Below are 576,716 nucleotides of genomic sequence, written 5' to 3' on the forward strand. Positions count from 1 at the left end.
GCCATGCCAGCCTTTTGGTCTCCAAACTTTTCAGTCAGAGGGCCACATCAAATATCTGACATGGTGTTGAGGGCTGTGAAAAAAAATACATTATATATATAAAATTTAAATGAATACAATAGAGATTAAACTTAGATGAATGAATAACTGAATGGAGTCAAATTTCCAGGATTTCTCCAAGCACCTACACACACCATAGAAATAAACCACACACTTAAATGGACTCCCATTTCTCCACAAGCAGCTTACTTAAAGGCACAAGAGTAAATATCTCAGAACCTGCACATCACAGGAAAGTTTTTCAGGATTTCTCCAAGCAACAACACCGAAATAAAGCACACACTCAAATGGACCCTCATTTCCCCTCTTCCCAAGCAGCTTTCTTAAATATACAGGAATAAATACCCCAGAACCGGCCCATCACAGGAAACACCCAGAGCATGTTCTGAGGGCCAGGGGGCCTTCCCCGACCCTCAGACAGCCTTCTAAAGCCTTCAGAGGGCACAAAAAGTTACTTCCGGTTTTTCAGGAAAACTAGTAAGTGATGTTTTAGGCAGCTTCCCTGACCCTCAGAACACCTTCCGGATGCAACCAAAGCACAGCTCTGGTCATGTTCAGTCAAGTGGGCCAGAGGCTCACGGAGGAGCAGAGGCTGATTGCGGGCCAGATAGAGGCTTGCCATGGGCCGCATGTGGCCCCCAGGGAGGGGTCTGGGGACCCCTGTTTTAAAGGGAAGGGCTGGTCTCTAACTGAGAATCAGGCAGTGCTAGCTTTAAGGGAAGGCGCTAGCTATAACACTGCTTATTTGCAATAGAGAAGCTTGATTTCAAAAGTCAGCTATGGCTTTTTGAAAATCTAAATTAGCAACTCCAACCATGTTTCAGAGTACAGTACACATGCCCAAATGTTCCACCCCAGCCCTGACATCACTGGCCCAGCCCATGCATGCCAATCCCTTTCATTTCTAGCTGTAAAACCCCTAGCTTGACTTCCCTCTGCTTTAAACTCTCACAGTTATGATATTTACATTATGGGCTTTTGCTTGCCATGATCGTGTACAATCATTTTGATTTCAAATTGCCTGTTTAAATCCATAGAAAACTAGTAAGCACATTTTATATTAACATCAAGAATCAGTGAGTTATAAAGGAGGATTGAGAGCAAGATGCTCACAAAACCAATTAGCGGGCAACTGTCCCTACTCCCATTACCCTTTCAACTGGGTAAACTGAGACTGAACTGGGAAAAGGTATTTCACTGGGAGTTCACTGGGGATCCAGACAAGAGGCAACTGCGTTGAGAAAACCTGTCTCCCAAGTTAACAGGCACCTTCCTCTCCCTCCAAATCTAGAAAGTGCCCTCAAAATCAAACAGCAGTGGAACATGGACTGTTTGGCAGACATGCCAATCGACCTCTTGCATGAACTGAGACCAGGAGAAAACTACAAAATATAGAAGATGTTTATGAAAAAGTTGCAACGATATCAAAACAATGGCAGGAAGAGAGAATGATTAAAAACAAGGTGCTGATAACCTAGCAAAAGGAGAAAAAAGGTCAGGGATAGCAACAGCTGGCAAATGCGTTAAAAAGCATGCAGCACATGAAATGATGCTTGACACAACTTCTCTGGGCACTTTCCTTCTTCTGCTTCCTTGAGCAGTTCCAGGTTCTTGGTTCTTGGGCCCATACTTTAGCTAGGAGTATGGACGAGCCAGCCCCAGGGGAGTATCAGATGCTTCTGAATGTGGACTTGGGCAGATGATGCACAGAGGGGTGTATGACCTGTCTTTTCATCACTTGTGGGGGTTCACTCTCCTTCACCTGTGGGATTGGATACTTGTGGTCACCTGAGCCACTTCACGGTCCAATGAGTAGAGGTGTTTGTTTCTGGTAAGATCGGATTACAGTCTTACGAAACACAATGGGATTACTTCTGAGAAAAATAAATAACACCTTTTTCAAACACCTCTATCAATGAGTTCATTCAAAGCCAAGTCCATTATTTCCAGTCAGTTGGGGAAGAAAAAGATGCTCAAACAATGATAATGGCGACTGTATCCGGATGACTCAGGGCCCAATCCTGTCTAATTTTCAAGGGCCAGTACAGCTGTGCCAATGGGGTGTGCACTGCATCCTGTGGTGGGGAGACAGTCACAGAAGCCTCCTCAAGATATGGGAACATTTGTTCCCTTACCTTGGGGCTGTATTTTGGCCGCACCGATGCTGGAAAGTTGGATAGGATTGGGCCCTCAGTAGCCTCCTCAGGATGCTGAAGCACATGGGAATTCAGCAAAGGTCCAAAACAGGTGGAAAAAGCAGCCAAAAAATCAGAACATAAGAACAGCCCCACTGGATCAGGCCATAGGCCCATCTAGTCCAGCTTCCTGTATCTCACAGCGGCCCACCAAATCCCCAGGGAGCACACCTGATAGCAAGAGACCTCATCCTGGTGCCCTCCCTTGCATCTGGCATTCTGACACAGCCCATTTCTAAAATCAGGAGGTTGCACATATGCATCATGAGATTTCCTGACAGAAGTACATACCATAACTAGTGTGATGCAGTGAATAGTTTTAATGCACATCATATCACATGTGTTTTTAATTTCCTTATCTTTATTGAATCAAAATGATATACACTTCATTGGCTCTTGTCTATAGTAAATATTTTGCTGCCAATGCCACAGATGATATCATTTGCTTAACAAGAGGCAGCCCATTTGAAATGCCAAGTGTAATTAGCAACTTTCTTTTTGACTGTATTTCACAAACACACTCTCAGTGAAAAATGGTGTTTACCTTTCGTACTTTCTGAGTACTGGACTTGTGTTTTCTCTTAAAGTGGCATTGTCCAAAAGCTTAATGCCCTTTCATTTTTTATTTAAAATTCCTTTCCAGAGTTAGAAGGGCTCATGCTCTCCATAGAAGGGTGATGACAACGTTCAAGAAAATGCCTTGATGGGGTTAAAAAGCCAGCTTGATTGCTTTTGTGGCATCTAATCACAGGTAAAGTGCAAAGATAATGTACAGACCCATCTAGTTGAGATTACTATGCTTGGTGTTAATGATGTCAGTGAAAATAGCAAATTCTGTATGTCCATAATGTGAGGTTACCCACTCACAATATTCAGCTTGTTGTGGGATTAGTACTATCACCCCAAAATGCTTGCAACCCAACTGCAATTAATTACAATGTGTCTAAACAAGGCATCCCTTGTGTAATCTGCAGAGGATCCTGCCACATTGGACGTGCATCTGAGTGAGGTAAATAGGGTGACTCTTACAAAAGCAAATGCAGATTGTTGGGAAATACACAAAGGGGGTTGTGTACACTGCCAGTGCCAGATTGCTGGAGCCTTGGGGCAAACTTCTACTCTGAGCTTCCCCCCTGGCAACAGCCTTCTGATGGCACAACTACAACCCCCACCCCAACTACCACTTTTGAGTGTTTGCAAAAGCTTGATCACAATTTGCAATCTAATTGTGAGACCCAGTATGATGAGCTTGTGCATTCCTACTTGGTTTGGCCTAGAGCTAAGGTTAATATGGTCCTCAATATGCTCTTCTGTGAATTTTGCTACTGAATATTCTTCAGATGTTTTCTGAGTTGTCAAACATTTCTGGATCTGATGAATTCAACCACACCTGAAGAAGTGCCCGTTTCCAGCTCAGCCTGCCATTCTGCTAATGGAGGTTCGCCTCTCAGTGATCCTGTTGCAAGGTGTTGCAGGGTTCAAAAGCAAGACTCAGTAGTCAAGGGTGATTATCTGCAAGCTTTTATTTCATTGCTAGCAACAGGCATCTCATGGGACTCCTGCCCAAAGCATTGAGAGCGACTCTCAATATTAACCAGACCCTTTATAACATTTTGGGTCCTTTGTTTGAAGATTTGAATTTCCCATTGGCTGAAGTGTGACATCATAGATGGGGCTAACTCTTAATAGGTTGTAGATAGCCTTAGAGACACTTGATAGGTGAGCTTCAAGTTACAAGTTTCCAAATAAGGTAAAATTAAACCATTAAACATATTGAATACAAAATTTTCAAGAACCAGTAGAATGCACTATAACCTTATTTTATTCAGAACTGGCCTTCTTGCAAAACTTCAGACCTATTTCTTGGCATGCATCTCCTTTCCTGATAAGGATGGCCTTGCTTGAGCCACCTGTCTTATCTCTCCTTCATTCCTTCTCCTGTTCTCAGCAAAACACTGTGGGGCTCTCTGCCAACCTCTGTTAAGCAAGGTCCTTTGAACTTGATTTTAACAGTTTTCTCTATGCCTTAATTCTATTTGACTATTGTGATCAGTTACCTATTAAGGGGTATAGTGGTGTGTATCTTTGCTAGAAGTGACCTCTTATTTTAGTATAAAACAAGCCAAACTTTCACTGCATATAGGATTTCTCTTAAGAAATCCTTCTCCCATTTACCTTTAAACACATTACATGTTCTCCATTTCAGTTGCAACTCAAACAAAGGCTTTCTCAAGAATGTTCTTGCTTATCTAATTAAATGTATTCTTTTTCTAAACTTGTCTCTGCAGGTGTCTGTGTTCAGCTAGCTAAACTCTATTTCAGCCTGCCAACTGATAATACTAAAATGTTGCATATATGTGTGTTTTCCCAGCTTGGCTGGCCGTATATTTCTGCCAAGAAGGAGTTTATCTATCTTTGGGTTACAAGCTACAGAGATACAGGCTTAGCTAATGCTTTTGCCAAGACATCTGCCTCTGCCAAGTTTGTTTGCCCAAAACTGTGCTTATATGAGTTACATTTCAGACTCTGAGGCTCAAGCATCTTTAATAATAAAATTAAATAGCTCTTTACTATTCTGTGTGTTTCTGTGCTTAAGTCAGACCTTTAATAAAATCAGGCAGTTAAAACTTCTACCATGTCTCTATATATGGTGGTTACACTTTAAGGACAAAGACTATTTTAAAGCTTGGAAGACTAACTGGCAGGCAAACATGGTGCTATCCTTGGCACTTCTGTGAAAACAGCAAACAGCTTCTAAAATAATTCTTCCAGTGTTTTAATGTAAGGCTTCTAGCTACACTGCCCTTTGCTCTCAAAAGCATGAAAGAATAACAATTTAAAAACTGTAGACTGTCTTTGCTAAGATGGGTATTCTTCTGCCAAATAACGCCTGTCGTTGTTATCTGTTTTAGTGTGCCATTCAAACAGAGAGCCTTCAAAGGCAGAAGTTTCCCTAGTATTTTCTATTTCTTCCTCTTATCTCCTCCTCCTCCTCACTTTCAAAGGGAATAGCCTTGTCTACAATATGTGTTGTTCTAAAATTTATCTCTTGCCAGTTGCAACCTTGACATTTAGCAGAGCTGCCAATTCAGTAGAGCAGTTTTTAATTTTTAAGCTTTCCCCTAAATGAAAATAGCGTGGCTTTTAAGCTTTTGCCCTAATGGCATATTACCCTGGTCATTCTGTCACCTTCTATAAATCCTATTGTGAGAATTTAGGTACATGGAGGATAGATGTAGGGCTTCTTGGTTGTGGCACCATTTGTAGAACTACACTGCCATCTTTTCAGCACCAGGGAACAACTTTAAAAAAAATTTCCCCAGGCTTTCTAAGATATTAATTTTTAATTGCCAATTTGAATTGCTGTTTTCACTGTTGCTGTTTTCTTAAGTGATTATTTTATTGTTTTAGTTTTAAAGCTCCTTGGAACATGTCCTTGAAAGACAGGATTGATATTGACAAAATCAGGGTCTCCAAACCCCAGCTGGGGGCCAGATGCAGCCCATGGTGAGCCTCTATCTGTCCCATGGCCAGTCATTGGGCCAGAGGCTCTCGGAGGACCATTCAATTGAACACAACTGGAGCTATGCTCCAGTCACTTATCCAGAGGCTGTGCACAGCCTCCCCGGCCCTCAGAATGCTTTCTAGAGACCTAAAAACAACATTCTGATTTTTTCAAAAAAAATTAAAGGAGCTTTTTGTGTCCTCTGAAGGCCTTAGAAGGCTTTCTGGGGTTGGGGAAGCCTGCCCAGCCCTCAGAACACACTCTGGGTGTTTTCTGTGATGTGCTGGTTCTGAGGTATTAATTATTAATTATTATTATTATTATTAACAGTATTTATATACCGCTTTTCAACTAAAAGTTCACAAAGCGGTTTACAGAGAAAAATCAAATAACTCAATGGCTCCCTGTCCCAAAAGGGCTCACAATCTAAAAAGATGCAAAAGAATACCAGCAGACAGCCACCAGAACAGACACTGCTGGGGTGAGATGGGCCAGTTACTGCTAAAAAAGGAGCACCCACTTGAAAAAGTACCTCTTACCCAATTAGCAGGGGTTTATTTACTCCTATAAACTGCATGGGAAGTGGGGAAATGAAGGTTCACTTGAGTGTGTACTTTATTTCTGTGGTGTGTTGGTGCTTGAAGAAACCTGGAAACTTTCCTGTGAGGTACCGGTTCTGAGATATTTACTCCTGTACATTTAAGTAAGCTGCTTGTGGGATGGGGATTGGGGGTCCTTTTGCGTGCTTTATTTCTGTGCTGTGTGTTGGTGCTTGGAGAAATACTGGAAATTTGAGCCCATTCATTCATTCATTCATTCATTCAAGTTCCATCTCTAATGTATTTATCTAAATTTTATATTTAAATTTTTTCCCCAGCCCTTCTCAATATATGCCAGATATTTGATTTGAAATTTAGGAGCTGGCAACTTAGTTTTATACTGATGTCAGTAAAAATAAAATCAATCAAGAAATGCTAACAAGACTTGTATGCTAGGGTTATAATTTCACACCCAAAATGTAAATTCAGATTTCAATTTCCAGCTTTTACATTCAGAATCAGACCATTTAAATGTCCATGTGGAATCTGCCCACTCACAAAATTGCTTCTTGGAGTAGAACTGTGGCTTGATGGTAGTGCATGTCCTAGCATGAACCAAGGTCTTAGGTTCAATTCCTGCCACTTCCAGCTAAGGCAGAAAACGTTCCGGCATAAAACCCTGGAGACCTGCTGCCAGTGTGCATTGACAAAACTGACCTAGAGGGACCAATGTTTCATCCCGATTCAGGATAAGGCAACTTCCTAGCCTTCCTGTTAAGGAAAAGATATAGGCATTGCTTTTACACCACAGTTTTAATGCTTGCCAATCTGAATTCTTGTGTCTCCTGTTTATTGGAAACAAGAAAAAAAACCTTGTCCCAAGTGTTTTGGAGCTCTGTGGCAGGGCAGAGCATGCATGTTTTGTTGATTAGGGAACTTGATGCCAGGGCACGTCATTAAAGGGAACAAATTGTCAAGTAGAACAGACAAAGTGAGAAGTTAGCTGGAGCTAACTAATGACTGAACATGGGCAACCAGGTTAATAAGCCACACACTTCAAGAGACACAGGCAACTGATTAGAGAAACATAAACAGGTATGGAATTCAAAGTGAGAATTAAAATGTACTTCAGGATAAGTAAGCGGTGCTGGCACAACCCCAGAATGGAGCATGTTCCTTCTGATCATGAAAGCACAGCTCTGCCGCCACACCCTGAACAGGCCTTTTTGAACATAAACCTCAAATGAATTCCTCCCAGGTATTCAAGGATCTGGAAAAGAAAGCAACATGTTTGATTGGCTCCAGGTTTTCTACAAATATATACATTCTTAAGAAACCCTTCAGGTACAAGGATATCTGCAATTGATCTTTGAATTGTTAATACTGTACTTCACACTTGTGCTATTTAGAGACACCCAGCGCCTATTCTGAGCCCTTCAGGATTTTCTGAAACTTTGTCAGTGCTGGTGCCACATTCTTGGGGACAATGGGACAAATTCTGTCTACTCTTCTGATGGCGCACTGGGTACTACTGCTGCCACTGCCCTGGAGAGTTCAGGAGCAGTCCAGTCAGTTGGGCCTTCTGATAGACATGGGTCCTGGGTCAGTGCCAATCCCTGTTCTTGGTTAATGTGAAGGTCCATTGACCAAGTTCAGGGATTGGCCCTGGCACTGTCCAAGGACCCATACCTATCAGAAGGTCAGTGTTGTCAATGCATGCTGGCAACAGGTCTCCACGGTTTTACAGGCCAGAATTTTCTCTGCCTTAGCTGGAGACGGCTGGAATTAAACCAGGGACGCTGGTGCATGCTAGGACATGCACTACCACCAAGTCACAGTTCTACTCCAGTTTTGTGAGTGGGCAGGTTTTACATGGTCTGATTTTGAATGTCAAAACTAGAAATTGAAATCTGCATCTATAGGTGCTTAAAGACCTGGAAGCCATGGGTCTGATATTTGTTTGATCCATTGATTTTAAAATATTAACAGCATTGGTTAAGTGCTCTTCTTATTCCAGTACCTGCAATTACAAACATGGATGCTCAGTAAGTTTGTGAAGTGGCTGGCTTTTGATTGGTCTAGCCCAGCAGTTCTCAAACTGTGGGTCCAGGACCCACCAGTGAACTGTAATTGAATTTTTAGTGGTTAGTGAAACTAACAGAGCAGATCAGACTATGTGCATCAAGGGTTAAACAAGCTGCTACTGGTGGGGGGGGGAGGTAGCACTGCTGCCCAATCACCATTATAGCCACACCCCTTGGCATTTATAAATCAAGCAGCAGCCTCTAGGGCAGCCATTTTCAACCACTGTGCCTTGGCACACTGGTGAGTTGTGAATGGTCTGCAGGTGTGCCATGGGAGTTTGGGGCAGGGTCATTTATTAATAGGGCCATTGGGGGATGTGAGCCTCCCACCAACAGCCTGGTGTGCCTTGTCAACTGTCAAAAGACCGATGGTGTGTCTTGACAATTTTTGTACCTTGTCAGTGTGCTGTGAGACAAAAAAGATTGAAAATCACTGCCCTTGGGTCTCTAAAAAGTTTGGGAACCACTGGTCTAACCTAGTTTGCCACATTCAGAACCAGCTGATGATACTGATACAGGTAAAGGTTTCGGACTGGGTACACTCCAAGGCCATGAATAATGTGCCTGCATGCTGCAATGCATCACACAAAGTGTGCACTTGCATTGTTCTCCATATGCCATGCTTGCCACCACAGTGCCAAACAGTAGTACTGGGCAATGGTAGTCTGCCAGGGGACAGAAAGGCAAAAAGAAGGGGGGAAATGTCATTGGTTTCAAAAACAATGATAGCTCCTTTTGCTAAAATGCGTATGAAACTGATTGAACGTGTATTAAACTGAAAGTGAAACTTAGGGCCCAATTCTATCCAGCGTTTCGGTACCAATGAAGCAGCAATGCAGCCCCAAGGTAATGAAAAAATGTTCCTTCAGCTAGATGAGACTTTTACAACTGCCCCCCATTGTATAATGCAGTGTACATTCTATTGGCACTGCTGCATCAGCACTGGAAAGTTGGATAGGATTGGACCCTTAGTTTCAAAACAAAAAATAGGAAACATCTTTAAAAGAAGTAATTTCTTCATTCAAAAAAAATTATATCCTGCTCTGCTAAGCAAGAAGGCAGCTTACAAGCATTTTGAAAAATAAGTCATTACACTCAAAACCAAAACAACAAAAAGAACAGTTAATACAACAGAAAACAATACAGCAGAGAGAGGGGGGATGACGACTACCTGACCTACTGAGAGGAAACTAAAAGAAATACAGAGAAGAGCCAGGCGTTCAACCAGTGGTGATAAATGTATAAAGAAGGGTGCCCAGTGCACTTCCAGGGGCCACTGCTGATACAGCACTCCCATGGGTTGATGCTCATCCAATCTCTGACAGCAGCAGAACCCATAAGAGAGCCTCCCTAAAAGATCTTATAGGGCAGGCAGGTTCATGTGGGAGGAGGTGGCCCTTCAGCTCCCTTGACCTTAAGCTGTTTAGCCTTAAAAGGCAATAACCAGCACTTTGAATTGTACCCAGAAGCAAACAGGCAACCAGTGTGGCCAAAAGAGTAGCCTGATCAGAAAGCCTCACAGTTACATTCTATATCAGCTGAAGTTTCCAGACAAAGGTAGCCCTGGGTAGAACGTATGAAGGAAGGGGGGAGGGCAACATGAAGGGCAGAGCCTAGCGGTTAGCAAGAACTCTTTCCAGTTTTCTTACTGGTCTGGCTGGGATTTCCTGGAACATTGGTAGACTTCGCACTGCAACCTCTATAGCTAGGAAGCCCCTTGGGAAACCTCCCTTCCAGGTTAACAGAGAGCCCACAAATCTGAATTGGTATCCCCTTCGGAATCAAATCAGAGCAGAACATGGTCAGTCTGTTGTTCTTGGGGAAGCCAAATGCAAAGACAAGCAATCTATAAAATAATCTCGAGGAATTTCCAACATTACATCATACTGGGGAAAAATATTTCCACGAATCGTTTCAGTCACTGTTGGAAAGCCTCGATTTATATCCTAACTCTCGCCCAACACTGACCAAACATATGACAAAAGAACAGTTGGAGGACAATTTGGTGCATCAGGTACTCTCTAGGTGTCAAATCTAGACCCTGTGTGGGTAAAATCTCCTGAAGATTCAGCTCACTCCACACATGCAGAATGACAAAAAAATCCATCCTCACAAGTTTGTCTGCAAGTACAAACAGCCAAGCCCCACCCACATTCCACTCTGGAACTGCTGAAGTTGCAGGCAGAGAAGTGCTACAATAATTATAGTTTATAACTCCTCTGAATATTAATCTGGCATCTAGGATATAATCACATGGTTTCAAAGGCTATATTTTTCTGGGTGTTTGAAACTGGTGCGAAAATTCTGAATGCACATGTTTTTGGCATGCTATGAGTGTTCATAGTTCAGGCCTAAAATGATGCTGTCTTTTACCAAAGTTCTAAGCTAGAATGACATTCATGCTGGAAAAGTGTTTGTTTATTAGTTGGTGGATTAATTAAATTATGTTCTCTCCTCTTTTATACCCATTTCAGAGTGGACAGAGAACTACCATCTCAAGGACAAACTAGGCAAGACAGCAGATGTTCCTGACTAAGGGCCCAATCCTATCCAACTTTCCAGTGCTGATGCAATCTCAATGCAGCCCCGAGGTAAGCAAATAAACATTCCTGCACCCTGAGGAGGTCTCCATGACTGCCCCCCCCCACAGCGGGATGCAGCACCTACATCAGTGCTGGAAAGTTGGATAGGATATGACCCTAAAATTCTGGTCTCTAAAATGTTTGCAAATCAAAGCTGCGGGGCTTCTCACTTTAGATCAGGACTATTGGGCAGGGTGGAGGAGGGATTTAGGGCCTAATCCTTTCCAGCTTTCCAGTGCTGATGCAACCACAATATGTCCCTGAGGTAAGGGAACAAACATTCCCTTACCTTGAAGAGGCCTCAGTGTCTGTCCTTCCTTAGCAGAATGCAGTGCATGCCCTATACAGCTGCATCAGTGCTGGAAAGTTGGATAGAATTGGGCTATTAATCTTTTCCTCTTCATAATTTTCCTCATAATTGCCCTCATAGGAAAAAAAAAATGTGTATATATGCTGGTGCGGGGGGGGGGGAAAGGGCAGTAAAGCTTGCATTCAAGGAAAAAGGGCAGAAAATTTAATATAACTTTGAAATAATCGTATTAAATTTTCTGCTGTTTTTCCTTGTAATAATATGTTTATTTACAAATGATCAGGTTGAGCACACATAACACAGCCACAGAAAGAAGCACACAAGCAGGCAGAACAAGTAGGGAAGCGAAATCAGTCTGGAACACTGAAACCCTCAACCAATCCTCAAGCTTCCCAACTAAATACAAAAATGTCTGCTTTACTATTCTCCTTGCATGTCCAGGGAGAGCTGGCCTTCCTGCAGACATGGTACTTCTAAGTATTCTGCACCCCTATTTGACAAGCACACAGATGCACAACTGTGCAAATCAGATACAGGGGTGATCTACATAATGTTTGTGTGCCCTTTTTTCCTATGGAAATTATATCCATATCAGAGCTGAATTGCAGCCACGCAGTTGCTATCAGTAACAGCCATCTAAGACAAGACTGTTTGCTAAGGCTTAGGGCTGTGGCTTGGTGGTAAGTCACATGCCTTTGAGTATGGAAGGTCCCAGATTCAATCTTTGGCATCTCCTGATACAGCAGAGAAAAATTCCTGTCCAAAACCTGGAGAGCTGCTGCCAGTCAGCGTTGACAAAATACAGAGCACGTATCTGACTGATAAGTCATCCCATGCATAACTTCCCATGCAAGTAGTATGGCCTTTGCAAGTAGCAGCAAAGGCCATGCACCTGCCATAAACAAATGCTACTGAGTGAGCCTGTGATTGGACTGCACTGAAGAAATCATTTCTCTTACCAAGGTAAGGATGATCTCTCTTTTCATAGGTGGGTACTATGAAGAGTACTTCATATGTATTGTATTGGCAACCTTTAGTCTCGAAAGACCATGGTATCGCGCTCTGAAAGGTGGTTCTGGCACAGCGTCTAGTGTGGCTGAAAAGGCCGATTCGGGAGTGACAATCCCTTCCACACCGGGAGCAAGTGCAGTCTGTCCCTGGTCTGTCTCCCTGGCTATGGGCCTTCCTTCTTTGCCTCTTAGCCTCAGACTGTTGGCCAAGTGTCTCTTCAAACTGGGAAAGGCCATGCTGCACAGCCTGCCTCCAAGCGGGCCGCTCAGAGGCCAGGGTTTCCCACTTGTTGAGGTTCACTCCTATGGCCTTCAGATCCCTCTTGCAGATGTCCTTGTATCGCAGCTGTGGTCTACCTGTAGGGCGCTTTCCTTGCACGAGTTCTCCATAGAGGAGATCCTTTGGGATCCGGCCATCATCCATTCTCACGACATGACCAAGCCAACGCAGGCGTCTCTGTTTCAGCAGTGAATACATGCTAGGGATTCCAGCACGTCAGCAACAAGAAGCTGACGGAACATACCAAGATCCAGGTCTACAGAGCTTACGTCCTGAGTACACTTCTGTACTGCAGCAAGTCATGGACTCTTCGCTCACAACAGGAGAGGAAACTGAGCGCTTTCCACATGCGCTGCCTCCGACGCATCCTCGGCATCACCTGGCAGGACAAAGTTCCAAACAACACAGAGTACTTCATATACTGTGAATATTTCTAAAGCATGTCCTGTAGGGCAAATGCACTTTGCCTACCTTTCAACAGTTGCCAAATGCAAAAAGATACACCTGTTTTCATTACATGACAGGGCAGCTTCTCATAGCAGTTCAGGGAAAAGCAACACACACACACATTAAATAGATTTTCAAAACGGACTTTGTATTTACAATGTTGTTGTTGTTTTTTATTTGGTCCTTTTTATTCCCCAAACCCCTATTATTAGCATCATTACTAGATTATGAACCTGTTGGGGACAGGGCTATTGAGATTTAGAAAAAGCAATGTAAGTTGCTTGGAGCCAATTGGATAGAACATCAGTCTATACAATAATTTTTATACGTACTTTGCCTTCAGCATGCACATTGCATTCAAGCTGGTGAAGAATAGTGAGCAAGAGCCCAATACTATCCAACTTTTCAGTGCCAATGCAGCCACAACAAATGTTCCCTTTCCTTGAGGAGGCCTCCGTGACTGCCTGCCCACTGCAGGATTCAGCACACACCCCCTTGGCATGGCTGCATCAGCACTGGAAAGTTGGATAGGATTGGGCCCTAAACAAAGAGTGCAAGCTGTGGACCCAAAAGTCCTTGGTTCAAAGCTCATCATAGCCACGATGGCCACATGATCAGGACTTAGCCAAGACAGTCTCAGTCTTCCTCTCTGTGAAAACTGTAACTCTGGGCTACCTTACAGGGTTGTTGTAAAGGGAGGGCTTGATCCAACAAATTTGATGGACTGGGAATATGACATCTGAATATTTCTACTGTAACTTAACCACATTCCTATTCATGTTTTTTCCAGCTCTCTTCCCTCAAAAAGAATGAAACACCTTTTTCCATATCTGACAGACACATAAGATGAGGTTCTTAGTACATGTTAAGAACCTCAGCTGCAGAACCCCAGAGATCTTACTTCATGTTCTAGATTTACAGTCCATTGATTATGGACCAGATCACTTTCCTGCTATACACTAATGACCTGAATCAGTGGCATAACACTAAGGGCGCAATCCTAACCCCTTATGTCAGTGCTTTCCAGCACTGGCACAGTGGTGCCAATGGGACCTGTGCTGCATCCTGCAGTTGGGTGTCACTCGTGGGAGGCCTCCTGAAAGTAAGGGAATGTTTGTTCCCTGACCTCAGAGCTGCATTGCCCTTATGTCAGTGCTGGAAAGCACTGCCATAAGGGGTTAGGATTGCGCTCTAATAGTCCAATCGTATCTGGGCCTTGGGCTACTGAAACTTGTGCTCCAGCAGCACAAGGCCCTTTGCCCTGGTGTGAAAGTTAGGACACTGTCATGCATTTCTGGCCTACTGCCCCAAATGGCAAGAGGTATGGTGCACACATCAGCAGCCCTGGGAGGCCCCTCTGATGTTGGTATGTTGGCAGTGGAGACAGGGAAGGGACGTTCTAGGGCATTCCAGGATGAGGGAGGTCTGGGGGCAAAGAGTGGACTGGAGGGGGCAGATCAAGATGCCACACATGCACGCCGGATCCTATCCCTCATTTTTCATCCTGCTTCGCCCCCTTTCTCTCTGTGGACATGCCAGCTACATAGCTGGTGTGATCCAAGGAGACCCATAGGCAACAGGGAGGCATACTCAGAGAGGTAAGTCTACTTGTCTTTCTGGTCACCTGCCCACCACTGATTCCAGTGCACACTTCATCAGCATGGTTGCGTCATTGTCAATGGTGGGAAATAGCATTGGGCTTTTTGTGCACTTCGCGATTCAGAGTCAAATATTTGGCTGCCTTAGAAGTAAGTCTATTTAATGGGGTGTATTCCCAGGAAAGTGTGTATAGGATTGTAGCATCAGGCATACTACTACACAGGTCTTAGCCTTCCCCAGCCCTAAACTGTAAGCACGATAGGGAAAATAAAGAATCTAACTTTAAGGTTATTGAACCAAAAAGTCATACCAACACACTTAAAACACTTGAAGCAGAAGCCAAGAACAGTAATTTACATAAGCAATTTTAGAAGGCATCACCTTGGCAAGATGCCACATGCACTTTAACAAAATTCACTCTAATTTTTGCCAGTGTCAGAGCTCAGAAAACAAATGAAGTAGTAATTGCCCTATCTACTGCATTCAACAAGAACATCATGTATAACAGCAAGGCCTAACTGTGTCTAAGACAGTTGACAACCATTTTTTTGGACCTTCTTTTGAAGGAGCTGAAACTTCAAATCGCATGGAAAAGTCTTCCATCAAAATTCTGCTGCAAACAATGGTTATCTCACAAACTTCCTTACAGTAGTGTCAATCTGTTACCATCCCTGACGGGCAAGCACAGTCCTGATGAAGCTGGTGGCTCTGCTGGGTGAAGCTGCACCAAAATGGCTACCACTGCATCCAGAAGCACTTCTGAGGCCACTGGAAGTCTCCTTGGGGGATGGGGACTTTCATCCCCTTCCCCTGAGTAAGGGTGCAGGGGCTGCAATGGGTCTTCTCCCGTTTGCGCAGGCTGTTTTGCCAGTGTAGACTGGAAGAGCTCCATGTTGGGCTTTTCAGCCGAACACGGAGCGTAGGATCCGGTGCACCAGGGCTCCACCAGTCCCACACCCCCTCCTGCCCTGGTTCCTCCCCCTGACCCACCCTCCCAGCAAGAAACCGCAGGCACTCCCCTGGCTTCAGCCTCCCAGTGCTGGGCCCAGCTCTGGTGTCCCTTGCTCTCCTGGTGCAGTAAATGTGCATTGTGGCACGTTGACAGCACCCAGTGCTGGCACTGCAGCTCAGCATTGGTGCTGGGAGGGCTTAGGACTGGGCCCTCCCAGGATTTGGAAACAGGATTGTGGAAGACTTATTTAGTTTAAGATAACGTAGCTAAATAAACTTTCAGACAGTGAGTCTATTTTATAAATCTAAAGCAAGAGGAGCAGTTCTGCCAGTAAATCTCACTGTGCTCCCGTATCTTGGATCCTGCATTTAATTGGTGAATTGGCAGACAAATGCCCCAGCGATATTAAACAGAAAACCCGTAATGCCAATTGGCTTTATAAATCCATTGGCCATATGCTACAGCTAAGAGCAAGCTTCTTTTAGTTTGCTCCCTGATGGAAAACCGCCTATGGGAAAAAATGATGGGAAACCTCCTATCTTCTGAGAAATGTAGTTGCTCCAAAATGGCAAGTTGGTATTTCCTCAGTTGGAGGGGATAGTCAGGATATGCTGCTTTAATTGGCATTCTCAGCTGACATCAGTGACAGTGCTTTGCCTATGTGTGTGGGAAGCAAAAAAGTTGTAATTAGATTAGGAGCAGCCAGTTTCAGAGAGCTGAGACTGTTTAGGTGGAATTGGTGACAACTAGAAACAGCCTTAGGAGCTGTGGGAGCTTATTATTACTACAGGTTGAGCCTGTTTATCTGTGAATTTTTATATCTGCGGATCTGGCTCAACTCCCCTGACTCCCCTGGACCCGCATTGAGTCAGACTTGGCTCAACCTGTACTCTCCAGAGGTGAGCTTTGGTGCCAAAACCATGGATTTGGTTATTTGTGGTTTTCAGTATCTTCAGGGGTTTGAGAACGAATTCCTTGTTAATACCGAGGCACCATCAGTATTATTATTATATACTTCTCCTCAACATAGAAGTTTACAAAGCAGTTGGCATTAAAAAAAATCAATATATGCTATTGTTCTTTGGAAATGTTAGGTTTAGCAGTCATGCTCCCTGCTTTCGGAGTCAGCGTGCTTACTTCCAATATGCTTCACTCCTATATCTGTAAACAGATACTGCAAACATACCAGTTGTTACCAGTACTCTCCTGTCCCTGTAATGGACCCTGGAACTTCCTATCACTGGGGAAGCGAACCAACACAAGATCCAATTTCTAAAGTTATGATAACCCTATATCAGTGATTTTCAACCTTTTTCGTCTCATGGCACACTGACAAGGTACTAAAATTTTCAAAGCACACCATCAGTTTTTGACAATTGACAAGTCACACCATGCTGTTGGTGGGGGGCTCATATCCCCCAATGGTTCTATTAATAAATGACCCTCCACCAAATTCCTGAGGCACACCTGGGAACCATTTGCGGTGCACCAGTGTGCTACAGCACAGTGGTTGAAAATGGCTGCCCTATATTTTAGCTCTGTAAAACAGCCAAAGGAAAATCTTTTCTCTAATTTGAAAGCAGAAAGTACCCAGGTAGAGTTGCTCTAGTTCTGGTAAACAGGAGACTTTAAGTATAGTCAATTTAACACGGGTGTTCTTTGCTACTGCTTGATTAGAAGTGGATGAAAAAGAAATTAGACACATGCTTCTAAAAGACAATGCATTTAAATAGCCATGTTTAGATGCATAACCACTAAGATAGCTGTGGAACAATGGAAGTGGGGGGTAACACCTCTCTGTTATCAGGTGAGACTCCTACCAAATGCATTTGATGGTGGAATGGGGACATATAAATAAGGCCACGATCCAAAAATTTTCAGTGCATTCCCTAGAGCAGTGGTTCTCACACGTTTAGCACTTTTTAGAATGAGAATCTTCTCAAGACCCACCGGAAGTGATGTCATGACCAGAAGTGACATCATCAAGCAGGAAAATTTTTAGCAATCCTAGGCTAAATCCTACCCACACTTACCCAGGAGCAAGTCCCATTTACTATCATTGTTAAAAGAATATACATAGTAGCTTGTTAAACGTACGGGTCTAACATTTCCTCAAATGTAGTCACATACCATGGTAGCATCAAGTCTAATATAGTAAAAATAAAATACTGAAATGAATGGGGACCCACCTGAAATTGGCTCATGACACACCTAGTGGGTCCCAACCCACAGTTTGAGAAACACTGCCTTAGGGGATTGATGGATCATAACACATTGTATAATATGGCAATTTGTGAAAGAGGGATAACCATTGTGCTGTGTCTCAATTTGTTCTAACATAGCAAAACATGAAAGATATGCTGTCCTCTTAAGGCCAGTATTTTCTAACCATTGCAACAGATGGACTTTTGCAGAGATGTGCAAGAAAGTCTTCTTGAGCAACTTGTAGGGGCTTAACCTACAGGGTGTCGTCCCCCCCCCCCAATATCTCAACTACATTTGGTTTATAACATAGCTGAAATCTATATCATTTTTTGTAGAAAAGTGTCTTGATGCAAAGTCAATTATCTTAAGTTAGGTTTTTCTTAATCAGACAACCTCAAAATCTCCCCACACCATGCCTCACCCCAATACATTATATTATAGTGTAGGTTTATGCCACTTTGGGTGCAATCCTAACCAACTTTCCAGTACTGACATAAGGGTAATGCAACTCCAAGGTAAAGGAACAAACATTGCCTTTCCTTGAGGAGGCCTCCATGACTCCCGGCCCCCCCCCCCAACTGCAGGATGCAACACACGCCCCACTGGCACAGTTATGCCAGTGCCGGAAGGTTGGTTAGGATTGCGCCCTTTGTGTGGGAACGTGTCCTAAGATTAATGGCCAAATCCTAATGGGTGCCACTGCCACTGGAACTAGCATTTGTGCAGTGGTACACACTTCATGTCATCACAAAATGCTTCTGGAAGCATGTGTACCCATGCGCTTCTGGTCTGCCCCTGCAAGTAACAGGGAGGACCCTATGTGCAGAAGCAGCAAAGAGGAGCCACAACACTGGTAAACTGATGGAGTTGGGAGAATGGGGTGGAACAGGGTGAGGGACAGTGGTGTGTTTGAGGTGGGAAAGGGTGGCACCCAGTATGGGCAACTGGCACTGGATAGTTTCCATTCTGGAGAGCCGATAGGCCCCCTTTGTGTCCCCTGACTGGCAGCTAAAGAACTGGCTCAGATCTGAGGAGACCCATTGATAGTCAAGGAGCTCACGGAGGGGCAAAGGGAAATTCCCCTTCAAGCCTCCTGATTGCCCCCCCCCACCATAGCATAGTATTGGGCTGCAAGTTTGACAGTATTTAGGAGTGCTTCTTCTTATCTAATGCCCATTTGCTCACTCCATAAGGTGCCTGATTAAAACAGGTCTCATTTCCTGTCTAGGTCTGCCTGACTGTCAACTAGCTTTCAGCTCCACTTGGGCGTTTAATTTGCATTCAATATGCATTTAATCAACCTATATAGCAAGACTGGTTGCTAAAAATGGAAACTTCTTATGCAGGAATCAAAGCTGAATTCCACAAGGATGCTTAAGAAGCCAAAGAATATGCAAGAATGTTGGTGGATCCTTGCTGGCTTGACCCTGGACCAAAATGTCAATGCTGCAAGAAAGCTGAAAAGAACTACAACATTCAGTGATCCAGGGCCCAATCCTATCCAATTTTCCAGTGCTGGTGCAGTTGTGCCAGTCGGGCGTGCACTGCATCCTGTGGTGAAGGGGCAAATTCGGGGACCTTCTTAAGGTATGGGAACATGTGTTCCCTTACCACCGGGCTGCATTGTGGCTACACCAGAGTTGGAAAGCTGGAAAGGATTGGGCCTTCAGCAATTTCAGAAAGAGCAAGGTGAACTTGAAGCAATTACATGGAATCTGCCTACTTTCATATATCTATGGTCAATTTGGGCTTTTCTGGCAGTTATCTTAAGAGCTTTCACCTCACCAAACACAAATGTGAGAGCAGTGACTGAAACCATAAGGAACTCCTCAACCCCTTTGATGACAGTGCCAACAAGCAACACCTCTTCAAAATCACTTGTAGAAAAGCTGCATCAGATATTTGCTTCCTGAATCCAAGGGAACTGACAAACATTGTCAGGAAATATTTACTGCTGACTGTACAATAGATTCTGAAAGATATGAAAAGCTCGCCTAACAGCAAAGACCACCTACTTTTTCATTAAGAAATGTGAAGATTGAGAAAAAAAATGTTGCTAAAAAAGTCATATAAAGAAAACTAACAGCCCAGTCCTATGCTTCCCTGGGTCTCAGTAGTTACGGGCAGATGCAGTGTTTGGTAACTGCTGCAGACTGACAGACTGGTTAGAAAACTAGATTGTAGGTTAACTCACACTTGATATTCTTATAAATGTACATGTCTAGGTGTAATTATCCCATACCACAATCAAAGGGATCTATACCAGTTCATATCCTCTGTACACTTCTGCCACACAACTGAAGATTCAGCAGGCTGCTGTAATCTATGGCTTTTGGAATAAGGCACCCATGAATCATCCAGTGGTTTTTCTTCCATAATGAAGTGTTTGGTAACCAGTTGATACAAAATATGGTCACCACTAGCTTGAGGAAGACCAAAAGCCTCATATTACTTCAGAGCAGTATTTTAGGGCCAAACAAGATGTTATGTTATGTTAATAATTTGTTTTCTCTTTTTTGGTTTTGATATGACAGCTGTGGAGGGTACATGGATGGGGACCAATCCGTATCAAGCCTCTGGGGAGGGCAAAGGATTAAATTAAAGCCTTCCTTCCTGCACACCATGACCCTGATTTGGATTGGGCTCCATGTGTATATGTATCATGCGTTCATACATCAGAGCTACTTTGCTTAATAAGACTTGCATCTTTTGTATACACTTGCCCTATTCAGGTGTTATTGCAACCATGGACTAGTGTCCATGGTTACAGCCTGAGCAGGAGCATGCTGCTAAGCCCTCCCCCAGCACTGATGCACTCAATAGACCACTTTCCCCAGACACATTTTTTGGAAGATTCAAATGCTAACCCTTGTGATGTGGGATACTATGGGAAGAATTCCTCCCAAGAGAGAACATTTGTCTTCCTTAAAGAAATGGTCCCTGGGAATGCTCTCCCTTCCTCCCTCAGAATGGAGCTACAGGATCTATTGGAGGTGGATGCAGGGCTCGCCAGCACTGCATTCAGGCCTAAGCTGTGGACACTGTCTATGGGTACAATGATTCCTGAAAAGGGCTATATACCAAGGTCCATCTATTGCAGTCATCGAGTTATGTATGTGCTTCATTTTCCCATCATGAGCAAACCAATCATAAACTCTTGGACAATAACATTTGTTTGAAGGAGCTCATTGCATTCCTATGAGCTGGGAGATCTCATGGGACTGTTTATTTCAGTATGCTTGCTATTCCAGATCCACACCAGTGTATCCATGTTCATTAACTACATCACTGTCCTGCAGCTGGAAAAAGTACCCTTCTTTTTGACCATTTCTCCTCAGCCAAATATAAATCAGAACAAATGTTTAATTACTGTGCAGGAATTTACTCACTTGGGATTTGTTCCACTGTTGTTCCACTTGAAAATGCAGTCAAGAATTCAGAGAATGGAGTTGTTCACTGAAGGCATGTCTCAAACAGGTCCCACTCCATCTGTGTCAATTAGCTTGTGGAAGGGCACAATCCTGACCTAGGATTGGGCTGGCACAAGTCCCTTACGCCAGCCCAGGAGAGTAGCAAGCAAGGAAGGAAGGAAGGCTCAGGAGGAAGCTGTGTCAGCGCAAGGCAGGTGGCAGGAGGGAGGCGTTCCTGGGGGTGGGGGGTGGGGAGCTGGAGGCGGGGCTGGGATCCAACACATATGATGCTGGATCCCAATCCCCCGGGAGAACAGAGCGGCTTCAAGCTCAAGAAGTGATGCAAGTCTGAGGAGACCCACAGGGCCCAGCAGCCCTTACCTGGAGGTAAGGGGAAATGATTCCCCTTGTCTCTGGTTGAGTTGTTTATGGCCACTATCCTGCACTGGCTTGCCTGTCCCTTCTGGCTTGCCTGGCCCAGTGCAGGATAGGATTGCATAAGCCTAACACATCACCATGTGAATTCCCTAACAAACTATTACTTGAAGGGGGTGGAAAAGATGTAATCGTGGTTGGAAGGGAAAGAACCTTGTCAATGGTGTGAATAAACAAACCATAAATGAAAGTATCCACAAGGAGCTGCAGACAAAGCCCACACAAGTACATGAAAACCGATAAATGCAGTGTTCATGTTGGACCAGACAAGTTGAAGAGTGGATGAGCTACTGAAGAGGGAGGGAGAACTTCAGCCAAGTTGCCCCTTACAGATACTTTTTGAACTAGGCTACACCTACCACACAGGCAGTTATCTCCTGATTTCCTGGTTGTCTTTTATGAATTGTGTATTCATGTCTTTTTCAGTTGGTTGTATATTTTTTTCCCCTGTTACCACCTATGGGTTTTTAGACTTATTATATTACTGCTGTGCTGGTTTTTAACTATCTAGATTTGAATTTTTTTTAAACCATTTTTATGGTATTTTTTATGTACTAAGTTTTGTAAGCTGCCTTGAGCTTTGGAAAGGCTGTATGTATGTATGGATGGATGCATAAACAAACAAACAAATAAATTTATTGCTGGCTCAGGGCCCAATCCTATCCAAATTTCTAGCATCAATGCAGCTGCAATGAAACCTTGAGGTAAGGGAACAAATGTTCCCCTACCTTGAGGAGGCCTTTGTGACTGTCCTTCCACCACAGGATGCAGTACACACCCTGTTGGCACAGCTGCATCAGCACTGGAAAGTTGGATAGAATTAGGCCCTGTTATCAGACGGTGGCAAATGAGTCTTCACACCCCCCAGCCTAGACCTACTGAGGTCTTTCCCTCTTACATCACCCAAATGTCTGGCATCCAAATTGCTGTCCACCTCCACCTCATGCAGTTGAACCAAAAATGGGATAGGGGTGGGGAAGTAGCTGGAGAAGCCAGATAAAACTTAAGAGAAAGAGCTCTCAGAACTTTTGATTTTCAATCAAAACAAGCTACTCTTTTAAAAGAAGGATACATAAGACGAAGCCCCACTGCTGCGCAATCATCTCGTTTTATTTGAGAATGGAAAATCAGGACAAGAGTTGTTTGAATGTTTACTGGATTTAAGGCATTCCAATGAGTTGTACTTTGCCTCAAGCAGTGTATTGTATTTCACAATGTATTGTGATGAGTGATACATTTTGGAAACCACATACACACACTCACTCTTCTCTGTCCCTGGTAATTCAAGGCAGAAGCATATAGCCACTTACAGCCCAATCCTATCCACACTTTACTGAGAGTAAGCCCCATTGACTCTAATAGGACTTACATCTGAGTAGACATGCATAGGATTGGGCTGCTAAGCTGCAATCCTAAACACATCTAGCTGGGAGTAAGTCCCACTGAACTCAATGGGACTTGCTTCCCAGTACACATGGCTAGGGTTGTAGCACTGTTAGAACCCAATCCTATGCATGGCTACTCAGAAGCAAGTCCCATTAGAGGCAGTGGGGCTCACTCCCAGGTAAGTGTGGCCAGGACTGCAGCCTGAGAGCCCAATCCAATGCATGTCTACTCAGAAGTAAGTCCCATTAGAGTCAATGGGGCTTACTCCCAGGCAAGTGTGCATAGGATAGTGGTCCTAAACACACACAACAGGACCGATCAGCCAGAGTTAAGCTGCCCCGCCAGCCTCTTGCAGCAACAGGCCCAGCAGCACCTGGAACGCGCGCGCGTATCAAGACATCCCCGCCCCCCTCTCGAATCTTGAACTGGGCTGCAGTGAAGAATAGAGGTAGGAAAATACTAGAGTACTTCTCATTGTGTAGAGTGAAAGTTTCCGGGTTCACTTCAGAAGATGGAACTGAAGTGAAAAAACTACCCATTAAAATCACTGGAGAAATTATTATTAAAGCTGCAATCCTATCCACCACTTGTTATCTGGTGTGCTTGTTATCTGGTGTGTTCCCTGGGGCATTTGGTGGGCCGCTGTGAGATACAGGAAGCTGGACTAGATGGGCCTATGGCCTGATCCAGTGGGGCTGTTCTTATGCCTAGGAGTCAGCCCCATTGACTCTAATGGGGCTTACTTCTGAGTAGACATGCATAGGATTGGGTTCCCAGCTACTGAGGGCAGGGACTCTCAGTGGAATCTTATCAGGGGGTGCAAAGTTTCTTTTGGGCCCCTTCCCAAAGAGGGAGGGGGTGAACAGAGTTGGGGTGGCAATGGGGGGGGTAGGCAGGAGGGGGGCAAAATAGGCAGGGGGAAAGTGGCAACAGCCAGAATAGTCTTTGGGGCCCAGGTCTACCAGTCTTCCCAATGCAGAGCTCAGGTCTGCTGCCTGCCTGGCATTGGCAGCCAGATACAGTAATACAGAAAACCAAGCACACTCCTAAGTCTCCCTAAAGCTATCAAATATAGAGAATCATTGCAGGATATTAGTAGCATTGTATTCAGCCTCACACTTGAACCGGAAAGTGCCCTCTTTACTCTTTTGGCGACCTCTGTACACCAAAATCAACTTCTACAGCAGCTGCAGTCCCACAGCTGTGTTACTGAACTCCTCTACTCTCCTTCATGGTAAGCAGCACCACAAGCCAAAGAGTTACTGTAGCAGATCAGTTTCCTCCCAAATATAGCTTCCTCCAGGTCCTACTTAACCCATTTCTGCCCAGCCCACAGGTGTAAACGTTTGGTCCCTGTTGCATAAATTCAACATTGGGCAGAAATTGTTAAAGGAATGTATACATTCCTGGGCCTGGTGCGTATGACTTGTGGCAGTAGTTGCTGTCAGGTGCCCACAGTAACAGCCGCAGCATCCCACATGGGCAGTGAGTCTGGGTGAGATTGGAAAATGTAAGATCCCAGGAAATTTCTAGGCCTCCTCCTCCTCCTTTGGCTCCTGGGCCCCCTTACTTCCAGGTAAGTGTGGATACAATTGCAGCCTTAGAGTGCAATCCTATGCATGTCTACTCAGAAGTAAGTTCCATTAGAGTCAATGGGGCTTACTCCCAGGTAAGTGTGGATAGGAGTGCGGCCTTAGAGTGCAATCCTATGCATGTCTACTCAGAAGTAAGTTCCATTAGAGTCAATGGGGCTTACTCCCAGGTAAGTGTGGATAGGATGGCAGCCTTAGAGTGCAATCCTATGCATGTCTACTCAGAAGTAAGTTCCATTAGAGTCAATGGGGCTTACTCCCAGGTAAGTGTGGATAGGAGTGCGGCCTTAGAGTGCAATCCTATGCATGTCTACTCAGAAGTAAGTTCCATTAGAGTCAATGGGGCTTACTCCCAGGTAAGTGTGGATAGGATGGCAGCCTTAGAGTGCAATCCTATGCATGTCTACTCAGAAGTAAGTTCCATTAGAGTCAGTGGGGCTTACTCCCAGGTAAGTGTGGATAGGTTTGTCGCCTCAGCAAGCACAGAATGGCTTTTTGTTTGTGGTGATGTGGAGAGGGAGGGAAGAAGACATGCCTGTTTCCCAAACACACTAAGGCTACAATCCTATCTACACTTACCTGGTAGTAAGCCTAATTTACTATAATGGTACTTACTTTTGAGTAGACTTGCATAGGATTGTACTGTAAAAACCTTAAATTCTCCACTGTTTTCCATAAGAAATTCTCCCAGTCACCCCAAATAAGAAAAGTGTAACGCACCCGGAAGTGGACAAGAGCATGCGATTCTAGCTGCTTATTGAACAAAAGTCTATGCTGAGCAGCGGAGGAGGAGAAAGGCAGGTCTGATTGGAGCCAAAGTCGCGAACTGGCGCATGCGCAGCGCGTCTTGCGGGGGATTTGCCCGTTGCTCGGCCGATACGGGCTGCTGGCATCCGGGGCTTTTTGTGTGTCCCGGCTCGGCCTGGCGAGGAGAGGCAGCCGAGGAGGGCCGTGGCTGGGCGGGGGGGACGCGCAGGGAGCGCCTGGCCCCCTCCCTTGGGCTGCTGGGGGAGGACGCGGCGGTGAGTGGGAGCCGAGTCTGGGGAGGCGGGCGGGGCCGCCGGGGGCGGCTGAGGCGTGGGGCCTGGGCGGACGAGGAACGTGGACGCGGGGAGGGAGGCTGGCGGGGAGTGGAAGGGTGTGAAGGGGCGTTGCGGGCGAGCCAGCCAGCCAGCCAGCCGGCGAGGTGGGGCTCAGGCAGCTGCAGGGGTGGCGCGCTGCCAGCGGGCACCGAGCGGGGTGCCTCTGCACCCTTAGCCCCCCAGGAGTCGTCTCCCTTCCCTCTCTGGGCAGTGCTGTCGCCCCCTCTTCTTTCTGCGCCCAGCAGCGCATGCACAGCAGCTCCGTCAGAGGCCCTGGTGTGAGAACAAAAGCAGCAGTGGAAGTGGAAGGCGAGGCTGGAGCCTCTTCCTGAGGCTGGCGGAAGATCCCAGGGACCTGGCAGGCTCCACCAGGAGACACTTGCTGCTGGCTCTACAGGAGACTCCAAGGACATGAACAGCAAAGACCACCCGTGTCTTCATTGAAGAGGAAGAAACAGTTGCTGGAGAAGTCATATAAATCTGACTCACAGCCCGGTCCTGCGCTTCCCTGGCTCTTGGCAGTCGGGCAGATGTCTGGTGCGAGGAAAGCAAGCCAAGCTATCCTGAAGTCACTGCACAGTACTCTGGCAATGCAGTGCACAAGGAATGTTTCCAAGGACTTCCTCAGTCATAAGTTAATGCGTCCCTAACAAAATTGGGCTATTGGCATTAGGAAAGCCTGCTTAAATGCTTAGTCTAACTCAGACTAAATCTGAGTTACACTTAGACTAAATGCTTAGTCTAACTCAGACTAGACTAAGGTCCCAATCCTTTCCAATTTTCCAGTGCCGGTGCAACTGTGCCAATGGGGTGTATGCTGCATCCTGTGGTGGGGAGGCAGTCAAAGGCTTCCTCAAGGTATAGGAACATTTGTTTCCTTACCTTGGGGCTGCATTGTAGCTGCACCAGTGCTGGAAAGTTAGCTAGGATTGGGCCCTAAATGCTTAGTCTAATTCAGACTAAATGCTTAGTGTAACTCAACTTTTTTTCCTTCATATGCATGCTCCTTGTTTTGTCCACACTCGCTAACATGAACAAATGTTTACTATCTTGGTTTGCTAAGTAACAGGAAGCATGAGGAATGAGCGAAATAAGTAGTGCAGCTGTTCCCAAACTGTGAGCTGGGGCTCCCTGGGAAGCCACCGAAACCAGCCAGGGGAGCCATGGAATCCTCAGAAAAAACTCACCACCCTATGCAATGTATAGGATTGTAGCACTAATGGGGAGCCATGGCCCAGTAGGTCAAGGGAGCAGCCAGTCAAAAAGCCTTGGAACCACTGAACTAGAGGAATGTTCCTATATTCATACAGTAAAATATACGTTCTGTAGTACCTGTTCTTTGGGTGCTCTTAAACCGTTCTTGCCCAACGTTGCATGTATGCAACAGGGATAAAATGTGTACACCTGTGGGCTGGGCAAATTAATGCAACTGTGCCATGGGGAATCTGTAACTTCTGTTTTAATCATTTAATATAGAGTATTAAAACAAAACAACCCACCATTAGATATGAATAGTCAATGTAATTGATCATTGATACATCTAATGAAAGTAGCCAATTTATTTGGCAGATGTCATAGCTCAGTTTCAACATACAGTATTGCAAAATGCTACAATGCATACAATAGTAAGTATAAATGCATACATACCACCCACCCATGTTGCTGGGTCTCTTCCTCTGGCCTAGTGAATAAAGGAAGCAGGTAGGAGTGAATGTGCCAGATATATAGGCTTTCATGCTTCCATTAATGAGTTTTGCAAACCCCTTCTGTCTGTGCCTTTGATGAGGCAAAAGGGATAGTTTGTACATTTAGGGCGCAATCCTAACCCTTTATGTCAGTGCTTTCCAGCACTGACATAAGGGCAATGCAGCTCTGAGGTAAGGGAACAAACATTCCCTTATTTTGAGGAGGTCTTAGTGAGTGATCCCAATTCTATGCTTGGGATCATTAGGAAGGGTATTGAGAACAAAACGGTTAGTATTATAATGCCGTTGTACAAATCGATGGTAAGGCCACACCTGGAGTATTGTGTCCAGTTCTGGTCGCCGCATCTCAAAAAAGACATAGTGGAAATGGAAAAGGTGCAAAAGAGAGCGACTAAGATGATTACGGGGCTGGGGCACCTTCCTTATGAGGAAAGGCTACGGCGTTTGGGCCTCTTCAGCCTAGAAAAGAGACGCTTGAGGGGGGACATGATTGAGACATACAAAATTATGCAGGGGATGGACAGAGTGGATAGGGAGATGCTCTTTACGCTCTCACATAATACCAGAACCAGGGGACATCCACTAAAATTGAGTGTTGGGCGGGTTAGGACAGACAAAAGAAAATATTTCTTTACTCAGCGCGTGGTCGGTCTGTGGAACTCCTTGCCACAGGATGTGGTGCTGGCGTCTAGCCTAGACGCCTTTAAAAGGGGATTGGACGAGTTTCTGGAGGAAAAATCCATTATGGGGTACAAGCCATGATGTGTATGCGCAACCTCCTGATTATAGGAATGGGTTAAGTCAGAATGCCAGATGTAGGGGAGGGCACCAGGATGAGGTCTCTTGTTATCTGGTGTGCTCCCTGGGGCATTTGGTGGGCCGCTGTGAGATACAGGAAGCTGGACTAGATGGGCCTATGGCCTGATCCAGTGGGGCTGTTCTTATGTTCTTATGTTCTTATGAGTGACATCCAACTGCAGGATGCAGTACATGTCCCATTGGCACCACTGTGCAAGTGCTGGAAAGCACTGACATAAGGGGTTAGGATTGTGCCCTTAGTCAACCTATGGAATTCCATGGAGTTTTCTGCCTTGAAGAATCAATCATTTTATATTCATTCAAGATCTTTATAATAGAGCAGGGGTGCCCAAACCCTGGCCCTGGGGCCACATGCGGCCCTCGAGGCCTCTCAATGCGGCCCTCAGGGAGCCCCCATCCTTCAATGAGCCACTGGCCCTCCAGAGATTTGTTGTAGCCCACACTGGCCCAACACAACTGTTCTCAGAGTGAAGGCCTTTTTGACCTTTTTGCGTGAGCTGTGGGATTAGGGCTTCCTCCTCTGCTTGCTGTTTCACGTCTGTGATGCAGTAGTGGCAGCAAAGAAAAGGCCAGCCTTGCTTTGTGCAAAGCCTTTTATAGGCCTTGAGCTGTTGCAAGACCTTCATTCATTCATATAAGTTCATCTTTAATATATTCATTTATCTAAACTTACGGAAATTTATTCAAATTTTAAATGTAAATTAATTCTTTTCCTGGCCCCAGACGCAGTGTCAGAGAGATGATGTTGCCCTCCTGCCAAAAACTTTGGACACCCCTGTAATAGAGCTAAAGGCTTTTGCACTATATGTATATAGCTGTTTTTAGGAACAGCCTGTGCTTTGTCATGAGTCAGTGTGGTGTTGGACTTGGATTAGGGAAGCCTAGATTCAAATCTTTCTGTAGCCACAAAACTCACTAATAGCTTTGTAATAGCTCACAAGCCTGTGAGGGTCAATTCAGAATTAAGCCACACTGAGTTCAATGGAATTTATTCCTAAGTATTATAGGATTGCAAAGTAACCTTCAGCTAAGTCATTCTCTCAATGTAACATACTTCACAAGAGATGTTGCAAGGTTAAAATGTGATAGCCTATGTGTGTCATATTGACCTTCTTGCAGAAACAGCATGTCCAATTTTGATAAATATATGTGTATGGGATCCAGAGCGGCTTGTGCTTGGGACAGTGGTGATTTTACTTTTGGGCAGTGTCTCCTTGTGTTTCTTTGGGTGTTATACTGGAGAGCCCCTGAATTTGGCAGAAGGCTGCTTTGTTGGCTGCAGGGGACTGCTGTTGGAAGGAGACAAAAAGACCTGCATCATGTAAAATAGTTGTGATCCTGGCCTATATATTTTAGGTAGTGGTTTCCTTTGAGGTTTCAAAAAAAATGCTTATTTCCCAAGTATGTATTCATATCTGCTGCAGCAGTGTTTCTCAAACTGTGGGTCAGGACCCACTAGATGGGCCCCATTCATTTCAATAATTTATTTTTAATATTTTGGACTTGGTGCTACCATGGTATGTGACTGCATTTGGCGAAATGTTACAGACCTGTACTTTTAACAAGCTACTATGTACATTCTTTTAACAATGATAGTAAATGGGGCTTACTCCTGGGTAAGTGTAGTAGGATTGCAGCCTAGGATTGCTACAAATTTTCCTGCTTGATGATGTCACTTGCAGTCATGACATCACTTCTGGTGGGTCCTGACAGATTCTTGTTTTAAAAAGTGGGTCCAGTTCTAAATTTGTGAGAACCACTGTGCTACAGAGTAATAAAGTGGACTTGACTTCAAAGTCACTTCTCACTTTTTCAGATACATGCATCAGTCTAGAAATTTCTGCTGGATTTTAGGTTATTTCTAGTTCGGATCCAATAATTTTCTAGCCATGACCCATACTGAATATTTTTATGCCTGGCACTTTTTTTCATTGTTTGAATCTTTGTGATGAGTGACAACTTGAAGCTGCTGCTCAGATCTGTGTGGTAATTCCTGTGTTTCAGGTCTCAATCAAAAAGCATTGTAGAGCAAGCATGACATTGGAGCTAAACTGTAAGGTTAGTCAAATGACCTGAAAACTTTTTTCTGAGTCTTTGATTCTGCAATCTTCAATAAACTTTGCATCTTTCCCCTGCTCCTAATATGAGAAAATGCCTCTAAGATATGTAATTTACAACTTGCAAAGAATTCAGAAGTTATTTGATGGAATATATTAATGTATTAGTGCCCTTGAGAAAATTTGTTTCATTATGATGATACATCCAGGACATTAGTGGCAGAACTCTGACCTTTAATCACATTTTCATGGAAATTATGCTTGCAAAATTTGAGGTAGTTTTTCAGAATGCCTATTACTGTGACAAATTGTTTCCTCCTCTTAAAGAGCAAGCATTTGAGGTAACAATAAAAAGTGCAAAAAATTTTATAGGGCATGACCAGATGAAAACATCTGTTAGGAAAACTTGTGTAAAGTTCTGCGTTCTTGGTTAAAATTAAATCGGATTTACTATCATTAACTTTTTCATGTATAGCCAACTTTAATCTGTTAGCTATACACAGGTTTCATCATTGCAACTTGTGGAAAATGAATGTTGTTGGAACAGATATCAGAGGGAAAACAAACTATGAAAGAATCTGATGGACAGGAAAGGTAAACAATTTTTAATGGTGTGTATTTGGATATGGCATCAAATGTCCTATTTTCTGTTAGGAAAGTTATAGTTTGCAGTTCTGAAAACATACCTTAGCTTGAGCTCCAGTCTTGGATTATTTTTCACTTGGGGTTGTTCATTTTATATACCAGTAATGCAAGAGAACATATATTGCTTTATTGTCCCTTAGAAATACTCACACTGTTATGTTATAAAACCCCTTTAGTGGTGGTCTTGTGACAGAGTAGATGAATTCCATTAGCACTTCCTATGCTTAACCAGTGAATATTGGCAAGGTTTAGGGCTTTGTCTGCCAAATTTGTATTTCTATTGACTGACCAGCTAGCTTGAGCCTGCCAGGAACTATTGCCCTTAACAGACAATTTTTGTCAGACCACTTGACAGTAAACTGTAGATTATGAGGCAGTGTCTGTGTTCTGGGTTAGTGGAATTTTCAGACTGGCAAAAAAGCTTTGGATTTGTCTTTCTTAATTTGGGGCATGCAAATATGCATGTTTTAGTGAGTTGGTTGGTTGTCTAATGTTGGTTGTCTGCAGTGTATTTTAAAAGCCTTCACTTGCATTGGATCACTCTTGGTAGTTTACTTTCCCTTTGAAAATTAGTTTGAATGTGGTTCTCATTAGTAAGGCTTGGGCTACAGCTAGCTATGTCTTATATTCAGAAATCTGTGAAGACATTTGGAAATAATAATTTAGCTTGCTAAATTGTATTGGCCTTAAATTGTTGGCTTGACAGGCCTAGTAAATGTGTCATCTTGTAGAAAAGGTTTTATGTGTTTCCTAATACCATTGAAATTTGCTGTTCTCAACACTTGTATTAGTACTTGTCAATTTTGGAAATAGTGAGTGGTGCAAGAAATTTGCCATCTTTCCAGTTTTAAGCTTTTTGACATTTGGCAGTAGCATCAGTGGTGTTCTTAAATAGACAGAATTCGGGTGTTATGTTGCCAGCCATTTTCTTGCTTTTGATTAACTAAGTTCAGGGGCGTATCTATGATAAAATGGGGGGGGGGTTTGGAGGCTTAGTTCACACCCTGACTTATCCTGAGCATGATGGGTATGAAATAATTGCCCTATAGTCCCTCTTCCTGCAGAGAGCAAAGAAGCAACCTAGTTCCCCTCCTGCTTTAAGAGTAAGCACCATTCCTATTCATCTTTCCCAGCAGATAGGTTTGCCAGCATGCCTGAACTTTACAGGCCTAGGCAGAATTCTCCTTTCTTGGATGGTTTTCAGAATTGGAAGACGTAAATCCAGAAAAACAAATTCGTGCTGAGCTGTCTTTGCAGCTAAGGCTGATAGGAGCACTGTCAAAGTGGTAGCTTTATTTGTTGTGTAATGCAAATGTATGCCGAGGACTATGAATAGGAATCAACCTTTTAATAAGTGCGTAGAGAAGGCAGGCACCATTTTTAAAGGTTCATTTACAGGTTATAAATATGCATTCAGCTCTGCTGCACTGGTAGGCTTAGAGACCAAATCCCTCTCTTCAGCTGAATGACTGGCTGGTTTCTGATCCATTTTGGATGGCCTCTAGTTGTAGCAGTGTCCATGGGGCTGGCACTGGTTCCCAGAAAATCAGGTTGAAAGCACATTACTGATTTCATTGTCTACATAGTTAGTCCCTTGACAGGAAACTGAGAGATCATTTCTTTCATAAAATAAGGATAGTCTAGTCATATTTAAGGATATCTGGCCTGTAAAGTTTTTTAATTTGGGTAAGGAACTCTGAGCATTTTCAGAGGCACTTGATCCAAGGCTATCCGCAGATGACCGGAATAAGAGTTTGCTGCTCTTCCTCCTCATTTTTGCAAAGGCAGTGCTATGGGTTGGAGAGGTGAATGGAGAAGTTGGCACCCAAAGTAACTCTAGTAGCTATTTGCTACTGTCAGAAGTGATAATCTGAAAGGTTGTGCGAATGCCAGGACACTTCCCACTGAGTCTGTTAATTTCTGCTGCCATAATTTGCAAGTTTAACTTGCTCTTCTAGATCCCTTTCCACCTCCAATAAATTGTCCCATCCATCAGGCCTGAATGTCAGGGAAAAGGATTCTAACCTAGCATCTCATGTGGAAGCCTTCTTCAAGCTGAGAAAATATAATGTGCAAGCACTTAAAAAAAATCGTGGTTAGGACTATGCAGCTTGTGCAGCTGCCCATTTGAATTTCTTCCCGTTTCTAGCAGAAATGCAGCAATATTTCATTGTGGTTCTTGAATTTTCCTTTTAAAGTAACTTTTTGCATAGTTGAGCCTGAAATATATTTTATGAAGATTCCATGACCTGTTGTGCAAGCTGAATGAATGAAGTAATAGGCTCTGTAGCGTAGTTTGAAGAAATTAAAGCAGTTGTTTGTAAAATGTCTGCAGTATAGCAAGGAATGTATGAATTCCCAACTATTTGGGAATGCAATTCTGAAAGTCTGGATTTTGTTCCATGCTATGCAATCATTTTCAGTTTCTTATTGTTGCCCCTGACTAAAACGGAAAACAAACTTACCTTTGTTAGCTTTGGAATATTCTTTTGGGATAGTATGGAGGAGTTTAGTTCTTACTTTTATGTATCACTTAACTTTTTTTTCCAACAAAGGCCAAGCACCACCATATTAAGGAATTATTCTTCTTTGATAAGATAGAGTACTACTGTGGGCTTGTAATAGATTCCCCTTATTTAGTGGAAAGTAATTACGCACAGAATTGTGGCCTTTGACTAAATCTATTTTCACCTCACTCTATCGCCTCCAAATCACATATGAGCCTGGGACCTGGAAGCCATACAATTTATGCTGGCCTACTCTGGATGTAACCTTGCAGAACTAGAACTGCACCAATCACAGTTTACTTTGTGGCCAGCTGCTGTATGATTCATAAGTAATTGAGAATTGTGGGAGCCTCATAGCCTATATCTGCGGTTTTCAAACTCTCCGGGAGTTTGAAACCTGCAGTAAGACTTTGCAGGGGCAGAGGGAGGCAGCGGGGGCAGGGGGAAGGCAGTGACATGATCCCCAGGATCGTGTCGCTCAGGGGGCTGCAGGGACTGGGATGCACTCGCCAGTCCCTGCAGCAGCTGTCCCTGTGTGCGGGGAGCCCTGTGCGAGTGCCTGCAGAGCACCCCAGGTCAGGAAAAGGGAGAGTGGAGCGATCTGCTCTGCCTCCAAGCGCGATCGCCCCACTCTCCCTTTCCCTGACCTGGGGAGCCCTGCAGGCGTTCGTGCAGGTCTCCCCACACACAGGGATGGCTGCTGCAGGGACTGGCGAGTGCATCCCAGTCCCTGCAGCCCCGTCAGAAGGGAAAGCGGAATGATTGTGGTCCGCTTCCGGTTTTGTGGAGCAGGGCGCGATCGCTCTGCTTTCACTTTTCCTGACCTGGGGACGAAGGTTGTGCAGGGCTCCCCGCACCCCTGGGAGGCTGCAGGAGGCTTGGGCAAGTGCACCCAAGCCCCTGCAGCCCCCCTGAGTGGCGCAATCCTGTGGATCGCGCAGCTGCCTTCCCCCTGTCTCTTGGGTGCCCCCACCCCTTAAGGGGGCAGAGGGCAGGACCCACAGGCTGGGGCATCGCAATGCCCCAGTTTGAATACCACTGGCCTATGTGGAAGTGAGGGAAGTTGCATCACACTGCAGTAGTGAATCACACTACAATCCTATGCAGTGAAGTCAGTGGGATCCATTTGTGTGTCAGTGTATTTAGGAACAAGATGTGGATATATAGCACAGGTGATTAAGATAGACTAGTGGCCAGTAATAGAATAAGGGCTGACTGTTATAAAGAGTAGCAGTCAAATATGCATGAAGTCATAAAGGCATGGTGGGTTGAGTAGTCTGAATGAAGTAGCATGGCAGATGTCTTTGGGGGTCAGTCTTCTGAGTATATATGGTATCTGTAATTTTTAGAGATAGGCAGTCAGACTTGATATCATTAGGGTGTGATGGGCATCAACAGCACACAGTCTGTGAAATTTGAGAACAGTGGTGTGTGTAGTCCACAAATATGCTTTTAACCTTTTGCATTACTATATCCCCTTTAACATGACAACTGAAGTATAATCTCACACTGCAATGCACCTGTTGCTGTGTCTAGCTAAATGTACTACAAGTGTCAGGGTAGTCCTAAGCAATAGCTTTTCCCACTTATTGAAACTGCTTCTAAATTTTGACACAGAAAATCATATCTATGAATTAAAAATATCAGTATATTTTTCTGTGAATAGTACAATATTGCTTAGGTTTTTTTTGCAAGTTTAATTAATGAGCACTTACATTGGATTAGAGGCTTTTATCATTCAGAGCTATTGGAGGAGTAAATGGAAATGTGGCTTAAAGCATGGGTATGGTGCAGAATAGACAGGGCTGTAAGAGACTGCCTTCCCTCAAGACTCGACAAAGCAGTAGTTATAGATAGGCAAGGGCAACAAAGGAGAAGGAAATATAAGCAAGCTGGTGGGGGGAGGGAAATGTGCAAGTTGGGAATGGAGACATTGAGAAAGTGCCAGTTTCACAGAAAGAAGAGAGCTGGGTACTGTTGAGGGAAGCATTCCCTGATCATGACTTTGTGCAATGATCTATAGAGTAGAACAGATGAAGAGTTTGAAGCCCATGCTATTTGGCTGTCTCCTGTTCAGTGAGCACTGTAACGACTGCTGGGCTGTGGTCAGGTAGATACTGTCTTCTCCAGGCAATAGGAAAATTGCTCCAACCTTAGGTCTCTCTACCCTTATCTTTTCTGCTAGCAGGGCTGTACCTTCTTGTAAGAGGCTTCTATCACCTAGACCAGTGGCTCTCAAACTTCCAAAGTCGTTGCGGGGAGAGCTGGGAAGGCAGCAGGGTTGGCATGCACTTACCACTCTCTGGAGCACCCTCCTGGGGGATCGGGGAGCCTTGCATGACCCTCCACAGGGCTTCCTGAGCTTTAGAAACCAAAAAATGGAGTGACAGTGCCCCACCTCCAGTTTGCAATTGCAAACCAGCATATGCCAGGTTAGCAGAGGCTGATGACTGAATCTGTTTGCATTAACCTAGCACCTCCAGACAGATATTGTGCTTATAATAGCTGCCTTTTCCAAGATGGCAGCTGTTTTTTGCAGCAGTCAGTAGGGAAATCACAGCGCTCTCAAGTACAGCATATGTGTGGAAGTGCCCGTTTGCTGAAATAGTGCCTCCATACAAATGAACCAGTAGTCCTACATTCTTCAGAAGTATGCATGGGCTGGAGGATTGTCATATGCAGGCACAACCAACCTTCCTGCAGAGGGTCCTGTTATGTGTGAATAGGCCATTAGAGTAAGTTGACATACTCCTTTTAATCAAGACGTACTACTTTGAGAAACAATCAGTTGTTGCTATTATTATTGTTGTTGTTAACAGTATTTATATACCGCTTTTCAACAAAAAGTTCACAAAGCAGTTTACAGAGAAAATCAAATAACTAATGGCTCCCTGTCCCGTATGGGCTCACTATCTAAAAAGATGCAAAAGAACACCAGCAGACAGCACTAGAAAAGACACTGCTGGGGTGAGGAGGGCCAGTTACTCTCCCTCTACTAAGGGCGCAATCCTAACCCCTTGTGTCAGTGCTTTCCAGCACCAACATAAGGGCAGCACAGGTCTGAGGTCAGGGAACAAACATTCCCTTACTTTGAGGAGGCCTCCGTGAGTGACACCCAACTGCAGGATGCAGCACAGGTCCCGTTGACACTGCTGTGCTGGTGCTGGAAAGCACTGATATAAGGAGTTAGAATTGCACCCTAAATAAAAGAAGAGCACTTGGAAAAAGTGCCTCTTACCCAGTTAGCAGGGGTTAAATAGATTCCAAAATATATTCCACCTGGCATTTGAGTGCTCTTTTGATTCTTCTCTGATTGCCAAATCTGTATACTGAGGCATATATTCTCGGCGCTAGTACCACAATTACACCTCTTAATTTAAATAAAATAATGGTTGTCCAGACTATCTTCTGATGAGTGAGTGCAGATGCATCAGGTATAGCATGTTGCTAGCTTTCTTCAGGTAGCTGCTGGATCTGTGCGCCCCCCATATATAGCAGTACATCTCTTGGAAGTAGCAGCTTTTTGAGAAGCAAATAGGGAAGTACCTAATTTTCTGTTGATTAGTGCCACAAACCTAATGGATCAAAATTGTACTCCAGAGTAGACTAGGGGTTTTGACTTGCCAGAGTTTATCAGAAGCCAAAGATATTTGGCAGTTTCTGTAGCAGGAGGGGAAGTGACTTTGTTATTGACATCCTTTTTCTTTGTTTAAGGCTTGCTTTTTGCCAGCTGCCTATTGTCTGTCTGTACTTGTTGAGTATTCTTCAGGGATTTTATGAGGTCTTATCAACATGTTGCCACAGCACACTAGTTCCGTTTGTCATCATTACTTTTTGTTTTAAAAAAGATTTGCAGTTGGATCTTGTTAGTAGTATAAAAAGAGCCATTTGTTACTTTGGTTTTAGAAGATGTCGTTTGTCCCTAGCAATGTGCTGATGCTTGGCATTTGTTCTGAAGTACATCTTCATCCTGCTTGTCTGAGTTGGAGTCTGTTGCTCTGGGTCTGACATAAGGAAACTGAATTAAAGCATGTAACATGAATGACAGCAAAACACTGGCTTTTTACTTTTTTTATTATGCACAATTATATATTGTATTCTGTTATTATACAGCAACTCCATTGTGCAGTGACTAATTTTCATCAGGTATTTAATGTAATATCATCATGTATTGCATGTAACCTTTCTAATTGGTGTTGATTTTCTGAATTCCTATCTTGTTTTCCCTCGCCTCCTATGATTAGATTTAGTTATTCTTAATAAGGATCATCACACTTTTCAGCCAACCTGTCTGTATCAAATTTAAAGTAAACTTGGTCTCAAGTCTTTTAAAAATATCCGAAATATATTGCCATTCACTCTGGTGATATTGAATCTCGGGGGAGGAAAGGATTTTGGCTCAAGGGATGTCCATTTTGTGTACTACTGACATGACAAAATTGTTTGAAAAGCTCATTCTTTTTGCTATGTAGTGGCTACAATTTAATAGCCAGTACATGTATGGTATAAATATAGTTTTAAAAGATGTGATTATCCTAGCCTTGTTAAAGTATGATGGTATCTGCTAATAGATTGTACTTATTTTTTTTGCCAGACTAACTTAGAAGAATCTTTTTCTTGGATTTGAAATAACAACCAGAAGGGAAACAGTTAGGAAACTGCTGCTGTGCCGAAGAATCTGCAGTTTTGTTCTTAAAAACTGCTTGAAGACTTGTCAAATGACGTCAATGGCCAGTCTTTTCTCTTTTACTAGCCCAGCTGTAAAGCGACTCTTGGGCTGGAAACAAGGAGATGAAGAAGAAAAATGGGCAGAAAAAGCAGTTGATGCTTTGGTTAAAAAACTGAAAAAGAAAAAAGGTGCTATGGAGGAGTTGGAGAAAGCACTAAGCAGTCCTGGACAACCTAGTAAATGCGTTACTATTCCTCGTTCACTAGATGGGAGACTTCAAGTATCTCATCGCAAAGGCCTTCCCCATGTTATTTATTGCCGTGTGTGGCGTTGGCCTGATCTTCAGAGTCATCATGAGCTAAAGCCATTGGACATTTGTGAATTTCCTTTTGGATCAAAACAGAAGGAAGTCTGTATCAATCCGTATCATTATAAAAGGGTAGAAAGCCCAGGTATGTTTCAGTATGATTATAATATTGCCTTCACTTACCCCAGCATATTCAGCCTAATTTGGTGATTTACAGAGAAGATGATCTAATTAAAATAGGAAGAATCAGACTGAATCTGACTTGGGTACACATTCTTTTTACCCCTAGTAAAATCTTCTATTGTGAGCATTGGGGCCAGTATCTTCCTTGGATTGCTTTCCTCTGTTGTATTCTGTGCTGTTTGAGACAGGAATTTTGATATTGTTGTCTCCCAACAGTATCTGTGCTTTAAACATATAACTTCTTTTTCAGCCTTGTGAAACTGCATTAGGACCCAATCCTATCCAACTTTCCAGCACCGGTGCAGCCGCAATGCAGCACCAAGGTGAGGAGACAAACTTTCCCTTACCTTGAGGAGGCCTCTGTGATTGCCTTCCCACCACAGGATGCAGCACACGCCCCATTGGCGCAGCAACACAGGCACTGGAGAATTGGATAGGATTGGGCCCTTAATTATTGTAGTGCAATTCCCTTGGGCAGCATAATGTGCTTTTTTTTGTTTAACCTTAAGCATTCAGATATGGTTTCCAGTCCCATCATTTTAAATGCACCTTTTTACCATAAACTGTTACGTTGTACACAGCTGTATTTTTCAAACTGAGAAGTGCAGTGGGGTACCAAGACAGGTGTACCTTAACTTTTGGTCCTCCTCTGTATTTAAAAAAAACTTGTAACTATATAGTAATAATCTTCAGGGCATTTTTAGTGATACTGTTTTCTTATTTTTCAGTTCTACCTCCAGTCTTAGTGCCAAGGCATAGTGAATTCAACCCACAGCACAGTCTTTTGGTTCAGTTCAGAAACCTAAGTCACAATGAACCACACATGCCACACAATGCTACATTTCCAGATTCGTTCCAGCAGCCCAACAGCACTCCATTTCCCATTTCTCCAAACAGTCCTTATCCACCTTCTCCAGTCAGCAGTACCTATCCAAATTCTCCAGCTAGTTCCGGACCATCTAGTCCATTTCAGCTACCAGGTAAGGGCTATCCATGTGTGACGATATTGGAAAAGTGCAACTTCTAGCCAGATGGAGTTAAAATTGCATTTACTGTATATTTGTAATAAACATGACTGCATATTGCTTGAAGCTTTGGGAACAGTATTATTACTGTAGTTCTAACAAGTGTTTAAAAATCCAATTTTTATTTATGACAGTCCACTGTACACGCTTTGGATTTGGGAATGTAATATGACAGAAGATACAAATGAAGATTTAAACAAACCATAAGCTATTTTGCTTCATGATTAAATAACATGTTCCATTTAACATGCTTGCCTGATAAACTTAGGACGCAGTCCTAATCAACTTTCCAGCATTGGCATAGTGGGGCATATGCTGCATCCTACAGTTGGGGGGCAGTGACGAAGGCCCCCTCAAGGTAAGGCAATGTTTGTTTCGGAGTTGCATTACCCTTGCTTCGGTGCTGGAAAATTGGTTAGGATTGCGCCCTTAGTGTTTCTTCACTCGATAGCATCAAGGTGGGGCGATCTGGATCAGGACCATAATATGGGGAGGGATTAATCCTTTGCCTGTGTCACAGTCCTGATCCAGATTGAGTTCAGCTGTTGCTCTTAAGTAAAGAATAAACATGTTGGGACCAAGCAGTTTCTCAGTATAACATGGAGTTTGGCCCTAAAGATTTTTAATTTGAACTGTGACAATACAGCAGACACTTGTCTTCAGTAAAAGGCACTTAATTACATGGAACTCGGTGAGTGTAGAAGTGACTAAGCCTTGGAAGATTTGGATAGGGAAAAGAAGATATTTTGAGGTTCTACATCTAGGACGAAAGTGAGTGCATGAAAGCTGAAAAATGAGTGTAAGATTGTCTGAATTGATCAGCTCAGGAAACAAAAATTAGAAAATACACTTTCTTGGAGCAGATTATTGGTAATCATAGCAAGAACTATAAGGTGAGAACTTTTATGTGGAATAATCTAGCTTCTGATGTAGCAGTTCTACTGAAACTAAATAACATGACTGAGGAAAGATGAAGACTGAGGAAAAGTGAAGTAGATATGATTGGTGATTTCCATCAGAAATGAGTGGTGTGACTGCTGAGAATTAAAAGGAATGGTGTTTGAGAGACAGAAGGAAACAGCTGAATGGTACCAAGGAATAAATTTCATTGAGAGACAACAGGCTGAATGTATCATAGAAAGGAAGTTGCCCCAGCCATTTTCAACCACTGTGCCGTGGCACACTGGTGTGCCGCAAGTGGTCCACAGGTGTGCCACAGGTATTTGGGGGAAGGTCATTTATTAGTAGGGCCAATGGGAGATGTGAGCCTCCCCCCCCCACTGGCAGCATGGTGTGCCTTGTCAATTGTCAAAAACCTGGTGGTGTGCCTTGACCATTTTAGTGCCTAGTCAGTGTGCCCTGAGATGGAAAAGGTTGAAAATCACTACTGTATTCAATGAATTTTGTGCAATAGCTGCTTGATACTTTTCTAAATTGCATTGGTCCCCTGCCCAGTGTGATTTAGTGAATTGTGAACCTACTATTGCATCAAACTCACTGAATACTAATAATTTGACTAGCTTGACTCTTGGTTGTTTGAGACCAGCATTGAATTTGAAAGCACTTTCCTCCAGTAGATACAGTGTTCTAGAAGTTAACACTATAGTAAAGTAACTATAATGTGTGAAGATAGCAGAATTCTTGATCAGAGAGGATGTTGGAGGCTACTAGAATTTTTTTGTTTTACTGATTTTTGATATAAAGGTGTTCCCTGGTATCCACAGGGGTTCTGTTCCTGAACACCCTGCAGTTATGTGAAACTGTAGGTATCAGTGAACACCCCCCCCCAAGGTGAGAGGTGCTCAGCTAACTTCCAGAGGGTCTTCTGAACCTAGCAGAGGCTATGTGCATGCACCCATGGCCTCTGCCTGGTTCGGAATGACTGTTAGGGAGAGGAAAAAAATCACTTCTGGTTTTACAGAAAAGTAGGAAGTGACTTTTCCCCCCTAATAGTCATTCTGAGCTTGGCAGATGCCATGAGTGGATGTGCGTGGCCTCTGCTGGGCTCAGAAGACTGTCCAGAGGTGGGGGAGCAGAATGGGGGTATCTGCATGGGGGTGCTCTGTGGACCCAATCCGTGGATAAGTGAAACCATAGATATGGGGGTCACCCAGTACTAAGAACATCAAGTATATGAAAATAAGCAAGAGTCAACTACCTCACATTCAGCAAATATACAGCATTTTAATATGTGCAGGTCATTTATGTTCAGCGATCATTTATTTCTTCAGTAGTGCAGTTGGCTGTTGGCATCACTGACACAAACCTAATATTTTTTTAAAGAGGAGAGATGCATGCGCAAAGGGAAAGGGGAGAGTACAAAAGAGTCCTAGTGGCTAATGGCCAAAAATGTAATGGAAGCATTCTAAAAATGGATTCTAGTTCTTTGAAATGTTTGCAAAACTTGTCATCTTTTGTAAGCACTTTGCTTCTTGGAAACCAAATGTATGATTCATGCCACTTAGGTTTGGATTTCTGGGTAGTCCATAGCTCTCCAAGCTTTTGAGTCCCAGAGATTAGACAAAACATGCAGCATGCTAGATCAAAGCTTGCTAAGAGCAAATTAGTGCCCACTTCTGGAGTGTGATCAGTTAATGTTTGTGAATTCCAAGGAACTAGAAGAGCTCATAGTAAGATTAATTTGCTTAGCCACTTCAGGCTAAAATATTTCTTTAGCATGTGCAAAGGAGTTGCCTCAGCATATCTCCAACCTTTAGAAAAAGTGGAAAAAATTAGCTTAACAGGAGCTATAGGATTAGTGGATATATGTTGATTTTTGTTTCAATTTAAAAATCTACTAATTAGGTATTGCTCTTAATGCTTGGTTCCAGTGTGAATATTTGATTGCGCAACAGGATTATAACTTATAGCACTGGTTCTCCAACTTTTTAGCACCGGAACCCACTTTTTAGAATCTGTTGGGACCCACTGGAAGTGATGTCATTAAACTGGAAGTGATGTCATGGCTGGAAGTGACATCATTAAGCAGGAAAATTTTGGACATTCTGAAGCTGCAATGCCATCCAAATTTACCCAGGAGTAAGCCCCATTCATTATCATTTTAAAAAGCATATACACAGTAGCATGTTAAAAGTACAGATCTGTAACAATTCCCCAAATGCAGTCATATTCCATGGTAGCATCAAGCCTAATATATTAAAAATGAAATATTGAAATGAATGTGACCAACAGTTTGAGAAACACTGCCTTATAGAATCTAAAGTTGGTGCTTTCTAGTAACACACGAGAATTGTTATCCTAGCTAAGGTGCTAAACATCTTCTTACCTCGCCCCTGCTGCCCCCCTTCCAGTAATAGCGGTAAAATTGAGCAGACATCACTCCCCCAAAAAAAGTTGTCAAGATGAACTGGGTATATTTTTTACTGTGATTAGGCCATATTTTGACTATATGGGAGAACATTAATAGGAGAAGTTAATAGGAGTGATGGACAATTAGTAGTTTAGAGAAATGGTTTTGTAATCTGACAACTTCGGAAGCTAGAGTTAAACCTATTGTACACTTGGAAGTTCCTTGAATGTGCTGTCTTCAGGTGCATTTAGTTAGTTCTTAGCAGAAGCTGTGTCCTGTAGGTGCCTAAAACTGCAGAATTTCTGTATCTGCTGAAACTTGAGTGTAGCTTATGCAAATGGTATACAAGGTGGTACATCTCTTCTAAATTGTACCACTATCTGTCTGAAATGGTACAGCACTTAATACAAAAATAAGTGTCTTTTGGGTAGTACAAAACTACTGGAAAGAAAAGAACCCCATGTCAGGCCTCAACCTGTTCTATTGGGCTACTTGGATCTGTGCCAGCTATTTATCTGGCACAAATCTGAACAGCCCATGTAAGGCTGCTGGGGTTAGGATATGGTGTGCTCTGCTGCTGTTGATCCAACCCCCCTCCCAGCCTAATCCTTCCCCCATTCTGCCTTCTCCCACCCATGCACTGCCCAGCGCAAACTTATCTCCTCTGGCCAGTGCAGAGACTGGATGCAGCCTAGGCAAGCCAGTGCAGGCCTCTGTACTGACCCAGGCAACTCATGAGTTGGTGCAAGCATGCCGTATGGCACATCTGTGACACTTGGGAGCTGGCTCAGCGGCCTGTGCTGGCTCAAGTCAACATTAGGTTTAGGCTAGGGGTGTCCACAAAGTTTTTGGCAGGAGGGCCTCATCTCTCTGACACTGTGTTGGGGGCTGGGGAAAAAAAGAATTAATTTACATTTAAAATTTGAATAAATTTACATAACTTTACATAAATGAATATATTGAAGATGAACTTATATGAATGAATGAAGGTCTTGCAATAACTCAAGGCCTATAAAAGGCCTGGCACAAAGCAAGACCAGCCTTTCCTTCACTGCTACTGCTGCATCACAGATGTGAAACAGCAAGTAGTGAAGGGAGCCCTCATCCTACAGCTCATGTGAGAGGTCAAGCAGTCGCCCTCACGCTGAAAGCAGTTGCGTCAGGCCAGTGCAGGCTCCAACAAATCTCCAGAGGGCCAGAGGCTCATTGGTGACTGGGGGCTCCCTGAGGGCCGCATTGGGAGTCCTTGAGGGCCGCAAGTGGCCCCCGGGGCTGGGGTTTGGGCACCCCTGGTTTAGGCTATCAGTTATAATAAGCTGTCTGAGAAGGTGCAAGACTGAGGAGAGTTATAGAAAATCAGGAGAAGTTGTATGCCATTAAGGTTGTCTCCATGTTTGTAGTGCATGGAGTATCAGACCTGCATGGAGATGCAGTTTCAAATCTGCACTAAGCCTTGAAAGTGACTGGGTGACCTCAAATCAGTCACCATCTATTAGCCTCATTTTACCTTACAGAATTGTCATGGCAATAAATGGGGAGGGACCCAACATATATGCCACCCTGAGCTAATTAGAAGAAGAGCAAATATAACTGTAATACATAATGTTCTTCTCCCAATGGTCTTATCAATGGAACAGAGATGGAAGAGATACTCATAAGAGCAGCCCTGCTGGATCAGGCCATAGGCCCATCTAGTCCAGTTTCCTGTATCTCACAGCGGCCACCAAATGCCCAGGGAGCACACCAGATAACAAGAGACCTCATCCTGGTGTCCTTCCCTGCATCTGACATAGCCCATTTCTAAAACTAGGAGGTTGCACATACACATCATGGCTTGTAACCCATAATGGATTTTTCCTCCAGAAACTTGTCCAATCCTCTTTTAAAGGCATCTGTGCCACATACTGTCACCACATCCTGCGGCAAGGAGTTCCACAGACCAACCACATGCTGAGTAAAGAAATATTTTCTTTTATCTATTCTAATCCTCCCAACACTCAATTTTAGTGAATGTCCCCTGGTTATGGTGTTATGTGAGAGTGTAAAGAGCATCTCTCTATCCACTCTATCTTTCCCGTGCATAATTTTGTATTTCTCAATCATGTCCCCCCCCAGGCATCTCTTTTCTAGGCTGAAGAGGCCCAAACGCCATAGCCTTTCCTCATAAGGAAGGTACCTCAACCCAGTAATCAACTTAGTCGCTCTCCTTTGCACCTTTTCCATTTCCACTATGTCCTTTTTGAGATGTGGCGACCACAACTGGACACAATACTCCAGGTGTGGCCTTACCATAGATTTGTACAATGGCATTATAATATTAGCCGTTTTGTTCTAAATATCTTTTCTAATGATCCCAAGCATAGAATTGGCCTTCTTTACTGCCGCCGCACGTTGGGTCGACACTTTCGTTGATTTGTCCACCACCACCCCAAGATCTCTTTCCTGATCTGTCACAGACAGCTCAGAACCCATTAGCCTATATGTGAAGTTTTGATTTTTTGCCCCAATGTGCATGACTTTACACTTACTGACATTGAAACGCATCAGCCATTTTGTTGCCCATTCTGCCAGTTTGGAAAGATCCTTCTGGAGCTCCTCACAATCACTTATGGTCTTCACCACTCGGAAAAGTTTGGTGTCGTCTGCAAACTTTGCAACCTCACTGCTCAGCCCTGTCTCCAGGTCATTTATGAAGAGGTTGAAGAGCGCCGGGGGCAGGACAGATCCTTGGGGCACACTGCTTTTCACCTCTCTCCATTGTGAAAATTGCCCATTGACACCGACTCCTGGTCTTCAACCCATTCCCAATCCATGAGAAGACCTACTCTCTAATTCCCTGACTGTGGAGTTTTCTCAGTAGCCTTTGGTGAGGGACCGTGTCAAACCCCTTCTGAAAGTCCGGATATATAAAGTCCACAGGTTCTCCCCCATCCACATGCCTGTTGACCTTTTCAGAGAGTTCTAAAAGGTTCGTGAAGCAAGACTTACCCTTACAGAAGCCATGCTGATTCTCCCTCAGCAAGGCTCGTTCGTCTATGTGTTTTGAGAGTCTATCTTTGATGAGGCATTCCACCATCTTACCTGGTATAGATGCTAGGCTGACCGGCCTATAGTTTCCCGGGTTCCCCCTCTTTCCCTTTTTAAAGATTGGTGTGACATTTGCTATCCTCCAATCCTCTGGCACCGTGGCCGTTTTGAGGGACAAGTTGCATATTTTAGTCAAGAGATCAGCAACTTCATTCTTCAATTCCTTAATAACTCTTGGGTGGATGCCATCAGGGCCTGGTGACTTACTGATCTTTAATTTATCAACAAGGTCTGAAACATCTTCTCTTTTAACCTCTATCTGACTTAATTCCTTGGTCAGGAGGGACCGTTCGGGCAGTGGTATCTTCCCGAGATCTTCTGCCGTGAAGACAGATGCAAAGAACTCATGTAATTTCTCTGCCATCTCCAAGTTTCCTTTTATCTCCCCTTTCCCTCCCTCACCATCCAGAGGGCCAACCGCTTCTCTGGCAGGTTTCCTGCTTCTAACATATATGAAGTAACTTTTATTATTTCCCTTAAGGTTGCTGGCCATGTGTTCCTCATAGTCTCTCTTGGCCTCCCATATCATCTTCTCACATTTCTTTTGCCACAGTTTATGTTCCTTTTTATTCTCTTCATTAGGGCAAGACTTCCATTTACGGAAAGAAGCTTCCTTGCCCTTTACGGCCTCTCTAACTTGGCTGGTTAGCCATGTGGGCACCCTCCTGGACTTAGTTGAGCCCTTCTTCCTTTGTGGTATACCCCTCTGCTGGGCCTCTATTACTGTTGTTTTAAGCAGCCTCCATGCACTCTGAAGAGACTGAACTCTTTATCTTCCGTTTCAACCTCCTTCTAACAAGCCTCCCCATTTGAAAGAAGTCCGCCCGTTGGAAGTCAAGGGTTTTTGTGAGAGATTTGCCTGGTATTCTTCCCTGACATGCATGTCGAAACAGATCGCAGCATGATCACTGTTCCCCAATGACTCAGTAACATTGACATCTCTAACCAGGTCCTGTGTACCGCACAATATTAAATCCAGAGTCACCTGTCCTCTGGTGGGCTCCATGACTAGCTGCTCTAAGGCACAGTCATTTAACGTGTCAAGAAATCTGGTCTCCTTTTCATGACCAGAACACAAATTGACCCAGTCGATGTGAGGATAATTGAAGTCCCCCATGATTACAACCCTGTCCTTCCTTGTCACCTCCCTAATCTGTTTCCTCATTTCAAGGTCTCCTTCAGGTTTCTGGTCTGGAAGACGATAGTACGCTCCCAGTATTATATTGCTCCTCAGGCCCGGTAATCTAACCCACAGAGATTCTATGGTGGATTTGGACCCACCTTCAATCTCTAATTTACTGGATTCTATCCCTTCCTTAACATAAACGACCACCCCACCTCCAACACGCCCCTCCCTGTCCCTCCTGTAGAGTTTATAACCCGGGATTGCGGTATCCCACTGATTTTCCACATTCCACCAGGTTTCCATTATGCCTACTATGTCATTGTTTTCCCTTGTCACCAGACATTCCAGTTCTCCCATCTTTGCTCGGAGACTTTGGGCATTTGCTTCGGGCAAACTCCGAAAAGAGTTTGTACATGGAATGCCCCAGGATGGGCTGCTCATTAGTTCCTTTATCCCTACATCCTCTCATTGTGCCAAACCGTCTATCACAGCCCATCATGCTACCATTCCCAATTTCTTTTCCTACTCTGTCTTTACCTTGTTGTTCTCTAACCTCCCCATCCTCATCCCATAGGGATGAGGAGTCCTGAACTGGATGCCCTTCTGCTCCTGTTGGCTTTCCCCCAGGGATCAGTTTAAAAGCTGCTTTGCCACCTCACTTTTAGGTGAGGTGCACTCTGCTAAAAGTGCTGCTATTTTTTTCTATACTTTTATTGTATTTTATCCAAGGGAGCTTCCCCTTTATGTGTAAGGAGAAAGGTGGGATAAATGTGTGTTAAAATAAAATAAATAGATGCAACTGGGCTGGAGTAAGATTTTGACATTGGTTTTGAAAGTAATGCTTTCAGAACTGAATGATCCAGTTGCTAAGTATGTCAAGAATATACATATCTGAACATACTTAAGTATGTCAAGAAGGAAGGAGGAAGGGAGATGACTAGGGAGTAGTAAATAACTAATGCAAAGAGAAGAGGGCATAAATAAAAGTTAATTGAATACCTTGAAATGGCAACTTTTTCATTCACTTGGAGTAAAATCTCACTGGAATAAATTCTCGCAAGTGAAACTTGCTTCCAAGTCTTTGTAGTTAAAATTGCAATCCAAGAACCTTGCCAGTATAGCCACTTTGATCACCAGATCAGGGTGAGAGGCAAGTCTTTCATTAGATAAGGCAAATAGGGGGCTAGAGGGCACAAGAATGGTACATGTGGGTGTACGAGCGAAAAGCTTAGAGAGTCTAGCCAAATGTTATTATAGTATTGGGTTTTCTAACAGCAGTACTGGTTCCCAAAGGAAGCAGAGAAATGGAAGTAGAGAAAATGTAGGGGTGACATTTGGAAAGACCATTGAATGATTCTGAGGCAAGAGAGGAGAAGAAACTGGAATTCTATATGAATTGATAAAGCATACTTAAATTTCTGGTTTTTCTTTATAGCGGATACACCACCACCTGCATATATGCCCCCGGAAGATCAAATGGGACAAGATAATTCACAATCTATGGACACAAGCAACAATATGATTCCTCAGATAATGCCAAATGTTTGCAGCAGAGGTAAACTACACAATGTACTTAATAGACTTCGTGTTATGCCACTGAAAGTGAATTGGGCACTCCCTGTTAACTGAGAGTGACTTTTCCATCCAGCTTGCTGACTTTCCAGGCCTGGAAAATGTTCTTGAAGTTTAGCAGTGGTAGCAGTTTGTAATGGGCAGTACAGGTTGATTGTCATTATTCCTGAGTGTGTGGATTCCCTTCCCAGAACTCACATGGATGGGAAAAATCACATTAAAGCAAAACCATTTAAAAAAAACAATGACCCTTTGCAAGACGATTTAAAAACATCTTTTTTGACATTTGTGATGTAAAACAGACATTAGGCAGACAATCCATCAGTCAGTCTCTCTTCACTCCAAGCCAGCTACCCCTCCCTTCACCAATACAAAGTGATTATCTTTCTTTCATTGCTCAGGGGGAAGGGAGGGGTTGTTGCCCTGGAGTGAAGCTGAAGCTACCTGGAGAAAGAGTGACTGATGGATTGTCAGCAGGCTGCCCTCTCTCGCATTGGTATTGTTAAACAACTGTTTTCCTTTAATTTAAAGGGCCCTTCTCATCACATTGAGATAGAACAATCCGTGGATATTTAGGTTATACCTGTAATCGCTTGCATGACTGTCTTTTTACAACAGTAAGCAAAGCAGTTTTATAAATTGTGATTTTAAAGGGTTGCATTTTCCCCTTCTCCAGGGATCAGCACATTCCTTCTCATTTGCTTTGGCCATTCATGTTGAGTCAAATCTGTGTATAAAAAACCCATGTATGACAAGGTTGGACCTGTATTTGAGATCTGTAATTGAGATACCGAATTCATGTGTTTTGTTTTTATTCATAGATGTACATCCTGTTGCTTATGAAGAGCCCAAGCACTGGTGTTCAATTGTATATTATGAATTAAACAACCGAGTTGGGGAGGCTTTTCATGCATCTTCCACTAGTATCTTAGTAGATGGATTTACAGATCCTTCTAACAACAAAAACAGATTCTGCTTGGGTTTGCTCTCCAACGTTAATCGCAACTCAACCATCGAGAACACCAGGAGGCACATTGGAAAAGGTAATACGGTCCTTCACAATAGAAGCAGCTTTCGTCTACCCAGCAGACCTTACTAATGAATTTGAGTGTAGTATACCTGCCTTTAAAGAAAAAAAGTAAACTTGCATGATTCAGTGTACCAATTTTAATAAACACTTGACCTTGGGCAGGTTTTTGATGCATAATAATCCATCATTAAACTTTCTGTGTTCTCATTTCACTTTTACCACCTTCGATTTATTTCTGATGTACAAATAGTGTGTAGTTGCTTTGAAAACCTTGTTACTGATCTATGCATTTGGCAGTTTTGTGTAGCAGCTGTTCCTGAAGTTGCAAACAAGGAGAAACAAAAACAATTGTAAAAAGTACTACAACACACAGAAAAGACCGTGGAAAAGTAGGTTGGTGTTCCTAACGTGTTTCCATGGAAACTTTATCTAGGAAATCATTTTATTAATTGTAAGCTTCCTTAGCAAACTGCATGCTGCAGTTATCTGAATAGATCTATGAGGAAACCAAACAAATAATTTCCCTTGGTAAAGACTTTGTTAAAACACACCGGGAACACCAGTCCTTGGCCCTATTATCTTTTCTATGTTTCCTGATGCTAGTCATTTTAAATATCAACAACACAAGAAACGTTTTCCAAGTATGAGGGGAGAAAAAGTCGGTTATGTTGACAAGAGTGACTTGCCAGACTGCCTTGGGTCTGGAAACAGGCAGGTTAAAGCGAAGGGACCATGGTTCTGTGGGTTTGCAATGGACCTTAACGTCTCTGAGAGAAACATAGTAGGGGACAAATAGGCAGTGTGATCTAACAATGTTTTGTATTTAATACACATTTGACATTTAAGACATCACAGAATACTAAATGATCCTCTGATCTATTTTGTCATACTCTTGGTGATTCTGTAAAAACTTCTTACTAACTAGATACCAGTTGGTTTGATAAGGTGCTTGCATAATCCCAGTTAATGCTAGTGGTTATTTATAGCTTGAAGAATTCTCTAGCTGGTGGAAGAGTGCCATCTAGTGACTGACAAAATAGAAGACGTTCAAAAACATTTGTACACCAAAGCAACTGGAGTTCTTTTCAGATCGAAATTTGGCTATACCTTCTGCCACCTTGGGAGTAAGAGTCTGTACCTGTTTATTCAAATAATTCTGCCAAGTGTTTCATGGAGTTCTTTTTTATTTTTCAGGTGTTCATCTCTACTATGTTGGTGGGGAAGTCTATGCTGAATGCCTGAGTGACAGCAGCATATTTGTTCAGAGTAGGAATTGCAATTATCATCATGGATTTCACCCTACAACTGTGTGCAAGATTCCCAGTGGCTGTAGTCTAAAAATTTTTAACAATCAGGAATTTGCTCAGCTGTTGGCTCAGTCTGTCAATCACGGATTTGAGGCAGTGTATGAGCTCACCAAAATGTGCACAATTCGAATGAGTTTTGTAAAGGTGAGTATGTGTTTTAACTTAGCTGTGCCTTTGAAGATGATTTTAAATACAAGCACCAAGATAGTGGCTTTAATATATAACTTCTCTAACTTTTAATTCAGTATATTCATATTTAATATAGCAAATATGCAGGAGTAATTCAACTTTAAAAATGGAAGTGGAGGACAGGACAGAGGCATTCAGATACATCAGTGGTTTCCAAACTTTTTAGCACTGGGACCCACTTTTTAAAACTTTATCGGGACCCACCTAGGTTTACCAGACTTTTAAGAAGGAAAAGAAATAATTATTTGTTTATAAGTAATAAAGGGACTCTACACATTCGTGCAAAAGCAGGAGCTGAGCTCTTTGCAGGGCAATTAGCAGCTGCAGTATATGATTTTTGAATAGCTTCCGGGTTTGAGGCAGTTGGTTATCTGAGCTTTCCATCACTTTCGATGACCCACAAAAATTGGGTCACAACCCACCCGTGGGTCCTGTCCCATAGTTTGGGAACCACTGAAATACAAAGGATTGGGTCCTGTGTTACAGAGGATAATGTATCTATGCGGCACTGATGCAGCCATGCCAACAGGGCATGCACTGCATCCTGTGGTGGTGGTGGGTCAGTCAGGGACGCCTCTTCATGGTAAGGAAACATTTGTTCCACTGCCTAAGGCAGCGGTTTTCAAACTCGCAGGGAGAGTTTGAACTGCAGTAAGTCTTAGTGGTCGCAGGGAGAGAGGCAGCGACGCGATCCTCAGGATTGTGTCACTAATGGGGCTGCAGGAACTGGGATGCACTCACCAGACCAGTAATTTTCAACTTTTTTTATCTCGTTGCACCCTGACAAGGCACTAAAATGGTCAAGATACACCATCAGGTTTTTGACAATTGACAAGACACACCATGCTGCCAATGGGAGACTCACATCTTTCATTGGCCTTACTAATAAATGACCTTCCCACAAATTCCTATGGCACACCTGTGGACCACTCACAGCACACCAGTGTGCCACGGCACAGTGGTTGAAAATGGCTGCACCAGACCCTGCAGCAGCCATCCTGGGGTGTGGGGAGCCCTGTGCGAGCGTCTGCAGGGCTCCCCAGGTCGTCAACAGTGGAATGATTGCACTCTGGTTCCGGTTTTGCGGAGGTGGAGTGCAATTGCTCCACTTTCACTTTTAGAAGCCTGGGGAACCCTGCAGATGCTCGCGCAGGGCTCCCTGCACCCAAGGACAGCTGTTGCAGGGACTGGTAAGTGCATCCCAGTCCCTGCGCCCTGTTAGTGATGCAATCCTAGGGATTGACATGGTCCTGGGGATTGCATCGCTGCCTCCTCCCTGCCCTCACCCCTTAAGGGGGCAGTGACCAGGGCCTTCAGGCTGGGGCATCTTTTTCACAATGCCCCAGTTTGAAAACCACTGGCCTAAGGAGTGTGTTGCACCTGCTTTAGTGCTAGAAAGTTGGATAGGATTGGGCCACTGCCTTTTTGTTGGTCTAGCTGACTTGGAAGGCGGTGCTAAATGGACAAAGATGCTTCATATGTTCACGTGCAGCCTTTTCTAAATAGGTGAGGGTTGATGGCAAGATTTTAGTTGACCAGATAAGCTATCATTTCTCTTTTCTTTGCCTTCCACAAACATCTATTCATTCTGGTGTTTGGGAATCCTCACTCACAGGCATGAGGATTTCTCTAATGACCAACATGGGGCACGGCTAAGGGCATACATCCTGTGGTTGGAGTGCAGATGCATTGGTTGATGTCAGATTTCCACATGTGCATTCCTTTGCTTCCAATGTGTCGGACTTCTTCAGGAAAGAAATGCAACTTGAAAAAAATTCATTATAATAATGGTAATTGCATAACTTCTTTTTGAGTCTAATTCTAACATTATTAAATGTGTGTCCATTGTTGTAGGGATGGGGCGCAGAATATCATCGGCAAGATGTTACAAGCACTCCATGTTGGATAGAAATTCATCTTCATGGTTCTCTGCAGTGGCTGGATAAAGTACTTACACAAATGGGCTCTCCTCTGAATCCCATCTCTTCTGTTTCATAGTACCGAAGTATCTCTTCGACCATAACTTTAGTGACCATTTTCAAATTCTGCAGAAACTTCCAGTGTGGATACTATGCGAACAGATACCATATATTAGCTTTTTTCTACCTGTGACCAATTCAGTTGTTTTATGATCAATTTTCCTTTGAGAAATTAAAGAAGCATTCAAGTCTGGAGAAAACTTCGGAGGAAAATATCAGAATTTTATTTTTCCTTGTTAGTACATATTTAACAAAGTTTGACTCCCTTGGGAAGACCTTTATACATTATCTAGGAACAAATTTTGGAAATCGACAGCAGGGAATTAATAATGCCCTCTTTGCCGAATATGTGCAGCTGCAACTTGTTACTCATTTTTAATGTTGCTGTATAACTTTGTGGTTAACAGAAGTCATAAAGAAAACAAGCTGTAGTTGCCTTTTGCTTGAATGGTTATGTGACTTTACTACACACATGCAGCAGATAGTGTTGTTAGAATATTTGCATTACTGGAAGTTCTATCATAATCAATAGCGATTTTACTTATATTCCAATTCGATTTAATATTGGTTTTTTTGCCATTGTTTTTGAAGAGCAGTTGATCTTACCTAGACTACTCAGTATTTTTTCTTGATTCACACTCACGCTTGTCTGTTGTAGTTTTTCAAGGTAAAGCTTTTTGTGCAAACCATGTATATTAGAATATAAAACACTACACTTTTGTATGTAACATTGCAAGGACATTCATTGTGTTTAACTTTCCATTTTATTTTGCCTTTCCATAGTTGGTGTCCTAGAAACGTCCTAACTTCATTGTTTTTACTTTGCAGTATTAGCTGTAACCCTTTTGTACTTAACCTCAATAACGGCAATTTTAGGTATCTCACTCTAGTAAAAGGTTTGATAAGTGGTACAGTTTTACCAGGATAGACCAGTCATTTGATAATATTGCCGTTTTCTGTTGAGTGGTTCCTATCTAATGTAGAGGTCATAGATTTTAAGCCCTCATACCAAAGATTCATTGCCAACTCTAGTGGTAGATTATGCTATTTAAGGTACCTGATCCTATGCAAGATTAGATTGTCTTAAGCTTTTGGAAAGGCTTAGCAGAACAAGAGAGGAACGGTGTGATCTCAGTTGGATGTGTAAGTTATCCTATGCTAAAATCCCAGCAGTGTGTATTCTGGAATATTTCTCTTTTTGCAATGAAAACAGATGTACGCCCAAGTCGTAGGCACATATCAGTGCAATTAATCTGATGACAATGCAGTTACCTTAATTGAAAGCAGGTGTCCGCAATCTTATCTTTTTGAAAACCTAGCCTTAAATTACTTAATCTTTCTCAGATGCCTTTCTGGCTACTGTAAGGTAGCGTTTTCTTTTTCGCAGAAGACCTGTATGCCATGGTCATTTTTTTTTTGGGGGGGGGGGGGAGAGAAATAAAGGGCTTTAATATGCAGTATTTAGTAGTATGCAAATATGTTCTAGAAGAAAAATGTGGTAGCAGTTCACATTTTCTAGATGTGGCCATTAAAACTGGAAAAAACCAGTGTCCTCTCTGTAGTCATGTGTGGGTGTCCTCTCTGTGACTTAGTCATGTGTGGATTCCACATGAGCTAAAGAAACCAAAAATTTTAATACTAGATAGTGCCTTCAGCAACCCGAGAGTGAGTCTGTCTTTCTGACTTTCTTAAGGATACTTTCTAGTCCTTTTTGTCTTTGAAATTAGCCTTGTAAGCTAGATCCAGTAAGATGTCTGGTGCTCAGGGTGGAAGGCTTTGGTGCCTTGCCATAACCCCTTGGGGAAACAATTTGTTATGCAAACAAGCAAATATTTGTGATTTTGGTGTCTGGCTGGGGCAGATTTCATATGTAATACCTACCCTATATGGATGCAGAGCCTTGTCTCCCATAATGAATGCAGGAGCTAAGGAGAATAGTAGAAGCTATTGCAGCAGGCATGAACAGAAGATTGTGAGCTGGACCAAGTGTGGAATTCTTGCTGAAAATGAAGTACCCCATAGATACTTGAGTATAAGTTGATTTCACAAATAAGTTGAGGGCACGTTTTGAGCCAAAAATCATGGAATTTTCTTTGACTCCCAGTTAAGTTGGTGTGGGGTTTAAACTTGGGGGGAGGGGAGTGTCTGACTATAATTTTGTCTGATTTTATCCGAGGCTAGGTTCCGAAAAATAACCTACCAGTAATTGTTACCTAAGAACTATACAATCTAACTTATTAAAAATATAATAAAAGATCATAAGATACATTTTTATTCATTAATTTTTTTAATTCTGGTCTTCACAGCTTTTTTGTAAACACTGTCAGGTAAGTGCACTGTAAACAACATAATAGAACCATTAATCAAATTCTTTTTTAAGGTGCCTGGTGTTTTAAGCCAGAGGCTCAACATTCGACTTATAATACATAACTGGGAGTGTGCAATTCAATTCACAATGGAGAGATGAACAACAAGATGTAAGCATGAGCAAGTGCAGCTACACATAGTTGCAAATTGATAGAAGTAGACCCATTGCTTTCCATATGTTCTTAAGTAATGGGGTGCTGAATTGTAGCCTTTTACTTTGTTTCAGATGGAAATGAAGATTACATCCTGGTGTTTTAAAAATCAGACCTTGCAGCCTGGGGGTCTAATTGCCCTGGGGTCTAATTGTCTTTAATTCATTGTCCTTGTGCTCTCCTCTGGGCTTCTAGCTGCTGTGATCTGCCTGAACAGCCCTGACCCAAGTGACCTGCAGATAAGGCGAGGAGATTATTCACACTTGATTTATTGGCAGAAATTTATCGACTTATAGGCGAGTATCTACAGTAGGTAGATGTGCCTCAGACTGGTCTGTGCATGAACACAGATTGGTAAGTAATCTTGAGTATATTTAAAATGCATTTGTAGGCCACATATTCTATTTAAAAAATGCAGGCATGCAATTGAAATCTGTCCAGACCTAGTCATCCACTTCAAAATCTCACAAAATGCTTGCTGTAACCACACAGAGCTTCAGCTATCTGTAGCCTCTGGCTATATGATCTGACGAATGTTCCTGCTATTGATTAGAAGTGGTAGTGAGTTGAGTATTGGTTTCAGTCACTTGCTGTAGTTGTCATGCCACATCTAGTCTGTTGAAATGTTTTTCTAGTTATGCAGTCTGAGGTTGACATGTTTGAAAAATGTTTCAAAGCTCTAGAATAACATGAACAAGTTCCTTTTGTAGCTGGCAGATATAATCATGTCATGTAAAAAGTACACAGGAGCTACTCTTGTGCTTATGCCGCAGTCTTGGCAGCATATAGTAAAAAGCATTCAAGAAATAAAATTGTTTACATGAAATGAGAAATGGCTTAATTGCCTGAAAGAGGAACGAATTAAAGCAAGCTTTGCAAATTATAGTCTTTTGTCTAGAATTACTAGCTTTTTAATAAAAGAATTAGTTGGCATTGTCATCTTATTTTAGGCAATGCTCTCCTTTAGGACTCTAGCCCAATAGCCTTTGAATGCATGGTAGTCCACTGAGAAGTAATCCACAGGGAAGTTTATCTGTGCAAGCCCTATTAAAATTCATAAGACTTGTACAGGAGTATCTCTAGTGGATGATGCCCCTAGCGTTTTACCCTCTTCTCTATTCTCTGTATACCCTCTCTTTTTGTAGGCCTTGATATCCTGTCTTAATAACACTAAGGTGGTATCTTGAACGTTTCCTTGAATAGCAAAAGCTCACTTGGTGTTTCTCTGCTGAACTACTGTTCTGTTACATCAGTGACTTGTCTTTATAACTGACTTATTTAAAACATCTACTGGTTTAGCTATCTAAAAACATAGTTTCAGGTACTAATTCTGTGCATTCTTGCAAAGTTGTTGAGACTGCATGCTATTTTGTATATGCCTACTGTGTATTTCTTGACTGAAATCCTGTTAAGGGCAGAATAGTACTTAACCTTGTGGATGCAAATGTTTCAACTATATTACCAGCAATAACATGGGCAACCAGGTGGAAGGGTACCCTTATGTAGGCTCAAACTGTTAAACCCTGATACGGCAATGTATGCCCTTTATTAAAGCTTATGGTCTACGCCCAGCACATATGTTTGTATGTGCAGATATGTTGCCAATTCTTTAGTTATACATTAATTTTTTAGACATCTGTCCACCAGCAGACTCGTTTAGCAGTGCTTAAAGTTACCTGGTTTACATTTCACAGCAAAAGAGATGACTGCTCCTTTTGCGGTAAAACTGTAAGCACTCATATCATCTTAATGATACGGTATGTGAGAAGACTGATGTTGGTTCATATTTAGTCAAAGTTGTAAAGCTCCCATTTTCATAATTGCAATTTTTCCAGAGTAAAATGAGTAGATAATCTCATTCTTTGTTGCAATCATTGTGCGACTTGTATGCCTACCTGTGAACTCTGTTAGACCTCTTTTGAGCAGAGAATCTATGCAGGATGGTGTGTATATTGAACTTTGTTTTGTCCTTTGTAATGCTTCTGGTGGGCATTAAAGTGTGCTAAACAGATTACATTTCTGTTTAACTTGGAATCTAATTTGCTACAAAGATAAATTATCTGAATCATGCAAGATTGTTGCACCTCACTGGATCAAAAACCTGCTGAAGGACCAAAGTGTCACATTAAATTTCTTTCTAATTTAGTTTCATTTCTAAAATGTAAAAGTTATTACAGTGTTGTACAACAACTCGGTGAGATCCCATTATGCAGATTCAGAACTGCGCCCCAAAAATGGAACCGAGATCGTGGATCAGTTAGGATCTTGAAAAGCACACATGCAAACTTCCTACTCTCACAGCATCTTACTACTTACATGCTCAGATAATTAACCGTGTAAAGTACTGGTTGGTAAAAAAATATGTAACAGTTGTGATTTGAATTTTTTTAAAACCATGAATTTATTTCACAGTATTACTTTTGTTTACTTGTTTGAGAAACCCTCTTGTATATTGCAGGAAAAGTGTTTATAATGTGTTGAAAATTTCCTCCTACAGTTACCTTAAGAAATAATAAAAAATTAATGTCACTGTTGTCTAACCTGTTGCTAGGTGACTGTATTTTTAATTAACTAATCTTCCAAATGTGTTAATGGACACACATGACTGTTCATGTCGTTTTGATATCTCTTCAAGGAAGTCAAGCTGGAATCGAAATCCACAGATTGAAATGTTGGCTTATACACTAAGTAGACTTCATCTTGATCTTTTGTAAATTGTATGCTAGTGTATATTACAGATATAATCTCTGTGCTTCTGTTTACATTGCAAGAGACAGTTCTAGCAACAGGATTTAATTTTGTTCCTCTGAGCTTCTGACTGAGTTAGCTTTTGGCTATCCTAATGTGTTTAAATATTTTTGCATACTTTTGCAATCTAAATAAATAAGATCTTTTCAGAATGTGTTTTCTAGTTTGTTGTAAGTAGAATCCTGGGGCTGTATCAAGTGGTAGATGTCTAGATTTAAGAGGTATTTTTTTACAAGGCATCCTTAATTCAGATACTTTCTATCCACACTCATCTTCCTTTCAGCAATGAAGAACTGGGTTCTCCTTTTGATGAAGAGAATAAAACAATTTTTCAACAAAAGATGGATGAATGCTGAACATGGTGGTTTATTGGAACTGAAATTTAGTTCACCTAAGATATACATTTTCAAAATTGTTTCAGTAGCATCTTCTTTTTTGGTAACTGGGGCATATTGATCATAATATAGGGAACCTATTTCCAAATTGTGGTTTTATAAATGTGATTATCCAAATTTGCTCTCTTACTCTGACCTTCTCTCCCTTACACTCCATCATTATCTGGGTTGTAATGGTGGTGTACTTCAGCTTGGATTCTTTCTCATACTGCCTTCATACCTTAAACAATTACTGTGGTGCTCCCTGTTCTGCAAGCTACCTAGCAAGCGAGGAGGGGATATAAATGTGTTAATATAAAACAGAGATGTATTGGAATCCTTTGGGATGATTGAGGGTATATTGAGAAGATTGTATTCATCATGCTGAATGTCTTTGTGTCTCTTTAAAGAGCCTTAAGCCATATGCCTAACGCCTGCCTCAGTCTAATTTTGCTGGTGGTATTTTTTTTTTCTTTTCAATCTACACTACTGTAGGAAGAGGGAGCAAGCTGAGGAATCTTTGTGTGAGTGGAAGAGAGAGTACACTAAGCCCACATGCCTGTCTCCTTGTGCTCTCCTGCAGCTGGGGAAAAAAGGATATATTGGGATAGGGAACTCTTGGTGTGCTCTCTTGTTTAGTTGTATACTTGAGTACTGGAGAAAAGCAAAGCCATTCTGTCAGCTTGCCTGAATTAGAGAACTCCAGAAGCTGTATTTATTTGCACATCTGATCTACCTCTTGGGATGCAGCTTCGGAAATGTACACTGCTTTGTGTGAATCCAGAACTGCAAGATCTTGGGGTGCATGCCTCCTACTGTATTCTGCAGCCTCTTGGAACAACAACATGTGCCGGTTTGTGACTGCCTGTGACCCTTATCTTGGTCTAGTAAATATATCATAAATTTCCATTTCTTTTCCATACGGTTGAACATCTGTCCCTAGAACATTATGGTATGCAATGCTGGCCCGATACTTTCCCTACTTTTACCAATGAAGCCATTATCTAAAATTTCAAGCACAGTCTTTTTAATTCTGTAGTAAGTAAAATGTTTTTTATGATTATTTCTAAATTTATCGTTTTTCACACTAAATCAGTTTTATTTAATCATATTGCTTTCCATTGTATCAAATGATGAGATCTAGTACGCTGCATACACTTTGAAAAACAAATGGATGCTTTTCTGTGCATGAATCTTGCATGCAACCAGAACACTAATTTTTTATTATAAAAGATTAGCATTGATAGTAAAACTATCGATTTTGATTACCATTTTATTGACATTCTACTTTCTCCCCTGCGATGTGGAGCTGGTGCTTTGGCCTGTGCACAGAGCAGAATGGGATGTTATAATGAACACACTTCAAACTGCTGTGGGGAATGGCACTTTGGATGCCATTTCCCCCCTGTAAAAAACAATAAAAACCTGGAACAACAGAGCCTGCTGGGAAACCAGGGTAGCCAAAGCTGGAGGTAAGAGCAAAGGACGATGTAGAGGTGGTTGTGGCTAGGTTCCCCTCCTTCCTGCAGGAAGAAAAGGGCTGCCAGTTTCCCAGTTTTGCTTGAAGGAATGGGATCACAGTGTGGACTTTAGCATCTCCATTTGCCATGAATCAACTCAGGAAGCAAGTTCTGCTCCCCCCCCCCAATTGCTGCTTGATGCAGCAGCCCTTCAGAATGTACCAGACATCCTGGTCAAATGCATTAAAAAAAAAAACCATGAAATTTCTGAGGTGGGGATTTCTGGTGATGCTGTCTCTTGAAAAATGGGGCTGGTGAGAAATGTCATGGCAAGGCAGAACCTGGCGGTAGGAGCCCAACAGTGGCCTCTAAATGGTCCCTACACTAACTTTTGTGGCCAAAGAAAATGTTGGAGAAATTAAACCATCTCTGGCAAAACCTTACTGTGGACCACAGCATCTCCATGGTGATTCCACAGTCTTGAGGCAGGAGCCTGTTGTGTTGGTTCAAAAGTACTTATAGGATAGCCTTTTCACTTGTAGTGCAGGCATATTCAGGCTTTTCCTATGGAAGCTTGCACCTATATAGGAGTTCGAGTAGCATTTTAGTAGTAGGCTTGCTGTTGACTTCCTGCTCTCTCACTCCACTGCAAATGCTCTTAGACTTCTTAAATATACTCTAGAGCAGTGGTTCTAAAACTGGTGGGTTGTGAACCACCAGTTCGTGTAATGCTTCCCAATCCCTTTAAGGGGCGGGGGAAGGGGAGGAGAGACGTGACTCCCAGGATTGAGTCACTAAGGGCAGTGCTTTGCACTTTTTAAAGGTAGGGCGGCTGCAGGAGGTGTTGGGAGCACCCTCCGCAGTGCTTCCTGGAGCTTGGAATCTGCAATCAAAGCAGGCACAAAGCACTTCTGTTTTGCAGGAGGAGCTTTGCTCCTGCTTCTGTGTTGATTCCAAGCCTTGGGGAGTGCTGTGCAGGGTCCCCCACACCTGCAGCCCTACATTTAAAAAGTACATGCAAAGCATCCCCCTTGCCCCCCCCCCCCAGCAATGTGATCCTGGGGATCATGTCACTGCCCTAGCCCCTCCCCTGCAAGAACTTACTGAGGGAGTAAGGTTTCCTCAAAGTTTGAGAAACCCTGCTCTAGAGAATCGGCCTGTATAAAGAGGGCTGCATAAGTTTCAGGGGGATGAATGACTACCTGAAAAGCACCCTGCTTGTACAATGCAAACTCAAGTGGTGGCTCCCTCCATCAGCAGGTACTCTGCATGTCGAGTCAGTGCTGTAATCTTAAAACAGTTTCTGCAGGAAGAGCGTTTCGTATGTGTCGGAAATATTGAATTTTCCATTTGAATGTGCCAGCTTTCATAAGACTACAGAGCTGAGTTGACAAAATATTTACAGAGCTTATTATTCATCTGGCTTAATCCTCAGTCTGTGTGTAAAGCATTTAAAGAATGCAGCCCACCAATGAGACTTGCCTAACAAGCTAATGAATTTAATTGGCTTCTTAAATCGCTAAACTTCAAACTTATTTGAGACATTTCAGCTTGTCTGACTGCAGTTATTTAATTTTTGCTGAGGGTTCTTTTGCTTGTTTTTAGCAAAGTATTTATTCAAATGTAGTGAATGGGTGGTAAGTGAAACAACCCCATACCCTTCTAAAACTATTAGCAAAGGGGGTGGTGGTCTCCCCCTAGTAACTTGAGTGCTATTGGGCTGTCATGTGAGGAGATACAAAAGTGCCTGTCTATGGTGCTGTCTCTGAGAGTCTATTGACATAGGCAGGCACGAAGCTTCAGTCCCCAAGTGATGAACATGAGTGTGTGAGCCAGTCCTTATTTTTAAGCCATTTCTACCCAATGTTGCATATATGCAACGAGGATCAAATGCATACACCTGTGGGCTGGGCAGAAACGGGTTTAAGAAAATGCATCTAAACCTGCTTCTGCTATAAGCCCTTTTCAGACATTCTGCAATTGTGGAGTTTCCATTCTGTAAATACAGTGAGCTCCTGAGGGGCCCTGCTGACACTGTGCTCCTAGTCACATTCCCTGTCCCCTTCCCCAGTATTTCCACATTCCCTGTCCCCTTCCAGCAGAAACACTATCTCCATGGGAGAGATCTTCCCTGTGATTAGGTATGCTGGATAGCTAATGTTTCCCAGGAAGGTTCCTTAGGCTAGTCAACTTGTTTGCAAAATCCAAAATATTTTTCATTTCAAAAATAGCATGTTTATCTGCTGCAGAAATTTCTTGGCATGTGTTTCTTCAGATACTGTTGGCATGAGTAATGAACAGGCAGCTCTCTACTTATAGCTTTCTGCCATAATTGAAGGAGGACAACAAAATCCAAGTTCACCTCCTGATTTTGTGATGCTAAGTAAGGTGCCTTCTGTGTTCATCAGCAAAAATAGAATTCTAAAAACGCTTCAAACTGTTTTACATTTGCTTTGTTATACGTAAATGAAGTGTTGGAATACTGTGTTAAGTGAGCAATTGTACATGAAAACAAGTGGGGCTTGCTGTCTGCTGGTAATAATAAATCTGCTCGTTTCTCCCAGTGTGTTGGGAACATTTTATGTAGCAGAATGGGTCTTCATTAATGATAAAATGGTTCAAGGCATTTTCTTGTACCTGCCTTCAGATGGAAAGACCGAACTGAAAATCTATTCTGCTAATCTAGCTCACATACCAGTTACAGCAAAATTCATGGGAACACATGAAACTCTTGAACAGAGTCAGAACTTTGGTGCATCTAAATATTGTTTATGCCAACTGGGAACACTTCTCTGAAGTTTCGGAGAGAAGTCTTTCATAGCTGTACTTGGAGGTGCCAGAGTTTGAATCTAGAACTCAGCATGCTTTGATTGATCTTGAAACTGACAATTCTGCAGCGATTGGTGGAATTGAATTACCTTCAACCCACACTTTGGCTTTTCATTTTGATTGCACTTTATCAATAATGGAACAAAAGGGCTTATATAATCTTAAACTAATATAACATGTAGTCTTTGGGGGAGTAATTTGATTTTTTTTTACTGTGGACACCCTTATTACAGCTTGCAAAGTACATGGAGTTGAGAGGGATTGTATTTTCAGTCTCTGAGATCAAGAATTTCTGACACATGATTGACTTTGGAGGAAAAAATGCATCTAATTTTGTCACTTTCTTTTGCTTCAGCCAAAGAAATAGCCTCAGATAGGTATTTATTGGGAATACGTGGGTGGATGAGGAGGTGTTCATTTTTATCTCATCTGTAGGGTTTCTTTAAACAAAAAGTCTTTTCTAAGACGGTAGGCTTCACCAAATCACCAAAACTCAGTGGAGTAAATGGCTCTAATTACAGCCAGTCCTATCCAGCACAGGAGCAGCAGCACTATATGGCTACTGCTGGGTCCTGTGCTGGATTCAAGCAGGCCAGCAGCCTGCTTGGGAGATGGGGACATTTGTCCCTTGCTCTGAATTAAAGCCCCAGCCTGCTCAATGTGGCTTCTCGAGTCTGTGCTAACTTCCCTGTCGCAGACTCGAAACGCTACATTGAGCTTCTGAAAACAAGGTGGATAGAATTTAGCAGAGGGGCCTCCGCCAGTCTCACCCCTCTCTCGGGTTGGTCCCAGCCTCAGTTCTGTCCTCCCCTTGCCCAGAAATCCCTTCCCCAATCCTCCTCCCATCTGCCTTGCATTGCTTAGCTCTTCCCGCTGCTCTGCTGGCAGCTGGGGCTCCAGCAACAGTGGCACTGGCCAACCTGCTGGTGCAGCTTACTCCTTGGGTGGCACAAACATGCCTTATGGCACACTTTCAACATTCAGTGCCAGTGCTATGGGCACAGCACTAGTATAGGGGCTGCCCATAGACTGGTGCCTAACAAAATTAAGGACCACTTGTTAATGACTCTTACACAAGCAATATTGAAACATACTGTACCTTGGCTTTCACTAAACTCCAGTTTTTCAGACAATCTCTGAACTATAAATGCATGAAATGTACCAAAAACGTGAAGATGAAGAACCCTAGACATGAGTTGAAATCCTAACAATTTGGCTTTTGTGGCATCACTTATAATGTGGTGTTTCTGTTCTGTGGAGGACATTTCTGAGGCCGATCTAATTCATACATACGTATGCATCACTTGATTTCTCTTTGATATAGTTGATGATTGGCAGCTGTAGGGTGGACTGACTTTTCAGTGAAACAGTGTGTTTTCAGTGTGTTTGATGTGATGTGAAGCAACTCAAAAGTTCTGTCCATGATATTGTATTTATGATGGCATATTCACAAATGCAAACCCATACAAGTGGTTCATCAAGTGATGAGCATATAAGCATGAACCAGCCCCAGAATATGGAGATCTAATTGATTAACCTACACTACACCTATTGCTTTAAGAACTTAAGCAGGAAAGAAGTGCTAAGTGCCAAGAATCCTGGAGCAAATAGGAGGCTGTAGGTGTAGAAGCTAAAGCTAACTTGACTGGTGGAAGAGAAAGGTAAGCGAACTCATTCTGGAGTAGCGGGATTTGGGGACTTTAGTTTATGCTTAATCTATATTTAACCTCCATTCCTGAGACATGAGTTCATACTTCCTGGGTAACCGTGAACATGAAAGATAGCACTGAGATTATTGCTAAAAAACATGGTCTTGGAATGAAGGAGAGTCTATGTTGGTGCTATTTATTATATTTGGGGGTTCAAATTAATTTATGTAGACTTTGGGACAGGGTGACAAACTACTGGTAAATTATTTAAAGGTCAATTAGTTTTTTGCATTGAATCCCTTACAAGGAAGATTCAGGTTTGAAAAAGCTTATTTGCCCAAGAAGTGCTATACTGTATAAGTAATGATCAGGTTGACCCTAATCCTGAGCATCACTTGGGAATGTCCCACTGATTCCAATAGGACTGACTACTAGGATTAGGATCCCTTGCAGCCAAGGTATCTTTGACTCATTTCAGATTAAGATACAACCGTGTTGATTTGAAGTATACGGTTTTTTCGGTCCTTGGTTGGAATTTGCTTAAAACCACCATGTCAAACTGTAGTGGGGGGGGGGCGGACGGACTCAAAAAGGGCACTTTTTTTAATTTAATGAAAATGATTCTCTTAAAACCAAGTAGTGATCCACAGTCAGAAATAGGATGCCTAAATGGAGTAATTCAAGGATTGGTTATGGTTCTACACCATGATCTAATCGCCTTGTCAGAGAATTACGTTTATACAGAAGTGAGCAGAGAAGTCTTGCTTTAGAAATGAACACAGCAGCCAAGACGGGACAAGTACATAATTTATAAGCTAATTGTGTTACAGGCTTGAGGAGAAAGACAATTGATACTAGACCAGAAAGTGCTTAATTTTGCTTTATTAAGGTACTTTAAACTAGCTCCATGGGCAGTTAACCACAGGAAATTGTAACTGAATATTTTTTGGGAAAAGCCAGATGGAAAGATTCCAGCTTCATCAGCACTTTGGAGGAGGTAACTCATCCCTTATGAAGCCTTTAGAGTTTCTGTGCTGAAGGGATGCTGACAGTGTCACAATCTGTTTTATGTATCAGAAAGTCTCCCTTCTTTCCCCCCCCTTCCCGTGCTAGCTAGATACTAGGGATGGGAATAATGGCGGAAAGGTGCTACATCCCCATATTTAAGCTTTACTAACCAAAGCTTGGTTGGTCCTTGGGGGAAAGAAACGGTGTACACAGGCTTCTGACACTGACAGCTTTCCAACATGTGGAAGCAACATTTGAGCTGGGGGGTGGGTGGGTGGGTCCTGTCTGCAGTGCTACTGCTGAAGTTTGTGGCAGCAGAACTGGAGGAGAAGGGTGTAGAAGATAGCCTGCAGTGCCCACCATGTCCCTCTGTTGCTACATATGAAGCTGCCTTGAGTGCCCTTTGCGGGATATAAATTCTATAAATAAATATTCTAAACTGACTGGGTGGGGAAAATCCTGGGAATGGAATCCCCAGTCGGGTCAGTTTAGAAGAAGTGGCAATTGAGGCAGCAATGGGGGTGGGGTGGGGTGTGAGCACTAACATGTACCTGCTCCCTGAAAAGGGGGAGTAGAGCTTGAGCATCACCTTAGCATCACCCTTAGGCTTGGGGTGGATCTGCTGACTCTGTTGGGATGATTTAGGGTTATGTCTGGTGCTGTAAAAGTTACTAATTTGCACTTGAACATCTGAACCTAAGAAATTCTAGAGATCTACATTGATAGAACCACCAGGCTCTTGTTACAGATTCATTTACATAAGTATGCAAGTGTTGCTTCCTTTTGAACAGGTGGAGCAGTATAAATGTTAAGTGTAAATTTTTCTCTGCTTGTTTTAGTGCATTGTTTTCCTATTGTGGTGCTACTGACTGGCACACATTGAAGCCCTCCTTTCCAAGATCTTTTCATAAATCAGAGCCCCTAGGCATCTGTTCTGAAATGACACAAATATTGTTGCCGTTCCCAGTTTGAGAGATGGCTGTTAGTTGAAAATAATGGGCAAAATGGGTCACAGCATTAGAATTATACTTGGCTGCTCTAATCCAAAATTCTCACGTTTCCATATGCCATGTTTTTGCTGAAACAGACCAATTAGAAAAATGAAATCTGGTTGAATTGCTAATGTGTTATAGCTTTCCAGAGGTCTAGTGACCTGCTCGCCAAAGTCACTGGGTCTACCAGTTGTTAACTGGTGGCATCTCAAGGAAGACTTACTTTCCTGTTCTGATTTGCAGTTCATTCTGTAATTATGCAGGACACACAACATGAGGACATCAGTGGAGTTCTTAATGTTATGAATATTGCTTCCCACGTCACTATCAGTAGAATATCTAACAGGTCTGTCTGAGATTTAACAGTTCTCTCCCACCATTGGCATGGATACTAATATGGTAGAGAAAATCATGAGCTGTTACTCATGCCTGAGGTGAAGCTGATTTTGTTTTTTATTACATTAGTTTAAGAGAAAAGCCATTCTCCAGAGCAGGGGTGCCCAAACCCCTGCCCTGGGGCCACTTGTGGCCCTCGAGGATTCCCAATGTGGCCCTCAGGGAGACCCCAACCTCCAATGAGCCTATGGCTCTCCAGAAACTTGCTGGAGCCCGCACTAGCCCGACGCAACTGCTCTCAGTGTGAGGGCAACTGTTTGACCTCTTGTATGAGCTGTGGGGTGAGGGCTCCCTCCACTGCTTGCTGTTTCATGTCTGTGATGCAGTAGAGGCAGCAAAGAAAAGGCCAGCCTTGCTTTGTGCAAGGCCTTTTACAGGCCATGACCTATTGCAAGATCTTCATTCATTTATGTAAGTTCCACCTCTAGTATATTAATTTATGTAAACTTATGTAAATTTATTCAAATTTTAAATGTAAATTAATTCTTTTTTCCCTGGCCCCCGACACAGTGTCAGAGAAATGATGTGACCCTGCTGCTGAAAACTTTGGACACCCCTGCTCCAGAGTATTGGAACTGAAATTTTGATCTAAAGTTACAATAGCATCTCTGTTCCATTCACCACCTGAAGTCACAGGTTACTCTAAACACAGTTACTGGGGGAATAAATTGACGACTGAAAATAAACTCACTTTACAGCCTTCAAGACTAAAAAAATAATAATTTGTACAGAAAACTGTGTAGTGGGAGGATCCCATTAACTAGGAAACTAGCTAGGAGGAAAGCAATTTTAAAGTGATAGTGAAATAAAGTAAGATGAAACTAGCCACAATCCCTAAGGAGAGAAATCAGAAATGGTTCTTCAAAAGCACATTTTAAATTCATTCTCAATTGATTTGTATTATCACAAACTGCAGGAAAGGAGACAATCTCACTTTCTAGGATACTAGAAATTTCATTCTTGTCCCTGACATGCTAGTTTTGTATGAAGGAGCATTTCATCATGTGAATTCCTACCTGTTGCAGTGGTAGAAGCCAGATATAGGTTTTGAACCTCTGGACACTGGTGGTTTCAAGAGATACTTCCAGAGTCCTTGAAAGTGCTCATTAATTATAAGAACCAGTAGTGCTGCAGCTTAATTTTCAGATTAAGAGAATTTGACTTAGTGTCCATCTGTCGTTTCCAGATTTGAAAGTTAAAAATTCATATTTTAATTTCAAAATCTGATGACATTTGAGTAGACAACCAACCCATGGCACAGGTACCACTAGTGGCACGCAAACACTTTGAGTGGCTTGTGCAAAGTTGCCATATATTTTTGGAAAACATTTAAATAACAAAGAAAGCACCACAGCAGTTTTGCTTAATTTCTTTGCTAGTTCTTACACAGCATGCCCTCAAGTTTCTAATGCTGCAGTGGACACACTCAGGACAGCCACACCTGTTCTGCTTGATTTGCTCTGGTGGGAAAATGGGGAGAAAGGTGGGAAAAGAATGATAGACAGCAGAGAAGGTCAACAGAACAGATACCAGAGAGCTGGATAACTGGCGGGCACTCGCTTACCCAAGAAGGTCTGGGGTGGGCTGTGGAAGGCAGTGGGGATTATGTGGGGCAGCACAAAGATGGCCGATATCAGCAAAGCCCAGGTGGAGATACCTTCTTCAGGAAAATCATCTGCAAAGAGATCCCACTAAGATCAATTTTGAGGATGAGACGGTGGGCAGGCAGAGGGAGGCTGGGCTGTCCAGAAGGATAATGAAGGCACCTTATATGGACTTTGGAACAGATCCCGCAGGGCCAGATTAAAGGTCCGTGCACGTCACCTTTCTGGTTTCATTAGCAGTCAGCCAGGTATCTTTGGAAAGCTCTAAATAAGCAACAGCACTCCCTTGTTTCTTGTTCAGTACCTTATGACACTCTGATATATTGCCCTTGAACTTGGATGCTCTATTTAGGTATCCTGGTAATTGCTGAAAGCGACATTAAGGTGGAATGGCACGTTCAATGATGTGGACATTAAGGTGGAATGGCACATAGAGGATCTATTACACTAATAGTTTCCAAGCCATGTTTCAGGAAACTTAGTTCCTCAGAAGCTTGTCAGGGCTTTCTTAATGAAAAAATAATTGATGCTAGATAGCATGCTCCTGATTTCTATTCCCAACAATGTTCAGGCACCCAAGAATGCTGGGTTTGTTCTAGGGAGCGCCCTCAGTTTATATGGGGCAATGGTGAATGTGTTGCATCCTAGAATGGTCTCCTGACTCCTCTCCGATGAGCTCGGTGCCTGTACCAGATGTGTAGAGGCGCCTCAGTAGACTGAATCCAAAAGGGGTCACTGAACATAGAAAGTTTTTATATAGCATCTAGTTCTAGAGAGCTTGCATCTGAAATTGGACTGGGAGATATCTGATGGATGTAACAGTAATGTAGTAACTGCTGTAATAAGTGGAGTGATACCTGCTTCAAAAAATTCTAAAGACCTTTTCACACAGCCTGTGAATGTTCTCTCTGATTTTCTCTGTTAAAGTGGTAGCTGTGTGACACTGTTGAAGCAAGAACAACAAAGAGTTTTGGGGTATTTGTAAAATTATTGTGTGTTTTTTTTTTCAACATAAGCGTTTCGTAGAAACAAATGTGTTAGTTTTTGAATTTTCTGTCTCTCCTAAATGGCTTAATTTAATACACGTGGAAAAATTAAGGGCATAAATCAAATCCTATATGAGATCTGAAGATTTCCATTTTCAAAATCAAAAGAACCTTGCCTTTGGAATTCAAAAACAGGCCTTCTGAATAACATCACCAATGTTCCTTTGGCATTTCAGTCAGTCATCAATGAGGTTTCAAAGCACAAATAACTAGGTAGCTAAAAAGATCCACTTTAAAAAAGGCTTCTTATTAAAAGGAAGCCCTTCATCAAAACAGCATCCAACAGAGCACTGCTGTGTGTTGTGATAGGGAAGGGCTAAAATCTTCCTACCTTTCAATGGGGCCGCCCACTCCTATATAAATACCCAGGTCTCGCTGCACAATGTTTCTCTGCAGGAAAGCGGAACTTTTCATCTTGCTTGGTCTCTCCAGCTGCTAGTCATTGAAATATACTTTTGTAAACTAAGGAAGTTAGAAAGACGCCCCACCAAATAATACCATTTGACTCCCCCCCCCCTATTTTTAACATTTACTGAAATGTTTACGGAAGTACCTTCTTATAAAGGAGACTAAAGGAAGAGGAAAATTCTTAATTTGGAGGACATATTTGGAAGTAGCATTTTTGGACAATGGTTATCCTTGCTATCCAGGCACTGTGGATGTTCCCCTGTGTCCAGGAATTCCTATGATGACCAACTGGCCATGATTAGGACATACGGTATAAGAAGCTAAAACCAAAGGCTTATGTAATCCAATGCAGTCTTCTTTTGTTGTCTACACTTTTCCTGGTAGAAGCTTTTTCAAATCATTCTACAGATCATTTCAGGGGAAATGCCAAGGATTGAAGCTGGAACTTGTTAGATACAGTGCATGGGTTCTACTGCTGAGTTATGGCCCTAATTGTGGTTCTGTTATTGTATACTGGATGACTTGAGCAGTGACAATGTGTGACATACATATGATTTTGCAATTACAGTCCAGTGCTGCCCCCCATTTAATCAATGCAATCATAGATTTGCACTTAAAGCTATAATAGCTAAAATTGTACCCATGAATTTAGAATAACACCATCACCCTTTTTTAGTTGAAGTGGCTTTAATGCTGTGTCTGCAGCCCAGATACAGTAGAAGGAAGATGCACAAACTTCTGTACGTGTTCTGCTTCGTAGAGAAAAGTGTATTGTGTAATAGGCCAAATGCACTATTACTTACCTTCTGTCCCAATGTCAGTACTATTCTTGACACTTTGCAAGTACCACTTGGACACTGGCCTTGATTTCTCCCACCAGTGCCTGCTACACAGCTCTGTTGTACATTGGTAGTGTACGTTCACCCCAATGACATCAAGCAAAATGTAGAGTGCACAGAGCATACCCTGTCAGGATTTCTGCTGCTTCAGCCCAGTATGTTCCTCTAGTAACTTTCTATGCCTTGAGCCATCATTGATCATTTCAATGGTAGTACTCCTAAGTAAGTAGGTTGAAAAGTGAAGTCTAAGCTATGGACTTCCACAAGAGGTAGTGTTTATGCAACCTGATCAGCCTGATTTGGCACGAGGACTGTTTAATTCTTCTCAGATACTTTAAGTGGTATGGACTTTTTTGGGGGGGAGGGATAGGAGTGATATTTTGTAAAGAAAGTGAGCAATTTACAAAACCAGGCTCAAGTGGAGAGTTAAGTGGAGTATTCTAATAACCAATGACTATTTACTAGGGGAAATGATCCATTTGCTTTCATTTCTCTGTGTCCATGGACACTCCAGAGTTGTAACATGAAAACACTTTCCAGAGCTGTTCCTTTATATAACAGAAGATGACTGGATCGTAAACAATATGGAATCCAGGCAAACAGATGGAGCTGCCTTCTACTGAATCAGATCATTGGTTCCTTTAGCTCAGTGTTTCTCAAAGTGTGCCCTCCACTGAACTATTTCACATGGTCCACCTATTCAAAATGCCACTGGAAGTAATTGGCAATTACTTCTAGGTTGGGAGGCCAGATGTGATGCAGCAAACACCAGTAAGAGGCTCAGGGTGGACGGGAGGGCTTTTTCAAGTGTGAAAAAGCATGCTTTGGAGCTGTGTGCACCAAGCGCGACCTCCTACTGCTGTTTGTTGTGCCATGTTCCTGGTCATGTTGCCAGGCAGCAGGTGTCCAGAGGTCCTGCGAGTACCACCTTAAGTACCACTGGTTGAGAAACACTGCTTTAGCTTAATTGTCTCTACATTGACTTTCCATGGCTTCATTCAAGAGGTCTCTCCCAGTCCTACATGTAGATGTCAGAGATTGAGTCCAGAACCTTCTGCTACATGTTCTCTCATTGAGCTATGTTCTCTTCTTGCATGTTCCTTCTCCACTTCCTTTGCCCATCTTTAAGTGGTTTTTAGATGACAAGGCATATGAAGCATAGTGCAACTTAAGCAAGTGGCTGCTTGATACTAACAAACCTCATACAGCAATGTTTCAGGAGAAGGGAAAGAGTCTAGGAAACCCAGTTTGAAGCCAGTCAATTCACAGTGTAGTGGAAATGACTACTGGTAGTGTCAGCCCAGATACAAACTCAAAGTGAAATATTGCAACGATCAGTGTTGAGTGGGAAACCGAGGTTTTATTATACCCAGACTTGTCAAAAGCCATGGGTGCAATTTATTTTCATGTTCCTTCCCCATAGGCGTAAGAAATGGCTCCAAGCTGTGGCAAGAATTCACACACTTGCTATAGAAAGGATGTGTGTGTGTTTTGGGGGAGGGGATGATGATGTGTTCTCTTTAGCATGTGCATCTTGTTCTCTAAGTTCTGTATTAGAGAGGGTATCCAGGTCAGGGATCAGCATAGGTGGTACATCAACGTGCTGTTTCCTTTGTACAAGGAATCTACTGTCTCCTGGTCAAAAAGAATCTGCCTTTTCCTAGAACACTTTCTATGCTGTTGATAAAGATGTGCAAAGCCCCAGGAAGAATTGTGTCTTCAGTAACTCCATCTGTCTTTTGATTCTTCTTCTGTTGCCATGATTCTGTTGCACTGTCATAATTTCTAACTTCAACGAGAGGCCCTGAATGAGTTCATGTAGTGAGACTCTGAGCAAATAGCAGGACTGGCCAAATGTCCTTAACATAAGAGCCACATATGCTAAACTTCTGGTGTTTGGAAAGCACAATATTTAAGAAACATTTAAATTCTTAAATATTTTTACTCGTCATGAACATTAAACTTACGTTTTAGTTCAGTGGACTCTCAATTTATACCGGATAAATCATTATAAAACTTGAAAAATACTTATTCACCTTTTGTATGCACTTCAAAAAGACCTCAGTCATCTTATTTCTGAGAGCCACACATTATGTGTCAAAGAACCATGGGCTATGCCAGATGCAAGGGAGGGCACCAGGATGCAGGTCTCTTGTTATCAGGTGTGGTCCCTGAGGCATTTGGTGGGCTGCTGTGAGATACAGGAAGCTGGACTAGATGGGCCTATGGCCTGATCCAGTGGGGCTGTTCTTATGTTCTTAAGAACCGCATGTGGCTCCCAAGCCATGGATTGACCACCCCTGTGCTATAGCATGCAATGCAACATGTGAAAACTGCAATCCTAACATGCTCTTACCGATTACCATTGTGTTGTGGCTGGAAGAGGACAGTTTGCCTAACATTGCAAAGTACATCAGAAATATATCTCAAAGCTTGAAGGGTCAGGGCTAATTTTCACATTATAGTTCTGTGAAGATCACATTGTCTTATTTCAGTGAACTGGGCAATTGCAAAAATATAGGTGGTAGCCTACAGTATGCTCCTCTGCCATTGTTGGGATGAAGCAATGAGGCATTTGAACTGGCACTTGAGAAATACAAACATAGGACTGGGTTATAACATCTAACTTGCCTCTTGTGGCATGTTCTTTTGTGTCTAGTGAAATGGCCCAGGCAAAAGAAAAGAGGGTGTACAGAAGGACAGGCCAGCGCAGGGTTTTAAGGATATATTGGACTATTCTGCCTTATATTCTTAAAAGGCCAGCCTAGTCATGAGACTGTGTCAGGAAGTACATGAGTGCAGGCAGCACTCTGCCCATTCTAATGTACTGGTCCCTTTAAGGCAACCATTTTTAACCACTGTGCTGTGGCACACTGGTGTGCCATAAGTGGTCCACAGATATGCCACAGAAATTTGGGGGAAGGTCATTTCTTAGTAGAGCCAATGTGAGCCCCCCCCCCATTGGCATGGTGTGCCTTGTCAGTTGTCAAAAACCTGATGGTATGCCTTGACAATTTTAGTGCCCTGTCAGTGTGCTGTGAGATGGAAAAGGTTGAAATGGATGCTTTAAGGCTTCAGCTTGATTCTGTCTTTGTAAGGTTGTAATTACTTTTGTACCAACTTGGGGGAAATTAACTTGTTTGGTGAGAGGGGAAAGACTGGTCAGCTGATTTGCCTGGAGGTGGATGATATAAAGGAGTTCTGGAGTTGGCAGAGGAGAACTTCATTTTCTCTCTGGTCATTTGGAGGAATGAGAAAATTTGAAGAGTTAGCAATTTTTGTGTTTCTCTCTCCTTTTGGTTTTTAAATTGTAAGTGATTTTATACCCTCTCTGTTAATGGTTTTAGTTGCTTTTCTGTATAACAAATTTGATCTTAAACAACCCTAATAAATTGAACTATATCGATAAACCTGTGTGGGGTTTTTTCTTGTGTGAAGGAACTGAGTACTCCTTACCCTTGTCTAGATCTTGGCTGGAGTTACCTGACAGGGGAGGAAGCCTACAGTAAGTACACCCTGGGTTGGGTACAGGACCGTAACATCCATCACCAGCCTCCACAGTTGCTTTGCCTAGGCTTCATTTGGCCCCCTTGCCTCTTCTGCCTTCTCTTGCCACTCTGTGTTTTGAAATAAAGATATTTGAGTGGGGCAGGGCAAGGAAGCCAGGAGAAGCACTGCTCCGGTTCCACTTCTCCCACTTTCCTCATTCTGGTCCCGCTTTGGCACTCAATTCCAGAGCATAGAACAGCAGAGTGAGGAGGATGACATGGGTAAGCCGGGTGAGGGGAAAAACCTGTCTCCACGCCACTGGGAGGGTGAAGGAGTAGGTAGCTGCAGCAGAAATCCTGCTTCCATTTTCTGATCAGAAAGAGAACTGTATCTGTTGTCACCTCCTCTGCTTCTAAACTGAAGCAGACGAGGAGGACACAGGTGGCAGAAGCAGCAGCACTGTAGGATGCCACAGAATTTCTGAATACATTTCTGAATTTCTGCTTCAGGCACCATTTTCTCTTGTGCTGGGCCTGTACTGTTACTGTGGTATATGCTAAACTTAACTATCCTAATTTACATAAATATCTCTTACTGTCCAGACCTTCAAATAAAATGGCATCATTTTGACATTGCCAGTGTCTACTGGTGGTCATTGGCAACCTTCAGTCTCGAAAGACTATGGTATCGCGCTCTGAAAGGTGGTTCTGGCACAGCATCTAGTGTGGCTGAAAAGGCCAATCTGGGAGTGACAATCCCTTCCACACCGGGAGCAAGTGCAGTCTGTCCCTGGTCTGTCTCCCTGGCTATGGGCCTTCCTTCTTTGCCTCTTAGCCTCAGACTGTTGGCCAAGTGTCTCTTCAAACTGGGAAAGGCCATGCTGCACAGCCTGCCTCCAAGCGGGCTGCTCAGAGGCCAGGGTTTCCCACTTGTTGAGGTCCATTCCTAAGGCCTTCAGATCCCTCTTGCAGATGTCCTTGTATCGCAGCTGTGGTCTACCTGTAGGGCGCTTTCCTTGCACAAGTTCTCCATAGAGGAGATCCTTTGGGATCCTCCCATCATCCATATTTTTTAAATTGAGGAACACAAAGGATAATACCATGCGACACACTTTTTATTTTTTTTACAAAAAATAAAGTGGTTTATCACTATCTCACTAGTGTGAACTGATGTAGACAGTCTCATTTATGGATCAGTGTATTTGATCCAAGGTTCAGCAGTGTGAATGTATTAACTTGGACTGAAATTTGACTTCTTGATTCGACATCTTGAGTAAGCTCTTGATTAATGGTTTAATTGACTTTATAAGCAGTGTAACACCTTGGGAGTTGCGCCAATATTAAGTAGGAAAGTGAGGCAGGGATTTCTTTTAATTATATGAGCTTGAGCTGTGTCTTGGGTTTCCAAGGCTTATAAAAAATGGCAAGCCTGGAGGATTTTAGAAGTTTCTTTTAAATCTGGACATACTGAACCCAAGGGTCTAGGTGCAAATCCATTTTAATGCACACCATTTTGTTCTTGTTGGCATATTAGCAGTTGTATTGTCCTGAAATGGTCAAGAATTTCTTTAGTGCAGTATTATCAACCCTGAATTAGCAGCAGGGTTCAAGATAGTCTTTCCATACCGTTTAAGCAGCGATCCTTTCCAGACTTGTAAGATGAGACCCTTTAATCTGTAAATACCTGAAAAAAATCTTGAAGCTTTATAAGTGCAAACTATTAACGCTTCACAGCCCCACCTTTGTAGAGAGCTCAGTATCCAAACTGAACATGACTTTCTGTATTCAATCCTTGCATAGATGGGGGACTATAACTACAGCTGCATAGTGAGAGAAGTGACATCTGCCAAAATTCTCCCTCATATTCTGAAACAAGAGATCACTATTACAATCTAAGACAATCAGCCATGCTCTGGGGTGTGACTGATTGCCAACTCATTATTTAAATAGTCAGTGCTCACATTCATACTGTAGTTTGGGAGGATATGTAGATTGAGACATTGGCATTTTTATTGCACTGCATTTATGTCAGTGGAGGCACACCTGTCTGCGGCAAAAAAAAATTGTACTTATGTCTATCCTCCTTGAGATGCCTTCATTAGAACTGACATCACACTTTAACAGCTCAATTGAAACCAATGTGAAAGCAAACAGATACGGTTTTGTCCGTCCATACCAGACTTGATACAGGAGATTGAATCTTAGTTAATGCCATCAGACCCTCAAAGTGTAGGTTTTCTTTTAGTGCTTGAAATTGCAGCTCTGAAATCCCAACTACCTATAGTATACTAACATAGTTTAAGTATGTCATACATTTTAATGAATAGATATAAAAACACATTGACTATCATTGAGCTTTAACAATATATATCTGCCCACATAATATCAGTGATCATTGCCAGTGATAAACATGGGGTGGAGTTAACATTGGTCTTTGTTAATAATCCCATATCTTAATCTTGGAATGTGGAGAGAACAGAAGATGAAAAGCTTACATGGAATTTTAATATGTTATATAATGTCATTTTAAAAATGTTGTTCCAGACGTTAAAATAACATATTTCTTTCCACTACTGTACTTTCCATACAAAAAGCATTTTTGTAGCATTTTCTGTTACTCATTTGGTGACAATAATGTTCATTCTTCACACTCACTTAATTCAGTATATTGAATTCAGTCCTACAGAGTGCTGAAATAAGCAGTGATTTAAACCCATAAATCTTTACTGGCTTCTTAACAGTTCTTTAAGCTGACAAACTTGGAAAGACGATACATTTAAATTAAAAAAACAAAAAATTCCATGTAGACTTGGCCTAAACAAAGGGATAGGGGTAACAATGCAATTATATAAACAGCTAGGTCAGTTGTAGAAACTGAAGAAAGTTATGACCCTCTCCTTATTCGGACTTGGAGCCTTGCAGTACAATCCTATGCATATCTACTCCCACTGTATTCAGTGGGGCTTTCTCACAGGAAAGTATTACAGGATTGCATCTTTAGCTACCTATGGGCAGATTCTGATGCACATAAAACTACTATATGTTATCTCCAGGTATAGGATCCAGATCTGGAGGTATCATCTAATAGTTTTATGTGCTGGGAACCAAGCTGCCATACACGGCGCTTTGGAGGATTATGGACAGAATAACAGCAGCAACAGCTGAATTATAATCTCAAAATTTGACACCACAGAACAAGATTCAGTAATGCAAGCCAATGTGACTACACCAGACACCAAGCTGGACCTGAGATTTCAAAATGTGCTCTCTCTCTCTCTCTTTCTGAGAGACAAACATCTCTTCCACTGTATTGCCATATGTAGAGTATGAAAATCAGAGGTTTCTGGGTGGAACAAAAACATCACAATTTGGCATGGAGCTGTTAAAATGATGTTTTTCAAAACCTATAATTTCACAAGCACAGTAGTGCCACCAGAGGTAATTATATACCTTTGTCAACACAAACATTATTTAGCAACCGCAATTTGTGATATTTGCTTCTATACTTTTCAACAGCAGCCTGAATTAAAGTGGTGTGTGCTCCTTGACAAACATTCAGTTAATTTTGATACTGACTCATGTAAATCCATATCAGGTCTCTTTATTTGCATTCACTCATAACCATATGTCACATTTTCTATTAAATCTGTCCTTTTCTTTCAGAAAATATTTTCTTGGTGTTTAAACGAAAGCATACCCTTTATAAGTGGCTGAATGCACCCAGTGCCAATGGGAATAGCATCTTAATACACAAAAATTTGTGTTCATGAAATTCTGATATACCATAGTAAAGCTTATATTAGACATTTTTTTTCCCTTCCCTTCTAGCCCTGAGGATTAGACAGCTTGTGATTTCCATGGGCTCCTAGCTTCTCGTAGTGATCTGTCATAAGGTAGCGTGGCAAAAAAGGAATTTTTCAGTTGGCAGTTAATAAAAAGTACAATAATTGTCACAGCAAGGAGCAGAAAGAAGAAAAGCACAATGTAAGTCACCAGGTCGGGCTTATTGATCTCGCCTTCCTTTAACACTCGGGCTGTTGACATGTAAAAGGCAGAGGAGCTGACAGGTCTCTGGGTGCTCCCAATGTAGGGAGTGTTGGTCTGAATGATTAGGTGAGGGTCAGTCGCACTGGTTGAATTTAGCAATCCCCCATACATTTTCCTGTTTAAATGTCTTCTTTGGCACACATAAAGGAATACAAATCGGCTTTGGGTTCGTAACCAGCAAGAAGCCAGTCACATTCTGTCTCATAAAGCTGTCACTCTGATATAAAGGTTTTGGGTTTTTTCCTTAAAACACCTCAGGGTCATGTATGCAACAGCCACCACAGGTATGAATCAGCAAAGATGGAATAAGTTATTGTCTCAGCCATTCACTTGGTAACCTCAGAGTCTTGCTCCCGTGTTCTCCTGCACTCCTCATGCAGACAGGTTGCATGGAAAATCTGCAGGGTCACAGAGTTGATAAGTTTGGTAGGACAACCCAAAATGCCCAGGAAGAAAACAGAACTCCCTCCCGCCCAGGTCCCTCAGATACAAATCACTGGGTTAGATCCCCAAAGCGAGGTTTGTGGTCTTGCACTCACTTGCTTTGAAGGGGTGTCGCAGTAGAATTCCAGATGGTTTTCCAAAGAGAGATGTCTCCAACTCCAAGATTAAGAAACATCCACGTCCGCCATGAGAAATGGCTTTTCCCTGGACATTTGGTTGAATTTCCAGAGACGGTTCCCTTCCCCAGGTCACTCTTTCTCGCTATTAAATTATTGCTTCTGTGTAGCATGAGTGGTCCTGCTGTAGAAGGAACCTGAAATCCTAGACAAAGATTTTTTTTTTCCAGTTGCCTTTCCTGAGGGCAAGAACAAACTCAGTCCATAGCCATCCTTCTACTGCCAGAAGAGAAAAGGGAACTTCTTGCTTTTTGTGTGAAGAAAGGTTTTGCTTTGCTCCTCCTGTGAGGTTGGGATGGGGAAATCGAGCCCCAAATAGCCAAAACGTGACTTTCCCCCTTTCCACAGAAGCCGAACTGCAGCAGCGCCACTTCACTGCTGTGCTGCTCAGGGAAGAGAATTACACGCCAGAGCTGAGAATGTTTCTGGAGCCTGTGATATCTTGCAGGGACTTGATGTTGAAAAAGAAAGAGATTCGCCTGATAAATCCTCTGGAGCACTGGAGGCTGTGGCTTCGGAGTGAGAGATAAGGAGGAGGAAGGGACAAACTCCAAGCAAATTGCATCAGAGACTTTCTCTCTTCCTTAGACTTTTGTTGTTAATAAATAGGTCTCTTCAGGGTATAGAGAAAATGTCTTTTTTTTTTCTTCCTATAGAATCCCAGCACCCTCTGCAGTCTGACAATTAGTATGTTAATTCTATTTCATCAAATTGCCTTTTACACTGTTATTAGACCCTGGCTCCTTGCCAGCCTCTCTCCCTCACTCCGATCCGTCAGATAAACAATGTTAATACTTTATTTGAACACATCACACCACTCCAAAGAATGAATGTGTGGTGTGTGTGAGGGAGGGAGCTTGCAGAACATTTGTTAGCCTGACAAGGGAAAGCAATGAGGCACACTTTCCATCCTCCTCACAGCGTAAGGCCTGTGTTAGCAATGCCGTCTAGGGCAGGAAATTGCACCCCACATGCAATTGGGGGATGACGAAGCATTTTAATAAATGTAGTAAAACCGTTCCTCTGTAAGAAGGAGAAAATGAGGCAGGGAGGGAGGCTGAAGTGATTAAAAAGCAAAACGGAAACTTCCACATTCTGAATCCTATTGTGCTAATCCTTGAATCACTACTGACAATAGGATTCCTATAGCCAGTGGTGTCACTAGGATTCGTGTCACCCGGTGTGGGAGGCCTGCGCGTCACCCATGCAGTGGGCGGGGCAATGCCCCAGGTGGGTGTGGTGATGTACCATTGCCCTGCCCCCACCAGTTTTTTGGCTGTACCTTTTAGAACACAGATATTTCAATGTGGATTGTTTCATTGCATTCTGCATGAAAGTACGCATTGATTGATATATAACATGATGGTCTTATTCCTCCATATTCTGATTTTAGTGATTTTGAAAACTTGTAGAGTCTCACACACGCCCGTGTCAACTTACTAACACCTTATTGCAGCAGTTCTCAAACTTTTAGCACTGAGACCCACTTTTTAGAATGACAATCTGTCCAGGACCCATTGGAAGTGATGTCAGGGCCAGCAGTGACATCATCAAGCAATTAAAATAAATAATTATAAATACTTAAATTAAAATTAAATAATTAAATAAAGGGGAGCCAGTCCTGTTCCACCAAGTGAATCAACTCTGAAGTAGTCCTATGGGGCTTACTCTCAGGAAAGTGTGGGTAGGATTGCAGCCTGTGAGCTCAAGCTTATGCATGTCTACTCTGAAGTAAGTCCCATAGTGGTCAATGGGGCTTACTCTGTAGCCTGCCTGCAATAACACCCCCCCTCCAAAAGAATCAGTGAGATTTCCAGCCCTCCCAGTGCCCAGTTTAAAGTTCTTCTATTTCAGGCATATCAGAATAAAGACCCACCTGGCTTCACAAGTGCAAAATAGAAAACTTCCCCTTACAATTTAAGCCTCTTTTTTGTTCTTTTTAGGGGGAGAGGCTGCCTTCTGTTGCACTCCAACTCCATTGGATCAGGACTCTTCTGGTGTCCTCACATTCCCCTTTGCCTGGCCTGACCACCAGCCAAGGCACTTCTGCCTACCTGCAAGTAAACATGACTGTGAGGCTGCTTTGCTTTCCATAGGGCTCCATAGACTGGGAGGGAGGCAGCTGGGAGGGAGGAACCTCCTTCTCTGGTGTTTTGGGGGGCTGCACTCATTGGATGAGGACCATTCTGACCTCCGTGGAGCCTCTCAGCCTGCCAGTGGCATCACTAGGCGGTGCAGGCCACACGCGCTAAAATTGCGCCGTTAGTAGCTACCGTGTCATACCATACACCATTGGATGCAGAATGGCCTACGAAACACAATGCAAAAAACCCCGGTGAGATGGCTCACTTTCACTTTCCATAAAGCTCCATGCATTTTTTCCTTCAGGTTTTTTGATCATAACTTTTGCACAAAAGGAGCTATTTCAATTCTGCTTTTTGCGCTGCACTCTGCTGGCCATTCTGCATCCAACGGTGTATGGCAATGGTTTTCAAACTCTCCGGGAGTTCGAAACCTGCAGTAAGTCTTTGTGGGGGCGGGGGGGGGAGGCAGCGACACGATCCCCAGGATCGCGTTGCTCAGGGGGTTGCAGGGACTGGGATGCACTCATCAGTCCCTGAAGCAGCTGTCCGTGTGTGCGGGGAGCCCTGCGTGAGTGCCTGCAGAGCGCCCCAGCTCAGGGAAAGGGAGAGTGGAGCGATCTGCTCTGCTTCTGCAAAAGCGGAAGCGGAGTGCGATCGCCCCATTCTCTCTTTCCCTGACCTGGGGAGCCCTGCAGGTGTTCGTGCAGGGCTCCCTGCACACAGGGACAGCTGCTGCAGGGACTGGAGGGTGCACCCCAGTCCTTGCAGCCCTGTCAGAAGGGAAAGCGGAGCGATTGTGCTCCTCTTCCAGTTTTGGGGAAGGGGGCGCAATCGCTCTGCTTTCACTTTTCCTGACCTGGGGAGCCCTGCCGATGGTTGCGCAGGGCTCCCCACACCACTGGGAGGCTGCAGGAGGCTTGGACAAGTGCACCTGAGCCCCTGCAGCCCTCATGAGCGGCGCGATCCTGTGGGTCGTGCTGCTGCCTTCCCCCGCCCCCTGGCTGCCCCGCCCCTTAAAGGGCCAGAGGCCAGGTCCCACAGGCTGGGGCGTCGCGACACCCCAGTTTGAATACCATTGGTGTATGGCACGATGCGGTAGCTCCTAACCCCGCGATGTTAGCACGTCCTCCCCCCAGGGCGCATCACCACGCCAGCGTATCACCTGGTGCGACCTGCACCCTCTAGCAACACCAGTGCCTAAAGCTCTTTTCTTCTAACTATTTCACAGACATTATTGTGTGGTATTCCTTACAATAACCCTGCAAGGCAGGCCAACATTATCATCAGCATGTTACAGGCTGAGGGAGGTGAGCCTAAGGGCACAATCCTCACCCCTTATGTCAGTGTTTTCCAGCATTGGCATAGCGGTGCCAAAGGAACCTGTGCTGCATCCTGCAGTTAGGTGTCACTCATGGAGGTCTCCTCAACCTAAGGGAGTGTTTGTTCCCTGACCTTGGAGCTGCATTGCGCCCTAAGAGAGAGTGGTTTGTGTAGGGCTACCCAGAGAATTCAGGTAACCTGAGATTTCAGCAAGGTACTTGAAACCCATAGTATATGGAACCATATCCATAAGGAGAGAAACTTAATGTAGATGTGACTGAAATGAAAGTGGTGTGCAGCATCAAGGCAAGATACTGAGCCACAAATCTCGTGTCTGTCTCGGTTTCATTGGTAGTCCTTAGACAAGCCCCCCTTCTCAGCCTGGGCCCCTATCTGGGACGTAATAGGGACGTTGTCCAGGTTGCTGCGAGGAATACCACAAGGTTCTCATTCTGAAGTGCTGTTTCCTTGAAATCTTGTTGCTGTGAAGTGGCTCTCACCAGTGCAGACTAGTGTAATAAATGCAAAAGGGATAACAGAACTCTGTCATTGATGCTATTGGAGGGAGAGCACCTCCAGAAAGTTCCAGTTTGGGGGACTGGATGGAAATTTATGGAATTTATGAATGGAAGTATATTTGTGCTTCCATTCCCCACCTTCTAAATAATGGAGTGCAGATCTCTTGCCAGCTCACACAACTGACAAGCATTGGTATGAGGCTGTAATGTCCCCTGAAAGCAGTATTGCTTCTTCATGCCTTGTATTTTAATATTTCTTGACCGGTGGGCTATTTTTTTTAAAACCACCTTGGAATACGACTCATATTTGTGAACAAAATTGGAACTTTTGAAAGGAAAAGAGCTGTTTGGCCAAGAAGTATGAGGTGAGAAGAGCTAGAAAACAGCAGTTTTGAAGAACTGGGTGGGTGTCGCTGTGAGTATGATGCTCTGCGCTATGTGTTTTCCTTTGGCATCCCTCTGATACCCTCTTGACTCACACTGTGCACTGGTACATGAGCACATGATTATAAAGACACCAAAAGTCTCTAATACTGTCTCTTCCAAAGGAAATTTGCATTGTCAAGACTACCTTGAGCTTTCCACCACACAGGGCAGGATAAACATGAAGCAGTGTAGAGATTTAGGTCTGGGGAAGGGGAAGAGATGAGGGTATCTGATTTTCACTAGGATGCTACATGTACTCTCATTTTTGTACTAGAGGTGAGAGACTATGGGCAGCTGCCATCTGGATGAGGCCTGAGTGAGTACAAGCTTTCAGATCACATGGAACTCTAGATTTAAACCTTCTGGATAGTGGTGTATTTAGGGTATGGCGACATCCGCCCTGGGCATCTTTTGAAGGGGGTTCTACCAATGGTACACCTTTCTATCGATAGTGTGTTTCTGCATCACTGAGAATGGTGCATTTTTGCATCAGTTTTAGGGGACCTCCAAAAGGACGAAAATGCCTACAGAAAATTTCAAGGTGTTTCCATATACTTAAAACAGAGGCACAGCAATGCTGAATAAATTCACTTGGGCTGGCTTCCTACTTCATGGTCTCCTCTGTGTAGCCTGCTGAATAAATTCACTTGGTGGAATGAGCAGGGGTGGCTTCTCATCCCATGATCTCCCGTTCTTTGTTTGGACTGGGGCGCAATTTCAGTGCTTGCCATGCTCACCATTTTCCCTAGATTTGCCACTGCATCTGGATGCTTTTTTCACTAACGTGGATAACTGCTGAAGATACTTTGATGACTGGAAAGTTAACCCCATTATCTTTTCTACATGAAGAACTGAACTGAACCCACCAATTGCTTTTGTGAAAGTGTATTTATCCAGTAGAAATGGAAGCAAATGAATTTTCCATTTTCCCCCTTTGCTAGCTCAAAATGTTGTCTTAACCTGCATAGTGCTTCACTTCCCCTGCAGCTCTAATAATCTAGACATATTAAATCTAGAGTCATAAAGCAACATGTGTTAAATGTTGTGACCTAGCTACCAACCCTCATCCTGGGATAAAAGAATAGGTTTTTATCTACCAGTAACCTGTGCGTACCACATGTACAAAGTATATTTATCTCTTTCCAACAGGTTTCTAGCATACAGATATTTACGATACATGAGCTGAAAAGAAGCCTATTAAGTATGCCAGATATATTTTGAACCAAAGTCAATAAATCTAGGCTTAATTTTAGAAAGTTTAATTGATATAAATAGCATCTAACTAAAGATGATCCAACGACAGCCACTCTTTATAGCCTTCATAGATCTCACAAAGGCCTTTGACCTGGTCAGCAGGGATGGCCTCTTCAAGATTCTCCCCAAGATTGGATGTCCACCCAGGCTCCTCAGCATCATCAGATCCTTCCACAAGGACATGAAGGGCACTGTTGTCTTCGATGGCTCCACATCAGACCCCTTTGACATCCGAAGCGGCGTGAAGCAGGGCTGTGTTCTTGCACCAACCTTGTTTGGGATTTTCTTCGCTGTTCTGCTGAAGCATGCCTTTGGAACTGCAACAGAAGGCATCTATCTCCAGACCAGATCAGATGGAAAGCTCTTCAACCTCTCCAGACTGAGAACAAAGTCCAAAGTCCAGCTGAAATGTCTGCGTGACTTCCTCTTTGCCGACGATGCAGCTGTCACTACCTACTCTGCCAAAGATCTCCAGCAGCTCATGGATCGTTTTAGCAAGGCCTGCCAAAATTTTGGACTGACGATCAGCCTGAAGAAAACACAGGTCATGGTTCAGGATGTGGACTCACCTCCCTGCATTACAATCTCTGCACATGAACTGGAGGTTGTCCATGACTTTGTGTACCTTGGCTCAACGATCTCCGACACTCTTTCTCTCGATACCGAGCTAAACAAACGCATCAGTAAAGCAGCTACCACGTTTTCCAGACTCACAAAGAGAGTCTGGTCCAACAAGAAGCTGACGGAACATACCAAGATCCAGGTCTACAGAGCTTGCATCCTGAGTACACTTCTGTACTGCAGCGAGTCATGGACTCTCCACTCACAACAGGAGAGGAAACTGAACGCTTTCCACATGCGCTGCCTCCGATGCATCCTCGGCATCACCTGGCAGGACAAAGTTCCAAACAACACAGTCCTGGAGAGTGCTGGAATCCCTAGCACGTACGCACTACTGAAACAGAGACACCTGCGTTGGCTTGGTCATGTTGTGAGAATGGATGATGGCCGGATCCCAAAGGATCTCCTCTATGGAGAACTCGTGCAAGGAAAGCGCCCTACAGGTAAACCACAGCTGCGATACAAGGACATCTGCAAGAGGGATCTGAAGGCCTTAGGAGTGGACCTCAACAAGTGGGAAACCCTGGCCTCTGAGCATCCCTGCTTGGAGGCAGGCTGTGCAGCATAGCCTTTCCCAGTTTGAAGAGACACTTGGCCAACAGTCTGAGGCAAAGAGGCAAAGAAGGAAGGCCCATAGCCAGGGAGACAGACCAGGGACAGACTGCACTTGCTCCCAGTGTGGAAGGGATTGTCACTCCCGAATTGGCCTTTTCAGCCACACTAGACGCTGTTCCAGAACCATCTTTCAGAGCGCGATACCATAGTCTTTTGAGACTGAAGGTTGCCAACTCATTAACTAAAGATGATGTCACCTTTCTTATATTTTTGTTATTTAGTTTCTCTAGTTTAAGAGTTATAATTATTTTTAAAAATACTCTTAATAGATTTTTTGAGTTTTAGCCTGATAACCCCTGGCACTTGTATGCATTTTTTTCTTTTTTTTGTATTATATTCCCTTATCTGACCTCTTTGCAAAAGACATTGAAAAAAGCAGAAAATAAATTCAGATCATTAATTGCCTACCTCAGACTGTCCCCCAGGTGTGGTGTTTAGCAAGGGTGGTTATCACTGGCAGGTATAGTGTGGGGCAGGGAGTAGGAAAGTCTGATCTTGTTAAAAATAAAAATTTTAACAGCCTGTCTGCATGGGCCAAGCTCCCATATCTAGGGATTCTAAAGTATTAATGAATTCCAGAAAAATGAAATGGAAAAGACTCCTTTCGTGGCTGAAGACAATTTTCCCTCTTAGGGGAAGCAGCAACTGCTGCAGAGTGTGGACTTTCCCAATCAGAGGCAGAAACAGGTGTAGGACCCAGGTCATATAGGACTATAAAAGTAAGATCCAGCACCTTGAAATCGGTCCAGAAATACACTGGTAACCAGTGAACCTCCTGCAGTATTGTTGCTATAAACTCCGGCCATCACCAGACTGGCTGCTGTGATCTGGGACAGCTGAAGCTTCCAAACCACCTTCGAAGAAGCTTGACATACATCACAGTAGGGCAGTCCAGTCAAGAATTTCCAGATAAGGACTCCGTTTTCCACAAAAGGATGTGGTTAGCCCGAGGGCTCTTAATTGTCACACTTATGACCCGTAAGTTCATAACCACCTACTGCAGTGTTTCTCAAACTGTGGGATGGGACCCACTAGGTGGGTTGCAAGCCAATTTCAGGTGGGTCCCCATTCATTTCAGTATTTTATTTTTAATGTGTTAGACTTGATGCTACTATGGTATGCATTTGGGGAAATGTTACAGACCTATACTTTGAACAAGCTACTATGTATATTCTTTTAACAATGATAGTCAATGGGACTTATTCCTGGGTAAGTGTGCACAGGATGCAGCCTAGGATTGTTAAACATTTTCCTACTTGATGATGTCACTTCCAGTCATGACATCACCTCTGGTGGTCCCTGACAGATTCGCATTCTAAAAAGTGGGTCCTGGTGCTAAATGTGTGAGAACCACTGACCTACTGGATAAGCAGATATTCCGCGCTTCTAGTTTTACTCTACATTGTGGCAGACACCTCAGAATACATTCCCATTTTTCCCCATAGTTCCTATGATTTCAGAGCATCCTCAATGCTTTTAAAAGAAAAACAAAAAACCCACCAACTTAAACTCACAGCAGGAAGGGTCCATTTGGACCAGAAAAATATTGCAAATATGTACATAAATCTTTCCCTTGCTTGCTACTTTTCTATTACAACTTGCTTCCCCCTTCCCCGCCTTCATTCTCTCCATGACGTTCCCAATGTGTTCCTTGGAGGGCAAGTGTGTGTCATGAACATAAGAACATAAGAACAGTCCCACTGGATCAGGCCATAGGCCCATCTAGTCCAGTTTCCTGTATCTCCAGGTGTATGGAGCTGTGAGATACAGGAAGTTCCTCCATCACCAGGAACTTGTCATGGTGGGGCAAGTTGGCCATTAGCTACCTAAAAGATACCTTTGGAACACAAGGGAGACAGACAATCCTGTTTCCCTGGATTGGATCAGAGAACAGGGCTCTACCTGCAGATTTGTATGCAAAGAATAGGGAGCAAGAGACAATTTTGAGTCTGAGTTTGGTGACTGAATTTGGAAGAAAAGCTTGTTAAGAAGTTCCTGGCTGCCTTTGAGTGGGCTTCTGCAAATACGTGCTACTGCTTTTAGGGATGGATGCTGCTTCAGGGCTAGCACAGGGCTCTCCATCTGACAGTCGTCTTGCATATTTGTAAAGTAAAGATAGTCCCAAACTCTTGTCAGTCTCCAGCACTCTTGCCTCACAAGGAAACTGATCTTTATTACTGCCTTGGAGCGTCTTCCTGCTCAGGGAAGTGGAGGGCACAACACAATAAATAACTGCCTGCGCTTGCTTAAAATGCACAGTCAGTTTAGTGTCTTCAGTGGCTGTAGGGCTCTGTTCAGTTCATTCTGGAGTTTGCAATAATTCACACACAGGTGAAAAAATCCTCAGTGATAAAGCTACTACTGTTTTACTGCTTCATCAAAATGGATGAAATCGCTTGACTGCTATCCATTGCTTTGCTACTCAGGTTCCTGTGCAGTAAAATGCAATGGTGGAAATTACTGGCACAGATGTAGAGCTAAACTAGGAACTGGGTTTGAATCAGCCTCCATCTATGCAGCTGAGATTTGAACAGGTCCATGAACTGGCACTGGGACCCCAAGGTTCCACTTGCAGACCACTTATCTCAAGTCGCTGTTGAGCCAACCTGCTTGTCATGTGAATATGCTTTTTTGAAGCTAATGCGTGGAACTGTATCAGCTACAGTTTAACTTGAGGCTGCATACCATGTGCTTTGAGAACCGAGAGGCAGTGTCATGCGCAAACATAGTTGGGAGGAGATAAATGAACTTGGTGATGAAGTTCTTGTGGTGGTCTCAGACTAAGAACTAAGTCTGGATTACAGACTTCGCTTTCCCAGGACTGTGCTTCTAAGCAAGCTGTATTCTGCCTGCCAAAAACAAACCAAGTGTTTATTGAGAAGAAGCTATCGCTTTATGGTAACATTTGTGCTTGATTGTGTTGGACTGAAGGCTTGGTCTTGGACACCTACATGAAAAAAATATGGGGAAAGGATTCAGCCCAAGACCATGTCAGAGCTGTTCTAATGCTTATCTTTTTCAGTGCTTGCAAGGGTTCACATGTATTCTCTTGTAAAACTTAAACCAGTGATTTTCAACCTTTTTCATCTCATGGCACACTGACAAGGCACTAAAATGGTCAAGGCACACCACCAGGTTTTTGACAATTGACAAGGCACACCATGCCGCCAGTGGGGGTTCACATCTCCCATTGACCCTATTAATAAATGACCTTCCCCCAAATTCCTGTGGCACACCTATGGACCACTTGCGGCACACCAGTGCCTGCCTTAAACCATCCTTACCTCTAAGATGAGTCAGAGTGAATATATAATCGCCATATTGCAGGCTGAGAAGAAATGACTTGACTAAGGCCAATTAATGTTTAGGGAAGATATGAAGTTCCACGTGGGGAGGTTCTGACTTGTAGGGCAATAGCCAACAGCGTTTTAAAAAACTAGTTATACAATGCTCCACCTCACTGCTGTATCGCAGCCATGCAGGCACAGGACGGGTGCATTGCATTATTGGTAAAAAAGATGGCAGACCCCAGTGTGGTCGCTGAAGTGTGCTCTGGTTTCTGGCCACTCATTTCCCACTGCCAAGGTTAACTTTCCACAGTGGAGAGAAATGGCAGCAGCAATGGCTCAGACCACTTTTCAGGAATTGCACTTGTGACCACTATCTTTTTTACTGCATGAAGTTGACCAGTGGGCCAATCCTTCAGGGCGGTGGTTCTCACACATTTAGCACCAGGACCCACTTTTTAGAATGAGAATCTGTTAGGACCCACCAGAAGTGATGTCATCAAGCAGGAAATTTTTTTTACAATCCTAGGCTGTAATCTTATCCACACTTACCCAAGAGTAAATCCTATTTACCGTAGATACTCACCTATACGGTGATAAATTTGTGCCCCAAACTCACGGGAGAATCGCCCCCTCGTCTTATTTCCGCAGTCACCCAGCGTATGGAGGGGGCAAGGGGGCCATTTGCATGGGGGGGCTTGGTAGAATAGGCAGCTGTGCCTCCCCCCCAGCCTGCACCCTGCACCCTGCCTGGAACCTGGGAGGAGGCAGGGCATGGGGGTCAGCCTGCCTGCTGGCGCTCCCCCACACACTCTCAGAGCCCTCCACCACAATCCTGCTGCCCGCAGGGGCAGGGAGCAGAGCGGGGTCGTCCTGGCTGCCGCCGCCACCGCCAGACCAATGGAGGGCAAGGGAGTGTGCGGGGATCGTCCTGTGCTCCCCGGCCCCTCCCTCCCTGGGGCCGCAGCTGCTGGGTAGCACAGGTCACTCCCGAGTGCTCCCTGCTCTCCGTTGTCCCTGTGAGCAGCGGCAGTAGCCAGGACGGGCCCGCTCTGCTTCCTGCCCCTGCAGGCAGCACTGTGGCAGGGAGTGTGGATGGAGGGCTGTGAGAGGCAAGCGAGCATAGCTGGTAGGCTGCCCTCACATGCCCTGCCCCCTCTGGGGCTCTTCCGAGGCTCTAGGCGCAACCGGCCAGGTGCAGGCTGGGGGAGGCGCAGCTGCCCATCCTCCTACAGGTGCAAATGGCCCCCTCCGTCTGCCTGGGTGACTGCCCCACATGCCCTGGCCCCTCCAGCTCCAGGAATGATGAGGGGAGCGGCTGGGTGCAGGCTGGCAGAAGGTGTAGCTGCCAGGAACTCCACATGAGGCCCAAGGCGCCGCTGCCCTTCCTCCACAGATGGTCTACTTCCAAGTAAATCAGGTGCAACTATGTGCAGCTGCACTTGCTCAGGCACTCCTTGTTGCTTGTCTCTCTGCAAGTTGCTTGTCAACTGCACTGTACACTCCCACTTGTGTGTTCTATGTAGAGCCTTTGGCTTAAGGCACCAGGCACTTTAAAGGAGGATTTCATTAATGGTTCTACGGGTATGCTGTTTCCAGTGTACTCAGAGCCCAATTCTAGGCTTGTCTACTCAGAAGTAAGTCCCATTAAAGTCAATGAGGCTTGCTCCCAGGAAAGTGTGGATGGAATTGTGGCCTTACTCTGATAGTGTTTACAAATGGTTGTTAAGAGTACAATAAAAAAAATTAGTGAATAAAAATGTATCTTATGATCTATGAGATAGATCATAGTTTTGAATAAATTAGAGACTATTTTTAATACTTTTTTGCTATACTTTTGCTATATAGCAAAAACAATATTAAAAATAGTGTATGTATGTATAGATGCATACATACTATGTATGTATACTGTGTTTTTAATACTATGTTTTTAATAAATTAGTGACTGTACAGTTCTTAGGTAACAATTACTGGTAGGTTATTTTTCAGGATCTGGTAAAATCAGACCAAATTAGTCAGACTCAGACACCCCCCTAAGTTTAACCCCTGACATATCCGAGGGTCATATAAAATCCCATGATTTTTAAATCAAAGCCTACCCTTGACTTATCTGTGGGATCGACTTATAGGTGTCTTTTAACTATCATTGTTAAAAGCATATACATAGTAGCCTGTTAAAAGTACAGGTCTGTCACATTTCCCCAAATGCAGTCACATACCATGGGAGCATCTATATTGAAATGGATACCCACCTGAAATTGACTCACCTAGTGTGGCCAGACCCACAGTTTAAGAAACACTGCTTCAGGGCCTCAAGGTCTTTGCTGCAACCAGGGCTTGAGTTGGCCAGCCCCTGATGCTGAATCTGCTTTGCTACATTATGGTATGAAATGAAAGTAAATAGGCATGGAAAATAGCACAGCATAGTGGGGAAATAAAGCTGAGTAAGGATTAAGACAATGGGAAGTCAGACTATAAGAGGAGTCAGGGGGGAGAAAGCAAGAACATTTCTCTTTTGGCCTTGAGTAATGCTGTGCTGAATTATACTGAAGTACACCTATGTCATCAATTAATAAATGTTCAATTATAACAGATGTCCCAACTTAACTCTCCCTTGATGCATGACATGCTTTATGAAAGTCATTGCTAAATTTTACAGGTGGAAGTCTCATTCTGTTTTCTGTATCCCCCATCTAAACTCAAAAGCTACTGAGGTCCCACAATTGCTCAAACTTTCAGTGTGGACAGTTAAGGGTGACTGAGAGGTTAGGAAAGGATGAAGAATATGGACTGTGGGCATAAGAAGTCCCTCTCTGGTCCCCTTTGAAAAATGATTTCTAGATATGCCCGGTGTGCTTTTTTCCATATTGTCAAACCAAGGAGGTCCGTTACTCAGCCTACTTTTCAGTTGACATGATGTGCCCCATTTGAACGTATGGTAAGGCACTTGGCTATATATTCCAGGCTACTTGCCATAATCCTAGTAACTTGCTACATTTGGTCTGGTGTGCATGTGACTTAGCCTTAAAATGACACCAAATCAGGTTCCATGCTTCGCTGGGCTGAGTGAGTGAGTGAGTGAGTCTGTCTGTCTATCTGCAGGCACACACTCTGTCATTTTTCCATTTCAGAGGGAAAACCATGTTTGTGTTGGGTCTTGGCTGATGAGCACTTTTTTTCTTCCGTGAAATAAGCAATGAGAGAAAAATCTTAAATGCATTGTGTAAACAGTTTTCCATTTGAGTAAGTTAAAAAAAAGAAAGAAAATAAAAGGCAACTCTTTTTCCCACAGGGAGCTATTTATTATTGTTGCCAACATGACTAAAACCAATTTTCAGGGCCAGTAAGAGAAAGGAGAAAAAATGTTAATCCTCAAGCTCCTTTCCATCACTCTGCCACTTTATAGACCTATCTCCACCTTGCTAATAACAGAATGGCGGGAGAAGCATTTCATCCTTGTCATAAGATCTCTTTGCAGGCTCTTGCAAAACCTGGAAATGCATTTTGTGAGGGGAAAAAATAGCAAACATCGAACGCTTTTGCCCATGTTTACAGCACGATATTTCTATATTATGTCAGGAAAAACTGAGCATGCAATTCTTTTGCAAGCAGAAGCAGACACCTGTGTTTTAATAACTTGCAGCTGCTTCCTCACCATGGCTTGTTCTTAAATACCTCCAATCATGGACTGTTGAAAGGATTACACATGATTTTGTTCTTGGGCTACCATCCCACAAATGCTGCTCCGGAGCATTGCTTGGGGATTGCATTATTACTGTAGTAGGGGTTAGTCTTAAAACAAGGTCTGATGTGGTCTTAGATTTGACACTAGGAGTTCCACAATGGTCAGTTGTTTTCTCATGATTCAGGCAGAATTTGCTAGGAAAAAATTTGGGGTACAGATCTCTGGAATGTTTGGAATGGGAAAAGCCATCAGAGTTTGGGGAAGATGACAGGGCTCCCAACTGAGCCAGGTAAGGGATCAGGTCTTGTGTCAGTGGGGGTGGGGGTGGGGAGGATAGCAGGTAGACAGGCTGGGACAGAGGCAGTGAGAAAGCCAAATGAACTTTAGGGTGCATAGGGCTTCCCTCTGGGGATCTGATCTGAGAGAGCAAGTCTGCTGCCTTCTAGGAGTGTATATGCTGTGTGCCTCCACATACTCTACTCGATCATTTGTAAATAAAGCACATTTTGCTAGTACTGTACACTGAAAGTCTCTAGTATTTTCTCCTTCAAATGAACCAAACCCAAGTGCTACAACCTTCTTACCACTAAGGGAAGTGGGGAGCACATGGCATTAGATGGTCTGGGTGTCATGAGCGTCTCTTTGGGTGTACATGGTGTGCCTAGAAGCTGTACATCCCAAGTTAGTGATCTGTGCTGTCCTAGGTGCTGGATTTAGGCAGAATCCTTTTGCGTGCCTGAGGCCTAATGCAGAAGGAGATCCACCTGTGTGAGGCTGATCTGCGCTCAAATTGTCCTTGCTGGATCAGAGCGTTTTCTCCTAAGGCATTTGCTAAAGTTTTTACAACTTGGCTATCTCACACATAAACATGCAAGCTCACGTACACCCTGCTGTATCGGTTTTTGAAATGAACAGTCCCATCCTGGTCAGTGTTTACCCCTGAAGCTCTCTAGCAGAAAGACAGTCATTTTCAACTGGCTGTACTTTTCCAAATGCTGTTGGATTTTTCATAGGTTTCCTGGAAAATGAAAAGGAAGAAGAAAGAAAATGGGATGTTCTGGACATAGCAGCAGCTTAGAGTTCCAGGGTCCATGGTATTACAAACTATGTCTTCCTTTGGGACAAAATAGTTTCAACCATCCCTGAAATGTGTTGGGATTTATGTGTATCATCAATTGTTGTAACAATTGTACAATGGTAACAATTGTAACAACCACTGCACTTTTTTCCTCCCCCTCCTGCTGTAGCAGCCATTTCATTTCCTCCTCTTTCAATGACTGTGAAGTGTGGTCCAGGCTTCCTAAACAGAATCTGAACACAGCCTCTCTGGGAAAACTTGTTTACACTCTCTTAGAAGTGCTTTTCCCTGGCCGTTTGAAGTACTAACATCCCAACGAGGGCAGGAGGAGGAGAATGACTGGAGAATAGGAAGCAGAGGAAGAGGAAGCTAAGGTCTGGAAACAGTAGTCAGTTTAGGGCGCATTTCTAACCAACTTTCCAGCACTGGCCTAGTCACAATGCAGCCGCAAGGTAAGGTAACAAACTTGCCCTTGCCTTGAGGAGGCCCCCCTTGACTGCCTCCCCACCGCAAGATGCAGTGCATGCCACATTGGTACAGCTATGTCAGTGCTGGAAAGTTGGTTAGGATTATGCCCTTAGGCACAGTACCCTCAGGACAGTCCGGATGGCTTGAGAATTGATAGCCTTTTGGTAGAACTGGTGGGCTAAGAACTTGACTCATGTTTGATAAAGCGTTGGTAGAGATTCTCTCTTGCCCTTTCCAACCCAATTCCCCTCCCTCTGCACAGAATACGCAGATGGGCCAAGTTCTCTAATATTTAAATGATAAATAGTAATGCCCCCAATGGATATCTGAGAACAGCAGCATACAAATATAACTGAAGTTTTCATTGTTCACAATGAATTCCCTGGAAAAACAGTTGGCAACCTTCTGTCTCGAAAGACTATGGTATAAGCCTACAGCACCCAGTATTCCCAGGCGGTTTCCCATCCAAGTACTAACCAGGCCTGACCCTGCTTAGCTTCCAAGATCAGATGTGATCAGGCATGTGCAGGGTAACAGTTGCTACTCTCTGGAAAAATCCACTGCATAAAACTTAGACTGGTAGAAAATGAAGCACAACTTATCTGAGAGCTATTGTTGATCTGTCTTGATCTAGGGCAGGGGTGCTCAATAGGTGGATCGCGATCTACCGGTAGATCGCGAGGCAAAATGAGTAGATCGCGGAGCCCTGTCTCTCCAAACTGTTAATATGTCAGTTTCGTCTAGTGACTAGACGAAACTGACATATTTAGCTGACACTAAACTGACACTGAAACTGACACTTTAGCTGCTCTTCAGGCATGCAGCAACAAAACTGACGAAACTGACTAGACTCTAGTCAGTTTCATCAGTTTCCTGGGGCTGCATGCCAGAAGAGCAGGAGCTAAAGTGGCGGCTGTGCCTCTTGGGGGGACCTGTGGCTGCCCCCAGTATGTGGGGTGGGGAGAGAGGAGAGGCCTCCCGTGTGCTTCCTGAAGCATCTGGTGGGCCACTGTGGGGCACAGGAAGCTGGACTTGGTGGGCCTCCTCTGACCTGGTCCAGCAGGGGCTCCATACATCAAAGGGGGTGTCTGTCAGGCGCTTCCTTCCCCCCTGGTAGATCTCCGGGCCTTGCTGGGTTTCAAAGTAGCTCTCGAGCCAAAAAAGTATGAGCACCCCTGATCTAGGGTCTGTTCAGGTCCCTGAGTTGCCCAACCACGTGTATAAGCTTCTGCTGCAGAACGGAAACTTTCTCATTTCTTTGCCATGGCCCTTCTCATCCTGAGGCCTTCTGGATTTGACTTTTAAAGAAGCATATGATTCCCCCCCCCACTCCAGTAAATAGCCAATTGAAGTAAATAAAGTCAACTTCTGCTGAAGCTTTGTATGTGTATTGGAGCTTCTGCAATGCTCAGGACCAGGGACTTAAAGTCAGAGGATTTAAAGTGAAAATTCTGTGAAATGTAAAATCCATTCAAAGGTCTGATGAATATGTTCAAGGATGTAGTTGACCTTTTCAATTGCTAGAGCTAAAAAAAAATCTAGACTATTTGAATCAGAAGTTTGAGAACACATACTATCTAATATTGTCTGCTGTGCTGCATAGATTTTCTTTACCTTTAGATTCCACAAAATGATTTTATTCTAAACAATTCTTTGGTGTGCTGTTGAAGCACTGTATATTGCCTAGCATCTAATTAAAAGCATAAGCACACAATACATAAACAGTGCAATCCTTGGCATGCCTACTCAGAAGTAAATCCCAGTGATTTCAATGAGACTTACTCCTAAGTAAGAGTGTACAGAATTGCCACCATAACCTATGAAGGTTATATTCCATGACTGAGGATTTTCTTGTGATAATGAGAAACATTTTCATAATTTTAGAGAAATAGTTCTCGCTTTTATCACAAGAATGCTGGAGTTAGTTCTTCCAAGGAAAATATAACACTGTGAGGCTAGTATTAAAATTTTATACTGTATATTATTAAAGGATGTTCTGATATTGCTGAGAACTGCCTCCAAAGGGCCTTTAGCTTTGATGAACAGTGAAATAACTGATGGGCGGTTGGCTTCTGAACTGTTTGAAGAAGAGACAATTTTTGTCAGTATGTTTTATTCAGCCTAAAGGGAGAAACAAATTCAATCTGCTAATTATAAAGACACATTATTTTTTTAAGTATTATGTCAGGCAGTGAGCCTATAAAACTGAATGGCCAAGTAATAGGCATGATGGTGTTTTTTGTTTTTTTTTTTAAAATGCAGTCTAGTAAGATACATGTGCTAGAATTTCAAATGATTGCATCAAACCTCTGCAGTCAACACCACTTCTGAGTTAGCAATTCCCTAAACTCAGAGCAGCTCTGGGAGTGGCTTCTGGTGCAGTAGTAATAAGAGTCCATCTTATTTACATAACACTTTGGGAATTCAAAGTACTGCCCATCTATCACATTGGTCACCTCTGCAGCAACCTTGCAAGGCAGTCAGCATGACATATTGTAGTTGGGTCAAGACAGAATTGTGGATTGTCTAATGCTGTTTCATAAGTGCCCTTCCTGGCTCACAGTTCACACTCTTGGGGTCCAATCCTATCCAATTTTCCAGTCCTGGTGCAGCTGTGCCCATGGGGCATGCACTGCATCTTGTGGTGGAGCAGCACTCACAGAGGCCCCCTTAAGGTATGGGAATATTTGTTCCCTTACCTTGGGGCTGCATTGCAGCTGGACCAGTGCAGGAAAATTGGGTAGGATCGGGCCCTTAGTTGATATAATACACCCGTAATTAATGTTGGTTGGTTGGTTTAAATCAGGTCCCCAAAGTTTCAGTTGCCGGGGCCACATCACTCAGTCTTTGTCTTACAGTGGGCCAGATTGGGCCCATTATTGCAAATGCATTTCGTACCTAACTCTGTCAATGTTCACAATAGGAGAAAAATATTTGCAGCTGTGGGCCCCCTTCTATTTCACTGAGCTCTCAGCAAGAAAGCCCTCCGAGGAGTCTCTTCATCCAGCATTCGTGCGTGGTGGTGAGCAGGGGCAGGGGAGCAAAGATGAAGGAAAGGGAGGAGATGTGCATAATAATAATACCACTGGGCTCTGTGGGCCATCAGCAGGAGTTGGTGGGTCAGATGTGGCCTGACTGCTGTAGTTTGGGGACCTCAGTTTTAAATCAGCATGTTACAGTACAGTATAGTAGTTGAAATTTGGATACAATACCACCTGCAGGACTCTGGAGGGTTGTGTAGTGTCCACTCACCTGAGACCATCTACCTGCAGCTTTATTGTCCCTTCTGGAGGTGTGATCCTAACACTCCTGTCCTTTCTTCCACACAACTCTCCTTCTCCCAGACTCCCAGAGAATGATGTGTGCTCTGTCTCCAAAATGGCAGGCCATATCCTCCTCCCGCACACTTCTATACAAAGAGAACAGCTTCTAGGTTTCTCTGTTCCAAAGTAGCAGGAGCCTCTGGTCACACACAAGATGTACTGTATATACAACTATGAAATGGTGAGTAAAGTATTTCTTTTGAAACCTTAATCAGCTTCTGCTCCTGTGTGTGTTTTATTGATAGCCATTAACCGGGCAGTAGATTTTACCGTAGGAAAAGGGAGACCTTTTGCTGACTGCTCTGCTCTCCCCCTTTTTTTCCAACAACACTCAGCTAAAGCTGAACTGTTGACAGTGCAATCCTAGGCACGTTGATTTCCAAGGATGTTCCACTAGTGACAATCAGCCTGAAGAAAACACAGGTCATGGTTCAGGATGTGGACTTACTTCCCTGCATTACAATCTCTGCGCATGAACTGGAGGTTGTCCATGACTTTGTGTACCTTGGCTCAACTATCTCCGACACTCTTTCTCTCGATACCGAGCTAAACAAACGCATCGGTAAAGCAGCTACCACGTTTTCCAGACTCACAAAGAGAGTCTGGTCCAACAAGAAGCTGATGGAACATACCAAGATCCAGGTCTACAGAGCTTGTGTCCTGAGTACACTTCTGTACTGCAGCAAGTCATGGACTCTTCACTCACAACAGGAGAGGAAACTGAATGCTTTCCACATGCGCTGCCTCCGACATATTCTCGGCATCACCTGGCAGGACAAAGTTCCAAACAACACAATCCTGGAACATGCTGGAATCCCTAGCATGTATGCACTACTGAAACAGAGACGCCTGCGTTAGCTCGGTCATGTCGTGAGAATGGATGATGGCCGGATCCCAAAGGATCTCCTCTATGGAGAACTCGTGCAAGGAAAGCGCCCTACAGGTAGACCACAGCTGCGATACAAGGACATCTGCAAGAGGGATCTGAAGGCCTTAGGAGTGGACCTCAACAAGTGGGAAACCCTGGCCTCTGAGCGGCCCGCTTGGAGGCAGGCTGTGCAACATGGCCTTTCCCGGTTTGAAGAGACACTTGGCCAACAGTCTGAGGCTAAGAGGCAAAGAAGGAAGGCCCATAGCCAGGGAGACAGGCCAGGGACAGACTGCACTTGCTCCCAGTGTGGAAGGGATTGTCACTCCCGAATCGGCCTTTTCAGCCACATTAGACGCTGTTCCAGAACCACCTTTCAGAGTGCGATACCATAGTCTTTCGAGACTGAAGGTTGCCAACTAAATCCACTAGTGTGCTTAGCGTGTTCAGGTTTAAAACTGTGAGACTTAAAACTGTGAGACTTAACATCATCATGTGTTGAATTGCCCTGAACATCTTCTTTGATCAGGCCAATCCTCTGCAAAATACTTGGCTGGAAATTTTTATTTAATATATGAATTCCTCATTACACCTCCCTGCACCTTCACCCTACCAACATACAGATTCATTTTCCCTCTCAGCCATCTTGTCCCTCCCCCATTTCCCTATCAGTGTAATGCACAAAGTCAGGGCTGAGCTTTAGCATTATATAAAAGCAGTTACTTTTTCCTCCTACCTCAAAGCTAATGCTTGTGCTATTGATTTTCTTTTTTTTTAGCAAAGGGTCAGGTGGCCGACTTTGGTCTGAATGTAAGGCAGTCTGAAATGTTAATGTGCTCTGCATTTCCTTGCTTGCAAGTGTGAAAGCCATGAAAATATTAACATAGTCTTTGAGAAGAAGGCAGGAGGTCTGGCTCAGTTGGCAGAGCTGCCGCCTTGTATGCCTGAAGATCTGAGGCTGCCAGTTCGAAACAACCGGAAGTACCCCAGAACTGACGACATGCTGATATACTGATGAGCTGACCCTCGGTGGCAGAGAGCAGTTGCTGTCAAGTGGAGCGTGGGAGGCAAAAGACCAGAGAGAGGCCAGATCAGGAAGGAATCCAGCGGGAAGGAGGAGTTCTATGAAAGACTAGAACTATTCAATTGTAAAAATCCCTACGGGGGTTTAGAACAGCCTGCCTATGTAAACCGCCTTGGATTAAAGTCTGAGGAGAAATCTGACGACCAAAGAAAGGCGGTATATAAATACCTGTATGTATGTATGTATGTATGTATGTATGTATGTATGTATGTATGTATGTATGTATGTATAAATAAATAAATAAGAAGGTAGCCATGTGCTCTCTCTGAAAGACTAATACATTTAAAACCAGTTCGAACATTATTGCAGCAGCCAGTTTTCTAGGGAAATAAATGTTAATGCGAGCACCCTGTTCAGGTGACACTGGAGAAGAGTGCTTTTCAACCTGTTCATGAACAACCTGGAGGAAGGGCTAAGCAGCGAGGTGGCCAAATTTGCAGAAGTAGTGATAGCATCTTGCCTGGATGCCTTTAAGAAGGGATTGGACAAATATCTGGAGGAGAAGGTCATTACGGATTACAAGTCATAGTAGGTATGTGCAAGCTCTTGGTTTTAGAGGCAGGCTGCCTCTGGAGGCAGGATGCAGGTTGTGCAGGATGCAGGCTCTGGAGGGCACCAGGATGCAGGTTGTGTCTGTTGTCTTGTGTGCTCCCTGGGGTATTTGGTGGGCCACTGTGAGATACAGGAAGCTGGACTAGATGGGCCTATGGCTTGATCCAGTGGGGCTCTTCTTATGTTCTTATTTTCTTATACCAGATTGTCCCACTAGATCAGGGATCTCCAAACTTTTCAACATGAGGGCGACATCATATATTTTACACATTTTTATGGGCTGGGGAAAAAAAATCAGTTTCATAACTGAATATGTTTTACTTGGATCTTTTTTGTAATCAGCATGATATGATTCAGAAAAAAAGAGAAAAGTGACAATTACAAAGAAACAATGCTGTGCTTAAACTGAGTAAAAATGTCAGTAATAATGAGTAAAAATGTTAAACATCAGAAAATACTCTAACAAAAGAAGAATAGTTGCTGTAGGCTGGATAAAACCTTGTGGCAGGCTGGATATGGCCCCCGGGCTGTATTTTGGAGACCCCTGCACTACATGACACTGCACTATAAATGCTTGCACAATGACAAAACTGCCTAATGACGCATTCCTCAGTACACATCCCCATCGTTAAGTGATGCATGCCTACACTGCATGTGATGTACACAGAAGCAGTTGCTCAACCCATTTAATTAATTGGTTAATGTTTAGAACAAGCGCTCAAAGTACTCCTCACTGGGGTCTATAAACTACTGACATCATTAGCTAAGGGATCTGCAGATGTCCAACCAACGTGTGTGCTGGGGTGGTTCCACACACCTCTTCAGTTGCTTCTTTTAGATGTTCCAGTGTCACAGGTTTTCTACAACGAAGCATGTTCGAATTAGAGCTCAATAAAATGTGTGTAAATCTGTTTTGAGACACCCTCTGGTCATATTCTAGTCCCCTATAATCACTGGAGTAAGAAGCTTCTGGATTAGTCCCAATGACAAGATCTTGTGTCTCCTCTATTTCAGCTTTCCAGTTCTTGCAACTGACCTCCAGGTTGCCAAAGTGAGGATTGCTGAAGTGGGGATTTAGGTATTGCCGCTCATACTCGTTTCTTGGCCCTGAAGTTGGTTAAGATAAAAAACAGCCAAGAAAAGGAAAGAGGGGAGAATCCCACAATTGTGCTATCATTAGAGGTGTGAGAAAATGGTGATAACAAAATTGAAACATATAACACTGATTTCTGCACTTCTCATTTTTGTAAAAAACAAAAACCCTGAAATCTGCAAAAAAAACACCCATTTATTTCATTTTTATTTAATATTTAATGCATCTGCTGATATTATACCACCCATATCACCTACCCAGTACAATTTTAAAGCAATTATGATTTATAATTATAATGTAAATTGTGAATAAAAGCACAGCACCACTTTCTGCATGTCTAACTTGCCGAATAAGGTAGCTCCCAGACTTAGTGGTACATTGAGTAGCATGCATTGATGAAGAAACAGCAGCGTTCTATGGTAAGCAAATGAGGCAGGTCAGTCTGCTACATGTTGGCTGTAAAACCTAACTACCAACTAGGAGGTGTGTGGATGTTCACTACTATAAGTCTCCAGGAAGTTTCAGGAAACCTGATCCATAAATTGTTCCTAACACTGCTTAAAGTTCCCCCACAGTTTTTCTATAAATCCATCGGCAAACTCTGGAGTCTGCTTGCAGTCCTACCAAAAGTTATTCATCGTGATGTTAGCAAAATCAGGCTTATCTTGGTTGCTTGCTTACTTCTTTGCCAGCCTCAGAGATGTCCTTGGATATTTCTGGAGAGAGATGACACTGAGATCTATTAAGAATTAGATGCAACCCCATGTTGGTAACAAAGGAGTTCCCATTTCTTGTTGGAAGCAATACATTCCCATTATTGGAGTTGAACTTATAGTGATGTACAGTGGGTTGAATGTCTGCGGGTAAACATGGTTGTGTGGACACATTTTCACTGGCTGCTGATGTCTGCTGCTAACAAGCAGGAATTTTAAACATGCATATCTTTTTCCCTACCTACACCATTCTGTCTTCTGTTCCTATTTGCCTCTAAGCATCACTTGCTTTATTGTGGCAACAATTGCCTACCCAGCATTGTCAATTACTTCTGTCAATTAGATTCTGGAGTACATTCTCACTAAACTCGACTTGCCTCTTGCTCATGAACATTATTGCAGCTTTCCTGACTAATAGAATTCTGGGCTGGATTATTTGAGTCGCATTAATATGCACCTCCTGGGGTGACTGCTGAGCTTTTGCCAGCAGAACACGAAGACACATTTCTAAAACAAGGTAGCCACAAGAATGACTCATTGTGTTGTTGCAACATATAAATGGCATGTCATAGAAGTTGGGGCAGCTCAGTGGTATTCTTGATGGCCAAAGGATCCAAGAATTATTTTCATATTTTGGGAACTTGCAGGAAGTTAGTTCTCTCTGCATTCCAACTGGGCACTGTGGTATCTTTCTTCTTGTTGTGGGAATAGCAGCTGAGTGGATTGTGCACTCTACACTTTTCTCCTGTGGACTGGCAGTGTGAACTGAAGGACTCGGCATACATGCATTCAGCAACAGGTGCGGGCAGAGGAGATGGAGAATCCGCAAGGCTTAAAAGCCTACCCTTGGATATTCCTGGAAGCAGGGCCAGCCCAAGGTCTCCTGACACCTCAGGCAGTTTGCCAAATACTGCCCCCCATACCAGATAATGTGCTCCTCCTACTCTCCATTGTTCTAGCTTAGCATTCCTCCACATTCCTCTTCCTCTTTGTATCCCTATTCCTTTTCCAATCTAGGAAGTAAAAGGAGGCACAGTGGGGGCACACAAGTGAACAGAGATGTTTGCCCCCACCAATCTGAGGCAACCACTTCAATTGGGCTCATGGATGGGCCAGACCTGCCTGGAGGGCATCTAAAGAATTGTTTGCTCCCCCATGATTTTCCTCACTAACTGAGCTCTTCAGAAGGGCCTACACCCTACCATTATCTGAAGTCAGGCTGGTTGATAAGCAGGAAATATCCTCCTCTAGTGTCTAGAAGCCTCTCCCTTGGGTCCCTTTCCTTTTTTCCTCCAATGGTTGGTAAAAGATCAAGGTCTGCATGAGATTGGGCAGCTGCCAAAGATCAAGACCTTCAAAGAGCTCACTTCCAATCTTTCACATCTCTCTTTTCAGAGCCTTACTGTGGAGAATGTGCAGTGATAACTTCAGCTAAGGCAGCTGCTCTGCTGTTGCTTTCTCTCTCCCATTCAATCTGCCAAGATTTTTCACAATGAACTTGAGCAAAGACTCTCCCAGGTTGGAGAGGGCCCTGGAGAACAGTTTGCCAAGGATCTCCTGAAACCTGGAGCAGGTGCAGGTAAAGACCATTCTTTGTCTGTCTGTTTATAATGAATTCCCAACTGTGGTGTTTGTGGCTACTTCTGCAGCTTTTTATCACTGCTATTTGATTTGAGTTGTTCTTAATTAAATTGTAGCTTTTAAAATATCTGAAAGCTGCCTTGGAGGCCTTTTGGGATCAAATACATTGCAGAAATATTGCTATAAAAAACAAGTGTACAGGATTAACAAGTAGAGCATCTTCAGAGCATTTGTTGCCATTACTTTTTCAGATTTATCTATAATGAAGCTTCCATGATTTTACCCTCCGCGCTTGCTACAGTGACTGTGGGACCATCATTTGGCGTATAGGATAATTAAACCCCAGCCTTTGAACCACCTTGAAACAGGTTAAGAGGGCGGGATTCCTATCCACAGTTCCCAGCAAACTCTACCCCAATTCCACCTCATGTGTTGCAAGCAAGACGTGGGGATGTTTGGCTATTCCACTGCCAAAACACCCCTCTGGAGCACTTGGCCATGCAGTGGCAAACAAGCACACCCCATGCCTCTCTTTCCCTCTCTTGAGCAGGAAAGGAAAATGTGGGGCGGGTTAGCCGCTACTGAGTTGCAGCACTTCAACTGAGAAGTAGTCAGCAGCCCACCAAATACCTGCCCTCCCTCATGGGGGGAGGAGTGATAACAATTTTGGCTTGGCTCAGTGAACTATTATATATGAGACCATTGGGGGAGAGGGAAGAAACCCTGCAAAATATACAGATCACTAGCTGAATAATGCCACTAAAAATTTCCCAGCAGCTTTTAAAAGCCACATAAGCCTGTTGCCCAATAAGCATTACTGAAAGAGTTACTTTGCAGACACCCAGGTCTTGAGTGTCACTTTGACAGCAAGTGATCATCAATGAGCAGCTTCACAGGTCTGTGCACTGTGTCACTCAGGCAGAAATCCTATCTATATCCCACATGTCAAGCTATTGTCTGCCTCAGTGAAACTGAAAGAGGCATGACATATCCAGAAAGTCATAGGGAAGAATACCAGGTCCAATCTCCCTTTTGACTTCTACTTGAAGGGGGAAAAACAATGACAGATGTAACCACACCAGATTTCTCTGATCTGCCTGACTGTCATTATCTGCCTTCTGCCATCTCCTTCTTGCAATAGCTCTGTTTCTATAACTCCTTCTATGTTCAGTTCAGCCTATATAGTACTGCTTGAAATTTTGAAACCCAAAATCGTACATCTCCCACTCGCTGTGTTCGAAATCAGGATTGTAAGAGACTTTGGTGTGCTTTGTTGTGAAGAGGTTGCAGAACCCGCGTTGCCTCTTCAGATTGCTCTGATTCGAAAGTATTTTCTCTAGTGGCAAACTTAGAGTCATCTTCACAGCCAGTGCAGCAATTGCCATGATTATTTGGAAATGGCAGAAAGCCACAACTGACATTATGTGTGAGCTAACTCCCATCTAAGCTTCCATCTAAGCATCCCATCTAAGCTTTCAGCTAAGCATCTAACTCCTATCCATGCCTAAGCTTGGACTATGTTGGTTAAACAAAATGGGTGCACAGGAAAATATCTCAGCAGTGACAAATCTTCCTAGGCTAATCTGACAATTAGCCTTTCCTACTGAATTCTAATTGAATTCTTTGTTTGCTCAATGTCATAATTCTCTCATTACTTTCCTCAAGCCCTGGGGCTGCAGGTGTTTCAGGAATCCATTGCTTGCGATACTTGAGAAATGGGCTCTTGGATTGAATAGATGTGTTCTGTAATAGCTTTCCTGGGTGAATCCTTTCGGCAGATTTAGCACTGCTCAACTCCCTTTAAAAACCTGAGGCCATATTGCAGGGCAGAGTTTCATGGATAAATTCCAGTTTCCACCCTATTCCGAATGCTGTTTTACATGTACGAGCTTATCCATTCGTAGCTTATCCATTCACTGTGGGATTCTGAATGTTGTTTTACATGTAGCTACCCATCCATGGTGGTGGGATGTTCTTTCTTGATATATGGACCCATCATGACTCCAGAAAGATTTTACAAAGAAACAACATCCCACCGTGAGCCCCACTGCCGTAATTCTTCCTCTCTCATTTACAATGTCTGGGAATTTTATTAGACAGTGATGGTCTCCATTTGTGACTTTCCTCCCTCTTCTAACTTTCCAAACCTTTCTCAAAAATTATCCTTCTGTCTGCTTGACCCTTTTGCTTAGTGATACCATACATTTATTTAAAAGACATATATCCTGCCTCCCCTCCTCCCCCACAAATGTAAGATATCATTCAGCCCAGTACTCTTTGGAGCACTAGACATCACATTCTGAAACCCCAAAAATTCATTAGTTTTATTAATGCTGGGAAACATCTTTTTTCCATTTGAAAAACTAACTGAAGTCATATTAAAAAGTGAATGTATCGATTCAAAAGTTACCTCTATTTGATATTGCACTGGATTTTTTTTTCTTCTTGCTCTTCACTCTATATTTCACAGTTGCATGGGCCATTCACAGTTCATTACTGAAACACTTCTGCTGCCAATACAATCATCACCACTCATTCTTCTATACAGCTGGCACTAAATAGATTAAGTTTATCTGATATATGAGAATATTTGGCCTCTTTTCTTTGCAGAATAGAATGTAACAAGGCAAGTTATCAGGGAATGAACCTACTAGAAGCCACACTGAGAGGAATAGTGCCTAGTGATTAGTGCTCACACACCCCTTTCTTTTCTCTGCTTTCCCTTTTAAATGGATCTGCAGTTGAATGGGGGAGGGCTGGAAGATCTATTCACTGCCACCACTCCAAACTAAGGAGACCAGGCCAAGAGGCGCCATCCACCCCTCCTTGGGGTGCACACAACGCCAGAAGTTCTTATTTTAAATCAAAATTCAATAGCGTCCACAAGTGATCAGATGTGACAACCCAATGACGTAACTGTGAACTTGGACTAGACAGGCAAGGAGTCAAAGTATAATCCAAAAGGGAATTAAATGAGGGTAGGAGGGTAGAGAATGTGCAACAAGCAGGTGAGGTTGAGAAAAGTACATCAAAAAGTACATCAGTTGGACCTGGCAACGGTGGGTCCGTGTTCTCGTGTCAACTCAGTTAGACTGCTGTAATGCACTCTGTGTGGGGCTCTCCCTGAAAACAGTTTGGAAGTTATCGTTAGTGCAGAATGTGGCAGCTTGGCTGGTTGGTCACTGGGGCTCAGTGTGTGGAATCTGCTATGCCATTGTTCCGATGGCTACAGTGGCTGCCCATTCCTTTCTGAAGCCAATTCAAGGAGTTGGTGATGACATTTAAAGTCCTATATCACAGTGTTTCTCAAACTGTGGGTCAGGACCAACGAGGTGGGTTGCGAGCCAATTTCAGGAGGGTCCCCATTCATTTCAATATTTTATTTTTAATATATTAGACTTGATTCCACCATAGTATGTGGGGAAATGTTTGGGGAAATGTTACAGACCTGTACTTTTAACAAGCTACTCTGTATATTCCTTTAACAATGATAGGAAATGGGACTTACTTACTTACTCCTGGGTAAGTGTGGGTAGGATTGCAGCCTAGGTTTGTAAAAAAATTTCCTGCTTGATGATGTCACTTCTGGTCATGACATCACTTCTGGAGGGTACTGAAAGATTCTCATTATAAAAAGTGGATCCCGGTGCTAAAAGTGTGAAAACCACTGCTATATAGCATAGGACTGGGATACCTCAAGGACCGCCTTCCCCCATATATTCCTGCATATCCTCTGAGGTCATCAGAGAGGGCTGTTCTCAGGATACCACTGCCATCTGAAGACAGGGAGATGCCAGCAAGGTATTGGGCCTTCTTAGTTGTGGTACCACGCTACTAGAATCAGCTGCCAGAACATCTCAAAGCAGCTTCTTCAATATATGGTTTCTGGTGGGGTTTGAAGACCCATCTATTTCAGCTGGCCTTTGGAGAGGGAGGTACTCCCTAGGGATCCCTTAATTTTTAATTTTTATGCTGCTATGAATTTTATCTGTTATCTGCTCTTTTATTGTTGTAACTTTTTAAATTGTTTGTTATGGTTTTAATGGTTTTTTATTTTAACGTTGTATTTTTCTGTTTTAATATTGATGTATTTGTTCTGTTGTACACCACTTTGAGTATTAGAAAAGCAGTATAAAAATGCTTTAAATAAATAAATAAATAAATACACCTGCAACAAGCAGGCTGATGGAAAATGCCTTAACTTGGCTAGATGGACAAAAAAGAATAGCAAGCAGTGGACCTCCCCAGCCCACGCCCAGGTAAAGGTCTGCGATGGTGCCCCCATGGGCTACCACCATCCCCCACAGAAATCCGCCCCCCCCACTCACTTGAGGCTAATGGAACCTCATGCAACCCAAGAATGCATCAGAGAAACCTCTGTGAGGTCCCCCGATGCTTTAAACTGTGCTTCTGGAAAACTGGAAGCACAGTTTCTGCCCCTGTCTGGTGCCTCAGAGAGGCTTCCACAGGGTCTTGGTGCCTTGTGCCTGGGGCTTTTGCCCCATCAGACCTTATGGTAGGTCTGCAACTGGGGATAGCTTTGAATTTCAATAACAAGGAACACTCAGGAAAGGGAGACGGGAAGCTACTTAAGACTACAGCACACAAACCTCAAGTGTCCCTAATGTGGTTAAGATTTTAGGCTGACTTGGCTGCAATTCTATACACACTTTCCTGGGAGTAAGCCCCATTGAACATAATGCGATTTATTTCTGAGTAGACAGGCATAGGATTGTGCTGTTAATTCCCTAAACATAACTAGCTAGAAATATAGTTCCTATTGCTAGCTACTTATGTTGTCCCAGGAATTCCAGTCTCTTCACTTACTGGTAACTATGTACTTTCCATTAATCAGCAGGTGGTTCCAACAGCAGACCTGGTAAAAACATACTTAAATATCCTTGATTTTAGGAAACCTAGCTTTGAAGATGTCATCAGATTACCTGACTGGATGAGAAGAGATCACCTGGTCTCTCTATCCCACCCCCTTGAACTAGACAAAAGAATTTGCCTGCCCAATTTAGGGACACAAGCCAATCTTAGTAGGAAGCTTGGCTAGTCCAGACATATAGAAAGGCTCAATGAACATCCAACACATGGCTGCTTGGGAATGGTGTTTTCAAGCAAAGCACAAAGGCTATGGCAGGAGGATATCCCAGCAGTGTTAAGACTGTTGAACCAGCACAAATGCTTCTGGGGTATTAGAAGTTTCCAAATATAAGGAAAAAATAGGCAACCAATAGGAGAAAAATAAGGAATTCATCACATAAGTAAGTGGTATTCAAACTGGGGTGTAGCGACGCCCCAGCCTGAAGGCCCTGGCCACTTTCTCCTTAAGGGGTGGGGCAGGGGGAAGTCAGGGGGAAGGCATGTACTTACCAGTCCCTGTAGCAGCCTCCCTGGGGTGCGGGGAGCCCTGCACAAGGGTCTGCAGGGCTCCCCGGGTCCTGAAAAGTGAAAGCACAGCGATTGCACTCCACCTCCATAAAACCCCCCACCCCTGATGCCTAACCCCACTTCAAGGGCTTCCTGAGGTCCTCAAACTCCCTGAGTTTGAGAACCGCAGACATAAGTTGTAAATAGATATTAGAGGAGTTGGAGACTAGCCACATTTGTGTTAATGTCCCAAAATATTTACTTCAACAGAGAGTACATTGAGATGTCTATGACATTTAGATGCCTGAGCTTCAAAGAGCTCCACGGTTGTGAACATATAATCTTTCAATGAAATGAACACAACGTACTGTCCATCTAAGTTGGGGCATCTCACCCTTCCTAACTGCATTATCAGTCCCTATACTTCAGAGTATTTGGCCTGTTCTGTCAAGGTTTGAAGATTGGCAGGTCTGGGACAAGACATGTACAATAAGTTGGAATCTCCATTCAGAGAGGTAAGTAAGCGTCTACTCATACTGCTGCTGCAATCTGCTGCTGTGCCTTTCACAAGCTTGAAGTGTTTGTAAACAGATATCTGGCTCCGCTAGGAAAAAAGGACGAACTGTTTACTATCTAGTCAGCGATGTAATTGTTAGCTTTGCACTCCACAGTGGATGGGAAGGTAAAAGGCTAATGGTCTTCATGCTTTGGGGATGGGGGGTGGAGCACACCTGTGGTTCCACCCAAAAGCAATGCACTGCCATGAAGAGCAATTTTCTTTTTTGTGAGTAGCTCTGTGGAAAATCCTAAGAAAGGAGCCTGTTATTCCTGGTGATAGTTTACCAGCAGACTTCTTTTAAGACTTCTTTTAAGTCTAAAAGAAGAATCTCATGTGCTCCCGTCTCAACTAGGTGAACATCCGACAATAAATTACATACCTTGATTATAATTTCGATCATCTTAAATGCAATCCTAATATTGTTAGCCACTTGGTTAGTTAATCCTCTGACCATGGCTGGGTCATTGGAATCCACTTAAATGGTACATTTTATTCCAGACGTAATGGCTTCATTCGAAGCTGAGAGACATACAACATATGTTGCTTTTCTTACAGTTTTCTTTTTCAGATGGATGTGACTTCCTGGATGAGCTCTTCATTTTGAATGGAAGAAGTACAAAGACTTAGTTTTTTCTAATCTGCCTTGAATAGCACAAGTACCAAATCTCAAGACATTAGCACATCAGCACATCAGCAAGTACCCTAACAAATTTGATTGGGTGAATGTATAAGTGAATGCATTGGTCAGTGAGACACATGAATCTGATATAATCTGATATAAATGAACTGGGGATTTTGTCCCTTGGCTAAATAGTCTCTTCTGTGGCAAGTTTGCTCTACCTTTACCTAATCCTGAATGCTTGCTGGGGCAAATGTCAGACTCCCATCCTGAAGTGGATATTTTAACACTAACCAGCCTCTGATGTCCTTCACTAGTGTTGCAAGATCTGCCCATTACTGTGGCTGAAAGAAATTTCTGCAATACTATCTGGCATTGCAGGATAGTATAATTTAGAAATATAAATCTATGCTTTGTGGGGCTGATTTAATTACTTCCTCTAACCTTTAATATTTAAATGCTTTCATTGAATGGATCAAATTTACGTTGTCTTATGAAGCAGTCTGGTTTTCCAGGGTTTTATCTATGCATCAGTTCTCTAGCTGTGCTCAGAGCCACAATCCATTTATGGATTTGGGGGCTTTTGTGAGTGGGCTTATTTCTTTTCTGTATTGCTTTTCGTAAGAGGGATTTGCAGAACTCAGTGTGGCATACAGAAAGGAACTGCCTGTACACTCTTTAGGAATTAAAGGCTGCAATCTCCTTATTCAATTTTTGATAAATGCTTTACTCTCACCAGCTTTTAATAATTTTCTGAAAATTTTAACACACAGACACTTCGAAAAGGATATAATGATTGCCTTGCGCCATACTAATGTGTCCCCCATTACTGAGGTGCCTATTTAGACATTCTCACAATTACATGGGAGCCACTAATGCATGAGCAGCCCTGTATGGCTGCAAAAATATTTCAGCAACACTAAACTACATCAGTGTGTGCTTTCCCACAAAACTCTGTTCCTCTTTCTCCACTCGTCTTCCTCTTTTTCCACAAGTGGTACCATATGGGAAAGGCACATGTTATTGGTCATACAGGGCCAGCTCCAGGAGCGATGGGGTCAATGCAGAGCATTTTCATGGCCCTCCCCCTGCATGACCCTTGCTCGCGATACAGCTGCTATAGCCGAGCACTGGTTGTGCCACGGGCAAAGCACAGCATCCGAAAGTAGTTGGCGTTGACATGGTGACATCACCGCCAACTGCTTCTGGGAGGTCTATTTTGGCCAATTGGATACAGGGGTGGACAGGTGGGCTCACAACGCAGATGCTCGGCTTGCCATGCAAGCTGCCAGAATGGGTAGGTCCCAGCTGCAGCAGTGGGCTAAACCTCTGAGTACTAAATAACTCTAATAAACAACCTTCTTGCTTCTCCATTGAACCCCTTGTGAAGAACCCAGGACTCCATTTTGGGGTGTGTGGTTCCATCTTGAGTGAGAGGCCTATGTCTTCCTGTGCGAGAAGAGGCTGTTAAGTGGAATAGTCCTGGTGAAAAACACCGGTGTTACCAAGATTGTTTTGGCCTCTTGAGGCCAAAGTGCTGGGTTAGTTATTTGGGAACTTGATCCAACTGTGTTTGCTGGCTGGGAGTGGGTGAGAGCATTCTGGGTCATCTTTTCTAGCACTTTTGGAGGTTTCAAGTCCCTGATTGGCTGAAACATTTAAGAAAGTTGGAAAAAGGTATGAAAACTCTGGGGGGAGGGGCTTCTACTGGCTTTTCATTGCCAGACTCAGCATGTCAAATATCCTGCACATGTTCTTGGAGCAAAGTTCCCAAAGTGAGGCAAGCTAGTAATTAGCTAGGAGCTTAGCCTTGTTGATTTATGTCAGCTTTTGTATTATTATTGACTGAGGAGGGGGATTGCTCCACCCTTGTTCCTCTGCCACTCAGTCATTCAGCTCCCTTTTGGGATGGCAGGTTGGGTCAGCTGTGTTGCAGGCTTTGCCTTCCCTTTACTGCTTCAGCTGCATTTCAGGCCAAGAATCCCCATCATTAACCTGGATAAGCCCTAAAAAGGTATCCTCCCACAAGCCTGAACCCTCCCTCTCTGACCTTACCATAGAGAAGTGTGAAAAAGGGTTCTTTTTCTTTATGGACATGGAGGAATTGGACCGTGAGGGCTGAAAAGCATTACTGGTGGGTAAGTCTTGACCAGGAGTCTCCAAACCTTTCGACCAGAGGGCCGCATCAAATATCTGGCATGGTGTTGAGAGCCAGAAAAAAAAAGTTTTAAATATAAAATTTAAATAAATACATTAGCGAGAGAACTTAGATGAATGAATGAATGAATGGGCTCAAATTTCAAGGATTTTTCCAAGCACCAAAACACACCACAAAATAAAGCACATACTTAAATGGACCCCCACATGGAAGCCACTCCAATCCTCAGAAAGGCTTCTAAGACCTTCAGAGTGCACACAAAAGTTACTTCCAGTTTTGGGGAAAACCACAAAGTGATGTTTTTAGGCTTTTAGAAGGTGTTCTGGGGAAGCTGCACGCAGCCTTCCCGGCCTTGAGAACACTCTCTGGATGCCACTGGAGCACAGCTCTGGTTGTGTTAAATCAAGTGGGCTAGAGGCTCTCAGGGGACTAGAGATTGGCCATGGGCTGGACAGAGGTTTGCCATGGGCCGCATCTGGTCCCTGGGCCAGGTTCTGGAGACCCCTGATCTAGACTGAGCCTTGCCTTTCCCCTGTGATCAGGCACTCAGAGTTCTTTGCATGAAGAAGATGGAAAAAAGGATTGCCCATAGTGATTGGTAACTTCAGCAAACAGCCTAAAAAGCATGGTATGAGTTAAGAAAACAGAGAAGGGAGAGAGAGAGAGAGTGATGGCGGAGAGGGGTCGGGGTTAGGTGAGGCATGAAGGATACTTTGTCCAGTGCTGAATCAACTAGCAATGATCTTGCCAAAATGCTGCACTTAGGATAACTCTTTCCAACACATTTTGTATCTTGACAACAGAAGCCAGCAAGTAGCAGCCTGTGTGCAAATTCATACTTTGTACTCCATAACAACCTGAAGACTTGTATAATATAAAAATAGGACTTGGAAAAGTAAACATTTGCATGCGGATAGCAATGTTTTTCTTTTCCCCTTTCATAGACTCAGTAGAGCATTGAAAAATAAATCCATATTCTTCATGCAAAATTTTTTCCGTCATGCTTTTATGCTGTTTTCAAGTTTCTAGATTATATTTAGATGAGGGGGGGAAAGGGCAGGAATCTTGGAATGAATCTCTCATCTATATAAACTAACAGCCCATTCTCAGAAGCCAATCCTCTGGTGGAACTAGCATTCAACCCTTGAAGACTGCCTTATGGCTGTCACACCTAAGGACAGAAAGTACAGTGTGCTTTCCCAAATTTCTTTAAATGCTTTCCTCATCCCTGCCAGTGTCTGTCATTTTCATATAGATCATTATAGAGGCATCACACTTTATTCTGAATTAATTTATCTGGAATCTGTACAATCTATTGGTCGTATTTGGAAATCAGTCAACTCTAGTTCACTTGGTTTGCTGGTGTAAAAATTCTCTATGCACAGTGTGGTATGGGAACATGTCCCCTCAACACATAGTAATTGATGCATGAATTTGGCATCCACATCACTTACTGCCTTCCAGCTAATGTTTGCAATACCTTTGTCTCATAAAAAGAGTGAAAGAAGAACCCATGGAAATCAGGAGCATTAGATACTGGGGAAACAGGGTCAACTGCTAATTGGGAAATGAGACACGTTTTAAAAGTGAGGTTCCTTCTGTATTTAGTAACCAGAGCAACTGTTCACCCCAACACAGTGTCTTTTCCAGTGACTATTTGCTGGTGTTCCTTCTGCATCTTTTTAAAAGGTTGTGAACCCTTTGGGGGGTTATGTTTTTGTTTTTTTTTTTAGCTATGAAAATAGCTTTGTGAACTTTTTTTTGTTGTAAAGTGGAATATAAACATTCTTTGGTGGTGATGATGATAAATACATAAGTGACCATCTTCTCTACATGGGTGCTGCATGAGCACCCACAGCCTACCAGAGGTAATTTCATAATCAATGTATGTGTGAGCTATCCCTCAAGCACAGGAGTGCCCAGCCCACAGGACAAACTTGGCCCCTGGAGACCCTTGATCCAGCCCTTGGACGACCATGGCCCACGGCAGACTTAGGCCCAACCTTGCTGTTTTTTAGTTGGCTGCTTTAGTTTGAATGGCTGCTTTAGTTTGAAATCACACATGAAGAAGCAAATGATCTTTATTTCAGCTTTAAAAGATTAGGTGTTCTCTGGGGGCCATAGTCCTGTGCATTCTTTTTTTGCCATTTCAGAAGCAGCTTGCTTGGCTTATCTCTGAAAGGAGAACTGAGTTCAGTTCAATTCTGTATGGGTCCTTTTTTCTTGTGGAATTTATTTTTTTCTGGGGAAACTTTATTAATATTGCTTGGTGGATGTGGGGAAAATCTTTTTTTCTATTGGGAGAACCAGGGAAAGTGGTCTATGCTGTGCTGCCTCTCAGAGATTTATTTTTCTTAGGGAGTTTATTTTTCTGAGAGAAAATATTTTTCTGGAGAAAATTTATTAATGTTGCCTGGTGGAGTTCTGTCTCTAATGCATTTATTTAAATTTAAATGTATTCATTTTTCCGGCCCTTGACACCGTTCCAGATATATGATGCGGCCCTAGTGGCAAAACATTTGGGCACCCCTGCTCAAGCATATGAGAATAAAGGCTCTTTACCAAGTTTTGGAGGTCAAATATGTGGGGTGACCGCCTCTCTTTCTGAGGCATAAATACATAATGAACATCTCACCATCATCTCCACATCTTAAAAACTTTCCTGGTCTCAGCAAATTGCTTTGAAAGGCTAGAAACATCAGCCTAGGAGCACTTTTAAAATTTCCACATCTCCAAATGTTGCAAATTTACCCTTAAAGTATGCATTCTTCATTCTATTGAGCTCTTTGACATTTGATTGTTGCAAAGCATGTAATTGAAAACTGCACGCTTTTACTCATTGCAGAAGCTCGAAACTGCACAAGTTAATGCAGGATTATTTTTAGTATATATTTAAGTTTATTCACACTGAAAGGTGGCACTTATCTTTTGTAATTTTAGAGCAGTGATTTGAATTAAAAAAAACATGAGTATAGTTCCACTTCAAATGCCATGTGACAGGTGGGAGCAGCAGTTGATCTAATCTGAGATGACAAAATATATGTGTGGTGTTTTTTAAAAATGTACCTACAGAATTGAAAATCTAATTTATTATTTTTAGGATTCATTCAATAGGGGTCTGAATATTTACTTCTGTGTTAGCTACTCTGCTTGTACAAGAGTTACGCCCCATGGCCTGTGCTCCTACTTAAGACCCTGGCCATCATCCACTGCCACCACCAGCTCACTTGCCATCTTGCTTTGCTGGACTGTGTTGTGTCTCTGTGTATGTGAGTAAGTGAGCAAGGCTGTTCATGTGTGTGTTTACAAAAGGGCATGAAAAAGTATGCTTGTGTTCTGCATATACAGGTGTGATATGTATGCCTCAGTGCATAGTCTACTACTGGGCTCATGTGTGTTATAAAATCCTCATATTTTCTGTGTGTTCTATTCCTTTTCTGGGGGTTGCCTGTTTTCTCTGTGTGATTCTGAGCGTCCCTCAAGGTTTTGGGCATTTTCATCCCTATCCCCTCTTTCAATGGACAATCATTAGTGGAATTGGAGGCAGATGGGTGATAATCAAAGACGGGTTGTGATAAAGGCAGTAATCTATTGGGGTGAACCTTGGGAACAGAAATAGGCAAGTGAGTTTCCGTTTCCATCTTAATAACAAATGTTGCTCTCATTTGAACCATGTTCAATGGAAAAACAGCTCCAAGAGAGTTTAATGTTGGGATGTTTATTGTTATCAGTGAAGAACAGAGAAGTAAAGAAATTGGTTATGTAAATCAGAGAGGCATTTTCTGAATCTTGTTGCTGGAGAGGAATGTGGGGGCTATTGTGCAAGGCTGATTTTCATGCTGGCTTTGTTCTGTGCCTATATCTGTTTCCTTTATATATATATAAAAAAATTAGTTTGTTTTTCTCTCCATTATGTATTCCTAAAGAATCCTTTAAAATAACAAGAAAACTAGCCTTTGAACTTCATTGAGAGTTGTCTGGATATTTTGACAGTGCTGTATATATGATTTAGCTTTCTTCATTAATTGACATCTCAAAATAGAAATGTTGATACCACTGGAAATAAAATGCTGGGCTACTTGAATTAATATTTAAAATTAACTATTCTTTATTTCTTTTTTTTAATATAAAGCATGAGAAGTATACTAATACCTCTTTGAATGTTGCGGATGAGGGCGGATCTGAGCTGGGAGGAGGCAGGACCAGCATTCACGGCACATGTTGAAACCCGACACCCTTTCTAGATCTGATCTGCCTTTCCAGGTCAACGTGGACTTGCACCAATGAATGAGCTGGCACAGGTCCGAACTGACCCATAGTGGCTGATGGGGCTTACTCTGGGGCATGGGGACAAATGTCCCTTTATCCCACAGAGACCTTCTGCAGCCAAAAATCCCCTTTGGGTTACCAGCACTGCTGCATCACCATGTGGTGATATAGATAAAATTGGGCTGTGAGTTAGATAGCCATTAGATTTTCTCCAATAAGGTAACAGAATGTCTAAATGATAAGGGTTCATTTTTCTCTGGAAACTAAATTGAACAGAAAGGCTTATGTGGCATTTCCTGCTATGTCCTTCTCCTTTGGGGAGTACAGGTAAGAAGCACAGCCTGGATTGCTCCTGGCTAACAAATCCTTTCAGTATAAAACACGTCTTGCTGTCACATCAGTTCCTTTGAAGAGAAGCATTTTAGTTCTTGCGGGCAGTAAGGCCAGTGGCATTATAGCTCCTTGTCAATTTTGCTAATTGCTCCTTACTTGGTGGAGCAATATATTGAAGATCTCGCTCTTGTCAGAAAGCAGAAAAACTCTTTTCTATAAGAGCCTGACAGTCTTGGGCATGTGCAGGGTAACAGTTGCTGCTATAACCCCTGGGGGCTGGGGGCTAAGAATAGGCCCTCAGTTTGGCTGTATTTGTCGTAAGAGGCGACTAAACAGCCACCGGGTAGATGGGGCTCGTCAGCCTGGGAAGGCAGCTCATCTGAGAGAAGGAAAACTCTGATCCCAAACCTCCACTGCCTTGTGGCTACATCCAGTTATGGAAAAGGCTTCAGGAGTCAACCTCGAGGCAAAATCCGGAGCCGGAGTCCCTGAGGCAGTTCATGGCTGAACACAGTCACGTTCTGGCAACTCCTGCGACGCCGCTGGAACCAACCGTATTAGCCTCTGCCTTTCCATTGGACCATTTCAGCGACGTGGAGAGGGGGGATTTGCTGCATGGGAAACAGCCTATCCTCCATACCTACTTTACCCAGGCTTTGCGCACTGGAGAGGACACTCTGTTCCAGAACCACCATTCAGAGCGCGATACCATAGTCTTCCGAGACTGAAGGATGCCAACTGACAATCTGTATGTACGAGACCAAATACCACCATTGAAATATGAAAGTTGCCATATGGCTCATATACAAAATAAAAAATGGCAAAGTTGGCAAGTATCACTCAGATACCTAGTGGCAATCTGCTATGAGAACTGATAACACTTCAGGGCACAATCCTAACCAGGTCTACTCAAAAGTAAGTCCTATTTTGTTCAATGGGGCTTACTCTCAGGAAAGTATGGTTAGGATTGCAGCCTCAGTCCTGCAACCACTATACTGGCTTTCAGGCAAATTTCTGAATGCAGAGATTTACCACACCATTACATTTGTGGTGCAGCAGGTGACTGTAACATACTCAGCCATACGGCTGCAGTCTTAAGCAAGAGGATGTGCTCAGGACTGGATCGATCTCTTCCAGACATGGCTGATAGGTGAACAAGACTTCATACATCTTTAAACCCAACTGTTACTTTTGTTTTTCAGAGTGTTCCAGATAGTTAATGCACAAGAGAAGAGGAGCAAATGGAAATATTTCAAAACATTTCATTACCTTCAACAAGTTTGTGATGAAAGATTGATGAAATACAGTTAGACTCTGGTATCTGCAGATTCTGGAATTCAAAATAGAACCCCCACAGATACAGGGGTTCAACCTGTAGTTTCTTGAATAAAAGAAAAGTTGCAGTTCAGGGATGTAAGTTTCCCTTTTAGCAGCTCCTCCAATCATGTGATCTTCCATACCACTTCAAAACATCTGTGCATTTGCAACAAGACCTCCTGAAAGGAAAATGGCTTCCTAGCCACCTGCAGAGGGGTAACCAGGGCAGAGCCTGAGGGGCACCTGAGGGTCAGGCTCTGACCGAGTTTTGGAGTAGATGCTGGTAGCTTCATGTCCCCATTCCTTTTCCTTCCAAGAGGAGCCTGCACAGGAGAAGGAACAGAGATGTACAGTTGCAGCAGCGAGTGCTCCCTCCTCCAAGGAGAACCTGAGAGTGACATCATGTTGTGATGTCATTGTCCTGGGTGCTGGGGCAGTCCGTTACCCATCTGGCCACCTGCGCTATCCTTTCCTCCCAGAATTCTGCCTTTCAGCATTTGTTGTGATGTGCTAAAGCAAGGGCAGCTGCAGCAGATTTGCTGTTCAAAACCCTGCAGATGTGCTGCCTCATCTCCCAAATTCTCAAGTTGCAATCGACAAAACTTGTTCTGATGATTCTATGGGATAAGAACAGCTGACTGTAGATGCAGTTATCCCTGGAAATTCTAGGGGATCTGGCTCCATTTGTAGAGTTCCCCAGGTGTCAGCATGAGATCCTTGCGAAGGAAATGTCTCATGCCTCATTATGAGGCCATGCTCAAGGAAGTTGCCTGACAGGTGGCCACAGACACATGAGCTTGGCTTACAGAGTGCAGTGCAATGCTGGTTCAACTCTTTTTATAGCAACTTTTCTTATGTTGAATCAAAGAGATTCAGATGTTCTGAATAAGCTCCGAATGCAGAACTTCTTGTGTCCAAGGCTTGGGCAGCTTCCCAATTGGGTACATACAGATGGAAGCTGGCTATTGGCTAGTCTTGGGCTGTGTATACTCACTAGGTACCATTGCCAATTTCCATTTTGGGTGGAATTCAGAAGGTGCTTGACTTGATATCCATTTCATTTGCAATTCTTAACACTCAAAGAAGGGATTGGAGCAGCCATTTTCAACCACTGTGCTGTGGCACACTTGTGTGCCGAAAATGGTCTGTAGGTGTGCCATGGGATTTTTGGGGAGGGTCATTTATTAGTAGGCCATTGGGGGTATGAGCCCTCCACTCAAAGCATGGTGTGCCTTGTCAATTGTCAAAAAACCGATGGTGTGCCTGGACAATTTTAGTACCTTGTCAGTGTGCCATGAGACGAAAAAGATTGAAAATCACTGAATTGGAGGCTCGTCTTAAATATATAAGAAAAAAAAACATGTTTTGCCATGTGTAGAGTATGAACCACCTTGAAAAGACATACAATGAAAATATAGGTGGAAATTAGCATTTCTGATATAATTCAGTAAGAGCAGTGTATAAATATACATTATGGGCAAAACATAGGAAATGTTTCTTGACGCACATTCATTTATTCTAGATATGCTTCTTGAATGAATGCTTCCACATTTTCTGCTTCTACCTCCCACTCCTTTTCCTTACTTCTGGGAAGAATTTAAACATAGCTGAAGATAAACCACCTCTCCAGAATTTATCGAGGGCAATAAACAAGACAAATGTATATTCAACCAATCCCATGCTGTGTTTGCTTCACTAAGAAACTGACCGGAGGTTCCATTATTTCTCTTTGGTAAAGCACACTAATCTTAGTTGCGCATGAATAATCGGACTCGTTATTCAAAAGCTCAGCACTGCACAGAATGTTTTAAGGCCATGCCAAAGACAACAGAAAAAGCAGAAGTGAGACTGTTGGATCCCCAGCCAGTGCAAATCCAATCCTCTGTCTCCAGTGATCTATTGGTAACGTATGGCTGTTCTGCTATAGTCACCAAAACCAGCATCACAAGCTCTCATGGGTGTATTGTGTGTGCATTGATGTGTGAGCATCTATGTGATGCAGAAGGCGTTCATTGATTTCCTCAGTGGCAAAAGACAGGGTGTCAAATATAAGGCCGGTGGGCCAAATACAGCCTCTGGAAGCTATTTATCCGGCCCCCGTTATAACTGGTTTTTCCCAGCTTGATAATTGTACTCTCTCATATCTTGAAAATATGAACAAGATTAGAACATTTTTATCTTTTGTCATATGCAGCTAATAAGTTTCTATGTGAGAACAAAGTGCTTATTTCTGGCCATTATCTGCTTTATGACGTCACTTCCTGCTTAATGATGTCACTTCTGGTCCTCAGCAAGCACCATCAATGCTAACTTTGGCCTCCTGAATGAAACGAGTTTGACATCCCTGGCATAGGAACAGTAACAGCTGCCATCAAAGTGAGATTTAGTTATTTATTTAAAACATTTCTATCACGCCCTTTCCTCTTGTACCCAGGATGCCCTGGGCATCTCACAACTTATACATGAAAAAAACAGTGCGTCTACTCAAAACTATAAATAGGATAATAGAAAATTAAAAATAGCAAATGAAACAATGAAGGCAGAACCACGCCAAGTAACCAAACTCCTGATACCAATAACCCAGGAAAACTAAGCAGGAACTAAAACCAAGAGAAAACTTAAGTTGGGAAAGCTAAATGAAACAGAAAATGAATTGGAAGCAATTTATAAACTACATTGTGAATGTGGGATGAAGAAGGCAATAGAGAAAAAATTGTGTTTCACCTTGGTGGGAAAAAAGTCAGCACAATGCCCTGCCAAAGATGACAAATGTGGAGTATTTTTAGATGCATGGTGGGCAGTATCCAGAGCCACTGCCGGCAGGTCCTTTGGCTGATGGCCATAGAAAAGGCATCTCCACTCAGGTGCTTATAGGATGCCCAGTGCTTGCAGGGGAACTGCTGACAATTGCTCAGCATGCTTCTCAGGCTGGTTCGTGTGCCTGGACGAAATGTGGGGGAAAATGCTTGGAGTTTTCATGGACGAAGAAAACTTCATTGGATTTGATCAATGAAGTTGAATTTCACATGCTGCAGCATGTGAACAGGATGAATTGAACTGACTGAACGGAGACAGATGGGAAGAGAAGATGATTAATTGAAACATTAGCAAACCAAGCAGCCTTCTAAACTTGCTAATGTTTATTATGAATTTGGAATACTAAAAATGGATGTATGGCAGATGGAAGGTGCATTACAAAGAATAGGTGCTAAAGGCTAACACAAAGAATTGGTACAGGAGCAAGGTATATGTGCAAATACTGAGGGAGTTGAGGAACAGCTAGAACAATTTAGTAGGGGGGGGTGCGTTCATTTTTGGAATGAATGAAAAATGAACTGAATGAGGCCTATTTTGTTGTTTTCCATTCATTCAGAAACAGTGATGTGCAGCCAAGTCAGTTCTGATGGTTTTTTTAGCTGTAATAATTGGATGTAGAACCTCCATGTTCAAAGGCAGTCTACCTCTGAATATTGCAGACAGCTACTACCTTCACACACGACCATATCAGAGTGATCTTGAGAAAATGGGAGTAATTATTTTAGGAATGGGTTAAGTCAGAATGCCAGATGTAGGGGAGAGCACCAGGATGAGGTCTCTTGTTATCTGGTGTGCTCCCTGGGGCATTTGGTGGGCCGCTGTGAGATACAGGAAGCTGGACTAGATGGGCCTATGGCCTGATCCAGTGGGGCTGTTCTTATGTTCTTATGTTAATTAGGATGCTTGAAGAGTGAGGTATCTGTTTCTGATTTATTTAGTTTTACTGTTTGTGCTGTGGCTAGGGTTTCACTTAGTGTTTTATGGCTAGGCTCAACTGACAGAGGGCCCAATCCTAGCAAGTGCATGCCAGCTTACTGCCGGCACGCATTGTTGCAAACGTGCCATAAGGCATGTTTGTGGGCCCAAGCGCCGGTGGAGTGTCGGTGCTAACCCAGCGCTGGCCAGTGCTGGGTTAGCGCCGGTGGAGCACTGGAGTCACATGGACTGCTGGGCAACGGAGAAGTAGGTGGGGATGTGGGGAAAGGCAAAGAGGAGGCATTCCAGGGTGGGGGGAGGTGGAGGGAGGGTGGGGAGAGGGCAGAGAGGAGGCGTGCCAGGGGAGGGAGTGGGGCGGGAAGGAGGCGGGACTAGTGGAGCTGTACTGCACTGTATCCTGAGTCTCCATGTCAGGCCATCCATCTGACACAGAGGTTCTACGCCGACCCTTGAGTTGTTGTAGAATTGAGTAGCCCCATTGCAAGGCTACTAACTTTACCTGGGGGAAGGGGACGAATGTCCCCTTCTCCCAAGGAGGCAGTGGCGGCAACCTGGAGTGTGCTGGATGCAGGGGTAGCCATTTTTGGCACTGCTGCAGCCTGGCGTGCTGGGCAGCTCAGGATTGGGCTCTGAGTAAATTGTTCTGTATAAATTTTGAATTTTGTTAATGATTCCCTTTATTCACAAACAAAAAGAGAGGCTTGGTTCACCACCTTGAAAAATTTTGCATGGATTTGTTTGTTCACTTCACATTCCCTTAATTTGAAAAAAGAAGACTTTGCTCACTTTTTCAAGTGATGCTCTAAACTGCAGATGGTTTTTGTGAAATTGCTGAACTTCTTGGGCAACATTGCGTTGTCTCCATGAATCATGATGGAAATAACAGGTTTACATTTGAAGTGAGAATGTCAGGGTAGGATTGTGAAGATCTGGGTTCAAATACATGTTCAGCAAGGAAGCCCACTAAGTAATCTTGGGCCAGTCACTGTTTCTCAGTCTAACACTTATGGGGCTTCACAGTGGCACCTGAATAACTACTGTTGGATGTAGAATGCTGGATTGTATGTGTTCAGTTAAGAAATTCAGTGGGTGAATTTTCCCTCATCACTTGCTAGAGATACACCTGATGAATGTCTGCCTGACATTCTACAAGGCACAGTGCCTGGATGTTTGCTACAGTAGTAAGTAGTCGTACAGTACAGTACTGTACTGTACAGTACAGTAGTAAGGTGGAATTTTTTGGGAAGCATCCCTCCGCAGCCCAATGTCCCAGCTGAAAGACTGAGGCAAAGTGTGTGAAGCCTAGGGTGTAAAGCCAGCATAATATATGAGACTGTACAGAGCTTTTATAGATAACAATGTGTATTTTTTTTCAGAGCACGAGGGCAAGTTGTATGCACCTTAATGCTGATCTTAAACCATAGACTTTGGATATCTGAATATTGTTGGAGTTGGTGCAACTCCGTCTGCTGTCCAGAGGGGGCAGGATGCTGTCCAGAAGGGGTCAAGCTATGGCCCAGTGACTCTGACCTTTCTACCTGTTCTCTCTGTGATCCTTGTGGGGTGTGGCCCTAACTCTTCTCTTCTCTGAGCACTTCCTCTTGTCCTCTGACCACCGACCTGTTAAGATGGTGCACACCAGGGCTCTGAGCACACCAGGCCATCTTGAGCACAAGGCTTGCAGGGTGAGGCAGCTCTAGGGCCTTGCTATCTCTAAGTGTTAGCTGAACCTCTGATCCTAATCAGATGCTGTAAATATACACTCAATAGAACTGTAAGTAAATAACTTCCGTTTTGCAACTTTAACAAGCCATTGCCTATTTGCCTTTTTTTTTTTTCATTGATTAGCAGTCAGTCTGGTGAGGGAGGTTCCCTTGGGTGATACCCAAAAGGAGGGGGGTCTGCTGCTTAAGCTACTCTGCTTCCCCCCCAAAGAGGAAACTATTTTTAATTTCCTCCAACAAATATATGTTTTGTTGGAATGTTATTGGTAAAAGGTATGGTTCACTTAGTGAAATATCTGCATAGAATAATATCTTGGTATACAAAATTTCTGGCATTCCAATTTCATAGAATATAAGAGTTTGAAGGGATCCACAAGGTCATCTAGTCCAACCTCCTGCCTGGAGCAGGAAATTCTCCAAGACATCTCCAGCAGACGCTTGTCAAGCCTCAGCCTGATGGTCATCAGTGAGGTAGAATCCATCACTTCCCTTGGCAATCTGCTCCACTGCCAAATTGTTCGTACCATCAAGAATTTCTTCCTGATGTCCAACCGGAATCCCCTCTCTTGCAGTTTGTTCCTAGTTTGTAGCCATTTGGTCTGGTCCAGTTAGTTAATTTGTAACTCCTCCGTCCTCTTTGCCTGCTTTAATGGCTTGACTAGGCCTGAATGTGAGGGTACAACTTATTCAACAACTTCAAATTCAGAAAAAGGCCCCCCTCCTCCCCCCCCCCCGCCAAAAGCAGCAGAAATTGACTGAGGAAGAAGAATTTGCATTTGATTCCTGCAAGGTGATATCAGTAGGATTACTGAACTGTAGGGCAAATGGGGATGTCAGAAACACAGAGAATGCAGTTAAGGGATAGGGAGAGACCTGTGAGTGAACTTGTCTAGATAGCAATGGGTCAGTCATAATTCAGCTTCCGATTAGGGAGTCTTCACAATGTTAACTCCTGCAGCGGTCCAAACTAATAATGATGACTTGTAGCTGAGACTTCATCTTTGAAGTCTGTACTGCTGCTGGGAGCCAGGGAAATCCAGTGCCTTATCACTCGGTGGATTGATCCAGGAGATACTGCAAATTCCATCTTCTTGATTCCTAGTAGTAATGATTGTTCTTCATGAGTATCCAGGTTTTAAAGATGACTCCCATTTTTCTCCATATAACCTTCTCCTGGAATAAAAAAAAAATGAATGCTGAGTAACTAAAAATATAAGAACTTCAGTATTATAATCCCTTTCTTATATTAAAATCTTTTATATTAAAAGGCTCAGAAGTTTGAAGAACCATTAGTCTGCCAAAAAAACATTCAGGTTTCTCATAGCTCTTTTATGGCAGAAACAGTGTTAAGAAAAATAATGGTCTTGAAATGGGAGAATTGAATTTAACAGAATTTAATAGGCAAGGGGGTGAAAAAAGTTGACCTACACCAAATTAGCCAGTAGGTGGCACTTGAAGATCCTTTAAACAATGAGACTTCTGATGGGTCTGCTTAAAATACAAAGGATAAGAAACAGGTATTTGGACCAGGTGAACCTGGTATTATGTTTGCTTGAGTATCACATAGCATGAAGGGAATTGCCAACCATGAAGATGATGTGTATTTCTAGGATTAGATTTTGACTGACCTGCTTTTGTGCATCAGAAATGGCTAAGGGCACCAGCTGCTGAGAATGATGAAAAAACATAAGGGAAATCTAGCTCCATCCCTTCCAGTCCGAAGAATAAAATATTGTCATAACTGTTTTTTTGTGAGCAAGATGATACAGGGAAGGTCCTCAGGAGAACAAAAGGATATTCAGGTTGTTTCCATGCTAATACTTCCGCCCCAGAATTGCCATGCTTTGTTTATCCATATTTAGTTTTTTCAGAGAATCTAGTCATCACTGAGAAATCTTTATTGTTCTGTGCTGTGCTCTCTTCCCCCTCCACTTCTCCTTTTGTGGCAATTTGGTGATTTTCAAAAGCAATTCCAGTGCTAGCCTGTCCACTATGGACACAAAGCAACACTGAGTCTTTTCAGGGCTCTTGTGCTATTAAAAATTTCCTGTTTGTATGTTCTGCCTTTTTATTGCTTCCTGTTGAACCTACTAACTGGATTGCTCTTATTCGCCTCATGTTGTATTGTTCTGTTCAGAGGGGATTTTACTGTTTTTCTGTTTTTTCTTTGCATTTTTAAACTGCACAATAACACTGTTTTGATGCACAAAATAAAAAAGGATTTGCATATTTTTAGGAATAACTATTTGCTCAAGCCTTTCATTCTCTGTATTCTATGATGTTGCTACTTAGATAGATGCACGCCATCACATTCAGAGTTCCCCATTTCTGCCTTCAGTGCTAGAATTTTCACTTTTTTTCTAGATTTATGTAATGAATCAGAGGGTGTATACCAATCTTACGCTTCATGCGCTCTCCTTTTTTTTCTTGAAAATGGTAGTGGTCTACACTACATTGGAGTAAATGGCATGCCATATACAGTGGTGCCTCGCAAGACGAAATTAATTCGTTCCATGAGTCGTTTCGTTTTGCGAAATTTTCGTCTTGCGAAGTGCGATTTAAAACAAACCCCCCCCAAAAAAGGAAAAAAATTCGTCTTGCGAAGCACGACCATAGAAAAAGTCGCCTTGCGAGTCACCAAAAAAATCACAAAACGCTTTCGTCTTGCGAATTTTTCGTTGCGCGAGGCATTCGTCTTGCGAGGCACCACTGTATATTTTTGTCCTTGTATTGCATTACTGTATTGTATTATTGTATTTTTCCTTTTGTTTTCATTATTTGTTTTTGGTACTTCTCTGCAAGCCCAATTTCCAGTGCATGTGTGTGCCTTGAAATCATACAGATGCATAATGGGAAGGGGTCAAACACAGAAGAGCTCATTGCTAAATAAATAAATAGATAAACAAACAAATAAATCCATTCATCCCACCTGCCCTGCCCACGCCACCTGCTAAGGGCAGGCACAAGGAGAATGAAGGGTGAAATTTGAGATGGGTAGGAGTACAATCAATGCGTGGGGAGGTGCAAAAAGGGATCTGATCCTTAGTACATGTATCTGAATAGTCATTGACTTATGGCTTCATCTCAGCTATCAGTGCTACCTGTTATTTTCCCACTGATATGTTCATCTTGGAAACAATGGATCCTTCGTATCTCAGCAACAAACATATTACATGGCATAGCCTTAAGAGACTGTGGTTTCATTCTGCTCTGTAATTCCACTTTGAGGATCCAGCAATTTGTGTCACTGCTGGCTGAGCCTGGGGAATATTCCAGCTCCATAGACAAGAATATCCACCATGTTGCTGCTACATCTCACCTATACAACTTCCTGGCTGTTGTTCAAGTGCAAGTCATTAGGGACATGACAAAACTTCAGAATTATTATTACTTTCTGTATATGATTGATGCATAGGTGCATGTCATGGAATATTCTTTCTTTTTCATCTAGAGATGGCTCACATCAGAGCAACTTGGAAAAAAAGCTGAGCTACTTTTTTTTAATAATCAGAAAGCACTGACTTCCCCCCCCTCCCCGCTGCCAGTCTAACTTTGAAGCTACAACGTTAGCAGATTTTGGAAAAACTACATTTCCCAAGGGCCATGGGAAACTTTTATTCTACGTAGTATACTGCTATGGAACCAAATTTGGTTGGGGAAATGGATTTCTCCCCATGTAGGGACCAGATTGTTGCTGCTTCTGCATGGCTTTGCCAGACAGGTTGGACTTATAGGGAGGAGAAGAGTGTGTCGGGGAATCAGGTGATTTAGTGGGAAGGAGTGGGCCTGTTTGTCACATCAAGGCAACAACTGTGATGTTAAGCAAGGGTGGACAACCATATCAGGCAAAGGGGCCAGATGTTCAGTAATGACTTTGTTGTCAAACTTCTGGGTTGTCAAGCTCTTGGAAACAACTGTGTGGATAGCTTGGGAGGCTCTTGCCCAATTTGCCACATGCCAGGCAGGGCATGGCAGAGCTGCCTTCCTAAGCTCAAGTAGTTGGCAACCTTCAGTCTTGAAAGACTATGGTATCACGCTCTGAATGGTGGTTCTGGAACAGCATCTAGTGTGGCTGAAAAGGCCAATTTGGGAGTGACAATCCCTTCCACACTGGGAGCAAGTGCAGTCTGTTCCTGGTCTGTCTCCCTGGCTATGGGCCTTCCTTCTTTGCCTCGTTGCCTCAGTCTGTTGGCCAAGTGTCTCTTCAAACTGGGAAAGGATATGCTGCACAGCCTGCCTCCAAGCGGGCCGCTCAGAAAGCGTTCAGTTTCCTCTCCTGTTGTGAGCGAAGAGTCCATGACTCGCTGCAGTACAGAAGTGTACTCAGGACACAAGCTCCTCCTAACCTCATGGAGTTAATAAGTACATAGAAAGCTCAAGACCACAAATATAATATCAATCTACCTTATTTATTGTAGTCTGAGTCTTGGTGGGCAACAACCAAGATTTGCCGGGTGTTTGTTCCTGCAAGTTTTGTTGCTACTTCAGCCAGTAATTTATTATACAATAAACGTATTAGTCTTTAAGGTGCTACAAAACTCTTTGTTGTTTTTGCTGCTATGTACTGACGTGGTTACTCCTCTGAAAATACTTCAGCCAGAGTAACAAACTTATAGTAATTTTGCATCCTCCTGACTCTATAGTCAGACCTACCGCTTGTATACACATACTAGACACTTGTTTATGCTATATGAAGTCATTTATAAAATACTGTAGATGCCTGGTTTTTACTGAGTGAAACTGAAAAGCTTAAATACTGTTACAGTTTATTATGCCACACTGCTCACCACAGAAACTTCACTTATAGTATTTGTGCATTTTGACTTAATTGGCTCAATTTAATTAATTTGAAAACTGGCCTTCAATTGCAGGCAGTAATTCCTGCCTGCAAACATGGTTTTCCTATAAATTTTCCAGTCACTGGAACAAATCCTCTTCCTTAGCTTTCATTCCATTTAAGTTCATAAAACCAGGTGTTTTTCTTTCCTTCCTAAACTGATGGATTGCCCATTCTGTTTTACTAAAAAATACTGTCTATGAAGGTTAAATCATCTTACATAGATGGAACCCTTATTTGCCATGCCAATTATTAATGTTCATGAATTTCAAAATGTGTTTTATGCTGATAAAGCTTCTTACCAAATTTCCTTTATTGAAGAGAGCAGTGCTGACACAGGGACTTTCAAATATACGATGAGCCTCAGTGTTTGCTATAAATACAGTCTGGTTCATTATTTCCCCTAAAATGCTAAAAGTAGTTACACGTTGAAATTTGCAAAGGAACAAGTATTAACATATTGGTATGCAAGCATAAGTTTCTATTTTAAATCCAGTAAAATGTGCAGTTCTTCTTTCTCCGCAGGTGCCCAAAGTTGGACTAGACATTATGCAATTTAAGGGGGGTGGGGAGTTCTCTGGTCCACATTCTGGCAAACAAGACACGAAGGGGATAAGGAATGGGAAGGATATGTGACCATTTTGATTGTATACATGAAATTGGTTTTCATGAAAGCTCCACAGAGTTTTAGTTATTTAAAAAGACTCGAGTAGTTAAACAATTACTTCGGTACCCAGTAAAATCAGGTGGAGTCAAAATGGTATGACCCTTCAGGTTGCTGAAGGCCCTGATCCAGAACCCTGTACCCCCCCCCCCCATTTACCTGTGTTGGGTAGCAGCAGGCTCCTCCGACTCTACCCATTAGCAAATGTGGGTGGAATCTCACCAAAGGGCTTGGGGGAATAGGTGGCTGAATACCTCTCAATGCCTGAGGTGGCTGGTCAAATGCTGCTGTTCTTTACCTGATGATATGTCAACCTCTGCTCCTCCCACTCTCCAATGTTCTAGCTCAGCACTCTTCCCTCCTCCACATTTCATCCATCTCTGTCCTTTCCTTTTCCAGTCCAGGGAGTGGAAGGAGGAGGAGGAGCTATGAAGGCAAGTAGGCATGTACAGATGGGTGCCCTCCACCAATCTGCTGCCAGAGGTGATCATTTCAGTTGGCCTCATGGATGGACTGGCCTCATGGAGGGGTGTTGGTTTGCCTGGGTTAGCCCCCTTATGGACATGGAGCATGACAGCTTGGTCTGGCCAACCTTTAACAGGTGACAATGGCAAACTGAGGTGAAGAGTAATTTTGGGAAGGGGCATTATTTTTGTTTGGACCACAGAGCTGTCTTGATTCTCCCCTGACTCCTTGCCCACAATTGCTGGTGAATTACGTGCAAGCATAGGAGTAAGTGTGAAGACTTCACAAGCATATAGGCTGATTTCTGTCATTTCTCTGAAGAAATATATTTCACGTGAGGAAAAAAGGAAGAGAGGAGATTTTGAAGAAGAAGAGAGGCAAGTCTTGTTATTTTTTCCCTTTTTTTGTTTTTCTCCCTTTTCTGTCCTATAACTCAGTTCAGTGGAAGAGGCAAACCCAAAAGGTGCATCCTTTTGCAAACATGGATTGTAAACAAAGGACAAAACATGGATTGCATAGGATTGGAGCCCCAATCCTATCCAGCTTTCCAATGCTGATGCAGCAGCAGTGCAGTCCCAAGGTAAGCGAGCAAACATTCCCTCACCTTTAGGAGACCTCTGTGTTTGCCTCTCCCCTCACCGTAGGATGTAGCACACACTCCAACGACAGCCTGCATTAGCGCTGGAAAGTTGGATAGGATTGGGCCCAAAATGTGTAGATTTCCTTTGAAAAGTAAATAATAAATAAGTAGCATGGCCTCCCCTAGGCGTGGGGCCCAGTTGGCTGCAGTTGGTCCGTTTGACTTAAAGCCAGCCCTGTTTGCACGTGATTTGAGTTATCTTTCCAAGCTACATCTCCTACATCTCAGAGTATTAGTATATACATATTTAGTCATTTGTTATTACGAATAACCAGAAGGCAGTAATTTTTCACTTCTGATGTACTTCCTCTCTTACTGAATATGAAACCCTGAGGAAAATTACAAGAAAGGCTGCAGCTGTCAAATGTTATTGCATGCCCAATGCAATAAGTGTTACTTCCTGGGATAGCTGTCATTGGTGTTCTCTTCATGCTACTAATTTGTGCAGATTCATTATTAAGTGGGTGACCTTCGCTTGAGCATGTTGTCAAAAGTAATGACTGTGGCCTGAAGATGGCAGTTTAGAAATGTTACACAAAGTCTCACCTCGTTATTGGGAGAGAGGAAAGGTGTATGAGTATATTCCTCACAAATTCACTGATTTATTCTGTCACATTAGGGCATGGTGGAACCTTTCAGGAGTTATTTTCAAATGGATGAGGCAGCTGATTTCTGATGTACTCTCTGAATATTCTGTTGCATTAATGAGATTCAAATGATATCGTGTTAATTTTTGAAAAATACATGTCGCTGTGATGGTTTTACATTTCATGGTGGCACATTATACAGTTGATCAGTATACATGATGGCGACAGAGTTGCTGGTTTGTAGTTACGATTTTTCTTTGTGCCATCAACATTTATTTATAACTGTATCAGGATATGGTGCACTTATCAGAATGTATTTTCTGAATGATAAGCAATATCTGATGTTTGTTCCGGCTACAGACATCTGACATGATCTGAAGTGCTTCATCACCAAGGATATGATACCTGTGAAAAAGGATTAATGTTGAAAATCCAAATCTTAAGAGCACAATCCTATGCCTATCTACTCAGAAGAAAGTCTCACTGTGTTCAATGGGGCTTCCTCCCAGGAAAGTGTGCATAGGATTACAGCCTAATGCCAACCTAAGAGAAGGAGACAATCAAAATTGAATAACAGGTTATCGGTTCCTATGCCAAGAAATGTTGTGGAATTCAGTTTGATCTGATAAAATAATGTCTTGGTGACAGTGATCCATAGAAGACTATACACCAGACAGGTTCCCCCCCCCCATTTCCTCCAAGAAGCTGCCCCATTGAACTCACATGTTACTTTTGGGAGCATACCCTTGAGGGAAGTTCCTTGACTGTACATACTCTGTATCCCAATTCAGAGATATACGCACAGTGCCAGTTCTCCACATTTCTGGGCGTGTCATTCTCAAAGGACAGTATAGAATTGTCAGCTTTGACAACACAGGCCACTAACTGGAGCGAGGGAGAGAAGGATGTGACTGTAATCGGCATTTACACCTGCAAATTGGCAATTGGTGCTGTCAGGAAGGCATGATGTACAGGACAGAATTTCATGCCTCTTTTCCTAAGTGTCATTTTGTGCACATGGCCTGTATCCTCAGTGTTGAACCACACATGGAGCTTGGCTCCTGCACAAATTACCCTTGATAGGTTAAGACAATTATTTTTTTCCTTCTAGCATCATGGTCAGCTCCCCCAGTGGTTGCCCATTTACCAGCTGCTTCCCTACATTCATATTTGAACATTTTGCTGCTCCAGAAACCATTTGACAATCATTGGAATGTGCACATGGAGTCCATCTATGAACTGTTCAGTGATTTCTGCTACAGGAAGGTTGTCCAGAGATATATTAACCAGAGAACATGATCATATGTCAATTGGAGTTATGCATTACCCTCACTGGCATCATCTTTTACTTACAAAATATCTAAAATTACAAGGGAACACACAATAATTTTACTGAGAAATGTTTCTCAAATGTGTCATTTTTGTAATGTGTAATTGTAATGTGATTACCTTTGTTAGTGTTAAATGAAGTCTCATTATATAATACTACACAGATTCAGTTTATTTCTTTCCTTTGTTTTCTTGTAAATATTGAACAGAACTGTTTTTCTTTTTAATACAAGAATTTTTTTATTAAAAAAAATAGTTGTTTCTCTCTCTGTAGGGCTGCTCTCTCAAAATGGATGAACAAAACAGAAAAAGTGCAGAACAATGGATGATGAATCAAGGGCTGTAACAGTGTCGGAATGAATGGATGCAAATACAATTAAGAACAATTAGACATTTTGTGAAAGAAAGAAAATAAAAGAGACAAGAAATAAGTTGCATGTTGAGGTGGATGCCCCAGTCTATGTTACTCATGATCAAGCCTCTCTGAAACCAGAATTCAACACATTTCTATGCATGTCTACTCAGAAGTAATCCCTACTGAGTTCAGTGGGACTTACTACCAGGTAAGAGAGCATAGAATTGCAGCCTCAAATTATTTGTGGCTAACTTCCATTATTTCTAATGTGATATACATTATCTCATTAGATAATGAGATATTAGATAATATTAGATCATTAGATAATGATGACATTAGATAATGTCTTATCTTAAACATGCTTGTGTGATGCAAGCACCATTGTGTTCAATGGACTTACTCCAAGTAAGTCCACATGGGATTGCAGCTTTGGTTGTGACTGTTGCTTTAGGGCCAGAGAATCTTTAGTTCTTCTTAGGGAATTTCCTGTATAGGTAAAACACATCAATCTTTTAAAGACTTTAAAATACCTTTAAAGATGCAAAGAAAATAGTGAGCTCTTGCTGCAGTCCTAGGTAGTAATTTCTTTTTGTCTTTAATATGATGATCTAAGTATAGCTGTGATTCATTTTCCTTCATGAGTTGATGAAAAAGCTGATCTTGGTGATTAGATGAATCATCATTTGGCAAACATCAGCCTGTCATGGTAAAGATCATTTTTATGCTAGTTCAGTGGAGTCCCACTAATGAAATGAAGCATTTACCACTTGCTTTTAGGATGCCTTCCAAGAAAATTGAGAGATATTTTAAGCAGGATTGCATTACTTTGCTTATTTGCCATCGCTTAGACCAGCATATGTGATGTGGGGAGACACAGGACAAGACAGGAGGGATGAAATGGGAATATATTGCAAAGATTATTTTGACAACCAAAATGGGCTTCTGTCTTAGGAAGTATTTAATACTGGTGAGCAGGTGTTGCATTCTGGCTGAGCTACAAATCAACACATCCCTGGTTTGAATCTTGCCTCTGCCATGAAAAAGCATTTCCTCTCCGTTAACTGCCCAGCACAACTATGGGGCTAACGATACTTGCCTTACGGGGAAATAAAAGATACAACAGACTGGTTGGCAACCTTCAGTCTCGAAAGACTATGGTATAAGCCTACAGCACCCAGTATTCCCAGGCGGTCTCCCATCTAAGTACTAACCAGGCCTGACCCTGCTTAGCTTCCAAGATCAGAAGAGATTGGGCATGAGCAGACTGCACGGCATCTAAAAGTGGAGCCTCAGACTCCTGGAAGCAGAAAAGAAATACATGATGCTGACTTAAGGCTTATGTTGACTCAGAGCATCATCTGACATGTCTGTTGCCATTAACTGACAGCATTCTCCAGAGTTCAGACAGGTGCCTTGGGGGGGTCAGGGGCTGAACCTGGAACCTCCAACATGCCACCAACGTGAGCTCTGTTATTGAACTGTGGCCCCATCTATTTGCCCTTGCCAAAACTAGCATCTGAACCGTTGCTCCAGCAAAAGTCAGACCCAGAGGGCAGCCCAATCCTATCCCCCGCCAGCCTGCCTGATGCAGCAGCACTGATGCAGCATGTTCTGCATGCAGTGGTGGTGGATGGCCTTACCTCTCCCAGTAGAGGTAAGTAAAAATTACCTCTCTGCATGCCACCTGGCTGCCAATAAGTCTTCTCAAACCTGTGCCAGCTATTTGGCCTCAAAGGACTTGTCAGCCTGAGGAAAAGTGGACAGGAGTTTGGTGTGTGCTGTTGGCATGAGATCTTCCCCCTCTAGCTCCCACGTTGGCCCAGTCCCTACCCCGATCCTGCCCCAAACCACCCCTGCTGCCAGTTTACCTGCTCTGGCAGCATATCTGGGAACTGCTAGCACACATGTAGACCCTCTCAAGGTTGCATTGGCAGCTCCAAAGTGCACAATGGTGGAGCAGCTTTTGTATCTCTGAAACAGGGCTTTGGGCAGTGTTGGCAGGGGGCAAGGTCCACTGCTGTAAGCCCTGAACAGGACTGGGTTGTGGGTATTTATGGCAATCAAACTGCCTTAGCTTTAATCCCAGGTGCCAGAGATGAGTTTTAGAGCCATGCATTACTGTGTTAGATAACTTTCACACGAGCCTTTTACTGTTCTTCTTTAGGAACTTCTTCTGGTGCATTTTGGAGACGTTTCTGCTTTCTAATTCCAATAGAAGGGGGCAAAGTGATGACAGTATCTCCCAGTGCCAACCTAATATGCTCATAAGCCCATCTTTCCTTGCCAGGGGTGGCATCAGAGACCAGACAGGGCACTGGCCAAGGTCCCATACCCATCAGAGCAGTGCTTGGCTAGGATGATGATTGAACCCTTAGGATTGCTGGAAATAGTAGCAACACCAGTACAGTACCATGACACATCCAGTGGAGGGCTTTGTCCCAGGGCCCCCAGCAAGATAGTGCTGGCATTTTTCCTGGCAAACCATTCCATTAGTAGCAGTAACATGAGGGACAGCCCAATCCTACCTAAGTCTCCGTGCAGCAATGCAGTGGTGCCAATGTGGCATCTGCTGTATCCTGTAGGGTTTTTTTTTGACATGTTAAAGCCTTCTTCATTTAAAGCCTCCTCCTCCCTGGGGCAGGGGAATATTTGTTCCCTTGCCCTGGTTTATGCCCCTGTTGCTACCATGGGTCAATTCACATGTGTGCCAGCAATATCACTGATGCAAGTCCACATTGACTAGTGAAGGTAGATCAGCCCCAGGAAGAGGGTTAGGATTTGGTGGGTGCTGCTACAGCCAAACCCATTCCTTTCCCAGTTCTGCCCTCCTCCACTCCCCCATTGTCCCTCTGTTCCTTCCACTCCCTCCTCCCGACCCCTGCATAGTTGTACCATTGTTGGCGGGTGGCCAGTGTCCATCATTTAGTGGACCTGGCCTCTTGCCACTTGCGGCAGCAGCATGGTTACGCTCACCGGCCTTGCTGAGTTTGCTTAGCCATAAAGGTTTTTATGCCACCAGAACCAGTGATGGATAGGATTGGGCCATCAGTCCTTTAAAATGTATTCCTAAATTCTTAGTCTTATCACCCAGTTCTCAGACACTTTGAAGCCAAAGAATGGTAATGTGGAGATAGGCCCAAGATGATTTACAACATACCACAGCAGTATCTTCTCCAGACCTCTTCTTTGACCTTGTATTTTGTTCCTGAGTTTTTTGCAATAAATTACACCAGAAAAGACTGTGTTGTTTTTTTTCACTTGCAGCTGCCCGAATCACTCACTCTTTGCCCTTTTAGTTGAAGGAGCTAAATGAATGTTTCAAATTGACAATGATTGGCCTGTGATAGTTTAGGGGAATGTTTTGGCTTTTGTATGCCTCATTCAGTTCCTATTGTACCAATTTCCATTAGTTCTTTCTTTGGAAGGAAGGCAGGTTTCTGCAATGTCATTCCACTGCATTTCCTCTTCAAAAAGTAGTTCTGTAATGTGACAGGGATTCTTCTTTTGGATCAGATAAGCTTTTGTTAAGTCTTTTGGATCTTGTGTAGGATCTTGTATGTTTGCCCATCTCTCACAAGGAATACAGACCTAGCTTAAGCCATATTCTTTATACTTTGAGTTCAGTTTGCACATGGATATAAAAGAGCCTGTCATTTCTGTTGGACAGACAGTGCTACACATCAGCAAAAGGAAGGGAAAATGGAATTCTAGTATCTCTTCTGCAGAAGACTTCAGGAGACTTTGAAAGCTTAGGGTCCAATCCATTTAGATGTATCAGATATTGTTGCTTTCCTGGGAATTGGTGTAACTCTGAATTGGAAGTAGTCTGATCAGTCAGAGCTCAGGGATACATTAGTTCATTTGTTCAATGACAATAATAGCAAGATAGTGTTCAGCACAGAAGTAGTGCAGTAGTTCTGCATGGCAATCGGGACCAATTTATTTGTGCAACTTTTAGCATGTTTAACAGATAAAAAGGCAAGTCTGTGAGGAAGTGACTCTGGAGTGGTGACAATATAGGAAGGGAAAGTTGCCCAGGTATCCCCCCCCCCCAAACAAGCATGACACAAAAGACTTGGTTGAAACAGGGCCATGATTTATTCCATTACAAGGGCAGCAATTGGTACAATCTGACTATACTCCACCCCCCTTTAGTGCGGGCACCTAACTAGGAGGAGACAGTTCCTGTCTGAGCCCTCCTTTGGGTGAACCACCTTGACTCAGAACCTGAGCTCACCCAAGGCTCCCCCAGGTTCTTCATCACCAACCCCTGGAAACAGGGTCCAGCTAGCTGAATTGTTCTGCCCACCCTGAGCTGGGGAACAATGAAGGTGAGCATCCCAATTCCATTCCGGGGTCAAGCCAGGCTGCCTCCGATCCGGGTAGCCTCGGGGCTCAGCACTGGCCTTAACCCGGCCTGTTGCTTGCCTGAAGGTAGACACCGGTTCCCTATTTCTCCTCCAGTTCCCACACTACCCTGCCCTTCCCCCCAACTAGAAATCAGAGCACCACTCTGAGCCTCTGAGCCTTGGAGTGAAGGAAGGTGAAGGTGAAGGAAGGCGGGCAGCCCCCTCTCCACCCAACTAGAGAGGAGGAGGAGAAGGCTGGGCGGCTGCCCAGTAGGAGAAGGCTGCAAGAAACGCCACATGGAAGGATGAACAATGAAGGAGGGATAAACAGTGCTGAACAGAAACGCAATGTGGGTGCCCCCACAGGGAAGCTGCTACCTATCCTGGGCACCAGATTCCCCTCCCCAGCCCCTCTGGCCTGCCACGCTGGTCCCTCTTCGCCTCATGCTACAGCTCCCTGCTGCTCCTTCCACTGCTGCCGAGGAACAAAGAGGCTGGGAAAGCATGGGCGCCAGCTTGCCCCCTCCCCGACCAATAGCTGTTCACCATGTCATGCAGGCGGGGAACCGGACCAGTTTCCCTCCACCTGCATTAACAGCTGCAGGGCTTATCTGGGTTCAGATTCCCACTCAGCTGTGATGCTCACTGGGTGACCTTGGGCTAATCACTCTATCTAATCTTCCTCACAAGGTTGATGCAAGGATGGAATGGGAGCAGCAGAACTATGGATGCTGCACCGAGTACCCTGGAGAGACAAACTGAGATAAAAATACATCTTTGTGTTGATTTCAACGACCTCGCTGCGACAACCATGTTGTCATGGTGGGTTTTTTTGTGGCTTGTGCTCACAGGGTTGAATGTGACTCGGCTGAGTCTGCATGAGAAGCTGCTTTGCACAAGTAACAAGCTGCTGCTGCTTCTTCACCACTTCCTTAAACACACCCAGCCACTGAAGAATTCTTTCTCTATGGCACAGTCCTACATAGCTCAGATGCATTCAAATGCTGCAACTATGGGGATGTGGGTAATCATGTGGGCCTTGATCACCCAAATAACACCCCGAGGGGAAAAAGACTGCTGGTTGGATGGAAAAGACCATGCAGTTAATCCTCCTCCTTTCCCACCCCCTTCTGAACTGATCTTTTCTCTATTTGTCTTTCTAGCTGGTTCTGTTGTCACATTTTCCCTTTTATTAAACTTTGAATAAACCAATTGCCTGGTCTCTGGTACAGTGGACTGTCATGTCTCTTCACTCTGCAGGTGCTACAGTGAGTGTTACTTTGATAGGAACTGCTCAGGTTTAGTATTTCTCTAGGAGGTGGATTATGTCCAAGAAGCCCCTCTGGTTAGGCTGATTTCCTGGGCTAGTTGCAGCAGTTTCATTCTTCCAAGACTTGGTGGAAGCTGCTTATCTCATTCAGCTAAGCAGGAGAGCAAAGCAGGTAGGGAGTAAGTTTGCTAACCACTAGGTGCTACTGCTATGGATCAGCACGCAGTTGCTGACAGCTCCCCCTCTATCCTGACAGTTAGTCTGCGGCTCATGGGTCCTGAATAAATCTGATTTCTAGGCTACAATCCAGAAAGCTACATAATTGTCTCAGTGTGTTTTGGATTTTTTGAGTGCCAGACAACCCAAAGACTCCATATCACATGACGGAACCCTCGCCATGCTCTCTGCTGATAAGCATTGAACAAGCACCCAGAAACAAACAGAAAATATAGTACGATATCACTTTAAGATTCTAAAGCAACTCATTTCAACAGCTTTCAAAGTACTTTGTGGGAAAGCCTCCAATTGGCATGAGTTACCCAGGAAACAAAGCAGTTGCCATGGAAAATGAACACCTGTTTCTATTAGCAACAGCAAGTTGTGATAATTTTTTGGGCACCTAACATTTTGGGATCATAGTATGTCTGAGCTACAACTTTTATGGAGTTGTCACTGGAAATTCTAGTGCCTCAGCAATGCCGTCATACCTGTTGCTGGAGCAGCAAGCTGTTACCTTCATGTAGGCTCCCAGGCACTGTGGTAACAGGATGGAACTATCATGGTCACCATCTCCATCTGCTTCTACTTCACTGAATGGGATGGGGCCACCCCCTCCTCACAGTAGCCCTGTATTAGAGCTGAAGAAGAAGAAGCAAGTGAGGTGAACTCTCACCCTCCCCTTTTCCACCTGCTGAAGCTACTGCATCATCTGAATTAGGCCATTTCCTTCTATACCATTTCCTTCTATTCCTTCCTTCCAACCTTTATATATGCTGATTTTTTTTAATCCATGGATTAGACTCAATACTAATGGCCACTACAGATAAGCCTGGCACCTGGGGCATTTGCACTCCTTACCCTCCCCAGATATGTCACTGCCCCTGTGCATCTTTATACACAGCTAATCCATTCCCGAAAGCAGCCAGGAAATGTGAATAAGTACAAGTATTGCATTAATTTCAATGGGAGAAATTCTATCTCATTCCAAAGCCATTAGAAGTTCACCTCAAAATCACTTTCAGTGCCTAATAGCATAAGGAAAAAGTTGCATGACACAGTAAAATTGAATAAATGACATTTAATATCTGCATTATACAGCATCAAGTCAGTGTTAAAGTTGACAATGAAAATGTTTCAGATATGGCAGCATCACATAGTGAGATTTAGCACCTCAAGCTTTAGTTGCAAACTATGAGCAACTCTTAGGTTCCACTTGTTTTTCTACTTTTCCCATGAGTTTTTTTATCTGCTTCTGTTCTTTAGCACCCATATTCACAGTAATTTGTAGAAACACACAGCACAAAAATGGACATGTAAAAGGAAGTGTGTAATGAATGAGACTTGAAAGATTGAGGATGCACTACCAATCAGGCAGTGCATCTCATACGAAGGAGGACACCTCTTCCTGAACATCCCCTGAGGGTCCCGAAGAGCGCTTTTCCTAAAGCTCTGAGGATCATGTCCAAGAAAGGGAGTGCTTCTAGACCTTTGTCCTACCAGGTGAAGAAATCCAAAATTTGATCTGACTTCCTGGAACTCTTTTCTGGGACACAACACAAATTTGTGCCTTCTCTGTCACTGGAGCTTCAAGCAGAGGGAAAGTTTACCCATTGGGTTAAATAGAAGGTAGACCTTGCATCTGCAAGAGACTCTCCTTTTCCCCCCACTGTTCCCGGACTTTATTTTGAAAATCTTGATATGGATAAAATGGGATAGATACTATGTACACTATGTAAAGTGAAAATTTGAATGCTGAAAGTATTTTTTAAAGAGGGAAGAGTATATTGTTTAAGAGGGAGTGTGTTAGGATAGTGAGTCCAAGTTCAAACCCACTGTTTTGGTTCTTGAGGACTTTTCAGTAAACTTTGGTGCACCTTAATGCTTATCTTGTTCATCCTTTCAACACTGAATTATGTAGACATGCCATTGGCCTATAGACAGGGGTCCCCGTACATGACTGTTATGTTCCTGCCCCCCACTAACCATGTCACTTCTGTTTTTTTAGAAAGCACTGCTGGTCACACCATCAGAAATGCCTTATCCCGTGTGCTTACCAGCTGGTGACAGGACATGCAGCAGAGTCTCTGATAACTAATGCAGACTGTGGGCAGGTTCCTATTTTAAGTCCCCTTTGTAAAACTCATCTGTGAACAATTGTGAATATTTTTACCATTATGATTTTAAAAAAATGCACACAAGCTAACACTTTCACCCCATATAATTAAATTACTGCATGGTTTATAATTACAATTTGGAGTATAGCTGCAAACTTCCAGAAGCTTCAGAGGACTTGTGTCAGGGAAAATGTAATTGTAATTTGACCCAAACTATAATAGGAAGCAATCCATTTAAGTGTCTCTGTATTCAACCATTTCTAGATGGCTTTTGTATTAGTTTGACTGTTTTGCGTGCATACTACATACCATACATATGTCTAAAAATTCAATATATTTTCCACATCTCATCAAGCAGTTATGAAACGTTTGGTAAAGAGCCCCACCCTGACTTTCAGTGAAAATAAAAATTCCTTGGAATCCTGAACAACATCATTTCAGTTGGGCTAAAAGGCATATTAATAGCCTGAGGCCAAAACATATACAGTTAAAAATTAAGACATTGGCATACCATGAAGACAAAATTATCTGAAAAGTGGTCATTTTTATACACTATATTTAATTCATATCAGCTTTCTCCAGGTTATTCTAGCCCAAGAAGGTTAGCTGACTAGCCTGTTCTGCCTTCAGCAGTTTGGTAGCACTTGTGAAGTCAGAAAGAGAGAAGTGAGAAATGAAAGGGGGCTGCAGGTGGTGGCTAGCACCAGGGTCTCTGAGAGGAATTTTACCTGGGGGTACAAAGTTTTTTTTTTGGGGGGGGGATCCTTCTCAAAATGGGAGGAGGCAATGGGGGCAGGCAGAATGGGGGCAGAATTGGGCCGGGGGAGAGTGTGACAATCAGAATAGTCTTTGGACCCCAGGTGAGATAGGAAAATGTAAGATCCCAGGAACTTTCTGGGCCCCCTCCTTTGACTCATGGGCCCCCTTTCTGACCCTGGGCCCGAGTACAAATTACCCCCCTCTCTCCAAGGCCCTGGCTAGCACAGTGGTGCTGGAATGGGGGTGACCTGTTGTAGCACCAACCGGTTAACAATCCACACTTAACAAGGCAGGGAACAAAGGAGAACCAAATAAATGGTGGGATGAAGGACATGAAGCTCTGAAACCAGGGTTTTAAAAATACATTTTCGCCTCGCAGAATCCCATGAGATACTTAGATAGGCTAACAGCCCGATCCTATCCACACTTACCTGAGAGTAAGCCCCATTGACTCTAATGGGACTTACTTCTGAGTAGACATGCATAGGATTGGCATGTAAATTAGGAGTTCCATCCTCTGTTGTTAACTGGGGTCCCCTGATGCGGTCTACCTTTGTCTCACCACCAAGTTGAGATTGTGGCCACTGGGTGGATGGCTCCAAGATGGAGCTTCATAATGAGGTAGGTGAGGATAGTTGGAGGTGCAAAGTGGGGAAAAACCTGCCTCCTCCCCACAGCAGCTCAACACCCACTTGATCTGCCACCTCCCCCCAGCCAGTGGCATAGCTAAGGCATCTATCACTACCTGGGATCAAAGAAGATTTTGTAGCCCCCCATGACAAAATCAAATTTAATTAAGTAAATAATTTAAAAGTGTGCCCCTTATTGATTGGAGACACTGTGCTGGGGTGAAGAGGGACAGTTATTCTTCCCCTGCTAAAGAGGAGCAGCACTTGACAGTGCTTCTTTACCAGTTAGCAGAAGTAACTGAATAATGATTCATGGAAATGACAGTGAACTCATATTAACACCTTATTGGTTCCATACTGTATCATAATAACATCTCATTGGCTCTCATAACAATCAGTTTCATAGGTCGGTTTTGAGTTAAATAAATCCACTTTTTGTTCCTTAAGGCAGTTGTGTTTTCATTTTCTGGTTAATTGGCCATAACGTTTGACAGAATACAGATATTCCAATGATATTTGTTTCATTGCATTCTGCATTAAATTACCTTTCCAGTGATATATAACATGATGGTATTATTTGTACATACCAGGATTGTCACAATTTTGGTCACTAAATGTCAAGCTCAGCTTGTTGCCCCCCTCAAACTTGTGGCCCGGTGCGACCGCTACCCCCTGCACCCCCTAAGCTACTCCACTGCTCCTGCCTACCTTGAATTAAACATAAATATTAATCATGTAACAACGGTATGCCCCTTTCTCTTCTGTGGATGGTGCACCTTGGCTCCCGCACGGTCTACTTTTAAGCAGACAGCGAACAAGGTCTTGTTTTGTCTAGCCTTTCCTTGAGTTCTCAGTCACTGTCTGCTATGTTTTGTTCCCCACTGTTGTATTTTATTTTTGTTGTGTTGTATTTAGTATTTTAAATTATTTGAATATTGAATCAGTGTTGTGAGCCACCTTGCTTGCCCTATTAATGATCAAAAGGCAGCCTAGAAACATTTCAAATACTACTACTCTCACTACTACTAACTTTCAATCCACTATGTGGATTTCCTTAGGAGTCAGTTCCATTGCATTAAAAGGGCTGTATTCACTGGTCAATATGCAGTCTGTTAAACGTTAAATGATGGGTTTAAGCCTGAGAACTGGGAAGCTAAAGTAAGAAGCACTGCAGGATAAGGGCTTGCTTAGCTGACCTTGCAACAGTTAAAAAAAAACACAACACTTAAATGTTTGTCGTGCTTGAAGTACACCTCTATATCATCTCTATATCAACATATCTGCTTTATTTTGAGTTTCCCTCACAGACCCAGTTACAGTTCTGCTGACGTATTTGCCAGGACAATTAAAAACTTGCACTTCCAGCACCTGAAGGAGGTGTGGAGAACAGTCTGACATGCCACTTCCCACAACTTCACTAAGGCCATTAATTTCTGTGTTTGGGGAACTAATAAACTCTCTTTTTCAACTCTCCCAAATCTGTCTAACTGCCGTGGAGGAAACTGTCTTCTTCTATTTGTTCATCCAACACAGTATTATCTATCTTTTGGATGAGAAGCTTTTGTTTCTTCATCCTCCCTGTAGAACCCTGTGACTGAATCTGGGCCACTTTGCATATAAAGCAGATTCTCTACCGCTAAGATAGAGATGTCCTCCACCCCACTTTAGCTGCTATGTTTCAAGGAACAACTGTTGTGCCACAGTAGCGCAAGTAGACAATGCTCCTAATTAAATGGTGCAGTGGTGCTAAACAGTGACATTTGCCCTTATGGTGAATAAAATGGGGTGAACCTAACAATCTGAAAAAGTTTCGTCTCTCTACTGTCCACAGTAAAAAATTCAGACCAACTGGTTGGAGTAATTTTTTTGGACCCTTCTGTTTGAATAAATGCACCATAGGGTAGTGTTTCTCAACATTTGTCCTCTGCTGTACCACTCCACATGGTCCACCTATTCGAAGTGCCACTGGAAGTAATTGGCGCTGACATCATCACCAGTTACTTCTGAGTTGGGAAGCCAGATGCAATGGAATAAACACCAATAAGAGGCTTAGGGTGGATGGAAGGGCTTTTCTGAGCATGGAAAAGCATGCTTTGGAGCCTCCAATGTTGTTTGTTGTGTTACGTTCCTGGTCTCACTGCCATGCAGCCGATGTCCGGGGGTCCCACGAGTACCACCAAACGCCACCTCATGTAGCACTGGTGGTGAAACACTGCCTTAGGGTCAAAGGACTTGCACAGGGGCTTCTTAGTTGCCACCAGCTCTTTGTGTGCAACAGAAGCCATGTGGTGAGCAACACTGACATGCAAACAATCCAGCTGAGACACAACATATACCTGTAACACACAGTACCCCCAGGGTACAGATTTACTTGCACTGGCATCGGAGATGGCCACAATCAGGACTTTCAAATAGTGTCCCGGTACCTGTAAAAATACAATGCTAAACTAAATACTTGATAATTTGCTTGCATTTAATGGTACCCCTAAATCTATTCACTGACATTGGCTGTATCAACCTTCCTAATGGTAGGATGAGCATTGATTGGAATTCAAAGGTCACATCTGTGTTGGTAATTATTTGGGGCCTCAGATGTTTTCTTTTTGTGCATCTACCATGGACAATAGTTTTCCTCATCTTCTGACAGTCTTTGATGAATAGAAAAAAATATCAACATGTCATCTGCTATTCTCCTTCCCGTAGATTACACAGACTGAGTCCCTTCAAGCCTTTCTGGGCTTTAAAGAAATGTAATTTTATACAAAGAGTTTCACAGTATCTATGAAGCAATATATCATGCAACTCCTATCTTCTTATCCAATTTATGGCAGTTGAAGTTCCCCCTTCACTGTCCGCCCCCAATTCCAGTCTACACACAAACATTTCAGAATGCCCTGGAGCCATGCAAGTTGCTGTTGTGTGGGAACAGATTCCAGAATTGTGTGTCCTATAGCAGCATCACCAGGCCACCAGGTTACACATGTGACTACTGCTCTTTGTATTGGAAATTTGACTAGAATTAGTGGGTACTGTTTGACATGACAACCGTTCTATGCACACCCAAGCAGCATCAGCTGAGATAGCTGTGGCCAGCAGAAAACTCATTGGTGCAGCAGCAGATGTGGCGTGTTACCTACCTGCCTCACGGTAGCAGCATGTGTATAGCAGTTACTGCGCTGGAGGGCATAATTTGATATGTCAGTATGCCTGCTCCAAAACACAAGCTTATAAAATACCCCTCAAGCCCACTGTGCTTTGAAATCTGACAGTTTAAGAGGTTCCATCACTGTCTGGGCACTAACAATGTTTGATGCACTGTTAATCTTTATTTGGCCTTCATAGGTAGTTAGGAAATAAGTGAAAGCTCTAATAGCCTTGCAAACTGAAGGGATTAAGTGCTTCCCTGGTCCCCGGGGCAATCATTGCATTCCTTGACATGTCTTGAGTTGACTAATAGGTAGTTTGTTTGCAGTTGCTCCTATATATTTCATGGCATTATTAAATGTTAGAAAGATTGTTTGTCTGTAGACAGCTTTACGTTACTATCAGCAATATCCCCTGGGGATTGGAGTCATTGCTGCCATACTCAAACTCAGCACCCAGATGGAGAAGAGACCATGATTACTTGATCAAAAGAGCTTTGGGTTTTTGCCTGTGTGTGATCAGCACCCACAGAAGCATTTTTCTGACGGGAAGTTTCCATTTAAAACCTGGAGAAAATGAACAAAGAGTGTGTGGAGTGGAAGGTGGAATTAGTGGAAGGATCATGGGAAAATGCCCCATTCCCCTTTCATGGCTGCCACCTTGTTGGTTGCCTCTGCAGTTCTCACACCAGTGCATTCCAGTCCAAGTGTTTCCTTGTATGATTAATCACTTAAATAACTCTTAATAACCCTGTCTAGCTATCTAGGATCTAGATATCACCCTGCCGTGATATCCATCATATCCTAGGCCTGCCCTGTCAATGCCACATCAACAGTGTGTGGATGACAGTGCAACAAGGCTATTTTAGCAAAGAAACACAGGTGCAGCCCTTTCCAGTAACAACCCCAGTGTTCTTGGAAAGTCTGACACAGCCGATGGAGTGGCATCCTCATGCCAGTTTGTCATCACCATGTCATTGGCACATCATCTGTGTGACATCCATGTATCATTGCTGTGAGATTGGTGAATCATCCATGTGATGCCTGTATGCCATCAATGTGAAGTCTAAGGAGCCAATCACTATGTCCAATCAGCCCCAACACTGGCAAAAAAGCACCACTAGGGTGAACTAAGCAGGGGGCAGAGGCAGGCAAAGGGCCAATGAATGGCCAGTGCTGTGGGTACACCCCCTGCCAGTCACAAGGAATAAACAAAACCATAACAGTCATCACTCCCAACAATGGGAAATGTTCCAAGGACACTACACACAAACACACCATGACACAAAGATGCTACAGCATCTGTACATAAGAAACATAAGAACAGCCCCACTGGATCAGGCCATAGGCCCATCTATTCCAGCTTCCTGTATCCCACAGCGGCCCACCAATGCCCCAGGGAGCACACCAGATAACAAGAGACCTCATCCTGGTGCCCTCCCTTGTACTGGCATTCTGACATAACCCATTTCTAAAATCAGGAGGTTGCCCATGCACATCATGGCTTGTACCCCGTAATGGATTTTTCCTCCAGAAACTTGTCCAATCCCCTTTTAAAGGCATCCAGGCCAGATGCTGTCACCACATCCTGCGGCAAGTTACAGAAGCATCAGCAGCTAAGGAGCAAAAGCAAAGAATTGCTAGAAGCCTCTGCACCAAGGGTCAACATTCCTTCAATCCATTCATCCACACAAAAACACACACAAGGAGTACTTTTTTGAGCAGAGCAGAGCAAAGCAAGGGCAGAAAGAAAGCTCCATTGGAAGAGGGCAGCCTCCAAAAACAAAAACTGGGCAACCACTGTTATGCCAAAAAGCAGGGTTAAAATGCAAAGTGCCTTGTGGGGGGGGGGGAGGAGGCAGCGGGGGGTCACCAAGCCTGGGATGGGTTAGATCAGGGCTTTTCAAACTGGGGCATCACGACACCCCAGCCTGTGGGCCCTGGCCTCTGCCCCCTTAAGGGGCTCCACTTCCACTTTAGCAGAGGCGGGGCGCGATCGCTCTGCTTTTACATTCACTGCTGTGGGGAGCCCTGCCAAAGGTTCACACTGGGCTCCCCGCACCCTGGGGAGGCTGCAGGAGGTTTGGGTAAGTGCACACAAGTCCCTGCAGCCCCCTGAGCAGTGCAATCCTGGGGATTGTGCCGCTGTCTTCCCCCCTGCCCTCACAAGCACTTACAGTGGCTCAAACTCTCCCTGAGAATTTGAAAACCACTGGGTTCGATATTTGAGTTTTTATAAAATTAGAAGAAACACATCTGCTTTTATTTGCTAATGTATGGACTGACTAAACAGAGATTTACAGGTGAATGTATGTACATTTATTGTCATGACAACGATAAATCAGGTATGCAGATTGCATATCCAAGTTGTGGAAGTAGTGACAAATGCGATGACAAAAGATATGCAAAGGTTGCACAAATGGAGGGACACCAGAATCCTTGCCTGGGGAGCCATTTGGTTTGGGGATGATCTGCTATCCAGGCAGTGATCAAGTACCACACCTTAGGGCAGCAGTTTTTAAACTCTCTGGGAGAGTTTGAGCCATTCTAAGTCCTTGCAGGGGCAGGGGAAAGGCAGTGATGCAATCCCCAGGATTGCATTACTCAGGGGCTTGGCTGTACTTACCAGAGCCTCCTGGGGGTGCAGGGAGCCCTGTGTGACAGACTGCAGGGCTCCCCGTAGCTTAAGAAGTGAAAGCGAAGCGATCGTGCTCCTCTTCCAGTTTTGCATTGGCAGGGCACAATTGCTCAGCAGACAGTCACGCAGGGTTCCCTGCACCTCTGGGAGGCTGCAGGAGGCACTGGTAAGTGCAGCCTCCCCCCTGCCCCTGCCCCTTAAGGGAGAAGGGGCCAGGGCACTGAGACTGGGGCATCGCAATGCCCCACATGGGGGTGTTTGGGTTCAGTGGGGTGGATCCCAGAGCATCCCTGGGGTGAGGCCTCAGATAGTAGCAGGGGAGGGGGTTTGTGTCACCCTGGTCCTCCTCCCTGTTACGGCTGTAGCTCTGGTCTTGGGCAAGGGGGGGGAGAAGAACCACCACCTGCCTCCCGCCAGCCAGCCAGCTCATCACTGGCCTTCTCCCTCTTTATAAGGCCAGCTTGGACTCCCCTGTCCCAGCCTCTTCCTTCCTGGTGAGGCTTAAAGGGAAATCCCCTGGCCTCAGCCACCTCTATGGCCAGCATTCTCTTGCCTCCTTCCCCATACCTCTCAGCTTGCCCCTCAGGTGTGGTGTTGCCCAGCGCCTCTTGTGCTCCATCCAAGCCCCTGCCCTTGTTGCTCTGCTCTCCCCCTCTACCTGGGGTTGCCCCCCTTTCATCCCTGCCAGTGTCTCACAGAGCCATGTTTGATGGTGGCAGCCCTCCCCCACATAGGCTTGGGGGCTCTCCTTCAGACCAGCCAGCCAGCTTGCCCTTTCAGGGACACCCCCTTGAGGTAAGTCAGGGGCCTGGTTGGGTTGAGGGTCCCAGACACCCCAGTTTGAAAAGCCTTGCCTTAGGGCCCAATACTATCCAACTTTCCAGTGCCAATATAATGCAGTCCCAAGGTAAGGGAACAAATGTTCCCTTACCCTGAAGAGGTCTTAGTGATTGCCTCCCCCTACGCAGGATGCAGCGCATACCCTGTAGGCCCAGCTATGTCAGTGCTAGAAAGTTGGAGTACTTGAGCCCTTGCAGACCAATCATATGCATGTCTACTCAGAAGTAAGTCCCATTATAGTCAGTGGGGCTTACTCCCAGGAAAGTATGGATAGGATTGCAGCCTCAGTTTCAGTCATGGGTCCTTGGTTTCAGTAATGCTGCAAGCATTGATCCAGACCAGTCAGCAGCAAGTCACTCTGCTTGTGGTGGAAGCAAAACTTTGAATTTACTCATCGCCGCTTAAACTTAAAAGTTCCATTGTAGTATACAACAATCCCCATTCACCACTAATAACAACTGCCCGGCGCAGCTATGAGAAGGACATGCGTGCATGCACAGAGTTTAGTTAACATTGGAGGAATTCCACAAGAGCTTAGTGTATAATGAAGAATTCTTGTTGTAACTTCCACACACTTTCATAGTACATCTGTAACAAGACAAGGTTTATAAACACAGTCATGTCTTGAAGCTGGATTATTGATTCGTGAGCACAGCCTGCAGGCAGGGAGATAGAACAGAATGAAAAACCATATACACGTTGAAGTGTTTGTAATTTTGGAATCCTCATGAACGTTTTCCACTTGATATCCCACAATGTTGGGGCAGGGGGTGGGGTGGGGGTGGAATCACTACTAAGAACGAGGTAATCTGATACAGTGAAACCAATTTTAATTTATAGATGAGAGTAATAAAGTTACACGGAAGCACAAAATATATCACCCAGCTGAACAATAAAAAGACAGATGCTGAAAATGGATATTGGACCCTCAGCAATTGGTTTTTCTTGCCTTTTCTGTTTTCACTGATATAATTCAATATTAGATGGCAGAGAGTCTTGGGACAATGAAATATATGAATTCTAGAAACTTGTCCATTTTGGATTTGGAAAATTGAAATGAAAATAAAAGAACCTACTCTATGACTTTTTGCATCTGTTTCCAGGTTCCCTAAAGGAGGGGTGCCCAAACCCTGACCCGGGGACCACTTGCAGCCCTCGGTGGCTCCCAATCAGGCCCTCAGGGAGTCCCCAATCTCCAATGAGCCTCTGACCCTCCAGAGATTTGCTGGAGCAACTGCTCTCAGCATGAGGATGACTGTTCAACCTCTCACCTGAGCTGTGGGACGAGGGCTCCCTCCACTACTTGTTTCTTCACGTCTGTGATGCAGCAGTGGCAGTGAAGAAAAGGCTGACCTTGCTTTATGCAAGCCCTTTTATATGCCTTGAGCTACTGCAAGACCTTCATTCATTCATATAAGTTCCCTCTCTAATAAATTCATTTATGTAAATTTATTCAAATTTTAAATGTAAATTAATTGTCGTCCCCCCCCGGCCCCTGACACAGTGTCAGAGAGATGGTGTGGCCCTCCTGCCAAAAAGGTTGGACACCCCTGCCCTAAAGTATCAGTGCAGAAGTGGTCAGCCTAGGACCTGGGTCCTAGAAAGCATCCAGGGAGTGGGAGCTGGTGGCAGGACTGGAGTGGGAGAGGAGGCTTAAATATGGTGTATACTCAGACCACAGTCATGCTTGCCCCTCCAGTGCTGCACTGCTGTTTGCCCTCTAGCAAAGTAGAGTAGAGGCAAAGTCATCTCAAGGATCAGAGGTTGCATATTTACTTAGCAATGGCCCCACAGGATTAAGGGGCCGTAGATCTCCATAAATTTGAAAGCTGCACAGTTCAAAAGCAGTTTGTTCCTTGGCACATAGGACTGCTAAAGACCCCTTACCATACAGCACTAGTTGCGTGATTCTTCTGAGCCTGGCTCATAAACTTAATGCAGATTATTCTCTGTAATCAGACACTCACAGATGTCAAAAGAGTAATCCCCAATTGCTCCAGAGTAAACCATTTGGGAATTGTAGGCCAATAATTGTCACTCCTTAAAAAAAGTATGTCTCAGTTCCTTCTTCCTAGATGTTGATTGCCTTTGCTCTTTATCTGATTCTGAGCTGACAAGCCGGCTTCTTAGAGTCAGGTATTGCTAAGAAGAGCTACACAGATGGGATATACTGCCCCCGCTAATGCTGCATTAAGGGAAATTGGTTCTCAGTCTAAATAATGTCATACTTCAGTGTTATCTGTGTGGAATGCCTCTTGATCGCTCCAAGCTTGGTGATGGCAATACTCTCAAATGCACTAAGAAAACCAAAACAAAAAGACCTGTCAAGTGGCAGTTGCTAGAAGTCAGCTCAGCCAGTGATCTGAAAAATTCACATATTTGAGATATTCAGCTGAGCTGTCTGCTTCAGGAAATTAACGCAGTTTTATTCATAACCCACCTTCCCCACTCCTTACCAGAGTTTTCGGCCTCTCTTGGTAGAATTGAAAACTGATTGACAAAAGACAAGAGTTTCCCTAAGAATATGCATAAAAGAATGGCCAACTATATACAATGTGCAGTACAGGGCTTTCTAGATCTTATTTATGTTTGATCAAAATGTTAGTTTTGCCAAAAGCACATTTTTGACACATCCTGAAACCAGTGGAAGTGTGCTGCTACTTGCCAAATTGATTTTATACCATTCCCAGGCAGAAGGTAATAGGAACTGACAGTTCAAGGGATTTCACTTAAATTAGAAGTTTCTTGTTCTTCAAACTTGTGTTATTTATAAAGTAGGTTTGAGTCTCCTGGTGGCTGAGTAGGTATCATTATAAGATCCCCAGGGCCTTTATATCCACATCTATGCAATGTGTAAGCAATGTAATAAGTTGTAAAGGCTTTACCATAGGTCAAGGTTGTCAAACTTGTTTCATACAGAGGGCTGAAGTTAGCATTCATGGTACCTGCTGAGGGCTATCATTAAGCAGGAAATGACATCATTAAGCAGATGATGGTCAGAAATAAGCACTTTGTTCTCGCATAAAAACTCATTAGCTGCAAATGACAGAAGTGAAAATGTGCACGTGCAAATCTTGTTCAAATTTTCAAAATATGGGAAAACCCAATTATCACCCTGGGAAAACCCAATTATATCAGGGAGGAGGATAAATAGCTTCCAGGGGACGCATTTGGCTTGTGGGCCTTATGTTTGACAGCCCTGCCGTGAATCAACCTAGGAGGTTGTTACCTCAGTTGTGGAAATAGAGGCAGGCAGAGCCAATGCACAACAAACATGTGGCCATTGAGGATGGGTTCAAAGGGGTTGGTAATCTAGTTTATACAGTAGATGTAGAACATAAAGTATGAGGGAAGAGGCCATTTTATTGTGGTGAAGATCTGTACCTGCATACACAGACACACAAGGGGAGTGAGGGAAGTGGTTATAGGGTGTTTGATTCTGTTTTTCTTCCCCTGTGGTTTCTCATGGGTTCTTATGCTCACCAATTTTTCCCTTGTTCTCTTTATGCACACAATTAACAAACATGGAATTCTTTCCTTCTTCTTCCTGCTTTGTGATTTTTGCTGCTAGGCTGCCTCTTTACTTTCCCTCAGCCCAGGAAATCCCTTTTTCCCAGGGGAAGAGGGCTAACTCTGATATATGAAGAAAAAATACATGCACAATCCACTGCCACATCTCTCTCTCTCTCCCCCATGAATGACATTAGCCCAATTTACAGTGTTGGTTTGGGCTTGGAAGCCCTTAACAACCTGCGACCAGGTTACCTTACAGATGACCTTAAATAATCAATTATTTCAATCAATCAATCAGTCAAAAAATCAATCAATATCAAGTGTGTGTTAACTCCACTGAGCTGGACTTTTCTGCTCCCCAGTTCCAAATTAGCTTTGGACACTATAGCTTAAGGGTTAGTAATGTACTTAAACAGGTCGATGGCTTTGTGCTATTAACCACCCCCTTCAATAACTCCTTTCTCAAAAGGCAATTTGAAATGCAATTACAGCTGGCAGTTCAAGGCGTGATATAGTGATGCAATTCTCTTAGGTCTTCAGAACTCTCCCACTGTAGGTAAGAACTGTAGCTTGGTGGAAAAGTACTTCCTCTGCATGCAGAAAGGCCAGGTTTACTCTTCATTGTCAGGCGTGGGAGAGATCCCTGTAGCAACTGTACTGTACTGAGTTGTACCCATTCCAGTCGATTTGACTGAGCTAGTAGGACCAATAGTTGGTCCTACTAATAGTTCTGTGTCCACATTTTCAGAGGGCTGGCCTCCTTGGAGAAGGTGTCTACGCACTGGCTCTTCCCTCAGCCTCACACTGGCCTTTCCTCATGGGCCCATGTAGGTGTTTCATGGCTGGGGGAGGATCAATGGGAACTACTCCCCCACCTGCCTCTCCTGCACTGGGACTGGTAATTGGTGAGTCAGTAGGTCCCTCCCCCTGGAAGGAATTGCTGGCTCCATCCGAGTTGGCAGGCAGAGCCATCTGTCGACTCCAAGCGGGTGGATCTGCCCACTGACTTCCACCAGGGTGGAGCCAGGACTGTCCCCACTGCCATCCTAAGAGGCATCATCAGCAGGTCTTGCCAGGTGAATTGCCTGGTCTTGTGTGCGGATACTGAAGCTTCTAACCTTGCTGAACCAGCAGCTTGCATCTATTCTGTGGTCAGGTACTCTGCTAAGCTGGGAGGCAGCATAGGCCTCTCCTGGCCAGGAAGCACCTGGTGATAGGTTTAGGCACATCGCCAGGAATCCCTTCTTCCACTAGTACGCCCAGGGCCAGACACCTTCCCTAGAAATTCACTGACTGCCCTCAACCTTTTGCCAAATCTGTATTGATTCGCTTTGAGTCTTTCTCATGCTGCATTCTCGCTTTTCTTCCTCTTATGGAGGATGACAATAAACTGTGATTTATATTTGCTTTAGTAAAGCCCGATGCTCTTGTAAATCATTTCACATCTTTTAATTAGGCCAACTGTTTGGCACACTGAAGAGGACTCATCAAGCACATCAATGTAAAATGCAGCCACTCTTTTGTAAGTCTGTGTGCTTTTAAATGTTAATCAAGGCATGGTACATTTCTCTCTAGGCATTCTGTTGTGCCAATATTTTCTTTTTTATTTATGCATCTTGTAATGACTGTGCAAACACTGCTAAGATTTCTTCTTTGCTATGCATTCAGGTGCCATAGACCTGTGACTATCAACATGTAACAAAATTAACTAACAAATGATTACCCCCATACCAAATAAAGAGACCAGACTTTGGCTTGGATGAAAATGGGCCACTTTATTAAGTCTTAAACTGCAGCAGGGCAATAAACAATCACATCAAGCGTGCGAGGCTATATGGGGGAAACGGTCCTAGCCGTCTGCCTCCCCCTGCAAACTCATAGGGCGTACCGCTTGGCTCGAGGCCCCAGCTGTCAATAGCCAGCCTTGGTCTTTCAATGCCACCCCCAAAGGGGGCAAGGCAGCCGAACTTCAGACCAGTTGACAGAGCCTCACCGGCCTGACAGTCCAGGCAAGGGGCTCGCCTGCCTGCCTCCTGGAGCCGGTCAGGCATCATGGGAGCGGTTCAGACTCACCCCTCGCCCTGCTGCCTTGGATGGACACCGAGCCAGATACCTACCTACCCAGCCCCACACGTATCCTGCCACAAACAACTGAAGTGACCAAACCCACCCTGGGCCTACGAACCGCACCACCCATTGCCAGTCTGAGGTAGGCGATAAAACAGACATCCCAGGGCCAATCCAGATGACTGCAAAAAATTCCTACCCGGCCCTTAAAAAGCGACCAGCTAATCCCAGACTGGTTAACGGGCAGGTGGGTGGGGTTGCCGGCAGGGAGCGAACTGAGCCCAGCCGGAGAGTGCGCTCCAGACCGGCGCTCTGGCCCCACCTCCCCCCAGCCGCAATAGCCTATTGCAGTGAAGCCTCAGCCTGGAGGCACGAGGTGGGGAGGGGGGTAATTGGCCACTGGCACCGAATTGGCGCCAATGGCTTTTATTCAAGGTGGTTGTAAGAATGAAAATGTGAGGGACTAAGGGATTCAATCAGGGTTTGGGAACCTTTTGTTTTTTGTTACTTTCCTGGCATTTAACCTCTCCCCCCACCAACTGTCTGGCTCCTCCAACCCACCACCCAAGGTGATAGCTTGGGTGGGTCAGCTCTCGGAGGAACTGCTGCAAAGAAGAAAATAAGGATCATGTGGCATCTACCCATCAAGGAAAATAAGGTATTTCAGTTCTGAAAACCTTCATAGAATGTTAAAGTTGGGAAGGAACTTGGCCATCATCTAGTCCAGGCCTTAGTGCTCAGTGCAAGCAGCAGTTACCAAAAAGCTGGTTGAAAGCCAATCTGGGCATGTTAAGACTTGCATGGCTACATTTCTTGGAGGAAGAGGTAAACCGTTTCAATAAATAATAATGTTATTCAGCTGTGAAGTCTTAGTGGCTGTGGCTGGGGGGGGGGTTTCTCACAGTGAGCTCCTGCACTTCAAAATTTTTTGCTGTAACATAGGTCTGATCTTAAAAATCAGGGCAATTGTAGATCTGCTTATGATTGAAAGCAGCAACTTACATATACAGAATATACTTGCAATAGATAATATGAAAATTGAATAACAATCAGACAAGGGGGAGGCTATTGCATGCTCAATTGTACATCACTTCTGCTTTGCATACAGAAAATCCCAAATTCAGTACCTGGCAGCATCTCCAGGTAGGGCTTGGGAAGACCCCTCTTCCCCTGGAAAGCTGCTGCCTGACAGTGTAGGAGGCCCTGGGCCCCTCTTTGACCCTCCAATGAAAGCCCACCAGGTAGATTTGAAGAGCAATTGTCAACATCACAGCCAGAGTAGATAATGCAGAGCTAATGCTTCAATGGTTCAGCTCCATATAAGCTTACTCCATTAAAAAGTTAGTTTTAGCTTCATCCACATAAAGAGATACAATGCGCATAATGAAATAAGGACAATGACAATTTTCAATTCAAGTCTGAGCCCTAGACTAAATGCAAACCTTATAAAAGGTTTAGGAAAAAAAGACAAGGAAAGGTTGTCTAAGCAGTTTAGTGTGTGCTTGGGGTCCTGACTTAGTACAATATTGCTTTGCAGTTGCATGCTAAATTTGGATCTGAGAAGTGGTGGGATGCAACAACACCCGCAAGCAGCCTCAGCTTACAAAGAAGCCACCCTGGATTTAATCCCTCTTAATCATCTCAAGGGATGGATCAATGAGAAAAACATCTAGCAACATCCAGCTAGTATCTATTTTTTTTTTTTTAATTCCTTCCTTAGTTTAGTATTGGAATATAGGAGACATAGCATGTAATTCAATTACCCACTTCACTAACTGGCAAGCCTTCAGTTTGTCTTCCGCATTGATATTTATAATTAGGCTTTTTGTCAAAGGAGAATGCTTCCAGGCTAGAAGCATTGGTTGGCACAACCAGAATCTTATAAAGCAGACTTAGAAGAAACAATGCACACAAAGAGGGAAGAGGGCAAAGGTTGGGAAGGAAATTTACTTGCTGGGGAAAAGAAGTGGTACCAGCTGTCTCAGTGCCAGGCTTCTGCATGAAGAGGCATCATTTTTGTAGGACATATCTTCTTTTCACATTGAAGGTAGAGCAAGGTTGTTCTTTTGAACATAACGTACCTGCTGGTATATCTGTCAACAGCTTTGATTCTCAAGAAGATGTAAAGGAAAGTGAGCATGTGCCAAGAGGTCTGGGGCACATAGAAGAAGAGAGACCAGTCCTTCAACTAAGGAAGTGGCTTACTCAGTTTTAAGCTTGTGATTGTGTTGCCCAAATATGGCAGCAAGGCTGGCCTAATGATGAGGCCAACTGAAGTGGCCATTTTGAATGGTGAGCTGAGGGGAGGGAGCAGTGTCCTGATCAGGGATTTCCCCACTCCCTGTATCTTCCTGCTGCTCCCTCTAGTCTGCTGGCTACTCAGCCACTTCATTCATCTCTTTGATCCTCTTCCCACTCACTGAGAACAAGTTGGAAAAGAACCAAGGCTACAGCCAGGCCACCTCTTCCTCCAGGCCCCTGGAGAAAGAAAAAAGAAAACTGCCGCTACTGCACGGCAAGGTGAAAGCAACCCCTAACTGTACTCCAGAGCCACCTACTCCTTCCTGTTTCAAATAAATCCAGCATGCTGTGCTATCAGGGAGGCACCAGGAAAAGGCAGGCTGACTAAGGCTGCAATCCTAACCACACTTTCCTGAGAGTAAGCCCCATTGAACAAAATAGGACCTGAGTAGACCTGGTTAGGCTTGTAATCCAAGGAGAGTAGTAGCCCTATGCTTGAATTTAAATGACTTAGGTTTGATGATGTCATCAAGTTAACTGAATGGAGGAATGGAACTCACCTGTTCTCTCCATCCCACTCCTTTACTTTGAAAGGCAGGTTTGACTGCCCAGTTGGTAGGAACATGTCAATCACTAGGAAGGCTGGGAGGAGTAGCAAACACAAAAGACAGGGGAAGTCTTGATAGAATGGGATACTGGGCTGAAACAAACAGGATGGGATTCAACAGGGACACATGCATGGTTCTGTGCTTAGGCAAAAATAGCCAGTGATGCAGATACAGATTGGGAGATATCTGACTTGGAATCTTGGAATTGCAATGGATCACAAGATGAACAACATGGGTCAGCAGTGTGATGCAGCTGCAAAGAAGGCTAACACAATGTTAGCCTGTATTAGTAGAACCGTAGCTTCCAAGTCCTGAGAAGTTGTGGTTCTGCTTTACTCTGCATTGGTCAACACTCATCTGGAGTACTGTGTCCAATTCTGAACACCTCACTTTAGGAAAGATGCAACAGGAAAAGGTTCAGAAAAGGATGATCAGAGGACTGGAGAACAAGTCCTAGAAGGCTGAGAGAACTTGGTATGTTCAACCTGGAGAAGAGAGAGCTGAGAGGGGATATAATAGTGCTCTTCAAATACTTGAATGGCTGTCATATGGAAGAAGGAACAAATTTGTTCTCAACTGAATGCACTGGGTGCAAACTGCAAGAGAGGAGATTCCAGTTGGATATCAGGAAGAAATCTTCATGGTCAAGGTGGTTTGACAGTGGAACAGATTTCCAAGGGAGGTAGGTGGTGGATTCTCCCTCATTGGAGATCTTCAAGCAGACACCTGGATAGACACCTGCTGAAGATGCTCTAGGAGAATTTCCTGCTACAGGCAGGGGCTTGGACTAGATGACCTTGTGGGTCATCCTTTCCACAGAGGGAAGAATGTTTTGAGTCCACAAATGCTCATGGCTGGCTGGTAACAGAGTTTCAAACAAAGGACAAAAAGTTACTGTAGGAGGGTGTTCTAGCTGCTTTTAGCTGTTGAGCTTGCACATAAATTTCTTGGAGTTAGAAGTATGCAAAAAGAAGGGAAAATAGCCTCTCCTTGTCAAAAAAAAAAAAAAAAAAAGGGGGGGGGGAGATACAGAACATTCATTTCAAACAGGATCGTGCAGAGGAAGGAGTTAGTGCCAGAGCTGAAGGTAAGGAGGTGGAGGCAGGCTCTGTATCTGTGAGTTCTGCTGCTCCTTGCCCCCACCTCCACTCTAGCCTTGGCTGCTTTCTTAAGCAATCTGGTGGGCAAGGAGGAGGGAGAGACAGTGGCAGCAAGAGTAGTGTTGTGTGTGTGTGTGTGTGTGTGTGTGTTTGAGAGAAAGACACACAGAGAGAGAGAGAGAGAGAGAGAGAGATGTTTTGGGGGAAGGTGGCAGGATACAGGATGATGTTTTCTCCAGGGTTTCACCTATATGAAAGACTTTGGTTCATTCTGTCAATCTGTTCAGTGGAGAAAAACTGAATCAAAGTTTACGGAACCTAAATTTCAAAAAGCATTATGTAAGAGGAAAACTACAATTAAGCACCAACCCATGAAAAACCATAGAAGTGGTAGGCTGGGTAACAGAAATAGTCATCTAGAAGTTGATCTCTTGGTGCTGAAGGAACATTGCAGCATTCTATTTGCATATAAACATGGAACAGTTGCTTCTTGGAAAACTATAACCTTCTGGATTTCAATGACAGCAAGTACTTGCATATAACCATAGGTCTATGTAGTCATTGTTATGAGAAGGAACTTTGTAAGAAGGTTCACTTATCATCATTTTCATTTCTAATGTCATCATTGACAACCCAGCAGAATAGCTTCTGTTAGCATGAATGGGTTTTCAATGAACCTTTCATGAATTATACAATGATTGAACTAATATTATAGGTTGTGCTGGTACCAGCCTTTGTATTTAGGATGACAAAGTATAACTCTGAAGTATTTTGCTTTCTGACTAGCACCTTGGTGTTTGCATTGCCTATGTCACACAAAGAAGAAAGGAGGGCCTTGCCCAGAAAGTGCAATAAGAGCACAATTAACGACTGTGTTCCAGGCCATAAGCACAAAGAGTTAGCGCGGTGGGACCATTAGAAACCTGCAGTTTACATTGACCAATATTCAAGTGGCTTTGTTAACAGTGCCACCCAAATTCTGGTAATGCTTAAACTCTGAACAATGGAAAAATAAAAACACAGATCAACTCTCACCTTATGTTGCCAATGCCTTACTTTTCAAATGTGTACCGTCTCACCTAACCTCATCTTGTTTTCTTAGCTGCCAGTTCTACAAGTCAACCATTAGTCACCTCAGATGCCCCTGATGGTGGAAGAAAGCTGGGATATAAATTTATTAAATAAATAATAACTAATTGTGCCCACAATCCATAGTGAGAAAGTTTTTTCTTTGACAGCAGAAAGAGCTCTACAAATAATAACTGCAGTGCCCATAGATGAATTCTGGCAATAATATCTGAAAAATGCCTTTTATTGATAAAAGAGAATGTTCCACGTTCAAAATTAAGGCCTTTAACAATATCCAGTATAGGGTTCAAGGGAGCAAAATGTGATCATTCTCGTTATTAGAACTGACAACCGAAAAAAAATGTGAATGGGTTTTATTCTAAGAATCCATTTTGACCCAGGCCTTGCAGTGAACATCCTTGGAAGAACAGCATCCATTAGAAAAGTCAGACCAAATAAAAAAAACTAATTCAAATCCACTTTATTTCACAAACACACAAAGGGTCAAAGGTGATTAGAAACAGAGATGTAATAAAACTGTAACTCTTTGATTTCATAACATTGTAAACGTTTGTCCAGGATATTGCTCTGTATCTGGTCGAACAATACCTTTTTCCAGCATGAGACAGAATACAAGGAGCCAATGCATCTCTCACAGCCCTATCCTAACCTGTGCAGGAACAGCCAGGCTGCATGACCTGTGCTGTATTTCAGAGAGGTTAGGAGGAGGCTGGAAGTCACCTCAGGGTTAGTGGATATTTTTTCTCTTACCCCATCTCGAGCCTAGTCTGCCCTGTGGGGCTATTTGGTTCTGCATCAGCTATTTAGCTGGCACAGAGCTGAGCAGCCCACGCAGGACTGTTGGGGCTGGGGGTGGGGGTTAGGATACAGCATGCGCTGCTGGCAGCGATGTGTGGTGCAGGGGTGGCAGGTGAGGCAAGACCACCAGAGTTCTTCATAAAGCTTTGCCACCAAGCTGTGAGTGCTTTATAGCATGTTTGTGACACTCACACTTTAGATCAGCCATTTTCAACCACTGTGCCGTGGCACACTGGTGTGCCGTGAGTGGTGCACAGGTGTGCCACAGGAATTTGGGGGAAGGTCATTTTTTAATAGGGCCAATGGGAGATGTGAACCCCCACTGGCAGCATGGTGCCAATTGTCAAAAACCTGGTGGTGTGCCTTGACCATTTTAGTGCCTTGTCAGTGCGCCAATGAGATGAAAAAGGTTGAAAATTACTGCTTTAGATGATCTCCCATCTCTTCTCCTTACTGCCAAACCCTTACCTACTTACTGTCAGTCCTTCTTGCACTTTGTAAAACACTACTATAGGTCCTTCTTTACCAGTGTGTATTAGGAGAGCAACACCATGAATACTTTCTTACCTAGGAGTAGAGATGCACCATTCTGATGTAATGTAGGTACAGTCCACAAACCATCTGAGCCATTTGCTTAGAACAGGGGTGTCAAACACAAGGCCTGGGTGTCAGATGCTGCCCCCAGAAGTTTTTATCCGGCCCTCAGGCTCTCAACTGCCCAGGTGTTAGCCCTGAAACAGCAGCCCACATGAAAATTGGACTTTCCCAAATCTTGAAATGTGATCAAGATTTGCGTATTTTCTCTTCCGTCATTTGCAGTTAATGAGTTTCTATATGAGAACAGTTCTGGCTTCTGGCCATTAGCTGCTTAATGAGGTCACTTTCTACTTAATGACATCACTTCCAGCCCTCAGCAGGAGCCCTGAGTGCTAACTTCGACCCTCTGTATGAAACGATTTTGACACCCCTGGCTTAGAACTTTAGCAGATTTCATGTTGTTGGTGACAGTGGGGCTCAATGGGGCAACATCAATTCAAATGCTCTGCTACAGCAGGTTGATAGATTGGGCTATGCCAAATGTTGAACAAAACCTCTTGGGCCCCATTTACTGCAGCAATTTGAATTGCAGTCAGTGTGCTGATGAAAACATGGTGGACCTCTGCTTAACCCACTGCTGCAGTCTTTTCAGCACTAACAATGACTGATGTGAACCCAGCCCTATAGAATTGTTTCCAATGAAACAAACATTGCCTAAAGAGCTGCAGAAACCAAAATGTTTTGGTTTTGGTGCTACCAATCCCTCCCCCATCCTGGGCCTGATCCACCACTCCCCGCTCCTGCTGCCACCCTCTCCTGCCCCATTCCACCTCCCCTCTCCTTGCACTTAGGACACCCCTGCACTGCTCTGCAGGAACTTGCCTACTCTGGTATGTGCTGCCCCTTTTGCTGGTGCATGTGGGCCAGCATAGGCCTTCCTGCCAATGTGCCACACTGCTATGCCTTCACAAAGTGCTTAATGGCACTTTTGCATTGGCTGGCACTGGTGCAGCACACATTGTGCTGGCACACTGTGCTGGCTAGGTATGGGTCCTTAGCTAGGCCGATGATTTGACCTAGTCCAAAGCAGCCTCATCTGCTCGTAAATGTTTTATGTGTAGTTAAAGGATGAAGAACTGAAATGATCCATTCAGGACTCAATGGACATGGTGTTCTGATTCTTCTGGGTTTGGGGGCTGGTGAGATGAATTAGGTTGCACATTAGGATGATATCTGAGTCCCAGAGAGGGGCAAATAGGAACTGGAGGTGTTTCGGGGGTTGCAAAATCTGTGCTTGATTGTCAAACTTCCCTCAATCACATGCATTCTTTTAATACGATCCCAACTAGATTGACCATCTCATACTCTGAAACATCTCACAAACCATTCAGAGGTTTTCAGTTTTTGTCTGGAGCATGCACAAAGCTGTTTGTCAGCTGCCATGTTGCACTTCCTCTGTGCTCTGTGGATAGAAGGCTGGTTGTCCCGATTCCCATCTGCTTTTCTCCTGCCCTGCCATCCCACACTGCACCAATGCTGTTTGCACCCTGTCCTGCTGTCTCCTCCAGAGGTCAAAGTGCCTATCTCTCTGCCCACCTTTTTATCTTGTAGGGTACACCTGCCTATTGGAGTGTTCAGTGGGAAGCATCAAAGAAAACATGGCTGAAACACGTTGAGGCAGTGCTAAGGAACCAGCGATTGACCATCGATGAAGCTAGAAATATTGCCACCAATTGCCAAGAGTGGAAATGTGTCATGAGTGACACACAGATCTAAAGCAGTGAATTGGTTGAGACGACAACCTGCTCCCCAACCGCCAGCTAAGGATTAAAGAAGAAGAAGCTTGCATGAAACTCTCACTTGCATGAGCTGTTGTGTAGTGTGATAATGGCTGGGGAACGGGCAAACAAAACTGCTGTGTGAAACACACAATTTCTCTTTGGCTGGCTTGGGTCTCCTGTTCAATGGTCAGTGGCAATCAAAGGAGGTGAGGAAAAGTAGACTTACATGATTGCAAGTAAAAGATAGAATTGCAAACTTACATACAGACACATTCACAAATTCCTACTTCTACACCTCAACATTTTTATCCTAGAAACGTCCACATCCATGTTGGGTTGCGGGGGGGGGAGGGGAGGGACTGAATAAGGAGGTTTAAAAGGGCTAGAGCAGGGGTGTCAAACTCATTTCATACAGAGGGCCGAATAGCATTCATGATGCCTTCTGAGGGCCAGAAGTGATGTCATTAGGCAAGAACTGATGTCATTAAACTGGTCATAACCAAAAATATGCACCACTTTTTCTCACTTAGGATCGCATTAGTTGCCAATGACAGAAGAGAAAATTCACACATCTTGATAATCTTTCAAGATGTGTGAGAGCCCAATTTTCATGTGGGCTGCCCTTTCAGCAGCAGCACCTCAGTAGCTGAGAGCCTAAGGGCCAGATAAAAAGCTTCTGCGGGCTGCGTCCGGCCCCCGGGTCTTATGTTTGACACCCCTAGGCTAGAGAGTGCTTTGTTATAAAGAGGGAAAAAGGTAAAATAGGGAAAGAGAAAGTAAGAGGTTTGTATTGAGTGATTATCTTTAGTGTGTATAGTGTGATTACCTTTCCTTGTGCTAAACTGAGTAGTGCTAAGCTGTCTGTAGAAAGAAGAGGTACAATAATTACACATACTTGTGAGAATCTTACTTACACATGTTAGGGTGGTGAAAGAGTATAATCTGGAGTTTTCTGGTCAGAGATAGGATTTTCATATGTGGGGCATAAATAGGGCAAGCAATCCCCTAAGCTCTTGAGAGATTGTTCTATACTTCAACATTTTTATCCCAGAAACGTCCACATCTCCCAATTTCCTGTGAGGCTGACCTATTGCCTAGCCTCTGAGGTAAGCAGTGGAGAGGACCATGGGAAGATATGGATGCCTGGACCCTGAAAATGAAATTGCTAAATAGGTCTAGTCCCCACAAATTTGGATTATTTAATGGTATTAGCGTTACATTGCTGAGGGCTCTGAAGGGTCAAAGAGCCTTTGTTCTCTAATTAGCTAATTTTGCTGAGGGTAGGATGTCACAGCGTTTGTGCCATGCCTGCATGAGTTCAGATAGCTTTAGCACAAGCTTCCAGACACCTTTGAAATGTTCCATCCACTCTGTGGCTATCAGGAGGAAGAAAAAGCAATGCAAAGAAAAAAAGATGCCCTTTTAAACCTGGCCAGGACTTCCGATTTTCTTGGCATCCCTCTGGCCAGAAAGACACCTGTACCCCAGTAGCAAAAGTAAGGTGTTCTGTATCAATGGGCAGTCGTGAGTGCAATTAGGTGCTACATGTGTCATTTCTTTCTCTGACACAACAGTAGGGACCTGAAACTCTTTTTGACTAAAGTCTGGTACCTTGCTGTTCATGGATGTGCTCCTTCTTCACAGCCAAACACCTGATCAGTGGGCATTTGAGTTTTGTTTTATTTAAAGAGCTCCATGTATACTGCTCCAACTGCTTTATGCATGTCAACACACCTGATTATATTTGTATTGTACTTTTCCATATCTATAAAAATGAAAGCCCAGACTCACTGACTCATCAATGCAACATTTCCTATTTCCCATTAAGCTAGAAAGTTGAAATTTGACATGACTGTTGCTCATAGCTCACTAGTAAAAATGACCTTGTGAGCTATATTGCGTTTTACATAACGGGTGCTAAAACCACCCATGTGGCATTCAGTTGATATGGTGATAAGCACAGATCTGACAGTGAAATACCCTGTTGAATTTCTCAACACCTCAAATTCCCCCCTCCAGAATGCCAGCCCACCATCTTACTTTAAATGTCAGTCTACCTGTACTGTTGGTACATAATTTGAATCTGCCGAAACTTTGTAATGGCAAGAAGCTTCAAATCAAGGCCCTTAGGCGAAATGTCATCAAGGCTGCAGTTTTTACATGGTGAGCAGAAGGTGAAACTGTGGTTATTGCTTGCATCCCAATCATTCCATCAGACTATCCTTTCACATTTAAAAGATTGCAACTTCCACCCAGAGTATGCTTTGCAATGACTATCAATATCCCAGGGCTGATCCTTAAAATGGGCTGGCATTGATATAAGGCAAGATTGCTTCTCTCATGTGCAATTTTATGTAGCTTGTTCAAGGGTTATTAAACCAAGCAACTTGGTGATATTAGTGCTGGAGGGTAAGGCGGTGAAGTACTGTACCAAGAAGAGCTAGCCACGTAGCTATGCAATTCTTTAAATCTAAACCATCAACAGGGTAGGAAGTAATTACTTTTTTAATGTGCTTGAAGAACGGTACTTCAGCTAGCATTTGATACCTATTTGAATATTTGTGTTCCTCCACTGCCAAAATCTGTCCCATTTCTGAGCATACACATTCCAGAGTGTGTTGGAGTTTTAAAAGAGGAGGTAATATTTCATTCATAGTACCACAAAATATTCTGAGGTAATTTTATTTTTGTCGTCATTGTTTTAGATAAAAATATGACAGTATACAAGATAAAATTATTAAAGGTAAAAATACATTATTTGATTTTTTTTCTCTCTCTAAACAGTTAGGCCTACAGTACACATTTTTATTTATTTTTTATTTTTTTTAAACAAATATAACTATTAATCTATTAGGCTATCTGTGTTCTCATCTGGCACTTAAGAACAGGTCACAGGTCACCTTCGGGTTCTTTTTATCATGATTTGTTATTATTATCTGATATCTAATGGAGTTGAATAGGTGCTTCTTGTAAACAAACAGTACAGCTTTATGGTACCATAGGAGCAAGGTGTGCTTTGAATAGCTGAAATCAGATTTCTGCCATCAAAGTAATATGCAACTCAGTTTCCACTTGCAATGATGTAGGTTTATGCCAGCTTCCATTTGGAAGAGTGCATGATGAAGATGCCAGTACTGCCACCTGTAAACGCTTAATTTTTGGAAAATGGGTTTCCCCCATAGAACAAGTGTTGCTATGAAATTTCACATTTTGTTGGCATGTCCTTAAACAGCTCAAGATGCTGTCAGTGGTATTCGTCATTCAGGATTCACTGACTGCATTTCTCAGAAACTCACATTAATGTGATGGCTTTGACAATTCCATCCTATGCATCACCAGGTGACTGAAGGCCCTGGGGCAGAGCCCTGTCCCGGAAGGTTTTCCTTGCCAGCCAATGGGAGCATTCCCTAGACGCTCTGCAATGATGGTGGGGCCTCTGGGAGACATTGCCATTTGTGGAGAGGGATGCTTGATTCAGCTGGAGCATGAGTCTCTCAGCCAACTCATGTTACCTTTGCTAAAAGAGCGGGGGGGGGGAGTTCATATGGTCAGCCCTGCCAGGTACATTCTCTGATGGCTGCAGTCTCTCGCCAGTACCAAACTTGATGGACCCCTGATTCCACTTTGCTTATGCAGAAAAAATTCCAACGAGTTCACTAGAGCTTAGTTCCAAGTAATGATGCATAGGATTTCAGCCTAGATCATTTTTCTTTGATTGACTGAATTTCATTTTTTTCGCAAATACACTCATTCACTCCTGGATGGGAACATAATCTGCATTTATGCAAAATGTTATAAGTACTTTCAGAATTTAGGGTCACATCTCATATTATAATTTTTAGACATAGGAGAATTCCTGAAAATGAATCTTGTGTCTGAAAACATTATGTCAGAATGATTTAATATTCCCATTGATCTCGGGATGCATTTCATAGCCAACAGTGGGAGAATCTGAGTGCTCTCAAGCACATAGTTCCTGGAACATGACCTTGGAGCTACAGGTCACTTCTGTTTCCTTAGAGCAAGTTACATGTACAAATAATTCCAAACAGGATAACTTTGTGTGATTTCTATGCCGTACTGAAATGCTATGCTTTGTTGTATGCATGGGAACACTATTGTACTGACAGGTACAGGTGGTTCTCCACCTGTAAGGATTTTGGTTTGCTAAGAAAGGAAGGATCAGGATCAGGGTGCCTATCTTGAAATGGTAGCATGGGAAGCCCTTAGTTCCAAATAATTCCAAACAGGATAACTTTGTGTGATTTCTATGCCGTACTGAAATGCTATGCTTTGTTGTATGCATGGGAACACTATTGTACTGACAGGTACAGGTGGTTCTCCACCTGTAAGGATTTTGGTTTGCTAAGAAAGGAAGGATCAGGATCAGGGTGCCTATCTTGAAATGGTAGCATGGGAAGCCCTTAGACTATATTTCATGATGACTACTGAAAGCCACGTCAAAAGTAACATGCACTAAAGATGCTGTAGAGTGCTTCAGAGTTTTAGGTAAACCTTTGAACTTGTTATGCATTTTGCCAATCAAAAATTCACAATATGGTAGTCCAATCCAGCCTAGCCCAAGGTGGTTCATTCTATCCCACAACCTGCAGTTCCTGGTTGGATAGCTTATGAATTAGAAGTACTCTGACTACTTTCAGAGCTACACCACTTTCAATATAGTCTGCGGAGGATGAGCAGTGAGAATGGGGAGCCCTTCTTTTCTTCCTCACCAACCATGTTGTCTTGGTGAGTTTTGTTTACCTGCTTTGCAAGGGAGTAGTGAAAAGGGTCATCCTTTCAGTTCTAATGTCCTCCAGTATCAGCCCAGACTGTTGATACTGAGAAAGAAGATCTGAGGAAAGTACGAAAAAAGAACAGCCCTGTTCCACTATTGTTAAATCAACTGAGCTGGAAATTCCACTCCTACCTCCGTGACAGTGCAATCCTAGGCATATCTACTTAGAAGTAAGTCCCACTGTATTCATTGGGGCTTACTCAGGAAAGTGTGTATAGGATTGTAGCCTAAGACTTCCTTTCCTGATGTGAACACTTACCATTTGGAGTGTACAGGGACTGACACACTCTTTAGTACATGTATGCAGGAATGCGTTCTCTGAGAAATTCTATGAACTGCATCTCTTCAAAGAATCCAACTTCAGGTCACTTCAGGGGTTGTCTGCACAAGCAAGTTGGGAACAATCCATTGGAGCCAACATCTCCACATGTGTCTTACCCTGGGTAACATCTTGTAGGTGTGAATTTTATTGTTAAACTATTATATTTAGATTAATTGGAATTGTCATGAATGTTCAAGGCTTGTTTCAAACAAGAGGGTAGAGGGCAATAATTCTTCGCATTTATAGAGAATGCTCAAAGCACACGTTCATCTATATTATCACAATAATCCCTTACCACAACCCTGCAAGGTAGAACAGTATTATTGTTCCCATATTGCAGAAGTGTGGGGGGGGGGAGGGAGAGAATCTTGCCTACTTCATCTAGTGTGCTCATGTTTGGAGGCAAAATGATACACTGCAAGGAAGATACAGTGTTCCCAACCCAACGGCTTTTCTTTGAAGGCAGAAGCAGGTGAGCACTTAAATACTAAAGCAGCAGGTGGGAGGGGAATGCTTTTTCTTTTTACCGCTTCTGCCTTTCAAATTCTCTTTCAAGCTGTTTTCAATCATCCCCGCCATATATTTGGTGTCCAAAACCTGAACAAAATCCAGTTAGGGGAAAATACCCTGGGAGGCATTTTCAGGAGTTAATGAAGGGGCTCAGAAAGGAGAAGCATCTCCCTCCCGTGCTGATTCTTCCCTGCAAGTGCTCATGTTATCTTAGTGAATGCAAGTTTGGAACTTTGAATGTATCAAAATAACATGCTGTTCTAGCCTGTGGGAAGATATAAATCTGAGATTTTCTGGTTCACCCTCTTAGCCTCCACACAGCACTAGGTTTATGTTATTTTTTGTGGTATTGAGTGTGCCTGTGTGTGTGCAAGAGAGAGTTCATGGTTGAAAAAATATGGATCCAAAGTTTTGAATGAATATTTGTGGAACTGCTTTAGGCTTACTGCCTTCTCTTCACTCTGTTTTTTTTTTTTTTTTTTTTGCCTAGAATTCTTCTGGTCCTCAGTTACCATACACTGATTTATCACAATGGAGGATCTGGCTTTTTTCCAGTTTTCAAAAGTTGCTTTGGGTATCTAGAACAACCAAGCTTATCTTCTCAAGATTATGCATCTCTTTCTGATGTCAAAAACGCTTGATTTGATAGGAAAACATCACCTTTATATCATAAAGGAATTAATTGATCATTGGCTTCACCCAATAAACTGAACTAATGCACAGTGCCCATGAGTAATCAATAATCAGTAAAATGACAGCTCTCCACGTGCCTCTCTTCCACAGTTTTTGCTTCATTAGAATGCTGGTTGAAATAATAAGGTGTTTTTTCATTGTCCACCATCAAATATCCTTCTTTAAGCTCTTCCCAAACTTGTCGCTTAGTTGCTGTATTAGTTTTGCCAACTCGCCTGTTGCTTGAGACTTTTCTTCTAGAAGTTCATAGCGGAGACTTGAAATGTCCTGCTTAATCTCCTTGAGTTCTCCTAAAAAGGCAAACACAAAACCCAAACACCTTCATTAATATCAATGATCACTAGGGTCATAAATGCTGCTCTTTCCTCTTTTCTTTTGGAACTTTGCCCTAGAAAGTGCTTCATGCCACCAGTTTTATCTGACAACTGAATGCATTCTTACAGAAATTAACAACATCTTAGGACTGCAACACTATTCACATTAGTATGGTTAAATGTAAAAGAACTTGCCTTCATTGACTTCGTCATTCTCTCGATCCACTTGAGCCTTCAGAACATATCGCTTAATAAGCCTCTTCATTATTTTCTGAAAATTCAATTAAAAATTGTGAAATTGAACAATGTTGTCTGACCACATCTGTACAATCCTAGGTCAATATAGAGTTAGGTCAACTTAAGCCAATTGATTTCAATTAGTTCAAAGCATAGCTCTGTTGAATTATAGCCTGTCTGCTGAGCTGCTTAAACTACTCCATGGTATATTCATGTGAAACAAATGGAGCAAGTCTATGCACATCTATGCAGGAGTAATCTTATGCAATGAGTCAATGGAACTTACTCTTAAGTAAGTGTGCATAAGATTGTAGCCCAAGTTCAAATCACTGTGGTGTGTTTATCTGAATTGTACTGTTGCCCCCACCCCCTGGTGGTTGCCATAGAATTTCCAGTAAAGTTTATATATTTTGCCCATGCAGTTCAGGCTGATTATGTAGCTATGTACCACACAAGCAATGCACACCTAATTGGAGGGTTATCACTAGGTGATCCTCATAATTACAGCAGTTGAAGATGTATAGACATTACTCCATTAGTGGAGTTGCACAATCCCTGGAGATGCAGGAAACCACGTTGCTCCATGGCATATATAATCAGAGCTTCATTTTCACAATACTACTGCAGTTAGTAGTACATGAAAGCAATTTAATTTAAATACTGGGGTAGAATCTGTGAAGCTCTCACTTGAGGACCAAAACCCTCAAATTTCTGACACAGGAGTCACTACCTGAAGTTAATGTGACTACTTGTGAGTCAATATTTGTAGCAGAAAAAAAAAAATAAGAAAAAGTAAATCATTTGTGACTGATTTCCTTGGGTGGTCACAAACAGAGTAATTTTTACAGCCCAGACTGGAAAATGGAATCCAGAGTTAGAAATTAAAGAAGCTGGTCTAAAGATATCCACTACACATTTATCAAAATGGTATCTTTAAGTTTATTTAATTTCCTAACACGTTAGCCCACTGCTTTTGCTTATCAGATCATCATTTTAAGTATTCAACTAAAATAAAAGGTACCAACAAATGCATGAAAGATAAGTCAGAGATGAGCAAAAATGGCTTGATGAAAAATCAACAGAGATGTATTTATCTTTTATACACTGCTTTTTTAATTTGAAGAGGCAACATATTCATAATCAAATATTATGAATGAAGCAAAACCAAAACCTTAGTGGGGGTAGAAATTAAACATGGGAGATTATTGTTCAGGAGAAATAAAAGCCATTATGAGGAATGACTGCAGACTATCAAAGAAAGTTATATTTTCAGTATGATGCTAAACAGTACAGAGATAAATCTTTAAGCCTGAAGAAAACCCAGCTTCATGCTAGACTAGAACTGGATTTTGTAATGTGATAAAGGAGAACCAGTGAGAGTAAGAACTACCAACAACATTATAGGTTATATAAAGCGAAGGACTAGTTTTCAAGACAATAAAATTAATAATGCTGGCCATTGGAAAAAAAATGACTGTGCTCTTGCGTTTAAACTGCTACTCAATTCATTTAACTTAGTTGAAATTATTATCAATATCTCAAGAAAAGTGCCTTATTACAGGTACTATAGGATTACTTAATGATGTAAGAAATAAATCTGCCACTCATTGTTATAATGAAAGTTTCCTTTCAATAGTTTCCTTCCCCCCTTCCCTATTACAAGAGGACAGTATGCCTTAACTCTCACTCCACTGTTTAAATTTTGTCCTCAATGCAAAATTGCACCCATCCGATGACCTATGTATATCTACCATAGACACTTGCCTATAGGGTGAGAAATTTCTGCCAATAAATCAAGCTTAGATAAATCACCTCGCTTTATCTCCGAGGTCACTTGGGCTTCCTTCCTGCATTTGTTGACAGTGCACTTACTCTGATAGTGTTTACAAAAAGGTTGCGAAGACCCGAATTAAAAACATTAAAGAATAAAAATGTATCTTATGATCTTCTACTATATTTTTAATAAATTGGAGACTGTACAGTTCTTAGATAACAATTACTGGTAGGTTATTTTTCAGGATCTGGCCTAAGTTAAATCAGACAAAATTATAGTCAGATATAAGTTTAACCCCCGATTTATCCAAGGGTCATAGAAAATTCCATGATTTTGGCTCAAAAACCTGCCCTTGGCTTATCTGTGAGATCGACTTATAGGCGAGTGTCTGTGGTGAGTGGGGGAGTTTCTGGGAGCTTACACCCAGGAAAGTGCCCATTGGTTTGCAGTCTAAATTGTGCGTCTTCATTTGTTTTATGTACAAGTTCTCTTGTAAGCCCACACTGAATATCAGATTCCAGAGGTCATGTTTTTGTTCACATCATTTAGAGCTTTGACTTTTATAGGTATAACTCTAGCCATCCTATCTGTACAACTCAACTGGTTTCAATACAACTTGCAATTCTTGCTTCCCTTTCTCTGAAATGTTGATGGAATGACAAACAGGGGGAACTCTGCACCTCCTTCAGCTCTAGCTCTCAAAACCTGATACCCTTTTGCCATGAGTTTTGGGGATTCATGGCAATCCCCTTTGTGATGGACAAAATGATTTTGCACTTGTATGTTTGGTATAATTAGGTATCACAATTGTGCTAATACATCTCAAACCATTTTATTCTATCCCCTTACTCTGATTGACAGCCTAGTCCTCTCCCCCATCACTCCAGACCATGCAGTGCTACAGATGGAGCACATGCTGCATGCTATGGGGGAGGCCACCCAATGGTCCAGGAGGGGTAAGTAAAAATCTTTTTTTACCTTCCTGCCCTTAGACTGCCTGGTCTCCAGTGGGTCTCCTTGGACCTATACCAATGTTTTTGCTGACATAAATCCAAGAAGATTCTTGGGATTCCTGGCAGGTCTGGGTCAGGAAGGGAGGATGGGATCTCAATGTGCATTGCTGTTGCTTTCACCAAGCCTCCTTCTTTCACTCAGTGTCGCCCCAGAATGCAAAGCAACATTGAGTAAAAGGAGGAACCTCAGAGTGACCAGGATGAGGTTGCAGACAGCTCAGAAGACTGCCAGCAACCCTGAAAATGCAGTTGTTTCACTGCACAAGATAAATTGTTATATTTTTAGCCTTCTTCACTTTCCCTGTTGTTTTGAAGGCTGACCCTGGTATCCACGGAACTGCAGATAATTGAAACTGCGGATACTGGGATACACCTGTATGTAAATTACTGAAGAATATACTAAAAGAATATGCAACAACTTCTCTTGTTCAGCATTTTTTCTCAGACACTTCAGTGCTCAAGTGATGAAATCGCCCGATTAATCCAGCCCACAGGTGTACACATTTGGTCCCTGTCGTGTATATGCAATGTTGGGCAGAAATGCCAATTCAGCAAATGCAATCTATGCATTAAAACAAGTTTCAATGGCAGGTGTATTGCCCTTCTTGATGCAGTGCTATACCTGTCAAAGGCTGCTATGTAGGGGAACAAGCCTTCCTTCAATGCTCTGTGTGTGCATGAGCATAGAGCAACCGCATCACACTCACACAGTGGGGAGGGTGAAAACTCACACTGCCAGCTATGGGCTCAGTATGACTCATGAGGAGATTTTGATTGGGACCAGAGTAGCAGAGGTTTGCACCTTTCCTCTAAGATTTCTTCCTAGATGCAGGTATGAATGTCTGGTCTCTATTCAGAAAAATCAGATACAGGAGATTATTCAGCCACATGATTTTTCAGCCATAGAGGAATACAGAGACTCAATTCATTCTTACTCTTATTCAGAGATCTTGCCAGCAAAACTAACATTGATTTTGCAGGATGATGGAATAGTTTTAAGATGTATTCCTCAGGGGGAAAAAAAACACATTACTAGAAAATCAGTTCTAAGAAACATAGCAAGAAAAGTTATCCTTGTGACATCAAAGAGATATGTAGAAATAACTAAATAGCAACATAGGGTTTGGAAACAATAAAGAAACATAAAGATACAGGAGATGTAAAACCCATATAATATATAATATAAATATTATATATGTATAATGCAGTATGGCATATTTGCATGTACAGGAGAGGCGGGGTCACTTCCAGAAGAATGCAAGAGGTACAGTGCACATACTATATGCTGGAGATGGCCATGGTGGTAGAATCCATTGGGAAGTAGTGTTGCCACCTGAGGAAACAGAAATTGAGGAACATATTTTGGGAAAGTTGGGAAATAACTGAATCCCAAAGGAAACAGATTGTTTAATGAAGAGGGGAACAAGGAAGCAAAACAAGGGATCAGCATGCAAAAGTGCCACCATCTTGCTGTCATTCACCACAGCCTAACGCATCTCTTTCCAAAGCATTGCACAAACCACAGATAATGGTTCAACGACTGGTATTGGTTTACTTCATCCTTGCCACATTGAACTATGTGATTGATAAGAACATAAGAACATAAGAACATAAGAACAGCCCCACTGGATCAGGCCATAGGCCCATCTAGTCCAGCTTCCTGTATCTCACAGCGGCCCACCAAATGCCCCAGGGAGCACACCAGATAACAAGAGACCTCGTCCTGGTGCTCTCCCCTACATCTGGCATTCTGACTTAACCCATTCCTAAAATCAGGAGGTTGCGCATACACATCATGGCTTGTACCCCATAATGGATTTTTCCTCCAGAAACTCGTCCAATCCCCTTTTAAAGGCGTCTAGGCTAGACGCCAGCACCACATCCTGTGGCAAGGAGTTCCACAGACTGACCACGCGCTGAGTAAAGAAATATTTTCTTTTGTCTGTCCTAACCCGCCCAACACTCAATTTTAGTGGATGTCCCCTGGTTCTGGTATTATGTGAGAGTGTAAAGAGCATCTCCCTATCCACTCTGTCCATCCCCTGCATAATTTTGTATGTCTCAATCATGTCCCCCCTCAAGCGTCTCTTTTCTAGGCTGAAGAGGCCCAAACGCCGTAGCCTTTCCTCATAAGGAAGGTGCCCCAGCCCCGTAATCAGCTTAGTCGCTCTCTTTTGCACCTTTTCCATTTCCACTATGTCTTTTTTGAGATGCGGCGACCAGAACTGGACACAATACTCCAGGTGTGGCCTTACCATCGATTTGTACAACGGCATTATAATATTAGCCGTTTTGTTCTCAATACCCTTCCTAATGATCCCAAGCATAGAATTGGCCTTCTTCACGGCCGCCGCACATTGGGTCGACACTTTCATCGACCTGTCCACCACCACCCCAAGATCTCTCTCCTGATCTGTCACAGACAGCTCAGAACCCATCAGCCTATATCTAAAGTTTTGATTTTTTGCCCCAATGTGCATGACTTTACACTTACTGACATTGAAGCGCATCTGCCATTTTGCTGCCCATTCTGCCAGTCTGGAGAGATCCTTCTGGAGCTCCTCACAATCACTTCTGGTCTTTACCACTCGGAAAAGTTTGGTGTCGTCTGCAAACTTAGCCACTTCACTGCTCAACCCTGTCTCCAGGTCATTTATGAAGAGGTTGAAAAGCACCGGTCCCAGGACAGATCCTTGGGGCACACCGCTTTTCACCTCTCTCCATTGTGAAAATTGCCCATTGACACCCACTCTCTGCTTCCTGGCCTCCAACCAGTTCTCAATCCACGAGAGGACCTGTCCTCTAATTCCCTGACTGTGGAGTTTTTTCAGTAGCCTTTGGTGAGGGACCGTGTCAAATGCCTTCTGAAAGTCCAGATATATAATGTCCACGGGTTCTCCCGCATCCACATGCCTGTTGACCTTTTCAAAGAATTCTATAAGGTTCGTGAGGCAAGACTTACCCTTACAGAAGCCATGCTGACTCTCCCTCAGCAAGGCCTGTTCATCTATGTGTTTTGAGATCCTATCTTTGATGAGGCATTCCACCATCTTACCCGGTATGGATGTTAGGCTGACCGGCCTATAGTTTCCCGGGTCCCCCCTCTTTCCCTTTTTAAAAATAGGCGTGACATTTGCTATCCTCCAATCTTCTGGTACCGTGGCTGTTTTGAGGGACAAGTTGCATACCTTAGTCAAGAGATCTGCAACTTCATTCTTCAATTCCTTAATAACCCTTGGGTGTATGCCATCAGGGCCCGGTGACTTATTGATCTTTAATTTATCAATGAGGTCTGAAACATCTTCTCTTTTAACCTCTATCTGACTTAACTCCTCGGTTAGGAGGGGCCGTTCGGGCAGCGGTATCTGCCCGAGGTCTTCTGCCGTGAAGACAGATGCAAAGAACTCGTTTAATTTCTCTGCCATCTCTAAGTCTCCTTTTATCTCCCCTTTCCCTCCCTCACCATCCAGAGGGCCAACCGCTTCTCTGGCGGGTTTCCTGCTTCTAACATATTTGAAGAAGCTTTTATTATTCCCCTTAATGTTGCTGGCCATGCGTTCCTCATAGTCTCGCTTGGCCTCCCCTATCACCTTCTTACATTTCTTTTGCCACAGTTTATGTTCCTTTTTATTCTCTTCATTAGGGCAAGACTTCCATTTACGGAAGGAAGCTTCCTTGCCCTTCACAGCCTCTCTAACTTGGCTGGTTAGCCATGCGGGCACTCTCCTGGATTTAGTGGAACCCTTCTTTCTTTGCGGTATACACCTCTGCTGGGCCTCTATTACTGTTGTTTTAAGCAGCCTCCATGCACTCTGGAGAGACTGGACTCTTTTTACCCTCCCTTTCAACCTCCTTCTAACCAGCCTCCTCATTTGAGGGAAGTCCGCCCGTCGGAAGTCAAGGGTTTTTGTTAGAGATTTGCCTGGTATTCTTCCCCCAACGTGCACGTCAAAACGGATCGCAGCATGATCACTGTTCCCCAATGGCTCAGTAACGTTTACATCTCTAACCAGGTCCTGCGTACCGCACAAAATTAAATCCAGAGTCACCTGTCCTCTGGTGGGCTCCTTGACTAGCTGATCTAAGCCACAGTCATTTAGCACGTCAAGAAATCCGGTTTCCTTATCGTGACCAGAACACAAATTGACCCAGTCAATATGAGGATAATTGAAGTCCCCCATGATTACAACCCTGTCCTTCCTTGTCACCTCCCTGATCTGTTTCCTCATTTCAAGGTCCACATCAGATTTCTGGTCTGGAGGACGATAGCACACCCCCAGTATTACATCGCTGCACAAGCCTGGTAATTTAACCCACAGAGATTCTACGGTGGAGTCGGACCCACCTTCAATCTCTACTTTGCTGGATTCTATCCCTTCCTTAACATAAAGGGCCACCCCACCTCCAACACGCCCCTGCCTGTCCCTCCTGTAGAGTTTATAGCCCGGGATTGCGGTATCCCACTGATTCTCCGCATTCCACCAGGTTTCCGTTATGCCCACTATGTCAATATTTTCCCTTGTCACCAGACATTCCAGTTCTCCCACCTTTGCTCGTAGACTTCGGGCATTCGCATAAAAGCATTTATACACGGAATGCCCCAGGATGGGCTGCTTATTCGCTCCTTTGTCCCCGCATCCTCTCATTGTGCCAAACCGTTTATCACATCCCATCACCCTACCTTTCCCAATTTCTTCTCCTACCCTGCCTTTGTCTTGTTGTTCTCTAACCTCCCCATCCTCATCCCATAGGGATGAGGAGTCCCGAACCGGATGCCCCTCGGCTCCTGTCGGCCTTCCCCCAGGGATCAGTTTAAAAGCTGCTCTGCCACCTTTTTAATGTTATGCGCCAGCAGTCTGGTTCCATTCTGGTTCAAATGGAGCCCGTCCCTCTTGTACAGGCCCCGCTTGTCCCAAAACGTTCCCCAGTGCCTAACGAATCTAAACCCCTCCTCCCTACACCACCGTCTCATCCACGCATTGAGACCCCTGATCTCCGCCTGCCTAGCTGGCCCTGCGCGTGGAACAGGTAGCACTTCAGAGAACGCTACCTTTGAGGTCCTGGCTTTCAGCTTCCTGCCTAAAAGCCTAAATTTGGCCTCCAGGACCTCCCAGCTACACTTGCCCACATCGTTGGTGCCGACATGCACCACAGCCGCTACCTCTCCCCCAGCACTGTCTACTAGCCTGTCTAGACGAGAAGTGATGTCCGCAACCTTCGCACCAGGCAGGCAAGTCACCATGCGGTCCTCACATCCGTCGCAAACCCCCCTCTCTATGTTTCTAATAATCGAATCCCCCACTACAAGAAGCCCCCGACCCCCCTCCCACCGAGGAGTATCCCGAGTGCGCTCGGATACGGGCCCATCCCCTGGAGAAGGGATCCCCCCTAGGGGATTGTTTCCCTCCTCTCCAGGATGACGTCCTCCAGTCCCGAGACTTCCCACCCGGGCAGCCGAGGAGCTGCACGCCTGAGGTTGGGACGAAGCCTGATCGTCCCCGGAAGTCTCCCCACGGTCCTCCTCTGGCTGCCTGCGCTTCTCCAGGTCAGCCACCAAGGCTTCAAGGGAGCGGACGCGTTCCCTGAGAGCCTGGAGCTCCTTGCACCGAGGACACACCCATGACTTATGCCCAAGAGGCATATAATCATACATGTGGCACTCGATGCAGAACACTGGATAGCCCCCACCCTGCTGCTGGCTGTCTGACTGCATAGCTTTTTTTTTGTTGTTGTTGTTTTATTTAGGGGTCCTTTTAAAAACGGTACACTGGATAGCAGCCCTCTTCTCAAGGGAAGAGGAAGGGCAGTGTCTGGGGCCCTGGCCTCCTCGCCCTGCTGCTGAACTCGCCCAGATGCTAAACTCTTGTGCCTTACCTGGCACTTAGTTCCCAGAGGCACTTGGTTCCCAGAGGCCACACGCGTTAATTGATGTTAACCTCTCAGGATATTAATTGTGTTGAAAGGAGCAATACGATAATAGGTGTTGAACACTGACTGTGACAATGTTTTTGTAATCACATTGAGCCCGAATATGGCTTTGTCAACCTGAAGATGTCTTGGCCCTACTGAGGGCCAAATCCTAACCAACTTTCCATCACTGATGCAGCTGCAATACAGCCCTGAGATAAGGGGACAAACGTTCCCTTACCTTGAGGAGGCTTCTGTGGCTGCTTCCCCACCCCAGGATGCAGTGCATGCCCCATTGGCACAGCTGCATCAGCACTGGAAAGTTAGATAGGATTGGGCCCAACGTCCTCAGCAATATTTGTGACTTCAACAAAATATTGCAGCCATCAGCCTCCTCCTTTCTCAGGTATCCTGACTACGCCACAGATAATGGTTTCTCAACAAACATAATTGTGAATCCTATAGTTTCATTTTCATGGTAAATTTTCAACATTTGGGGGCATGGTATGAAGGTGGGCCAATATAGAATGATCAGGCAAAGAACCTCAAGTAGATATTTTAAACACCATTAGTTCCATTTGTTGGATTCACTTGATAGTGTGTACCTCTAGAGTTTACTCAACAGCTCATGGGCAGCCCAATTCTGAACTTTGCATTGGTAATTTTGCAAAATTTTGCATTGGTAAAACAATGGAAGGCCACTTCCATTCTGCTGCACACCTTTATTAGTGTGCCTGCAGAATTTAGACACAACAAAGTGGCTGTTAAAGAATACTGGACATGGTTCTATCTCTTCCATGCTTAGTGAGCAGAACCCAAGAAGACATCTCAGAGAAAAAACAGTAACCATTCCTTCTGACTGTAAATTCACGCCAGGCACACAACAACATGCCTAGCTGTTCCTGGTAAGCCAAGCCCTTCTGTGCCTCACTTAATCACACAAAAGAGGCAGGTGCCAGCAGCCTCCTTAGAGGCACTCATGAAAGCAAACATTCCAACTTCTCTGAGTGGTGATAAAATTGATAATGTGTTTTGCTTCCACTGATAGAGTTGCTGATGGTGTGTTTTACCAAAAATGCTTTACTTAAAAATATACAAGCAGAGCAAAGTAGACATAACCCTACTCCAGAGTAGCAGATCTGCAACTCCACACTAGATCCCCAGAAGGAGGCCCTGCACCCCAAAGTGTCTTCAGCCTTCAGTCAATTTGCAGTTTTCTCTGCCTCTGTCTTTGTTTCTTCCAAACAGTTTTGTTCCAAATGTGCGCTCTCTCTTTGAATGAGATACGGAGATAAGGGGAACAGAGGTGTGTGCGAATGCCCCCTGGGCTCTGGTGGGGGTCTCATTCCAAAACACAGAGAGATTCCCAAATATCTCATAATCTTTACAATACATTGAGAAAACATCAACTATTTTGGGTGATCAACCCAACAATCGGCCTCACTAGGCGGTGGTGTCACGGACTACCAGACGTTTGGACTGGGATTTTTGATTGCTCATTAGTTCAAACTCAATCCAGGATGGCTGCTGCTGCTGCTACTAATACTACTATTCCTAGCAAAAGCAAGACTATTTCCAAACACGACAGCCAGAGGAGCAGCACTAGCCCTCTTGTGTAACTCACATTCTTTTCAAAAGGGATTTGAAATGTCATATTCTTTGCAGTGAGGATCTACACTGTGCCTTTGTTGTCAACCGACTACTCTAACATGGAAACTACTTCTAAGGACTGTGGAGCATAAACGAAGAAGGTTTCGTGTAGGAAAAACACAGTTTTCTCAAAGCAAAGAGCGAGAACAATGGATGGCACTGCCTTTGCTCAAGATTCTGAGGCAGAGCACAAAATATGCTGTTCTGTGACAGAAAGAATGGCTCAATGTTTTTGCCGGGAATAGAGCAGGTTCCTTAAGGCTGAACACAAACTCCCTAAAGGGACGTCTGTGCAAAGAAAGCGAGGGAAATGGATGAAACATTTGGACAATGTACACGATATGCGCCTTTGCCTCATGCCTTGCTATATTTTCCATATTTCATTCTGAAACCAGCACACTTCCATAGGGGAAAAGTCCAATTACTTCAATGTTTCATGTTCAACAGCTTGAAATATTAAAATATGAAATACTGGCATGTGCTTTCTTTTCCCGTATGGCTCTGGAGCTAATATAAACACGGGTAAGTGGATGACTACCAAGAGCAGGAAGAGTCAAACTACATTCGGCTGCCCCCTTCTTATTGTTCTCACCTTACAGTCACAGGGCTTACGTTTCAGTACTTTCATTAACTATGGGCCCAATCCTATATAACTTTCTAGTGCAGTGGTTCTCAAACTGCTGCGTTGTGACCCACCAGCCTGGGAAGCACTGGCCAATGCCCCTTTAAGGGACAGGAGGGGGGTTTCTACTTACCTGCAGCCAGTGTTGCAGTTCTGGGGGATCCAGGGGGTGCAGGGAGCCTTTGTCAAGGCTCCCCATACCTACTAAAGTCTAAAAATAAGGGAGAAATGCGCACTTCCGGTTTCGTCCTGAAAACTGTAAGTACCCTTTTTTCTTTTTTTTACACTTTTGCCGGCATGGGGTGCCCTGCAGAGGGCTCCCCGCACCCCCCAGGACTGCAGCACTGGTTGTAGGTAAGTAGAAAACCCCCCCTCCCATCTGCGGCAGCAGAGCGATTCTGGGAATTGCGCTGCTGCCTTTCCCCCTCCCCCACAACAACTTACAGTGTCCCAACTCTCTTGTAGGAGTTTGGGAAGCACTGTTCTAGTGCCAATGCAGCTGCAGTGCAGCCCCAAGGTAAGGAAACAAATGTTCCCGTACCTTGAGGAAGCCTCCGGGACTCCCTATCCACAGCAGGAAGCAGGACACGCCCCCTTGGCATGGCTGCTTCAGCACTGGAAAGTCAGACAGGATTTGGGCCCTGTCACATGTAAGAGATGCAATGCTGTGAAAAACGCACTAGACAGAACTTAGTTGGGAGTCAGGCTAGCAATAATCCCCTTAAACATTTTCTCTGCGGTTGAGCATAATTATTGGCCAGGATTGATCTCTGCTGTTTGTTCTCCCTTTTGCTGTTGTCTTTTGCTTCCTATTATTTCAAGTTGTTATTCTTTGTCTAGGTGCAAATTTGACATTTTTAATAATATATCTTTTTGAAGCAAACTTGATAAGAACATAAAAAAAAAAGCAAAGAAAAATTCGTATTTCAGCAGACTCTTTCCAAAGGGGGTGATTTTTTTTTTTATTGTTGCCTCTGGCTTCAGTACTGCTAGATGGATCCCAGCCTACCATGTACTATAATTACCTTTTGAAAAGAACAAAGTAGATTGCATAATTACTTCAAGGTTAACATGATTCATGCCAAAGATGCCATGGCTTTTTTAGTTCAGAGGGGCTGAATTGTTTTAAACTTTTTTTCTGGGAACAACCGATCAGACACGCGTGGCATGAAAATAGACAATGTCAAAGCTGAACTCAATCAAGAGAGGGTCAACTGTATTTTTAAAATGTGTCACTCTGTTTTGTTTGCTCAGCCTTCAGCATAGTATGATGTGCCCCCCAAATCTGTAATATCTATATAAGAACCTAAGTAGAGACCTGTCTGGTATCGTCCAGCATTTTTTTTTTTTTCTGCAGTGACTAACTTGGTGTCCCTGGCAAGTAGCCCACAAGCCCAGCCTGAAAGCAACAGGCCTCTCCCACCATTGTTCCCCAGCAACTGCTAGTTAAGAGCCAGTAGGCTTCTGAACTGAGAGCTACTTCACAGCCATCATAAGTAGCATCATGATAGGCTTATCCTCCAATTAGTGGTTTGATACCCCTTTGCAACCATCTAAACTGCCCACAACTACATCTAGGGCCAATAATTCCATGCAGGAATTATACTGGAGTGAAAGAAGCTGGCACTCTTCTTGTCAACAGAGAGCAATGCAAAATTCATTTTCCCTGAATTTCCTTTCTTGCTCCGGTGGGCCTCCAATGCTCTGCCAGTGCACGTGGGAGGGCTCTGGCCTTGCCGCTGGTGCGCTGGCTCCCTGCACTGCCACAAAATGCTTTTAGGTTGATTTTGCTGCAGCCTGCACCAGCAGAACACACCAGTGTAGGCCTTGAATAGAACTGGGTTGTAAATATGGCTCAAGCACATACAGGTTTGCTTTGCCAAGTTCACTGAACATGTGAGGGGGGAGTAGGATTGTGCCCACTCTCCATATCCCACTGTTCACTCATACACTGTGAGCATGTAATACCTGTGTATGGGTCCCTTTATATTAATAGTGAACGTGAAAGGTGAAATCAGTAGTGAATGTCAAGGGGAGTGACAAGTGGATGGGTTCCAGCTCTCACGGAGTACATTCCAAGAGGAAGTTCCCATGCTTTGTAAGTTACTTCTTTGTTTAGAAGCCACCCGGTAGATTGGAATTAAGTCTTTAAAGAAAAGCAAAAAAAAAAAAAAAAAAAAAAAAAGAACCAGGAGCAGGCAAGTCCAGAACAAAAGGCTCTGGAGGATACAAAGTTCTTGCCTTTAAATGAAAAGATTGCACTTCAAAACATGTAGCACAGGCAGGAACAGTCATAGAGCTCAAATGGCACCTCCCTCCTCCCCATACAAAAGAAAAAAAACACACCCCATTGCATTCCGTGGTACATCTCTGCAAACATGAAAATGTAAAATAAACAAATAAATGAGAAAAACTTTTTTTCAAACAAAGTTTGAAAGTTCCCTCTATGTCTGCCAACTCACATTATCATGAATTTATTGTTAAATAAATAACATGCCCCAATAGCAACACCATAAGGCTAGTCGGCAAGATCCCTCAATTCCAGGGGCTTTCCTTGCGGTCAGGGTTCATCCATGCCCTCAGTTCCTCCACCCTGACATCCCTGAGTGCAGACAGAGTCAGGACCTTCCTATTGCCACAAGCTATAGCAATGCAGTGATTGTTGCCAGATTCCTTTCAGGGTGTGCCAGACTTCCAAGCCTTGCAGACTTCCTCCCCAATTCATTTTTTCTTGAACCCATTGTGTGGACTCACTACTCTGAGGTCCTAATCCCAGTCTATTTTCTGCTTGCTGTGTTGAGTCAAAGCCCAAACTTATGATTTTTTAGAGCTGATTTAGTGAAGACTCTCAATCCAGTTGCCACATATCTACTCGCAAAAGGTTTGCCTAGACATATCCCTGTTAGACCTAATTTTTGTCCTATTCAAGCTTTCCCTCATAGTTCTTAAAATTATGATTTGGCTTTCTGGAAACTTCTCTGAAATATACATAGCCTTTTCAGAACCACCTCTGAAAAGAACCACCAGCCAATAAGTGACTTATAGCCCAATTGTATTGGTCTTTAATGCTGGCAGAACACACATTCTGCCAGGGTTAACTGCCTTACAGCAGTCATGAAAGTCATTCTAATAGCATGCAAAGGCATGTGCTGCTAGAGAATCTGGGGGAAGGATACAGCCACACTGGGCAGAGTGGCAACTCTGTCAGGACCTACTGAGGCGGGGGGGGGGAGCAGGAGGGAGAGGAAAGGCACTATGAGGGTGAGAGAGGGCAGAACAAAGTGGCAACAGGGGCAGGGGATGGGTAAATCAGCTCTAGGGAAAAAGCAGGTTTGGTTGCAGTAGCTGCCACCAAAACCTAGCTTCTTTCCCAGACCTGATCCCAGCCTGGGCCCATGTAGACCTGCACCAGCCATTTTGCTAGCCTAGGTCTGAGTAGATTCCTCCAAGCTGTGGAGTCTTACCCCTGTGTAATGGAAAGAACATTCGCTTACCCAGAGGAAACCTCCATAACTGAGTCCTGCAAGATGCAGCAGTAGCCATTTTTACATTGCAGCATTGGCTGGGGGGGACGGGACCATATCAATAGGCTGTTTATGGCTGACATTTGCAAGCAGCCATGCATTGCTTTCAATGACAACTGACTCATTGACAACTGGCTCATGCAGAAGAGGAAATTCTAGGGCTGGAAACGGAAGAGACATAAAGAGTCCTGCTGGTGCAGGCCATTGATCCATCTAGTTCCGCATTCTCTTTCAAACACTGGTCTCCACCATCGGAGATGCATGGTCTTTGAAGATGGAGGTTCCATTTAGCTATCGTTAATAAGACTTCTTCCCCTCAATCTGTGTATTTCTTTTTTAAAAGCCGTCTAACCAAACAGAGCAGCATTCTGTTACCATTTTGTAGTCCCACATATCCAATACACCATCTAAGCTGACAGCTGCTGTTTAGTGGTAATACACACAATAGTTTCTGCTCCTTCTAAGCTTTCCAACATCCCGTATGTCTGGCACTGTAGTTACTGTTTGGTTTCTCACTGCAGAAAGGATCCAACATCATCTTCTCAATTAAGCTCTCACTCATGTTCTCGCTTTTAATGGTTGCACTTTTAAAGGATAGCCTCTGCGAAATATAATCAGCTGAATGCAGTCGAGTCAGTGTTTAAGAAAGCATAGCCAAGTGCTTTATTATTCATTCTTAAAATTATCATGCAGCTAATCTGCTCAGGACACCCTCACTTCTTTGATTGGTACACCCAAAGATTTTGTGTAGTTCATTGTATCATGAGAATTAAACAATCAAAGTCTTTGGAATACAATGAATACAATGTATGCTTTGGAATACAATGTCTCTAGACTGACTAGCCATGCATAGATATCTGCTCCATTGGACTGAGATAATTCAGAGCATTCTAGTTAGTTACTTCTTTGCCACAGAGTATTTGCCACACCTCTTTGGTCATCTTTTGAGTTTATAGGAAGTAATCTATAAATTACCAGGATTGTGATACAAATTGTACTTACTAGGCAATTAGTTCCAGTAAAGTGTAGCTTATTCCCAAGCAGACTAATGTTTAGGATCTAACTGTAAGTTAGGAGGTGTGCACTGATGGTTGAGCTGCTGGTACTGCATGAAGAGCTAAGCAGAAGATACCATGGTCTTGTTTCTGGATGGAAGACATGATGCCAGACTGGATTCTGACAAGCTGTAGTACCCGTTGAGGCAGAATGGAGTTGCTGTTGAGCTGATTAGCCACACTGTGAGAGTGTGGGGGAGTGTGTGAAGGCCAGCCAGCAAAAAATGGAAAAAACCTTTGAGGATCTGTCTGAACTTGATTTGTGATACCAACTAAAGCTTAATGGCACACAGCCAGAAGAGATAATCCACACTGTGAAGGCAACATCTAGTGCAGTGATTTTCAACCTTTTTCATCTCACAGCACACCGACAAGGCACTAAAATGGTCAAGGCACACCATCAGGTTTTTGACAATTGATAAGGCACACCATGCCACCAGTGGGAGTTCACATCTCCCATTGGCCCTATTAATAAATGACCTTCCACCAAATTCCTGTGGCACACCTGTGAACCACTCATGGCACACCAGTGTGCCATGGCACAGTGGTTGAAAATGGCTGAACTAGTGACTGAGGGTTCTGTAAATCTTCCACAGAACATATTGTAAAAACCAAATTGCAAAATGGTGGTTTAGACCAGGGTGGGCAAAATTTCAGCTTTAGGGCTCCTGGACCTTTCACAGTTGTATAGAAGAGGGAATTTCAGCAGGTGCAGCTTGTCATCTCACAGGTAACAAGCTGCAACTGCTGAACTTCCCTCTTCTACACAATTGTTAAAGGTCCAGGATCCCTAAAGCTGAAAGTTTGCCCACCCCTTGTTTAGACAAAGCCTGCCTATGTAAACTGCCTTGAATGCTACCTAAAAAACAGAAACGTGGTTTATAAATACTGATGTATGTATGCAAATCTTAAATATGTATATAGATGCTCTTCTGACACAATTCTCTCTTCCCTATATATTTCTTTTTGTATTGCCATTACCTGGTATCTTGTAGGCTTGTTGTAGGCATTCTTCATAGTAAAATCTGAATTTTGAGTACTTGACTCGAAACGAACTTTCTGAAATGTACAAATGTGGAACATTTCATCAGGAGGAAGAAATGGAAGGAAGCCGCCTTGGGTGCCCTTCGGGGAGAAAGGCGGAATACAAATCCAATAAATAATAAATAATAATAAATAAATGTGGGTGTCTTTTTAAATGAAAACTTCAAAAACCAATCATTAAGAAAAGATTGTCAGGAAACAGCAAGGAAATAGAGACCAGCACACATAGGGGGGAAAAAGCCTTTGTCATTTAAACAGAAAGCTACCCCATTTCAAGCGAGAGTTCTGACTTCCAAATGACATCACTCTCTTTTTACCTGCAGGGCTTTGTGCTTCTGAGAAGCCACACTTTGATGATATATGCACATTGTTAGGGGTCAGCATGTTGGAAATGTATTCTGATGCTTAGGGGAGTTCCTTTGGTCATGTAACTCATATATTCCACCATGTGGAATCAACATTAACAGCATAAGGATATCACTTTGGATTTCAGGCGGGGTGGGGTAGGGGAGCAATATTCCATCACTGAGGATTGTACAAGGTACACAGTGAATGAGATTATAACCCAGTTAAGCACCATAACAATATTCAGTATAATATCTGATAATTATTTTTTATTTTTTGAGCACCCACTTGAGGCTTTGCATACTGTTCCATCTCACCTTGCTGCACTGCTTCCTGCTCGGTTGAGTAGGGACAAAAATACAGGGTGGTGGTTTATGTATACAGTATTAGCCATTTCTAGGCTGTATTCTTTCTTATGAGGTGGCTACCATTGCTTCAAAAGGTTGTGCTAGAGAAGGAGGATCTATATATAGTATAGCACACAAGCTCTCTAGCACACAAGTATAGATTCTATACTGTATGTTTTCTTATGGCAAGCATAATTTAGATTCAGTTTTGAGTTGGTCAACTGACACTTGCACATAGTGTATGTTCCATTAGTTTCTAACTAGGGAGTTCACTCCGGCCTCTCAAACATGTTTGTGAAAAGCAAAAATGATGATGAGTGACTTACCCGTGGCTTGGAATTCAGCATGCCCATCTCAAGATCATTTTCACAGTTTTTGGCCTTGGATTTGCAGAGTTTTATGAGGCACATTTTAATTCTCATTATGAGATAATAAAACGACTTAGGGCTTGGCACTAGATTGAAAGGAGCAGGTAGAGTCCTTCCCTCATCGAAATAGGAAAGCCAGAGCTTTGCACGGGCAAACTTCCACTCCACATCTGCATCCTCCTGCCGAAGGAATGAAGGAGCAACATTTGTTTGTAAAAGGACAGGATTTCTTTGGGGGAGTGAGCATGTATAGAATGGTAGACTTACATTTTACTTTTAATTCATAGCTAACAAAATGCTTCATCCTAAACTTATTTATCAGTATCTAGCTAGTGTTTTCTCTTACGGTAAACCATGAATCCAGTTCATTACAGAAATATCAGCTTCCTACCTAATTTGTTCTCTGATCCACATAAAATGCGCACGTGGCAGTTTTTAGACCATTTATCCCTTCTGATAACTGAGGATTATAAAAAAAATTATATCATATTTCTTGATATGCTGTAATTGTTATGTTTTTTAAATCCATCACCGCATGCTTGCAAAGAACATAATTTTTCAATTTTAATTTGCTGCTCTGATACTGTTGTTGGGAGCCAAGGAATAACTGTTGCAAGGGGAAAAAAAGGCAAATGCTTAATGATCTGAGAAGAATCTTGTCTGCTTCCTATTTGTACCTTCAGAACATCCGAATCATTATTGTTTGCTGAGTGAAAACCAGAAGGGTATCAGCTTCAAGTAACAGAAACTGCTTTCTTGAATCTACAGTATGAATCAGGCAGAATACGTTGCTTTTTCAACTCCTCTTGCAGTGTAATGTTATATGTCACAGGAATTCAGATATCTATATTTTACAAGGAGCAAATAGCCTCATGTATGATACTGGACTCAAAGGACAGGCCTGCATAACTTGAGGTTCCCCAAAACTGCAATGACCATGGTCAGCGCAAGCACAGTTCACTCAAAAATAAAATAAAAATTCTCAACAATCTACATTTAATCTGCATTTACACTCCAAACAGAGGTAGTGAATGGGATGGATGTGTATTTTGTCCATCCAGAGATCTTGGAACTTGTCAAATGTAGGAAAAAAGTAGGAAGACGTTTGGTTCCATAAGACACAGCTATAAACTAAAACAATACATTTGTTCTGTAAACACATTTGTTTGCCTTACCTCAATTTCCTGATAGGAATTGTTGATCATGGCTATTAACATGTTGAGAAGCACCACTACCATGGTGACGTTATAAACTCCATAAAGCACATATCCAATGTTCTCAATAAACTTGTGATCGTATTTCAGCACCACAGATATCACCTCAGACAAGCCAAATATGGACCAGAATAAGGTTTTAAAACTTTCTTCTACCCTAAAGACAAACGGAACAGACTGATTCCATCATCCCTGGATTAGCAAGCCATATAAAATACTCATAATAAAACAATGGCAGTTTGACAACATAAATAACCTTGTAATCATCCTATGTAATCATAGGAGCTACTGTCAAGGTACCGCTAAGCCATATTTCCTAAACCAATGAAGGGCGCAATCCAAACCAACTTCCCAGCACTGGCATAGCTTTGCCAGTGGTGCATGTGCTGCATCCTGCAGTTGGGAGGCAGTCAAGGAGGCCTCCTCAAAGTAAAGCAATGTTTGTTCCCTTACCTTGGAGTTGCATTGCCCTTACCTTCGTGCTGGAAAGTTGGTTAGGATTGTGCTTGTAGATACATTGCTTCCCAAGAACGCTGACAAAACACAGCATATATCATTTTTTGATTGTGAGCTCTTTGGAGATAGGGAATCATTATGAATTTATTTTACTTTGTAAACTGCTTTGTGAACTACCATACTCTTGTTGAAGAGCGGTATATAAGTATTCATCATCATCATAACGTTCTGTATTTTTGTTCTTTTGTAAAATTGTCAGTTCAGAGGTAGCACATGCCCACCTGCCAGCCAAATTTGGCACCTCTATGAGTGCACGTGGAGGCATGCACTACCCTATGGTTGAGAGGGTGGGCAGGCAGGCATGATGACAACCCTCCCCTCTTTACTTTGGACGAGCATGCAGACTTCCCGCTCTGCACCACTTAAGTTTGAAATGAAAACGAGAGGTGTGTGCTGGGAAATCCAAATCACCTCTCCCTGTCTACTTGGTGTATCATAATCACCAAGTAAGTGGAGAGAGGTGATCTGAGAGGGAGAAAGATGGCTGAGTCTGCCATGATCCACTTGCTCTTACTGAACCAGAAGAAGCTTGTAGCCCCCAGAGGAGTGGCAGGCTGGAAAGGGCTGCAGACAGATGGGTTAGATATACCTCCAATAATATCACTCCATGAGACTGTTTCAGGCCACTGCATGGTAAGACTGATTCCATATTAGTCCTATAAACAAGATCTTCAATGAGATCTGGCTGGTGTTTTTCAACTAAAGGCTGCATTTTCCAGTAAAAGTTAAAATTGAAGTTTTGCCCTTGGAAGTTGTTTGCTAAATCACTTATCCATCTAATCAAAAGCCAAAATCACAATCCTTGATCTTGGCGGTATCCTTCTATTAACCTTTTATTTTAATTTAGAAGGGTTCCATTAATTCCTTGGCAATTATTTTTTAAAGTCACCCAACAATGTTTATACAGTGCATCAAGTGTGACCTTTACCCTGCAGCTTAAGCATTAGCCTTCGTTTCGGAGTGCTACAATCCTCAACACACTTACATGGGTCCACTTTAAAAAGTGTTTTCAACAGTCAAAATAAGTCAGAAAATAGACTTTCCCACTGTAGCACTGCAAAATCGTACCATTTGCAGGGCAGTAGGGCACACAGTGGTGATCAGGAAGCCACTTCTGGTTTGTACAACCCTTCCCTCAGTCCTGGTTTGCTTCAATGTGACCTGAAAGTGACTTTAAAAAACACTTTTAAAAACGAACCCCATTATCCACAGATCTTGGTATCCATGGGGGAGGGGGTAGTGGTGACTAAGGTGGGTCTACTGTATTGTATCCTCTAGCAAATCAATGCCATTAAAGTTCCTTTTGAAAAGGGACCTGAAAGACAAATAAAGGAGATGCTCACTTTCCATGAATCTGCCCAACTTGGTTGGGCAGCTCCCACCAGTATGTAATGCCCAAGGATTCTATTTTTCATATCTGCCTTTTTAAATAATGAAATTGAATAACACAACCTACATTAGATTTTAGGGATGACGTGAATTATTTTTCTTTACGACTTACTCAGTAGGGATACCATCGTCCTTGAGGATTAAAGAGATATTTATCCATTTTATAGATTAAAGAGATAGTTCCCATTTTACAGAACGGTAAACTCTTGAATGGGGGAAGTGAATAATTCAAATTTATCCAATGAATTAAATTCAGAACCAAATCTGCTTGCTGCTTCTCTCACTCTGCAATATACACTGCCTCCATAAGTATAACGTATTGGAATATTTCTATCTCCATAGGGAGATAGGATTTTTTCATTACTGTACATCACATGCGCAACAGAAGGTTTTATGTCGTTTCATCAAACACAAATGTAAAGCCATACAATAAAATGTGACAGTAAAGCTATATTGTAATATGAAACAGGCAAATAAGCAGCAGGTTGACTTGTCTTGGTTACAGTAAGCATTAAACTTTTTCCCTGCAAAACAGATCACTCGTGCCAATTTCTCCTGCATAATTTCTTTCCTAATAAACAGCCCAATCCTGGATAGGATCCTGTCCTATGGAGCGCATTGTGACTGCAGAAAGCACTTCCCCTTCACAAAATAGCTTCCAACAGTATGCACAGTGCTCCATTGGTGGCCATTTTGCCGCAACACGATGCTGGTTCTCTCACTGTGTCTGCCAGACATGGCAAGGCTTAGTGAGGGAGGGGGCGGGAAAGGTGCAGAACTGGGTGGCAAAGGGGGAGGCATGGGGGCGGAGAGGTAGTGGGAGGGGGTGGATCTGACAGCAGTGTTGTGAATCGGATCCAATCCCCTCTTTTAACAATATCCCTGCCCCTTTCTTCTCCTCAGACTTGCACCTGCTAAAGAGCTGGTGCAGGTCCGAGGAGACCCATTGTGGAGCAAGAAGCTTATCAAGATATGAGGGAAAATAATTCCTGTTTCCCTTCTGAAGCATACTGACCCATCTCCCACTGGATACATGCATGCCTTCGTGGTGTGTCTGCATCAGTGGGTGGGGGGAGGATACGAGTGGGTTCTAAGAAAGCTAAAACACGGTTTCAAGTGACTTGTTTTGTGTCATGTCAAAGTCATGTCAAAGTCCTAGTCCTGAGGTACAAATTCAGAAAAGGTTCACGGTACATGCACCTTGACAAAGTGTAGGAGCGGAGTGGGAAATCATAGGACTAAATACTTTTCCCTGCCAAAACCTCCTCAGTAGAGTTTAGCTTTGTCCCTCAAGTGGTAGTTTTCTGCCTGCAGAACGTTTTGGGTTCTAACTTGGGGAAACATTCAAAAATTCCCCACCTGCTTTCTGGAACAGTAAGAACATAAGAAGAGCCCTGCTGGATCAGGCCCAGGGCCCATCTAGTCCAGCTTCCTGTATCTCACAGCAGCCCACCAGATGCCTCAGTATGCACACACAAGACCACAAGATACTTGCATCTTACTGCCACCTCCCTGCATCTAACATTCTATTTATACTCGCACCCCCAGCAGAGATGCCAGATTGCAATTGGTTTAACTTGTGCTACTCTGCTAAATGTAAGTGACCAATTTTTAATGCATGAAACCTACTGAATATACCTTCCCTCCCTCAGCGAGTCCCTGAAGTGCTGCAACACCACACTTTCCTGCAGAGAGAGACTCAGTTGAAAAGTCATAGCCCTTTCAAATATCAAATACAGGCTATAATATTTTCCTACGTAAACTGCTTTGTAAACGTTTTGTTAAAAATGGATAAATATTCTTAATAAAAACATAAAAAAGTAGTAAGGTGGAATGGAGTAACACAAACAGGTTAACACGGAGACTGTTTGCTCACTTTGGAGCCACGTCTCCGTGGTGGCAAGGCTTCAACATGGTTTCTGAGTCAGCAAGAGAAATGAATGTAGATGCAAATGTGTCCCACATCAGGTTCAGTGAAGTGAGCACTGCACATATCATTACGCTCCTTTTCAGAATCTGCTTTCTGAATTTGTAAAATAACCAAACACATAAACAAGATTCAGGTTTGCAGTAGTTGCTGTCAAAAAGCTCTCCTTTAATATTCATGACATGAATTTTGCAATTACCAATCAATGGTTTAAATTTTTCCTCTTCTCAGTAGTCCAAAACTGAACAGGCATAAAAAAGCTCTTGTTGAAAAGTACCGTATTTATCGGCGTATAACACGCACTTTTTCCCCCTGAAAATAGGGGGCAAATGATGTATGCGTGTTATACGCCGATGTCCAGGGAACGGAATCCTCTTTAAGGGATCCCGTTCCCAATAGTGCCTAGCGGCGGCGCAGCGTCGTGACGTGATGTCAGCGCTGCGCCCGCCGCATATTATCACAGCCGCTGGCAGCTGATGAATATGGTATGTGGAGACCCTTTCTTTGGGGAGGGGAGGGGGAGGGATTGAGGTGAGGTGAGGTGGGGTGGGGGAAGAGATGGAGGTGAGGTGGGGTGGGGGCAAAGAAATACTGACGTTTGGGAAATGCCTCACTACTTATGATTGCTTTTACTGTCCTTTTACATTATTTACCTTATATGTGGTAATAATATTAATAAAAAAAAGTTCTGAGCTACCCTTATTTTTTTCCTGAAATTTCCCTCTTAAAATGAAGATGCGTGTTATACGCCTGTGCGTGTTATACGCCGATAAATACGGTAATTATGTGCCTTTGGGAGTCAATGTTACTTTTTGCCTTGTCTCCCATTTGTAAAACTACTGAGGTAATTAGCGTTACTGTTTTGAGTGAAAGACCTACACAACAGGTCTTTGCCTTTTGACTTCCAAAATTCATCTGTGTCACAGTAGTCAGTTTGTTAGCTTAGCTATGCCTAAATGTTGGTGGTTCCTATGGAGCATGTATAGATTTCCACCAGAATGCAAGGAAATACCATTCCCAATATGATTAAGATTGATGGATTGACCTGTGAACAGTAGCGTTGCTACGGGGAGTGCGGGGGGATACATGCCACACTGGGTGGTGCACACTGGGGGATGACACCACTACTGGCCAAAGTTTTTTAAATCTTGGTGTTTACAAAAAATACCACCATGTTATATATTGGTCGCTGCATAGCAGTGAAACCACATTGAAATATCTGTATTCTATCAAAAGTTATAGTAAAAAACAAAACAAAACAAAACAGTGGGATGAGACAATGGTACATCACCATGTCCACCACCTGGAGTGTTGCCCCACCCACTGCATGGGAGAAGGTCCATCATAGGGGTGACTCACTGATCTCCCACAAACCCTAGTGATGCCATTGCCTATGAGGTGCGGGAATTCTATGTCTCTTTAGAGAATGCTAGAAAGTTTGAAAAATGGAGTTCCCAACACCTCCCATCTTGTCAACATAGCTCAATCCATTAAGTCAAGAGGTTCTATAAGGGCCCAATCCTATCCAACACAGGAGCAGCAGCACTAAACACCCAGTGCTGTATACTGTGCTGGATACAAGTAGGCTGGAGGTCTCCTTGGAGGAAGGGGACATTCATCATTGCTGATAAAATTGCTATCGCAGACTCAAAAAGCCCCATGATGAACTTCTAAGCCCAATACAGGAGATAGGATTCGGAGGAGGAGACCTCTGCCCATCCCACCCTTCCCTTTCTCAGTCTGTTTCATATCCCTTCTTTTCCAAACAGCATTAAAAATGAGTCCATTTTGTGCACTTCATGGTAATCCAACTATGTTGAGTCACAAATATGCTGAGGATTGTTTGGTAACACACACAACAAAATTAGCATCACTGATGGTGATGGGCTGCTGGGAAATCTGCTAAGCTACTGATGAATTTTTGTACTCCGAGGGCACATTTTTTCCTATCCAAGTGATAAGCAAGTCATACCTGACTCACCCCTATTGTTGAAAAAAGTGAAGGAAATGAAATTGCATTCACCAAAAAAATCTTCATTAAAATATACTTCAAAGGCAAAGCATTGTTGGCTATGGTCTCCATGATTAGAAAATGTAAACTTCAGAAAGCATATGCTCACTTTGTGTATGTGGGGAAAACTGAGTTTAGTTAGAGCAAAGGAAACAAAATACACAATCCATTAGAGTTGTGACACAATTGTGCCTCTGCTCTGGTGGAGCGAACCTGAACGAACCTCAGAATGGCCTCAGAACTGTCTTGAAGCTACTTCCAGGTTGGGAACGCAACTTCCTGTTTGACCAGAAGTCACTTCTAGATGCTTCTGTGGGCCATTCTGAAGCCAGCAGAGTCTAATAGAGTGGTCCTCAGCCCAGCGTGATCCAAAAGATGCCTTCAGAAGCTCCCAAGAAGAGACTGGAGTGCTTCAGAAAACAGTTAGTTTTGATTCCCTTTTATCCACCGTTTCTAGTATTTATGGGGGGGGGGGGGAGAGGAGGAATGCATCCTCCACAGATATCAGGGGTCACCTGTATGTTTAATCTCTCAATGACAGGGAGTTCAGCATATCACATACATTCAAAATTAAATTGCCTAAACCAGTTTTATGAAGAACTGAAGCAGTAAGGAGTAAAAAAAAATGACAGTTGTAAGCTCAAATCTTCTCTCTCATGCAGCCTCTTTAGAGCAGAGTCTTTAATTACAGGATTAGATACTCTTTTACACTCACAACATCTGTCAAATGCCGTGGAGAAGTCATGTACACAAGGGAGAAGAATTAAAGGCCTGTAGGCAGTTGAAATGATTCCTTCCGAGCCCTTGACTGTGGGTACAAAAATGTTCTTTTCTATTCATGAATGTTATTGCAAATGTATGTAAACTGCAATGGCATTTGGATTATCTTCTTGCTATACAGATAACAGAAGTAGATGCTCACTCAAATCAAGTCCAAATAACCTCAAGTCGTGGGGTGTTTTTTCCCCCCAGGTATTCTTCAAAATTGAGTGGAAACAGCAATCCTGCTGAATTTTGGTAGAAAGCAGATTTCTTTCCAACAGATCTGTGCTAGTAATATCAGCCTGATACAGGTGGGGTAGTGCTTTCTGAACCTTCACCTTACCAGATCTTTCGGTTGAAAGCTAAGATGGCCATGAATCTCAGTTTACCAGAGGCTGGGAAGGTCTATGTTCTATCCCCACTATAACCAACAGTTTCAGATATGGGCAATGTACATGTGTGTTGTCTGCTTCTGAGAAATGATTTCTTAAGGTGAAGTCATTTTTCAAGTCAGGGAGAACTTGAAAAACATCTCTCCCTCCTTATAGTGGAGGTTTCCCTCTATGTTCCAATTAACCCATAAGCTGCTAGATAGCAGCAGGCCCTGGATCAATTCCAGAAGTGCTTTCACCCCCCCCCCCCATGCAATAGTTCCTACCTGGATTCCAATAGGCAGAACTCTATCTCACCTCTCTTATTTTTGTGTTGCATACAGCAAACCTCTTAAGGAATAAGGGGGGAGGGAAGAGGGTTAAAGGAGTGTGGGAAATCAAGACTGAATGATATGATGGCTATCTTGCCAGTCTGTTCTCTATTCTTAATGCAGTTGGGAAAGGAGTGGTAACGAACACAACTATTCACATTGGTTGTATTTGTGTTGGTCTTGCACTTCAGCATTATATTGTCTATTGTGTCTTTAGATAAGCTTTGAGTTGCTATCAGGAAACTTAGAGGAATAGGGTGGCTGTGAACCAATACTATTACTTGTCTTAGCTCTTACTAAGAGTGTACTTAGCTCAAATATGTGGCACACGTGTATGGCTCTGGGGAGTATTAATGTCTCCACAAAGTGTTGTCATTATGCTTATTCTTGAGACAAACATTTCAATGTTCATATGATTTTGATGCCACATCTGTGCCCACTGAATAGGGTACATTCTGACCTGAAAATAAATTTTAGTTTAGGAAAATGAGCGATAACAGTTTCTTTTCTAGGGCCAGGGAACTTTGAGTCAACAAACTGATCAGAGGACGAATTGATCAGATATCTGAGCAGTCAGAAAGAGAACACAGAAGCCAGTATCAGCAATATTGGCAGTACTGAAGGATGTGGTGATGGCATCTGGTCTGGATGCCTTTAAAAGGGGATTGGACAAGTTTCTGGAGGAAAAAATCCATTATGGGTTACAAGCCATGATGTGCATGGGCAACCTCCTGATTTTAGAAATGGGCTATGTCAGAATGCCAGATGCAAGGGAGGGCACCAGGATGAGGTCTCTTGTTATCTGGTGTGCTCCCTGGGGCATTTGGTGGGCCGCTGTGAGATACAGGAAGCTGGACTAGATGGGCCTATGGCCTGATCCAGTGGGGCTGTTCTTATGTTCTTAACAGCCATCACTTCTGGGTCCAGAACCAGAGCAAGTGTGCCTTGAGGAGGTGAGAGCAGTCAGAAAGACCAACCTGCTTTGCCAAGTTCCTATCTTAAAAATAAGAAACAAGCAGACTGCAGCCATTGGCCTCTGAATGTCTAGTTCCAAGGTAAAAACAAAACAACTCCTTGTAATCCAAAGAACAGGCTTTGAGAACTCCTGCACAGGGAAAGCAGGCAGTTCTCCTCTGATATTAATGAAACCAGATTCTGTGAAAATGGAGGTGTAGAATGGTTTTCCTTCATAGTGATTACAAATGGCTTCAGGGAGGAAGAGCAAATCTAGTAAAAATAGTAGGTGTATCCTTCACTAAGCATCTTCCTCAAAGCACAGAACTTGATTTGTCTTCAAGAGAATTCAGCAACATCTTAAGTCTTATATGGGAAACATACTGTACACATAAAGACTCTCATATAACTTGGGGTTATTAGACATTACATTATGACACTAGTACAGGCATGTGTTGCTCAACTGCTTAAAGACAAACTGCATATACAATATGTGGTCAAAGTTCAACAAAGAGGCCCTTAATGAGGCAGTCAGGTCTCCCATAGCCTGCAGCAGAGTGTCTGTTTACACAACAAAGAGGCTCTTAATGCAAAGAACTGGCAATCTCTCTCCAGTAGCTTGCACTGCTAGGGAGTGTCTGTTCACACAACAAAGGCACTAGGTTGAGCTGAATGTTCACAACAACTTAATTGCATAACAACGTGGATTGGATAATTTATCCCCATCTTTAAGTGATGCATACTTGTATATTAAAATGACATGCAGTTCTATGCAATCTATATTTCTAAAGAACATATACAGTAGTACCCTGGGAAGAAAGCTTGTTGAGCTATGGATTATACTGTACATACTCACGTTGTAAATGCTGGGTTATATTTTGCACCAAGGTAGTAAGAATATAGATTGAACATCCCAATCATAAAGGCGAGAAACACCATGATGAAAATGACCATGAATTTGAAGATGTCTTTCACTGTCCTTCCAAAGAGATCTGGAGAGGACCAAAGCTTTCGTTGGCTGGGAGAATGTATGCAATGCGAGAGAAGCTGAGGACCACAGCGATTGCATATAGTCCTTCTGAGATGATCTGAGGATCTGAGGGAAGCCACTTGCTCCTGGCTAAAATGAAGCACAATATGTGAGATATATTATTGATGTGGCAAAGGAATCGGCTTATTTCACTTCTATTATCACTTGTTTCTTCTGCTTCCACTCCTGCCTATAATGTTTAGTTTGCATGACTTCCATGCCCCATCCTATCCCTCACTACATGCACCCATGTAGCCATGTCCTAGAGTACTGGTTCCCAACCTGTGATCCGTGGACCACAAGTGGTCCATGAGACCTTGAGAAATGGTCCACAAGGTCTTGGAGAAAAAAAATTGTCTTTGATCACTTCCAGTGTCTCACTGAGCAAGCAATCTCCCATGGACCACTAAAGAGGGAGAACACCTGGCGCCACAATCACTGACTATTCAGCTGTGGCTGTAGGTGGTCCATTCTCTTTGGCAGTCCACGGGGGAGTAGGCCATGAGAGAGAGCAGAAATCAGACCACCCACCCACTGTGTGGTTCACAACGATTCCAATTTTTGCTTCAGTGGTCTGCCGGCTCCTAAAGGTTGGGAACCACTGTCCTAGAGGCACATGCACCGCCATATGGAAAGGTCAGGAGGCCTTCTTGAAGGGAACTTTCATATATCTGTATAATATTAATTTTCACCAGCAGTATATTATATGGAGTTAGCCACCAAACAATATTATGAACCATTTTGCAGAAACACAGGTAAATAAAATGGATGACCATATCCTGTCCAAGCGGGCAAATGTTTGCAAATAATAATAATGTATGGAATAATGATAGAATGCTTTTATTATAGAAGATACTATTCCTATCCCAACAACACTGGGAGATTTCTTCATCCATTTGGCTGCTATTGTTTATTATATAATATTGATAGCACCCTTAGCAGAAAATGACAAAATGCATGAAAGTTCTTTTTTAATACATTTAAAAGTTTAGACTTCTGAGGTTTTTCCACAGATGACCACCCCACAGATTGTTTTTTTAAAGAATATTTACTCACTTGCCTAATCCTCTGTCAGTCTGATGTAGAGTTCTTTTTTAATCAGCCTTCCATGATTCTTGGACCAGTTTTGACTAAGTGACATGCCAGTGGAGTGTGTGTTCTACTGGTGTACCTAGCCTTCATGTTGTCACATAAGTGCCACAAAGCACTTTGAGACAGCACTTCTAGTTGGCATGCCAGCAGGAAGGCAGTCTTCTCCTTAGTGCCAGTGGCCAGAGACATGCAGACCAGGTAAGTCTGGTGCTAGGGCTGGGAGAGGGTGGGGAGAGGTGGAATGGGTGAGGATGGGGACTGGTCAGCGAATGGGCAGATCAAGCCTGGTAGTGCCAGTCCTCGTCTGATCCCAGAGAACTGTCACTTCAAAGCCTGTGCAGGATTGGGCCCTTTGTAGTTTCAGCACTAGATGCTCACGTTATTACTGGCAGATTCTAAGTCTCAAGAGCTCTCCTAAGCAAGTGTACACCTAGCACATCATTGGAGGTACTGCTGGCTGTCAGAACAGATGTGACAAATGAAAAAAGTCAGAAACAGAGCAGTTGTGGGGCAGAGATTGAAATGTCAAGAATGCAGGGGACGTTAAACACTCACAGTCTGTTGTGCTAGCAGGTGCTTGCCTACTTCTCCATCTTTTAAAACATTCATGTTTGCACAACGTGTATATTACAGTAAGCAAATGAGATCACCGGAAATCCTATTCTGGCTGACTACACCAGTTTGTACTGAGGAGCGCTAATAACAACATTACTCCACAAGGGGGAGCCCTTTGCCCTACAATATTTGAAAACAGAAAGTTGAGACTCAAGCAGCACCCAGGAAAAAAAAAAGGAAGAGAGAGAGAGAGAGAGAAAGCCACCCAGATGTGAGTAGTTTACCATAACACTTAGGAAATCTTAGGAAAAATATACATTATTTACAAGTGTGCAATTTGTAAATCAGTATTGCTCTTTTAAATTTGGGAAAACAGCATTGGATCACACCGGATTATAATTTTCCCACTTTCCTGCTTGCTTCCCCGCCCCCCCCCCCATGACTGTAAATACAGTACAATCCTGGATGAATCAAAACTGGTGCAACTGTCACAAATGAATTAAAAAACTTTGTTTACACTTTTGGGTACCCAATTCTTATATTCCCCTTGTAGTCTAAGACACTTAAACCAAACCAGGAATGTACCAGGGAAGCAGCCAGGTGGTTTCAATCAGATTTCTATGCACAGGCACAAACCTATATTAACACAGACTTCTTAAATTATTCTTTTCATATTATCAACCATGATTGTGTCAATATAGGCTTAGAAAGGGGAAAAACCTAATTAGCTAAAAAAAACACAGTAGGATATCAATCAGAAAGAAACGAGGGATGGCTGAATCACTTGGTGAATTGCCCTGAGAAGTCCAGCACTGTGGAATTGATTCTGGAAATCAGAATGGGTGACATAATGCTGCATTCTACATGAGCAAAGAGCAACAGCTCTTTCTGCAGGCCCAGCTTTGTAAAACAGGAGGCTAAAGATGTCTAGAGGCATCTGCACCTGATCCTCACTGCATATTCAGGGAACTGCTACACTCCTTTGCACTTTGGGTTGGGTGGAATTTGCACGAGAGAGGTCACAACTAGAGGTTCTGTGTCTAACGCAGGAGGCATATGCACCAACCTTGCCTACTGCCACAGCTGCCTAGACTCCACTCTTTCCAGACTCCTCAGGTTGGTTTTATGATAAAGTATGGTTGGAAGGAGGGAGTGCAAGGCATCTCCCTCTCCTCTGGCCCACACTTTTTCTTCTCCTTTGCCTGGACACAGAAGCATGCACTGAGCCAAGCAGAGCTTCAAAATCCTACATGCTGACTCAGACAAAAGCCTAGCTGAGGCAAGAGGAGGAGATGGTACAGTGCAGCAGCAGGACCTGAAAAGATAGCAGGATGGACAGAAACAAAGTATGTATGTGTCCCTGGGTGGGTGGAAGGTGCATGCATGCACACATAAAGATGGATGAGTAGAAGGAACACACATGTGAGTAGATAGATAGATGAGTAGATGAAGTGTGTGTGTGTGTGTGTGTGTGCGTGTGCGTGTGCGCATGTGTGAGAGATCTCATTCAGTGTCACCCCCAAAACAATTCTGTGCTTGTTCATGCCTACCCTCAGCAGTCACTTTGTGGTGGGTGCCCACTTCCTCAGCATTTCTAAGGAGCCCAGAGGCTCCCCACTGTTAGAGACATCTAACTTCCCTGTGTTCCCTCCAATATGTTTCCCATTTAATTTTTTCCCCTGCTTGAACTTTGGAAGTACATTTAAGAAAGCAGCTGGGAAGGCAGACTTGAGGGCAAATGCGGAAAGTAGAGGTGTCACCGGATTCATCTCTTGACAAAATTCATGACAGCACACATGGTTCCAGACCATTCCTGCTCACTAACAAGTTGGATTTTATATAAGATGCAGAGATGTCTGTGGATTCTGTGCATTTGCCTAAAAATCTATTGAATTTATAATTTATAAATTTAAAAAATTTAAATATATACTGAATAACACATTGTCAAAGAAACATTTGAAAAATACATGACCAAATATGTGTTTCCTTTAGTGATGAGAAAAAGAAATCTAGGAATTAAAGACCCAATAGAAATCAAATTTCACCATGTGAAATTCTGGCTGAATGGAGACAGAGTGATCTATGGATCCCTAGCAGAAAGCAAGGAAGAATTAATAATGCCTCCCTTTCACCTGCCAAGGACCACGACCAGTGCTTTGCAGCACAAACTGTCATCAGGGTTCCCAAATGCAGTCTTGTTATCATTTTGTTTTCAGTATATCTTATCAGAAGAAATTCACGAAAGTACCAAAAAGAAAATTATTTCATGTGACTCAACTGGGATTTTAACTACAATGGTGTTTCAACCAGTGATTGACTGCATATATGATGGTCCCTCATTGGTTTAATATACAGTAGCTGAAAACTCCTTACTTTTGTGTTGGTGGAATTGGTATTTTCATTAGGAGGTCCCACAGGACTCTGGAAGCTACTTCCAGTTTTTGGAAGCTGCTTCTGGTTTGCTTCCAAAAACTGAGAGTCGAATGACACTTCTGTGGGTCATTCTGAGGTTTGTGGAGGCCTTTGGAGGCCTGGTGCGATGTGGAAGCCTCTGGGGCCTCCTAATGGCAGTACCAATGCCACCAACACAAAGGTAAGGATTTTAACAAAACAACAACAAAAATTGCTTAACAATGGAGTTCTGAGAACATATCCCTGTTAAGTGACACATACCTGTACCCTTTTTACAACTGGGAATGTAAATGAATGGGAAAAGGCCATCTGCTATCAGTCCAAATGTGACTTAATCCATTTTTTATGAATGTAGCCATGTACATTATCACTGAGGAGCTAGTTGTCAATGTTTGGACTAGCTAAATGTTTAGTTCAGATGTTTCAGTTTAGTAATACTAGGAATTCTGCCTCCGCATGAACAAGAAAGACTCTTTTTAAAGACAAGTACATTTTTAAAGCATATGCTTTCATGGACTGCAGTCAACTTCATTGGAAGCGTGAAGTGTTTATCTGCAGTTGGCTGGTTTATGTGCATGCTTGTCTCTGTAAACAAGTTCATATCTGTCTGTAAGACAGAAATGTCATCGTCAAGGGCCTTTGGTGCAATTGTCACAGAATAAACATCAGTTTGGCCTCATTTGTTTACAAGTCTGTTTTTTCTCTATCCATGTGTGTATGTAAGTACATCATCCCTAGGAGTGTCACCTGCTAAAGGTATATAATATCCGGCTAAGAATGACTCTTTTTTTCTATCTAAAAAAGGGAGACCAGATTATTTCAACTGTAGGTTACCTTTTGTATTGCTGCCCTGAACAACACACAGGGGAACTGACTCTTCTTCTATGTGTTGTCAGGGTCATCTGTCATCATACAATTGGATTCAGTTTGATCTCTACACCAGTTCAGAATTCAGTTCAGAGCAGATTTCTAACCCACTGTAGTTTGTTAGCTGTTTATGAAGCTCAGTAGTTTTGATACATCTGAGATGACAGGAGGTACAGAGCTCCTTGAACTGCAAGAAAAGAAATTTTCTGCTTCTTTCTGCAGGGCAAAATTTTAGCTTGAAGAGTAAACAGCATTAAGGAAGAAGATCTTACCGTATGTAAAGTAGGCAACATGAGCAGGAAGGCTGGCATTATTGAGGTCATCACCTTGGACATTCTGGTCCACATAATGTTGTGCTTCTGATGCTTTGAGAAAAGCCATAAATCTGGCAGTGAATGAAGCCACAAAGATGGAAAGCATTCCAAAATCCAAGAGGTTCCAAAGATGCATGACGTATTCACGGGGACCTTCCTCCCAAATTTCTTTACATTCAGACCATATCATTCCTATGGGGACACACAAACCTTTATTTTATCATCAAGGACACTTGTACATTTGTGTCCTTCAAAAAAATTCATACTCTGTGCCCCCAAACACCACATATTGCAGGACAGGTCCAGCCTATTTATACACAGATTTTTTTTATACACGGATTTGACTCAACATGAATAGACCCTGAAAATCAAAAGGAATGTGATGATCCCTGGAGAAGGGGAAAAATGCAGCCCTTTAAAATCAGTTTAAAAAACTGAACATTTCTTTAATAATAGCCCCCTTAATGAGAGAGAGAGAGAGAGAGAGAGAGAGAAAGAGAGGGCAGCTGGCTGACAATCCATCAATCCTTCTCTCCCTTCTCCTCCCTGAGCATGTGAAAGAAAGGTGATCATTTTGCATTGGTGAAGGAAGGGGCTGAGTGAAGTGCCTTTCTAAGCTCTTGGAGGATGACTGATTGATGGATTGTCTTCTTAATGACTCTTATCTTATATCACAAAGGTCAGCAAGGCTGTTTTTCAATCACTGGAGCAAAGAAACTTTGTTTTTTAAATTGATTTGCTATAGTGCGTTTTTTGCCATCCACGTGAGTGCTTGGAACGGAACCCAAGCAAATAATTAGTCTCAACCTGTATACACTTGCATTAGCTCTAGACTGTTGTAGCAGCTCAGAGGAACAAGTTTTCTGCTCCCGGGGGAAAAAAACGAAGATTCCTGCTGTGTTTGCTGTCAAGCAACTGTTCTTATGTACCTGAACTTCCAGGCTAGAGCATTGGGCCATTGACAGCCCAATCCTATACATGTCTACTCAGAAGTAAGTTCCATTGGAGTCAATGGGGCTTACTCCCAGGAAAGTGTGGATAGGATTGTGCTGCAATTTCACTAAACTCAATGGGGCTCACTTCTGAGTAGTCATGCATAGGATTGCACTGTGAATCAGTTATTACACAAATTTTTAAAGTCTGTGTCTGAATTAGAGAGTTTGAAAATGTTGATGAACCTGAATGGAAGCCCAAATAGTTAGTGGTACAGCCCCTCACATATACATCTCAACATTCACTTACTTTCAATAAATTAAAAACTATAAATTAATATTACTAGAATGTCAGGAGAAATGACCCTGGATTAATTACTGCCACTATAGTTATTCATTTTTCTCCACTCAAAACCCTACAGTGAGACATTTTCTGTTCCCAAATACCAGTTTTCAAGTAAATTATTATTATTAACAGTATTTATACACTGCTTTTCAATGGAAAGTTCACAAAGCGGTTTACAGAATGAGTTAAAAACTCATTCTTTTCAAAAATTCAATTCAGATTACTTAATTTCAAATATTAATATTTCAAATATATTTCAAATATATTAATTTCAATTATATTCAAAGGGCCTCAGGTGCCCTTTGGGGAGAAAGGCGGAATACAAATCTAATAAATAAAATAAATAAATAATACTATATATATTACAAAATTAATTCTGAATATGGGATTTCTATATACAATATATGTGAAAATCAAGGAACATTATGGTAAAATGTCAGTGTTATATCCAGAAGATAAGGATGGCTGAAATATGGTGTGGGCAGTTCTGCTTCGAAAACAGAGGCAAACCCAGAATATCTGCAGTGGAAATGAAAACAATTTGTCTAGATTCACTTTTTCACCTGTTATGTACCTGCAGCTTATAAAAAGCACCTTTCTCAAAATACTCATGCCCTTGAAGGCACTTTTTAATATCATTTCAAAGGTAAATAATTCATGACAGCATGAATTTTTTATAGCTTGTCGCTTATTCAGTTTTTCAAATGTAATGTCATATATAACTTATGATTAATACATTTGTATATAATTCTTGATTTATATTGAAAACAAGCAGACTCAGAACCAGTAAAGGCCATTGCCTGAAGGTTAGCATAGCCTATGATAAGTAAACCTCAGCAACACATCTTGTCATCTTCTAAACATAGCTTAGTCATGGGAATGTTTCTTGGGCCTCTTCACAGAACCATTTCACAGCCCAATGCTATGCATGCTAGGCAAAAGAGCTTATTCCCATGACAGTAAATGTGGATAGGATTGCAGACTCAACCTGTGGCAACTTAGCAAAGAGCTAGACATGCTGACTTTTTGCTGCGTCAGCTGTGGCATGACAGTGAGAATAAGTGACTAAAGCAAAGTTCACCACCAACTTTTGGCATTCTGCAGCAAATACTTGACAAGTGATAGTCACAGTGGTATCCCAATAAGAACAGCCCCACTGGATCAGGCCATAGGCCCATCTAGTCCAGCTTCCTGTATCTCACAGTGGTCTATCAAATGACCCAAGGGAGCAAGATAACAAGAGACCTGCATCCTGCTGCCCTCCCTTGCATCTGGCATTCTGACATAGCCCATTTCTAAAATCAGGAGGTTGCGCATAAACATCATGGCTTGTAACCCGTAATGGATTTTTCCTCCAGAAGCTTGTCCAATCCCCTTTTAAAGGCATCCAGGCCAGATGTCATCACCACATCCTGTGGCAAGGAGTTTCACAGACCAGCCACACGCTGAGCAAAGAAATATTTTCTTTTGTCTGTCCTCTCCCAACACTCAATTTTAGTGGATGTCCCCTGGTTCTGGTGTTGTGTGAGAGTGTAAAGAGCATCTCTCTATCCACTTTATCCTTCCCATGCATAATTTTGTATGTCTTAATCATGTCCCCCCTCAGGCGTCTCTTTTCTAGGCTGAAGAGGCCCAAACATAGTAGCCTTTCCTCATAAGGAAGGTGCCCCAGCCCAGTAATCATCTTAGGGCGCAGTCCGAACCCTTTATGTCAGTGCTTTCCAGCACTGACATAAGGGCAATGCAGCTCTGAGGTAAGGGAACAAATGTTCCCTTACTTTGAGGAAGTTGAGTTGAGCAACACCCAACTGCAGGATGCAGCACAGGTCTTATTGGCACCGCTATGCTAGTGCTGGAAAGTACTGACATAAGGGGTTAGGATTGTGCCCTTAATTGCTCTCTTTTGCACCTTTTCCATTTCCACTATGTTTTTTTTGAGATGTGGTGACCAGAACTGGACTCAATACTCCAGGTGTGGCCTTACCATCGATTTGTACAATGGCATTATAATATTAGCCGTTTTGTTCTCAATACCTTTTCTAATGATCCCAAGCATAGAATTGGCCTTCTTCACTGCCGCCGCACATTGGGTCGACACTTCAATTGAGTTGTCCACCACCATCCCAAAGTTGCCCACCACCACCTCAAGCAGATCAGTGATTCTGGCACATTTAGCACCAGGACCCACCTTTTAGAATAAGAATCTGTTGAGACCTATCAGGAATGATGTCATGACCGGAAGTGACATCATCAAGCAGGAAAATTTTTAACAATACTAGGCTGCAATCCTACCCACACTTACCCGGGCGTAAGTTCCATTGACTATCACTGTTAAAAGAATATACATAGTAGCTTGTTAAAAGTACAGGTCTGTAACATTTCCCCAAATGCAGTCACATAACATGGTAGCATCAAGTCTAAAACATTAAAAATAAAAGATTGAAATGAATGGAGACCCACCTGAAATTGGCTCACGACCTGACCCACAGTTTGAGAAACACTGCAATAGATGTATCCAGACTTATGGCCCATGTTAAGGGCATGTTATTCTGGCAGAACACACACTCCACTGGCCTGACACACATTACAGCTGTTTTAAATGTAACACTGCCAGAGAGTGTGGCCTGGCTGCCACTAGAAGTTTCAAGTGGTTGGGTCCAAGGAGTGCTGGACACCCACCTCCTGCGGTAAAGCTACACAGAGGCAGGGAGGACGCAGAATGGGGTGGGGATAGGTGGAACAGGATGTCAATGGGGACAGGGAGGTGGGAGGATTATGCCCGCAAAGGGGGCAGGTTTGGCGGAAGCGGCAGCACTCACCAAATCCTGATCCCTTCTTCGCAGGTCAATGCGGACTTGCATCAGTGATATTGCTGGCGCTGGTCCAAATTGACGCAGTGGACTTGCAGGGGTTTGCTCCAGGGCATGGGAACAAATTTTCCTTACCCTGAGGAGGCCTTCCAAGGCCAACCCCCCTCCCCACGGGATTCAGTGGACACCACATTGGTGCTGCTGCATTGCCACATGAAAGCAGCTGAGCCCAGTCACCTTCTTCTTAAAATTTACAACATCACTCCCAGCAGCCATCAGGAATGTGATACAGGGAGACTTAGAATATGGTGACCTTATGGCCAGCACCCTATTCCTTGCACATGGAAAAGATTCACCATGAAAGGCCAATTTCAGTGTATCCCTTTAGCGTCCACAATCCGGGCTCCAGTTTTAGCCCCTACTTTTCTTTTTGGGCCCCTCAGTCTCTTCTGTCCAGCACTCCCTTTAACTGCCCCAAGGAAGCAATTGATTAAGGATGCCCCACTTACCTAGAACCCATTTCATGATTAGCATTTCAGTCCATGAGAACTGTGTTGTTTTTACTCTAAATATTTGTTTGGGGTGATCCATGGCAGTTTCATTGGGAAGCAGCTTGACTCCTTCGAATCGGTCTGAGGCATTCACTACTAATAGTCCAAGGAAAATTGTAAAAGACACTGCGTGTGCCACAAACTTCATGAAGGGGCTCCGGAGCGTCCGTCCCAACTGAAAACCAAACATATAGAGGCTATAAGGTTGTTGGTCTGTTCTTCTCTGCTTCCCAAAGGAATTTCATTTTGTGAAAATCAAGACTTTTTTCTGTTTATGAATAGCAGACACAATTTCAGCATCTAAGTACATTACCACAGCAGAAGCCCATTTGATTTTAATGGAAGTTAGTTTCAACTTTCAAGTAAGTGTTTGAGTGTAATGAATTTCACACCCAATATTCCAACATAATCTGATGCTACTTATATATGTATGCAGAGCTTTTCTCCTGGAAAAGGATAACCCAAAAGTAGTTATAATCAATTCTATCTAGAGGACTCAAAGTATGTTTCAGAGGCCCTGAGAATCTGAAAACATTTGGTATACTGGAGACTTCAACAGAGGTGCTGAATAATAACCAGTGCTACTAAGCTGCTGGCACCAGTGCTACTAAGAATAGGTACACAAGTGGCTATTTCATTGCTGAGATACATTTCCAGCCAACAAAATGTGTACAGTGATGGCACTGTAATAAGCATCAATGGCTTCTGGTGATCTTCCAGATATGTACAGCTGGGCAGTGAAACAAATGCATTCTTTGTAAAGTGCTAGGGCTCTAAAGAGACATTTTAGAAAAGACATGTTGAAAGTACCCATCAGGGCCAAATTAGATATGATAGCCAACTCAGATTTGACCCAGTCATGTGGAAAAAGAAGGGTACAGGTCTGATTTTAACAGCCAGAGAGGAAAGAAGGTGCTGACCACTCTGCCTGTCTGCAGCTTATCTCTCCATCATCATATTGCCTCCTCCAGGAACTTTTTGCTCCAATATTGGAAATGAGATCAATTTGGATAAAAGTACATGAAAAGAGAGTTTGCAGGGATGTAAGAAGCAGATCGGAAGGCCTTAGGAGTGGACCTCAACAAGTGGGAAACCCTGGCCTCTGAGCGGCCCGCTTGGAGGCAGGCTGTGCAGCATGGCCTTTCCCAGTTTGAAGAGACACTTTGCCAACAGTCTGAGGCTAAGAGGCAAAGAAGGAAGGCCCATAGCCAGGGAGACAGACCAGGGACAGACTGCACTTGCTCCCGGTGTGGAAGGGATTGTCACTCCCGGATTGGCCTTTTCAGCCACACTAGACGCTGTTCCAGAACCACCTTTCAGAGCGCGATACCATAGTCTTTCGAGACTGAAGGTTGCCAACTATGTGTAAGAAGCAGATAGGGGAGAGTTCTCACCTCCTCATCCACACAACCCTCCTGATTTTAAAATCTGGTTCTGGAACTAAAGACAGAACTTTATGGTGACATGAAAGCCAGACCAGTGTCATGAATGATGAGAGGCCCAGTGCACATGGCAGCAGTCCCGGGAGGCTCTGCAGGCATGGGTAAGTTGATGGTGGGGGCAGGCCAAGGGTGGGCAGGGGAAGTAAGGGGGCATTTGGAGGGAGATCAGGGAACCTGTCAGAGGCGGCAGGGCATGGATCTGGCAGTAGTCACACATGCCATATCTTATCCCCTCTTTTTAAAACTTCCCTGCCCTTTGTCTCTCCTTGGACATCAAAATGGCTGCTGTACATCTGAGGGTACCCACAGCCAGTCAGGCAGCCTATGGGGGGCGGGGAAACAATATTTACTTATAGGAGATAAATATTTTACAGGACGCAAGTATTTTTACTTACCTCCTGAAGGCTGTCTGATCACTTCCTCCACCACAGCATGCAGCATGTGTTCCATTAGCACAGCTACATGCTTCAGGCTGGCAGGGAATAGGATTGGGGTAATACTTCCCTCTTTCTCTGTGAGTGGAGCAGATCTGGATTTAATCACACTGATCTGCAGCTGTGTTATCTGCTTTGGCAAAAAGCCATTGCCTTGGCTCTCTAGCATAACAGTTCTTCAGCGCAAATCAGCATTTTAAAGCTTCATCTGTGCCAAGAAACTCCAGCAAGAACAGAAATGTTCTAGAAGAAATATAATTACTTTTTTGATTTACAATTACATTTATAAGCTTGCCAGGCCCGGAAAGCCTTTCTGAAAACCTAGGTGACATCAAAATCAAAAGTCTGACTGCATTTCCCCAAATGGAAGAGTGAAATCTGTTAGTTTTATCCTAATTTTTCATAGCTCTCCTGTATCACTTTAATAATATACACATAGATTTATTTGAAATTAGTGGATCTCTTTAAAGTGAAAAACATATATAAATACTTTTGCTAAATCTGAAACTCTGCTTCCACACTGCTAGCGTAGAAGTTCACAGATTGCAAATAGAACTCTAACCATGTTTTTACATAGGAATCACTACCTAAAAATCAAAATATCTATCTTTGGATAGTCTTAGGTTGATAATGGAATGGATAGTGCTAAAGGTTTAGAGAATTTTAAGTCATGTATAGACTGGCTGGTGTTTGATAAGTAAAAAGGCTGTTTTTTGTTTTATTCTTTGGTTTCAATGCTGTTTTCAATGGAAACCCAAGAGAAACAAATCATACCTCACAACATGGGCAACATCACATATTTTGGCATCATTGTCACCTGTCAATCTCTAATTGTGAGGTTGAAAGAGTCCATCTATATTTCCAGCATTGTGCCAATGTGTCATGGAGGCCTCTTCAAGGTAAGGGAACATTACACTGGGGCTACATTTCAGCTGCATCAGTGCTGGAAAGTTGTATAGGATTGGGTCCTTAGTAAGGTTAGTGAGGAAAAGACAGGCCACTATAAGAATTAAAACAAACATGGGATGTCCTTCATACTGAGGAACACTTCAGATGGTAGCTGTATCACCATCAAGTTGCAGGGCTTCACATTTCTGTTAAGAAGGCTTGACGGGTTAATTTTGCTCATGCTCAGACTCTGAATGACAACTGATCAACATGTTTGAGTTTGGATGGAATTCTTCATCTGTTTGTTTTGGATAAAGGTACAGGTTTTGTGGTGTGTGTGTGTGTTGCTTTATAGCCTTCCCCGTGTAAGACTTGCTATTATCTGGCCCCAGTGATGACTTAATGATTCAGACTGAGAAAGCTTGAAGATTTATAAAGCAATATGATTTCCTAACAACACTGGGTATTATCCTGCCAGAGTTATGTGCCTCTAAATCCTGTTGGCTTCAAATTTAGAAGTGGTTACATTTGGCTGGCTCTTGTCCATCTTACTACAAGAGTACAGAGCAACAGAATTAAATAACACAATATTTGTAATAAGTGGAGGGTATGGAAAGCATGAGTGGGAGGGTTTTCTTGCCCAAATTATCTTTGAAGGAAAGAAAAAAAAATGGTCATGGTGGAAACAGTCCTCACTTGGGTGCTATAGTAGAGGGAGAGCCCAATCCTGTGCAAGTCTACTCAGAAGTATGTCCCATTAGAGTCAATGGGGCTTACTCCCAGGAAAGCGTGGATAGGATTAGGCTGGGAGAGAAGAAATTTAACACTTCCCTTCCTGTGCTGTTTCACTAACTCTGAACCAACTATAGCACTAAAGAAGAGGGATGCTTTGTAACAGGTCAGCCAACAACTTAAGTGCAGTATGAGCTTTCCTGTTCTCTTCAGTGGGGGTCTCTGACAGGATATTCTCTTTTCTCTCTTTTGATCTCAAGGCAACATAGTAGCACTGTGATGGCATGGGGGGGAAACAACCTCAGTTGGACACTTTAATGATTCTTTAACATTGTGCTTCTGGGGCAGAACTTTGTTCATGCAGACCCCTTTTTGGGATGATATTTTGTCTTTCCTGCTTTTAAAAATGAAAAAAAAATTTCCCTGCAAATCTGAAGAATATACATAAATGTCACCCTTGCCTATAGGTGATGGCCCCATTTTACTTTCCTTCTGTGGGTGCACAAGGTGTGCATGCAGTTGTGGGTACATGGCGACAGTATGTTTGCTATCACTTGGCAGTACAAACACTATTTCTGAAACTGAAGGAATCAAATTCTATCAGAAGGTCCAATAAACTATACAGTATATTAGGTCCCCATTGTTAGCGGTCCTTGTAGCCCACATATGTGGGTTCCTTAGTTCCAACACTTGCTCTGAAACACTTGCAAAATTATCTCATTTCTTGACACTGAATTTGTCTGAGGTCTTATTTGCAGGAACAGCACACACTTGGATTAGTTCATAAAACAAATAGAGACTCAGACCTCTTTGTACAATCAAGTAACACCGCCATTGCTGCTGAAGTCACCTTGAGCTATTGCCGAAGCAAACGGACTCATATTATTAATATGGCTTCTCTTTCTCATTGATGTCAAAAATTCCATATTCAATCAGTGTTGCATCAATATTTTATTTTTGCTGTTACTGATGAAAGCTATAGAAATTGCCCTTGAAGTGATATCTTTCACATCTTTATAAAAATATCATTTATATCTAGATAAATAATGCAATCTTGAGAGCCCCTGAATCGTCTTAAAAAGCAAACTTGGAAAATTGAATGTCCTCCCTCTCTCCTCAGGTAGTGTTCTCTAAGCCCTTCATGGGGTCATAAGACTTGACTAAACTGATTCTACTCCCTTGATTCCAAAGTGCCTGCTTTATCAAATTACATATATGTGAATTGTACAATAAATATGATGTCAACTGGTAAAGATGACAACAGAGGTAACACTTGAGAGACTACAAGGCACATGAAGTGACTTGGAAAGATGGAGACAATAGTAACTCTGAGGTCTAAGGGTTCCTGGGCAGATTTCAGCAGGGACATTTGACTATCAAGAGAGATGGTATGAAAGCACCACAATCTAAGGCCAGAGTTTAAGTGCAGCAGCATGGGAATATGGAAATCTCTTCCCCTTTCTGAGAGCAGATCTCAAGATGAACCTCAGATATTGTACTTATCTTGCCTTATCTTTTTATCTGATATTGCCTTATCTTTTTAAAAAGGCAATCATCATTCCTGTCAACACTCAGCAGGTAAGCCTTGAGAAAAAACTTACTGAATGCTAGCTAGGTTTATTTACTGCCAGAAACAGCTTTTTGAGAGCACTTTTCTGAAAAGAAGCTTAAGCCTCAAGTTCTATGTTTTGCCTTTTCTAGTCTAAAGCTTGGGTGCTTTCCAGAAATTGTTGTTGTCGTTGGCATTCTTCAGTGTCAGAAGACTATGGTATTGTGCTCTGAATGGTGGTTCTGGAACAGCGGCTAGTGTGGCTGAAAAAGCCGATTCAGAAGTGACAATCCCTTCCATACTGAGAGCAAATGTAGTCTGTTCCTGGTCCATCTCCCTGGCTATGGGCCTTCCTTCTTTGCCTCAGTCTGTTGGACAAATGTGTCTTCAAACTGGAAGAGGCCATGCTGCACAGCCTGCCTCCAAGTGGGACACTCAGAAGCCAAGGTTTTCCACCTGTTGAGGTCCATTCCTAAGGCCTTCAGATCCCTCTTGCAGATATCCTTGTATCACAGCTGCGGTCTACCTGTAGGGCGCTTTCCCTGCATGCGTTCTCAATAGAGGAGATCCTTTGGGATCCAGCCATCGCCCATTCTCACGACATGACTAACCTTTTTATAAACTGTTTTCTATCAGACTGCTAGTTGCTACAGCTTCTCCCAGCTGTCCCCACATCTGTAATTCATGGCACATGGTGGAGTCACATAGTTTTTTGCATATATAAGGGACACTCGAATATATAATTTCAAGTCTTAGTTGCCTGTCTGTGGCCCATTTTGAATACATTCACCATCTTGAACTTCGGTGTTGTTGCTGTTGTTCTAGATAGCCTAGACTTGGAAAGATAAGGCCAATTCTTAAGTGAGAAACGCTCACTTGTCCTAAAAATGGTGAAAAAGATATTTGCATTTGACCCAGGGGTGGTATCAGGAGTTGTGTGGTCAGGCACTCATTGAAGGACCAGGGACATCAGAAGATCCACTTGGCCAGGCTGAACCTTGAATTCTCAATACTGGTGGCAATGGTAGTACACTATATATACATCATTATGGGTGCCATGAGGGGCTCAGTGCAGGGTCTCCAGCAGCTTGGTGCCAACACTGATTTAATAAGCTGTATTCAGCACTACTTCCAAGAATATATGAAGTTGCCTTGTAAGGCTGACCACAAATTTATCTAATCTAGAACTGTTGTCTTTGAAAGGAAGTGGCTCTCCAAAGGGGTTTTTCTACCTAAGATATTTTTACTAAAGATGTTAGAGGTTGAAACTGTGCATGCAAAGACTGGGCACTATCACAGAAGCTATGGTACTGCAGATTTCTCCAAGGAGTCCCAGTTAACACCTATAGATCCTTTGAGGCTATTTGTAGTCACCCATCATACCTAGTAACTACTCAAACTGGCAGTAATGCCTCCTTGAGCCAGTATTTTCATTTACTATCCCTTTCATCTGTCTCTAAAATTATTGTTCCTTTTTGTTTCTAGCACTTTTGGGAACAGATTTCAAGACAGTTTTGCTCTTGGTCGCTTATTTTCTTCCACTCCCCTGACAACTTAATGAGAAACCCTCAAGATTTCCTTCTAACCCTTGTGCAGTCTGATAAGACAATGTTCATTTGTGACTTCGGTTAGGACCTCTGCCTTCATACCAAGCCAAAGGGATGTATGTAAAGAATGATAAAACAAACATGCACCTTAACCAATCTGTACCTTGCTGCAGGGAGCTATCCAATACGCTATGGCAAGGAAAGGAAGGCCTATGGAGACTCCAAAGACAGCCAGGAATTTCACAGCAATCGACTGCTGGCGTAAGCCTGAGAGATTTTCATACCACATGGTGAGCAACTGCTGCTGGCAGTTGGGGTGGGCAACAAACTGCAAGAGGGGGAAAAAAAATATAAGCATGCCTGAAGAGTAGAACAGTTATGAAAATTAACAACATGTGTCTCTTGACCACAGAGTTCTGCATGGAAAGAGGAGGGTGACTGATTTGTGTTTGGATACCAAAAAGAATCAGGTATTTTAACCAGCAATTTTCAACCTGTGTGACAAGACACATTGGGGTACTCAGGTGTGCTGTGGGGGTTTGGGAGAGGGTCATTTATTAGTAGGGCCATTGGGAGATGGGAGCCCCCTACTGGCAGTGCAGTGTGCCTTGCCAATTGTCAAAAAACTGATGGAGTGCCTTGACAATTTTAGTGCCTCGTTAGTGTGCCACGAAAAGAAAAAGGTTGAAAATTGCTGTGAGTGCTTGCAGCAAACATACAGGCCTGGATCCTGAAAAAGGATACATTGTCATGATACAAAAAATGATACATTGTTCAGGAATCATTATTTATCAAGCAGAAAATAAATTGACCCAACATCTCAAATCTACTACCCATGCAGATGTATCTTTCTTTTATTCAACAGTGTTCAGTATCAACAGCAACATGAGTTTGAGTGTTACCACATCTTTTAAAAACTCTATTCAAAGGGTCAAAACTGACATGAATGAACAGCATAATTCCAGGCATGTCTACTAAGAAGTAAGTCCCGCTTATTTCCATGGAAGTCATTCCTATGTAAGTGTGTATATGACTGCAGCCAAAATGCTTGTTTGCTTCCTGATCTCATTGTGTTTAAACCCTGCAACTCTTTTTTCTCTCTCTCATCAAATGTAGTATGTTTTACTCACAGTGCATTCCCTGTTGACCTCTAATCATGGCTGAACTGTCATTTAAATTAACATTTATCCACAGAGACTACAGAGAGAAATTGCCTAAATAGAGGTTCTCAGGACCATGATGGTCTTGGAAGAGGCAAAGCAGAGAAGGTGTGAGTTCAGTCAAATGCAAGGTACACAAAAGAGACAGGTCATACCTAAGAATACAGAAAAGAAGAACCACACGTAACAAGAGAAACTAGATGTTTGTTCGCTCAAGCGGACTCCTGTAAGTAGAGACAACATGAATGTCACATCTCTTTGACCTTAAGAAACTTCAGACCCGTTAGGACTACATGCAGCTCTTTGTGTGTAGCTTTCGAAGCACACTCAAACTTCTCCCATAATTAGAAAGGTGATGGGAAATTCAATACGCAGTATCATTTAGAAAGCACTATCAAATGGTAGATGAACGTTTTTAGAGGTTTGATTTCTGCATAGTCCTAAACTGAAACATTTATATCCTTCTGTGTACTGTACAGACCTGTAGAGAAGCTAGGTGGTCAGGTTCACTTTCTCCAGCTGCACAATTATTTAATAAAGTGATTAGCTCTGTGTGAAACTTAACCTTGCAGAAGATTTCAAATATATGTTGATTACAAATTGCAGGGTAATTCAGTAACCTAGCATGTGCTAGACCAGTGGTTCTCAAACTGTGGGTCTGGGACCCAATTTTGGTGGTTTGTGAACCTGATAGGGCAGATTAGGTTATGTGCCCTGCTGCCCAGTCACCATTATAGCCATACCCCTTGGCATTTATAAATCAGGCAGCAGCCTTTAGGGCAGGGGTGGGCAAAGTTTCAACTTTAAGGATCCTGGACCTTTAACAATTGTGTAGGAGGGAGAATTTCAGCAGGTGAAATTCCCTCTCCTGTGCAATTCCCTGCTGAAATTCCCTCTTTTATGCAATTGTTAAAGGTCCAGGATCCCTAAAGTTGAAAGTTTGCCCACCCCTGCTCTAGGGCCTCTAAAAAGTTTGGGAATCACTGTGCTAGACTCTTTCACAAATCTATCAACCTCATTGAGCAGGCTACAGGAAGGCTTTAAAACTCAGATTCTGTTCACCTTACTTTCTGATGCTTTCCCCTTTATTTCCACACTTGCAAATAATCTGTTCAAAGCAGTGGTGCAGCATGTGAGTCAGTCATCCATGGGTTTCAACCACTTTCATGATCACACAAGCGTGCCAGGGTCACAGAAATTGTGACGAAATCTACAAAATGTGCTGAGACCTTGAAGGATGGGCAGGATTTCAGAGACCTGACTTTCCAGGACTGCTTTTGGCATGCCTACATCCAGGTGAACTCCTGCAGGGGTGGGAATGGGGCAATACCACTTGATACATGATGACAAGGGAAGCTGAGATCTAACAGGCAGGAGCCATTTGTCTTCCTTTCTCCTGCATTCTCTAATGCAAAAGTTATTGAGGGCTGGGGAATCGCAGTAAGACAGGCTTGAACAATATCTCACAGTGGATAGATCAAAGCCTATTCAGGCATAATGTCCCATTTAAGAAGACTGTGTGGACCTCTAGTGGAAAGCAGGCTACCTCATTGTCAGAAAATACTGGGCTTGAGTCACACAAAGGAACAGGTGTTTGGCAGCTCAAAATCCAAATTGTGAGAGGCTGTTTCACATTAGCAAGGCATTCATGCACATCTGTTCAACATATGGAACTTCCAGTTTAACCATGCACCATAACCCAGTTTGGGGTGAAATTGAGAAATTCAATTCAATACAAAGCATCCAGATTACAAAGGAATGGTCAGGTCCCACACGTTCATTTCATATGGACTTAATTGAAACATGTGCTTTTTATAGATGTTCTTACTTCCTGTATCTCCTTCATATCCAAACCACCTCTTTTCTCAGATGCTCTTGCCTTCATCTGCATAGTCAAAATCAGTCACATTGTACAATGTGAAGCATTTTTGTTGCTTGAAGCAGTGAAGCATTTCCATTGCTTGGAAATGATTGTGCCCCATGGCTCTTACAGCTACTGGAAATAAAATAAGTTGCTCTCAGTCTATCCGAGTGGCTGTGGATGTGCTATTCTGCCACATTGCACTGGTTCTCAATATGGGCATGGCTGGAGCATAGTTCAAATCTACCTGCCATTCTGAAATGAATATGGAGCTTCATATGTACAGGTGTGCTCTACTGTATTCCATGCTTGGGAATGCTCTATGCCTGGGGGATCTCAATTTAGGAGAATGGTCCCTTCCATGCTATCTATGTGGAGCTCCATGTGTACATTGGAGCTCCTAGGATTACACTGCATCCTCTGAATTATGTGTGTGCATGTGTCATTCATTCATTCATTCATTCATTCATTCATTCATTACCAGCACACAGACTGAGTGAAGGCCAGCCAATCCATGAAGGTGATCCTTTCTCTAACAGATCTTGTAACTTCAATGGGACAGTAGAATGTAGGTGAGTTCAGCATTTTTTCCATTGACAGCACATTCAATATACCATTTTTGTTTACCACCAGATTCAATTCATTTCCTTTGCAGGGCAAAAAAAAAAAAAAAAAAAAAATCATCCACATTTTTGCTCGCTTTTTCATTACTCATGTAGAAACAATGGAGGAATTAAAGCCGTGTTTAATCAAATCAGTGCCAATGGCAAAGTCAGAGTCCACTGTGTTTCAGACAAAGAGAATGAACTGCTTATTAGTTTTAATGTTAAAGCACCATTAACATTTCCTAGAGGGTGGATGACATTTCACATTTGAGAACATTAAATATGATCTCATTTGAGCTTCCAAAGCAAAACTGAGAGTGAATATCTACAGCTGGAGACTGGAGGAACTGTGAATGTTACTGGAACTGAGTGTGACCTAGATAACAAAAGAAGTCCTGTTCTGCCATAAAAGAATCATTATGTTCCAAAGCTAATGGATTCGTTTTCTATGGGTTTCCTATAGCCTTCCATGAGTAATGAAAGAATGGTGTAGCTGCATGAGAATAGGTGTCTACTGCTGGGTTACTGCTTGCTAACAGTAATTGAACCATTTAGTCTAACGTAGAACGTATGCCACAGAACAGTTTTTTTTAATGCCGGGGTTAAAAGAGACTAGTTTGCATGGGCTTCCAACAGTCTAATTTTATAACGCCACAAAGCTGGTTATCTGGTAGCAAATAATGTGGTGTAGCAAATTATGTTCTTTGCTTAGTAATTGGGCCATTCATCACTAGGTATAGCCTATCGTTTGTCCACCTAAACAGCTACCGTGGCATTCTGTTCATATAAGTGGGATACATGCCATCAACATTTTTTTCCTTTCCGTGCTCTGTAGTTCTCAGTTCCAGCTTTAATCAATGGTTTCTTAAGAAGCTGCAGGAAGGTCCAGTAGTGGCCACAGGTACACCACCACTCTCAGCTGCTGTGCCAGCACTCGAGCAGAAGTCAGATCCAAATAGCAGCACAGGAGAATGAATTGCCCTCAATTGGAAGTGAGATCCTTACACTCTGTTCTTGTGAGGATCTCAGAATCGAATGTGGGGTTGTTATGCAGCTCTGTGTTTTATGCAACAGTACTGTATGGGCACAGACTGGTGGCTTCTTGCAGGGAAACTTAATGGTATAAAAGTGTTTTCTAGCATTTTTCCTGCATGAGGCTCTCAACCTGGAAGTAAGCCCAAATAAGGGGGAACAGTCTTCGGGGACCCCACAGTGACTAATCAGTGGGCAAGGAAGAAATTCAACACCTTTCACCCATTGGTACTCCCCCATAAGCTTCTGCTCTATTGTCTTGATTTTAATCAATGGTACTAATATAATACTAGTGGCATCCACAGTTTGGAGGAAGGGAAGCTGTGGACACTACCTGCATTTATATCCCATCATTCTTTCATCAACGCAAAATAAGCACATGGGATTTCTAGGAAGCCTGCCTTACTAGTACTGATTCATGTCAGGCCTACTTAGAGTTAGCAACTTAGAGTTGCTACTTAGAGCAAATCTAAGAGAGGTGTAGATACAACTTAGAGTTGTATCATGTGTCCTTAGATGCACTGGTAGCAAACATTCACCAAGATAACATTTAATTCAGAATGTCAAACTGTCACAGCTGCTCTCAGAATAAATGACATGTCAATTGACAAATGAATTAATTCCCCTTACCCTGGGTAATGCGGCAGCAGTTCCAATGGGGCTACTCAGAGGTGGCACAGATTTGAGCAGCCCGGCGCTGTGCCAAGTTGCCCGGGAGTGGAGTCAGGAACCTGGCCCCACCCCCCGCTCGGCCCCAGGCTGCCCATGGTCCCACCTGCCTTCCCCCTGCTCCAGAATGCCTCTGATCCATCCTCCCCTTGACCTCCTCAGACCCCTGTGCTGGCCTGACTCAGGGCCCAATCCTATCCAACTTCCCACCACCAGTGTAGCCGCAGTGCAGCCCCAAGGTAAGGAAACAAATGTTGCCTTACCTTGAGGAGGCCTCTGTGACTGCCTCCCACCACAGGATGCAGCGCACACCCCTATGGCACAGCAGCACTGGCACTGGAAAATTGGATAGGGTTGGGCCCCTCAGCTAGAACAAATTTACTAGTCCCAGGGCTCACTCCAGCATGGGGAGGCCAGCGTGCATCCTTGTGCTGGCCTGCCTGACTCACAAGGAGGCACTAATGTGTCTTATGGCATGTTTGTGACACTTCCAGGCTGGCGCAAGGGACTTGTCCTGGCCAAAGAAGCTATTAGGATTGTGCTCTGTGTATGTGTGAATGTTTTGTTTTTTTTAACCAATGTTGGAATCATTCTCCAAACTACTGAACATAAATGAAACTGCCTGGTATCAAAGTATGGTTTTCTAATGACAAAATCACTTTTGGGCAGCTTCACAAAGGAGCTTTATTACCCAAGATAAAGCATCTTTGGTTTGCAGCCTTTTCCCAGAGTGACTGCATCTACACCACCTCTAATGGGACTGACTGTTAATAAACTTTCGACATGATTAAAGACACAGATAATGAAAAGTGGAGATAAATGAAATGTTATCAATGTATTTGTGGAACAGCAAAGGGGGGGGGATTACGGGTCCTCAGGAGGAATAAAACAAAGTGGAAGAAAAGGCATACGCTCCAGGGATCTCATGACAAGTTTCCATATAAATAACTTTTTTTGAAAAGACACAACACCAGAAATCTACAGCAATTGTAAATTGTGAATTTCATGCTGCTGCCTTTGCTATACTACCCCAACCTTGAGGTAAGCCAACATATATTCATGCACACCAGCTCAGTGGCAGCCTGCAGGCATGGAAGTCTGCCTGCAGACTAATGCCCCATGGATGCTGGCACAATGTCAGGAAACCATGTGCTGTAATAACTCGGACATAGGTCAAACATTGATACAACCGTTCCGACAGAGACCAAAATGGGGAGATGGGGGCATGGCATGGGAGGGACTTGGAACAGGCAAGGAGGAGTTGAAAGATGCCAGATTCTAACCCTCCTTCAGATGGCAGACATAATCCAAACACTGTAAAAATGCTACACTAATACTACGATACACCTGGCATAAGTAGGAAGGACTCTCATGAAGTAATGGGAAAGGAAAAAAAATCAGAAGGAAAATGCAACGCCTGTCACCCCCCCCCCATTGTAATGGAAGATCAGAAGATCATCAGGTGGATGATGTGGTATTGAACATGGCGTTCCCATGTTTTGACAGCTGGTTGACAGCTCTGGGAAGGGCAGGTCTGGCTCCACAGCTGTAATCAATCAAGGCCAGTGGAAATTCTGATGGACACCTGAGCTTCATTTGACCTTGATGGGACTTTGAATGGGCATGGACTGAAGGGATGGCTCACCTGAGTCTAATTTGGACTTAACAAGGGGTTAACAAGGTAGCTCACAGCTGAGCTGCATTTTTGATTATGGGACATTCAAGGATAAAAGGCAGCTTCAGAAGACCCAGACCTACAGGACATGGACAGACCAGGACCTACAGGAGAAGGGGACTGCCAGGACTCTGCTGGAGAGGATACAGAGGAGGGACTCTGCTGCAGAAGACTGGACTGGGAAGACTGAACTGTGCTTTGGGAGATTGAGCTGGATTGGACTTGGACTGGAGGCTTCAGACCATGCCCACTAAGTTAAGTGGAGTTTTAAGGCGGGAAAGCCTCTGGACAAGAGGACTTAATCCTCTTAATCCAGGTTAAACTTAATCTAAGTTAGAACATAACCTAAACAGGTCAGTAAATTGGGACACAGGATCTAGAGAGCAATAAATAATTAAACAAACCCAAATAAAAACTAGCTTGAGGTAACAAAAACAGTCCAGCCTAAGAGAACAGAACTAGGAGGGAAAGAACCTAGGAAGGGCCAATTCCCAACCCATTAAGAGCCCCATTAGGCTAATCCAAGCAGTCCATTCAGGAGCCTGCAGAGTAGGTCATGCCCATCAGCAGCCATTTGCCTTCCTGAGCTTTTGTAAACTCACCTGGGAAGGCCAGCCCCCTTTCAATCAGGAAGGGAGGAGGGAGGAGGAGCCAGCCAGGAGCATAAAGCTAGGCGGGCCATCGCGTGAGGCTCTCTGCAGACGCGTGTGGCCTCTGGGAACCCAGTGCCTCGGGAACTAAGTGCCAGGTAAGGCACAAGAGTTTAGCATCTGGGCGAGTTCAGCAGCAGGGCGAGGAGGCCAGGGCCGCATACACTGCCCTTCCTTTTCCCTAGAGAAAAGGGCTGCTATCCATTGTACGGTTTTTAAAAGGACCCCTAAATAAAACAACAACAACAACAACAACAAAGCTATGCAGTCAGCCAGCCAGCAGCAGGGTGGGGGCTATCCAGTGTTCTGCATTGAGTGCCACATGTATGATTATATGCCTCTGGGGCATAAGTCATGGGTGTGTCCTCAGTGCAAGGAGCTCCAGGCTCTCAGGGAACACGTCCGCTCCCTTGAAGCCTTGGTGGCAAACCTGGAGAAGCGCAGGCAGCCAGAGGAGGACTGTGGGGAGACTTCCGGGGACGATCAGGCTTCGTCCCAACCTCAGGCGTGCAGCTCCTCGGCTGCCCGGGTGGGAAGTCTCGGGACTGGAGGACGTCATCCTGGAGAGGAGGGAAACAATCCCCTAGGGGGGACCCCTTCTCCAGGGGATGGGCCCGTATCCGAGCGCACTCGGGATACTCCTCGGCGGGAGGGGGGTCGGGGGCTTCTTGTAGTGGGGGATTCGATTATTAGAAACATAGAGAGGGGGGTTTGCGACGGATGTGAGGACCGCATGGTGACTTGCCTGCCTGGTGCGAAGGTTGCGGACATCACTTCTCGTCTAGACAGGCTAGTAGACAGTGCTGGGGGAGAGGTAGCGGCTGTGGTGCATGTCGGCACCAACGACGTGGGTAAGTGTAGCTGGGAGGTCCTGGAGGCCAAATTTAGGCTTTTAGGCAGGAAGCTGAAAGCCAGGACCTCAAAGGTAGCGTTCTCTGAAGTGCTACCTGTTCCATGCGCAGGGCCAGCTAGGCAGGCGGAGATCAGGGGTCTCAATGCGTGGATGAGACGGTGGTGTAGGGAGGAGGGGTTTAGATTCGTTAGGCACTGGGGAACGTTTTGGGACAAGCAGGGCCTGTACAAGAGGGACAGGCTCCATTTGAACCAGAATGGAACCAGACTGCTGGCGCATAACATTAAAAAGGTGGCAGAGCAGCTTTTAAACTGATCCCTGGGGGAAGGCCGACAGGAGCTGAGGGGCATCCGGTTCGGGACTCCTCATCCCTATGGGATGAGGATGGGGAGGTTAGAGAACAACAAGACAAAGGCAGGGTAGGAGAAGAAATTGGGAAAGGTAGAGTGATGGGATGTGATAGACGGTTTGGCACAATGAGAGGATGCGGGGACAAAGGAGCAAATAAGCAGCCCATCCTGGGGCATTCCATGTATAAATGCTTTTATGCAAATGCCCGAAGTCTACGAGCAAAGGTGGGAGAACTGGAATGTCTGGTGACAAGGGAAAATATTGACATAGTGGGCATAACGGAAACCTGGTGGAATGCAGAGAATCAGTGGGATACCGCAATCCCGGGCTATAAACTCTACAGGAGGGACAGGCAGGGGCGTGTTGGAGGTGGGGTGGCCCTTTATGTAAAGGAAGGGATAGAATCCAGCAAAGTAGAGATTGAAGGTGGGTCCGACTCCACCGTAGAATCTCTGTGGGTTAAATTACCAGGCTTGTGCAGCGATGTAATACTGGGGGCGTGCTATCGTCCTCAAGACCAGAAATCTGATGGGGACCTTGAAATGAGGAAACAGATCAGGGAGGTGACAAGGAGGGACAGGGTTGTAATCATGGGGGACTTCAATTATCCTCATATTGACTGGGTCAATTTGTGTTCTGGTCACGATAAGGAAACCGGATTTCTTGACGTGCTAAATGACTGTGGCATAGATCAGCTAGTCACGGAGCCCACCAGAAGACAGGTGACTCTGGATTTAATATTGTGCGGTACGCAGGACCTGGTTAGAGATGTAAACGTTACTGAGCCATTGGGGAACAGTGATCATGCTGCGATCCGTTTTGACGTGCACGTTGGGGGAAGAATACCAGGCAAATCTCTAACAAAAACCCTTGACTTCCGACGGGCGGACTTCCCTCAAATGAGGAGGCTGGTTAGAAGGAGGTTGAAAGGGAGGGTAAAAAGAGTCCAATCTCTCCAGAGTGCATGGAGGCTGCTGAAAACAACAGTAATAGAGGCCCAGCAGAGGTGTATACCGCAAAGAAAGAAGGGTTCCACTAAATCCAGGAGGGTGCCCGCATGGCTAACCAGCCAAGTTAGAGAGGCTGTGAAGGGCAAGGAAGCTTCCTTCCGTAAATGGAAGTCTTGCCCTAATGAGGAGAATAAAAAGGAACATAAACTGTGGCAAAAGAAATGTAAGAAGGTGATATGGGAGGCCAAGAGAGACTATGAGGAACGCATGGCCGGCAACATTAAGGGGAATAATAAAAGCTTCTTCAAATATGTTAGAAGCAGGAAACCCGCCAGAGAAGCGGTTGGCCCTCTGGATGGTGAGGGAGGGAAAGGGGAGATAAAAGGAGACTTAGAGATGGCAGAGAAATTAAATGAGTTCTTTGCATCTGTCTTCACGGCAGAAGACCTCGGGCAGATACCGCTGCCCGAACGGCCCCTCCTAACCGAGGAGTTAAGTCAGATAGAGGTTAAAAGAGAAGATGTTTCAGACCTCATTGATAAATTAAAGATCAATAAGTCACCGGGCCCTGATGGCATCCACCCAAGGGTTATTAAGGAATTGAAGAATGAAGTTGCAGATCTCTTGACTAAGGTATGCAACTTGTCCCTCAAAACGGCCAAGGTGCCAGAAGATTGGAGGATAGCAAATGTCACGCCTATTTTTAAAAAGGGAAAGAGGGGGGACCCGGGAAACTATAGGCCGGTCAGCCTAACATCCATACCGGGTAAGATGGTGGAATGCCTCATCAAAGATAGGATCTCAAAACACACAGACGAACAGGCCTTGCTGAGGGAGAGTCAGCATGGCTACTGTAAGGGTAAGTCTTGCCTCACAAACCTTATAGAATTCTTTGAAAAGGTCAACAGGCATGTGGATGTGGGAGAACCCGTGGACATTATATATCTGGACTTTCAGAAGGCGTTTGACACGGTCCCTCACCAAAGGCTACTGAAAAAACTCCACAGTCAGGGAATTAGAGGACAGGTCCTCTCGTGGATTGAGAACTGGTTGGAGGCCAGGAAGCAGAGAGTGGGTGTCAATGGGCAATTTTCACAATGGAGAGAGGTGAAAAGCGGTGTACCCCAAGGATCTGTCCTGGGACCGGTGCTTTTCAACCTCTTCATAAATGACCTGGAGACAGGGTTGAGCAGTGAAGTGGCTAAGTTTGCAGACGACACCAAACTTTTCCATGTGGTAAAGACCAGAAGTGATTGTGAGGAGCTCCAGAAGGATCTCTCCAGACTGGCAGAATGGGCAGCAAAATGGCAGATGCGCTTCAATGTCAGTAAGTGTAAAGTCATGCACATTGGGGCAAAAAATCAAAACTTTAGATATAGGCTGATGGGTTCTGAGCTGTCTGTGACATATCAGGAGAGAGATCTTGGGGTGGTGGTGGACAGGTCGATGAAAGTGTCGACCCAATGTGCGGCGGCAGTGAAGAAGGCCAATTCTATGCTTGGGATCATTAGGAAGGGTATTGAGAACAAAACGGTTAGTATTATAATGCCGTTGTACAAATCTATGGTAAGGCCACACCTAGAGTACTGTGTCCAGTTCTGGTCGCCGCATCTCAAAAAAGACATAGTGGAAATGGAAAAGGTGCAAAAGAGAGTGACTAAGATGATTACGGGGCTGGGGCACCTTCCTTATGAGGAAAGGCTACGGCGTTTGGGCCTCTTCAGCCTAGAAAAGAGACGCTTGAGGGGGGACATGATTGAGACATACAAAATTATGCAGGGAATGGACAGAGTGGATAGGGAGATGCTCTTTACACTCTCACATAATACCAGAACCAGGGGACATCCACTAAAATTGAGTGTTGGGCAGGTTAGGACAGACAAAAGAAAATATTTCTTTACTCAGCGTGTGGTCGGTCTGTGGAACTCCTTGCCACAGGATGTGGTGCTGGCGTCTAGCCTAGACACCTTTAAAAGGGGATTGGACGAGTTTCTGGAGGAAAAATCCATTATGGGGTACAAGCCATGATGTGTATGCGCAACCTCCTGATTTTAGGAATGGGTTAAGTCAGAATGCCAGATGTAGGGGAGGGCACCAGGATGAGGTCTCTTGTTATCTGGTGTGCTCCCTGGGGCATTTGGTGGGCCGCTGTGAGATACAGGAAGCTGGACTAGATGGGCCTATGGCCTGATCCAGTGGGGCTGTTCTTATGTTCTTATGTTGACTTGCAGGGAATAAGTGTTTGTAGCAATAAATTTGGTTAATTGCTATAGATAAGGAGCTCTGTGTTCATTCCTTTGTACACCACAGCTGTTCCTTCAAGAGATAAGGACATGTTAATTAGCCAATAAAGTGGGCATTGGGAGACAGACCATTTTTGGGACAAGACACCCATCCATTCCCTCACAACAGAGCATAGGATACATTTGGCAGTCAGTCATTTTTGGCCAAAATATAAGCTCCTGCCAGGGAAACCACAGCTCAGATCACAAAGCAAATGGCACTGAGCCATATCCCTCTGACCCCATGCCAGGCAGACCTCGAGCACAAATACAAATTCTGGTGATGGGAACTTTGGGAAGAGGGCACTCTGTGCATAAAGGGAACACTTTGCACAAACAGCCTGCTGCCTTTACAACAGGCATGGCAAGACACTTTGTTAATGTGTCTTCAACTTTATTAACACACTGTCTCAGAACTCTCATTTCAGGGGACTCCATCCCAGGAGAAGCCCACCCACAAGCCCCACAACAGAATCTCTACCCCAGCAAGCCCAGCAGGGAGAGCAAAGACAATAAATTCCACTCAGAGGAGAAGGAAGCCTAGGATGCATTGGGGCTGAACCTCCATCTCATGGCTTTCCTGACACAGACTCTGCTGTATCACCCAAGGAGCCCCTTCCAGAAACAATGGCCCAGCCACCCTGCTCCACCTCCATGGCCAAGAGTGAGGAGTGGCAGATTTCCCTTCAGGGAAGGCACATTATGGCTAAACGTGCATCTGGACCTCTCCTGTTTTGCATGACCAAAGCCCCCCATGAGTGGAAACAGTAGTGTTTGAAGTCTCATGCACTTGCTCCCCTACAGGTCACCAAGGCACAAATATCTGGTGGGACAACTCTTCCTCACAAACACCGAGCACACGTCCCAAGCAAGGAAAGAGGATGGTGGAAGCCACTATCCCTTCCTTGTTAGGTATTCTCTGTGTTTCCCCTAGCTCCCCCACAGGCAGGCAGCCTACAGGGGGACATTGTGTGGACTCCAGTAGAAGTCCACCTGCCCCCAAAACAAGTGGGAACTTGACAGTAACACTATGAGGCCCACCTTCACCACTCAGGCCCCTACAGCTTTGCAGACTCCAGTACAGGCAGTCAACCAACTGGTGCAGCCAGGCCACACTGGCACCATGTACTTCATCTCAGATTCTGTCCCATCACTGATACAGTCCACTACAAGCAGTGACTGGATCACATATGTCATCACTACATAAGCGGATATGAACACCCACCCACCCCAACTGGCCTCGGAAATCCACATCCACACTACTTCAGGCCATGCCATGCCACTAATTCCATGTTATATTCTGTTCTGCACAGGCAGCTGTTCCACAGGAAACGACCCAGACCTCCCCCCCCCCCCCGGAAACTGACAGCCGACCTGCCTACAGGAACCAGTGGGAGTCCAGCTGCCATTTGGTAAGATTGCCAACCTGCCCATTCAGTATTGCAAACTCCTTGGTAGACAATGAATCAGTGCAGCCAAACTGCTCTGGCACCTGTTACTTGGGCTGTCTGTTGCATAATTTGCAATTGCAAACAGTTCTGTTTGGAGGAGGTGATTGGCAACCCCACTTATGTACTTCTCTTGCAGATACTGTTGTATCACTGATACTGTTCATTGAAAATTTTTGAAAGCATCACGTCTTGTTCTTTCATTGGCAGGCAGTCCCCCAGTAAGTTCCCCACAGCTAGATCCTGGGAGAGGCTTGGGAGGGAAGTCCATGGCATCCTATCACCCCAACACTCAGGGCCCCAATATGTGTGGGCCCCAGTATGTGTGGGGGAGCCTTCACAGTTGTCAGGAGCCCACTGCCATGATGTCTGCCAGGCTGACACGCACACTGATAGCTAAGTAAGTAAATGGTGGCTATTAGCAATTAATGTTAATTTTCAAAATATGTTGTGGTGTTGTCAATAATTGTAGTGAATCACAGTGGGATAGCTAGAAGGCTGAACTAAATTACAAGTCCCTTGCCAAAGCTAGCTGAAATTGGGAATACAATCTATTCTCACCCTTCTACATGTTTCAATAATTATTGTAATAGGGTAATGATTGCATTTGGCAGCAAGATGCTCAAAGGTTGGCACTGTTATCATTCATCAGATACTTTAATCTACCTGAGTGCTTACAGAATTCAGAGAGAGAAAATTGAGTTTTCAGTTAAATGGAGATTTAGAAGGAATTCCAATGAAACCTACATTGAGGTATGTACTTTCCATCAAAACAAAGATCGACAATATGCTAGAGAGTCTTCAAAATGTGAATGTCTTTATTGTAAAACATAATGAGTCCTCCTTATTATTAAAAAAGAAATTGGAAAAAAAATAAGAAGGAAGAGAAGTTAGCGCACCATTTTTCCCCACTGTGTTTCCTCTGTAAAACAGTAATGGAATGACTCAGATACCTCTGGCCAGCTCTAATTCTGTTGCTGAATGTAGCAGTACTGTATTAATGTTAGGCTCCTCAAGGAATTACACTCTTTAAGCTATTTTCTTTTCTTAGAAATTGACATTAGGAGCATTCTGCTAATGACTTATTTAGAATACAAAGCAACAGCTCTGAGGAAACTGTCCTCATGAAAGTGTATTTTATGGCAAAGACCTTGACGTGCATCTGAAATGTGTTAGTCAGGATGACTAAATAACACTGAAACCGATGAGTCAAGTTAGTCCTAACTAACTGAAGTTCAATGAATTTAAATGGGATTTAGTAAAGACTAACTTTCTTTGGGTATTGCCTTGTGGGTGAGATTATGGGCCCAATCCCAAAGTCTCATAGCAATGGCACTGAGCTCCTGCACCAGTGCTGCGTTTTGTAAACACGCTGTAAAGGGTGTTTACAGCACCCTTGGAGGAAGGAGAATCAGCACTGGACCAGCTCCAGTCGATGCAGGGTGGAGGAATTCTGGAGGTAAGTAGAACTGCCAGCTGGCACTGCGGGCTTTCAGGGAGGGGGACGGCATTCCAGGGTGGGGGACGAGTGGAGGCCTCCTCTACCAGATCCTATCCTGCATGTTGGGATGAAAAGCCCAACACAGAGGTTCTCAAGTCTGCGCTGGCAGGGCAGACTTGAGAAGTCCCATTGTGGGGCCTGGGGCTCTCTGTGGGGGAAGGCGATGAAAGTCCCCTTCCCCTGAGGAGATCTCCAGTGGCTTCATGGCACCCACAGGATACAGCAGTCGCTATTTTGGTGGCCACTGTTCCTCCAGGCTCCAGGAACCATAGGATTGGGCAGAATTGGTGTCTACTAGTTGCAAGAGCCAAAACTGCAAATTCTGTCCACAGATCCAGTATATCACTAGTCCAAAGACATCACAAGGAGACTTGTGATCTCCCAAGTAACCTTCACCTAAAACTAGCAGCTGGGAGAAAGGATTTGGGAGGTGGTCATGGTGCAGAGGAAGGAGGATGTAACGCTTTTGTATTGCCCTAAGCTATATTGCCCCTCCCCATGTAAAGCAACGATTGGCTACCAATGGGAAAGCGTGAACAGAACACATGCTACATGTTGTACATGTGTCATGGTTTTTCGTGATACACATCTATAGCCAGGTAGATGAGATGATTGCCTTACATTTCAGAGGCCTGATGCATTAGATACTATCTTCATGAAAAGCTTGTTGCAAGATATATTTTATTTCGTTTTTGAATAGTGCTGTACATACAGGAATGCAAAAAATAAGGTAAGCTGTTCCTTTAATTTCTCTACAAAATGCCCCCATATGTTGGGAGTTTCCCCCTCTTGACTTTAAACACTGGAATATATTACCCTTTTTCTTTTATACCCATTTATTTTAGCATCACATTATGAAAAGAACATACATTAAAGGGTCTCTTGCTCCTGAAGATATACATAGCCTAAATTGGGAGCAGCCCGGGTCACATATTCTGCAAAAGCCATTAATTGGTTTCATTAATCCTTTTAACTTTAGTAATCATGCTTTGTATCTGTGGTCTGTGTTGCTATTTTATTCCAACTGTTTTGGCCTTTTTTTCTTCTTCCCATGTAGGAATCCCCCAGCTCTGGCAGTTGTCAAGATGGAGGCTTAAGTTTAATGAAATTAATTGGGCAGGAATACTAAATAAGAAAGTGTTATGAATACTAGTCAGGACAATGTTATAATATGTCTACACCTAGGAAAGTAAGGGCCCAAACTTATTCAATTTTCCAGCGCTGGTGCAGTTGTGCCAGTGGGGTGGGCGCTGCATCCTGCGGTGGAGGGGCAGTCACTGGGGCCTTCTCAAGGTATGGGAACATGTGTTCCCTTACCAGGGGGCTGCATTGCGGCTACACTGGAAATGAGAAGTTGAATAGGGTTGGGCCCATTGTTATCATGCATAAGCCCAGTACAGCTGTTGAATAGTTTTAATGGTATCAGGTCTATAAACTACAGAAGTAAGCGAGTTTTACAGCCAGATCACATGAGGTCTACAGAGATAGGTCTTTGAGTGCACCAAGACTCAAAGAGTCCTATCCCCTTTTCACTGCCCCATTCCATCTACCTGGGTCCACTTGGATTTGCACCAGCGAAGTGACTGGTGCAGATCTCAGTGGACCCACCAGAGTAATAGAGATTTGCTCAGGGGCAAGGGAACAAATGTTCCCTTTCCTTAAGGAGGCCTCTGGGAACTAGAACTCACTCAAGAGATGCAGCTTGTGCCCCACTGACACAGTTAGATCAGTGGGGGGAGACTTAGGTTGGAGCGGTCTGTCTGTGGAGAATGTTGGACACACTAGCCCATCTCTCTCTTCTGCACCACATTTTCTCTTCTATTCTGCACTTCCCTTTTAAGTCCTTAGAGAATGTGAAGAGGCAGAGAAGGAGATGGAAGATGAGCAGCAGAAATGGGCAGGCAGGCAAGAAAGTACTAATTGGCTTGTCAACTAGTCAGAGGGGAATGAAGTGAGGTAAACTGAGGTGGCAGCAGAGTTGCTGGCTCTTGTTCCCACCTGCCCATTTGAGGCAACTATTTCGGTCTACCTCATTGACAGGCAAGGGTAGATCTTGTGTTTGGGGAGGGGTATGAGCCCCTTCAGGCCAGGCCGAGGAAGGGCAGTGAGTAGGCCTCCCCAGATCACCTCCTTGGAGCTCCCAAAGAAGTGACCTCCCTCTCAGCTGCCCAGCTCCTTATGAGCCTGGCCACCAGGTCAGGGAGTGTTGCCCCTTCCAGCCACATGGCCCGCCCAAGGTCTTGGGCCAGCCAGAGTTAGGCTGGATCTCGCCACCAACACCCTGCCCATCCCCCTAGAGCCTGACTTTGCTCCCCATCCTGGCAGGTGCCCTTCCCCACTGGTGCAACAGTTTTTGGGGGCTATTCACCCATGGCCCCACCCTGGATACATCTTGTGGACAGGCTTGCCCTGAGGGCTGGCAATCTTGTTGACACAATGCAGCAAAGGATGAGAATGTCAACATGCTTAAAGGCTGACCACATAAAGATGGCAAGGCCTGAGGAGACTGAGGCTAGGCCTAGGAGAACTGTGGACTGGTTGAATTACTGGAGTCCTTTGGATACCTGAAGATGATTTGAGACCTTAGTTTTGTGAAGTAAATGAAAAGGGATCTGTATCGAAATGTTCTCATTTCATTCAATTTGATGGCATGAGACCTCACCCTGTGTTCTAGAGTTTCTGTGCTTGCACAGAATGGTTAGATGTGAGCATGTCTTTCCAAACTATTTATTTAAGTATTTATTTACAGTATTTACACATTGTGTGGTCGTATTTCCAGTCTTTTACAAAAGCATTTCAAAAGGCATTTTTCAAAATGCCTGCATCTCTGCAGCTTATTCACACTCAAGAGCATTGTGTCCCTGTATTATCTGTTAAACCATGAGCTGCCTTATCTTGGTATCCCTCGCCTCTCCTCCCCTTGGATATAGTATTTTCTTTTAGAGTTGCAACAATCTCTTCCTATCTTTCTGTAATGCATATGGGGATCTGGTACTGATGGAAAATAAGATGATGCTTTCCTATAAACGAGACAGGCTCAAAGGTGCTGAGAAGAGGAGGAGGGACAGTTCACATAGGTTCAAATACAGGAGCCTGTTTATTCACGGACTTTACATTCACAGATCTGGCTCAACATGGGTCCCCTGGATCTGCTTTGGGCCAGGCTTGTTTCCACCTGAATCCACTGAAGGGGACCAGAGCTGCACTCCAGTCCCCTTAGGAAGGCTTTCTGAAGCCTGCAGAGGCAGCACATGTCCACCTTCGGCCTCTGCAGGCTTCAGAATAGCATTGTAGTAGAAAAAAATACTACTGCTGGTTTTTTCCAAAAACTGGAAGTAGCATTCTTTTGTGCTATGTGGTCATTCTGAAGCCCATATAGGCTGCAGGTGGATGCACCCAGCCTCGATGAACTTCAGAAAGACCTCCAGAGGGCTTAAGGGGCCAAAAACCAAGGATTTCCTTATCTGTGGTTTTTGGTATCTGCAGTGGGGGGGGGGGGGTGCCCAAGAACAGATCTCTTGCAGATACCAAATCCCACCTGAATGTGTGGCCAAGGCAGTAAAAAATCCTAATTTACTGGAGTTGTCAGCATTCTTCTTTGGAGTGCAACATGGCCTTTCCCAGTTTGAAGAGACACTTGGCCAACAGTCTGAGGCTAAGAGGCAAAGAAGGAAGGCCCATAGCCAGGGAGACAGACCAGGGACAGACTGCACTTGCTCCCAGTGTGGAAGGGATTGTCACTCCCGAATCGGCCTTTACAGCCACACTAGATGCTGTTCCAGAACCACCTTTCAGAGCGCGATACCATAGTCTTTCGAGACTGAAGGTTGCCAACTACTACTCTTTGGAGTATCTTCTCAATCTTAATGATTAATCATTAAACATAACTTTTCAGACGAAGATCAATGAAGCTTATAAACTGGCCCTAAGTTGCAAGGCAGCCAGCCACAGTCAGTTGCAACTTAACTCTCCATAGAATTGACCATTGTGTTTAAATATCAATTCTTTGTGTGACAAATGTGCTCCTTTCTATGCTCAATGCGTCCACCTTTTCCAAAGCATTATCCTGTACCTCAGGTACTGATTGTGATTTGATATTGATGAATACACAAAGGCTTGATGGGTTAATGAGAGATTCTAGAAGCCCTTCATGTGGAAAGATATGGAAAGGGAAGATGCACTTATTTATTTGCTCAAGTTTAGATTGTTTTCTGAAAGATCAAAGCAGTTTGCAAAAAAGAAAAAAAGATACAGCAATAACACCCATGAAATAGATTAAAACAATATCTGTAATCTCTCAAGAAGCATCATTAAATCCAATATATGAAAAGTGTGAGTTAAACATAGTCTGATTTGGGCAGGACTTGCCAAACACATTATTGTTGGTGGTGTGGCAGTTGCACAAGTCTCAAATACCTATTGAATGGTACTTGTGACATCATTGTGAGGAATGTTCTTTTCAAAATGCCTCAACTTTTCAGAAAGCATTCTTTTCTCTTCCTTCCTTACCTGTTTCCTTTGGGTCTTGATCAGCCCCAGAACTGGAATGCACATCTCCAACAATTTCACATGTGCACACATTCTCCCTCTTTCATTACATGAGCATGGGGAATCACTGAAAATAGCTAGTGCAAAGTAAAGCATTTAAAGAGGCAGGCGATTTCCTTTCAGTAAAGAATATTTCTGCTGATGGAAATTGCCAAAGGTCACAATTACTCACTGTTGATCCACATCTTATATTGCAGACCTCAGTCTAGAAACCTGAGTTGCCACAAACCAATGCAAAGTGGATAGAGCAGTGGTTTCCCAACACTTTAGCACCAGGAGCCACCTAAAAATTTTTTTCACTTTACCAGCCGCCCATGCTTCTGTGGCTATAATGGTGATTGGGCAGCAGTGCTCTTTCCCCTCCAAGCTGCAAGCTGTTTAACCCTTGATGCACATAGCCTAATCTGCCTTGTCAGTTTTGTGACCCACCAAAACTTGGATCTTGGGTCACAGACCCACAGTTTGGGAACTGCTGGGATAGAGGATAATGTCATTTGTCATGGAGAAATGGTGGACTTTTCTGCAGACAGTGTTCCAGACATATGCTTATGCACTGAGGGGGAAAGTGCTGAGAGGGGAAGGGAATGCCAGCAAGGCAGAAAGTCATCATTGCCACCTCTACCTGCTGGTCCCTTTTAAGGCTGAACTGTTTCCCCCCCCCCCCCCGAAAAATACCAGCTGACCTTCAAGGAAAAGGAGGAGAAGAAAGAGATGAAGAAGAAGCCAAGGAAACATAATCTTCTCTGCTTTAGTTTTGTGTTTTAAAAATACTAATTACATTAGTAATATAAATCACTATAAATATAAAAATTATTGGAAGCCACCTTAGCCACCTTTCAGTGGGGAGGGTCAAGGTGTGATGTAAATATTTTAAATTGGTTTACCCTTCTGAAGTGCACAACAGGAAACAATACAAATATTAGAATCACATGCACAACACCCTCCGATGTTGTTAATGCCTGTCAAAAATCACAGATCTTCATGAAAGTGCAGATTTGACCATTCTAAGATGTGTGCAGACATTTCCAGCAATAGTTATATGTGAAGGGGACGGGAAAAATGCATGGTGACATATGTGATTCTGAGCTTGATTTTCTGCTGTGTGCTGGTGAAATGAGCTTCAAGGTGAACAGGCAGTTATTACAATTCTGCACTACTGTAACTCTTTGCCTCTATGTAGCTCATTGAGCCAATGAAAAACATTCCTCAGGTCTAGACTCTCCTGCTCAAATCATGATGGCACAGTGTGTACTATGCAGATTGAGACAACTGGCAAAGGTTGGTAATTCTCAGTTATGCAGAGAACCGAGAAACGTACAAAGACAAATGCTTCTGGTTGTGCTGCAAAATCCTCTGCATATTTACTCAAGTCCCACTGTGTTTAGTAGAGTTTATTTTCTGGTAAGTGAATACAGGAACACAGCCTTATGGCCCAATCCTATCCCTCACTTGTACTGGCAGAATGCATGTTCTGCAAGCACATGCTACTGCAAAAGTGCCATAAAGCACTTTGCAACAGTATGGCTTCTGACTGCACTGGCAGGAAGGCTGGAATGTAGAGGGATGCTTGCCACAGCAGTTAAGTTGGCACCAGATCAGGGGAACGGAGGGGATGTAATGGGACAGGGGGCTGATTGGGCCCGGGAGGGAGAAGGAATGGCAGTGCTGGCTCATGCTGTATCCTATCCCCCTCTGCTAACACGGATCAATGCAGACTTGTTGTTAACCACTTCTTTCATGTGTGATATTTTCCACAGTGATTTAGAATGGCCCAGAGTGCTAAAAATATAAGGCACAAAGTACTGAACAATAAACCTTCCCACTTTCCCAGGTACTGAATAAATAAGTAATAAAAATAAGTTAATAATCTTCTAGAGCAAGCAAACCTTTGTGGAAGACATATCAAACAAATAAATAGATGATCTGAAAAAAGTCTTGACGTAAGCAGCAGAATGATTTCCGTTGATCTGAATGTACTTTGTGTTGAGTCCTTTTTAGGGTTTGAAAAATATATATTTTTTCTTTTAAAAAGGATCTCATGTTTTTCATAACCCTCTAACTTTCAAGACAGTAGGAAACAATACAAAAAGTAGAACCTTGAATTATGAAGACTCTACATCAGAACAGCAACTCCAAATGTCCAAACAGCAATGTCCAAATGAGATCATCACTGCAAAGCATCTTGTACATGAAGCATACTATAGATATTATAAAATGAAAGAAGCAATGTGACATGTGGGACATAATCCACAGATTTTTTTGTGCACATCAGTATGCTAGTGAGATGAGATTGTTGGCTGTGTTGAGAGGAGGAAGGGAGAAGTGCCTTGATTTTGCCTCTTCCTCATCCCCTCCACTCCTAGAGGAGTGATGAATGATGTCCATGCTGATGATGCCTTCTGTTCAGCATATGGCTGTCACCCAGCACACGGACCCATACATACAGCCTTTTACACACCAGAGATCCAATCCAGTAAAGAATCTGTGAGGAAAAGTGGGCCTCAATTCGTAAGTGGGCCTCAAAGTTGGACGGGGGTAATGTCCATCAATATAGGGAGTGAAGCTTATTAAATTAATATTTTAGGTTTCTGCTAGCTGACTTAATTATAACATATTTTTGATATACCTAGAAGCTGCTGGAGTTCTTAACATTTGTGAAAATAAAGAGTGCAATGAATGGGATAACACAGGATATGAATCAATGCAGATTGTGGCTGGAATAATAAATAGATCCGTTCCCATGGAAATTGAGAATGATGGATTTGTAACAGCCAGCAAAGTGTTCAGGTAGCTCTTGGCTACAGTGGGTAAGTGTATTCACATCTGCAAATGAAAAGGGATATTCACCCAGCCAAATACAAGCTACGTATAATTTGGCATTTTGACAATGAGAATTTTCCTTTCACTGAATGAGCTCCAGCAACTCAATAAATGATAATGAATAGGTGATAAGTGGGATTCACAGTAGAACAAACCTGCAATTCTCAAAAGGACATCAAGAGCAGTGACATTCCCAACATGTACAATAGTTAAAACAAAATCTAAACAATGGAATAAACTCCTGTTTGGTTCTGAGTGCTTTTTAATACTTAAATTGAATCTGGAATCCTATCAAACAAATCAAAGGGCATCATTAGTCTATAAACCACCTTATTCCCATTGATTTCAATGAGCCTAAGGACTAGTTTAGACTTTTGGAAAACTCTCAATGTGGAGTGGCCCAAGATGGCTCCAGGAAAGCAGTCATCTAGAGAATGCCTCCCCCCAAGGATGTGCAGTGAGAACTTCTTTTGCCTGGTCCCATCCTGCATGAGGCAGGGGATTGGATGAGGCACTTGATTGGTGCATGAGCAAGCAAAGGACGGGTTCAGAGTCATGTAGTCTGCAAGTGGCCTCCATCCCTCAGTATTCCGAGACTGGAGGCACTTGTGACCAACCCACCCATCTACCAACATAATCTGGTATGAGCTAGAGACCTGGGTAGAAATTCACTGGGTAATAATCACTGTTAGAGGCCTGGGTAGAAATTTTTTGCTTTAAATCTAAACTGGCTGTTGGTGTGAAGATTTTTTTTGCTTGCCACCAAAGGTGTGCTATTTAGCTTAGGAGGCTACAACTGGCAGGTATAGTGCAGGGCAGGGGTAGGAGTAGGGATTTGGTGTCTACCCTTAGCCAAGCAACAGTCAGAACTGGTCTCAAGAGGCTGTGTGGCTCAGGGATACAGGCTGGCAATCCCTTGGTCTTGAGCTGCAGTATATCTCAAATGCTGCCTGGCTTGGGGTAGACAAAGAAATTCATCTTCTTTGACCAGCTTTCCAGGGGTTGGCATTGAAAAGCTAGTGTCTTTAATTGGTGACCTCAGGCTGGACTAGGGTGGCATAGCCCAAGGGGGTCTGGATAGATTAGCTGTCTGTTCCAGGGTGGATGTTCACACAAATGAGTGGAGGGTTTTGTGAGGATAGGGCACACTGCACCTGTAAATAGATCCATTGCTACAGATCTATAAATGTGGCCCATTTTGCTCCAAATCATGGAGTCCTGTGCTTTTTGTGGTGGTTATCTGGACAAAGAACTACCTGACATGATAATACACTACTAGTTACTTGGCCACAATACAAACAAATACTGTGACATGTGTTGTATGCGATTGTATTCACAGGAATTCACAAGAAGTGTTTTGGGAACTGGTTGTTGTATATGTGGAAGGGCTGGGTCAGAAATTGCTATAAATTTTTTTTAGTAATTATGCAAGTCTGTTTTTCAACCCCTTTAACATTTTTAAATTAAGAATAATATTTTTAAATTTTGGAATTTCCTCTTTCCTGAACAAAAATTGGTACACTTCTTCCTAAAATATATATTTTCAACATGAGCAGGCATTCTGACATGTGGCTACATTCAAAGAAGCATTAAGCAGTCACCCATATCCATTTTGATGTGGTTCCTTCGTATGAGAGAGCTCATATGTAATGACCCACTACAGAGATCAGGTGATTTTTCTCATATGACACACACACACACACACACACACACACACACACACACACAGAGAGCGAGAGAGAGAGAGAGAGAGAGAGAGAGAGAGAGATCTGCTAATGTATGGTAGTCATTTACAGATCCACATAGTGAACCAATCTTGCACTAGTAGCTCACAGCATGGACAGAGGTGCCGTGCAAAACTATTGAAAGGTGCTCTCAGACACACGAATTCGCTAATATTTAGTTATACAGTGTATTTTAATCCCATCCCTTGTGCATGCCTGTCATTAAAGTGACATAAAACAAAGTGAATGTCTTTTCCCACATTTCATTTGATCTTCCAAACGTGGGCAGAACTGTAGAAAAACAGGAAGCATTTATACGAAGGAATGCTTTCATTGGTGATGTGTCTCTAAAGACAAGCCTGAAAAACAACTGATGGGGGAAATGAGCTGTAAACAGAGTAATGACTGAATCAGCATTTCAGCTACGTTGAGTTAGTTGCATAAGTTCTCTGCACCTAAGGAATTGCTGAACAATTGGTAAGAAGCAGAGCATGAAGGAGCACAGGGCTGATTAATTCAGGAAAAGCAGCACCACCATTCCAAAGAGCTCATCTATAACTGTTGTTCCTTTAACGTGTCAAGCCCTCTAGGGATCATTCTTTTGATGATTCAGTGTGGAGCTATTTCAGTGTGGCTGGTTTTCTAAAACATGCCATTTCTAAAACAAATGGCAAGGTCAGAGCACACCAATGGCAAATTGGTGGGATATTGTAGAAGGATGTCAGTGGGAAAGTGGTGGGTATTACTGACACAAGATGGTATAAGCATGATGCCAGCCTAAGTCAGAAAGTGGAACTGACAGGTGAATTCAAACAACACAACATTTCAGAGCTGGTAAGTCATCCCATCATAAAATGGGAACCAATTTTCTGAAAGGGGCAAATACTACAATTCACTGTCATTCAGTCCATTTAATGTTTTGGATCATCAATTGAAGCACATAAAGCATGTATTCAGGACCAAATTGCTTTATATTGTCCTGCATGTTTCTGCTCTGCCCTCTGCTAGTATTCACATGGAGAAGATGGCATACTGTCATACACAACGCAGCGTCTTAGAGATCAATTCTATCCCCAACCATCTTCTGCCATGCAGCCGTGCTGATGGGCATCACACTGCATGCAACTATGGGAAAGGATGACCAGATGGCCATCGAGAGGTAAGTAAAAGTGTCAAATGGAGTAGGAAGGCAAAGAACATGGCGGCAGGAGGTGTGTTGACAGTGGAAGGGGGACAGTTATTGGTGATGGCAGCTCCACCAATATTCTGTTCCCCTTCCCGGCCTTGATCCATCTCCCCAAGTCCACTTGGAGTCATGCCAGGCAAAGAGCTGGTGCAGGTCCAAGTAGACCTATTGGGGTCATGGAGGCTTATCCTGTGATAAGGGAACAACTATTCTCTTACTTCAAAGAGGCCTCTGGGACTGTCCCTCTGCTAGATACATCACATACCTTGCGGGTGCATCAGTGGGGAAGGGGAATTTAGTTAGGATTGGGCTGCCAGGCTGCAATCCTGTATATGTTTACTGTGAAATAAATCCCACTGTGTTCAGTGGACCTTCCAGTAAGAGAGTATAGTATTGCAGTCATAATATGTGATCCACATTTTGATGCATCTGTCTTAAGATTCAGTCACCATTTTTACAAGACCTTTCCAGAGTTCTTCGACTGAGTCAGCTGTTAAAGCCAGTCATGCTTTCCACTGCCCATTAGACAAGGCAACCAACCATTAAAAAAAAAACACAACTCATTAGTTACAGTAACTTCCACCAACTGGCCATCTAAAGAAGTACTTAAGCAAAAGGCTCTGTGCCAGAATCATCTCATCCTGCAAAGAACAATATGAAGCGGACTCAGGAAATGTTATCAAGATTAGCCCCAGGATTCAGTGACAAGTTGTGGGAGCCCATGTACAATTCTGTGATACATGAGAGAATGCTTCAGTAAGCTGAGATTCGGGGTTGGGCATTCTAGGTCCCGGCAAGCCTGGTCCACAGTTTCCAAAAGGTACGAGTACCTAATGCAGGATAATAATAGGAAAATGGTAACGTATTCTCTCCCTGGACGCAATGCATTCTGGGGTGACACTGAGTGAACAGAGGCACCTCATGAGCTCAGGAAGAGGCTGCAGGCAGCTTGGAAGACTGCCTGGAGCCCTCCAAACACAGCAGTTTCACTGTGCAAGGGTAGGCAGAGCTATTTTTAGCTTTCTTTACTTTCTCTTCCTTTTTAAAGTGTGTCCCTGGTATCCGCAGGGAACCATGGATAACTGAAATGGTAGATGCTGAAAACATGGATACCAGGGTAGGGTTGTAATCGGAAAATAATTCCATCAGGGACTAAAAATCCTTTTGTTTCATTTGGCCTTTTGTGCTTGTGTGCATGTGCACATGTCTGTGTGTGTATTTTCGCCTCTGCTTTTATAGCTCCTGCCTTCAGCTGCAGCATTTTTTAACATGTCCACTGCTTATGTAATGCCTTTAAGATTGGTCTGTTAAAGCTGCTGGTTTTCATGGATGACTCTCTCTTATTGTTTCACCACTTTGATTGCTGCTGCTATATTTCTAGCTGTTGATTGTTTTCATTGTTTTATTATTTTGATTTTAAATGTGTTTTTGATTGTTTTTATCATATGTCAGTCACCATGAGTATTCACTAAGTGAAAGAAAGGTGGGAATATAAGTTTATGAATAAATAAATATATGTAGTACATACCTAACACCCATATAGTGAAAGTTCTCTGACAAAGCTATGTCTATGGAACAATTAGGCTACAATTCTGAACACACTTAATGAATAAGCTCTATGAATCACAGCGGGACTTCCTTGTGAGTAGACATGTTTAGGAGTGCACTGTTAAGTACACTTCTCACATAGTCCAATAGTGAAATAAGTTGCTATGCTTGTTCCAAGTGTTTTGCTTGGAATGCAAATGTTTCAAAACAACTTTAAAGATTGTCACCTTGCCAGGACTGGGATAATATTATCATTGCATTATAATTTGTAGGTATAGATTATCCTGCTCGGCTTCCCATCTTTTCTCCTTTAACCCATTTCTGCCCAGCCCTCAGGTCTACATATTTGATCTCTATTGCATATATGCAACATTGGGCAGAAATGGCTTAAAATGTGCAAAGGGAGTGGTTGGACCATAGAAGGTGCCAAATATGTGGTGGTGAAGACACACACAATATGCTTAATCTTTTCCTTTGTACTAAGGCTTTAAAAAATACAGACACAAGAACAAAATTCACCAATGTACTACAGATCTCTTTATATTTACTTGCTTTCAAAAGTTTCAGATAGTCAAGGAAATGCAGAAATATTCCAAGGAACATGAAACATTCCTATCAAAATTCAGGTCTCATAAAACACAGCACTTCTCAAATTTCTGTGTATAGAAGACTCTCCCACCAAATCTATAATGATGAGTCTTTCAACAGAAAGTTTGCATGAAGAACTTTTGCTCTATCTTTGCCAATATTACAATGTGGCATTAGCATTCCTAATTATTTTTCTCTGCATTCTCCCTCTCTTTCTCTGGAAGCTACACCCCTGCCCCCCCCCCCCAGATAATGTCTAAATACAGATAATGTCTAAATACAGGATCTCTTTTGGAGAATTAAAATGGACCCTAAAGTACTAGAGCCTGAACTAACTGCATTGATAACAGGAAGCGAGTGCCTCTGGTCACAGCTGTTGAGGCAGAATTAAGCAGGTGGTGGGAGTTGGAGGGAAAGGGGAGACCAGATGTTAGTTACAAAATTTGGAACACTTCTAATAGTCCACTTACAGTAGCCCAATTTCCATCACAGTACATTGTACAAGTAATTAATCTGAACTAACCAGGCCCAGAAATTTTTTTTAAAGTAATTCATTTGTATCACACATGTCCACAATAGAGTCAGTTCAAAACGATCCTTGAAAAAAGAAGTAATTTTTCCTGCTGTAATGATCAACTGTTTTCCATCTCTGAGCCATTTTAATGTGCAGTTTTCCCTTCATTTCGTTCTCCTGGCAAACACAATTCGGGTACATGAAGTGATTTGCAAAGTCTTGGTCTAAACTAGGAATGGGTGACTTCAGGCCAGCACAAGACTTCCCATCACCCGAGATGAGGCATTCAGTGTTGCCCTCTTTCCTCAGCAGAGGTGGATGGAGGAAGAAGGTAGACACTCCCTGTAATTTATTGCATGAGACAACTGCCCCAGTTGGGCTCATGGATGGACTGCCTCTGGTTTACTTCTGTATTTGCAAAGGCCACTCTGTTTTCCAGTGAATGGTTCAGTGGCAGGAAGTGTATTTTGTTGCATAATTTGACCCTGGTGCAAATAATAGCAATAAAGCTGGTAGCCACAAGCAGGCAGGGATTCCCAGGCAGGGAGCCAAAAGTGCTCAAGTGAGTATGTAGCATTACATATGTAGATTTACATCTATCTTGATTTACATATGGCAACATTTCAAAAACAAAATCAATTAGAAAGGTAACATTACGGTAACATTATGTTTTACTTCCTACAGCTTGACAAAAAAAAATATTTTTCTGTATAACTAAAACTAGGAGTAAACATTCTGCCATAACTTTATGAATCTGGTAGATACAAAAAAGGGAGTGTCCTATGGCATGTCAGCTAGTGGCATGTCAAAGACTCTCAGAGTTCTTCTCTGAAATTTATTTTATGGTCTCCAGTCCACAGAAGCTTATGCCATGATAAATCTGTTCGTGTTTAAGGTGCCACAGAAATCCTCGCCAGTGAAAGAATACAGTTACCCTCCTATAATGTGAGGGGGGCAGATAAAAACTGCTTCAGGGACTGTTTGCAATTCAGGAGTCAGTTTGACTGAGTCCAGTGGGACTTGCTTCCTAGTAAAGATGGCGGAATTGCAGTCTTCATTAGCAGACACGTCTGTCAGGAAAAGGTTAAGAAAGTCCTTCAGCATAGAGCTGCATACCAGTGATATCATGCTGATTCTGGTCTGGGCTCTTCAGCTACTGGACTCCACATTTTACAGCTACCAACTTCTACTACTGCCTACTGTGGCTCACTGCTCTATTGCCCCCTTCCCTGCTATTGTCCCCTTCCCTGCTATTGCCTCTTGTCATTACTAGCTTCTGATTCTGCTGCCAGCTGTCTTTTTTATTTTTTATGTGTATGCTATGAACTGAAATGCATTGCGAGAGTCACTGATTTCATAGCGAGAGTCACTGGAGTCTCATTATACATACATACATATAACAACTCAGCAGCTAGTGGGAAACATACCTTTTTCACCTCGTATTTAATGGCCAGCTTGATTCTGCTCAGACTTGGGCGGTGGTGCTCAGTCCATGTTTGCATATTCACGTCTCCGTTCAGAATAGCCTCCACCTCTTCAGTGTCCCTGCAGAGATCCAGCACACCCACCACAAAATCCTTGCATTGCATAGATAACTTCCTATAATCATTCTAATGGGACAGAAAGAAACAAATGTTGTTTTAACATTGCAACTTTAAAACCACCCAATTGTACAGCCACCTGAGACTTGAAGGCTAGGATACATCTATGTGCAAACATGTTGCTATTTATAAGTTTTGAAAAACCCAGTTGAAAACAGCTTCATAGGCTTCTTCTAGTTGGGTACCTATGACTTTAATAGCTATTTAGCAAGAAACATTTCAGCATGTGAAACTTTCCCCATTGCTACATCTCCATGCCCAGAAAAAATTCATAGGGTGAATGGGGTGAATCAACTAGTTGTTAAAGGCCTTGACTGAAAAAAATTGTGGGCACCCTAAAACATAAGTGAAAACCAATGCACAAAAGAAACAGTCTATCATTGCATACTGTTTCAGAGAAAGGTCACATAACTTTCCATATTTATGACTAACGGAATCAGACAGTAGCACTGAAATATAGTTCACTACTTATAAAACTGCTTCTGGTCTGTAAGACTTCAGTCTGGAGGTGATGGGATTTTTCCTTGCCACAGAGAAAAAATTGCCTGTACAGTTCTCACAAAATTACTATATTAAGGAGGGAAAAGTCCAGACTAAGTATTTTAAAGGCAAGGTAGATATGTGGGAAAGAGTTCCATCTTGCAATCCCTGAAGCCTAAAGTGCTAAGAGTAGGTTTTGCCACATCACCTGCAGTATGTGTGAACAAATTCTGAAGTCTTAACAAAGCTACCTTGTAAATGGGAACACCTGCATGATGTATTAGACAAAAAATATGGCTTTGTTGTTGCCAGAGCAGTAAAGATTCCTTCTAAAGAATCTTATACTTGCAGCATCTCAAATATGCACTTCTTTTTCTCCCAGAATTGAAAAAAGATGCTACTGATTATTCTCAACTAGCAGTTTGGTTTTTACACACTCTTCCATTACACAATCATCTGAGTAAGGAATGCCAGGGTGATCCAAACCAAGTGAAACCAAAGTCAGGCTTCCCAATTACTTTCAAATGAAGAATATTATTCTTATATAGGACCGTCTGCCTACAGATATGAGAGCAGTGGAAATAAAAGTCAAACCAAACAAGTGCAGGGTTACATGCATTGAAGAACCAATAAAACATGCACAGCCTCATGCAACATGAGAGTGCTACTTTGGGCTTCTATGCTTTGAATCATAAACATTTTATGTACTCTGACTTCTACACTCATCATCTTATGAAGATTTCTCACTTTTCAAGAACACTTAATTTTGTGACTGTGTTGTGACAGAGAGTGATATATATGGTTGGTTCAAAAACAAAGAAACAATTGTATGGCGGAACAGCAATAAGATATGATGCTCTCAGAAAATGCTACAATGATAACTTTGGAGTTTAGCTACCTTTTAGGAAGGTAAAGGAACATGAAAATGAAAGTCAGGCTTAGTGGGGTTTAAACGATCAAAGAGTGTTATGGTGTGTCAAGAATTTTAGAATAGATTTTTTCACTGGAAGGAGTTTCAATGATTCATCCTAAATGATGAATCCCTCAAACATAGAGCAGCTGAATAGAATTCCAAATTCCAGCTCTCTTGCTTTTTTAATCCTAATAACTTTATGCTGGCTTTTTAAAAAAAGCATGTTAATGTATTTAAGTGTATTTTATTTTTTTAAGTCACATTTATTTTTAATGCAAAAACAGCAGAAAACGGAAGCAGAAAAACATTACAACCAGGTCAACAGCTACAGGGTAGCGGGGGGGGGGGGGAGAAGAGAATGGAGACTGATATCACAATCTTCTGCATGTCTACTCAGATGTTAATCCCATTGTGCTCAATAAGGCTTATTCCCAGGTGTGAATAGGATAGCAATATACATCATTAAATTACAAAAGAAAGAATATATTCTTTATAAAAAGTCATACGTTCTGGGACAGGGGGTGGTGGGGGGAAGGCTAGGAGAGGGCAGGGAAGAGGTATTCCTAGGAGAGGGAGTGGGGCGGGAGGAAGGTGGGACTGGTGGAGGCCCATGTCAGGCCGCACAGCCTGACATAGAACTGTTTGATTCTGTGTCAGCTCCAGAGCTACTGCAGAACTGAGTAGCCCCACTGTAGGGCTTCCCATTCCTCCGAGGTGCTGTCATTGACTGCCTGGTTGCGCTCAGGATGCTGCAGCAGCCATTTTCGGAGCTGCAGTAGCCCTGCACACTGGGCAGCTCGGGATAGGGCTGTGAGTTGGCTGTGCAATGGCAAGAGCGAAGCAGATTATTCAATTAAAACTAAACTGAATATCAGAACAATTACTAAATATGTGCACAAACGCAGTGCATGAGAAAATACACTATTTGCCAGCATCGCTCTAAACAGAGAAATAGGGTATAAATAGAGGTGGGTTTTTTTCAGTGATAAAGAAATAAAAACACACAACACCGTTTTCTGCACTCATTTTTATAAAAACAAAAACAAAAAAACCTGAAATCAGCAAAAAAAAAATTATCTAACACCTCTACATATTCTATAACACTGCTACATGCATGTGGCTGCATCCGCTGACACTATACAACCTATATAACCAACTTAGTATACTTTCAAAGTGATTATAATTTCTAGATATCATGTATAAAAATGCTCCCTTGGAATTAAAATACATAACACTGCTTTCTGCACTTCTAACTATGCAAAACACAGAAATCAGTGAAAAAAAACAGAACCATTTTCACCTACTTCTAGGTATAAATAAGGAATCCCCCTTTAAAACTGTGTTTATCGGTTTACAAACTATCCGCAGCGGGGTCCACATATGGGAAAAGACTGCCGAGGGGTGCCCTTCCTGGCAGGTATCATGAAGTCGCAAAAGAAGAGAGACACCTGGGTCCTCACAAGATAGGTGTGTGGCTTCTGGCTAGTTCTGAAAATTAGTGGCCTTGTCGGGCCTATCTGTAGCCCATGCACTTGCAAAGTGCTGACCAAGGAGTCTTCTGCCACTGCTTTATGATGCCCCAAATAAGCGTGCACCTTCACTGACCTATGGTGGCAGTTTCTTCCTACATGTACATACTACTGGAGAATCACCACTCCATCTTAAGCCCCAAACTGAAAACTGAGACAACACAATGACATTCAACAAGATGAAAGCTCATGTCAATGCAATGACAAAATCCTCACAGGTGGTCCCAAACCAACAAACACAAATGGTTGTCACAATATAAGCTCTCACAACTTCAAGAGATCTTTTCAGATTAGCTTTGATGAGTTAATTACATTCAGTGGTTCACATACTTCAGCAATCAACTAAAACCTACAACAGTGAAGCCGGCCTGTTGATGACGTTATGAGTTGCTTTACTTTATACATGTCCAGATTCTATGGAAGTCTTTCCAAGTTAAGAACATAAGAAGAGCCCCATTGGATCAGGCCAAAGGCCCATCTAGTCTAGCTTCCTGTATCTCACAGTGACCCACCAAATACCCCAGGGAGCACACAAGACAACAGGCACAAACTGCATCCTGGTGCCCTCCTCTAAAAATATTACCCTTTCTAGCATTTCTAAAAATACTACCCTTAAGGTCCTGCAGCATTCTACCTAGCAAATGAAATTTGGCTTACAGGACTGCCCAACTACATTCTGCAATGTCATTGTTGCCAATGTGTACCACAATGACAGGCTCCTCCCAGCACTGTTTGCCATGTGTTCCTCACTGCTCATCTTTGGCTTGTTGGACCCTGCTGTATGTGACAGTTACAGAGAAAGCTATTGTTTATCTATATCAGTGGTTCCCAAACTTTAGGAGCCCATGGGCCACTGAGGAAAAACTGAGGAGTCATCGTGGACCCCGTGCAACCCCCCACACCTCTCTACACAGAAAAAATGCAGTTAAATTTGTAATAATTAGAGAATATTTATTAGAGATTTATTACTTCTATAGAGAAGATTTGTGATGGCTGTCCTTGTTACCAGCTGAGGCTGCAGGCAGTCCGTTCTCCACCCTCTCTGGAGAAGCATCTCCTGAACAAGTGCTTCTCCCACAGACTACCAGAGAGTGCAGAGAATAGACCTCACAGCCACAGCTGACACTACAGGTGGAAGTGATAGAAGATAATCTTTTTTCTCTCTCTAGAGACCTCCTGTGCCACTTCACAGGGTCTGCAGACCACAGGATAGGAACCAGTGATCTATATTTCTACATGAGCAGCACTAACAAAAGTCAATCACTTCTATTTTTGTACTGGCATATCAGTCCTTGTACCCAGTCCTATGGATTTATTTTCAGCACAGTGTCATAAGAACATAAGAACAGCCCCACTGGATCAGGCCATAGGCCCATCTAGTCCAGCTTCCTGTATCTCACAGCGGCCCACCAAATGCCCCAGGGAGCACACCAGATAACCACATCCTGGTGCCCTCCCCTGCATCTGGCATTCTGACATAGCCCATTTCTAAAATCAGGAGGTTGCGCATACACATCATGGCTTGTACCCCGTAATGGATTTTTCCTCCAGAAACTTGTCCAATCCCCTTTTAAAGGCGTCCAGGCTAGATGCCATCACCACATCCTGTGGCAAGGAGTTCCACAGACCAACCACAAGCTGTGTAAAGAAATATTTTCTCTTGTCTGTTCTAACTCTCCCAACACTCAATTTTAGTGGATATCCCCTGGTTCTGGTGTTATGTGAGAGTGTAAAGAGCATCTCCCTATCCACTCTGTCCAGGGTGTCCCTTATTGATCACTATTAAAACTGAAAACTTGGATGTTAAAAAATGTCTCTTTTTACAAACTTAAAGGATTTAAAAATATTGCCACACTGCCCATGCTCGTCTGCTGCCTGGCGCAGAGCTTACCTGCTCTGGTGCTCATCAAGGCCTTCACTGGTGCTGGCAAGATAGTGCAGACCTTTCTGCTGGCGCTACTAACTCCTACATTGTTGCAAAGTGTTTTATGGAACATTTGCAACAGCGTGTGCTGGTGGACACATGCTCCACCAGTGCAAATGGACTACAGAATTGTGCTGTAAATCAAGCCTGCTATCTTCATGCTTCAGCAAACATGCAGATCAAGCAGCATAACCCCATATAGATGTAATCACTCATACACCTCTCTGAGTAGGTGAGAAATGGAAAAGAGTAGGTCCTTGTTGGTCCTGCTGGACCTCTCAGTGGCTTTTGATACCATCGACCATGATATCCTTCTGGGCCGATTGGCCGAGTTGGGAGTTGGAGGCACTGTTTTGTGGTGGTTCCACTCCTACTTGGAGGATCGGCCCCAGATGGTGGTTCGACATCCGGCCCTTGAGGTGCAGGGTGCCACAAGGCTCAATTCTGTCCCCCATGCTATTTAACATCTACATGAAACCGCTGGGAGAGGTCATCCGGGGGGTTTGGAGTGGGGTGCCATCAATATGCCGATGACACCCAGCTCTATCTCTCCTTTCCTCCAGACTCCAGGGTGGCGGTTGAGGGCCTGGAGCGCTGCCTGGAGGCAGTGAGGATCTGGATGGGGGCTAACAAGCTGAAAGTAAATCCGGATAAGACAGAGGCTATCCTGGTTCAGAAATCCTCGATGCAGGTGCTGGACTATCGGTTTGTGCTGAATGGGGTTGTACTCCCCCTGAAGGAGCAGGTCCGCAGCTTGGGGCTCCACCTGGACTCACAGCTGCTCCTGGATTCCCAGGTGGCGGCTGTGGCTAGGGGAGCCTTAGCTCAGCTTCGGCTGGTGCGCCAGCTGCAGCTGTACTTGGATCGTGCAGACCTGGCCACGGTGATCCATGCCTCGGTGTCATCGAGGTTAGATTACTGTAACACACTCTATGCGGGGCTGCCCTTGAAGATGGTTCGGAAACTGCAACTGGTGCAGAATGCAGCAGCCTGTGTGGTTAATGGAGGTAGGCAGTTTGACTCTGTCAGTCCGCTTCTCCAGTGGCTGCATTGGCTGCCCATTCGTTTCCGGGCCCAATTCAAGGTGCTGGTTTTGACCTTTAAAGCCCTATACTGCTCTGGGCCAGGGTATCTTAGAGATCACCTACTCCCGTACAATCCAGCTCGTCCTCTTAGGTCATCAGAGAAGGGCTTTTTGCAAGTGCTGCCACCTAGGGAGGTACGTGGGGCGGCAGCAAGAAATAGGGCCTTCTCAGTAGTGGCACCAACACTATGGAATTCCCTTCCCCTTGACTTAAGAATGGCTCCCTCTCTTGAGACTTTTCAGCAAGGCCTGAAGACCCTTCTGTTTAAACAAGCCTTCTGAGTTCTCGGCCTTTTTAACATCTTTTCAACATCTTTTAATATTTTTTACAGGCCTGATTCTTTTATGATTTGTTGCTGCTCTATGCTCTTTTTATATGACTGCTGTTTTTATGATATGTGTTAATATGTTTTTATCTGTTTTAAATTATGTTTTTAATCTGTTGTAAGCTGCCTTGAGTCCCTTTGGGGAGAAAGGCAGGGTAAAAATAAAGTTATTATTATTATTGTTGTTTCTGTTGTTGTTGTTGTTGTTGTTGTTGGCAACCTTCAGTCTCGAGAGACTATGGTATCGCACTCTGAAAGGTGGTTTTGGAACATCGTCTAGTGTGGCTGAAAAGGCCAATTCGGGAGTGACAATCCCTTCCACACTGGGAGCAAGTGCAGTCTGTCCCTGGTCTGTCTCCCTGGCTATGGGCCTTCCTTCTTTGCCTCTTAGCCTCAGACTGTTGGCCAAGTGTCTCTTCAAACTGGGAAAGGCCATGCTGCACAGCCTGCCTCCAAGCGGGCCGCTCAGAGGCCAGGGTTTCCCACTTGTTGAGGTCCACTCCTAAGGACTTCAGATCCCGCTTGCAGATGTCCTTGTATCGCAGCTGTGGTCTACCTGTAGGGCACTTTCCTTGCACGAGTTCTCCATAGAGGAGATCCTTTGGGATCCGGCCATCATCCATTCTCACGACATGACCGAGCCAACGCAGGCGTCTCTGTTTCAGCAGTGCATACAGCTAGGGATTCCAGCACGTTCCAGGACTGTGTTGTTTGGAACTTTGTCCTGCCAGGTGATGCCGAGAATGCGTTGGAGGCAGCACATGTGGAAAGCGTTCGGTTTCCTCTCCTGTTGTGAGCGAAAAGTCCATGACTCGCTGCAGTACAGAAGTGTACTCAGGACACAAGCTCTGTAGACCTGGATCTTGGTATGTTCTGTCAGCTTCTTGTTGGACCAGACTCTCTTTGTGAGTCTGGAAAACGTGGTAGCTGCTTTACCGATGCATTTGTTTAGTTCGGTATCAGAGATCAGGGTGTCAGAGATTGTTGAGCCAAGGTACACAAAGTCATGGACAACCTCCAGTTCATGCGCAGAGATTGTAATGCAGGGAGGTGAGTCCACATCCTGAACCATGACCTGTGTTTTCTTCAGGCTGATCGTCAGTCCAAAATCTTGGCAGGCCTTGCTAAAATGATCCATGAGCTGCTGGAGATCTTTGGCAGAGTGGGTAGTGACAACTGCATCGTCTGCAAAGAGGAAGTCACGCAGACATTTCAGCTGGACTTTGGACTTTGCTCTCAGTCTGGAGAGGTTGAAGAGCTTTCCGTCTGATCTGGTCCAGAGATAGATGCCTTCTGTTGCAGTTCCAAAGGCATGCTTCAGCAGGACAGCGAAGAAAATCCCAAACAAGGTTGGTGCAAGAACACAGCCCTGCTTCATGCCGCTTCAGATGTCAAAGGGGTCTGATGTGGAGCCATCGAAGACAACAGTGCCCTTCATGTCCCTGTGGAAGGATCTGATGATGCTGAGGAGCCTGGGTGGACATCCAATCTTGGGGAGAATCTTGAAGAGGCCATCTCTGCTGACCAGGTCGAAGGCCTTCGTGAGATCTATGAAGGCTATAAAGAGTGGCTATAAAGAGCGGCTGTCGCTGTTCCCTGCAACGGGATGCAGGGGGAGGGGCAAGAGAGGGGCTTGTGCGTATCAGGAAATTGGAGAAGGCGCAGTGGTGAGACAAATGGGATGCAGGGGGAGGGGCAAGAGAGGGGCTTGTGGGTATCAGGAAATTGGAGAAGGAGCAGTGGTGAGACAAACGGGATGCAGGGGGAGGGGCAAGAGGGGCTTGTGGGTATCAGGAAATTGGAGAAGGAGCAGTAGTGAGACAAACGGGTAGATGAGCCTCGTCAGCCTGGAAAGGCAGCTCATCTAAGAGAAGGAAAACTCTGATCCCAAACCTCCACTGCCTTGTGGCTACATCCAGTTGTGGAAAAGGCTTCAGGAGTCAACCTTGAGGCAAAATCAGGAGCCGGAGTCCCTGAGGCAGTTTGTGGCTGTACACAGTCACGCTCTGGCAACTCCTGAGACGCCACTGGAACCAACCGTATTGGCTTCTGCCTTTCCATTGGATCATTCCAGCAACGTGGAGAGGGGGGATTTGCTGCATGGGTAATAGCCTATCCTCCATACCTTCTTTACCCAGGCTTCGCGCACTGGAGAGGACACTCCAACTTTGCCATATGGCATCGGCACAACACGGGAAGCAGCAGTTACTGGTTATAAGTCTTCGCTTGATTGGCGTAGAGCGTGACGCCAGGGGCTGCTTCCGATGGTGGGAGAGATCATTGCATTTCATTGGGCAGCTACCGCCCGCCTTAAGCTGGGCAGTCCCCAGCCAGTAAGGTGTTGCCTCGCAACGGTCCGTTAACCTCACGGGGTGCGTGGGGTTTAGGGTGAAAACTGACAAGCGGATCGACAACTCTGCACCATGCAATAAAAAACCGAAAACTCCTGCCCTAAAGCTGGGCACCTGGAACGTAAGGACAATGACACCTGGCTTCTCTGATGACCTGCAAGAAATAGACGACGCAAGCAAAACAGCTGTCATCGACATGGAGCTGAACAGACTGCAGATGGACATCGTCGCCCTGCAAGAGACTAGGCTGCCAGATTCCGGATCTGTCAAGGAGAGAAATTTCTCATTTTTCTGGCAGGGAAAACCACCAAACAAAACCAGGGAACATGGTGTTGGCTTTGCGGTCAGAAATACCCTGCTGAAATCCATCATCCCACCTACTGTGGGAAGAGAAAGAATTTTGTCCCTGCAGCTCCAGTCATCAACAGGACCTGTCACTCTCATCAGTGCTTATGCACCGACTCTGTCGTCTCCAGCAGAAGCCAAAGACAAATTCTTCATTATTATTATTATTATTATTATTATTATTATTAAAAACCTAAATGTAGGTGATATTTTGCCATGCCACATTCAGATCTTCACGTGTTATCACTATCAGGAGCTCAGGGCTGGCCCAAGACCACCTAGAGCTTGAGGTAGTGAAGCAAATGCTGCCCTTACACTTACTGGGTGATGTACCAGCCTCTATTCTTCCCTGTGGAGGCAAGTTGGGGAGACAGAGGTGGGCAACCCCGTCTGATATACTGTCTCAAGCGACTGCTTCAGTTGGCCTCATGGATGGGCCGGCCTTGCATGAGATGGACACAAACACTATAGGGGTGTGTGTGTGTGTGTGTGTGTGTGTGTGTGAGAGAGAGAGAGAGAGAGAGAGAGAGAGACTGCTGAAGGAAAACTTAGTGCACTGTATTACTATTTATTGTAGATAGCATTTGCACAGAATAGCCAGAGTATTGGTTTCTTGCAAAATGTACAATAACAGTTCTATAAAACTCACATAATAAATGGTTTTCAAATTAGTCATTTCCTGCTCCTTTTTGACCCTGTGGAGAGAAAAATGTCTAATTTTTCTGTTTTGAACAAGCAACTGGCACTTGCCATTCACTGCAATTTAGCAGAGTACCTTGTAATTACCTGCTGATTATGCTCTAAATGAACTCTGCAATGCTGTTACATCTGTTCAACGCTGCACACAATTTCTGGATTCAAAAGGAACCCAAAAAAACCATCTCCACTTAATATTTTTATAAGGAAGACAAGAAGAACGGTCAAGCTATCCTGGTTCATTAGTAAAAGAATAACACTTGAAAGGTGAAGTAAGCTGAATGGATGGAAAAGCTGTTATGGGCAACAGCTTGTGAAAATGGCACCTTGGCAGGTGGTTTCTTCTACAGTTCAGTAAAGAGGTAGCAGTAGAAGAGTAGAAAAGTAGAAGGCTGGTACATTCCCATTAAATAAGCAACACTTCACATCAATCACAGGTGCTTCATTTTGTGTTAAAAGGTGGAGGGAAATATGTGGTAAATTGGCAGCAGATATTCAAAGTGATGAGCCACTGTGATATAACTGTCTTTTCCGGTGACCTTGACAGCAATTGGTTACGGCAAGCAGTCATTTTAGCTTGTTTTACCAACAACAACAGAGTCTGTGGCACAAAGTGGCATGGCACAGAAAGAGTAGCAATAGGTCTGTCAGCTTCCTACGTGCAGCCAAACGATAACAGTGGATTCTACCCCACCCAGAATAGGCCAATCCCACCCAGCTCCAGCGCCAGCGCTGGGTGTTGTAAACATGCCATAAAGCAAGTTTACGGCACCCTCCATGCAAGGATCACTGGCGCCGGGCCAGCAGCAGTCGGCGCTGAGCCCGGGGCAGAGGGACACCACCCAGAGCACTGTAAGAGCTCTGGATGGCAGTGAGGATGTAAGGAAGGAAGGTTGGCCCCTATTGCCAAGCTTCTTCACTGCCTGCCTAAAATGCTCTTGTCCTGGCAGACCAATACAGAGTGGGTCAAAAATAGTTATGTAGTATAATTCAGACCATTGGTTGCAGTTCTGTGAGATAATGGCCAGATGATCTTATCAAGAAGGTCTGGTTGGTGTGAAATTTTTTTTACACTTAGATCCCAGAATTGCAACTGACAGATTGAGTCATACTGTATACCTACTTTTGGCCCACCCCGTATATAATGAAATTTTCAGGTGTTAAAAAACACTATTTTCTCTCCCTTCTACACCCCCCCCCCCACAAGCAATCACTTTTCTTGTTTCTAGAGATGAACGTGTGAGAGAAACAGGAAGGGGCAGAAGACACCACTTCAGGAAATGATGCAAATGTTGCTGTACAAGAATATCATTACTGAAGGAGGCGAAGAAGAGGAGTGGACGCAAACACTCTCCACTGTGTGGAATGACAGAGCAAGATGAATATGATAAAATAATGTGCCGTATTGGCAGAGATGTACCAATTGCTCACTTGCTATTCTGGATGCTGAAGAAAACAGGAAAGCAACCACTGGATAGCACTAAGGGTTCCTCCCTCTGGAAGCACCTCAAACCTCTACCTCCAAACTTGCCCCCAAAAATCTATGCATGAATTCTGCTGAATTCAGACTCAACTGAGATTGTGGGTTATCTTTCCCATGACCAAAGCAAAGTCCCTTCACATTTATTGTATGGGTTTTGGGGGCCCCTGGTTTTCCATGTTTGCTTAAGTACACCGCCAGCTGAAAAACTACTTTATGCATCTAACAAAGCAGCCACAAAATGGTACGCCGCAATAAACTTCTCATATATAAAATTCTTAGAATAAACTATCCGGAAGTTTGATACCACAGAACTATTTCACTTTATTTTCTAATAAACGTCTTGTGTTGCTGATGAAAATTGAATAACATTGTGCCAGATTAGTCTGCTCTACAGATGAAATGAATTTTCCCCAAACAATTTTCCTCAGAATTCTCCTCTGCAAATTCTGCTGTGAATATTCACCAAATATATTCTTGGGTTTGTATATATTCACTGAATATTTGGCAAATGCCTGCTATTCTTCATTGACATTTAACCAACCTTGTCAGCTTGCAGCAGTTTTGTCAGGGGCTGCCAAATTAGAATATCAAACACAATTTGAAGCAAACTATGGTTTTCCATGACGTCTGAATTCACAAATCAATTAATAAACCACAGCTATGACTTCTGCTCCACCTCAAGGTTGCTGTGGTACAGATACAGGAGTGAATTTACAGATTTAGAAAGCTGAGTGCTGAGCAGATGGGTAAAGAAAGTCGGCCAAAAATTCTAAACTATGGTTTGTGTGTATGCATTTAGAAGTTTGAGATCTGATATTCTTCAGGAACTCAGGATAAGTTGCAGAGGTAATCTGCAAGAGTGTATGATTGTATGATTTAGAATGTATGATTAGAGTGTATGATTTAGGCCTAAATCCTAACCAACTTTTCAGCACTGGCATAGCTGTGCCAGTGGGGCATGTGCTGCATCCTGTAGTTGGGTGGCACCCACTGAGGCCTCCTCAAAATAAGGGAATGTTTGTTCCCTTACCTCGGAGTTGCATTGCCCTTAATGTTGGTGCTGGAATGTGGGTTAGAATTGCACCTTTATTTGAATAATTTGAGTAGCAACAGGTATTTAGAGCGAAACCAACCTTGATACTTATATTATTGACAAAAGAGGTCTAGCTTGCGTGGAAAGTCTTGATTCCTGAATAATACCTGACTTGGAACAGTTCAAGATTCTGTTGTTAGAGCTCTTAAGAGACTTGGAGTGGATGTTTCAACATTACATAAACCACGCTATGTGATAGGTTGGGACAAGGATGTATAGCACCAACTATGTTCTGTTGATGACTGAAATCAAGTCGGTATTTGACAAACATGTAACAAACAAGGCTTGACAGCATCTGGCAGCCAACTTGCAGTAGCAGATAGGAAATTTTATATTACTGCCCTTCACTGATTTTGCCAACCAAAATAGATGAATTTCAAATAGTGGAATCAAATCTCATTTCTCAAATTCAAACATTGAATTTCGAGATCACATTTTGAGGTCAAAAGCCAATGCTCAGAACTTGAATGTGCATATCAGCAATTGTTTGTGGAGTTTCTTTTTTGCTTGTGTTATTATATAAATTTATATATTTACGGCTATACCCCTTTACGGCTCGGGTCCGGGGTATTTGAGGGACCGCCTCCTTCCCTACAATCCTGCCCGTGCTCTTAGATCATCTGGGGGGGGCCCTTTTGACTGTGCCGCCACTAAGAGATGTGAGAGGGGCAGTGGCCAGGAAGAAGGCCTTCTCGGTGGTGGCCCCAGAACTGTGAAATACCCTCCCCTTAGAACTGAGGACTGCTCCCTTGTTGCTAACGTTTCGGCGTGGACTGAAGACCTTTTTATTTCAGAAAGCTTTTAATTGTTGACAGGCTGGCTGGCGTTCTTGCTTTTTATATGAAAATCCACGGGGTTTGTTTGTTTTTAGATTTTTTAATTTTTGTAAATTGTTTTTAATGATTGTTTTTAATGTTGTATTTTTGTAGTGTTTGTATTTTTAAAGTGTTTGTAAGCCGCCTTGTGTGCCCATTGGGCAAAAAGGCGGGGTATAAATTAATAATAATAATAATAATAATAATAATAATAATAATAATAATAATAATAATTATTATTATTATTATTATTAAGGGTGCAATCCTACAGCGAACTTGGACCAGTGCAAATCCCTTGTGCCAGCCCAGGACTGTTGCAAACATGCTGTAAGGCAAGTTTGCGCTGACTTGAGAGTTGGGGAGGCCGGCGCAAGGATGTGTGCTGGACTCCCATGCTGACACAATCCTGGACTTGGTAAGTTTGCAACAGTGTGTGCAGCATGGGAGTCTGGGGGTGTAGGGAGGGCGAGAAGGAGAGGAGGCATTTCGCATAGGGGGAGGACGGATGGTGGGCAGGGCTGTGGGCAGGCAGGCAGAGAGTGGGAGATGGGGCCAGGATCTAGCATAAGTTCAGAATCTTAGCCCCGTTCCCAGGCAGCCTGGGGCAGCTTCAGGGTGCTTGGATTTGTACCACCTCTTCAGGTGGTGCAGATCTGAATAGACCCATTGGGATTGCTGCAACTCCAGCACAAGTTAGGATTGCACTGCCCATGTTACAATCCATCCATCAATCAATATGTACATCGAAGAGAAACATCAACTTTTTTGTGAAATTTCATTTGAATGCTTATTAAAATTCAACACATTCGGAGAGAAAAAGAAGCAAGCAGGCATTCAGCATGCATGCAGGATAAAGTAGAAAGTTGTCCTTGATTGCAGTGCCAATGTTCAAACAAACTCTCATTTAAAATACTCCAAGTACTTACAAATATTTACTAAACAGCCGGAAGATGAAATATGCCTGATTACGTTTAGTATCTGTTGGCCAAATTGGCTTTCATTCCACTTATTTATTTTGCCTATGAGTTGCCCTGTGTTTGGAGAGTTGTGAAACACTGTCTACGGGAGAGGATGCAAGAGAAGTCACTCTGCAAAGAAGGTAGTATTGGAGGCACTGTGAAGTTCCTGTGTACCCTTTGCTATACAGCTTTGTTTTGGCAAGATAAAAAGGAAGACCATATCTTGGAATTATGCTACATATGATCCACCACCAGCTACAGCTCACAGACTTAAGTATGAGAAATGCTCAGGAAAAACAAGAAACAGAAACCTGAAATATTACACTGGAATTGCACACATGCTCAAAATGTAGACATTCTGGACTCTGAGATTGTTTGTTTTAAACATTTATGACCTGACTTACAAATTCTTCCAGGGCAGTGTTACAATGATCGTAAGACCAATTAACAAATACATAGAATAAGGGCAGATCTGCTTCTAGGAGGGTCCTGACTAGTATGGATTTTTTCTTTTTTTTTTCTTAAAAATATATATTGGGGTAAGGATCACAATGTATAACATTTGAAGTATTGCCTTCTAATCCTTGGTCTTTTGTATAATTATTTATGATAGTGTGAGATTATACCTAAAAGTTTCAAATGAAGATTCAGGAGCCTTGAAAAGTCTCAATAATACTTCATCTGTCCACTTTGGACAGGCTGGTGCTGTAATTGTATATATAGTAAAAAATATTTTTCTCCACAAATGAGATCTGAAAAAAATACAGAAGCAAAACAAAGAAAACACCGGAATGCTACAATTTGACAATAATATTGTCTAGATTCCCAAAAGAAATTGAGTGAGGATGGCAATTCCTGAGTAAAGGGCTAATGTGGAATCGACCATTGGTAAAACATCACGCAGAAAGAACATCACACAGAAAGATAGATTCATTCATGTGACTACATCAATTTTTTTTTTGTATTTTATCAATGTGCACAAGGTAAAGGAGAAAGACACAAATGAACCTTAAAAAGTGAACAGTGCACAGTGCTCTATAGTTTATTTACTTTGAAGAATTCATATCCCACCTTTCTCCTACACTCAAGGGTACTCAAGGCAGCTTACAAAATAAAACCAATACTAATTAAATTAGAACAATACTAAAAACATTAAGCACAAAAGGGATTAAAACAAAACAAACCCCCGGATCACACAAAACTATTAAAATTACATCTCATTAAAAATGCTAGCCCACTATGGCCCAAATCCTGACCAACTTTCTAGCACTGACATAGCAGTGCCAATGGGACGTTTGCTGCATCCTGCAGTTGGATGGCACTCATGGAGGCCTCACAGTAAGGGAATATTTGTTCCCTTACCTCAAAGCTGCATTGCCCTTATGTTGGTACTGGAAAGTGGGTTAGGATTGCATCCTATGTCGGTCAAAGGCCTTCCTGAATAAAAGAGTCTTGAGGCCCCATGGGAAGATTTTCAGAAAGGGGGTCATTCTTAATTCCAGGGGGAGGGAATTCCATAAATGAGGAACCACCACCTGAAGGCCCTGTTTTTAGTCACCACCTCCCCCACCTCTGCTGGTGGTGGAACAATCAGAAGGGCCACCTCTGACCTGAGAGGATTATGTGGAAGGACGAAGTAAAAACTAGCACTTTGAACTGAGTCCAGAAATAAACCAGCAACCAGTGTAGTAGCTGAAACCGATAAATAAAGCAACTGTATAAAGTTTTGAAATGAAAACCTGAACAACTATGGTTTCTTCATGTATTGCAGGGGTGCCCAAACCCCGGCCCTGGGGCCACATGCAGCCCTCGAGGCCTCTCAGTGCAGCCCTCAGGGAGCCCCCAGTCTCCAATGAGCCTCTGGCCCTCCAGAGATTTGTTGGAGCCCACACTGGCCCAACACAACTGCTCTCAGCATGAGGGTGACTGTTTGAGCTGTGGGACGAGGGCTCCCTCCACAGATTGCTGTTTCACATCTGTGATGCAGTAGTGGCAGCAAAGGAAAGGCTGGCCTTGCTTTGTGCAAGGCTTTTTATAGACCTTGAGCTATCGCAAGACCGTCATTCATTCATATAAGTTCATTTTTAATATATTCATTTATGTAAACTTATGTAAATTTATTCAAATTTTAAATGTAAATTAATTCTTTTTTTCCCTGGCCCCCGACACAGTGTCAGAGAGATGATGTGGCCCTCCTGCCAAAAACTTTGGACACCCCTGATGTATTGGTTTCATTTTGACACAAAACCAAATCATTCAAAACTCTGAAATCCAGGGAGGAAAATTTCAGATGGGGAAAATTTCACAAGCATCCTCGTGTGAGAATCAATGTCTGTGGATCTCAAGCCAGATAAAGGTGCGTGCAGTAGGAAGTTGCTAAAAGAGTCCTAGCTGTTTCTTCATTCTTTCATGCCTTGCTTACTATGCCTTTGTTTCACTGTTTAGCAGATATAATTTGGGCAAGAGGTCTGAGCTAGTAGAACTGCCATTAAGCCTGAAGATAGCAACTGAAGATTGTCATTTCAAGATCACTGGAAGCTTCCGTGAGCGGTGAGACCTTGAGAGGCTGACAAGCTGAGTTGAGGTGTTTTTGGGTGAGAGCCAAAGACACCAGTTCTGAAGCTTTTTCTGTGATAGGGAAAGAAGCTGTCTGACAGTGTGGGAGGTGACTGCAGCCAGAATGTCCACCAGACTGTGAAAAAATCCACCTGGAATGTTCATTCTTGAAAGAGAACGTATTTGTTATGATAAAAAAAAAACTTTCAGGGGTTTAGAGAAAGCCTGCCTGCGTGAACCGCCTTGAATAAAGTCAAAGGAGCAATCCAATGACCAGAAAGGCGGTATATAAATACCAGTTGTTATGATTATTAAATACTAGTTATTATAATTTGCTACCCCTGGAGGCTGGGAATAAGAATAGGCCCTCAGTTTGGCTGTACTTGTCGTAAGAGGCGACTAAACAGCCACAGGTAGATGGGACTCGTCAGCCTGGGAAGGCGGTTCATCTGAGAGAAGGAAAACTCTGATCCCAAACCTCCACTGCCTTGTGGCTACATCCAGTTATGGAAAAGGCTTTAGGAGTCAACCTCGAGGCAAAATCCAGAGCAGGAGTCCCTGAGGCAGTTCATGGCTGAACACAGTCACGTTCTGGCAACTCCTGCGACGCCACTGGAACCAACCGTATTGGCCTCTGCCTTTCCATTGGACCATTTCAGCGACGTGGAGAGGGGGATTTGCTGCATGGGTAACAGCCTACATACCTACTTTACTCAGGCTTCGCGCACTGGAGAGGACACTCTGTTCCAGAACCACCATTCAGAGCATGACACCATAGTCTTCCGAGACTGAAGTATGCCAACAATAATTTGCGAATACAGAGGAAATAAAAATTCTAAAATGCCACTAATACTGTTACTTAAATTCACTCTTGCTCTCGCTCTCGCTCTCTCTCCCTACACTTGAATTTTTCAGACCCCAAGTAGTTCTCCAAGGAAAGATACTTCTTCGTTGCTAAGGTGTTTGATCTCAATTGGCTTTCAATTCCACATCACAACTAATCTGCCTGCTTCTGATTCTTGGCTAATTAGAGTGTTTTTCTGCCTTCCAGAGATCTCCATGCATATTTGTATGTTTATGCTAAAACACCTGTTTCCAGAAGATATAGAGTCTCTGGGTAGCACAACTAAGCTGAATAGGGTGCATTAGGTAAATACTGTGGTAGGTAAAGATCATGTGAATTGGCACATTTAATGAAAAGCAGTCATATTCTATCTCAGGCACAGTACATAATTAAAAGACTGCAAAGGCAGATCATTCTCTGCTTGGGTCTTCCAGTATCATCCATTCTGCTTCTTCTCTCAGGTTTCTGGATTATTTGCAAGGTATAGAGTGTGCTTCTCAGGGATGAATAAATGTGCACAGCAAAAGATTAAGAAGTCTATCAAGTTGCATAAAAGTATTTTGGGTTAATGTGATTTAAGGCTGAATTTGCATGACTTGCCAACTTGCAAGTTGTTGCATGATTCGTTTTCAGGGATCATTGGCTCATCTCAAATAATTATGGTACAAGGGTTGATCGCACATGCATTCCATGTACATCGCTGGATGGCTCCCCATTCAATAATGTCTCACTCAGTAACTATGGGCTACTACTGTGAACTGCTTCTTTTCCCAAATATTGCATCTGAAGTGATGTCATGAGATGTGAAAATAGTCGATTGCATTTGAACTTTTGGCGGAAGATTTGCCACAGAAAGCCATTGCTTAAGCCCACTCAACACAAATTCTGTCATGCATTCAGTAAACATGTAAAGTAGGGACTGCACCTGCAAACCATGTCATCGTTGCCCATACATTCAATTAAGATGTGAAAGGGAATGTGAGGATTTCAGAGTGTGGCCAGAAGGGCACTGACTGTGGGGAGCAAGGTGCGTTTAACTCTATCCCCCTAGCCCAATGAATGCATGAGGCTGCTTTGTGAAGAGAACTTGGGTCAGGGGCAGTGATCCAAACAAGAATGTGTATGGGTAAACTCAACTTGAGAGGTAAACTGAGAAAAGTCCTGAAAACAGTCTCCAATCCATACCATGAAAGGAAGGGGTCTGATGCTGTGTCGTCAACTCTGAAGAGGGCAACTGGTGAATTGGCTTTCAATCACACCACCTAAATGAGTCAGGGCCTAATCCTATCCAAATTTCCAGCACCAGTGCAACTGCAACATATCTCCGAAGTAAGGGAACAAGTGTTCCCACACCTTGAGAAGACCTCTGTAACTGCCTCCCCACCACAGGATCCACTGCACGCCCCCACTGGCACAGCTACACTGGCACTGGAAAATTGAATAGAATTGGGCTCTTAATCAACATTGTTGCTAGGATCTGAGAGCAACAGTCATGTGCACCCACATTTATCCATATGAATCTTGTGATTAAGGATTGCTTATCCATACCACAGAACTAATTGAAATATACGAAAAGAGCCCATGATACAGCCGTTTCTGATCTCTGAACCACTGCATCCTGCCTGAACATGAAATAACATGGAGAAGGTTTTAGCCATATGCTAGCATTCCACATACAGAGATGTATTTCTTGCTAACATGATTCCTTCACTAGTTGTTTCAAATTATATTATCAGTGAAGGACTGTACCACATGGTATTCTGCATTTGAATTGGCCCACAGATTAGAAAGTATGCTCCTTTCTTGCCCTTTCACAACTGCCATGACTTTGTGTAATTAGGCTGCCTAGTGATTTTGAAAGTATAATTTGCCAGTTAAACTCCATTTCATTTAAATGCATATGAGCAAATGTCTTGCTTCATGCCAAATGAGTACTAGCTAATGTATTTCCCTTAGGTGGGAAAACAACAGATTTCCATACAATGATATATTGACAAAATGTCATGTTTTAGCCCTCAGATATTTGAGAGAGAAAAAAAGATACATCACACAGACTCAGACATTCTTCTTTGCAATTCTTAACACCAAAGAATTTCAAAGTCAAATATTTGACTAGTTAATGTGGCACATCAAAAAGTTTCATTCTGTGCTACATCCAGCCATCAGAGATTAAATTATCACAGTTAAATTTGATCAAATCAATTAACCCATTTCTGCCCAGCCCACAGATGTACACATTTAAGAACATAAGAACAGCCCCACTGGATCAGGCCATAGGGCCATTTGATTCCTGTTGCGTAAATGCAACGTTAGGCAGAAATGGCTTTAACACAAATAATGCTATGGAGTAAGTGGGATTTATAAATATATGACAGCTGGTAATTTTGTTTGACAAATTTGACAGCAGATTTCTTTGTTTCTCATGAATGATATTGTCTGATATCAGACCCACCTGCTGTTGGAACTATGAGGTGGAGTTAGCAGCATGGCCTGGCCTTCCTGTGGGAGTTGCGGTTGGATGCTGATTTGCCTCCAGTCCACTTAACAGTGATTGAGGCAGCAACTGCTCGCTGGTGATCTCGGATTGTTTTCAGCTCAGCTAGACCATGAGCCGATGGGAAAGACTTCTGCGGTGGCCATAGACATGCTACACATAGAATTCTCTAGACTGGAGGTGGGGTGAGACCTCCACTCCAGGTGACAACGCCCAGAGGGTGGAGCGAGTCTGGTGGCAAGCCCTGCCCGAGCCAGGTGGGATGAGACCAGAGACAGGAAGGGGGCAGGCTAGATGAGGAGGTAGACCAGACCTGGGGCAAGCCTCAAAAAGACCCCAGAGAACTGATGAGGAGGCAGCTAGGAGCAGAGGCTGCAGGTCCCTCCTGCCAGGCACCACCCAGGGAGCCATGTGAAGCTAAAGAAGCTCACTTAAGGGTGGGGGTGTCAGGGATTGGCCATCAGAAGGCCCATGACTCAGCCCTGACATCCTGCTTAGCGCCCTTTGTTGAGAGCCTGGGCAGCAGCAACAGCAGTGTAGAACATGATCAGTTTGGACTCTTCCCCTTCAGAGTAGCTTCTGGTCTTCATTGCAATCTGCTTCTGGAAACTCCAGTTGCCAAGTGACATGGAGGCTGCTGTTGAGTGTGTATGTGTGGGCGGGGGGGGGGGGGAAGAGAGAGAAATGTAACAGCACCAGTGCATATGCAGAGCTGGCAGCTTAGGTCTCTAGAATGTGGCTCCTGTCACTGGTGCAAAAGTAAATATTCAAGAGTGAACAATGGCTGTAATTACATTTCTCAAATTTGAAACAGGTCCAATTCCTGCCTGAGACTACAATAAAGACAAATGACACACTTGGCAGCAATTTTAATGGGTTTCTAAGCTACATTGGCATCTATTTCCCAAGAATGAATATTTTCATCCAAACTGGCCATTTCGATCTACTTCCAGAGTCTCAATAATTGGGCTCCACATAGTTTGAGAGAAAAATCCTCTTAATATAAATCACAGTAGAGCAATTGTCTCTGGACTTACTGAGAAAAAGCAGTTAGGATCATTAGAGGCTTGCCTGCTCTCTCCCCTACCTGCCCACTTGCTCGCTCACCCACCATCCCATTCATTCATGGGGGAGGGGCATGCATGGGTGAGTGAGTTCAGAGGAGGCTTTCTGAGGGGGTTCAGGAGTGCGGGCGCATGTGCTGCCACTGGCCCTGAGACAAAATCCTGGGAGCTCCTGCAGCATCCCTGGTAGTATATTAGGTGCTATAAATTGTCAGACGTTTTGAGAGTTCACAGGTTGGGCCTCTAGATGGACATGCACTCTCAACTAATGCTTGATCTGACTAAGCCCCCTGGACAATACACTGAGCTTGATGGACAAAACCTAGTTCATGAGTAAAGACCAACTAGGCACCTGAAGCTTCATCTCAAATCCAGAAACATTATTTTTCCTTTACAAAGTAAAGATGCTACCTATTTCAGTTCTAAGATTTAGGGCACGATCCTAACCAGGTCTACTTAGAAGTAAGTCTTATTTTGTTCAATGGGGCTTACTCTCAGGAAAGTGTGGTTAGGATTGCAGCCTTAGTTTGCTTTGAGAGCTTGTCACTAGACTAGCTGCATACCCAACAATGCAGCAGTCCACGCCTTAAGAGGGTGCATTCATCCAGTTGGAAGAAATGGGGCAGTTTCCCGTATTATCTGCTTGCCTTGTGCATCTGGCAAAAAGCACATAGAAAACCATGTGCTGCTCATATCTAAGTGTTCAGGAAAGGCTGCACCTGAGCACTTTTCCCAAAGGCCCTAGTGAACTATTCTTCCATCTGTCCTGCATGAGCAGACTAGCTTGGGAAACAGGCCTTGAACGTATTGTTCCTTTTGCTCAACCTTGAGCATGCTTCTGCAAGAGAAAACACCTTTCAAAGAGAATAAGCAAGATCTTGCTGACTGATAAGGACTGATTGCTAATGTCAGAAAAGTACTGAATTAATGCAAAGAAAATAAATGAAATGTGCACTTGTCTTGCTGCTTCATGAGTAAATAATAGATACATTTTGGAAGGATCATACTTCTTCACAGCAATCTCTGAACAAAGCAGCCTGGGCTCCTGATTGACTATATGCAAATGAATGGCGTGTTCCTTCTCATTGAAACAATTATTCTGAAGCTCTTTTCTTTAACAAGAACTATTCTTTATATCAGCGCCCATGGGAAAATGCAACAGCTCAGCTCATTTGTTTGCTGTAGCTGTGGCATATCTATTAATGAAATACATGTTATTTATTCCATGGCTTATCCAAAATTCTGCTTTACTCATAAAAAGCTCCCATTGATCCAAAGCCTATTTATGTTGCAGTCTAGACCATTACATCCTGAGGACTTAGGGACTTAGAATGCAGGGACACATTTCAGTCTGTAAACCAGAATAATGAAGTGAGACTAAACCCCATCAGTGACAGGTATCCCAAATTTGCTCCATGCCATCCCCCTCAGAGGTACAGGGCAGGGATGGGAACTCGAGTCAGGTGACTCAAGTCCAAGTCGCAAAAACACGTTTTTTGCTGATTCATGTACCCTGAGTCAAGTGTGATGACTCTGGCACGAGGCTGAGGCCACTGACTTGGAAATGAGTCAACCCACAAGTAGCTTTGAATCTGCCTGCCAGCTGGGTGTGCTTGCTTACTTTATCACAGCGCGAAAGTCCTTGTGGGACCATCAGACCGGGTGAGCAACACCTGGGTGAGCAAAAGGGAAGTTCCAGCATGGAGGCAGGGAAGGGTTAATGTTTTGGTTTTACATCAAATGGGGGGACAGGAGCAGACTCTCCTGTCCATCTCTGAGTGAACCGATGATTGTTGGATGAAGTTTTTTCCCTGGACAAGTGAGGGGAGAAGGTGGGGGGGAGGCATAGCCTAGCCATCCAGGAAAATGGCATGGCTCCAGCAGGCTCACTGAATGACCAGCCACAATGGAACTACTTCTGAGCAGAGCTGAAAGGATTGGGTCATACTGGTAAGCCTCCCAGCTGCTGCATATGACCCTCCTCTCTCTTGCCCCTTCTGTTCCTGCTCTCATGCAGTCCATCCCACCCTTGCTTACAGGGACAGGGACATTAGGGAGTGTTTACAGAGAACTCCAACACACACAAACCCTGGCAGCAGCTCCATTTTTTTTTTCCGTGGAGCTGCAGCTGACTTTTTTACTGAAAAGACTTTTAAAGTCCATGTCTTTTAAAGTCCCCAAGACACTCTGTGGGAGAAAGTCTGCCCATTAGGACTCGTTTTGAGTCGAGTCACAGGGACAGAGACTCGTGACTTGACTTAAATTGCGCTGGATTTGCTGATGTCTGGTTATCATATGCTGGCATAAATGGCCCTGAAATAGCGCAAATCTTGTGCCGGCATTGCACATGATGGAGCTCTATGTGGAAACAGCGGCTGTATGTGCCAGACTCCACTGCTCCACTGACCCAGGTAAAGTGGTGGAGGGAGAGGTTCATGGGCAATTTGGGGGAGGGCAGTGGCAGGGAGGGGGAGGGCAGGGGTGGGGAGCAGGCTGTAGGGAATGATCTTGGCAGCAAAAGCACTCAGTGGATCCTAACCGCAACCCAACCACCCCCTTCCTCTTCTTGGTCCAACAGCAATGCTGCTGTAAATTCAAGGTGAGACAGATCCTGTAAGATATGACTTAGGAGCATTTTTTTAAATAGGTCTAAAACCACCTAATCAAATTAACCTAAGCAACAGTGGAACAAGGATTATGTGTCCAGTATCTCATAGAACACAAGCATTAACTGGAGCATAGAAACACAAAGTGTTTGCACAGCTCTGTTGTTTGTACTGAATAAAATATGGGTTTCTTCACTAAGCTTCTCTCTCTGAATCTTTTCCACAGAGAAAGCACATAAGTTGCATGTGTGGATGAGCCATGACAGAGCAAATGCCACAGAAAGAGCTTTCATTTTCCTTCATATCACCTCAAACGCAGTGCATATAGGTATAAACCTATACATAAAGGTTACACAGAGACAGTGGAGTAACTAGCCCAGTTGCTACCCAGTGCAAAGATGATTCCGTAGCCCCCTGTCCCCTGCAATGACATCAAATTTAATTAATTAAATTAAATTACCACTGGGCTGCATTGTGGCTACATTGGAGCTGGAAAGCTGGACAGGATTGGGGCCTCAGAGTTGAAATGAGTATAAAAAGCTAGCTGTGTCTAGCTACACTTGCGTACGATCTGAGGCAACTGGCCTCCTTGCTACCTTGCTTTGGTACCACAATAAACACACTGTTTTCTGCTATACCTTCCCTCAGAGTGTTAAATTGGGATGTAGCACTCTGGGTAACGAACCTCATGCTGCCTTTGTGGGTTTTAGGGCAACGGGGGGGGGGCGCATGATTGAGGGTGCAATCCTCTTTCCAGCACTTGCATCACTATTCCAGTGGGGCATGTGCTGCATCCTGCAGTTCGGGGGGGGGCAGTCACCAAGGCCTACTCAAGGTACAGCAATGTTCATTCCCTTACCTCGGAGTTGCATTGCCCTTACCTCACTGCTAGAAAGCTGGTTAGGATTGTGCCCTGAGACATATAAAATTATCCAGGGAATGGATAGAGTTGATAGAGGAATGTTCTGTTCCCTCTCACAAAATACAAGAACCAGGAGTCATCCACTAAAATTGAGTGGCAGGATAGTTAGAACAGGAAAAAGAAAATATTCTTTACCTGTCATGCAATAAATCTGTGGAACTCCTTGCCACAGGATGTGATGATGGCATCTGGCCTAGAAGTCTTTGAAAGGGGATTGGAGAGATTTATGGAGATCCCATTTTTAGGCTACCTCAGAATGCCAGGTGCAAGGGAGTGGCAATAGGATGCAGGTATCTTGTTTTTGTGTGCTCCCAGAGGCATCTAGTAGGCCTCTGTAAGATACAGGATTAGATGGGTCTTTGGCCTGATCCAGCAGAGCTCTTCTGAGGTTCTATGCTTTATGATTTTATTAATGCTCTTTGTGATGTTAAGCATATATATTATAATCTTTATATTTTGGACTCCTGCCACGCTTTGAAAGCAGGGGGGGGGGGGACTTACAAGACCTTATCCTTCATCATTGATATTCTGAGCCTGCAAGCTTGATTGGACTCAGGACACTCCTGTGCCAGCTCTTTGAGAACATCCAAACATGCTGTACTGTATTGTGGGAAATCTCTCCAGAAAAGATGCCTCTAGTTACTCAGCTGTTCACTTCTTTTTCCAAGCTCCTATCCTGTGAATCATCCTAAGAGTGCAAAGGAGTCCAATCACAGACTAGTACGCATATGCTTGTACATTACATGTTTTCTCCAAACTGGATCTCTCAACCATTGTGGACTCCACTAAAGGTGTGAATTATTGCCTTTGCAAAGCATTGTGTTTGGGGTGATGTGAAGAAAAAGGAAAGCTCTTTCTGTGGCATTTGCACAGAAAATGCACATAAGTTCATGCATGCAACTTTGGTGTTTTTCTCAACACAGGGCCCAATCCTTTCCAATTTTCCAGTGCTGGTGCAGCTGTGCCAATGGGACATGCCCAGCATCCTGTGGTGGGGAGGCAGCCACAGAGGCTCCTCAAGGAAAGGGAATGTTTGTTCCCTTACCTCGGAGCTGCATTGCAGCTGCACCAGTGCTTGGAAAGTTGGAGAGGATTGGGCCCTCAAATATTAATAGTAAACAACTCTGTGAACATCTCACCAATGTAAATTTAACAGTGGTGCTAGGAAATGTTTTAAGGGGAAAAAAATCTAGGCTTTCATTAAAAATCAATAGAACTAATCTCACGTATGGATTTGAATGCAGCAAGTGTTTTTGCAACAAATACACTCCTACTTGAGTTCTGCTCAAATGAATTGGTGTTGCTAAGTGGCATTGACTCTTTAAACAAATATCTCTTCACCTGGAGATGACACTGACAAAATTAGATTCCTAAACTGTGCATGGATACAACATCTGGTGTATATCAGTAGGAGACTTCACCTCCATAAACCAGCCTCTCTAACGGGGCAGGTGGCACTGAAACAATTTTGCATGAAGGCACATTACAAAGTCGGCTACATACTTGTTTATCAATAGGTAGAATTAGCAATGCTGTTGAATGTTATCCAAGCATAACTCAGAAATCAAATCCAGTAGGCTTGTGATTATTGTCTCCAATGGGAGATCGGTTTGATGACCCAAAAGTTCTTCTCCAGGTCCAATTAATCCAAGGTGAAAGAAAGCTAAGCTCTACCTGCCTGCCTCTTTGCTTCCTACCTTTCGTAAACTCATTCACTTCTAAACACCCTCCCACCTCCATTACCATTTTTGTTGCTAATATCCCCAGCAACCACTTTCCAAGGCTATTTCCTTCCAATTTATTTCTACATATTGCTGCTCTCAGAACCAGCAAGGTGGGAAATCAAGAAAAATAGGTGAGGACATCCACTGGCATACCTGGGGGGGAAGCGAGGCAAATGCCCTAGGTCCCGACCCTCCAGGGGTGCCTCGCAGCCTCGCCCCACCCCCACCGGGAGGAGTGCCCAGGAGCGCTGCGGAGAAGCAGCTTACTGCCTCTCTGTCAGCGCCTGGGCGCCGACTGAGTCGCCCCTCCCCTCCTCCTTTATAAGAGGATAGGAGACTGGTGGCCTAGAGAGGCACTTACGCTCTAGTGCACCCATCTCATCTCCTCCTATAAAGGAGGAGGGAAGGGGGGTGATCCAGTCGGCGCCAAGATGCTGCCTGGGAGGCAGCGTCCAGCTGCCTCCCAGGAGCACCCCTGGGCGCCCCTGCTCTGCCTCTGAGGGCATCCCTCAGGGGCAGAGCGGATTCGGCACGCATCCCCTCCGACTTTGGAGGGGACGCGCACCTCTTCCCGGCCAGGTCGCCCTGCTCCGCCCCTGAGGGCATCCCTCAGGGGCGGAGCAGAAGCAGAGCATGCCCCCTCCGACTTTGGAGGGGACACGCGCCACTTCCCGGCCAGGTTGCCCTGCTCCACTGCTGAGGGTGTCCCTCAGGGGAGGAGCGGAAGTGGCACGCGCCCCCTCCGACTTCAGAGGGGACGCGCACCACTTCCCGGCCCCCACAGAGCCTTCCGCACAGCATACAAGCTGCGTGGAACTCTCCACTGCAGCAGTCTGGGGCAGCTGGGAGCAGCCCCAGACCACTGCCATGGAGACCCTGTGGTGCGGAAGACTCCATAGGGGCCTCGGCTGCCTCCTTTGTTCCCCCTTGTTTTCAAAGGGGGAACAGAGGAGGCAGCTGCGCGGAAGTAATTGCGGTGACGATGATGTCACCGTAATTACTTCCAGGTCATGTGCGTGGGGGGGCGGAGAAGGGGGACGAAACGGGGGGCGGGGGTGGAATTCTGGGGGTTGCCCCGGGCATGGGGACCCCCAGGAACACCACTGAGGACATCAGAGGTTACCTAGAAGGCCCGGCACCTGGGGTAGTGACACCATGACATCATGTGACATTGTGACAACACTTCTGGGTTCTCTTTGGAGGAGGAGGTGTTGGCTGCTTTGTGCCCATCATTCCTTCTCCTGTGGAGGCTCCCCCTTAAAGGGGTGCTACTTAAAGGGGGCACCACTGAGCAGAAGGAATGGGGGTGCAAAGTCACCACAGCAAGCACCCCCTCCTCCAGGAGAACCATAAACAGCACAAGGCAGTCATGTGTCCCCCCCTTGGAATATAATCTGGGACAGGTGCTCCTCAGGCTCTGCCCTTGTTATGCCTTGGAGGGCATTATGGGAGAGAACCACTGCACAAGGGAAAGCTGAAGTACCTCCTCCTGTTCACTGATTCTCCTTTGCAAACATCATTATCCTTATGAAGTCAACACAGGCTACCCCATACTTGGTTTTCCTTGTAATGTGTTTCCATCCTGATACGTTCTGATTCTTTCTTAATTTCTTTTAAATATAGTTTTTCTTATATATATCACCAGCATTAGATTGAAACTGGGCAATTTTGCAGTTTGCTCATGAACATGAGCTGAACACGAACAGCAAGCTGAACATGAGAGAATGCGCACATTCTGGAGGAAATTATAGCTTTTCTATAAGATTGGAAAAGGAATGCCTTTGGAAGAATAAATAAGAAACCTTTTTCTACTGTACTGGACCAAGTTTTTTGCTCTACTTCTGAATTGCTCTGAAGGTCTTCAAAGGAATATCTTTTTTCCTTTCAATCAGCATTTTCAAAATGTAATTTTTTCAAACCAAAAGTGTATTACTTTCTGATGGAATGTTGCAATCATATCACAGTGCCAAGGATGAAAAGGCTGAAGTGGAAGCATCCTCTAAAAAGTGTTGTTGGGTATTAATGATAGGAAGGTATCCAGCTCTTTGAACTGGAAATTCAGCAGATACCACCCCCCACCCCCCCAGAGAAAACAGAAGGAATAGGCGCAGTGGTAAGGAGAAATTGCAGGTCGGGGGTGGAATTAACTCTTGGAACTAGGCCAGATTTACAGTCTGATCTTCAGCTTCATAATTCAACCTGCTAAAAACTTAATATAGTGGAAAAAAAAATGCCATCATCATCATAGCTCACAGGCAAGTACATGGTTTGCATGCAAAAGGTCCCAAATTCAATCATTGACCAGCATTCTAATCAAAAGCTAAAATACAGAAGGACAAAGTATCTCGGGCAGGAGGACTGGGAAATACCTTGCTGAGCTGCGCCCAGATGCCCAAACTAGTCATGGCATCAGCATTGTTTCACTAGAATTTACCCCTTTTCCCTCAACACCATGGCCCCAGTGGAAAGTCCCCCTCCCCTGCTCTGAAACTTCTATAACCTGTGGAGTGGAGATCTAACAGTCATAAGAACATAAGAACATAAGAACATAAGAACAGCCCCACTGGATCAGGCCATAGGCCCATCTAGTCCAGCTTCCTGTATCTCACAGCGGCCCACCAAATGCCCCAGGAAGCACACCAGATAATTGTCATGACAATTGTGCCTGTATGGGTTGCCTTCCATAGCTAATAGTGGTTTTGGAGGGAAGGTTTTAACTCAGGCCCACATCAAAACTAACTGTCCAGCTCTGACATAGCTGTGCCAATGAGGCAAGTGCTGCACCTTGCAGTTGGGGGGCCAGTCACGGAGACCTCTTCAAGGTAAGGGAATGTTTGTTCCCTTACATTGGAGCTGTGTTGCCCTTACTTTGATGCTGGAAAATTGGGTAGGATTGCACCCTCAGGGAATTAGGGTGGGTGAGGCAAAGCATTAACCCCCCCCACCCTCACCCCCAAACACACATGACATAACTCTGATCCAAATCCATCTGTGTCTGCTTTATTAAACAGTACCAGCACTGGGAGTTCCTGTGACAAACTTCCAGAGTGCATCTCGCTGTGGCCTCAGTATGGGTCCATATACAACAGGCGTGTCCAAACTTTTTGGCAGGAGGGCCACATCATCTCTCTGACACTGCATCAGAGAATAAAATCTGAATAAATTTGCATAAATGAATATATTAGCAATGGAACTTGTATAAATGAATGAAGGTCTTGCAATAGCTCAAGGCCTATAAAAGGCCTTGCACAAAGCAAGGCCAGTGTCTCCTTCGCTGCCACTTCTGCTTCACAGATGTCAAACAGCAAGCAGTCCTCTTCCCACAGTTCAAGTGAAAAGTTGAACAGTCACCCTCACGCTGGGAACAGTTGCATCAGGCCAACACAGGCTCCAGCAAGTCTCTGGAGGACCAGAGGCTCATTGGAGATTGGGGGCTCCCCACGGGTCAGATTGGGAGTCCCTAAGGGCCACAAGTGGCCCCTGGGCCAGCGTTTGGGCACCCTGATATACAATAATAGCCTGAGTCAATATATAGCAATTTCATATATTCACAACAGCAAAGTATCTGACAAAGTTCTTTTCAGATCATAAAATGTTGGGCATTTAGAACTTGCTTTGATTCACCCCCATCCCACAGCTACAGAATTTTGAGGCAATGAGTTTTGGTATAATCAATGAGCCAGTGTGGTGTAGTGGTTTGTGAGGTGGACTTAGATCTGGAAGATCCAGGTTCAAATCCCCCTCAGCCACAAGGTTTCCTGGGTGACCTTGGGCCAGTCACTTTCTCTCAGTCTCACCTACATCACAGGGTTGTTTTGAGGACAAAAGGAGGGGAGCAGCTGTGTACACAGCCCTGAGCTCTTTGGAGGAAGGGCAGTATAAAAATGTGAAAAATAAATATAACACAGAGTGATACATGCTGCAATCCTATGCATGTCAACTCATTTGCTAGTGAAGATGCCCAAACCAAAAGGAGACTGGGGTGGGACATGGGAGAGATGAGGGGGTGTCAGCATATGCCATATCCAAACACCAGAAAAATGCTACGCCAAAAACAGAGCTTGACGAGGTAGGAGAAAATCCATAGATAACAATGGGGAAGGAAAAACATCAAACCCTTTTCTTGGCCTTATTCCCCCACCTGGATCCATGTGGACTTCTGCCAGCAATGTAGCTGGCACAGGTCCGAGTAAACCAGGCAGGCCAGCAAGAGAACAAATGTTCCCTTACCCTGAGGAGGTCTCCAGAGGTCAAAACTCCTCTGTGCAGTGGGTGCCACATTGTGACAGCTGTATCGCCGCACAGAGAGTTGTGTTAGATTGGGCTGTTAAGTCTTGTCTATAGGAAACAGTCATTGCTGGCTCAAAAGCAAACACATTTCCAAAGTGCTCAAGACAGAAACAGTTAAGATGCAGACCACTTAAATCAGCTGACAAAATGCCCCATTATCTTATGGTAGGCAAAATGTTTGTTCCCCAGGCAGCACTTGACCAGTGATATAAACAGCAAAAATCAGCATGTGGGGAATCAATTATTGCAGGCAAGACTTTTTTGCACCACATTAAATAGCCTATTTGTTGAATAATACATGAAAGTATCTCAGCGTCAATCAAATCCACATTTGTTTAAAAATGAAACTAAATGTGTGCAGGGTTCATTTTCCTGAAAATTATTCACTTCTCTTCCATTTCTGTTGGGTAGTCAGTGAGCACAGTAGCAGAGTAAAAGAGAGAAACACAGACTTTCCCCCAAGGAAGGTGGAAATGATATACGCAACACAATGGTTTGCCTGGGTATGTCCTGGGAGCATTCTTTCTTCCAAGGAAGGATCATGCCATGCGCAGCATTTAATTTCAATATGTGCACATTAATTATGCCAAGGGGAGCTTCCAGCATTGCAGGTGGAGCAGACAGGTGGCCAAGGATTGTTGAAGCAGCCTTTGGGAAGGCCACAGCTCAGTGGTGCTGGTAGCACACATACCATAGCTCAGCGGTAAAGCGAAATGGCAATGATAAAGCACCTGAAAATCTATGGCTAAATTCCTCATAGCTTGGAGGTTCCCAGCCTAGGCGTAAATGGACAGCTGAATCTAACATACAAAGTTGTTGTGAACTGAAATGAGAGAAGACAAGCTTTTATCACAGGCAGAAGAAGTAAATCTTAACAAGGCAGCCACCCCGCCATTAAAGGTGTGGGCTCCGTTTGGTCAGCCACGCCCTGCATCAGGCAAGACTGGAAGAGCTACGCTGATTGGAGCCGGCACTTGGACGCAACTCCTTTGGTGTTCCTCCTTGCTTGTCTCTTCTGAACTCACCTTTCAGACCTCAGGCATCACTGCACCCATTGCACCCATGCTAGGGATAGTCTGAGAGTAGCTGCCTGCCTTTGGGGACCAAGTAGGATTGTTCTGCTACAGTGGCCTGGGTGGACACACTGTCTATTGAATTCTCTCTGTAGCTACATTGCATGAGCAAGTCTGCTGAGACAACTACCCTCAGGTTTTCTGTCCTCAGCCCGCCATGCGGAAGTTCTTTTGAAGCAAACCTTAATATAATTAATTGCCTCCTGGAAGCCTACAATTCCTCCCTTTTTCTCAGTTCACTCAGTGGGATGCATTTGTGGGTAGAGGGTAAGGACTGGACTCCGTACATAATATCTACTTGCAGCTTATAACTAGAACACTCTGGTTAGTGTTCAGAACACTCATCATCGTCGTAGTCATCATCAAGATTCAAGTGGTGGTATATGTAACAATTACAGAAATACAACTAAATTCAAGGTCAAATTTTAATGTCTGTTCTTACAATATATTGTTTCCCAATCCCTATGGTTAATGCACTTGCAAAATTTTGTTACAAACAGCCCATGAGAACTAAAGCTCATGCCACGCAATTTCACTGACATCCCACTGAGGGTTGATTACCTTGCATGAATTTTGGTGTGTTGCCTAATATTTTGCAGTTAACCAAGTGGCAGGGGGCCATTAATAGAGGGGGGGGCACAGTCATTCTGCTGTGTTTCACCACTTCTGAGATGATTCATCAGGATAACCTATGTCTGTGTCCAGCTTAAAAGCACTACACACTGCGGGGTTATTACTGTGAGCAATTACATGGTAGTATGCATGCCAAAGACACAGTGTAAGAGGCTTTGCTAAAACAAAAAGCGGCTGATCCTCCTGTGTGGTGTTCTTCACAATATGAATCGTAGGTAAACTTGTTGGTTGTTGCATAGAAGAAAAATTCTTTTTTTTTTTGGCCTTGCCAGTGTTTGTCCTAGATGAGCACAGAGCAGCGAGATCAGCTGAGCACCTCTGCCGGTGTCATGTTACCAGGTGACAGAGGTAAGCCTGAGGTGGAACCTGATGAGAGCTGCCTGGTCGCTCACTGATGAGAAGAAAGTTGGACTGAAATGCAGGGAAAGCATCACTGGTGCGAGGGCACTGCTGCCACCACCTTGAGGTGTCTCAAGGGCTGACATTCTCATGAGCAAGAAATAAAGCCCTTTGTGCATGTTCAGGGTGTGGGAGGGTATTTAGAAGTTGGAGAAAGCAGTACTGAGGAAAAAAAGTCTCTGGAAGATGATTCTGCCCCCCAAAAGGAACTGGCTGAGAGGACCAGAGAGGAGAAGGAGGGTTGGAGTTTAAGCATCTCTCCCCTGATGCGTACAGGGTGAGGCAATCATGGACAAGCATTACAGAGTACATCTATATAACTCTTCATCAGATTTATGGCAAGGAAAACACCATGGAAGATATGACAGAACTTGCCGTCTTAGGCCTGGTGGCGCTTTCCTAATGAAACTATTACTCAGACTCAGTTCAAGGTGGCCTCCAAACACCGCCTCCATTCCCCCCTTATTTTGTGCTCCCGCCTTGACCTGTTTCTGCTGCTGCTACCTAGCCAATTACGGCTGCTTCTTCAAAACAGGTCAGTTGGAGCAAACTGGGCATGCTCTGCCTGGCCCCTTTTGAAGGAGCTCAATCCCCCTCTGTAGAGCAATCTCAGACATGCTGACAGTGCGAAGGGTGACGTACCTCTCCTTTCCACTTCTGTGACTGATTGAGGAACAGGAGAAGAGCAATCTCAGTTGAGGATGCCTCTCCTTCGGTGCTATTGAGCCACTTAGAGAGAGTTGCTCTCTAAGTTTGCTCCTCTTTCCTTCTCCAAGCAGAAAATTCTGGGGAAACAGAGGAGAGCAATTGGAGGATTCTACTTCTTCAGGACTATGGCATTGCTGAGGGAGGGGTCAGTGGCATCGCTAGAGGATGTGGGCCACACCGGGTTATGCACACGGGAGGGGGTGACTCCACTACTGGCCAAAATTTGTAAAATCTTGGTACTGTTGAATAATACTATCATGTTATGTATACCATTTCATGTGTAATTTCATGCAGAAAGCAATGAAACAAACCACATTGAAATATCTCTGTTCTATCAAAAGTTTAGTCAAAAAACCAATGGGGCAGGAAATGGTGCATCACCATGCCCACTGCCTGGGACACTGCATGGGAAGAGGTCCATTATGGGGGTGACACGCTGGCCTCCTGTACCAGGTGACACAAACCCTAGTGATGCCACTTGAAGGGGCACATAAGCAGCCCCTCCTGCCCTCTTCACCCACACGTGGGCATCCTCAGAGGGTGTTATCACAGGGCGTCTGAGAAAGTCCATTTGTGAAGCAGAGGATGGGACAAGGCAGCAACACTACAAGTTGCTCCGTTGTGCAACTTGTGCCTGCATTGGAGGGCTTCAGGGGTCAGCTAGATGACTTCCTGGGAGCCTGCAGACTCTCAATAGCTGCCTGACCTGGCCCCATCTCTAATGCCTCACAAATCTGAATTGGTGCTGCTACTGAGTGATCTTTCTGAATACATTTATGGGGAGGAAATGAAACGATCCCACAGAAATCCCAGTTCTATAGAAATATCCATTTCTGGAAGTTAATGTGTGTGACTCCAAGATTTTCTCCTGTACACATTACACTGCCTGAGTGAGCAGCAAACGATACAGTTAAGTATTTGTGTTTCGGATCGCAACCATGGGGCTGCGATCCTAAAGAACACACATTGGGAAATATAATCCAATGACATCAATGGGACTTGCAACCAAACATCTGTGGCTAGAAGTGGCTGCAGTATAAATGGCAATGTTTCCATTCTTTTCAATAAATGCAATTTTGAGTACACTATAATCAGTTCTAACAGTCAATGCTGTTACCACAAGTTACCACAAGTTACCAAAATGGATCAGCAAGCCACAGGAAGCTCATTTCATATGAGTAGCAGCAGCATGGCCCAAAGAAGGGATTGGCAGAGGAGCTGCTCTGTCTGGTTACAACATTTCTCTGTCTTGACCTGACTCTGTTCCAACTCACAAAAGCTGGTTTTGAACCCTGAAATCCAGTTCTACAAATTGCTATATAGCTGGACTACGCAGTCATAAAGGATACCAGTATATAACCTGGCTTCATGCAGATTCGTTAGCTCTCTTTTTTAAAACATTCCCTACTCATTATGGCTGCAATCCCATACCCACTTTCCTGAGATAAGCCCCACTGAACGCAATGGGACTTACTTCTGCAAATTATTATTAAGAATACTTATATACCGCTTTTCAACCAAAGTAGTTCAAAAAGCAGTTTGCATAATACAATCAATCAATCAATCAATCAATCAATCAATCAATCAATCAATCAATCAATCAATGGTTCCTGTCCCCAAAGGACTCAGAACCTTAAAAAAAAATTTACATCAATGTGACACCAGCAACAGCAACTGGAAAATATACCATGCTGGGGGAGGAACAGTTGCCCACCCCCTGCTAAATATAAGAAGACACCACTTTAAAAGGTGCCTCTTTGCACAGTTACCAGGAGTAGAATAGACATGCATAGGATTGTACTATGTTATTTATACTATAATAATCAGCAGCAATAAATGGCAAGATCTTCTGCGCACATCCCTATGAGGGCTCAGCTGAGAACAAAGACTGGTTCCTCTAAGGCTGCAGTCCTAACCACACTTCCTGAGAGTAAGCCCCATTGAACAAAACAGGACTTACTTCTGAGTAGATCTGGTTAGGATTGTGTCCTAAATCACCGAGGGATTCATTGGCGGTGCACAACTGTGTTCAGCGTGCAACCTTCCCATTTGATTCACATGGCCCTCAAAAACTAGCACATAGAACCCATCTCTGAAGCTTACACAAGTCTGCAAAACCAGATTGTGCCAGCCAGTCATTTATGACTCTTTCCCAGCAGCACAGCTGAGAGGCTGGTTAATCCAATCTGACTTCCCTTGGCATCATTTCAGTTAAGGGCAAATATGAGCATTGCTCTAATGAGAAAAAGCAGGGATTGTATAGATGTTATCTCTAAAGCCATTAAACTAGAAGAAAGAAAACCATTCTGCATTAGAAAAATTTGCGCTCACATCTACCTCAAATGTGCCTCATCTGTACTTTTATCTGCATCTATTTTGGTAATGAGCCCTTCATTGTGGGATGAGCCATACCACACTACTACTGGTGCTCCCCCTTTGCATACTTCAGTTAATATCTAGCTTTACTTAGTTGTCCTTTAAAAAACAAAAGTGTTAGCCATTTCTGTAAATGTAGGTTCCCTTCCTGGTATTTATTTTTCCGGCTTTGTTCAAGCTCTTCACCGTTTATAATTCCAATCTGTTCCCCAAACCATTTTCTTCTCTTATTCACATCTCCCTGAGTCCCAACAGCATCACTGTGCTACTCCATACTTTCAGTCAGCTTTGCCAAAAAGCAATAGAAATTTTGCCCTCTGAGAAACATCTATTCTTCTCACGCTAATATCTCCAGCTTCCAGGGAGTTCGGTTCTAATCTTAAAATAATTTACTCTGGAGTAATCTTGTTACAGTCAGTGAGGCTATTCTGCTCTTAGTGACTCAGTCTGAAAACTTTCTGTGGATTAAAAAAAAAAAGTGGCAGACCTGGGCTCAGGCTTCTTAAATCTCATGAAAACCTCTGAATTTCAGTCCCATGCTTGCAAGAGATGAGTAGCTTCTGGAGCACTGCTCTGGCACAACATGTGCAAGGCACCTTGTTCCCCTCTTCCCTGAAGATGACAAGCCACACACCCCCAAAGCCACTAAAACCATAAGAACAGCCCTACTGGATCAGGCCATAAGCCCATCTAGTCCAGCTTCCTGTATCTCACAGCGGCCCACCAACTGATGAGGGTTGAGGAGTCTCTGCAATGGCATAACATTTGACATACAAGGTGCAAGGAAAAGGCTACTTACCCCATTCACAGCCCAATCGTATTCTCAGTTACACCATCAGAATGTGCGTGCCATTGCTGTAATGTGATTTCTGGCTGTCACAGATGTAACATGCCAGAGCACATGTGCTGGCTGCTGCTGGAAGCAGCTGGCTCTGGATGCCTGCCATCCCAGGTAGGAACAACCAGGGGTGGGTGCGCAGGGCTGGGCAGAACAGGGACACAGTGGGTGGGAGGAGGATGGATTGGGTACAGGAAAGGGGGTGGGTTTGGCAGCAGCGGTGTCTGTTGTATCCTCACCCCCTTCCTGGGCTCATTCTGCTTTCATGGGTCCACACATATTTGCACCAGTGGTATCACAAATGCAGGTCTGAGTCCTTCCCCAAGGAGCAAATGTTGTCTTGCCACGAGGAGGCCTCCAGAGACTGAAATGTCCCCGCAGAAAGCAAGAACTTCCCCAGACAATGCAGAATTGGTGCCGCTGAATCACTGCTTGAGGAGTTAGGTAAGATTGGGCTGCTAATGTCCAGCAATCGGCCCCTTTACCTGCAGCCCTCCCTGCCATATCTTATGCCATGACCTTCAGCAGTGGCTCTGGAGGAACTTAGCAGTTTCAGTAGCAGAGATGGCTGGTGCACATTGTGCCACAGCAACACTCCAGATGCTGCTTAATGACAACTCTCACATTTTAATAATAAATAATAATAAACTTTAACTTTTCAGGAATGGCAGGGCACAAGCATGAAGCCTGGCAGCCAAGCCATAGCACGTTACTCAAAAAGACATCATGATAGTTAGTCTGTAGGGCATGGATGATAGGCAGAGCTATCTGGACAGAACATTCTAGAGAAGAGGTTGAGTGATCCCACCTGAGAAGAATCAATCACCTCCTGTTTCCTCCTATGTAAATCCCTATTACTCAAATCCCTATTACTCAAATCCTTTGAAAAGTGGAGGGGGGGGGAGAGAGAGAGAGAGGACATGAGGTGAGGGGTTGAGAGTGTGAAATTATTAACTGTATTTATTATTAAGAATTAATAATCTCAATTGCAAGGCAGAACAGGACAGTTAAAGACTGCAAATCCCGCTGAAGATCAAAATGCGGGCAAAAGCAACTCCTTCAAAACCAAAGTCTCAGGTGGGATTTTCCTCATTTAGTTGCCCATGCCATAGCTACTCTTCAAATAAAACAGACCTGAGCCTCAAAACAAAATGGTGGCAGCAGTACTGTCACCACCCACTTGAAGGTGGTTCTGTCGAGAACCTGCTTCTGCATCCTGACCTACCTGGTAGAATTAAACAATAAACAGTAAATCCATATTATAAATATTTTTTGGGAATGCACTGATTCCAGAGAGCCCAGTCTTTCGGGCAACTTTAAACAGCCTGAGGAAAGAAGGTAAAGACAGTTTAGCCTCCTTGCTAATAAGGAAAGGCAGTGCAGGTCTACATAAATAGTCCCAGCTCTCAGGGTGTGCAGGATGTATAGCATAAGGGGTCCTGTCAACTATACCAATGACCAGTCTTGTTTCACACCTGCCATATGGAACTCCATATAAAGTACAAAGGAGAAAAACAACTGCACAGTTGTGCTATTTCTTTCTAGCATCTGTGTCTCAACTACTGCTATACAGTACTCCTGGCCGCTGTGCTGCTGGGGTCAGGATCGCAGAATGCTGCCCCCTTGGTAACCTCCCTTACCTTGGCCTCCGGAATGGCTGCGTGTGGTCTCCTCCGACCTTCCAGAGGCCTTCTGAGGCCTCTGGAGGGTCTTTAAACATCACTTCCAGTTTTCTGATGAAAATTGGAAATGACCTTTAAAACCGTAGAAGGCCATCTGAGGGGCAGAGGAGTCTGTGTGCAGCCGTCACAATCCTCAGAAGGCCTCCAGAGTGCAACCGAATGTGGCAGTGGGGGGTTGGATGGCAGAGGGAAGGCACCTGACAGTGCCATTCCCGGAGGTGTGGTGCCCCAGGGCATTTGCCCGCTAGACCCCCCCCCCCAGGTGTGCCAGAGCTATACAGTAGCCATCAGTACACTTGGGTCTTTTCTCTGACCTGCTGGGGTGCTGCAGGGATCTGTATTACCTATTCTGCGAGTCTTATTCTTCTTTGGATCTTCTGAGATCTTCTACTGTCTCATATTCATATTATAAGAAGACTCATGAACAGTTAGTATAGAAGTTAAAGAAGGATTTGGCAGCCCAACCCTATCAACAGTGCAAGTCGCTTTCTGCTGTTGTAAAGGCAGTGGGGCTGTCAGAAATGATGTGCCACTCCTGGATTTTATTTTATTTATTTATTGGATTTGTATTCTGCCTTTCTCCCAGAAGGGCACCCAATGTGGATGGATAGTTTGGCGCCACTGATGTGTAGGGCCAGTGGCTTTGTGTGCCCACCATTGTGGAACTCTCCCTCATGGACCCAGGTAAGTCAGTGACGAGGTGCACCATGGGCAGGCTGTGGGTTGTTCAGGGTGAGGATGGAGAGGGCAGAGGTGGCAGATCAGAAAACAACTGGAGGAGTGGATATTGATGGCAGGGTGCACGCCATCTCATCCCCAATTTTCTAACCCACCTCACCCCCTTCCTCTCCTTAGACTTACACCAGCAAAATAGCTGGTGTGGGTACAACGTGATCCAGAGGTAAGTCAGAAGACTTACTCAGAGGTAAGTAAAAGAGTTTACTTATCTCTGGTTGGCCTTCTGATCACCCACCACTGGATGTAGTGCATGCGTCAGGAGTACAGGTGTATTGTGAATAATGGGAGGGGGGGGGCTTAAGACTTTGGATGGATATGCTGGAAAATATTCTGAGTGCATTTGCTCAGTAGTTTTTTCCATGAAGTGAACACAGTACTCTTCAAAGGCCATAGCTGTTTTAATCTAATAAACAACTAATCATGCTTGACTGGAACATGTGTATCCGTGCCCCTAGGATCAAAGAGTGACAACTTAGGAATGGGCAGTATAAACACAATCATATGCAAAGTACAAAAGAGGCCATAATTGGGTAATCACAATCGCTGAACTTTTATTTTTTAATTTTATTTTTAAAGGACAGTCTGCTTGTGGCTTTGCAGAGATATCTGCCTGGCCAATTCTCTCTCTCTCTCTCTCTCTCTCTCTCTCTCTCTCTCTCTCTCTCTCTCTCTGTGTGTGTGTGTGTGTGTGTGCATGCAGCCTAGCCAAAGAAAAATGTGATTGGACTAGATGACACTGAAAACATGAATTGATATGAATGTTCCACTAAATATTCATTTCAAAAATAATCTCTCAGAAATATAAATCTTCATTAGAAAGGATAACGGATTGTTAATAATCTGAGACAGATGCAGTAAGATGTAGCAAGGATTCCAAAGAGGAACTAATACATAGCTGAATAAGGAAGGGCAATAAACTATTTGGTTTCTAGGTATTAGATTTGATCATATGTGCTGTGATTAATCACTTTCTGACCATATAGCTTGCAAATTCTTATTGTGCAATTTGTGTAAAACTAGTTGTAAGCCTATTGACACCGCCAAAAGCAAATATTTATGTGTATTGGGAGTATGAGTCCAATCCTATCCAATTTTCCATTGTTGATGCAGCTGTGCCAATAGGGCATGCACTGCATTCTGCGCTGGGGGCAATGAGACTCATGGAGGCCTCCTCAAGGTAAGGGAACATTTGTTCCCTTACTTTGGGGCTGCATTGTGGTTGCTTTGGTGCCACAAATTTTGGATACAATTTGGTCCTTTGTTTTATACCTCTTAAATGTTATTGCTACTGTCATTGCAACCAACAGCCCAATACTAACTGGCCTAGTGCCAGTGGAACAAGCACGCACACTTTTGCAAACATGCTGGAAAACACACTGCAGCAGCACAGAGGCTCGGGGAGCTGGTGGAAAGACCTGCACTGGCCTGCCAGCGCCAGTTAGAACTAGTGTGTGTCAGAGCAGGAAAGCTCTACATGGGCGGCAGAGGGGATGTAATGGGCAGGAGAGAGAACAGAGAGGGTGGTTTGGACCAGGAGGGGACTGAATCGATGGCAGAGGCCTCTGCCATATCCTGTCCTCCATCCTGGACCTAAATCACTTATACAAGTCTTCTCAGACTTGTGCCAGCAATTTTGCTGGTGGAAGCCCAAGAAGCAAAATAGAGGCTGCTGGGGCTTACCCCAAGGCAAGGGGACAATAGTCCCTTCCCTCAGGGAGACTTTCAGCAGCTGCTATTCTCAGTGGATACAGTGGGGGGCCATTCTGGCACTGCTGCATCATAGTGCAGGAATCTCAATACAATTGTGCCATTACTCATAAAATCAGGGCATCAAAGGATACCATTTTCCGTATTATCCACTGGAACATCAAGTCAAAGTACTGGAAGAAAGAAGAACTTGATAGCAGAAGTGTCCATAAGTTATGTCATGGGACAACATTCTGGGCACCTTGTCAAAGCCTACGTTTAAAGACAGACAATGCCCATAGAGAATTGTGACACAGAAGACCTATATGAATGAAGTTCACTAGTCCTCTTAATGGAAAGGGCAAGTATATGAAGTACATATTTCATATACTTCAGAGAAGTATCCTTTTGCTTGTGCTAAACTGCTCCCTCTATTAAAGTGATAGGCAGGCAGGGATGGCACTATATAGTCTACATGAGGCTGGTGGATTTGAACTTCATAAAGTAAGCTGGTCAAATCTATGTATGTTTTTCTTTCCAAGTATTTTGCTTAATACCAGAGCTGCTTATGAGATGTCATTAGTACATTTTTTCCTCAGTTTCAAATAGGTAGACATACACCCTAATCCTAACACCCCACCAGTCCATAGCTTTCAGACACACCAAGGCTGCACTGCATGCTAGAGTGGAGGGGGAGGCCTGCAGTATATGAGTAAAAATATTTAAGGAAAGTACTTAAAATATTTTCACTTACCTCTAATAAGCTTCCTGATCATTTATGGGTCTCCTTGGACTCATGCCAGCCATTTTACTGGCATAAGTCTGAGGAGAGAAAAGGGGTGGGGAGGGTTTGAAAAGAGGAGATAGGATTCTGGTGCAAGTTGCTGCTGCTAAGATCCACCCTGTCTCTCCCCTCCTTGTCCCCTGCCATCCCCCTCCCCACCCCAAAACTCCCCTGTCATGGCCCCTCCCTGGCCATGACACATCTATGCTACCAACTTACCAGTGCCAATGGAGGCTTCTGGAGCTTGTGCTGTATACCCGGTGCCACTTCCCATTTGTGACAGTGCAGTGGCAGCTCAGAACAGCAACCCGGGTTTTATGCTTCCAGGAAGCTACCTAAGCTCATGGTGCCCATAGGACTGGGCCCATACTTGCATGATGTTTGATATGTTTGATGGTCCCTGCTAAAAATAGCTTGGAAGAGAAATGTAACCCCAAGGCCCTGAGTGTATCCCAGACATTTAGAAGTCCTGGTTCACAAATGTGTTTCTGATGATGGTATTTACAAGCCACGTGGACTCAGTCTGCACTTCAGGCATGGGTGGAGGCAAAACACACATTCCTGAGCATGACTTGAAATCTCATAATAACATTTCTGACTGGGGAAACCATATTCTGTTCCTCTTTGTGATTCTATAATTCCGTTTGCTTAGATTACTAAATGGAATGATTTGGATGTCGCTCTCTTTATCACAAGGACTCAAAATGATCTTGAAACGTGTAGCTTGAATGCCGTTTGGAGAAAAGAAAAGGCCCAGGCTTAGTATGAGAATAGATTTCAGTAGGTAACAAGCAGTAGAGGCGCAATGAAGCTGTTATATAAGAACCAAGAAAGATTCCACTCTTCTTGAACCTTCTGTGGTTCATTTCTGGAATTTAATGTACAGCACAAACCTAGCCCCCCCCCCCCAGCTCACACAATTCCCTTGTGCCAGCTACTAAGTGTGCCATAAATGTGTCATAAAGCACATTTGCAGCTGCAGGAGCAGGCTAGGTCATGGAAATGTGCTGGCCTAGCAGCGCTGGAGCTGTGCTGGGAGAGGGTAAGTTTGTGCCAGCTCAGACAGGCCAGCACAGCGGGCTGGAGAAGGTGGCAGGAGGGCATGTTGGAGTCAGGGAGGGGGCATTTTTGGGTGGGGAGAGGTTGGCCCGGGAGGCAGAATGGGCCTTGGATGGGCTGGAACTGGCTGTGGCAGCACAGGCTAGATCCTAACCCCCAGCCCTGGCTCGACCAGCATTACACAAGCTACTCTGATTTGCACCTGCAAAATCGTGGGTACAGATCCAAGTAGCTCCACAGGGCTGGCAGGCACGTAACATGGGATAAGGGGAATAAAATCCTCTTACTGGCCTAGTTGCACCCAATCCTGCACCTACCTGGATTCAGCGCAGGCCAGTGACTCACTTTGCATTACTCACAAGGGTGTTGCTGACAATTTACTAAAATTATGATCATTTTAAGAGGTGATGGGTTGGGCATCCAGCCATTTTTATACTTACTGCTCTTATTAAGTTCACTTCCTTATTTAAGAAATGAACCACCTGCTTGCTTGCAGATGGTACCTGTAGAAGAAAACTTGACATATCCTTTCTGAAGATGACATTTTATACTTCTTCTCTAGGCTTAAATTCTGCTTTTTAATCCACACTGACATATTTCCAAGCTATTATGGAAGACATAATCAACTTATGCATGCAAGAAACATTTTCAGCAACACTGCTTGATGAACATAAAGATTAGGAGGGTAGTAGATGAGAGTGGATTTACTGTATTTTACTTTTCTGGTGTATAAATATGCTGCTCTTAATTTAACCCATTTTTTCCTGGCCACATTTGGTCTCTGTTGCATATATGCAACATTGGGCAGAAATGGCTTAAATGAAGCAAGGAACAAGTAACCTGATTCAAGGAATAAAGTTCTGTATCTTTTACCAAATTACTGTACAATTTTGTTATTTATTATTTATTTATTCACATTTATATACTGCCCTTCCTCCAAAGAGCTCAGGACGGTGTACACAGCTGCTCCCCTCCCTTTGTCCTCACAACAACCCTGTGAGGTAGGTGAGGCTGAGAGAAAGTGACTGGCCCAAGGAAGCTTCATCAGCGGCAGACCTCCGCAGCCCCACGCCCAGGGCAAAGCTCTGTGATGGTGCCCCCCCGGGCTATTGCTGCCCCCCTGGGCAGAAATCCGCCCCCTAATCACCAGAGGCTCACGGAGCCTTGCGCAACCTCCTCCCACGCCGGGGAAACCTCTGTGAGGTTCCCCGGCGCTATAAACTGCTTCCAGCAAACTGGAAGCACAGTTTCTGCCCCGTTGGCTTCTAAGGGGTCCCAACAGCTGGCACCTGGGGCATTTGCTCCAGGGCAGCCAATGGCAGGCATGCAACTGAGCTTCATGGCTGAGGGGGGATTTGAACCTGAATCTTCCAGGTCTGAGTCTGCCTCCCAAACCACTATGCCACCCTGGTTCTGTTCTTTCACAACAGTTCTAAAATACACCCACCACGTGATCTGGGGACATAGAGGTCAAACTAATTATCATTTTCTAAGATGTGAGGGTGCAACCTCTTCAATGATAGAACTTCATTCAGTAGGATATGTGTAGGAATAGCTATTTATGAATCATGTCCTTCCTGTCTTTGAGCACATGTTTACTTGAACTTTTGAACCTGCTGATGGAACTCATGACATCCTCGTAAAATCATATTACTTTGACTTTTAAATCAGTTTCATTGTACCTGATTATTGTTCAATAGGGAGTTCAAAGGAGGATTCAGTGCTTATTACAGAAATTAAGACTTGTTCTTCCAAGCTTGTGAAGTAATTTTATTACATTATAAATGCTAGTTGGAATTATTGTCTGAGGCATCTGGCAGGAATGTAGTTTTCCTTTTGGCCAAATCACATAGATCAGGTCCTGGGAACTCTGAAGCCAATAGGTCTAAGAAACCTGGTTGAATATCAAAAGAACTAAAATTTCTCTATTGAAGGGAGAAGTGATCTGCCCCTTGATTGTCCCCTGCCACCTTCCTGCCCATCCCCACCTCCACCATACTTGCTCCAGTGGGTGTCCAGGATGCAGTGGCAGGTGTGTAGAGCATCTGCCATTTGGTGGCAGCAGAGTGCACAATAGCAGTGTGTCTTTTGCACCACTGTAACAGCACTGTAATCACAAGATCCGCTGCCTTAGGCCTTGCATAGGATTGGGCCATTAGTGTCCAAAATGCGTGACAAGTTTATGTGGCATTAGGTACCTGCCACAATAGCGTGACCTAGACCCTGACTTCGAAGCAGGAGTGATGGCAACAAGTCTCAAATCCACAGACCAAGGGAAGGACACATTTTTAACCATCAGAACAATCACACACACACACACACACACACACACACACACACCATCACTCTGTCAGACCAGTCAGGCTGCCTTGCCTGAGCTTGTTCATTGAACAATTCCATGAGCAGCCACACCATGCTTGTACGGAACTTTTGACCCTATGACCAAAACAACAACAGGAATTTGAGCCAGCTGAGCTCAAAATCTTAGCTCTGCATCATAAACATCACCTGTACCTCACGGGAATCTCCCCCATGAGCAACCGACACAGTCGTATGTGAATAAAAAACAACAGAAAGCTAAACAAGAGGCAATGAGGCCTACATGACTTAATAAGCCTGACTAGGCTCTGACAACTTGCAACGGTGCATAAACGCACCATTTTGCGCACCAGCTGATTACAGGTTTCACTTGTTGCTGAGAGGTTCCAATCAAGGTGAATTACAAAGTCTAGTTCCTGACCCTTCAAAACATGCCAACATTGGATTTCTAATTTCAGTGGGGAGGACACTGAAGGGTCAAAGCCCTAAACAGTCAACTTTGCACCCCAGGGGCTTAAAATGGGGTGATCCTAAAATCTGAAAACATCCAAGGAACAAGCTCCATCCCTCCAATGTCCACAGTTTAAAAAAAAAATTAGACCAATACAATCATATGAAGTACCTTTTTTAACAATCAGATATTAATGGTGTGCACTGATGGGGGATAATGTTTGCCTTCCATATTTGCCTTCAGGCTAAGAATCATGGCTGCCAGGCCAGCCACGTGGATGTTTTTTCGAGGTAATACACCATGAAATTATACATCTAACCACATAATAACTACATCAAACTGAAATGGGGATCCTCATCGGCACAAACATACACACAGCATGTGAGAAGAAGCTCAAAAGAACCTTTTGGTTCTGTAGAGACATATAATGGCACTGGGTATGCACAGTGACATGCAACTCTTACACGTATTGTGGTCTACATCACAAGTCCATGTGATGTGCTCACATTTTTTTTTGCAAAAGAGCCCTGAATTACACATGCTATATTGTCCCAGCAAGTTTAAGAATTTTTTTAACAGTTTCTTTTATAGTTTATACCTCAATAAATAGTCCATTATCTTTAATTTGCTGTCAACGCTCATATTGTAGAGGGCGCTTGGTCTCCTAACATTTTGTACTGGCTCCTTTTGATACTGTTTTTTAACAGGCTTTGGGGGGATATTATTAGGCTGAAATTGGGGAAAGTGAAGGAGTGTGGTTTACTTTAAGGGTCCCCTACCCTTACCCCATTGTTTCAGCACAGCACTGCATTTTATTCTTCCTGGTTTTCTGCATACTTCACTTATACATTATATTTGAATAACAGAGCAAACAAATAGCAGACCTGGGTATATTCATAGCCATCACAATCCATCACAACTTCTCAGTTTCTGAGAAATGTAGGTTCCTAAAGATGTCATCATGAGCAGCATCAGTTAAATCAGTGGCCCTAGTTTCCAAATAAACCTGTTTGTGAATAGGTTGCTACTTTGCTTTAGAAACAACAATTTTGCCTGAATTGAATAATATGTACATAATTCGGGGTTACATTTTTGCAGAAATATAAGGCTAGCCTTATCTTTCAGCTTACAGAAACCAAGTCCCCAGAACTGGAACATCACCTTTCCACAAAAATACCCACTGCCATCTCTCAGGACGTCTCAGGAAGCACCTACAGCTCTACCCAGTCTTTTTTCAAACTCATCACCAATTTGCCCCAAATTGCCAATTTGCCCCAAAGACAGATCTCCAGGCACAGGAAATAGCTACCACATTTTTAACATTTAAATTTACATTTTACTACAGTCAACTGCAGCATGACTGCGAAAATCAAAGATGAAATCAATCCTCTTCCCTTTACTTCCGCTGATGGGGCAGATAAATCCCTTGGTTCTCCCTTGGCAATACCCCATCTCCTTAATTATTCTTTCTTTCTGCTTTGATTCCCATTTCTGTTGACAGGAGACTGTAACCATTTTCTAGCTGGAGACACAGAAATTTAGGATCAGATACTGGTTGGTTTCTGCAGTTAAAGATTGTCAAGGATTAGCACCTAGGCTCAGAGGGCGAAATGTGACTAGATGATAAATGGCTTCAAATCTGGGGTGGATTTCCACTGCCGAAAGAATCTATTTCACTGTTATTTTACCAGAAAGTACTCTATATCTTCTCCATGTATAAATCGTCTGTGCACACTCCTTGCAATTCAGACTCTCTTTTTCTGTCTATTACAAACTTTCTAAAATTCATTTTTTTCCCCTGGATGGTCACCACAAATGGAAAATGGCACAAAAAATGGATCACTAAAGCAGGCCAGTAGAAATATGAGTGTATTTAAGGCCTGTTAATAATATCTCGTTTCAAATACTAATTTGGAATATATTATTATAAGGTTACATGTAAAAAATGAAAGAACTGCAGCAGCCAATAGGGAAGGAATGCCAGAAAATCATATCTCCTGTCACCCTCTGTACCTCTTTACAGTGCCCATTTCCCCACAGAGGAACATAGGATACAGATTATAATCTCAGCACATCAATCTCAGTACTTAAGCCTCTCCCAGGAAGACCAGACTTTAGCTGACAGGGCTTTTGGCATGGGACTATATTTCTCTGGCTTTGGGTCTTGCACATTTAGAGAGCAAACACACACACACACACACACGCACGCACGCACGCACGCACGCACCCTGGTGATGCGACTGTGGGGAAAAGGCAATTTGCACACAAAAGGGGCCCTTTGCACAAACAGAGCTATCCTATTCAGAGTTACAAACAATCTATATCCTGGTAACTTTCTAACTTGGAGATAAAACCATATATGTCACCAAAACAACAACAACAACAAAACACCTGCTTTTAGTCCCTGACTTCCCTAACCTACTTCATTGACAATTCAATCAAGTGTCTTATGCTAATCAATACTCCGGACTCCTGAGTGCTTGAGAGGTTACCAGCCTCATCCTTAGTAGGTATTGCACAATAGGAGACAAACATCTCCACTGAGAATGGGCAAAAGGAAAACCATCAAGGGCCATCTCAGAACAAAAGAACGGTCCAAGATGAGCTCAGCCAACAAAAGACTGCTTGAACTAACAAAAGTCTCTACACAAGATCTGGTCAGAGACCCCAGTGTGCACACTCTCCTTCCTCCTAACATCTTACAGGTTGGTGCTATGACAAACCCACCACACCCCCACTTCCTTGAGCAGCCAAAGAACTGCTGTGATAGCTGGCTCTGAGGCAAGGTACGGGCCTCTCCCCAGCCTCCAGCCTCTTTTCTGTGTCTTCTTCCTTCTAAATACAATGAACTAGGTCTCGGCTCCCATTGAGATAGCTTTCCTGTTTCTCCTTACTTCCATTCCTGAAAACACTTGGGGCTACTTGTCCAGCACCTACTGGGTTCACTTCCATCTTTATACTCCATCTTTATACTTCCAGCTGGGAGATCACTGCAACCTGGTTAACTAGCCCTGTTACTCCTGCACTAACCTAACCTTCAATCACAACAGATATGAATAGACAACCCTGGCTGTTAGCACCCCTGGCCACTGGTACCAGTACGGTTGCATCCAGAATTGTCTTCTGAGGTTGTGAAGCAACTACTCAGCCAACATGTCCAGAAACAGAACTGTGGAGGTTCATAATAAATAGATGGGGATTAAACATTACTTTTAAACAGTGTATGAGCAACCAACAATTTAAATTTGTCTTCTTAAATGAAACATGGATTACTTCAATGGCTTCTCAGTAAGGTTGGAGATGAAAAGTTGCTTTTCGGGATTCAGTTACAATCTGAAAATATTTTAGACTTGCGCAGCCTGTCGAAGGCAGACAAAAAGAGTACTTGTCATCTTCATTTCAGGTCTTTGCTATGAGAAGCATTGCAATAAAAATCATTCATCTTTTGTGAACTCTTAATATGAAGCAATTATAAATTAAGGCTGTACTGAAATCAGATTTCTTATCATAAGCTTCCATCATGTACTTTCCCTAAGTTTTCCTGTGAATCCTAAAATGTCAGCAATTTTTTCTTAAACAAAATAAGTGAACATAAATTCAACTGAAGTGAAAAAGCCCCAAACATTTCCATCTTGTATTACCTTAAACTCTGTTTCAATGTTGGCTAGCCTTGCCAGTTCATTACTTAGCTCTAAAGCGGTAAGAACAGGGTCTTCGCTAGACAGAGACAAATAAGCAGCACTTGCTAATCCTTTGTAGGCATTCATTCTTGACCGGGAATGACTGAATGAATCTTTCCTTTGCTTCTCTATGCACTCATTGCACTTACAGAAGTAGTCATGGGGCCTTTCTATCCGTGCCCCTTTCAGTAGCAAGATGTGAACAATTTCATATTCCTGGCAATGGGCAGCTAGAATGATAGGGGTGATATCATGAGAAAAGCGAGTGCCATCTTCATCATATGCATAAAAATCGTCATCTCGTAGCTCTTGCTCAAGCGGACTGAGAGTAAGACGCTGCCCTTGTGCAAAGGCCGGGTGGTTCAATATTGCTTCCACAATACGCACATATCCTTTACTGATGGCTAACAAGAGGGCATCCCCAACGCGAGCCAGATTCTCCTTCTTCAAAAGGAGCTCAGTTACTTCCAGGTGTTCGTTGCCCACTGCTAGCTGCAGGGCATTTTGTCCCATGTAATCAACACAATTAAAGTTCAAAGTTTTGGATTCCTCCAGCATTTTCCGTACCACAGGGATGTTGCCATATTCTGCAGAATCCAAGAAGCGTTCTTCCTCGGGCGTCAAGCTGGTGCCTTTCTCGTTGAACATGTAGGCTGGACCTCGAATGGCCTGCCTCCTTCCTTTCTCCCGAAGGGTCGTGTGCCGTCGATGCATGTTTTTAGAGTTCTAGTTTCCAGTCCTGCATGAAAAACAGCATGAAATGGATTTCTGATGGACTTCCAAAAAATGGATTGCATACATTTCACACAAACTCTGCAAAGATAAGCACTTCTAATCCTCACTAATTTCAGTGGAAGGGAGTTGGGCATGTATTTATCTTTACCACTGAAACTAAAAGGACTTCAGTGTGCCTAAATTTGGCCAGATTCTGTCCATTGTTTTTAAATTATGAAGGCTTTTCAAAATCAGTCTACACCTTGTAACATAGCATGTTTTAAGAGTTTGTGCTCAGTTGTTAATATACTGGCCTGCAGACTGCAAAATGATGCCAATTGGAGAAAATAAACATTGTTGGTTTCCCCAGACCTGCCTATTTCTTAGTAGAACTACAGCCCAGTCCCACCTAGCTCTCCACGCAGTGATTCAGTGGCATGGGCACAGCCTCTGCTGCATCCTGTGGGTAAGTTGGGCTGCTGGAGATCTCCTCAGAGTAAGGGGGCATTTGTCCCCTTGCCCCAGGATAAGCTCCAGCAGTTGTTATGAGTCAGCTTGAACCTGTGGCAGCATCCGAGTTGATTCGTGCAGGTGGACCAGGTCTGGGAAGAGGTTTGGGATTCGATTCGAAGTGCACTGCAGCCACTGAACTTGCCCACTCCACCCTGTTCCCATTCCTCTGCCCTCACCCCGTTCCTCCCCTTGCTCTGGCCTTCTTGCCAGCGCACCAGCTGCTTGCACTTCCACAAAGCACTTTACAGCTGCTTTGTGGCAGCCTGTGCCAGCAGAACGTGTGTTTCTGCACTTCTGTTGAATAGGATTGGGCCATTAATTTCTTTCGCAGCTGTGGTAGAAACACTGATAAACATTACCATAAATGTTCCAATAACCCTTCTACCTGAAACTCCTTTATAAATCCCAACCATCTGTACAGTGTACAGGATCCAAATATACAAAACCATCAGTACAGGATACAGTATACAGGATCCAAATTTTAACCATAAGGCCTTTTCCAAAACCAAATAACTGGATTACAGGGGGTACGGCCAAAAACAGTGTTGATGGCGACTTGAAAACGCAAACAAAATATTTTAATTTTATGTCAAAAATGTGTTTTAAAACTGTTATCTTTTACAGTCATGTACAGTCTGGTAAAATACCTACTACCTAGTCCCATTGACAACTTACTGGGCCAGCAGAGCCTCCCCAAATTGCTGCCACATGCACCACACTGTTTGCCATTTGCAACAGCATCCTGGTCGTGTGCGACAGTAACCCAGATTTCACACTGCTGGAATGCATCATGTGCTGCTGGAATATAATTTTTGCGTATGCAGGGCGTTTGGGGCGTATGTCAGATTGGGGCCTTAATTATAGAAAGCCTTTGGGGAGTTTGCAGTTTGATTCAGAGCACAGTCAAAAACAATATTTGCATGTTGCCGACCATCTACAAAGAGGAATAGAAAGTGGAATTCAGCATGATAAATGGCACCATCAATAATTCTATACTACTTGGAATAATTCCAGAGCAATCAAATACTGGCAAAAGAAGGGTACAGATTCAATAATTTATGATGACATTCTTTTCCAGATTCTCAGCAGCTTTGAAATATATTGTTTGAAAACTGGAAATGTAAGAGTAATTTATAAGCCATATTACATCCCTGAAGTCATTAATCTCTATAATTGATTCCTGAATTTGAACATATATTCAGAACAGACCTGTGGCAGAGATACCATGCCCCTTTTTAAAACCAAAGATAGCAAAGCATTCCCTATGAGAAGGATTTCCTTGTCAGAGAATCCATAGGGATTTCTGAAGCATTATGTTAGATGCATGTTCATTTAGTGCTAAAGATGATTTACAGTACAAGCCTATCCATGTCTACTCAGAAGTAGGTCACATTCAGTTCAGTAGGGCCAGGAAATTGGGTATAGGATTGCAGCCTTCGATAAATGAAAACACAAAAGGGGGAGAAGACCTCAAGCAGCAAAGAAGGTCATTTAAAAGCCAGTGAATTTTGAGTTTTGTAACTCTTTGTCAGGAGTGGTTCTAACGGTTCTTAAAGAGAGATTAGAATGATCTTTCCACTAGCTCAGTGCTATTCAAACTGGGGCATCGTGACGCCCCAGCCTGAGGGCCCTGGTCTCTGCCACCTTAAGGGGCAGAGGCAGCCTAGAGGCAGGGGGAAGGCAGCAGTGCAATCCCCAGGACTGCGCCGCTCAGGGGGCTGCAGGGGCTTGGGTGCACTTACCCAAGCCTCCTGCAGCCTCCCCGGGGTGCAGGGAGCCCGGTGCGACTTCTGGCAGGGCTCCCCACATCAGGGAAAGTGGATGCAGAGCGATTGCGCTCCACTTCCGCTTCAGCAGGGGCTTAGACCAGGCTTAGAGATTACTGTGCATCCTGAAGAAGGGGGGGTGGTGAGAGGGGCAGTTCAAATCCCAAGAGGGAACCCCTTTTCCATGAATTGTAAGATCAACCTCAAAGGATGCTTGGTTTGGGAAGGGGGTGGACAAATGCAATCCAGATCTTCCTTGGAGAGCTTGGTGTTGATAAGCTGCAGTTGTAGAGGACAAGTGTCAGCTGAGAGCCAGGATGGGCATGACTGTAAGGGGAACACGCAGCAGCTGTCAGCCTCCCCCAGTTAAGGGAACCTGCACTAAAAAGGAAGGTATATGGTGGAGCATACACAGGGCCGCTGTAAGTTTTGCGCATACAGGTATGTATGTAATAAACTGTGGCCCATTGAAACCCAAGCTGCTTTTCTCATACGTTATTGCAGGCAAAGAAGGACAGGTTTTATCAGATGCCCAGCAGTGGGAACCTTCCTAGTTCTCACATTACTGACCTATTGCCATTTTGGAATGGAAGAATATTTATCACCAGCTGTACCTCCAAGTCCTCCAAACTTGAACACTCTGTGTGCATCCTTTCAGTTTCTGTTTTCAGCAGGTTTCTTCTGGCATTAGTTTGTGTGAATGCCAGAGGCAAGTACTACTGAGGTGGGGGTGGGGGTGGCAGGTGAGGCAGAGCTGCTTCATCGGAGTCATTCCAAAAGCATTGCTGCTGTGTGAGGTGCACAAGCACTCACGACCCACGTGCTCTGTGCACACTGCACCACACTGTAAATCCCTGTACTGAGGTGCAGTTTCTCTCCATTGTGGACCTACCATAAGGTCTGATGGGGCAAAAGCCCCAGGCGTGAGGCGCTAGGACCCCGCGGAAGCTTCTCTGAGGCTCCCGACGGGGGCGGAAACTGTGCTTCCTGTTTCCCAGAAGCACAGTTTATAGCATTGGGGAACCTCAGAGAGGCTTCCCTGATGTGGTCCTGGGTCATGCAAGGCTCTGTGAGTCTCAGATGAGTAGGTGGTGGATATTTTCATGTGGGGGTGGCAATAGCCCATGGGGGGTGCCATCGTGGGCTTTTGTCCCGGGCATGGGGCTGGGGAGGGCCGCTGCTGGTTTTTCTAGCACGATCTTGGGAACACCTGTGCTGGGAAGCAGAACCAGCTCTGAAGGCCCCATTGCTCCTTCCCTTCAGATGAGCCTGTAGGGAGCCTCTGGCTTGCCAGAGGCACGAGCCAAAGGGCAAGAGCCAAATGGCTCTTTGCCCGTGTCTCTTTGCCTAGGGGATCGAGACCTAGGAGCCTGGAAGATTCATTGCTGTGGACTGTGACCTCAGACTGCTTCAGACCAGCAGTGACAGCCCGACACCCTTTCCCCTTGTGTAGCGTCTAGCTGCACAAGTGTGAGGCATCTGTGAGGGGATGTCAGAAGACATCAGGTTAGCGTTAAGCTTGAGAGTGGAACTGCAAGCTGACAAGTGCTGAGTAGAGCAGCAGTAATATCTCCCCTCCTCCTATGTGATCGTCTGCTGGGGATGATAGAATAACATCTTAGGCACCAGTAAGAGACACTATAGCAGCCTGATGGAAGAACCACGGAGGGCGCAGCTAGCATTCTATTACTTGTGTCCAATGCTGCCCTGTTCTTGGCCTGGTCTGCACCTTTTGGGGAATATTATGGGTTGGTGGCCCCTCCCCTTTTGTCTTATATTCAAGTCCTGATGCTGGAGTAAGAGATGAGTAGGGCTGCCCCTGTGAAAGAGGGGAGCAGGAAGGAGGCTGAGGTTGCACCTCTGTGAGAGAAGGGTGGGGAATGTTTTGGTGTACTGCTATCAGGACTGGATTGGACAGGGGAGGTGGTTTGGGAGTGGGTTGTTGGACCTTGCAGATTAGGGTCTTTCCTCACTCTCCCCCCCATATCTCTGACTTTTAACTGTGGGTGTGGACTTTTCTAGTGTCAAATTTTTAATCTGAGCAGGTGCTTTGTTATAGTGGCTTTCAGGGAGGACCTCACTGGTAAGTTATGTGTTTACCTTCAGAGGGGAGCTATGGGGGGGGGGGGAATAGTGCCACCATCAACAGAGTGATGGGCCATGGAAGATATGGTGGTGGGGTGAGGGCTGGCTGGAGTGCGAGTGCCCTGATGACGTCATGACGCATCATGTCATCAGGCATTGTCCTGGCCGCCAGAAGCTCTGGGTACACCACTGGTGAATGATTAATTTGAAAAAAAAAAAAAATGTTTGAGGTAGCACACTAGACTAGATTATTCCCCGGGCAGCTTAGGTTTGTCGGTTGAGAATAGTACAAGAGGCCATGGTTGTATGGAAAATCAAGTTAAGGGTGTGAATATGACTCCTAATGCTGGGAGAAGAACCTTTTTTTTTTCTGCTCCCTTAACAGCAACATATTCTGAAACTGCCCTTTAGGCATAGTGCTGGCCAACATTTCATTAAAGCAAGCAATGAGTACCGTGAACTCATGGAGGAGCTTCTAAACAACATGGCTCCTAAACGCGTTCATTCTACTGGTGGGAAGCATGAATAAAATGCTTTGCAACTACTATGTTAAAGGGACAATTTCAGATTATGTTGCTTTTCTGGGATCAGGGAAACAGTGGGAGAAAAAGCAGATGAGAAAAGACTGGTATTGTACAGAATAAGAACCTTAGCCTGCGTATCAACATTCAAGTTTTCTATTCCCTGTTATCACAGCCTGACTGCATGTGTTTCCAAACTTGAAACAATAATTATATCCCTAGTGATGGGCTTACTCTGCTGTTTTTGCATAGGATTGTTTTCATTAGATGTACTGATAATTTCTACTCTCTTCAGAACAAATCCAAATTAATTTTAATTCCTGTTGGAGGTAAAAGAAATGTTGGTTTATTGAATTCTTTCCTACGCTTACAGTGCAACACAGAGAAATTGTCTGAAGAAATTTTGTTTTAAAGTTGCACCAATATGCAATATTGTTCACCCTTTGTGAACAATACTAACCAGTGAAGTAACTAATGATCATGTAGCTTGCTGCCAAGCTCAAAACGATGCTCCGGAAGTGATGCCACACCTGGGCCTATATTAATACCTTATTGGTTCTCTTCTATATCACATTACAAATGGGCATAAGCTGACTGACAACACTCTACAGAAAGGCAATTGTACCTATAATTGTACTTGTGATAGCATCTAGATGCTTTTCATGTGGTGTTTTACCAATACATGCAGCAACTGTTACCTTGCACATGTTTGATCTTGTCTGATCTCGGAAGTGAAGCAAGGTCAGGCCTGGGTCAAATTTGGATGGGAGACTGCCCAGGAATACCAGGTGCTGTGGGCTTATACCATAGTCTTTCGAGACTGAAGGTTGCCAAACAAACATTTTACCAATACATAGGAGCATACGGTAACTACTCTGAGCAATCCTATGCGTGTCAATTTAGGGGTAATGAGGATTACTCCCGGTAAAGTGTCCACAGACACACAATCCCTAACTAGGATTGCGCTGCCCTTTATGACAATGGAACATAGTTCTGCTGTCATCAATGTTCATACAGTGGCATGCATAGCATGCCACCAATAGCCATTTCAGATCCACTGCCACAAAAGATGGTGGTGCTGGGAGCCTGCTGGCTACCTCCAGTCGCAAAGGTAAGCCGGTGATAGGGGGTGGCTGAGGATAGAGGGTGGCTGGGAGTGGGCAAAGGTGGAACAGGGGAGGGGTGAATCTCAGTGGCACCAGCACATGCTAGATCCTGATTCCATTCCCTAGACCCTTTTCCCTTACTCTCTGGTGGCTCAAGCCAATAGGATTGGACTGTTAGATAAGAGTGCAAAAACCCAATAGCCAGAGTTCCATATGCTGTTGTTGTTGTTTGCTCTTCTGGTTTGGGAACTAATCATACGTACAGAGTGAGTGTGATGCATTCTCTTAAAAAATCTAATTGAGACTTGATTGCACTTATCTTAACATTTTTGTTTAATGATGCTTTGCATTTAAATGACACTGTATTTGCATATTTTACAAAGGCAGCTAGTGAACCATCTCATCAAACATGGCAATTAAGATAAGGGACTTTTCTAGGAATCATGTGTTGACACTTCCTAGCACTGGAGAACAATATTTTGGTTAACAGTAAACTCCCAATCCTGCTCTAGTCATGTCTTGTTGCATGTGATTGGAATAATCAGAGAGGGTTTCACATCACATCAGTTCCATTCAGTGGGGATGGAATGACAATCGTGATATGCATCCATGTGAGCTATGTATACACGTCTCCCTCGCTGAACTGAGCACTAAAACCATAGAGCGCATTCTGACTTTAGGATGAAAAGGCATTCAACAGCAAGGAGCTCCCATACAGAGAGACTCCACCATACATTCCACTAATAATAAATGCTGAAAGCTACCATTTCCCACCCTAAGAAAGTAACATTCTATTACAATATTTGACCACAGAACATAAATATAATCAAGGTTTAAAACAAGGTTTTATTTAAAACCCACTTTGCTTAATAAATCAACAGTCCAATCCTAACCTGCCCTGGAACAGGAAGGCCAGCTGGTCTGCACTGTATCCAGTGCAGGGTTGGAGGTGGACCTGGCACAACTCAGAGCAGGGGGATGTCCCTTTACCCCAAGTAATGCCCCAGTCACCTCAATGGGGCTACTCGGATTTGTGCCAGCTAAATCACTTGCACAGATCCAAGGTTAGGATCTGTCCTTAGTGCCAGAAGCCAGTCCCACCCCCCTCCTGGGGGGGGGGGGGTGTTGATGCTGGTTTGTTCACCAGTCTGTCCACCGCTCTCCCTCCCCCATCCTGGAACACCCATGAAATGCCCTCCCCCCACCATCCCCAAACCCCCCATGCTTGTGGCATGGTAAGTGTGAACTTACTTTTACCAGGGCTGGATTTGGAGAAGCTGGCATGTATCCTTGCGCCAGCCTCCCTGACTCCTGCGATGGCACAAACATGCTTTACAGCACATACATGACACCCAGAAGCTGGCTCTTGAACCGGTTTAAGTGGAATTTAGGATTGTGCTCATAGATTTTCCAATTTTCCAGCACCAACGTAAGGGCAATGCAGCTCTGAGATAAGGGAACAAACATTCCCTTACCTTGAGGAGACTTCTGTGACTGCCCCCCCCCCCCCAACTGCAGGATGCAGCACATGCCCCATTGGCACAGCTATGTCAGTGCTAGAAAGTTGGTTAGGATTTGGGCCTAAGTGTCTTTTTTAAATCTCCATTTAATGCCCTTCCTATCACGTTCATTCCATTCCCTTGCAGCATAGTCTGTGAGTACAAATATACACATACAAAACATGTGCATGCATGCAGATACAGAGTCCAATCCTATGCATGTCCACTCAGAATTAAGTTCCATGAGAGTCAATGGGGCTTGCTCCCAGGAAAGTGTGGATAGGATTGGGCTGACAATCTATTACTTGTACAGGTACTTTATTAGTCTCCATGTTTAAGTCTCCCACTCCTTCCTTTAGCAATTTCATTTCACTGGGACTAAAGTATGCATGACTGGTCTAAGGATTTTTGCTTTCATGCCTAATCCTGATCTTCTTACTTGTATTGGTTTTTAAATTGGAAATAGAGTGAAACAACAATTCTAATTCTTAAAACTGGATTCAAACTACTGTATCTCGTCCTCACATATATACGTATCTATACCTTGCTAATCAGGATAGACTGAAGCATATTTGTGAAGCATGGAGTTAGAATAAACAACAATGAGGAAAAGGAAGGAGAAAGGTTTGGAAAGGGAAAAAAGGGATGTGTTAAAGGTTGCCGCATAGCTGCCTTGATCTTTCTTGGGTCCAAATTCTATTCAACTTTCCAGCGCCGATGCAGCCTTGCCATGGCATCCTGCAGTGGGAGGCAGTATTCACAGAGGCCTCTTCATTGTAAGGGAATATTTTTTCCCTCAGGACTACATTGAGGCTGCACCAGTGCTGGAATGTTGGATAGGATTGGGCCCTTACACCTCTAAAACATTCTTCTAGATTGGACCGTGCTTATCTGGGAATGTTAATGTCTATTATATACAGTTTGTTTATCAATTTGTTATTTGAGCTTCCTTAGACTTTGACTAAACTATGGCTTGCATCCAGGGGTAGCCTTCCACTAGCAGGAAGCTTCTTTTACTCAAAGAACAGAGAATTCCAACTTTGTGAAATAGCACTACCTGAGAAAACTGGCCACAAATTCCAAAAGAAGTTACTGTGATTGTGCGACAGTTTGCACAACACTATTTCATAGTACACCAGAGTTTTTACTTACCTCTCCCTGGTCATCTGGTTCCCCCCCCCCACTATAACATGCAGCACTCACTATATCAGTGGCACTGCATGCTATGACCTGAAAAGGGATAGAATTGGGCTGTCAGTCACACTGCAATGCAACCCCAAGTAGATTATAGCACTGCACTATGAGATGTCTTTCACTAGTGTCTGCACTAGCACGGAACTAGCATTCTTCATGGAAGAGGTAACACATGTTCTCCTTCTATTCATGGCTCTTTGGCTAACCAATTCTATCAGCTTAGCCACGAAAGTAGTTTTAGAAATCCATTTCCCATTATGAGTTTTGGGCGTGCCCAAACTGCAAGAATAACAGGTGAAATAAGATAGTTGACAGGAAAACGTATCCAGTTTGGCAGAAATGGATTACTCTGCCTCTGCACTCTATGCCAGGATGATGGGGGAAAGGAGAATGATGTAATTTGGGGGGAGGGAGTCAAAAGAGATGTGCAAAGTTAGCTAGTGACACATTGCATCTTTAACAGATATCTTTGTCAGATATCCCCCAGTAGACAAAATTGGCTAGGTGAAACTAATCCTCAAGGGAAGTGCAATGGCATCAACACAGAAAGCCCACAGTGGCATTCTGCACTTGTCCAATGTGCCTGGACCATTCATTCCAACCTGTGAACCAATGAAACCATAGTTATGTTTGAGAAATTCCAAACTATTAAAAAATATATTATCCAGGGCTTTTCAAATTATGGTGATGCTGGACACTAATAGCTTTAATGATAATATGGACCACAATCAAGGGTGGTTGACCCAGGGCCCAATCTTATACCTACTGATATGCCTGTTCTGCTGGTGCTGTCTGTTGTAAAACAGTCAGCACTAGTCGTAAAAGGACTTCCGGCAACACACTTCTCAGCATCCTGTGGTGGGGTTGGTCAGAGCCTTCCTGCTGGTGCCAGCAACTCCAGGACCACTTGCTGATCCAGGTAAGATGGTGGGGGAGGTGGGATGGTTGGAATGGGGCACCAAGAGGATAAGGAATGGGTGAAGTGGGTCCAGGAAGGGGCAGGTTCGGCAGCAGCAGTAGCTGCCAAATTCTAATCCCCTGCCCAGACCTGAACCCATGGCATGGGTCCAGGCAGACCTACACCAGGCACTGTGGAGCCTTACCCTCAAACACCTCTGTGGAGACCTCCTGGATTGCCCCACCACCACTGGATGCAGCAGTAATCATTTTGGTGCCACTGCATTGGCGGGGGTGGGGGGAAACAGGATTGGGCTCCCAGTTCATATTATAAGTGGAAATGGCATGGAAGTGGCCACAATGGATTGTAGTGATGCAGCAGTTAGTGTGTACTGTTCTAATTTGCTGGTATAGCGTCATGTAAGATCAGGCTATGAGAAATGTTAATTCAATCAACTTCCTGTTTACTGACCATGTAGTTGGTGAACATTTGGGTGTTCACTCTTCATTAGTAGAACTGTTCTCAAATAGTGAAAAAGTTGACATCCTTTTCCATTCTTTTAAAATGTCACATTTATACTAATATCTAGCTCAGAAAACTCATCTTCTCTGTATCATTTTCATCATACTTTTTTCTTCTCTGCCTTCAGATTATTACACAGCAGGAAATACACTCTTAACAGGTTTTTTCTTTTTTTTTTCCCCTGCCCCAAAGTGGCAGCTTTCTGGCACCAGAGATTAAAAGAGAAAACTAATCGTGGAAGGATTTCTCATAATGTAAAAGAAAAACAAAAAAGAGATTTGGGGTTTGAACTACTTATGCCACTGTGGGTGCAATACTTTGCATTCCAGACAGTTATGTTTCAGTTCTGCTGGAGGTTTCTATTATGTTTCTAAGACTTGTACCTTCTTAGGAGAAGCAGGCTCACAAAAAATTGCCAGTTAGCACCAATGTCATTCCTTTAAGAGTACAGCTGCACAACTATGACTCCTCTTAGTAGAACCTCAATGCTGTTCAGATGCTAGTAATACTGATTGGTCACTTTGGGAAACAGGATGCTGGATTAGATGGACCTTTGGGCTGATCCTGCCGGGCCCATTTTGTGTTCTTAGAGACACAACTGGGCAAAGGCAATTATCTCAGAAACAGATAGATATCTTACAGACAGACAGATAGACAGAGCAATTTGCTTGAGTGTGATGGTTGGCCATGATATGAAGAGAGGGGAACAAGTAAGGTCTCCAAGAATTCTAGAGACTTGAAAGGCAATCAAGATGTTTCAACCCTTTATCACACACCCTCAAAACCTCCTTTTTCAGTTATGACACTGAGGGCACAATTCTAAAGAGTCCTTGGGCTGGCACAAGTCCCCTGTTTGCGCCTCTTTTTGAGTTGGGAAGGCCAGCACAAAGATGTGTGTGGGCCTTCCCACCGCCACGGGCCCCAGGACGGGTGAGTTTGTGCTGGCCTTTGCAAGGCAGGTGTGTGGGGAGGAGGTGTTTTGGGGTGGGGGGAGGGTGGGCAGTTGACGGGTCTGTGGGCAGGCGGAGAGCAGGAGGCGGGGCCAGGATCTGGCAGATCCTAGCCCCATTCCTGGGCAATCTGGGGCAGCTTCGGTCTGCTCAGATTTGTGCCACCTCTATAGGTGGTGCAGATCTGAGTAGTTCCATTGGGGCTACTACAGTGTTACCCAGGATAAGGGGAATTATTTCCCTTTGCCCCAGGCTGGCCCACAGTTAGTCCCCAACTTGCGCTGGATACAGTGCAGGCCTGTCAGCCTGCCTGTTCCAGCACAAACTAGGATTGCACTGTAAATGACTATTGAAGGGAAACAGCAATTAAATCTACAGAATGCATGCATGCAATTTCAGGCACACACACAGTCCAATCCTAGCAATTCCTGTGCAGTATGCAACAGCACCATTTCAGGCTATGCGTATTCTGCGGGGGAATTTTGGCTGCTGGAGGTCTCCTTGGGGTAAAGGGACATTTGTCCTTTAGTAGCTGCTATTTGTCCATAGTAGCTGCTATGGGTCAACTGCACCAGCTATATTGGTGGTGCAAGTCCGGATTGATCGATGAAAGCAAATTGGTCCCAGGAAGGAGGAAAGGATACAGTGCGCACAGGCACTGCAAATCACACCACCTCCCAAACCTGATACCCCTATCCCTTCTCTTCTTCAGCCCCTCGAGCCCTCCCCCACCCTCTTCCAACCCCTACACCGGACCTACCTGGTCGGGCATCTCTGCAACCACCAGTGCATGCAGGGAGGCTTTGGCCTTCCCACCACACGCCAGCTAGAAGTGCTGTCGCAAAGTGCTTTACAGCATATGACAGCGTGCAACAGCGCAATATATGTTCTGCTGGTTTACTGGCTCATTAGGATTGGACCAACACACTCAGATATTGGAAGTCTGAGTTTGGGAACAACACCTCAGTAATTTCCAAGGCATACCTATTTAAGTAATGCAGATTCTACGTTAACCTCTGCAGTTATCAGTCCTCAGTTCTTTAGGAAGAACATAAAAAGATAATACTATTCAAACTTGTCTACCATGACTATCTTTAGCCCATGTGAAGGCAAATCTGTCAACAAAACTCTAAGAATTTGCTGAGTGGGATTCTGAATGACAGAGCTCTGTGGCAAGGCCAATAGAAAATATACAATCACTTCATATTTATTGACTTTACAGGACTATTCATAGGAATGGTATAACACTCACAAATTAATCTATTTTGTTCCTACTACTAGAAACCCCATTGATCCATATCTCAATCCATCTTAGAGTTCCTCTTGGCCGGCCTCCATCTTCCTGACATATAGTATTCTCATCCATCATTAAATAACTAAAGCTTTGTTACTCACTGCAACTAGCTGATGTTAGCTGAGAAGCAAATTTGTGCATTCTCCTTTGTGTTACAACTATAGTAAATATCCTTCATAAACACTAACAAAAGCTTTTATGATTTTCATTGCATTCAAAAACCATGTGATAGAGATTCAGAGTACGTTAAAAATTATGCCGACTAGTAGTAGAGCATTATATTCATGTGCTATCTCATCTGTCTAGTGCTCATATGAGATGTAATCTGTACCTGAAGCATTCTGACATTTACTGCTATTAACTAATTAATAGCAACCATAAAATTTCCCAGAATACATTTCACTTGGCTATAGGCCTTCATAATTCTGCTTGAATTGCAATGTAAGCATATAACGTAAGCATCCATTCTGTTACTGTGCAAACTCCATTAATTTCAAGGGAGCTTGCATGAATGTCCTACATAAGATAAGATTTCTATACACTATACTGAAAGTTACATCCAAAGCCATTGTAAAATCAGGTCTTGAATAATTATTTAAAAATCTTGCTGTTTTATTATAAACATTTCATGATTTCATAGTGCAATCCTATGTACACTTACATGGACATAATCTCCACTGAACACAGTGGGACTTACTTCTGAGTAAACCTGCAATGTACTGTATTCTCTTTTCTTTGAAGTCCATTGGAACAATTAATAGTTCCAGGTTTCTTGCCCACACCACTTGTTTCATCAAGTTTTTGTTGTTGTTTTCATAGCTACAAAGTATATCAAAGGTTTTAAGAAACTTGTTGAGATTAAAGCTTTATATAAGAATTCCATTGTAGAAATTATTTAAAAATTTTGACATTTTTGAACCTTATTTCCTCAAAAGCTTTCAGTGTTCTCTTTTAACATCTGCAGCTCAAAACAGAAAAGAACCCCAATACACAATACAAAGTACTTCTTCAAATACATAGTAAAGTAAGTGTGCAGTGATAATGTGACTTTTGGGGGGAAGGGGTGGAATGTAGCATTTCTCCTATAATGTGAACAGTAATGCAAAAATTCCTTTCTTCCAAGTAATCAGCATTAGTTGATCGTCTATACTAATACTTCCTGAAAGTAATTCTAAATCTATAAAAGTTGCAGTCTGGATGCAACCACTTTTGAAAATAAGTGTATTTGTGTAACACACTTTTGTAAACTATCAGGATTATATATAACATATAGATATCTGTTAATCAAACATATTACTTGTGATAGTAGCCACATAAATTACTTTTGTCCAGCAGATGGCAGCATAATTTTGGCATAATTCAGGCACAGAGCAAATTCTTTAAATATTCTGAATAATCAGGATGAAGACTAGACACTTCTGCAAAACACACCTTGATTTTTACTAGTTAACTAGATTATGATTACATTTCTCAAACTTGAAAAAAATATCAATAAAATAAGACCCAAGGAATAGCACTTTACCAAACCTTTAAGACAAGGGATAGAACTACACACCCTCTCCTTCATCCAATGTACCTGTTATTATTTTATTTTAAAAGTAACAGCCAGTCAGTGGCTCACATACGTTACCAGACATGGATAAGAAGGATCACTTTTTGTTGCATTATGCATAAATCTACACCATCAGTCTACACAAAGTTAGAACGGTTTGATTCAGACAAAGAGAGCATCAGATTCTTTTATGACAAAGAATGTGCTCTTTTAAAAGGCATCAACAGTGATTCTTAGAACATAATTAAGAGCTGAATGACTGAGACTAATCGACAAATTTTTGAAAGGCACATACCCTTTTCTCATAGAAAAAAAGCCCCCAGATTCAATAACTTACATTTAGCACAAAAGGCATGGGATCCTTTCCCCTCTAGATGTCTGAAGTCCAAGGTTGAACGGCAAGATCAGTGAGCTCCATGCTTGTCACTCAGGTTGGTGAATCTCTGTCCGTGGTGCTGAAAACGTGATTTGATCTAGGCAGCACTCTTCAGAGACAGAAGCTGCGAGGCTGAATAGTTCTGTCCCTTGTGCTGAAATAGTATGCTGAGCGATGGAGAAACTGCAACATTATCACCTTCCCTTGACTAGGAGAAATTTCCCAGGGAACCTTAGGGATCAAATCGTGCAAGGCTGGCGCGTGGTTTCCTTCTCCTTTTGCTTGCTGCTTTGGTAATGAGATAGCTCATCCTCCCTCCCATCTTACTCCCTTGACCTAGACTTCCTCTATGTGTGCGTGACAGAGTCTATACCCACCTACTCTCCTCAATTTTCAATTACTGTATAATGAAATGTGGTAAAGTTGCCCTTCTCCAACCCAGGATGCTCCCACGAAATGTTTTCTGGCAGGGCTGGGAAAAATACATAGTCTTGCTAGGAAAACATCAGAGGAAAATACTTGGTAGAAAATGATACTTTGTGGCCACCTGCAACTTTATAGCACCCAAGTCTCTCATAGAGGCTGCATTTCACGATTATCTTCCATATCTGAACTGTTCGCAGCAATTTTCTTTTCTTTCTTACTCTGCCCAATGGGATAGTTTAGGTTGTAAAGACAGAGGTGGTGATGAGAAATAATCATCCTAGGTAGCTCCACTCGATGGCTCACAAAGCAAGCAACCTGAAAACAGTGGTCATTCTCCTCTGGTGCTTAGCAAGAAGCATCTCTCTCACAACTTCAGTCTTTGACTCACGTTTTGCGCACAGGCTCTGATGTGGAACCATGTTCCACAAAGTGCTAGAGACATTTTTGTATCTGTCTGATTTTCCCATTTCTCTTTTTCCAGGAAGGAGGAGGGAAACACACACACACACACACACACACACACACACACACACACACACACACACCCCACCCCAAAAAAACAGCTGACCACATTTTCTAGTTTGTAGTCTCCTGTCTTGTGAGCCCATTTAATACCCTCACAAGCCTATTCCTCTTTATAGGAAAATTGATTTAGCGAAAGAATAACCAGTATCCTTTGAAAGGTGTGTTTGCATTCATACATCTAATCCTCCCAGGATTTAAGAGCTTCCTAGAGTTTATATGCAAAAGGCAATCTCTTCCCCATCACAGTGTCTACTTAGTATGCAGCAATGCTAAGGAGGAGGGAGAAGGGGAATAAGGGACTCCTTCAAGCAAAGCAGAGCCATAAAAAGATGGCATCTTTAAATTACTACTTTTCAAGAACCACTAATTTTTCTTTCTTTCTTTCTCTCTTAACTTTTTGTTCCAAATGATTTAATTGGCTAACAAGATATTTTCAGTGTTGGGTTTTGGAACTCATCCTAGAATTGACAGTGTGCATTCAAGCTAAATGCATTTCTGTGAAGAGTTAGCACTCCTCCAATTTTTTTTTCTCACAGTCCTCTGACAATGTTGTTTGGGTGTTTGGATTAAGTATCCTTGCAGAAGAAAATAAACAAAAGTACAATCTAGATTCAGTCCAGGAGGACACCAGTATACCTGCTGGAATGTTCAACTGCTTACAATTCCCTATGGAAATCAGAGCAAAGATTGTCATGGTGAGAAAAAGCATTTTAACGTTTCATAGACCCTATGGTACACTGCAAGTCCAAGGTATACTTCAGTGTACAAGAAGGGTTAATTTCTTCGCTTTGTTTTTTTTCTACAGTGTTGTATAATTCCATTGCATTGCCATCTTAGAACAATTTTTCTTTATATTTAGATTCATGCAGTTACATTCAGAGTATGTTTTCCTCTGGAGCAAGGACTCTTCCTCCAGAACAACAGTACCCTCCTCCAAAGTGAAAAAAAAACCACTTCCTCTGGAGTAAGTAACTCTAGATACTACCTAGTGCAGATAGCTTTGTTTGCTATAGATATTTTCACTACTTTCTGCAGTTTGACCAAATATATATTTTGTTCTGTGGTTTGTTTATTTAAAAGATGTAAATGATGCCATTCCTCTTAGAAACTGAGAGCCCCATCCTATCCCCCACCATGCTGTGGCATGCAACAACCAAAGGGGTATGTGGGGGGGGGGGGAGTGAATTGATTTGAAGACAAATGGAAGGTAAGTAAAAAACACTTTCTACTTGCCTTCATGTAAGCCCTCAGTCTGCCTGTGGGTCTCCTTGGACCTATTTTGGTGGTGTATGTGGAGGGAAAAGGAGTGGGGATGTTTTAAAAACGGGGAATATGGTCTGGCATGCACCACTGCCACCAGATCCACCCCCTCCCTGCCCCTGATTCCACTCCCAAAATGCTTGGTTCATCCCCTCCCCCTGTCAACCCTCATGGTTGAATTACCAGCACCTTGGGATCCAAGAACACTGTTGCAATGTGGCCGGCACCACTTGCCATTTCCAGCAGTGGTCGGGTAGCCGCAATAGCATGTCACATTTTGCAGTGTCATAAGGACATGAGTTCTGGTACACTGTCAGATGATAGATGTACACCTTGGGCTGTAAGATGCCCAAGGTGGCTTACAATCAATGCAATACAATAAATAAAATACAATGGATGGTTCTGAGTATTCAGAAATTAGAGTAAGTTCAACAAAATGCATATTGTTTTTAATGTTTGACAAACATAGGTTATGTTATAAAAGCAGGGAATTATCCGCTTCCATGCAATCTCTGGACAAAATGTGAAATGGCATATCAAATTAGTCTTCCTGAAGAACATTGAGTGCCGCCATCTAAATGATATCACATTCAACCTTAAGTGTAATTTTCAGTTGCAATTGATTGTGCCACTTTGTTTACTGTAATTTATTTTCAGTATGAAAAATGATGCTGCAATCTTTAGCTCATTTACTAGGGAGTAAGTCTGATAGTAGGACTTACATTGGAACAAAGATTCAAAAATCAGGCTGCCATAGATGACGATAATTTTCATTTATTTAAAACTATTGATGTACATGAGGCTAAGCAGGATTTCATAACCAATGAAACTAAGATAGCAGTTTACAATTGGTCAGCTATTTTCTGCTGATAATGTGGCATTGACCGATATAAATAATATAATTAATTAAAGTGCTAATTATGGCCCCAGTCCTAATTAAGGCCTCAAACTGCTAGAATTCATATTCTGGCAGCACAAGGCTCTTTATGGTGTCGTGGGCTGCTGTCATGTGTTGCAAAGCATCTGATGCAAATGGAGGGTGGTGTGGATCATGAGGCAGTAGCTCTGGGAAGCTCCGCCAACCCTAGTAAGTTGGAGGCAGGGGCGGAATCATGGGCATTCTGGGGCAGAAAGGGCAAGGGTAGTGGGCAAAGTGCAGGCCAGAGGGGGTGGATCTCAGTAGCAAAAGTGGAAGCCGGATCCTGTCCTCAATTTTTCATCCCACTTCGTTCCCTTTCTTTCCTTGAACTTATGCTAGCTACATAGATAATAAACTTAATAATAAACTTTATTTTTATCCCGCCCTTCTCCCCAAAGGGACCCAGGGCAGTGTGGATCCAAGGAGACTCATAGGCCACCATAGGCACTATGCAGAGGTAAGCAGAAAATATTTTTACTTGCCTCTGGCAGGCCTATTGATTGCCCCCTCCCCACCATTTGATGGCTCTGTCAGCGTTGGCATCTGCACCAATAGTGGGAATTAGTTTCTTATTTCTGCTAATGCTGCATATATGCAATAGGGTCCAAATATTTACACCTATTGGCTGGGCAAAAATAGGTTAACTAATTTGTCCCATGTGTATGTGTTTGTAACAGTGGGTGTATCTTTTAAATAAATATACTCAATGCAGACTACAAAACAAAGGAGTGAGAAGGCATTCCTTTATTCCCCAAAGGGCTCACAGTCTTTAAAAAAGTCACAGGGTAAGGGGAGGAAGAGTGACAGCAGAGGTGAACAGAAGATGGATATGTGATTATTTGATGTTCACGTTCTCAGGCTTAGTTACAGTATCATACTGATCCTTAGCAGACCAACAGTGGGGGACTCACTGTCTTGCCTCTCCCTTTGCTGAAGCCTGGTGGAAATACAGTAGTTGCTGAAGGACACTGTTCTTGGAGAGGAGGGGCCAATGGACAATTTGCCTGGTGGATGGCAGGTCCTACCTCTCCCTCTGTTGTAGTCAGCAGCAAATAGCTGGTATTACACATTAATTTATTAAAAGATTTAATTCCATTTGAAAAAGGGGTGAAGAGTTTGTTGTAAATGCTTTCCCAGCTCTCTCTCTCTCTCTCTCTCTCTCTCTCTCTCTCTCTCTCTCTCTCTCTCTCTCTCTCTCTCTCTCTCACTCACACGCACGCACGCACGCACACACGCATGCACGCACAGTTGGAGAAGAATTTATCAGCCTTATCCATTTCAATCACATTATTGATGTTTTATTTTTTTAATGCTTTATCATTTGGGGGCTGAAGACTATTAATTCAAGAGTACAAATTTAAAAAAAAAATGTAGTTACTAGTGGTGGTGGGTTGGAATGAATCTGTGTCCTTCTCCTCTCTACCCTGTTGAAATGAGGAAAGAAGAAAGGACTTGGGATCAGTTCACTATCCCTTCCAAAAAGATGATCTCCCAGCACTGTCAAAGCTGACAGTGCTGGCAATCTGTTGGGTGGTTTGGATATTTCTGCATCAGACACTGATCTTCTCTGAGAGATTTTAACATGCTGTGTGCATAGATTGTCAATAAACATTCAGTGAACCATATTTTCACTGCTTGGGCCCAGTGCTTTCCTTAGCAATTTAAAATGAAAATGCCAGCTACAGAATGAGCAGAAAATGAGTGCTTGTAAGGACCTTGTGTCCACAAAACTTGAATAGCTTTCCAAATGCCTAATTGCCTCAGAGCATATTCATACATCAGCACTGACTATATATATAAACATGGGATGTCGGCAACAGTGCACTGAGTGTAGCTGTCAGACATGAGCACTAGCACAGGAAGTTACCTTATAATAAATGAGATCATTGGTCTACCTGGACCAATACTGTCTGCAATGGCTGGCAGCAGTAGCCATCTGTGATTTTCAAACAAGGGACTTTCCCAGCCCTATAGGAAATGCTGCCAGAGATGGACCTTCCACATGCAAAGTAGGTGCTTTATGATTAAACTATGGCATTGTCATAGACCTAAATATAAATGCTATTAGCAGTCAACGTTTTAGATTAACAAATAAGATTTGTGATTTGTGTCCTTCAGAGAGTACTAGGCATTGATGGAATGTAAGAAAAGTTAGACCTATTCCTGGGTATATCTGGGGCACTGATTCCCAAAAATGTCATCGGTTTTGCCATACCACGTCTAAGTTTTGGACATATGGCATATCTACATTAATGAATGGTTCAAGCAGCTTCCTCATGAGGAAGCCTACGCCATGGCTTCTTCAAGAGGAAGCTGCTTGAACATCATTAATGAAGATATGCTGTATCTCCAAAACGAGACATGGTCGGGCAAAACTGATGCCATTTTTGGAATTAGAACCACAGTCATACAAAACCACCATACATTTTGGGGAAAAAAGAGTTTTCTGACCCTCAAATTGGTAGGCCTGTGTTCTTAGATTCCTGGCTAATCAGGCTGGGTCCAATCTGCTATCTCATCTCCTGGTGTCTAATCAAACTCCTGCTCAAATTTCCCAAGGAAAATCCATTCACTAGCCCCACGATGCTTTCAACTGACTTTTTACATAGGAGAAACTCAGGTCTGAGAAATCAGTTTGGCTATTAGCACATTTCAGAGGAGGGTAATTTATATGATAATAAGTTTTTATCCAAAATAGCCCCTAAAAAATTGATGAATTTATTATCTCAACAATAGAGTTTTCTTTAAACCATTCTTCATATTGTGGAAATTTAACATTTGATAACTATGTGTTCTGAAACATAAGGTCCTTCAAGAATCCTATTCCAATTATAAATATAATTATCTGAAGCGAGTGACAATTTTACCTAGGACTGATCTACTCTACAGGTACGTTACAAGGTAGTTGGGTTATATATTGCAAATCTATCTTCTGAAATGGTGATATGGATATAAACACATGCAGAAAAAAATTCCCCACAGTTTTCCCAGAGGTGAGCTACGAGTGGAATTCCACTCATTCATTTCCCCTCTCCTGCCACAGCCTGTTCACTTCTCAAACAGCCTCTCCTAAGCCTTCCGGAGACCCTCTAGAAAACAGTGAAATGTCACTTTGGGGAATGAAGCAGAAAGAGGGAATTGACATAAATTGGGGATTCCCTTTGTGCATGTGGAAGTTTCTCTGCTTCTGCTATTATCCCATTGGATTTTAGTCATCACACTCTCCACAAGTCAAAATCACATTTTGTTTTATGCTTACTTGATTTCAGATTTGCACCGTCAAGGTATTGTCCTGGTTATTGTGAGTTGACTTCACTTTTTTTCTCCCCCATTCTTTTGTCTTATCTGCTTTGATGACATTGCTTAGCAATAGATGCAGAGGTTTGGGTTAAAATTACTCTAAATCTTCCCATCACAATGGATGATCCTAGAAACTGTGGCCACACTGCAGTTCAAGAGGAGAGCTTACCTCAGCATTTATTCTCCTCTGCTTTGCTTGCCTCCTGGAATTGGTGATACTGTACCCACTTCTTCCACCCTTGGGCTAATCTGAGATTAGCTTGTTGCCTGGGGCCAGGTGGGAAATACTTGCTTCTCACCTGATTGGCTGTTGGTGATGGTCTTTTCACTTACCTCAGTCTATCCTCCCTGTGGTGGTCATAATAATATTCACCTGTCATATGGTGCCATTGCAAGAATAACTGAGTTATGGCCCTGTCCTTTTCCTTACGTGTGCCAGTGGAGTGTGCATGTCACCAGCGCATGCTGTTGCAAATGTGCCCTAAAGAGCTTTGCGACAGCACACCTTCTAGCAGCACCAGCAGGAAGGCCAGAGCCTGCACCAGTGTGCAGAGGAATGCTCACTAGAGCAGGTAAGTTCAGATCAGGGGCAAGGGAAGGGTGAGAAGGGAAAGGAATGGGGTGGGGGAAGGGCAGCAATAGAGGTAGGGGTGGGTGGAGCAGAACCATGGTGGTGGTGGTGGTGGAACAGGCTGCACTGGTGTGTGCCATATCCCATATCCAAACTCCTTTCCCAGGCCTGATTGCTGGTGCACGTCTGAGTTGACCCATTGCAGCTGCTGGGGCTTTCTCCAGTGCAAAGGCACAAATAACCCTTTACCCTGAGGAAACCTCCGGCAGCCCAAATTCCTCTGCAGTATGCATGTAGCCCATGCTGGCACCACTGCATTGGCATGGAGGAATTCAGTTAGGCTTGGGTTGTGGTCTTTTCTGAACATTTCCAATACCCTATATAATAAAGATACCATTTATTAAGAAATAAATGCAGCAATTGCCTCTTCTGATGTGACAAAAATAGCAACCAACTACAGGGAGCGGACAGAACATTACAAATTCATGAGTAGTAAATGCTGAATTACAAACAAATGTTGTTGCCCATGTTGATTTACTTACTGAAGACATTCGCTGTGAATACATCAGCATTTTAAACATCACCTCATCCTTTAAAATAGCTTCACATGAAAATTGGTGGTAAATATTTGGCTTAGATTTAACTTGGTACTTACAGTTAGTGTACTTGATTTTGCTTTGATGCTTCCATGAGCCAATGCTATTTCGTGTTTGTTTTATTGTGTTTTTCATTTTCATATGAATATCATCTTCCTTCATTTTTGCTGGAGCCAGTTAATATTTTGTCTTTTTCCCAAAAAGCAGATATGTGCATTTTTTGCCAGATGGCCTCTCTCTCTCTCTCTCTCTCTCTCTCTCTCTCTCTCTCTCTCTCTCTCTCTCTCTCGGGCATATATCAATTTAGCTTTGAACTCTCTTCATTTCCCTTCTGTGTCCTTTCCCTCCATTGCTTTTTCCTCATCTGATTTTATGCGACATTTCCTACATACTTATTTAATATGCTCCTAAAACCTCCCCGAGCTATATAGTCCCTTGGCAACTTTTCCTGTTGGATTCCTCTTTGATTCTCCATCTGAAGAATATACTGCATGTCTGCAATATATTTGCACTGGCATGTCTCGTTCCTATACTGAAATAATAGGACTATCATGATGGCACCATGCCAAACGTTGTGGTTTGTGATGCTTTGCTTGTGCACCAGCAAGTTAGTCCCATATTCTCATGAAACACATCCGTTAGGAGATATAGATCATCTTAAAACCAGACTGTTGATTCGGCTAAAATATTTCATCTTAACCTCTATTACAGTGGCCTACAATTAAGCACTTTTAAAAGAAAGTTAGAGATAAATGCTAGATGGTCTTCCTCACAATCCCTCATAAATGCAACTGTTGCAATTATTGGAGGCAGTCGCATGTTTAGAAGCAGTTTTTCCTCACTGTCAAATATTCAAAAACCTTCTGCATGGTTCTGCCTCACTTGGCCACCATTAGGATCCCCCATGCCACAGAACAGCCACCGGCATCTGTTTACATAAGTGAGCCTAACTAACGAAAAGAAGACCTGATTGCCCCAGGCTTCCTTTCCTCTGCTGCTGATTCCATTCAGGGATCTTTCTGATCTGCTTTATCTTTTATTCATCACCCCCTTCCTTTATTCAGCAATTTTGCTACAATTTTTATTGGGAAATACTTTCTTCGACCTGCTCTTCATTCAAGGTTCTCATCTGCAACTACATATCCAACTCCTTTGCTGCTGAATAAAATACATTATGAAAAAAGACCCTTAAGAATTTCAAACAGCTGACAGCATATAATAAGATGAGAACAACTGCTATATTCAAAATGATTTAGTAGATGCTTTTTTTTCCTTTTTATTATACTTTTTCATTTTAATACACATTCATTTTAGCAGATCATTTTAGGAAAATCTTCCTTACATCATTGGGGAAAAAGGATGATAATGTTAATGAGCAGTAATACTAGGCAGTGGTTAAATTTCTAAGGAGAAAGCGACCAGAGCTCAAGACTTCTCATAAGCTACACTAGCTTATCTAGAACCCCTGCCCCTAGGGCAACATAAGGACATGTGCTGGCCTGCTGGCACCAGATCCTACCCCGGAGGGGGTAAGTTTGTGCAGACTGAGAGAGGGTGGCAGGACGGCAGTTCGGAGGTGGGGAGGAAGAGTTTTGGGGCAGGGGAAGGGCAGACCAGGACTGGGAGGGGGCAGGATCAGCTGAGGCACCTTAGATACAAACCACTGTCCCCAGCCTGATTGGCCTTACAGAGGCCACTCAGATTTCCGTCAGCAATTTCACTGGAGCAAATCCGAGTAGACTCATGGGGTGGCCGGCACCCAACATGGGTAAGGGAAGAAATCCCCTTACTCTGAGTTGCGTTCCAGCCAACACCTAACTTGTGCTGGATACAGCACATGCCACTCGGCCTATCTGTTCCAGCACAAATTAGGATTGTGCCCTTTGTTAGTTACACGTTACCCATTACACATATGGCTACATTGATAATGGTTAGGTTATCTATACTACATGTCTAGAAATAATTATTTTGGATTCAAAAGTATTCTTCCACTAGCAGAAGGTATCATCAATTCTTGGAAGTGCTATTTGCCTACTATAACAAAATCCCATCCCCTCGCGGGCACGGATGTCCATTGCCTGGTCCCACAGGAAAGAAGCATGGGATCAAGCTGGGCACCTGATTGATACCTGAGCAAGCCAAGGGCAGGGCCAGAAATGCACGGTTCACACAGTATCCTCCAGGGTAGGTGTCCACACGCAAGGTGGGAGACCTTTGCGTACATTGGACCTGCTGCTGTTCTAAATTGATCAATAGTTATAGATCAATAAATGTGGCCTATTTTATTCCAAATCACATGGTCTCGTATCTTTTGTGGGGGTTATGGGTTAACAGCATTGCACAAGAACACAGAAGTGAAATCCATAGATGCTCTTCTGTTTGTTCAGCCATGTGCACACTATGCAGTATTTGTTCCTGTAAATGCCACATCTCTGTTTCTAGTTTAAATCCCTGGCTTACAACATATTCATAGCAAGCCCCAATGGCTGGAACACAAACAGCTCCCCACTGAAAAGCAAGCTCTGATGACTTCAGTGAATGCAGCTCCCAACTGCAAGACAAGCTCCCGTGACTTCAGTACAAACAAAATTGCACGTAGCAAAAACAAGCCCTGATGGCTGGGGAGCAAGCATGCAGTTCTTGACTGAAAAAACATTTCTAGCATCTGCCTGCAAGCTGGACCACCCCAAGATCTGAGCACAAAGCAAGCCCTGAAGGAGAGTGCAGAAATTCCCCAAAGGAAAGCTGCATAGATTTTCACCATTAGGTCTTGATTTGCAATGGAAGCTGTGGACACTCCAGCTGTTAGGGCTTGCTTTGCGCTCAGGGATTTTAAAATGGCTGTGTGCCAGTAGGTCCTATGCACTTGGGGACTGCTTGCATTTTGGCCATTGGAGCTTGGTGCAATTGGCAAACTTGGCAGGATATGAATTTACAGGTCTGAACAAAGTGCACTAAAGGTCATTCCAACAGGTGCTGTAATCAAGCTGAAAGAGGTAAGTCATGCTGAGTCATCAAAAGCTGATGCAATGCAATGATGTAATGTTAAACCTGATTGGCTGACAGAAGTATCAAAGTAAAGGTGGAGGACCAGGATGTAGCTTCTTTTTTTTGTTGTTCTTTACTCTGCTCTATACCGTTTGAACTGAACTGCATTGCTGAGAGACTCCTGTGGACTTTTTGCTGCTGTACATATCTGTACATATTTGTAAACAGAGTTGGTGGTGGAAACTACTTTGTCTATGTTTTTCCTTCACTGTGAGGACCAGTGACCTGGAGAGCTGGAATTCCTTCCTTATCTGTGCACTCTGGCAAGCTGGCACTTACATAACAGTTTGAGCCACTCTATGAACTCTTTCCATTATGCTTCTTTGAATCCAACCCAATGTCTTCTTTTGCTAACTCTTCATACTTTTCTAGAATTTGAAGTGAGTCCTATGACAGGATCCCAAGTGAACCCCATTTTCAATTAAATTCTGCCATGGGCTGCCATAGCACTTCCATTGATCTCTTCCAGTGCTCACACAGTATTCAGTGTTCATAAGGATCTCCAGTATCTGTTCACTTTGAGAAACCTGTTTCCATTCAGCAGTCACCCTTGCCTGCCTGGATTATTGCCCTTAGCTCTGCTCAGAAGCAGACAATCCAATAAGAAGATACTACAATGAAAAAGTATGCAAAGGAAAGCAGAAATATGAGGACTCAACTTCTCAGTGGTGGTACTCTCGGTATGCAACTCCCAGCTAAGGGAGCAGTGGTGTACAAAGAGGGTGGCCAGGGGGAGCTCTGGCCCAGGATGCCAGGCTACAGTGGGGTGTCTGAGGGGCCACCTCAAGATGGCAGTGGCAGTGGGGGTGACCCTGGCTGCAGCCACAATTTGGTTTGATCTGGCTGCAGCTGCCTGCAACAGAAGCATTTTTATTTATTGTTGGCAACCTTCAGTCTCGAAAAACTGATATCGCGCTCTGAAAGGTGGTTCTGGAACAGAGTCTAGTGTGGCTGAAAAGGCCAATTCGGGAGTGACAATCCCTTCCACACCGGGAGCAAGTGCAGTCTGTCCCTGGTCTGTCTCCCTGGCTATGGGCCTTCCTTCTTTGCCTCTTAGCCTCAGACTATTGGCCAAGTGTCTCTTCAAACTGGAAGAGGCCATGCTGCACAGCCTGCCTCCAAGCGGACCACTCAGAGGCCAGGGTTTCCCACTTGTTGAGGTCCACTCCTAAGGCCTTCAGATCCCTCTTGCAGATGTCCTTGTATCGCAGCTGTGGTCTATATGCAAAATATATATGACACACACAAAGTTCAATAAAGAAAATGTTCACTGTCTGCAGTTCTTCTCTGGTCATTATTACCATTCATATCATGTCATGACTTTTACTGAAAATAACTTTGTCATGGGGGGTGCTAAAAATTTATGGGCCCCAGTTGCCAGATGACCTTGGTATGCCACTGTAAAGGAGTCCCCCTTGCTCAACTCCCTTTTGGATTCTTGGAAACAAGTATAAAACATTTCTTTAACAAATTCTTTTCATTGTATCGCTTATGGATATGGCCTGGTAGCATAGATAATATTCACCAATAATGTTGTTCAGTTGAGTTGCAAAGATGTTTTTGTTTTGTTTTGTTGTTTTAAGGATTGTAAGAATTTAAGTTGTGGTAATAAAAATGTCATCAAGATAAATCTGTTCACTGATCGGGAGAAGCACATGGACATTGCTTCGGCAATCTGAACCTGAATTTGCAAGAAAGAAAAAGACAACTCTCTTGCTGCTCCTAGTTACAGATTTCTTTCAAGAGACAGGAGACACTCCTTCCATGCAACCAACCACATGCTGATCCTGAAGCATTTGTCATTTGCAAATTGCTCTCACTTGGAATATAAAAGTGAGTCAAGAGTTACTTCTTTTCAAAGTAAACACTGTGGGTTTCCCTCCCCCTTTTTTTATTACACAACTGCATCTAAGTAAACATCAACATAAAAGGCTGGGTCAAAGAATAAGGAGCATTTAGTGCCTTCTTTTTTTAACCCCTGGGTTGGTGCTTTGATTTTCATGCTTGCTGATTCTTGCAATCAGGAATACCTGCTTAGCAGTGCTGATGTAGTCCTGAAACAGCCTCCCTTCAATTCATTTTAATGGGACTGTCATTCTAGTGCAGTCAAGTGGGCACTCATTCTTCTCCAAAAGATATAAACAAGAATGCAAAGACCTTCTCGTTTGCACAGCACCTGCCAAATCAAGGTAGAATAATAAAATATTAGGGACAGGCCCAAAAAGAAATGTTTTAGTTTTGATTTTGTGGTTGTTCTTAATTTCATGACTGATTTGGATGGTGGTTTCCTTTCAATTTTGATCCATCTTTTAAATTTCTCCCAATGATTTCAATGCACCAAATCACTGTGATGTTTTAAAAATTTATTCTCATAATTAGATGAATGTGAAAGGGTTGGAAGCCCTCTACAAGAGGACAAAGCCAGTTAAATTTATCCCAAATAGGTTTGGGGCGGTTCATTATATGGACAATTGAAAATAGATCATTTACAAAAATAAAAATAAAAACCACTTTGGACTTGTCCTGCAAATACTTTTGTTGCCAATTTGAATTAAATTTACAGGCAATATACATATCTACTTTGGTGAGATCCCTGCTAAATGTCAAAACAATAAATGCAAGGATTCCGCAATTATCTATAAAAACAATGTTCGAGGTATGAGTGTACCATTATTTTGCTTTGCACCAAACACCCAGGAAATGCAGAATTGACCCCAAAATATCAGAATGATTGATACCAGAGTCCCCAAGAAAATGTAACTCTTTCATGCACTGTCTTTTAAATCCTTAGTTGAAGCAATTTAGGGCCTGATCCTGTTGCTGGGCCACATCGGTCTTCCACACGCTGCTCTGGCAATTGCTGTTGCAGACAAGCTGTAAGGCACATTGTGGGAGAGAAACAGCGCCAGCGGAGAGGCCAGAACCAGTTGACACTGGGTCTCCACACCAGTGACACAACCACCAGGAGCCTACAGCAGTGAGTATTGTGCCAAGCCGTGGGATGGCATTTGGAGATGGGGGAAGGAGGGGGAGAAACTGGGTGGGGAAGGGTGGCTTGGAGGTGGTTCAGGTCCAGGATGAGGGCAGTGATGGTAGCAGAAGCTGCCACCAAATCTATTCTCCCTCCCAGGCCTCAGAGCCCTATACCAGTGTTTTCATTTCTGTGCCAGCTAACTAGCAAGTGCAGATCCGAGTAGACCCATAAGGGCTGGTGTTCCCTTACCCCAAGGAGACCTCTGGCTGTCTCCTTGACCCCATAGGATATAGCACCAGATGTTTCAGCCCTGTGGCATGCCATGGGCAGCCACCATAGGACTGGACTGTAACCAAGGTGCAGAGATGGAGCATGATCTGTGTAGTTGGGTTGAATGAGCAATTGGGAGACCAGGCTTGGCTCTTAAGAACAAAAAGGTCCTTGGAATGGAGAAAAATATAAAGGAATTACACTCTCAAGGAGCAAGGTAATTTTGATGGAAGGAATGAATAATTCAAGAACAATGGAATAGGAAGGAATGTATTGATTTTATGAACATATCTAAAGCCCCTAGAAAAATTGACTCAAAGAGAGAAGTCACAAAGGGCATAAAAAACTAATATAGTTTACTATTTCGCTGAAGAATAACACTGCTTGGAAAAAAGCAGGGCCTTTAAAAGGCACAATACCTTTCAAGCAGTGTTTTCTAATCGGAGGGACAAATGTGATACTTCACAATAGGGTAGGTGTTATTTGGTCTCACTGCCACAGTGATGACATGGCACTGCTCTGCCCTGCTCAGTTTGATCATGGTAAAAATGAAAGTGGCTGGTGGTGGTGCATTTGTGGCAAGATGTGGCTATGCTCTCCAAAAGAGGCACAATTTGAGAAAGGTAGGTGCACAATGAAGCTTCTACTCTAGGACAAGCTATCTACTGTAGCTATCCACTGCTCTCTCCGGTGTCAGGGGTGGCACTCACAGAAGTGGCAGGGGAAAAAAGGTGGAAAAAGTCCTGCTTGAAAACCTGCAGGATTGGACAGGACAGGACTGTAACCACCTGAGCTTTTCCCAGTCTGCAAATAGAGTTGCAGAGACTATGAAATGTCTTCCTCAGCCAAAAGGCCTAATGTTGCTGCAGGGCATTGTGGCTGGAAGTTCAACTGAATTTAATCTATGGTTGTTTTGAATTTGTCCTATTCTTGTTTATTGTTTGAATCTTTTGGATGCTGCCTTGAGCACTTGAGGTGGGTGCAATTATTTTCAACCACTTTTAACCAAAAAAGACTTCTGCTAGGCATGCAACATCTAAAGGCATATTCCTGGTCCTGGATAAAGCTAGCCCCTCCTTGCCTACAATTCCATGTCTCTGAAAAAAGGAAAGAAAAACAGGGGAAGAAATGGCTCCAGTTTTGAGGACGCCATGGTGACGGCCTGAAGTGTCAGTTACCTTTGAAAGGGTTACTCTGAAGTTGTCCAAAGCTTGTAAGCTAACAATCCTTGCTGGACAAAGTTGAAAATATTGGAAATATATATTTTAATTTATCCAGGTGAACTTTTTGACTCAAACGTTTTTGGTTGTTTTGGCACCAATCACTGTAAAAAATTTCCAGCAAGATCTAATTTATTCAAAGTAGATTCATATATGCGTTTCTGAAGTGATGCCTCCATTATCTGTCAAACGGATCTGGCATGAAAGGTGAACTTCCTTTATGTAATTAATGACCCTGTAATGTTAAAATAAGATGTTCATCACTGAGGTGCAGCAGAAGCGAAACAGAAAACAGGCCCAGTGATTGTGATAAGCACCAGCATAAAGTTCAGCTGCAACTGCTGTCCTCTGACACAAAGGCAAGCCTGCAACACAGCAGCATCTTTTGAACCCATGCCATCATCTCTCTTAAGGCTGCTTTGTGAGTTTGATTGGCAACTAAGACAAAACACTTTATAATACCTGGGCAAATCTGGACAATCCCATTTTTCTTGAACACTGCATCTCACAATCTATAACAGGGGTGCTCAAACCCCGGCCCTGGGGCCACTTGTGGCCCTCAAGGCCTCTCAATGTGGCCATCAGGGAGCCCCCAGTCTCCAATGAGCCTCTGGCCCTCTGGAGATTTGTTGGAGCCCGCACTGGCCCGATGCAACTGCTCTCAGCATGAGGGCGACTGTTTGACCTCTTGCGTGAGCTGTGGGATGAGGGCTCCCTCCAGTGCTTGTTGTTTCACGTCTGTGATGCAGTAGCGGCAGCAAAGGAAAGGCCAGCCTTGCTTTGTGTAAGGCCTTTTATAGGCCTTGAGCTATTGCAAGACCTTCATTCATTCATGTAAGTTCATCTTTAATATATTTACTTATGTAAACCTATGTAAATTTATTGAAATTTTAAGTGTAAATTAATTCTTTTTTTCCCTGGCCCCCAACATAGTGTCAGAGAGCTGATGTGGCCCTCCTGCCAAAAACTTTGGACACCCCTGATCTATAATATGATCATCTTGCTCATCTGTCATGTCCACTCCTTCATCCCTATTGTATAATGCCACTATTTACCATGCAGCATAAGTTTACATATTAATATATGGACATGCCTTATATTGAGGGGTAGTGCAATCCTATCTAATTCCCCCTGAACCAATGCAGTGGCACCATCATGGCTTCCACTGCATCCAGCAGGGCAGTTTAGCAGGTGGGAGGTTTACTTGGGGTAAGTGCACATTTCCGCCCCCACCTCGCCCTTCCTTTGCCCTGCCCCCACCCCTGCACTGCACAGCACCAGACCTACCTGGTTTGGCACGTGCAGGTCCATGCTCTAGCCTTCCCACCAGCACTGCAAACAGGCTTACCATCTCAAAGTGCTTTACGTCACTTTTGCAACAGGTTGCAATGGCAGAGTGCGAACTCAACTGGCATGTTAATTGCGCTCACCGGTCTTCTTTAGACCATGAGCATATTTTGATACCGAGTATACCAAATGGCAAGATCTCTGCGTTTATTGATCTACCATTCTCTTCTTCCTTCGGGCCTGCTGTTGCTGAACTATAGATGTTCATGCACTGAGATACATCACATTTATCTGTTGTTTCAGGCAAATCCCTCTTTTAGGCAGCCATTTTACTTTGTTTAAGGGTAAGGAAAAGTCAGGCAAAGTCACTGTTCCTGGCCTCTGACTGCCCATCTGTCTATCAGCAGTCCCTTCCAAGTGCATGATGCTGTACACAGACTGCAAAGACATCCATCTCTTCAGGTGCCCCACACCTTAGTAACTCCCAATGGCTGCAGTCTTCAGTATGTTGAAGTCTTCAATACGATTTATCAACTACACATTCAGTAAGTTCATTTTGAAGTGAAGTTTTATGTCAACATGAAGTGTAGCCTGAATATTTCCAGTAGTGAAAATATGCAGGAGGCATTTGCTGTTCCAAATGCACTTCAATCGAGTCTTTAGAGAGTTCCCTTATGCCACCGGTTTGAATAGTTCACTCCATTTATCTTTCTCATTCCCTTACTTTATTTTTCCCTGTTTTGTATTTAGATATTGCATACTTTATGAAGACGAAGACACAATTTACAATGCGATGGCAGTGATTATCCTTGCCCTCCCTATCGCCACCAGCTAGACTCGTGCCCCAAATCATAAATGACTTGCTTTAGGATAATGCCAGTTGCGGACCTACCATTATGTCCGATGAGACAAATACCCCAGGCGTGGACCTCTAGGACCCTGCAGAAGTCTCTCTGAGGAAACTGGGCTTCTGGTTTTCTGGAAGCACAGTTTATAGTGTCGGGGAACCTCAGAGATTCTTCTTTGATGCAGGCTAAGGTCACGCAAGGCTCTGTGAGCCTCAGGTGAGTGGGAGAGGTGGATTTTCAAGTGGGGGGGCAGCAACAGCCTGCGGGGTATGCCATCGCGGACCTTTACCCCTGGTGCGGACCTAGGGAGTTTCCCCGCTGGATGATGCATCATATGCATAAAACTGAATGTCAATGGTCTCAGCAAAACGTCAGTATTTACGGTCAGACTGGGAACTTGCATTGCACCATGCTAATAGGGTGAAATGAAGTAACCCTAATTTCCTATCTCACTAATCTATTTAAGCAGGCTTCTATATTTATTGCCTGAAACTGGAATAAGGTGAGAGGAGAGCCATCCATATGCTGGAACAGGGCTCCCCTGCATGCCCCTGAGAGTGCTAAATATTCCTGTAACGCCGTAATTGGGCACAAGGGCATCCCCACTACCCCTTAAGGGTTACTGCAAAATCTAGGCTCCTTTGATCCATCTTAGACCTTCTGAGAGTAAATGAAACACCTCCAGGCTCCCAAGTTAGGTCCGCCCTCTGCAGGGCCCGGGCGGATCTATCAGCCTTGCTTTTCGCTAAGAACTCACTGGGGCGAAAGGCGCCAAAGAAGGCCGTAAACAGGGCCACCCTGAAAAGTCGAACCTCACACGGTGACAAACAGAGGGCCATGAAGGTCCCTGCGATGCCCCCGAACAACTCAGGGGTGACAGTATGCCTGTGGTCCTGGACAGGGGGTGTTCTCCTGGAGAGGCCCTCCAATGTCCTCTGCACCCTGAAATCCTGTGTGGAGTCGGGGTATCCTGCTGCTTTGGAAACAAAGGCTATAGCAGACATGAAGCCCAGAAGGGAGCTAACAGCCCTCCTGGACCTCTGCAGGTGAAGCAAGAAGAGCAGCAGGTGTTCAGCCGGCGCTGGCCAGAGGCTGGGTAAGTTGGCCACCTGCCTAAACTCTGCGAACTCTGTTACCTTACGGGAGTAGCCCTGCTGCGTGCTGGGCGCCAGTGAGGTGCATATGACTTTGTTTATTTCTGCAAGCTAAGGTCCCAGAACCAGGGAGGCATGCTGTCCGGGGACGTCGCCACCCCAGGGGTGAGTTCCCAAAAACCTTCCTCCTGAAATCAAGACAAAGCATCCGTGATGCAATTTTCCACCCCAGAAACGTGCTGAGCTACAAAAAGAGCGTTGATGCACAGGCACTGCAGGATAAACTGCCGTACTAGTGTCATGACCCTGGGGGATTTGGAAGACATGGAGTTCATTACTGCCACGACAGCCTGATTGTCACACCAGAAATGCACCGTGGCATTCTGGAACTCCCTTGCCCAGATATGCACTGCTACCACTATTGGGAAAAGCTCCAAGAATGTAAGGTCAGCCGTGATGCCGCCCCACACCCAGCTCCATGGCCACGGTGCAGCGCACCAGCAACCGCAGAAGAAGATGCCAAACCCAAGACCCCCGGTTGCATCCGAATGCACCTGTAGGTCCGCCCTAAGCAGCTGCTCTGAATGCCAAAACGAAATCCCATTGAACTCTTCCAGGAATTGGAGCCAGATGACCATATCCACCCACATGGCCGACGTCACCCACACCCTGTGGTGCAGCGAGTGCAAGCCAGCCATGGCAACGCACAGCCAACACAGGAAAGCCCTCCCTGGTGCGACCACCCTACCAGCAAAGTTCAGGTGCCCACCAAAGCCTGCAACTCGCGCGGCGTAACCTTCCGTGCCGGAACAACTGCTTGCAAGTGGGACGCCAGAGCCGTCAACTTGTCCACTGGGAGCCTGCTTGCGGCTGACACCAAGTCAAGCTCGATACCCAGGAATGTCATGCGGGAGGAGGGGCCCTCAGTCTTGTCCTTGACCCCTAAATCACGTGCCAGGGACTCAGAAGTGTCTAGCAGCATCTGGCATTGTCCTGTGCCAGCTGGGCCCATAAAAAGAAAGTCATCAAGGTAATGAGCAGTAGTGCGCGCCCCACACCGCCTCCTCCATTCCAGCAGAGTACTAAAATGTTCACAAGTGGCACAACTCAGCGAACACCCCATTGGTAGCAACGGGTCCAAATAGAACTGGCCCCCAAAAGCAAAGCCCAACAGGCAAAAATCCCCTGGATGCACCGGGAGCAGGCGGAAAGTGGACTCAATATCGCATTTTGCCATAAGAGCACCCAGCCCGCAGTGTCTCAATATGCGAACTGCTTGGTCAAAAGAGGTGTAGTGGACCATGCAGAACTGGTCGGGAATGCCATCGTTCACCGATTTCCCTGCGGGGTAGGACAAATGGTGAATTAGGCGGTATTCCACATGGGCCTTTTTGGGCACCACCCCCAGCAGGGAAACCTTGAGGTCAGGCAGGGGGGAGTAGGGCCCAAAACCCACCCCAACCCCACTTCCTTGGCAATCTTCTTCTGGACAATGTCTTCCATGCCCGTGACTGACCTCAGGTTTCGAGCTAAAATCACACCCTAAAATCACGCCTTACTCTCAGGCGGCCAGGGCAGGCCGGCTCCTGGAGCAGCCCCCACCCGTGCAGCAAGGCGGCCCCCACCCGTGCAGCAAGGTAGTCTTGGCCAGGGGGCACAGCAGGGTCCCCTGACTGGAAGGCCCTCTGGCCGATGGGCGAGTGGGTGGTTGGGGGATGGGGTTGGGTCTGTGGGCACAGGGGGCGATCGTTCTGTGACAGGGGAATGGGTTGGTGGGGGTGAAGAGGAAAAAAGCCGCCCCAAAGAACGGGGAGTGTGATGAAGGGAAGGAGTTAGGGGAAAAAACCCCAAACACACACACGGCCAAACAAACCACCTTGGCCATGCATCCACCACCCGAACCCCCCATGCCTTACTGCTACAGCAGTGGGATACGGTGAACCTGCTGTTCCCACGGTGCCCACGTGCAAAGGAGGAAGACGGTTGGGTATTGTGCTTTTTAAAAGGCCCCCCATAGCCACCAGCTCCAGCCCTCTTCCCCTCCCCCACTGGGAGCAGACTCTTGTGTTCCAGGCCGGGCTAAACAAACTCTGATCACCCTTCAATTGGGCAATCAGGATATTCTGTGTTGGCCAACCTGAAAGCTCTGGGGGGGGGGAAAGCAAAAAGAACATTCGTTTCAGATGTCAGACTGTTAAAATATCCACCCCATCTATCACATCCCTAGCAAATATTTCCCTGGAGGAATAACATCTTCTAAAAGATCGTCTCACACCCACAATGAAGCATACATCTGGAAGTGGAGAAGTTGATTTGAAAGGTGAAAATGGTAACACGTTAATGGCATTTTTGCTCTCTGACCTGAAGAAAAGCCTGCAGAGTTTCCAGTTAGCAATTCCAAACCAATTGCTATGAGCTTCTGCCTTACAGAACAAGAAGATCTAAATGATTGTCCTGTTGAAGATGGCTGGCCAAACAGAAATCAACATGCGGTTTCAGCTGTTTAATTTTGTCCTATTTCATTGATCTTCTTTTCAGCCTCTTTTTTTCGATAGTTTGCTTGGATGAATTGTGAACTTGAATTGTGAATTGTGAACACAGTATGACACTGTGAGATAATGGCCCAGATCCTAACCAGCTTTCCAGCACTGGCGTAGCTGTGCCGATGGGGCGTGTGCTGTGTCCTGCAGTTGGGTGGCACTCACAGAGGCCTCCTCAAAGTAAGAGAATGTTTGTTCCCTTCCCTTGGAGCTGCATTGCCCTTATGTTGGTGATGGAAAGTAGGTTAGGATTGTGCCCAATGTCACACTTCTACAAACTGAATAAACATGGTTATTCTTTTCCAGCTTTACTCGTCAGTGCTGAAAATCTAAGAAAATCCACTGCAATGAGTGGGGAATGCATTTCTTTGATAGATACAAATTTCCAGTAGTGCTCCAGTAGTGTTTATCAGTAGAGGTAGTCTGCCCACTCATGGATCTCGTATACCAATGAGATCTGAGGAACTTGCTTCACAAGTTCCAAGAATTCTAAGTACACACTATGTGCACCTGCTGTTTGTGTGCAGTAAATCACAGCCATGGGGTGGGGGGGGGGAATGGGATTGATGGTCAATCTACCCATGAAAGCACAGACTTTGTTCTCCTAAACAACCGCTGAAGCAGTAGTTTCTTGATTCTGGGCCCAATCCTATAGGCCATGGTGCTGGCACCCCATCAGCACCACTGGCCCCACTGTTGAGAAAAGTGCCATAAGGCATTTCTGTGCCAGAGGTACTAGTGCACCACTGGTTCCAGGTCCAGCAGCAGTTGGTGCAGGGATGTGGTATTGGAGGACGAGCAGCAGGGACTCCAGGCAGTAAGTTCTACCGTCGGCTGGCAGCAGGCCTTTTTAGGGCGAGGACGGAGAGGGAACAGAACTGCGTGGGGGATGGTGGGGCGAGGAGAGGAGTGGGCCTAACCCCCCTCCCAGTCCAGGAAACTCAACATGGGTCTCCTCGATTCTGCACCCACTCAATAGTGGACGCAGATACGAGGAGACCCATTGGGGCCGCCTGGCCACTACACAGGCTAAGGGAATGCTTGTTCCCTTACCCTGAGGAGTCCTGGAGTTGCTTCCCTGCCCCATTGAATGCGGTGGTTGCCATTTCAGTGCCGCTACAGCCCTGGGTGCTAGGGAAGCTTGGGATTGGGCTACCGGTTTGCAGATGTGGGCTCATGTGTTGGAATAAACAATATTCTGCACTTATGGTACAATCCTATGCATTTCTTTTCAGAAGTCAATCCCACTGAATTCAATGGAACTTACTCCCAAGAATCCAGATAGTGGTCTTAAAAGACAGTGTAATAGAAAGCAGCTTTGTACCGAGTCAGACTGACTGGCCTTCCAAGGTTTCAGACAAATACTGCCCAGCACACCCTTGAGATGGCAGAGACGGAAACTTCTGCAAGGAAAGCATGTGCTCTACCACTCAGCTGAGCCCGTCTCTTCCATATCAGGAAGAAGGGCTATAGCCAGGGCTAACCAAAGACCACCTGGCACCAAATGCTGCTCCCGTACCTAGTGATGTGGCAGTCTTTGCTCCTCCCACTCTCTGGCTTGGAGACAGAAGCGGGGAGTGGAGTGGAAGAGAGGAGAATGGCAGGCTGGGGCCGACACTTTCACTTGGTCACCTCTTCCTTTTCCAGTCCAGGAAATGAGAAGAAGAGCAGCAGCGGTGGAGACAAATTGGAAGGTAGAGGCAGGTGACCCCCTTTCAACCTGCTGCCTGAGACAGCCACTTCAATCAGCTTTATGGATGGACTGGCCTTCCTATACAATTGTATTTTCTATCCTTGATATTTTCCAGTTTTCTGTGTTCAGGATTTTTTAAATGAAAGAGCAGTCAGCCACAGGTACTGTTAAAATATAGATTTACTCATAATTTGCTTTGTGTGAGAACTAGGCCATTATAATAATACATAATAAGTTCTGGCCATGGTAAGCAGTAAAAATGGGAAAATACAATTGTATAAGACTTTCTGTCACTGGTAGAGCTGGTAGAGCTATAACTAGGGTAAAAAAAAAAAACTCTTGCAAAATCAGTTTGGCACTAGGTATGTCATTAAGTATAATGTGTAAGCTACTATTTCCTTACCCATTTTTTTAAAACTATATGATTACCCATTAGAAATCAACAATTCACAACAAAATTTAAAATTGTAGCACAGTGAGAATTCTATGGTCAAAGGACTTTTTTAGGAAGCAGTTTATATAAATAATGTTTGTAAAGTCGGGATGAGAGCCAGGATGGCATAGTGGTTCTGGTGTTGGACTTACAATCCCAATCCTACACCTACCATCTGCTGGCGGTGCTCCTGATTCGCTGGCACTGACAGTCAGCACCAATCATAAAAGGTACTCAGGCAGCTTGCTACTTAGTGTGCTGCTGGGGACACTGTCAGGAAGGCCAGAGCCACCCACCTTCCTAACTCCCTTCCCAGTCTTAGGGTGCAATCCTAACCTACTTTCCAGCACTGACATAAGGGTAATGCCACTTCAAGGTAAGGGGACAAATATTGCCATACCTTGAGGAGTCCTCCGTGACTGCCCCCCCAACTGCAGGATGCAGTTGCACGTGCCCCACTGGCACAGCTATACCAGTGCTGGAAAGTTGGCTAGGATTGCGCTCTTAATCTCACAGTGTGGGTTCATGCAGACTTGCACCAGGTATTTAGCTAGTACAGATCCAAGTAGACCTGTAGACACCATGTCATAGAAGCTTACCCCTGGGTAAGGAAACAATTACCCAGAGGAAACCTCCTGGGTTGCCCTTCCCCCCACAGAATGCAGTAGTAGCCATTTTGGTGCCTCTGCATTGGCAGAGGAGAAAGAATGGGATTGGGTTCTTAAACATAGAAAACCCAGATTCAAATCCCTGCTCATCCATGAAACTTCTGAGGTGACCTTGGGCCAGTCACGATCTCTCAGCCTAACATACCTCACAGGGTTGTCGTCAGGACAAAAGGAGGGAAGGATGCACACACACCACCCTGACCTCCTTGGAGGAAGGGCAGTGTAAAAATGTGAACAATAAATAAAAAAAATAAAATATGAGCCCTCTCCATTAATCCTGTTTGCATCCGCTCATTTCTGATGACTAGAAATAGAACTGGTCAATTGGAGAAGGTCATATCCACATTGGAAGACACACAGGTAACAGGATATTGCATTGTGCACTCATTGGAAGTAGAGGTGTTCAGTGTTGTTAGCATTTAAGATTACTGCATGTTATGGCAACTCACACATTGTAGAAATATGAGGCCAGATGGTTTGGCTCATGCATTATTACAGCAATGAAAGCTTTATGGGTTGCTTGCTACAAGAACAGTAGCATAGAAGGAAATTTGGTACCCGATGGCCATATCTGACATTTATCATAAATACAGATAATGTGTGTTTACAAAGGGAAGAATGATCATATCTCCCTGGATTTGCATTACCTCTGGTGTAATACACATTCAGCTATAAGAAAATATGTCATCTCACCAAGTCCTTTTTGAATGACATCATTGTTAAATAGGAAAGCCCCGAGAGTCATAAAAGTCTTAACCAGGATGAAATTTTTAATTATAGTTTCTCAGGAGTATTGCACTGTTTACAAACGTAACAATAAATGTAGTTCTCTTTGGATTTACATCTTGGGGTCATATGATCAGGGCTGGTATGGTACTGGTGGTTTTACCCCATAGATTACAATGTTTGTGACCCAAGCACTGCACATTAACAAACCAGTGGTACAGAGGAGCATTGCAATCTGTTCTGCCTTCAGAGAGGACAGATTACATGATTTGGGCACTGCCTTGTTTGTATGTTGAAGCAAAGTATGCATTTCTTATGTGTAATTTTCCACACATGCATTTAAGGGCACATTTGTCCAACATGGAAAAAAGAGCATGGATAAGATGATGCATGAACCAGGACCAGGACTTTCTAAGCAATTTCTAAATGGTGTGATTTCTAACATTTAGCTTCATTTTATTTATTTACTACATTTGTATCCCGTCTTTCTCTCTGAAGGGACCAAAGGCGGCTTACAACAATAAATAAAAGAATACAGAAAACGAACATAATTAAAAACACATTAAAGCAAGTTAAAAAAAACTTCACAAAAAACATCTTCAAAACAGCAATCAGACATTAAAAAGAGTAAAAGAGCAACAGCAGCAATTTTATGAAAGACACAAGCCTGTGAAGTGGATATTAAAAAAGACGTTTAAAAAGGCCAAGAACTCAGAATGTACAGAATGTACTTATATGGTACTGTACATAATTCTCCCTCCCTCCCTCAATTCTCGGATGCCTGGTGGTCTTGGCGGTGAATCCCTGGATCTGAAGCTGCTGCTTTTGAATGCCAGGTCGGTGAATAATAAGACCTGTATCATCCGGGATTTGATCCTGGATGAGAAAGCCGACCTGGCATGCATTACGGAGACCTGGCTGGACGTGGAGGGAGGCGTTAGTCTCTCTGAACTTTGTCCGCCAGGCTTCCAGGTGTTGCAGCAGCCAAGATTGCAGGGACGGGGAGGGGGAGTTGCAATGGTCTATCGTGAGTCCATCTCCCTCACCAGGTGCCCTGTCCAGCAGTCTGCTGGGTTCGAGTGCCTGCATGTTGTGTTGAGAGGACCGGACAGGATTGGGATTCTGTTGGTGTACCGCCTGCCCTGCTGCCCAACAGTCTCCCTGCCTGAGCTGACTGGAGTGATCTCGGGGGTGGCATTGAAGGCCCCCCGCCTGTTAGTGCTGGGGGACTTCAATGTTCATGCCAAGGCCCCTGCGGTAGGTGCAGCTCAGGATTTCATGGCTGCCATGACAACCATGGGCCTGTCCCAGAAGATCTTGGCCCCGACACATACTGCAGGACACGTGCTGGACCTGGTGTTTACAGCTGGGCATGGGGGCAGTGATCTGGATGTAGAGGAGATCAAGATCACTCCGTTGTCATGGACAGATCACTTCCTGGTAAGGTTTAGACTGGTTGCGACTTCCTACCTCTGCAGAGGCGGGGGACCATTTTCTATGGTCCGCCCCCAGAGGCTAATGGATCCTGAAGGTTTCCTGAGGGCTCTGGGGGATTTCCCCACTGCCAAGACTGGCGTCTCATCTGAGGCCCTGGTTGACCTCTGGAACAGGGAAATGTCCAGGGCAGTGGATGAGATTGCTCCGGAGCGACCTCTGCCACGTTGCAGACTCGGAGCGGCTCCTTGGTTCACTGAGGGGCTGCGACTGATGAAGCGGCAGGGCAGGCGTCTAGAGCGACGGTGGCAGAAAACTCGTGATGAATCCGATCGGACACGGAGTAGAGCTCATTACAGAGCCTACTCCGTGGCGGTGGTAGCAGCGAAGAAATCATTCTTCTCTGCTACCATTGCGTCTGCTGATAACCGTCCGGCAGAGCTGTTCCGTGTGGTGCGGGGCCTCCTCCATCAGGCCCCGCCAGTGGACCAGGAGGAATACACGGTCAGCCGCTGTGACGTGTTTGCGCAACACTTTGCAGATAAAATCGATCGCATTCGTTACGACTTGGATGCCACATTGACAATGTCTGATGATGTCCCCCTGGCAACTGCTTGTCCAGTGTTGTGGGATTCTTTTCAGCTTGTGCAGCCTGAGGATGTGGACAGACTCCTTTGGAGTGTGAGGCCGTCTGCCTGCCTGTTTGACCCTTGCCCAGCTTGGCTGATAAGAGCTGCCCGGGGGGGACTGGCTGAGTGGACGGGGAGGGTGGTCAACTCTTCTTTGGGGGAGGGGACACTGTCGCTTGCTTTGAAGCGGGCGGTGGTTCGCCCCCTCCTGAAGAAGCCCTCCCTGGATTCCAATGTGTTGAACAACTATCGGCCAGTCTCCAACATCCCGTTTCTGGGCAAGGTAATTGAGCGGGTGGTGGCGGCCCAACTCCAGAGGGTCTTGGATGAAGCGGATTATCTGGATCCTTTTCAATCTGGTTTCAGGCCGGGCTTTGGGACGGAAACTGCCTTGGTCGCCTTGGTGGATGACCTACGCCGGGGACTGGACAGGGGGAGTGCGTCCCTGTTGGTCCTGCTGGACCTCTCGGCGGCTTTCGATACCATCGACCATGGTATCCTTCTGGGCCGATTGGCCGAGTTGGGAGTTGGAGGCACTGTTTTGCGGTGGTTCCGCTCCTACTTGGAAGGTTGGTCCCAGATGGTGGTGCTGGGGGATGCCTGTTCGACACCCTGGCCATTGAGGTGCGGGGTGCCGCAGGGCTCAATTCTGTCCCCCATGCTATTTAATATCTACATGAAACCGCTGGGAGAGGTCATCCGGGGGTTTGGAGTGGGGTGTCATCAATATGCTGATGACACCCAGCTTTATCTCTCCTTTCCTCCAGACTCCAGGGTGGCGGTTGAGGGCCTGGAGCGCTGTCTGGAAGCAGTGAGGATCTGGATGGGGGCTAACAAGCTGAAATTAAATCCGGATAAGACAGAGGCTCTCCTGGTTCGGAAATCCTCGATGCAGGTGCTGGATTATCAGCTTGCTCTGAATGGGGTTGCACTCCCTCTGAAGGAGCAGGTCCGCAGCTTGGGGGTCCACCTGGACTCGCAGCTGCTCCTGGATTCCCAGGTGGCGGCTGTGGCTAGGGGGGCCTTTGCTCAGCTTCGGCTGGTGCACCAGCTGCGTCCGTACTTGGATCGTGCAGACCTGGCCACGGTGATCCATGCTACGGTGACATCGAGGTTAGATTATTGTAACGCGCTTTATGTGGGGCTGCCCCTGAAGACGGTTCGGAAACTGCAATTAGTGCAGAATGCGGCGGCCCGTGTGGTCACTGGAGCTAGGCGGTTTGACTCTGTCAGCCCGCTTCTCCGGGGGCTACATTGGCTGCCCATTCGTTTCCGGACCCAATTCAAGGTGCTGGTTTTGACCTTTAAAGCCCTATACTGCTCTGGGCCAGGTTATCTTAGAGATCGCCTACTCCCATACAATCCGGCTCGTCCTCTCAGGTCATCAGAGAAGGCCTTTTTACAAGTGCCGCCGCCTAAGGAGGTACGTGGGGCGGCGGCAAGAAATAGGGCCTTCTCAGTAGTGGCACCAACGTTGTGGAACTCCCTTCCCCTTGACTTGAGAATGGCTCCCTCTCTTGAGTCCTTTCGGCGAGGCCTGAAGACCTTGTTGTTTAACCAAGCCTTCTGACGTTCTGGCCTTTTTAACATCTTTTATATATCTTTTAGTTGCTTTTTTACAGGCCCGATTCCTCTAAGAACTGCTGTTTTATGCTCTTTTATTCTGACTCTTCTGACTACTGTTTTTATGGGTTCTGCTAATGTGTTTTTTAATATGTTATTATCTGTGAAATTATGTTTTAATTTGTTTTATATGTTGTTAGCCGCCCTGGGTCCCTTTTTGGGAGAAGGGCGGGATAAAAATAAAGTTTTATTATTATTATTATTATTATTACATAAACAATCTTATTAGCAAACAGATTAACATTAAAATCAGCCTTCGTTTCCTAAAATGACAACTAGTACAAACCTTGTGACGGATTTATCTTTCTGACAGAGTAACATGAGTGTGTTTACAAAAGATGTGCATTGTGGTAGCATTCACTATAAAATACCTGTTGCAGTTTAATGGGTTAAAATGGTGAGTTTGCAGACTAGGCACTGTTTTAGGAATCTTCCTCCTAGAGAACATCAGAATCTAGCTTTAGAAAAAAATGAAACATTGAGTTTATTGTTACCCTAAAAAGGGGGCAGATGGCTCATGTGGTTATTGATTCCTTCAACCTAATACCACCTTACAGTACCATAGCTTCACACTATGGTATGGGCACAGGCAATCTGAGGTGATAATGATGACAGTTTGACTGTTCAGGTGAACTAGAAAGCTCCTGATTCAGAGGATATATTTCAGAATGCTTCAAGGGTGAAAAGGAGTCTGAAAGCTCCAGCCTAACCAGAACTGCAGTCTATACAGTAGCGTGAAGCAATGGTAGCTTTGTCCCATCGGTGCGGTTGGAAGCTGCCTCCGTGGACACTACCTCACCTTGAAACAGTCTTGTCTCAAATGGTTATGTAATTTGGTTGTGTTCAACTACACCTGTCATGAGGAAATTGTTCAAGGGCAGCTTACTTGCTTCTTCTGCATAATTGTGTGTGTGTGTGTGTGTGTGTGTGTGTGTGTGTGTGTGAAAGAGAGAGAGAGAGAGAGAGAGAGAGAAAATTTAGCTTTCCCCATAAAATATCGGCTTCAGGTACAGCGTTACCTTGAAAGCTTGACTACAGATCATTGGGTAGTGGCTGCTTAATTGATTCAGCGATCCATAGACTGAGCTATAATTTTTTGGTCAAGGCAGGTTGACAATATCTTCCTCTGAGCATCTATATTGCCCCAGCAAAAAAAGAGCACTGATAAGCCTGTAACATGTACCAGAATTGCTCACAATAAAGTATATATCTAAAGTGCCCACCTCAAAATAATAAAAACAAATCCAAAATAGAAACAACCAAAGTGGCACGAAAAACATCTGGGAACATATTTCTGTTGCAGTCCATCTCCCATAGCATTGATGACAAATTCCTCATTGATTTTAATGGAGCTGGCTTGCATTCTTGGTGATTTACTTTTGTACTTGCAGCAGTTCTGTCACGAGGAGAGGAAAGGAATTAATTCTGTACCTTTCTTTTCATCTAAATATGTCTGCCTAGGGTGACACAAATCACTGTTTCTGTGAGTCAACTCTGGTGTTCAACAAGAAAAAAAAATGGTGTGAGTTCAAAGTATGGAGTGGGAAATCTGCATGATGGAAATAGCATCTGGGTCCAAAAATAGAGGGGTAAACTTTCCCTGGGGCTGGGCCTTGTCACTGTCCTTGTTTTGAAAGTTCAGATTTACAAGTATAGACTATAAACCAGTGTTTCTCAAACTGTGGGTCGGGACCCACTAGGTGGGTTGCGAGTCAATTCCAGGTGGGTCCCCATTCATTTCAATATTTTATTTTTAATATATCAGACTTGATGCTGCCATGGCATGTGACTGCATTTGGGGAAAAGTTACAGATCTGTACTTTTCACAGGCTACTATGTATATGCTTTTACCAATGATAGTAAATGGGACTTATTCCTGGCTAAGTGTGGGTAGGATTGCAGCCTTAGGATAGTTAAAACTTTCCTGCTTGATTATGTCACTTCTGGTCATGACATCACTTCCTGACAGATTCTCATTCTAAAAAGTGGGTCCCAGTGCTAAAAGTTTGAGAACCCACTGGACCACTTATCTATTCAGGATTGTTAACATCAGAGCCTCTAAACATGTTTTCAGGGTGTTCCCTGGAGCATGTTCAGAGTGTTTTTTACCTCTATGTGAAAATTCTGGGTTTGTGAAGTGTAAAAATATCCCCAGTGCGTTCTCACTGTACCTTTCCTCCCTTTTCTGTGGCTGTTTGCAGCCCTGGCTATATGTTTCTCTGACCTTTCACAGCAATTTATCTCAGCATGGGCAGAATGCGCATGTCACCTAGTGACTTAGGCAATATTTGCCTAGCTTCTAGCACTGTGCTATAAGCCTAAAATGTGGAAAGAGAAGCAAGTATCCCCTGTTGCCTAGGAAACACAAAGTGTTCTCTTCTCCTTAACTCCACTATGTAGCAGGCAAACTTCACGCAGCTTCGCAGCCCATCCAAAGCATCAACAAAGGGGTAAGAGGATCCCTCATACCCAGTCTTAGGATCTGCCCAATCCTAAGCTGCCTGGCACCCAGAGGAGCAGCAGTGCCAAAAATGGTTACTGCTACATCCTAAGGGTGCTGCAGCAGCCACCGGAATCTCCTGGGGGGGGGGGGCGACATTTGCTATTTTGCCAGCACAGACTGATGGACCCTGCTTTCACCAGAGAAATGTAACTGCCCTTGTGTAGCAATACTGTTGTATCAAACAAATCATTAGAGCCAATACTGTCCTGGGGCAACGGTTAGTCAGAGTAACTATAGTAACTAATCACAAACCACAGCTAACCACAGATTAGTAACTAACCACACATACTTGTGGTCTGAAACTGACACCAGGCTATTACCAACCAGTTTTATAAGCCGTCATTTGGCTCAGCAGGCCATCACCTGACCAGTTCTGCTCAATGCGTGACCCACCACCAGCCATGCCAGGTGCTTGTGACCTGCCAGATGCTTGACAACCCTTCCTTTCTTGCAGCTTCAGACAGACTACATTCAATCTGCTATGCCACAAAATTGTGCAGGGTTAAGTTGTACATTATTTTGAACACTAGGAGGGCCTAGTGTCAAAACAGGGCCATAGCTTTGCAGTCTCTGAGCCCAATCCTGAGCTATCTAGTGCTGGCAGTATCGCCAGCATTGGGCGTCGTACATGTGCTGTAAAGCATGATTATGGCACCCTCTGTGTAAGGACCCCCAGGGCTGGCACAGCACTAGTCAGCGCTAAGCCCAGTGCCAAACAGGTGCCACCTAGAGCAAGGGAAGAGCTCCGGGCAGCAGTAAGGTTTATCAGGGTGGGGGGAGGCAGGTTTACCAGGGCAGGGAGAAGGCAGGGAAAGGCGGGGCGAGGGAGCAAGTGGGGCAAGAAGGGGTGGGACCAGCAGACCCCTGCTCTACTGGATGCAGTGCTCCATGTAGGGCTGAAAAGCTCGACATGGAACTACTACCATTTCCATGGCATCTCATTCATCTTTGTGATTTAAAGGAGTGCTAGTGAGTAATACAGTCTTGCACTGACTGCAATTTATAGTAAGGATTTGGTGACCTCACAAGTGGGTACAATGTCATCTGACTTGTTTGGGCATGAGATTGGTCTTGAGAATCTCATCTGTTTGAGTAACATCTAACTCATTGGTTTTCTGGGTAACGTGCAAACCGTTTGCACGTTACCCAGAAGTCGAGAAAACCAATGAGTTAGATGTTACCGGCACTAGGGGTCCTTCATGTTTCTTTTGGTTTATAATATGGTGGGGTTAGGAGAATGTCAGCAATTTGTTACCATTTTTCCCAAGGTATGTCATGGGGATTCAAAAAGAACTAAGATTCACAGAACACATTTCAGTGTAAGGCAATAGAAGTGTCTGCTATAAAGCAGTGGCTGAAGGTAGGGCTGGTCCATCTCCTTCCACCTCTGGTGGCATGCTGATATGCTGCTCCCTTGCTTACCCAGTTATGTGCCATCCTCCACACCCTGGACTGGAAAATGAAGAGAAAGGTGAAGGAATGGTGGGAAAAGAAGCAAAAAAATCATAATGAAAGGCTAAAGTTCACAGAATTCATTGGAAGCATATCCTATTAAGTCAGAAGCATTGGCCTTGCCCGGGGTGGGTTTCACTTCTGGGTGCTGCGCATCCTTCAGGTGAGTACAGGAGGTTGTCATGTGGCACAGGGAGTGCAATCACATCATTGTGCAAGTCTCCAAATTGCTTCTGAAGCTGGTATTTCCAGTCGTTCAGAGCTTTGGTGCGGAGTGGGAGGGCCCACTCACTGCCAAATGTAGTGTGGGCCTCTGTTTAGTGGGGGTTTGGGGGGCGCACCCATCACAGGGCACATCAGGGCACATCACCCCGGGTGGACTGCCCCCCCAAGTGCTACGGTACTGGTTAGAAGCTATATTCTAAGATTTGCAGCATGACTGTTACCTTTCTAGTTTGTAGGCTTGCCCATGATACAACTCTCTTTATGTGTTTTTTATTTGGAACAAAACAAAATAAAGCAAACTACTTGGTGAGACAAAAACCAGTTTAAAAAAGAAACAATGTTAAAGCGATTTATACTGACATCCATCATATTTGTCATAATAGCAATATAGCAGAGAAGGAGATTGGTTTTAGGCCTAAAACAAAAAGTGCATTTCTAGGATGAGAATTCTGTTTGTACTGAGATGGTGGCGAAGGGGGGCCGTGTAGAGGAGGACAGAACATTTCATATTGTGATTTCAGTGGGTGAGGCACTTTTATGATCAGGGAAGTGACTTTTGAACAAGGGGGCTTGTTCTGGTAGTTAAAGGTCTAAGGTTTCTGTGGACTAGTAAGTGGGATTCATTAAACTAAAGTTAATCTTTAATCTCCACATGCTATATATACAATTTTATAGTGCTAAAAAAAAATAGTATTAGAAGACAATAAACCTTGGTCTCTAAAACAACACAACTCAAGCTGAGGTGTTCATCTGTGTTGGAAATACAGGTATGTGCCACAGACCAACTTTCTGGTAAACAATGAACTGCTATATGCAGTGTGGTCCATTGTCCCCCATCCCTGTCACTGCCACCCCCGCCTCATTGCTGCCATTTTTAACCCTTTTATTCTCATTTTTCCACCATTTCTCCAGCCCTGGCCGGTGATAGAAGTCAGCTAGCAGGGTGGTGGCTATATCTGTGAGCATGGCTATATCTGTGAGCATGGTGGACCATGCTGATTGACAGAGAGCCCACCAGTCACCTCGGCCAGCCAGCAGGCTGGGCTGATATGTGTGAGCGTGCCCACTGTGGGGCACCCTGCTAGAGATCCTGCTGCCACATCCAGCCACAAGTGTGATCGCTGTGGGGGCAGGCCGCACCAATCAGCAGCAACAATGGGCATGATGGGGGCGGTGGCGCTAGGTTGGGAACATGCCCTGTGGCGGGCTACAGAAGCGGTCTGTGGTGTGGCAGCAGGGAGTGCTGAGGAGGGGAGGAAACTGCGCAATGACAGCATCACGTGATGATGGGGTTTGTGAAAAGTATCCTCATCATTAAGCGATGCAAACCTGTACTTTTGTTGGTAAGTGGGATAATAAATAAAACAACTCCATATTTATATTTCCCTTCCTCCATCTCATTCTGAACATCTCTGACTGTCAATCCCCATTTCCTCACAGACAATTTTTAAATCTGTCCTATTTGTTTCTGTCTGCAGACATATTTTTTACTTTTCTGAAAAGAAACTGGGGGGGGGGGGCGAAGAATCACTACATCTGTAAGTGGAGTCTCTTTTCTCCTCTTCCCCTACCTACCATAACAGCAACAGAGCATTTGCCCAGGATTCTATCTGGTCAAGATGTTCTCTGGAAGTCTTTGTCTGCTGTGGCTGAACACACAGCTCCCTCCCCCCCCCCCCCGGCAATTGTGCATTTTCCCTGGCTAGGCATTTTGTCAGGGCCAGATGACAGATATTTTCAGGATTGTCAATAATAATTTGAATTTGGCAAGATCTAGCCAAACATTCTGCACTCCTAATTGCCACAATTTTGGTCCAAGAGAGTTCAGCACATGCTTAACGTGCTCAGTGAAATAAACAGAGCTTAAAAAGATCAAATGTTTGGCAGAATCATGGCTGCTGTTGGAGCAATTGGAATGCACTATATATGTTTCTGTTTGCCGCAGTGGAAACAAACTTTTTGGGAGCCAACCTCAAATTGCTCTGCCTGAAGATATGAGACACCTGTGTCTAGGTGACCTGTAGGAAATAACTGATCTGTGACTTACATCTCCACTTAGTTCCCTACCTCCAGAAACTCCCAGTGCAGCTTTCTACTGAAGCTTAGTAGAAATGTCAGAAAAATCTCCTTTTTTGCCCTCCAGGTTTGGCTCAAAGGTAAAGCCAGTATCCTATCCTGACCTTGCTTTCTCAGTGCCCACACAAATCTCAAGATATCTGGAGGATAACCTGGCCTAATCACCTGCAAGTGAAGCCCCTGCGAGAGCTGCCCTTCTGTTTTCCCTTATAATGAACAGGAATCTAATGAGAAAGCCCCTATGTATATGTACCATGATGCTGGTTGACTTAAGGCCCAATGGTAACCGGACTTTATGCCACCAGAATGAGCATTCTGCCTCAGGTAAGGCCGTGTAGGGGGTGGAGGAAGGTGAGGAGGAGTGGAGTAGAACAGGGGGTGGGCAGAATGGGAGGGATAGGGTGGAGCCCAGGAAGAGACGGGTTCAGTGGCAGCTGAATCTTAAGCCCCTCCCTGGGCCTAATCAGTCTGACTTGCGCCACCTATAGAGTTGGCACAGGTCCAAGTTTACTAAGGTGATTGCTGAGGCTTACCCCAGGGCAAGGAAACCAATGTTCCCTTACCCTCAGGAGGGCTCAAAATGTCAAAACTTCCCCTCAGGATAGAGCGGAAGCTGCATTAGTGCCACTGCATTGCCAGCTGGGGGAGTTACATAGGATTGGGCTGTCCATCAGCTAGAATAGCCTGCCATTATGACCTCTGTAACCTGCACAACCATGGCTTAACCTCACATACGTATTAGCCATGCAGGTGCAGCATTTTCCTCTCATTTCTAAATCTCATTTTGTCCCATATCAAGTGCATGCTTTTAAATATTTAAACCTTGATTTTTTCCTTTTGTTATTCATTTCCTCATTTTAATATTTTGAAAACCTATTGCCATGTTTCGGTCAGACCAGAGCAGAGAGCTATTGCCACTTGCTCTCTTACAGATCACTCATAGCTAATGCTATAAAGTTGTAGGTTTGGGTGCAGAGAACTTAGGGTTGGCCAAGTCAAGTGGATCCCAGCCACTACTTTCTGCAACTGCCTTCCATACTGAAGGAACTGCTAAATGGGCTTACTATAAGTGTGGGGAAGGGAATGGGAAAGTCACCCCCTCTCCACTTTTTATTAAAGATTTTTCCTTTCTGGTGACAGCAACTATCCTTTGTGGAACTTTCAGTGTCCAGGAGCCCTATCTGTCAAACTCACTCCAAAGTGTATCCGAAGGTGAACTGAAAGATCAAGTGCATAGGCTACACATCTTGCTTCTTCCCCCATCCCTGCACTGTGGGTTCTCCACACATCTCTCCAGCCAGTAAGCTAAAAGGTTGGCTTGGGGGTGCTTTCCTTCACTGCTTTGCCCCCTCAGATGCTTATTAAGGTACTTTCCAAGGTTGAACTGCACTGAACACATTAGCTAATTGCCACCTTGTAAGGACCTAACCCAGCAGTTTTCAAATTCTCAGGGAGAGTTTGAACCACAGTAAGTTCTTGAGGTGGCGGGGGGGAGGCAGCAACATGATCCCCAGGATCATGTCTCTAAGGGGGCTGCAGGGACTGGGATGCACTCACCAGTCCCTGCAGCAGCCTGTCGGGGGTGCGGGGAGCCCTGCGCGAGTGTCTGCAGGGCTCCCCAGGTCTTAAAAAGTGAAAGTGGAGGGATCGTGCTCCACTTCCGCAAAACCAGAAGTGGAGTACGATCGCTGCGCTTTCACTTTTAAGCTGTGGGGAGCCCTGCAGAAGGTTGCGCAGGGCTCCCTGCACCCCCGACAGGTTGCTGCAGGGACTGGTGAGTGCATCCCAGTCCCTGCAGCCCTCTGGAGATTGCGTCACTGCCTCCCCCCTGCCCCCGCCCCTTAACGGGAAAGTGGCCAGGGCTCTCTGGCTGGGGCATTGTGACTTCCCAGTTTGAAAAGCCCTGACCTACCCAATCAAATCATCCTGACCATGCCAGATTAGTATGTTCCCCAATCCTCCCAGCAGACCAAAAAAACAGACGAGTGCTCAAGTTACTGGGCAGTAGAGGGGGCCTTACTGATTGCGATGCCCTGCTGTGACTATTTTTAGAAGGCCAGGGATTTGCAATCATTCAGTTAAAATTGATGGGGGGGGGGGTCTGAGGACCTGAAGATTTCATTAAAGTCCCCACTGAATTAACCCATAAAAACTCAAGGCCCCAGCTGGAGTGCCCAGCTAATCCTAAATCACCTTGAATTCAGGGTGGAGTCATGACCACTGGCAAGGGCACTGAAATATAGGGTTACCAGACACAAATGTGGACTATACCTTTAACCGTTGAATAGAAGAGGGAATTTTGTCAGGTGCAGTTTTTTAAACTTTTCCATATTGAGCTGCATCTGCCAAAATTCCCTCTTCTATACAATGGTTAAAGGTACCGTATAGGCACTCTGTCACCATTTGTATCTGGTGACCCTACTTAAATAAGACTTCAATCCTATATGCACTTACCTGGAAGTAAGTCCCACTGAAATCAGTGGGGCTTACTTTTGAGTCATTGTGCTGTAAGATTTCTTTGTGTCTTCACACACATACCTTGTATTCCCTGGTCCAGTAGCTTCATGCCTGTTTTTGAATGATGGGTCAGAGCAAACCTTCTCCCACACAATTCACATTTAGTATGAATGCCATTTTATGGTGAAATGGAATTGCCACCATGCCATGGTCCTTTTCTCCCTTATAACTTGTAACACCTAATGCAAAGAACAAGTGATCTGATGCCACTGTACTGAGCATTTTCAAGCCCATCAGCAGTGTCCAGCAGAGTGAAGAGACAGGCACCTTACTGATGTCATATCATGTGTTGCTTGTATTAGATATTAAATGTTAGACAGCAAAAAAAAACCCTGAAGAAGCGGCAGTGGCAGAGTGTCTCTTAGAATGCTCAGTTTGGCCTTCAAAGGCAGATTTTTCAGTTATTACCTTTTTTTTTGCCATAGATGCAAATGAGAATAGCATTTCAATTTTCTTTGCGGTTTTGCAAACCTTCTATATTTGAAAATGTTTCATGGCTGGATGATCCTGTTTAATTGTCAAGGCTACTTGGTAAATCAATAAACTGTTATGGCTGGTTTCTCTGATACAAATACTATGCAAAAAGAAGTTCTGCATTATGCATTTATTTCTTCCAAATATTTAAATAATGTTTTAATTGCCTTTTTATATTCTTACTATATACAATCCATTAAAAAAAAATCTTATTGAACTTACTGAATACATCTGGAGGTGAGGGGAAAGGAGGTTATGTAGTTAACAGTTTTATTATAAAAAGTTTCTGAAATCTATCTATCTACATACACCACCACTGAAAAGGAACCAGGTGTACTATCTCAGGTTTTTATGGGGTGCAGAAAATGATTTTATGGGATGGGAAGATTCACAGCAAGGACAAAACCTGCTTTGGGGTATATTTAAATTTATACGGCATAAGGGCCCAATCCTATCCAACTTTGCAGCCACAGTGCAGCCCCAAAGTAAGGAAACAAATGTTCCTTTTCCTTGAGGAGGCTTCCGTGACTTCCCCACTACTGCAGGGTGCAGCACACATCCCATTGGCATGACTGCTCTGGTACTGGGAAGTTTTATTGGACTGTAAAACAGCAGTTCTAAGAGAATTTGTTGTGATTATTGTTTATCTCATGATAACCAGAATGCCTCTCCACTCAGCCAAAAATTGGATGTCCTTTGCTCCATCCGGCCCTGCACAAGGCTAAGTGTGCAATTTATGACACTCTATGGGGTGCCTGAGTTGCCTGGAGACAGCTGTTGATGCTGTCTCAGGTCATCTGGTTGCCTTATGAGACCACATTAGGAATTTGTTACTTTTCACCTGATTGGCTGTTGGTGAGGAGTTTTTATTTTTATTTTTTTTAATTCCAGACTTCTCTCTCTTCTCTTCTATCCCATGCATCTCTTACATTGTGGTGATGTTAACCAGGGAAGCTACAACTGGCAGGAATAGTACAAGACAGAAAGCTGGAATAGGAAGCGGCATGCACTCTCCAATAAGCAAGAGTCATGGGGGAACCAGCACTGATCTCAAGAAGCTGTCTGACTTGAAGGTGCAGGCTGGTGACCCCTCAGGCTTGAATTGCAAAGTCTATAGCAAAAGCTGTCCAGCTTAGAATAGATTAAGAAATTTGCCTTCTTCGGCCCCCTTTTCTGGGGTTGACAATAAAAAGTTGAGATCATTAGTAGATAGTTTTAAGTTGGAGTCGGGTGATGATAATCAAAGGGGTAATAGACAGTTGTGTGCTATTTCCTCCAAGGAAGGTATCTGTACCAAAAGGGGTAGAATATTGAAAGCTAGGACTTACTGCGATGTGTTACATATAATATTGATTAACACAGATTTAATAAATGTGGTCCGGTTTTATTCCAAAAAAGCCTTATTTCATTTTGTGGGGCACATAGACAAATATAGGCAAACAAACCCACGCAATCAGGAGCAGGGGAGACAGAAGTCATGGGAAGGACTTCTCCAGCCTTCCCTAACTCATTACCCTCAGGAAAACCTAACTGATGTCATGAGGTTTTCTCCTTTGTCTAGAATCACCAAATAATAATAATAATATAATAATATACAGTATTTATATACCGCCTTTCTTGGTCTTTATTCAAGACTTTATTCAAGGCGGTTTACACAGGCAGGCTTATTAAATCCACGCAGGGATTTTTACAAATTGAAAGAAGGTTCTCTCTTTCAAGAACCACCACATTCAAGATGTTACACTCCGATCTGGTCACACATTCTGGCCTCTATCCTCCCACGCTCGGAGCAGATGGAACAGCTCAGCTGCAGCTTGTCAGCTGCTTCAAGGTCGCACGGTGCCGGTGGCCTCGAACTGGCGACCTTGTGGATGTTAATCTTCAGGCAAATGGAGGCTCTACCCTCTAGACCAGACCTCCTGCCTCCTGACCAGACCAAGGCCAATGCTCAGTACAGAACTATGAAAAGTTTTAACAAAAGTTTTGACAAAGTTTGGACAAGTGCCCAATAGCTCAATCTTATTCTGTTTCACCAGTGGAGACCACATTATGGCAGTCATAACAACCTCTTTAGCAGCACACAAAGCTGCATGCTACCAAATCGCCAGTAGGGAGGTTGGAGTGGCCCTGTATGTGGTGATGGTTCAGAGAAGGCCTACTGAACCAAGTAAGTTGGCGGGGGAGGTGGAATGGGGGAAGGAGGCCGAATGGGGGTAGATGGTGGGTGGAAAGGGATGGGGTGGGGAGAAGAATGGATCAGGTCCAGGAAGGGTGTATATTCAGAGGCCGCAGGACCCACCAAATCCAAACCCTCTTCCTGGACCTGATCCCCTGTGCTAGGTCCACAAAAACTTGTGCCAGCAATTTCATGGGTGCAGATCTCAGTAGATTTGTCCAGGTCTTAGAGGCTTACAAATGTTCTTTACCCAGGGGAGACCTCCAGAATTGCCTCCCCCAAAGATGCAGTACAAGCATTTTTGGTGTAGCTGCATTGGTGGAGGTGGGGAAGGAAAGGATTGGGTTGGAACCTGGTGTTGGATTATGGCCTGCTAATTTTTTGTTGTTGTTGTTATTTTTTTCAATTCAGGATCTGAATAAGTTTTCAGATGAAATAAGATTTACATTTTTCTCTGCTCACAACAAGCTGAGACAATGCAGGACATGATGATGTAATTATCTTTCTGATCCTAGCCACAAGTACAGGGTGCTGTCTTGCAGGACTCATCATGCCTGTGAGATAACACTATAAAAATGACCAATATTATTAAAATGCGTGCAAAAGTAGGGAATGATTCTATAGAATTAGATCCTGGAGTTCTTCAAGAATTTGTGCAGAGTAAATGGGACTCAATCAGTAACCTGGACTATTGGCAAATCAGGTGAAATTAAAGCAGCAAGTGTGTTCCTACTTGCCATGCAAACACCGTTCATGCAGTTTAAAGGAAGTAACATGTTTTATTCCCCCATTTTCAAGAATATGACACTTGTACAATGTTTACACATTCAAAATTAATGTTGACCAAAAAAATGTGTTAGATCAAATTCAGGATGTGAGTAATCTTCTTTATTTCCTGTTTTTGATTTACAATGGAACTTCCTGTAAGGTACGTTTATTTAAATCAGTCATTCTGAGTTTATGTCAGTTCGGGAGCAAACAACAACATGTGGCAGAAGCAATAAAGTATCTGCATGTAATGACGACTGAAATACAGTTGTTGCCTGGCACATTTGTTTGCATGTGTATGTGGTGCAAGTGCATGCCAGGAGAGCATGACCCAGGCCAGTCTTGTGACATTTCATATTGGGGTGATGGCAAGAGGCCTCAGGTCTTAAGGAAAAGGTCAAACTTTGTTGTTTTTTTCTTCAGAGTAATCCTTCCCCTGGTCTTGCAGAATAATTTAAGAGAAGTGTACTCTTCCAGTTCTTTTGGAAAATTCCATGACTAACCACACCTGGCTTTGGTAAGCAAATTTTGAACCTTGTAAACTACACCACATTCTGCAAGCTACCTGACTTGGTAGCTTAGTGACACAAAAGACAGCCTCCCCCCATAATAGTTTCCCTCAACAATTCTGTAGGGTCCCTGCCCTGGAGGGGCCTGGAGCAGGCTTGTTCCACCCCCAGGGAGGCCTCAGATTGGCTGGAGGGGGAGGGGGTTCCAGCACCCTTGTCCTCATCCCTAGCAGAGCTGCCAGACCTGGCCTAGGAGCAGGAGCTGTTCACCTCACAGCTCCCTGCTTCACACTGACTGCCTCTCATCCCTGGCCTCCCTGTTTGCCCTGTTTGCCCTGCCAGCCCCCTCTGGCTGGTTGGGGTGAGCCAACCTTCTTTGCCCCCTTCAAGGGCAGGGAAGCCTCCCCACCCTGGGCATGGGGTGCCTACTCCAGGGTAAGTTGGGGGTCAGGGCATCTGGGAGGGGCCCTGACAAATTCCATGCCCAAATCGAATCAAGAGTTCATTAAGACTCTGGCCTCCTGAACCATCAATAAGTTCATTGCTGCTTGTTCATCCTTGGCAGCGTGCAAAACAATAGAGGCCCCTGTCTTGAAGCAAGGATGAGTGATCAAGGGACATCAAGGCACATAAGAAACATCCTTCATGAGCTCAGCCCACAATAGTAACTTACATTCACCTTTGGGAATTTAAGGTAGAAGAAACTGGAAGCTAGAAGAAGCTAGAAGAGGAGACTCCCTCACTGTTAGCTACCGCTGCTTCCAGTGTTCACTTGCTTGCTGCTGTCCTAGTGAACTGCTCAACAGCCCACTGGTGCTATGTCAAGCACCCCTTTTTTGCCAGCCAGTACCTAGAACAGGGATCTGACTTCTCTCAACTTCTCTCTTCTCTTCCTTGCTCCTTCAGTGATATCAGAAACTACTGCTCCAGCACCCACTGGGCCCCCTACCCATTTGTAAGCACCCACTCCAGCACCCACTGAGCCACTTCTCAAAAACCCACTAACCCCTGGGAAAGCAACCCCAGTTTCCTTGCCTTACTTACCTCACTTCCTGAAACCAGATTACTGCTTAGCCCTCTTGGATTTGCTTTTTGAACAATTTCCTGCCTTTTCCCGTCTTTGCAATGAGAATCAATGTCTCTTGGTACTGCAGATCCATGATCCCTGCAATGCTTCAAACTGCCTCAGGGCACAGTCCTAACCGCTTATGTCAGTGCTTTCTAGCACTGACATAAGGGCAAGGCAGCTCTAAGGGAACAAACATTCCCTTACTTTGAGGAGGCCTCCGTGAGTGACACCCAACTGCAGGATGCAGCACAAGTCCCATTGGCACCGCTATGCCAGTGCAGGAAAGCACTGACATAAGGGGTTAGGACTGCGCCCTCAGTAGATACAGGTAGGTAAACTTGGCTTCTAGGAACCCTTGCCATTGGTCCACAGATTCTGCCTCTCCTTAACTTTTATATGCAAGGTAGTTGCTTGTTTTGTTCTCATGAATTGTTTTCATCATTGTTGCGAGTTTATTATTCCTGTTTTATTTTTCCAGTTGTAACCTGGCTTAGGACACTTTCATTTGAAAGATGGTACAAAAAACTGCTAAATAAACCAATAGCCTAGCAATAGATCTGTGTGACAGGCCTGCACCTGGGAATCCAGACATGAAGCAGAAGTATCTGTGAAGGTCAGAGGTGAGACACCTCTGAGTTCTCAGAATATATTATCAACCTCTAATTAAAGCATTCTGATGTATCCATTTGATCCCAAAGTTATTTACCAGATATTGTGCGCATCTTAAATCTTTATGACAGGTTATTCTAAAATAAAGAGAAACTTAATTTATTTCAGCCTCTAGCCAACCTGCCAATTTAAGGTCAGATTTATCGGGAAGTTCCTTAGGGTGATGACAAGAGTATCAGATGCTTGCAGATACATTATTGTATGAATAAAGAAGAGACAGGCACTGGAGATATGGGATAAACTAGGCCACAACTTTATGACAAATAACTAGATCATTGTGGAAAGGAGCAACTTAACTTCAGGGCCTAGGAGAGGGGTGTAAAGGAGTTAATTTGTACCCAGGCCCAGGGTCAAAAAGGGGGCCCAGGAGCCAGAGCAGGCCCCAGAAATTTCCTGGAATCTTACACTTTCCAATCTCACCCAGACTCACTGCCCACATGGGATGCTGGGGGCATTACCATGGCACATGGCAGCGACTACATGGCAGCCATACACACCAGGCCCAGGAATTCCTTAACAGTGTCACATCTGGGAAGAAACACACCTGTTACAGTACAACTCTTTGACTTGTGGATCTAAGGCATGGTGACTTTTGACCCATAGATCATAAAATTACTGGATAGCCCAGTAAAGTATAAGCAGTGTACTAAGAATTATTTTAAAAGCCTTTTAGCCCAGAGATATTATAGCATAATACACAGTGGAAAAAGCAGCTTGATTTTAAAGCAATAAGGTTGTTCTGACTGACTTTGGACTCCTAAAGTTAGTGTTACAGAATAATCTGGGTAACATACCATTTGTGCAAAAAGGTTAAAAGACTGGCAAAAAGCATAGAAACACAGAGAACAGGGACAAGCTGCTTGAGAAAAAAGAAAAAATTATTTTTAGAAAGCTGTTTTGCTAGCTGAGACTTTGGGGCCTCAAAGTCTTGCGTGATACACTTTAGAATTTGGAAAAGGGAGTTGGGATTAGGGCAACGAGGAAGATAAGACTCCCCCTTTCTAGAAGCACACGTCTGCCAAAGACTTTACGATGTCAGGTGCCAAGGCTCACTTGTTTATTCTTCCAAGTTTTCAAAAGAAAGAAAACACATATGGGGACTCAGAATATATAGTCCTTACCTTAAAGTATAACCAACATATATGGGGACATATGGAGACATTAGAAGTAAGTCTTAAAGAACCAACATGCTTGATTTAAGGAAAGCCTTAAGAAAACAGACAGAAAGAAGTAATATCTTTATCAGATGGCAAGGATGTTCTTGGCAGACGGCTGCAGGAGACGAATTTAGAAAAAGAATACATTTAACTAGATAACCAGGAGCATCCTTAACAATTAGTCTTTGTTTGAATTGCAAGTAAAATGGAGTTAAAGTTTTGGGGGTTGGTGTAGGTTTGATTAGGAAGGTACAGAGAGAGAGAGAGAGGGAAAAAGCAGTTTGCCTGGCATGTAATGTCTGAGTAAGGTAAATGGGAGAATGGGAGAAGGATTTCTCAAAGAGAAATTGTGATGCAGTAAAAGTTTGGCTTGTTTTATGTTAAAATATATGAAAAATCACAAGAAGTTGGTTGAAGCCTTAGCCAGCCACTAAAGAGAAGAGGTCACTTATATACACCACTATAGAGCCCTCAATACCAATGTACTCAAGGTAACTAGTCATAATAGTGATATAGAATTAAGACATAGAATAAAACTGTTAAAAAGGAAGTTTAAAAGGCTTTGGTTCGCAAAGATTTGCAGAAGGCCCACAGAGATTTACTGAAACCAGGAGAAGAGATGCAGAAGAGATAAGATGAGTGGCACAAGTAAGGCCATCCTAATTAGGAAGAGTTTGAAAGGAATATATGTCAATAAATAGATTAGAAGTTCTGCCAAATTAAGGTCTTCACACCCGTGTTTATGTGTTCTCTTTAATGAAGATAGTACGAAAACCTATTTTCTCAAAGAAGTCCCTAGTTAGATTGATAAATGTGAGTGGGGTCAATGCTGGATGGAATAATGTTGCAGTGAACCCTACTGGTTCTGCAAACTTTTGGAAATTGTGTAATTTTGGCAAAGTTTTAAGATCAAACCCCACCTGTATGTAAATAAGAGCCAATCAATGGTTTTGCTCACTTGCTGCCCACCTATTTTCCATCTTGTATGTAAATGGTATTTTATCTATATCCTATCAAGAGTTAGCCCCATTTATGTTGTCAAACTTTCAGCAAATGAGAAGTCTAGATTTTCAGACAAAGGACTGTGTGGTATAAAGGTTAAGGACCAGCATTCAGACGAGGTCCATGCTTTGGACATGAGTCCCATGGACCAATTGTATAGAATTCAATAAAAGCCTATGAACCTTCATCCCTGTGTACCGAGTCGTTCTGAGTTGCTTATCTGAGTTGCTGATTTGCCTTGCAACAGATCTGCTTACCATGAAGTAGAGGAGCTCAGCAACACAGCTGCTACAGAAGTCAGTTTTGGTGTACACATGACACTTTCCATTCTAGTGTGAACCTAACACAATGATTCTAATCTCCTGCAATGATTTTCTACATTTGAAGTATTTTAGAGAGACTTAGGAGTGTGTTTGGTTGTCCGTATTATTGTATCTAGCTGCCAACGCTGGGCAGGCAGGCAGACCTGACCTCTGCATTGGGAAGACTAGTAGGCCTGGTCTCCAAAGACTCTTCTAGCTGTTGCCACATTCCCCCTGCCCATTCTGCACACATCATTCTGCCCCCATTCTATTTCATTCCCTCCCCCTTTGGGAAGGGGCCCAAACGAAAATTTGTACACTCTGATAAAATTCCTCTCAGAGGCCCTGCTTAACTCGATACCCAGAGGGGACCAGCTTGGCTATCATGCCACATAATGTCTCCCCAGGCCTCCCAAACACTCACTACCATGTGCTATCTGATGTTAAACAATGGCAAGAGTTGGCAAGTTGAGTGATTGACACGGACACTCCAACATAATTCACCATCTCATTATTAACCTTTCCTGCCTAAATAACTCTAGGAGCCATCCAGCCCTGGCTATGGTACAACTGCTGCTATTTATAAGACCATCTGCTGTCAATTTTGACCCACTCTAAGAGGCCATCCTCCCCTTCACACTGTTGAAACCTGCCACAAGGAAGGTTAGCCAAGCTTGGTTCCCTTTGCTCCCTAATCAGGCCTTTAAAATGTTTGGAAATCTCTTCTCGAGAAAATGCAACCACACAGTCCCTGTCCCTGGACTGCAGTGCTTGGGAAGTTATCTCTCTTCCTCCTCATGTCATCCACCCACAAGCTGTTATTTTCTCCTGGAGTTATTTACTACTAACAGTAGTTTCAGGAGCAAATAGCTGCTGTAAAGACAATTGTGGTAGAGAAAAAATATTGTGAGGAAAAAGGATTAATTTCAGAGCCCTTCCAATGCTCCATGGTTCCAACCCAGATTGCATATCACTAACCATTTTCTCGGGGTGGGGGGGGGAAGCAGCCCAGTCCTCAGGGCAGTAGCTTAAAACACATGTAACGTAACTTGTGTAGTTTGGCTTCGTTTGCAGTGTGACACCCTCTTTCTATGAAAGGAATTAAGAAAGCTACTTGAAAAACTGCATAAAATAGCACAGAGTCCTCTGAGGAGACCCATGTGCCACAGGGAAGAAGAGAGAGGATAGGATAACATTCTGTCTTCTGTCCAGTGGCTGCCTGGATGCTCCTCCTTTGGTGGAACCAGAGCACTGAGAAAAGAGATACCACAACCAAAGACAGCATTTTTGGCTAGGAAGGTAAGAAGGGGTTTCTTCAGATGCTCCAAGCCCACTTCTCAAGTCTGCACCAGCTATTTTCCTAGCGCAGACAAGAGGATGTGTCAGACTTTGGAGCCAGGCACAGAAGATAGGATACGCGGAACAGGGTTTCACTGGTCCTACCCCCTCCTGGGCCAGTTGCTTCCCCCCACATTCCACCCACTCCCTGCTTCCCCCCTGCCCCAGAATTACTTATTGCTGGCCAGTGCTGCTGGAGTGCCAGCCAGCCCTCCACATGGTACTGAGGCTCAATGTTGACTGGCATTTTCCCAGTGGTGGAGGCCACTCCTCTCCAGGTTCCCTTATGGCACACTTGCAACACTCAGTGCCAGCACTGGTGCTGAGGATGTATAGGATCGGGTCCCTAGTTACACTTCCCATACACTATTAGTTAAATTGGAGTAGCCAACCTTTCAACTTTAGGGCTTCTAGCCCTTAACAGTTGTGTAGAGAAGGACTACACAATGTCATGACTAGCTGCACCTGCTGAAATTACCTCCTCTACACAATTGCTAAAGGTCCAGAAGCCCTAAAGTTGAACGGTTGGCCACCCCTGCTCTGAATCAACAGATCTAATTACTGACATTTGTAAATTGTTAAAAAAGTTGTGTAAATATTGGAGAAATAGGAAATCATGCTTGTTGTGCCTTACAAGTCTCTAGAGTAGTTCTTTCAGCATTTTTGTCTTGATATTTCTTTATAAATTCAACCATTCTGTCCTTCCTGATCTGCTTGTAGGACAAAGATGTGGAATGAATCATCCTTTATCGACAAAGGTGTCTACATATGTTAACTGGAGATAAGGGCTTCCTCCACTCCTCCCACCTTCTTACAGCTAATATGCTGCATGCAGAGAAAGGGTCCCTTTCACTGTGACCTTGCCTAAAGGGAATGATGGTTGCAGGGAGTGGGGATACAGCACCATATCCTTCCCCCAGGCAGGTAGGATGTGCATTGGGTGAGCTATAGAAAAGGGACAGGGAGACTAGGCTTCTATTCAAGCAGGCAGGCAGGTTGCAGCAGTTCCAAGTGGGATGGCTTCATGTCATGCTGTTTGTCTTTTAGATGTGCAATGGAAGCCAGATAACGTCTATGTTAGGTTCAATATCTCTAAAGCTAATCAAAGAGATGGGGGTATTTTGGTGGTATTGCAAATAGTTTTGTCCAGTGGCTTCATTATTTGCAATACCTGCCAGTTGGGAAAGACCCTTTAGTTGTGAACGGAAGTGGTCTGCCACTTATGCAATTTTAGCTTATCCATTTTTTTCATAGGGTGGTTGCCACATTGATCTTCCTCAGGGTGGTGGTGGTGGTGGTTCACTCAATCTGTTTCAGGGCAGGCCACTGAATCTACAGTGATGGTCTGTCCCAGTGAGGGCATCCAGGTCATTGGTAGGAAGCATTCCAGGGTCTTTCATAGTTATATGAGGTTGGAGGTTTGGCATAAGATGGAAAGTCTGGTTTAAAGGGTGCATGGCAGTTCATTTTGAATCATTTCAACAGTTCGTTTGTTTCTCCTTTTAGAGTTTGGCTCTGATGCCACTGATTGGTTCACTGGGTTTACTGGAAGATAGCTGTGGGTGCAAGGGGAGTAAACCTAGGTCTGTATGGATGGGCAAAACTACCCTGGTGGGACACCAGAGTCATGCATTGGGGAACCTTCAAGCCTAAGTCCTGTAGTTGTCACATTTGGAACAACTGCTGGACATGCTGTTCAGATCATGGGGTTCATCATGGGGAAGAACAACTTGTTTCAGATCATGGGGTTCATGCTCATCAGTAGGATAGTGAAAGATCTGGGCAATATTTGTGCATGCTCACTGCAGTGTGGGTGAAGATGCTTCCCTATAGGGTATGATAGGAGCCAGGAATGTTTTTGTCCTTGATAGAGCCTGACAGAAGGTGAATCAGAAGATTGCTAAAATTATGGGCTGGGGGCAGTGGCTGGTGATTAGTCAGCCTGGATTTGTGGAAGATGATCACCCCATTTAGAGGGATGGCATACAACTCTCCAGTGCAGGTTATGAAATGTGCTTGGTGAATTTGATTAGGGGGTTGAAGTCTTGTTGGCGTCCAAACATTAAACCTAATGAGTTGCTTGGCTTTCAGCCAATCAATGGGAATCATGTAGTATTTGGTGCACACTGGGTTCTGGACTATCACTTTCTGTCTCTGAAATACATAGTTGGGAAGAGAATTTTCTCTCATGTCAAATTGGTTTTCGGTGATGGGAAGGTGGAGTCCATTTTTTTTTCCAGAGGGGAGAGTATTCTAAACATATTGCTTAACCTACTGACACAACTGACATGGTACATCTCTGTTACTCCTAATGTAGCTCCACTGTTTTGCTGTGTTTGCGTGGAAGAGCCATTGCCCTCAGTGGACGGACGTTTCCTACAACTATTAAACTAAAAGCAAGGCATATTCTTAGCGTCTGATTTCTTCCCTCATGGGTTTTCCATTCAGTAGCATTGAGAAAGAAAACTCATCTGTTTTATGCTGTCAGTTCTGAACCTAGAAGATTAAAGTACTGTATAGAGCTGTCAAAACTGAGCAGTCTTGAAGTTTGGTCAATCTAATCTTCCACACTGAGACAGCATCTTCCAGTGTTACAGGCGTGTATCGTGTAGCAGGTATTGTCTGGATTAGAGCATTCAAGTACTTCGTTTCAAAAGCATAACAGCATAAGAAAACCGCATTTCCACTTATTTTGGTGAATTACTAATAGGCAAATATTTGGACAGGAAACAAATGTAAACTACAGGTATAACCTAATTATCACCTGTGGTTTTATCTCAATGAGATGAGAAGGGCTCTTTAAATTAAAGGAATTTTAATTGTTAATTGTATTTATTGTTAAATAGCCTCATTAATGTGGGAGAGGGCATCCAGCAGACAATAAATCAATCATTTGCTCTCCAGGTGCTTAGAACAGCTTCAGTCTGAGGCAAGTGACCCCTCCCTTCTCCCTGAGCACCTTAAAGAATGCAAAGTGGAACTGATTATCACTTCCTCTTTGCACTGGGCTCCTGGTGAAGGGAGGGGCTGCTCTCTCAGAGATAAGCCTTTCTAAGTGCCTGGGAGAGACTGACTGACTGATTGTCTACCTTATGCCTCTGTCTTGCATTACAAAGGTCAGCAAGGCTGTTTTTAAATTGATGAGCAAAGGGTCAGTGTTTTTAAATGGATTTCCTTTAACGTGATTGGCATCCCACTTGGGTTCTGGGAATGGAATCCTCAGGGATACCAAGACTCAACCTGTAAATCCATTAACACAACAAACAAAATCTCACCTGGCTGTATAATAATATTGTAAGACTTCTGTAGTGGTTGATACCAGAAGATCCCTTTGATTCTCTGCCTGCTCAAACTAGCAAGGTGTGAGAGGGTCAGGTCCACGGCTGATGTATTCTATTGCTTTGGTAGAAGCAGTATCTAGCATAAATGATCTCACTGCATAGTTTAGATATGGCAAGGCCCAGGGTGGGGGACCCATCTTTGTGAGAAAGACAGTTTATGCTTTTTAAAAAACTTAGTAAACTTCTAGTACATTCTTAAAGCTTCCCTGAGAGTACATCAGGCTCAGGAATATCAATGCCCTCTGGATTTCACCCATGGTTGGGGAACTGTGCAGGCAGACCCGAAATCATGCTCCATTGCAGTTCATCTGCTGATGTGAGGAATCCTCAGGACACTAGAAGGACATTGAAAGCTTTTGTTTGCCCAATTTTTAAGATATTTGCTGTCTTTTGTCTATTCCTCTGTATGTAAGCTTTCTCTTGCTTCTGTATATCAATAAATCTAACTCCTTTGACCATATGTTGTGATCTGGCTCTCCTTGACTACATTCTGAACCTGAAAAGGGCAGAGTGAACCAGCCTTTGCATTTTAAAACAAGGTGAAAGACACTATCGGCTTTGTGTAGTAACTCCTTTAGCGTCCAGTATAGGGATGAGGCCTGAATAAAAGGGGAACAAAGAGCAAGGCCAGCAGGCCAGTTGTGAATGACAAAATAGCAAATCACTTCTGAAAGTTATGGCTCTTTGTAAAAGTTAAACAAATTGATGTTATGGCACACAGAATTCCCAGCTAGGTTGATTTATTGGCAATAATTAAACATGTCATATAATCAGTGAGAGATAATTAGATATGTTATATAATCAACTGTTTTTGACAATTACTGCTTGTTTTAATTTCTAGTTTATGGACCTTGGTAGACTGTGGTGCCTCCTTCTGATTTATGCTGTAGTAAAACAAGTCTATTTGTTCTTGATTATGTATGTCTGGCTGTTTAGAAAACACTTTACTTTTACCTTTGATGATGATGGCTATGTCAACAGGACCAGTTCATCGACAACTTCTTTGTACGGTTGGGGGCAAAGCACAAGTTCCTTCCTTGTTGCCCACATGGACACTGACATCCTCTTTTGAGGCGGCATAGCCAGGGGCAGTGCCACCTGAAGCAGTGATGTTGTGACACTATGCGACATTATGACATCAAGTGACACAGTGATAACACTTCTGGGTTTGGAGGAAGGCATCTCAATGTGGTGCCACCCCCCCCATTCCTTATCCAGCAGCTTCCCAGCTGACTTTCTGCTTCTACTGAGCCACTGCAGGCCCTCAGGCACAGCACAGTACTGTACTTGGAGGTTTTCAGCAGCTTGGCAGAATCTGAGAGTCAGCTAGGAAGAGGTGGCTCAGTGGTGCCCCTTTTCAAGTGGCACCCAGAGCTTGTGCCCTATGTGCCATAACTTAGATACACCACTGCTTTTCTGGTCCACCAACAATCTCTGGATTGAGTAATTGTTCCTCACTACATTCATTGTTGGCAATGGCTCTTGTATGGCAATGGAGAGCACTCGTTTTTTCCATCGTGCACTTCAAAGAATGTACCAAGCAGTGAGATGCACCACTAAACCAACACTCGATTGCACAGAGACCTTGATCCTGCAATTTCTTTCTTTCCAAAAGAAAGGAGGGTAGAAATTGCACTAGAGGGCACTAAAGGATGACTTGGGGTCTTGGCTCACATGTTCTTTCGATTTAATGATGGTGGTGTTCCTCCACCAGCATGTGATTAGTCTGTGAAACTCCATGCCTCAGGATGTGGTAGTGGTGTCTGGTCTAGATGCCTTTAAAAGGGGACTGGACAGATTTCTAGAAGAAAAGGCCATCATGGGTTATGATGAGTACATGTGCAACCTCTTGGTTTTAGAAGTAAGCTACCTCAGAATGCCAGGTGCAAGGCAGTGGCAACAGAATGCAGATATCTTGCTGTCTTTTGTGCCCACAGAAGAATCTGGTGGGCTTCTGTGAGGTACAGAAAGTTGAACCAGATGGGCCTTTGGCCTGATCCAGGGAACCCTTCTTTTGTTCTGATGAAGTCACACAATTTATTTCTTCTTGTTTCAATATGCCACTAAGAATGGGACTTCAGCTCTGCAAAGATGTCCTAATGCAGTGGTTCCCATACTTTTTCAACTGGCGGCTCTCTTGATCTACTGGGCCATTGGCCACAGCTCCCCATTAGAGCTACAATCCTATACATTGTATAGGGCAGCAGGTTTTTTGCAAGCCTTCCACAGTTCCCCTGGCTGGTTTCTGAGGCTCCCGGGAGCCACGTCTCACAGTTAGGGAACCATTGCCCTAATGTATAGATCTAAAGGTCCCAGTGTCTGTGCGACACACCAGTAGCATAACTAGCATTGCCCAATAGTGGCACCTGACACATCAGTAGGGGAACACAAAATGTGCTACAAAAGTCATGGAATAGATGTCTGGGCAGCATGGGAACACTAACATTTAACAGCTAACTCTTCAATCTAAAATTCAGTTTGTAGGACCATCATTTTGCATTTGCGTGGTGCCATACAATGGGGCAGATGGGGGGGGGCAAAGAACTGGGAGCTGCCTACCATATAGAAATAACAAGATATAGCTTTTTCAATGCTACATACAGAATACTACATACAATACAAATGGTGGCCCTTTTCTTAGGATACAGCTCTAATAGAATTTGAGGTGCACTACAAAAGTTTTCAATAGTTAAAGAAACTGAGGGACCCATCCTATGCAACTTTTCAGCACCTCAATGAAGCCCTGAGATAAGGGAACAAATGTTTCCTTCTCTTGAGGAGGCCTCCATGACTGCCTCCCCCCCCCCCCCACTGCAGGTTGAAGCACAGGCCTTGTTGGCACAGCTGCATCAGCACTGGACAGTTGGATAGGATTGGGCCTTGTATCAATGGATTTATCGTTCCTAAGCAACCATCTTAAGTATTGCATTAGGCTACCACAGTTGAGTACCCAGACATCTAATTATTGAACAAGTCACACAAAATGAGTTGTAAAATGTTTATGAGCAAGACAGATCAGCTCATGAAAATGATTCCACATGACTGGTGATATCCCTTCTTGAGCCTGTTGGCACTGTAAATATACTTTCCTCATTCAGCTCTGAGTTCATATATTGAAAATAAATCTAGCAGAGAACATCACTCTGCAAGGAGATGGTAGGAGAATCCTCAGAGGCTTTTCAAAGCAGTGTGTGAGAATAACAAACTGAATTGTTTTCTTGAGGAAACTGACCCTTTGGAAACATAAAAAACTTGGAAGGCAAAGTGTGCGTGTGACACTGATATTTCCTATGAGCCCCAGTTTTAATGATATTTATCCTTAGGGACTTGCTTTTTAGGAGTGAGTTCTAAATAGCACCTCACAATATCAGCCGAGAGATCTATTAGGGGGCATGAGTCAGATCTGAAGTTGCATTAGAGAAGAGACAGTGAGTAGCTAGGGTATTGGCACTCCTGGGATATGTCAGAGGAAAAAACAAGAGTAACAGTAGTTTCACAATACTTCTCAAGAATATAAATGGCTCACTGCCTTTGGGCGCCTTTGTGTGCCTTTTAAAAATTCATTCGTTTAAATGAGGGCAGCCCAGTCCTATCCTGTGCTGTATCCAGCTGGCTTGCACTGTATCCAGCACATAGTAGAAGGCAGACCCTGCACAATTTGGAGTAAGGGTATTTATTTCCCCTTACCGCATGTCATGTGGCAGCCACCTCAATGGGGCAACTCAGATCTAAGTTGCTGGCACAGATCCAAGCAGCCCAACGCATCACCTCTGCCTGCCCTCCGGAGTCATTCTATGCCCCCGTGCGGTATTTGGGACCATTCTGAAAGTCTTCTGAGGCCTCAGGAGCACTCTTAAGCAGTACTTCCAGGAAACCAGTACAGTCAAATAGTATTGTTTTTGTGGGCTCTACTATTTTGAAATATGGGAGCAGAAATCACATGTTTGAATCTACCAATTTTTTTTTTTTTTAAAAACCCTTCCTATGCATAAAAATCTAGTACATTAGGAGAGTTTGCTGCTGTGTAATTTGCAAGATCACTGTACACACCATTAGTATTCAATAAATATTTCTTGTTGGCTGAAACATTTGGCTTCAATGAGATCTAGTTATGACAAACCAATGTATTTTCCATTGCTTGTGCATGCTGTTCTAAGATGTGTGTGTGTGTGTGTGTGTGTGTAAAATAGTTTTATAATAATAAGAAGAATCCTAATATACATGTTGTTCCAATATAATCTATAGCAAAAAAAAAAAAAAAAAAAGCACCATATAAACATGCTAAATAAAAAGGATCAAGCATCTAGTCAGACCTCCCTTTCAAGAAGGAGTGGCTTGTTTCTTTCATTTGCAGTATTCAGTATCTTTTAGCTTTAGCAACCCTCTTCTTTAAGGACTGATTCACACATGCTTGTACATGATTCGCAACTGTTCGTGGGAATTGCCTTCCTAGGAAAAGTCCATCCTGAAATGAGGAAGTATGCAAGTTTTTGTGACCTATAATGGGAGTTTTAAATATGCAAGTTAACACTTAATATTTTAACTATCGTGACCTAGACATAAATGTGTAGTAAACTATTAACATTTATAAACAGTGCTATACACCCCACTCTGAATTCATGGAATAGAGGACAATTTAAATCAAATTAAAAAAATATATATCTCAACTCACTGTTAATTTTAGACACTGCATTAATTTGCTTCACAGTCTATCACAGGCCAGAGTATTTATGACCCAGTAAGTTAAACACATCAGATCACCATGCATGTTGTTATACAAGGAGCTTGGGACCCAATCTTATACCCAACCAGTCCAAAGTCTACAGTGCCAATGACAGAGACTGTGCTGCATGAGTTCTCTGCATCTGTCTTCACGGCAGAAGACCTCGGGCAGATACTGCTGCCCAAGTGGCCCCTCCTGACCAAGGAATTAAGTCAGATAGAGGTTGAAAGATGTTTCAGACCTCATTGATAAATTAAAGATCAATAAGTCACTGGGCCCTGATGGCATCCACCCAAGAGTTATTAAGGAATTGAGGAATGAAGTTGCTGATCTCTTGACTAAAATATGCAACTTGTCCCTCAAAATGGCCACGGTGCCAGAGGATTGGAGGATAGCAAATGTCATACCAATCTTTAAAAAGGGAAAGAGGGGGGACCCGGGAAACTATAGGCCGGTCAGCCTAACATCTATACTGGGTAAGATGGTGGAATGCCTCATCAAAGATAGAATCTCAAAACACATAGATGAACAAGCCTTGCTGAGGGAGAATCAGCATGGCTTCTGTAAGGGTAAGTCTTGCCTCTCAAACCTTTTAGAATTCTTTGAAAAGGTCAACAAGCATGTGGATGCAGGAGAACCAGTAGACATTATATATCTGGACTTTCAGAAGGCGTTCGACACGATCCCTCACCAAAGGCTACTGAGAAAACTCCACAGGGAATTAGAGCGCAGGTCCTCTCCTGGATTGAGACCTGGTTGAAGACCAGGAAACAGAGAGTGGGTGTCAATGGGCAATTTTCACAATGGAGAGAGGTGAAAAGCGGTGTACCCCAAGGATCTGTCCTGGGACCGGTGCTTTTCAATCTCTTCATAAATGACCTGGAGACGGGTGAGCAGTGAGGTTGCAAAGTTTGCAGATGACACCAAACTTTTCCCAGTGGTGAAGACCAGACGTGATTGTGAGGAGCTCCAGAAGGATCTCTCCAGACTGGCAGAATGGGCAGCAAAATGGCAGATGTGTTTCAATGTAAGTGTAAAGTCATGCACAGTGGGGCAAAAAATCAAAACTTCACATATAGGCTAATGGGTTCTGAGCCGTCTGTGACAGATCAGGAGAGAGATCTTGGGATGGTGGTGGACAGGTCGATGAAAGTGTCAACCCAATGTGCGGCGGCAGTGAAGAAGGCCAATTCTATGCTTGGGATCATTAGCAAAGGTTAGTTAGTTAGTTAACCTTTATTGGCATTATAAATATTACAGCAGACAACTAACAACAAAGTGGAGCAATACAACCGTTATCCACTAGACTAGTTCAGGAAAACTAAATAGCGGAAAAAGAAATAGGGTCTAGAAAGAAAAGGAGCCAGAAGGGACAACCTTATCCTTTCAATAAAACAGGTGTAAGAAACCTCTGGGGACATACTGGTGTTGGGAATATTAGATTATTAAATGCATGCCACTGAAGACATACTAAAATTAGGGATATTAGATGGGGAAAGGTGACTACAAAAATTATAAAGAAGATTTTATAGAACTAAAGTCCGGCGTTTTTTGTAATATATAGGCCAGGAAACTAGCCACTGAATACGTCAAGGGAGCAATAGAGTCTTCCAACAACTGGGGAAGGGGAGATACCTGAGGGGGGAAATTAGAAATCCAGGATTCTAAATAAATCCTACGATGGGAGTCATGAGAGGGACAAAAAAGCAAAATATGTAAAAGAGTATCCGGGGTCTCCCCACAGAATAAACATAATCGTTTCTCGCGAGGAACTCGCATGAAACGGCCATAATGAACAGCTGAGGGGAATATATTGAGTCTAGCGAGCATGAAGGCTCTCTTCAGTCTAGGATTAGTGAGGTGAAAAAAATAGTTTGAAGTGGCAACAACAAGTTGAGGAAAAAGACCTAGGGAGAGGGGGGAGCAGGTCAAATTAAGAGAATTTTTTAGAGTATTGAATTCAGCTAGGAAAAGGTGGTCTTTGATAATTTTATAAGCTTGAGATAAGTTTAGATCGGCAAGTAATTCTACTGATAGATTAATGGAGTGGAGTTTAGTTTCCACTATTTTAAACCAAATAAAGATATACGTGTCACTCATTAATTCTGTAATTAAAGAGTCAGGGGAAGGAGATAGATGAATCCTTAACCAAAACTTAAAAGTAAAAAGCCAGGCATAAGTGGAGGGAAGGTGTAAACCAAGTTCTAAAAGAATAGTGGGCAACCGTATAAGATTAGGAATACCTAATATTTTTCTTAAAAAGGAAGAAGCAAGATGATCCAAATCCTTAGAAACTGCCTGTATCCATATCGGGATACCGTATAATAAATGAGAAATAATTTTTGCTTTAAAAATTTGAATCGCTGCTGGGATGTATTGGTTTCCTGCATTAAAATAAAAATTTGTTATAGCCAAAAGGTGGGTAGTTGTTGAAGAAATAACTGACTTTTTATGTTGAGTCCATGATAAATTATAGTGAAAATGTAAACCTAGATATTTGAAAGATTTAACTTGAGTGTAAGATTGGGAATTGATTGACCATTTAGAAGGAGACCAGGAACGGGAAAAAACCATAATTTTTGTTTTGTTGGCATTAATTACTAGATCATTTGAATGACAATAAACTTGAAATTTGGAAATGAGCTCACGAAGACCAGATTTTGTGAGTGAAAGAAGTACTGTATCATCAGCGTAAAGAAGAATCGGAATTGGCTTTTTATTTATTACAGGAAAGGAATGAGGGGTGGTGGTTAAGCTGGCAGGAAGATCGGCAATGAATAAATTAAAAAGAAGAGGGGCAAGGATGCAACCTTGCTTCACTCCTTTATTGATAGGAAAACTAGAAGAGAGAATATTGGTAAAAGGAAGACGGATTTGACATTTATTATGGGAATGAAGTTGCTGTAACAAAAACAGAAGCCTCTGGTCAATGCCCCAGTTGAATAACTTTTTCCATAAAAGGGCTCTATTTATCGAGTCAAAAGCACCTTGTAGGTCGATAAAGGCTACATATAGATTTGATTTATGATGTATGGAATATTTCTGGGCTAGAAAAGAAAGTGCAAAGGCATGATCCAGAGTAGAAACACCCTGGCGAAAACCTGATTGTTCGACTCCTGGAAGGTTTTTCAAACGAGCCCAGGATGACAGCTTTTGAAGAAGGAATTTGGCATAAAGCTTCTCTATACAAGATAAAAGACTTATGGGACGATAATTTGACGGGGAAGCGGGGTCACCTTTCTTAAAAATTGGAAGAAGAAATGAACAGCGCCAGATATCTGGGAATAGACCTGTAGAATTAATCGTGGTAAAAAGAGAAGCCAGGGGAGCAGCCCACCAACCAGGATTAGTACATTAGCAAAGGTATTGAGAACAAAATGGCTAATATTATAATGCCGTTGTACAAATCAATGGTAAGGTCACACCTGGAGTATTGTGTCCAGTTCCGGTTGCCACATCTCAAAAAGGACATAGTGGAAATGGAAAAAGTGCAAAAGAGAGTGACTAAGATGATTACTGGGCTGGAGCACCTTCCTTATGAGGAAAGGCTGGCGTTTGGGCCTCTTAAGCCTAGAAAAGAGACGCCTGACGGGGCACTTGATTGAGACATACAAAATTATGCAGGGGATGGACAGAGTGGATAGAGAGGTGCTCTTTTCCCTCTCACATAACACCAGAACCAGGGGACATCCATGAAAGCTGAGTGTTGGGAGGGTTAGGACAGACAAAGAAAATATTTCTTTATTCAGCGTGTGGTTGGTCTGTGGAACTCCTTGCCGCAGGATGTGGTGATGGCATCTGGCCTGGATGCCTTTAAAAGGGAATTGGACAAGTTTCTGGAGGAAAAATCCATTATGGGTTACAAGACATGATGTGTATGTGCAACCTCCTGATTTTAGAAATGGGCTATGTCAGAATGCCAGATGCAAGGGAGGGCACCAGGATGAGGTCTCTTGTTATCTGATGTGCTCCCTGGGGCATTTGGTGGGCCTCTGTGAGATAAAGGAAGCTGGACTAGATAGGCCTATGGCCTGATCCAGTGGGATTGTTCTTATGTTCTTATGCTATGATGTGGGGAGTGATCAGATGGCCTGGGAGAGGTAAGTAAAAATAATTTTACATCAATTGGTCTTTAGCTGGCTTAGGTCCATCTGAGGAGACCCTTGGGGGTGTGTCTGGACTGGAAAGGTGGGATAGGATCTGGTGCACGCTGCTGCCACTGAGATGCACCTGCTCCCACCCCAACTTCCCCCTTTCCTCCCTGTTCTCTGCCTTGATCATCCCCAAACTGTCCACAAATTGCCCCCTCTGTCACCTTACCTGCTCCAGTGCAGCACCCAGGAGCCTTTGCTGCATGTGCAGGGCCTCTAGGCATTTGTAACAGTGGCCCCAAAGCTCACAACAGTGATGCACATAAAATGTTCAGCCAACACAGCAATGGCAACTACAATGGCAGACTGGGAGTTCTGCCACTATGTGCCCTAAAGGATTGGGCTGCCTGTGAAACTTTTTTTTTCCTTTCCTTGGGACTGCCAAAATATGGCAACTACAATGGCAGACTGGGAGTTCTGCCACTATGTGCCCTAAAGGATTGGGCTGCCTGTGAAATATTTTTTTTCCTTTCCTTGGGACTGCCAAAATATGGATGGGAAAGGTTTATCAAGAACACGGCAAGGCCAATATACGGCTTGTAGACTGCAGCTTGATGGATCACAAGATGTGTAGGTCTAATCCAGGGGTGCCCAAACCCCGGCCCTGGGGCCACATGCGGCCCTCGAGGCCTCTCAATGCGGCCCTCAGGGAGCCCCCAGTTTCCAATGAGCCTCTGGCCCTCCAGAGATTTATTGGAGCCTGCACTGGTCTGACACAACTGCTCTCAGCATGAGGGTGACTGTTTGACCTCTTGCATGAGCTGTGGGATGAGGGCTTCCTCCACTGCTTGCTGTTTCACCTCTGTGATGCTTTGTGCAAGGCCTTTTATAGGCCTTGAGCTATTGCAAGACCTTCATTCATTCATATAAGTTCCATCTTCAATATAGTCATTCATGTAAACGTATTCAAATTTTAAATGTAAATTAATTCTTTTTTCCCCGGCCCCCGACACAGTGTCAGAGAGATGATGTGACCCTCCTGCCAAAAACTTTGGACACCCCTGGTCTAATCTATTCTGATTGATCATGTTATGTACGACCTCTCTCTTTCCCTTTCTCCTGGCAGCGTCAGAAACGGTGTTTCCAGTTTTCTAAAAGCACAGTTTAACACTTCCTGGAATTATGTGAGGCTCTGTGGCACTCCAGGTAAATGGGGGGGGCAGATTTGCATGCGGGGGTGGCAACATCCTGAAGGGGGTGCCAGTGCAGACCTTTGCCCTGGTACGCAGGGCTGAGAAGGTCTGCCACTGAGAAATACCACTAGTAAGAACAGAAGAAGACCCAAGATTCAGGAGGAAGCAGCAGAATGAATCAGACTGGGAACAACTGACTGAATTATTGGTTGAGTAAAAATGTATTTGCTATCTGAGAGCATCAATATATAAAAATCTCTATCTTGCTGCTGCAGTCCAATAAACAGAATGAAATTGCATCATAATGGTAGCTGTTCTTCAACCACTGCCCTTTTCTGAGGTTAACCAGTGCTCATTTTTGGGGGGGAGGGGGGAAGAATCCACACATGTACTGGCTCATTTACAAAAAGACTCTGAGAAAGAACCATCAACAAGTGAATGAGTACAACAGAAAGTGAATGAAGAACAGGAGCCTGCCTAACGCTGCATGCATAGTATATTTGAGCCACAAAGAATTAAGCATAATAATCTATGCCAATTGTAGCCCAGAAGAAAAGAGAAAATCTCCCACAAGGAGAGGACGTGTCAAAACTGACAAGTCTCTTTCAATCCACCACCATGGATGGATCTGCCACTCAAGCTGTTTCTTTGTGTGTAGCTGCCAACACCTGAGCCAATGTTCGCTGCGGAGATTGCACTGCCAAAGACAGTGAGCTGTTTCCCGTCACGAAGTGAGGATGAGAAAAATTGCCAGTAGACATTCTCCATTGAATTGTTATTAAATTGCTCTTCTGAGCACAAAAAAAAGCAAGGGATGTCAAAACTATCAGCTCCCAATGGTTGGTCATGCTGCAGTTCCACCAAGAAAGTCTCCCCAGGATGGAGATGAGAGGGGGTGGGGTTAGATAGAAAGGATTTGATTCGCACAAGCAGATGGCAGGGGAAGGAAGCAGGGAAACAATTGCAACACACTCCTCCTATAGCATTGAGGTAAAAATCTGACCTAGTTCAGAGATCTTGAACCAGGACCTGGAAGTAAGTCGCAACACAACCACGGGTGAGTTGCACAGTTCCATAGATGCCATTTTGTTTTAGAAATGAGACCCCCACAGTCTGAACAGTGCCCAAGGGAAAGTGTCTTATGGCACAATCCTGAACTCAGGCAGCTCTGGCACTGAGCCCTAATGCTGGTACTGGGTGCCGTAAAAGTGCCATAAAGCATGTTTACAGCACCCAGCAAGTAAGGAGAGCTGGCTCTGGGCCTATGCCAGTCAGGCACCAGGCCCAGCACTGGCAGGAAGAGGACACGTCACAGCTGGGGTAAGTGCAACCACTAGGCAGCAGTGTGGCCTTTGGGGATGAAAGAAGGGTGGAACGAGGGCAGGAGAAGGGTGAGGTGAAAGGAGTAACTGGGGCAGGAGGGCGTGCTCTCTACCCAATTGGCACATGATGGGGGGGGTTGCCTACCGTTGACTGTCTCCTTTAGGTGAGCTTTAGATTAGATTAGCCAGTTTAGTCACTTCTGGCAGGTAAAATACAGGACTGGGAGTCAGGATTTGGTGTGCATCTTAAGGTATGCAAGGGCCAGAGAAGAAGCCAATACTGATCGCAAGAGGCTATCTGGATTGTGGATGCTGGCTGGTGACCTCTTGGGCCTGAATTACAAAGTCCATTATAGAGTCTTCTTGGCTTGGAATAAGCTGAGCAACTTGACTGCCTTTATGCCTTTTTCAGGGATTGGTAGGAAAAACCAAAGGTTGGCATGAACAACTCTTCATTTGAAGCCAGGGTGCTAATGCCCAAATGGGAAGTTGCATCTGTCTCAGGGCAGGTACCTTCACTGAAGAGATGGGAGTTTGGTAGAGAGGATCAACTGCAAGGTGTATGCTTATTGCATCAAGGAGTTAGTAAAGTGGTCCTGCATTATCTGAAATATTATATGAAAAATTACCTGGTGATTTGTGGGCTATGTAAACTCCCCTAACTTGTAAAATCTGGCCTGTCTTGACTCTGGTTCAGCATTTTTTAAGTGGAACTTTATCCAAAATGGGACTTTCCTCTGCCGTTACTCTGCTCTCCTTTTTTGTTTTCTATCTTCCAAGCAATCCCCCCATCCTATCCATTCTCCTTCATGAAGCAAGGATGGAAATTAAGAAGGTGAATCGGTATCAGAGTGCAACACAAATGAGAGACTTTGATAGTTTAGGAAAGTCTTTATACAATTGTTCCTAAGAATACGTCATATCAGGATGATATAATACATTGTGCTATAGACACCATCAATTGATGTTTAATGCTTTTATAGTATGCAATTAACACATGGAATCAGAAAGCACACTGCAATTTTCATCCAGAGCTTAACAGGGCAAACTGCATAAGATGTGGTTAATTACAGGTTTGTTGATCTTATGTTTTTATTCATGACTTGTGCTTTTATAATTGTCTCTTGACCAGCACAGGTAATGTGTCAGGCAGCATTCCCTAGAGACGCTGACATGGAAGTCAGCACTGCCTCTTAAGTCATATACCATACAGAAATTAAGACCATCTGGAATACAGTACAAAATAAAATGTGCTGTACTATATCTATTAGACCAGCAATTTTCAGTTTTTCTCATCTCATGGCACACTGACAAGGTACTAAAATTGTCAAGGCACACCATCAGGTTTTTGACAATTGATAATGCATAGCATGCTGCCAGTGGGGGCTCATATCCCCCATTGGCCCTACTAATAAATGACCTCCCAAATTCCTGTGGCACACCTCTGGACTGCTTGCAGCACACCAATGTGCCATGGCAGATGTGATTGAAAATAGCTGTATTAAACACATGTATTGTATTGGCAACCTTCAGTCTAGAAAGACTATGCTATTGCGCTCTGAAAGGTGGTTCTGGCACAGCGTCTAGTGTGGCTGAAAAGGCCAATCCGAGAGTGACAATCCCTTTCACACTGGGAGCAAGTGCAGTCTGTCCCTGATCTGTCTCCCTGGCTATGAGCCTTCCTTCTTTGCCTCTTTGCCTCAGACTGCTGGCAAAGTGTCTCTTCAAACTGGGAAAGGCCATGCTGCACAGCCTGCCTCCAAGCGGGCTGCTCAGAGGCCAGGGTTTCCCACTTGTTGAGGTCCATCCCTAAGGCCTTCAGATCCCTTTTGCAGATGTCCTTGTATCGCAGCTGTGGTCTACCTGTAGGGCACTTTCCTTGCACGAGTTCTCCATAGAGGAGATCCTTTGGGATCCGGCCATCATCCATTCTCACAACATGACTGAGCCAACGCAGGCGTCTCTGTTTCAGCAGTGCATACATGCTAGGGATTCCAGCTCGTTCCAGGACTGTGTTGTTAGGAACTTTGTCCTGCCAGGTGATGCCGAGAATGCGTCGGAGGCAGCGCATGTGGAAAGCGTTCACTTTCCTCTCCTGTTGTGAGCGGAGAGTCCATGACTCGCTGCAGTATAGAAGTGTACTCAGGACGCAAGCTCTGTAGACCTGGATCTTGGTATGTTCTGTCAGCTTCTTGTTGGACCAGACTCTCTTTGTGAGTCTGGAAAACGTGGTAGCTGCTTTACCGATGCGTTTGTTTAGCTCAGTATCGAGAGAAAGAGTGTCGGAGATCGTTGAGCCAAGGTACATAAAGTCATGGACAACCTCTAGTTCATGTGCAGAGATTGTAACACAGGGAGGTGAGTCCACATCCTGAACCATGACCTGTGTTTTCTTAAGGCTGATCGTCAGTCCAAAATCTTGGCAGGCCTTGCTAAAACAATCCATGAGCTGCTGGAGATCTTTGGCAGAGTGGGTAGTGACAGCTGCATTGTCGGCAAAAAGGAAGTCACGAAGACATTTCAGCTGGACTTTGGACTTTGCTCTCAGTTTGGAGAGGTTGAAGAGCTTTCCATCTGATCTGGTCCGGAGATAGATGCCTTCTGTTGCAGTTCCAAAGGCCTGCTTCAGCAGGACAGTGAAGAAAATCCCAAACAAGGTTGGTGCAAGAACACAGCCCTGCTTCACTCCGCTTCGGATGTCAAAGGGGTCTGATGTGGAGCCATCGAAGACAACAGTGCCCTTCATGTCCTTGTGGAAGGATCTGATGATGCTGAGGAGCCTGGGTGGACATCCGATCTTGGGGAGAATCTTGAAGAGGCCGTCCCTGCTGACCAGGTCGAAAGCCTTCGTGAGATCTATGAAGGCTATAAAGAGTGGCTGTCATTGTTCCCTGCATTTCTCCTGCAGTTGTCTAAGGGAGAATACCATATCAGTGGTGGACCTGCTGGCTCAGAATCCGCACTGTGATTCTGGATAAACACTCTCTGCAAGTACCTGGAGCCCCTTTAGTGCAACTCAGGCAAACAACTTTCCTACAACGCTAAGGAGAGAGATGCCACAGTAGTTGTTGCAGTCACCCCTGTCACCTTTGTTCTTGTACAGCGTGATGATGTTTGCATCCCTCATGTCTTGAGGTACTTCACCTCACATGACACATGGCTCAATCCTAATTGAGCCTTGCATCACCAGAACAAGCATTCCAGTGGTGTAAAGCCCTTTATGGCTGTCACAAAAGGTGATAAGCCATTTGGTACAGCTTGGTTGCAGCAAGAGGCCAAGTCCAAATATCAGTGAACTGGGGCACCCATCTGTGCTTATAGGTTAAGGCACAGGGTTGGAGGAAGTTGGGAGAGGATGGAGTGAAGCAAGGTAGGTGAGAAGCAGGAAGGGGAGGAAGCAGGGTGGAGGGTGGATCAGGGCAGTTCCACATTCTGGGCACTGTCACACAGAGAAGACCTAAGATTATGGACAAAACAATGTATGAGGAAGTAGTCCTTCAAGTTCATTGGCCACACACTAGGTAAAAGCCAGAACTCTAATGAATGATATTTTCATGCTGGAACAAAAGTGGAGTGATGTAACCTGATAACTAGTTCTGCTTAATTGCCTAGCAGAAGCTTTTTGAACTGGTGAATTCTGAATACTTTTTAAAAGAAGCCCCACATACAGCCCATTACAGAAATCCAGTAGGACAAGATAGGCTTTCTCCACAAACAGGTGCAGTTGACACAACAGCTACAGTTCAGCCAAGGCATACTGGCCACTACTACCAGCTGAAAACCTATGAGGAGTGGCAGGTAAAAAATATTTTTTAAAATATCCAGATAGATCGCTGTCATCTCTTTTTAAGGAACCTCAAGCTGCCTGGCTGGTGAAGACACTTCTAGTCGTGTCCAAGAGATCCTTGGGGCCCTCCATGCAGATTTGTTATCTGTAGAAATTGGTATCCACAAGGGTGGAGGTCTGGGAACAGATCCCCCTTAGATACCAAGGGCCCACTCTACTAGATTAGATGATGGTGGACTTAATTTGCAGCCCAATCCTATCCCCTGACAACCCAGAGTGTCCAGCATCACTAACAGGGCTTGCGCTGCATGCTATGAATGAGGAGGACCATAAAACCCAAGAGAGGTAAAGGAAAAACTTTTTCACTTAGTTTTCCATAGGCCACCTGGTCTCCAATGGATCTCCTTGGACTTATGCCAGCTCTTTAGCTGGCATGAGTCTGCAGAGACCTCTGGGAGTCTTGGGCCAGGAGGGGGGATAGGATCCCTGTGTGAGTAGCTGCAGCTGATCCATTCCCCTCAAACTGCTGCTGGCCCAGCCCACTCCCCACCTCAATCTTCCCTAAACTGCCCCCACCAATTACCTGCTTGTTCCAGCGGAAATTTTGTAGCCTATCACTGCCATCATGGGATAACTGGCTCCTGCACCATCAGTAGCAAGTTGCAGAATTATGGGCATGTGCAGTGCCAGTATTTTTGGCTTTATCTGGCAGATCAGAACACCCACCAGCATCAGGCCAAGAGTGGGTTGGGACATACCTATTTGATGGTATGGTATGACATATATCTCATGTGATTCACCTATAAGTTTTCCTAGTCAGCATCTGAAAAATAGAGCCATAAAGAAAAAAAATTCATCTAATTTTAAAAATACATTTACAGTACAATTCTAGGCATGTATATTCAGAAGTGAATTCCATTGTCCTCTACAGGGCTGTCTCCCAAGAAAATACATAGTTTTGCAGCCATAATCATTTGTCTCCAGGGAAAGAGCTCAGAAAGACTGAAGATGATATGCTGTCAATCTTTTGCGCTCTAATTTTTTTCTATTAGCCCATTCTGCCAGGCAAAGATTTCTTAAGGATTCTTTTTTGACATGTACCTCTTTTGCTTTTCAATTTGAAAGAGAAAAAACCCCAGATAAATTGGTTGAATTGTTTATTAGACAGGTACCTTGGTCATTTCAAGTTCTAAAACTTTTTTTGAAAGAGATTATTAATGACCTTTTCCCATCCAAATGCTTTGCGTATAGAAATCAATGATAATTATTTAACAAATAGTTTTGGATACAGCAGGTTTCTACCACTCCCTATGTGTATAAAAGTAATTTCAAACTGAGTGAGTGAAGATAGAGTTAATTATTTTTTGCTACTCAGTATGAAGATTTGCACTGTTAGAGGAAAAAAAATAGATAAATGTTTTGTCTCTGACTTGATGGGGGAAAAAAACCAATAGAAAAATGAATAATTAACCTGGGGTCAAAAATCATTAACTATAGCATTTTTAATTTCAAATCTCTTTTTTAAAAGACACAGGGAAATACATGTTTGCATTTCGTTTTGTATTCCTTGTGAAATTATTATTGACAAAATGTATTCCTTTTGAAATGAAGGCATGTACGATCTCACGGCTGCCACCTATTAAATTTCCCTTCTAATTTATTCTCCCTTCTAAAATTTTAGTTTCGAGACACAAGAAGCAGAAGAATGAAAATGAGGTAAGATGAAGTCACCCAACCACACTGGCATTTACCATCATCTCACTAGCATTTAATAATAATAATAATTATTATTAATAATATTAATATTATTATTATTAACAGTATTTATATACCGCTTTCAACTAAAAGTTCACAAAGCGGTTTACAGATAAAAGTCAAATAACTAAATGGCTCCCTGTCCCAAAAGGGCTCACAATCTAAAAAGATGCAAATGAATACCAGCAGACAGCCACTAGAACAGACACTGCTGGGGTGAGGTGGGCCAGTTACTCTCCCCCTGCTAAAAAAAGGAGCACCCACTTGAAAAAGTGCCTCTTAACCAATTAGCAGGGGTTATATAATCATCATCATCATCATCATCATCATCACATCACACATGTTGTTGGCAACCTTCAGTCTCAAAAGACTATGGTATCATGCTCTGAAAGGTGGTTCTGGAACAGCGTCTAGTGTGGCTGAAAAGGCCAATTCGGGAGTGACAATCCCTTCCACACCGGGAGCAAGTGCAGTCTGTCCCTGGTCTGTCTCCCTGGCTATGGGCCTTCCTTCTTTGCCTCTTTGCCTCAGTCTGTTGGCCAAGTGTCTCTTCAAACTGGAAGAGGCCATGCTGCACAGCCTGCCTCCAAGCGGGCCGCTCAGAGGCCAGGGTTTCCCACTTGTTGAGGTCCACTCCTAAGGCCTTCAGATCCCTCTTGCAGATGTCCTTGTATCGCAGCTGTGGTCTACCTGTAGGGCGCTTTCCTTGCACGAGTTCTCCATAGAGGAGATCCTTTGGGATCCGGCCATCATTCATTCTCACAACATGACCGAGCCAACGCAGGCGTCTCTGTTTCAGCAGTGAATACATGCTAGGGATTCCAGCTCGTTCCAGGACTGTGTTGTTAGGAACTTTGTCCTGCCAGGTGATGCCGAGGATGCATCGGAGGCAGCGCATGTGGAATAATAATAATAATAATAATAATAATAATAATAATAATAATAATAATGTAATTTAAATTCTCCAGCACATGTGATCATGAATCAGGCACCTGAACCATGTCCCTGAGTGAAGTTTTTGAATGTCTCACTCTGGCCTCTTTGGCTCCTGCTTGACTTCTCACCTCTCCCCATTCCTTGTTTAATGGGTTCTCCAGCATCACTGGAGACTGGTACAGGGGAGAATGGGATTGTGCATGGTGTTGTGACTTCCAGCCTCAGGAGCAGGGACAGTGAGAATTGGCCAGCCCCAAGAGGTAAAGTCAAGTGGTAGTTTCGAGTGAAAGATGGGCACAGGTGAAAATGATGCCAAAGCACCAACTGGTTTGCCCCTCCCCCCCACTGCTTTATCTTCCCTGTGTTGGCCCCTCTATCTCTTCTCGCTTCTTGCTCTGCAGCTCTGTGCTTTGCAGCTCTGTACAAAGAGCTTCTGGCTGTATGTGGGATTTACAACTAGATAAACAAAACCCCTGCTTTTGGTTGGTTGGCAACCTTCAGTCTCGAAAGACTATGGTATAAGCCTACAGCACCCGGTATTCCCAGGCATCCCTTCCAGTCTCCCTTCCACGTACTAACCAGGCCTGACCCTGCTTAGCTTCTAAGATCAGACAAGATTGGGCATGTGAAGGGTAGTTGAAGACAAAAGGGTGACTGAACTGCCAAATTGTATACTTGACAGGTGGACATTTGAAGGGGCAGCCCCTGGCTGTATGAGCATCTCTTAAAGTCCCTGGTGGTGGGACAGGAAGTGTTTACAGCAGTTTCTCAAACTGTGGGTTGGGACAGGGTCGCAAGCCCATTTCAGGTGGGTCACAAGCCAATTTCAGGTGGGTCCCATTCATTTCAATGCATATTTTATTTTTAATATACTAGACTTGATGCTACCATGGTATGTAACTGCATTTGGGAAAATGTTGCAGATCTGTACTTTTAACAGGCTACTATGTTAGTTGGCAACCTTCAGTCTCGAAAGACTATGGTATCGCGCTCTGAAAGGTGGTTCTGGAACAGCGTCTAGTGTGGCTGAAAAGGCCGATTCGGGAGTGACAATCCCTTCCACACTGGGAGCAAGTGCAGTCTGTCCCTGGCCTGTCTCCCTGGCTATGGGCCTTCCTTCTTTGCCTCTTAGCCTCAGACTGTTGGCCAAGTGTCTCTTCAAACTGGGAAAGGCCATGTTGCACAGCCTGCCTCCAAGCGGGCCGCTCAGAGGCCAGGGTTTCCCACTTGTTGAGGTCCACTCCTAAGGCCTTCAGATCCCTCTTGCAGATGTCCTTGTATCGCAGCTGTGGTCTACCTGTAGGGCGCTTTCCTTGCACGAGTTCTCCATAGAGGAGATCCTTTGGGATCCGGCCATCATCCATTCTCACGACATGACCGAGCCAACGCAGGCGTCTCTGTTTCAGTAGTGCATACATGCTAGGGATTCCAGCACGTTCCAGGACTGTGTTGTTTGAAACTTTGTCCTGCCAGGTGATGCCGAGAATACATCGGAGGCAGCGCATGTGGAAAGCATTCAGTTTCCTCTCCTGTTGTGAGTGAAGAGTCCATGACTCGCTGCAGTACAGAAGTGTACTCAGTGTACTCAGGCTACTATGAATATGCTTTTAACAATGATTATAAATAGGACTTACTCCTGGGTAAGTGTAGTTAGGATTGCACCCTAGGATTGTTAAAAAATTTTCCTGCTTGATGATGTCACTTCCAGTCATGACATCATTTCCACTAGGTCCTAACAGATTCTCATTCTAAAAAGTGGATCCTGGTGCTAAAAGTTTGAAACCCACTGGTTTACAGGATAATTGACATTTCCCAACATTCCCCAAAAACGAGCTTGTTCATGACTTTTTGTACCTTGGCTCAACCATCTCTGACACTCTTTCTCTCGATACCGAGCTAAACAAATGCATCAGTAAAGCAGCTACCATGTTTTCCAGACTCACAAAGAGAGCCTGGTCCAACAAGAAGCTGACGGAACATACCAGGATCCAGGTACAGAGCTTGCGTCCTAAGTACACTTCTGTACTGCAGGAAGTCATGGACTCTTTGCTCACAACAGGGGAAGAGGCTGAATGCTTTCCACATGCACTGCCTCCGACACATCCTCGGTATCACCTGGCAGGATAAAGTTCCAAACAACACAGTCCTGGAATGAGCTGGAATCCCTAGCATGTATGCACTGCTGAAACAGAGATGCCTGCGTTGGCTCAGTCATGTCGTGAGAATGGACAACGGCAGGATCCCAAAGGATCTCCTCTATGGAGAACTCATGCAGGGAAACCGCCCTACAGGTAGACCACATCTGCGATACAAGGACATCTGCAAGAGGGATCTGAAGGCCTTAGGAGTGGACCTCAACAGGTGGAAAACCCTGGCCTCTGAGCAGCCCGCTTGGAGGCAGGTCGTGCAGCATGGCCTCTCCCAGTTTGAAGAGACACTTGGCCAACAGTCTGAGGCAAAGAGGCAAAGAAGGAAGGCCCATAGCCAGGGAGAAAGACCAGGGACTTGCTCCCAGTGTGGAAGGGATTTTCACTCCCGAATTGGCCTTTTCAACCACACTAGATCCTTTTCCAGAACCACCATTCAGAGCGCAATACCATAGTCTTTCGAGACTGAAGGTCGCCAACTATAAAAGATTATATTTTCTGTAATTCTGAAAAATGCCAATCTTATTTGTCCATCATGTTATTCCAAAGGGTATCAGAAAACCATTTTTCAAAAATCACTTCTTTCCATTCTTTATTTTTTAAGATGATGAAAGGAGTCATCCAAATGAGCAACTTAGGCCCAAATCCTAACCAACTTTCCAGCACTGGCATAGCAGTGCCAATGGGTCATGTGCTGCATCCTGCAGTTGGGTGGCACTCATGGAGGCCTCCTTAATGTAAGGGAATACTTGTTCCCTCACCTTGGAGCTGCATTGCCCTTATGTCGGTGCTGGAAAGTGGGTTAGGATTGCGCCCTTAGATAATCTCTCTCTCTCTCTCTCTCTCTCAGCGGGTCATGGCAGGCATTCTCCTCTGATATTCCCTCCGATATTAGGCCCCATCTGATGGGAGACACACCAAGGTAGACAAAGCACCTTTGCTCAAAAAAACCTTCCCAAAGAGAACGAAAGCAAATCTGTGAAGCTGACAAAGACGTCAAAACAAAATGTTATTTGTGAACTGAGTACAAAATCTGTTTGATTCAGCTCTAGTGTTAAACACAATTAGTTTTAATGATATGTGCCCTCAGGGTTTTTCAAGTGCTGCTAAACAGCCTGGGAGTTTGACCTTGTCAAGTTACATGAAGAGCTTTGCCAGTTTTAACAGAAGTGACGAAGCATTGCAAAGCATGGATATATTTTGTCTCTGTCTTCTCTGCTGCAGAGGGGGATTAAAGTGTCACCACTTTTATCTAAAACTATCACCAAATTTATGAAAATCTTGGTGATGAAAAACAAATCCAGAATTTGGAAATTATAATTAGAAGGTGAAGGTTCACCTCTTTTGATGAAAATTAAGATTTGGGCAGTACAATCCTAACTTGCGCTGGAACAGGCAGGCAGGTCGGCTGGCCAGCTGGCAGGCTGGTGGGCCTGTGCTGTATCCAGCACAAGTTTGGGGCTGGCTGAGTGGCCCCAATGGGTCTACTTGGAACTGCACCATCTGAAGAGGTGGCACAGATCCGAGTAGAATGGAGCGGCCTGGAGCTGCTCTGCGCTGCTAGGGAATGTGGCTAGGATCTGGCATAACTGCCTGATCCTGGCCCTGCCTCCCACTCCCCGCCTTCCTCCCCACAGGCCCGTCCACCCTCCCCCTGCTCTGAAATGCCTCCTCCCCACTTTCCCCATGGCCCCCGCAGACCCCCATGGTGGCTGAGCTTGGCCGACACGAACTTACCACGCTCGGTCGGCAAAGAGGCTGGATCTGGCCTCTGCGGGCTGGCACACTACCCCATGCCAGCCCAGCCAACTCACACGGAAGTGCAAACATGCTTCATGGCACATTTGCGACCCTCCCAGGCTGGTACAAGGGACTTGTGTCAGCCGAGCACATCCTTTCGATTGCACTTTTAGTCACTTTTCCTGTTTCACCTCATCCTAATTTCTGGTGCTCAAGGTTGATATGACATGTTGTCTGCTCTTTTTGTGAACATATTTTGGGGAGTTCCGTATGGCTTCTGACAACATAAGGAGTACTTTTTCTTTCCAACTATTGTTCACTTCAAGGCATACTAGAGCAAGTTTCTAACACAACCTAATTTTTAAAAATGCTTTTTTAAATTGTTGTTTTTTTCCCTTCTCACAAGGAACTGTAGCTGTGTGAGTGGTGAAGGCAGGGAGATATCAGTACACTTATCAAAGTACAATTTCCAAGGTTCTTCTTGGAAAACATAAACTGGTAAAAAAAAAAAAAAAAGATGTGTGTTTGGTGACATTGATAACACTGCAGGAAAGCAATCTGGATGTGATTGCATCTCAGTTATTTTTGTGCAGTGTCTTACTGATACGCTCACATATTCCTGCACATAAACTACAAAAAAACAATCTTGATGCAACCATAGCTTGTCTTTTTTTCTTGTGCTGTTGTGCCAAGTACATGTGCTAATTGGAGAAAATACCACACCAAAGGTAGCTTACACAGGATCTCATCAAGATTGGGGTGTTTTGTTTTATAAAAGCTGCAGTCAGTACTTGCAGTTTCCTAATATGGGGAGGGGGCAGAATAACTTCATTGAGGCTGCAATCCTATCCACATTTTCTGGGAGTAAGCCAAAGAATGGGCCTGACTTCTTTGGGCTCTGAGGCTGCAGTCTTATATATACTTACTTGGATATAAGCCCCGCTGAACATAGTGGGGCTTATTTCTGAGGAACATATAGGATTGCACTATAAAAATAAGAAACTGAAAACTGCTACAGATTCTCCATGCACCATATTCTAAATCCAGAATGTTTTTTTTAAATGGAATAATGAAGGATTCTTGACTCATTGGTTCCACTTTGGAAACAAGTCCAGGTAATCTGGAATTTCAAAATCTAGAGAGAAATTTGGATGCAAAGAATTTCAGAAGGACCCCATAGCTAATCCTGTTCCCAGTGCTTTCTGAGACTGCCACTGTAAAACCTTCCTTTTTGGATTGGCTTTGGGGAAGGTTATGTTTCAGCTGAGATCATGTGATAACTAGGAACTGGGTCCAGGCTTCATTCCTTTGGGTTTGTGTTACCTTATTGTTTTGAGGACTGTGTTGCTTTCCACTGTCCTCTTGGCTTTCTCCCAGCCTTCTTTTGGGATTCACATTTCCCTTCCCTATCTTCCCCCCCTTTTCCCCCCTCTCTGATATAAAGGGTAGGAAGTTCAGATAGATAACTAACTATAAATCTCATCATATATCTTTTATGGGGGAGTCTGAATCAGCATCTGGCTTTATAGCCTGTGCCACTTGGAAGACAGAAGCAAAAGACCATTTTTGCCCATTGTTAGTCTTTAGTGCTGTTGCAAGAACAGCTGTACCACTTGTGATATAATCATGCGGCCACTCTGGAGGCGAAGGGAAAAGGCAAGAAAGAAAAGCAACAATAGCTTAATGGTGAACACGAGTGACAGCTGAAGCAGACATTTATTATAAGGAGAGGTAACTTCAAAGTGAAATGGTCTCCCTAGCCTCAAAAATCACAGTGCAAAGCAAATAGAGATGGAAAAAAAAAAAAACTTTCCCTGGCTGCATCCTATGGTCAGAAGTCTCTGTTCTAGCAGAATACATATTAAAAAAAAAAAGCAATATGAATGTGGGGGGAACAACCCAGAATGACCCATAAAGAATTATTATTAATAAGAGAGATCAGGATGGATAATTAGAAAATGTAATTTAGGAAAGGGAGCACTCACAGGCCTCAGCACCGTGTAGCAGCATATCCACTTTCAATTAAGTTCAGTAGCAATGTAAAGCCCACGTGGGCTTTATGCCCAGCTAGTGAAACAAATGCAGTACTCAGGTGCCATTTGCACATGCAAAGAGCAGGACTGCATCTGTTTCTGTTCATAAGGTGCATGTGTACCTGCATGCACGGACTCAACCCTGATGAGTGCACAGTGATGATGTATTCTAGCTTGAGAAAGGAACTGTTCTTTCCTCCAGTGTTGCAGCAGAATCAAATACTGGCTATCAGCTCTTCATGGCAATGAAGTGTCTGATACAAGAATTGCATAGTAGTTTTGAACATCAGGCTCTCTGGCGATTGTGTTCCCAGATGCAAGCCCCAAAACATGGGGCTTTAAATCTGGCTCAGATGTGTTCTTTCTAGGCTCAACTGGTCTCTCTCCCCCATTTCACAGCCCCATTAGCTGGTTGCGAAAAGGATCCCCTTTCAGCAGTGCTTGGGTGGTGGTGTTCACCCATGCCATCTTACCAGTGACCCTGAAGGGTGCTTAGGTGACAACTGTACTCCTGTCACTGGTTGAGTGGACACAGTATTTATTAGGCCAGCATTAACTGATCACCTATTGGGGTTAAGTAGGAATTTTTTGTTCCCCCAGGAACAAAAAATCTTGCTTGATTACAAGCTGATCTCCAAATAAGTATTTCAAGCTTATAGTCTCCCTACAGAAAAAGCACTGGCAAGCTAAGGCCTGGAGAACTTGGGTTTGAGATTTCCCCTTCCCACAAGCATCAGCCTATCTTCCTGATAGGTGTACATTATTTATATTTTATTAAATAGGGTCAGTGTCGACAGATATACAGCAGGAAGACAGACAAAAAAAAAGATTAGTATTAGGATATGAGTCCAGGCCTTGACACACCAAAGAGTAAAAGGAGGCTTCACGGAACCAACCCTAGCAGCTTTCTAAATGAATCAAAAAGAAATGGGCCAAATTTGGAGTCAGCCTTCTTACAACCACTCAGGGAGAAAGCTACCATTGGCCTACTCGGCACACAGTTATGCATTACGCTTGGTCCAATGTTCAGAGTCAGGGTGGTTTCACTCATCCAAAGGGGAGATGGGAATGGAAGCTCCCTGGGTCTTACCTTGTCAGATAGTGTTTGTGCCATAGGGAGACTGTATGATTGAAATAGTTATTTGGAGTTCAGCTTGCAATCAAGCAAGTGGTGGCTCTTAATTTAACCATTTATTTGTGTTCATGACTTTCTTTGGAGAGTGGGGGGCAGGGCGCAAGTCACAATACTGTATATGTCTTATGAGGGTATGAGGAGGCTTGGATTTTTGTTGCAGTATTTGAAAAAGTGGAAACAATCACGTGCCTCTATTCACACAGGTATGCATTATGTGTCGCAACACAACATCCGCAGAGATTCACCAGGTTTCCAGTGGAGGTCAATCTATGGGCTTCTAATAAGCATTAAAGCTTCATTGGTCCTGAGCATAGTACAGTATACAGCACACGAAACTGCCTGATTGTTGAAATGAGCAGCTGCAAAGGCAAGAAACAAGGTGTTGATCAAATCCTCGTAATGGCTGTGGGTTACCGGTGCTGCTTAATTGTCCCTCTTTTGTCAGCATACACTAACGTGTAATCTGTTAATTACGCTGTTTGGCCTTTCACTGTTTTCTTCCAACTTCTTTCCCACAGTTCTAAATTGTTCAGGTCCTAATTATATGCTCTAGCTTTTGTTCTGCTTATTTAAGTGACCAAGAGCACATGGTCGCATATATGAACAGCTAGGTTGGTTTGTTTGCACTTACCTTAGCCATTTTCTCCTCCCACCTGGTTTGAAGTCTTAAGCAATAGAATTCCATGTCCTGTATTGGGCATTTAGTGTATAAATGATGAAATTCCCCAGTTCACTCACCATTTCCAGTTATTGTTGCTATGATGGCATAATGATCACATTTTGCTCTGGGTAGGCAAGTCCCACCACTACATTCAAGGTGATTAATAGGAGTCAATTGTATTTAATGGTGTCTTTTCTGTTTTGTCTTTCATCCTGTGGTAGCTGGATGTCTATGCTCACTAAAAAAAAATTTAACAGTTCAATCCTAAACTCTCCGTACAGTGCTATAGCTGTGCCAATGTGGCAGCTGCTTAATCATGTGGGGGTGTTTTGATCTCCAGAGACCTCCTTGGGGTAAGGGACCAGTTCACTAGGTCTACTTAAACCTGTTCCAACTATACAGCTGGCACAATGATACAATTTGCACCTGTAATGACACCACACAAGATGAAATCTGTGGGACCTGGTGCCAGGCAGACTTGACTAGAGAAAGAATCTTGCACCATTTCTGACCTATTTCAAATCAGAAACAGAGGGGGGTCTGAAGCATGATCTGAAATGTATCCTTTTTTAATCAGATACTACAAAATCTGGCAAAAAAATCTAGCTCATCACACTGCTCAGTGGTGTCTCTGTTCAGTATAGGGTAGCAAAGCTGCAGGCTATTAAGACGTAGAGAAGCTAACTGTAACTTACTTTAACCCACCATATTAAGACAAAACTTCTGGGGGCTTTCCCCCAGCTTTGAAACAGTTTGTAATAGCCCATTCAATTAATCCTCTGGCAGAATTTCTCACCATAGAAACCTTCATTCCTTAAGCTGCATACAATGAGTAGCAGACACTCTTGCTTCCAATCAGGTTATTTAAGCCATGTGAATCTGGAGGTGGGCTTAATTATGATGAACCATATCCAGTTGAGTGTTGCTACTATAATTATAATCAATTAAAAAAGTAATTTCCGCTCATTTTCCTAGATTGTTGTAAACTGCCAAACCAAATAAAGTGTTCATTAATATGATATGGGTGAACTTTATGAAAAACTGCATAGGTGAAAGACTGTGTAACAGCATAGCTCCCCTGAGTGTTTAAATAATGAAGTAAAAGTCGAGAAGAGGCAGACATTTTAGAAGACACAATTGTTTTTGATCTTCCTACGTGTGCCTTAAGAGTTCTTAATTCTGAAGAATGTGCCTTTTCCATGTGAAAATGTGTCCTGTTCTCAGCAATGCATCTCTTTATTCCTTTCTCCATTACAATGAAATGATACTCCATTACCACTAACACATCCTCAGATATGCTATATGCTTGCCTGCTGTGCCCTTTTAAATCTCTGATGTCCTCTAATGAATCTTGGATAACTTGTGAGGCAAAGGTCTGGAACGCCTCAGATGCTCAATTATGATCAGGAAGAACAAAATGAGAGAAGAAAACACAGGGGGCTCCCGTATCCACAGATTCACTTATCTGTGGATCGGGTTCAGGCCCCTCCAGCGAGCGCACCCCCAAGTGCACCCCCTCCAGAGGCATGGGGAGCTCTGCTTCAGATCACCTTGGGTTCCAAAGCTGCCAGCTTACAATGTAACCGGGATGGGAACTCAAGCCAGGTGACTCGAATCCGAGTTGCAAAGATACATGTTTTTTGCTGACTTGTGCAGACTCGAGTCACGCATGTCAAAGACTCGGGAGAACACTTGAGTCTGAGGCTGCTGACTAGGGAATCACCATGGAGTCAGGTGACTCGAATCACCCAGAAACGGCTTGAGGTGCTGCCAGTACTTCTGATGCAGTTGCACCATTATCATGCAGACCAAAAGACCTCGTGCGCTGATCCGGAAGCTGGGCATCCATCTGCGCCACTAGCAGCAGTGTACACGTTCAGTCAGGACACTGAGTCAGGGCTGTGGGTTAATTTGGGGGGGGGGTTGGGTGGTGTTGCAAAAGTCTGTTACAAAAATAATGACTTTGCAAAAGCTGCCCGTGTCCAGAACACCAGGAGGGAGGTTTTTCTTCTTGTTCCCCAGGCTATCAATTGGATGGAGAATATATATCCTGATTTTGTGTCTATGGGAGAGGAAGAGGACGAGCCATTTTTGGCCATAGGGACAAGTGGGTTTTGCAAGTGCAGGGGGCAGGAGGAGGTGTGGGGAAGCCAGGGGATGCGGTTCCTGGAATGATAGAAAAGGAGGCAACCATGCCTCATGTGCTCATTCATTGCATCAATTGCTCGCTTGTGCCCACATGGCAATAGTTGGTCTCTCTGCACGCTCTCTCTCTCTCGTACATTCCCAGCACAGTGCCCAGGCGGCATTCCTTAGTTTTTAGCTAGGCAGGCAGGGGAGGGGCATTGCATTGCGATACTGCAAGTGAAGCCAGTCTGCACCTTCCTTTTTTTGGGGGGGGGGGGGCTTTATTCTCCTCAAGGAGGAGGGTAGCAGTGGGAATCATATGAAAGGAACTGATCAGGACATGCTCCATCAGTGGCACTGAATTCTATGGGCTGGTTGGGAATAAGATTGGGCCCATAGTTAGCTTAGGAACTGGGGCATATAAGTGCTTTCTGTTGCTTGGTCACTAAAAGCCTTTTTTCAGTTCTTTTTGGTGTCAAGATAGTCCTTGCTGAAGGAGGCAAATACAGCCAACAATTTAAATTATCTGGGTGAGAAAACCATGATTGTGTCAAAGGATTAAAATCCATGTTGTTGAAAAAGTCCAGTGTTTCATTCTGTTACTTTTTCAGAAATTGCAGAAATGAGCCTAGATAGGACACTAGAGAGGAAATCTCTTATTAAGCATCTGGAGGGTGCTGCTTTTTAACTGCTATTTCTGGGTTTATCTTTCACAGTTGTTCAACCTTTTAAACTTTAAACTTTTAAAGCTTTTAAACTGATCCCTGGGGGAAGGCTGACAGGAGCCGAGGGGCATCCGGTTCAGGACTCCTTATCCCTATGGGACAAGGATGGGGAGGTTAGAGATCAACAAGACAAAGGCAGAGTAGGAGAAGAAATTGGGAATGGTAGCATGATGGGATGTGATAGATGGTTTGGCACAGTGAGAGGATGCGGGGACAAAGCAGCTAATAAGCAGCCCATCCTGGGGCATTGCATGTACAAGTGCTTTTATGCAAATGCCTGAAGTCTCCGGGCAAAGATGGGAGAACTGGAATGTCTGGTAACAAGGGAAAACATTGACATAGTTTACAAGCCATGATGTGTATGTACAACCTCCTGATTTTAGAAATGGGCTATGTCAGAATGCCAGATGCAAGGGAGGGCGCCAGAATGAGGTCTCTTGTTATCTGGTGTGCTTCCTGGGGCATTTGGTGGGCCACTGTGAGATACAGGAAGCTGGACTAGATGGGCCTATGGCCTGATCCAGTGGGGCTGTTCTTATGTTCCACCTCTTTTTCCTGCAGCCAGCACCAGCTCTTCCTCCATCCCCCCACATCCCCCTCACTCTCTCCTGGACCATTTATGCCTCCCAGCCTTCTATCTCCCTCCTTTCCTTGGCAGATGCCATCTAACCCCATCTGACCTCTCATGAGGCTTCCTAAAATCTCAGGATATCTCATCTCATGAGACCTTGGAGCATTGCTTTGGCGGCTGCTGTGAGAGGCCAAACTACAGTAGGAGATGAGAGTGGTAAATTAGAACATTGGAGAGTTGGAGCAACAGAGGGTGACACATCATTGGGTCAGCATCTGTCATGACTTCTCAGACATCAGAAGGTCTTGGGCTGACTCTGTGTGGGGATAGAAATATGGTCACTGATTCAGTTAGACAGAGCAGAGAGAGCTATGAATATTTTCAAGTACAGTACAGCATTATGTGCTGTTAGAGCATGATTTGGGAGATGTTTGGCAGTTGATTTATAGAGCAGCAAGAGTTTACTCATATTATTCTCCAAGATGGAGGGCCTACTCACATTTAGACTATATTTTTACATCTCTGCTTTGCTCACAGGAGTGGCAGACCCTGAGAGGGACAAATCACAGCATCAGATCATTCACCTGCAATTTCCACTATATTAAAAGCCAGTCAACATCTCTCAGCATGGCAGATTAATCTTCTTTTATTGCAAAGGCAAAGTCCATTAAATAAGTCAAAGGAAGGACTGGAGCACTGTTTCTTGGAGAATAATACAGAGGGCATCTCTTAAATCACACACTGGCTTGCAGTGAAGTCTGTCCTTAGGAGAATTTGCACCAAATTTGCATCAAAATTTACAGCAAGCTAATGGGAAAATTATTTATTTAAAATGTATCTATATGCCAGTTTTTAAATGCTTAAAGTCAAGTACAACAATAAAACTACAATATTACATAATTAATAAAAACCCAAATGAAACCAATAAAAACAACATTAAATACAACCAATTGACACAAAACATTACTGGAGCCCATCAAAAGGTGTAAAAAAAAAAAGCAATAAATATAATTAAAATAGTATAAGACATCAACCAAGACCTACAGGTGTTAAATTAAAAAGGGATTCTTAAGAGGTTCCTCACTCCTTGAAAGCCACGAAAAATAAAAATATTTTTAGACCCCTGCCGGAAACCAAATAGAGAGAGTTGACTGTCCTCAGTGCTGCTGGAAGCAAGTTCAAAAGATTTGGTGCCACAACAGAAGAGACCCTGCACCTTGTTGCCATCCCCTTGGCTTCAGATGTCAGCAGTATCCTAAACAGGAGCCTATCTGACGATCATAGAGGATGCACAGGATTATTTGGTGGAATATATATTATATTGAGGTATCCTGGTCCTATGCCATGCAAGGCTTTAAAGGTCATCACACTGAATTGGATTTAGAATGGAATGCATAGCCAGTGTAGATGCCGGAGAAATGGCAGGGCAGAGTCAGCCAGCCAAGCCCTGGTGATGAACCAGACCGCTGCATTCTGCACTCACAGCAGCTTCCAAATGGTCTTCTAGGGTAACCCCACATAATAGAATGTATTACCAAAGTCTAGACAAAATATCACTAGGCTAGGGCAAGGACCACCATGACCAGATCCATCTGACCACTGGCATTCTTGGAAGAGGGAAAAAGGCTAAATATCTTCAGGAGCCTGGCCGTTGGTGTAAAGCAGTCCCTTCTCCTCGCCTTCAGAGCCAGTCATAACTGCAAAAGTTTTTGCTTTTGCAATTCTGACTGACTTTGAAGGTGTTGAGAAGGAGAGGCCACTTTTCACCAGTGGCCAGGAGCCTGAAGAAACTTAGTGTTTTGTCTGTCCTGTTCCCCTGTCCCACCCTGCCCCCCCAAATGCCATTGCATCTGACTGAGATATGGTCTCAGCTAACTGAAGCTGGATGAAAGACCCTCTTGGCCACAGATGCCACCTGGCCATCCAAGGCCAACTGTGGATCCAGGATTAGATTGCTTGAGAGAACTATATGAAAAAGAAAAAGAAAAAAACAATTACTAAAAATCTATTAAGAGAAAAAAGCAATCAGCATATATACCTTGCAAAATATGTTTTGCATCAAAACATGCAGTTGAAGAGTAAGGTACGTGTCTCCTGATAAAATCTGGAGAAAATGCCCCACTTTCTGTCACCTCAAAATCTAAGGGCCTGGTGTCTAATATTTATAATACTGTGATCACCAAGCCTCTTGTTACTATGAATGGTTAAAAGAGAGAAATGATGACAAACTCTTGGGACTGATATTTTAAAGCAGCACACTGGGAGGGGGGACAGGGAAAAACTCTGACACAGGAGGTGATTGAGTCAAGGGGATTTGGCACTTTGCCCTTCCACACTTCCAACCTCAAGTGTCCCTGTTCCCTTAGTATTTTTACTGGAAAATAAACCTCAGTTGGCTATTTTCATCACATACACTGGGCCAGGTTATGCATTTCTTATAATGTGTAGGTTGGCCTTTAACGTTCTTTGTATTGCTATATTCATATACAATACTAAAAATATAAAAATTCATATAAAAGAAAAAAAATCTGTTCCTTGGGACACAAAGTTAAATTCCTTTTTAAAAAAAAAAAAAAAAAGCAGGACGGAAACCAAATGATTCAATCCAAACAAAGGAAGACTGAACTCCTATGAGCTTTACAGTGCATAAATTGCTAAAATGGCAATTAAATAGATGGTTAAGCAACAGCAGAGAGGTTGTAAGTCCAGAGAGGGCAAGTATACATTAGTCTGCTGGGATGCACAACACTTTCATATGTGACCAAATATCCTCCAGGCATTTCCATCTGATAAGGTCATTTTCTCCATTATTACAGTGGTAGAAAATTCATTCTTCATCTCTGGTATGAGGAAGTCAGTGGAAATTGCAGCTATTCATTTTCTAACAACCCAATCCAGTTGAGGGCCCGTGCCAGCAAAATGTGTGTTCCATCAGCACACACTGTTGCAAAAATGCTGTAAAGTATGTTGCAACTGCGCAAGGCCCAGGCCTTGCAAGACCAGAGCCTTCCCACTGGTGCCAGTGGTCAGTGGGATGCCTGCTGGAGCAGATAAGCCCAGCACAGGGGTGGGGGAGGGCAAAGAGTGGTTGAATGGGGCAGGGAGGAAGTTGAATGGAATGGAGAGGACGCAATGGGACAATGACAGGGGTGGAAGAGGCCGGATCGTGCCCAGGTGGGAGGTGAGATCAGCAGGGCTGGTACATGCCATAGACAAATCGCCATCCTGGACCTGATCAGTCTGCATGGATCAATGTAGACTTGTACCAGCGATATCACTGGTGCAGGTCTGAGTTGACCCATTGCTGCTGCTCCTGTGCCTTCCAAATGTCCCCTTGCTCCAAGGAGCTCTTCCATGTACCCCTACAGTACAGAGAGGAAAAATAAGGGCCATTGACATTTTGAAAGGGAGCTAATCATAATTATCCAGAAGTTAAATACCACCTTTTTGTGAATATGGACAATGCCAGCTTTGGGATTTTGGTGCTCTCAGGCAAGGCACCCTTTCTGGGGCCCCTTACAAAAGAGGTGGGGTGTACAAATGGGCAGTCCAATCCTAACCTGCGCTAGTATAGCTAACATGCAGTGGTCTGCATTGTATCCAGCACGTGCGTGCTGGAGGTCACTTCAGAGTAAGGGGATATTTTTCCCCTAACCCTATGTCATGCCTCAGTCTGCCCTAGGGAGCTACTCAGATCTGTGCCAGCTATTTAGATGGCATGAATCTGAGCAGCTTGTGTAAGGCTCCCCAGTCCAGGAGTGGGTGTTAGGAACCATCCCCTCCCAGGCCTGATCCTCCTGTTCCACCCACCCAAAAATGCCCCTCCCCATTCCAGAACACCCTCCTGCCATCTTCTCCTACCCTTTGCACTGCCTGACACAAACTTACCTTGTTCAGCATGTCTGCAACACTCACCAGCTCAAACCAATATGTGGTATGCGCCCTAAGTATGCTCTCATTCTACTTCAATATTTTTTGGTTGCTCGGTGGAAACTGAAAACAGTGACACCATTGATGTATCCCTGCTGATGACAAGGTAATATCAGAGTTTCCCTTGAAGGATTCTGCATACCATGTACTCCTTGTGCCTCCTTCCTTTGAGGACCACATATTCTTCCTCATATTCTTCATCACACTGATCATCATGGTGCTTAACAAAATCTCTGGCAGTTGTTCATCTTCCTTAACTCTGCTCTTACATCATACCAACTTTCATCAGCTATTTGCTCTTACTGTTTCTGAGTCTCTACACAATCCTCAAAAATAGCTTTCAATTGTGCTATGTGAGAGTGGTCTTTCTGTTCACCAGGACTTCAGTCCACCTCCAGCTGCTTCAACCTCTTTTCAGTCTTCTGATAAACATTTCTAGCTTTCTCTGAGAAAGTGCATCCCACTCTTCATACCAATTGTTGTGGATGGCAGATAGTTACGATGGAGTTTAGAAAAAAAAAAATGTTCAACTGTAGGAAAAAAAAAATACAAAATCCGTGTTACTGAAAAAGTCCAACCTTTCATTTTGTAACTATTTCAGAACTTCTCAGGGAAACGAGCCTAGGTTACATAAGAACATAAGAACAGCCCCACTGGATTAGGCCATAGGCCCATCTAGTCCAGCTTCCTGTATCTCACAGCAGCTCACCAAATGCCCCAGGGAGCACACCAGATAACAAGAGACCTGCATCCTGGTGCCCTCCCTTGCATCTGGCATTCTGACATAGCCCATTTCTAAAATCAGGAGGTTGCACATACACATCATGGCTTGTAACCCGTAATGGATTTTTCCTCCAGAAACTTGTCCAATTCCCTTTTAAAGGCATCCACACCAGATGCCATCACCACATCCTGTGGCAAGAAGTTCCACAGACCAACCACACGCTGAGTAAAGATATATTTTCTTTTGTCTGTTCTAACTCTCCCAACACTCAGTTTTAGTGGATGTCCCCTGGTTCTGGTGTTATGTGAGAGTGTAAAGAGCATCTCTCTATCCACTCTGTCCTTCCCGTGCATAATTTTGTATGTCTCAATCATGTCCCCCCTCAGGCACCTCTTTTCTAGGCTGAAGAGGCCCAAACGCCGTAGCCTTTTCTCATAAGGAAGGTGCCCCAGCCCAGTAATCATCTTAGTCGCTCTCTTTTGCACCTTTTCCATTTCCACTATGTCCTTTTTGAGATGTGGCGACCAGAACTGGACACAATACTCCAGGTGTGACCTTACCATCGATTTGTACAACGGCATTATAATATTAGCCGTTTTGTTCTCAATACCTTTTCTAATGATCCCAAGCATAGAATTGGCCTTCTTCACTGCCATTGGGTCGACACTTTCATTGACCTGTCCACCACGACCCCAAGATCTCTCTCCTGATCTGTCACAGACAGCTCAGAACCTATCAGCCTATATCTAAAGTTTTGATTTTTTGCCCCAATGTGCATGACTTTACACTTACTGACATTGAAGCGCATCTGCTATTTTGCTGCCCATTCTGCTAGTCTGGAGACATCCTTCTGGAGCTTCCCACAATCATTCTGGTCTTCACCACTCAGAAAAGTTTGGTGTCGTCTGCAAACTTTGCAACCTCACTGCTCACCCCTGTCTCCAGGTCATTTATGAAGAGGTTGAAAAGCACCGGTCCCAGGACAGATCCTTGGGGCACACCGCTTTTCACCTCTCTCCATTGTGAAAATTGCCCATTGACACCCACTCTCTGTTTCCTGGCCTTCAACCAGTTCTCAATCCATGAGAGGACCTATCCTCTAATTCCCTGACTGTGGAGTTTTTTCAGTAGCCTTTGGTGAGGGACCGTGTCGAACGCCTCCTGAAAGTCCAGATATATAATGTCCACAGGTTCTCCCGCATCCACATGCCTGTTGACCTTTTCAAAGAATTCTAAAAGGTTTGTGAGGCAAGACGTACCCTTACAGAAGCCATGCTGATTCTCCCTCAGCAAGGCCTGTTGGTCTATGTGTTTTGAGATTCTATCTTTGATGAGGCATTCCACTATCTTACCTGGTATAGATGTTAGGCTGACCGGGCTATAGTTTCCTGGGTCCCCCCTCTTTCCCTTTTTAAAGATAGAACAGTGAAGGATGGAGGAATGGAGAGGCAGTAAAGGAAGAGGTGAAGAGGCTCCAGGGAGGAAGAGCTGGAAGAGCCTGGGGCAGGGCAAACTTGGGTTCCCTTGGGGAATGGAACCCTCCCATCAGGAAGAAGGGAGGCCACACCCACTGATCGGGTGCATGAGAGGACCCCTATTGGGTGAGGCAAGGGAGGTGGCCAGCTCGGAGCAAGGGAAGAGCAGACAACTAGGAACAGGTTGTCCTGAGGAATGGAATTGTATTGGAATTAGACTGGGCAGGACTGGACTATCTCCAGTAAATAAACCCCATGTAAATATCCTTGTAAATATCTCCTTGTAAATAAACCCCTTTCCTGAGAGCATCACCCATGTGCCTGAGCCTGTTTTCTTGAGAAGCAGAGTGAGTGCATAGAACACGTCTCATAATAACCCCTTTGATTCCATGCTCCCCTCCCCCAGTATGAGACAGCATGCATAAAGACATCACACCCATGCACGTCCTCTTCCTCTCTATTTTTCCCTTCCTTTCTCATTCTTGGGGAAGGAATGAGAAGGAGGAGTGGAAGAAGACAGACATGGGTGCTGCCCACCAATCAACTACCTGTTGTTGACCTCATGGATGCGCAAGATCAGATCACCCAAAATAATATCTACGCAATCATTTTTTTCAGGGTTCTCTTATTAAGAGCATAAATACATCCAAGTATAAAAATTATTCTTCAAGAAGTGCCTTTTACAAGTATGAAATGACTTTCAGGACTTCTAATAATGTACAAAATCACATGTCCTAGACAGGGTTATCACACACTTGCTTCCTCCCCCCCCCCTCAATTTTGAAATCCCTGCGACTGAATACCTCTCTAAAAGTGATATAACAGTTTGTTGCTTTGCTTGCTTTGATGAGTTGCTCAGTGAAATGTCCATATTATTAAGAGAAATTGCTCAAATTATCATTTTTTTTTCCTCAGGAAACCTTGTGATAATGCAATAATTTTCATGGCATGATTCTATGCATTAAGTTGGGGGGATTAAGTTGCAGGGGATGAATGGAGTGGATAGAGAGAAGCTCTTTTCCCTCTCACATAACACCAAAACTAGGGGACATCCATTAAAATTAAGAGTTTGGAGAGTTGACAAAAGAAAATATTTCTTTACCCAGTGTGTGATTAGTATGTGGAACTCCTTGCCACAGGAAGTAGTGATGGCATCTTGCCTGGATGCCTTTAAGAGGGAATTGGACAAATTTCTGGAGGAAAAGTTCATTACGGTTTACAAGTCATAGTAGGTATGTGCAAGTTCTTGGTTTTAGAGGAAGGCTGCCTCTGTTTGCCAGAAGCAAGGGGAGGGCACCAGGACGCAGGTTGTGTTTTGTTGTGTGCTCCCTGAAGCACTTGGTGGGCCACTGTGAAATACAGGAAGCTGAACTAGATGGGCCCTTGGCCTGATCCAGCAGGGCTCTTCTTATGTTCTTAAGTTCCAAAACCAGTCTAACCTCACACATCTGTTTTCAAATGTGGGAATGTAAGAGCATAAGAAAACTCTACTAGATCCAATCCTGGCAGTGGGGATAGAACAGTGTGACAGTTTTGCCCATATGTTTCTGATGTGATGCCAGTATATAGTCCCTGGTGACAACACATGTCTGTGCTCATACCAAATCCTAAGGCACTCCAGCCAATCAAATTAGTTTAGGATTTCTCCCTTACTTATGAAGGCTTATGCATAGAAGTGCCTGATCACTGTTATCTTCCCCTCAAGAGGACTGAAAAAAATTATGCTGACAGCCTTGCTCATCTGGGTTTGAGAATTGCTGTACAATCCACTGTTGGATCTAGTTAGGGAGCCAGAAGGGTCAGTGGCAGGTTGATTCAACTATGATGAAATTCAGGATAATATAGCTCTATGAAAAAAGCCCTATCAGAATGGAAGTAATTCTTTTTCCTGGCATCACTCCAGCTGTACTACAGGAACTGTATATTTCTGAGATGATTTCATACAGAAAGTAATACTGCCTAAAGCCAGAACATAGATCGTGGCAAATGGAGATGAGAACCATTGCTTGCAGACTTATACCACGTGGACTTTTAACCAAGGTATTTGGGTTTATGACCAGCACTGAGAAAAATAGCACACTGAGCTATGACTCCATAAGCAGATAAAAATATTATTGATTGTTCACAAGATGTTCCTCTCATCTCTCTTGTCATCAGAGCAAAATAGATGACCTGATTTTATTCTCTCATGTGACTCAGGAATGATTACTGAAGTTAGTACATTGATTATAATCAGTTGGCACTGGCGTCAGAGAATCAACTCCACACATTTCTATTTTAATAAGCCATCAGCTGTAAATCGGCCTCCTGGGGTTCAGTGTAGTGTAGTGTCACATGACACAGGTTCAGGATGTTCAGTTTTAGATATCTGATGCCATTTTCTTGCTGCTGACTTCAGTCTTTGTAATAAGACTTTTAAATTCCCAGTATATTCTTCTTATGCAAACGGAACCACACACCAAAAGGATCAAATAGGGAGCAATAAACTGCTCCAAGAAATACCCGAATTTGTGCTTGCTTGTTTAGCTTTGGACCAACCTCAAGGCCACTTTGCATTAATACCTAGATGGTAACTGACCATTCTGTTTCTCTTTTGTGTGATTTTCAGTTTACTGACACCCATATCATTGACTGCCCTTGAAGCTTCAGCTGCTCCAAAATGCCACAGTCCGGTGCTGATGGATGCTGGCTACTGGGGCCATGCGACCCACTGTGGCACTATCTATGTTGGTAACCAGTATGTGTCCAGGCACAATTCAAACTGCTGGTTTAAACCTTTCAAGCTGAAACAGCTTGGAATGGGGATACTTGAAGGACATTTGAGCCATAAAAGCCAACCTGCCTGTTAAAATAATGAAGGGTGACTCTCCTTGTGTCCCACCAGTGTCCAACATCTTTTAAGATGGGATCCAGGAGAGAATCTTCTCAGCAGTCACATCTGGGCTTGGGAACATCTTCCCAAGAGAGACTTGCCCGACCTTTCACTAGGAAGCAAAGACACTTTGATCCGGAAAGCTAGGATTTCCAGAAAGCCAATAAACCAATATGAAAGCCAATATTAATTGGTTTATGGGCCCATTGTTCTTTTTTTCTGCCATATTGCTTGATTGATGTTTAATGGTTTTCTGTTGAATTTTAATTGCGGTGAAGAATTAGGATTATTTAGTATCAACATTGTACTTTGCCACATACAAAATATGTGGGCTGGAAAAACAGAGGATAGAATATCATGTATGAACATCTCATAAACAGAATAGGTGAAACACTGTAATTTGCCTGAACGCTTAAATTAATGCTGAGACAAAAAGGCATTGGTCCACTGAAACTACACACGCACATAGTTTGACATGGGTGCTTCAAAAGTAGGAGTGTAATTGGGTCTTAAATGATGCTAAAATTTGCTTCATTATGGTTTAAAAATTATTCAGTAAGGTTATTAATTTATTCATAATTCATTTTTGTCTAACTGGAGCATCAGTTGGGGAGGAGAAAGATTCAGGTTGGGAAGCAAAGACATGGAAGGAGAGAGTGAGGGCCAAAAAAGCAAGACAGCAATTCCCAGGAATGGGGTTTGGATAGCAAATTATCTTCATTGTTCCATTTCATTTATCATTAAATACATTATCTCAAGGCTTGCACTGAGATATCTTGCACTGTGTTCTCCTAATGTTTCAACAGTCACTCATTCTCTCCCCCCCCCCGTTCATATTATACAGGTTTCTCTTTTCATTGCAGACTTTTGTAGCAATGGTTGATTAAGTCACTGGCATCTATTTCATAATGTTTAATTATAGGGAAAGAAAAGATGTGAAGTAGGGATATAAATCATTTCAGGAGATATTGTATGCAAGCATGGTCTACCAAGGCAGTTGCGTATTGTTATTAAAATGATCAAACTATATAAGCCAATGACCTCATTTTCAGATAGGAGGAAAAGAAAAGGATGTGTTTATTTGGGCTGAATTTGCATTTAACTTTTCCAGAGTAATTGCGCTTCTACCAACTCAGATATGATTTATCTGCTTTTCCAATGATCAGCATAACCATATTGCATTATTTCTGATCAATGTGCAGAGCTTGTCCCTTTTTTAGGTTCTTTCTGCTGGTTCATCTCTTAGTATGGATATTCTTCGGACCAGTTATTCTTGGAACTCTGCAGAGTGCCTCAGATAACCATGGCCTTCCCAAACCATTTTTGTGCATGCATGTGGGTTCCTCACCCCCCCCCAACCCGTCTTGCTTACATAATGATATGTGCACTCTGCAACCAGTCCTGGGCAGATCAACATTAAGTCTACATTATCAAGTCCTCCCTGTGTAAAGGCTGCATGGAGCAGCAGAGAAATCAACCCTTGTTCCCACTTCCAAAGCAAGTGCAAAGAAGTTCTTTCAGGAATAAGGAGAAAATGGCAAGAGATTTCAAACCCAGTGTCCTTTTCATCTCTGGAGACTCCCCTAGGCTACCTGTAGAGTCAATGGCAAGGGAGCTTGCTGGTTCCATTGCCTTTTTTTGTATGTACACAAATTTTGTGTTTGTGCCAGATACGGCATGCAACCATAGAAGGAGAAGCAGCAGTAACAGCAGCAGCATGCTCAGGAGTTTGCAATCATGCAGGTATCAACCATTCCTGATGGAAATTAGGGGCCCAATCCAAATGACACATTCCATTGACAGAATGTGTGTTCTGCCAGCAGAAGTACCACTGCAATGGCACACACAACAAGGTCACCAGTGCACATGGAGGAGACACCCAACTCCAGCACTAGTAAGCTGGTTAGAGGTAGGCAGTGGGAGGACTAGGGTGGGGGAGGTGGTGAAATTTGGGAGTGTCTGGGCAGGCCAGAGGCAGAATTGGGGAGGAAGGGATTGGATGTTCACAGTACCTGTGTGCAGCAAGATCCAAAATCTCCCTTACCTCAAGGAAGCCTTTGGAACCGCACCTGCTGAAGGATGCAGCACACTGCAGGATACAGCTGGGATTGGGCAGCAAATCAGATGGAATCAGATATAAAAGGGTCTAGGATACACATCTTATAATATGGACAAGAGAATAAAGCAAAGCATGCTGAATGTCAAGCAGAAATAAGAAAGTAAAACATAGAAAATGGCAGTGAGACAGAGAAACGAAAGAGTAATCCGCCTTTTTAAAAGAGAATTTCAGAATGCTAAGAATATTTATTGAGAATTTGAGATATAGGAATCAATATTGTGCTGTCAAACACTTCAAGCATGGGAAGAATGGTGATCATTACAATACATGCTGTCTCCATTCCTTTAATAGCATGCCCAAAGTCTTTACAAAATCTCATAATTATTGATTGTCCTCTTTCATAGCATATCCTAGATAATATTTCTTAGATATATTGCTGTGCCATCATTTCACTCTCTGGAGCTCAATCTAAAAACTCCACCTGGGTTAGGAGTATATTGTTTCCAAATAAAAAGCACAGTGTACCATAACATAACAAGCCCTGAAGAGATGAGTAATCTGTGCCAGCCTACTCAGTGCTGAACATAAATGCTTACAATAATAAAAAAACCTGCTTTATTTAATTTAAGGGCAAAGAAGAAGTGGGAAGTAGTCAGAAGGATAGGTGTAAAAAACAGAGGATGTCAGAATTTCTGTAGTTTCTCCCCTTATTATTTAATGTAACCACCAGCACAAATTAATTCCTGCAGTAAAACAGCTAAACATCAATATAGAAATTACAATCTATAGGGAAGGGGCCACAAGTCAATGGTATGTCACGTGCTATGCATGCATAAGGTCTCCATTTCAATCCCTGGCACCTCCAGTCAAAACAATCGAAGGCATCAGGGCTGGGAAATATCTTGGAAAAGTGCTGCCCATCAGAGTAGACAATACTGGGCTAGGTGGAACGATAGCCAGACTCGGGATCAAGCTTCATTCACTTGTACTACATTAGCACATATTATCTGAGGGACCGACTTCTCCTGTATTTTCCAGTCCACCCACTTAGGTCATGTGAGGGAACTTTCCTGCAAGCGTCCCCTTTCTCCCAAGTTAGGGGAATGGAGGCATGGGGGCGAGCCTTCTCGGTAGTGGTGCCACAATTATGAAACAGGGCTACCAGGGGAATTAAGCTCTAACCCCTCCCTCATGGCATTTCATCTGGTTGATGGGTTGCCTGCCTCCTGTGCCTCTATAGCAGTTCTTTGAATGTTGCTGGTTTTGCCCTCCTCCAATTGGTTTTATTTTATTTAATTATTTTTGAGGTTTTTTTTTTAAATTGTGATTATATATTGTATTTTTTCCCTATAAATTGTAAGCTGCCTTGGGCATCTGCTCCGGCAGAGGAAAGGCAGGGTATGTATGTATGTATGTATGTATGTATAAATAAATAAATAAATAAATAAGCACATTAGATAATGTAATGTAATACTGTAGTGCTACAGTACTACATTAGCAAGCAAATCAGCTCATGGGTAGGAATGTGTTTTGATACCTTCCCCCCCCCCCCAAAAAAAAAAAAAAAAATTCCTTTCCCTCCCTCTGCCTGTTGTCTCCTGCATGCCCATTCCTAGATTGTAAGCATTTTGGGGCAGGAACCAGTCTTTCCTCTGTGTGAAGTGCCATGGGCATTGATGGTGCTATGTAAAGAAAGAATAATATTCCTTCTAATAGCCCTCCTTTGGCAAGGGTGGCACAGGATAGAATGCATCTCTGCAGGTTTACCCAAAGGAAGAAGACAAGAGGCAAGGAGTCCACTAGGGGCAACCAAGAGCAGCAAAGGCAAGTTGTGGTAAAGTAGGGAAGAGAGAAGCAAGTGCTTTGAGATTACCCTTGCTTCCCCCCTCTCAAAAAAGGACACCAGACAAAGGCCACTTTATTTAAACTTAAATACAACTGCAGCAAGGCTAACTGCAAAGAATCCAACGAAAGCACCCAGGGGTTAATTCGGGGGAACAGTCCTAGCCATCTCATCTGCCTCCCCTAGGAACTCACTGGGCATAGAATCTGATTGGAGGCAATGCTCAACCCATAGTGTGAGCAAGCCTGTCACAGCCAACCCAAAGGGTTGAGGCAGCTGGATGGGTCAGGCCCACAGGACAAGCCTTCCAAAGCCTGTGCCTGGTCCAGTCTGGGGGGTTTCCAGTCAGCCTTATCAAGCCAGTCAAGCATCATTGGAGCAGTCCTAGGTCACCCCTTGCCCCTGCTGCCTCAGACTGGACACCAAAATAAGACAACTACCTACTCCAAATGTGTATGATACTTGCTAAAGTGACCATAAAGTCCAGCCCTCACCGAAAGAGACCACACCCTCCTTTCATCAGTCTGGGATAGGTGAAAAAACTACCAACCAAAGGCCAATCAGGTTGATAGCAAAAAATTCCTACCCTGTTCCCATAAGAGCAACCAGCTAATCTCAGACTGCATTGAAAGAGGACTGGTCACTGGTTGGGCACTGAGTTTAGTGTACTTGTCCCACCTTCCTGGGCTGGCCCAACCAATCAGAGGCAAAAGCCTCCATCTGCTGCCATGAGGGGGTGGTGCGGAGCAAACTTGCCAGTGTGCTAGGCATGCACTAATGGCCTTATAGAAACAGTAGCATTATTCAGCATAGATTGGGACATGGATTAGCACTCAGACCAGTGCTTTTTTTGGGAAAAAAAAAAAAAAAAAGGTGCAGGAACTCACAACTTGTTAATCTTTTATTTATTTATTTATTTATTTATTTATTTATTTATTTATAAACCATTTTTTATAGGAGAAATAAAATATTTTTTATGTGCTTCCCCCCTAAAAATGAACTTACTTCTGAGCAGACATGCATAGGCTTGGGATCTCAGGCTGCAAGTTTATGCACCCTTTCCCAGGAGCAAGCCCCATTGAGCACAATGAGACTTACTTGAGTAGACATTCCTAGGCTGTCTCAGATGCAGGTGCTGCACCAGCCAGCTTCCTTCCCCCCTTCCTCTGCCAAGCCAGTACTTGGGTGCTGCAGCCTGTCTCCCTGGCTGGCTGTCCGTTATCATCGTCATCTTCCTCCTCAGCGCCTCCACTGGTTTGGAAGCTGCGCGGGAAGCAGAGCTCGGGGAGAGGAAAGGCGGGCTGGGCTCAGGCGAGAGCTGTCAGTGCTGAGAGGCAGGGGCAGTGCTTTTTTTGTAAAAAAAAAAAAAAAAAGGGTGCAGGAACTCACTTACAAGAACAAGTTAAAGATTAACAAGTGTAATTTTATTTATTTATTTACCTCCCACCTAAAAAAAAGAAGAAGAAAAAATTATTCTTTTTGGGGATTTGAACCCCCAACCTCTGGCTCCATAGATCAGCACTTTAGCAGCTGAGCTACAGGAGGTCTTAGGCTCAAAGTGTTTGGAACTAATACTTGGGGCACTGATAGCCACCAGCTGGGCTCAAGACCTTATATATTAGTTCTGAACATTTTAACTCTAGGCTTTCCTATAGCCCAATGGAGAGAGTGCTGGGCTGTGGAGCACAAGGTTGGAGGTTCTAATCCCTCCCTAGCCAGCAGTGTGGACGGGGCAGTGCAGGCAGGGAAAAAAGGTGGGGGTGGAGAGGAGGGGTGCGTTCCATTACCAAAAAAGCCCTGCAGAAGACTGAAAAGTTCACAGAGCCAGCAATGAGCAAGGGAAGGAGGAAGTGAAGCAGGGACTGGCAGAGTGAAAAAGAAATGCCTTTTCCTGTGACTCCCACAGACATAGGAAGACATATAGGCCCAAACGCCGTAGTACACTGGGTAACTGGAGAAGCAGAAGAATATTCCTGTGCTCTAGATCCTTGCTCGTTGTACCTCTTTTAAGAGTTAGCATTATTAGAGAAGACAAATGTACTTCCTATACATGACTGTGGGGCAGAATTGATACCCAATCATCAGTTCATAGCCCAGTAGGATTGGGCTGCCAAGCCAGCAGAAGATGTGTACTGCTCCAGTAGCCAAGATGTGTACTGCTCCAGTTCCAGTGCTCCAGAAGCCAAAATTCCCTCACGGGACACAGCAGAGGCTGAGCTGCCACCATTTAGGCAGTTAGATAGGATCAGGCCACCATTCACAACGGCAGGATTCCATATTTAGTGTTAAGCTAATGTAAGGCAACTTAATGTAATGAAACAAATACTTCTCTGACATGGATGCTTTTAATCAAACTTTAATAAAGTAAAAAACAAATTGTACCCAGGACGGGGGAAGCATCATTTTTTGTATGCTGATTACAATGATACTAAAATCAAACGGAAATAACTTTTTCAATAATTACAGGTGAGCGCCGCTTTGCGATGCTCTGACCAGCGACGGGTCACATATGCAATGCTGCCACTGGTCCCTGCACACACACCGCCTAAACCTCTGAAGCCAAGGGGCGTTCTGTTCCCCTCACCTCCAGCAGCTTTTCTGAGCCTCGAGGACACAGAGCGCGACTGCACGTTGCCTCTGCAAGGCTCAGAATGCCCAGATCACGAGAGAGAGGTAATTCAGGCATTCTGAGCCTCACAGTGGCAGCGCAATGTCACATGCTGTCTCTTGCAAGGCTCAGAAAAACCTCTGGAGGAGAGGGGAGCACAGCTTCCCCTTGTCTTCGGAGGCTTCAGTTAGCGTCAAGCCTCACTTGACGATGGAGGTACTGGTCTGCATCCCTCTCACTAAGCAATGCACAACTGTACTAAGATCACCTATTGTTTCTTAGAGAAATCACAATAAATCATGATTATTATGAGTTAATGTCATAAAAAGAAATACATGATAAATAGTAAATAGAGATGGATCAACTGAGAATTGCTAAGACAAAAATGTGTTGCTATATTTAAGACTTAATTGATAAGATCTTGTGTTTTTCATAGGAAAAAGATGGACTATTCTTCATAACCAGTCTTTTTTTGGCATGGTCTGAAGATTACAAAGTTGCCAGAATACAACTTGAATGAATTCAGACAACTGAAGGAAAAGCAGGCAAATAATATGCAGCTGTTCTGACCTTGCAGAAGTTTTAGTGTTACTAAACTGTGGAAGAAGCAATCGTATCTTACAAATACTCCTAGAAATGAATCAGACAGAGGGTAACAGGAGAAGAGCAGGATGTAGAAGCATCACTAGTGAAGGGAGAGCAAAGATGGCTTTGTCTAGTGGATCCTGACATTAAATAATGCAACTGTGATTTCTGAATGGCTCTTCAGAGATCAAACCAATCTAAATGGTATCATTCATAATAAAAGAGGAAGACTGAGACAATCGCCTGCTGCAGCCTCCCCTTGTCTCCTCACACATGCTGCTTTTTCAATGAATGTTTCCTGAAAACAAGCTCCCTCCACAGCCAGCACTTGTTTGAACTATGTTTGCTGTACTACTGGAGGGCAGTGCTTCCCAAACCTTGTAGCAATGGAGTTCAAGGACTCATTCCCCCAAACCTTTACAGTCATTCCAGGGTATCCAGAAGGTTGAACTGGAGAGTAAGATGTGCATTTAGGAGGCTTCCAGGTCAGACAAAAGGCTTGAACTGGATTCATGCGTGATCTATGGCATGCCAATTACTAGAGAAAACTGGAAAATGTGACATTTGGTCTGGAGCTATGAAGATTACATCATACCACGGGTTAGCATTCCAGTCAAAGATTTTGCTCTGGAAATCGATCAAGGATTCTTTTTTTTTTTTTCAATGTTTCAAAAACTTTTTGTGACACACCAAAAATAGGCTTGAGACCCACTGGTACATCCCAACCCACAGTTTGGAAAACTCTGCTGTAGGGGTAATGACCTAAGTCAACAGCTGAATGATTTCGCCCATACTACTTAGGGTGCAATCCTAACAGTAAGTTAGGCCAGTGCAAGTCCCTTGCACAGGTCGCTAGGTGTTGCAAAAGGTGTTGCAAAAGTGTAAGGCACTTCTGCACCTGCGGGAGAGTTGGCAAGCCAGTGCATGGAGGTGCACCAGACTCCAGAGCCCAAATCTGGTTTCTGCTTTGCACATGTATAAAATGCATCTTTCTCTAGTCTGAGTATGAGCATACATGTGGAACTCTGATGAGAGAATATTTATAGTTGTATCTTGTACCTTACTATGTACTTTCCACTGAAAAGTGTTACGAGTCATTTGTATGGATGCAGTATTACAGCCCAATCCTAACTTTAAAAAACCCTGCCAATGCAGCTACGTCAATAGAGTATGTGCTGCATCGGGGGAGGGGGGCACTGTTGTGGAGGCCTTATCCGACCCAAACAGATCTCCTCGTGGGTCTCTTCAAGTTTAAGGTTACAATCCTATGTAAATTTATCTGGCAGTACGACCTACTAAATACAGTGGGTCTTATTTTTGAGTAAACATGCACAAGCTAGCACTCCTTTTACCTTTTATATTTATTTGGGGTACTTTTTTTTAAATTCCAGTTGTTAATTTGTTTTAAAACTATTGTAATTCACATTAACAGTTTGGGATGAAATAAACTGGGTCTTCCAATCAATTATAATAAGATAGTGTACAGGTGGGGCCCCATATCCACGGATCCATATCCACGGATAACAGATTCAGTTATCCATGGATCCAAGGCCCCATTAATGTGATGGGCAGCCCAATCCTGAGCTGCCTGGTGTGCGGGGCTGCCATGGCACCAAAATGTCCATGGCATCTGGAGCACAATCAGGCAGCGGCGGCCTTTCCCCACAAAAGGGAAGCAGCCCCGCAATGGGGCTACTCGATTCTACTGCAGCTCTGGAGCTGCTGCAGAATAGGACAGTCCCATGTAGGACCACGTGGTCTCACACGGGGCTCAGGATCTGGTGGAGCAGAGCTCCACCAGTCCTGCCCCTCCCCCACCATACCTCCTCTCTACCTTCCACCCACCTTCCCCTGCAACCCCATGCCCCACCCACCTACATTCCAGCTACCCCCTACCCACCTCCCTCCAAACTCCCACTCACCTCTCCGCCACCAGCCAGTCCGGGCAACCACTGGGCATGTTTCAGGGCCCATGCTGGAGCTGGCCCAGCGAGGGCTCGCGCAGGGTAAGGGCTCGCAAATATTTGCGACAGTGGTGAACCAGCATGCAGGCCTCTGGACTGGGCCCTTAGAGGCTTATCCCAGAGAAAATGGTCTTGCTTAACAGGGTCACTATAAGCAAAGAAGCTTATACTGACACTCAGGCTGCTTCCTGGTAGCCTGGATGCTTGGAAGAAAAAAAGAAAGAAAGAAAACTAGATCCAGGTTAACAGGAAGTGGTTAACTTCTGCTTCCTTTTAATCTTGATTTAGTTTTTTTTTTCAATGATCCAGACTAACTGGCTGATCCAGGCTGACGAGGTGAGGCTGTGGAGACACACGTTCCCTGTATTCATGGTTTCCATATCCATTGGTGGTCTGTGGAATGGATCTCCTGAGGATACGGGGGCACACCTATACAAATAAATTTACACAAGCACACACACAAGACATAAATGACTGATGTTCATAACTGCAATAATCTTTAGCCATGATGTGTATGCGCAACCTCCTGACTTGAGAAATGGGCTATACCAGAATGCCAGATGCAAGGGAGGGCACCAGGATGAGGTCTCTTGTTGTCTGGTGTGCTCCCTGGGGCATTTGGTGGGCTGCTGTGAGATACAGGAAGCTGGACTAGATGGGCCTATGGCCTGATCCAGTGGGGCTGTTCTTATGTTCTTATGTTTAGGAGTTCTCCCATATGAATTAGAACAGGGGTTCTCTGGTAAACTCAGGATCCACCATCAGGCAGTGAGACTGCAACAGGTGATAGGAAGCTCAAGCTGGTGGTAGAAAGCTCTAGTGCACGGTTTTTGAGCACAAGAAAAGGCTCACCCACCTGCACCGAGCCTCTTACCGATCTTGAAAGCTCCTGTTGTGATCTCCAAATCCATAAATAACTGGTTATGACATCATCACCAGTTACTTCTGGTGGTACCTCCAAGGACAGCATAATGGCTAGCGGTACATTGGAGGAGCAGCATTCAGAAACATTGCTTTAGAGAAATTCCAAGCATGGAAGTCAAATATCTATTATATCTTATAGCCACTGATTGATCTGTCATGCATGAAATTATAATGATTAATGATTATTATTATGCATGAAATTATAATGATTAATGGATTTCAAATCATTTATGTGGTAATAGGTCCCTGTTTTATTTGTGAGTAACAATTTCTTGTTAGTTCTCATTGTTTCAAAGCTGGTAGTTATTAAACTGAGATGCTGTTATATATCATTCCTTTTAAAAAAAAGAAGAAGAAGGAATGATGAATAGCCCATTAGATTTCTCTACCCCATCCACAATCCTATATAATTTCTTTTCATTTTCTTTGTTCCCCATTCATATCCTTTCCATGAAAAAGGAGACCCTGTTTAAGTACTCATAACCCAAACCCCTCGCATCTCAGTGTAGTCTTTCTTTTGAGGGTGTACTTCCTTTGCACTGAGTCCAGAGATAAGAAAGATGAAGCTATTTCTAGAACAAGAGACAGCTCACAGTGTCGCATGGTTTCTCATTCAAGAAGTAGATGTCGCACAAGCAGCAAGGTATGAGCAAGCAACTGTGAAGGAAAGAGCTGTAGTGTGAAGCACAAAGGCAAGGTGACCCACATAATACTGTTTGGGATGTCGGGAGAAGCTGATCTCCTACTCAGCAAGTCCTCACCTTGAATCACAGGATACACCAATACCCCAAATAAATGAATCAATAAAATGAAACACTGTTCAAAGAGGGCAGGGGCTATTCCTCATCATGAGGATGGCATCAATGTCTTCATATGATCAAATGGCTCGCACAGCTCTGAGGAGACCCATTGGGTCTGCTAGGGCCTTACTCATGGTAAGGGAACAAATGTTCCCTTACCTCTAGGAGACTCTAGTGGCTGTCCCGGCCCCATAGGCTCATTGTGGTAGTCTGGGGCATAGGATTGGGATGTAGATATGAGGTAATATCTGTGTCTTAATATTCCTCATATCTAAAATAGCTCATGCTCTCAATTCATAATTGAGAATTGAAAATGGCGATGACTGGAAGTTTGTAATATTACCAAGAAGAGCCACATATGTTTTTAATTGAAAACCTGTACGTACATATCATTGCATCTGGGTGCAATGATATGTACGTACAGGTACATTCCCAAGCTTCTTCCAAATGACAAGCAACTTGAAGAAACAATCTGATCACAAATGTGTCTTGCACAAATAGGAATTACTGTTGACAGGCAAGCTGTCTGCAAAGGATGCGTAGACACAAGAAGCCTGAGGTGAATTCAGCAGAATTGGTTTGGAATTACCAATAAATTAGACAAAATCCATTTGTGTTCCAGAGTTAAATGTAATTCAATGGCAATATGAGAGAAACTCACAAAAGACCACAGTACATGAAGGATTCAAATTCTGAAAGCGGAACTAAAAAGACCTACAGGAAATTGAAGGTAAGGCCTAATCGCTACACAAATACAAGCATAAAGGAACTTCACAATGTGTAGGGATAAAATCAGAAAGACAATTTCACAAAATGAGTCAAAACTGGAGAGAAAGGTTAAAACTAATAATAAAAGGATCAACAAGTACTTTAGATATAGAAGGCAAAGAAAACTGTAGATCTGTCAATCAACAGAGACAGTGACCTTCTAACTGGAGATCCAGAACAAATCCCATTGTCCATGCAGCTGTTCTTCAGCTCTCTCTACCATAATAGAACTGTGGCTTATTGAGGCCTGGCAGCGGTACAAAATTGGAAGATCAACAATGGTGAAAGGTCTTGCCTAAAAGATAGCTGAACCATACCAGAAGTGAGTGAAAATGGTTTTATTTTTTTAAGGATTTTGGTGTTTTCCAAAGCTAGAAGTGCAGAAAGAGGTCTTGTGGATTTTTATTCCAAGGGTGCATTACAAGTCAGCAAAAAACACGTGTTTTCACAACTCGGTCTTGAGTCACAATGTTGCAGGGTTCAAGAAAGCAAGACTCAGTACTCAAGAGTGATCGTTTGCAAGCTTTATTTCTTTGCTAGCAAAAGGCATCTCATAGGACTAATGTCCAAAGCATTGAGAGCCAGTATCAATGTTAACTGGACCCTTTATACCATTCTGGGTTCTTTGTTTGAAGATTTGAACTTCCCATTGGCTGAAGTTTGACATCAGAGATGGGGCTAACTCTTAATAGGCTGTAGATAGCCTTAGAGACACCTGATAGGTCAGCTTCAAATTACAGGTTTCCAAATAAGGTAAAATTAAACAATTAAACATATTAATTGAATTTAATTAATTTGAACATAGTATTGAATTACAAAGTTTTCAAGAACCAGCAGGGGATACTATAATATTATTTTATCCAAAACTGACCCTTTTGGCAGAACTTCAGACCCATTTCTTGGCATGCATCCCCTTCAGACTCTTAGGATGGCCTTGCTTGAGCCACCTATCTTATCTCTTCTGCAGTCCTTCTCCTGGTTTCAGTAAAACACTGTGGGGGCCTTTGCAAACCTATGCGAAGCAAAGTCCTTTAAACTTCCTTTAGCAGTTTCACTAAAATTCTATGTCTTAATTCTATATAACTATTGTGACCAGTTACCTTGAGTACATTGATATTAAGGGATATAGTGGTATACAGTGCTTTATTTGTTTTTGTTTTTAAAAAGGTGCAGGAACTCACAACTTGTTAATCTTTTATTTATTTATTTATTTATTTTTAAACTGAACTTTGAGGAATTTTGCAGCCTCAGCTGGCCCCCCTTTTGGCAACTGGCAACCAACCTTTATATTTTGCAGCCATGGAGCACCTCCCCTCCTAAAAAAAAAATTTCTTCCTCATAGGGATTTGAACACCTAGCCTTTGGCTCCACAGACCAGCACTTTAACAATTGAGCCATAGCAACTCTTAGACTCAAAGTGTTTGGAACTAATACTTGAGGTGCTGATGGCCACCAGCTGGGCTCAAGACCTTATATATTAGTTCTGAGCACTTTGACTATAGACTTTCCTGTAGCCCGATGGAGAGAGTGCTAGGCTGTGGAGCACAAGGTCAGAGGTTTGAATCCCTAGCTTGCAGTTTAAAAAAAAAGTGGAGCACAAGGTCAGAGTCGGGGGTGCCAAAAAAAAAAAAAAAATGTGGAGCACCAGGTCAGAGGTTCAAATCCCTCCCTCAGTGAAAGGAAAAAAAATTTTTTTTTTCTATTACAAAAAAAGCCCTGGTGGGGTATATCCTTGCTAAGAAGTGACCTTTTCCCTCTTCAGTGGTTGCCTAGCACCTGCTGAAGTGTAATCTCTTTGAGCTAAGGCTTCAGTCAGCTTCTTTGCTCTCTTAAACTTTTCAAGTAACTTTCAGTCCCCTATGGTTTGCCTCCATTTCAGTTGCAATTCGAACAAAGAGACTCTAAAAGCAGAAGTTCCCCAATACTCAAGGATGCTCTTGCTTATCTAATTAAAATGTGTGTTGTCTTCTGGCTTCTATAATTCATCTCTTGCAGGTGTCCGTGGTTAGCTAGCTAGATGCTTTGATAGTCTGCCAAGAACCATTGTCAACTGATAAGGCTTCCTGCAATGTTAAAGCTTTTGTCTGTTTTGAAGGCTTTTCTAAAATCAAGCAGTTAAAACTTACTTCTAATGACTACTATGTCTCCATATATGTGTCTTCTCAGCATTGTGATGTCCTTGGCAAGTCGTGTGCTTCTGCCAAGATGAAGCCTACCCTCTTTTCTAAATCCCTAAGTGTATCAACTCAGCCTTTGAAGCCCCAAGGTCCCAGCATCTGTGAAACTAGCAAAACAGCTTCTAAATAATTCTTTAACACAGCCTTTCTGGGAGACTACCAAGCTTTTACTATTCTGTATGCCTTAGGCTTTAGCAGTATGGCTTTTAAGCTTTTGCCCCAATGGCATATTACCCTGGTTATTCTGTCACCTTCCATCAACCTGACTCAAGTTCCCATCCCTGCCACTACATATTCCTCTACATATTCTCTAACACCTCTACTTGCATGTGACTGCATCTGTTGACACTATACCGCCTATATCACCTACCTAGTATGCCTCTTAAGCAAATTATAATGATTTATAATTATAATAATTATATAAACCAATCCCTCTCTGGTCACCTCTTCTTTATCACAGAGGCTCCTTTGCGCTTAAACTCTTTTGGTTGAAAGAATCATATGAGTCAGCATGAGATGCACAGCTTTGCCTCTCACTTCTCATAAGTTGGTGGTAAGCCCCTTTGGATGAATCAAATGGCTGCTTTCAAAACCAAGAAAAATAAAGAAATAAAAATTGGCATTCTGGTATTAATGGCAGTCCAACTGGTTGTACATGGATCTGTTGCTGATTTTTCTCTCCTGCGGGCTTTGTAGTTTGATCATGCTGTAACATAATTGAGTCCAACACATGTTTCTTACAGTGTGCAGCACTGCAAATATGTAAACATTTAACTATCTGTCCTGAAGTTCCTAAGCAATGTTGTGTAAGGGTTAGTGGCAATGCATATGCTGTTGCTTACTGCAGAACATCAAGCTATGGAAAGGTGAAACCACATAAAAACCCTCTTATTCAAACAACAGCATAAAGCTATTAGGAAAACAGATTCCCAGGAAGAAGCAGCAAGCTTGCTTGCTTGCTGTAATACTAATTTGCTTCCGTGATTACATTAAGGATGACAGCAGCAGCTGCAATTGCAAATCGGCTATGTGACTAAAGAGCAAATTAGAGAGCTTCCAGGAGCTGTTGAGAAGACCCCAGGACTGTTCCCTGATCTCCAAACACATCACTTTTATATCCACAACACACCTCTTATGTGAAAACCTTTGAAAATACGTCTTCCCCTCCTTAAGCAGAAATATTGTTTTTAAAAAAGAGCCGCAAGCATTTTTGCATTTTCACATTCACATTGTGCTCTCAATTCATGGTTTATGCAAACTCTTTGTTTATTACTATAAACGAGTGTGAGTAAAACTAGGGCTAAGCTAAAATGTCCCCCATCTTCTCATCTGTAGGTGAGGACTGAAAACCAATAGCAAATGTTTAGAAGTGTCTATCAGGTGATGCTCTAGGACCCTGCTCTCTCTCCCCCCCCATACTTCCACTTTCCTCTTCCTGTTTTTGTTTCGTTTTAAATTAGTTTAGTGTCAGGCAGGAGGAAGCAATGCTGGAAGCAATAGTGGTATGTGGGCTGGAGATCAACCGAGGTGGCAGATGGAAATGGGGTATGGGGGGCACTCCAGGTCAATTTGCCATCACAAGCAACGTCACCTTGACTTACTGGCAGGCATCTCTGCCTGATGGCCACATTTTTTAATAGTGGTCACCATGTGCTGAGATTCCATAGAGTGTCATAGTTGACGATGCCATCAGGAATGGAAAACATGTGACAGTCACAAAGGAGAACCAAAAGAAAGTTTGGAAAAACATTCCCACATTCCCCAGGGCAATCTGAATGATTGTTTAGCATCTTGATATTATCCCATTCACTGTTGATCCCAAATTGGCTGGAATCACCCACATGTCCAATCTAGGAATGAGATGGACACAGAAATTAGGAAGGGGGAGAATAGTACTGAAGCAACACCTATTAGTCAAGGAAAGAATGAAAATAAACAGAATTATTAAACTTTTTTCATTGTCACAATTAATAGCACAATCTTATGCATATCTGCACAGAAGTTAAGTTCCATTGAGTTCAATGGGACTTACACCCAGGTGTGTATAGCAGCGGTTCTCACACATTAGCACCAGGACCCACTTTTTAGAATGAGAATCTGTCAGGACCCACTGGAAGTGATGTCATGACTGGAATGTAAATATCATCAGGCAGGAAAAATTTTTAATAAACCTACTCACACTTACCCAGGAGTAAGTCCCACTGACTATCATTGTTAAAAGAATATACATAGTAGCTTGTTAAAAGTACAGGTCTGTAACATTTCCCAAAATGCAGTCATATACCATGGTGGCATCAAGTCTAATATATTAAAAATAAAATTTTGAAATGAATGGGGACCCACGTGAAATTAGCTCACAACCCACCTAGTGGGTCCCAACCCACAGTTTAAGAAACACTGGTGTATAGAATGGCAACCTAAGAAGATTTTCATGAAATATTTCTGTCACACAATGCTAATTTTTGAGATGTACAGTAAAATGTTCATCCAGCACAACCATTATACAGTATTTTCAGATCCAACAAATAAAGACTTGCACTCCAAAAACAATAAACACTATTTTAGACTAGCAGTGGACAACTAAACTGAACAGATTGGGTGATCTGTGCTAGAAATACAGAAATAGCCAACTTGTTCTCTCTGTCTTGCTATTTGTTCAAATGGGGCTAAAGCAAAAATCCTTAGATCAATATACTTTCTTCCAGAGGTGTGGGGAAGGAAAATGACAGGATAGATGTAAATAGCATTGTTTATATACTACTAGCAATTTCCCATCCCTTACAAAGGTATCTATGAGGAGGTGGGCTAGGTTAGCAGAAAATCATAGGGGAGTAAAACCAATACTTTTCCACGGACCATATTTTGCCTGTAGGGCTCCAGCTGCCAATCTTTATTTCGGCATCCTGTTCCTGAGATGTCTATCACTTTTACTGAAAGTTGCCTCTGAAATATAAACTGATATGAAATCCAGAACACATCCACAAGTCCATGTCTGTAACCAGTTGGATTGTAGATGTGTTAGTCAATCTCCAGTGTCAGCGAAAGCTCCAAAGAGAGAAACAAAGGTGAGGAAAAATCAGCTTGGGTACGATGTGTTGAGAATTAATGTTAGGAGGAAATGAAGAAATGAGACAATGTCCTTCTGCAGTGCTGGTAAACATCGCCATTCTGGAAGGATTTTTTCCCCCACAGAGCTTGGGTCATCTACTATTATCCATATGAATATTCGCAGGTGCTTCCATTTATGCAAATCAACAATTGCCACGTGGGGGAAGATGAGCAGATGCTGCATCAAAAACAATCCACGGCGATACATATTGCCACTGTTCTGCTGAAATGTGATATTTCAAGAGAAAACAAATTGGAGTCAAAGAGACCAGGTCAGAGAAAAACATGTGTGTGTGTGTGTGTGTGTGTGTGTGTGTGTGTGTGTGTGTGTGTGTGTCCTGCCCACTCTTTAGTACACCACAGTCTAGAGGGCTCTCAGGGGTCTGCCCGATGGCTTTAGTTCAGCCTAAGCTGTGACTTCCTCATTTCTGCTAGTCACTTGAACATCCTCCTACCCTTCTTGTCTCTTTTCAGTCATGTCAAGCAGGGCAAGCACTGGACGTGCCTTTTGCCCATGAAAGCATTTCATCTGTCAGTTTCAAGGACTACACTTGATCAAATGCACTACTTGAAGCCCACAGGGTCTTGAAGTGGCACGAACCCTTTGTTTCCTCATCCAGTTCAATGTAAACAGACTACGGATTGGGCGAGCTGGCTTTGCCTGCCTGCATTCTTATACAACAGGTGTGATGCACCATGCTAAATGCAGCATGCCAACCTTGTATTGCAGCCTGGCAGGTGTTTGTGAACATGTGAACCCACTGTGTATACCTGGTGGGTTGTGTTCTTCTTGGTGAGCAGGTCAGTTGCAGCATTTCCACCATATGACTGAGGCCTCAATCCAGCAATTGGTTCAGAATGCAGAGTTTGCCCATTCTGAAGAGATTCCCCATTCTTTGTACATGAAGGGGGCTCATTTTTTTCAGGCACGAAGAAGGGCTGCACACATGAATTAGCTTCATGTACTGAAGTGAAGTGGTAGCCCTTTATCCTCCCTTAGACATGAATATTTGTACTGGACATGGCACTTTCATGTGTTCACCAGTGGCCCAAGGTTTTTCTATCTAGAGGCAAAAAGAGCAGCACAACGGGAGAAAAGTGGTGGCAGAACTGTGCAAGAACTAAAGCTTCAACCCTATACACACTTACCTAGGTGTAAGTCCCACTAAACTCAATGGGCTTTACTTCTGAACACACAAATATCAACTGGCATTGATAGGAAGCATTTTTTCTTCAGCCTATGACCCAGGATGTGCCCCAAAGCAAAGGAACAGGGCCCCTTGGGATGAACATAAGATCTCTGCTGGATCTCTGAAGGCCCATCCACATCCTGTGTCTCACAGTTGCCCTGTAGCCAACTCTGGGATGTCCACAAGCAGGAGAGAAAGGGATGCCTCTCTCCCAACATCGTGCCCCTACAACTAGTATTCAAAAGCATACTGCTGCTGAACCTGGAGGTAGCACACCACCATTGCATCACCAGTGCTAGACCTGCCCTCCAAGAACTGCTCAATCCAAAATCACCCCAACTAGCGATTATCATATCTTGTGACAAAAAATTCTACAATCCCATTGCATGTGAAGTACAGCATCCTTTTGCCCATCCCAAATCTCCTGCCAGTGAGTTTCACTGAATGACGCTACAATTGTGAGAGAAAGAAGGAACCTTTTATGTGCATGATTTTATAAGTCACAAGCATATCCCCCACTGGCCACTGTCCCCAGTCCCAATTATGTCCCCATCATGCTATTTTTCTTCATAAAAATTTCCACTGGTTTTGGAAGGGGGTACAATTGGAACTGTTACCCTGCACATGCCCGATCTTGTATGATCTTGGAAGCTAAGCAGGGTCAGGCCTGGTTAGTACTTGGATGGGAGACTGCCTGGGAATACTGGGTGCTGTAAGCTTATACCATAGTCTTTCGAGACTGAAGGTTGCTAACCACAATTGGAACTGCAGCAGGGAAAAAATGCTAAAGACCCCTCCTAACCCTTGCTGTGGTGTCATACCATTTCGGCCCGTTGTGTTCTATTTACAAGCGCTCTCTCTCTCTCTCTCTCTCTCTCTCTCTCTCTCTCTCTCTCTCTCTCTCACTCTCTCAAACACACATACACACACACACACACACACCACCAAAAACCACATTATGCATTCACCATAAACTGTAATTTGCCCAGAGCAACTTTCCTATCATCACCCTGACACTAATTTCAGAGGGCAAACCCTTTGACCATTAGCTGTTTAATCTAAGGCTATACAGATTGTAATTTCATTCTGGAATCTGGTTAATACTGTGTACCAGCCATTTATATTATTAACATCGATAGGAATATTTGGCATCTGAAGAATTCAGAATGATACTCATTGCTCAAATAATGTATTTATAAAATAACCAGCCTATTAAGGAGAAAAGAAAGCTGCACTAAATGTACTGTAGAATATTAATTGTAAATGATACATTTCAATGGCTATCTCAGCTGGTGAGAACTTTTAAAAAAAATCACAGAAAGGGAAATAAGAATATTAATTAAATTAAGTGCTTTAAAGACACTTTTGCCACTGGGTAATTAAAAAATACTGATTTAAAACAAGCCACCCATAAAGTGAAGAAAGTGAGATGCCTAATGGGTTCTGAAAGCTTGCCTGTTTAGTGGGATTCTGCCTTGTCCAAATGGTTCTTCTCCTGCTCCCTGTAACATGCTTTTCCTCATACAGACATCAACACAATCTGCTGTGCACATTGCACAGAAATCTGTCCATGTGGACTCCTGGGTACCATAGCAAGACACAGAGCCCAATCCTATCCACACTTCCCTGGGAGTAAGCCCTATTGAATGCAATGGGACTTACTTCTGAGTAGACAAGCATAGGCTTGAGCTCTAAAACTCTTTTCCAGCAGCTTGGGTGCGTATGTGACCCACAGTTCTATTGGTATAATAAGTCTTCCTGCTCTGTATGGCCACAGTTCAGTCCCTTTCATAAGCATTCTTTACAGGTTGCTAACAGGTACGTTTGGGCAATTGTGGGATTCAAACTGTCCACAGGAAGCCCAACTATTGTTAGTTGCTGCCATCATAACCTATAGTTTGTAGGAGGCTCTAAAGAAGAACTGTGAGTTCTTCTTGCAGTGTACATATGTGTTGTGTGTAGTTGTCAGCTGGGTTTTTTGACACCATTATGATGCCCTTGCCACTGCATGTTGATTGGTGCTTTCTCTGTACGGGCACAATGGAACATCACAAGTGAACAACTTTATATTTGAAGAGTGACTACAGAACTGCAGGAGAGACGGACACATTATTGTAGTTTACCTCTAGTTTCTACTGATTTGTTTTGCTTTCTACACTATGGTTGTACGTCTGTTAACCTGGCATAATACTGATGTAGCTGCAGCAAGTATAATGGGCCTAAGAAAATCAGACTGTCCCATTGATTTCAGTAAGACGGGCAGTCCAATCCTACATAATTCCCCATGCAGCAATGCAGTAGCACCAATGCAGTATCTGCTGTATCCTTCTATGTCCTGCAGTGTCCACTATTCCCTTGTCCCAGGAAAAGTTCCAGCGGCCACCGTGGGTCAATGCAGACTTGTGCCATTGATATTGCAAGTCCGTGTTGGTCCATGACGGCAGATCAGGCCTGGGAAAGGGGGTTAGGATTTAGATGGCTCTGCTGCCACTGAACTTGCCCCCTTCCTGGACCCAATCTGGACCCACCTCATCCTTCCCCACCCCATTCCACACCCTGCATGGCCTTATCTGCACCAGCACCTGAGCATGGACCTGGCCACTCATTGCTTATAGTGATGTTCTTCCAGCATAATGTGCCTTAGGCTGCAATCTTATACCCATTTACCTGGGAGTAAGTCCCATTGAATTAAATGAGACTTACTTCTGAGTAGACATGCATAGATTGTCCTGTTAGTCTTGATTCTGATCAGCTTTTGCTGATTTGTGTCCAGTATTTTTAATTTAAGTCTGAGGTTCTCAAACTGGGTCATTGCGATGGCCAGCCTGAGAGCCCCAGCCACTGGTCCCTTAAGGGACAGGGGGAAAGGGGAAGGCAGTGACATGATCCTCAGGATTGTGCCGCTATGGGGAATGGGGGATTGTTTCTAATGTAACATACTTGCAGCTGGGTTCTGAGGCTCCTTGCAGCTTGTAGAAAGTAAAAATAATTATCACAACCCATTCTGGGTTGCCATCATGAAACCAGAAGTGGGTCATGATAGCCATTTTCACTTTCTAGAAGCCATAGGGAGCCCTGCAGAGGGCTTAAAAAATAATAAATAATAAAACTTTATTTTTATCCCGCCCTTCTCCCAAAAAGGGACCCAGGGCGGCTAACAACATATAAAACAGATTAAAACATAATTTCACAAACAGATAAAAACATATTAAAAAACACATTAGCAGAACCCATAAAAACAGTAGTCAGAAGAGTCAGAATAAAAGAGCATAAAACAGCAGTTCTTAGAGGAATCGGGCCTGTAAAAAAGCAACTAAAAGATATATAAAAGATGTTTAAAAGGCCATAACGTCAGAAGGCTTGGTTAAACAACAAGGTCTTCAGGCCTCGCCGAAAGGTCTCAAGAGAGGGAGCCGTTCTCAAGTCAAGGGGAAGGGAGTTCCATAACATCGGTGCCACTACTGAGAAGGCCCTGTTTCTTGCCGCCGCCCCACGTACCTCCTTAGGCGGCGGCACATGTAAAAAGGCCTTCTCTGATGACCTGAGAGGACGAGCCGGATTGTACGGGAGTAGGCGATCTCTAAGATAACCTGGCCCAGAGCAGTATAGGGCTTTAAAGGTCAAAACCAGCACCTTGAATTGGGCCCGGAAACGAATGGGCAGCCAATGTAGCCCCCGGAGAAGCGGGCTGACAGAGTCAAACCGCCTAGCTCCAGTGACCACATGGGCCGCCGCATTCTGCACTAATTGCAGTTTCCGAACCGTCTTCAGGGGCAGCCCCACATAAAGCACGTTACAATAATCTAACCTTGATGTCACCGTAGCATGGATCACCGTGGCCAGGTCTGCACGATCCAAGTACGGACGCAGCTGGCGCACCAGCCGAAGCTGAGCAAAGGCCCCCCTAGCCACAGCCGCCACCTGGGAATCCAGGAGCAGCTGCGAGTCCAGGTGGATCCCCAAGCTGCGGACCTGCTCCTTCAGAGGGAGTGCAACCCCATTCAGAGCAAGCTGATAATCCAGCACCTGCATCGAGGATTTCCGAACCAGGAGAGCCTCTGTCTTATCCGGATTTAATTTCAGCTTGTTAGCCCTCATCCAGATCTTCACTGCTTCCAGACAGCGCTCCAGGCCCTCAACCGCCACCCTGGAGTCTGGAGGAAAGGAGAGATAAAGCTGGGTTGCATCAGCATATTGATGACACCCCACTCCAAACCCCTGGATGACCTCTCCCAGCGGTTTCATGTAGATATTAAATAACATGGGGGACAGAATTGAGCCCTGCGGCACCCCGCACCTCAATGGCCAGGGTGTCGAACAGGCATCCCCCAGCACCACCATCTGGGACCGACCTTCCAAGTAGGAGCGGAACCACCGCAAAACAGTGCCTCCAACTCCCAACTCGGCCAATCGGCCCAGAAGGATACCATGGTCAATGGTATCGAAAGCCGCCGAGAGGTCCAGCAGGACCAACAGGGACGCACTCCCCCTGTCCAGTCCCCGGCGTAGGTCATCCACCAAGGCGACCAGGATAGTTTCCGTCCCAAAGCCCGGCCTGAAACCAGATTGAAAAGGATCCAGATAATCCGCTTCATCCAAGACCCTCTGGAGTTGGGCCGCCGCCACCCGCTCAATTACCTTGCCCAGAAACGGGATGTTGGAGACTGGCCAATAGTTGTCCAACACAGTGGAATCCAGGGAGGGCTTCTTCAGGAGGGGGTGAACCACCGCCCACTTCAAAGCAAGTGGCAATGTCACCTCCCCCAAAGAAGAGTTGACCACCCTCACTGTCCACTCAGCCTGTCCACCCCGGGCAGCTCTTATCAGCCAAGCTGGGCAAGGGTCAAACAGGCAGGCAGACGGCCTCACACTCCAAAGGAGTCTGTCCACATCCTCAGGCTGCACAAGCTGAAAAGAATCCCACAACACTGGACAAGCAGTTGCCAGGGGGACATCATCAGACATTGTCAATGTGGCATCCAAGTCGTAACGAATGTGATCAATTTTATCTGCAAAATGTTGCGCAAACACGCCACAGCGGCTGACCGTGTATTCCTCCTGGTCCACTGGCGGGGCCTAATGGAGGAGGCCCCGCACCACACGGAACAGCTCTGCCGGACGGCTATCAGCAGACGCAATGGTAGCAGAGAAGAATGATTTCTTTGCTGCTACCACCGCCACGGAGTAGGCTCTATAATGAGCTCTACTCCGTGTCCGATCGGATTCATCACGAGTTTTCTGCCACCGTCGCTCTAGACGCCTGCCCTGCCACTTCATCATTCGCAGCTCCTCAGTGAACCAAGGAGCCGCTCCGAGTCTGCGATGTGGCAGAGGTCGCTCCGGAGCAATCTCATCCACTGCCCTGGACATTTCCCCATTCCAGAGGTCAACCAGGGCCTCAGATGAGGTGCCAGTCTCGGCAGTGGGAAAATCCCCCAGAGCCCTCAGGAAACCTTCAGGATCCATTAGCCTCCGGGGGCGGACCATAGAAAACGGTCCCCCGCCTCTGCGGAGGTAGGAAGTCGCAACCAGCCTAAACCTTACCAGGAAGTGATCTGTCCATGACAATGGAGTGATCTTGATCTCCTCTACATCCAGATCACTGCCCCCGGCTTCTCAAGGCTTCCTGCACCCCAGCAGCAGGTATGTTACGTTAAAAACAGCCCCCATTTTCCCTGCAGTGGCACGATCCTGAGGATCGCATTGCTGCCTTCCCCCTCCCCTTCAAAGACTTATCTTGGGAGTTTTACTCCTAAGAAGTTTGAGAACCCCTGATATAAGTGAATGGTTTGAAGAAATGTCAGAGCCACTCTTTTCCTACTTATAGTCTCTCCTTTGTTTTTATTTTTATTTTTCTTCCTAACCCAGTGCTTTTGACAGATTAACTACAATTCATGTCTGACATGTTGATATTTTAAATCATGAAGACATAAGTGAACAGCTTGGAGCTACACTAGGGAATTATTACAACAGTTGCACTATGAAGTAAGTCCACTTAGATTTTAGGACTCACTTCTATTCTCAGAAAATTTACTTTCTTATCCCATTTTTAATGCATGAAGAATCACACCTAAAATCCTTAGAATTTGTCCAAGGTCTTGTACTAATCCTATATCTGGCTTGTGCTGCTTGTGGTCTAGGGAAAAGTGGTATAGAAATCTCCAAAATAAATAAATATATATTGCTTTCATATGTTTCCATATATCATCAAAACAAAACCTTGATGATCTGTGATATCTGAATGTTTCTATTAATATTTCCTATTTTCAGAGTCAATGGCACAGCTGGGCAAAATGGTAAGTACTGCAAGAGCTGCAATATGGCATGTAATGGGAGTGCAATATGGTCTCCCACTCACCATCAGAGCCACTCTGGTCAGAGATGGCAATGGGCAGGTGCTTGCTGAACCAAAGGACATCTCCTGCATGATGCCATCGCTGCCCGGAATGGCTATGATGGCGAGAGGGAGGGGCTGTTGACACAGTGCATTGTGGTGCCTGCACGACTTACCTTTATGACCCTCCTCTAGTTACACTATTGTTCAGAGTTATCTGCAAATGTTAGCATTCAGAAATAAAATAGTCAATGACCTAGATAATCTGCATTGAACCAATGATTGTAGAGAATCAAGCCCAATCCTAAAGCTGGATGCATCTAGTGTCACCGCTGAGGCCACTGGTGGTCTCCTGGGGGGAAGAGGACTTTTTTCCCCTTCCCCCAGAGAAAGACCCAAGCCCCACAAAGGGGCTTCTCAAGTCTGCGCTGGCTATTTTGGTAGCGCAGACTTGAGGGACTCCATGCCGAGACTTCCGGCCTGACATGGAGTTCACAATTCCCCTCCTGCCCTGATTCCTTCCCTCTCCCTGCCCTGCCCTGCCCTGCCCTCCCCACCCCACCCTGTTCTTCCCACTCCCGACCCCAAAAATACTTACCACCAACTAGCACTGTGGGGCTTCAACCAGCCCTCCATGTGGCACTGAGGTTCAATGCTGGCCCCGCAGTGGCAGCCCCTCCTCTCCAGGTGCCTCAGACATGCCTTATGGCATGTTCATGACACTCAGCACTGAATGTGTTTAGGAATGGGCCTTTAGACCACAATCTGACAGCAACCAAGTCTTTCAGGGAATAAAATCCATTGTATAATTTTTGACTTTGAAGTTTACCTTCATTAACTGAATCCCAAAGATCCATGAATGAAAGATCTGAGCAAAGCCCTGTTTTCTCATTCATTGTCTGATGTACCAATCAGTACTTTAAAATACAGAAGGAAATGTTGTAAAGTGAAGTGTTTCAAGGATCTGATTGTTATTCATCCCTTCAACATGGACTTAAATAAACTATTAATTCTAATTAATTTCTAGGGGTGATAATGATAGTGTAAAATGCACCCATGAGAATTATATAGGAAAATAAAATGTGGCAAAGTAACAGGTTAATAATGAGTTAGCAGACTGTGTGTAGAGACTTAAGCAGATAAATCTCTCTTGCATAGGCAAATAAGAATCATGGCACTATAGTATCCTCCACAAGGAATCAAAGCCCTATCACCCTTCTTTCTTATGCACAGTTGAAATATGCAAATTCAACTACATGCACTCAGCACACACACAAAAAACCCAGAGGAAAAACACCCATTTAAACAGTGCAGGAGATTCTGCCCACCATTCTACAATATATGCCTGAGAGTGAATGTGAGATCAGAGAATGAAGTTGCTGTTTCCTCAGTTCCCACCAATCTCGCTTGTAATTTTTAAAGGGACAGTACATGTTTTCCAGTTGTATAGAATTTTCAATGCAATTTTAAGTCTAAGTGACTTCAGCTTTACTTGCTGAAATGTAACCCTCACATAAGGTGACAGGCAACTGTAATTTTAGTCACACTTCCCCACACTACTCAGCTCTTGCTATTGTTTGTTTAAGTTTTTGTAGAAGTGGAGATCCCCAGATCTGGGGAACTGCTTTGCAGATCAAAGACAGAAATTTCCAAGTTGGTCTCTCTTTGCCTAGCTCTTCCCCTACAGAGGTGGTAGCAGCATAGATCTTCTGAAACTCCTCAAATAAATCCCAGGATCAACCAGCTAGAAAAGAGAAGGGGTGGAACCGCTATTGGCATCTTTTAGTTTTGCACCTGTTTTGTCCACTGCCCACTCATCCTCTCATCCACTATAACATTATGCACCTAAGTGAATTTATTCAAGTTATGATCCTTACTAGTGCCCAGCAATCAGGATAAACATGAAAGGATCCATTTTATTACAGGGGTATTCTCTCTTCCCAGATGAAAATGGGGAAGAAAAAAAGTCTACGTTAACTGTCACTTTATTCCTGCATCCATGCAAGAAAAGATAACACAGACAGCGCACCAAAAGTACAAATAATCTATTTCTGAACTGGCCATTTTCCCCCAATTGTAAGAAAAGAGATGAACAGGTTTGATGCCTATCCAGTTTGGCACAGCCTGTATAACAAACTAAAGGGAAGGGATCAAAGGGGATCAATAACACTTCATTTAATTTCTCAGATAAATATGGCACTTCGGAAGGAGTTGCAAGAAAACAAGGCAGGAAAATGGGAGAGGACAACTAATTCCAATCAATTGCAAGGGGAAAATAATTGTATATACAAGGCTAAACAGAATTGCCTTGCTAGCGAAGGGATAGAAATCAGTCCAGCAATTCTTACTTTAAATCTTATTGACCAGGCACTTCAGAATAGATGGCTGTGTCTTGGAGACACAGTCCATAAGCCTATAATGCCAGCTAGAGCTTAAATACTTCACTGATTGATCACTTTATATTCAGACTAGGCCTGGAAACCTCTTTTCTTTGGTTTTCTACATCTTCCTTGTCAAAAAGCAAAATACTGCTTTTTGAAGTCTGCTCAGTCCCTGATATGGCTATCCATCCTTTGAAGGATGAATGATCTCCCATGGTTTTCAGAGGGAGTGCAGGTGGGAGGGAGTAGTACTCACAGAGCATGTTGTGACTGACAACAGGGAGATGCGCTAAAAGAGGCCCACTTATCTCAGGGCGCATTGGCTGAGCTCAGAAATCCAAAACATTACAAGTGTTTAGAAGCTCACAGAAACCAGCAACATTACAGACGTAAATATTTCTAAGATGTTGTTGATGATCACGTACCCCATGCGAAGACTAGTAGATGGTTTGCTTATTCCGCTTTCTTACCAGTCACTTGATTTGATGACATCCAATCAATCTTCAGGGGCACATTGCTCAAGCCAATGGTGGCTCTGCAGTTCCAGACATTTTTGGATGATACCCATTATTGCTGGATCCATTTCAATCTGGTTTCCAATGCTGTTTTTGTCACCCTAACATACATATTGTGCTGGGGGGAAGACAGGGTGAATGTGACCTCACTCATTTGTTCTCCAGTACCTCTACCAGCACAATCCTATGCATGTTGATTCAGAAGTAAACCCCATTGAATTTATTGGGACTTGGCAAGTGTGTATATTGTATTGTATTGGCAACCTTCAGTCTCGAAAGACTATGGTATCGCGCTCTGAAAGGTAGTTCTGGCACAGCGTCTAGTGTGGCTGAAAAGGCCAATCCGGGAGTGACAATCCCTTCCACACCGGGAGCAAGTGCAGTCTGTCCCTGGTCTGTCTCCCTGGCTATGGGCCTTCCTTCTTTGCCTCTTAGCCTCAGACTGTTGGCAAAGTGTCTCTTCAAACTGGGAAAGGCCATGCTGCACAGCCTGCCTCCAAGCGGGCCGCTCAGAGGCCAGGGTTTCCCACTTGTTGAGGTCCATCCCTAAGGCCTTCAGATCCCTCTTGCAGATGTCCTTGTATCGCAGCTGTGGTCTACCTGTAGGGCGCTTTCCTTGCACGAGTTCTCCATAGAGGAGATCCTTTGGGATCCGGCCATCATCCATTCTCACGACATGACCAAGCCAACGCAGGCGTCTCTGTTTCAGCAGTGCATACATGCTAGGGATTCCAGCTCGTTCCAGGACTGTGTTGTTAGGAACTTTGTCCTGCCAGGTGATGCCGAGGATGCGTCGGAGGCAGCGCATGTGGAAAGCGCTCAATTTCCTCTCCTGTTGTGAGCGAAGAGTCCATGACTCGCTGCAGTACAGAAGTGTACTCAGGACGCAAGCTCTGTAGACCTGGATCTTGGTATGTTCCGTCAGCTTCTTGTTGGACCAGACTCTCTTTGTGAGTCTGGAAAGCGTGGTAGCTGCTTTACCGATGCGCTTGTTTAGCTCGGTATCGAGAGAATGAGTGTCGGAGATCGTTGAGCCAAGGTACACAAAGTCATGGACAACCTCCAGTTCATGCTCAGAGATTGTAATGCAGGGAGGTGAGTCCACATCCTGAACCATGACCTGTGTTTTCTTCAGGCTGATTGTCAGTCCAAAATCTTGGCAGGCCTTGCTAAAACGATCCATGAGCTGCTGGAGATCTTTGGCAGAGTGGGTAGTGACAGCTGCATCGTCGGCAAAGAGGAAGTCACGCAGACATTTCAGCTGGACTTTGGATTTTGCTCTCAATCTGGAGAGGTTGAAGAGCTTTCCGTCTGATCTGGTCCGGAGATAGATGCCTTCTGTTGCAGTTCCAAAGGCCTGCTTCAGCAGGACAGCGAAGAAAATCCCAAACAAGGTTGGTGCAAGAACACAGCCCTGCTTCACTCCGCTTCGGATGTCAAAAGGGTCTGATGTGGAGCCATCGAAGACAACAGTGCCCTTCATGTCCTTGTGGAAGGATCTGATGATGCTGAGGAGCCTGGGTGGACATCCAATCTTGGGGAGAATCTTGAAGAGGCCGTCTCTGCTGACCAGGTCGAAAGCCTTTGTGAGATCTATGAAGGCTATAAAGAGTGGCTGTCGTTGTTCCCTGCATTTCTCCTGCAGTTGTCTAAGGGAGAATACCATATCAGTGGTGGACCTGTTGGCTCGGAATCCACACTGCGATTCTGGATAGACGCTCTCTGCAAGTACCTGGAGCCTCTTTAGTACAACTCGGGCAAACAGCTTTCCTACAACGCTAAGGAGAGAGATGCCGCGGTAGTTGTTGCAGTCACCCCTGTCACCTTTGTTCTTGTACAGCGTGATGATGTTTGCATCCCTCATGTCTTGAGGTACTCCACCTTCTCTCCAGCAGAGACAGAGGATTTCATGCAGCTCAGTGACGATGATCTCTTTGCAGCATTTTAGGACTTCAGCAGGGATGCTGTCTTTTCCAGGTGCTTTGCCAAAGGCAAGGGAGTCCAGGGCCACGTGAAGTTCTTCTAGGGTTGGTTCACTGTCAAGCTCTTCCAGCACAGGCAGGCACTCAATGTTGTTCAGTGCTTCTTCGGTGACTACATTTTCTCTGGAATATAGCTCAGAGTAGTGCTGCACCCAGCGTTCCATCTGCTGCGCCCGATCCTGGATGACCTCGCCTGTGGCAGACTTCAGAGGGGCAATTTTCTTCTGTGTTGGACCTAGGGCCTGCTTGATACCATCATACATCCCCTTGATGTTGCCCGTGTCAGCTGCTATCTGTATCTCGGAACAGAGCTGGAGCCAGTAGTCGTTAGCACATCTCCTGGCAGTCTGTTGGACTTTGCTGCGAGCAGTTCGGAGGACCTGCAGGTTGTGCTCACTGGGACAGGCCTTGTATGCTGCTTGAGCTCTCCCCTTTTCCTCAATGACTGGTGTCAACTCCTCAGAGTGGGCTTCAAACCAGTCTGCCGCCTTGTTGGTCTTCTTGCCGAATATGGACAAGGCGGTGTTGTAAACGGTATTCTTGAAATGTTCCCATCTGTTGGATGCGTTTGCGTCGGCCGGGCCTGGAAGAGATTCCTCAAGCGCTTGTGCAAATTCCTCCACTTTTCTCTGATCCCGGGTCTTGCTGGTATCAATGCGAGGTCTTCCTTCCTTTTTTGTGTGATACAGTCGCTTTGTTTGCAGTTTCACTCTGCTGCATACCAGGGAGTGGTCAGTGGACCTGCAAGAAATAGATTGCAAGAAATAAACTGACCTGCAAGGTCAGTGGACCTGCAAGTGGTCATGGACCTGCAAGAAATAGATGACGCACGCAAAACAGCTGTCATCGACATGGAGCTGAGCAGACTGCAGATGGACATCGTCGCCCTTCAAGAGACTAGGCTGCCAGATTCCGGATCTGTCAAGGAGAGAAATTTCTCATTTTTCTGGCAGGGAAAACCACCAAACGAAACCAGGGAACATGGCGTTGGCTTTGCGGTCAGAAATACCCTGCTGAAATCCATCATCCCACCTACTGTGGGAAGTGAAAGAATTTTGTCCCTGCAGCTCCAGTCATCAGCAGGACCTATCACTCTCATCAGTGCTTATGCACCGACTCTGTCGTCTCCAGCAGAAGCCAAAGACAAATTCTATGATGACCTGGCCACCACTGTCAAGAAAATCCCTGTAAAAGAGCCATTGTTCATCCTCGGCGATTTCAATGCTAGAGTTGGTGCTGATAACAGTTCATGGCCCACTTGCTTAGGTCAGTTTGGCACTGGGAGGATGAACGAAAATGGCCAACGCCTGCTAGAGTTTTGCTGTCATCACGGTCTCTGTGTCAGCAACACGTTCTTCAACACAAAGCCCCAACATAGAGTCTCTTGGAGACATCCAAGATCAAAGCACTGGCACCAGCTCGACCTGATCCTCACCAGACGCTCCAGCCTTCCCAGCATCAAGATCACACGCAGTTATCATGGTGCTGCCTGCGACAAGTGTGTATAAGATTGCAACTAAGGCCCCAATTCTATTACCTGCCATTTTACACAATGCAGCAGTGCCAATGGAGCACACACTGCATCTTATGGTGGGGAGGGCAACCAGACAGACTGGGGAGGTAAGGAAAAAAAAACATTTCTTACTTATCTTCCTATAGGCTGCCTGGTTTCCAGTGGTCTCCTTGGATCTACACCAGCAATTTAGTTGGTATAAATCTAACTAACTTCAAGGAGTGGGTCTAGACTAGAAAAGGAGGAAAGGATTATGGCATGTGCTGCTGCCACTGAGATCCTCCCCCTCCTACCCCCAAACTGCCCCCTGCCTGTCCCACTCCCTGCCCCCAATCTTCCCATGATCCTCCCCTGAACTGTTCACCACACACCCCTGCTTCTACCATACATGCTCTGGCATAGACTGGGTGCATATGCAGGATATCTGGCCATTTTTGGTGGTAGTCCCACATGCACAATAGCAGTGCACCTTTTGTCACCCACAGTAATCTGAAGCAGCTGTGCATGGTGGGGATTTGGAATGTTGTGCTTCAGTAGTTCAGGTCTTGCCTGGATGGCCAATTACAAACATTGTGGGAACTACTGTTCTGCCCTATGGCAGTCACGATATGGCTTGCCACAGTAACGTACCTGCCCTGCTACGTACCCTGGGGCAAAGGTCCATGATGCTGTTTCCCCCCCCCCCCGCACCACACTGAACCCCCTACCTACCCAGTGCCATGGAACCTCATGCAAAATTGAAGTAGACTGGGAAAGTGTTCTGAGGCTTCCCAGCAGTCTTAAATAGTACTTCCAGGAAACCAGAAGATTGCGTCGGAAGCCTCAGAAGACTTCCTGCACAGTTGGGAGCACTGCGCGGACACAGCATGTCCCCCTCCAGACCTGCCATTGGTTTGCCATATCAGTCCACTCCAAATTCAAAGTGGTGGCTTAAACTTTTAAAACCCTCATCTGCTTAGGACCGGAATACTTTAGGGCCAGAATAATTCAAGGCTTATCTGCATTTGTTTGAACCCCTTCTACTTCTCAAATCCATCCCTATCTGTTACAGGTCCTCCTGCTTTCAGAGATAATGACAGGGTTTTCTTGGTTGCAGTAATCCAATTTTGGAAGATGCTCCCCAGCGGAATTGCCTGGTGCTAATCTTGAAGCTTTGTCATCATTGGGCCAAGACCCTTTAATTTAACCAAACCTTTTAGATTGGGGAAGGGGGAGAGTATCATTTTATCTGGTGGTAAATTCCTATGCTGCTACTGCTTTATACTCTTTTATATGGATTGTATTGTTCTATTTTTAAATTTTTTGTTAGCCACTTTGTGAGGTAGTCACCTGAAGGGCATAATATAATTTCTTTTAATAATTAGTTATGCAGTTACATTAAGTACTATGGCATAATTGGAGGCTAATAACAGTAACTGTTCAGCCTGATTAAACACCATAACAAGTCATGTATTATTTGCAAGAATTTCTGAGAAATAAATCAGAAACTGACATCCACTAAGGAAAACAAGTTTATTTAATGGCTGATTTTTTTTTTTCTCCAGATTTGTCTGCAACACAGCGATTGTGGGTTTTTTGCTCCAGGTTTCCTGACTTTAGGTTGAGTAGGTGATGGTAACTCTTTGCAGAGTCACAACCTCAGGGAGAGTGAGGCCATGCAGTGTTAACTCCTTAGGTGCCGGTCAGCAGGAGAAAAAACAGGAATACCTAAATAGGTTCAACTAGGGAAAAAGGTCTGGTTCAGACACACTTTTGAAGGTCTACTAGATGGGCTTATGTTCAAAAAGGCCATGACAGCAGTTCATGTCAACAGGGCATAGGGGAGGAGGAGGAGGCTGCTTGAGCTGTGGAACAGAAGGAGGCTAAGGAAATAGAAAGGATAAGAAAGAAGAAAGATGCAGTCCAGGTCTTGGGATCAATGCACGAGAAGGTTTTGTTGCACAGACAAAGGCTGCAAGCACAAAAAAAAACACCCTTTGGATTACAAAAGGTTCAACATGGGAGTGCAAAGCAATGGATTATTGAGACCGCTTGAAGCCCAGGGAAAGGAAGCTAAAGATCTGTAAAGGAGAAATGGTGATTCTGGGGAACGAGGCTTCCACTCAGCTCCTAGAAGGATGCCAGTTAGAGACTGCCACAGGCAAGTGTAAACCTGTTGGGTAATATTACACTTACAGAACTCAGTAAGACCCTATGACCCTTTACATTTTGTTGGCTACCCTTGAAGCACTCTCATTATAGATACCTGGCTGAGCATGGGACTTTTCCATCTCTTTTTGTGATTCCAATTGCATATTTCATGAGTTTGAATTGAAACAGGCACAACATTTCCAAATCATTTTTAATAACCTTCTATGATGGATTGACTCATCAAGCCAATGCCAGGCATTCTGCAATATTTCCAACAGCACATAATATGTTTGGAAGACACAATCAACAGGGGTTATTCCTTCTCAGACAGCAAACTCACGGAAAGGTCAGATTTTCTATCTACGTAATTCTTGATACGTATTTTATTTTTCACAGATGTTGAAGCTGCTTGTGTCGATCATGCATGTGGATTTGTTCTGCAGATGCAGGGTCAAAGTGAGTACAAATCCAGAGACCGTACAAGCAAAATCTGATTATAAAGGGATATGATGAACCAACTTGCCTTCTTAGGCTCTAACTTTTACCAATTCTGACTTTCATTTATATAGGAAATGTCATCACAGGCAAAGGATTCCAGCAGGCAGATGACCTTATCAGATTTTAGCATCTGTCCTGCTTAGTATGGGGTATCCAGCTTGCTGTCTTTTCTCTTCCTGCTCTCCAGACTTGTACAGACATTGTACAAACATTCAATTTCTCTCTACATTTGAGGAGATGGTTCACTATCCTAAAAGTCACTTAATAATAACAACAATGACAACAACAACTACAACAATAATGGTTGGCAACCTTCAGTCTCGAAAGACTATGGTATAAGCCTACAGCACCCGGTATTCCCAGGCGGTCTCCCATCCAAGTACTAACCAGGCCTGACCCTGCTTAGCTTCCAAGATCAGACGAGATTGGGCATGTGGTATTTCTATACCAGCTTTCTAGGTCCTCAGATTTCTTCTCGGACTTTATTCAAGGCGGTTTACATGGGCAGGCAATTTTAATCCCCATAGGGATTTTTATAATTTGAAAGAAGTTTTCTATCTTTCAAGAAACCACAACATTCAGATGTTTCTTTCTTGATCTGGCCGCACATTCTGGCCTCCATCCTCCCACGCTCAGAGAAGATGGAATAACTCAGCTCAGTTTGTCAGCTGCTTCAAGGTCGCACAGTGCCGGTGGCTTCAAACTGGTGACCTTCGGATGTTATCTTCAGGCAAATGGAGGCTCAACCCTCTAGACCAGACCTCCTGCCCATAAGGCACTTCCCCTTGGGAAATAGCTGGTATGATGATAGTTGCTGCATTGAGAGGCAATACCTCATTGAGGCATGAAGCTGACTGAGGCTGCAATCATATCCACACTTACCTGGGAGTAAACCTCATTGACCACAATGGGACCTACTTCTGAGTAGACATGACTAGGATTGAACTCTTGAGGCATTCACCAGGCAGCCCAATCCTGTGGCACGCGGCTGTGGTGGCACCAAAAACGGCTGCCACCCATGGCAGCTGCGGGCGGCACCTTTGGAGAAGGGGACTTTCGTCCCCTTTCATCCCCTTCTTCCGGGTAAGGGAAGTAGCCCCACAATGGGGCTACTTGATTCACAGCCGACCAAAAGGTTGGCAGTGAGGGAAGAGCATTTTGTAGGGTGTCGAGCCCCACACGAACACGCTGGATCCAGTGGAGCAGAACTCCACCAGACCTGCCTCCCTCCCGCCCCATTCCCTCCCCCCGACACACCTCATCCCCACCTTCTCCCCGCCTCCCCCCTCCCTGGAACACCTCCCCCCCCGCCCACACTTACCTTACCGTGGCTCTGCAGTCCGTGCAACCATTGAGCAGCAGAGGTCGAGCACCTGCCTGGCGCTAGCCCAACACCAGCCAGCAATGGGCTAGCACGGGTGCTCACCTGGCGGTAAGCCTCGCAAACGTGCCTTATGACATGTTTGCGACAGTGCACGCTGGCAGTAAGCCAGCACGTCGAGCCCAGGATTGGGCTCTGAGGCAGTGAATTGATAGAGGATGTTCACCTTGTTCCACAAACCTGCCTCTGCTTACAACGCTCGTCTTTCTCCTCCCTGGATCTGAAAAGAAAGATGGGAATGAAGTGAAGAAATAAATGTGGAAACACACAGTGTCTTCCACACTGCCTTTCCATTGTTCTTCAAACTCAGGGAGCAGGAGGAGGAGGAGCAAAAGAAATGGGAACTGGTATGTCGACCATTGAGGGAGTGGCATTTGGTGCATAAGCTTGGACACCAGGTGGTCTGCAACCAGTCTGGTTTGCAGAGTAGAAGGTTTGAAGAGGGCATGAAGGAAGCAATAAATGGTTGAAGCAGACTTGAGAATGATATGAAACCACATTCAATGTGTGGAGTGTTGATTTGGAACAGAAATACCAATACAACAAAATGGTTAGGAAGCATCACTACCTTGATCATGAATTATCATCATCATCATCACTTTGTGTTTCAGGACCACACATCCAAATTACAAGGTTGCTGTGATGTTACACTGGAATTCTTGCCAAAAGTACACAATATCTTCTGTGGGAAAATGGTGGGAACACAAACCAGAAAACAACTTGTTTAAAATGAGCAGGTGAAGATGTTGTAGGACTTCAAGCAGACAAGATGATACAGCATAATAAGGCAGGCATTACTGTGGTTGAAAAAAAACCCAGGTAAAATGTATTGATGTGGCAATCCCTGAAGGCAGCAGAACTGAAAAAAAAAAAGCTGGAAAAGATCATGAATTTAGACTTCGAAATTCAGCATAGTGATCCCAGTACTTATCAGAGCATCAGGTGCAACTCCCAAGGCCCTAAAGAAACATCTGGGCAATGCTGGCATATGTAGGATAACAGACGGCAGCAAAAAAAACCCACACTACTGTGAACAAGCCACGTATTGTGAGGGTACCACACAAGCTCCTAAATTCTTGGCTAGAATGCAAACTAGTGGGAATCCAAAAAATACCAGTCTAAACACCTGGTGGATTGTGAACATATATAATAAAATTTACCATTTGTATGGTGTTTGATGTAGTTCAACACCATTGCTGCTTTCAGCATTTTCAAAATGGGAAAGGATCAAGAAAAAGAAGTGCCTGGAAACAAACAAACAAACAAACAAACAAACAAACAAACAAACCAGAATGTGATTAGGATTCTGCACATGGATGCATATTCTGCACTGTCAGGTTTCATCAGCCCATATAGGTACAGAGTGTCTGCATAAGGTGAGTCTTGTTTTTGCTTCAAGGCTGGAAAAGCCACTTTGACAAAGAACATCCATGGAACACATTGTGATCTCTTTCTGAATCCCCTGAGGATATACAGTATGATTCTGGTAAGCCTATTTATTTTAAAGACATTCAGCTCCCAAAAAGCAATTTAACCCCAAGTCACATCTAATGACTCTCGAACATGGATAATGTTTATGCATGGCTGTGAAAGCAAGTTGAATGAAAATCTCTCTAATGAATCATCACATTTGAAGAGAAACTGTTTCCAAGTTAATCAGGCCAAGAAAACCTTAATTATCTAGTTAATTTAATAAAGACAGTTTTATGGTCCATGCAATAAACATATCTGGATGCCAACTTTTGACCAGAGTAGAAATTCCAAGAAATGTGTCAGTTCACTAGCTTCACTGTACATTGATTCTCCAGAAACTCATGATTGGGGGCAATCACTGTATGATTCTCCAGAAAACAGAGGGCTGGGGCCAGTCTCTGTAGCTCTCACTTTCATGCTCTGTTTTTGATCTTTCAGAAGTACTTGGTTGGTGACCATGGGATGCTGGACTAGATGAATGATGGTCTCAGTGGCATCACTAGGGTTCGCGTCACCCAGTGTGGGATGCCAGCGCGTCACCCCCATGCAGTGGGCGGGGCAACACCCCAGGAGGTGGGCATGGTGATATACCAGCACTCTGCCCCCACTGGTTTTTTGTCTGTACCTTTTGATAGAACAAAGATGGAACACATTCTGCATGAAATTACGCATTGATTGATATAACATGATGGTATTATTCTTCCATATTATGATTTTAGTGATTTGGGTCACTAGTGGTGTCACACACACACACACACACACACACACACACACACACACACACCCGGGTGTCAACTTACTAACACCTAATTGCAGCAGTTCTCACACTTTTAGCACTGGGACCCACTTTTTAGAATGACAATCTGTCCAAGAACCACCAGAAGTGATATCATGGTGGAAGTGACATCATCAGGCAAATTAAAATAGATCAGTATAAATAATTAAAGTAAAACAAATAATTAAATAAGCAGAAGCCAGCCCTGTTCCATCAAGTGAATTTCCTCTGTAGCCTGCCTGCAATAATACCCACTCCCCAAATCAGTGAGGTTTTCAGCCCTACCCAGTGCCCTGTTCAATTTAAAAACTTCTGTTCAAACCAGATCACTGTCAGGATCCACCTGGCTTTGCAAGTCTCAAAAAGTTCACCTTATCAGCTGAAGCCTCTGTTTTGAGCCTTTTTAATGGGGGAGAATGCTGCCTTCTGGAGTACTTGTTTAGCGCCAGGTACATATGATCAGGACCATTCTGGTAGCCTTGCACTCTCCTTCACCTAATCTTCCACACCAGCCAAAGCACATTTGCTTACTTCTGAGTAAACGTGACCATGAAGCTTAGTTTCGCTTTCCATAGAGCTCAATACATTCATCTGCTTTGAGGGAGCGACTTCCTTCACAGGTGTTTTGGGGGGCTGCATTCATTGGATCAGGACCATTCTGGTGTCGTTGGATTCCTCTCAGCCTGCGCTTTCCGACAGACTATGGCATGTTCGCCTACTCGCGAGCAAACGTGCAATATGGCTCACTTTCACTTTCCATAGGGATCCATGCATTTTTTGTTCTCTAGGTTTTTGGCCATAACATTTCAAAGAAAGGAGATATTTCACTCTGGTTTTTTTGCATTGCATTCTGCCCAAAATTCCACATCCAACGGTATATAATATGATGGGGTTACTCCTTGGTTGGCAACCTTCAGTCTCGAAAGTCTATGGTATAAGCCTACAGCACCCAGTATTCCCAGGTGGTCTCCCATCCAAGTACTAACCAGCCCTGACTCTGCTTAGCTTCCAAGATCAGACAAGATTGGGCATGTGCAGGGTCCTAACCACCACAATTTAAGCACATCACCCCCCAGTGCGCATCACCCCCCTGTGCATGTCACCTGGTGCGGCCCATACCCCCCGCACCCTTCTAGCGATGCCACTGGATGGTCTGATCCAAAAAGGCTCTACTTAGGCTCTAGTGTTCTCACAATGTAGTGATTGCAAGGGGAGCATTCAGTCATGCAGTTCTCTACTTGAGGTATGGTATAGTACAGAAATGTTTTATCATATGATGAACTGTTTAGAGAATGAGCAATGCTTCCCCCCCCCCTTCAATGCTGGCAAATAGCTGGACTTGTTGCTTACTGAATATTTTGTGGATTTTCCTAGTCTTAGGCCTGAGGCTCCCATGTAGGAGAGTTTGGGTTTAATCCTTTTCTTGGCTGTGATTCTGTTCTGGATCCTTTTACAGATACTATTTACTCAGCTTCCCTCTTGGGACAAACCACAACCAGAGGTGGGGACTGATCTATATTAGGACCACACCAGGGGTCAAAGAGTTGAGCTACCCCTCTCATACACACTATGGCCGTGATCCTGATATCCTCCATCTCTTCCACTTAGAGAACAAAAACGAAGGACACAAGGAAAAATTACTGTAATGTGTGATTTGGCTATGATGGGGGTAGAGACACTGGTGCCCTCCTGTTTCCTACATGATCATGAACAACTGGCCTGTTCCTTTTTCTTGCTCTGCCATTTTAAAATAGAGCAGCAAAGCTGGGGCAGAACCAGGAAGTTGGGAGAAGCAGATGTATGGCAGTGCTTCTCCTGCTGTCTTGTTCCAACCCTGTACTGCCACTAGAGGGGCAGGCTAAGAGGAAGAGGTATAGGCAATGGAGGACAGGTGAGGCAGGGTATCATCTGTGCCCTTCTGCAATCCTGGAGCAGATCAAGATATGCTGGGCCGATACTGTATATTATTTTGAATTACTTTTTAAATTACACAATTCCTACTCATTGATGATTTCACTGTAAGGGGCGACTTATAACCCACCCAGTATTGTCAAATTAACTCATTTTTCTTCCCAACACTGATATTCTGCTGACCTTCTAATCCACCAATCTCAGTGGCATAGTGGATACTCAATTTTGAATGCTAAATAACTGGGTGGGCTTATTTCCGATAGGCTTCACTACACTTATAATTTGGATGTTGAACCCTTGATAGGACTGAAAAGCATGAGTCAGTGAAATCCTACCCTCAGATGCTTAACATGTAAATGACATTTTTGTTGGCCCAGCAGTTTACCCTTTTTCCAATTTGAGGCATATCTTTTGAAAACCAATAAGAGGTGTGACTTGAGAGGATTTTAAAATATGCAGTGCCGATGCTTGTGTTTTAGAAATTGCTTTCTGCCAGGTCCTTCAATTTAGCTCAGACCATTGGCAATCAGTTTGATTGACTCAACCACATTTTTTAAAGAGAAAATGCATCTGAGGGAAATAGCAGGTGTATTCCTAGCTTTTACAAATCAGTATAACATGTTAAGGTTCAATTTGGCCATAATGTGTTGGCTGGCTTTGTCATCTGAAAACAGACACAACGCTACAAAAAAATGCTCTCTGCACCCTCAGCGGCACAAATTGCTTGTGTTAAGGTTGCTCATTGTAGATTCTGTAATGGGTTTTTATTATTATTATTATTATTATTTGTTGACTTCCCCATTTTCTGTATTCTGGAACTTGCAAATGATCCTGCTTGAATACTTAGAATGTTAGGGATACATCAAAAAAATAAAGCTGGCTGCTGTGGAAACATAATGTGAATAAAAACTACAAAAAGACAGTTCATAGCAGAGGCATTACTAGGGTTTGAGTTGCCCAGTGCAAGAACTCATTGCATCATTCCCATGATGGACCTCCTCCTGTACCAGAAAACATAGAATAAATGACAATATTATATGCATAACCTAAATGTAGTGGCATCACTAGGGTTGCTTTCACCCCCCCCCCATTAACTTTATTTTATATATAAACGTCAGGTCACCCCCCAAAATCAGTAACCAATAAAAAGTCAATGGCCAACTTGGGGCCCGATCCTATCCAACATTCCAGCACTGATGCAACAGCAGTGCAGCTTCGAGTTATGGATCTCTTCGGACCTTTGCCAGCTATATAGCTGGTGCAAGTCCAAAGAGCTTGACTGGATGGGGGGGGGGGGTCTTGTAGGCCTAAATAGCAAATGTGAAGGCCTCAAAATGGAGCAAAACTGTGGTGGGAGAAAGAAGATTCTATTTGTTCACCCCTTCACAGTTTTGAGTCTAACAGCACATACCCTGCATTCTCTTTCTAAATTTTGAAAATGCTTGCATTGGTTTTTAAGGGAAGAGTTATTCCATTGAAAAAATGAGCATGGGGTGGGAAGCATGATCAAGCTTAAAACTTTAGTGAAGTCTAAAACCACCCCTAAAACCATCCCCATCACCACCCCCAAATTGTCCAGGTTGCACAATTAAGCTTATGTCTAACTAGGCTGTTGATCTTCACAACACTATTCTTAGACCATTGTTATTTCATTGAATAGGAAGAAATGTTTTTAAGCTCTCACACGAGAGAGGGGGGAGGGTGCTATACTGATTGGAGGGCATGCATTTGGAGTATCTATTTGGATAGGACACAGTGTGATAGTGATTGTTAAGTGTCTCTTTCAGAAAGTTCCTTGCTTTGTTGATGGAAAGTCAGTTGAATGGCAGTGTTATTACCACAGCACTTTTCCAAAGCTGGACATGCTGTGCTGTTTTAATACTAGTGAATTACTATCATTACAGTCTTTTATGTTAGGTTCCCTTCTTTGCCTTGCCAAAATACTACATGGATATATAAAGATGAAATTTACAATGTACCTTTTAAAATGCATACATTCTAGGGCAAAAGATTGATCCACAAATGATCCAGTATAAAATAAAATCAAGTAAACAATGGTATATATACAGTCTGACAAAATATGTTTAGGCAACTTTTAAAAAATACATATATTGTACAGATAGTTCATTGTTAGTGTGCCGAGCGGTGTCTATATCTTTGTAATTTCAATCAGAAAACATTCCTTACCTTCAAATGACATATTCATATCTTATGGACAATCTGTGAAAAGGGGCAAATTTAGGTTCAAGCCTGAATTCAAAATTATTTGTTTTCTGTTCATTTTAATGAAGAGTGAGCATGCAAGACAGAATTGGCATGTACATTTCCTGCGAGGCATAGAGATAAGCACTGCTACCTATTGCGATGGCTTAATCAGACCACAGGCCTATCAGGCAGAGTAGTCTCCAGCAGTGTCTTGGAAAGTTCACAAGAAAGGCATGAAAGAGATGGCAAGCCTTTGTTGTCTGTCTCCAGTATTGGCAAACAGAAAGATATTATATCTGAAAATGAAGTTACTATTCAGAGCTCGCATAGCGCATTAATATTATTTTCCCTTCTTCTTGAAATTCATATAGCACTGGGAGGGGTTGGGACTTGGTAGTAGAGCACCTGTTTGAATGCAGAAAGCTCCAGTTTCCATTACCTGTATCTCTAGGCAGGGCAGAGAAAAAATTCAGCAAGGCATTGCCAGTCAGTATGGACAAGATTGAGCTAGGTGGACCAACACTGACTCAATATAAGGCAGCTTCCTATGATCCTGACTTTTGCTCAGAAACTACAGGGGCTGCCCAATTCTGAATTGGCCTTATGTTGCTGGAGTTAGCATTCCAGCAGACTAAGGACTTTGATGGCTGTCACAAAAGGCAACAAGCTGTTCGGAGTAGCCGGGCCACCACCCCAAGCAGTGAGTGGTGACCTACCAGCAGACTCATCACATTCCTCAGTGCCAGTAAGTCATCATGGGGGCAGGAGGAAGGTGGAGAGGGGGCAGAACATGTGGGATGGCATCATGGGGCTTTTGGGCTGTCCCTACTCCATGTGGGAGATGGGGAATCTGCATCACTTGCCCTTCGCTTCTGCTGTTGACTGCCCTCATCACAGGATAGCAGCCCAGCTTTTATTCCTGCTTCTGTGCTGAGCCTGTGCCACCTCCTCTCTTGCTTTGCCCCTCCCACTTAAAAAAACATGGATGTGGGATCCCTTCCACAAAAGCAGTCATGATGTCAGACATGCTCCAGGCATCTCATCACAGGACCACTCCTCATCCAGTTATGAGGGCAATAGCCATCCAGGCATGACCACACTTGAGCTGTGGCTCAGTGTCATGCCGAAGCCATGGCTGGAGCCCGCAAGGTGCCACAGGCTGCTGCCAAGCCATGTTGGCTCATCTTAATGTTGGGCATGTTGGGCAGCAGGTCTGGTCTAGAGGGTTGAGTCTCCATTTGCCTGAAGATAACATCTGAAGGTCGCCAGTTCAAGGCCACCGGCACCGTGCGACCTTGAAGCAGCTGACAAGCTGAGCCGAGCTATTCCATCTGCTCTGAGCGTGGGAGGATGGAGGCCAGAATGTTGCGACCAGATCAGAAAGAAACATCTGAATGTTGTGGTTTCTTGAAAGATAGAAACGTTCTTTCAAATTGTAAAAATCCCTACGGGGATTTAAATTGCCTGCCTATGTAAACCGCCTTGAATGAAGTCTTGAATAAAGACCAAGAAAGGTGGTATAGAAATACCTGTATTATTATTATTATTATTATTATTATTATTATTATTATTATTATTATTAATCAGACAGGTCCACTGCCCAACAAAAATGATAAAGAACTGGTTTCAGATACCAAGGAGAATATGTGGTGTTCATAATATTTGCAGTTTTCATTCTCTTGTAACTTCGCACCATGTCTTTGATTTAGCATGTTCTTAAATATATTTTCATCCATTTCCTTTTGACATTTGCACTTTTGGAGATTGTCTTTAGGTAAATATACATGCTCTTTCTTTATTGCTTGTGAGTAATAACATCCATTGCCTGTAACACTGCGAAATTGCTTCTGAAAACAATGAAGCTGGCTAAGAAATTCTCATTGTGGATTCATAATGATAAGGGTATAAAATGACTGTTTGAAAAACAAAAGTCAATGCCTGGCTGCTGGTTAACCTTGAAATAAAAAAAACTTTTCAGATATGTGGATTAGGTCCCAATTATTTGAGCATGGAGCATCCAGGTCTCCTGATCATGTAGAAAATTTCCCATCACCCACAGCTAATATTAAAGTAAATTTACAGCCCAATCCTATCAGGGCCTTATGGTGGCAGATCTCAGCATCCACCACTGTGGATGATCCAGACGTGAAAGTCTCCTTGTCATTCTGCGGGTTGGGCATGACAGCGCAAACAGCCAGAGTGCCACCAACCAATAGCACCTCTTCTGCCCTCTGCTGGAGCAGGTAGTTTGATGGTGGAGGCAGTTCAGGGGAGGATGGGGGTGGAACAGGGCAGGGTGTGCCTGGGCCAGGGGTGGTTTGGGGGCAGGAGATGGAGGATCTTGGTGGAAGCTGCACATGCTGAGATTCTCTCCCGCCCCCCCCCCTTACTTGCCCAGACCTACCCCCTGAGACTCCTTGGACTTAGCTATATAGCTAAATAACTGGTGTAGGTCTATGTAGACACATTGGAGACCAGGACATTCAGTAAGGAAAACCTGTGGTTGCTCTGGCAGCAGTACTGAATGCTATGAACTGGCATGGACTGTTTTTCAAAATATCTGATGTGGTAGACTGGCAATTTTTCCCCCCAGTTTGTCAGGACCAATACTATATCTGTGCCAAATTATTACTAGGGTGTCTTTCTTTTCTGGAAATTCATTGGAGACTGGCTACCGACAGGTCACAGACTGGCACCGGTCTATGAGCCACCACTTGGAGTAACACTGATCTAGGTCACATAGGAAGAGTCTTCCCATGTGTGTGGGTTTGCCTTGAGCTGGGTGTACTACTGTTTCAAAACAGGAAAAATGAGGGACATAACAAAAAGCAAAGGAGAGGGGGACTTTAACTGGAAGGGATTTTGTATGAGAGACATCCTTCTGTGCAAGAAGAACATGATGTTGCCCCAAGGAAGGGTTTCTCACCTCCCATGGTTTGGGTGTCATGCCATTTAGTAGATTGTTTCTTAGCATGAGTTGAGGTTCACTTGTCCCTGTTTTTGGCACTGCCTCAAGGGCATCAAAGAAATGCAGATTATAATGTTTAAAATTAATCATGATCTAAACCCCCATCACGAGATGCATTGTCTGTTGTTTCTGTGCAATTCTCCAGAAGTCATGACATCATGTCGGCATTTTAGGCACACCTGTCCTCATAAATATTTGGGGCAGATGTTTGTGAATACTAAGTTTGACCAAAAAGCTTCTGTCCTTTTCATCACCTGATAAAGAGCCCATCATTTTAGAGAAATCAAATGTCGGGTGTTCAGAACTGAAAACACATTTCAAACATGAGGGAAAATAGAAGGATCTTCTAGCACAATGATACAATATTATTTATGATCAGTTTTTAATCACCATTTCCCCCCGCACCAGTAAAGACTTACTGCAGTCTCAGTAAAGACTGCAGATCAAATGCTTTTCAGTTCATTGATTAATTTTGTGCAATTGCATAATGCATATTGACAGGAAGATAACAGTGAGGTCTTCTTGAGATTTGTAAAAAAAAAAAAAAAGTGTTTATTTTAATTTTCCATTTCTACAATGTTAAGGCTGTAAGTTAATAGCCCAGTGCTAAAACTGACTAGAAGAATATAACCGTGCACCCTGTGCCAGGGCCAACCCGAGGCTTCCTAGTACTTCAGATGGTGCATCCAATGCTCACCATCCTCAACTAGCAAGTATGAGCCACTCCTTCACTCTACTCAACAGCACCTGCTCCTCCTTTCACTCTCTGAAGCTGAAAAGGAAAAGGGGTATAGAGTAAAACACAGAGTGTGGAGGAGAGGAGAATCGTGGGCTGGAGCACTCCTCCACACTCCACACAATCCTCCACAATTTCTTTTCCATTCTATTCCCTTCCTTCTGTTCAAATTCAGGGACTGAGAGGAGGATCAGGAGTAGCAGATGCCAGGCACCCCCTGCCAACTTCTACCACCTCAACAGGCATTCATGGATATGACAACCTAGGAATGTAACAAACAGTTACATCAGTGCAACACCACCAAACCTGGCATCAGTATTACACAAACATGCTGCGCATGCTGCGATACCGAGGCAAGTGTTTAGTCTTGGGGTTCCAATTTCAGGTTTAGGCATTACTTAAGAATCTATAGAAAGTCTATGACTATGAGAGAGCCAATATATTCTGGGACGTCTCAATGATGACTGCAAAATTTTCCTTGAGCAATTACACTGATGTTTACAAAGGCACTTATGTCAGAGTGGAACACCCCTGTTCACTCAGGGGTTCTTGTCCATCATTTCAATTAAGGTCTGCCTTTGGATAACTTTTTAATCATGGAAACAATCTGGAATAACAAAGATTTTTGAGGGTTGATTTTGTCTGAAAGTACCAAACCCTTGTATGTTGCTTTCTGGTGGTGGCGCTGCTTTTTGCAGAGGGTGAGCTCAGGCTGCACAGGGCCTAGGCATGTTTGAAGAGGATGCACAAGAGAAGCTACCCATGCTGGCCACTTGGTAAACACTAGAATTGTTGAAAGAGCCCACACGGAGGAAGGGGCAAGATCACTGCTCAATCCCAAATCCCATATGACCAAGCTGAGTACCATTGGCAACCTTCAGTCCCGAAAGACTATGGTATCGCTCTGAATATGGGGGCGCTCTGAATGGTGGTTCTGGAACAGCATCTAGTGTGGCTGACAAGGCCAATTCGGGAGTGACAATCCCTTCCACACTGGGAGCAAGTGCAGTCTGTTCCTGGTCTGTCTCCCTGGCTATGGGCCTTCCTTCTTTGCCTCTTGGCCTCAGACTGTTGGCCAAGTTGAGTACCTTTGGGCATTTCATACTTTCTCAACACCTTAAAGGGTTTTTTTGTTTTTTTTTTAAATATTGAATGCCCAACTACACTGTTTAAAGGCGGATTACAAATGACATACCAATGGGCCCCTTTTATCCTCAGGTTCTGAACCCATGATGGAGGGCCCCACCTGATCTCCTGTACGTGACTGGAAGGCACTTCTGATCCTGTCTAGAGGCCAGATGAGGGCCCAGACCTGTGGATTCAGTTATCCAGCCTCTACAGGGGTTTCAGGAACAAAAACCCCATGGATGCCCGGGGCTGGCTGTATTTGAACAGTGCAGACTTGTCTTTTATGTTTTACAAACTGAAGCCAAAACAAATATTTCAGTTGTATCACTAACCCCCGCAAAAGAAAATCCAATACCTTTTCCAAATTGTTGCATGAACATGCTAGGATTTTCCATCCAGCAAGTCTTATGTATGCTTACAGATCAAAGCAGTACAGTAGGTAAAAGTTAGGAGCAGCGTGACAGGGCAGAGTTGGCTCCAGTAATTCAGAATTAGAGCCACAAATTTATGAACAGAAGGATGCCTTCTAATCTTCATTTAGCCTCCCTTTTCCTCCACATGAAATTTTAACCTCCTTAAATGAGAAGAAAAGCCGAATGGAACAAGAACCAGTCCTGGGCAGAGGGCCATTCACTTTGACAAATTGTAATGACCCTTCCTCATTTGTCAGGCTCAGCTGCTCTTACACCTGGGAATGCTCATCACATGGGCCTTTGCACTGTTTCACTGAATTGGCTATTTTCAGATAATCAAGTCAAACAAACTCCTTCAGAAAGAAGGAGCTGAGAAAAAAGTTACCATGTTAAAACTCTTACTCCACAAAAGCAATTGGGTGTGTGAGCATTGTGACCCAGAGCTGCTGCAGACACAAAATTTCTTGCAATCAATGTGAAAGACCTCCAGATTGAGACACAAGAGCACAAGTACATCTTTGGGTTATCTAGCTAGGATTGCCTTCACCTCTGGCTCTGCAAGTGCTATATTTTTCCTTCTCCATAGCTTCAGCATATTTGGCTACCCCACTGTTAGGCTCTGACCCTTTATGATCGCTCCTATCTGAACTGACATTTCATCACAGCAAGGTGGTCTTAAATATAAAATAAAAATAAACAACCCTGTGAGGTAAGGTAGGCTGTGAAATAGTGACTAGTCCATCATCACCCTAGAAAGCTTAATGATTTACTGAAGAGTTGAATTCAGGTCTGTCCAGCCCTACATGGAACTAGTAACCATTATATCATATGGGCAGTACAGTACTACCTTTTTAAACCACTGACATGGATCCTTTGTGCTCCTTTCATCCATTTGTTCCTCTTCCTTTCTCCACCAAAGCACATAGCTCTATCACTGGCCACTACACAAAAATCTCTTCACAGGACCCTTGCATGCTACACATGTTTTAAAAGACACTGTCGGTAAAAGATCCCAGACCTGTCTCCCAAAATGGCCAGGCTGATGCCTCCAGAAGTGTTAAAGGAGCACATGCAGCCACTGTCCCTACTTCTCTGTCCCATGCATCTAGTAGCCAGTCTCATTCTAATATTATCCACAGAGCCCAGACCACAAAACATGACATCAGAATTGTCTTTCTTTCTAAACAGGTACTGAGCCCTGTTAATGCAGACTGACAGTAAGTACCAAATAAGGACGTCCTGTACCTTGAATTCTCCTCTGAGAAAGTGACTCAACGACACTTCTGGAATCCCATCAATTTTGAAAGTTTAAAAACGCAGTAATGCCATTTTAATATTAAAGGGAACTGAACAGCCATAGGGGAACTGAACCATGAGATACAGCATGGCCTTTTAAATAAGTAAAGTCAAATCCTATGGGCTCATAGCACTGGTGGAACTAGCATTCCACCAGCGCTAACCAGCTGCTGCAAAAGCTCTTCTGATAGCGTGCTACCAGAATGTCTGCAGAAAGGCTAGGGCCTTCCTGCATGCATTGGGAGATCAAGGGCCACCACCAAGGCAGGTAAAACAGCGGGGGAGGCAGGAGGGTTGAATGGGGCAGCAGAGAGTGGAATGAGATGGGGAGGATAGAACAAGGTGGCGACAGGGGCAGGGGAAGGTGGATTAGGTCTGGAAAGGGGGCAGGTTCAGTGGCAGCAGTCAAATTCTAGCCCCTTTCATGGACCCAGTGCTGCTGCATGGGTCCCCACAGACCTGCTCCAGCATACTCACTAGCACAGGCCTTAGACCCCCTGTGCTGTGGTGGCTTACCCTCAAGTAATGGAACAAATGTTCCCTTACACTGAGGAGTCCTTCGCAACTGCTCCCCTGTGGAATACAGAGGTAGTCATGGAGGCCTTTATATTTGCATCTGCCATGAATTTTCAGAGTTCACTGGCCTCTGAGTATACAATTTTGTATACTTATTTGTTTGATATTTCTGCCCCTGTCTTTCCCCCTTTTTTAGTATTAATTTTTTTTCTTTTACAACCTTAAGAGGACTACAATAATTTAGACAGAACCACAATGGCAATAAGTTACGATTGTCTAGATCAGGGTTGCCCAAACCCTGGCCCGGGGGCCACTTGCGGCCCTCGAGGCCTCTCAATGCGGCCCTCAGGGAGCCCCCAGTCTCCAATGAGCCTCTGACCCTCAGGAGATTTGTTGAAGCCTGCACTGGCCCAATGCAACTGCTCTCAGTGTGAGGGCAACTGTATGACCTCTCGGTGAGCTGTGGGATGAGGGCTCCCTCCACTGCTTGCTCTTTCACATCTGTGATGCAGCAGCGGCAGCAAAGGAAAGGCCAGCCTTGCTTTGTGCAAGGCCTTTTATAGGCATTGAGCTATTGCAAGACCTTCATTCATTCATATAAGTTCATCTTTAATATATTCATTTATGTAAACGTATGTAAATTTATTTAAATTTTCAATGTAAATTAATTCTTTCCCCCCCCCGGCCCCCAACACAGTGTCAGAGAGCTGATGTGGCCCTCCTGCCAAAAACTTTGGACACCCCTGGTCTAGATCACATTATGTTAGGCTCAGAATTCCACACATGCAATATTTGCATCCAGTTATGGCAACTACAATTGGACCCAGGCCTGGTTAAACCTCCATTCTGGCTGTTAGCTGGTGTACAGTGAACTATTACAGGAAACGAAAGAAACCATTGAGAAGCAAACTGACACTGTCTCAGACTAGTCCTCATGTAGCGATGCAAGCACAAGATGGTTTACAGTAGGTCCCTCACTTAGGTAAACCTTGATGGATGTGATTTCAACTTTACACAAATTTTGTGAATCCCAGCACAAAATGGAAGAGAAAGAGTTACCTGAAGGCTTTCAGCCAGACATTGCCTTTTCACCATCTGGACAAAGGCTGAGGTTCTGAAGGTGCAGCTTGTGGGAGATGGGTGCTCACAGCTTTGGCCGGTGCTTCTGGAGTCTGGCAGTGGCATCTGCTTCTTGGAGACAGCATGATTTCAGGCTATGGGTTGTTGTGGCAGAGCAGATTTTTCAGGGCCTGCTGAAGAGCTGATGAAAGAGAAGCCGCCCATGGTTGCTGGACCTTGCTTGCTTGCGCTTGCTGGGATCACTCCTTTTCCTCTGAAGAGCTTACATAGAGGAAGGGACAAAACAACTACCAATCTTGCCCCTTCCTTCATGTAGGCTCTTTAAATGAAGAGGTGCACCCCAGCTTTATTGGCAGGTGACAGTGGCATAGCTAGCAGGGGCGGAGGCGGTGACACCACAAATGATGACCCAACATCGCTAACATTGCGAAGGTTTGGAGTAACCCCATCATGCCATATACCGTTGGATGCAGAATTTCCAGTGGAATGCAGTGCAAAACGCCGGAGTGAAATATCTCCTTTCCAACAAAAGTTTTGGCTAAAAAACCGGAAACCCAAAAATGCACAGAGCCCTAAGAAGAGTGAAACCGAGCCATATCGCGTGTTTACTCATGAGTAGGTGGACTTGCCTTAGTCCATTTGGAAGGGGAGGCTGAGAGGAATCCAACAACACCAGATTGGTTCCTGTCCAATGAAAGTAGCCCCCAAAACACACCTAAGAAGGAAATCCCTTCCTCCAAGCTGAAGAATGTATTGAGCCCGATGAAAGCGAAAGGAAGCCACACAGTTGCGTTTACTCGTGAGTAGGCAAATGTGCCTTGGTTCCTGGTCAAGTTGGGCACAGGAGAGTGCAAGGCTAGCTGCATGGTCCCCATCTGATGAAAGTGGAGCTCTACAAATGCTCCAGAAGGCACCACCCAAAGAATAAAACAGAGGCTTCAGCTGTAAGATGAATTTTTACTTGTTTTTAGACTTGCAAAGCTGGGTGAGTCTGATAGTGATATGCTTACTGTCCTGTCCCCCCTCCAAGCCTGGATCCCCCCAAAATCTCCCTTTCTCCCCCTCTCCAAGCCTGGATCCTCCCATAATCTCTGTTTCTCACCCCCTTCAAACTTGGATCCCCCACAATGTCCCTTTCTCCTCCCCCAATCCTAGATCCCCCACAATCTCCCTTTCTCCCCCCTCCAAGCTCGGATCCCCCACAATCTTCCTAGTGACCAAAATTCTGGAAATTGTGGCTTTTAGGAATAATACCATCATGTTATATACCATTTAATGCAGAATTTCATCCATTGCTTGTGGGGAAATATTCACTGCATTTATTTTCTGGCCATTATTATTGTTCATTTCATGTCATGACTATTATTTTCTCTCTCACCTACCTCACAGGGTTGTTGTGAGGACAAAATAAGGGAAGGAACCATGTACACCACCCTGAGCTGCTTAGAGGAGGGTGGTATAAAAATGTGAATTAATTAATATTATAATATAATATTAATTAATCAATCGATGGATCGATCGATTGATTGATTAAATCATAGGGGGTGACAAAATCTTATGAGCTCCAGGTGTCAAATGGCCTAGCTACACCTCTGGCTGGTGGCAAGTGCAGGTTGTTCCACTTGCCCCTCCCAATTTTAACTCATGTAAAAACTGATTTACAGGAGCTTGTCCCAGATGGAACCCTTACAAAACAGATGGAACCCTCTATTAATTCAAAGCTGATGTCAGCAGGATTCTCTACAGGACTGGCGTGGTAGTGTCTGTTGGGTGGTCTAGTTGCTACACAGATGATAGCAGGAGGTTCTTCAGCCCCCAAATGAACCAGGATCCCTCAAATATTCAGTTTCTTGGGAAGTAAACAGGTTTTAGTGTTTGACCAATGCTCAAAGAAGTCCAGTTCTGCCACACTTCTCAGCAGGCTCTCAATTCTTCCCTGCCTGTTCCATACCAAGAATCAGGCTTGAAATGGATACTGGGGGAAGATAAAGACAAAATCTCTTCATCTTCATCAGAAAAGGTGCCCACAGGACACTTGCAAGATTGGGCAAATACTGGCCTGATCACTTGAGCTTGCTTGCTCTGTGATCCTAACTGGGTTTGCCCCAATTCTGCTTCTTGGAGAATTCAATCAGGGGAATTCAGTATTCAGTATTTCACGCTCCCTCTGTCGAATGCTCATGACATCCCTAATTTCCTGTGCTGGCAAGGAGAAGAGAGCAGTTTGGCTTGTCCTGTCGCCAAATCCATGCCATCAGAAGGCTTTTAAGGAACTCAAGAGGCTGCTGTGCATGAGTGATTGCAGCCAGCAGAGCTAGCAGGAGGTATCCAAACAATATTTTTTCTGATGAGAGATCATCATCGTCATCTCCAAATCTCTAAAACCTGAACCACTCACGGCAGCAGAAGATACCACACTTGTGAGGGGCGGGGGGGGGGTGGAGATATGTACGGTGCACAAACAGGTGTGTATTTTGGTTGATGCCAAAGAGTGGGCAAAGCCTGCCTTAAAGTTTTTGTCTGAACTAACTTCTGTTGCTAACTAAGGTCATGGCAAAAGAATCAAAGTAAGATGAATTTCTGGCAATGAAATGGAACCATTCTGATAAATGTGAAGTTTGATAGATATAATAGGATTAAAGCCAAAGATCCATACTGTCTGTCCTGGTGGCCATGACATGAGTATTGGCTCATAGCTGTACATAAAAGACGCCTGCCGTTTGTTCATTTGTATGTATGGCTTTTTGCAAGATTCCCTGATGCAGGACTGACTCAACCATGAGGTAGCCTGAAGTTACCACTTCAAGCAGCAGGCTGGAGAAGGGGACAGACTGATGGTGTGTGCCCTAGCCCTGCATCTGCACAGTGCCCCCTCTGGTCCACTACCCAACCAGCTACTTCATCCTGCATTCCAAGCCTCATCTTGCTCACTGAGAGGATCTGAGAGGGAGGCAGGGGCAATCCACCACTTCCTCTAGTTGTGGTGGCAGGACTGGAAGAAGTAGGGTCCTTTGTTGGTCACTCCCTTCTAGCAACCCCTCCATTCCCCTTCCCTTTAGGACATCACCTGCTGGTCCCCTCCCTGCTGTTTCTTCAAGTACACAGGCTGGGTGCAGCAGGCTGGGAGCTGTGTTCTCTTCCACTCTCAACATGTTCCACCCAGGCTGTGTGGGGCAGGGCAGGAACTAGTGGAACTAAAGCAGACAGTGCAACTACAGGCAAGAAGCATTCAGTGCTCCCTTCTCCTCCACCACCTTTTTTCTACTCGCCTAAAATGGCTGAAGAGGAGGATGCAACAGGGAAGGGGAATGCAAGACAAACAAGGGAAGGGGAAACAATGGAAGATTAGGGCATTGCTTCAGGCACTTGTCAGTGTGAACTGACTCTCTCCTCTTGTCCCTTTATAAATCATAGGTGCACACTGATTTTAGGTAGCCTAAAATATTTTTTTGTTGAACTCTTTGATGCAATACACTAGGTTGTGAATGGAGTTCTCAAAAGACCAAAATAAATTTTCAAGTTTGGGGATGCTCAAATATATTTAAGTGCAACATCCCACAGTGCAAAATGTCCCATTTGTCTGAGAGGGAAACAGTCATTCTTCAGGGATGCCTTTGCTGTAGTGTCTATGAAAGTCTCATTTTTTCTGGGTGAACCTTCTAATACCGTACTTTTGATGTCTCATGTAGCTTGTAACATGAGAAGAATATCTATCAGATGCATTGTATTGGTTTTGGCATGAATGGATTCCAGTACTGCTGAGGTTATCAGAGAGGGAATGCTACAGACAATATCTAATGCCAGATCTAATTTTGATCAAGAATTGTTAATATTATATCATAAGCAGCCAATCCTATTCCCCATCACCAGTACCGATGCAGCCATGCCAAAATGGTGTGTGCTGAATTCTATTGGGGGGGGGGGAGCAATCCAAGGGTAAACAGAAGTAAAGTGTTGTTTACTCTCTCCAACATAAGCTGCCTTATGTGACTGCCTATGGACATATGACACCTATTTTGGTAGTGTAAGTCCAAGGAGGGAAGAGAAATTTACAACAGAAAGAATAAGATCTGGTGTGTGCAAATCCACCTTCTCCTGCCTCCTCCCTGCCTGGAAACACCCCCATTCCTCCCTTCACTAATTCAGCAGCACAGGTGGATGGTGGCCTCTTCCCTAGCTGGATGGATAGCCACCAGTCATTGCACTAGACAAGAGACATTGATGTGCTTCCTAGTGGAACGTCACTTCCTCTGGCATTCTTGCAATTCCATAGGTGGCTAGGACTGGGCTGCAAGTTGTATATATTTTATGTTCTGATTTTGATATTGTCTATTTTACAACAGCATCAGTGTTGTAAAGGGTCAGTGTGAAGTGAAGTCAGGGTCTGATACACTGATTCAAGAAATCTGCTGGGTGAAGCAGCCTCCTGGTGAGTCAGACCAAAGTTTCATCCAGGTCCGCATCATCTGCAGTGATCTTGTAGGGTGTCAGACTTAGGTCTTTTTCACTCCTGGTGTCTAACTGGAGACGCCAGGAATTGAACCAAGGCATTTTGCAAACAAGCCAAGTATTCTGCCTCAGACTGCCTAATCCTGTGGGCAACTAAGGCTGCTGCTGTGAGTGCTCTGGAGGCATTCGGTGCTTTCCGGTTGTAACAAAAAGCAACAAAAGGCAAGAGGCTACCAGCACGCTCTGTGTTGGGGTTGGGAGGGAGGTGGGAGTCAGCAGAACCGGGTGGCTATGGGGGCAGGGAGGAGGATGAATCAGGATCTGGACTGAGACATGGTGGTTTGGGGAGGAGCAGTGCACACCGGAACTTCACCCCCTTCCTGGCCTCAGTCCACCTTCCTATGTCCACACAGACGCATGCGAGCAATATTGTTGTCACAGGTCCAAGTAGATTCAGCCTGCAGGGTCTTACGTCAGGGCAATGGAATAAATGTTCCCTTACTCCACGGAGGCCTCTGGTGGCCAAACCTCCCCATGGGATCCACCGCATTACTGCACAGGAAGTTACAGTGAATTAGGCTATTCATTACAGCTCCTCCTTCCAGGGAAAGTGAGAGCTGAAACAAGGATGCAGACAGACAACAGGCTGTTGAGGAGGCTTGAAGACTGAAACTGGGAAGTGAGAAGCAGGGAGCCAGAGGAGCTTGCAATAGCACTCATGCTTAATATATTATGCAGTTTTCGGGGGTGGTGGTGGTCTGGTTGTGTTAGAATCTCCATAACACTTTTGAAGGCCTTTCCTAGCTTTGTGTTACTACAATATTTGTCCCATCTACTTTCATTATATCCATCAGAATTAGGTCCACCAAACAGCAGCCACTGCAATATAATCATTGTCTGTGATCCTTGAAGCAGTTCGCTGTATATTCCTGGATGACTACACAACATATTGATTTTTAGAAAACATGTCTGGCAAGAAAGGACTACTGGGCATTGATCCCATGGAATATTTTAGAGTCTTTGAGCAGTGTCTTAGATTTTGCTGAATCCAACCTCTTCACAAGGTCTAAAAGCATATTTCACCTAGCAGGAGTCCTTTGTCAAAAGGCACCTATGCTGTGAAAGACTCTTCTTTAGGAACTCTGCAGGGCTCTGAGTACTTTGACATTTCAATTAATTTAACAGCTTGTCTTTTTCTGCATCTGCTTATAGAGTTTGACTTAAATTTTTGTTACTTAAATTATACAGACCAGGTCTGGGTAGTTTTTTCTTTCTTTTTGCTGTTTTTGAAATTCTCTGCTTAAAAGCAAGAGAAATTGGATATGGAATCAAGAAAAGGTTCTGGAAGAACTAGATGACTTAGATTAAACTTTCCTTATGTTGATTGTTCCAAATCAGTCAGAGCCAACATCACCACGGAGTTTTTTCAGTATTGCCATATTTATATCTATTCTATTAAGTATAGCCTAGACCAGGGGTGCCAAACATTTTTCATAACAAGGGTCAAACAGCATTCACGATGCCTGCTGAGGGCCGGAAGTGACATCATTACGCAGAAAGTGATGTAATTATTCAAGATATGGGAAAGCCAATTTTCATGTGGGCTGCCCTTACAGCAGTAACACCTCAGCACTGCTCAGCCACAGAGAGCCTGAGGCCCGGATATAAAGCTTCTGCAGGCCACATCTGGCCTCAGGCCTTATGTTTGACATCCCTGCCTTAGCCATTTTTCCTATGGTTTTCTATAATTACACTTCTCAAAAAATCCCAGGGACAGAAGGGAGAATGGCATATTTTTTAAAAAGATCTGTGTAAATAAATAAATGGAAGAGGGAGAGCAAAGTGGAAGCAAATCAGGAGGTTTACTTTGCGGGAATAGAGTTGAAGAACAAGAGATTATGCAGCAGTGGGAAGGGAGGAATAGAAGAGAAAGATGAGGGAAAGAAAATGGAGAAGAGGGAAAGCACCAAGGTTCTAGCAGTAGCGTAGCAGGGGGGGCAGAAACCCTGGGCCAGGTGATGTGATGATGCCCCCGGTCACTCCCACACCTGTGCAGACACCCTCTCCCCCACGCATGCATGACTTTGACCCCAGAAACACTCCATTTGGAGCCATATGGGTGCTAGGATGGGCAGGAGGGCTGATTTGGCGGCATGTCCATGCGCTGAAAGGTAGCGCCCACCACCTCCAAAGGAGACAATGGAAAATTACCACTTCATATGAGGAGGGGGAATGGCCCCCCAGCCCCTGCCCAGCTATAGTACTGGGTTCTAGCCATGGGATGTGACTGTGGTGGAGTCTTTTGTTCTATGAAGCAGGGCTATGAAACAATCAGAAATGTGCCAACATACAGTATTATAATGTTTGCTTTGATGCAAATTGTTAGAGATGGATTACATAGTGGAATTTACTTATTATGCACACATATAACACTAAAATTTAGGACAGAATTCATGGTGGATAGATTTGATATTTACATATATTTTTTTTCAGAAAATACAGCCAAATATCTGCATTTATAGTTCACAAAAGTGGTGGAGGAGAGCAGCGCCAGAACATGCCGAACTAGAAGAGGAAGGCAAAAACTAACTTGTTCCTAATATGGAAGGTTCACAAAATAGAAATCACAAAGAGCCCTTTTGGTTTAAATCTTCTCCAGAAGCAATATATTCTGTGGTTTCTTTTATCCCCTCCCCAAGGAACCTCTCTTTACATCATCTCTAGAGATATTTCTTTCAAAAATAGCTCATTCGCTGAGAAACTACAAAGTAGCTGTCCCCATGGCACTTGGAGTTTTCAAAAATAAACTTTCTAGTTCAGCACCAGCTTGAGGTGTGTTTGTTTTTCTTTTGTTTTCCACAAAAAGCATCCAATGCAACATGACTGTGTGAACGTCTGCCTTGTGCAATTCTCCAAAAGGAGTTGGACTGTGCAAACTGGACACCTGCTTGAGCCAGTCCAGTGTTTCCTGCCCCCCTATGAAACTTTTCAGCTCTTTTGCAGCTGCCTTAAACCAACCAACCACCCAACCAACCAAGGCATGGATATAAAAACCTTGCAAAATGCAGACCACTACACAATTTCAGCTCAGCCCAAGTTACTAATTCACAGCATAATCCTATACATGTCTACTCAGAAGTAAGTCTCATTGTGTTCAATGGGACTTACTCTCAGGAAAGTGTGGATAGGATTACAGCCTCAAATTCTGCAGAACAGTGTTTTTCAAAATGTGGGTCAGGACCCACTAGATGGGTTGCAAGCCCATTTCAGATGGGTCCCCATTCATTTCAATATTTTATTTTTAATATATTAGACTTGATGTTACCATGGTATGTGACTGCATTTGGGGAAATGGTACAGATGTGTACTGTCAAAAGGCTATTATGTATATGCTTTTAACAATGATCATCAATGTGGCTTACTCCTGTGTAAGTGTGGATAGGAGAGCAGGCTAGAATTGTTAAAAAAATTTCCTGCTTAATGATGTCAGTACCAGCAATGTCATCACTTCTAGATTAATGACATCACTTCTGGTGGGTTCCGACAGATTGTCATTATAAAAAGTGGGCCCCAGTGCTAAAAAGGTTGAGAACCACTGCTGTAGAAGCTATGGCAGAAGCAAAACACGAAAGCTGTGAAAAATGTTCACTTGTCAACGCAGGCACTCATGTGACATTCTTGGCATTCTGTACTGAAGTTACTTTCTAATCATATATTTTACATGTTTTAAGACTGGTTGAGGAAAAATATCACTTGAGAAAGACAGCCTTTGATCATTTCACTCAAAATGTATATATTCAGCTTCTGCTTCAAAGCAGGCTCTTACTTGACATTTGACTAGCGTTATAGATCCAGTGTCTGCACCAGCTTTTATTCCAACTTCTAGCACTTTCTAGCAAGAGTGGTGTTTATTGTCCCCTCTGGTAGAAAATAGAACATGTCTTTAACTTCTACATATTAATCCCCTTCTGTTTAAACAGAACGCAATGGCAACCATTGCATCCAGTGGTGGAGGGGGGCAGTCTAGGAGGTATCCCCTGGGTAAGGCAACATTTGTTACCTTACCAAAGAGTAAGCCTCTGAGGCATGATGGATCTACCCAGACTTGTGCTAGCCAAATAGCTGGTACATGTCCTCATGGAACCACCCCAAGGGATTGGGTCTGGGAAGAGGAAGAGGTTATTGGTACTACTGGTACTGTCAATCCCGTCCCCCTCCCAGGCTTGCCCCACCCATCCCTGCCCTGTTTTGCCCCTCCCTACCCCTGTTCTGTCCTCCCCCACTCCCTCCTGCTTCTTTCACTTACTTATATGTTCTGCTGGTGACTGGGTCCAATAGGATTGGGCTACAAGACTCCAGGTTTAGTCTATAACATTTCAATAAAATATTTTGGTGGCCTCATAATGTTCCCATTTTCTGTTGGCATGTAGTCAATCAAGACCGACTACATGCCAGTTCTGAGTCCTGGTCACCGCATCTCAAAAAGGATATTGTGAAAATGGAAAAGGTGCAAAAGAGAGCAACCAAAATGATTACTGGGCTGGGGCACCTCCCTTATGAGAAAGGCGACAGCATTTGGGGTTCTTCAGTCAAGAAAAAAAGCACCTGAGGGGGAACATGATTGAGACATACAAAATTATGCAGGAGATGGATAGAGGGATGTTATTTTCCCTCTCATACAACACCAGAACCAGGGGACATCCACTAAAATTGAGTGTTGGGAGAGTTAGGACAGACAAAAGTTAATATTTCTTTACCCAGCATGCAATGAGTCTGTGGAACTCCTCGCAACAGGATGTGGTAATGGCATCTTACCTGGATGCCTTTAAAAGGGGATTGGACAGATTTCTGGAGGAAAAGTCCATCTTAGGTTACAAGCTGTGATGGGTCTGTGCAACCTCCTAATGTTAGAAGTAGGCTACATCAGAATGCCAGATGTAAGGGAGGGCACAGGATGCAGGTCTCTTGTGTGTTCCCTGAGGCATCTTGTGGGCCACTTTGAGCTACAGGAAGCTGGACTAGATGGACCTTTGGCCTGATCCAGCGGGACTCTTCTTATGTAAGACAAAATCTGTTTTACACTGGTTGCTTCTGTGCACTGCAGAGGACAGTGATACTTTCCTAGAGATTTATGGTAATATAATGAACAGTATCATTATATTACTATGATCCATAGTATCAGAAAGTATCTTTTTTTTTAATACGATAATGAGGTATTTCACATGTGAAGTATGTACTGGTACATGTAAGAAATATTCTTCCATAATCTCTTTATTATGGATTTTTAAAGTGTCTGGATCTATTGATTCTATTGGTCCCTTTAAATATACACTAGTTGTATGGGAGTCACCTTAAGTATCTGCTATATGCTAGAATGATATTTCACTAACCCAACTGACTGAATATTTGGACCAATCATAAAATCATAAAATCAGACATTTCAATGTTATTCCAGCTGCATGAGACCTACATTTCTCTGGATGGTTCCCATGTGGCTAGTGTAATTCCTAAAGGGCCCATATGTGAAGCATTTTATTATAACTCAGACACTAATGGACCCTTTTGGCAGGAACTAAACGAAGTCTGACAAGCAATAATGCAAAGTAATTCGTTTTATAAGAGACACCCAATGATTGTAGTGTAAACTATTCAGGATCACTGTAGCCATGACATATTTTTTTCATTAACAGGACCAATATTAAATGCTATCCATTAGGTTTGGCTATTAAATTAATGTCTACATTCTTTGAAAATTGAGATTTCAGCTATCTAATTTACTTTGATATAAAGTTTTTCCTCCATCGAACTATTTTTCATCAAGGCATAATGAAAAGTCCTCTCTAACTCATCTGTTATCATTAAAATAAATATATTTTAGGAAACAGCTGTGGTTTATTTAGTTACTGTACCTCAATGTCTTTCTAATAAATCTAATTAAATGAAGCAAACCAAAAACAAAAATCCTAAGGGCATCTCCTTTGATTCAGTAATAGATATTCTATCTTCAGGCATGGCCAGACTAACCTGCTCACTCAGAAAGACTGTGCATCACACATATAGCTGAAGAAGAAATCCCCTTTCATCTTTGTAACATGCTTAAAGGTCCAAGGCAAACACTCTTTGACTCTTTCACTCTGTACACTACACCCAAACAAGTACCAGTTCAAGGTGGCCAGAAGGGAGTTTCAGCAACAGTTTCCTAAGGAGATCAGTAATAATTCTGGCTCCCATAGCGGCAATGTGAAAAGGGGCTTCAGAGGGAAGACCTGCAATGGGCTAAAGTACTTTCCAAACCCTGAAGACACTCACTAGGCTGCTGAACTCTGTTCACCAAAACAGACCCTATCTTTTTAATAAAATCACTGCTAGTTGCAGAGCTGTATTCTCTATGTTGGCCTCAAATTAGTGTAGCCCTATTCAGTTTTTAATTTTTGGCATAAAATTACTGCATGATTGGGTGAGGAGCAAGCCCTGCTTCAGTGCCAATGTGTTCTGAAGGCCCCCCCCCCGGTCATTCCAGGGTTCAGCTTACAGGGGAACCCCTCTCCCTGCGTGTTCAGCATTTGCCTCTACAAATGCTGAATGTGGGAGAAGTAGGGGTAGGACTAAGCACTATTTCCTTGGCACAGTGGGCTATCACACCCATTCTGGAGAAGACCTTCATGCATTCTTTCTCCAGAGGGAACATCTGCTTAGGCTTTTGTCCCCTCTGTTTCCCTCTCCCCCCCCTCCCCGCAAGGAGGTGGATGGGGCTGTAATTGGATCTGATGTTCCTAAGAATTGGACAGGTTCCTGTAGGGCCACACAGCAGGCTGTTGTTGCAGCAGCTACCCTTCTCAGGTTTGTGATACAGTTGGTTTGCATACAGCAAGGTAGAAAGGAACAAAGCCTCTCTCCTATCTGATCTGGCCCGCCTGCTGCCTCCCCTGATTGCTGAACTTCTGTAGTAACTTCAAGGAAAGGCACTTTTCACGTACTCAAGTGCGCCTTTCCTTATTATCATCAATGCATGTCTATAAAAAGCACCAATAGAGAAAAAGAGCAGCTCCCAATGGGCTCACTTCCATTTATGTTCAGAATAGGAGCATTAAAGACACTGCTATTTGTTGGTTCAAAAATCTGTAAGACAAAGTCCTCTCCCCTCCAAAAATTTACTTTGCTTTTTCTATACCCCCCCCCCCATTTTTGTTCCAGTGTTGCTGCTGTTCCAGCTTAATGCTCTCCTGCTGAAATCAGTGAAACTTCACTGTATTGAACTTTGGCTGCATTGTGCTCCAACTAAGAAATGGAAAAGGAAGGAAATCCCTTCGTGTGGCAGAAAGGGTTTCAAAGCAGGCTTTTTTTCATGGAGTTTGGATTTTAAAAAGGTGCATTCTTCCCCTGGTATGTCATCAGTCTTGTTCTCAGCAGTAATGGTTTTCTGCACACTACGTTCAAAGGCGAGTGAGGGATGCCAGAGTTAAAAGGCCCTCTGCTGGGTGGCTCCTTGCTTTGTGCTCTGGCAGTCATCTTGAGAATGGGACATTTTGATGAGTACATGATGGTGATTCTCTTCTTTCTCCCCCTTATCCTACGCAGACCACTGCCTGATGAAATTGTAAACATTTTGTGCTTTTATCTCAGGGAGGTTTTTATTCCAAATACAAGGCAGCTCTAAGTAAGACAGATAGTTCGTTTTCAGCGCCGTAGCAAGGCATTTGTTTGTGAATAATGAGCAGCGGAGAGAAAATGATTAATAATTTTATAGAGGGGGATAGGAAGCCAGAATGGACTGGGGGGGGCAAGTGTGGACCATTTCTTAATGAAGTACCTGCAATACTGAAGGTCGTAGAGAAAGGAATAAGAAGAAAGGAATCCTGTAAAAATTGAGGATGGCATATAAGGAAGAGAAAGCAGCCCAGGACAAAGGGAGGCTGACAAACAGCAACTTCATGAAAGGCAAAGCAAAGAGAATGAGCAATCTGTGTACCAGAAAAAAGAGCTTTTGCACAATATTAAAGATCTCTGAAGCATTTCCTCAAGAAAGAAAAGTCCATGTATAAAAGGTGCCATCAGTACAGGGACTTTCTGATTAAATTCTGACAGCCTTGTCTATGACTCATGGAAAGGTCTTCATAATTTTATGTAATGTCTTTTTTAAGACGATGGCTAAATGGAAAGAGGTAAGACGTGGCGGCTCTGCAAAAAATATGAGTAATATGTAGCCAATGCATAGCATTTTAAGCAACTTAAACCGTGATCTCAGTCTTCAGCGAAGAAATAACAATGAAGCTGGGGGGGTCAGTGGGACTACTACCATTTTAATAGACAAGACGTGTAAGGAGAGGCAAGGGCAAGAAACTCTCTGAGCTTGTCTGTTCAAATATATAATTGTTTATTTATTGTGCAGGATCCAGATGTCTTTCTTCAATAACTTGTTGCTTGGCTGCTTCAAAATGCAGGATTAGGACTTGGCAAGCTGGCTATAATGGGGTTTCATAAATGTCAGAACCGCCTATGGAAACAGTGCTTATGACATCACTGTAGATATGTGACACAACCCTTTGACCCACCCCACAATTTTTTGATGTTATAGAGCTAACATCAGTGACAGGCAGCACAATTAAAACTCCGGCATTTGCTAAAATTGTCTCATGGCTGTGTGGGTTACACCAGTTTCATCCCTTATGCAAGTCTGTGGTCTTTGTCTTGAGAGCTTGACCCTAATAAGAACTGTGCAATGAAACCTTAACAGGTTTTCAAAAAACAGGAAGAAACCCTTTTTGGAACAATGCATTCCCAATACTTGTTTAATCCCCTTTCAACGCCATCTAAGCTTTAAACCATCTAAAGCCATCCTACATTTCATGGCAGCAAGCTCCATATATTGATTAATTTAAATGAATACAGTCATACCTCACATCGCAGCACTTTGCTAATGTGGCACTTTGCTAATGTGGCGCTTTTCAATTACATTCATTTTTATTATTTTTGCTGCTTGCCTTGCTCTTATGGTGGTGAAACACATATCAGCTGAATCAAACAAGTCAACTGTTTTGTTACCCTCGCTCTGTTTATGTAGTGGCTGCCTTTGAAAGGTTAACAACAATTTTGAGAGAAGTTCTACAGTGGGCAAAATACTATCAAATGGTACCATACTAGAGAGAAATACTTTAGGAAAGGATGTGTCAGTCAATGAGGCAAACCTCACTGAAAGTGCCATAGACACCCCAATCTTCAACAGCAAATAGTCCTATTTTTCCAGTAGCATAGCTGGGGGAGGTGGCAGCATGATAAGTACAGTAGGCACTGCAGTGCCCCATGTAAATGGCATCTCCCACTCGCCATCAGAGCCATTCAGGGCAGTGAAGGCAATGGGTAGGCATTCATTATTTCAGCAAGTACCTACGCATTGCTGTCACTGCCCCAAATGGCCCCAAAGGTGAGTGGGAGGGGCCACTTACATGGTGTGTTGTGGAGCCACTTTACCAACCATACTGCCCTGTAGCATTTTAGTGCTACTTGGGAAGCAGCTCGAGATGCTGCTTTGGTGTGGCAGAGAAGCCATGGCAAGAATTAGACAATAGAGACAGGTTTTAGAGAGGTATAGAACGGCTGGAAGCAGGAACAGGAATCAAATCAAGGGAGAAGTGTCTCTCCCGGCTCCTGACCCAGCTTTTTATTAAGTCTCAAAACACATGATATAAGGCTACGTAATAGGGAAAATTCCAAGAGGATGCTGAGATTCATACTGACTGTAACTAGCCGGCTCTCTAGCTTAACCGCAAACACATTCCATAGATATGATTTCTCCATAACATCTTCTGTTTACCGGCCTTGGGCGAAGACACTCAGTGTATTATCAAGGCCAAGAGTTTGCTCTTGCTCAGATGCAGATGTGCCTGCTGTCATTATTGCCAAATACTGCTAAAACATCTCAAAGCCTAGCGCCTGTGCACCACTACACTGCCCCTCTCTGTCTACGCTACTGTACCCTTCAACAGTCCCTTCCTGAGGCTGCAAGGATGGGCATCCCTGCTGTACCTCACACGCCTGAACAGTTTCACTTTTATATGTACTAGCAAGTGAAAAAAAAGTCTGTGATTCGCTTTACGGCAATACTTGCTTTAGTCTAACCTGCTGTATTAGTGAGGTATGCCTGTAATGTGTTCCAAATAATTAACATGATCATAATATTAAATAATGTTATTTAATAATGTGATGAATTATATGTTGTGTAAAAAAAGGAACTTTATTTTTTTAATTGCCCTGAATCTACTGCTCATCAGTTTCATTGGGTTACTCCAAATATTATGAGAAACAGAAAGAAAATAATTACCTACCCACTTTCTTCATTATTTGTAATTTTACAAACCTCTATGATGTTCCCTTGATGGTCTTTTTGTTCTAAATGAAAAATCCTCAGATGTGTTCCCCATGTTGCAAGACCACAAATAGTTTGATATCTTTTGATATCAAAGATTATTATGCACTGAAAAAGGCAAGTGAATGTCATGTTCCACCCGACAATGAAGGGAAGATAAAAAAAAAAAAAAGCAATTAACTTGAAGAGGAAGAGAATGTTTGTTCTATTTCCCTTGGGTCAGATCCTCAGCTGAAAATAAAGCACCCCGCTGACAAATTCTATGTCAGCTTAGGATACGATTCCTATCTTCCTAAATTCATCTGAACACACTGGCATGAGATGTGGTCTTAAAAATTTTTTTGTCTTTAAGGGATAATAAACGTTTTTCACTGCTCAAAAGAAATAGCATTGACAAATGAGTGTTAATGCCCCATGAAGGTGCAGTTCAGTTCAACTCTATAAAAATTAGGGATATATTGAGCATTACTATATTTTAATATGTTTACAGAATATTCTGTTTAAGGTAGTGCTTTTGAGGTGGGGACAAGAGATAAGTATTTCCATCAAAAAAAACTTTGTATGTTTAAATGCTGCTTCAGTAAATTTTATCTCCTGACTAGAGTTTCTTACATCTCCCTACACTGATTCCAACAAATCAACAATCACATTTGAACAATGGATATAACAGTGCCATTATAGTTCAACAGGTTGTCTGAAATTACGAAAGGCAAATCAAGTGGATTTATAGTGCTTGCTGAACTTATCATATATGTCATCCTAGTCAATCCAGGGTCCTGTAATTGATGTGGTGAAGCCACAGAAAGTAGACTTAGGCCAAGCTGAATGAAAAATTGAAGTACCCTTCATCCCCATTATCATCATTGCTGGTGCCTCATCATCATCTTTGTTACTGACAATGTTTTTTTTTAAAAAAAAATTTAATTTGAACACATAATGTGGTTCTGGTACCTGCCAAAAGAGCATGACCGAAGACTGTAAAGCATGACTTTGGAATTGGACTGATGGCAAGAGGCCTGAGATTCTTCCTGAGAGGAAGACCACACGTTTGTCAGGGCAATCTCTCTCTCACGCACACACACAGACTTGAAAAATTCAATGAATGGCTGCATCTGCACAGTACATTTGAGCCTGTAAACAAAGGACACCTTCCTTTGCATCTGTGCTGGGCAGCTATCCTTTTGAGGGGGTTACCTCACAACGTACCTCACAATTTCCATCTCCCTGGAAAGCAGCTTCAACTCTCTTCACTTGCTACCTTCCTTACAGTTAACTACAGCTACAGCCCAGCCTCGGGGTTTGCTTTTCAAGCCTTTTCCGCCTGTGCACCCCACTTTCAACCCAGGAGATTGCTTACTCTTGGTGAGACTCCTGAAATGCTTTACACCCAAGTCAGCAGAAACGAATGGGAACTTTGGTCCTTGATAAAGCCTAACCATCAACCCACAAGTCCACAAAGCTATTTTCCTGTCTCTTGTGCAGTTCAATTAACAAAGAACCAAATGCCTCTGCCCTTTCCCCCTTGATGAGAGAGCTGTGTGTAAGTGTAGGGGGTGGCATGAGAGAGTTTTGAATTCTTGGCTTGTTTTTAAAACTGTGTCAGGGAAAGGCTGAGATCAACTCCGGGCTTCCTTTTATAGGCAGATTCTCTTAACCATCACCACAACTATTCAAACAGCTGGACTGCCCAGTTATGGGAGCCTCCTTCATGCAACTGCAGTTAAGAGTTAACTCCAACTATTCAGTTGGAGAGACAAGTGAGTGAAGTGCCTTCAGGGCCTGCCAAGCAGCTTGTTCCTTGCCTGTAGCCAGGGCCTCTGAGAGGAATTTTATCAGGGGGTACAAAGTTTTTGGGGGGCCCCCTTGCAGAAAGGGAACGGTGAAACAGAGCAGGGGACGGGCAGGCAGAATAGGGGCAAGGAGGGGTGAAGTAAGGTGGGGGGAGGGTGGACACAGCTGGAAAAGTCTTTGGAGCCCAGGTCTACCCACCCATGTGGCATCAGTAGTGTCCCCAGCATCCCCAGTCATGGTAATGTCCCCAACATCCTGCGTGGGCAACAAGTCTGAGTAGATAGGAAAATGTCAGATGCCAGGAAATTTCTGGTCCCCCTCCTTTGGCTCCTGGGTCCCCCTTTTGACCCTGGGCCCAGGTACAAATTACCCCCTTTACCCCCCCTCTCTTAGGCCCTGCCTGTAGCTCTTGGTGCAAGCCACAGGCAAGTGCAGCTCAGCCACAGTCTTTTGTCATGGTCCAAACCTTGGTACCCTTTTCATTTCTTTTTCCTTCTGCCCCTTGCATTCCTCTTTCCCCCCCCCCCCTTCTCCCTACTGCAAGATTTTCAGTCTTCCAGCCCCAGTTCCTCCTGGGTAACCCTCCTAATTTCCCACTGTCCCTTTCCATTTCCCTTCTTCGCTCCTAGTTTGTGCCATCCTATGCCCCCTTTCCCTTGTAAGGAGGAGGCAGCCAGTGATTGGGCTGCCACCTCCATTCTTTCTCCTTTGGAGGCTCAACTACAGCCATCACCACTACCTCCTCCTCCTCCTCACGTTTCACATGACAAGGAAGAGGTGGCAATGGTGGTAGCAGTTTCACAATTGACCATCAAAATGCCACCCCCTTCTCCTTCGGCCTCCTCCTCTTGTGTTTTGGAAACCTATTAAAGATAGGTTGGGATCACTGTGTAATGGTCTATATTGCTCTGCTAATGAAGTTATTCAGTGGTGAGCCAATGCACCTGTATTTCCAGAGACTGAAAATTCTTGTCCAGGAGACAGAGCAATGCATATACATGGCCCCTGTAAGGCTATCAGTTCAGCAATAGCATCAAACATCTGCTTGAGATTATGTGTTAATAACTAATTTGTGAGGAATAGCTTTAAGTACTGAGCTGTTAAGATCTCCTATCATGAACTAATCTCTCCCTGTTTTAAACTGATAAAAAGAGCATTTGGAGAATACCTTTAAACGGAGGCAGGTCTGAATTATTCCTTCTGGTGGCAAACCTCCTTTCTGAGTCAGGTAGAAGGGACTAATTGGGTAGAACCAATTAGGATAAAAATCTAAAGCATGTTCCAATCCATTGCCTTTGGAGAATTGTCATGTGCCAGCCTGAAGTGGCTGCTTTCTGCACTTGTTCTCTTGTTAAAACAAAGGCAGCTTGAACTAGCTGGTAGCTAGTTCGAGTTCTGTGGCATTGACTGATGATGAAGAATTTGATATATTTACAAGTCTGCCAGACCCTCAACATCTACAGTCATTAGATTGCCCAGATGCTTCTTTTAACTGGGTTAAAAAGTTACCACTTAGAAGGTCACTACAGTGTGTTTGTTTTGATTTAGCTCAGAAATTCATCATAGTTTTTTGCCTTTGGACTTCTGTGCAAAATATCAATTGTTGAATGCTGTCTGTCTGTGGCTGCAATCCTAACCACACTTTCCTGAGAGTAAGCCCCATTGAACAAAATAGGACTTACTTCTGAGTAGACCTGGTTAGGATTGTGTCCTTTCTGTCTGTCTGAGGATATAAGGCAATTGGCTCAGCAGCAGACATTTAAGATTAAACCAACCCTTCTCAGCATGACGGTTCAAGCCCCTGCCCAAGATGCCTAGAAATATATATATTTCCAATGCAGGAATATCATTTCATAGCTGCTAATGCCAACACAGTATGCGCTGTGTTTTTCCTGATCCCTGGAATGGGAAACAAAATTAAAACAAAAGAAAAGTAGAGAAGGTGAGAACTGCTGGAACAACATTAACAGCCCAATCCTATGGGCCTGCTACATCATTGGAAATTGCATTCCAGTGGCGCAGTGCAGCTCACGGCCATCATAAAATGCAGCATCCCATAAAGTGATGCCTGGCCACTGCCACAAAGGTGAGTGGTGGCAGCTGCACAACAATGGCCATTGTGGGAGCTCCAGCACAGGTAAGTTAGTATGGGAGGTGGGCAGTGGGCAGAACAGGGCAGGAAGGGGAAGGAATGGAAGGGACTTACAAAGACGTGCTCTAGGGCAAGGGAACAAATGTTCCCTTACCTCAAAGAGGCCTCCAAAGGATGCAGTATGTGCCCTGTTGGCACGGCTACATAGGGGGGGAAGGATTACATTGGATTAGACTGTAAGTTAAATTCGATTATTTTACCATATCTCAGAGACATTACCTTCACACCAAGGAAGCATGAGACAAACAGGTTTTGGTTTTAAACAGGCCACAATTTTATTGAAATGGATACATGACTTGCAACGATCCTAACTGTACTGCCAGTTCACCCCCTTGTGGTGCAAGTTCCCTTCCTTGGGAGAAAGAGCAGCTGTGATCTCTTGCCCCATTAGCGCTCCCAGGCAGCTTATCGAAGCAACCCCACCAGGGGATCAGGAAAGACCTGAACCATCCTCCCCAAACTGAGAAGTCTTTGAAGTTAAAGTCCATGGACAAGGGGTTCCCAACCAGCATCCCTAAGCTGAGTAGCAATTGAGATCCAGTTCTGGCCCCCTGTTGCCCATTCCACTTTCCCACAATCTCTAAACCTAATCTCTCCTCACACCGTACCTTCCAGATATGACCAGCTGGCTGAGTGAAAACCATCAAATCCACTTGACCAGCCTGAAGTAGGTGAAAACCCCCCATGCCCCGGCCAACAGGGCAGGAGAGCAAAGAATTCCTACTCTGCCTCCCATGAATGACATGACCAGTTTATCCCAGATCAATCTTCCAGGCAGGAGAGGCCATTTGCGGAGAACTGCAGACAGAAGGAAAGATGCTGATGCAGCAACAGAATCCGTCCAGGCTCCCCCCCCCCATTGTCCAGACAACACCATAAGCTGTCACTTTACTGCTTACACTCAGGGAGGGTGAAGAAAATGCATAGTCCCATGATGCCTTGTGGCTGGCCCCAGTATTCCCAGACTTAGTTCTTTGGTTGGGTCTACAAATGCAGCAGGTGATAATATGAAGGTACTGAGATGGTAAAACAGAGGTGGTACTACTTTGGAAGAAAGATGAGGGTGACTGATTTTTCTGCCACCTGCCATTTTTAAAACAACTCCCTGCAAATAGAAAACTAGCATATCTGGAGAAAGGCGTAGCTCAGCCGTTGGCCTTTATGTTGACTTGGAATTTTTAACAAAACCTTGAAAAATGTGATCTGCCACCTGCAGTCTGAGGGCCCAATCCTATCCAATTTTCCAGTTCCGGTGCAGCCATACCAGTGGGGCATGCACTGCATCCTGTGGTGGGGAGGTAGTCAGAGACCCTCTTAAGGTATGGTAACATTTGTTCCCATACCTTGAGGTTGCATTGCGGTTGCACCAGTGCTGGAAAATCAGATAGGATTGGGCCCTGAAATGGCACCGTCCATTCCAGCAATTCAGCATGCAGCCATCTTATCCTGCCACATCTAACCGAGCCTAGGAAATAAATGGGATTTTTAAACCTGTTTCTGGGTTACAGAATCAGAGTTCTGCTGTTGTAAAGCCCAGCTAGGATTGGGCTGTGAGGTATGACAGAGGTGTGGAATCATATTTTTTATTCCTCTTCAACATACAAAGCTTCCTGCATACTGTAAGTTAGCACATTGTTTTACATTATCTTTGATTTGCTGGTTTATTTCAGGTAGGAAGTATTTTTTCAAGGAATAATTCTTCAGAAATATTACCACCACTTCCACCCTGCTATCTGTAACCTAAAGTGGTATAGTCTGGAATTCTATCACATCAATCTACTGGCTCACTTTGTATAATATTTAGAATGATCTTCAGGTGTCATTTCTTCAGATTTCATTTCTAGTCATTGTGGGATGATGTGTCATTCTTTCGTATCCAGGGGAGGTCAAGATATAAACAAGTATTCCATTTCCACGAAGAGTGTTTTGATACAGTGCCAAAAAGCTTGATTTGGAAGCAAGCAGTCGAGAGTTAAAGAGATAACAGTGGGAGACTTACTGGCTAGATTTAAGAGGAAAGGAAGAACATCACATGCAAAGACATTAGGTCTTTCTTTACTCATCAAATAAATTAGTTTGGAGAGTATGTAAGTGACTGATGTTTGAGGAGTCTGCAGTGGTCATAAAATGATGCATTTAATAATCTCATGGCTCCCATCAAAAAGGGGGCATACAAGGGAGGGCCCATTATAATCCTGTCCATCTATAGCAGGGGTGTCCAAACTTTTTGGCAGGAGGGCCACACCATCTCTCTGACACTGTGTCAGGGGCCAGGAAAAAAAGAATTAATCTACATTTCAAATTTGAATAAATTTACACAAATGAATATATTAGAAATGGAACTTATATGAATGAATGAAGGTCTTGCAATAGCTCAAGGCCTATAAAAGGCCTTGCACAAAGCAAGGCCAGCCTTTCCTTTTCTGCCGCTGCTGCATCACAGATGTGAAACAACAAGCAGTGGAGGGAGCCTCGTCCCACAGCTCACACAAGAGGTCAAACAGTTGGCTGTCACGCTGAGAACAGTTGCATCAGGCCAGCACGGGCTCCAGCAAGTCTCCGGAGGGCCAGAGGCTCATTGGAGACTGGGGACTCCTAAGGGCCGGATTGGGAGTCTTTGAGGACTGCAAGTGGCCCCAGGGCTGGGATTTGGTCACCCCTGATCTACAGTAACAGGACTGGGGCAAAGCTTGGGACTCTGGGCAGTGACTGATGTTTATGCTTATGTGTTTGTGTTTGTGACTCTTTGCTCACAACAGGAGAGGAAACTGAACGCATTCCACATGCGCTGCCTCCGACGCATTCTCGGCATCACCTGGCAGGACAAAGTTCCAAACAACACAGTCCTGGAACGTGCTGGAATCCCTAGCATGTATGCACTGCTGAAACAGAGACGCCTGCGTTGGCTCGGTCATGTCATGAGAATGGATGATGGCCGGATCCCAAAGGATCTCCTCTATGGAGAACTCGTGCAAGGAAAGCGCCCTACAGGTAGACCACAGCTGCGATACAAGGACATCTGCAAGAGGGATCTGAAGGCCTTAGGAGTGGACCTCAACAGGTGGGAAACCCTGGCCTCTGAGCGGCCCGCTTGGAGGCAGGCTGTGCAGCATGGCCTTTCCCAGTTTGAAGAGACACTTGGCCAACAGTCTGAGGCAAAGAGGCAAAGATGGAAGGCCCATAGCCAGGGAGACAGACCAGGGACACACTACACTTGCTCCCAGTGTGGAAGGGATTGTCACTCCCGAATCGGCCTTTTCAGCCACACTAGACGCTGTGCCAGAACCACCATCCAGAGCGCGATACCATAGTCTTCCGAGACTGAAGGTTGCCAACATAACTGTGTTGTCTTTGTATATTTCTGTTTTGTTTTGTTCTTTCTCTGTATTTTATGCCAATAAAGGTCTTACTGAACTGAACTATCTTCTGAAGTATCAGAGGTTCCTACTACTTTTGGAACAGAGAACCATAAGAACATAAGAACAGCCCCACTGGATCAGGCCATAGGCCCATCTAATCCAGCTTCCTGTATCTCACAGCGGCCCACCAAATGCCCCAGGGAGCACACCAGATAACAAGAGGCCTCATCCTGATGCCCTCCCTTGCATCTGGCATTCTGACATAGCACATTTCTAAATGTGTAGGTTGCACATACACATCATGGCTTGTAACCCTATTGCTGTTCCCTTTGTGTGTGTAAGGGAATGTTACACACAGGGTAACATTACAGGGTAATGTTACAGGGTATCTTAGAGATCGCCTACTCCCGTACAATCCGGCTCGTCCTCTTAGGTCATCAGAGAAGGCCTTTTTACAAGTGCCGCCGCCTAGGGAGGTACGTGGGGCAGCTGCAAGAAATAGGGTCTTCTCAGTAGTGGCACCAACGCTATGGAACTCCCTTCCCCTTGACTTAAGAATGGCTCCTTCTCTTGAGACCTTTCGGCAAGCCCTGAAGACCCTTCTGTTTAAACAAGCCTTCTGAGTTCTTGGCCTTTTAACATCTTTTTAACATCTTTTAATATTTTTTATAGGCCTGATTCTTTTATGACTTGCTGCTGCTCTATGCTCTTTTTACCTAGTTTTTATTCTGACTGCTGTTTTTTATGATGTGTTAATATGTTTTTAAATTATGTTTTTAATATGTTGTAAGCCGCCTTGAGTCCCTTCGGGGAGAAAGGCGGGGTAAAAATAAAGTTGTTGTTGTTGTTGTTGTTGTTGTTGTTGTTGATAATAATAATAATAATAATAATAATAATAATAATAATAATAATAATAATAATAATAATAATAATAATAATAGGGTTACCAGATACAAGTGGGGACAAACTGCCTATACCTTTATAACTGTTGTAGAGAAGAGGGCATTTTGGCAGGTGCAGCTCAACATGGAAGGGTTTAAAAAGCTGCACTTTCCAAAATTCCCTCTTCTAGACAATAGTTAAAGGTATAGGCACTCTGTCCCCATTTGTATCTGGTAACCATAATAACTGCCTGCTATTAGAAGTGCTCAGGAAGCTGCATCCTTCTCCTTTGGTGGTCAGGGAGAGAGAGAGAGAGAGAACATGTGGGAGAAAGCGCAGGAAGAAGGTTGCACAAAGGGCATACCGCCTACAGGTATCATAGAAGGCAGATAAAGGGTCTTGGGTGTCTTAACAGTACACTGCCTGCAGGCAGCATTGTGCTCAAATTCCAACAAGGTGTTGCTACCTAAAACAGACAGTATTACGCTAGAAGTATTACGCTACACTACGCTAGAAGTAGAAGTATTACGCTTATCCCCTGGGGGCTGGGGATAAGAATAGGCCCTCAGTTTGGCTGTACTTGTCGTAAGAGGTGACTAAACAGCCACCGGGTAGATGGGACTCGTCAGCCTGGGAAGGCAGCTCATCTGAGAGAAGGAAAACTCTGATCCCAAACCTCCACTGCCTTGTGGCTGCATCCAGTTATGGAAAAGGCTTCAGGAGTCAACCTCGAGGCAAAATCCGGAGCCGGAGTCCCTGAAGCAGTTCATGGCTGAGCGCAGTCACGTTCTGGCAACTCCTGCGACGCCGCTGGAACCAACCGTATTGGCCTCTGCCTTTCCATTGGACCATTTCAGCGACATGGAGAGGGGGGATTTGCTGCATGGGAAACAGCCTATCTTCCATACCTACTTTACCCAGGCTTCGCGCACTGGAGAGGACACTCTGTTCCACAACCACCATTCAGAGCGTGACACCATAGTCTTCCGAGACTGAAGGATGCCCACAACAACGCTAGAAGAGCCAATGGTCTAGTCCATAAGTCAATACAAGGCTGGTTCCTCAATCCACCTGGAGATAGGGGGGAGATTCCCATGTTTCCTTTTTGCACAGAAGCTGAGGTCATCTGGAACTCTGCCTCTTCTGGGAGATGAATTAATAACCTCAAGCACCAAATTCTCCAAAGTGACTTCCACCAGCCTGGGGTAGCCCATCCATTAGGTGAGTTGCATCAGTGGCAGATTATAGGGGGTGAAAGGGTGGTGGATTTGGATTGTCCTCCACCCTGAGTCTGCAGCTAATTGTTTGATTCGAACACAGAAGTGCAGGACTTCTGGTTTGATTTACAAGTTCTGAATGAATGAAGGAGCTTCTTCATTCATGTAGTTCCTTTAAATCAAACATGACTGTCCTGCATATCTGCAATTGAAGAAACTATGCAAGGAGCACAGTAAGTGGCTGTTTTTTTCTTTAATTGTGCAATGGCAGCTGAACCAAGATGGCATCAGGCAGTATTCTGGGTCACGCTGCCACTGCACCAATCTGTATGGGCATAGTTTCTGTTGATCACCTGCATATTCATGCACACTTTGCACACCTGCGAACGAGGACGCAATCCTGACTTGCGCTTGGGCTAGTGCACGTTTGCACCTCCTTGAGAGTCGGCTGGGCTGGCGCACCTCCGCACGCTGGCCCACAGAGGCTGAATTCAGCCTCTGCAACAATGGACAGAGTGAGCCTTGCAAGGTTCAGTGGAGGGCGGGGAGGAGGTAGGGAAGAGGCAGGAGGGAGGCATTCTGGGGTGAGAGGAGGGCAGATGGAGGGCAGTCCCAAGGCAGGCGCATGGGGAGCAGAAGGTGGGGCTGGGATCCAGCTGTTATGCCCCCATACCCAAGCAGCGCAGATTGACTTCAAGCCACTGTGCTCTCTTTAGACTTGCACCACCTCCTGAGGAGAAGTCCAAGGAGATTCATAGAGGCTGTAGTAGCTTACCCAGGGGTAAGGGAAAGAGTTTCCTCTTACCTTCGGCTGAGCTACTTTGCAGCCCTATCTTGCACTAGATACAGCACAAGCCTCCTGGCTCACTGTTCCAGCGCAACATAGGATTGCACTGTGAGTCAACATACCAACAACACATAAACAAGCTTCAACAAAGCTGAACCCACATAGGTACCACCTCTTGGCCTCCATACCCTGGAAGAGCAGATCTTCACTGCAAAAAAGAAGAGCCAGCTTTGTAATTCAAACCAAGTTCCATAGTGATAATGTAGTACTACAGAATAACAATAAGTGACAGATGAAGGATGAGGCATTGTGTAATACACCCTGCCAATTGAAGAAATGAGTATCAATAGCACATTGTACCCTCTTGGCCTTTGGGGACACATCACTATTTTTTATTGGTCATTCACATCCATCGGAAAGGAATGCCAACCAGAGTGAGGACTGCAATTATGGTTGATTTGCTTGAAAAGGCACAACAAACACAAACCTTTTGAGGACTAATCAGCAGGAGTAGGGATGAAATGGTCCTTTCCCTAACTGTCATGCCAGTCCAATCATCCAAGTCTGATGGATTCTATATTGAGTAGAGAGACAAGCCAGCATAAATCCACTCACACAGGGTCAAATGACATGTTTCATAAAAATACATGTAACAATTACCCAAAAAGTTTTAGAATGAAAGTAGGCTCAGGAAACTGTGATTTTTTTTAGTGCCTTCTCTCCCCCCCCCCCCCAGCAACAGTCCTGCAACTGTTCTTGCCCATGCACCTCCCAATGAATGTACAAGTCAATCTTTGGATTAAAACTGGGCCATATTAATTAATTCATAATGCCAATTAAATTATTAACAGCCCAATCCCATCTACGACTAGACTGCCTTCCATGACAGCAGAACACAGCTGTCGTAAATGGCTACTGCCAGCTACCTCCGGCAACAAAAATAAGCTGGCACCACCACAGTGTTGTTCATTCGTTCTTCTCTCCTTACGACAAAGCTGGAATTAGGGGAACCAAAGGACATGTTCCTGCAATTCTCATTCATTGAACTTGCGACATGAAACTGACATAGTTGGAAGCAGAGCACAATTACGGCAAATTGCTCAGCCTTGTGTTGTTCCAGACTGGTACTGAGTCATGATGCCCCAGGAACTGAAAGCTTTGGACTCTATTTAGATCCCGAATGTGTTTGTTTTTACTTGTTCTGCTGTTCTTTTACAAACATAGCTGGGAAAAGCATTCACAGAGTCCAAATTTGCAGATCTCAGATTCAATGGAAGCATTAATATGAAAGATAACCCAGGCACAAATTCTGTTTTGTCTTCCTCTATTGACCCCCAACACTAACTGAGGAGTGAACAGGTCTTTTAATTCCATTTACCTTCCTTTATTCCTCAAGCCACTTCAGATTGTGAATGATTTGGGACAAAAATATTTGCATTGGAAAAGCTGCTGTAAACTGCTCTGAGCCTATGGGATACAGTCAGTAATGGACCTGCCCCATGGTGCCTCAGGGCGCAGGTTCGTGACATGCCACCCTTCCCAGGAAATACTTACCCAAGTGCAATGGAGCCTAGCACAACAGTCCACAGCACTGAAAGAGCCTTCTGAGGCTTCCGACAAGCTCTTCAAGAGTTCTTCTGATTTCCCAACAAAACCAGAAGTACTATTTAAGAGTGCGCTAGAAGCTTCAGAAGGCTTTTCCAGCACTGTGAACACCACACGGGGCTTCACCTGCCTGTAGAACGGCTCCAATGCATAGGTGGGGCGGCACAGTGAGCAGAGGTGGCAGCGGCAGTGCTGTTGTGGTTGTGTTGCCGGGGGGCTTTTGCCCGCCTGTCCCTCACCAGGCCCGCAACTGGATGCAGCAGGAAATAAAACTACTAAAAGAGGTGGTTTCAGGGGTCAGCAAGACTGGGCGCTAGACAAGAGCCCACAGGACTTTTCACCCTCAGTGCTGGTTGCAGTGCTGTCACCCAATGCACCATTGGGTGGATGTCATGGGGGGGGCATAGGGCATCCCTCAGCAACAGAACTAACAAGTTGCTAATTGAATGATATTGCTTATTTTGTATTTATTTCCTCATCTATGTTATTGCTTAGATTGTTAGTGATATGCAAGAGACCTTAGTACCATATTGGTGGTGGTGGTTGCCGTTGAAGATATTAGTCATAGATGAAGAACTAAAGTTCAATGGAATTTAAAGTAAAATACAAGTTCCTTCACAGAAAAAAATTCTAGCTCATCTACTCTCTTCAGTGTTTCCCATCCTGACAAGTATTGTCTGGTGTAAATGCCACCCATTTCCTAGGGCTACTTGACAAAGCAGCTGGTGGGTGGTTGAGGGCTAGGGTCCTGGACAAAAATTGTTAGCCAGCTGTCAAATGATGTGCATGTTTTCATCTAGCAAATGTTTTACAAGGACACCCTCTTGTCTAACCATAAGCTTATCTCCCTCAAAGGAGCTACTGCACATCACTTTGATGTCAACTGAAATTATTTTTGTGCTTCATGAAACTTTTGGGCCATAGCCAACCTGCCTACAGCAGACTGGCCATCAATTGCTCACCTAATTGAGAAAAACCTCTCTTTCCTCCAGCCATAACTATCTCCATATTCAATAGGCAAACATTGTTTGTGATTTTTCTTGTTTTTCTCCATATGTATGTGATACTGTGTACTATAGAGTAACATATTAGGATTTAGAAACCCTAATAGAATCTTCCACTCCCTAAAGGAATCTTCCACTCCCTAATGGAATCTTGCATGCCAGAGCATCAGCTCTAGAGTGCAGAGTGGTGTTGTCTGCAGTCTACTCACCCCTGGGTTTGAACAGCTCAAAACAGGCCCCCTGGAAGCAATGGGGTTCTATTTCCAGGTGTCACACTTCGTGTGCAGCACGTCAGCCCTGTGTTTGTCACTGCAATTCTTCTCAGCAAGTAGGGTTGCCACAGGGGGAAGTGGGGGGGGGGGTCCACAAAAATGTGTTAGGCCCTGCAGCTCCTGATGTTGACCCTGACCTATCTAACCTACCATATATTTTCTTTGTTGTAAAGAAAAAATAAGACCACTGCCCTGAGCACTTTGGAAGAAGGGTGGAATCCAACCAATTGATCAATCAATCAAATACAGAATCATAGAGTTGGAAGGAACCCATGAGGTCATCTAATCCAACCCCTGCCTGTAGCAGGAAATCTTCCTAGAGCATCTCTTTTATCTGGTGTAAAATATCTGGTGATATATCTGAAGATATCTGGTGTATCTTCCTAGAGCATCTCTTTTATCTGGTGTGCTCCCTGGGGCATTTGGTGGGCTGCTGTGAGATACAGGAACCTGGACTAGATGGGCCTATGGCCTGATCCAGTGGAGCTGTTCTTATGTTCTTATCTCCAGCATGTTCCTGTTGAGCCTCTGCTCAGTGAGGGAGAATTTGCCACCTCCCTCTGCAATCTGTTCCACTGCTGAACCACCCTTACTGTCAAGAATTTCTTCCTTATGTCCAACTGGAATCACCTCTCTTGGAGTTTCTACCCATTAATTTACAGTCTAATGCTTTAATGACTGGTATCACTGTTTGTTCAGGATTAAAGATTGTAGTCTAATAAAAACATCAACACCTAACATTTCATTCACATCTTTAGTGGGCATTGTCAAAGGTTTGCAAGCACAACATACTCAAAACCGTCCTTCTCTATCTAGAGAAAACCAGGCTATAAACGCTGTGATTGCTGGTCACATGCCTTCAGTCACCACCTCTACATTCCCATTCATACCTGTCAACTCACTAATCACCTATGTGTTCATTGAATATTTAAAGGGGTCTGATCCTCCTTCCTGCCTAAGCTCTTCCTTATTGTTAAAACTTTGAATTCTAACCTTTCTGAGAGCAGGGAGCCAAGCATTACTGGTACGCAAGGTCTCCTCTTTTCTATTCATATTCTTCTTGTGCTTGTGGATTTCAACTGCCTCCCTATATAATTGGGTATAATATTGTCTGGTCCCTTGGACCCATTGGATCTAATGTAACCACTGGATCTAGTTCTACTCTCAGAGACAGTTGAGAACAAATGTTTTCCTTCCCTATGACAGCCCTTCAGATATTTGAAGCCCTTCAGATATATGACATCCTTCAAACTGTTTTAAAGTCTTTTTTTCTACTACAAGGAACTGCTGTATTCAGGGGATACTTTGAGGTTTGTCAGCCCCCCTAACACTTTTGTCTGACACACTTGTTCTCACATGGGAAATGTTTTCTGTTCATCCGCCTAAGCGCCAGGAAGGTTGCTTTGAAGCCATTTTAAGTGTGAGGAGATGTAAGTTAGAAGAAACTTAAGACTGTTCAGGCAACACAACCAATGTACAATTTAAACAATTAAAACTGAAATAGCAAGAGAGGAATAGAATTATGCACTCTTGCCCTAACCTTCATGTATTTCAGCAGGGATTCAGAATGTGCATAGACAGCTTATGTATGCACAGCTTCTATACGTGCATATACATACCTATCAACTGATAGCAACCAAACCCCACCCCTGCAACTTCTCCTGGCCCCACCAACTTCCCCATCTCCTTCTTCTCCCTCCTTCTTGACCTCATATTCTCCCTCCTTATTGATGCCAGTAGCAAGACATGGAAAAAGAAGTGGGGAGCAGTAGCTAGAGCAGCCACCACTCTTTGCTTCCCTTGGTGATTGAGAAGGACACAGACCAGTCAGGTGTGGACCAGCTAGCTCTCTTGGCCAACCACCAAGTCTCTCAGCTGAACATCAACAACTGGACTGGGGGAAAAAGAGTCAACTGGATCCCTAAGTTGGCCACTCACTTGCTCACACAATTGGAAGAATGACCAAGTGGCTGGGCAGTGAGGCCAAGAGAGAGAGGTGGGCCAAGACAGCTCTCCCAGCCAAGCTGTCATTTAACCAGCTACTTACTATCTTTGTCAGCCAGTTTTTTCTTTAATGTAATTATTTATAATTTTTTATTTTAATTTGCATGATTATTTATTTATTTTAAGTTGCTTGATGATGTCACTTTCAGCCATAGTGGGTTCTGGACAGATTGTCATTCTAAAAAGTGGATCCTGGTGCTAAAACTTTGAGAACCACTGCCTTAACTCAAAACAGATGAATGAGACATCCTGGGGGGGGGGGGAACACCCTAGTGTCCAAAATTGTGGAAATTGTTGCTTTTAGGAATAATATCATCGTGTTGTATACCAGTATTTCTCAAACCATTTGTCAAGACCCACTAGGTGGGTCACGAGTCAATTTCAGGTGGGTCCCCATTCATTGCAATATTTTATTGTTAATATATTAGACTTGATGTAAATATGTGACTGCATTTGAGGAAATGTTACAGATCAATACTTTGAACAGGCTACTATATATGTGTGTTTTTAACAATGATAGTAAATGGAACTTACTCCTGGGTAAGCAGGATAGGATTGCCACTTAGGATTATTAAAAATTTTCCTGCTTGATGATGTCACTTCCAGTCACGACATCACTTCAGGTGGGTCATGACAGATTCTCATTCTAAAAAGTGGGTCCCAGCACTTAATGTTTGAGAACCACTGCTGCATAGCATTTGATGGAGAATTCCATCCATTGCTTGTGGGGAATTTCATTCATTGCTTTCATCCACTTGGTTGTCAAATGACCTAGCAACACCACAGGTGCTCAGGAGTTATTTATACCACCCCTTCACTTTCCTGGTTTGGTCTGCATGTCTGGTGAAAGTACATCCATAATTGTCCCAAGTGCATTAATGTCACCATGTGTTTTCTGCTTTTCCCTGGGCATTTCCCCCTCCCCGTTGCCTCTGAACAACATATGTGTTTCTGTCTTGGTCTATGTATTTTCACTATACAAGAAGTTCATGGTTCTCATGTGCTTCTGTGTACCTGTATTACAGTTCTCATGTGTATCATAAATAAGCTCAGTAAAATTCATTCATTCATATACGTTCCATCTCTGATGCATTTATGTAAGTTTATGTAAATTTATTCAAATTTGAAATGTAAATTAATTCTTTTTTTCCCCGGGACCCAACAGTGTCAGAGAGATGATGTGGCCTTCCTGCCAAAATGTTTGCCCAACCTTGTATTAGAAAAACAGAATAAAAAGGCATATCATCTGTTATTCTAGGGAACTATTTTGCCCTGGGCAATCAATGTAAGGCGAAATCAGCTCATGGGTAGCCCAATCCTGAGCTGCCCAATCCTGAGCTGCCAGGAGCTGTGGGACCCGGCAGCTCCACAAAGGGCTCCTGCCGGATCCAGGGCCTCCCGCGCTACCGCGGGAGGCTCCTCGGGAGAAAGGGACATTTGTCTCCTTCCCCCTAGTAAGGGAAGTAGTCCCGCAATGGAACTAATCACTTTAGCAGCGACTGTTTGGTTGCCACTAAAGTGAAGACGTTTGTGTAGGGAGAGCAGCCCTGCCCATGTGCCCTGGATCCTGTGGAGCTTGGCTCCACGGACCCACCTCTCCCCTGCCCCGGGAACGCCCCTGACCACGCCCCCCCTCCCCAGAATGCCTCCTCCATGCTCCCGGGAATGCCCCATTCCCTGTTCCGTAGCCCGGCGGTCGCAGGCACCGCCGAGCTGCGGAACGCAGGCACCTGCCGGGTGGTGGCTCGGCGCCAGCTGGAGCTAAGCCACCTCCGGCGGGAGCCCGGTGGTAAACCCTGCAAACGTGCCTTACGGCACATTTGCAAATGTGGTCCGCGCCGCATGGCCCACAGGATTGGGCTCTTATTCATTAGAGTTGCACTAAGTCCTATATGCATGTAGCAGTGAGGGCATTAGAAATCTCATTAAAAGCACTCCTATCTATGGTAAAGATGAACTAATACAAAAATACAAAATACAAAAAGTATAGATTTTTATGTTTGTTGGGTGGTTGTTTTTTTAATTGAGCATATCATTAGGAACCTTTTTTGTTTTTGTAACTCATGTGTTGTTTGTACTTTTTCTTACACAAGAGTTCCCTTGGGAAGTTTAAACTGAAAAGATAAAAAAGGGTATATACAAAGTAAAATGTGCCGGAGGCTTGTAGGCTAGCCACTGGCACTAGCAGCATCTCCTTGGCACAGGATGAGTGTTTTGTCTCATTCATTTGTCTCCCATCAAAAAGCTCTGGCACTGCAGTCTGCATTATGAACCAACATAATGTTGTTTCCCTAAAGGAAATACGAAGCAAGATGAGGAAGGCTTAGAAGACTCTAATATCACATTCCAGCTCTCCATAACCAATTCCAAACAGTATGCAGTCCCTGGAGCTCTCATGTTCGAAATAATTGCTCAGAGCTTGTTGACAGTTCGGAGACACTTGAATGACACTGTATTAGCGGCAATAGAACTCATTCTCATATCATAAAATATGCCATAGAAGTGATTAACCCAGAACTCAATCCCTTCTACCGGGATTGAATACAAACAACCAACTTGCCAAATGGCAAATGTGCTGAATTTTTCTTAAATGGATGTTAAAGTGACTGAATGTAGCAGTAATGTTGATCCTGGCTGGCTTTATAGTATTCTGTGTCTGCTCCACCCCCTGTTACTGATTTTTCATGTTGCTGTACAGAGGACAATATTGCTCTGAACTGCTATCGTATTGTCATTTCACAGGAAGTAGCTGGTCAAAATGTTCTCATTGTCTTAATTCATAAAGATAGCAGTGTGTTGTTTCAAAGGACCCTGTAAACACTGTCTGCCTGTCTTTGGAATTATATCTTTGGAATTAACTTTCTCTTAGGCAAATTCGTGTTTTTAAAACGGGTTGTATTGCTTTTAAATCTGAGAATATAATTTTATACCTTAAAATCAAAGTAAATCACAGAGAGAGAAAGAGAGTTTCTTCTCAAAAAAAGACCTTTCAAACATAGTGTAGTAAATCTGTACTATAATATAGTAACTGCTTGGTTAATTCATCACCTATTTTGAGTCAAGATCTAAAGGTCAGGCATTTCAGATCAAGTTGGCTTCAGAGAATATTGCTGGGACAGACCTCTATATGACCTCTTACCTGGATAAAATCTGAATTTCCTATGCTTTCGGTGAGCTGTTTGTGTATGGCAGAAAAAATCTGATAAATTGTAACTTTCTAAGTCAATAAGTTATAGACTCCAGCCTTGCACTGAGGTCCTCAAGATAAAAAGACTAATCCCAGAACCCCATAGGCATATTCTCTGCAAAAGCACCATGGGACAATAATCGGATCACATTGCAAACATCAAAAAGGCCACCATGTGTACAGTAAATGTGCACAGGAATGCAGCAGAGTTGACCCAGTGTGGTAACAGCTGTGCTGATGCTCTGGAGCAGGGGTGTCCAAAGTTTCTAGCAGGAGGGCCACATCATCTCTCTGACACTGTGTCGGGGGCTGGGGGAAAAAATAATTAATTTACATTTAAAATTTGAATAAATTTATGTAAGTTTACTTAAATGAATATATTAAAGATCAACTTATATGAATGAATGAAGGTCTTGCAATAGCTCAAGATCTATAAAAGGTCTTGCACAAAGCAAGGCTGGCCTTTCCTTTGCTGCCGCTACTGCATCACAGACGTGAAACAACAAGCAGTGGAGGGAGCCCTCATCCCACAGCTCACGCGAGAGGTCAAACAGTTGCCCTCATGCTGAGAGCAGTTGCGTCAGGCCAGTGTGGGCTCCAACAAATCTCTGGAGGACCAGAGGCTCATTGGAAACTGGGGGTTCCCTGAGGGCCGGATTGAGAGACCTTGAGGGCCATGTGTGGCCCCAGGGCCGGGGTTTGGGCACCCCTGCTCTGGAGGTAGGAAGTAGTACTTGGTGTGCTGGAAGGACACAACTGGATGGAACAACAGAAAAGAGAAGTAGGTAGTGCCCACCCTTTTATTCCTTGAATTCTCAATTTCTTGGAACTCAGAACTGCACCCAACATGATCAGGTTGGAGAAGCAGATCCGAACCCAGAGATGATACATATACCTCTAAACGCTTTTAATTTTCTGAGGCACAGAGAGAGGCTGCAATTGCTATACGTCCCACTCTAATACTCCACTGGTTTCCATTGTCCTACCTCCTTATGTGGGACGAAATTACCAGCCCATTCCTATCCAGTGCTGGTGCAGCGGGGCCACACTGTATCCAGCACTGGGTCTCTTTGGGACAAGAGAACATTTGTTCCCTTACCCCTTGTTGAGCCCCAGCCTGCCCAATAGGGCTACTTGGATCTGCCCCAGCTAAATCGCTAGTGCAAGTTCAAGAAGCCCTATGTTGGAGGAAAAGGCTCGGGGGGGGGGGGAAGGCTCCTCTAGGACTCCTCTGCTATCCCACTCCCCTATCCGCCCTCCCTTGCCCTGTTACACCCCTGACCACCCACCCTGCACTGCTGGGAGAAGCTCCTACCTGCTCCGTCAGGCACAGCTCCAGATCCTGAACCTGCAGGACAGTGCAGCCCTCCTTACTCTCAGGGTGCCCCAAACAAACTTTACATGTCTGCAGCATCCTAAGCTAGCACAGCAGCTGCTGTAAGGGCATAGCCAGTGATTACCATAAGAGCCTGTTCATCAAAGCTGACAAGAAAAAGAATAGGTAAGGAAACTTATGAAAGAATGGGTCTGCAGGTACAGCAATGGTATCCCATGCCCATGCCTTAAAGCACTTTAAATTATATGAACTATATATAGGCAAGGACCTGGGGCACTTATATTCAGTCCTGCTGCTGAATTGAACATCCTCACAAGTACAATTGTCCTCTGGTAAGGGATGATAAATCCTATTAAAAGTTCTGTTTTGGTTAAGAGAGCATTTGCATGATAATAGGATGGCTGTGTCAAGCACACTGTTAAATCATTCATTGAACTTTGTACTTGAAGCAGAAGAATCCTTTTTAAAGGGTTTATTCCTCTTCTGGAGTTGTACTATGACAAGCAGATGACTGTAACTAATAAGGTACATCTGTACGTACTTAATTTCAATATTGTGAGCTGTAGAAAGTTATTAAGGCAGTGAGGCTGATCAAACAGATGGAAAAAGGGAAGATAATCTGCTTTCAGGTTTAAAATATTGCTGGGTGAGTTCCAACCTCCCCCGCCCCCCATTGCTTCATCATTGGCTTTCATGGAGAACTCTTGGAAAAGCTCTTTCATAACTTTTTCAGAGAAGCTTGGAAAGTCCAAAATGTACATTGTGGTGCTCAGCAGGAGGATCGGTCTAGAAGAGATCCCAGTAGCCTGCAGGCCTCTCATCTTGTAGACCTAGATGAAGTTCCTTTTGAGCATGCTCAGGCTGTCACCAGGGAGCCTGGACATTCCAAATGCCTCTTGGATTCATGGACCGAGCCAGGAGGCATTCAAAACTTATTTTCTCAGACTTCATGGCAGAACAGTGAGCAACGATGAACCAATTTCCAAATTCAAAAAAGGTGTAGCAGTTTCAATTTTGGAAGCTACCTCTACTGAAATCAATAAAAGCAGTTGAACTCTCTTGCTCTGTAATACGCACTTCAAATTATAATACAGGTTGAGTGTCAGTATTCATGAGGGTCCCGTTCCCAGAACTCACGTGGATGGCAAAAATTGCATTAAAACAAATCCATTAAAAAACAATGTCCCTTTGCTAGGCGATTTAAAACAGCCTTGCTAACCTTTGTGGTGTAAGACAGAGTCATTAGGCAGACAATCCATCAATCAGTCCCTCTCCAGGTGCTCAGAAAGGCTTCACTCCGAGTCAGCTATCCCTCCCTTCATCCAGAGCGCAGCACAGGGAAACAATGCAAAGTGATTATCTTTCTTTCACATGCTCAGGGGAAAGGGAGGGGGTCGCTTGCCTTGGAGTGAATCCGTTCTAAGTGCCTGAAGACAGAATGATTGACAGATTGTCAGCCAGTTGCTCTCTCACACATTAATGAAGCTATTGTTAAATGACTTTTTTCCTTAAATTTAAAGGGTCCTTCTCATCATGTTGAGACAAAACCGTGGGTGAAAAATCCATGGATAATTAGGTTATACCTATATTGAAGTGTTTCCTATTTGGTTTATTTGTAAAGTTGGTATCCCTTGAGAAAGAACAACACTCAAAATGAGTTGGGAATAAAGGATAGAATCTATATAATTGTCACCCCAGTTTTACTGTCCCCCTTGTTAGTGGTGTTCCTGGAGAGGGGGCAAAACACTAGATTTTTTCAGGAGCAGTGACGCTTATATAAAGTGCCCCCCCCTTTGCCTTCAGAGGCAGTTACGGCTTTGAAAGCAAAGGCTTTTGCAGCCACAACTGGCTCTGAAGGCAAGAAGGAGGGGTGCTTTACACAGGCATCACAGCTCCTGAAAAAAACTTAGTGTTTTGGCCACTCTCCAGGAATGCACTACCCCTAGTGTACTAAAAACGAAGTACTTCACAGTGCAGGTATAATGAACCAATTAAGTATGTGGCAATAATTCTGTTAAAGACAAAAAAATGGAAGGAAATGTTCTGAAGCCAGTTACATTCACACAATGTTTCCTTTGGAACGGTTTAGAAAATGAATTGGTGTCTGCGTTGCATGAGGCTAAATGATGGAGCCTTACAAATAGGTACAGCATGAGTGCCTCCTGTAAAGAGATTATGCTACAATTCTGTGGCTCCCTTGCTGCAATGTACAAAAAGACATCAGAAGGTGAATCAAATGAATAGATAGCCACACAGCCCTGAGCCATTTTCCTTTACATTTTAGAGAAAGTAGATTTGAGTGTAAAGTTCTGAACTGAAATCCCAATGCCCTCAAAGCTTGAACCAACTGGAAGTACATGTCTGCTATATAAATTGTGTCACATCATCCCATGTAAAAAAATGTATCAATTAGTCAACAATATGCTAAGTGACAGATCTTTCCAGATTATAATGGGGGACAATGCAAGTAAGGTAAGAAGGCTAAACAACGGCCTCCCACAAGGCTCTGTAGTGGCACCCACACTATTTAACCTGCGCATCTCAGACTTGCCAGTAACAAGGGGACGTAAATTTGGATATGCCGACGACTTGGCTCTAGCAGTGCAGGGAAAAAAACATGGAGGTGTTGGATGGCCTCCTCTCAGAAGACCTCAAGATCCTGGGAAAATATTTTGCTGACTGGAGGTTAATACCCAGTTTCAGCAAAACGGTGACTACATGCTTCCACCTTAACAATAAATTAGCTAATGCAGCCCCAAAGGTCGATCTAACTAACAACCTACTCCCTTACAATCCTCATCCAAAATATCTTGGTGTAACTTTGGGCCAACTGCAAAACTCTCTCTTATAAGTCACATAAGACTCTCTCTTATAAGTCATGTAAGACTCTCTCTTATAAGTCACACTTCAAGAACACGTCCACAAAAATCAATACCAGGAACAACATACTCCAGAAATTAATAGGAACAAGATGGGGAGCTTCAGCCACTACTCTCAGAACATCAGCATTAGGATTGATCTACTGATCGCAGAATACTGTGCCCCAGTCTGGCTTAACAGCTGTCATACTAGCAAGATTGATGCCAGACTAAATGAAATCATAAGCGGCTGTATAAGACCCACTCCTGTCTGTTGGCTCCCCGTCTTGAGCCACATAGCACCACCAGCCCTACAGAGACAAGAGGCTTTAGTGAAAGAATATAGAAAAATCACCAACAACCCACTTTTACCAGTGCATGCCAATCTGCCTCATCTATCAATCGGTAGGCTTAAATCAAGAAGACTTCTCTGGCACTTGCACAACACCTGCACAACAATTTAAACATCAATGCCCAATGGAAGCTAAATGGGCAGTTGAACACCCAGAAATGGGTAGTTATATAGACGATTCTACACTTAAGTGCCAGGTTTCGACTTACCTTGCCAGCGTTAGAAAACTTTGAACAGGATCCGTACGCTACATGGTGTTAGTCAGTGTTTAAATGGGGGCTAGTATCTATCCCACAGTGTGATTGCAGGTTCTCCCACCAAACCATATACCACATTGTGTCTGGCTGCAAACTGAAGGCATATACTGGCCCATGGTCTGACTTTTTCAAAGAAGGTAACTCTGTCCTTGAATGGATGAATGAACTGGACACTGACGAACTGGACACATATATCTAGTTTAAGTGATATATAAGTCCATGTATTATATGCCATACGCTAAATAAATAATAAATAAATTTAATTCCATTTATGTATACTCATTTAAAACATTCACGGAGGGGTTGGTTGTTGATCTGCTACAGGACAGAAATTGCAATAAGTATGTACCATGTAAACATAGATATGACACCAAACAATGGCAAGAAGTGGTGGTGATGTGGTGCTGCTTCTGTCAGGTAAAAATAATGTTTATTTGAAAGTCTCCTGAATCCTTATAAACCCCTTCGGCTCTGTTATATTCAGCCAAAAGATGAGGGTGCTTCAATACTCATGGCTGCACTTAAAGAAACATTTCTTGACAACCCCCAGAAGCATTGACTCTCAGTGCCACTGTATTTGTGTATACAATTTGATCTTATCCTTCGTCCAAGAAGGCCAGGGTAGTATACATGGGTTCTGCCCATTGTCTTTGAAACAGACATGTGAGACAGGTGGGGTGAAAGACAGTGGGTGGCCCAAGGTGAATTTCATAGAGAAGCAATGTTTTGGTCTCCTCAGTCCAATTCTAACACTTAAATGACTACGGGCACAATCCTAACCCCTTATGTCGGTGCTTTCCAGCACTGACATAAGGGCAATGCAGCTCTGAGGTAAGAGAACAAACATTCCCTTACTTTGAGGAGGCCTCCATGAGTGACAGCCAACTGCAGGATGTAGCACATCCCATTGGCACCCCTATGCCAGTGCTGGAAAACACTGACATAAGGGGTTAGGATTGCGCCCTGCATCATATAGGTAGAGGTGGGTGAAAATGAAATAAAAACACATAACACCACTTTCTGTACTTCTCAGTTTTGTACAAAAAACAAACAAAACCCCAAAAATCTGAAAAATAAAACCATTTTACTTGGTTTTTATGTTTGTTTGTTTGTTTGTTTGTTTGTTTGTTTGTTTGTTTGTTTGTTTGTTTGTTTGTTTGTTTGTTTAATGGGGGTACATGGGTAATGGCTGTGGCTTCATCTGCTAACACTATACTACCAGTATCACCTACACAGTACACTTTTAAAGCGATTTATAATTATAATGTACATTTTGAATAAAAACACATAACACCACTTTTTGCACTTCTTACTTGAAAACACCGAAATCCATGAAAAATAGAACTTGTTTTCACCACCTCTACATACAGTATAGGTCTTTTGTTGCCAGTGCTTGCTGCTGTTGAGTTACTACAATATATAAATGTAAGATACTCAGAGGTAAAAAGGCATGCAGGATTATGGTTGCCATATTAACTGATGATCAGGTTTTACTCGGATTCTAGCCATGCTATTCAGGGTCCATGTGAACCATTCCCAGCTTTCATTTGTTTAAAAAAAACAAACTTCTTTGTACAAGTCAAGTTAGGAAGCAAAGCATGCAGGCAGTATTCTCCCCAAGCATTCAATCTCACCTTACATTGTTCTTACATTGTGAGGAAAGAGGTCAGGACTGTGATTGATATTTGGGAAAACCCTGCGCTCCATAGAGGAAAAAAAATCACTAGAATAACATAATCTAAGGAACAGACTTCTTGTTTTATTCTAAAGTCATAGTTTGAGGTCTTCTTAGGACTTGAGAAGATAAGCCCCTCAAAAAAAAAGTCATTATAGAAGAACAGAACCGAATGCAGAAAAGAAAAGAAAAATCACCAGGGGAAACAGTCTCTGTGAAGAAGAAAATTACTGAGAGAGAATGGGCAGAGAGAACAGGTTCATATGCAGTTGCATGGTTCTAGAAGGTGGGGATTAATTTACATATTATTCTGAAATATCCAGTCAAATGTTTAGCCACATTTTATCTTGGAGCAACACCTGAATTTGTCACTAACATTCCAAGCTGCTAACTCAATTCCCCTTTGATTTAGCATCAAAATGATGCAGCTCTCACGTCCAGAACACTGAAAGATTGATATATCTAATACAATTATTCTGTTGGTTTCTTTGGAGGCTTAATTAAATTTCAGTTACTACTATCTTAAACTAGATTTGACATGTGAAGATTTAGCTTGACATGTTAGGCTGCTTAATTCTTGAATTAAACAAGGTTATTGACTATAATTGAATGGGACAACATTTTGCTTCTATCATGGATATAGCAATTTTACATGCTTAGAGTAAAAGACCCAGCATACATAAGAACATAAGAAGAGCCCCACTGGATCAGGCCATAGGCCCATCTAGTCCAGCTTCCTGTATCTCACAGCGGCCCACCAAATGCACCACGGAGCACACCAGATAAAAAGAGACCTCATCCTGGTGCCCTCCCTTGCATCTGGCATTCTGACATAGCCCATTTCTAAAATCAGGAGGTTGCACATACACCTCATGGCACATACAAAACCCGTAATGGATTTTTCCTCCAGAAACTTGTCCAATCCCCTTTTAAAGGCATCCAGGCCAGATGCCGTCACCACATCCTGCAGCAAGGAGTTCTACAGACCAACCACACGCCGAGTAAAGATATATTTTCTTTTGTCTGTCCTAACTCTCCCAACACTCAATTTTAGTGGATGTCCCCTGGTTCTGGTGTTATGTGAGAGTGTAAAGAACAACTCTCTAGCCACTTTATCCTTCCCATGCATAATTTTGTATGTCTCAATCATGTCCCCCCTCAGGCGTCTCTTTTCTAGGCTGAAGAGACCCAAACGCCATAGCCTTTTCTCATAAGGAAGGTGCCCCAGCCCCGTAACCATCTTAGTTGCTCTCTTTTGCACCTTTTCCATTTCCGCTATGTCCTTTTTGAGATGTGGCAACCAGAACTGGACACAATACTCTAGGTGTGGCCTTACCATCAATTTGTACAACAGCATTATAATATTAGCCATTTTGTTCTCAATACCTTTGCTAATGATCCCAAGCATAGAATTGGCCTTCTTCACTGCCGCTGCACATTGGGTCGACACTTTCATCGACCTGTCCACCACCACCCCAAGATCTCTCTCCTGATCTGTCACAGACAGCTCAGAACCCATCAGCCTATATGTGAAGTTTTGATTTTTTGCCCCAATGTGCATGACTTTACACTCACTTGCATTGAAACGCATCTGCCATTTTGATGCCCATTCTGCCAGTTTGGAGAGAACCTACTGGAGCTCCTCACAATCACTTCTGGTCTTCACCACTCGGAAAAGTTTGGTGTCATCTGCAAACTTAGCCACCTCACTGCTAGTTGGTAAAGATTATAGGCTTGAACTTTTGTGCTTCAATACTAGAATTGGGGAATGCTCAACCTCTTAATATGAACCATTGTAAAAAAAAACTTTATCAAAAATATAGGAGAGGGGAAAAATATTATCCAATTCATGCCAATTACACCCCTAAAACCTCTTTCCACAAAGCCCTCAGAATCATAGTACCACACAAGAGTCAGAATGGTTTCAGCATCCTTCAGACTGAAACATATTGCTGTTTGAGTGCTAGGAAATGAAAAATTCTATTTCAAGAAAAAGGAAACATTTTCTGCATGCATCTGAAAATGCATGAACGAGCATGAATGACCTGCTCTTTCAGGAGGGGTTCACACGTCACATTTGTTAAATCTGCCCAGGGAATTTATGTAAGATCAGACTCTCTGGAACAGTGCCAGGTTGCTGGGAGTCCTAGGGTACAGTACTGTACAGGGCCTCCCATTGTATCCCCTGCCCACCCCTGATAGTATATTGAGTGCTACCACCGCCATCAGTACTGAGGGTTCAAGTGGGCCATCTGCGTAGGCAGGGATAACGTACAAAAAGATATGTGCAAGCTCTTGGTTTTTAGAGGCAGGCTGCCTCTGATTGCCAGAAGCAGGGGAGGGTGCCAGGACGCAGGTTGTGTCTGTTGTCTTGTGTGCTCTCTGGGGCATCTGGTAGGCCACAGTGGGATACAGGAAGCTGGACTAGATGGGCCTTTGGCCTGATCCAGTGGGGCTCTTCTTATGTTCTAACGATATCATCAGGAGTATGAGAGTGACTAGACTCTATGCCCTGAAAGTGTCAACAAAAACTTTCATTCACTGCTGCGCGCACTCACATTAACCAGACTTCAAATGTAGGATCCAACCAGGACCAGTCCATCCATAAGGCCAACAGAAGGCACTCATTTCTGTCTGCAAATGTGCCTGTATTGCTCCTTCTAGTCACTGGGTTAGAAAAGGAAGAGGGAGACAGACAGGAAGGGGCAATGAGGGGGGAGGAGAGTACTGAGCCAGTGCACTGGAGAGCGAGCAAAGCAGAGGCTGGCATATCATTGGGCAAGGGGGCAGCACCTCAACCATCAGGAGGTCTTGGGCAAGCCCTGGATCCAACAGTTCCTGTGACCACTTTCTGATACCTCTTAACCTCCAGCAACATTAGGAAAGAGGACAGCAAGGTGGGGATTGCAGTGGTTGGTGGCGGCAGCAGCGAAACCTCTCAGGTCTAGAGTGTAACCACTGTTATACTCCTGATTATATATTAGGTGCCTGATGGGGGCTGGAAGCCTTGCCAATTCAAAATTCATCTAAACATTAAACAGTCATTTAGATTAGAATGTCCAGTGGTTGTTTAAAAAAAATAACTTTTAATAAAAATAAAAAGTTTTGGTTTTTTAATGTCCAGTGGTTGGTTCCTTTTTACTTCTTCCACTCTGAATTGGATAGGACAGGTTGCACCAATCCCTAAAAAAGTCATGATCAGTGATGCCCACTGAAAAGAGGTTTTCCCAAGAGATGAAAATATACTTTATAATTGAATCATCTTTCAAAGTTTTGGGGACTAAAATACTAACATCTGTTTAACATTTGTTGTTATAGTTGATTTGGGGATAGTCACAGACAAAGCTAGGAAACACAGAAATGGCCACATATTGCATCTGCACCCACTTTCCTTTGTTCAGTCAAACATAATTCTCTGCCTTCAGTGATCAAGACGGATGCATGCTTAATGAGTTGGAAAATATGCGGCTGTGTAGTCTATACGTCGCCTATGATGTTTCCAGGGTATCCGTCGTGTTTGTGATTCATTTGCTTAGGAATCTTCTGTTGTACACACTTTCTAGACATGAGGCAATTATAACTGTACAGCTCTGAAACCATGTCACTACCAGCACTGCTTAGAGCAGATTACAGACGGCTTCAGCATCTCTTTTGCTAATTACAAGGCAAGTGGAGTACAAAAGCTGTTTCTTTTTATAACATCATGAAAGTACTAGGCAAAGCAACATGAAAGGAAATTTCTCCAAACAAACATTTTTACAGAAATTATATAGCATCAGGATGGTGCTAAGAATATCTCCCATTCAAACATTTATTTATTGAGAGAAAAGGATTTCCAGTGTGGAAGTTCTTCTAGGAAAGTAAGCATGTGCACATATAAGGAATTTTCAATTACTTGGGTTTTTTCTGAGATATTTCTCTGCTGGCTGACCTGTTCATTCATTCATTCATTCATTCATTCATTCATTCATTCTCTCTCTCTCTCTCTCTCTCTCTCACACACACACACACACAGAGAGAGAGAGAGAGAGAGAGAGAGAGAGAGAGAGAGAGAGAGAGAGAGATGGTATAGTGGTAGTGGTATAGTCCAACTCTCTCTCTCTCTCTCTCTCTCTCTCTCTCTCTCTCTGTGTGTGTGTGTGTGTGTGTGTGTGTGTGTGTGTGTGTGAGAGAGAGAGAGAGAGAGAGAGAGAGAGAGAGAGATGGACTATACCACTACTTAAGATTGTATGGAACAATTGGTTCTGCTCAGAAAAAAAGACAGCGTGCATATAAAAGACTAGAGCTTCAGGGAAAAGACTTGGCTTACATTGTTAAACATCTGGACTGGATTGGCCTGCAATGTTGCCCACACTGGAGATTAAATGGGTCACTAACCAAGAATTCTCATCAGCTATAGAGTGAAGAAGGATATGTTGTCCTCTCAGCCATGATGCAGGTCATGGAACAGGACACACTGGAGAGAATACAGGGAACCATTCCAGTGAAAACCTCATAGAAAAGTCTGTTGATTAGACTGGCAAGCCATCTAGTCAATTGGGTACATGTTGCTTCACTACCTAAAAGTACATGTCCATTTGTTTCTATCATAATAATGAAAAAGACCAGCTAATGATGGGTGAATTTCCCTGGGCTTGATTCAGAGTGAGACAAGGGCAGCCAGCTGGTCCCATATCCATATATACTAGGACTACTGATCATGTCTCTTCAGGTACTGTACTTTCTGCCACCATTCATTCTTTGTCAAAATTGTATGTACAGGTCCAGCCTAGTTATACATGGATTTTTTATACATGGATTTGACTCAACACAAATGGCCCCTGCAAATGAAAAGGAATGTGCTGATATCTGGAGAAGGGGAAAATGCATCCCTTTAAAATCTCAGTTTAAAAAGCTGCTTTTTACTGTTGCAGTCATACAAGTGATTACAGGTATAACCGAATTATCCACAGATTTTTCAGTCTCACAGCTGATGAGACGCACCCTTTAAATTAAAGGAAAACAGTTGTTTAAAAATGCCAGAGAGGGCAACCGGCTGACAATTCAATCATTCTCTCTGCAGGCTTCACTCCTCCCTTTCCCCTGAGCATGTGAAATAAGGCTAAATGGCAGTGATTATCACCTTCTTCATTCTTTCCCCCTTGCTGGGGCTCCTGGTGAAGCCTAAGCACCTAGAAGCCTAAGCTCATGGTGAAGCCTAAGCTCCTAGAGAGAGACTGATTGTTTCTGTGTGCATTACAAAGGGCAGCAAGGCTGTTTCTGAATCACTGGAGCAAATAGACTTTGTTTTTTAAATTGATTTGCTATAGTGCGTTTTTTGCTATAAGTGAGTTCTTGGAATGGAACCCTTGTGAATAATGAGACTCAACCTGTATATTGCAGTAAAAACCCAAAATCAGTTTTATTGTTTGTTCCAACTAGTAAACGTTAGAAACTTCCAATTGTCATAGGAGGTTTTAACTAGGAAAAATTAGAAATTACTGTGTGTTTTTATACAGTACTTACTAATTTTTCCTCATTAAAACTAGCACCTTCTTCAGTGGATAGGAGGTTCTGACTAGTCAAAACTAGAATCTTCTAGTTTTTACTAGTTGGAACTAATTTTAGCTTTGGGTTTTTACAGTAACATAGATAGAGTCGCCCCCCTTCTTACACAAGGATTCTGTTCCAGAATCACTGCATAAAGCAAGTTGCATATACTCAAAACTGCTTTGGAAATCCCTGACATCCAGAAAATGCATACTATCTCTTTAAATGTTTTGAGAAGTGAGTGGGAACAGAAGGAATAGCAGCTTCATTGTCTGATCTCAGGTTCACTTCACATGTATATAGTAAGTAGAATGGTGGGCAAATACTTACTGACTTACTTACTGACTTACCAGGTGAATGTGAATTTGCCCAAGTCAGCAGCTCCTAAGGCAAGAGGCAACTGTATATGTGAAGATATATGTTCACTTGTAGTTTTCCTTAGGTTACAATATAATTTGTGAACCGTGGCTCATTTTTCACCTTACAAATACCTCACTGTGCAGCTTCCTTTCTGCTACAAGGTAATCTTTTCATAGACAGATGTGTGCTGAGATTTTATAAATCAAAATTCCACACGTTTTAAACATCTTTACTCAGTTTTTTTTCTAGTTATGACCAACATAGATAGCTCACTTTTGTTCATTGTACAGAAAAGTATTTTTTTTTCCTTTTGAGACAAAATCTTCTATAAAACAAAGTGGGGAAAAAATGCATCCAGCCCTCTCTCTAGCTGATACTGTTTCTCCTAATATAGCTGGTTCTTCCTGACATTTCTTAATTGGAGAAAATTGCCTTTCTTTTCCATAGGTATTGTGCTAGCCAGTCCTCATAATCATCCATTCTCTCCCCAACTTTTCTCTCATTTGTCAACTGACATATGTCATCTTTCATTGGACATATGTCATCTTTCATCATCTTTCCATTTCCTCCCCTTTCCGCCAATCCTGACTTAGAAATGACCCAACATAGGGTTCTGTATATGAAGTTCTCTGACTAGTATGCAGGAAATTGGGCAAGAGACTTCACCTCCCAAGCTGAGTTCTGCACAGCCTGCCAGATTCAGCCTGCCAGCCATAGTTTGCCAACCTTGTAAAGGCCTTAGAGGGCTGAAAAAAATCATTTCTCATTTCACAGAGGAAATGGAGCTGTTTAAAGCCCTTAGAAGGTCTTCTGAGGGGCAGAGCAGCCCCTCAGAATGCCTTCAAAGGGCATTAAAACATCAGTTTCCTTCATGAAACTGGAAGTGATTTTTTTTTTTGGGGGGGGGGGGGTCTTCCATGGCCTTTACAAGGCCTTTGGAGGGTCAGGGAGGGTGTGCGCTGCCTTCCTGGACCTCCAGAAGGGAGGCAAGGGTGGCAGCCTATGGGGTGGCAGCAACTTGGTGGGTTTGGTGGCAGCCTGGCAGGGGTGGCAGCCTGCAGTCTTAGCCCCTGTTGCTACTGGGGCCAGGATCACCACTGGCAGACACCAACATCAGGCTGAACAGCATGAAATAATTCTAAACAGTTTGGGATGTTTAGAACAGTTACGCTCATTCCTGCTGTGTCTCAGATTATTATTTTCCTCCCATTTTAGTGACACAATAATCAACTTGTGCTGCTGGTTATCCTAAATGTCACAATAATGTGCTTGCTTATTTCAGTGTGTCATTATTTTACCACTTGGGCCTAATGGAATACCTTATTACAATGAACAACTCATAAAAAGGAGGGTTGTTGATAAATTGGCTGTAATAATTCATGTGGAAACATTGAGATATAAGCAATATGTGACCTATTTTATGCGCCCAAGCTGCCAAAGTTGAGCATGTGTTTAAATACCTTGCACCAAAATCAATAAGATTTAAAAATGCTTAATTTTGGTTGGATTGCAATAAGTATTGAAGGTGGACAACCTCAGAATAAATAAGAAATCACATGCTGGAAGCTATTCTTAAGCCTACTCTGCTTTCTAAGATGGTCTCTTCAAAGAAAGAGAGTGTGGCAAACCAAGAAGTAAATCTCAGAGGGAGAGAAACCTGAATGTATGGGCCATTTGCAGAAAGGGTGCGAGACTGAAGCTCAGTTTTCATTTCACAATAGCAAGGGTATTTGCCACTCTGTCTCCATACATCCCAGTTAGGTCCCACATTGCTATAATGTTGCAAAGTCTGAGATCAGACTTAGATGGAACATGTGATGAACTGTACAAAGATACAGATTAATGATTGTACCAAGGGTCACAGGGGACCCAGTACAGTTTCACATGTGAGCAGTCCTTATCCTATGGTTAAGATAGATGGCACAGTCCTAACCAGGTCTACTCAGAAGTAAGTCCTATTTTTTTTCAATGGGGCTTACTCTCAGGAAAGTGTGGTTAGGATTGCAGCCAGCAACTCTCAGGAACCATTGTGATTTTTACTACAAATATCTGCTCTCTCCACCCTTCCCAGTGTTTGAAATGCCTAGTGCTAGATCTGACTATCACAAACTATCAGACTATCTGATAGTTATGTGTGGAGACTGATAGACTATCAGAATTTATTTAGTTATTTACTCACTGAAATTTTATGCTGCATTTCTCCCTGTAAGGACATCCAAGGCAAGACCTTTAGGCACTGGGTTTCTTGGAGAGGGGACGACAAAAAGTTTCTTAAGGTTCCAGGACATCTGTGCAAAATGGTCCCTCCCCCTCTACTTCCAAGCTAGTCACAGCTGCAAAAGCAAAGCAGAGGCTTGCTCTCACCTTCATGAATGGCTCGGAAGCCGAGGGGCAGGGACTGCTTTACTTGGGCAACCCAGTGCCTGAAGAAACTTAGCATTTTGCCCTCCCTTCCAGGAACGCCAGTGCATACAGGAACAGCGATATCCAACTTTTGTGACTTTGCAAGCAATTCTGTTGATAAAATAGTACTCTGTGACTGGAAATGCAGTTTAAAACACATACCACATTACCATGCATGCTCTAGGACATGTATTCTTAACATGTATATCATGCTTCTACCATGCAGGTGAGACATCACTAACCATCAGTTGTGCCATACCTATCCTGGTGTATTGGCACTTTAAGGAGTTGGCCAATTTACACTTGGCAAAAGTCAAGTGTAAATGAAAGAAATCAATGTCAGTTTAATTGGGGGGATTAATTACAATATTATAGGTGGGATGCAAAGCAGCCAAGGCAATAAAAGCAAGCAGTAGAAATAGAGCTTAATTAATTTACATTTGAATAGGTATATAAATCCCACTTGGCTTGCAATGCCAATAGGACAAGAAGCAGGAAAAAGAAGCAAAATGAGAGTGGTGTGGCCAAGCTATAGGGAGGGGGAAGGTATCTGTAATCTCTCTCTCTCTCTCTCTCTCTCTCTCTCTCTCTCTGAGAGAGAGGGGGGAGGCAGAGGAAAAGGAAAGGACCTAGTGTTTTGAAACTGATCAACATTTTTGTATGTAAAGGGGAGAGTGAAGCTACCTCACTTTGAAAAGGTGAGCACAGATTCTAAGGGTGAGAGAAAGGAAAAGAGTAGATGATCCTGTTTACCCAGGAGACAAGGGCTAGAAAAAGGAATTGCTTAGGGAAGCCCCAGTTCATCAAAGTAAGGGAGACTGAAAGTGGGGAGTGAGTCAAACACACTTCTGCTGGGGGAGGATAAAAGATAGTTGGGAAAATACAAATGATCCTGCTTTGAGGGCAAAGGAGAGAAGAAGGCATTTTAGAATGAGAGGCATTTATCTGTCAGCTCAAGAGAAAATAAGAGAGTGAGAGAGAGTGACAGCAGGACGTGATACAGCTTAGCTCAAGAAGGGAGGAGTGTAGAGAAATGCCAAATTCCTCACATAGCTTCTACTGATTGACTGATCTCCAGGGGTGCTCAGAGGTTGGAGAGGCATTAAGAAAAGGCAGGGACCTTATACTCAAATGTGGAATGAAGTAAGAGTACAAGTTGGGATTTCCAGATCAGAATAACTGTTGGGTTTTTACAGATGGCATGGAGAATACCAAGTGGTTCAGGGCTAGCCTACCTTTCCAAAATATTAATACTGTTTGGGAATCTTTCTGTCTCCCAATATCTTAATTAGTTAACCTGTCAGCTAACTTCTGAGGAAAGGACATTGGGCTTTAGAAAGGAGACCTAAGGATGCATGGAACCTTGTGCAGGGAAGGGGATTAATGTGCCAACCCTACTGAAACCAAGATGATGATGTGGTAATCCTGAGTCTTATGTTTTGTGGGAACACCTTAGGATCAGATCTTTTATTCTTGTCCTTTTTTTCCTGTACTTCTGAAGAGAGGAGGGAGAAGAAAGCAAAATCTGCAGCAGCTCCCTCTTTCTTCTCCCTACCCTCCCAGAGCTATAGAAGCACCAAGTAGGCAAGGGGAAGCTATCTGGAGCGTATCCCCCCTTCCCTTCCCTTCCCTTCCCTTCCCTTCCCTGTACTACTGGAGCTCCATGTGCAGCTGGGCTCTTCTGTGCCACTTGTTTCAAATGGAGAGGAGCAGTTTTTCAGCAAGTGTTGATCCTGTCCCTTTCAAACTGAAGCCACTTGGAGGAAGAAAGGCTACATGCAGGGCTCAGGTACACTAAGGGAGGTGGTCCTGGGGTGCCGGCCTCCTTATCGATGAGAGCACTTGCAGCCCCCTCCCCAGCCACTTGCTTCCTGGCCTGCGTGCCTGGCCTCTCCACTCACTCTCTTCTCATGGGGAAAGTAAGCACAGGGGTGGCAAAATTGGGGGTAGCGTGAGGCCATTGGCTGCCACTGCTTGGAAGTATCATGTTTCTGTTGTATCTCATTCACCTTAAAACAAGGCAGCATGTAAACATAATAACTCCCATAATAACAATATAACAATAAAGAATGTGAGCATAAACTGACACGAAGATCCCCCGCTCCCTAGGGTGAATGTGAGCATAAACTGACATGAAGATCCTCCCCTTACTAGGGTGAATGTGACCATAAACTGACATGAAGATCCCCCGCTCCCTAGGGTGAATGTGAGCATAAACTGACATGAAGATCCCCCGCTCCCTAGGGTGAATGGGATCATAAACTGACATGAAGATCCCCCCCCCCTTCTTAGGGTCAATGTGAGTATAAACTGGCATGAAGATCCCCCCTTAAAACAAACCAAAACAAACAAACAAAAATTCGTCTTGTGAAGCACGCGTCATAAAAATTCATTTTGCAAGTTACCAAACTTCGCAAAACGCTTTCGTTCTGCGAGTTTTTCGGTGCGCGAGGCATTCGTTATGCGAGGTACCACTGTATACTGACAGAAATGGAGATCTATGAAAATTCATGTTTGTTGTTTGGGATGCTATTAGCATTCACTCCCTCACTGACACTTCCCATTCATGTCACTTCCCCTACTCCACACAGTACTTTACGTTTTTGTCAGATGTTGTTGAACTTATCCCAATTTATGTGGCTGCTGGGTAAACTGAAAAACTATCAGCAGATCTCTGTGTTCTGTATTTCCATTTGATCCCCTGATTCATCTCTCAACAATCACAGTAGGAAATGCACTAAATGTGGGCAGAGAGAATTGAAAAAATATACGTATGACAGGAGAATAGAATTCAAAGCTCAGCAAGATGAAAATGTTAGCACATTTTGACAGAGGGCATTTCAGAGCTCAGCAAGCATATGCAAAAGACTGCTTGTCTTATCTCAGATTCATCTGCTCTATGCTAATGTTAGCAAACAGTTGTTAGGAATCTACAAGGGGAAACATGATGAGCACCAACATTTTTTAGTTCATTCAACCATGGGTTTGTCAGGTGATTAGCAGTGATGTATTGTACAAGAATTCAAGAACTGAGCTTTGTCTGAAATGCTTACTTTGTATTGTGTTATGGATGGCAGTAAGAGGGAAATGATCAGACTTTTTTAAAGAGACCGGTATACCAGATGATTATGCCAAGATATACTTTCTATTCCCTTTTCTTGATCCATTTTTTTCAGCAACAAAACTATTGCTTTATTGTCTGGCATAGTACTTTTTGAGCAAATGCTGGTGTTGAGATTACTCAAGAGTAACTAAATTAATACTTCTGTCTAGAGTTTGGTTCTTTGGGATAATTACTTTTGGATAGAAATAATGAGTAGGTGCAGTCAAAGTTCAGTGGTATAAGTCCCATTGATTTCATGGGGAAAGACCAGAATTGATGGGATTTCATGAAATCAATGGGACTTAGAAGTGCTTCGTTTTGACTGACTTAGCCCAGCACTAACAGGTTTTCTTTTTAAAGCCAAATAATTTCTTTCCTTGCAGCATTAGCTACTCCAGTTTCACAAGGAAATTAACACATTTCAATGACAGCTCAAACCTAAAGTGGAGTTGAGCTCGCACAGGCATCCCTGTCGGAAACAAGCTGGAAAGCATGTCTCTGGCTACTCGAATACTGGCAGCATGGGCACAAAGATGTATACCAGCTTGCTGCATCAGATCCAGTCCCCACACTGGCCCATACAGTTAAGTGTACACTGAGCAGCATGAGGGGGTGGGAGATGGTAGCAGGAGGGAGGTGTGCAGATAGCGGATGTTTCTGGATGGGGAGGGCATAATGAAGAGGCAGGCCAGGAGGGGGCGGGATCAGCTGCGGCAGCAAATGCAGTATCCTAACCCACGCTCCTAGGCCAGGAAGCCCTACATGGGCTTCTTGAATGTGCACCAGCTAAATAGGTCAGAGTAGGCTTGGACTGACTGGGGTAAGGGGGAAAATATCCCCTTACCCTGAAGTGACCTCCAGCCTGCTCCTAACCCATATTGGATGCAGCGCAGGCCATGCAACCTGGCTGTACTGGCATAGGGTTAGGACTGCACTGTGACTTTGTCTGCATAACCCGAGCTTTTGCAAGTAATCACAGTTACCATTACTGAAGACAAAAATAGCTTTAAAATGGTATTTTATGGTTTAATTTGTATTTGTGGGACACTAGGAGGCCTAAAATGATAATTTGGGTAGCAAATAACATTGGCCAAAAATGTCCGAGGGTCATTTGCAGGGCACCCAAGTAGAATTATGAGGTTTAAAAATTCATTTCTCTCTTGCATTATCTGTTGCATGTGAAGGTAATCACAAAATGACAGTTTTCAAACTGAGGACAGCAAAGGCAATACATGTACAGATGCAACTGGAAGCAACATTGCTAGAAATGGCCCACCATAAAGTGGTTCTTTTTTTCCCATATCTTAGATGCAACCTTTGCCAAAAATCTCTAATTCATTTCTCTGCAGTCTCAAATGGGTTCAATAAATATTATTTTTGGCTAGTTTTGATAATTTTTCTTTCTTTAAATTATAAATTCAGCAAAGATGATTACTTTGCTGAATCAAAGTACTCCTAAGTACTCCTAAGAACTAAGAACTCCTGCAGCCAGAGGATCCTGGATGAAATGGATTATCTAAATCCCTTTCAGGCTGGGCTTTGGGATGGAGATGACCTGTGCCAGGGACAAGAAAAGGGAGTGTGTCTGTGTTTGTCTCTTGGATCTCTCAGCAATTTTCAATACCTTCAATCATGGTATCCTTCTACAATGGTTGGCCAAGTTATGGCTTGGAGGTACAACAGTTTTGTTTTGCAATGGTTCTGCACCTTCTTGGTGACTCTCATTTCCTATCAGTTGGGAAGCCATTTTCTTGCACATGGAGCCACCCAGGAGGTCCATGGAGAATGATTTTCTCAGGATGGAGAAAATCTCAGGCTTGCTGAGATCTCAGAGAGCAAAAAAAAGGACTTTTGTCTGTCACTCCATCAACTTGCTTCTGATGTGCTTGGCAAGCTCCCAAGAAGCGAAGCAGCAACTGCTAATGGGTTCCATTGACATTTATATATGAAACATATGCCTTGACAGCAGAGATGAATCCACATGGGAAATACTTTACTCAAAAAGTCCATGACCCACAAACGGAATTCAATTGAAATACACTACACTTCTTTTCCTTTTTTTACATCTCAAAAGTGGCTTCCTATGGAATATTTTTGAGGACTGAAGTCTTCAGACTCAAAGGACGCAGGCTGCACAAGCCATACTGGGAAGGGCAGTACTCTGAATTAAACAAAGATCGTTCAAGTGGCACCGCGCACTCACTTATTGAAATCTTTGATGTGTTGTCAGGGTTTGGGTGTATAAAGTGGCAGGACAGTCACATTTCCATGCTGTTTTTGAAGGGCTTTAAAGCTTTGTCAAGTGCATACCATGTAAAGTGTTTTAAGTAATCTCCTTAGGTGGACTGCTGGAAAATGCAAAAATTCCAAGTGCTATACACATACCATAACTGTAACATTAATAGACATCCTCAAAGGACCAACCACTTAATGCCATGAACAGGCTCTTAAAGCACAATAAATAATGTTACAGATCTACAACTTAGGGCACAATCCTAACCAGGTCTACTCAGAAGTAAGTCCTATTTTGTTCAATGGGGCTTACTCTCAGGAAAGTGTGGTTAGGATTGCAGACTTAAAGTGTTTCAGAAATATCAAGTGTGACCATTCATAGAACCCAAAGACATCTCCCACCTTGTTTCACTTGCATATTGCTATTGAGCTATCTGGTGACATTACACAATCTGATATGTTATGACTGGAATTCACCAACTAGTTAACAGGTGCATGAACACCAACTTCATGAAAATGGCTTACACCTCAATCCAAAACACTGATTTCAAGAGAATTTAGTTCTAACTCGAGGTGCTTTCAGTCCACGGCAAGGCTCAAAGTGTGGACTTCCAGGACAATATAAAGGATAGCTATAAAAGTATTCAGAGCCAACATATGACAAGTTGCTGTCAATGACAAAGCAGTGGAGGACACTGTATTTAAAATTAGGCTTCCCCAAAATGGTCTTCAAGAAGTTCAATATTATTCCTTTATTAGAAATGGCAATGATCTATCAGCCTTCTTTCACCCGCATGGTTGAAATGTCATTGGTTTTAAAGCATGCCATCAAAGTGCCTTCAAATTGTCATCATTATATCTCATCAAATTTCACACCGTTACATCACATAATATAATATAATATAATTAAAGTATTCTTTTAATAATCTAGAAAATATTAAATAGCTGACATTATTAAAATAATAATACTTTGTCCTGGCAGGACAAAGTTCCAAACAACACAGTCCTGGAACTAGCTGGAATCCCTAGCATGTATGCACTGCTGAAACAGAGATGCCTGCGTTGGCTCGGTCATGTTGTGAGAATGGATGATGGCCGGATCCCAAAGGATCTCCTCTATGGAGAACTCATGCAAGGAAAGCGCCCTACAGGTAGACCACAGCTGCGATACAAGGACATCTGCAAGAGGGATCTGAAGGCCTTAGGTGTGGACCTCAACAAGTGGGAAACCTTGGCCTCTGAGCGTCCCGCTTGGAGGCAGGCTGTGCAGCATGGCCTTTCCCAGTTTGAAGAGACACTTGGCCAACAGTCTGAGGCAAAGAGGCAAAGAAGGAAGGCTCATAGCCATGGAGACAGACCAGGGACAGACTGCACTTGCTCCCGGTGTGGAAGGGATTGTCACTCCCAAATCGGCCTTTTCAGCCACACTAGACGCTGTGCCAGAACCACCATTCAGAGCGCGATACCATAGTCTTTCGAGACTGAAGGTTGCCAACAATTAAAATAATATTTATTTATATTTAACCCTTTATGTTGTTAGCTATGTGAACCATTTTCTGAATTTTTTTTGCTGAAAGCAAGTTTTGTTATTCTTATTAATAATTATAGTTCACACACATTATATAAGTAACAAACTATACCCTTGTTGGTTCTCAACAACATTGCTTGTTGCATATGAAAGTTATAGACCAAACCATCAAAAGTTCAAAAATGATGAGGATGAGGTTGATGGTGGTGATGATTTTCACACAGACAGACAGATGTTACAGACTGGTTTGTTCTATTCAGACATCAAGTGCTTCCCAAGCATCTGGGATGCCTGCCTTTTATTCTCTTTAGCTGTTATAAATATTGTCACAAGATATAAGCTGTTCTCAGTAAAGCTGCTTTTTGTAGTTGGTGTATGGTAATTTCTGTGGCCTCTATTGTATTGGCAACCTTCAGTCTCGAAAGACTATGGTATCGCGCTCTGAAAGGTGGTTCTGGCACAGCGTCTAGTGTGGCTGAAAAGGCCAATCTGGGAGTGACAATCCCTTCCACACCGGGAGCAAGTGCAGTCTGTCCCTGGTCTGTCTCCCTGGCTATGGGCCTTCCTTCTTTGCCTCTTAGCCTCAGACTGTTGGCAAAGTGTCTCTTCAAACTGGGAAAGGCCATGCTGCACAGCCTGCCTCCAAGCGGGACGCTCAGAGGCCAGGGTTTCCCACTTGTTGAGGTCCATCCCTAAGGCCTTCAGATCCCTCTTGCAGATGTCCTTGTATCGCAGCTGTGGTCTACCTGTAGGGCGCTTTCCTTGCACGAGTTCTCCATAGAGGAGATCCTTTGGGATCCGGCCATCATCCATTCTCACGACATGACCAAGCCAACGCAGGCGTCTCTATTTCAGCAGTGAATACATGCTAGGGATTCCAGCACGTTCCAGGACTGTGTTGTTTGGAACTTTGTCCTGCCAGGTGATGCCGAGGATGCGTCGGAGGCAGCGCATGTGGAAAGCATTCAGTTTCCTCTCCTGTTGTGAGCGAAGAGTCCATGACTCGCTGCAGTACAGAAGTGTACTCAGGACGCAAGCTCTGTAGACCTGGATCTTGGTATGTTCTGTCAGCTTCTTGTTGGACCAGACTCTCTTTGTGAGTCTGGAAAACGTGGTAGCTGCTTTACCGATGCGCTTGTTTAGCTCGGTATCGAGAGAATGTGTGTCGGAGATCGTTGAGCCAAGGTACACAAAGTCATGGACAACCTCCAGTTCATGCTCAGAAATTGTAATGCAGGGAGGTGAGTCCACATCCTGAACCATGACCTGTGTTTTCTTCAGGCTGATTGTCAGTCCAAAATCTTGGCAGGCCTTGCTAAAATGATCCATGAGCTGCTGGAGATCTTTGGCAGAGTGGGTAGTGACAGCTGCATCGTCGGCAAAGAGGAAGTCACGCAGACATTTCAGCTGGACTTTGGATTTTGCTCTCAGTCTGGAGAGGTTGAAGAGCTTTCCGTCTGATCTGGTCCGGAGATAGATGCCTTCTGTTGCAGTTCCAAAGGCCTGCTTCAGCAGGACAGCGAAGAAAATCCCAAACAAGGTTGGTGCAAGAACACAGCCCTGCTTCACTCCGCTTCGGATGTCAAAAGGGTCTGATGTGGAGCCATCGAAGACAACAGTGCCCTTCATGTCCTTGTGGAAAGATCTGATGATGCTGAGGAGCCTGGGTGGACATCCAATCTTGGGGAGAATCTTGAAGAGGCCGTCTCTGCTGACCAGGTCGAAAGCCTTTGTGAGATCTATGAAGGCTATAAAGAGTGGCTGTCGTTGTTCCCTGCATTTCTCCTGCAGTTGTCTAAGGGAGAATACCATATCAGTGGTGGACCTGTTGGCTCGGAATCCACACTGCGATTCTGGATAGACGCTCTCTGCAAGTACCTGGAGCCTCTTTAGTACAACTCGGGCAAACAGCTTTCCTACAACGCTAAGGAGAGAGATGCCGCGGTAGTTGTTGCAGTCACCCCTGTCACCTTTGTTCTTGTACAGCGTGATGATGTTTGCATCCCTCATGTCTTGAGGTACTCCACCTTCATCCTCATGTCTTGAGGTACTCCACCTATGTGGCCTCTATATGCTGTTAAAATGCTTTTCAAGATGTTTTGGAGTTGCACCAAGGGTGCCAATTACTCTGGTTACTCTGATTACTGAGATTACTGTGGTCTTCTTCAGTCACAACCTTTCAAGTTCTAATTGTAAATCTTTGTGTTTTTTATTTTTTCCAGTTCCTTTTCTTCTACTCTACTGTCACCTGGGAGCCCAATCCTGTGCTCAGTGGCATGGTTTTGTGCCACTGAGCACTGTTGCAAACGTGCTGTAAGGCACATTTGTGAGCCCCTCCGCCAGGCTCCTGCCTGTGCTAACCCAGTCGCCCAGCCTCCACAGCTTGGTGGTCTCATGGACCACCAAGCCGCAGCACAGTACGCGGGGGCAGGGACGGGGATGGGGAGGAGGTGTTCCAGGGAGGGGAGGCGGACAGGGGTGGATAGAGAACGGGAGAGGTGTGACATGGGGAGGGAGGGGGCAGGCGGGAGGCGTGCCTGGGGAGGGAGGCAGGTCTGCGTAGCTCTGCTCCGCAGGATCCAAGGCACTCGTGGAGGGCTCCGCGCCCTACACAAACACCTTTACTCTATCGCCGATGGTAAAGTGAGTAGCCCCATTGCAGGGCTGCTTACCTTACTCAGGGGAAGGGAACAAAAGTCCCCTTCTCCCGAGGTGCCTCCTGTGTTAGCCCGGGGTGTGTAGGATCTGGCGGTAGCTATTCTTGGTGCCGCCGAGCCTGGGCGCCCCAGGCAGCTCAGGATTAGGCTGTGGTTTTACAATATCAATTATTTTGACTTGTTTTTTCTCTTCTTGACTACAGTTATGTCTGGTGTATTATGTGATCGATGTTTGTCTGTCTGTAGTCGGAAATTCCATAATATTTTTGCATCTTCATTTTCAACAACTTTTTCCATTTTGTGGTCCCACCAGTTTTGGTTGCAGATAGCTTGGTTTGTTTTTTTTATAACAGATGCCCCATTGTCATACCTTTGCCTGTAGTCTTGACAAAGTAGCAACAATGAGAAACGGGAACATCTGCTATTAATATTATTATGAGTAACGTGAAATATAGCCAACAGCAAACAAAACTTGAAAATATTGACTAGTGTTGAATAGTTGATACAAGTTTCAGTGAGAGAATAAAGAGAGAACAGAGTGGAAAAGAGCAGCCGATAAGAAGAGACTTACTGCTTACTACATGGGGTAGTGTCATGCATGCTGGATTTGAACTGGAGATAATTTGCGTAAATTGCCCACAGAGCCATAAAGCTCACTGGATGACCCTGGGTGGTCTGCCTGTCAGCCTAATCTGGGGCAGTGCATGCCCCATGCTGCCTGAATCCCCCAGATGCCTCCTCTGTACAAGCGCGTGCACTTGCGCAAGCACCCTCATGGATGAGGGGGTAGGCACGGAAGCAACCAGAAGTGTCTCTGCCCCCCCTGCCCCTTCTTACAAAGAGCGTGTGGAATGCAGCCTCCCTGTTCCGCACCTCTTCTCTTTGAGATGAAATGCTCCTGCTCTTTGCAATCGGAAGCAGCATGGAGCAGGGAGGCTGCATGGTCCATTCTTTATAAGCTAAGGGAGGGGGAAGGCTCCACATGGGGAGGGAGAAGCAATTTGGAGTTGCAGCAGCTTCCCCACCCTTCTTCTTCTTCCCACAGCATTGCAGGGAGAAGAGGACTGCCATTGCTGCGATCTTCTTCCAGTTTCTAGTGGAGTGGCAGGCTGGAGAGGGCAGTGGACAGATGGGCTGGGCGCCTGTCCATTCACCACCCTCTAAGGGTGCAACTACATATGATTATTTCAGGTTGCTTCATGGCAAGATCGGTCCTGACCTAACCTACATCATGAGGTTGATGCAAGTTTAAAATAAGATTACTTCACCATTCAAGGAAAAATGTGGCAGTATAAATGTGGATTGCAACTATAGGTGCAATCCTACACCTACCTACCTGGGAGTTCAGCTCACTAAATTCAATGAAGATTACTTCTGAGTAGACATGCATAGGATTGTTCTGTACGGCTATAATCCTATACACGCTTTTTTGTGCGGAAGCTCTGTTGAATCAGTGGGACTTACTTCTGGGTAAACTTGCATAGGATTGCGCTGTAACTACAGAAAATATGAAGAAGAACCATTTGTGGTTTTTGTGATTAAGAAGAAAGATCTAATGAAAGAAATGAAAAAGGAGCTACACTTAGAAGAATTTAATTATCTGGTATACTGTTCAACAAAGAAAAAGACTTGTTTCTCTCCAATTCTGTATTTGTTTAATTTAATATGATAAATCACTTATTAGAGTTTGTCACCACAATACAAATGCAAATTACATGATAATGTTGGAACAATAAAGATTTACCCTGCGGGTTTATTGCCACTGGAGAATTGTAATTGAATTCGCATTGCTTCTAGACTAGGTGGAAATGGCTATAATGAAACACATCCGTTTTAAACTTCACATGTCATTGTCTCAACAGTGGAGCATCTGTCTATACCATTTATTTTCCCCAAAAGCAGTTCAGACCAAAAACTGCTTAACATTGTTAATGACACTTCTCAAACGACTTTGATAATATAAACACAAGAAATTAAAGCTTATTTTTTCCCAAACTGTCTTGATTCGATTGGGGATAGACTTTCTGAAGTAGCTCAGGGAAAAATTTTGAAGTTCAAATCCTGATGTGTAAATGGCTAGAGCGATCATTTCAGAATAAAAATATGGGTTACAATTTGATTCTACCCCAAATTGGAAAATTTGCATACACATTTTCCAGACAACAAGGGAACTATACACGCAACTATAAAATTAGAATTAATACTATGTGATAACCATGTAATACTGTGGGACTTACTTCTAAGTAATATAGGATTGTGCTGTATATTACTATGGGCGGGTTTCAGACAAAAATTATCCCATTCAACAGGCCCAACGCGTAAAATGATGTCCCCATTCACATCCAATCCCTACCCTCTCATCCTTCACTTTTCTCAGAAATCTCCCTAATTGCATTGGATGACAGTTCATCCAAACCTCTTCCCTATACACATTAATAAACCTACTTTTAGCAGCCCATATATGTGGTGATTCAAATGAACCCCCCCCCCCCATGCAATTAGGGAGATTTCCAAGCAAAGCAAGTGGCCAGATCATGTACACACCATGAGAATGCATGCTGTTTAATGTGTGGAGCTGGTACGATGGGGTCCAAGCCAGCCCACAGCTCTGAGAACAATCAAGACTTGTCCTTGCAGCTACCACCAAAAATGGTGATTCTACCCCAAATTCCCTCTTCCATTCAAATACAGTAGTAGTTACCGCATGTCACCTTTTAAATTCATCTTCACCTTCATTAGCAGAATTTAATGTGGAGCAAGGTTGAGAAGCAAGGAATGTTGCGAAATCACAACACAAGTTAAATTCTGCTAGATATTACACGGTAGGGATGGGAATTACTGTAGACATGTAGAAACTCTTTTTGGAAGTAACTACACATTTGGATTAACATCTAATTGAGTTGGTCCTTAGCACCATACACCACTTTCTGAAAAGTTGTGTTTTCATGCAGATATAACTTAGGAGAGGAGAATCACCTTTAGGGCCCAATCCTATCCAACTTTCCAGTGCCAATGCAATCATGCCAATGGGGAGTATGCTGCATTCTGCAGTAGAGGGACAGTCACGGAGGCCTCCTTAAGGTAAGGGAACATTTGTTCCCTTACTTCAGGGCTGCAATGCGGCTGCATCAGTGCTAGAAAGTTGGTTAGGATTGGACCTTTAATTTCACAGTCAAGAAGTATGATGTGGAATACATGGGACTAACAACTTTGGAGGCTGCCCATCCAGGATCTCCCCTGTTCCTTCTCAGAGCACTTATGATCTACTCTAACCCACTTCATCTTTGTTTAGAAAAGAAGCTTGAGTTATTGCAACACCAGACCCAGCTGTTACGTACAAACAGTAGGCTGTTGGCTGCAATATTGGGAAGCTGGGAGTTCTCAATTTGATAATCTCCTGCTTGGGGTAAAAGTCAGAGTCTCAGCCACTACTGTGCTTCTGCAGAGCTGGAAATCCCTTCTCCAGCATAGAGGTTCTACAAAGTCAATTTTTCCCACGTATTTCAATGGGCAATCCAAACAAAGTGCAAAGAAACACATGGAGTTATTCCATACACTGGAGTGCACAGGGATATCCACATAATAGGAATTCTTTGGGTTTGCTATGAATTAAGGATACTTTGCAATGCATAATGGGTCAACCAAGAGTGCAAAGCAGTCCAAGGGTGCAAAGCAGTTGCTTGCAAAATTAGTTTTATAAGCAGAACAGAACTTTTCAGGATGTACAAACAAGAGGAATTTCCAAAATGATCGCCCAAGGACATAGTGCCCTCTTAGAAGAAAGAACATTGGATGTGGCTGTTTTCAGCTTTCCTTGGAGTGATCAGAACTATTGCTTCTTGAAATGAAAGAGTTTTCTTGCTCCCTGGGCTAATGTAAAGAGAAATAAGCCAGTCTGTCTACAGGAAAACTCTAGTCAAACCATCCTTGTCATTGGGTTCTACAAAATTGGAAAACAATCCAATTTAGTCTGAAGTTGCCCAAAGTTTTTGTTTGTTTGTTTTCAAAATGCCATAGCCAAGAATCCTTCATTACTGGAGACAGCCTACAAATGCAGTCAAGAAGCTTGAAGGTACTGATTATATATATATATATATATATATATATATATATATATATATATATATATATATATATATATATATATATATATAACTTTGGGAAGGGGAAGTTAGGGGGATAATATTTGACTTTGACCTCTAACAGTACAGCTCTCCTCTAGTGATATTGAAATGGCTATTCAGGGCCAAATCTTATCCAACTTTCCAATGCTGGTGCAGCCATGCCAATGGGGCATGCACTGCATCCTGTGGTAGGGGGGCAGTCATGGAGACCTCTTCCAGGTAAGGGAATGTTTGTTCCCTTTCCTTGGGACTGCATTGCAACTGCACTGCCACTGGAAAGTTGGATAGGATTGGGCCCTCAGACACCCACTTTGAAAGTCTGTACTTAAAATATTGCCAGTTTATGACTGAGCATTTGATCCTTCTGAAAATTTTAGTATTTCTGTTATGTGGTTGATGTATTTCAGTTACTGATCCAAGATAGGGTTGATTTAACTTCTCAAACAATTCAGTTGAAGGGCTGAGAGGACTATCTAAATTATTAAGCATCTATGTGCTGCTAACAGTTTCACTATTGCTTTTATTAAGAATTATATCATCCTGGAAGCAACAAAGCAAAAGTAGAGAACAACATTATTTATTCACCAAATAACCTCAGGCAGTGCCGCAATATGCGAATACTCCAGCTATAAATAAACATTCACCCAGAATATGTAATGGTGAGGAGCCCCCAGTGGCTCTTGTGTCCAGAGCTGCTCTTCTGCAGTGGGAGGCTATGTGCCCACTAGCATACACAATGATTTCCTTCTCCTACTCTCCCAACGAGCAGGTGAACAGCTGTGATAGGACTGGCCACCTGGTGGGAGATGACAGGAATGGGGTGTCACAGCTGACGGCACTGAACATCTGTTCTTGAGCAATGTAAGAGGATGCCTTCTCTCTCGGTAATTAAAGCTTTTTCTTATGAACCATTGCCTGCTTCATGATGTATGAACTGACTGAATTGTGCCTGATGTTCAAGGTACTTTTGAACTCATCCGTATATTATGAACAATTCCTTATTTCTCCACACTTCATCAGTAAAGTTAATGATATAAAATCATTACTGGGCATTGTAAAATACTGTGAGATCTTTAAAATATCATTTATTAATAATATATAGGATTCCTTGGCCCAGGTTTTGAGGAGAGGGTCCTCACTTGTTGTACTTGTGGCACCTGCTTGCTGGGCCTCCAGGTCATCCCTGTCCATCCGCCTGAGAAGGATCCTGCTGGCTGTGCAGGAGAGCTTTTCTTGTTGCCTCAGATTCCAGAGAGGAGAGGGTTCTATAGCATCTGTTTCCTGTGCTTCTTCCTCCTCCTCTTCTTCCTCTCCACAGGACAGCCTTCTCAGGTTTTTCTTTCAGTGACTGTGGAGACAGAGCCCCCATCCTTTCTCCTGCTGCTACCTCAGCCTCATCACCAGCACTGACTGAACCCCTTACACTGAAGCCTGCCTTGTGGGCATGTGCAGCCATGCCCCATTTCAAGCCCAGAACCCCCCTTCCATGTATCCTTGTTGCTCCAGCAACCAGGAAGCCTGCCTTGGGAGAGGCATAAGTAGTCCCAGGACCCAACTGGTCCACCTACTGCTGGTCCACCTTCTTGCTCGGGGGCTCGGTGGGTGCAAAGACAGGGGCAGCAATAGTGCTTCCAGAAATATGATGGTGATACGTACAGCTCTGCCGAAGTTAAGCACATCTATGTTACATTGATTTTCATGGACAAGGTTGGAGCATGTGTTCTTTTTTATTCTGGAATGAAATTCCTCCAAAAAATTCAGCACTCTCTGGAGATGCCAGGGACTGAAGCCGGGGTTTGCTGCATACAAAACATGTGCTAGGGCCTAGCAGCTAGGTCAGGGCACTCTGGCCCCTTTTCACACTCTTCCTCCTAAGGGGCTTTGAGAATGATTGACTAACCATGCTTCATGCTCTGGCTTGCCTTCCGTTGATTCTTTTTCTGCTGCTGTTTAATTGTTGGTTGTGTTGGGTTTCATTAATGTTCTGTTGCATTAATCAGTGATTAATTTGGTTCTATGAATTTTTTTGACTGCTGTGGAATTTTGGACGTGCTTTTTAAACTAAAATACAATGAAAATTGAGGGAGGGAGGGGGAAGAGAGAGACAGAGAGGTGGCAGATGAGTTTTCTTATCACTCTACAGGCACAATCCTAACCAACTTTCCAGCACTGGCATAGCTGTGCCAGTGGGGCATGTGCTGCATCCTGCAGTTGGGGGGCAGTCACAGAGGCCTCCTCAAGGTAAGGCAATGTTTGTTCCTTTACTTCACCGTTGCATTGCCCTTACCTCGGAGCTGGAAAGTTGGTTAGGATTGTGCCCTACATGTCATCTGGAGGACTTGCTCATGAATTTGTATTTTTCTTGGTCCAAACCTACCCAAATTCCCCCTCCCACTGATGCAACCGCACCAACAGAGCACATGCTGTATCCGCAAGAGGGAGCAGTTGGACATTTCCCCCCAGAATAAGTGAACTTTTGTTTGCTTACCCAGGGCAAAATCTCCACTACCACCGTGGGTCACCTTGGATCTATGCCTGCTATCCGAGGCATGGAACGGCAGTGGTAAGGGAGATGGACAGGGTGAGGATATCAGCACACATGGTGCTGCTGATACTGCCCCCATCCGTCACTCTTCCCACTCTCTTGGGAATACCCTCATTCCTCCCTTTCCCCACGCCTGCTGCTGTTACATTTACCTTTCTGGTCGGATGGTGGGCCTCCAGTGCTGCTGCTAGACAGTGCTAGATAGGATCGGACTGTCAATGTATTTGTATCCCTGTTTCTATGAATAAATGAAAATGGATAGAAAAAACTAAGGACTTGAGACTGCTATTAAAAGCATTCCATTTGTCATCATCTTAAGTATTTCTTCCAGAAACGAAAACATGATCTAGGACAGGGGTGTCAAACTCGTTTCATACAGAGGACTGAAGTTAGCATTTAGGGCTCCAGCTGAGGGCCAGAAGTGATGTCATTAAGTAGAAAGTGACATCACTAAGCAGCTAATGGCCAGAAATCAGACCCTGTTCTCATATAGAAACTCATTAACTGCAAATGACAGAAGAGAACGTACGCAAATCTTGGTTGTATTTCAAGATTTGGGAAAGCCCAATTTTCATGTGGGCTGGCATTCCAGCTGTAACACCTCTGCAGCTGCGAGCCTGAGGACCGGATAAAAAGCTTCTGGGGCCACATCTGGCGCCCAGGCCCTTATGTTTGATACTCCTGATCTAGGATGTTGTCCTCCTTTTTTGTATTTCCAGACACTTCATTTTTTTTTTTTTTACTCTGCCCTCCACTCTTTGACACAAAAAACATACAATTTCAGGGAGCAGTACCAATTAACTCTCTGTGCTCAACAACTTTGAATGCTACAGTAATTCTTTTCTGCATGAGAAACAAGATAAGAAATTTGAGCACCGGAGCCTGGGGCTGAACATATGTTGCTGTCAAGAGTGACATTTTCCTTTTTTCTTGTTCAGTAATTCACCCATAATAGTATTAAGATAACACATGAAGGCATTTCTGGTCCTGTCTGTGACCTTTGCCTGCCTTCCATTTCCACTATGCCATAATCCAGAATTGTTATATGCCAGAGGGGTGTACATGTGCATGTGCACATACAGGCTCATTAGAATTGAGCCATAAATTTATTATACTCCCAAGAGTTTTGTGATGATTTATTAATGCACAGAAGTTCATCTCTGTATTAGTGACACACCACACCAAAAGAATTCAGATGCAACAAAGATGGTGTTGAGAAAAATAAAATATTGCGAAACAGGAATGGGACCTACGTGTGTTGATTGGCTTTAGGTGCCTGTCTTTATTGCAATGTACATTTAGACAGGAGGCATTTGATGTGTCCCCCATCCCGTGGGGACTTCTTGTTGGCATCCTTCAGTCTCGGAAGACTATGGTATCGCACTCTGAATAGTGTTCTGGAACAGAGTGTCTTCTCCAGTGCGCGAAGCCTGGGTAAAGTAGGTATGGAGGATAGGCTGTTACCCATGCAGCAAATCCCCCCTCTCCACGTCGCTGAAATGGTCCAATGGAAAGGCAGAAGCCAATACGGTTGGTTCTAGCGGTGTTGCAGGAGTTGCCAGAACGTGACTGTGTTCAGCTATGAACTGCCTCAGGGACTCCGGCTCTGGATTTTGCCTCGAGGTTGACTCCTGAAGCCTTTTCCATAACTGGATGTAGCCACAAGGCAGTGGAGGTTTGGGATCAGAGTTTTCCTTCTCTCAGATGAGCTGCCTTCCCAGGCTGACGAGTCCCATCTACCCGGTGGCTGTTCAATCGCCTCTTACGACAAGTACAGCCAAACTGAGGACCTATTCTTAGCCCCATCCCATGGGGACATGCCATAAGAATGCATATCAGCCACTAGCCCAAGCTGTCCACATTATTGCATGACTATCAAGACCTAGGTGCAAAGGGTAATGTCTGTGTCTACTGTTGTTCATCACAGTAAATTAAAGGCAATCTACAGACATATGCCTGAAATGCATCACTTTTCAGTATGACCTGCAGATATCCTTCTTTAATTATCTTGAGCTTAAGCATTAATTATGTTGAACAAGGTATATTAATAAGAATTTATGTTCATCCAGAACTAACAGCTTAATTTGTTTATTGGATTTCATATCCCAGTCTGGTGTATCAGAGCTTATCATATGTTTTATGTTCATTAGTTTTCTTCCTTTCTTAGATTAACCAAAAGATCGTGCTGAACCTTGCCATTCATAGCCACACATTTAAAGTTCACAGTTTACACGGATACAGGACATGAAGGAAATGACTTTCTTACTTTACAACTTCCAGTTATCCATTCATCACTGAGGTCCTGGAATTTAGTCCAACTGAGAGCAAGTAAATAAAGCTAGGTTGTCTCACAGCATGGTTTCCTATATACATAGGCTTAGAGTTATATTTTCCAATTTTTATTAGAATAAAAACCTCTGTATGTAACACAGAGGTTTATTTTACAAATTATTTAAATTCAGAAGGTGACATCCACTAAAACTGAGTGTCAGGAGAGTTAGAACAGAAAAAAAAAATTTCTTTACCCAGCATGTAATTAGTCTGTGGAACTCCTTACCACAGGATGTGGTGATAGCATCCAGCCTAGATGCCTTTAAAACAGGATTGAACATATTTGTGGAGGAAAACTCCATCACAGGTTACAAGCCATGATGGATATGTGTAGTCTGAGATTAGCTGGTCACTCATTATTAGGGCCAGGTTGGAATTTTTTTCTGTCATCCGAATTGGCTGTGGATGGCAATTTTTTTCACCTACTCCAGACTGGCGAGGGATGGAAGGTATGTTCAGTAGGTTTCATGCTTTAAAAATTGATTGCTTTGTTTAATAAAGTAGCACAAGTTAATCCCAATTGCAATCTGGTGTCTTCACTGAAGAATGTGAGCATAAATAGAATGAGAGATGGAAGTATCTTGTGGTCTTGTGTGTGCACACTGAGGCATCTGATAGGCCGCTATGAAATACAGGAAGTTGGACCAAATGGACCCTGGGCCTGATCCAGGAGGGCTCTTCTTATGTTAAGAAGAGGCTTATGTTAAGTCATTAGAACCAGAAGAAAAAAGTACACACAACTGTCACAAATTTTCCCAGAGACCCAGAGTTGATAGCACAAATGTCACTGTGCCAATGGTAGATACTGACTATTGTTACAATATTTATATATTGCCTTTCTGGAAGACTCATAGAATCAAGGTGGTTTACATAGACAGGCTGACCATAAATCCCATTTTTTTTTTCAAATGGGATTTTTACAAGTTTTATTCTATGAAAAAAAACTCATAGGATCCTCTGTTTCTCCAGATGTTTCGCTATATATTGCAATTGTTGTCCTGGATACATAGCTCTTGAACTTTCCAAGCTTCCACAGGCAGCTGCAAAACATGCTGAAGGCTGGTTTTCAGGATGTTATCCATTTCTTGGCAGCTCACTTTCCTTGGTCTCTAGCCAGTGGCTTCTGGTCTCGCATCCAAGGTAAGACCCAAACCAATCTTGCTTAGCTCTTTCAGGAAAGGCAATGACTCAACTTCCAGGTCACACCTCCTGATACTTTAACACAGAGCTTCTCGAACTAGGGTATCATGATGCCCCAGCCTGAGGACCTTGGCCTCTGCCCCCTTAAGGGGGCGAAGGAAGATTGCACACCTGGTTTTGCAGAGGCATTGTGCGATAGTTCCGCTTTCACTTTTTAAGCTTCGGACAACCATGCAGAGGTCACGCAGGGTTCCCCGCACCCCTGGGAGGCTGCAGTAGGGGCTGGTAAGTAAATGCCAGTCCCTGCAGCTCCCTTAGTGATGTGATCCTGGGGATCACGTCACTTCCTCCCCCCTCCCCTGCTACCTTCCCGCTTCCCCGCAATAATTTAGTGCTCCCTGGGAGTTGGAGAACTGCAGCTCTAATAAATTACACAATTGTGGAAGCCTTGGGAATATGAACATCCAAATTATGAGATCAGCACAAAATCTCATAAGATCAAGCTATTGCAGTATCTGGTCAGTACTCTGAAGGGCTTACGGAGAGGCTGGATGGCCAGCTGTCAGAGATGCTGTAGCAGTTGCCTGCCCTAAGCAGGAGGTTGGATGAGATTATGTCCAGCATTCTATGACTATAGTCCATCGGCAGGTTCACAAAACATTCTGATCTAGTCTTAAGAAGCCTTGGCATGTCTATCAGTGTCTTTCTGTCTTCAGCGAATGTCAGCTCGGACTTCAGCCACCTTACAGGCCTATCAGCATTTTCAACACTGCTACGTGGTCACTTGCCCTCTGAAAGTGAGGGAGTAGACCAATGAAGGTTCTGTACCTTCCCTTCAGTGTGATTTCCTTACTCCTTCCAGAAAAAGGTATGAAAATTGGCATATATTTCCCTTTATGCACAAAAATATATTTGTTTGTGAGCAAGACTATGTCTCTTATTCTAATCTTAATTACATGCAATATTGTATTAACACTATGGGTTAAATGTTACCATTGCACCAACGACTGTATGAATCCTACTATGCTGTTGCAATACCACTAGAACAGTACGAAACTCACTTTACTTGCTCACTCTCACACTCACTCACAAACACACACTTCCACTTAGCACCACTGGGCTATAAAATGAATGTAGCATGTGCACACAGCCTGTCCAAGCATACTGGACCTACCTCTACAGGCGATGAAGGTTTTGCGTGACTGTAAGGTTTTGTGTGACACAGACTGTGTGACTGTAAAGTCAGAGCCCTGCCATCTCAGTATCACTGTCCAGACCCTGCTTCTCTTTAGAACACTCACATTCTACTTCTTCCATGCAATATGCATTCCCAGCATTCCCTGTTCTCACAGGCAGCTGATTTAAGCTTGAATATTTGAGTGATGAATGTAAGTACACTAATCTTGTATTAAGTAAGCAGGCATACATTTTAATCAAGTCTGCAATCAGAGTTGTACTGAGCAAGCAAGCAAGCAAAATGACCTGCACCTAGGAAGCAGTCTGGTGTGTGCCAGCAGCTTATTAATTCGAAATAGGCCACTCATTTAAATTAGAAAGCAGACTGCTACATTTAAATATATATGCTTTCTATCTGAATACATACATTGGATCACACGTAATATTATAGTAATATATATTTTTAGTATATAACTCTCCAGTTCTAATGGATATGAATTCACAGGACTTCAGGCTGAGATACCCCCAGCAAGGGGGGTTGCCACTGGAGAAGGTATGATGCAATACCCAACGCTAAATCAGGAACGTAAGAAGTCCCAGATCAAGAACAAGAGCAAGGTCTAGCACCTGAGACAGATGCTGCCTAGAACAACTCCCCAAGTAGCAGGAAGCTTGCTCCAACAAATCCCAGAGCCAGAGTGAGCCCTTATACTTGTTGGCAACTTTCAGTCTCGAGAGACTATGGTATCGCACTCTGAAAGGTGTTTTTGGAACATCGTCTAGTGTGGCTGAAAAGGCCAATTCAGGAGTGACAATCCCTTCCACAACGGGAGCAAGTGCAGTCTGTCCCTGGTCTGTCTCCCTGGCTATGGGCCTTCCTTCTTTGCCTCTTTGCCTCAGACTGTTGGCCAAGTGTCTCTTCAAACTGGGAAAGGCCATGCTGCACAGCCTGCCTCCAAGCGGGCCGCTCAGAGGCCAGGGTTTCCCACTTGTTGAGGTCCATCCCTAAGGCCTTCAGATCCCTCTTGCAGATGTCCTTGTATCGCAGCTGTGGTCTACCTGTAGGGCGCTTTCCTTGCACGAGTTCTCCATAGAGGAGATCCTTTGGGATCCAGCCATCATCCATTCTCATGACATGACTGAGCCAACGCAGGCATCTCTGTTTCAGTAGTGCGTACATGCTAGGGATTCCAGCACGTTCCAGGACTGTGTTGTTTGGAACTTTGTCCTGCCAGGGGATGCCGAGAATGCGTTGGAGGCAGCGCATGTGGAAAGCGCTCAGTTCCCTGATATTCCCCTTTAAATGTGTCCCCCATCATTCTCAGTTTACAACTACCAGTGATCCATTCATTGGTAAGCAAGGAGATGGAATGAAGGCAAAGGGGAGATCAGGTGAGGAGAAGGGATGGAGCAGGGGATGAAGAAGAGAGCCAGCAAAGGAGAAACTTAGGGGCTAGAAGGAAGGAGATGGGAGTAGTAGAGATGGCAGAAGGTAGCAGCAAAAGAAAGGGCAAGAGGAAGCAGCCAGGTGGGCCCCAACCCCTAAACAAGTGATGGTGTGGGGCACCCAGAGCCCCTTCCCACTGCCACAGCCAAAAAAAAGGCAGCAATGCAGACAATGGCTTCTAAGAAAAGCCACAAAAAGAAGGGCTTCTATCTATCAGCTCTTCCTGCCCCTACTGATATGAAAAGAACAACCAGCAAGGTGTACGTTGAGACTGGTGCTGAAGGAAGCTCTTCTTTGCTCCTACCCAACCTTTGTGTTATCCCCACAATAAATCTTGAAATTAAACAGCATTCTTCAGGATTATTGGATTGATGGAATACAGGCAACAAAAATGTACATCTCTTCCTATGATGCTGAACTCTACTTCTGGTTCAGATAGGACTGCAGTCAAAACAGGACCTCTCACAGACAACAGGGATTATAGCCTGAGCCAGAAAATAACTTCCTCTCCCCTCTTTACTCTCACACACTCATTCCTGTGGATGTGGCAGGAAGGGAGTGAAATGGACGTGGGAGGAAGGGAGTTGCTACAGCTTTTGGAAGCCTCACTTTCCCTCCAAATGTCATTTCTAAAATGCTTTAAAGCAACTTCTCAAAGCAACACATTTCTGTGTTTAGAGGCTCTTCTGTTAAGAGATAATTGGGGAGAGGCAGGGGGTTGAAGGGATGAAGAATGAGTTAGTCCTGCAGAAGTCTGCAGGCAGGTCTAATTTTAAATAACAGTCAATAACAACAAGCCATGTTTGCCAGCTGCCTTTCAGAAAAGGCGTGAATACTGGTTCTTTTCACAGAAAAAATCATTTTTGTTTGTACACACTAAGCCAGAATCAGATTATAATGAAAAATTATAATGCTCCTGTCAACATGATCTGATAAAATATTTGTAGGTGGCCAAATTTATATGTTCACAGGCAAAGAAAACAATTTCATTCCCATATATCATGGTACAACACAGAAAGGCTGAGAACACAAACACCAAATAAAATGAAAAGTACCAAGTGAGAAATATATGAGACAATAGAGAGCTATAGTGCTCTTGTCAGGCATGAAACTGCTGCAGACTATGCGCTTTGTACCCTCATTCTGAAGTGAGCCGCTTTCAACAATCCTTGCTGTGCATGGTGGCTTGTTTTCTTCACAACACAAATCTATGCATGTCTACCCGGAAGTAAAAAGTACCAAAAAAAGTATCCACTGATTTCTGTGGGACTTGCTCCCAGGTGAGTGTGAATAGGATTGTAGCCTTATGGCCCAATTCTAGCTGTGTTGCATCAATGGAACACACGTTCCACCAGCACACACTGTCGCAAAAATGCCGTGAAGTGCTTTGTCACAACACAGAGAGTCAGAATGGCAGCAGAAAAACCTTCCTTCATGTACCAGTGGCCATCGGGATGTCTGCTGGACCAGGTAAGTCCAGCGCAAGGGTAGGGGAGGGTGGGGAAGGGCAGAAAGGGGGTAGAACAGGGAGGATATGGGGTGGGCAGATTGGGCCCAGGAGAAGGTTGGATCTACAGCACTGGTACATGCTGATGCATACAGTATCCAAACCATGTTCCCGGGCCTGATCTGCCTGCACAGGTCAACATGGACTTGAACTAGCGATATTGCTGGCTCTGGTCTGAGATGACACAATGTAGCTGCTGGTGCTTATCTAGGAGCAAGAGGACAAATGTCTCGTTGCTCTGAGGAGACTTCTAGTAGCCAAAAATCCCCAGCACTACTGCATGACCTTGTGGGTATTTAGATAAGATTGGACTATGAGTCAAAGTAAGCTAATCTTTAGTTGTAAGCTCAAGCAAGTTGAATGCATGCTTTTGTATACTATTGCAACTAGACAAAAACAGGCAGGTGTGACGATGTGCAAAATCAAATCCACACTGATTTCTGCCAGTGACATTTGCATTCACACTTGCTCCATTTAACCCAGCATTAGGGCTGAAGGTCAGGATGCAGACTAAAATAATGTGGCTGCGGTACCAAAAAAGATTCATGAAATAACAGAGCTGAGAATTAAGTAACACTCAAAAATCCACACTGTCTTCTAGTGTATGGTACAGTGGCTTCTGGAATATTAAGGGTGAATTTTCAAAATTATAGTCATTTCGGAGTTAGTGTTTGGCTCCCCTGCACTTTACTAGTAAACTCTTATCAATGGTACAGGATAATTTCTGCAAATTTATATTCAACCCTTGTCTTACACCAAGCTCTGTCAGTTTTTAATTTGGTGCAGAATGTTCTAGGGGCTTTTGGACGACCACCTACTTACACTTAATCCATTTTAATATGCTGTATGTCCTTATCTTTGGTTTTCATGTCATTCCTTTGTCTTCACTTAATGGACATTTTTATCCAAAGATTTCTCAGTGAATTAGCTTTATCTAGGATGCGGCACTGAATTGCAAGTTTTGTAGTTTTGGTAGTTCCTGGATCCTCCTTATAACCAGTTTAATTTGTACTGGGAAACAGCATCAGTAAGATGCACAAACTTTGGAGTGTGCTGTTCAGAGAAAAATGCTAGATGCACTGACACTTGGATGCGGAAACCAGCTCCAATGTTAATTCTATATTTCATCTAAATAAAGAATGTCATTGGCTTAAATGGAATTTATGCATCAATATTCATGAATTTGGATCCTGTATTAAATTGAAAATTCAGCACTCAATTGCACAGAATAAATAAGAGTTTCATGTTGCATATGCTGCTAACATACCTAATTTCCTTCTGAGAATTTGCAGTAAAATTACTATCACACCATTAGCTGCTTTCAGAGATAGGAATTCGTGACTTGCAGGCTCAAGGCAAGTCACAAAAACTTGTGTTTTTTTATACCTGTGGGCACTCAAGCCACACATGTCAATGACTTGGGCACTGACTCACAATTTGGGATTTTTACACAAAAAGAGCCATGACTCATGGATGCATCAGTCACAAAAACTTGTCATTTGGGCCCAAGACGTATGTGTGGGTGTGCTTGGTTACAATTTTTCACCACTTCTGTTTTGCCCCAAAAGACCTCTTGGACAATCTGGAAGCCAGCATCCAAAGCAGCATGAGCAGTGCAAGACTTGGTGGGAGGAGGGTAGGTTGGCTCCAATAGATGGGGGCTGGAAGATGGAGGGAAGGGGGGGCTCCACAAGGCTGAGGGGAGGAACCAGAAGAAGGCAGGGGCAGCTGGGACATGGGGGAGCAGGCTCTATTGTCCATCTTGGAAGGAATGGACAATCTATTGGCCAAATGGATGGTCTGATTTTTTTTTCTCTGGATGAGGGAGGGGAGAAGGAGGAGCCCAGTGGATGGGGAGGGGGTTTCTTGCGAAGGAAAATGCCTGGATAGTCATGCCTGCAGGCAAAGCAGGCGGGAGACATTTTCTTGTGATAGAAGAGGAACACCTTCCAAACTCGTGGCTCGTTTAAAGTGAAGAACTTCAACATATTGCTGATGGCAGATGGGATAGGAACATCAGGGCAGTGTTAAATGAGAGCTCTCTCTCACACACACACACGTGCGCACACACGCGCGCGCACACACACACAAATGCACGCCAGCACCTCTTTTTTTTTCTGCGCAGCCACGCCTGACTTGCAGCTTAACTCACTTCTTGGAAAGACTCAGACACAATGACTTTAAAGATGCCTCTGGATGAGTTGTGACAGCGGCCCGTCATGACTCATTTGTGACTCAGGTCAAGGGAGCAGAGACTCATGGCTCAACACGCAACTCAACGCTGTGAATCCAGCCCATCCCTGGCTGCTTTTAATCATATGCCTGTTCCTTGGCTCTTTCCCACTGAACGGATGTATAAATGCTAGCCCTTGATTTGGGGGCTGTTGGGGACGTCTAGAACCCAGTGAATCTAGGGCTAACCCATGTTTTATTTGTATTTATATGATCTGAAGCATTAGTCTACAAATCTCAAGAGAACATCAGCTAAACACACATTTAACACTATTCGTATTTAAATTCATGTGAAACATCTTTGTTTTCGAATGTTAGCATTTTGAACATGTAAGCTGTTAAGTATTTTTATACCGTATTTCCTTCTGTTGATCACATTTCTGTGGCTTACAAAAGTAAAAAACAATTTAACAAGCAGCATGTAAATATGTAAACTTTCTAGTACAGATACAAGTGGGAGTGAGACTGCAGAGAGATTGCATGGGCCGTGGGGAAGACTTTTTAACAGAGGCCCTTTGGTTCATCAATGCTCAAGCTGAGAAACGGAGACCACATTACAAACATCACATGGAAACCAAAGGAAGTGGCCTCCATGACTTACCCTCATCCCTGTGGTAACTTGTAGTGTCAACCAGCATGTCATTCGGATGTTTTGCATGAAACATTTCAATACCTGTGCTACCAAATCAGGCTGACGGGTGATGCCAGAGCATAAACATTTCATGCCGGGCACCAGAATGACAGCATGATTGGAACTGCTCATTATAGTCCAAGCAGAGGAAAAATTTCATTCAGACATTTGTTCCAGTGGTCTCCATGTTCCCAAAGTTCATAGTGTTTGCTCTGGATCTCAGTCTTCACTTGCAGTAGCAATTAGGGCTGCACTGAATGTTCTCACATTTTCAGTTTTCTGGTAGAAAACACTGTCATCAGGAACAGAAATATTTTCACCCAAAGCCCAAATTATGTTCACTTTTTTTTTTTTTTAGGGGGGGGGGGTCCTGTTCATTACTGGTCCTGTTGTTTCCCTGGTCTGCTCCTTCGTCACCATCTTTTTTTCATATTCTTCTTTGTGAATTAGTCACATGAGCAATCTTGGTCAATCAGGGAATCATGGAATGAATGAGATGAGATGATACTATGCAACCAATAATGATACACAGCAGCAGTGCTGAGTTCAAAAGAAGTTAATGAAGAATGCTGCCCATCTGCCAACGTTCCTGGTGGTGGGGTACAGGAGTAGGGCCAGCTTAAGCTAGTCTTCAAGGTGCTCAAACTGAAGCCAAGGTAGACCCTGTGGCTGCACATGGACAAGGTGGGTCACAGCACTGCAAAGTTTGGGAACCCCTGCTCTAGGTTCCTTTAAGGGTTGAAAGCCTGTTATACCAGAGCAGTCTGCTATATTTCCCCTGCTTGGTAGAAGCTTCTGAAACGCACTGTTTTTCCTAGTCTTATCCCTAAACCCATTTTGGCTCAGCCCACAGGTGTACACATTTGGTCCCTGCTGTGTATACACAACATTGAGTAGAAATGGCTTTAATTGAGCACATCTTCTAAGTCTTGTTAGTGTTTCCAGGCAAGGACTGGGCACCTGAAAGTGACTCTTCTTCCTGCCCTGCTTATCTCATTTTGGAAAATACCAGGCATTGTTTCAAGGTCCTAACACCAGCAAGTGAGGTGTTGGACCAGTTTGATGGTTTCTTCCCTAATATGCCTTGCCTCTCTTACTAATTAATGGGAGTATAAATAAATTAATTGCTATCCTTAGGTATGGACGGGATATATAGGAAAGCTTCAAACCTATTATCAGGGAGCATCCACGCAGACTGCCCTAGAAGGTGCTACACCCCCACCATGGTCATCAGTAGCCACTTGCTGCTTAATAGGGTGCCCCAGCTTGAAAATGAGTGTCTATTCGCACACAGCATTGGTGTATGCTTCTCAGGGCCTACACACACCCCCTGCTGGAGTTCACCCACTGTTGTTTTCCTGGTCTCAACAGCAGAAGTGGCATAAGCTATCTGTATGGTTCAGCTTGCTTAGAAATCTTGCTTGTATCTTAGAGTAATAAATGCTGTTTTCTTCATTCATTGGCATGGCCATTGCTTCCCTATCTAAAAAGAACAATTGCCTGTGGTAATACACAATTGTTCCAATATACAGAAGAATGCTCTACGAGCATGACGATGAGATGCACTAATAACATTTTTAAAATACCCACAAAGGCATGTACTGCATGCTTGGTAGGAGGGGTGATCTGAAGACCACCTTTTTAGTAACTGTTTTCACAGAAAACCCTCCTTTCCTTCCATGTAAGCCTACAGAATGCCTCAGAATGTGTCAGGCATTTTGGTGATGTATGACCCAGGAGAGGAGAGGGACAGGGAGGTTTTGAAATGCCAGGACAGGGTTATGTCAGAATGCCAGATGCAAGGGAGGGCACCAGGAGGAGGTCTCTTGTTATCTGGTGTGCTCCCTGGGGCATTTGGTGGGCCGCTGTGAGATACAGGAAGCTGGACTAGATGGGCCTATGGCCTGATCCAGTGGGGCTGTTCTTATGAAAAGAGGGCATAAGAACCAGTGTGTGAGACAGACTGCCAGATTCACCCCTTCTCTCCTCCCTCCCCCAACATTCCCTGTTACTCTCCCTCCCCATTCACAAATGGCCCTCCACGCTGACTTACCTGCTCCGATGCAGGCTGTTGGTTGCGGCTGAGGCAGCAGGCAGCTGATGTTGTTGCCGCTTTGTAGCAGTCAGAAATGGCCACTGGTGGCATCTTCCAGGCGTCACCAGCAGCTGATTTCTGGCACCTTGCTGTGTGTGCAGTTTTGGTTGGCAACTTTCAGTCTCAAAAGACTATGGTATAAGCCTACAGCACCTGGTATTCCCAAGCGGTCTCCCATCCAAGTACTAACCAGGCCTGACCCTGCTTAGCTTCCAAGATCAGATGAGATCAGGCATGTGCAGGGTAACAGTTGCTGCTGCAGTAACTAGCTTAATAGATCCACTGATTCATTAACATGCCTTCCTGATTAGGTTCAGCTGTGGAGTTGGTGAGAACAGCCAGTGCTGGGGATCCTTCTTTTGTTGTGTCAACAGCTTGTACTCCTTGTAGTCAAGGAGCATCTAGGAGGTGGCTTTTGTTCACAAGGTCAAGCTTGCTGCAATAGCAAGATATGACCAATGATGAAGACAACCCTGAAGTGACCAAGGCTGTGGTCACCTGGAATTTTGGAGCAGGCAAAGCTCCAGGCTGTAGGGCTTACCAGTTACCATGCCATTGGCAACAAGCTACAAAATGGCACAGGACTGGCAAAATTACAGTGGCAGATTGCAAGATCAGCTGGCGTAATGCAAAACTTGGATTGGGTAGTAAGCAGCAATAATTATTTTTACTAGGAAGCTGTAGATCTGCTTTAAGAAGCTCAGTAATATTGGAAGGAAAACTCAAGTCATGACAGATGGCAAACATGGCAGCATAAACAAATTACATGAGGAAAAGTGGAACAAAATGTAATGTGTGTGTGATGTTTGGTACAATAAATATGATTATGACTATTTATGTTAAGAAAAATGAAAATAGATAAAAGCCCTGTTGCCCAGCAAGGGACCAATCTAGCTCTGATAAGAACCCGAACCTTGCAGTTCAGTTCCGTAGGAATTTAATCAGATTCAGACATAAGCAGGACATTGTGGATAGAAACCCAGATTTTAAAGATTATAGAGAAAAGAATGACGATATTACATCCTTGTACAAAAATGTTATTTTAAAATAAGCCTCAAAACAGTCATTAACAAAATATTCTGGAGTAGACTGAGAAAGGATGGGATCTGTTGTATATCTGAAATAGTTGTGTTATCAGCACACTGGAGTAGGCAACACTGATGGCTAGAAAATGCAAACGTTCTCAAATATCTCCAAATCATCAACATACCATTACAACAAGCAGTGGACTGGTGAATTAGAAGGGGATAGTCCAAACAGTATCATGTAGTGGTTTAGGGCCCAATCCTATCCCCTGCCAGCCCAGACAATGCAGCACCATCAACAGAGAACGTACTGCATGCTATGGGGACAAGATGGCCCAGGAGAGGTAAAGTTTTTGTGTGTGCTTACGCCTCTGTAGGCCACCTGATCTCAAATGGGTCTCCTCAGACCAATGTCAGCTCTTTAGCTGACATAAGTCCAAGGCGATTCATGAGGGAGAGTCCAAGCCAGGAAAGGCTGCAAGAAGCGTGATGGGATGTCAATACTCATGGCCACTGCCCTGCTCCACCCCAAAGCCACAATCCTCCCCCAAACCATCCCACCACCGACTTATTGGTGACCGCAAGGAATGGAGGAGGTTCAGTGGGCCACTGTCACACACATGCCGCTTCTTGCCATTTGCTCTGGAGACAGCAGCCTGCCAAATGGGGCATGGGGAAGGCAGGGAGGAGGCGTTTTGGTACGGGGAAGGCCGGTGGCAGGTGGGCCCTTCGGCAGGTGGTGGGACAGCAGGAAGTGAGGTCAGGATCCGGCACTTGTGCTCAACCCTGACCCTATTCCCAGGCAACATGGTGTTACACAGATCTGAGTAGACCCATTGGGACTGCAGCAGCTCTCCCCAGGGTAAGGGGAAGCATTTCCCCTTGCCCTGGGCCAATCCGCTTGCAGCCTGAAACTCACACTCGATATGTGGCATGCCTGCTTGCCAGCATCCCTTTTCCAGCACAAGTTAGAAATGTGCTGCCCAGCTCAAATTCTCACTCATACATGATAGTCTCCACCTCAGAGCTCTCTAACCCACTCTCTCAATTTAGTTAGCCTCATAGGGCTGCTGTGTGGATAAAAGGGGAAGGGCTGGGGTTCTGCCCTGTGATCCTTGAAGAAAAGGAAGGATAAAAATGCAAGAAAATATTTGCTTCTCATTGTGTTAAGAAAGAGACACAGATGCTGGATACTGACTTAAAATGAGCATTACTTGAAAAATAAAGTACTCATTCATGCAACATTTTTACATTAGAACGCATGTTAAATAACTTCATAATTGCCAAGAACTGCATTTTCCGCACAAACCCAAAGTTAGAAAACTAGCCCTGGCAATTTGCAAGTGTGATTCAAGGGAACAGTTTCTCTAATTTGTCTAGTCTGCAAGGACTCCCAGTCTCTTTGATTGCAAAAATCTTTTATTTGCCCAACTCTTAATGCTTTGTAGAGACTAATTGGCACTAATTAGTGTGATCCTTTTATCTCATTCCAGCCAGCACAGAGACTATGATCTTCCCACTCCAACAGTACTGTAAAGGAGAATGAGGGACCCAGCCAGAGATTTTATCTTAAAGTCCTTTTGTTAAAAATGCTTTCGGTGATTATTGAAATTAATTTCAGTGGGGTTTCCAAAGTCTTAGTTAAGCACCTAGATAAACATAAGCAGCATTTTGAGCCATTGCCAGCATTTATGTCTTTTTTAAAAAGATTTATATTTTACCTTTCCAGAGCACAAGGCAACTAATAAATTCACATTCAATAAAAGACAATAATCATAAAAACACCGTGAGACACCAACCCCAATTAAGGCTCCTGCCAGCAGATCATGTGACTGACATAAGGTTCAAGCCAGTTATTACTGAGTCCAGCCAAGCACCACTCTGCCCAGAACTACTTAGGCAAGGAGGGCATGAAATCATTAGTTTTAAATTGACATTTAAAAAAAATCTAAGTAGTAAGGTGGTGGAGGAAGAGGATGTGTGATCATGATACAAACTGAGGAGGGACTAAAATTTAAAACTCCCCTGTCTCCACTGTGGTTTGGCTGTGTTCTTCATGTTCCTGCACACACTGCTCCACACAAAAGAAGAAAAAAAGGATGGAATTCACACATTTGTCTAAACATGTTGATTGGCCCTAGGTGTTTATCAAGCCAAAAGAGCTGGATAAAAAAAGACAATGGGTTGCAAGTGCAACCAATCAGGATTTGACACCCCACTGCAATCAGTGGTACTCTACAGAACTAAGTGGTTATTTTGAACTTATTCGGAAAATTATGTTCCAAGTCCACATCCAGGTGGCAAGACAGATACAAAGAGTCATCCTGAAATGTGGACTTTCATTTTTATTTTGTGAAAACTTAAAAATCTGTAATAGTTTTATAATCATTCCTCTATATTTCACTGGTCCACAAGACCCTGAGGTCTCAAGACCTTGAGGTCCACAAGACCCTGAGATCTCCACGAGGTCTCAGGAATAAAATCATCTTTGATCACTTCCAGCATCTTGCCAAGCAAGCACCAATATGAAAGCATTAACACCAATATGAAAGCATTATGAAACTAGCATTTATAACATATTATGTCTGGTGTATAGTGCTGTAGAAAATGAGAACTGAAAGAGAACAGCCAGCCAGTCTGAAAAGCACTATTTATTTGTTTGTTTGTTTGTTTATTTATTGATTCCTCACTTTTTTCTACCCAAATGGCATTCATAGTGACTTACAAGCTTAAATTAAAAAATATAAATATGAAAATCTCTTTAAAAAAACATAAGACAACCTTGAAAAATACCCCATTAAAAGCCACAAACAAGGAAAAGCAAAGAACCAGCAGCAGTAATTAAGAAAAAGGCAGACCCCTAAAATTTAACCAGCATAGAGTCCCAAATATCCAATATTAGAAGTCCTAGACTCAGATTCTCCTCAAATGATTCATGTTCTGGTAATGGTTCTCCTCAGAAGATCAACAATCTTGGTACAAGATTAATGCAATGTTGTTCTTTTTTTAACTGAATTTAGTGTAACTTCTTCTAGAACAAATTATAAATTAAAATTAGAACTATATGTATTTGTTGTTATAACCAGTCCTTAATTTATCTTGTTCTGGACCTGTTGAGGCTCAAAATATAAAGTAAGCAAACATAATACAGTGAATATTCAACAATCTGAATTCACAAAAAAGTGCAGTAATGCTGTTACATAAGAAGATAAGAAAAACCTTGCTGGATGAGACCAAAGGCCCATCTACAGCCCAATCCTAGGCTCCCTTAGCACCCAGAGATACAGCTGTGCCAAAATGGCAACTGTTGTATCCTATGGGGGCAGGGAAGCAGCAGCAAATCTCCTCAAGGTAAGAGAACAAATGTTTCCTTACCCCATGTAACACCCAGGCAGCCCCACTATTGAGCAGTCACCGAACAGAGGAGACTGGTGTCAAGTTTCCCAGCCCAGAAGGGGGTTTAGGATATGGCAGAAGAGACTGCTGCTATCTTTGCCCCCCTCCCAGGCCTGCTCCTCCACTCTTCCACCCTCCCCCCCAGTTCTTTCCCCTCCCCACCCCAGAAAGCCCTACTGCCAGCCAGCAGCCATACTCACCACCAGGAGCACTCAGTGTCCATCTTTAGTTGCTGAGGCCCAGAACCAACTGACATGGGGCTCAGTGCTGGTGGTGGTGTTGCAAGGTTCAACAAAGCAAGACTCAGTACTCAAGGGTGATCATTTGCAGGCTTTATTTCATTGCAAGCAACAGGCATCTCATGGAACTAATGCCTCAAAGCATGAGAGCAATTTCCCAATGTTAACTGGACCCTTTATACCATTCTGGGTCCTTTGTTTGAAAATCTGAACTTCCCATTGGCTGAAGTTTGACATCATAGATGGGGCTAACTCTTAATAGGCTATCGATAACTTTAGAGACACCTGATAGGCTTGTTTCAGGTTACAGTTTCCATAAAAGGTAAAATTAAACAATTAAACATATTGAATTACAAAGTTTTCAAGAACCAGCAGGGGTTGTTATAATATCATTTTATCCAGTATTGACCCAGTGCTGACCCTTACTCACATTTATCATTCCAATTAGAAATTAACTGACAAGTCCTCTCACTAGCCTCATTAAAAGAGAACACAAAAACACTTAAACACAGGTGTGAAGACCTCATTTTTGTCAGAACTTCAGACCCATTTCTTGGCATACATGCCCTTCAGACTCATCCTAATTAGGATGGCCTTGCTTGAGCCACCTATCTTATCTATTCTGCATTTCTTCTCCTGGTTTTAGTAAAACACTGTGGGGCCCTCTGCAAACCTCTGCGGAGCAAAGACCTTTAAACTTCCTTTAACAGTTTCATTAAAATCAAACAATTTGACTTCTATGTCTTAATTCTATATAACTATTGTGACCTTTTACTTTGGGTATATACAGTACTTTGGTTTGGTTTCAAAGGTTACTTGGTCTCCATATGTATGCTTTTGCTCTTACAGCATGAAAGTATAGTTACAGAGTTTTTCTGGGGGACACAGGTGTGTTTAACTTCTGCCAAGGCTTGCATCTCCAGCCATTGCCTGATGCTGTTATCTAAACTAAATTCCAAAGGCCCCAAAGTTCCAGCCTCAGTCAGCTTATTGCCTTTAATAAAATCAAGCAGCTTTTACTATTCTCTGTGCTTCAGACTTGCAAAATGATTCTTTCTAAACACCAAGCAGCCTTTTTTTTCACGATGCTTATGTGTTGCTCCAGTGGTCTTTACATGTGGATTACAATCTGGGGTCACCATGCCTCAGTGGTGCTACATTAGTGCTGGTGCAAAAGTGCCTAATGGCAGTTTTGCAACAACCTGGGTTAGAGGTGCCAGCACCTCAGCCCATAGGATTGGGCGTCCAGTATCTTGTTTCATACAGTTGCCCACCCAAGCTGGCCCACAGAAAACATGAATGATGTAGCTTTTGTGTAGCGTGGCAGGTTGCAGGGAGCAGCAAAAGCAAAAACAAAACCCTCGGTCTGCTGCTGCCAACTCAATCCAGCCTGTTGGAGCCTCTCCAGTCTCAATCCCACTCATTAAAAGCAAGCAGGAAGCAGACTGGGAGGCAGCAATCTAGCTCAACCCCTCCTTATTTCAGTCCTTCCTTGTGTGGTTCCCCAGTGAGTTCTGCATTTCCTGTTTATTTAAAGGATCTGTGCAAAGAAGGTAGAATAAAGCAGATTGTTGCTTTCAGTGCATTGTTTTTTGTTGGCGTACTGCTTGTACCACCCAGCTTGGGGGTAGGTAGGTGGTTAGGAGGTGGGGGGGTAGGTAAGGCAACAGCAGTGGGGGTTGTTTGCAAATATTCTATGCCTCAAGCTTAACTTGCCCTAGGGCTGGTCTTGTCCCACCTTGCCAGGGTTTTGTTGAAGATTTCTGTGGATATTTTGCCTCTTGACCTCAAGTACAGAATTTGATTGACTGTTTGTTTTTCCCTTGTCCCGTTTTAATTCCCAAACAATATTGTCCTTTGATTGGATTGAAACAAACTTGCCTAGTGCTTGTAACCTAAAGAACACATTCCCTCCTGTCTCTGAAACCTTGTTCTCTAAGGGCCTTGTTCAGCCTTAGCTCTATCCAAAGAAGATGTGTGAGATGTTGACTGTATTGGGATGCGGGGTTGCTCATCCTCCTTCTCAAGAAACTTAACATATGGGTGGATAGGCAGATTCCCTGTTCCGGTGGCAGCAGTAAATATAACTACCCCACATGTACAGCAGTGACATGCTGTACATGTGGTTTTGACATGTTCTCTCAGGGTGGAGAGAAGCACAGGTTCACAGAGGTGGATATGAGTAACTACTGATATGGTTCTGCTAAGTGCTTCCTTTGGAGCACACCATAACATTGTACAAACATTCCAAATCACACTAGAAGACAGTGATTGAATGACCCAACTTCATATAGCAATTGTTGCTTTTCCGGTAAGAGAGTCTATATCAGAAAGGAGTGAAAGAGACACATTGACCAAGATGGACTATGAGACAATTATACTGACCCCTACATTTGCTCCTTGAGTCTCTTCTTTAATTGCTTCACATTATATGATCAAACAGGATAGCGCTACTGAATAGAAGATTCAAGTCTGCAGCGCCTATTCATTGAAATAAAGATGTACGCAAAGGGTCATTATCCTTCGTTATTTCTAGCTCCTTTTACCTTAGCTTTCTAATGAGTCAAATTTTCAAGGCAGGTTTAACTGTACTTGCAGTGGAGACTTCAGTGTGATTGGCATTAATGAGAAAACGCTTCATAGGAGCTACTCTTCTTCCTCCCCCAAAGCTTGGTCCTTTGGAGGAGAGAATAGATGATTCCACATGACATAATGCGTATCAAAATGGCTGCTCCTCAACAAGATCAGTCTTTGGGTTTTTCCTGAATCAAACATCTTCATCAGTGACCAGTCGCCAATGCTTCATATCCAGAAAAAACGGGTGCCAGTGATCCAGCCTGCTTGTAGCTGAAGGCAGAAGAGGACTTTGCCATGACCATTCTACTATCCTGCTATAGGGCCAGTGACCACTGCCAGTGAAACAGCCGTACTGCTAAATAAAGTGGGGCAACAATTAGGGTCAATGCAGAACTAGAGTCATGCAGAACCCCCCATGTATTAACAAGAGTGATAATAGGGCAGAATTGATGCAAGGGTACCATGTAGTGTGTGCATCCTACCCACAACTCTTGTCTCCCCCTTGCTCATTGTTCATGCTCCCTCAACTCTCTCTCCCACTCTGGCTTGTCTTTCTCTTCCCACAGCTCACCCCATCCCACTGCAGCTAATCTTCTGCCTTTGCCCCCCCCACTTACCCCATGCTTCCCCTGGCTTTCCTGAGATAGGGGATGGAGATGGCTGGACAGGGGCAGTTCCTGAAACCCCAGACAACATTCTCACCACCAGGGATAAGAGTGCCAGACAGCCAGCCCGTCAGCCAGCACTTCATTCGTTTCTGGAGGGGGGGAGGTTGGAGGCAAATGGGGGTTACTCCCAGGGACCTGAGAGGGCTTTTGGGAGAACCTCACTGGCAGATGCAGGACTAATGGCAGTCCCAAATTTAAGTTATGAAAAGGTACACATTTTCTTAGGCAGCAAAGGATGGGGCAGAGAAGATCTGCCGAGATCTCTTTGTGGCAATGGGCCCTGAGCACGTATACTAGTAGACCCCCCCCCCCCCGAAGTAGACCCCGGGTGCAAAGAGATAGAGAGACCCACACCCAGAGCAATTGAAAGTCACAGATCTGCCTGCGTTAAAACCCTTCTGTGCCATCTTCTTCCAGAAAGAAGTCATCTTCATCTACCTTGAGAAAGAAAAACATTCTCTAGAGAGAGCTAGAAGCAGAGACTGGTCTCTGCAGTGTGGCCCAGAGTGCTAGTCAGAAAATATAAAACCTTGTGTACTTTATACTAGGTCAGATCTTGTTCAAAACTGTATAAGTTAACTGGCAGCAGCTATCTGGGGTTTTAGACTGTGATCTTTCCCAGTCCTATCTAGGGATGCCAGGATTGAAATTGGGACTTTCTGCATGCAAAGCAGGGTTACAGTCCAGCTAAGGATATAGAAGGATATAATTAGGAATAACTGAACCCTATCAATTGCAACCCAAGATTCACCAGTTTTGTTTTTTTTAAGTTATTTGTCATTTCAGAGTCTGATTTATTCCAATGTGTTCAGCAGTAAGGACCATTCAAAGCTTTTGGTATATATGTATTCAGTGTTTGTTGTGCATTGTGCATGTCTGATGGCAGATGGTGTTTCAACAGGCAAATTTCATGTGTGATCATTGTATTTTTATCTGCTTGTGTGTATCTCTTTAAAAGCTGGTGAATTCAGGCTGCTCATGACATGAAATGATGATTGTCTCAAAACCGTGTACAAATACAAGCAAAGGCATATTTCAAAACTTATTCATTCAGAACCCAATCCTAACCAACTTGTCCTGCCCCACTGGTGCAGCTATGCCAAAAATAGGTGCACTGTATCCAGCAACGGGGACGCAGATCGGGAGGCTTTAAAGGGGAAAGGGGAACAGTAGGACTCCTTGGACCTGTGCCAGTCCAAGGAGACAAAGGGGAAAGGGAGGTTTGCAAAAGTAAGGACAGGATCAAGTGTGTGCATCACCATCGGATCCACCCCCTCCTGCAGCCTCCTCCCCTCCTCCCCTCCAAGCCCGGTTTTGTTGCTTTCCTGGCCATCCGCATTTCCACCTTCTGCAGCAGCATTTGGAAAATTGCCACCAATGGAGCCACCACTCTGTTGGCATCCATTTTATGCCATCCATCAAATGCCTCCACAAGACAACCTAATCTGCAGTAGGACTGAATTGTCACATTGGCAAATTGTTCTCATGAGTTTTAAAAAGAAAATATTTGGTTTCCAAAGAATAAAATTTACAGGTATAAATGTGAAAAAAAGGAATGCGTGCCTTCATACCAATTCAGGATTTGTTGATCTAATGAGAATACTGAATGCGTGAAGTTTTGTCTACAAGGAATCTAGAAATGAGATTTGATTTGTTGAGATTTTGACAAGCATACCCAGAGCTACGGAAAACATTCCATGTTATTTGATGCACATGAACCACATAAAACTGGCCTTTTCGTGATATATCTGGATGTCAGAGATTAGCTTTTCCTCTTTGTACTCCTTTTTCAGTTTCTCTTGTCCTTGAAAAAGTTTTTTTTAACTTTCCACTGCCCTCTTTTACACTTTTTTTCCACATTTGCTCCTTACCAAAGTGTTAAGCCAAAGACCTGCAAGTCAGTGTCAATCTTCTGAGCCTCCCCATTTGAGTGAGCATAATAAAGTGCACCCATGAGAGCTCACTCTGAAGGGTCCCAGAGAGTTTCATTTCTCCATGAGCTAAAGAACCAAAGTAGGAGGAATGCCACATCTCAGTAGGGATATATTTGTACACTAATACTAAAGTCCAGACATGCTAATAACATTTACCTTTGGAGTTTTTTGGGTTGGAAGGAACTTTAAGAATAATTGTCATTCAGAAAATTGACATCTTCTCTGTATTAATTAGTTACAAACCTAAGAATGCTGAAACAGACTTTTTTTGGTTCAAAAGGTTCACAGAAAAAAAAAAAAACCAACAAGAGAAGGTGGCAAAAGCTTTTAGCAATGCCATCCCACAGTGGGTGACCTGATGACACCAAAAATGGAACACAGAAAGGAGAGGGTCACCAACCACTCTCTAAAGCACTTTAGCAGGGCCATCCTTTGAGGATCACCATCTTACATTTTGCATATGTCCTTCAACATGAAGGTTTCACATCTGAAATGTAGAACTTTGCTTCAATGTACTTTGTATGAAGCCACAATAATCATAACCTGAATTACGGTCATTGGCAGGGATGTGTCCAAGTTGAGCCACAATTTGAGTCACATGTCACTGAATTTGTGTTTCGATTCGACTTGTAAGTCATAGCGTGTGCCCATCAGTTGTACAGTTGGCATCCTTCAGTCTCGGAAGACTATGGTATCGCGCTCTGAATAGTGGTTCCGGAACAGTGTTCACTCCAGTGTGCGAAACCTGGGTAAGGTAGATATGGAGGATAGATTGTTACCCATGCAGCAAATCCCCCTTCTCCACATCGCTGAAATGGTCCAATGGAAAGGCAGAAGCCAGTATGGTTGGTTCCAGCGGCGTCGCAAGAGTTGCCAGAACATGACTGTGTTCAGCCATGAACTGGATTTTGCCTCGAGGTTGACTCCTGAAGCCTTTTCCATAACTGGATGTAGCCACAAGGCAGTGGAGGTTTGGGATCAGAGTTTTCCTTCTCTCAGATGAGCTGCCTTCCCAGGCTAACAAGTTCCATCTACCCGGTGGCTGTTTAGTCACCTCTTACAACAAGTACAGCCAAACTGAGGGCCTATTCTTATCCCCAGCCCCCAGGGGAAGTGTGCCCATCAAAACTTCTTGAAGAGCTACATGTTACTTTCAAGTCATGAGTCTGAGTCATTTCAAGTTATGAGTTGCAGGTTGTGAGACCATGAACAAAAATGCACAGAAAAAAGGAAGGTGGTGGTGGGGTGTGTAAGTAAGCAAGAATATGCACACATGAAAGAGATAGGGACTCAAGTAATTTCAAGTTCAGATGCTTTTTCTGAGTCACTGGCCCTGAGTCACAAGTCGAGGTCAGTGATGTCTACAAATTGAGTCAAATCAAGTTGTCAAAAACATCCACATAGCATGACTTGAGTCGAGTCAAACCAAGTCAAGTGCCTATCCATGGTCATGGATCTGGGGGCTATAAAGTGACTTTGCAAGTTTTGTCTTCTGACTGGTGCGCACAAATATGTCTATTTTTTTGATACATTTTTGGTCCAATGTTCAGGCCACTGAACATTGAAGGCATATTGATGGATCATGTGTCAAAATGGGACTTTCACATTCTAGTTACATGTTACTTTTTTTCTGGTTACAAAGGAGAGTTCCCACACACTTGCACACACCCCAAACCCATACAAATTGTTTATTTCCCACTGTCCATTTATTTCCCAGAGCTCTTTCTTGAGAAGCTCTGGCTATTGTCACTGGACTGGCATAGTTGTACTTTCAGAGCATTCTGAGCCCTTTGTCTCTGAATGTTCTTATTCTTTCTATGTGACAGTGGACATTGGCAGAATATTTGCATGGCAGACAGTTCCTGATAAAAGCTATAAACACTCCAGTACAGAATCTCTACAAAGATCTTGAATGTGTCCACAATATCTACCCAATCTTCCAGCAAAGAAAAAGGAAAGATCATCTCAAAGACATTGCAACTAATTGTATTTGAAACTTTCATTACAAAGGCTAGTTCTCTAATCTCATGACTATGACTCTGAAAATCCCAACAGAAGGAGATGCTTCTCACTAGAAGTACAAGATCTATGCATTTCTTAATAGCTGCAACTGCTCGTGTTCACTTTTAAAAATGTAGAGTTTATAGAAATATTCCCAATACAATGGTCTCTTTTCAAAGGAAATAAAAACCTTGTGCAACTCACAGTACCAAATCCCAGTTTTGCCCTCTTCCATTGAAAACACCTTGGGACAAATCCTAAGAAAGTGAATCCTGCATTATCAGCACTAAAATCAATGAGACAAGTTAGTCATATCTAATTTTGGTTCCATTAAATTCGATGGGGCCACAACTTATGACATTCTGGTGGCACTTCCTTGAATAGAATAAAAAAGAAAGTGTATGTCCCTGTTTGCTGGATCCATTTATCACTGTCATGGTAAAAGTTGCTCATTAGAATACAGTTGGCCTGCATAAAAACAGATCCAGTAGAACAACTTGTTTAGAAAAATATTTCTGCAGTACGCAACAAAGCTGAAAAGCAAGATCTGAAAAGCCCAGAAGGCAACATGGGCCTGCAGGGACAAGGTGCATTCCTGTTCAATCTTAAGATGAAAGAAAATGATCAAGTTTCAGCTACAGCCATGATAATACCAATCATAGAATTATAGAGTTGGAAGGGACCTAATAGGTCATCTGGTCCAACCCCTGCCTTAGGCAGGAAATCCTCTTAGAGCATCTCCTGCAGGTGCTTGTTGAGCCTCTGTTTGAATACCTCCAGTGAGGGAGAGTCCACCACCTCTCTCGGCAATCTGTTCCACTGCCAAACAGCCCTGACCGTCAGGAATATTTTCCTGATGTCTAATCGAAATTTCCTCTCTTGCAGTTTGTACCCATTGGTCTAGTTCTACTTTCATTGACAGCTGAGAATAAATTATTCCCTTCTTCCATATGAAAGCCCTTTAGGTGTTTGATGAGAGCTATCATATCCCCTCTCAACCTTCTCTTCTCCAGGTTGAACATGCCAAGTTCCCTCAACCTTTCCTCGTAGGTCTTGTTCTCCAGCCCCCTGATCATCCTCATCGCTCTCCTCTGAACCTGCTCCAGTTTGGCTGCATCTTTATTAAAGTGAGTTGCCCAGAATTGGACACAATACTCCAGGTGAGGTCTAACCAGTGCAGAATAAAGTGGAACCACAACTTCTCGTGACTTGGAAGCTACGGTTCTGTTAATGCAGGTTAAAATTGCATTTGCCTTCTTTGCAGTCACATCACACTGCTGACTCATGATCATCCTGTGTATTGGCAACCTTCAGTCTCGAAAGACTATGGTATCGCGCTCTGAAAGGTGGTTCTAGCACAGCGTCTAGTGTGGCTGAAAAGGCCAATCCGGGAGTGACAATCCCTTCCACACCGGGAGCAAGTGCAGTCTGTCCCTGGTCTGTCTCCCTGGCTATGGGCCTTCCTTCTTTGCCTCTTAGCCTCAGACTGTTGGCAAAGTGTCTCTTCAAAAGATCATCCTGTGATCCACTGCAAATCCAAGATCCCGCTCACATGTAGTGCTGCCAAGCCATGTATCTCCCATTTTATACCTGCAACTTTGGTTGTTTTTGCCCAAGTGAAGAACTTTGCATTTTTCCCTGTTGAATTTCATCTTATTCATTCCAACCCAATATTCCATTTTATCTAGGTCTTCCTGAAGGCTTCTACTGTCTTCTGTTGTTTTTCCTACTCCTCCCAGTTTGGTGTCATCCACAAATTTGATGAGGCTCCCTTGTATCCCCTCATCCAAGTCATTGATAAAGATGTTAAAGAGAACCAGGTCGAAGACAGAGCCCTGGGGTACCCCACTCGAAACCACCCTCCAGGTTGATGTGGAGCCATTGACACCCTCTGTGTACGGCCGTCCAACCAGTTGCAAATCCATCTAACAATTGGATCGTCAAACCTGTATTTTACCAACTTGCTGATTAGGATGTCATGTGGGACCTTGCAAAAAATGCTTTAGTACAAGTATTAAAACAGAGAAACTTCAATACAGAGAGGGGCTATAACAGTCTTCTCATTCTGTAAATGGATAGGACTTGGCAGATACTATCATTCCCCTCTGAATTGAAACCTTGCCCATTCCATGGAAGAGAGAACACGAACCTCTGACTTTCATTTCCATTCCTGTATGTGTGTTATTCTTGAATGGAATGCAACACGGTCAATTAGACTTATTTTAGGCAACAAACTAGAACAGAAGATTCTTAAAATAAAGATGTAGAATGTAATCTGAGTATATCTGGATCCTTGACAAAATTGGACTCAGCTATACAGTCTCAATCAACATGCAAGACTTCCTTTTTCAGCCAAGTTACCATTTTTCCCCCCTGCGTTGCTGAGTTCTTTTTACTTATGCCCAAAGCAATATGGGACTCTCTCAATTTTGTCAAGAATCCTGACCGGAAGTCCTGAGTATATCTGGATTCTTGACAAAATTGGAAGAGTCTCAGATTTCCTTGGGCATAAATAAAAAGAACTCAGCAATGCAGGGGGGGGGGGGGGGAAATTGACAATTTGGCTGAAAAAGGAAGCCTTGCATGTTGATTGAGACTGGACCTATACATGACATAGGAATACTAGTGAAAACGAGTATGGCCCATCCATGGAATTGAAATGATGACAGATTTGTGGGGATGCCTGACCCAACAACCGGTCTCCATTAATTGTCATCCTTCCACTTCTTGCATTTGAAAAGAAAGAGAAGAATGGAGCCGAAGAGTAAAAAGGAAGTGTGAAGAAGAGGAATCTGGTGGCCTGTGATTCTCAAACTTTGGATCTGGGACCTACCAGCAAGTCATGACTCAATTTTTGGGGGTTTGAGAGACAGACAGGGCAGAGTAGGCTATGTGTATCAAATGTTAAACAAATTGCTACTTGGGAGGGGCACTGCTGCCCAGTCACCATTGTAGCTGCACTACTTGGCATTTATATATCAGGCAGAAGCCTCTAGGGCCTCTAAAAAATTTGAGAACTACTGGCCTAGAGCATCTCCATGACCTTGTCCATATAGTCCACCAGTACACTTACTTACTCTTCTACCCTATTCCCCTCCTTCTTTTTGAATGCAGGGACCAGTGGAAGTAGCAGCAAAGGCAGTAGTAGGTACTCTACCAGGTAATGAGAAGGCATTTGCCATGCTGCCTTCAGTACAAGGAGCTCTTACATGGCTCCTGAGTGAAAGGAGTCAATTTTTCTGTGCATCCCTCAAAAAACACGCAGGACAAGTTGCTTGGAAATTGGGCTGCTTTACTGAAAAGCCAATCACATACTTGAGTAACCTTGTAGCAGGCCCAGCCTCACAACTTTCCCCAACTTTCACACAGGCATCTAACCTAGATAGCCAAACACCATGTTTCAGTGAACACCTCTCAGGCATTCCCTTTCAGGTACGTCTTTCAGCTGATGGTCTGAGCTCCTCTACACTAACCTGGACTGTTCAAGGAAACTGGACTGCACTGCCTCCCCCAAGCTGGAAAGCCTTTGAGGTTGACTTTGCAGTTCAAGTTCATGGGATCCCTAGAGGCCATTGAGTCTCAGTACTCGTTCACCCACTGACTTTTGCTTCCTTCAGGATGCCCACCAAAATCCCTATTTGTGTCCCTGGTCTGCACAGAACATCCCAGAAGTGATCACCCTAGTTAAAAGAAGATCACCAACCCAAAGAGATGCAATCTGTGGTAGGCAAAAAGCTACCAACCAATGCCAATCAATCAGTAAAAAAATTCCTACCTGGCTCCAAGGTCAGCCAGCTAATCTCAGGATGAGCCATGGGTGGGCAGGTGGGAGTCCGAAGCTGAGACACACTGAAAGAGAAAAAATGCAAAGTGATAGCCAGCAAAGCTCTGCCCCTAGACTTGCCAAACACCAACAAGATGCTCCCAATTTCCTGCCCTTGCCTTGCACAAAGGAGAGAGCAGGGCAAAGAGCAATCACTGTGCACAGAAGCAGTGTAGACCAACAGTATTGCATGTTGGATGGATGATCAAAGGCCCAGAACAATGGCAGCTATTCAGAAAGCTGAACTCTGACCACCCAAGCACAGCAGAGGAACAGTAGAGAACTCTTAGCACTTGCCTACCTAACTGCCTGTTGGTCAAAAGGCCCACCAAATCAGATGAACAAAACAATGTCAGGAAACAATAAGACTCTGATCATGAATAATGTGTGGAAAGAAAAAAAAAAACAAAACAACAGGTTATTCCTGTTCATTAGATTTAAAAAGCACAAGCACCTGGATCCCACTCTGTATCTTTAATTCTGCAATTGACTGCACAATCACAATTTTCATAAAAGTAGGACAAAGGCTGCTAAATGATACAGCAGAGCAAACTACACAAAATGTAGGTGTTCAGATCACTCCCTTTGGTCTTCTTTCTGGTTTTCTGCTTTGGTTGCTCTTTTGACATACCCTGGAATTTTCTGATCATGACTCTTCTTATCGACAGGTTACTAAGCAGAAGTAGATGTCAAATCATTTTCTATGGTCTCTCTAAGATTTCAGAATCCCCCATCAGCTCCTTATGACAGGTCATCACACCACTGAATTCTAGTGCACAGCCACCCTCTGAATAATTAGGGTCAAAATAGACAGGACCAGAAGAAGAAGACAACCTAAAGCCATATGTTACAGTGCACTGTGTTTCTTGCTTTCTTTAGCTATGATAATTTATTCTGGGCAAGTATTTTTTTAAAATATCAAAACTGTGATTTTCTTTATTGTTCAACTAGTATAGAAGGGAATTAAAAAACATTTTCTGCCCAAATAACACTAAAAAAATCAGATTGCTAAGAAGACAGATGCATTGATAAATTCTCTTGAGAGATGCAGTGAGGATTGCTATTTACTGGTAAGTCTTATTCTTATTTATTAACACTATTGGTTAGCCACCTTTACTGCATTCAACATACTATATATGAAAAACTAAAAAACTAAATGAATTTAACAGTATAACAATTCAATGAAACAAACAAAATCAAAAGAGAACAAGGACAATGAAGCTGGCCAATTGAACCAAAGGCCAAATGGCAGAGATCCATTTTATACCCCTTCTAGAAGACCGATAGAGAAGGAAAATTGCTGGTCTCAGGGAGAGCGTGCTTCACAATCGCTTCAGGGCAATTGATGCAAAGACCCTAACAGATCTCATTTCACAAACTGTTGGAATTTAAAATAGGGTTTGAGAAGCTGGCAAGAGTGACAATATAAGGTGATGTGCTCTAGCTTGCAGATAGATAGATAGATAGATAGATAGATAGATAGATAGATAGATGATAGATAGATAGATAGATAGATAGATAGATAGATAGATAGATAGATAGATAGATAGATAGATAGATAGATAGATAGATGAATTTAGCATAAGATTTTAGAAGTTCAGTGCTTCCATTTTGTACATAATAATACATTTGATGCTTACCATTTCACACACACACACACACACACACAGTGGTGTTGCATGGCTGGGCTGGCCTGTTGCCTCCACTGCAATCCGGGGGTTTGTTGCGCTCTCTGTGGTGGTGGATACCCACGCTGCTTGGACGTTTGCTACAATTTGTGATGAAATGTGTTGCATATGTGTATGGCATGTTCCTATTTTCAGGTATTCCCAGCTACTACTGCAAATCCAGCCTACCCACTCCCATTTTGAGCTGAGAAATTGACATGCTGGTTCAGACCAGTGGGCCATCTTTCTCCACACTTTGGTGATCTATAGGTAAAAAGAAAATAGCTAGAATCAAGCAATAACAGTATCTAGATCTGCTCACGAGGAAGCCCTGATCCTTATCTCAAAGGATTCCTGTTTCTTTGTCATTGGAAAATGGTTGAAATTGTACATCAGAAAGAGAGAGAGAGAGGGAGGGAGGGAAGGAGGGAGAGGTGCCATGGATATTCTTAAAGTGGCATAAAGTAGGGTTTTTATTTACATTTTTATTAATTTACATCTTTTATAATCACCTGAAACTGTTAAGTTCCTCCTTTCCTCCCCTCCTTCTCCCCCCCTCCCCATCAATACCCTTTAGCATAGCAGTGGAAAGAGGAAAAAAAGAGAAGGGAGAGGTAAGACAGAAATTAAGGTATAAAAACTGCTTGCTTGAGAAATGTTGAAGATTGGTTGTACAGATTTAAGAAATGAGACCAGGTATCATTGCACTTCTCAGATAACCCACAGCAATTATGCACAATTTGTTCTTAACTTCCAAGGCTAGCATGCCTGACAATCATTCATCTGAATGGGCACAAGAAGTCATCTTTGCTGTGATGTGCCCATGTCTCTCAAGTTCTAGCATCAGGGTAGCATTCATTATTTCAAGACTCCACACAATTCAAGAGAAAATGAATTTGACATATGTGTCCTACAAGAATCTGTCACTGCAGACACAGAGAGACTCTGCTTCGTTCCTTTCATGTCATTCAAACACAAGATGCGTTCTGGAGCTGACCTAGTTAAATTCTCGCTCAAATTAATCTCTTGCCTATTCTTCTCGTTGGCAACCTTCAGTCTCGAAAGACTATGGTATCGCACTCTGGATGGTGGTTCTGGCACAGCGTCTCTTGCCTATGATACCCGGCAAATCAAATGTTCCAAGGAGATTCACCTCAGCCTAGGTTTGACCTCTCATTTACAGACTGAATTCCCTTTTAACCTTTGGGCAAAACTTTGTCTCATTAGAAAGTGTATATTCTGGAAAGAACTTTGGGCACGCATAGGTTTTCAAATAAAGCAGCTGTTTTCATTGTGGGAAAGGTTCCATTCAGCAATTCCGCTGCCACCTGTAATGATAAACTCTCTCTTTTGTGCCACCAGAGGAAAATAGCCCAATCAGTCTTATTCAGGTAAGACTCAATTTTGTTCCTTTACTTTTCTTCAAAAGGCAAGTCTCTGTTTTATGTAAGTGGGATGGCAAGACATTTGTGGCCTATATTGCCACACACACAAAAACACACATGAAGCAGTGCGTTACCAGAATCATGTAATTTTTAAAAGGTTCTTAAATGTAGGTTTTTAAGGCTGAAACATCTTTCTACGTTTCTAAACCATTGGAAAACAAACATGCCATTAAAATGAATGCTGCAGTGATGCAGAGCTTGTTCCTGACAACTGGAGATTCTAATGAAGATGCAGGCGACACAGAAACTCCAAAAGATGAAGAGTATCTCAAGCTGCAACCATGGTGAATTTCCAGTGGGATTTGTGGGTCAGGGAAGAGGAAAAAAGAGAGTTCCTCCTGCTTCATTCAGAATTGGCACTCAGGACATGTCTGTGCAAGGTGTGCTGACACCTCACCATGGCCACAGATGTGTTGCCATAAGAAAAAACAATGCATCTTAGTTCAGGTTCTTGTCTGAATTGCCTTAAAAAGCAATCAGGGCAAAAACTAAGTAAATAAAGAAAAGTGACATGCAGGCGCAATCAGGGAATGGTGAAAGAGGGAGAAAGCCAACTTGTATTTCAAATTATATTTCAAAATTATTGCATTAATTGGCCATATGCCATAACCAGAAAGCAGTAGGATGGCTGACATCTATATTAACAAGTGATGTCCACTGTGCAGCCATAAGTGAAATGGCTCATATAAAATGGTTACCAGCTGCGATTACGAGTATGTGGAATGGGTTCTCAAAGAATCACAAAACCGATTTCAAGAAGACTAGCTTTTATATGCTGCTAGTCCTTGTAATTATAAAGCAGTGGTTCTCAAACCTTTAGTGAAGATTTAGGATATGATAGAATGCATGACACTAAAATGCAACTTTAAAAAAAGTTTTTAGACATGTCATTACTTCAAAGCTAATCATTTTTATACAACATAACTATACTAAGGGCCCAATCCAATTAAGTGCAGGGAAGGGGAAATCAAGGCCCAGAAGGGGCGGTATTTGTGGCAGCAGTGCTACCAATATCCTATCCCTGTTTCTGGCCTCAGTCTTTCTTCCTGGACCCACTCAGACGCACCAGCAAATTGCTGGCATAGGTCTAAGTAGACCCAACAGGGCTGTGAAGGCTCACCTGTGGAACACCCCATGAGAGGGGTGTAAAAGGGATGATTTGTACCTGGGCCCAGGGTCAAGTGATGTCCACTGTGCAGCCAAAGGAGGGACCAAGACATTTCCTGGGCTCCAAAGACTTTTCTGGCTGTTGCCACCTTCCCCTGCCCTATTTTGCCCCCTCTGTGCCCTGTTCTGCCCACCCCCATTGCCCCTCTACCTGGGTTCTGTTTTGCCCCTCCCTTTTGGGAAGGGGCCCAAAAGAAACTTTGTACCCCTGATAAAAATTTTCTTAGAGGTCCTGCCTGTGGGCAAGGAGGTTCCCTTACCCAGAGGAGACCTTTGGACTCCTCCCCCCCCCCCAGGATGCAGCATTGGTAGGGAGGGATTTTGTTATGATTGGGCTGTCCCTAATTTCAAGCTTTACACAGATTACATAGGAAGATGTCTAATAATGTGTGAGGCCATCTGTATTGTCTGTATTGTCTACACTCCTTCACAAGGGCTCTCCAGGGTTTCAGACAAGGGTCTTTTCCTGTTCAACCTGAAGCTGTCTGGGGAAGGGATGTTGTTGAGGGGAACCAGGCTGAGGAAACCAGGCTTATGAGGAAAGGCTATGGCGTTTGGGCCTCTTCAGCCTAGAAAAGAGACGCCTGAGGGGGGACATGATTGAGACATACAAAATTATGCAGGGGATGGACAGAGTGGATAGGGAGATGCTCTTTACACTCTCACATAACACCAGAACCAGGGGACATCCACTAAAATTGAGTGTTGGGAGAGTTAGAACAGACAAAAGAAAATATTTCTTTATTCAGCGTGTGGTTGGTCTGTGGAACTCCTTGCCACAGGATGTGGTGATGGCGACTGGCCTGGACGCCTTTAAAAGGGGATTGGACAAGTTTCTGGAGGAAAAATCCATTACGGGGTACAAGCCATGATGTGTATGTGCAACCTCCTGATTTTAGAAATTGGTTATGTCAGAATGCCAGATGCAAGGGAGGGCACCAGGATGCAGGTCTCTTGTTATCTGGTGTGCTCCTTGGGGCATTTGGTGGGCCGCTGTGAGAAACAGGAAGCTGGACTAGATGGGCCTATGGCCTGATCCAGTGGGGCTGTTCTTATGTTCTTAGGCAGAGTGGACCTCCTGGATTTCTGCTATAGCAGAAGCAGTGACATCAGTAGAGTTTTCAATTGCAGTGTCTGAAACTTTCCAAAGAACCTCAGCCAAGAAGGAACATCAGGCTCAGCAAGAGGCAAATTGAGAAATTTGCCTAGGGGTAAATTAATTTATTGCAAGATGTCTTTCCCATCCCATCAGGCCATCCAATGCCTCTAGCATCTAGACTATCAACTTTCCCAAGGACTGCCTGACAGACAGTACTAAGCTGATGTTACATTAGGGCTATAGTACTATCAACATAGTGGAACTTCTAAGTAAACATGCATAGGTTAGCACTCTGAGACCCCAGTTCTATCCCCTGTAAGTTTACACAATGCAACAGCACCAAGGGAGACATGCCATGTCCTATAGTGGAGGGCCACCAGACAGCCTGGAAAAGTAAGTATAATACTGTAAAAATATTTTTTACTTACCTCCTAGTCATCCACCTCACTACCAAGGGGTCTCATCAGAACTATGCCAGCTATTTAGCTGACATGGACTCCAACCCTGGAGTCCAAAGAACCTCAAGAGGCAGGTCTGGTCCAGGAAAGGGAGATAGGATCTTGGTGGCATTTCCTGCTGCTTCTGAGATCCACCCCTTCTGCTCCCCTCCCACCACCTGCCTGCTCCCCTCCCACCACCTGCCTGACCCACTCTGCTCTGGTGCAGTCTGCTTAAGCTGTTGGCATGTGCTCATGACAGTGGTCTCTCAGTGCATGGCAGCGGCATGTCTTTTCCGGCAACAAACTGGCACTTATGGCAGTGGATCAGGAGATCATGGGCAGCCGAATCCTGAGATGCCTGGAGCATGGGGCTGCGGCCGCTGTGAAACAGCTACCGCGGCATCCAATACACCCCATTTACAGCATCCATCTTCAGTTTAACATTTCTCAGCACATCCATACATTGGAAAAGACATTAATTCAGATCAGTTGGAGAGGAGTAATTATTGCAGAATTTCATCTTTTTGCTGCAGAAACACATTCTTGATTATCCTCATTCATTGTAAATACTCCTTTCACATTTAGGAGAGATCTATTCAAGTCTTTCCAGCTCATAAATCTCAAGCTCCTTCTATGAACTCTGCTAGAGTGTTTTAAATACATTTAGCAATCTTGTGCTTCCAGCTTCCATAGACAATGAGAATTAGAAATCCATTCATTGTCTTATGTTGATTTCTATGCAGAGTTTTCCTTTGGGCAAACTCCCTAAGTAGGTTTTGCTCATACTTAAGAGTCTGACCAAGCACTCTACTTTTCTGGGGATTCAACTACTAATTTTTCTCTCTTCTTCTGTTCCACATGTCTTGATACAGGCAACAGGAAGCCTGTTTGCCACCTGCATTAATATGTTCTGTGGTCATTTTGGTGTGATGTACACAATGCAATTCTGCCATTTACTTGTAGTTTGAATTATGTGAGTTGTCTTCAATGTACCTGTAATGGAAGATCAGAAGATCATCAGGTGGATGATGTGGTGTAGACAGTGATCCCATGTTTTGACAGCTGTTTGACAGCTCTGGGAAGGGCAGGGCTGGCTCTACAGCTGTAATCAATCAAGGCCAATGGAGACTCTGATGGACACCTGATCTTCATTTGACCTTGATGGGACTTTGAATGGACATGGACTGGAGAGATGGCTCACCTGAGCCTAATTTGGACTTAATGGGACATACAAAGATAAAAGGCAGCTTCAGAAGGAGCAAAGCTAACCTGACCCAGAGGGAACCTGACCAGACAGAGCTATGTGACCCAGACCTATGGGAGAAGGGGACTGCCAGGACTCTGCTGGAGGACACAGAAGAGAAGAGTGCTGGAGGAGACACTCTGCTGGAGAGGACACTGCTGCAGAAGACTGAATTGGGAAGACTGGACTGTGCTTTAGAGATTGGTTTGGACTTGGACTGGAGGCTTTGGACCTTTACCCACTGAGTTAAGTGGAGTTTTGGGGAGGGAAAGCCCCTGGACAAGAGGACTTGCAGGAGTGTCTGTAGCAATAAATTCTTGTTAATTGCTCAACTGATAAGGAGTTCTGTTCATTTCTTTGCACACAACAGCTGTTGTTGTTGGAAAAGGAGGGTGTTAATTAGCCAAAAAGTGGGCATTAGAAGGGAGTTGGAATATTCGGATGGGACAAATTGGTGTAGTTGGCAGGATAGGAAAAATTGGGATACTACAAATTGGCGTAGTCGGCAGGATTGCAAGACAAATTGGCGTAGTCGGCAGGATTGGGAAAATCAGATAAGACAGTACCTGATGTATGTACTGTCTCCAGGATGCAGTGGGGGCTTGCTTGATGACCTTTTGGTGCATTCTCATTCTTTGAGCTCACATTCTGCAGTGCACAATGAGAGCCCCAAGTTGGTGATGGAGCTATTCATGCTGCATTGGTTCAGGGTTTTGTTATATTTTGTTCAGGAGCTGAACATGAAAATGCATGACAGAGCAAATGTTAACAGAAAATGTCACACACAATTTTGTCTGTTTCTTTGCACCACTGATTTGCCTGCAGCCATTATGTGCACTTATTAATACATTAATCATCATCATTATGAAGTCTGGCTCAAAAGTTTGGTTATATAAAAGAACCAGAGGCCAAATGAAGATTATAATTACATATGATGTATATTGTCACTTGTCTAGATTTCGAGAACAAGGACAGGAATCAGAATCTGAATATAATGAGGAAAATAAAAGATACCCAACGGGTATTTAGATGTACTGTGTGTAATTTTGAATGTCAGACTCCAGTTTTCAGTTAGAATTTTTTCCCCCTGGTGCTACAAGTGAGTACAAATATGCACCATTCACTAGTCAAGGTTATTGTAAGTAGAAATACCTAGAAATCATCAAATTCGCAGGCATTTGGGCCTAATCTGCACCCAGAGCAGTCTGAAACTAGAATAAGGTGGTCGAATGACTGTACTACTTTCTGCTGCAGGTGCAGTATTTTTACAATACTTCTCCTGATCAAAATAAGCAGAATACCCCACTAGTAGGAAGTGAATACAGCAGGGAATCAACTGGACTGGAGTCTTTCTCCAACAGGTGCATTTTTCTTTTTAATTAAAAGGAGGTTTATGGGGGGGTTTTACATGTGGGAATATTTAACAATGGCATTCCATACCTGAAGCCTAATGCATCCACTTGAACATCTTAGGATTTTACATGCTGATATATATATTATCCAGGTTTTGACCTAGGTGGATAAGTTGAGAATTTCATCCATCCTTCCTTCATGCTGACCCAAGAAGTGAATGTAAGAATGGAACACAAGCAGAGCCCTGCTGGATTAGATAAATAATCCATCTGCTCCAGCATCCAAATGCCCATCTACTCCATCCAGAAGCCTCTGAAAAGCCCACAAACAGGAGAGAAAGGCATACGTCTGCTCCAGTGTTGGTCCCTTGCACCTGGTATTCAGAAGCATATTGCATATCTGAACCTGGTGCTACCAGATAGCCATCATGATTAGTAGCCAGTGAGAGACTTATCATCATTGGTAAACTTTTACAGCTGGTCATGCCAGCCATCAAGTTGACCTATCTATGTGCATGTTCAGAACTACACAATAGGATCTTGGGATTGAATTGGGGACCAAGTGTTCACTACTGATGTTCTTACAGTATAATCCTACTTGACAGGCCTAGACCTTCTTTATTGATGGGCTTTTGCATTTCCTGAGAATGCGCAATGGACTTAAAAATACAAATATTTGCTATTAGAAATTAATGTTTGACAAATTATATGCATGTTGATTCAGAAGTATATCATATGTGCTCTGTGGGACTTACTGGCAAGGTCAATGCAAATAGAGTGGCAGTTCCACTGATAGTTAACTCACTTTGAGTTGCTTCAAATATATTTTACTCTATCATGTTTAGGCTATTAAAAAGATTTATAATGTTATTTGGCAAGAAAAGTAAAGAACTGATTGATAATGCAGTTTATGGCTCAGCACAAAGAGATACTATATTTCAGAGGAACAGAAATGAAAGAAAAGGCCTATTTTGTGGAACCCAAAGCTATGACTGGTGCCACTTAGTGCACACAGAACTCTGTCACTACTCAGAATGCCAGGTGAAGGGGAGGGCACCAGGATGCAGGTTGTGTCTTGTTGTCTTGTGTGCTCCCTGGTGCAATTGGTGGGCTGCTGTGAGATACAGGAAGCTGGACTAGGTGGGCCTTTGGCATGATCCAGCAGGGCTCTTCTTATGTTCTTATGAACACCATAAGAACCATAAGAAGAGCCCCGCTGGATCATGCCAAAGGCCCACCTAGTCCAGCTTCCTGTATCTCACAGCAGCCCACCAAATGCACTAGGGAGCACACAAGACAACAAGACACAACCTGCATCCTGGTGCCCTCCCTTACATCTGGCATTCTGACATAGCCCATTTCTAAAATCAGGAGATTGCACATGTACATCATGGCTTGTAACCTGTAATGGATTTTTCCTCCAGAAATTTGTCCAATCCCCTTTTAAAGACATCTAGGCCAGATGCTATCACCACATCCTGTGGCAAGGAGTTCCACAGACCAACCACACGCCGAGTAAAGAAAGATTTTCTTTTGTCTGTCCTAACTCTCCCAACACTCAATTTTAGTGGATGTTCCCTCGTTCTGGTGTTATGTGAGAGTGTAAAGAGCATCTCTCTACCCACTCTATCCTTCCCATGCATAATTTTTTATGTCTCAATCATGTCCCCCCTCAGGCGCCTCTTTTCTAGGCTGAAGAGGCCCAAAATCTGTAGCCTTTCCTCATAAGGAAGGTGCCCCAGCCCAGTAATCATCTTAGAGCCCAATCCTATGCCTGTCTACTCTGAAGTAAGTCCCATTATTGTCAATGGAGCTTACTCTCACAAAAGTGTGGATAGGATGGCAGCCTTAGCCGCTCTCTTTTGCATCAACATTTTCATGTCTCATGATATGTGTTCCATGGGGGGGATTTGCTGCCAAAGTTGAGTTCACGGGCTGAATTTGGCACTTCCAAATCTGAACATGGAAGGAAGTCCAAAGGAATTCCATTGAACTCCAAATAGGTGTTTTAATGCTGTAGTTAAGACAGTCAGCGGCCCAATCAATGGGCAATTACATTCTAATTTATAGTTGGAGCAAAAATCTATCACTACATATAGCTTTGGTGAGTGTACCAGGAAAATAAATAAGTCAGGCCAAAAACATAATTCAAAATACATTTGCCAACACGCCGCAGTAATATGCCAAACTATTGAAACTCAAGTCAGGCCAAAACAATAATCACGCTGTCTTTCATTTGCCCAAATTTTAATGAGGCAATGCCAGAAGCTAATATTATTTGTTTAAGAATGGAAACATAGTCACTTATTCTCAGGAGCCTGGATAGATACAAATACAGTATATGACAATTTATAACAGCCACCTGAAACAAAACTGTAGGTAGTGCAGGTGCAGTGTTAAGACGGAGTGCAATTAGGGTGATATTTTTCCACTTTAAAATTCAGCAACAAATTCTAAAACCTGCACATTTTCTTGGTATGCTGCCTGCATATTTGCTTGGTATGTGAATGCATAAAATACACCCAGACACCCAAATTAAATAGCCTTTGTCACATTGTGCAGCGTTTAGTTCCAAGAGGCAAAATTAGCAGGACTAAACCAAAAGAACAAATTGTTTTTCATGATATTTTGCACAGTATTGAAAAGCACTCCTCCTTCGGGTGATTTACTTCCATTGTTTCAGAAGTGTTTGCCTGCTCAAGACCTTTCTGAACATTGACTTTCTCTCTGAATTGACTTCGTTTGCCCTGTGTGACATTAGCACTTTGCCAAATCCAATTGGTGATGCACAGCCCAATCCTGAGCTACCCAGCGCACTGGGCTGCAGTGGCGCCAAAAATGGTTGCCACTGCATCTCATGCATGCCAGACAGCTGCCGCCTTCTCCTCAGAAGAAGGGGACTTTCATCCCCTTCCCTTGGGTAAGGTGAGTATCCCCTCAATGGGACTACTTGATTCTATGGCGACCCAAGGGTCAGTGCTGAATGAAGAGCTTCCATATCGGGCGGGCAGCCCAACACGGAGGCTCAAGAGCCAGTGGAGCAAAGCTCCACTGGTGCCACCTCCCTCCCACCCTGCTCCCTTCCCTGGCACACCTCCACTGTATGCATGCTATGGGCCAGGGACCAGACAGTGGGGGAGAGGTAAGTACAGAACTGTTATACTTACCTACTCCACCATTCTCTAGTCCCCAATGGGCTGTTTGGATCTCCACAAGCTCTTTTGCTGGCAGAAATCAAAATAGGTCCAAGGGGGCATGTCAGGCCTGAGCAGGGGGCATAGGATGCTGGCACCACCATTGGCATCAAGATCTGTCCCTGTCCCGCCCACCCCAGGCCAGCCTGAACTCCACTCTAACCCTCCCACAAACTGTCTCATCCAGCACTTACCTGCCCAGAAAGTTCTGACTTGCCAATGGAGCTAGCAGTTCAGATGCACATGATAGCAGTGCAGATGATGCCACAGATGATGCCACAACAGACCCTACAGCAGTTGATCACAAGATCCACTTCGGCAGGCCCTTAATAGGATTGGGCCTTGAGTCCAAAGATTTGAAAATCTTTGCTGTAGGCCTGACTTTTATAAATAAGCATAGTGCAAGAAGCATCTGATACAGTTTATTTTCTTGAAAGCGTTTACTACATACAAATGAAAAAATTATATACCAGTGAAAAAATTAATGAATGCAAGGCAGCAACTATATTTGCAAAGACGGAATTGCAGTCTTGTATTTCTGTGCCATACCAATAATGTACTTTGAACACTGCAGTTTTTGGAAACATCACTTTTATGTACAGTATTACAAAACCGGTCTGAAGGCTTACTCTTAATAATTCCATGTGTCATTGGGGGAACAGGTTATCCAGCCAATATTTATAGTGCCTTACAGTTGCAGAAACTGGTTTCTGAAGATCCTTGGAAGAGAAAAACCCAGCAAGAAAGGTGCAAGCAAATACTTGATGTCCTGCTGCAAATGCTTTCCATTACTTTATTTATGGTATATAAAGCTTAAGAAAGGTAGCTTTATGAGGAACTAAATCAAGTCACCAGCAAGCGTGTTAGAGAGGGAGTTTAATTTCATTTACAGATTTGATTAAGGAAAGTGAACCGAGTAACACAAATAGCCACCATGCTCATTACTGCACATGTGACATTGTCTATCTAGGCCATTAACAAATATGACCCATAAGAAAATAAATTGAAATCTAGGAGTGACACTTTAATTTGCTCCCATCACTTTTACCAGTGCATGTCACTGTAGATTAACTGGAGACACCCCAGTATTATTCATTGCCAAGTTTAGTTGTTGTTGCTCCTAAGAACAGAAAAACGACTCAGTATTGCTGTTCCTTATTGCAGTGCTATTCAAACTGGGGCATCGCGACACCCCAGCCTGAGGGCCCTGGTCTCTGCCCCCTTAAGGGGTGGGGGCAGCCTAGAGGTGGGGGGAAGGCAGTGGCGCGATCCCCAGGATCACGCCGCTCAGGGGGCTGCAGGGGCTTGGGTGCACTTACCCAAGCCTCCTGCAGCCTCTCCGGGGTAAGGGGAGCCCGGCGCGACTTCTGGCAGGGCTCCCCGCAGCAGGGAAAGTGGATGCGGAGCGATCGCGCTCCTCTTCCGCTTTAGCGGGGGCGGGCTGTCTTCCCCTGCCTCCGCAGCCTCCACCCCCTGCCCCTGCAAAGACTTACTGGCTCTCAAACTCTCCCAGAGAGTTTGAGAACCACTGCCTTATTGCTATGTCTGGAGGGGAAGATCTGTAAGAATTTAATCTACAATTTTAAAAGGGTCTCTTCTTCTGACAGGACCCAATGGACTTCCCTTCTTCTCAAAATCTTTCTGGAGTTTACAGAGCCTTTTGGACCATCTGTGCAGTGAGTGATGTCTCTGCCTTAGTGGGCCAGCTTGAACAGAACAGTGGGAACTGGATCTCTTCTTGGCTGCCACAATCAAAAGCTGTCAAATGTTCCAAGAGCTGAGGAAGATGTTCTGGCCAGTTTCCTTGCAGGAGAGACTACCAAGTGGGAAACTGTAACTGGCCCAAGATAATATAAACACCAAGAGCACTTATGCTTCTTCCTTCCAGTTTTGGAGTCTCACATTTAAAAAATCACCGTCGATGCCATAATTGCGGAAAATGCTCTTTTTTCGCCCATAAAGTTGCTTGCGCCTGAAGCAGTAATGTTTGTATTTCTGACCAAAACAGCAAATTGAACAATAAAGCTGCCATTATAACTATGCGCACTAGAGATTACAATCATCAAAACACTGACTCCCGGAAAAATCTCATTAATGCCACAATATCAGCTTGTCTACTCCAGATGTCTGGCAGAAAGACTGCTTCTGCGCACATCACTTCAACTGAAGCAGGAGTCTAAGAAGATGAGGCAGAGCTAAAGCAGCTTGCAGCTTCTACTGTGCAAGACTGGCACCAGTCCTTGTCACTCCTATGATCCATTAGAAGCCATGCAGTGGAATTCCACATAAGATGGTTGGAGACTTCATTACTCATGCTTCTGCCTGCAACACAATGGCACACCAATAAATTAGTTGACCTTCAGACCACGGAAATTGGCTTTAAATGTAAACAATTTCTTGTTGGCTGCAGTCCTATACACAATTACTTACAAATAGCAAAGTCTATTGGAAATAATGGAAATTATTTCACAGTAAATACATGGTTGGAGATTATAGTTTTAGCAGAGCTGGGAATGTCGAACGTGGCTTGACTTGAGTCGAGTCATGAGTCACTCGAAAACGAGTCCTAATGGGGGGCACTTCCAAGTCGCTGAGTCATCCCTTCACAATTTGATAGGACTCGAGTCAAATCACCCCCGTTTAAAAAGCCTGCCGCAGCTCTGCGGAGGGAAACGGGGCTGCTGTGGGGCAGTGCGTGTTCTTCAAGGTTCCCTTTCAACTCTCCCCGGCCATCCCCAGCCACCCCAATGTCCAGCAGCAGCACAGAACACACTCTTCCCTTCCCGTGTGATCCCTCCTGCCAAATAAGCTCCACGGAGGAAAATGGGGCTGCACCAGGCTGTAGGCCTATCTCAGAGTTCCCTTTAAACATTCCCCCTCTGTCCCCCCCCCCTTTCCACCTGTTAGGCAGCAGTGTGGAACATGATCACCCCTTCTGCAACAGAAAATGCAGCTGAAAACAGGATGACAAGAAAACTCTGCCAATGGACACTTGGAGAAAACTGTAGATATAATATACTATATATATCGTTGCCTAGTAGGCTGGCTGATGATGACAGAATCTCGAGAGTACTGGATGCAAGGAACCCTACATAAGCTAAAGTTAGCCTGAACCTGTCTGGCTGCGAATGAAATACTTTTTGGAAACTCTGTAAGCAACCCCTGAGTAGAATAAAACAACAATCCTTCCATTAGATTAAGAAGCACCCCTCCCCCCCCAAAAATGTTTCCACTGCCACGGCTGCTGCTGCGGCCAATCCAAACGACCCATGATGACTTTGCCCTGCCTGCCTGCCTGCCCAAATACTAAGAACGGCTGCCTGTCTAAGCTGAGAACACAAGAGAACATGCATGAGACAACTGCTTGCTTTGGCTGGAATGAAAGGAATGAGGGGGTGAGGCATGGGAGGCTGCTTTTCCACCCTCCAAGAACAGCCTCCCCCCCCCACTTGTCCCCGCCTCCTGCACCCCTCTTTCTGCTTGCAAAACCCACCTGTCCCTATGAGGAAAAACAGCTGCTGTTGTCCCTCTTGCCCCCACCCTCTCCCGGAGACATGTCCTTCAACCAATGGATGCAGCAGAGGACCAGCGGAAGTGCCTTTCTGTCTGGGTTCTGTGCAAAACCCAGTGCGCAGCTCAAGTTGTCAGAATGGAATGCAAGTCACAAGTCAGAGGGCTCTTGATTCGAGTGTTTTTCCGAGTCTTCCACGAGAGTCAATGAAAAACACACATTTTTGTGACTCAAAGTTTGAGTCACCCAATTTGAGTTCCCAACCCTCAATTTTAGACTCTAAATCCTCTTTCCTCTCTTTTGAATTTTTTTTAAAAATTTGAATAATAGTTTGTAGAATTGAGAAATGTGGCTCAGCTGAACCTTCATGTTATTGTAGATGTATTTGAAGAGCTAACTGTATATTGCATTTGAACCTATGTAACAATACCACATGACAGTACCATATTTTTAAATAAGAGGCAGCCCAATCAGAAATAAATTTCAACATGGTGATGCAGAGGCGGCAGTGTGGGCTATGCTGCATCTGCACGGGAATTTTGGTGCTGAATGTCTCCTCAGTCTAAAGTGATATTTGTCTCCTTGCTCCAGGGTAAGCCCCAGAAGCTACTATGGGTCAATTCAGCCCTGTGCCAGTGATATTGCTGGAGAAAGTCTGAGCTTATCTGTGTGGACAGATCAGACCCAGGAAGGGGGATAGGATATGTCATGCACCGATGCCCCCAATCCCATACCCTCCTGGGCCTGATCTGCTCACCCATACCCCCATTATCTCCTTCCCCTGCCCTGTTACACACCATCCCCACCCTCCATCAACCCTGTACCAGACTTACCAGGCAGGTGTCCCTGGGAGGGCTGGTGCCAGCGAGAAGGCTCCAGCCTTCCTGCCAGAGCACCTCCTAGAAATACTGTCACAACGCACTTTTCAGTGCTTTTGCGACTGTGTGCACTTCACAAGCGCTGCAGGTGCAGGCCCAGAATAGGATTGGGCCAAAAGTAGCTTCAGATTAAGGGAATTTGTACAGGGAATTAAGGGAATAAGAGCAACTGTTACCCTGCACATACCTGATCTCATCTGATCCTGGAAGCTAAGCAGGGTCAGGCCTGGTTAGTACTTGGATGGGAGACCGCCTGGGAATACCGGGTGCTGTGGGCTTATACCATAGTCTTTCTAGACTGAAGGTTGCCAACCAGTACAGAAGTAGCAGGAAGGAAATGGGTGCACAACCATTTCCCTACCAGCCAGTTTTCTACTCAAAACCTCTCTCCAGCTACTTTTACTCCATGAAGTTCCAGATATATTAACTTCCCTAAACATGTATTTTGAATCCAACAAGTGAAAAGCACCTGTGGAGTGATACTGAGTGGATGGACAACAAGCAGCTGGTTCTGCCTCCTACCTCCTACTGCTGAAGTATTGTTATACGTGTGAGTTATGTAGTTTGCCTCTAAGGGGCATATTATTGGTAGCCAAATGGCTTTGAAACATAACACCATAAACCCCGCCCTGGAGCTGGGGTTCTCATGCACTCACAATTTATGTGCATGGAATTCAAACTATATGATAATGTATTGATAATGTGATGTAATTATGCTGATGTACCATATGTAAAACCATTTTAAGTGTTGCCTATGAAAAAAAAGTCATAGATCAGGGGTCAGGTCTTCAACTCTTCTTCCTGGTGGCTGATTTATCAGAAGGGGAAAAATGGTAAAAGTACATTTTGCAGTGGAAACATTTAAGAGCTTAAAAGACTTTCTGGAACGCAGCCAAAGGGGCAGCCCTGAATGAAATGGTTAAAAATAAAAAGCAAGCCTTTTTTGTGCCTCTGAAGTGAGCGATAATATTTATCACACAAACTGCCATCCATGTTCTCAGGGAAGAAAAATGGAAAAAGTTGAGGTCACATCTGTTCTTTCTCTTGGCAGCGATTCTATCAAAGTATACCATAGCTAAGGGGAATTCTTCACGCTGCAATCAAATTAAAACTGGCTTTGTGACGCTTTGCTTTGGGTTTTATTCAGTATTTTGGTTTTTCTTTTTTGGTTTTTGGTTTTGTTTTGTTTTATATATGCCTGAACTGTTTCTTGTTACAGCATCTTGGAAGTTGCTTGAGAAAGTTATATAGATCAAAGAAAATTTTGTGATACATCATAACAACTGGAAGCATTTTTCAAAAATTTGCTTACATGCTTCTTCCTTGCCCCTTTGCTTACCCCTATATATTTGACCTTCACTGATCATACAACGAGCGCTTTTACCACCCAGTGAAATGGGAATTAATCAGTGCTGGAAAGCAGTGACATAAGGGGTTAGGATTGCACCCTTATTCTTTGAAGAGCCAATAAGGTGCTATTATGACACAGCATGGAACCAATAAGGTGTTAGTAAGTGACACCCTGGGGGTGGAGTGACACCACTAGTGACCACAATCACTAAAATCACGGTTTGTAGGAATAATACCATCAAGTTATATATCAAATGATGTGTAATTTCATGCAGAATGCAATGAAATAAACCACATTGAAATATCTGTGTTATCTCAAAAGGTATAGCTAAAAAACCAGCAGGGCCACGGCAATGGTACATCATCACACCCACCATCTGGGTTGATGCCCCACCCACTGCATGGGAAAAGGTGCATCATGGAGGTGATGCTCTGGCCTCCTGCACCGCATGACACAAGCCCTAATGACACCACTGAGACTACCAGTTCTAGAATCCCCAGCAAATGATATTGTTTGCATTTATTACTACCTAGAAAAGGCTCTTTTCCTGGGGACAAATGATAGAAACATCATTTGTTTCCCACCCATTCCAATCCCCCCTGAGAAAGGGTATTACTGGGGCTCTGGAAGCACCTGCTGCCCCCTTCCCAATACCCAAAGATATGCACTTTACTTTGGAGAGTGGGGAACCGGGAGGTGGCAGTGTCTGCAACAGTGGGTGTCCTGCAGTTTTTGTGAAGCATCGAAACACTAGCAAAATCTCAAACGTGGAACACCCATTGTTGCAAACTTTTGTGTGGACTTTTGAGTCTTTGTGAGCATTTGCATAAACTGCTTACAAAGGCTTGTGCTATTGCAAATGTGTGTGTGGAATGCATGCAAAGCTTGAGCCCATTTTGAGCCAAGCCGGGGGGGGGGTGCTCACACATCCCCAGTATTCCCTTGACTCCTCCCTGAGATTTTTTTCCTTTGCATGGGGTGATATCACAGCTTCCAGGGACTACAAGTATTGGTCCCCAATTCTCCCATGTCTCCCCCCTGAGTTTTTTTTTTTCCTTTGCATGGGATAAGAGTTATCACAGGTTCTAGGAACTGCAGGTAGAACGGAAAGAAAGAGCTCCTACCCTTCTTCTGTATCCGGAATGACAGGATCAAAGCAATCCTTCAGAACTGCTTTCTGGTCACTAATACAGGCACGAAGCGCCATCATTTCTTTTGTGGTACCCCCTCTTCTCTCCCTTGGCTCCAGCTGTTAGAACTTAAGTATCTTGCAAGGTGTTCTTTGTGATGACATTCAAGCCCATTGATTATTCCCTGCTGGATTGTTTGCCACCACATTAAGCTAAACAAGGAGTCGCTCTGAGCCATGGTTTTCATATCAAAGATGTATACTCTTGACAAAATGTGGAGCTATCATCAAAGGGCAATGTTGAGAAATGCTACAAGTGTATCAAGTATCAGGAAACCAGCATAGATCAGCTCCTTTTTTTTCTGAGATGGGAGCAAAAATGGCCTCAGATCCTAGTATCTGAAAGTAATGCAAGCAGAGCCAGTTGCAAATGCAGAGAGAGGTTCTTCCAGCACCCCCAAATGGAAGTGAAAAATACCTGCATGAAGAACTCAGCTCAGTGGCAAACTCTGTAGCACACGGGTATTACATGGATTTATCCCTGTCCGTATTTACTTTCTCTCTGAAAGTGCCCATGTATATCCACATGTACCCAAGCCTCATGAACTGTTTAGTTTAAAATCACAGGCATATAAAAATATATATCTCTTAAGAGATCACGCTCAACATTAACCTAATCTGACTTCTAGTCAATAATTTCCTGCTATTACTTCCACTGAGTCAGCTCAGACAAAGTTAATATTGAATCTTATCTCAAAACAAGGCAATTGAATCTGTCATAAAAATGTGTCTGCCAAGCTTTTCATTTTGCAGATTCGTTGGTTAGAATTTCCAGGCAGCCACCGGGGGGGGGGGGGGGACCCTGGCTCATTCCAAGCTAGAGATAGTCTCCATTTTTCAAATGCAAGACTATTTCTACATTCCCAAATGAGGTGAAATAGCCCAGTGACTATGTTCAGGAAAGGGTGCACAGAACAAAGGGATTAGGAAGAGAGTGTTAAAAGAGGAAAGGGGGTTAGCCAACATATAGTGAATGGCGCCCAATGAAAGCAAGCAAGCAGGAGTGGGTAAGGGGGGCACTCAGCTGGCCATTCATAGATAACATTGCTAGTGAAAGTAAGATAAGGGGGATATAGGTTAATTCTGCCTATAGGCAGAGATAGACCACAACAGGTCTATCATAAGGCCTCAGTCATAAGACCCACAGGCCAAACGTGCCCCCTGGAAGCAAGTTATCTGACCTCCATTATAATTGGGTTCTCCCAGCTTGATAATTGGGCTCCCTCATATCCTGAAAATATGGACAAGATTTGCACATTGTCTGTTCTTATCATTTGCAGCTAATGAGTTTCTGTGTGAGAACAAAGTGCTTATTTCTGGCCATCGTAAGAACATAAGAACAGCCCCACTGGATCAGGCCATAGGCCCATCTAGCCCAGCTTCCTGTACCTCACAGCGGCCCACCAAAGGCTGAAGCCTTCCAGTCCTCAGCATCATCTGCTTAATGATGTCACTTTCTGCTCAATGATGTCACTTCCAGTCCTCAGCAGGCACTATGAATGCTAACTTCAGCCCTCTGTATGAAATGAGTTTGGCATCCCTGGGCTACAACATGGGGCATTTGGGGGCACCAGCACCAGGGTGCAGATTTTAGGGTACTCTTCCAATATTAACAATTGTCCATTAATTAGTTTATTATTACATTTTTTAAACTATATGGGGGCTCCTTTTGAACATTCAGACTCAAGCACCAAAATCTCAGGGAGATATGCAAGAGTGGGAAGCACATTTCTGACATTACAGCTTCTGCATGGAGCATACGGATGTCTTGCATGTTTCCTACTGGGGAAGTGTACATTAGAGTTGTGTCATGTGGTGACTCCTGAATGTGCTAAGATTAGGTAGAAAAGTGTCACTGGCAGAAAGGGCAGCAAAATGGCAGATGCATTTCAATGTAAGTAAGTGTAAGATCATGCACATTGGGGCAAAAAATCAAAACTTGACATATAGGCTGATGGGTTCTGAGCAGTCTGTGACAGACCAGGAGAGAGATCTTGGGGTGGTGGTGGACATGTCGATGAAAGTGTTGATTCAATGTGCGGCAGCAGTAAAGAAGGCCAATTCTATGCTTGGGATCATTAGAAAAGGTATTGAGAACAAAATGGCTAATATTATAATACCGTTGTACAAATCGATGGTAAGGCCACACCTGGAGTATTGCGTCCAGTTCTGGTTGCCGCATCTCAAAAAAGACATAGTGGAAATGGAAAAGGTGCAAAAGAGAGCAACTAAGATGATTGCTGGGCTGGGGCACCTTCCCTATGAGGAAAGGCTACGGCATTTGGGCCTCTTCAGCCTAGAAAAGAGACGCCTGAGGGGGGACATGATTGAGACATACAAAATTATGCATGGGAAGGATAAAGTGGATAGAAAGATGCTCTTTACACTCTCGCATAACACCAGAACCAGGGGACATCCACTAAAACTGAGTGTTGGGAGGGTTAGGACAGACAAAAGAAAATATTTCTTTACTCAGCATGTGGTTGGTCTGTGGAACTCCTTGCTGCAGGATGTGGTGACAGCATCTGGCCTGGATGCCTTTAAAAGGGGATTAGACAAATTTCTGGAGGAAAAATCCATTAGGGGTTACAAGACATGACGTGTATGTGCAGCCTCCTGATTTTAGAAATGGGCTATGTCAGATGCTAGGAAGGGCATCAGGATGCAGGTCTCTTGTTGTCTTGTGTGCTCCCTGGCGCATTTGGGCTGCTGTGAGATACAGGAAGCTGGACTAGATGGGCCTATGGCCTAATCAAGTGGGGCTGTTCTTATGTTCTTATGTTCACTGATTGAATATTATTGTTTCTGTTAATGTGACTGGCTCAAGTTTCCAACAAACTTGATAATCCAGTTTGTATGTGTGGACAAATGCATCACTGGTTCACACACCAGAGATGCAACAAAAATAAAAGAATTCAGTAAAGAAATAAAATACAAGATATAATATAAAGGAAGACGACGGCTGTGCCAAACATGAACAATTATATCCCAAAAGCCATGAGAAACTTTCTTCACAGTTTAGAGCTCTCTTCAGACTGTCAATTATGTGGACAGGATTAGTGAGAGAGTCAGAAAGCCCCACACCCACATAGGCTCAGAGCCCTGCCCCCACTGTCCATGAGTACATTAGTACAATATTTGTCTGCAGTCAGCAAAGGCTGTACTTGGGGAAAGATTTGCCAAGCCTAGAATGTTACCGATATAGTAATACTGTATATTATTACAACATCAAAAATTCTCTGTGTGAAATACTGGAAACAGAAAGTTCTGTCCTTGAATGTATGGCTAAATAAACAATGAGATTAAAATTAAAGAACACAGGTCTACAAAACTGAGGGTCAGAAAAGTTTTTCCCAAACTTTATGGTGGTTTGAGATTAATTTGGTGTACCGATTCCAAAAATGGCATCCGTTTTGCCCTATGATGTCTAGTTTTGGAGATATAGTATAGCCTTATTAGTGAATGGTTCAAGTAGCTTCCTCATGAGGAAGCTATGGTGAAGGTTTCCTCATGAGGAAGCTGCTTGAACCATTCACTAAAGAGGCTATGCCGTGTCTCCAAAACCAGACATGATAGGGCAAAACAGATGCCATTTTTGCTTAAGGAAGTAAAATGTGTGTTGGCCTGTGTAATAATACAGAAGTAAAGACAAAAGGCTTGTGTGAAGAATGGGCAATTTTTATTGTCAGGCCTTTGGCATACCAGGCCCTGAATTGTTGTAAGCCATGACGTGGCAGGAGGGGCCTTGATGTCCAGGCCTGGTATGAAATGTAAAGTAAAGGAACAGCTACACTGTATATGTGTGATTAGCAATCAGATGCACCTGTGTTAGGTGGGAGCCATGTGACCTGGGAAGATGTATGCAGAGTCAGGTAGGCTATGGTGGAGTGGTGCAATGCACCACTGGACAGCCAATCAAAAAGGGTCACAAGATTGTCTTGTGACGATGAGATCGCCCCATTCTGATTGGCTGGCCCCGATATATATATGGGGGCAAGAACAGACACCAAGTGTGGGTCGTTGTGGTGGAGTTTCTGCCTGTATGCTACTGGTTTGTTCTGGGACTGCTTATTGTAACTGTGCCTCTCTGTAACCCTGACTTCTGGACCATCTGACTGACTACTCTTCTGCCTGTTCCTTTACCAATACCTGCTTCTGCAACAAACAAGCCTGTGTCTGCTTCTTTGGCTCCGTTTGGGATCGCCTGCTTCTTTGGCTCTCTCCCTACGCTCCCGTGCCACTCTGCTATTGGGAAAGCAAGGACTATCCTCCCCTGCAGCCCTGACATTTATTAACATTAACATTTTGGAATATAGAAAATCGGTCTGTGGAGAACAGTGGACAAAGTTTTAGAGCCTAATCCAATCCCTTCCCCCTCCCCCCGCTTATGCAATGACGCCGAAATGTCTACCGCTCATCCCACAGGCAAGGTAGTTGCAGGAGTCCTCTGAGTAAGACAGTGCAGGGGCTCTACTAAAACCTGCAGAAGAGAATTTGTCCGGGATCGGGTCTGGGAAGGGGGCTGGGATTTGGCAGCCACCAAACCCAGACCCAAATTCAAACTTTCCAAGACCCAATCTGCCCATCCCCTGCCCCATCACCACCTCGTTCTGCCCTCCCCTACCCTGTACCACCTTCCCCAATATCTTACCTACCTTGGTAGAAAGTTAGCAATCTTCCAAGATGAGCAGGAAGGGTCTGGCCTTCCTGCTGGCACTTCAGCAGTGTGCTATTTCATGCACCGCCAAAAGCAATTTTGCCACAGTCATAAAGAATGCTTGTTCCACCAACTCTATGAGCTCACAGGATTGGGTTGTTAATTTATTATGGGGGTGCTTTTAAAGACAGGAAATATGCCATCCATGGCATATTTGCCACCCATGGCCACCCACTTTAGGAGTGCACAGGATTCTTGCCCTGCCCCACTGTCTCAGGAGGTAAAGGTGAGCATATTCTGCAGTCCTATTGGGTGATTTCAATGGAAGGGGGCATGGATTGAGAACCATTTATTCAATTGCTCCCTCCTTCTAGTGGCTTTGAGCTTTGACCAAGCAAAGATGTATACTTTGAAGTGAAACCAGGAGTGGTGTGGACAAAATACATTTTTAAGGCTGCAGTTGCATTATCAGTCTCTGCCACATATCTTTAAAAAAACCACTTACATATATACTTACTGAAGCTGGGAGAGGTGGTCAGCAAAGGGTTTATCCCCATCTGAAGGGAAGCCCACTTGGTGGAAAGCTCCAGCAGTTCTCCATGTACAGACTTCTTGCCACTAAAAGAAAAGAAAAATCACCATGTAAATGTACTTACAGCCCAGTCCAAACTGGCATTTGAGCTGGTGCAGCTGTCCCTATATCTGCTCTGAGTGCCACAAACATGCCATAAGGTACATTTGTGTTGACTCAAGAGCCAGATGGCCAGTGCAGAGGCTGTGCCAGCTTGGCTGGGCTGAATCCCAACCCTGCCCCAGCTGGAGCAGGTAGGTTTATGGCCAGCTGTACCAGTGCAGGTTTAGGATTGTGCTATAAAATATATGTACTGGTAGGGACTCTGTATCCACGAATTCTGTATCCATGGATGTGGCTCAACGCAGATCCCCCAGACTCACGTTGATTAGACTTGGCCCAACCCAAGCCATCTGGAGGTGACTGGAGCTGTGCTCTGGTTGCTTCTGGAGAGCTTTCCGAAGCCCGCAGAGGCCGCATGCATCCGCCCGTGGCCTCTGCAGGCTTCAGAATGGCAAAAAAAAAAAAAAAATCCCACAACTTCTGGTTTCCTGATTTATTTATTTATTTATTTTTGCCATTATAGGGCTTTCCAAGGCCCAGGGAAGCCTCTGGAGTTTCATTTTGTCCTTCAATTGATTATCTTTATAGATAATATACTTGTATTGAGTATGTGTGGTGGCTCTGATGATAGTTCTGTTGTATTGTTCTGTGGCTAAGCGTCATAAGGTGTGGCTTGCATGTGTGAACTGAAGTGAATCTTCAATGTTTGGCTTTAGTACTATTTAAATTATGCATCCGGAAGTGGGGAAGAAAGAAGCAATGCCTACTGTTGTGGCGGGCAGTCCAGTCCTATGCTGCCCAGAGTGTGGGGCTGCCATGATGCCGAAAATGGCTGCGGCATCCTGCATGCAACCAGGCAGCTACCAGTGGCTCCTCAGGGAAAGGTGACTTATGTCCCCTTCTGTCAGGTAAGGCAAGCAGCCCCGCAGTGGGGCTACTTGATTCTATGGGGCTGGCGCAGAATCAAGAGCTTCTGTGTTGGGCCAGTGGTCCGTTAAGGAGGCTCTAGATACTGAAGAGTAGAGCTTCTCCAGTCCCGCCTCCCTCCCGCCCAACTCCCTCCCCCAGCACGCCACTTCCCCACCCTCTCCTCACCCTCCGCCCACCTCCCTCCGCCCTGGAATGCCACCTCCCCCCACGCCCCCACCTACCTCCCCGCTGCCTGCAGTCTGGGCAACCACTGAGCTGCAGAGCACTGGTGATCCACCAGTGTTAGTCCAGCACTAGCCAGCACTGAGCTAGCACTAGTGGTAGACTGGTGCTGAGAGCCGCAAATGGTAGAGCTCAGGATCGGGCTCTAGTGAGTAGTTTGTGGACTGGCCAATGTTGGTTTTAGAGCTGCCTCTGTCTCTTCTTTTGTTTACAATTAAAGTTGACCAATTTAAAGTGATGCAATAGCAGTGGTAATGGTTTTTGGTACTATCTGGTAATGGTGTCAGGGAATTGTTGTGCCTCATTTAATAGGCAGACTGGGTTTCTTTAGGCCTCATTGAGTTGGGTTTTAGGTGGCACTGGGTCTGACTTGAGGATGGTTATTGGCCTTTGAGTTGCCCCTTTTGCTAAGGGGTTAGAGAACAGCTTCATTGCTAATGGACTGGGGATCAGCTTTATTGACTGGCCTCTGCAAGTTTGGCATTGACCCATTGTCTCTCCCCCCTTTTTTTTTCCTTCCTGGACTGAAGCAAATGCTCATAATGCCCAAGTGGCTACAAAAGTCTCAGGGTGGGTGCCCTGGAGGGTGTTCCCTTTAGCATCTTCCTACTATGAGGAGGGTAAGGATGTTGGCATGATCCATGCTCACATGGGTCACTTGAAACTTTGGCTAAGAAGCATGGAAGATTGGTTGTGGTTGTGGGGGTGTTGTGTCTGGGGACCACTGACCAGGTAAACCCTCCTTGTTAGTCAGTAAGAACCAAACGTATCCAGGCTTTGACAAAGAGGGTCACTGCTCTGCAGAAGTTAAGGGAAGATGATCTGATTGTGAGGCTTGTGAAGCCCTGAAGTAGCCTGCAGGCCTTGAGATTCCCAAGAAGTTATTTATCCAGGAGATGTTTTAAGTTGTATAGCATTTTATGCATATTAAACAGCCAGCGTGCATTTTTGTATCTTCAGTTTTCCTTTACAACGTTGTTAAGGTGACAATAAAATACATTCTGATCAGATTTTTGGCATTTTTCTATGACCTTTTGCTCTGTATTTGGTTTTAAGCCATTTCTGCCCAACGTTGATTATATGCAACAAGGATCAAATGTGTACATCTGTTGGCTTGGCAGAAATGGGTTAATCAAACTGGGGACTTCTCTACTAAATTCTCCTGAAAGTATTTTTACTGCATGTGGTTTTGCTGCCCTCTAATGTCAGTCAGTTATTTTACTAAAAATTAGAAATGCCTTTGGATGGGGAATTGGATTTATTCGCATATTCCAAACACGTAAGGCACATTTATCCAAAGTGGTAGAGCAGTATTTGAGAAATTTTAATGATCTACTACTTTGGGAAAAATGGGTTTTTAAAGTTAAGCAGTGACTATGACTGAGAAAGCACTAAACAGTCCACTGCTGTTTGTGTCCCTCCTCCCATTTCCACATCTTCCGCTTTTGCATGCTGAACAACAAAAGTAATGAAGGGGAAAGGGTTAGATTAGAATGGTCAATGATGTACAGAGAATGCAGTTCATTCAATCACTTCCATTTTGCTGGGTATCAGGTGGCAGCAAGAACAAAGGAAGGTGCCAGTTCTCCCCCCCCCCCACACACACACACCTGCTGCCTCTGTTCTCTTACACTGCATCATAGACTTTGTGGTTTTAAAACCACATAGCCTTTCCCAGGCATTCATGTTTCAGCAGCAAATCAAAGATGATTTTCTCCTAAGAATCACAATATCCGAAGTGGGAGAAGGATCCAGATGCTTTGGCTCTTGCTCATGCATATGTTGCCCATGAGAATGGAAATGGTCTTGTGTGCAGTGAAAAATCTCCAGAACACAAATGTTAGCATACTCACATTAACATATCAGGAAAACTCAAATGAAATTTTCAAACAGCATGCGGATATTGAAAGATTATATCCTGCATGTTCATGTACATTTGGCCCAGAAGTGGATTCATTATAAAGCTAGTAGGTTTCTGAGAGGCCACTAGGAGCTTCAGATCAAGTTTAGGAAGTGACAGAATCATTATATTCAACCCAAATTCTATTCAGGCTTTGTGTTGTTTATGGTAGCAAGGTAAGGCTACAGTGAACTAAGAGTTAACCTGACAACCTGCCAGGTGGATGAGCCATTTTGGGAAGGCTTTATGTTGATTGTATAAAAAGACAGATGGGATGCAAAGTAGTACAGATGTTATTTTTTTATTGGACCATCTGGGGCAATGCTACTTTAGAGCCAAAACCAAGTTTCTTCAAATATCTCAGTCTGTGTAATACTCATAAGGTTTGTAAAAGTTTCCATATGGGAAACCCCAAACCACTTTCAGATTGTATTTATTTAGTTAATAAATTTCTCCCTATGTTTGGTCCCTCTACAAAGCCTTCAGAATGGCTTTGACTGTAGTTCAGGAAGCCCTGTTCCACACATCCACAGTTTTACTGGCATATTTACTTTTGCATTTTTCTAAACTCATACTTATTCGCTCCAAGTTTTCCACAGTCATCTTCTTGAAATATGAGGAAAACTGAACTGGGAGGGGGTACAAGTCATCCTCTTGAAATATGAGATATGAACCAACACGATAATCTAACCGCTCACCCAAAAATGACACACAGTCCAATCCTTTTGGCTCATGGTAAGGCTACCTGCTGTTGTAAAAGTACGTCCGGCAGCACATGAAGTAGCTAGAGCCTTCCCATGCATGTTGGGAGATTACCGCCACCCACAAGAACAGGAAAGACAGCAGAGGAGGCAGGAAGAATGGAGGAGGATAGGATGGGGAGGGGGCAAAACTGAACTGGGAGGGGGTACAGGGAGGCTACATGAGGGGTGGATCTGGCTGCTATGGTGCATGCCAGGTCCTATCTTCTTTTTTTTTTTTTGCAAAGTCCCTGCCCCCTCTCTCTTCTCAGATTTGTTCCAGCAAAATCTCTGGCACAGGTCTGAGGAAACTCATTGCAAGGCAGGGAGGCTTATGCAGGGGTGAGGGAATTTAAATACCCTTACTCTTCCGAAGCCCCTTTCTGGTGTGGCTGCACCAGTGACGGGGAGGGGGGACTAAGATTGAACTGTAAGTTCTTTTGATGTCAAATCACTAAAGATCTAGCTTCTTGAACATTCATTCTCTAATGCAGCAGTCTCCAAACTGGAGACTGCTGTATCCTGAAAAAGCTCTCCCCCGTCCTGAGCAGCACTTACAATTCCACCATACTACGGCTTATTTTTCAAGCCGATCTGTGCGCATGGATGCTCTGGGCAGCCGCATTTATTGTCCAGTATCCCAGTAGGCTGTACAGCAGGATGTCCAGGCAGACACAACTGCCCATAGACTCCCTGTACACAGATTGGCTTGAAAAATAAGCGGCAATGTAGAGGAACGGTAAGCGGAACAGAAGAGGGCTTTCTCCAAACTCCAGATCTGGCCCATGGGCCGGGGTTTGGAGAGCCCTGCTCTAATATATCCTAAGTTCCTCTTCCCTGAATGGAAGGCACTTTGATTCCTGCATGGAGGGATGATTTTTTTTCCAATCTCTCTTTAACCCTGCAGCCTTCTGGGCCCATGTAGTCCTGCTTCAGAGTTTTCCAACCCTCTGGAGTGGATGTTAGGGCCACTGTTCCAAGACCGCAGCAGGTAAGTTTGCTTCTATAAACATCATAATGCATGCACTCCTTAGAATACGCTGGGCTGCATCCAATGAAAGTGAATCCTGACTTAACACCATTGAAGTCAATGAGACAAGTTAGTTGAGACAAACCGCATTAATTTTAATGGTACTTAGAATTCACTTTCTAGATACAATCCTAGATTCTGAAATCTTGATAATGTCCTTATTTTGACCAATGTAAACATAGACCCACACATCCACGTTTCTTTTACTTTTTAATAGAAGAGATCTGAGTAAATATATGCCAGTCCCCTATGAAAACACCATGTAATCAGTGCTTTTATAGAGTCACTGAATAAAAATATACTAACCAAACTTGCATCTTTTTTTTCTCAATGCAAGAACAGCTATATTTAGGCTTCTCAAGTATTGAGATGCATAACAAACGCTATGTCACTTCTTAGGCACTGTCGCACATTGATTGTTGACTCATAAAAATGCACCATCCTGAGATTTCAACTGATTATTCAGTTCCTTTTTCAACTACTGCAACTTAAGAACATAAAGCTCCAATCTCATACACCTGCGGTTTTCAAACTTGCAGGGAGTTTTAATCCCGCAGTAAGTCTTTGCAGAGGTGGGGGGTGCAATCCCCAGGAGATTTGCAGAGGCGGAGTGTGATCACCCCACTCTCACTTTCCCTGACCTGGGGAGCCCTACAGGCACTCATGCCTGGCTCCCCGCAGCCAGGGACAGCTGCTGCAGGGACTGGAGGCTGCACCCCAGTCCCTGCAGCCCGGTCAAAAGGGGAAGTGGGGCGATCGCGCACCGCTTCCTGTTTAGTGGAGAGGGCGCGATCGCTCTGCTGTCACCTTCCCTGACCCGGGGAGCGCTGCCAAAGGTCGCGCAGGGCTCCCCGCACCCCCAGGGGGGCTGCAGGGGGCTTGGGCAAGTGCACCCCCCTGAGCGGTGCAATTCTGGGGGTCGCGCCGCTGCCTCCTCCCTGCCTCCTGGCTGCCCCGCCCCTTAAGGGGAAAGGGACCAGGACCCTCAGGCTGGGGCCTCACGACACCTCAGTTTGAATACCACTGTCATACACACTTACTTGGGAGTGAATGCCATTCAACCCAATGGGACTTACTTCTGAGCAGTCATGCATAGGCTTCTGCTGTAAGAAAAGTCCTGCTGGATCAAGCCGAAGACCAGAACCTCATCTGGGTAAAGGAACATTTGCTCTCCTACCTGCAGTTAAACTTATGCAACACAGAGGCTCCACTCAGACCTGTGCTAGTGAAGTCTCTGGAGCAGGTTGCTGTCTCATTCTGCTCTTCCTGCCCCCACTCTACCTTTCTCAACCCTGTCCCACCTTCCTTGCTGACTTACCTTCAACAGCAGGTCCTGACAGAGCCACTGCAATGCACAGCTGCAACTGCCTTTTGCAACTGCCATAAGACAGTCAATGCTGGCAGAATGCTTGTTCTGCCAGCTTTAGAACCTAATAGGATTGGGCTGTTAGTCCGTCATTCTGTTTCCCATTGTGGGAAGCCCACAAGTAGTAGAAAAGGGCATACTTCTCTGTTACTACTGCTGCTCTGCACCTGGTATTCAGAAGGAGATTACCATTGAATTTGGATGTAGTATACAGTCATTAAAACAAATAGACATTGTTAGATCTTTCCTTTGTGGCATCTCATGAAGCCCCACAATGTCTCACAAGCTCCTGGATGCTGAGGTGCATCTCACTTGGTCCTTGGGAGTCCTGGTGGTGATATCACCACCACAACTTTGAGTGCTATCTTCCTGGCTGCTAATCAGCTAGTGGTGGGGAGGTTTGAAAAACATCACACCAGGGCATGGCATGGGGGAAGCAGAGTTGAGAAGAGAATGCGACAGTTGCTGAGAGACAATGGGAAGAGGGGAGAAGGAGGCAGAAGGCCAGGAATGGAAATAACTGAGGAAAGGGACGAAGGGGACAAAGAAGTGAGAGGCCAAAGAGAAGATGGCAGCCTGGAAAATCTGGGGGTGTATTTGAGGATAGGATTGACCCATACGTTTACTTAAGAGCCTCTGATGAGAGATTTTGTCAAAAGCTTTTTGAAGTCCCCCATGTCAACTGGATTGTCTCTTTCTGCATCTGTTAGAGCAATGGTTCTTCCCAAGCTGTGGGTTGGGATTCACCAGTGGGGGATTTGGGGGGACCTGAGCCCTCCACCAGCAGCATGGTGTGCCTTGTCGATTTCTGGTGGGTCACAAAGCTGACAAGTAGATAGCTGGCCAAAGAAAATGTATCGAGCCCTATGGAAACTGAAAGGAGCAGCACGTGAACTTTTACTCGCAAGTAAGCAAATGTGCACCAGTCCACAGAATGGCAGGCCAAGGGGAACACAACACCACTAGACCAGTCCTGATCTGATGAATGTAAGCCCCAACAAACTCTCAAGAAGGAACCCGCCCCCCCCCCCCCAAGCTGACAAGGAAGATATATTGAGCCCTATGGAAAGTATTACATCAGCAGCATGGTGTGCCTTGTCAATTGTCAAAAATATGATAGTGTGCCTTGACAATAGTGTGCCTATGATAGTGTGCCTTGATAGTGTGCCTTTAGCACCTCGTCAGTGTGCCATGAGATGAAAAAAATTGAAAATTGCTAGACATTGGTGAAGGGTTCAGGAAGGCCATGCAGCAACTCTCCCCTGTCTGCTCCCTGTAAGAGAAAGGTGTCGGCCTCTCACTAGAGTCCATTTGATGGAAACCAACACAGCCCAGCTAAGAGTCTCTGAGCTGTACACTCTTCTGACCTCCATTGGTTGCACCCCTCCAGAACTACTGAAATTTTACTCCTACCTGAAGGAGAATGAGGAATCAACTAATGCTATTCCCATAGCAACCCTTCCATATAATCCATATATTGTAATGCTTTTTGATATATGAGCAGGGTGACCAGATACAATGGAAGACAGAGGCCTCTATCTGTTCCCTCCAGATAGAAGAGGGAATTTTGGCAGGTGCAGTTTCTTAAACCCTTCTGTGTTGAGCTGCACCTGCCAAAATTCCCTCTTCTATACAGTGGTTAAAGGTACAGGCCTCTGTCCTCCATTGTATCTGGTCACCTTGTATATGACCTATTCTTTTAAAAACAAAGTTCTTTAGTGCATGCATAAGACCTTTCTGACCTGTCTGAACCAAATTATAGAAATACTTGCAAAAGGCTTCATTGTTTTCATGCCAAACTAGACTAAACAAAACGCACTACCATCTCACAGATGTTTTAAAACACTTCCTCAGTGTGCATTTTCTACTCCTATGCTCAATTGTTGCTCATTATTAGCAGTCTTGTCATGGCCGTTAAAGTGATTGGCTTGATCCTCTTGGCTTACATGAAGTTAGCACTTAAGATGAAGGCAATGTCTTGATAATTAATCACTTCAACAATGGAAACTCCTGCTAAATGAAGCCTTAATCTTTCTCAGCTCAAGCCTTCTACTTCTCAGCACTCTTAGCTGCCACTCTTCACACAATTTCATTGTCTTCAAATTAAAAACTTATCCTTCACATGCACAGCAAAGCTCAGCTATCTTCATTCTCTTCAAATTTCAAGACAAATACAGCAGGAATCTTTGTTGTAAAAGTGTCAGCCTTTTCAAAAGTTCTTGGTTTTTAAAGCACTTTGACAGTAAATGTATGCCTGTAGATCAGGGGTGCCCAAACCCCGGCCTGGCGCCACTTGCGGCCCTCAGGGGCTCCCAATCCGGCTCTCGGGGAGCCCCCAGTCTCCAATGAGCTTCTGGCCCTCTGGAGACTTGCTGGAGCTCATGCTGGCCCAACACAACTGCTCTCAGCATGAGGATGACTGTTCAAACTCTCACCTGATCTGTGGGATGAGGGCTCCCTCCATTACTTGCCGTTTCACATCTGTGATGTAGCAGTGGCAGTGAAGGAAAGGCTGGCCTTGCTTTGTGCAAGGTCTTTTATAGGCCTTGAGCTACTGCATGACTGTCATTCATTCATATAAGGTCCATCTCTAATAAATTCATTTATGTAAATATATTCAAATTTTAAATGTAAACTAATTCTTTTTTTCTTGGCCCCCGACACACTGTCAAAGGGATGATGTGGCGCTCGTTCCAAAATGTTTGGACACTACTGCTGTAGATAGAAGTTTTGAAGACCTGGCCCATCTCAGTCATTTCAAGACCTATCTCAGCAATTCAGATGTTTCTTTCTTGATCTGGTCGCACATTCTGACCTCCATCCTCCCACGCTCAGAGCAGATGGAATAGCTCGGCTCAGCTTGTCAGCTGCTTCAAGGTCGCACAGTGCCGGTGGCCTCGAACTGGCGACCTTCGAATGTTATCTTCAGGCAAATGGAGGCTCAACCCTCTAGAAGTTGACACGGGGTGCGCGTGAGTGTGAGACTCTACAAGTTTTCAAAATTACTAAAATCAGAATTTGGAGGAATAATACCATCATGTTATATATCAATCAATGCGTAATTTCATGCAGAATGCAATGAAACAATCCACATTGAAATATCTGTGTTCTAACAAAAGGTACAGCCAAAAAATTGGTGGGGGCAGGGCGATGGCACATCACCACGCCCACCTGGGACGTTGCCCCGCCCACTGCATGGGGTGACGCACAGGCCTCCCGCACCGGGTGACACGAATCCTAGTGACGCCACTGGCCAGCCCCTTAATATGCTATTAGCAATGAGTATGAGTTTCTAAGAAATTGATAACTATGTAGTTCAAAGATTATCAATCCATATGGAAAAGCGTATTTACTTGTCGTCCCAAGACAAAAGCAATGTAGGTATTAAAATCCAATCTCCCTTGCAACAATTGAAGTTTTACATGATCACATACTTTAATAGCTGTCACATCCAACTTGCCTGAGCAAAGAATGCTTTACGGATACCACACAGCTGACATTTCTTTCCTGCCAGTTTTATTTAAAGCATTTCAAGACAATTGCAAGGGAAGTTAATGAATGTCTATTAATTAATTCCAGGATTTAATTGCTAGATCAGTTGAAGACATTCTGTGGACTGGTTTGACAGAGCTGAAATGAATTATGTTGAAGCCTACATGTCTGGAGTGCACTGACTTCAATTTCCTACAACTGATAATACATTTCTCAGGCCCACACTAAACATGCCGTTTTTTGTGGGAAAGCACACTCCAAAGTGTACTTTATGTATTTACTCAATTTGTACACCACTTTCTCCCTGAAGGGCACACAAAGCAGCCTTCAACTCACATGAGATCAGTGACCACACATTTATTGCAGTCCAGATGTGTCTTTGTGGCAAAAGCCTTCTAGTGCCTCCTCCAATGCTGTCAATGATCCATTACTAGACTTCACATTCCAGCAGCATTTGCCAGCTGAAAGGGCTGGGAGCTTCCCCTCCAGAGTTGCTCTTCTGTGGGCAGTAAATGTCCTGCTCTTGCCTGGTTGGCAACCTTCAGTCTAGAAAGACTATGGTATAAGCCTACAGCACCAAGTATTCCCAGGCGGTCTCCCATCCAAGTACTAACCAGGCCTGACCCTGCTTAGCTTCCGAGATCAGACGAGATCGGGCAGACGAGATCGGGTAACAGTTGCTCTTGCCTGTGACAGCGGGATTAATGTGCTGCTTGTTTTCTGTACATTCTGAGTAGGCACCACTTTTGAAAGCCCCATTTCAGAAAAACATCACCACACCCCTTTCTTCCCCTGTGAATCTGGTTAGAATCTGGGGAGGGGAGGAGGGGGTGGGGGAGCAAAGAATGTGCACACATGTATACACACACCACACACATGTATAAGCCAGGGAGGCGTAGTGGTTTGGAAGTTGGACTTAGACCTGGAAGAACTGGGTTCAAATCCCTATTTAGCCATGAAGCTTTTGGGGTGACCTTGGGCCAGTCACTATCAGTCTCACCTACCTCACAGGGTTGTTGTGAGGACAATTGGACGGGAGGAACCATGTGCACCACCCTGAATTCCTTAGGAAAAGTGTGGTATAAAAATGTGAATAAATAAATGTCAATGGCATATTGGAGATACAGGATGTTGGGGCAGAAGGACAAGCCAAACAGACAGGAGAGTGAGCAAAGCACACATACAGACACAAAGGGGGGGATAATGCTGAATATAGAAGACAGACAGGAAGGTGCCACCACTTCCTCCTTGCTCTCCACCCCACCCTGCTTTTCCTGCCCCCTTCTTTTTATGTTAGGGGAGGAGCAAGAAGTTGTCTTTTTGTGTATATGCAGCAAAGAAGCCCAGGGCCTCTGACAATTCCCAATCCAAACACAGGCTGATGCTCCAGATTGAACAGGAACAAACATGCACACCTGCTCCTGATGTCTGGAAAGATAGTTTCTGTGTGAACCATGCAGAGGAAAGAAAAAAAGAACTGCTCGGCTCAGTGGATCTGTGTTTCCTGCCTGCTAGTGGGCTTCCTACAGGCGCATGGTTGGCCACTGTGGGAAACAGGATGCTGAACTGCATGGGCCTTAGATGCAGCAGAGCTTTTCTTGTTCTTCAGACCAGTACTGATGAAGAAGAACAGCAGAGGGCACTGTTGGTGCATTATCAGAAAATACTTCTGTTAGATTAAGTTTAGGAAGCTTTTTCAGTAGCACTAGAATATTTTCTCTAGTAAAAGATGAGCTAGAGTGCATTTGAAGCCAACTGGAATGTTCTCAGCAGATGTTCATGGTGCATTCAGCAACCTGTAGAGAGAACGAGATCACAGCGTTCTGTGGATTGTAGGGTAACTCATAGAAATGTTCTGAAACATTTGTATTTTTCACATTTTTTTACAACAATGAGAAGTGCAGAAAGTAGTGTTATGTGTTTTTATTCCAAGCGTCATTTTTATAAATTATAATCACTTTAAAAGCATACTTATATAGGTGGTATAATGTCAACAGGTACAGCCACAGTCATTACCAGTGCACCAACCAGTCCAGCCCAACCAGCCTACTTCGAATCACAGAAAGTGATCTGATGTGTTTTTATCTTATCACCCAAAAAAAAAAAAAAAAAAAAATCACCCCTGTACTTGTAGAGGTAAAGTCAGCAATTAAAACACAAACAGAAGGCCAATGTACAGTCTGACTTTTGAAGTTTCAAAGGTTGCCTGGGAATTTGCAGCATCAAAATCCTAAAGAGTTTAATTAAAATAGTTGGAGTGAAGGTTTGAATTGTGAAATCAATTCTTGACTGTGAGCTTCAGTACAATGGAGTCCCTCTTTACAATGGGTTCACTTTACAATCACTTTGCGATCAGATCACTTTACAGTGGACTCTCCCTAGGCCCTAGTAAAACTTGCTCGCATTCCTGGAGATTGTGGCAAAACGCTACGTTTCTTCAGGCAGCTGGCTGCTGATGTAAAGCAGCCCCTACCCCTCACCTTCAAAGCCAGGTACAGCTGCAAAACCTTTTGTGAGGTGGAGGTGCCGCTTTACACCAGGAGCCAGGAGCATGAAAAAACTTCCTGCCCCAGGAACACCAGTGGTAAAACAAGGTCCACTATAAAATAAGTTATTCACTTTACAGTGGGCTCATGACTGCCACCATCATGGCCTCGTGGGTGACAGATTAGCCAATCACTGATGTGAATGCAAGCATTTGGACCAATCAGTTGGGTATTGGGCACAATAAATAGGATAGTGATGTGCCCTATGCATTGACTTCTGGACAAATAAAAAAAAAAAGAGCCAGATTAGATGCATTTGGTGCATTTTAATTTATCATGAAATAAATACAGATAGGTCTAAATGAAACTAATGGCATATGTCTTTTGTTCCATTCAGGATCTCTATTCATGTGAGCAAGTAGGGGGGGCTTCTCAGTCATGTGGCAGAGCAACAGGGTTTTTTTGTTCCTTTCTTTTAACCATTTAATGCTTAAAAAGAGTAGTAGAGCTCCTTTCAACAGTCCCTAATACAAGTCACTTACACCAAGAAAGTTTCTGTCACATATGATATTTGCTGACTCCAGGGGCCTTGTTAAGTGAGCTAAGAAGCACATTTTCAGTTGTGGTTCTCTTAGGATCAAGTTATATATGACTGTAAACATGTAATATGGTTCAGTGTGTTTCTTAATTTTTTTCTTGATAGTGCTCTTGGGAGCCATGAGATATAACATAATTGTGGTTGGGGAACTTCAGAACATTTCCCCCAGTGTAGCTTCACTCCCATTTACTCCCCTTCCCATTTGGTATTTTATCTGCCTTTCCAGTGGTTGTTTGCTGATGTATCTTTTGCATTTTTTTTTAACATTGTGAGTTCTCTGGGACAGGGGGATAATTTTTTCATTTACTTTGCTATGTAAACCACTTTGTGAATGCTTTTGTTAAAAGAGCAGAATGTAATTTTAAATAAATTTATTGTTTTTAAAATAATAACATCAGATGCAGGTATATGGAACATATGTGCATGATTTTTAGTTTTCCCTTCAAAATATCTGCAATATATATATATATATATATATATATATATATATATATATATATATATATATATATATATTTGCAGTGTTCACCATTGCTAGCACCCTAATTGATCTGTTGATAAGGCTGGGTGGATGGTGTGCTAAACAAGTTTGAAAGTTGAAAAGAAAAATAAATTGTCATTTTGATCACTAGAGAGCAGCAGAGTTTCAAAGGAAACAAATGAGAGTAAAGAATAGTAATGAGGCTGTTGAAAAGCTAGAGACAGGCAGGTAGTTCTTATGCCATAAGTATATTGCTTTCTGTTAACTTCTCCCTGTACAGTAGCAGAAAAAGCCATCAATCTCGAAAATGGAAAATCAGGTTTCCATCTGGAGAGCACCATGGTGCCTGAGACCATATCTAAACTATAGCCATAACATCAGCTAGTCACATTCAGCTTCATCAGGGAACCCTAGAAATTGTGGTTTTCATGGGGAGCCAGGGCTGGGAAGCTCTACCAGAGAACTCTTAACATTGTCACTAAAGAATATTTCCCAGAATTCTTTGGGGGAAGCTGTGGCAGTTAATAGATATAAAACAAATGACTTCATAATGTACATCTGCATTGTGAGTCCAATAATTCCAAAGCTTTTGTCTAACAATGCTCACCAATAGCCTTCTGATGTTGTTTCAAAATACAGTGTGCTCTGGAAGTCTTATCTTTATCTCTTAGAGCACCTTGTCCCAGGTTGGCGATCATCAGGAAACTTCCCCAGGGCATCCCAATCAGTCATTAGAAAGTTATACTGACTCAGCTCACAGAAATACGTTTTTGTTCGTTGGTAGGGCTGTTCACTCTCTAAGTGAATACAAATACAAATCTCTAAGTCCTTTGGGAGTCTGGAAATCCTCTGTACAGATGTCACAATGTGAAACTCCAATTAGTTGTGACATTTCAGCTGTATGGAGGCACACCTCCAGTCTGTCAAAATCAAAGCCTGAATCCTAAGTCTCTTGCACTAAAGGTAGATGCCCTGACTTCTTATTAGTCAGGGTTTTTGCTTGCCTAAAGTACAACTGTAAGGAGTTGTCTCACTAAAATGACCTATCGGCTGCCAGCTGCCTCGTATTGCTTCCTGTCTGTTCAGGATGTCAAAGGGGTTTAGTTCAAGATTTCTCATTAGTTACGTTCAATGGCATTGCTAGGGGGTGCAGGCCACACTGGGTGATGCACACAGGGAGGTGACACCACTACTGGCCAAAATTTTTAAGATTTTTATATTTTTGAATACTACTGTCATGTTATATACCAATCGATGCATAATTTCATGCAGAATGCAATGAAACAAACCACATTGAAATATCTCTATTCTATTAAAAGTTATAGCAAAAAAAACCCAGCAGAGTGGGGCAACGGTATATCACCATGCCCACTACCTAAGGCATTGCCCTGCCCACCGCATGGAAGGAGGCCCATCATGGGGGAACCATGCTGGCCTCCTGTACCAGGTGGTGCAAACCCTAGTGATATCATCGGTTGCATTACATGGTCAGTTTTCTATTTCTGCTTATTCCCTTTTTAATTCAAGGCATGCTGGAGATACACATCTCTATATGCCTGTTCTTGGTGCTAATTACCTGTCTGGAGAACAAAGGAACAGATCAGTAGCATGGCTATTTACAGGACTGCCAGCAAGATGCTACAGATCTTGGACATGCATTGCCAGGAAGGCCACACTTGGTTCATTGAACCATCAAATATTCCCTCAATTGATCTATGGACTTCAGTACTCCAATTTAAATAGGGATTTGTTTACTCCTTAAAGTCAAACTGAGTTTTAGTGTCTCCAAAATTCAGATGACCCTTTCCAGCTTCAAATCAGGGTGGAGTGGCGTATTTGGTGACTTGTGGCCATAGCCACCTCCCTAGACTCCTGAGTTTGGGAAAAATGACAGAAGTAAGGTTTCACACCCCCATCAGTGCCCAGTTCAGTGTAAGTTCTTATATTTCAAGCATAGCACTATCAGGACCCACCTGGCTTTGCAAGTCTAAAAACAAATAAAATGGACCTTACCAGCTGAAACCTGTTTTATTCTTTGGGGAGGGGGCTGCCTTCTGGAGCATTTGTTGAGCTCCACTTTTATCAGATTGGGACCATGCAGCTAGCCTTGCATTCCTCTTTGCCTGGCTTGACCAGGAGCCAAGGCACGTTTGCTTACTCACGAGTAAACGTGACCATGTGACTTACTTTCTCTTTCCATAGGGCTCAATACATCCGTCTGCTTGGAGGGAGGGACTTCCTTTTAGGGTGTTTTTGGGGGGCTGCTTTCATTGGATAGGAACCATTCTGGTGTCATTGGATTCCTTTCAGCTTGCCCTTTCTGACAAACTATGGCAAGTTTGCCTACTCGTGCATAAACTTTCCTGTCCTTTCCTATCCTATCGCTTTCCATAGGGCTCCATGCATTTCTTGGTTTCTGGTTTTTTGGCCATAACTTTTGATAGAAAGGAGATACAGTAGAACCTCCAAAGTTGACCACCTCTCTATAATGACCACCTCCTTAAGTTGACCTAATTTTCTAGAGCCTTGTGTTTTTCTAGACCTAATTTTCTATAGCCTTTTTTCCCCGTATGTTGACCACCCCCCTATTTTGACCAATTCCTCCAGTCCCTTGGGTGATCAACTTAAAGAGGTTCTACTGTATTTCAATCTGTTTTTTTGCATTGCATTCCACTAGAAATTCTGAATCCAACGGTGTATAGCATGATGGGGTTATTTCAAACCTCTGCGATGTTGGGGCATTTGTGGTGTCACCCCCCAAGGGTGGTACCCAGGGCGAACTGCCCCCTGCTAGCTATGCCACTGCTGAGAAGCTTTAAAATGCCCTCTAAAAATGAGGCCACTTGGTACTATCTGTCTGAAATGTAGTAGACGTGACCTCTTGGAGAGTCCTCAGATGCCATCGAATCTCAGGTAGATTTCTTTACAGTCATGAAGCTATGGGCAGAAGAAACAGAGGTGGTTCCCACACGGAAACTAATGGAACTGGAAATAGACATACCAGAAAAAAAGAATTGATGATTTTCATTATGTCACAAACTCAGTTGAAAGCTTGAATGCCTAAAATGCACAC

General features: G+C 43.8%; 3 protein-coding genes and 1 pseudogene across 6 annotated transcripts; 1 reads left to right on the forward strand and 3 right to left on the reverse strand.

Moving 5' to 3' along the window:
- The first annotated feature begins 25,493 nt into the window (after nt 1-25,493).
- SMAD5 (SMAD family member 5) lies at nt 25,494-363,094 on the forward strand. 4 transcript variants are annotated; one of them, XR_010793735.1, is made up of 9 exons: nt 25,494-25,613; nt 30,203-30,256; nt 38,002-38,528; nt 39,295-39,546; nt 48,550-48,669; nt 49,508-49,729; nt 50,911-51,167; nt 53,067-57,657; nt 363,050-363,094. XR_010793735.1 is itself a non-coding variant. In XM_066614390.1 (8 exons), the coding sequence occupies exons 3-8, from the start codon at nt 38,126-38,128 to the stop codon at nt 53,208-53,210; spliced, it is 1,398 nt and encodes a 465-aa protein (XP_066470487.1). In that variant the 5' UTR covers nt 25,494-25,613; nt 30,203-30,256; nt 38,002-38,125; the 3' UTR covers nt 53,211-58,602. The 4 variants fall into 4 exon arrangements, 3 of the variants coding, with proteins under 3 accessions (XP_066470487.1, XP_066470489.1, XP_066470488.1); XM_066614390.1 differs by lacking the exon at nt 363,050-363,094 and having other exon boundaries at nt 53,067-58,602; XM_066614391.1 differs by lacking the exons at nt 25,494-25,613; nt 363,050-363,094 and adding an exon at nt 26,252-26,307 and having other exon boundaries at nt 53,067-58,602.
- SMIM32 (small integral membrane protein 32) lies at nt 78,389-78,709 on the reverse strand. The gene has a single exon (XM_066613924.1). It carries the CDS (start codon nt 78,707-78,709, stop codon nt 78,389-78,391), a length of 321 nt encoding a protein of 106 aa, XP_066470021.1.
- TRPC7 (transient receptor potential cation channel subfamily C member 7) lies at nt 168,939-293,172 on the reverse strand. The gene is given in 13 exon segments (XM_066615788.1): nt 168,939-169,081; nt 169,301-169,376; nt 173,409-173,462; nt 185,869-185,946; nt 186,950-187,171; nt 188,167-188,362; nt 197,324-197,453; nt 197,456-197,587; nt 202,696-202,929; nt 207,335-207,551; nt 214,132-214,296; nt 243,361-243,543; nt 292,420-293,172. Coding segments are annotated over 13 exon segments (2,583 nt in total).
- A 157,955-nt stretch (nt 363,095-521,049) lies between the features above and the next one.
- On the reverse strand, nt 521,050-521,169 carry LOC136643323 (5S ribosomal RNA; annotated as a pseudogene).
- Nucleotides 521,170-576,716: the final 55,547 nt, after the last annotated feature.

This window comes from Tiliqua scincoides, chromosome 2 (genome assembly GCF_035046505.1).
Source record: "Tiliqua scincoides isolate rTilSci1 chromosome 2, rTilSci1.hap2, whole genome shotgun sequence".
Classification (NCBI taxonomy): Eukaryota; Metazoa; Chordata; class Lepidosauria; order Squamata; family Scincidae; genus Tiliqua; species Tiliqua scincoides.

Bases quoted from the DNA above. Each gene is read 5' to 3' on its own strand.
- SMIM32 (XM_066613924.1), bottom strand. From the start codon at position 78,709: ATGTATGGGGGATTGCTAAATTCAACCAGTGCGACTGACCCTCACCTA.
- SMAD5 (XM_066614390.1), top strand. From the start codon at position 38,126: ATGACGTCAATGGCCAGTCTTTTCTCTTTTACTAGCCCAGCTGTAAAG. The intron at 38,529-39,294 runs GTATGTTTCAGT...CTTATTTTTCAG, and splicing joins TAAAAGGGTAGAAAGCCCAG to TTCTACCTCCAGTCTTAGTG. The intron at 49,730-50,910 runs GTAATACGGTCC...TTTATTTTTCAG, and splicing joins CAGGAGGCACATTGGAAAAG to GTGTTCATCTCTACTATGTT.